At 33.3% G+C, this 550,585-nt stretch overlaps 2 protein-coding genes across 6 annotated transcripts; both read left to right on the top strand.

Moving 5' to 3' along the window:
- Positions 1 to 101,361: 101,361 nt before the first annotated feature.
- Positions 101,362 to 265,987, top strand: Acadvl (Acyl-CoA dehydrogenase very long chain). 3 transcript variants are annotated; one of them, XM_014349419.3, is made up of 9 exons: positions 101,362 to 101,658; positions 120,220 to 120,430; positions 120,500 to 120,718; positions 120,783 to 121,211; positions 171,688 to 171,951; positions 265,104 to 265,457; positions 265,538 to 265,586; positions 265,672 to 265,750; positions 265,819 to 265,987. In XM_014349419.3, the coding sequence occupies exons 1-8, from the start codon at positions 101,363 to 101,365 to the stop codon at positions 265,725 to 265,727; spliced, it is 1,878 nt and encodes a 625-aa protein (XP_014204905.2). In that variant the 5' UTR covers position 101,362; the 3' UTR covers positions 265,728 to 265,750; positions 265,819 to 265,987. The 3 variants fall into 3 exon arrangements, with proteins under 3 accessions (XP_014204905.2, XP_014204904.2, XP_089448616.1); XM_014349418.3 differs by having other exon boundaries at positions 265,538 to 265,750; XM_089592490.1 differs by lacking the exon at positions 171,688 to 171,951 and having other exon boundaries at positions 265,538 to 265,750.
- Positions 265,988 to 307,171: 41,184 nt separating this feature from the next.
- nbs (nibrin) lies at positions 307,172 to 548,168 on the top strand. Of its 3 annotated transcripts, XM_089592503.1 has the most exons (11): positions 307,172 to 307,326; positions 307,400 to 307,533; positions 307,891 to 308,048; positions 336,211 to 336,370; positions 463,369 to 463,624; positions 463,701 to 463,835; positions 507,279 to 507,551; positions 507,631 to 507,933; positions 508,075 to 508,400; positions 547,664 to 547,756; positions 547,832 to 548,168. In XM_089592503.1, exons 1-11 carry the CDS (start codon positions 307,302 to 307,304, stop codon positions 547,883 to 547,885), a joined length of 1,917 nt encoding a protein of 638 aa, XP_089448629.1. In that variant the 5' UTR covers positions 307,172 to 307,301; the 3' UTR covers positions 547,886 to 548,168. The 3 variants fall into 3 exon arrangements, with proteins under 3 accessions (XP_089448629.1, XP_089448627.1, XP_089448630.1); XM_089592501.1 differs by having other exon boundaries at positions 507,631 to 508,400; XM_089592504.1 differs by lacking the exons at positions 508,075 to 508,400; positions 547,832 to 548,168 and having other exon boundaries at positions 547,664 to 547,709.
- Positions 548,169 to 550,585: the final 2,417 nt, after the last annotated feature.

Below are 550,585 nucleotides of genomic sequence, written 5' to 3'. Positions count from 1 at the left end.
GAGAAAGGCATGATTAATAAATTCTAGTTTGAAAAAAATATTTGCGCTCATATTAACCGAATATAGCTAGTTTAAACTAGAGTTTAATAATCATGCCTTGCGTGTAGACAAAATCGCAATATGTGTAGACAAAATCTTCATTATAAAAACATACACATATTTCGGAAAATTTGTAGGTTATAATCAAGTAAGATTTAGTAAATAGGATACACCCGTGGCCAGTAAGAGAATATTCCCAGACGCTGGGGTGAAAATAATATTTAATAACTGCTACGATTTAATAAATATTCAAATATTGGCTTGTATATAATTTATCGTTACGTTCATTTTGATTTAAAACAAAATTATTATTTCAGTCATGGGTGAAAAAAAACTGCAGGGAGTTCTTTTTTAAAGATTGTTCTCGGAAATATGGTCTTACTTATTTTTAATTTTCTTGGTAATAATGAAAGTCTTCGCGTCCGTGATTATTTACCACACGGTTTTTGTTTCGTATTTTCAACTTTAATCATATATGTGTATGTATTTTTATTTTAATGTACTTATAAATATGAAAGATTGATAATCATCATGCCGCAGCAGCTAGAGACTAATCCCACGTTTTTAATCAATCAGTTGAAAAATTGGACTATTTTTGAAAATAAGATATTAAGGAGTGTTTGTGATCCAGTATGGCAAAATATTAAAGACTAGTGGCTCCCCGTCTCGGTTTCAACCAAGACTTACTTACTGGACTCAGTCAAAATTTATAGCTATTAATATGCCTATAATTTATAGCTATAATTATAGCTATAATTACCTATAAAACAGCTATAATAAAATGTTTAAAATTCAGCTATAAATATAGCTATAAACGACAGCTGTAAATTTTTCACAAATGATCAATAAAAATTAGTTTAAAATCAGATTTTTTCAACATATATATATCAGAACCGATGGTATCATCCGTATGATAACAGTAAAACTGGGGGCCTGAAGTATTTTTGAATAAGTAGAAAAAAAAACAAGAAATCATATACAATTTTAAGTTTTTTAAAAATTGTTTAAAAATACTATAGGCCCTCAGTTTTACTGTTATATCACACGGATGAGACTGTCTATACTGATCGATATATGTTGAAAAAATCTGATTTCAAACTAATTTTTATTTAAAATTAGTGAAAAGATTGTAGCTATAATTTATAGCTATATTTGTAGCTGAATTTTATACATTATTATAGCTGTTTTGTAGGTAGTTATAGCTATAATTATAGCTATAATTTATAGGTATAATTATACCTATAAATTTTTAACTGAGAAACGCCGTAGTGTGTTGACATGTAATGTGAAACGTTTCGGTTGGAAATTTTATATATTAGACCAGCACAGTTCAGATTTTTCAATGTTATTTTGAATGGAAAAATTTGAACTGGGCTGGTTTTCGTACGAGGCGTTAATATGTTCCTGACACTTCTCAGAATAAAGATCTTCTAATAAAAATCATATTTGTTCGGAATTTATACAGTTGATTTGGTCAAATAATAAGCTGTAAAAATTAAAAAAAAAACATAATCATGCTGAAAAGTACCGTGCTTTCCTTATGTCAATAAATGATCATTGGCCATAAGGGAATTTGCAGTTTCTCCCGTATAATTTACGAAAAGGGCTATTTTTAAAGTTGTTAAGATTAAAAACCCCCAAAAAATAGGTACTAAAAAAATTTTTTTTCTATTATGTCACAATTTTATTACCAGGGCAACAAAGTCCTTTTAAATTAATTTAAATCCAGTCCCAATTTTTATTTACTAATTCTACAACCTTGTCACTTATACAATATCTTTCAATACTCCATTTATCTTACTTGTTACTACATACATATGAATATTCATTCAGCGCTTATTACAGTTTCCGGTCCTCTTTTTTACTCTTACAAATTATATAATCTATCCCACATTCTTGCAATTCTACACGAGCTTACCTCCTTTATCATTTTTTGTCCATCGAGATCTCCGTTTATTAGGTTATACATACCTTGTTTTCCTTTGCAATTCTACTTTCCATTATCAAATGGTCTAAACTTTCTTCTTTACAATGACACAATTCGCATAGCCTTTTATCCTTTTCCAACCAATACCTATTTCCTCCATCTAGATTCCCAGATCTGGCTTTTGCCACATGACTTATACAAATCCCCCTGATTTGCTTGCTTAATTACTCCTCCCTTCCAATACCCATAATATCCTTGTACCTAGGGTTGTACTTTGAGTTTTTAATTTTAGCTTCCGTTACCTGATTGCTTATATCACTCATACGCTCTCTTATCCTATCTTCTACTAATATGCTTTGACTTCTCCATATCTCTATTTATTTTTCACTATACCCTAGATTGTTTAGAAATATCTTCCTTTCCTTTTTTAACATCCCTCCTGTCTTGTTTTCATACGCTTCATTATAGCACAGTTTCGTGAGCCTGTCCTCTCCCTGCTTGTAAATTTTTTCATTAAACCTTGTTGCTACTTTTCCAAAATGTACGCTTAGCTTTTCTAAACCTGTCTCTTTCAATAAGATGTATCTAGGCGTGCAGAAATCCAACCATAAAACCCAACGATAATAATCCATTTGAATTCTTTCCAAAACTTTCCACTCTCTACACCCAAAGATTTAGGCCCGGTAACTCATTGAACTCCTAACTAGATAATTGAACAGCATCCGTCTCCTCATAAAATCTTTCTTACACAACCTCTCCCTTAATCCCCACACTTTCCTGACCGCAATAGTTCCCTTCTTTTTCAAGTCATTTATGTGATTAGAATGTTTGTTAAATGTGAATCCTAAATACTTAAAGCTTTTTACCTCCTCTATTTTCCCCTCTTTTAATATCCATCCTTCTTTATTTACTTTCTCCTTGCTGTTAAAAACCATTACCTTTGTTTTCTCAAAACTTATACATAAATCCCTTTTCCTGCTGAATTTTCTTAACGTATCTATATCCACTAGAGCTGCTTTGTTAAAGGCCAACAACACTATGTTATCTGCGTATGCAAGCGACCACAACCTTATCTTGTTAATCAAAATTCCTCCTATATTTCTCTCTGTTAATACATTTTCTAACTCGGCAATGTATATATGCAAAATAGAGCCGGACTTAACAGACATCCCTGTCATAAACATTTATAGTCCAAAATTCACCCCCTCATTACCCCGAATCCTTACCTTTTTCTCAGTGTATAATTCTTTGTTTCTACTTATTAAATTTTTACTACATCCCCTTTTGCTTAATATTATCCACAGTTTTTCCCTGTTCACCGTGTCAACTGCTCCTTTAAAGTTCACAAACATTGCAAATACTTTATCTTTCCCTCTTATCAAGTCTTCCCTTTGCACTATATGATTCAAAATGAAAAAATTATCCAAAGGCTATCTACCTTTCCCAAACCCCGCCTGCCCCTCCGTTAACACCCTCTTTTCTTCCATTTCTGCTAACAGCTTCACTTTTTGGATCTCTGTAAACAACTTATAATCCGTAGGGAGCAAGAATATTCCTCTGTAGTTTTTTGGGTCATTACTGTCTCCCTTTTTAAACAAGGGGACTACTACCACTGTTTTCCAAGCTTCCGGAATCCCTTCCCCCTCCATACCTTATTTAGTAACTCCTTCAACTTATCCCTTACTCCTGTCCCGGCTTAGATCTTAGAGAATATATACATGGAGGAAGCATTGTATGCTCCGGCCGCGAGACGAGATGAGAGAGACAAAAGACAAATAGCAGTACAACCTTTCTCTCTCTTACACGCCTCTGATTGGTTGGCCCCCTTCCGTATATATAGGTATAGTCGTATCCACGAGTGGCGGTCGTGGGGGAACAGAGCAGATATATGTAACCTAAGATCTGATCAAAAAGAACTTATACATTACCAGAGAATATAGAATATATCCTCTTTAAGTATAGAAGGCCAAAGCGGGATTCCGAGCAATACACACTAAAACAATAATCTTCCATTACAACATAATTAAAACAACAAAATTTAAATAAAAATTTCCAATTTTAATTAAAGCCCTCATACCTGGTTAAACAGTTCATGTATGGCTAATGACTCAGTTAGAATTTTTGTCTTCAATAGCTGAGCGGTCAAGAATGTTCGATTAGCTTTTGCGCTCTGGGCTTCGAATCTGACCTATGATTTTTTTTTTTTTTTTTTCAGGTATACATTTTCATAATACTTGTTTTGTTACGTTTCGTTTGTTTATAATTTTTATATATTTTAATAAATAAATTTATTTTATAAGATTTCACACTTTAATAATAAGATTTAAAAAACTACTCTTGGCTAATGCCAGTAAAATACTAATGCAAAAATGTGTAAATACTTTTTGTATATTATTATTATTACAAGTGTAAATATTATTTGTTTAATTATTTACTGCATTGATCGATACGGATTTATTGGGGTTCTAATATCTAATATGCCCTTTTTCCTGCATGTATCCTATCCTAGTGAAAAATACTGCCACCTTCCCGTCCGTTTCCATTGAGTAATGCCAATAAAAAATAAATTATACGACGTATTGCAATAATATAATATTGAATTTATGCTCGCATTAGTATTTTGTTGGCATTAGCCAAGAGTAGTTTTTGAAATCTTATTATTAAAGTGTGAAATCTTATACAATAAATTTATTTATAAAAATATATAAAAATTATAAACAAACAAAACGTAATGAAACAAGTATTACGAAAATGTATACCTGAAAAAAAAAAAAAAAAAAAGCATAGGTCAGATTCGAAGCCCAGAGCGCAAAAGCTAATCGAGCATTCTTAACCACTCAGCTATCGAAGACAAACATTCCAACTGAGTCATAAGCCATACATGAACTGTTTAACCAGGTATTAGGGCTTTAATTAAAATTGAAAATTTTTATTCAAATTTTGTTGTTTCAATTATGTTGTAATGGAAGATGATTGTTTTAGTGTCTATTACTCGGAATTCCGCTTTGGCCTTCTATACTTAAAGAGGATATATTCTATATTCTCTGGTAATGTATAAGTTCTTTTTGATCAGATCTTAGGTTACATATATCTGCTCTGTTCCCCCACGACCGCCACTCGTGGATACGACTATACCTATATATACGGAAGGGGGCCAACCAATCAGAGGGTGTGTAAGAGAGAGAAAGGTTGTACTGCTATTTGTCTTTTGTCTCTCTCATCTCGTCTCGCGGTCGGAGCATACAATGCTTCCTCCATGTAAATATTCTCTAAGGCTTAGATCCAAGCTTTGGTCGGTATCCCATCGTGTCCCGATGCCTGTTTTCTTTTTAAATTCCTAATTGCTTCCTCTACATCCGCATTATTTATGCCCTCTTCTTTATCCCTATTAACTCGTTTATTTTCCCATAAATTTACACATTTCTCTCTTTTGCCTCCTAGAAGCTCCCTAAAATGTCCTTTCCATGCGTTCAATCTTATGTGATTGACAACATTCTCCCTCTTTTGTCTGAATTTATTTAGATATTTCCAAACGTCACTCTCGTACTTAATGTTTCTTAGCTCCTCGGCCTGTCTTTTTTTAAATTCTCTTTCCTTTTCCCCGCACATTTCTTTCCATTCTTTCCTGGCCTTTCAATATTCCTGTTTTTCTACCCACCCCTTTTTTCACCAACTTAACAGCCTTTTTGCCTTCCTCTTTTTATTTTTACAGTCTCTGTCCCACCAAATCCTGTAACCTAATTTCTTTTTCCTGATATTTAACTCTTTTTTAATCATGGCACTCGTTACGTGCTCGTTTAGTTTCCTCCACAACTCCTCCGTTCCTTCTGAACTAACACGTACACTTTCTTCTGTTCCTACCTTGTATAATTCAATACTCTCCTTCGTCCATGTATACACCTCTTTTTTGCTAATTCTTTGTTTTCTGTTTTCTTTAGCTTCTTTTAGTGGCCGTCTTTAGTTGATGTAGTCTTTTAGGCGACAAATCGCCTCCAGAAATGGTAGTAAAAATGTATTTGTTGGCAAAGTAATTTAAACTTAGGTGGCCCTTAAAAGAACCGATGAGATTGATGGTTAAGTAGGGAACGTAAATACTTACAATGGCCCTGAAAAGGGCCAGTGGTAAAACTTCTAGCTATTCCTTATTATTTTTCCTGATTATGAAGATCTGGCTGCGGGTAGCTTGACTCTTACCCTCGAAGTCTCTATGTATGGAGACTGTGATGTAGGGAGGTACGCCGCTGACCAAAGAATATTTCGTCTTCAAATCGTTTTCCGGATAACCAACCGCTTATCGTTAGTCGGGAAAATGTGGGTATGCCGTTGGAGATACGACCACTGAGAAGGTAGCCGTTGTGGCTGCCCGTGCTCCTCAGGGCTGTCTTCCCTAGCTAACATTTGTAGCCAAAAATTCTCTGACGGCACCAGGCGGGATGGTGGAACGGCCACATAACTGTGAAGTGTTGGAGTAGGTTGTGCTCTGGCTATGATAATTTTTTTTTGGTGGCACTCATCAACCCTGGAAATTCAGGGTATATGTAGACCTAGGTCACTTGCCTATTACAGGAGAGTGTCGTCGCACAGTGGGCAAAAACGGGTTTTTTCGTTCCAAAATCGTAGAACTCGCGAACGGAAATAGATAGATTGATAATTCTTTTTGGATGTTGTAGTTCACTTAATGCAAAATATAGGAAAATTATAGGGGAGTATAACATACATTGTTCTAACCTCAAAAAAAAGTCCGATTCTTGGTTATTTTCCATAAAAATCAAGAAACAGGCTAAAAAAAAAGTAACAACTGAAAAACATGTAAAAGTAAATACATTGATGCCATTATACCCGAATATTAATTGTATACTGATTTTATTTCTTATACTGACTCAACATAACCTCAATACACGCATGAAATGAAAATATGCTACTTTGTTTAAAAAATCATTGTAAATCGTCCTAAAAAAATTAACATATGAATTTTTTTTCCAAATAGAAACATAAATCCCAGAACGAACCACTGCAGAATCGGAATTTATATTATTTTACTGTTTTATAACCTCAAAAATTATTAAAAAACAGGTTTTTGATTATCTAACTATCCAGCGTTTTTATTATATACACATTTCATCATCACTCTCATCACACTTGTTAAATGATTCTAATTCATCGACGTCACTTTCACTATTGTTGTAGATATAGTTCTCTTCTTTGCTGCATAAATAGGTATTGTTTAACGCAAATTTTTTTACAGTAAGGCAATATTTTTAAATATAGAAGAAAATTTCCTTTTTTTCCTTACATAAGTTTTAATAATTTTTGAGGTTATAAAACAGTAAAATAATATAAATTCCGATTCTGCAGTGGTTCGTTCTGGGATTTATGTTTCTATTTGGAAAAATAATTCATATGTTAATTTTTTTAGGACGATTTACAATGATTTTTTAAACAAAGTAGCATATTTTCATTTCATGCGTGTATTGAGGTTATGTTGAGTCAGTATAAGAAATAAAGTCAGTATAAAATTAATATTCGGGTAAAATGGCATCAATGTATTTACTTTTACATGTTTTTCAGTTGTTACTTTTTTTTTAAGCCTGTTTCTTGATTTTTATGGAAAATAACCAAGAATCGGACTTTTTTTTGAGGTTAGAACAATGTATGTTATACTCTCCTATAATTTTCCTATATTCTGCATTAAGTAAACTACAACATCCAAAAAGAATTATCAATCTATCTATTTCCGTCCGCGAGTTCTACGATTTTGGAACGAAAAACCCCGTTTTTGCCCACTGTGCGTCGGTAACCGGGATACCCAGCTGCACCACTATCATCTACATTTTCAATGCAGCTCGATGAACTGCCGGTAGACATCAGCTACAGAATTTTTACTGAGATGCTCCGGCGTATTATAACTACACTTATTTAATTCTGTTGCAGGTAGCTTCGATTTTACGTCGACACCACTTAGCGGATCCTACTGAACTAAAGTAAAAAGCTGGAGTATTTGTGCAAAACTTTAAGCTTATTTATTGCTATTGTTATTAAATTTTTCAAGATAAAAACTGTACTAAAACCATCTAGGAAGAGTCAAGAATCGGTATGCAAAATTTCAGCAAAATCGGTTTAGCAGTTTTCGCGGTTAGCGATTACAATGGTTTTAGCGACTTTACTTTATGTATTATAGTAAGATAAGATGGTGAGGAGCGGCGGTGGCTCCGTGGTAAGCGTGCTTGCTACTGATACAACGCTGTTCTAGGGGTCGTGGGTTCGATTCCCGGTGAGTGCAGATTTTTTTCAAAAACTGTTTTCACCGGAAAAAGTTCCTATGTAACCCCGGCTGTTTCGGGGCGGGTTTTTCCATGGAATTTTCCTTCAGAGTAATTCCAGGGTTTTTTCCTTGCTCCATAGGTCTTCAAGCTTGGGTGAATGCGAAACAGTGTTAGGGCCTAATAGGTAGGGATTAGCGGGCCCGATGCCAGGCAGGGATCGTCGGCCTTACCGGGGAGGAGTGGCCCCTGAAACATAGGGTTTCTCCGGGGAACACAGTGGCGAGTTGACCCGATGCATTTCCCTCCGGTGCAGAGAGTGTCAGCTTAACTGACAAGGTGTGTTACACTGGAGATACTTCCACTGTGCCCACGGTATGATTTGTATGGTATCAATTAAAGAGAAGATTTGGGGTAAATGGGTGTGGCAATACACCCCCACACATGGGTGGTGAGTGGGTGGCCCCGGCGACTGGGCCAATAGGCTGTCGCGGTAACCCGATATGAAAAAAAAAAAAAAAAAAAAGTAAGATAAGATGATATGCAGGTAGATATGTTACCAAAATCAGATCATTTGTTTGTGTATAATAATCGACACAATTCTAAAGTAATTTTAGAGGAATTTTTTAACGTTAAAAAGGCGGAAAAGAAACGTAAAAGGGTAGATAAGTATGTTGTTGATGTAGGAGAACAGAACCCACTTGATTTCGACAAATTTTCTCTCAATTTTCCAATCATAACGCGAGAAATATATGAAGTGAATGGAAAAAAATGAAAGATGCATGGACCGATAAAATGTTTGAAAAAATTTGGAAAACTAATCCATTATTTACTGTGGGTCTACAATTTTAAAAATCAATACATTACATCTGGCGGCATTTTAAATTTTAGTGGATTTTGCAATGAATGTGGAACTAGTTTTACGGGAAAAGTAGTAATTATATTTCTGATGATGTGTTAGATATAAGGATCGAAACTTTTGACACTTCTCTTGTATACCACAGTAAAAAAAGGAAATGACAAGGAGAGACGCGTACATTAGTGCAAGAAAAATTATTAGGTAATACTGCAGAGGAATATCGCGAGGAAAAGCTGTCTCAAATGACAACAAATTTGTAGCCACCAAATTTGAATTCTGCTGTGATTCTGTCAAAAGCAAGACTGCGAGCAATCGACTTACAATTAGATTTTAAAAAATTCAAAAAAGTTTTCATTACAAATTACAAGTTTCGAGGTCGATGTAGTATTCGGAAATTTACACTGTCTCCCCTTGTAGTAGTTTATTGCACAGATAATCAAATTAAATTTTGGAATTCGATTTGACATTTAGCGAAACCTTTGTCTGTAGATTCCACAGGTAGTTTAGCAACTTTACAAAAATGTAATTGACAAAGTTTATTACGTTTATGAAATAGTCGTGAGTTTTGCGGGAAAAACAGTGCCAGTACTTCAAATTATAATGACTCAGCATCACGTTGCCACTGTTAGAGAAATCTTTGATGTATGGATTGAAAGTGGTGCTAAGATTCCAAAAGAAATTTCAGCTGATAGATCCCGGACTCTCGGAAATGCAGTTAATCTTTCATTTAATCAGTTAACGTTTAAAGCATATAATTTTAATTGTTTTGAAGTATTGACTGGAGTGGAAAATAATACACTTCCTCCTTGTTATTTCCGAGAAGACGTTTTTTACTTAATTCATAATGTTGGAGACTGGAAGTGTTTTATAAAACCTGTGATCCAAATCTAGTTGATTTCTACAAAAGAATCATTGGCTATTTGTCACAGATCGAATCACTAGATGTATTTGTTAAGGTGGTTACTTCCGCTGTTATTATTTCTGTAAGTCCAATTGATGATGAAGGATCTGAATGTATGATGCATAAGAAGACTTTGCTGGAAATTATTGAATCGTACGCTAATTATTTGGCAAACTTCACTCCCGCCATCAGCTCAAAAGAATATATCAATAAAGAAGAAACTGAAGAACCATCAAATGATCAAAATATTGAAAACATTTTAATTCAAAATTCATGAATAACATACTTTTCAATGCTTTTTCTCTGTGTGATGTTACAGAAACAATATCAGCTGACTCGAATTTTCATTTCTGTCCAGATTTTCCCGAAAGATTTAAATCTCTTTGCTTTAAATGTCCTTCGTGGACAAATATAATGTCACCGTTGTTTAAGTCACCGAATAGCACAGAGGAACATCAGCAAGATCTAAAGCCAACTTCCGATACACAAAAAGTAAAGTACCCAGGCCAATTTCAAAAATACATTTTGAAAGATTTAGTTAAAATTAATGCGCGCATAAATAAAGCGATGATAGTAATATCACAACAAGGCTTTGATGATGGAACACTACAAAAATGTATTTCTGTTGAAAATCACGAAATCGAATCTCAAAAAAATATCGTAAATGCTCAATCACATTTGCCAACAAAAAACAACTTATATGTTAAAAAGAAAGTAAGTACTAAGGGAGGAATAAACGAGAATGATCAATTACATTCAAAAAATAAAAAAAATATAGTAAAAACCGAATTTTCATTGGAAAAAGTTCAAAATTTTAAAAAAACAGGAAGAAATTTCACCATTGATAAAGTCGACAATGAAAAGGTACATAAACTACTATCAAAAAAATTATTAGAACTCATGCCCATTATTCGGAATGGCTTAATTTCTGGGAGAGTAATTTATAACGCCACTAATACTACGACAAACTACACTTGTTCTTTCGATAGTATTTCAGAAATTATAGCCCGTGGGTACTGGGTAGTTATTTAAGGCTATAGTTGACGAAAATCAACAATACGAGTATTTTAGATGCATAAAAAACTTTGTAACAGAAGGATTTAATTTGGAATAGTTTTACGCAGGCAGAACACAACTATTATATCCATTAGTATATTCAGAAGCAGTAAAATTAAAAAACAATATTATTACAGTAAACTGTGAAAATAGCGTTCCGAATTTGCTAGAAAGCTTGTTACAAAAAGGTAATTTTTTAATGAGAAAGGCTAACTTTTTGTGAAAAACGTAACCATACAAAAGATAGTCCATACTGTGTATTTGTAATTCCATTCGAACAAGCGGGTGCATGACATATGTCCACCCTCCGAAAACGTTTGAAAGTTGGCAACCATGAGTTAGGTACTAGTAGTATACCACTCTTATCGACCGAATCCACGGCGGTAGGTTTAAAAACATGAGGCTCACACCACAAAGACAGCCTAACAACTGATCTTATTATAATTAGTCTCATAAGTCCATCGCGCTTAATTACGTGGCCTTGAAGACCCATCTTTTTATCGGGATTTCGCATTTTAGAGTTTTTTTTAAGTTTCAATTTCTTTGATAATGAGTGATCTTGCAAACAATCATATAACTTTTAGTTAATAGACGTTACAGAAATTTCAAATAGCCTGGTTCTCAAGCGCGAGATCTATTTCACAAAATATCGCAAGCACGCAGGCAATCTTTTATTGGTTCTTCGCGTTAGAAAGCTTCTTAGAATAGCTAGCGCCTGTACGCATAAACAATAATGCCAATGGTAATATAGTTATTAAAATCTATTAAAAAATAAACGCGTCTATTTACTTGACACGAAGTATCGCAAGCTCGCAAACCGATTTTTATCACAATCACATTTTTGCGATTATACACTTATTTTTAAATTCAATAAGTGTATCGATGAGTAAACGTTTGTATAACTATAGAACAAGTAGTATTCCATATTTGTAAACATAAAAACTTGTTCAGTTTCCAAGCGTACAGTCTATAGTGTGAAATATTGAAAGCACGCAGACAAATTTTCATCCGATTTTTGCGTTCTGTAACTCATTTAAAAATTAAAATTTTCTGAAATTCATTTGTGTATTTAATATTTTCTTTAGCAATTAATAAATGGTAAAAAATAAAACGCGTCCGGTTCCCAAGCATAGGTTTCATTGTATTACACGTAATATTAAATTTTTTGCACTAAATTTTTTTTTTAAGCTACTTAGTATAAACTACGAGTTGTAACTAATCCCAAGTATATAGTCTCAATGAACCGAGTAAAGTTAATAATATTTGAATAACGCTCTACGTATAATCGCTTTAATCCCAAGCGGCTTATTCCCAGTAATTCACTGCGCACGCTCATCAGAACTTTTGTTTATTATCTAAATAAACAAAGTCCCAAGCAGGTAATCCCCAGTTATCCAATGCAAGCACATATACCTGGATTCATTATTAATTAACACATAAACAAACACTTAACGTGCTAATTTCTGGAGTCATGGCGGCCTTGAATGGCCATACTTAGAAGCTTTTCTTCAAAAGTTAAGGATACGTATAAAACATACAAGTAGGTACAACTTATGCAAAATAAAAGTTTAAATTTAATCAACCGAAGGATACACAAGCAAAGGTTAAGCTTCTGTGCATAATATGAACATGTGTAAGTTTTAAGTCAGTATGATCGTATCGTATGTTAGTTCAATTGGGTGCGTCTTTTGTTTTGGACCCACGGATCATGAGTTCAAGACCCACTGCCAGCAATTTTTTTTATTTTCTTTTTTATTTAACATTTGAAAATATTTAGATTTTTATTCATTAATAAATTATTAACTACAGGACCGAGTGCATTAATAAAAACCTTACTGCAGTAACTCCTTACGCACAGTTTTTAAATAAACTTGTTACTTACTCGTAATTTGAAGAAATTTATTGCTGGCTAACCGATACGCTCCACCGCCAGGACTTTTGTTTCTACATTATAAATAAACCAAATTTTCAGCAGCTCTCATCAAGTAACCGGATGCGCTTGCTTGTCCACACGTTTTTTTGTTAGGTAAATAATCAGCACGTCTAGAAAGCAATAACCAGTAATCAGAAGCACACGCTTGCGTGCACTTCAAGTATATGAAACTTTCAAAGCCTTATCCATAATAATTTTAATCGCTCACTCGCATGCACTTTCGTTTGTTAATTGTGTTTTATAAATTTTAGAAGCCTATTATCATACAACTCGAAGCGCTTGCTCGTGCGCGCTTTTATTTATATATTAAGTTTTTTTACATTTTTAGAGCCTCATCAAGAATATTTGAAAGCGCTTGCTCGTGCGCGCTTTTTTTTATTTATAAATTTTTTTAAAATTTTGAAAGCCTACTTTAAATTCTTCTGATGCGCTTGCTTGTGCGAGCTTTTTTTTATTTATTAATAATTTTTTAATTTTGAGAGCCTCATCTAGAATATTTGAAAGCGCTTGCTCGTGCGCACTTTTCTTAATTTATTAATTATTTTTCAGTTTTGAGAGCCTCATCAAGAATATTTGAAAGCGCTTGCTCGTGCGCGCTTTCTTTTATTTATAAATTTTTTGAATATCTTGAAAGCCTTATCTTAAATGTTTAAAAGCGCTTGATTGGGCGAGCATTCCTTTATTTATTGAGTATTTTCAAATTCTGAGAGCCTCATCTAAAATATTTCAAAGCGCTTAATTGGGCGAGCTTTTTCTTGTTTATTCAGTTATTTTAAATTTTAAGAGCCTCATTTAAAATGATTCAATTGCTGCATTTGCTTGCATTATTTTTTTTAAAGATTAACAAACATAAAAATTAAACGCGTCTTATTTTTAAGCGCGAAGTTGCGCATGTATGGTTGTTTGAGCATCTTGTTTCTCTGCAAATAAATAATCTGGTTACCAGTAACTTGAAAAATACTACTTAAAGTTGTAAAAATATAGACATGTCTGGTTCCAAAGTGCGAAGTCTACCTGGCAAAATATTGTCAGTACGCACACCGACTCATTACAGATTTTGGCGGTTTTTGGTTGCTTTGAAGATAATATATTTCTTATATTAAGTACTGTGTAAAATAATACTGTTTCTAGGTATTATTGTTATTCAGTAATAAACGGTGCTATTAACTTGGTTATTCAGTGCGAAGTCTATTGCGATCAGTACACAAGCAAACTGAATTTTGTCTTATATTCATGTTGCACACCCGACATAATTATTTTTTTTCTTCTTCTGTAGAATAAGTTCTTATATGTTTAATACCATAATGCGTTTTATTTAATTATCAAACACACCAAATAGGCCTGGTTCCGGCTGTATGTATTAATCGATATCGTACTTATAATTTTATAGCTTATTTGTGAATCTTACAACTTCAAAGGTAAGTACACTTTTGTCATATAATAATACTATTCATGTCTTACTACAGATGACACGGCCCAACCGTTGGCTCAAAAGTGAGACTCGTTATCGTTACTAGTGCTCGGCACTAATGATCCTCAGTTGTATGATCATCGTAACGATTGTCTTAGTCCATAATGTATTTTTCAGTACTTGTTTAATGTTGCCAGTTGGTATTAACAATTAAAATTGTTTTATTTTTTTTTTAATTATTATTTGCATAATGCATATTTATTTATGCTTATAACTACTCGAATCTGTGGAACCCATTGATTATCATTTTCGATCCGAGTGTAAATATTTTTGTTTCCTTTAAATAACAGAAGCGCAGAATACGAATACCACTTTTAATGAAGGTTGCCAGTACAATTTTTCAATTTTTTAAAAATTAATCAGATTTATTTATTTTTTTCAATTGCAAATGACAATGCAATCACATGCGTTACCTAATATAGCTGTATTTTTCTTAAGAGCCTCATTTCACTTTTTATTTATAAATCAAATATCACGGTTTTATTTGAGATTTCGTAAGAAACGCGATGATGGTACATTCTGGATTTTAAGATTATTTTTATATGATGGTATTACATACACGGTATAAAACAGTCACATGGGTTTATTTATTGTTTTACTTATACCATCGTAGAAAAATGCAGCTCGATTTTTTTGAAAATACCTGTTGTCTGTATGATTCGGTGGCGGCTTCGTGCAGCGTTCGTAATGTTGACACTTTTTGGAAAACAGCTATAGGTATACATGCATACGAAGTCGTGCATACATCACGTGCGTACACTACAACGGTTGTCATGCACTCGTAGTGTTCGCGAACTATGTTATTGACGATATATATATAATTCTTAGCATTAAGATGCAAATATGTAGGCCTCAATAAGTCAGTTGCTGGCCACGCTTTGATCAGTACGCAACTTTTGTTTTAAGCCTCTTTGATACTGTAGAGAGAGATTTTTCTAGATTTTGTAGCCATGAACAGTTCGCGGGGTGGATATTTTGATCCCAAAACGGGGTTCTCTTACCACTCTAAGAAAATTTACGCTACGGGTGAAAGGTGTTTTTCAGAATTAAATGTTTTTGCGTTGTTTTCCCAAAAATTGCATGCATTGTGAATGCGGTGATATACTTTGCGAAGTGCGTGGTTCTGTGTTTATGATTTCATACGCATACCAAACCGCATGTTATTTGACTACAGATCTCTGCAGTGTTGTCGATCAAGATTAAAACCATTGTCCAGGAAATGTCCAGGTATGGCGACTCTAAAGAAAGATGGCACATTCAAGATTAATCAATCTCACAACCATGAACCTGATCCGTCTTTGCCCGCTGTCAAGAAAATGAAGAGTGAAATTCGACAAGCAGTGAAGCAGCCTGGTTGCAACAGCGTCAAAAAAGCGTTTGATGATATTCGCACCTCGTACGTGAGTTTTTGTATTTTTAACAGTTTTGTATATATTTTCTTAGAATTTTTTTTCCTTTGTTGTTTCTCTGCGTTCTTTTCTCGATCAATATTATTATCAATTATTTGATTAATGCGTACGGTGTGCCCCATAGGTTTTACCTAATACTACGGTGCACTCCTATTGACTCCCACATCAATAAAATTGAATAAATTTTATGTTGAATCTTATCTGAGGGGCTTTTTTATATTTTGCGCACTATACAAATTTCAAAATTTTTCTTGACATTACATAGTTCTCACGCCAAAACAGTTTATGAGATATAGTTTTATGATAAATTGTAGGAAACCGAAGAAAGTGGGGAAGAAATTAAATTTTCAATCAATGGAAAGACATTTATGCAGAGTTAAGGCTACATCATCTCTTGTACAAAATCTGTCCAATGTTAAAGACATAAAAAGTCCACATAGTCAATTTTTGAATGGGTCAGTGTCATATACGTATGACGACAAATCAGTTGTATGGGCATCTGCGTTGGTTGGTGAAATAGGTACAGAAAGTATAATGTTTTTCGATCGCCAATTTATCGAACAGTTCTTCGATAAGCCATGTTTACTCTGTTGTGATGGCACTTTTGATGTGATGCCAAAACTCAAAAAAGTTACGCAGCTGCTTACTCTCATGATGTATGTTAATGGAATGGTAATGATTTAAACTTTTGTTTTCGTTATAATTAGCGAAGTGGGTGATAACAACCTCAAATTTCTAGTTTAATGACAATTCCTTATATTTAAATATCATTTACACACGGTTTTTAGGCTTTTCCTATAGCATTTGGGTTTACGACTTCAAAAACGCAGCAAGCCTATGAAGCTATATTCACTTGGTTCAAAACTACCTTCCCGCGCATCAAGCCAACATCAGGAATGACTGATTTCGAGAGTGCAATGCAAAATGCTATGAGAAGCGTGTTTAAAATCAACACCGTCGGCTGTTACTTTCACTTGGCTCAAGTATGCCTGATAATATAACATTTAAATATCCAGCATGTTGCAGTATTAATAATTAGACAATAAAAGTGTCAAATAGTAGATTATTATAAGTGGGTCATTTTGCGAATACTGGCATATTTAACGGGTCAGAATGGACAAATACTTGAGAGGGGCCATACCCAAATTATGTAAAGCGAGCGGGTCTCTTATTTTCTTACGCATATCTTACTTGGGGGAGCGGGGGGATGATTTAGATAATTACTTAAGGTTATTCATCCATCAAATTATTTTTTTAATTGAAAATTTTTTTTTTATGTGTAATTAAAATTCCACCTCATATATATAAATGCAAATTTTTATAGTCAGAAACGTTTTTTAATGGCCCGATAACTTTTTTGCGCGTTTTTTATTTGTCCTTAAAATTTTAGTCAAATCATCGTCCTCAATTTTACCTATGCTCAATTTTGATGCACAAATAGAAGTATAAATAAAGGCCATTATATGCAATACATGACGTTTATTGTGATTTAATATATTACAGGCCTTGTGGAAAAATTCCGTTAAGAAGAATATTGCCTCGGCGCAGTACAACAAACGGGACCATCCTGCCAAACATAAATTATTCAAAAAGTTTGTTGCATTGGCACTACTCTCGCCCGAAAGGATCAGAGAAGGGTTTGAAATAGTTTGTACAGAGTGTAGGGAGAGTTTCGGTACATAATTCGAATATTTCATCGAATATTACAAAGAGCAGTGGCTGCAAAGGACTGGGCCACACATTATCAGTGTGTACAGGGCACTTTTGCGCACGAACAACTTTATAGAGTCACACCACCGAGTACTTTCTCAACTGACAGGAACTTCACCAGCATTGACTCATTTTATAAGTAAGTAAACTCTTTTATTACAACTTTAAAAAAAAACTGCTTGTTCGATTACATTTGGGTAGAAGAATAGTCCAATACAATGAATTATACATAGACACACACACGCTTGCACTCATAATTTTGTCACCCGTTATTTCTACGAAAATAGTGGATATTTTACAATATGAAACCAACTTACACACAGCAGATCCTTTCCACTGAAAAATTGCTAAATTTTAAGGGTAATTAGTTAGTTTTTAAATTATACAACTTTTTCCGGCGTATGCGTGACAAAAAAAAAAGAAAAAAAAAGGTCTTCCAACTGTCCACTATAAACACAAACAAATGTTGAAATATATGTTTTTTGTTGTAGAGATGATTCTGTCATACGTAAAAGCTAAGCGTGTAGATTGGGAAGAGTTCGAAGACAAAAAAACCCCGATTCGAACACCTCGAAGGCCATTACGAGAGAAGGAAACCCAGCTAGCGGACGCTTGGGCAAAATTGGACTCAAACGAATGGTCCATCCAACAATTCCTCGAAGATCGGTCGTATTTTGAGGGGCAAATCGATGATGGTGAGAATTTATAAAACAAACGTACAGAGCGTGCATACATACATACATACCCACATTCACATACGCATAGTAAAACATAATACGCACTCAAACATCCACGAAAAACTACGTTGAGATCCGTCTAAAATAAATTATTACACTTGGTCACAATGGATATGAGATCTCCGATCTTACAATGTTTCAGAACTACTGTACGAAGATGCTGTTGAGAATGAGATAGTTATCGATTCAGACAGTGATATAAAATCAGTCGAAGATGTATCATCCTCTCCAGTAAATAATCAAATTTGCATTGAGAATGCGCCACTTATCATTGTGAAAGATGTAACAGCATCAGAGAATGCTATTGCGAATGCTATAAGATTCGCTCAAACCGAGAATCTGGAAAATAACAGCTATTATTTTATTTAAATATTTAGAAGCAAATGATCATCTATATCATTTCTTACATAATAAAAGTTTATAAGTGTAATTCAGCTTTTTTTGGTCTTCACCAAGTAATAAACGTAATATTAAATCTTGATTTGAAAATTTAATTATAAAAAAATCATAACAGTTATTACTAACATTTTTATGTACTATTAACATTTTTCATCGCATGGTAATTCTAACTACTGTAATAAAAGATACACTAGTAAAATATTCGAACATTGTCAAATAAAAAAAATTGTGATTTAACGATTTGTCTACAGACAAACCGCTATAATGTTATGGAAAGTATGACATCATAATTAAATGATTGTTTAATTCTATATAATAATGTTGTAATTGCTTGATCATGAGATTCTAAACATGTTGACAAAATTTCCTCTTCCGTGAATTAAACCAAGGAACATTAGGCTTCCAGTTAAATTTATTTGTGAAACAACTATTCATTATACAACTATGTGGTATTTGTGCAAGTGTAGTTGTTTTTGCAGAAAAAAAAAAAAAAAGAAACATCCAAACGAGGTAAGATTTGCAAAAACAAAGCAAGTTATAATTTTTATTCTTCTCAATTACGGGAAATGATCTTAACTACATAATGTATTTTCAGACAATTTCAATTTTAAAATAAAATCAAATCCGCAATAATCAAATACAAAACGGTCTGCGTGCTTGCGGTATTACGTGCTAGAGACTAGATGCTTTTTATTATTAGTGTTTTTCCATTACTAAAAACAAAGTAACCGGTTGTGAAATTATTTATTAGCAGAGCAACGACATGCTCGAAATACTATACATGCAAAATTATCAGATAAAATTCAGTTAGCAAGTTTCCCGTACATCCCATTACAAACTCCGTGCTTAAAACCCACACGTGTTTGATCGTTATGTTTGTTAATCTTTAAAAAAAATAATGCAAGCAAATGCAGCAATTGAATCATTTTAAATGAGGCTCTTAAAATTTAAAATAACTGAATAAACAAGAAAAAGCTCGCCCAATTAAGCGCTTTGAAATATTTTAGATGAGGCTCTCAGAATTTGAAAATACTCAATAAATAAAGGAATGCTCGCCCAATCAAGCGCTTTTAAACATTTAAGATAAGGCTTTCAAGATATTCAAAAAATTTATAAATAAAAGAAAGCGCGCACGAGCAAGCGCTTTCAAATATTCTTGATGAGGCTCTCAAAACTGAAAAATAATTAATAAATTAAGAAAAGTGCGCACGAGCAAGCGCTTTCAAATATTCTAGATGAGGCTCTCAAAATTAAAAAATTATTAATAAATAAAAAAAAGCTCGCACAAGCAAGCGCATCAGAAGAATTTAAAGTAGGCTTTCAAAATTTTAAAAAAATTTATAAATAAAAAAAAGCGCGCACGAGCAAGCGCTTTCAAATATTCTTGATGAGGCTCTAAAAATGTAAAAAAACTTAATATATAAATAAAAGCGCGCACGAGCAAGCGCTTCGAGTTGTATGATAATAGGCTTCTAAAATTTATAAAACACAATTAACAAACGAAAGTGCATGCGAGTGAGCGATTAAAATTATTATGGATAAGGCTTTGAAAGTTTCATATACTTGAAGTGCACGCAAGCGTGTGCTTCTGATTACTGGTTATTGCTTTCTAGACGTGCTGATTATTTACCTAACAAAAAAACGTGTGGACAAGCAAGCGCATCCGGTTACTTGATGAGAGCTGCTGAAAATTTGGTTTATTTATAATGTAGAAACAAAAGTCCTGGCGGTGGAGCGTATCGGTTAGCCAGCAATAAATTTCTTCAAATTACGAGTAAGTAACAAGTTTATTTAAAAACTGTGCGTAAGGAGTTACTGCAGTAAGGTTTTTATTAATGCACTCGGTCCTGTAGTTAATAATTTATTAATGAATAAAAATCTAAATATTTTCAAATGTTAAATAAAAAAGAAAATAAAAAAAATTGCTGGCAGTGGGTCTTGAACTCATGATCCGTGGGTCCAAAACAAAAGACGCACCCAATTGAACTAACATACGATACGATCATACTGACTTAAAACTTACACATGTTCATATTATGCACAGAAGCTTAACCTTTGCTTGTGTATCCTTCGGTTGATTAAATTTAAACTTTTATTTTGCATAAGTTGTACCTACTTGTATGTTTTATACGTATCCTTAACTTTTGAAGAAAAGCTTCTAAGTATGGCCATTCAAGGCCGCCATGACTCCAGAAATTAGCACGTTAAGTGTTTGTTTATGTGTTAATTAATAATGAATCCAGGTATATGTGCTTGCATTGGATAACTGGGGATTACCTGCTTGGGACTTTGTTTATTTAGATAATAAACAAAAGTTCTGATGAGCGTGCGCAGTGAATTACTGGGAATAAGCCGCTTGGGATTAAAGCGATTATACGTAGAGCGTTATTCAAATATTATTAACTTTACTCGGTTCATTGAGACTATATACTTGGGATTAGTTACAACTCGTAGTTTATACTAAGTAGCTTAAAAAAAAAATTTAGTGCAAAAAATTTAATATTACGTGTAATACAATGAAACCTATGCTTGGGAACCGGACGCGTTTTATTTTTTACCATTTATTAATTGCTAAAGAAAATATTAAATACACAAATGAATTTCAGAAAATTTTAATTTTTAAATGAGTTACAGAACGCAAAAATCGGATGAAAATTTGTCTGCGTGCTTTCAATATTTCACACTATAGACTGTACGCTTGGAAACTGAACAAGTTTTTATGTTTACAAATATGGAATACTACTTGTTCTATAGTTATACAAACGTTTACTCATCGATACACTTATTGAATTTAAAAATAAGTGTATAATCGCAAAAATGTGATTGTGATAAAAATCGGTTTGCGAGCTTGCGATACTTCGTGTCAAGTAAATAGACGCGTTTATTTTTTAATAGATTTTAATAACTATATTACCATTGGCATTATTGTTTATGCGTACAGGCGCTAGCTATTCTAAGAAGCTTTCTAACGCGAAGAACCAATAAAAGATTGCCTGCGTGCTTGCGATATTTTGTGAAATAGATCTCGCGCTTGAGAACCAGGCTATTTGAAATTTCTGTAACGTCTATTAACTAAAAGTTATATGATTGTTTGCAAGATCACTCATTATCAAAGAAATTGAAACTTAAAAAAAACTCTAAAATGCGAAATCCCGATAAAAAGATGGGTCTTCAAGGCCACGTAATTAAGCGCGATGGACTTATGAGACTAATTATAATAAGATCAGTTGTTAGGCTGTCTTTGTGGTGTGAGCCTCATGTTTTTAAACCTACCGCCGTGGATTCGGTCGATAAGAGTGGTATACTACTAGTACCTAACTCATGGTTGCCAACTTTCAAACGTTTTCGGAGGGTGGACATATGTCATGCACCCGCTTGTTCGAATGGAATTACAAATACACAGTATGGACTATCTTTTGTATGGTTACGTTTTTCACAAAAAGTTAGCCTTTCTCATTAAAAAATTACCTTTTTGTAACAAGCTTTCTAGCAAATTCGGAACGCTATTTTCACAGTTTACTGTAATAATATTGTTTTTTAATTTTACTGCTTCTGAATATACTAATGGATATAATAGTTGTGTTCTGCCTGCGTAAAACTATTCCAAATTAAATCCTTCTGTTACAAAGTTTTTTATGCATCTAAAATACTCGTATTGTTGATTTTCGTCAACTATATCCTTAAATAACTAAAGAAAAATCTTCGTTTTTAATTTCAAGCTTATTTTTTGATTCAAGTAACAAACAGTGATCAAACTTTTAATTAATACCTTCATCAGCATCACAAACACTCTCATCTTTATCACTTTGTTCAACTATTTCATATGTAAAATGAAGACTATCAGGTTTGATGCATTCAACAATTTCGACTTAAGATTTATTAATGTTTCTATTATTTAAATAATCTTGAGGACTAAATAAATTACCGGTCGAATACAATATATGCTGAGAATTTATTGAGCCATTGTTTTTAACTTCAGATGTATTTTGAATCGACATGCATTCATCTGTAACGTCGCTATCATTACAATTAAAACTATTGTTTGAAAAATTATGATCATTCATGAAAGGCAAATCACTGATGTTTTCATCGTCATTTAATGATGTGTTACTGCTAGAGATAAAATTTGGAGATTCAGAGCCATCATCTATTAGTTCATCAGGTTTGTTTAAACCCATCCAATTTTCTTCATGAATTAAATATGTATCATTACAGCGATGAACTGGATTATTTTCAAAAACTAATGAACTTAAATTATTTCCAGCTTCTGTCAAACATTTTTTGGTAAAATTAATATTTTTTATCAAATATCCTTTGACTCTCACTTGGTCATGTATTGATGATTAAAAATTTTTAAATTGATGTTTGGAATTAGTTATTAGTGGAACAAAGGATTCATTCACTGTCAAATTTTGAATTTGGTTGATCATCCCACCTGAAAAAAAATGTCGGAATTCTATGTAGAATTACTTCTGTAAAACTTTCAGAAAAGCCATATGGCATTACACATGGTTTTACATATGGCATTACATAAAGGGTCTTAGCTTGGTGATGCCATATGTAATTCCATACGGAAAAATACATGGAATTACAAATTGGAAAAAGAAAAAATTTCTATCATCTAGAAAGAACTGCAAAATATCATAATAAGTTATTTGCAGTTAACAATTTGTCTTACCATCGGGATGATAACTCCAAAACAAGGAGGTTCAGCCGATTTTACTTCTATAGAAAAAAATTTATTTTTTTTATTTTTTTTTTTATTCCTGAAATATAACTTGAATCCCCTTGTTTTCGAGTTATCATCCATATGATTACACTAATTGTTAACAGTAAATGACGAATTACAGTATTCTGCAGTTATTTCTAGATGACAAGATTTTTTTTCTTTTTCCAATTTGTAATTCTATGTGTTTTTTCAAATGGAATTACATATGGCATCACCAAGCTAAGACCCTTTATGTAATGCCATATGTAAAACCATGTGTAATGCCATATGGCTTTTCTGAAAGTTTTACAGAAGTAATTCTACATAGAATTCCGACATTTTTTTTCAGGTGGGATGATCAACCAAATTCAAAATTTGACAGTGAATGAATCCTTTGTTCCACTAATAACTAATTCCAAACATCAATTTAAAAATTTTTAATTATCAATACATGACCAAGTGAGAGTCAAAGGATATTTGATAAAAAATATTAATTTTACCAAAAAATGTTTGACAGAAGCTGGAAATAATTTAAGTTCATTAGTTTTTGAAAATAATCCAGTTCATCGCTGTAATGATACATATTTAATGCATGAAGAAAATTGGATGGGTTTAAACAAACCTGATGAACTAATAGATGATGGCTCTGAATCTCCAAATTTTATCTCTAGCAGTAACACATCATTAAATGACGATGAAAACATCAGTGATTTGCCTTTCATGAATGATCATAATTTTTCAAACAATAGTTTTAATTGTAATGATAGCGACGTTACAGATGAATGCATGTCGATTCAAAATACATCTGAAGTTAAAAACAATGGCTCAATAAATTCTCAGCATATATTGTATTCGACCGGTAATTTATTTAGTCCTCAAGATTATTTAAATAATAGAAACATTAATAAATCTTAAGTCGAAATTGTTGAATGCATCAAACCTGATAGTCTTCATTTTACATATGAAATAGTTGAACAAAGTGATAAAGATGAGAGTGTTTGTGATGCTGATGAAGGTATTAATTAAAAGTTTGATCACTGTTTGTTACTTGAATCAAAAAATAAGCTTGAAATTAAAAACGAAGATTTTTCTTCAAAATCAAGTTCAGCTCATATATTGTCACATCCAAAGATAATAAAAACTTTAGTTCATTTCAAACAGGTATTAAAAGAAACCATGATCCATCAGTAAGAAGTGATTTATGCGACAGTAAAAAATAGGGATCATTTTTACGTCCATTTGCAAATGCTAAGTCATTAGAAGGTGAAAAATCTGTATTTACAAAAAACAGGCACGTAATTCACAACTATAACATAAAAAAGCGGTGGAATTCAGAAAAAAAAATATATATACATAACTTCCTCAAGTTTTTTTGATTCTATTGTTGAAATACTAATTTCTTGTTATAATGCGTCAAATCAGTTCCATGACTTGAGACTGCTCAAAACTTTGCAGGTTTGAATCAAACTTTCATTGATATTATTAAGGACTATGGATCACAGTGTAATTTAAAGAAGCTATATGTTGACAGACTCAAATTTTTGTGCCAAGCCTTTGAAATGTATCATATCAAACCCAGTATTCTAAAAACTAATGAGATTTCTTGAAAAAAATCTATTGGAGAATTTTTTCATAAAATTATGATACCATGCATATTTACAAAATCACAATGCATTTTATGTAAGTTAATTGAGTTACAATTTATCTAAAAAATAACTTACGTGATAAAATTAATTGCAGCAAATGTAAAATATATAAGCTCTTATCATTAACATATATTGAAGTAAGCCACCTACTTTGTTTAGACTTGGAGATCAATTGTATATCAAGCCCTTTGTTTTAGTTACATTCTCAAATTATAATACATCACAAAACTTTTGAATTGATTGGTGCAATTGAATATGTAGAGTCTGTTAACTAAGATGAAAAGTTGCGCCATTATGTATCATATACAAAAGACAAAGAAGGGTATTGGCGAAAGTTTAATGATTCTGATACGATTAGTAATAAACCAGTTACGGTCGATCGCAGTAAAGAAATAAAAATAGCCTTATTGTTCTATTGTTCTATCTAGCCTAAACATGAGTTTACATTCATTATTATGAATTACATATTAAATTCATGTTGATTGAATGTTTTTGTGGACTGTCATTTATCAAAAACAATTTTATCCTCTCACTTACTCGGATGAGCAAAATAATTACAATTTATAATATTTTTTTTTTTAAGTGACAACTTCTGTTAAGTGGCACTACTCAGCTGTAAATATTCAACTAGCACAGAGAAAAACAAGCTCTTAACTTGGAACCACACTTGCAGTTCCTTATCACCATAGCTGGTCAACAAATTTTTAATGACACCAATGTCCCTTCTTGTGAACCCTAAACGAATTTGTAAAGTAAAATACTATGCTTATGGTAGATGTATCTTTTGAAAGAGTTGAGTTGTTAGAATCAATCGACGCCCCGGGCGAAGACTATGCCCTGCTTCGAAGCCTGAACGAAGACTATGCCCTTTTCTGGAGTCTGGACGAAAACTATGCCCTTTTGTCTGTTCCAGACGAAAACTATGCCCTTTTAGGATCCCGGACGAAGACTATGCCCTTTTCCGGAGTTCGGACGAAGACTATGCCCTTTTCTCGTGCTCGGACGAAAACTATGCCCTTTTGGAGTCCCGGACCAAGACTATGCCCTTTTCCGGAGTTCGGACGAAAACTATGCCCTTTTCTCGCGCTCGGACGAAAACTATGCCCTTTTTTCGAGTCCGGATGAAAACTACACCCGTTTTTTCTAGTCCGTGTGAAGACTATTACATTTTTTCCGAGTCCGGACGAAGATATTGACTTTTTCTGGAGCCGGGATGAAGTACAATTCATTTTAGCTCACCGTACATTTGTTTTTGTAATTAGATATATAGTCAAATATACTTATATAGTGGTTGTTGTTTACATTTACATAAATAATTGTAAATAATAATGCAAACTCGGGAATCGTTTTATAAGCATGGTAATTTGCAATTAATGAATATGAAATACTCTTTTATGTTTTATTTTCAAATTTAATTTCTTTTCTACATTTTTGTTGATTATAATGAGTAACTAATATAATTATTGTAACTTGAAGTTAAAAAATTAATAAAATTTGTACAATTCGTGATATAATAAAATATAATATTCGTAAGAAAATTGAGAAAAAAGTAAACTTTTTTTTCTTAATTAATGTTTGCAAGACATGCATATTTAGATGACAAAGTATTTTTCAACGCAAGAATAAATTAGCAAGTTTAAATTAATTACAGTTATTGTTATGTACAATTCACGAAATCGTTTAAAAAAAGCTCAAAAACTCCTTTTTTCAAACACTTACCAAAACTCCAAATACTGAAGCCGTTAGACCTGCTAAGAATAATGATTACGTGTTATTTTTTTACAAAGACGTCTGTAGATTCACGTGCATGTGAATCTCGATGTGAAAATAAAACTTATAACAAACGTTCTGACACAAGTATCGCGAAATCTTAAAATGTTTAATCGTTTTCAAAAGCTTCTTATTCGTGAGCTTCTTCTAGCGTACTAGTAGCTGTTACCCACCCACCAAAAGCATAAATCAGCAAATCTGGAGGGTTTTTTTTGTTTAGGAAAAGTAAAACACAAGAGGGGTTAGTAATTAACATTGGGGTGTTTTTTAACTTAGTTTCCGTCTGAACTCGAAAAAAAGGGTATAGTCTTCGTCCGGGACCAAAAAAAGAGCATAGTTTTCGTCCGGGGCCAAAAAAAGGGCATAGATTTCGTCCGGGTTTGAGAAAAGTGCATAGTCTTCGCCCGGGCTCGAAAAAACGGGCATAGTCTTCGTCGGGGACCAAAAAAAGGTATAGTTTTCGTCCGGACTAGAAAAAAGGGCATAGTCTTCGCCCGGGACGTCGAAAGGGCATAGTTTTCGTCCAGGGCCAATTAGGGAATAGTCTTCGCCCGGGGCGTCGCAATGAACATAAAAAAAACGAAGAAGGATGCAGACAACATCATATCGACGCCCCGGGCAAAGACTATTCCCTAATTGGTCCCGGACAAGAACTATGCCCTTCTTTTGGTCCCGGACGAAGACTATGCTTTTTTTTTGTCCCGGACGAAAACTATACCTTTTTTTGGTCCCCGACGAAGACTATGCCCTTTTTTTGGTCCCGGACGAAGACTATGCCCTTTTTTTGGTCCCGGACAAGATGTTTGGAATTAGTTATTAGTGGAACAAAGGATTCATTCACTGTCAAATTTTGAATTTGGTTGATCATCCCACCTGAAAAAAATGTCGGAATTCTATGTAGAATTACTTCTGTAAAACTTTCAGAAAAGCCATATGGCATTACACATGGTTTTACATATGGCATTACATAAAGGGTCTTAGCTTGGTGATGCCATATGTAATTCCATACGGAAAAATACATGGAATTACAAATTGGAAAAAGAAAAAATTTCTATCATCTAGAAAGAACTGCAAAATATCATAATAAGTTATTTGCAGTTAACAATTTGTCTTACCATCGGGATGATAACTCCAAAACAAGGAGGTTCAGCCGATTTTACTTCTATAGAAAAAAATTTATTTTTTTTATTTTTTTTTTTATTCCTGAAATATAACTTGAATCCCCTTGTTTTCGAGTTATCATCCATATGATTACACTAATTGTTAACAGTAAATGACGAATTACAGTATTCTGCAGTTATTTCTAGATGACAAGATTTTTTTTCTTTTTCCAATTTGTAATTCTATGTGTTTTTTCAAATGGAATTACATATGGCATTACCAAGCTAAAACCCCTTATATGTAATGCCATACGTAAAACCATATGTAATGCCACTGCATGGCTTTCCTGAATGTATTACAGAAGTAATGACACATGGAATTTCGTCTTTCTTTTTTAGGTGAATAACTTTAGTCCAGACAACGAATTCATAGCTAAACCTAATTAAATTATTGCAGAATTCAAGATTGTAATAATTACCTAAGCATTTCTAGGATTTACAGTATTCTCTCCAACTAGTGATTGAGCATCTCCGAAAATAATATTAAAATGTTTAACAACAATGTCACATAATTTTATATCCAAATCAATTTCTTCTTCTTTTTCTAATATATCCGTGAACTATTCTTCGATTTCTGTAATCTGACTTACTATCGTAACTAATGCTTATCTCATAATCTTCGATTTTTTTTTCAAAATCATCAAAAATCAATTTACTGCGTTCATGTCAAAATTTACAACTACACAAAATAATTAGGTTTTTTAAATTTTCTTCAAAGCTTTTGAAATCACTTTTTTTACTTAACACAATTATGGAGTACATAAAAAAAATTTGATTAGACTTTGATTTCATGTCTTTGATACATTTCCACCACAACACTTTGACCGCCAATAATCTTTTATGTATCTGAAAGTCATCTTGGTAAGATTTCCCTTCCATTCACTAAGTAGTTAAAACACAAAATCAATTATTTTTCATAACTTAAGTCGACATTAAAAACATTCATTACGGAAATGCTATGATTATTTATGTAATCTAACGTTATTGAATGAGGGACTGGTAATCCACAGCGAAAACTTTCGCAAAAAATTCTTGTGAAAGTAGAAGAAGGGTTTCCTTTTGATGACATTTGGCTAATCGGAATAAATTTACCTTCGACTTTAACGCCTAATGAGTATAACAATATTTTACTACTCTCAAAACCATCGGGTGAAACAAAATTGTTGCAAAAAGACCCTATGATTCCAAAATAAAAATGAGAGTCTTTAGGTTAATCTGATGCAAGAGTAATACTATCTGAAGATATGTGAAAAATTACTAAAGAAAGAGTTCCGATTTCCTTAATCGTAGGTTTTGTACACATAATCTTGTTTAATTTGCAACAAATCTGATTCGTCATGACTGTAATATAGAATGTCACCAGCTATGTTTTTCCCTTGTTCAATCTCTTTTCTACTTTTCTTCAAATCGTCTAATATATTACGTCTGTTTTGAGATACGTAAGAGTTAATAAATTACAAACTTTCAAAAGAAGAATGCAAAATAAACGCAAAATCCGAGAATTTTTTGCAACGTTTTGCAAACGATTCCGCATTTATTGGCATATTTTAAATTTATTTACAGGCATCCTCTCGCCAAAGCCGGCGGCACCCGATGGCCAAACCAAAAATCTTGCTTCACGCTGGAAGCAGGGGTCTAATCGAGGCATTCGATATCTCGCTCAAGTAAGCAGTTTTTTTGATAATTCCTAAACTACGCATGCGCATTATCGTTATTTTTGGTTATTTTGTAGGGATTATCGAAAAAACTGCTTATTTAATCGAGATATCGAATGCCCCGATCAGACACCAGTAGTGTTCCGCGAGCACTGTCCTGTACGTGGTAGCGCGCTCCCTACTAAGCTATCCTAGAGTTCGGTTTGCACCGCCGTCTGCGACGGACGTCATCCAGCATTCAGCACACAGCACAGCACATGGGACCTACTAAAGGCGCGTCTACTTTCTCGTAAGTGCATTGTTCCTTTAGTTTATAGCTCCGCCTGACCATACCCTTTTATCCAACCTCTCACCAACCTAACAAAAATTTTTAAACTACTTCCTATTTCCTCTTATCCAACCCCTTCTTTCCAATCCCTCTCCAAATTTTATAACCTTTACCCACCCCACGGCCTCGACCATCGCCACGGCCACCACCATAACTGGCGAACTGCCGTTGGCTAATGCTGACAAAGCCGATTCTCCTCTCCTAGTCATGGTCAAATCTAAATCTAAAAAGCGTAAAAATAAGCGCTCAACGAACTCCTCAGCCCCCTCCAAAAAACTGCAAGTAGGCTCCGAACCCTCACATTCAGACAACCAAAACGACATGGAGACAGAAGACGCTTACATAGATGGATACGGCTGTGAATCCTTCTCTACCTCCTCCCACGCCTCCTTAACCCTTAAAAACAAGCATGCTCCTTCCCCCGATACAAAAAACAAAATTCTGCTCAAATCTCTCTACGAAGAATCCTTTGGCAATCTTCCCGCCAAAACCACCACAGCTTTAACCTCCAAACTGACCCTCACAAGCCCCAATACACAAGCTCCGACTTCCTCTCTCAACGCCCAACAAAATCTCCCATCAGCCACCCTTTCATCCCTTGATTTTAATAAAGCTGCACAACTCTCATCAGGAAACAGAACCCCTCCTTCCCCCAATCATATGCTTCCTTATATTCCCCCGACCAGCAACTTGTCTATCACAACCAACACTCCTCTCCCCTCGATCAAAGACAATCTAACGGCAAACACCATTAGCAAAAGCTCCCAATCACTAAACCTGCAATACAGCAAAACTCACCAAGGCCCCTTCGTTGTTTTTCTTGAACCTATCGACTCATCCAAATTAACAGGTAAGCTTCACCCTACCACAGTAGGAAGACTAATAGCTGCCACGTACAAAGGAAAAATTACATCCATTGACTCTTCTGGACCTCATAAGATCTCTGTCACCAAGATTGACGGAATATCTGCCAACCAACTTCTCTCGAACCCGCTTCTCTCTCCAGAAAACCTCAGAGCGTCAATCCCAAACCACTGCATCTATAAACAAGGAATCATAAGGAATATCCCACGCGACCTTTCAGAGGATGAAATCCTCTCATGTCTCAATGCTCTTCTCGCCTCTCCTTCACCAGTTCACTCAGTTAAAAGACTTAACCGCAAAGTCCTTGATAAAGACACCAATACCACATCCTTTACCCCTACCTCATCCATACTAATCTCCTTTATCGGCCAATCACTCCCCTCACACGTCTATCTCTACAGTGTCAGGCACACCATAGAGCCATTCGTACAACCCATCAAGTCCTGCTTCAAATGCTTTAGATACGGTCATATCCAAAAGCTCTGCCGCTCTAAAAATACACACTGCCTACACTGTGGCCTCAATGCCCATCCCAACGGCACAACCTGCCCCAAAATTGATTTTCCCACATGCATCAACTGCAAAGGCCCCCATAACCCACTAGACAAAACTTGCCCAGAATACATCTTCCAACAAAAGGTACACCAATTCGCCGCCACAAACAACACATCTCTTAAAAGATGCTAGCTCCCATATCTCTCTCTCTCTCTGATGTCACAACCACAACCTCATCCCACTTTTACCTCTACTCCTCCTACGCTCAACTCCCTTTCACTATCCCCCTCCCTATCTTATGCCTCAGCAACTGCAGGCTTCGGGTCAACGAGGTCAAGCACAACCTCAATCACAACCTCAACACCACGCCCATCGTCACCATTGCCTCCTCCAGCTCTCAACCAAAGCCTCACACCTCATACACCAGACAAACTTACAGAGTCTCTCTTAAACCCAGCCTACTCCCGACACCAAAACAAACCACCCACTCTCCAAATCAACAACAACTCTTCCACACCACCTACCTCCCTCCCCGGGTTCGCTTCACCATTCTCTTCAGCAAGCTCTCTCAACTTAGATCTCTACTCCACTAGTAAACTATCAATTATGGACCGTCACATATGGTTTAGCTTCGTCCCTTTACTTGGCCTCTCGAGTAATCAAGCAGTTAGCTCTTGATCATAAGGACGAGTTCCCCCTGTCTGCACCAATACTGGAAAGGGAAATATAAATAGACCATGTTATCTCTGGTGCCCACTGCCTTCCAGTAGCAAAGGAGAAAGTAAGTCAATTGTTAAATATCACGAAGGCCGGTGAATTTACCTTGCATAAGTGGGTTTCTAAGAAGCCGGAGTTACTGATGGATATTTCCCCTACATTGCTCGTTGATACTTCATCTCTCTGCCTTGGTGATCCTTCAACTGAGATTTTAGGAAATTTTTTGGTACTCTATTAAGGATTGCTTTAGATTTAAGGTTAAATCGAACCATCTAAAGACTGTCTGGACCAAAAGGTCAGTCCTATCTCAGATTGCTCGATTGTATGATCCTCTTGGTATACTAGCTCCTGTTATTGCATTCGTAAAGATTTTAATGCAAATCTTGTGGTTGATGAAGTTAAGCTAGGACACAGAGTTATCTAGGAGTACATTACGTAATTGGTTATCATAGTTTAATGAATTTCATCTCCTCGATCAATTTAGGATCCCACGATGGAATTACTTCACTCCACAGGTGCAATCAATTACGACTTCCCTTTCTTTGAGTATAGCCCCGGTTAATTGATGGTGGTAACAATCGGCTAAGAATATTATCTGTACTGAGGAAACTCTAAGATTAGGAACCAACACACAAACAATGTTAGTGTTTATGTGTCAGAGGGCAGGTTCGTTGCCCTGTGTAAAAGAGCGAAGTTGCTCAGATTTCTGATTATATAAAATATTTAAAATAATTAATATCAAGTTTCAAAATTTATCTGTTGAATAATCAATTAATTCCTGCACAATTTACAGCAATTGATTTTTGATTATTACTTTATTGAATTCTCATTGTTCCCTGAATATTCCCTTAAGGTGGCTCCTCACTATAAATCCCACAAGAAGAGTAAGCATACTGCAACACAGCTTTTCATTGGCTGTGGAGGTTCTTGACTAAAAATGGATAGGTACCTATAGTCCCTTTAAAAAAAGTTTAGTCACATCTACACCGTTGACCTATATCGTACAATACAGTGACTCGAGCAGACGTATATATACAAATCTGACAACATAACCCTTGTATGTAAATAATAATAAGCTGACGATAAGTACCTAATAATAAGCCACGGGTGACCAAAGACAAAAAAACTTTAGAAAAAATCTACAAGTTATTTATTAGTGACGAGTAAATACAACCGTGTCCTAACTTTATCGTGATACATTCTATTAATTTTATCTATTAGTCAAAAAAGTACATAAGTCAGCCCCACATTAAATTATTTTCTTAGTTCAGCGTCTCATTTATTTTTATTATAATTATAATTCCCCACAACTCCTATTCATTTTACGTACAACTTTCTGACCAATTCAAACTACGCGGGCTACCGCTCTTCGGTGTAGCAGACGCCCCACACTTTTCATCTGTTCTAGGACTTGCACAGTTATCTACTATTTTCACAAAATATCCTATAAAACCCATGGTAATGTCCAAGTACCTGAATGTCGTTAGAAAGATTCTGATTTCTTCTATCTGCTACATAGTTTTCTATTAAGAACTACAGTATCTTTGCTGAGATATCATACAACCTGCGCCACTAATTTGACGACCCTCCATAAGAGGCTATGTTATAGAGTCTATTTTCTAGTTAGTTTTTTTCAACAATTTTGGTGGTGACGAGGTCTAAAATTTTGGGAAAAGACTCCTTGCACCTTCAAGAATCATTCTTTAAAATATCATTTAATACTCCAGTGTTTTGATTTAGTGAGGAGCCACCTTAAGTTAATTAATTTAATGTCTTTTTTAACTTATTCAATATCTCTCTAAATCTAATATCTTTTTTAATTTATTCCTGCCCTTTTTTGGGTACAGACAATATTCTCAGTTCATATAAACAATTTCATAAATATTTTAACAGCTATTATTCTAGTTTTTATCTTAAACTATAAAAAAGGAACTCGCAATCATACGTGGAGGGGAAGGTTTGCTAAAATAAGTACAATCAATTTATTTTTAATTATCTTATATTTATTCAATCATATGATTCTTAGGAAATTGTATCTTCAATTTCTACATGTATTAATTATATTTGAGTAATCGCGATTATTTACGTTAATAATTATGAAAAAAGGAAATACATAATATACTCGATAATTTAGAATTTACTTAAAATTTATCCGCATTTATTTAATAGAAAATTTTACGTAAATGACAATTTGAATTTTCCCTCCTTAATTTCCACTTACGCACATTGAGTTGGACTAAGACGAATTTTGAGTACAACCATGGAAGGTAAGTGCTAGGTAACTATCTATCCTGCAAAGTCACGTAGGGTTAGGTCGTCCTCAGGGCCCTTGGGTGTCTTGAGCACTGCTCAATTCATCGACCCAGAAACTTTACCTAAGAAACGTGGTCGCTAACCCTAATGCCTTGACTACTTGGGGATGCGTCATCTCCACGCTTAAAGCGGTCGAACACCGAAAGTCCAAGTAGGAAGCGGTTAGTAGAAGTGTTACCCGTAGGTGTTATACAAACTTACTTTTAAGCTCTCGGCCTTCGTACTTGGTCTCTTTCTCTCCCCTTGTGCTCGTCGCGGTAATGTACCGGTGCACGGGAAAGTTCCAGGTCTGGGTGAGCAGCGGATTTTCCGCGTCCCAGGCTCGCTGAAGAAGGACTGCCTTTACACTGCGCGCTGGTGCCTTCTATGCTAATGTTGTTTCCTTTTGAGTAGCAGGTTTTTCCTTCTTTGGGTGAACGCGCTCTAGCGTTTTCTTAACGTACTAGACGCACATTCCCCGCGCATGGCGTTCAAATTTGAATTTTCGTGTTTCAAATAGAAATGAAATATATGTGTATAAAAAAAATGTGTACTCTTGAATTTTCTATTTCAAGGATAAATATAAGGTATAGAAGAATCTAAATATAAAAGTAAGGCGTATATTATAAAAAGAAGTGCCCCCTCACACAATAGAGTTACACGGGTATGCTGATGCTTCCAAGGCTGCGTACACCGCTGTTATATACGCTCGTCTTGTACAAAATGATAAGGTGTTCGTCGTTCTCCAAATGGCCAAATCCAAAGTGGCCCCTATTAAAACGATAAGCATACCCCGATTGAAACTTTATGCGGCCCAATTGCTGTCCAAATTAGCTCACCACTACATTCAATCATTGTCTCAAAGGGCCGATGTAGTGCATCTTTGGACGGATTCACAAGACGTACTACATTGGCTAAGCGCACATCCATCTTGCTGGCCAACCTTTGTAGCCAATCGTTGTAGTCAAATTCACGAGTTAGTGTCCAATGCTCACTGGCATCACATTTTAGGCAAACAAAATCCCGTAGACGCAGCTTCTAGAGGACTGCTCCCTTCCCAATTTTTAGGTTTCGAAAATTGGTGGAACGGCCCCGATGTTTTAAATCAGCTAAATCCTTCTTATCCCAACTCAGACCTAAGGGTAACTTTACTAATGATCAAGACTCTTATGACACTGTTGTGACTCATCTTTAGAGTTTGCCTGATGTTGTTTGGGAGATTTACGATGAATATTCCAGCTTAGAGAAGTTACTGAGAGTTACTGCGCTTTGTCTCAGGTTTATTTTCAAAACTCGTTTAAGGGTTGCCAAGAAAGCAGTAGTAAATCCTCAATTACCTTTCTTAAATCAACAAGCAATTAAAAATCGAAGTAACTTATTTTATCGATAGCCAAAATTCGTAACTCTAAGCATCTCCTCGTATTCATGCATCAGTCTAAACACTTCAAGGCCGAGCAGATGTATTTGCAACAGTTAGATGATCCAACTTCGTTTAGTTTGCCCCACAATAGTCGCCTAATTAAGCTCAGGCCATTTATGCTAGATAGACTTATCAGAGTTGGAGTACGGTTGAACCACTCTATCTTAAACTTCGATACTAAGCATTCATTCGTACTTTTTCCAAATGATCATTTTACAAAGCCAGTAATTGAATGCGCGCATCTCCTGTCGTTACACGGGGGTCCTCAGCTTACTCTCAATATATGTCGAATGGAGTACTGGATTTTGAGGGATAGGCAAGCAGTTCGCTCTCAGATTTCCTGTTGCATCAAATGTAAAAGGTTTTTAGGAATTACATCCTCTCAAATTATGGCTGATTGGCCACGCGATAGAGTTTAACCCGCCCCTGCCTTCACCAAAACCGGCATTGATTATGCAAGTCCCTCCTCTGTTCGCCTCTCTAAGACACGTAGAAAGGGCACGACTAAAGGCTATGTTGCAGTTTTCATTTGTATGTCTACCAGAGCCGTCCACTTAGAGGTGGTAGGATTACTCTGCTGAAGTGTTTATCGCCGCGTTCCAAAGATTTATACCACCAGACGAGGTCATTGTAGTAAGTTTTTCAGTGATCGTGGTACTCATTTTGTGGGGGTCTCTTTAGAGATGAGAAGACGCTGGCGAGAACTAATTGAGTCTTCTTCGATGATTAGTGAACTCTCTCGATTGAAAACTAGTTGGCATTTTAACCCTCCGGGTGCTCCTCACTGGGGTGGAACATGGGAAGCGGCGGTCAAATCAGCTAAACATCACTTGAAACGTGCTGTGTTAACTTTCGTCGAGTATTCTACCTTACTTTGTAAAATTGAGGCTTGCCTCAATTCTAGGCCTATAGCTCCTTTAACAGATGATCCGACTGATCTTGAGCCTCTCACTCTGGCTCACTTAAGCACGTCTGCGAGATACTCACCCATTTTTTGTTATACAAACACGTGGTAGTTTGCAAAGTAAATCAGTTCATTTTCTCTTTATTTTTACCGCACACTGCATTTAGTACTCGTCGTCTGTAGTTTCACTACAATTTGGTAGTGACATTTTGTAATATGAATACGTTATCTGCTAAGAAATAACGCAAATGTTAAGTTGAAAGTGTAACTTCTCTTTCTCACCAATTCGCAAAGATCCATACTGCTGCATACATCCTAAATTACAACAATTATTTTAAACTTTTTCTAATGAGAAATCAATAAAAGTCCTTGCGTAATTGTATTTTTTGACATTTAAACATTATGCATTTCTTATTTTTTCTTCATCTGTAGTTCCATTCTTTTGATAGTGTGGAGGGAATATTAATAAATACTGACTTATCAAGTGTCCAACTAAAAACTAACTGTGCATATACTTTTTACTTACAAACAACTTGTCGAATGATGTTCAAATGACAGTTGACCAGTGGTTTATAATATAACCTTAAATTTAAGATAAAAAAAAATATCGGTAATACAATAAGTGTTCTCTTCTTGATAACTAGTAACATTTAAATTTTACTAAATAATAAAGACTTAGCACGGGTAATAAAAGTATTTTTATTTATTAAAGCTTTTTTTTTTATCAACAATTCATGCATTGCTTGCAATTGCGTCGTACGAATCAACTTTACTTGCATGCATGCGATGCGCACGCGTATGGTGGATAGGCGCTTCTGTACTCCGTAGCCAGTGTTGTGGGCAGGATAATTTGTCCAGCGGGCAAATGCCCTCGGTGACTAACTTCAGCTCGTACATACTCCGTTTTCATGAATAACTTCCGTTATCATGGTGGGGGATGTTTGCAGCAGCAGCACTGGTGCCAACTAATCCATCGAGTATAAAAAGCACCAGACGATGAAACGTGTATATATATATATATATGTATATATATATAGTACGACCTATACGTACGTACAGAGATGCGTATTCATGTGCCGCAATTTTTGCGACCGTGTACCGCATATTCTACTTTGAAGAATTTTTTGCTGTATTAAGTGTACATTACATGGTTTCATTCATATAATAATAATGCCGCTATTTCTGCGGGCGTTTTGTGTACCGCATGTTCTGCGGGGTATGAAAGCTTGTCTGTATAACAAAAAAATTTTTAACACCATCCAACACCACTTATTATATGTACATTCATTAGTATCGACATTACTGCTGCCGTGATATTAATATCAAGTTTTACTGTGCCACATTTTTGTGTATACAAAACGATTTTTCATATGAATATACTGCAATAGTTACACAATAGTACCGCTATTTCTGCGGACGTTGCTGTGTACCGCTTTTCCCGCATCGACAAATTGTTTTTTTCTACGGTCCGCGCATACAATGGTTATATCTACTTAGTAATGTCGCAATTTTTGCGAACGTTATCGTTTACCTCCAGCATTTTCTGCTTTAAGGAATTATTTGCTGTGTTGAGTTAACATTACATGATATTCATGTCGCTGATTCTGCGGACATTGTGGTACAATACCGCATTTTCTGCATCGAGAAATCATTTGTAGTGTACATTGTGATTGATTCATACATTTATTTATTTTTATTCATAAATCGCACTGTTGCAGTGTCATTAGTACAAAGTTTACTATTGTGTGCTGCATTTCCTGCGAATATAATATTACTTGTGTATCATATTACCTTACTACAATATGTCACTTTCACAATCATGCCGCTATTTCTGCGGACTTTGTTGTGCACTGCATTTCCATATAAGAAAAATATTTGCATGGAAAAAACATTTGTATTATCAGTGCACATTTACGCATACGGTAATGCCGCTATTTCTGCAGGCGTTTATTATACCGCATGTTCTGCAGGGTGTACAAATTTGTCTTTACTATAATAAACACAAGACATTTTTAGATGTAGCCACTAAGCTTTTGTTTGATTACTATGTTTAAATAAAAAAAACCAATACCGTCTCCTAATGTATGTACATTTATTAGAACCGACATTACTGCTGCCGTGACATTAGTATTAAGTTTTACTTTGTCCCATTTTTTGTGTATATAATATTATTTCTCTACATATTGCAATGTGTCACTTACACAATAATACTACTTGCATTTGTTTTTGCATTGCAAAGATTATTTGTATTATCAGTGAACATTACGGTATCACTCATAGAATTATAATACCGCTATTTCAGCGCATTTTATTATGTACTACATTTTCTGCATTGGCAAAACATTTTTATTTGTAGTGTACATTACGATTTTATTGGGAAGATATTAATGCCGCTGATTCTGCGGACATTGCAGTGTACCGTATTTTTTGCATCGACAAATCCGAGGACAAATCATTCGTATTTGTAAAGTACATGATGGTTCTATTCGTATAATAATAATGCCGCTATTTTTGCGTACTTTGTTGTGCACTGCATTTTCCGTATGAAAAAAACATGTGTATTATCAGTGAAAATTATACTTTTATGCATACAATAATGCCGCTATTCCTGCGGTCAATGTTGTGTATTGCATTCTTTGTATCGCCCAAATTTTGTTACTGTCATTGCACACTATGGATATATCTACTCAATAATGCCGCTGTTTCTGCGGGCGTTGTAGTGTACCGCATTTTCTGCGTGAAGTTTCTTTTCAGTATTAAAATAAACATTACATAGATTGCATTTTTTTCTGTATTTCCGGTCATTTTAGAATGATTCAATTGGACGCGTTTTAATTTTTTTCTCAAATTTAAAAAAATTTCCACTTATCTGAACGGATGACCGACAGGAAAATAAAGAAAAGGAACGTATACGTAACTATACCATACCATAGTCACGTCGTATACCTATGTTGTGCATTCACCCAACCTAACCAGCATTCTTAGTTTGCAAGCGGCAACAGCAGGTATTTTTCGAGAGCCGTACGGCGAATAAGCTGCAAGTAAACGGACTTCACGTGGAGGATTTTTTTGCATCATCCAACGACAATTAGTTACAGCGAGACTCATTTTGCAGTACCTCTTTTGTTCAAAAATCAGAGGAAGTGTTTGATACTGTCTTTCAATCAGAGGAATACTCTCCTGTAACAACATCAACTACGTCAAGAACACCAACAACGCCAGTAACAGTGACTTTCTTCGAAGTTGTTTTTTCAAGGTTCGTACTGATTACAATTACGTATTTTGGTGTAAATACTCATGCTGGTGTATACAGTTGTTTTTGGAAAGTCGAAGTAAGTACGGCACAAAGAGAATCTATGTAATACATTGGGAGGGGGAGAGGCATGAGTTTTAGTAATTTGTGCACGAGTATTGCAAAAATATTTATACCTTTGTTCTGAGAATTGACAGTTTTCCTAGTAGCATAGTACAGTCTTCATTTATTGCATCAGGAAAGTAGGTTTTAATTGCATTTTCAGTGCTAAATAGGTTTTTTTTGGCACTAATTTCGTTATTTGTCGAAGCCAAAGTGATCCTATTTGTGCCAGTTGTGCCACGCTATTTCTCCATACTGTTTTATTTAGTTTTAAAAAAACCATTTTAGTCACCGTTAGAGAAACACTTCCTATATAAGCCACGCTAAAAGCTGTAACAATTTGTCTTAGCCACTTCCTCCTTGGGGTAACATTTCTTTTAACGATTAAGCCCTTATGACAAAACAATGAAAGGATCTTTTTTCCAGTTTGTTGTCGTTTGTTTATCAAATTACAAATAATCTGTTATTTATTTTCTGCGTAATTAATGTTATTAAAAAATTAATCATAAATAACTCTCATTATTTTCTGAATTGTTTTGGGAAAACTTTTTTAATTACGTATTTGATAGAATAATATAAATAAATTTTGTACCATACAACTCATTAAGTTTTAATCATTTTGCTCAATTACAATTCATCACTAATATAACTCTTGAAACAGAGCAAATAATATGTAGCGCAACAAATACGTAAATATCTCAATGTTACAATAAATTGTTATATACTTTCGACTACTCAACTGAAAACATAAAATTTAAATGTACATATTTCAACATAACACTCATTTTCGTTTCTTAAAAAAATTGAATAGACAGATAGTAATTTGTTGACTTAACTATTTTAATAAAAGTTACAATTACAGTTTTTCTTTTTAAGTACACAATCTTCAAAGATTTTTTTCCCACTAACCCAATAACCCATTAATATAACTTATTTTCACATAATGTATTGGCTACTTCTACCAGAATTTCGTTTTTTTTGCTTTCGCGTCGTGGGCACACTTTCTGCCCGCCGATTTTACTTTCCGCCCTAGGGTGGGAATAAAATTTCAGCCCGGCAGTCACCCGAAGGACGAAAATTATTTTTACATCAGGTTCTACTTTAAAGAAGGTCTCCACAAAAACGTCAATATTAGAACATAACATTGCAATGCGGATTGTTCAATCTCATTTGTATTAAGTCACTTACTTGGAGCGTACCTCAATAGTTAAATATGTTAATCTTACAGTTGTCTCTTAATTATATTTTTCTCCCTTCTATTTATGCAAATCTACAATATTGTATCTTTATAGTCTTAGGTAATATTAAACATTTTACATAATTGTTTAATTTTCTACTATGCAATGAAGTTTGTTAAAGAAAATTATAAAAAACATTCTATATTTATACTTTTAATTATTTTGTTTAACGTTGAATGTAATTATGTCATCAATCGTTTTGAATTATTCTATCTATATGTTTAAATATGTCTAGAATTTGTAGCTTCCGTCACAGAAGTGCCATCGCCATCAGGGCTATTTTTCGGCTAGACAAACGTGTGAAGCAGGGCTTGAGATTGCGTAGGGTAGCTCTAATTGGATGACGTTTATGTCTTAAAGTGTCATGATAAATGCTTCAAGGTAGAAAAAACAACTAAGACACTAAATGAAAATTTAACATCGCCGTTGCCCTTATATCATGTTTGTAACAGCTATATTTTAACTCATCATGTTCCCAATCGATAATCTGATACCTCGCTAAGGTACATGACATTTTTACCGTCACAGGCTTTTATTTTTTATTGTGAAGAGATCGAATTTCTAAATTCGTAAGCCTGTACCTCTGGCTTATCGTAACAAAAAAATCGAAAACAATTGTCACAATATTCTTAACCTCCGTATAATACAAACTGTCCGGATTTCAACGCCCAACTGCAATTGCGCGCATTTGTGAGAAAATTTTATGTAGAAATTTGAAAGTTGTCTGACTTTGATCCCACAACTTCAACGTCATCCAAACCTATTATACATTGATTTTAGTTACCCAGAATACATGAAAATGTTGTTAACGTTACTAATTTTAGGGTTCCATTCTGCAGATAAATTAAAAATTCCATATTTTTCTTCCGGGCGCCGTCAAAACTGCTAATGATAAGTAAGATACGAGTATGGGACGCTAAAAAATATCCCTTCATTATTTGAAAAAGTTTTCCGATCTCTATGTTATTATACCACGTTGTTATTGACTGGAACATGAAATAAATTGTTTTTGGTAGAATGATCCATACGCATCATTTTTCTTTTTCTCATACAGTTAATAATTTTGACAGTGGATCACACAATGTTCGTACTTACGTCCGGGTATTTTTTTTTTTCTCTCCTACGAGAGAAATAATGGTTTTTCCCAAAAACTACGGTGATAGTAGGACGTTTTTTCTTGATTTCGATAAGTGTAAATGCACAATAATCTATAAGGTCACGATTGCACCGCTGCATATTGAGAAAGATATACCTCAACAAGAGTAATAACTATTATAGTGCTAAGTGGTTAGCGTGTCCGCGGGTTTGAAATATATTTAAAATTATTTAAAGAAATGGTTAATTAAGGGCTCCTTCTATATAATGGATAAGGGCGTACATTGGGTTACACACTTTTTTTATGGATTTCGTAGTTGACGTAATTTCTCATACAGAAAAATCATAGAAATCAGAGATCAGCTATTTCTTAATAGAAAAAAATGATTCGAATAATAGTTTTCATAATTCAGGAAATGGCTTCGATGTACATTTATAAATTTTTAGCGAATTATAATTTCATCAATTACAATGATTTAAAAACGTTGTTATTGTATTTTCCTCTTTCTAAACAGTTCATCAGTGAGCCACAGGTAGTAAAAATAATATCGTTTTAGCTTTGTTTGTACAGGATATCTACAATTTTTAGGGTTACAAAAATTTTTTCACTACGATTCTCACGTACAGGTACAGATTTCATAGCTTGGGAAAGACTTGACTGTATATTATAAAACGTTGATAGATCGATAATTTTATCAAATACAAGCTACTCCAAATTTCATCATTGTACTTTCACTTTTTTTTAAAGTTATAAAAGTTGTATTTCAAAAAAATTCTTTTTTTTCACGATTGGTGTACACAATTTTACTATCAGTTTTTGTGTGTTCAGAAAATTAAAGTTATATTTCAAAATTTTTATCGATTACTTTTTAAAAACTTTTAAATTTCTGATAAGACAAGCTCTATAAAAATGTTATCATTACATTTTCCTCTCTTTTACAGTGTTAAAACGTTAAAAAAAAAAAAAAAAAAAAAAACCACCTCTCGTGATTCTAACGAGTAATTTATATTATAAAACAGATGATCTGTTACCTCCATACTTTTCGTTTCTGAAGAAATACGTAAGCTATAAGCTCTCAATAGTTTGTACAATTTACCATTACTTGTTTAGGAGAGCTAAAACTAAAAAAATTTTTTAAATCGAACTCGTCCACTTTGCGGTAAGAGTATGGTTGAGACGACTACTGCGTTTTGCAATTACTAGCCAGTATGATGAATGTCTGAGGGGAACTTTGTACTTGGGGCCTACAAAGTACACTCGCGTATTTAGGGAAAGCGGAAATCATAGAAAAAAGGGAGATTTCTTTCGTTCATTCTTTTAGTTATCTTAAAATATTGATTGTCATGCAAAAGAAGTATTTTTATTTGTAGTGCGATTGGTTAAGAATGATCTAGTCGCTTATATAATGTAATTTAATACGATTCATTGCATCAAACTGTAATAGTATTGTTAATTAAATGAGTTGGTTATACAACAACGCTCTGGAGTTACGGTATTTTCCTTGTTTCTCTTTTTTAAATAAAAACGCAATCATACTTGATTCAAAAGAATATTACATACAATTATACAAAATGTATGATTTCAAATCATTCTTTTCTAGTAATTGTAATGGACAACACCACATTTTCATTCAAATAATATTTCTTAATTGCTAAACAGTTATTAACGTTGTACCGTTAATATTAAAAATTGATAAAAAATTATTTTTTACATTGGCATTAATATTAAGAGTTCGTAAGTATCGGGATTGAATACATGTATGTTTACAAAGACATACAAGTTAATAATGAAAATAAATTTATGTAAAACACTATGTCTTGCATGTAAGGCCCGACTAATCTATCAAGTGTCAGAGCAAAAAGTGTTATTTGAACGACAGAATTAAATTTTAAACTACTCCGTTATCATATTTAACTGAGTATTAGTATTAATATGCTAACTTTCAATTTTAACGAACAAACGCTTTTTCAGACATCTTAAAACGTTTTTCGATATTAAGTGACTCTATAATAACACTATAGGTGAAAGTGATCATTACAAGAAAGTGTATTTTCAGAAGTTATACAATTTTCGTATTAAAAATTTTGTCTTAAAATGTATTGTTTAAAAATTAGATGGCGTAAAATGATTTTTTGGCTATTTTGAAGCGATTTTTGCCGATTAAATTGTTAAGACAGCACTTTAGAGAAAAACTTACTGTACAAAAAAGTATCATTTTGATGAGAGCTATAATTTTTGTATTCAACATTTTGTTGTACACTAGAAATTTTTTAGTGTAACAGGCATGAAACATTTTCTTTGCTGTTTTCGCGTGTATTTTGCTATATAGAGCGTCTGCATTGCGATCTAGAGCAAAGTGTATGATACAAAAAAGTTATATTTCAATGAGATCTATAACTCTGCTTTTGAACGTGAACGTGTAAAATGTATATGAAAAAAGTTATCGCTGAAAAACTGTTTTTTTTGTCTCAGAGCGCTGCACTAAAAATGATGTCAACATTTTCCCTGTTGATGAAACTTATCCAAATGTAAACCATCAGCTGAGACATCCAACTTAAAGTTACGAACAAATATTCAGCCCATTTAGACTATAATTACTTGAGTTAGTCGATAAACTTGATGACATATACTTCACAAGTGCACACATACTTCTACACATACACTATGTGACCAACTCAGATCACCCTCATACTCAATTAAAAATTTGTTTTCTACTAAAAATAGACTATTTAAAAATGGTTACACTTTTTGCTCTGACAAAATTATAAGGCACTCCCAAACATTGGTCGTACCTAAAAATTGGATGCATACTTACATTCTCGTCGAGTAGTAGGGGATTCCTACGAAATTTTACATAACAAAAATTTTTGTAAGTCATTATAAAAGGAACCCTATGATGTAGGTCACGAAATATGCATTGAACGTAACTACTTACGTAGAAAAAAGATAACCGTGATAAACTTTACATAATTTTTTACTGTCTTTCTCTTCATGATATTTTTCTGGTCTAGAAACAAAATTTATAATATATATATATATGCAGAGGTGACTTATGCGGACAATCAGAATGTACATATGTGTATGAAAATATAAATCGAAATATTCTTTGATCAACATTAAAAATTATAATTACAATAATTTTTTAGTAAATGAGATTACACAAATTAATTCAAAATAAGATTCACATTTCTTACCACGGGCCCAAAGTGCAACTGCCGCTTTGCGTCCTCGGGTCACACTTTGCGCTCTAGTAATCACTTTGGGCCCACGGGCAGAAAAGTACTTTGGGCCCGGAGTGATTTACTGGGCGCAAAGTATGACCACGGGCTCGAAATTGCACGTTGCGCCCTCAGTAAGAAAAACATTATACGCGACTCGGGCACCAACCTACAACAAGCGCGCCCCATCGGGCGCTCATGTTTGTACTTTGTGCCCTAGTGACGTAATGTACCAATATTCATATTTTGAAAATCACACGTTCTACACAATTGAATAATTCTTTAGTTATTTCTACTGAGATAGAAACAATTTTATAGCAGCAATATGGTGTTTGCCACGAAAAATAAATTTTTTTTTTTTTTAATGCAAGAACTTAAAAATACAGAGTCGTGATAAATAAGTAATTATTTTTGTTTTCACATGTTACAAGTCTAACATTTAAAATAAATTTAATTTATTACAAAACTAAATTTCTTACAGAAAAAAGAAAAAAATTATACAGAATAATCTTAGAGAAAAAAATAATAAATTCGTCAACGATCAAACATTACTTACCATACAATATTTTCAATGTTTGATTGATTTTCCATATTATTTTGTATGAATATATTTGTAGGATTTTACATCTTGATACGAATACTACGGATACGTTTTCTGTGTATAATAAAGGGTAAAGATGAATTATTACCGGTATTTAAAGTGATTCTGGGTATAAAATCTTTCTTACTATATTTTTGACCAGTTAATATTTCTGCCTTTAAATTATGTTTCAATAATTTTATTATACGTAATCTAGTGCCATTTCACAAGCCATTAAATATACTCAAGTTTCTAATCAACAGAACATTAGCATTTGTATGTATTTGTACACAATGTGGAAAAAGATTTTCAAGAATAGAAAGTTTAAAAAGACATGAAAAATCACAATTTATAAATTCATAGTGTATAAATTTTTTGAAATAAATTTTTTGGAACACGAATTATTTCTTTTTCTTTATGAATACAGGATATTATTCTAAAAAATTTTACTGTCATGCAATTTTAAGACTTCTTAAAAATATATCTTGTATACTGTCATACAATTCAAAGACTTCTTTAAAATATATCGTGTATTACACTCGAATTCATTGGTGCAATCGAATCAACTACCCAACAAAATGCTAACATACCCTTCAACCCCTAAGAGGTGTTTTAACTGTGGAGAAGGGTGGCGGATAAGTGGGGGATTCATGGGGGATTGAGGGGGATGTAATGAACTATTAAAACAGCAAAAAAAGACGATTAACAAGGTAATTTGAGTGTGATGGGTGGGGGATGAAGGGAGATGGAGGGAGTTAGAGGCTGAATGCCCTACAATCAACTATACAATATAGGAAGATATATATATATCTTCCTATATTATATAGTTATCTCGGTGGGGCATTCCACACAACCCTCCACAGACCACCATTCACCCTCCACTGGCCCCCCCACAAAAGAAGGTAAAAACCCGTCAATTTATTCCTTATTTAGACACATCGCAGTTTTTCCCAAAACCCCCACAGCCCCCCACGCATTCTTTCGTGACCCATACCGCCCTCCCCCCCCCAACTACTTTTGGGGAACCTGACAGGGATCATACTATCTTTCTCGGACCTTGATGTGCATACAGATGTGTACGTGTCGTATATGTGTTAATCTATTATTTTTAATCTGCTTCATTATTAAATTACTTTAAGATAAAACTTTCTTATCGCTTTAATTTATCTCATCGCCAAGAAGAAATTTAAAGTTATAATTGATTTATAGGTGGTTATTATACAAAGTGTTATTATAATTATATATGAAATTAAATAGTTGACTGATATATTACATAGTTAACTGTGTGGGGCATTTCAAGCAACGTTCTACCATATAAAACATTTTATATTGGTAGTTAAAAGATTATTTACTTATTTATGTTTTACTTTAAGTCTTTCTATGGAAATATAAGTCAATATATTATAAAAATATCATATATTCTTGTACTGTGAAAAAAATTCATTTATGAAGAATGTTAACTAATGAAAACATGTCTCTTTTCTTACAATAAATTTTTTTTTCATCTATTTTTTCACACCGCCCAGGAGGCAAATAGATTGACTTTATACATACAAATAATTCTTAACCATTTTATTTATACAACTAAGAGTACGATCACAAGCCAATTTATATCAACTGTATTTTAATTTTTTTGTAAGTATAAAGTTCTTCGTGCCCTAAGCTTTTTTTTTGTTAGCCTTCATGATAAACTATGTGTGAAATGTTAATTTTTACGTGTATGTGTTTTATCATTTTGTATGTGAGTTAATTATACTGTTACGTCCGAACTTGTATAATTGAAGGGCGGAACTCGTAGATTCGTCCTACGAACATTAAATAATATTAGAATCTAGAATCTTGTAATATTTTACATAATTCGATGATTGGAATATTTTTGAATTAAAAAAATTATTTAATCAACAACCAAGTTAAGTCTTATCTGATGATTTAATAAATTTAGACAAGCCGGAAATAGTTGATTTTACGAATAATATAAATTATTAAGTTTCAAATTCGCATTTACAATGTTTATACAATTTATGATTTTTATTAACTTAACTTACTTCTATGATCGTTGGTTAGCCGCTGCTTGCGCACAAGTAGTCGCAAGATCTTACAAGGTTGACCGCAACGATGATCCTAATCCTACACGAGAGTACTCGTGGCGATGACAACAATTAAGCTGCTGCTTTTAACGTCGGAACCCAAGTTAACGGTCCTTTCTTTCTTGTTCCTCCATGATTCACTTTTTAGGCGAGTTACAGTGGCCTGGTTTGCTCGAGCTTTTCTCACACAGCTTAATCACCGAACATAAAACTATATAAGATAAAACTCACTCTCCAACCTTAATAGTTACTTTGGAGCACTTGATGACAGATAAAAGGCGAATATTGCTATGGCCGAGGAGTTTTTATACTCTTGCACTTAAGGAGGACGCGTCAAGTTGTGGATCCGAACGACCAATCAGAGCTTAACCTAATTACTATCGACTGAGATGAGCACAGTCGTGGTGCAATACTTACGCAGTAATTGATGGTTAAAACTGCTGATTTCTAAGATTTTATATTAAGCACAAGTTGTTGTCGAAATTGTGCATGATATTTTTTGTGTACATCCGCAGTAAAGAATGGTGAAATTGTTGATTAATCACATTATTTGGTGTACTTGTGCGAATTGATTTTGTTAGATGAGCGTTTTATAAGATTGTTTGAGGCTGCACGCGTAGTTCGAGTTTTGCGACGGTAGCTTATTTCAAAAGAAGTAAGTTATATGTCACGCGATTGCAGAAGCAGGTGTATCGCTTGATGTTTCAAGATCGCTGAGCTTTGGCTACATATATAAATTTAAATTACATTTCGTTTATTATTGATATAAACCGTGGAAGTTTCGCATTAAGATGACTCATTTTATGAGTCAACTTATAAAGCTCTATCAAACCACGAAGACTTAGGTCTATTCCTATTCTGTTTTAAATTAATGTTGAAATTGGTACAATAGATGAACATAATATACACTCATGGGATGTATTATTAGGTAATAAATTTTTTCTATATATTCAAGAATATTCAAATCATGTTGTTATTATTAGATACACTATTACTTACAATTAAAAATTTCTTTCCAAACAATATTTTCAATATTCAAAATGTTTTCTCTCTATCGATTTGAACAAAAATTCCATTTTTATTTTTGCATTTTGATAAAGCCATGTACAATTGACCATGAGAAACTAAAGGTTTTTTTAAAGTATAATCTCACATTATCAAAACTTGAACCTTGAGACTTATTTATAGTCATAGCACATGCTACAACTAATGAGAATTGTTTTCTGTATAAAATCAAAGGTAATGATGAAGTATTTTCGGTATTTGATGTAATTCTTGGAATAAAAACTTTATTACCAATTTTTCTCCCGTAACTATTTTGCCTTCTACGTAATACTTCAACAATTTAATAATTCGCAATCGTATACTAGCACATAAGCCGTCTGATATACTTAAATTTTAAATTAACATTACTATTATACCTATTTTCAATTTTAAGTCATGAGGTGGCAAGCCTTCACGAATATTGTTTTATATTTCTATGGAAAAATTTATATAAATATTATCAACACCTTTAGAGGTTGCATTATCGATGCTGTATGCCGAATACATCATGTCGATCCAATTGTATTTTCTTTATTATTTCCAGTAGGAGATGTAGAATGGAGTACATGCGATGGAAAACATTTTTTAACAAAAGTGTAAAATTTTACGTTGCTTTAATATTACTAATATCGAATTTCTAATCGACTGAATAGTAACATTTTTAGTCCTATACTCTATGCTGTAAGATTAACGCAACAATTTTTTTGCATACATATATTTTGATAGAAAGCAATAGTATAAATTTTTTCGCAATAACCAAAAAATTCTGAAGATTGAATGTTATCAAGGTTTAATAGATCACATAATGTGTAGTGCCTCAAATAACTTTAAAAATTTTGAAGATAAAGTCAATAGCAATAATGCGAAAGTTTGGACGACCTGATTTTTTATTACCATAACAGGTAACCCTAAATGGAAAAAAGCAAATTTTAAAAAACCTTCCTACAGGCACCACTTCGAATGATTTACGGAATATAACTATTAGATTACTTTATACAAAACTGACATTAATTTTAGACGATATACCTAAACACAATATTGTCGAAAAAGTTATTGCTTACGTTTATACTATTGAATTTAAAAAAGGAGGATTACCTTATTCTCATATTATTATAACATTGCATCTAATCAATAAATCATTTACTACTACAGACATAGATGAATATATTTCCGCTGAAATTCCACTTGATTCTCAAATACGAAAATTAATTAGTAAAAACATGCTTCATGGATCTCATGGTAAAGATATTCCATGTCTTACCAGTCATCAAAAACTTTGTACAAAAAAGTTTCTAAAGAAGTTTACTAATCATATTTGTTTTACAAAAAATGGATACCCAAATTACAAAAGAAGTGACAATAGATGTGATAATCACATATATTGAATCAAAAATAGTAAAAAAAATATTTTAGTTGATAAGTTCATGGTACTACCATACAATACATTTTTGTCAACCAAATATAATTGCCACATTAATGTTGAGTATTGTGTATCTATTCAAAGTATAAAGTATATTTTTGATTATATTCATAAAGGAGGAGATAGAGCATTACGTAAAATAACGAAAACAGTTCCGAGTGATACAAAAGATGATATAGAAATTTCTGATAAAATATCAGAGTACGTAGATGGCCAATATTTAAGCCCGATGGAAGTAGCATGCCCATTGCAAGAGTTTCCTCTGTCTGAACGTAGTCATTTTGTATTTAATTTACCAGTACATATTGAAAATAAACAAAAAATATTTTTTTAAGAAAATAATACGTTTAAAGCTATAAAAAACTATAGAACAGCATTAACGGCTTGGTCGAAATTCAATAAAATAGATAGTTTCGCAAAAAAATTAGATACGTTAATATTCCAGAATATTACTGTTTTAATTCAACGGTAAAAACTTGGGTTAAAAGAGTTAGACATAATTTAACAATAGGATGACTAAATATAGAGTCACCTAAGGACTCTAAGCGTTTTTTATAATTTAATTTTAAATCGGGCGAGTGGAGCTGAATCTTTCGAAAGTTTGAAAACAGTTGATAACATACATGATAGTACGTTGAGAGATACTGATGTTGTTTTAGGTTAAGTTGAACATGACTCTCAAATATATAAAATATTTAAAGAAGCTTGAAACGTTATGCTGCCATATCAACTGAGAAAATTTATCGCATAGTTTTTTATGTCTGAAGACGTTTGTGATAAGTCTATTTAGGAATCACTCCAAATATTTTTTATTGAAGATTTCAAAGACGATAAACAAAATAATGCCTTATTACATTCAAACGAAACCTTCAAATTTGAAGAAAAATCATGTAAAGATTGTGGATTACCAGAACCAAATGAAATAGTAAAATCTGAAAATATTGAGGACAATACTGTAATTGACTTAGAAACAAATTTTAAGGGTTTATTTGTTAACCTAAATAGTGATGAAAAAAAAGTTTTGATAGAATTATTAACAGTGATATAAAATTATATTTTAATATTGGTCCAGGAGCTTCTGGAAAAACATTTTATACAAAACATTAATTTTTCATTTTTTGTTTAAAAAGGAAAGGGTTACATCTATGGCTTGGATAGAAATTGCATTAATCCCATTACCTTAAGAAATGACAAGTCATAGATCATTTTTATTGCCATTAGATTCAAATAACATTGAAAGTTTTCTTTTAGAATACGAAGCTGATGAAAAAAATTACCAGAAGTAAATGTAATTATTTGGGACGAAGCTCTAATGATCCCTAAAAAAGATTTGAAAATAGTGGATGAAACTTTAAAATATTCATACATAATAATATTTCATTTAATGGAAACTTATTTATTTTAGGGGTCGATTTTAGAAAAATACTTCCAGTGATGAAGCATGAGTGTAAAAGTTCTATAATTAGTAAAACTATAAGGGATTTATTTCTATGGAAACACTTTAAAATTATGAAATTGAGAAGTAATACGCGGTGTTTCGATTAAAAATTTTCATTATTGTTAATGGATATTGGAAATGGAACAATAAAGTCTTTCGAAATTCCACAGGAATAAAAAACTGATGATGTTTGTAAACAAATTTATGGAAAGGGTATAAATAGCTGCCTAAACAAAGTAATTCTTACAACTCATAACGAACTTTCGTACATTTTCAATGATAAAATTTTGAATATTATTAAAGGAAAAGAACATACATATTACAGCATAGATTATACAAAATATAAAGGTAGTAATCGTACTGATTATACACATAAATTTTTCTATAGAAACTCTACATAATATACATGAAAGATTACAGCCACATGTTTTAAATGTAAAAGTAGATGCTATTGTTATATAGATTAGAAACTTGAGTATATTTGATGGATTGTGCAATGGCACTAGACAACGTATAACAAAATTATTTAAATATAATTTGGAAACAGAAATAATAAATCTAGTAATAAAGTTTTTATTACAAGAAGGACGTTACATACTGGTAATAATTCATCTTTAACGTTTATTATACACAGAAAACAGTTTCCAATAGTTCTAGATTTTTCCATGACAATCAAAAAATAACATGGTCAAAGTTTTGATAAATTACGATTTTACTACAAAAGAACTTTGTTTTCTTATGGTCAACTATACGTATTGATATCAAGATGTTACAATCCTGAGAATATATTTGTACGAAATGATTCAGAGAACCAAGCAAACAATGAAATAATTGTTTGGCAAGAAATTTTTGATTGTTAACAATTATATTATTTGTTTGTCAAAGTTTATTCCTCATACTCTTTTTTTCTCGAAAAAATTTAGTTTTTTAAATATAAAACATTAATCTAGAAAATTACACTTTTAACAAGTGAAAACATAAAAAGTAACTTATATAATAAGACACTGTATTTTCATATTCTTACATTAAAACCAAAATAGAAATACTTACATTACAAAACTTTTCATGCATATTATAACTTTGACAATCATCTTGAAAATCTTGAATTTTGGTAAAAAATTAATTCTACAAAATTAAAGAACAGAACAGCCTTTAATTTTGTACAAGAAATTTTATAATTACAAAAATCGTATATTTTCAAACGCCGATTTCATAATCATAAAAATTTCATGCTTACATTTTTTGTGCCAAATGCCATATTACTGCTATATAATAATAATATTAAATATTAATAATTAAATATTTTAATTCATACGATTATACAGATATGTACATTTTTCTCTTACAAAAAAGCCTCTATAATAAAATTTCTATCCCTAAATACTTCAATTCCAAATATAAGTTGTATTTATCATATAATAAAATATTGTAATACGAAAGTATATGATGTATATATATTTCAAGTATATTGAAATATTAGAAATATTGTTAAGAAAAGTAAACAAATTGAGTAACAATTAATTATTTATTTAACAAGTCCATCATTTTGTACATATTAAATTTAAATCATATGTAGTTAATAAATTTTCAAGTTCTACATATTTCTTGGGGGGTTGGTACGCGAAGCGTGCAGGGTGGCGAAGCCCCACTAGTGTATATATATATATATATGTATAATGATAATTAGTGTGGAATATAAGTGTGGAAATATATACATATTCCACACTTATAATCAGAAAATATTAGAATTCAGGCTCTGTAGTAAGATACCAGCCAAGCGTTTGAAACACACTTTAAGCTCGCTCCTCGATTATGAAATTTCGGAAGCCCCTTATTGTATTCATTTATAAATTTTTGATTCCATTATCATTTTTCGAGATAACAAAAAAACCGTACAAAACTTTACATTGATTTTTAAAAAATAAATTGGTGGATTGCAGGTACTTATGCTTGAAATCATTGACAATTTTGCATAGGGGTGTATAGTAACTAAGTATCGTTGATGAAGTTATAATGGTTTGTTATAATTACCACGTTTAATACTTAAGTATTAAGGACGTTCATTACAGTTAGAGGGAAAATGTAAAGAGTACAGTGAGTCCTGAACTTCTGGCTCATTTTTATCCATGAAAAAAAAGTTTTGAGAAAAAAACAAATAGCACCATCGGAAAGAGCAGATCAAAATCTGTCGATTTGTATTTTTTAATTATTTTTTTAGCTATCTCCCAGCCATTATGAGTGAGTTCAACACAGCATGTCTGGGCGGAAAAAGTCCCGCGCGCACAAGGTGGTCCGCTGTCAGTGGACAAACCCATATAGGCGTCAGACACTGTTTTTTTTATTTAATTGCAAAAATAACTTGTCAATCCTTCTGAAAATTGAATATGATACCAGTATTATGGTATTGCGTCATAGAAAAAAAATTGGACTAATTCTACCCACCATTTTCTGATTAATTCCATCTTTATGTGACTCTTTCATAAGGTTACGCGTTAAATTGAAGTTTTTTCAACATTTAATATCTAAAAAAGGAAGTTGTGAAATGGTTCTAAACCTTACATGTTACTTTCTAACATCATTATGAATATCCTGTTGAAATATCAGGAAGATTCTACCCAAAACGCTATGTGTAATGAACATCCTTAAGTAACAAGCTGACAATGGCAAATTGCAGACAGCTTAACCTGAAGCAGGAGTTGGGCCATGCCATGGCGCAGTTTTTGCCAGTTTGTCACGTAGTTACAAGTTTTCTACATCAGTTGTTTCTTGAAAAATACACTCGAAACTTTCAGAATTGTAGAAAAAAAAAACATGAATAAAATAAAATAGTAAAAACCATTTTTGTTGTAACCAATTTTTTCAAACTCAATTAACTGAGATAAAATGTATGTCACACAAAAATATTGAAGTAGAGTTTTTGAAAATATACGTATTGTATATATTTTTTCCGATAAGTAAAATTTGAATATAAATTGGTACGTAAAAAAAGCAGCGCATTTTTTCTTGGGTCGCACACTTACATTCCGTTTCGAGCGATCGTTTAGTTTCCCGATACGGACACTTAATTCATTTTATAATTCACCTTAACCCCTCCAATCTATATCTACGTACCCTCATGACCAGACATTCACTATGCGCTTCTACGGTGCTTACCTTATTGTCCTTAATTTCATGTGTTAAATCTTATAGAGCAAAATACTTGAAGTGGCTGCCACCGACAAAATTTCTTAACATTCTCATATAAGTACGTGTTAAAGTAACAAGTAGCTCCAAATGACAGGCGCATAGCAAATAATTAAATAAGGTTTTAATAGTGATTATGTATTTCTCACACAATTTACTACGCTGTGTAGGTAAAATATTGTAGAATATTACGCCATAATGAATGAAAGTACAGCATTCCCTCTCGGTTGTTTAATTCCTAAATATCTGGGAGTCGATGCTGCACTTTCGTTCCGTGTAGCACATACAATTTTTCACCCTCCTTCATCAAAATTTGACAGTTTTCCTATGATTCCAGGGCCAAGAGCGGAATAAAACCTCCCAGGTACAAGTTCGTATTTCCTGCTAAGAAAGTATATTGGTATAGTCTGCATAGAAATTATCTCTTAAGCTTTAAGCAACAGTGGCAAATACACACATTCTGGTAAAATAATTTTTTCTAAGCAGGCAATACCAGTTTGTCTCCCGGAGGAATGAGGCGCTTTCGTCCCTGAAATCAGGAAAGAAAACTTGTTTTCGGTGGGGTTGTGGTGAAAATTTTTTTTTATACGTTGACATGTTTAAAAACAATTTTTTTTTTACTTTCAGCTCGAATTTGTCCCCTCGAAAAAGTTATTTGGAATTCCGTATCGTTCTTTACGATCAGAAACGTAAAATGATTATTGCCGATTGAAAATTTAGAAATATGTAGCTCATTTTATTTTTGGTCAGACAAAAGGGTAAAAATTTCTTATATTTTTTAATCATCGGGTACGCATTTACAGTTATTATTTGTGGGTGAATATTCGTAACTATAACTATAAGTTGTATAACAACTAACATTTATTTAATAAAGTTTCGTTCTGAAGTTTGCACATAAAGTAGACTCTTATTCGTCGTAATGGTAAATAATCAGAGTAAATTAACTAATCCCCATCATCCTACTTGGCTTATCTATAAATCTCCTAAGATTGCATTTTGTACTACATGCAATCTAGAATTTATTAAAAAATCGTATAATATACAACGTCATGCACAAAGTATGAGTCATCGAAATTCAATAATGTCCCAAAAAATTACTAATCTACCAAGCTCGTTGAATTCCGATAGCTCCCCTAACGTTTCTGAGAGTTTTGTTACGACTGCCCCGCATAAAAGCATTATTGTAGGATCAAATTTACCTAATCAAAATATTAGTAATAGTGAACCTTGCGGTAAACAAAAAGAGAAAAAGCCATACACGGAAGTGATTGCATTAAACTGTCATCAATCTGAACAAGATGATAATTCATGCCTAATTGCTTCCAATCCTAATCGATTTCATGGTTATCCAACATGTATAGTACCTGTAAAAGGGAATAATTTTGTAGTTAAATGTTCTTTGTGTGATCAGGAGTACACTAACACAAGTACAGTTATTAATAATCATTTGAAAACAATAAAACATAGACAAAACAATGGTGAAGATATCGATTTATTTGATTATGATAGAGCGATTGCTCAAATTAAATTAGCAGCTTACACGGCTTCAAAAAAAAAATCTTTTATGTCTCAACAAGATTTAGTTGCGTTTATGAAATCTCTGCTTCCTGATTCGGAAATCGTTAAAAAACTTAACGGTGATAGGAACTACTTGTCCGACATAATAACTTGCGTGATAGCACCTTTTCAAAAGCAAAAATTAACTGAAATTTTAAATAATGTTAAATTTGCAGTATTGATAGATGAGTCAACTGACATAAGTGTTCAGTCTTTTATGTGCGTACTAGTTCGATTTGCCGATCCTGGTAAAAAAAAAATTGTAGAAACTTTGTGGGAAATCATTCCAGTGTACGATGATAATGTTCATACAAAAGCAGATGCTGCGACAATTTTTGAAAAGGTTAAAAATACTTTTACAACAGCACAGGTCAATTTAAGTAACATCATAGCATTTTGTTCGGATGGAGCAAATGTAATGATGGGGGAACATAATTCTGTGGCAACAAGATTTGAAGAAATAGTACCCGACATAATTAAAGTAAAATGTAAGTGCCACATAGAACACTTGTGTGCTCGTGATGGAATCAAATCGCTGCCACAGGAAGTTTTTTCTCTTGTACCATCAATATATAATTATATGAATAACAGCACAAGCAGATTTAACAGATGGCGTCTAAAACAAAAAGATCTTAAGATTGCTTTTTTAGAAATTTTAAAACCATCTGGACTTCGCTGGCTTACTCAATATGAGTGCATAATACGAATACTGCGTCGCTGGCATGCTTTAACTAAATATTTTGAAGATGAATGTACACAATTTAATGTAACTCAATCGGAAATCACAGAAAAATCCCCTGAACATATATTGAACTTGCTATTCGACGAAAACACTAAAGTCATTTTAATTTTTTTGGAATTCGTTTTGGGTAAATTATCACATCTTAACAAGTGTTTACAAGCTGAAACACCCATTGTACCAGAAGATCGAGAGAGTTTAACGAAGTTATATGTTTACTTGCTTAAATCTTACATGAATGAAACTTACGTTGACATGCACGTTCAACAAAACAAATTATCACAGATAGATGTTTTATACGATGATAAATTTAAAATGTTGGATGAAATGTACATAGGTGCAAAAACAGATAAATATTTGCGGGAAATGTATTGTACTGAAAGTAACAAAACGCAACTATTAGAATATTGTCAAAATGTTTTTATAGATTTATGTCAAGAAATTAAAAAACGTTTGAATGTCGATGACAATCGCAATATTCATGTTACACTTTTTAATAAAAAAAAATGCACTTAGCTTAGATTTTCACAATAATTATCCTGATATAAGTGATGTTTTTCAGAGTTACAAATGTTTAGTTCCTAAAAATTACGATTCACAAAAAAAAATCTGTGAACAATGGAAATTATTAGTGTGTTACGAATTTGATAACGATACTTTATCGACAATTGACGAGACCTTTAAAATGGATGAATTTTGGTTTCTAATGAAACATTTACGAAATGGGAATAATAATATTTTTCATGATTTAGCTTCATTCGCTCTTCAAGTTTTAACTATTCCAAATTCTAACGCTGGTTCTGAAAGAGTCTGGAGTGTAATGAATTTAATAAAAACTGCACACAGAAATCGCTTAACTTTTATAAATTTACGTGGTTCTTTGTTAGCAAATTACTACATACGTGATCAAGGTGGTATTCTGATGTTTGAGCCTTGTGAAAAAATGATAAATCTAATGAAAAAAAGTGTGCGTTCTAGAAAACGGCGTAAAATAAATGAAATTATTGATAACGACGATTTACCTGATGATGTTGCCATCGCAAAAGAAGATGAAGAAATGTTTAAGATAAAATTCTGTGATGAAGTGCCGTGCGAAAATGAAATCATTGGCAGTACATGTAGAGACACGAAAAAATTCAAACTAGACAAATTAGTGGAACGATCATTAGACATTAATCACACGGTTAAATCTCCTACAACAGAAGTCGTTTCTAATAATACGACCTCAAACAATTTGGAAACATTGTCTAATGGTTTAATAAATAATATTGACTATTATAAACGAAATAATGAAAATTACTTAATTGCGCGTTACAAAAGACTTGACAACCACCCTATAACAGATAACAATACTTATTACGTGGGAGTTGACAGATGTATGTTTTTTACGCCAGATTATGAATTATATATGTATTCAAATGAGTTCCGCAGTCTTTTTGGAACTAGTCACGTTGACGGCTTTATATTTAATGATGTTGTTGATGCCTTTGGATATATTAAGGAAATGGAATGGTCTAATACAATTTATTGTCCAACTGCAATATCAAAAATGATGTTAGTGGATATAGAAACTGTTGTTCCTTCAGATAATTGGTTCATGTTTTACTTAAAAAGTGACTTAAAAGGGAAAATTGCTACTGTGTACGTTAAAAATGATCATTACTGCGTATTTGTTATCGACATAGATAACCAAACGCTCTATCATATTGATCCCTTGATAAGATACGGTGGACAGGATCCTAGATTTATAAAGTGTTATCTAAACTTTTTTAAATACGCGAACCTATCATTGAGATTCGGAATAAATAATCTAAATCGCATAAAACACTGGAAACTAGGATATAGTACGATACTTCCAAATTATCCAGTGCAAGTAGATAACTTTAACTGCGCTGTGCATGCAATGTATTGTATCGATTTAATTGGATGCAATGAGATGCCTTCCGATAACTGGAACCCTATGACGTACAGGCAGGATGTAGCTTCTTTGCTCATTCTTAAATCAGAGAGCATAGTACATATGTGTTTATCTTGTCATAATACAGATAACGAAATTTTTTTCCGGTGTTCCAAATGCCACAGAGGGGCTCACGAAAATTGCTTACAAAGAAGAAATCTCTCTCATGAACAGCTATGTGCTCTTTGTACTTCGTACAAGCATTAGTTTTTTAATACAAATAAAACCTGGATTGTAGAACTTCATAACTTCCAGTAGTTAAAGGTTGCATACTACTGTGTACGCAAGCCTTTAATATTAAAACAGTACCAATACCATGGTATCATGTGTACTGTGTACTGGGTGCTAGTGGGTGCTTGCTAGCAATTATACTTTATTTCGAATATTAGTGTTGTAGTCTGTTATATTGTAGCAGATTTAAGTAATATAAACTGTATTGTTATAAAGTTGCAAATAAAATCGTAAGTAGCTGTCTAAATGTACAGTACTATTTAATATTAAAGCCAAACATTAGGACATATATATTTATTAATAATAAGAATAAAACAAAATGATGGTCGTTGATGGCTTCATATGTCAATAGTATGATTAACATAAAATATTGGAGCCCAACATTGGTACATTGGCACCCAAATGGATAAAACTGTTTTGAAATAATTTATTTACAAGTATGATTGAACTACTGGTCTGAATAACGTATCATACTCATTTACGTAATTACTGTTGTCTTTATTTTTGGGATGTTTTAATATGTAGATATTTACCAATGTTGATTGAAGACGTGCCCCGGGTATCATTATTATTTACTAATAAAAAAATAAGTTTTTTTACAATAAATTATGATGCACACGGTAAAACTGCAATGTATATGAGCCACGCGTTTCCATCATAAACAAATTGATGAAATTTTCACTATTTTTCACAACTGTCAAGAAGGCGTTGTATTGTTCGTAACATTTTATTTTGATTTTAATTAATGAGCCATATGCTATTCTCCTAATGATGAAAAAAAAGAAAGTTATGTATTGTACCAACTATTTATGGGTTATCAGAAATTAGTCTGTGATGGTTACGTAAGATGTTTTCGGCCCAAAAGTACTATTGACAGGCATAGAAAAATTGGCATACGAACCATGTGACATGTCACATACATAAGGGTTATTGGGTTGTCGCTCGATTATGTATGTATTGCGGTTATTATTCTATTGGCTAAGGACTAACTAGTGATATTACTGAATTTTATCATTACAACAATTAATTAATTTTCTTTACAGAAACGGGTTTCAGCCCACTTATTGCTATTTATATGCTACTGATTTTGTGTTATTTAATAATAGCTTAATATTAAATTTAATAAAACATTTAAGCACTGTTTTATACAGTCAAATTATATTGTGATACAATTGTTAAATCACGTTACGTTATTTTAAATGTTGTTGATTGCGAGATTAAAGAATGAAATAAATTTTAAAAAATATTGCATATAGTATAATATGTAAGACTATTTGTATGGAGTTTAAATACGATCAAAAATCAAAAAATTTGTTATTAATGGATAATAAATAGCAGAAAACAGAGCTACATTTAAACTTGTTGTGTAGCAATATAAATCGATTACATCTCGGAGCATTTTTTTTTTATTTTGTACGTGTGACGATGGTCCTAGAATAATGATCAAAAACTTTTAAAGGTCCATCCCAAATACAGACTTTTTTTACTTAGAAAAAATCATTTTTTTAACTGTACCGGCATAAAAATACTTTTTTTTTTCGATACACATGAGCGGTCAAAAGTTTTTTTTAATGTTAACTGACAGTAACGTGCAAAAATCTGACTTTTAATTTCTCAGAGTTGTGCAATCTTGTGAATGGTGACATTTTTGTATTCGACGTAATTTTATGGATTTAAATACAAGTTGTGGTATGAAAATAAAGCTACAAACCAAAACTGAGCCCAATTCAATGTAAATTTTTCGAGATAGTTGATTTACATGTCTTCGTGATAGTAACACTTTTTGCTCTGGCAAAAATATAAGGCACTTATGTGAAGCAATCATGCCTGAAAACGCTCTGCTTTAAATTTTGCATACTATAAAACATTTCTGTATTCATCGTAGAAAAAAAAAAAAAAATAAAAAAAAAAAAAAAAAAAAAAAGTAATGCACTGTAATGAATTTAATAAAAATGTTACCTCACGTGTCAAGATATTGCATGCTAATTTTAAATTTAAGACTATCATGAACTGATAACATGACGCAATGTTGGTATCTTATACCACAGCAACGATGACATGTATGTTCTCTTTGTGACTTAAGAAATGCATTTTCCTACAACCATCTCGCAGCACATTGTACTGATGCATCAGTTTTACGTAAGTTACTTTATGCGTAAATAAAAATATTGTGCATTAATTTTATAAATTATTGACTTTGGTAATGTAAGTACTTCAGCCCCTTTTCTATTATTTACAGATGAACAATGTAAAGATTCAATCCGATAGTAACAAATACACTGATATTGCTGGTGTGCATGTTTTTCTCCTGTACGCTGCAGATTCTTATATGTGTACAAACCAAAACAATTGTTACTTACGGTAAAAAGTATTAGTTGAAACGATTAAGTTCTATTATAATCTTAGTATAGGACAACAGTATAATGTGATGCTATCATGCTGTATTACTTGGAGAAAAATTTTACCATAGGTAAGTTTATTAGCATGTTAGATGGGAATTTTTCTTGTTAGGAAGTAATAATTTGTACTTTGAGAGCATCAATAACTTTGCAGTTAGCGTGCCAGCCTCCTACAAACAGAGAAACTTGAAAGTTATGTGGTTAGAACTTAATCGAAAAATATCGAAATTTGTTTTTCGAGCTTTTTCGATTTGATGGGTGCCTAGTGAATTAGAGAAATATCTGTCCAATTTGAAGACGATCAATGAATAAAATTAATGAAAGCGTGCAAACTAACTCGAAAGGAGTCCATAATTGATTTTTAGTCATAAAAAATAGATGACAATACACGTTCAGCGTTTAACCGCAATTGCAAACAGTTGCCACAATTTTTTAAAATAATTTTGTAGAGTTGCATTATCAATGCTTTTGTGCCATTTTTAACCGTTATTTAGGGTTAATGCAGGAGAAAGCTAACACCTGACCAGCTTGGCGAGTAAAAAGATACTAGTAATATTTAAATTTTCAGTAGAGGGATTAAAACAAAGTACAACAGAACATCTTATCAGATAAGTGAGAGCGTTAGGTACTATCAAATAATTTTTAGCTGATTTAAAACTATTCTCTAGGTTTAAAGTTCAGCTAGAATTGTATTGGAAAAATCAAACCAAGAGCTTGTGTTTCTTCAGAACTGCATTTAACATTTTTATAGTTTTATGTCGAAAGCTGATTAACATTAACGATTGCATGACTGCTCAGTGCACTGACTACATACATTCGGCTATTGTCGTAGTCTCTCAGTTTTCTTCGACCCTACGTTAATTGCGCCATGATTTTTAAATGCATGCACTACATCGCTGTTGTTTTTAGAAATTACTGTAGTGTAAGTTAATTTTTTTTTAAATAATAGTAATAAATAAAATTCAAGCAACTATTATTTATATGTACAAAAAAACAGCTCTAACAAACACAATTTCTTCAGAAAATATCATGACTGTACATATAAATCAAAATAACTCGTATAATTTGAAGAGTTGACGTGTAAATAAGGAAATACATCTGATAAAAATCGAAGTGAGCCACAGTCTCGCAGGAGTAATACGTTTAGCCCACGTGGTTACCAACTTGCACGGTACAAAATAACCAGTTATCATATTTACATCGAAATAGCAGGGTTCCTACCTGAAATGCTGAGATAGCGGATTTTTGTCTGAAATGCTGAGATAGCGGTTTCTTGACTAAAATACTGAGATAGAGAGTTCTTGCATTAGGCCGACGTTATGCTTATGGTATCTGATGCTATATACTATGGCCCAATTCACAGTAGAAAAACTGATATCTAAGTAGAATATATTGGCTCCGTGCATACACCGTGCTGCACTCATTTCATTAATTTCATACCCCAACCCATGTTAAATCTTATGGAAGCAAATAGTACCCGTGGTAGCCACCAGCGATACCAAACCCCCGTTTCCATAAAACTCTGTGTTAAAGTGACAGCCAGCGCCAGTCCTCCTCTCCAACTTGATGCACGGAACCAATATAGGTGTGTTACAGCTCTGCTTTACGTAAGTTCCGGTTTTATCCAATATGCGTTCTAATCCGAGCATCGTCCATACATAAATGTTAGCAAATAAAGGTCGCTAAATATATATAAAATTAATGAAGAAATGAAAGTGCTCTATGCGTTCTGGTTTTCTTCCATAACTTTCTTGAGTAAAATGAATGAAGTATACTCCACCTGTGATAAAAGATTATGTTAATCATTTATTAGAAGGGAATAATTATTTTATGTATTTGCCCTCGCTATTTGAAAATCGAAGATTCGCATTTTTAATACCTCAAATTCTGCGGATAATCGCGGATGTATGCAATAACGTAGACTCAATTTAAGTCCGTTGGGTAACTTATCTCTTCTACTTTCATCATGTTAGTATTGGTTTGCGTACATACCCATATATACAGTGGAAGCACTATTTACAAAACTTTTGTGCATCGACCATATAGGTATAGAAATTAATGTTAAGTTTTTTGTTATGCCTTTCACCGTAAATATATCGTCTCACTGGCTCGTGAAGTGGCAAAATAGGTCCACGGGACTCAAGAGAAAAGAGTATTAAGTCAATGTCAGTTTTTCATAAATAATGTCTGTATGCACTCAGAGTATTTTTGTGTGCGGCACGTACACTTGACATTAGTATATTCGCGGACTGGCCAAAGTAGCTGTAAGAGTTATTGAAGATGGTGGGTCCTTATATAGTAAGCACATATAGAAATACTATTTATGATAAAAAAATAGCATTTTTGTTGGAAGCTTTTCTCTCTCACGGTCTCTACGCTAAGATTTGCAACACAGCTGAACTGGCCAGCCCTGTTTTATGCGATCGTTCGAAAAATTCGTATAATCATAAAATTTGTTTTAATGATTTACTAATTCTAGAAACTTTTATCAAATTAATATTTTTGCACTCGGAAAATATAAAATTTTTTAAAAATCATTTTTAAAACTAATGTATTGTCAGCTTATTTATTATTAAAATGTACCATGATGATACTTTAAATAACTTGAAGAGGTTTTAAAATAAAATTAAAAATTAACATTAAAGTTTAAGAACACAAGATTACAATTTAATAAATAGTTTGTAAGTTTAATATCAATAAAATAGTGTAATTGTAAGAAGTACGTACAGTAGTTAAAAACATATCTCTTGAAATAAATAAGTATTTGTATAAAAAAATTTATTAAAATTTCTTAAGTAGTAATGGAAAAAATTTTCTGGTACTGTATTTTGAAAGTATGTAATGTTTATAAGATAAATGTAATGTAACGGTTGTAACGTTTTCAGCTTTACGATAAATTTTATATTTTAAAAAGCATTAAGTAAAAATCGTTAGTTATATCCCCAAATAAATGTAAAACAGTATCAATTAATTAATAAAAAAATTCCTTTTGTTTAATAATATGATCGTTGAAAGCTGTAAATTTAAGATCTTTTGAAGTATTTTTTATGTATTATTGAAATAAGTCATGATTATCGAGAATTAATTGATTCCTTAAGTATTAATTATTTATTATTATGTACATATGTATATAAATTTACACACACACACGTATATATAAAATATACATACATACATCAGTGACTTCAAGTTATAACATACACGCTATTAATGATTTATTTTGATATATAAATACCTATACTATGACTGAAAGAGACAAAAGTGATAGATTAAAATATGTTGAAGCCGGGTCTCAAACCCAATCTCAATCTCTTGCACCACAGTCCAGCATCTTACCAGCTCACCTAAATTTGAACATGCAAGTGAATGACACAAAAAATTGTACATGTAGTCCAATTTCATTACTTTTTAAATGAATAACAGTATTGCAATATTTGTATGAAACAATAAGTATCAATAAAAGATTTTAAGAATTATGTATTTCATAAATTACTATTTAATCATCAGTAATAAATAAATTTAATACGTCAATCCATGAAAATATGAAAATTTATTCAATTTAAAAAAGTTAAATGATATTTATATGAATTTTAAAATTTTTTCGGGTCTTGACATTTAACAGTTACTAAGTAATTAAAATTTATCGAATTTCACGTTCGAAATAAAAGTGAATTTTACAATTTGTGGAAATATTACTATGTAGTAATAAGAAAAATTAATATGCTGGTTTACAAAAATTAAAGTTTATTTAGTACAATTTTATGTTTGAAATACAATGTTTCGAATATCATTTTCCATATTCAAAATAGAGTTCATAAGTCATCAATTTAAATAACAATTGTTCTTATGGTTGCTCTTGTATTTAAATATTTTTCAACAGCACTTAAAATTAAAAAAAAATTTTTTAATATTTAAAAAATGTTTACCTCTTGTTGTTCTAAAAATTACTCATATTTTTACGGTTTAGTAATTGAAATTTAATATATTGACATTATCCAAAAATTATAAGTTTGCATTTTAAAATTAATATAAAGAATATAACTCATATAAAAAAAGGCATAAGAATTATGATAGTTTTTATTAAAAATGTATCTTTCAATAGTACTTATTGAACTTAATGAACTAAGTTATTGAAATCTTAAGACATTTACTGAAATTTAATAAATTGAGTATAAATTAAAAATTTTTTGTGTCTTATTAAAATTTCAGTCACAAAATTATAAAATTCAATTTAAATATTAAATTGTTTTTATTGGTTTTTTTTTGTTTGCTAAACAAATCGGATTTTACATTCTCACCAATGAATTTTCAGTTATTTTTATATAAAAGTAAGGCTAGAATTTGTTAGTATTTAAAATTAATATCTTAATTTTAATACTTTTATTTATCTTTTTGTTGTCATACAGCGATAAAAAAATTTTATTTAATGATTTATTAAAATTCATAAGATTTCAATGGAATTTAATAAAAACATACATGACATTCAAAACTTCTGTCACTTATCATATTTTAAGTTACAAAATTATTAAATTTAATGTAACTTGTCTGTGAAAATGTTATTAAAATTCAACATTTTTCTAACAGTGTGTATGCATAAAAAAATTTTGAAAAATTCTTTGCTTAGTGCTGATATTATTGTGAACAAATAATCTTCTATTACGGTTTTGACGCTGGATGGTGTTTGGAGCAGTAAAAGTTTTGCGCACATGTTATATGCATACAGCGCAACACACCGTATAACCAACTCAGATCACACTAATGTTTGATCACACTATTGTAAAAGTCCATCACCTAAGTGTTTGAAAATGGATGAACCCCTATATTGTCAAACAAACTGTAACACTAGATTTTGAGGGAACGATAAAACTGGTTTTTAATTGTTTGTTCTAATATTGCACTGTATGTAGAATTGTACTCAATAATAAGCGTTGAAGTACTATAAGTTATTTTTTGCTATTATTTGACGTAAATATTTCAACGTAGAGTTGAGAGGGGCAATCGGAGCGACGGGGTAATTAGGGCTTTTCGTAATATCTATTTGAAAATTTATATAATTGTTAAAAAAAAGTTATTTTTGACAAGTCCTGACCCTAAAGCTTTCTTTTACATTTGAATATAGCAACAAAAAACTATATTTTTCGAATGAAAACAAGTTAAAGTGTACAGCCACCTTGTAGTCGAAAAAAATAGTTTTCATATCAGTGTTGTCGCATGAAAAATGTTTGAAAATATCTAGAAACTTTAATTTTGATACTTAAAATAAAAAATGTAGTATATTAACTTAATGTTCATAAAAATTTTTATTAAAAATTTCAAGAAATTTTTCCAGAATTGATAATTTAAAGAAGTGGGCAATCGGAGCGGTTTTGTTACGTTTGCTTTGTTTGCTCTAACCTCAAAAAAAAAATCTAGCCGTGATAAAACTCAACTTGTTTCTTACTTATAAAAACTGCGTCTATATTATTTACCAAATAATTTGTAATTCAGTAACCAAGAAAGTAATGCGATTTTTATGTCAAGTTGTTAAAAATAAAAAAGAAAAATCAACTATAAAACCGCTGCGAATGCCCCACGCCAACCGCTCCGATTGCCCCACTTTTTCTAACCTGGCAGTCACTTTGGTTTTCAATTTGTTTGAATAGTTTAAGTACAGGTGGAAGAATACAATATTTTTTTATTTGTTCGTAAATTATTTAGTTATCGTTAAAATTTTTTTAGTATCATAAATAAAACATCTTTCCAGTAATAGTGCTTCAAAAATGGGGCTGTGAAAAAGTGCTCTGATTGCCCCACCCTACACTAGATCTCCAAAAACATAATTTAATACTACTGTAACTACAAAGAATATAATTTTATTTTTACTGTTAATATTACAATACTTATTTTGTATATTTATTAATAGTTAAAAAAGATGGCGGGGGACCAAAATGTACATGAGTCTGCAGAGGCTAAAAAGAAGCAAGAGAAAGAGGAAGAGATCGCCCTCAAGGCTCAAATCGAGGCAGCGCAAGAAAAGCTGCGAAAGTTGCAGGAAGGTATGCGACAGTTATACTTACTGTGATCATGAGATACTTACACTAAAAAAAAATTAGAACTGACAAATATCTAATACTTTGGTAAAGAAAGAACACTAGAAATTGATGAGGAAGTATCCTACTACCAAGCAGCGTTAACTGAAACGAAGGTAGCTCAAAGCTTACAAAATTTTTACCTCTACAGCTACAGCGTAGGACGTTTTCGGAAGTAGAGCATTACAAGCTACTAATCGCCGCACGCTACATAGTCAGCGCTGTTTGGTAATCAGATGCTTCCGAACCAGTGATACAGGATTAAACACATTTAAAATAATTCACGGCTGAATCTGAGCAAATTATATCACTTAAAGTTAGGTAACTAATTAGTTCGAACATTGTAACCTTCAAGGTTTCGAGAATTTACAAGAATTCCATTCGTTTGTCATTGTATGATTATTGATTGTAATAGCGTCGATTTTATGACAAATTTTACTAAACAATAATGATTGTCATCATCAATGATAGTTGATTTTTTGTAACTGTTAATATTCCTGTTTACTTAGTTATTTACTGGAAAAGTATTATTGAAAATATATCGTATATTCGTGAATTTGCATGATTTATGCGTTCGTTCGATCGAAACTGTGTCGGAGCACGTGAACGCTTAAAATAAGAGGAAATAATGTCGCTTCTTCGGCTTCACATAAATATTTATAATTTAATTTTATAAATGAATTAATGATGTCGTATTGCATGATTTTCAGCAAGAACAGTCGACAATAGCCTGAAGATACCACACCATAATGGAGGTAACTAATTATCTTAATTAATATATGTTAAGGTTTGTATAGTTCCTGTAGAAAGAGTTACATTACGTACATGTTGAAAATATTTTTTATATCTTCGATAATTGCAATAAATCGTTTTGTTGTAATTTCTCTCCGTTTATATGTTTCTGCACGCGTGTGTATACGGTTGTGCACGTTCATATATCTGTAAATTATTTATTGATTAAAACCATACAGGGCTGAAATTTGAGTATTTCTATTCTCTCAGGTTCTGTGTATTAGTACATTTGTTTTTTATGAACAATGACCTATTTAATTTTTTTAATAATAGTCTAAACAATCCTATCAAAATATAAAAATGTCATGTAAGTGATCCTTATAATTAGATAAATGATTGGTTTGCATAAATCACGTGGTATTTAATTTCAATTAACAGAAAATTATTGCGAGAAAAAAATCAATGAAATATAATTCTTAAGTTGTATACTTGTACAGAAGAATCTGATAAAAAAATTGTAAAATATAAAATTATATCTCGAATCATAATAAATTATTGTTTGATGTAAGATTTTAGGCTGGGAATGAAACATATTGTAAGCCATGGTTCATTTAAATTGTTTGGCGTGTTTTTGAGATATTACTGATTATATATTGACGCGTACGCATTTACAAAAGCAGACTTATTTTAAAAATTGTATGTTTTAATTCGAAGAACCCTGAAAACGCTTCTTACTACTTTTTGTTGTTATTTCTGTTTATACCATGCTGTCTATATTAAAAAAAAAAAAATAATAAAATAAACAAAAAATTAAATATTTCATAACATAAAAAGTGGAAATAATTTATTGAGGAATTTTTGTATACTTTTGTATAGAATAGAAAACTTGACGCCGTATACACATCGATAGTTTAGAAAAAGAAGTAGGCACCCCAAAATTTTATTTGAAAACCATTCACCTCAAATTTTTTTGTTATATATTATAGTGCTATACGGCTTGGTCGCTCATTCTCTTCACGAGGAGCATTGCGCGGTGAAAAAGCACATGTAAAAATTGCCAGAGGTGCCTGACAAAGTCATACTAATCGGGTATTAAACCACAGTCTCCCGCGTACCGACCCCCAACCTAGCTGACTGTTGCTCCAAGAACCAGAAACGTCGAATTTTCATTTAAGAAATAGACATGTTTTAGAATCTCCAAATCCACCCTTTCACGTGAACAAAAATTTTGTTGAAGACGTACCTACTATTTGAACTGAAGCCCAACATGTCTTTTTCTTGAATTAAAATACGAGGTGTCTCGTTTTTGAACTGAAGGTCGGCGTGTCTTGTTCTTGGAGCAAAATTCGACGTATCTGGTTCTTGGAGCAAAATCCGACGTGTCTGCTTTTTGCTCGGCTTTTTGAAAAAAAAGTCTGAGGTGACTGATTTTAAAAAAATATTTTGAGGTGGCTACTTTTTTCTCTAAACTGTCGTCAAAGTAAGCCCAACAGAAATGATTCAATAATTTCGTCAATAATTTTTTTTTATAATATTAGTCATTTTTCAGTATGCGTTGTGGTAACAATATTATTGTATTAATGTTATAGACATTATTGTGAGTGTAAATTACAAATATACTTTTTTTGTTATTTAGTAGGCACTTACAAGCGAAAGGGTCATCGAGCAGGGAGGTTTGTTAGGTGGAGGAGAAATAAGGCTTTCCAACGGGAATGCAACCGTGCAGCAATGGGGTTGATCACGCTCGGCAAAGCTGATCTCGCTGGTGACGATTTTAAATATTTTTACCTTATATTTATGAGCATTTGTCTTAAGTATTATTAAATTGTTTCACGTTTTATGTAGATACTTCACGAAACTTTAGTGGATCAGCATCTATACAGCGGCTGCATGAAAATTCAACAAGACAGGAAGATGAGAGAAGAGAGGATGAAGAAAGTGGTGAATGTAATGTTGGGATGAGTTTAGATGAAAATGAAGAAAAAAACAAAAATGAAGAGAATAGGAATGAACAGTGAATGTAATCGATAATCATAAATATATGCATGTGTACGATGAGTGAAAATCAGCAATACAGAATTTTTTTAAATAATATTGTAAACAGTTCATATACAAAAAGATACTGATAATTTTTTGTATCGTTTGTAATGTATGTTTAATAATTTAATATTTATTAACGTATTAAAGAAATAAAGTGCTTTCAATTTTCTTTGTGGGTAACGTAATAATTATTGTAAAAAAATTTTTTATTCAAATTTACTTGTTTTAATGACAATGACAATAATATACATTCATGGAAAACAATATTATCCGTTACTTAAAAACATATGTTTGTTATTGATCAAAAGTTTTTCGCTAAAGAAAAAAAGTATCGTAACTGTTGAAAATGTTGTATGATGTGAGTTACATGAATTATTTTTAAGAATCGAAATTTTTTAGTGCTATGGAAAACGCTTGCTTTATTTTCTTGTCACTGTTTTTTGCTTTATTTGAAACTAAATCAGATTTAGTCACTTTTCGTAGCTTTTCTGGATTACCTATAAATTGAGTATTGTTTGCTCCAAAAAATACTACGACGCACCCTTGCTGACAACCTTTTTTTAAAAATTTGGTTATTTTAGCAGGCCAAAAAGGAAATGTACCTACTTTTGCCAATACTATTTCCTCTACGTAGAATGTTGAAAACTTTCTCTAGAATAGAAATAAATAGTTTTATTCCTCAACAGATTATGAGTTTGATAAAAACTGAGTGTAATACATTTTTTTCAAAAAATATATGTAAATACACATACTTTTCCATAAGACCGATGGTCAGGTCCTTTTGGCTCAGCAGATTGCGTAGGTCTAGTCATATTCAGTGTTATTGGAGAATCCTCAACAAGGATGGGTAGTTGCATCTGTAGAAAAAAACTAATTTAAAATAATTCATTTTTTAAGATTGAAAACAAATACGTAGTGATTCGTATGGTTCGCATGAATTTGTAGTGCTCCAAGAAAATAATGAGAACTGTATCACAGAGCTTCTTGGTTGAAAACTATCTCGCAGATGTATACAATTTTGAATGATGAGATAAATGTATACAATAAAAAAGAAAAAAATGTTATACAAGATCTTTCATAAACAAGTATATATAAATGCATCGTTGATATAAACCATGCACATACGTTACTTACGTTAAAAATTGTTGACTCTTCGGCTATAGTTGGAGTGGTAGTAGTATTTTCCATCTTCTTTTTTTGTATCGGCTCGAGATCATGCTCACTAACAGTTTCATGTTCTTTTAAAGGCACCTTCGGAGAGCTACCTCCATTCTCTGAATTGAGTACTGTACTGTCTTTATGGTACTCAGGATTACATGTAGATAGGCTGTTATTATTCTGGTTTGAAGATCTCCGTGTTTCAATAGTGTTCGTCTCTTCCAGTATTTGTTGACTGTTCCTCAGTGTAACAGCTTTGGAGGGAACAGTTTTTTTTTTTTTCAAATTAATCTTCTACAAAAAAAAATTAGATGTATTAAAATGTTTATAAGGTGTAATGTAACTACTAAAATGTAAACAAAACAAAGATTGTCGCATATTAGTATTATTTTTGGCAAGTAATAGAGCGGATCAATCATACATTATACATAAATATAATCTTATATAAATATTAGGGAAGCAGAGTGAGGTCTCATACCTGTAAAGTCAAAATGGATTTTTTTTCAATCACCTGGACAGAGTGTTCATCAGCGGTGGACGGTATTTTCGTAATTCGAACCACAGGTTGTGTTTTATTTACACTTTTCAAGCAATGCAAAGCCTCAGATTTAGACTGCTGCTTTTTGCATGTCGGTTTTTCTTGCTGAGTTTTGCGTTTGTTTGTATTTTTTGGTTCATCATCCTCGTGCCAACTTAAAGTAAAGTTTAAGTCTTCTTCTGTCACGTATTTACTTTTCTAAAAAACAAATTTTGAATATTTAATGCAAAAATAAGAAAGACAATAATACATAGCTCGTTGTATGTTATATGAAACGTGTTAGTCTTTACCTTTCTTTTGTTTTTTGGCCTTGAAACGTACTTTTGTAATTTGTTATCCACAAATTTTTTAAAGGACATCTTAATTAACTCCTCTGGTACAAGCAATGGATCGCCATCATTGAATACTTTCTCCTCAAGTATACTGTGATTGTAATCAGGACTGTTGCTTAAGCTTCGCAATACTTTCAAATGACTGTCTGATGGATTATCGTATAATTTTTTGGCAACATGAGAAGCTTGTTCAATACTAAGGCTTTTCAAAAGTGGAGTCCTTTCATCGCAACAGCTGTATCAGATCATTATAAAGTGTAAAAATTATCAAGTTATAAAAATTTTACCAATAATGTTTAAAATTTATTACCGTTTAATGAAATAAGCCATAGATAGCGATTGGTTCATTGTGAATAAATTATTTAACTTGAAGCTATCTATACCCGTGGATGTAATAAAATTTTTCAGAGACTCTCTAGTTGCAACATACCGTGAAGATAATTTCATCAATTTCAAAATTTGATTGATATCTGATCCTCGATCAGTAGTGGAAAAGTCGCTATTTGGTTTAAACTTGATATACTTGAGTATTATCACTAACTTATGTAATTTGTTACTGAAGTATTCTTCATTAAATAAAACCATCTTATTTGTGTTTTTCTATATACGAAAAATAAAATACTACAATCACATCGTTAAAATAATTCAATTCATTGTTAGTTAAAAAGGACATTACATGCTCCATTTCTTTTTGTGTTGTCAATGTTTTACCATTGGATAACTTAGATTGAGACATCTTATTATGGTTGTTTGGAATGCTGTAAATGAGAAAATCCGAAAAACAATATTTTACTTGTATTTTTTTCATTGTTACTGTATAAATATGTGCATGCATGTGTGAGAGAGTGTATATATAATTTACCAAACGCACAATAATATAATTATCACATTTTTAATAGAAAAATTAAAAAAAAATATACCGATTTATTTAGTTGATTACGACGAAGAGACACCCACACCAACTGTCTCTCAACTCTCAACCTGCGTGTGTGGTATTGTTGTTGTTGATTTCAGAATAGGTATGACGTATATTTGTGTCTCTCTTTTTCTTGAGTTTTTTACACTTTATATACACCCTCCGTTCAACATCGCATGGCACACTATCCTTCTGGCACAAATCTGGCAAGCAAATCTGTCAACACCACCACATACACGTTGGTTTACTAGTAACATATCCCCATATAATATTATTTTATCTCAATACTGAGCTGAGTAAAATACAAAAAATTAGTCAAATTAAGCTTGATAGAACAATGCAAAACGAGTGATGACATATGTTACGTTAAATTATTTTCTTTCTTCTCAGAACAAAGGTATAAATATTTTTGCAATACTCGTGCACAAATTACTAAAACTCATGCCTCTCCCCCTCCCAATGTATTACATAGATTCTCTTTGTGCCGTACTTACTTCGACTTTCCAAAAACAACTGTATACACCAGCATGAGTATTTACACCAAAATACGTAATTGTAATCAGTACGAACCTTGAAAAAACAACTTCGAAGAAAGTCACTGTTACTGGCGTTGTTGGTGTTCTTGACGTAGTTGATGTTGTTACAGGAGAGTATTCCTCTGATTGAAAGACAGTATCAAACACTTCCTCTGATTTTTGAACAAAAGAGGTACTGCAAAATGAGTCTCGCTGTAACTAATTGTCGTTGGATGATGCAAAAAAATCCTCCACGTGAAGTCCGTTTACTTGCAGCTTATTCGCCGTACGGCTCTCGAAAAATACCTGCTGTTGCCGCTTGCAAACTAAGAATGCTGGTTAGGTTGGGTGAATGCACAACATAGGTATACGACGTGACTATGGTATGGTATAGTTACGTATACGTTCCTTTTCTTTATTTTCCTGTCGGTCATCCGTTCAGATAAGTGGAAATTTTTTTAAATTTGAGAAAAAAATTAAAACGCGTCCAATTGAATCATTCTAAAATGACCGGAAATACAGAAAAAAATGCAATCTATGTAATGTTTATTTTAATACTGAAAAGAAACTTCACGCAGAAAATGCGGTACACTACAACGCCCGCAGAAACAGCGGCATTATTGAGTAGATATATCCATAGTGTGCAATGACAGTAACAAAATTTGGGCGATACAAAGAATGCAATACACAACATTGACCGCAGGAATAGCGGCATTATTGTATGCATAAAAGTATAATTTTCACTGATAATACACATGTTTTTTTCATACGGAAAATGCAGTGCACAACAAAGTACGCAAAAATAGCGGCATTATTATTATACGAATAGAACCATCATGTACTTTACAAATACGAATGATTTGTCCTCGGATTTGTCGATGCAAAAAATACGGTACACTGCAATGTCCGCAGAATCAGCGGCATTAATATCTTCCCAATAAAATCGTAATGTACACTACAAATAAAAATGTTTTGCCAATGCAGAAAATGTAGTACATAATAAAATGCGCTGAAATAGCGGTATTATAATTCTATGAGTGATACCGTAATGTTCACTGATAATACAAATAATCTTTGCAATGCAAAAACAAATGCAAGTAGTATTATTGTGTAAGTGACACATTGCAATATGTAGAGAAATAATATTATATACACAAAAAATGGGACAAAGTAAAACTTAATACTAATGTCACGGCAGCAGTAATGTCGGTTCTAATAAATGTACATACATTAGGAGACGGTATTGGTTTTTTTTATTTAAACATAGTAATCAAACAAAAGCTTAGTGGCTACATCTAAAAATGTCTTGTGTTTATTATAGTAAAGACAAATTTGTACACCCTGCAGAACATGCGGTATAATAAACGCCTGCAGAAATAGCGGCATTACCGTATGCGTAAATGTGCACTGATAATACAAATGTTTTTTCCATGCAAATATTTTTCTTATATGGAAATGCAGTGCACAACAAAGTCCGCAGAAATAGCGGCATGATTGTGAAAGTGACATATTGTAGTAAGGTAATATGATACACAAGTAATATTATATTCGCAGGAAATGCAGCACACAATAGTAAACTTTGTACTAATGACACTGCAACAGTGCGATTTATGAATAAAAATAAATAAATGTATGAATCAATCACAATGTACACTACAAATGATTTCTCGATGCAGAAAATGCGGTATTGTACCACAATGTCCGCAGAATCGGCGGCATGAATATCATGTAATGTTAACTCAACACAGCAAATAATTCCTTAAAGCAGAAAATGCTGGAGGTAAACGATAACGTTCGCAAAAATTGCGACATTACTAAGTAGATATAACCATTGTATGCGCGGACCGTAGAAAAAAACAATTTGTCGATGCGGGAAAAGCGGTACACAGCAACGTCCGCAAAAATAGCGGTACTATTGTGTAACTATTGCAGTATATTCATATGAAAAATCGTTTTGTATACACAAAAATGTGGCACAGTAAAACTTGATATTAATATCACGGCAGCAGTAATGTCGATACTAATGAATGTACATATAATAAGTGGTGTTGGATGGTGTTAAAAATTTTTTTGTTATACAGACAAGCTTTCATACCCCGCAGAACATGCGGTACACAAAACGCCCGCAGAAATAGCGGCATTATTATTATATGAATGAAACCATGTAATGTACACTTAATACAGCAAAAAATTCTTCAAAGTAGAATATGCGGTACACGGTCGCAAAAATTGCGGCACATGAATACGCATCTCTGTACGTACGTATAGGTCGTACTATATATATATACATATATATATGTATACACGTTTCATCGTCTGGTGCTTTTTATACTCGATGGATTAGTTGGCACCAGTGCTGCTGCTGCAAACCTCCCCCACCATGATAACGGAAGTTATTCATGAAAACGGAGTATGTACGAGCTGAAGTTAGTCACCGAGGGCATTTGCCCGCTGGACAAATTATCCTGCCCACAACACTGTCCGTAGCTATACCGCCGACCGACCCACAGCCCCCTGACCACTAAAGTCGGTCGTGGAACGGCAGAAGAGGCGAGTGGGTGAAGCTGGGAGAGTGAGAAGTGGGAGGAGAGCTTCCCTACCCTAAATTTAACGGAAGCCACATCCCCTTTCTACGCCTTAAATACAAGTTTTAATTACAAAAGTGGACATTAATTAAGTTCGCATTGATCAAATCTTCAGCTTTCGCAAGAATCTTAGCGGAATGCGATTCGATACAATATCGACGAATTTTTTTTTTTTTTTTTTTTAAGACATTATACATAAAAAAAGTGTTTCTATAATTAGTATTGATGTCATTATTGTTGTAATTATTCTTGAACCTTTTTGTAAGAGGATTTTATAGAAACATATTGCATTATAGTCTTTGTACAGACAAAACATTGTACAGGATAAATGAATTGAGTGATATGAAATACAAATACAAAGCATTTTATCATATAATAATATATTTTATAGTATTATTTCCTCAATTTTATAATGTCATTAATATAATGTAATAGATTTTTTAGAATTATTACTTTGTTACTATTATTCCAGACTTTTCTTTTCAATATTTCAAGAATCACAAATTGAAATACTTTAAGGCAGGCTTAGGCTCGGTGAATTCAGTATTACAAACTACGCGTAACTCCAAATCAATAGAACCTATAATAAATTTCCGCTATAATTCTTGAACTTCTTGCAAAATTATCTAAGATATGATTGTTATTCAGAGACCAGAAAATATGGTTTTTTTTTGTTTTTCATTCGTATTCTATTATTGTTATCATTTATTAAACAATTTACGTGACGCAATCGTATTTTAATATATATATATGTTTTTATTATAAGGGTAATTATTTGATTTCTATGGTTCTTCAATGGATCTTGATCGAAAAAATGTGCATCGTTGAAGATCATATTTGGCAAATAACGCATCATATTATTCACAATTTTTGTGAATACATTTTTGGAAAATAAATTGCGGGTTTCACGAATCACTTTTTCTGTGCATTTGCATATAGTGATGACACTGTTAGAGGCAAAATTTAATCCCCCTTTATTCTTCAACATAATTAATGTTGTATCGGTACTACTGTCTGAACCTCTGGTTATTGATAAGCATTAACAACAGTGTATCATATGTACCAAGTAATGGACTATTGATCCGGCTACATAAGATATTATTTGATTGAAATATTCATTTCCATTTCACTGATAATCAAATTGACAATAGTCGTGTTCAAGTAACAAATAGTCAATTTAATCTAAAAGACTTAATTAAGCAAATAATTCATTAGACTCTAATTTTTTAGTTTCGTCTGTCATAGTCAAGTTGTGTCTAGAGGAAAGCAGTTTGCAGATGTAAGGACACTGACGTTCAACTTATTACACAGCAATTTTTTTATTGCGGAGAGGTACTAGATTGTTTTTGGATTGTTATAAAACCCGTTTATTCTACGGATAATTGAAATAAATATCTCAAGACGGGCCTGGAAAATTTTATAAGAGAGTAAGTAAGTTATGTATCTGCTTTCAAACATATCGTGTGCTAAGTTATGTAAATTAGTCAAACAAGCTATTAACCCAAGAAAACCAGTGCAGACTGAAGAGTTTTCCGTAGCCTTTACGAAAGTGGATTTTTTATTGTGTACTATTTTATTGTTGTTTACTTTCTCTTTTTTTTCCGCTTTCAAATTTTCTACATACGAAATAAATAAATCTATTTGTACTTTTAAGTCCTTGAGAAAGTTTACTGTTACAGCTGATCGCCCTAGTGTTTTACAAAATTTGCTTCTAACATTCGGCATATCAAATATATCGTTGAGATTTTTACAAAAACCAAAGTTGCCCGAGCACCAATAAAATCAGGATCCTTCAAGTCAAACTCTAAAAAATTCAGTGCCACAGACGGACTGGTATACTTAAGGAGGTTTGGAAGTATTATTTAAAGAGGTGAGGAACGGGGAGTCCCCCCTGCCCGTGCAGCTGGGCCCCCTTTACCACGTACCTCTTGCACACTTGAAACTATACTGTGGAGGCCGTTTAATTCGTTGAGCGGGAAGTATAAAATTGACTAATGAAAGAGGTTATGTGATCGAATCAGCTAATGGGGATTAAACGTTTGAATTTCCCGCTCAACGAATTAAACGGTCTCCACTGTACGACTGTGGCTCTGTTCAGAAATGATGCGTTAGTTAAGTTTTTGGTTGGTACCTACCCCCACCCTGGCTTAACTAACTGACCGTGCGTTCGCACATGTAAACAATAGTTAATCAGCTAGTCATGTTTTGGCGCCCTTTGAGCGCTTTCAAGTCCTCTCTTTAACGTTAAAAGCGCTTAAAGTGCGCCAAAACGTGATCAGCTGATTAACTATTGTTTACATGTGCGAGCGCACGGTCTTAGTTAAGCCAGGGTGGGGGTAGGTACCAACTTAATACTTGACCAATGTATCATTTCCGAACAGAGCCTGTAACGGCTTATATTTTTGAAAAATGCCTGGCAAGGCTTGATTTTTTTTGTCGAGCATCTTCGTTTTGTACAAAGGTATTTTTATGAAAACGTTTTTTTTTATTCCAACACATTTAGAATATACCTTAATTTTAATTAAAAGGCAAACCTAACCTCGCTCTCTCATAAGAGACCGTGTTAAACGGTCAACATTTCATAATTTTTTTCTCAAAAATTTCCCCTGGTGAAAAATCTGAAAAAATTCATGTGCACTCCTAATATGCTCATGCATTTTTTTGTCACGATTCTACATTTTGAACTTTTCTCCCAAACCTCCTTAACCCCTGAGCTGCTAAAAATACTCGCATTTTTTCATTATGAAAATATGCGTACCGATTTTTTATTTCTGTTGCACAATGTAATCTTTCATGTTGTTGTTTAGTATTTAGTTTTTTTACGAAATCCCAAATAATGAATCGTTATAAATAATTGTATCCCTAGTAAAATAATTTCTACATAGTTTGATGCATTGACACGGATCATAAAAAATACACACAGGCTTTGTTGTTAGGGGGTGAGCAAAAAAGGGTTTCAACTTCTCTTTGTTTGAATAATTCTGAAAAGCACCGAGGGATTCACAAGCCGTTTTATGAGCATTGTCTCCATCAAACGTTATACTATAGTAATAGTTATGTCGTACTTCTCCAGTTCAATCAAAAAATCTTTAATTAAAATAAAATTTTCTAAGCCAGTCAGCGAGTAGATGAGGTAATAAGCGACGGGTGCCTTGAATGGACCATTCAGAAAAACGAGCATGAAAACTAAAGCTTTTATTGCAACTCTCTTGGCTCTCCATCACCCTTAGTTTCATGTAATTGATCCCCCAAATCAACGAATCCTTTCCAAGTTTTACTCATACTATCCCACTCCTTGTGTTGTTTTATGCTTATCTCATCGTCAAAAGTCAAACTGAAAACAAAATTATTGCCCTTTTCTATTTACTCTTAAACTATTTTCGAAATTTTACTCTCCATCTGCGCAGATATTCCGGGTTCATAATCACATGAGCTTGACTATTTATTAAAGGTACTAAAAGACGGCAAGATTTTTAAAAACTGTTTCAAAAAGCTTCATGCGCAAACGGTAAATGAAAGTGCAAGCTTCGAGCAAAATTTTTAAGATTAGCAAGAAGAGGTTCAAATGGTTTCTTAATTGTTCTTCATACGATGGATCATTTCTTGAACGTGTTGTGGTAAATCCTGTGTAGAAAAATGATTCACTATGTTAAGGACAAACAATAAAAAAAAAAAACGGAAATCTTAAAATGCATAAATTATCTCGAACCTACTAACAATGTGATTATATCAATATTAAATGAAAAAAAAAAAAACCAAAAACATCTAACACCATGTAAATATGAATAAGGTTCATTAATTAATTTTACTTACGTAGAAAAAAATCTCAAGTTTTTTAATTCATTATTTGTAGTATACATTTGTATACTATATATAAATCTCTATGCTAAAAATCGTAAAAACAAAATGGATCATTATCTTAGTCCCGGAGAATAAGCATATACAATATTTGTCAATCATAAACTATTGTTAAACATCATCGCTTTAAACAAAAATGGTGTAAAAAACTCTGATTCACTTAGTAACGTAGATGTAGTTTGAATATCTACAAGTTAAAATTAACATTTAAAAAATTAGCAGCAGTAAACTCCTCTTTTGCTTCTAAATCAGATATTACAGTAGATAGGGATTTAATTTATTTTTTCTTTTCAAAAGTTTCGTTTGTGCGCTGCCACAAGTTTCGCTTATATATATATAAATATATAAATACATACATATATATATATATATATATATATATATATATATATATATGTATAAGTTCCCAATGCGCTGTGTTTCCTCAAAAAATATTTTGCTTTGAATGTTGGACAGTTAAGAACGTTATTATGGCCGGTCAAATATAACTTGTTAAATAGGTAAGTATTAAGTACTTCTACAGCTAAATACCGCTAAATACTGAGTTTTTCCTCGTTTAAAATGACAAATCGAGTAATGATAACGTGAGTCCCTTTATGTAACCTTTCCAATAAGAATAAATAATTATTAAAATGTTCAGAAAAATAACTGTTCTGCTTTAAGGTCCTTAAACTTTAAATCAATTAACAATAGAGAAAAAATCAAAACTTAAACTTAAACCTTGGAGCTTTACCATCAACATGTGTCACTTTGATTGCGTAGGGGGAAAGTGTGTCGGTAGCCGAGGCAGCTAAGTGTCGATACCTATACTTTTGCACTGATCACTACAGGGTTCAAATCTCCGTTATGGCATATTTTTTTTTTACATTTGATTTTTTTTTTTAATTTTCTTATTTCAACATTACTAAGTATAAAATTTTTTCAACAATTGTATTTTATTCTCATGTTCACATTGCGTAAAAAATACTCTTAGTTAATTCAATAGTTGAGGGATTTTCTTAGATTTAAATTAATTTTTGTAACAATATAATGCTAATAACTGGGTACACGTTTATTAACATATCATCCTTGTTTAGATGGATGTACAACTATTATTGGTACATTTAAAAATTATTCAAAGGTATAAAATAACTCGAAGTTATTTGACGCCAGGCTAAATATGATCAACACTTTCAAAGAGGATCACACTTTTTATAACATAATGAACGATCACATAAAACGTTACTAAATAGTTAAGAAAACTATTAAGTATTAAAGACATTCAACAAAAATATTTTATGGATGATTTTTTAATCAGCAAATTGATAAAATCGGGTATCGTAGCACAAGCTCTCATGAAGAGAAGTGCTTCTCTGCTTTTCTTTTTTGGATGCAATGCACAAAATTTTCATGGCCATCTCTGCTCTCGTAGCTTGCATATTAAATACATGAATTTATTATGTATTTGTTATTGTTCATGATAAAGTAAAAAAAAATCTGTAATACAGCACTCAGTTTTGCAATCCTTGTTTTATAATGACAAACTAAGGCACGATATATGTATAAAACTGTATACTAATGAAAATATTAACTGATTGTTAAAAATATTAGATGTAAATAATTGGTCAATAATATTTTCCGCTTAGATACATATATTCATGAAAATAAACAGAATTGCTTGCAACTGCGCGACTACAATTTTATTACCCAACCGATGAACATTTATTAATTATAATAAAAAGTTAAGCTGTTTCAAAATTAACTTTTTGTTCTTCGTTACTTCAACATCAGCCAAGTTTTACTTTCTTTTGAGTCCTGAAGCTTCGTTATAAACACATTTGACTTTTAATCATAAAACGAACAGAGTTTCGGTAGCATAGTTAGCTAAGACACTGTATGATTTATTTTGCCTCGACATTTTCGAGGTTCAAATCTTACTCAAAGCATAATTATTTTTTTCTTTTTTTCGACATGTTTTAATGATTCAAGCATTTCGTTTTTAACCATAGTATTTATTTACGTTTGATGTATACATTCCGTAATAAATACTTACTTTTGCGTCACATCTTTTATGTAACATTTATTTTAATATAAAGAGGTATAATATAAACAATTTTAAGTACCAAATTACAGTGAACGTTATGCATCAAAACATTGTTTACTATATTAATTTTGTACTGTGTTTGAGTGCCACTTAAATCTCAAATATTATGCTAATTGTTAATTACACGAAAATTTGGGGAAATACGAAGTTTGTAATTTGTTTTTAAACAGATTTCCACACCACCCAGGAGGTAGGTACTGTTATTAAACGTTGTTAGAAGAAGTAATACATTATTTGTCATTTTGATATAGATCATTATACAAAAGCTTACAAATACATAAGAACGTTCGTTCACATAATTTTACTTGGGAACATTCTTGTTTGATGGTACCTTTTACTTCTCTAAACAAACTGCTCGTTGCGTTGTGTTTGTTTTTTCTTACTTCAAATCTATGTACAAATAATAAATTTAAATTTATTTATTCATCACGTGCCAGAATACTATTTAGAAAAGTTAGTTTTATTCTTTAAAAATAAATGTTTGAAGTAAAAATCGTGGAACACCTCGCCGGTAGCCATTCTGTAACCCCGCTAGTATTTAACACAACTAGAAATTCCGCATACATGTATAGAGATCGAAGAGGTCGTCTATAAGAGAGAAAAAGGTGTTTCGTCCCGAGAGCACCCCAGGACTCATCAGTAAGGCTGATGACGTGCTCCCTGCCTTAGACACAGAAGAAGTGTGGGCTTACACTATCTCGATCGCGCTTATATAGTAATCGTGAGGGAATTTCGCCGCTTGACGGGAGCGAACTATTAGGGGCTTGGCCACCTGGCGAGTAGAGCCTGAAGCGCGAGAGATGTGAGACGCCACATCACTCCCCGCCTAGTCACGACGATGGTGTAACCGGGAGGAAGTGACGATGAGAAAGTCGAGGGTGTGAAGGCATGAGAGGGAGAAAGATGTTGAGAAGAAGTCTCGTTGGGATCTCCGGGTCTTCCACGCTCCGTTGCGAGAGATGCGGGGCGCGTTGCCGCCGTGCGTAAACGAGTTCGTGCGATGAGCGCAATCGTGTGGTGCGGGGCAAGTTGCCGTCGTGCGTGAATGGGTTCGTGCGATGAGCGAATCGTGTGGGGATTAGCTGCGTTAGCGTGTACCCGGCGTGGAAGATGCGGAGATGCGTGAGAGTATAGGTTCGAAGGGTAGGATCGCCAATATAGAGATCGAAGAGGTCGTCTATAAGAGAGAAAAAGGTGTTTCGTCCCGAGAGCACGCTAGGACTCATCAGTAAGGCTGATGACGTGCTCCCTGCCTTAGACACAGAAGAAGTGTGGGCTTACACTATCTCGATCGCGCTTATATAGTAATCGTGAGGGAATTCCGCCGCTTGACGGGAGCGAACTATTAGGGGCTTGGCCACCTGGCGAGTAGAGCCTGAAGCGCGAGAGATGTGAGACGCCACACATGTGTCCAGCTGTAGGACGACTCTTAAGTTCAAAATATTCCGGGAATAAAATTAGAAAATTGGAAAAACTACTTTTAAAGCAGCCAATTCCATCCAGCAGTCATTTAATACTAAAAAACAGCGTTGATCAATTGTCAGAGATTTTATATGGCTGTATTTCCTAATTCTTTTTTTTTACTTTATCACGAAAAATAACATATACATAACAAATTCATGTATTTGATATGCAAGCTACGAAAGCAGAGATGGACATGAAAATTTTGTGCATTGTTTCTCAAAAAAGGAAAGCAGAGAAGCACTTTTCTTCATGAAAGCTTGTGCTGCGACACCCGACTTTATCAATTTGTTGATTAAAAAATCATTTAGAAAATAGGGGAGACCATCGAATGAGGGACACGTTTTTTTCAACAGCTTATTACAGCTTTAATTTTAAAGTACGATTAACCAAAAAAATCGATTTTTAAAGAAAAGAGAATGAAGTTATCATAACTCAAGCAAACTTTATAAAACTAATAAAACTTTTTGTTTAAGAACGGCACAAACCAAACCTCTGAAAACTGCTAGTAGTGCCCCATAATGAGGTACTTCTAGCAGGGGTGGGGTACCACTAGCCTAATAAATTACGATGATTTGTTAGGATAACTCATAAAATAAATTATGAAGAAGTTTTTTTTTTATTGAGTACACATAAAATTAAAATAAAAAAATGACGAGAGCATGTATACATGAATACATATTACCAATATTTTAAATTACATTGAAGTTGTAACTTTGGGAATATAGTTTGGATTTTTGATTGACATTTAGTTCTCATCCCCGTCCCCTCGGTTACGTTTTTTCTTATAGTGATGCACTATTTATAAAATTTTCTTAAACAATCAACATATTAAAAACTAAATCACCTTGTGTATCACGGTGTATCACTGTGTATCACAATGTTTACATGTCTTGATAAGGTTACGAAATCAGTTTACGGTCGGAGCTCACCGATAATATAGAGAACTCCCGTGGTAATAGCGCCCCACCCTAAGTTGCCGATCATTCCCCATATAGAACACGTTATTATTTTTTAAAAAACTTTTTTTCCATGCCTCCTAGAGCAAATTTAAAAAAAGCATGTTGAGGCTCAAGGTTTAATCTATAAAATAGATATCATAAGATAGTTCAAAACAGGTTCGTTTGTACGAGTGTGTGCGATTAAAAATGTGAGAGCAGGCACTCTATGAGATAAAATTTTACATGTTTTTCATTAAACTTACACTGCATTGTTTCGTGTTTTACTTAGAGAGGGAAAAAGTAATCGCATCAGAAATTGTTATTTACAAGGTTTGAATTGAAAATATTTTGTCATCCCCCGGTCTTCCCTATTTTTGTTTAATGTCTTTAATACTTAATAGTCTTATTAATTATTTAGTAACATTTTAAGTGATCGTTCATTATGTTATGAAAAGTGTGATCCTCTTTGAAAGTGTTAATCATATTTAGACCGGCATCAAATAACTTTGTTATTTCATTGCTATTTCATTACCTTTAGATGATTTTTAAATATACCAATAATAGTTGTACATCCATCTAAACAAGGATGATATGTTAATAAACGTGTACCCAGTTATAAGCATTATATTGTTACAAAAACTAATTTAAATCTAAGGAAATCCGTCAACTATTGAATTAACTAAGAGTATTTTTTACGCAATGTGAACATGAGAATAAAATACAATTGTTGAAAAAATTTTATACTTAGTAATGTTGAAATAAGAAAATTAAAAAAAAAAATCAAATGTAAGAAAAAAAATATGCCATAACGGAGATTTGAACCCTGGAGTGATCAGTGCAAAAGTATAGGTATCGACACTTAGCTGCCTCGGCTACCGAATTTTCCCCCTACGCAATCAAAGTGACACATGTTAAGTTAAGTTTTGATTTTTTCTCTATTGTTAATTGATTTAAAGTTTAAGGACCTTAAAGCAGAACAGTTATTTTTCTGAATATTTTAATAATTATTTATTCCTATTGGAAAGGTTACATAAAGGGACTCACGTTATCATTGCTCGATTTGTCAATTTAAACGAGGAAAAACTCAGTATTTAGCGGTATTTAGCTGTACAAGTATTTGATACTTACCTATTTAACAAGTAATATTTGATTGGCCATAATAACGTTCTCAACTGTCCAACATTTAAAGCAAAATATTTTTTGAGGAAATACAGCGCGTTGGGAACATATATATATATATATGAAAGGTATACGTGCATGCGAGAGCTGCGAGTATTCGCGAGAGCCGAAAGTCGAGAGATCCGAGAGCTCATCAGGCAGGAGACAGCCAAAACAGGTATAGCTATACCCATGTATACGTACATATTCCTTCCTCCACTATGAGGTACTTATAGCACGCACATTCTGGCCGTCTTTCCTTCTGCAGCTGAAAATGTGCGTATAGTTCGACTGGTCTGCTGCGACGCGACGGTGCGCTCAAATCAGTGGAAAAAAGCAACACACTTTCTGCCATAGGCACTGGCAATCTCCCTACTAATCACTGCTTTAGAAACTATAGTACCGGTATAATTTTTAATGCGTTGTATACAGGTATGTGTGAGTTTCAACCTAGTTTTTTGTTGGTTTTTTTATTTAATAGTTACTTCACATTCACTGAATAGTTATTGAAAGAACACTAATGAGATCCTTAATTATATTTTTTTTCTTATAAAACAGCATTGACGTTATTTATTGAGATATTAACAGATGAAGGGGCAAAAAATTTGTACACCCATTAGATACCATATGTTTAACTGAAAGATACATTTTCATTAATAACTCGCTTCCAAAGCTGTGAACCGTCTTGAAATTTTAACTGCCCTTTTTATCTAGCAATTATTCACCTACATTTCAAATTTTATAAGAATCTTGATGTTATTATACATAAGGGGGATACTCCCTTAACACCGTAAACAAGATCGCAAAGTTCTTGCAACAAGGAGCCTAATTTCGAAAATCTTATCATATTTTATAATAGTTTTATTTATCAATTTTTGAAAATGAAAGCGTAATATGTTAAAGCTGTAAGCACATGAATATGTGAAAATAGTTTAAATACTGAACGACTTTAAGAAAAGGTACTAGACGTTTAAGTTAATAGAAACACTAATTATTAAGATAATTAATGGGTATAGGTCTTACAAAACTTTAAATAAAATACATGATTACCGTATCTTTATACAAATCGTTATCAGAATCTGTTTGAAATTCATAATTTATATAGAGACAAAAATAAGTTTCATAAATCATTTGTATTTTTGTAACTACTACTACTCAATATGTCAAGTTGAAGCTGAATTCACGCTTTTTATTAACTCATAAACTTTTCTTTTTAGTAATGATTAAGCTGTTACAAATGAGAAAAAAAATGATAATTACCATGGTAAGTAACATGTGGTGCTCATTGGCGAATGATTAAGGTAGTTCACTAAAAAAATTGATTTTCATCTAGACTTGATTTTTTTTAGTACGTTATCATTAAGAATTCAATAGATATTTTAATGTTTTTTTTTAGGTAGCAAGCGGTACTTATTTTCAAAATATTCAAGTACAAATTTGACACTTTTTACACACGAGTATACGGGAAACACACTTAAGAACTGATAATTCATCTAACTATATAAAAAGTATCTCTTCTAGAAATTTAAAAAACTAGTATGTAACAGTTTAGAAAACAAGAATTAAGATGTGATTTTGTTAAATACAGCAATCGGTACTAGATTTAGAGATATTTTAATCTAAATCACGTAGTTTTTTCTTCGTTATATGAGCCAAGCGAGAGAGAGGCTACAGTTGCTATAGAGCGTTATGCTGACAGATGCGTAGAACTTTAATTTTGTCATTCTGCGCAACAAATAAACAAAAAAAGAGCACAGAGGTTATCAAATAATTCTCGTACGGTTACAAGACAGCATGATCTTTATGTCATTTCGTTGAGTGGAGTACCACTGGGCCGAGTGACCTACATTAAAATTAATTTAGCATCATTGATTAGATTATGATTTTTTTGCACGAATAAAACGACAAAACTGTATTAAAAAATTGTCAAAACAATCTTAATAAAGTATGTCACCAGTGTTTTTCCCTAACCATCACAACGACGTACAAAAGTAAACCTCCTCAACCGTAAATTATTGAAATAGGTAGGAAAGTATCTGAGATACGACTGATTAAATGATGAGACTAATAAAGTGTATACTCTCACACACACCCGCACTAATACGTACACAAAATTTTGTGAGACCTATACCAATTAATCATCTTAATAATTAATGTTTCTGTTAGCTTAAACGGACGGTACCTTCTCTTAAAGTCGTCAAGTATTTAAACTATTTTCACATATACATGTGCTAACAGCTTTAAAATATTACGCTTTGATTTTTTAAAGTTGATAAATATAACTATTATAAAATATTTTAAGATTAAAGTTAAGCTACTTGCAAATCTCGACCATACAATTATAGCTTCATTAATGTAATTATTGGTCAATTAGCACTTTACCTTAGCAGATAATTGACAATAATGTTATTAAATAATGCTAGATTAATTTAATCATTAGCCAAAAAGCGCCACGTGTTACAAGTAATTAGCATTATTTTTCTCATTCGCAACAATTTCATGATTTCTAAAAAAAAAAGTTTATAAAATAATAAACAGTGTGAATTGAGCTTCCATTTTTAATATTTAGTAGTAGTAGTAGTTACAAAATAACCAATAATTTGTGAAACTTACTTTTGTCTGTATATGAATTATGTGTTTTTAACAGATTCTGATAATGGTTTGTATAAAGTTACAGTAATCATGTATTTTACGTAAAAAAGTTTGTTTTTTATACACAGTAAAACTTTTGTATACTGAGGTGTCAACAATTACATTGTGCAAGTAAGAAACGTAAATACAAGCTAAAATATATATGTAATATATGTATTTAGACAAATATTCATATTAACAATATTACAAAATAATCCCACCAGAGGCATAAGCCAGCCTCAACCATCTGGGTTATTGGGTTATTTAATATCAAAATACTGTATCATAGCGGATTGTAAGTCATATACAGGGCGTTCTGATTTTGAGCCCGGAAAACTATATCACGAGATAAAGCTCATCAAAAGCTCTCGAAAAGCTCTTTACAAAATTTGGATTCGATGGATAATTAACGAGATATTGTTGATTTAATAATCGATCAATTCCTCCAATCACAGAGCAGTTAGCCTCAGGAGGCGGGGCCTAAGCATTGTGGAGGGGCGACTACGCATAAACTCTTTAACGGGAAGGGTGGTAATAGGTATGCCAGGAGACAAGGTTACCGACTGCAGAGATTTGATCAGGTACCGTACCAGCGCAAAATTCCAATAGCAAGGCCAAAGTATCTTCACCGGAGATCTGATTTTTAAAGAATGATTACGCACGTCCTAGCTTATACAGTGCATGTTTTTTTCTCAGTAAATTTCTCAGAATAAATATTCAATTACAATTTTTTCTAACATGCATCGCCTGATAAAAAAAACCATAATGTGAAAGGGTCTCATGCGTGAGGCTCGAATACTCAGTAAGACTCTTAATCTTTCAACGTTAAACTACTTAAAAATAAAATTTTTATTTTTTAAATACTGTAAAAGAAGCTCATTTCACGCATTTACTTAGTTGAATTTTTTTATTTCATCAAACTTTTTAGTCTGATTTACGAAACTAAAAAATAAAAAATAATAAATAAAATTACGATTAAACGCGTCAAGTGCGTTTATGCGGCAAACCTCTCTAACGTGTAAGATTTCACTGAAAAAGGATCAGCATTTAATACAAACAAAGCTCTATCAACCAAAAAATTAAAAGTAATTTTAGAAACGCAAGAAAATCTCATGCGTTAAGCGCGATGGCTCAGCGCGGATGATTATGCTTGTTTTTCGATCAGCATTTCGATAGGTCTTGAACCTCTTGGTCACTGTAGTACCACATGACGAATGAATGAAAAACAAAATATGAATACCGTGCATCGAGCTTGTTTATTCATCGCAAAGCTCTTACGTTGATCGCATTATTATCTAAGATTACAACGTAATTATTCTAAATCCCTCCAACGTCCACAACAGTAAAAGTTAAAGAAGGCGGTAAGGTTAAGCATGGTAAGCGTGTTAGATAGGCAGAAGCCCTAATTTTGATTTTATTTACCTTTTTTTTTTTAATCATTTAAGCAACATCTACTAAATTTTGATACTGCTTTAAGATAAAAATAAATTTTTTAGAAAAGAGAAGCACATCTCATGCATTTACTTGGTCTAACATATTTATATCCTCAAACGTTAAAGTTTTATTAAATTCAATAAATGAAAATTAGCCTATAAAAACAAGATAAATCGCGTCAAGTGCGTTTATGCGGTACCACTCTTTAACGTGTAACATTTTACTGAAAAAGGATCAGCATTTGATCCATACAAAGCTCTATCAATTCAAAAATTAAAAGTATTTTAGAAAAGCAAGAAAATCTCACGCATTGAGCGCGATGGCTCAGCGCAGATAGTTATGCTTGTTTTTCGATCAGCGTTCCGATAGGTCTTAAACCTCTTGGTCACTGTAGTACCACATGACGAATGAATGAAAAACGAAATATGAATACCGTGCATCGAGCTTGTTTATTCATCGCAAAGCTCTTACGTTGATCGCATTATTATCTAAGATTACAACGTAATTATTCCAAATCCCTCCAACGTCCACAACAGTAAAAGTTAAAGAAGGCGGTAAGGTTAAGCATGGTAAGCGTGTTAGATAGGCAGAAGCCCTAATTTTAAATTTATTTACCTTTTTTTTTTTAATCTTTAAAGCAACATCTACTAAATTTTGATACTGCTTTAAGATAAAAATAAAATTTTTAGAAAAGAGAAGCACATCTCATGCATTTACTTGGTCTAATTTATTTATATCCTCAAACGTTATAGTTTCAATAAATTCAATAAATGAAAATTAGCCTATAAAAACAAGATAAATCGCGTCAAGTGCGTTTATGCGGCACCCCTCTTTAACGTGTAACATTTCACTAAACAAGGATCAGCATTTGATCCTTACAAAGCTCTATCAATTTAAAAATTAAAAGTATTTTAAAAAAGAAAAAAAATCTTACGCGTTGAGCGCGATGGCTCAGCGCAGATAGTTATGCTTGTTTTTCAATGAGCGTTTCGATAGGTCTTGAACCTCTTCGTCACTATAGTACCACATGACGAATGAATGGAAAAAAAATTAAAAATACCGTGCATCAAGCTTGTTTATTCATCGCAAAACTCTTACGTTGATCGCATTATTATCTAAGATGACAACGTAATTATTCTAAATCCCTCCAACGTCCATAACAGTAAAAGTTAAAGTAGGCGGTAAGGTTTAGCATGGTAAGCGTGTTAGATAGGCAAAAGCCCCAATTTTTATTTTTTTTTACCATTTTTTTTAAATATTAAAAGCTACATTTACTAAATTTTAATACTGCTTTATGATAAAAATAAAATTTTAAGAAAAGAGAAGCGCATCTCATGCATTTACTTGGTCTAATGTATTTATCTCCTTAAACGTTATAGTTTTATTAACTTCTATCAATAAAAATTAACAAATAAAAACAAGATTAATCGCGTCAAGTGCGTTTATGCGGCACCCCTCTTAAACGTGTAACATTTTACTAAAAAAGGATCAGCATTTGATCCATACAAAGCCCTAATTTTAGTTTTATTCACCTTTTTCTTTTTAATCTTTAAAGCAACATCTACTAAATTTTGATACTGCTTTAAGATAAAAATAAAATTTTTAGAAAAGAGAAGCGCATCTCATGCATTTACTTGGTCTAATTTATTTATTCCCTCAAACGTTATAGTTTTATTAAATTCAATAAATAAAAATTAACCAATAAAAACAAGATTCATCGCGTCAAGCTCGTTTATGCGGTACACCTCTTTAACGTGTAACATTTAACTAAAAAAGGATCAGCATTTGATGCATACAAGGCTCTATCAACAAAAACATTAAAAGTAATTTTAGAAACGCAAGAAAATCTCACGCGTTGAGCGTGATGGTTGAGCGCGGATGATTATACTTATTTTTAAATCAGCGTTTCGATAGATCTTAAACCTCTTGGTACCTGTTATTTGTATAAGATTATTTTACCGTCACACTTTCTCTAGGTTTCGGACTGGCAGTATATTGTTAAATATTTCTGGCGTGTTTAAAAGAAAATTAATTTCATTGCTGGTCCTACAAGACTCTTTGACTGCCTTATTTTTTATCTACCCTTAAAGCTGCAACAGGTCGTAAAAAATTATTTAAATGGTCTGCCAAATAGTTCTAATAACATTTTTAATTTTTTTATACCTTTACAACAACTGTTCGATGTGTCCTCCGTTGTTTTCGACAGCCAAATTAGCTCTTCGAACAATATTGTTGACAGATCTTTGGGCCATTCCTTTCTCTCGCACCTCATCGAATTCCTGGACCATTCTCTGTCTGCAATCCTCAGCATCCACAGGTTCAGTTTTGTACACTGATTCCTTGATGCAGCCCCACAGAAAATAGTCCAGTGGGTTCAGGTCGGGGGAACGGGCTGGCCACGCTATTGGACCTCCTCGACCTATCTACCTCTCCGGGAAGGTGTCGTCCAGGTACCTTGTGACATTGCGTGTAAAATGGGCAGGGGCTATATTATGCTGGTAGATGAGCCGCAGTCGTGTTGCAAGTGGGACGTCCTCCAAAAGCTCAGGCAACTGATTTTGTAGGAAATCGAGATACGCTGCACCGTTCAGCTGAGGAGGCAAAAACACGGGACCAATTTACAAATCAAGTAAATCAAAGAGTTGATTTTAAAATGTAAATTAATCCTAATCAGATTTTTTTATTTTTAAGAAAATTAAAAAGTAAAATGGTAATAAGTACTTACGACGATATTTCCTATGATTCCACCCCAAACATTTATGCTCCATCGATACTGGAAACTCGTCGCCCGCGTGAGGTGAGGATTTTCATGCGCCCAGACATGATAATTATGTTGATTGAGCATGCCATTCCTAGTAAATGTACACTCATCAGTCCACAAGATCGTATTAATAAAATGAGCATCAGCACGTGCTTGGGCCAAAAAACCGCCACAAAAATTTACACGGCTCTGGTGATCACGAAGCAGCAACTCTTGCACGCGCCGATAGTGGTACGGGTGCTTCCCGGTATCCGCTATAACAGCGTGGACTCAGCTAGGGGTAACATTCAGCTGGCGTCCGACAGCACGAACTGATGTTCGAGGGTCATTTTCGAACATGTCCTCGATCAACTCTTCCATTTCTGGCACTAAAACCTCACGTGGGCGACCAGCGTCCCCGCGAAATGGTAAAACGTTGCCCATTTCCATAAAACGACGGTGACAAGCACCAATGGTTTCTGGATTCGGATGACGACGAAGAGGCCAACGAGCACGGTATTGGCGAGCAGCTTCTTCAAGATTTCCTCCGGCAAGATGAAAAAAATAAACCACCTGCGTGTAGTCCTCGATTGCGTAGTTTTGCACAGCACGATTCATCACGACACTCACAAACAAACACAACAGACCAAGGCAACCTTTTCGCGCGGAATAATAAATAAGAGGACGATCGGTTTTTCACGAAAAACAATGTCCTAATAAGCCTAGCGGATTCTTAAGAAAGTTATTTTTTGTAAGCAAGTCAGTCTGACCTGCACAAACATGAACGATCGCTTAGAGGATAATTCGAATGCAGGCACTTCGTATGAGGCTCTTTTACCGTCAAGCTTGAATCAGATGGCGCCAGGGCACGTCGCGGCTGTCATGGCCGTCTCACTCACACAACATTACTTTTCAGTATTGTATGTATACAGGAAATTAAAGTGTAGTGGTAAAGCGCAATATTTGAAATTTTGAAATGAATAAGGAAGACAAGAAAGAATATTATGGGAGCTTAAAAGTTTCAGAATTGAAAAAGCTTTTAAGAGAGAAAAGAGCAAGAGTCAGTGAAAGAAAAGCAAAGCTCGTGGACAGGTAAGCCATGACTTGGGAGCGGCAAAAATGTTGGTCTCCCAATTGCTTCGAGCCACTTTTTTTTTATCACACTATCAGAAGGAAATTTAAATTTCACTTTCTTATCGCAGGATATTACACTGCACTTCATTTTTCCTACTATCTTTAAACGTAAATGCAAACAAAAATTGTCTGCAAACAACAGCAATCATTTACAAAGGTTATGTCTTCTGCTTTGCTCATTACACAGATAGGCTCACGAACACAATACACAACTGTAAATTTGACGGTGTGTACGTATGACAGCCGCGACGTGCCCTGGCGCCATCTGATTCAAGCTTGACGGTAAAAGAGCCTCATACCGAATAAAAAAAATTGACATCCGACGGATTCGACCATGACATATAGAAATCCAGAGTTTTCGTCTTACCAATGTAGCAAAACCATGGTGTTCATTCGATTCCACAAAATACAACCATAAATAACTTCTTAACAACAAATTTAAAGTAATAATTGATTTCAAACCTCCTCTTCCTTCGATAATAAAAGATCTTTTTGTTTTTAAAGTAAAAAAAAAAAATTAAGGTTTTTGCTTATCTAACACGCTTACCATACTGAACCTTACCGCCTACTTTATTTTTTAATGCAGAGGACGTTCGAAAAATTAAGAATAAATACGTTGTCATCTCAGATAATAATACGATTAACGTAAGAGCTTTGCGATAAATAAAGAAGCTCGATGCACGGTATTTTTAATTTTTTTTCTATTCATCCGTCATGTGGTACTACAGTGACCAAAAGGTTCAAGACCTATCGAAACGCTGATTGAAAAACAAGCCATCGCGCTCAAAGCGTGAGATTGTCTTGCTTTTTTAAAATACTTTTAATTTTTGGATTGATAGAGCTTTGTATGGATCAAATGCTGATCCTTTTTTAGTAAAATGTTACACGTTAAAAAGGGGTGCCGCATAAACGCACTTGACGCGATTTATCTTGTTTTTATAGGCTAATTTTCATTTATTGAATTTAATAAAACTGTAACGTTTGAGGATATAAATATGTTAGACCAAGTAAATGCATGAGATGTGCTTCTCTTTTCTAAAAAATTTATTTTTATCTTAAAGCAGTATCAAAATTTAGTAGATGTTGCTTTAATGATTAAAAAAAAAAAGGTAAATAAAATCAAAATTAGGGCTTCTGCCTATCTAACACGCTTACCATGCTTAACCTTACCGCCTTCTTCAACTTTTACTGTTGTGGACGTTGGAGGGATTTAGAATAAATTCGTTGTCATCTTAGATAATAATGCGATCAACGTAAGAGCTTAGCGATAAAAAAAAAAGCTCAATGCACGGTATTTTTATTTTGTTTTCCATTCATTCGTCATGTGGTACTACAGTGACCAAGAGGTTCAAGACCTATCGAAACGCTGATCGAAAAACAAGCATAATCATCCGCGCTGAGCCATCGCGCTTAACAAGTGAGATTTTCTTGCGTTTCTAAAATTACTTTTAATTTTTTGGTTGATAGAGCTTTGTATGTATCAAATGCTGATCCTTTTTTAGTTAAATGTTACACGTTAAAGAGGTGTACCACATAAACGCACTTGACGCGATTAATCTTTGTTTTTATTGGTTAATTTTTTATTTATTGAATTTAATAAAACTATAACGGTTGAGGGGATAAATAAATTAGACCAAGTAAATGCATGAGATGCGCTTCTCTTTTCTAAAAATTTTATTTATATCTCAAAGCAGTATCAAAATTTAGTAGATGTCGCTTTAAAGATTAAAAAAAAAAAGGTAAACAAAAATAAAAATTGGGGCTTCTGCCTATCTAACACGCTTACCATGCTTAACCTTACCGCCTACTTTAACTTTTACTGTTGTGGACGTTGGAGGGATTTAGAATAATTACGTTGTTATCTTAGATAATAATGCGATCAACGTAAGAGCTTTGCGATGAATAAAAAAGCTCGATGCACGGTATTTTTATTTTGTTTTCCATTCATTCGTCATGTGGTACTACAGTGACCAAGAGGTTCAAGACCTATCGAAACGCTGATTGAAAAACAAGCATAATCATCCGCGCTGAGCCATCGCGCTTAACGCGTGAGATTTTCTTGCGTTTCTAAAATTACTTTTAATTTTTTGGTTGATGGAGCTTTGTATGTATTAAATGCTGATCATTTTTCAGTTAAATGTTACACGTTAAAGAGGTGTACCGCATAAACGCACTTGACGCGATTAATCTTGTTTTAATTGGTAAATTTTTATTTATTGAATTTAATAAATTTATAACATTTAAGGAGATAAATAAATGAGACCAAGTAAATGCATGAGATGCGCTTCTCTTTTCTAAAACTTTTATTTTTATCATAAAGCAGTATTAAAATTTAGTAGATAATGCTTTAAAGATTAAAACAAAAAAGATAAACAAAAATAAAAATTGGGGCTTTTGCCTATCTAACACGCCTACCATGCTTAACCTTACCGCCTACTCTAACTATTACTGTTGTGGACGTTGGAGGGATTTAGAATAATTACGTTGTCATCTTAGATAATAATGCGATCAACGTAAGAGCTTTGCGATGAATAAAAAAGCTCGATGCACGGTATTTTTATTTTGTTTTCCATTCATTTGTCATGTGGTACTACCGTGACCAAGAGGTTCAAGACCTATCGAAACGCTGATCGAAAAACAAGCATAATCATCCGCGCTGAGCCATCGCGCTTAACGCGTGAGATTTTCTTGCGTTTCTAAAATTACTTCTAATTTTTTGGTTGATAGAGCTTTGTATGTATTAAATGCTGATCCTTTTTCAGTAAAATCTTACACGTTAGAGAGGTTTGCCGCATAAACGCACTTGAGGCGTTTAATCGTAATTTTATTTATTATTTTTTGTTTTTTATTTTCGTAAATCAGACTAAAAAGTTTGATGAAAAAAAAAAATTCAACTAAGTAAATGCGTGAAATGAGCTTCTTTTACAGTATTTAAAAAATAAAAATTTCATTTTCAAGTAGTTTACCGTTAAAAGATCAAGAGTCTTTCTGAGTATTCGAGCCTCACGCACGAAACCCTTTTACATTATGGTTTTTTTTATTAGGCGATGCATGTTAAAAAAAATTGTAATTGAATATTTATTCTGTGAAATTTACTGAGAAAAAAACATGCACTGTATAAGCTAGGACGTGCGTAATCATTCTTTAAAAATCAGATCTCCGGTGAAGATACTTTGGCCTTGCTATTGGAATTTTGCGCTGGTACGGTACCTGATCAAATCTCTGCAGTCGGTAACCTTGTCTCCTGGCATACCTATTACCACCCTTCCCGTTAAAGAGTTTATGCGTAGTCGCCCCTCCACAATGCTTAGGCCCCGCCTCCTGAGGCTAACTGCTCTGTGATTGGAGAAATTGATCGATTATTAAATCAACAATATCTCGTTAATTATCCATCGAATCCAAATTTTGTAAAGAGCTTTTCGAGAGCTTTTGATGAGCTTTATCTCGTGATATAGTTTTCCGGGCTCAAAATCAGAATGCCCTGTATGCTTATTGAGAACCTCCAGAGCTTGGCCCACAGTTAATAGAAATTATGACTAGTAAAATTAATAAATCCTGTTACTCATCTCTGATCGCGAAGTACGTTATTTCATATAATTTCATTTAATTCTTGTTAGAGAAGAAAAAAATTTAATATGTAATTAATATAGGTTGCGATTACGGTGATGTAATTTAACGTAGTTTTCTTATTACGATACAAATTATTAAATAAAGTTTTTGCACATGTAATAGAAATTATTATCAATACTTATTAATACTTACTTAGTTTGGATTGCAAAATAAACATAATAATTCCTGAGAGCCCCGATATTTAGGACAAGCTTTGAAGCTCTATGATAAACATAAGTAACTTTTTTAGCTGTGGTTTCTACAGATCCCCATCACCACAGTTCGCTCGCGTGCGAGTTTCTCGTTTTGTTTTTGCACTTTTGGGCTTGAATCTTCGTTGATGTGATCTGACTTTTTTGAAAATCATTTTGACGGCTTAATTAGTTATTTATTAACTTCTTTGTCCTCTAAGTCTTCTGTTACTAGGAATTAGGCAGACACGTAAATAAATTAAAATCAAATATCAATTACGGTAGCGAATGTTTATTATTATAGTGCAAAATTTAACTGATTTCCGGACGGTGCTACAAAAAATAAAAATAACTGAAATGTTAAAATCAACAATTTTGAGACTTATACGTTTGTGCATGAATTTTTTATTGTTTCTCAACATTACATCACTTTTTTACAACTACTACGACATGAAATAAGTTATCGAGATGATGGAAAATATGAGCTGAAGATTTATTATCTCATGAAGAATATTCATTAGTCATGAGAAAAATTCACTTAGAGGACATCCTGTTGGATATTTTTCTTTTGAATTAGCAGAAAACTAATTTTTTTATATTAAAAAAAAAGTTATAATAAAGTAATTTTCGTAAGAAACAAAAATACAAGCTGGATCTTATTACACAATGACAACAAAATAATTAGAGATGTTTATTATTCAATTTAAATCAAAATGTCTAAATAAGTATTCATAAAGAAGAGTTTGAAAAAAAATTAAAGAATACTTAATCAGTAAGACCACCGAAACAAAAAAAGAGTCATCGTGTCTTCTGCGATTCGATGCTGAGAATGCAAAAACGAAATAATGAATATGCGCACGAGCCATCTGTGTTACGAAAGCTATATGCGTATCTTATGGTCAAGAGTGAATTATTTTTATGGTGATTGGTGATGAAACTCCGAAGCTTGTCCTAATTATCAAGGCTCGCTATAATTATTACATTTATTTCGCAATCTTAATTGGGACTCATTTGTGTTGATAATAGTTTTTCTTACATGTTTGAAGACTGTATTTTATAATTTTCGTTGTTAAATTATGTACTTACAATTATAAATTATTCAGATCGTATGATGTTAATATAATATGTGCAGTTACCCTGGTAGCACAGTTAATGCAATTTTTATGCAATTCCTACACAAAGTTTCGTTTAGTAAATAAACTGCATAATATGATGCTCAGTCTGCTTCCGCAGAATTACATGAATCTTCTGCTAGGTACAGCTGCAAGGCACTTGCCCAAAAAGTGCACAAGATTTGCATTAAGTTACTTGCATTAATTTACGTCACTTGAACACACTCGCAAGTGCATCAGGCGTGCACAAGAAGTGCACACAGACGCATGTGCACGACACTTGCGCAAGAAGTGCTTCAGACTTGCATAAAGTCACTTGCATTAATTCTTTAATTTTAGTTTTTTTTTGCGAGTGCGTTAAAGTGAAAAAATTAATGCAAGTTATTTTATGCAAGTCTTATGCACTTCTTGTACAAGCATCTTGCACCCGAATCTTGCAGCAGATTGATGGAAATCTGCGAAAGCAGACCAAGCATCGTCTTATGCAATTTACTTATGCGTGTTTGTGCTACCAGGGTAATAATGTGTGTAATAAAAAGTTATAAGATAACGTTATCGAGAAGCGAGAAGAGCAAAGATTTTTCACAAATTTTTTAATATGTGAGCTAGTTGAAAGAACGAAGATCATAGTGTTTGTATACAGTTAATATAGGTGTTAAATATTTATAAACTTCCGAATCCTCGATAGTCGAGTGGCGAAGCGTGTTTGTGTCGCTTATGTGGGCTCTGGCTATAGTTTAGGTTCGGTTCCATTTGGCTGCAGACTTTTTTTCTGATACAAGTGTACATTGGTAGTCAGGAGGCCAACGAGGAGTATTAATTTAATTAACAAATTACTTTTTAGAACTATTATCGAAATTATATTTGTTTTGACGTATTGGATAAAAAGTGCTTCTCACTTAACATATAGGTAAATCTAAGTAAAACATAAATGAAATAAATTAAATCAGAATGATGAATTGCACCGACAAAAAATCTCCAGACAGTTGGAATCGATCCCAAGATTGCAAAACAATTCGAGCAACAGCATAACCCTTTACCATCTTAGCTATTGGAGTTTTAAAGCGCATATTCGGTATACTTTTTTTTTTTTTTTTGTTATATTATAGTGCTCTACGTCCGGCTCCTTTAATAAGGGCACTACTATGGGCACTTAGCACTTGGAAAAGGGACAAGGAAAGGGATGGGAGGCCTCCCATTACAGGAGGGGGGTAGGGGGAAATAGGCAATTTTGCTGCGAGAAGGTCGCCTACTAAACCCTCCTCGAGGAGCATTACGTGGTGAAAAAGCACATGTGAAAAATCACAGAGGTACTTGCCCGAAAAGTCGCACTGGCCGGGAATCAAACCACGGTCTCCCCGCGTGCCAATCCACGACCCAGCCGACCAAGCCACCGCGCGCTCATTCGGTATACTTTCTTCCACGTATCTCCAAAATGTACATCTAAATGCTTATTTCCATGCGAATCCACTCCTCGTACGTGCACACTCTTCAAAACAATTCGCGCTGGTTCAAAAAATGTGCACCTGGTTCGACGGCTGGCTGCTGCGAGTCGCCCCGATCAGTGCCAAAAAGTCGTCTCACATCGTAGCATTGGGGTTATCAATCTCTTTACTTATTTCTGTACTAGGTATACTAGGTACACTTCGTATACTACAGATATCGTTTGGACACACCATCGCACTTTTTATACTACAATATTACTCGTTATTGTAAATAAAAATATAAAAAAATATTTGGATCTGTACGTATTATGACGTTATTGAATTTCTAATAGAGTTGCGGCAGTTATTTTTTCTTTTACACTTTGAGCTCAGCCTTTATTAGTCTACTCACTCTATGCGCTGTACCATAATGTAACGCTCTAATACGTAGTTCCCGCTGCTTGCTCTTTGCTGTGCCACCGTGAATAGGCCTTACCTTTATGGTTAAGGATATTGTTACAGTTATAACTATATTTTTGTTGTTTCTTATAACTTTTATTCTTACTATTTTTATTATTATTATTGTTGTTATTATTATTATTAATATTATTATTTTTGTTACTTTTTTATTATTGGTTTTATCATTTTTGTTATTTTTATTAATAATATCAAAATTTACATTAGTCTTTTACGTTTCACGAGAATTACTACACGCCTCCACGATGATGTTAATGTGTCTGTCAAAAATTACTCCAAATTTAAAGAAGTTACCAAAAATTTCCGAGCAAAGTGTGAGGTGAGTGTGTAAAAGATCACTTTTTCTAAAAATTTTTCTCTACTTGTTTAATCAGTAAATTAATTCAAATTATTTAGTTGCTTAAGTGCTTGGTATTATTATAACGAGAAAAATTAAGTTACTCATCATCAATATCTATTTTTTAGCAATATTCAACAGAAGTGTGTTTTAAAATACTGTAAATATGTTTTAATTCTTTTCATAATAAAATGCATAATTTTGAGAATTTTATACATCTCATAGGGTATGTTAACTACAATTTCAGATGTAACATATTATGTACCTATTCTTAATTTTCTAATAGATTTGTATGATGAAGTGTTGTACACATATGCGTGCATATAATGTGTTTTATGTGAAATAGTTGTTCATGTACACGGTAAAATAGATAAGATTTTTAGAACTTACTTTTTAAAACCTCAAACAAAAGAGGCAACAAGTTTATCGTATCATAAATCTTTTAATACTACTTTATGCAGCTTCACTATGGCTTTCAAAAGTATTAAGAAAAACGAATCTTAAATATTTCAACTTATTGTTAAAAATTGTTCTCTTGCATTATTTCCAACAATAAAATAACTTTATGGAACAGATTTACATTTCTGTTGACTTTTTTTTATTTCTTGAATAGTTATGAATTATAATTCCCATGTAAAAATGTTTTTTGCCTATCAAGTGTCAAGTTTCCAAATATTTTAGATTGCTCAAATGTATATGGGAGAAATTTTTAAAGATATTTTTTAGATCATTTTGAAATAGTGCTGCATGAAAATTAAACCTTAAACAAATTCGTTTTTCAGGACTGGAAAGACACCAAAAAATAGTTGTTATCAACTTAATTTAGGAACTCCATATAAAATATATGTATACACATATGAGTCATATTACCAAAAACGTCCCATTCCATCTCCCAGTTGCTATCAACGTCATGTTAGGAGATATCAATCTGAAAGATTTTTTGAAAAATCGAGGGAGGTTTTCTGCTACAGCTGCAGCATAACTTAGATCATACAAAAGTATTGCTCTAGTTTTAGATGAAAAATAGGACTAAATTAGCGTCACACGGGCTCGTGCTCATTCAAATATTTGTGGTTTTAACGTTATCTGAAATAAAAATGCGGAGTTTAAATTTAATTTGCCGCCTAAAAATTCAAAGCTACTAACTTACACAACATTGTAATTAGAGAACTAAAGAAGAAAATTTTTTTTATCTAATTCAAGACTTAGATGATGTTTAAGTCGTGGAACCGAAATCTGACGAACTTAACACTTCTATGTAAAATGCTCGCGCAAATGCATGCAATTGAAATTGGGCATTTCAATTAAGACGTTTTGTAGTCGAGGATATTGAAAAAATTTTTTCTGTCTGTTGTTTCTATCACACGCTAAACCTGTTCCACTACTTGTGCGTTTAATATGTGTAAATACGCCAGTAAATAAATAGTTTTACCAAAAAGTGCTTTGATATAATTTATATAAACTGCCCTAGTAGCATATCGCAAGCTTAAGAAGTAGAGCCATGTACTTACGCAATTTTCTCGCAATTGCGTAAGAAGTGCTCAGGTCTTCTTCTCAAAACTTACAATGTGCTACTATTATAGGGTACCTGTTATAATAAGGGTATTCAGGATATCGGCCGGAGTTTCTACTTTACTAATTCTCTGACTTTGAAAAATCATTATTTAATAGTTATTTACGTAAGAAGTGCGGAAAAGACGATTTTCCGCACGAGTCGTGATTGACTCGTACGAGTGGCTAGAGTTGACGGGAACGAGTGCCAGTTGAGCACACGAGTGCGAGTCTATCACACGAGTGCGGGAAATCGTCCCGCACGAGTTGTGTACAAGTTTCTTCGCAATACGAGTGTGCGGAAAATCGGTGTTCTCCGCACTGATATTAGTGTGAAAACCTTTGCAGCACACCTTTTCCGCACACTATGTGGGAAAATCGATTTTCCACACAAATATCAGTGCGGAAAACATTTTTACTATTTTTCGCACACTATTGCGAAATAGTAGTCTTCCTACGAGTTTGAAAAGTCTTTGTTTGCGAACCGAGAGGTTTGCGGGCCGAGCCGAACAAGTATCGGAAAACTGCTTTTTACTTTAAGGAATCCAACTAAGTCAAAAGTCAATGAAATCCGTTGCAAACTGAGACAGAAATTTTATATTTTGTGATCATAAAAGCATGAGTAAGTGTGCATAATCTGAAGTGTAACCTTTTTTTTACAAAGTAATTTATTGAATTATATGAAATTTGGACATGGCCTCTAAAATAAAATTGTAAATGTGGCTCTTCTCACAGTTTTTCAGTTGTTGACTTCAGAATATTAATTTTTAACTTAGACGCAACTACATAACCTATCAATATTTACATGTTGGAGTTCACATTTTCAACTGAATATTTTTAAAAACCATGAAAGGACTGGTGTCAGAGGCTCTGTCCAATTTATTAACACTTAATATTTTTTTTTTTTTAAACAATCAAATAATGCTGAAATGCAGAGTTGACTAGTGGATGAATAGCAGTGATCCAGTAAAAGCATTTTCATAAACTTATAAATGAACAGAATATGAGATGTACGGTTGGATTAATAAATCGTATATTATTTATTTTGCTTTTTTCAATTCACATTGTCTTTATTGATATTATTTAGAAAAAAATGTATAAATACAACCAATGAAGCTGTTTATTCAATTGCTTTTTTTTTAAATAACAAATGAAAAGCATTTCTCACCTGCAAACTTTTGTGAAATATTTTAACAGTACAATATCAACACTACTGTTCGGTCGAGAATCCCTCAACATAAGGTCATCCCGCAGTGAAGGCTTCTTTTTGGTCTGTATATTGAGTCAATAAAGATACGCTAGGAGCTGATTAATTTTAGTTTGACACAAATCACTATTTAATGAGTAATCAAATTAAAAGAAACTTCAAGAGGTATTTGTTAATAAAATCGTTTATTAGATATGAATAACGCTGACTTATCAGCTCGAAGCTAACCTAAAAACAAAACGATTCACATTTCTAAACGCAGCGCATGTATGTATTTGACAAAAATAACTTCAAAAAAACGTGCAGATCGTCCGCAAGTTGGGGCCCCGAGTAAAGTACGTGAATTTACAGGAAAAATCTCTTGCTACTCAAGATACAATACAGTTTTTTTAAAAGTCAAAGTTACTGTACTTGATATTAAAAAAAAAAAAAAATATTCAGTGTTTAAATGTTTATGGCATGAAGTCACGTGCGAACGAGACGAGATAAGTTTGAGAAAGCAGCATCGGGCCTCGATGACCGCGCTACTATTTACTTCAGAGTAGTTAATATTTACTTTTCCTTGTAAACTAGAATCAGTCTTCATTTTCTTAATCGGAGTATTTTTATTGAAACATTCTTTATCTGCAATTTGATCAGTCTGAAATCTTGAACGCTTCCCAAGAGCATTTTTGAGAAACTCAAAGTCAAAAAAAAAAAAAAAAACTACAACAAACATGACCTTGGTCTAGTCTTTTTAGTTACAAAATAAAAGAATAATTTTTACGCTTTTTCATTCGTTTGCAGTTATTTTGATAGTATTATAGAAGTTTTTAATCTTTAAACGTTATGGACGAGCGCTCGAGACTTCAGACTCGTGTGGATCGGATAATAGAGTAATAACGTTAAAATATCTTTTTTGCCTTACCTTTTGCTGCTCCTTTTCTTTAATTTCCATTTTCTTTCTGTGAATTCCATTTTTCACTGCTCTGATGTCATAGCATAAAGAGGAACTGTCTTTTTATATTTCAGGAGTTTCTATACAAGAGCAATATAAATATTCTATTGATCTTCAATAATTTAACGCTAATGTATACAGCTCACTCTTAAATTCTTTAATTTAACAATTCGTCGCATCGGTCTTGAACTTATCTATGTGAAGGAACAATATTAAAAAACAGTGATCTAAAAAATAAAAATAAATAGTTTGTCTATTATAATACTTAACAAATAATACCGATAGTGTACTTTTAATTCATGTTTGTTTAATAGTATTTAATAAAGGACTTAACAGTTGAGGGTCCGGATCGAGAAACCAGCCGAGTGCTCGAAACGGAGTTTAAGTTCGCGACCTAGGGGACGATTTTCAGAAGTCTGTGAATCGATTTATAAAAAATAGTAGCTTATAGAGAATAAAAATTCGCTTTTTTTTTATCAACAGTTTTTCTATCTGACTGTTACCTTTTGAGATAAAAAATAAAAACCATACTTTTAAAAAACTCGAATTTAATGAGTTTTTAAAACATAAATCGCTGTTTCTCAGCCAATTTTAATCGAAATCGTTTGAAACTTGGTATCGGCTCGGGGAATACCTTAGCGTTGCGGATAAGCTAAGTAGAATTTGTTGAATTTGTCATTATTAGTAAACTCGATGTTTGAAGAAATTTTTCGGAAAGTTTGAAATTGATTCATCAAAAAACAGCTGAGATAGAAAATTTTTTATAGCTACGTGCAAAGCTGGCAATAACTGCGTGTTCCAGTTTCTGCGTCAGGTTAGGCCGTCTGCTACGTGTCGGTGACAGCTTATCGTCTACCACGTCTACTAGTTTTGCACATTGTGTGCAGTTGTGCCTTTGTCATTGACGTAGATATTCATTATGCAGTTTTAACGAGATTATGTGGTTACTACGAGCGATAGATACTGCTTTTTAAGAGTAGGAATTCCGTATCGGTGAGTGAAACCGAAAAGCAAGACAACTGATGTGAGATATATGTGTATGTCTCACCGTAAACAAGACGTTTGTTTGCAGCTACATATGATTTATAAATTAGTAGAGTATTGATTATCAAATTAAAGTGCTACGTAACACCTACTCTTATTATGTATAGGAAAGATACAAAACGAAAAAAGTGTTTCAACAGGGAGAAAAAGGATTCGAAGTGACAGCTCTTGGAAAGCGAATAAAAAAAAATGCCTGAGAAACGAAGTGAGCAAATTAAATAATTCTCCATATTTCTGAGCTTATTTGAAAGTATTATCGAAGAACTTATATGTATATTTCATTGACAGGGTAAGGAATATATTTCTTCTTCAAATAATTTGTGTTTCTGAAAAAATGGACGGTAAAAAAACAATTCATTGCTCTTTCTAATACGTATCATTTGCAATGTATTATACGATTTTAGACTTATTAATACTTTATTGCTCATATTTGTACTTGTAAACACTAGTTAAATTACAGTTTTTTTTTTATTCAAAATCTATGAATTTCATTCTTTTTTTTCAAACTTTTTATTTAACTCCGCGTGTAGGTATATGGACACAATAATATATTACGTACCTAGGTCAGAGAGTGGGGCTATTACTGACTGCCCTATATTATATCCTATATGCGCGGTAACGTGCGGTCAATAGTAGCCCCACTTTTTGGTGGTGGTACGTATACTTTTTTCCTTACATCTCCACCGAAAGTTTGACACAAAAATTTATGTGATTTGTACTCTTCGTTGTACTCATATTAATGATTCTTGTAACCTATACCTCTGCACTGTATGCAGCGGCTAAGCTCCTGTGACAGTCGATCATTTCATTTAGAAGTCAATGTATACTGATGTTTTTTATTCATTCATGGAAACACAAAAAAAAATAACTATAGCAGAAACCATTAATGATCTCGCGCTGTTAATGCAACATATAGTGTCTGATCAGGGCATTCAATACATCGCATATTTCATTGAAGCATAATTGTCATGCGACGTTACGACTTCCCTTTATTTGAGTATAACCACGGTTAATTGGCGGTGATAACAATCGGCTAAGAATATTATCTGTACCGAAGAAACTTTAAGATTAGGAACCAACACACAAATAATGTTAGTGTTTATAGGTCGGAGGGCGGGTTTGTTGCCCTGTGTAAAAGAGCGAAGTAGCTCAGATTGCCGATTACATAAAAAATATTTAAAATAATTATTATCAAGTTTCAAAATTTATCTGTTGAATAATCAATTAATTCCTGCACGATATACAGCAATTGTTTTTGATAATTGCTTTATTGATTTTTCTCATTTCCTGAATTATCCCTTAAGTTAACATCTTTATCTTTATAAATAAATTTATTTCTGCCCTTTTTTGGGTACAGACAATATTCTCAGTTTATATAAAACAATTTCATAAATATCTTAACAGCTATGATTCTAGTTTTTATTTTTAAACTTTAAAAAAAGAAACTCGCAATCATTTGTGAAAGGAAAGGTTTATTTAAATAAGCACAATCAACTTTTCATTTTTATTATATTTATTAAATCGTATAATTCTAAGGAAATCGTATCTTCAATTTCTACATGTATTAATTGTATTTAAGTAATCGCGATTCTTTGAGATAATCAAATAATTCAAAAAAGAAAATATACGGCATAAACAATAATTTCGAATTTACTTAAGATCTTTCCACATAAATTTAACAGAAATTTTATGTATAAAATTCGAATTTGAATTTTCCCTCCTTAATTTCCACTTACGCACATTGGGTTGGACTAAGACGAATTTTGAGTACAACCACGGAAGGTAAGTGCTAGGTAACTATCTATCCTGCAAAGTCACGTAGGGTTAGGTCGTCCTCAGGGCCCTTGGGTGTCTTGAGCACTGCTCAAGTCATCGACCCAGGAACTTCACTTAAGAAACGTGGTCGCTAACCCTAGTGCCTTGACTACTTAGGGATGCGTCATCTCCACGCTTAAAGCGATCGAGCACCGAAAGTCCAAGTAGAAACCGTTTAGTGGAAGTGTTACCTGTAGGTGGTGTACATACTTTCACCTCTTGTCCTTCGTAGTTGGTCTCTTTCTCTCACCTTGTGCTCGTCGCGGTAATGTACTGGTGCACGGAAGAGTTCCAGGTCTGGGTGAGCAGCAGATCTTCCGCGTCCCAGGTTCGCTGAAAAAGGACTGCTTTGGTGAACGTGTTCTAGCGTTTTCTTAACGTACTAGACGCACATTTCCCGCGCGTGGCGTTCAAATTTGAATTTTTATGTTTTAAGTCAGTACGTGTTTCAAATAGGAATTTTTTATGAAATAAAATGAAATATAAGTATACATAAAAAAAACGTGTACCCTTTAATTGTCCCCCCTTGAATTGTCTATTTGACGGTTTTTTTTATTATAAGGAAAATATAATAAATAGAAAAATATAAATATAAATTAAAGGCGTATATTATAAATTCTAGGTGACAGAACTGCCCCCTTGCAACGTCATTTACCTATTTAATGCACAAATGTGAAAAAATAACGTTTTAAAAATGAAATAGCTTACTACTATATCATTTTGATATGACGTACATTATTTAGATGCGTTTTGTACAAACAAAACTCAAATAATTTGTTAACAAATCTTTGTTTTGCTTATGTTACTTGAATATATCCAATGATTTCCTGTGTTGCATAAGCTGTAAAGGTTATACGTCCGTTAGCCATGTATGTATATAATATAACGTCTGCTCCTACTGCTACTGCTCGTTGTGCTGCTGCTCCTCCTCACATAATATATAACTATATATACCTGCTCACTTGGTTCTGTGCACATAAGGCGGGACTGATATGAGGCTTTTTCTAGCTCAAAATTGGGTCAGATGCAATGAACTTTTGGCGCAGGTGTAAGGAAAACAATTTATACATTAACAACCTACATGGTATTTTACTTGATATTACAGATGGTTTTTTTATGTCGTGAGACATGTTTTTACTTATATCATTCCAGAAAAAATTACATGATCTCCGTCTATAGAAATAAAATTGGCCACTCTCGAAAATGCTCATCAGTAATGTTTCACTTCAACTTTTAAACTAATTAGTTACATTACTAATTAAATAAAAATCAAGTACACATATTTACATTTTATAAACTAAGACTAGTTCTTTTTGCATGTGAAGCATGTTATTCTCTAGTTGGAAAGATAATCTAGAATACATGAGTTTAAATAAATGAATTTAAAAAGTCACAACATACTTTAAGAGTAATCGCAATAAAAATTTTTATCTCATTAATCTTGAAAACTGCAATGCATGAATTTGATAAGCATCAAACTTCTGCAACGCAAGAATGTACTCTCCACAGTCTAGTGATAGCACTTGCACAGCTCCACACCGTGTCAAGCTGCTATATAGCTTGAAGAGAAAGGCTCGCAAGTTCGGCCATTTGGATTATATGATAAACTCGAGATTCATGGCTCCCCATTTTCAACCGACTTGGTACAACGTGAAAATAGGAATATGTTCCCGATGTACAACTAAATACGCAATCCGTAAGCTGCGTGGTAACGGGAGCGGCAAAATCGGGAGTTGTATATAGAATATACGATAGAATACCTATATTAACGTTGCACAAAATCGGTTAGGAAGGGGCAGCCAGGAGTCTTGAGTTTGTTGTCATCAGAGAGTCCACATGGCTAAATTCGTAATAATAAAATCTCTCTTCAAGCCGTAGTAGCTTAACACGTCGCTAGACTGTGGAGAGCACATTCTTGTGTTGCAGGAGTGTAATGTTTCATGAAACTCATACATTAAAATTTTTTGACCTATTGTATTCAATCAACTTAGATTATAGAAGCTCAGAAAACTTTTGAGCTTAAATAACCTAAATTATTTTTCCGTGTGGATTTCAATGTCAAGATTCATGGCTCCCCTTTTTTAACCAATTTTGTACAACGGAAGTATAGGAATACAAATAGGGTATAACTGCTTACACAATATGTCAGCTGAGCGGCAACGTTAGCGCAAAATTGGGATTTATTTTACCGTGTAAACTTAAATACCACTATAGCGCCAATAACTGGCACTACATATGGCACCATTTGAACTTTACCTTACCTAGTAGTCAAATATATTCATACGCTGGTTAGTAATCGAATTTAGTGGTACTGTCACGGACGTGGCTTGGTTCAGTCAAGCCAGCGCCCGTGTGTTGGCACACCGGCGTACAACTAACGGCATAATAGAGTGCACCTAAGAGTGCAATTAAGGAGGTTCGGGCACTCTACGTGGAGAGGTGAGTAGGTATGCGGGGGCTCCCATCAGACAACGTGTTGAAGTGAGTTGTACTAATCCTTAAATGTTATGAAAAAATTACGGTACATACTTTAAAGCAGCTAGTTTACAATAGTTCGTGTACAAAATTTAAAAATATGTTGTTTGCACGATAAAAATTATCCTTTAAAAAAGTAGGAGACTCAATTTTCATTAAAAAAGTGTGTTATAAATTTTCTAAAAACAAACTTTTTTTTCACATCCTTATAGTTTGAGGTCTTGGGAAGGGCTGTGCCAAGTTGCAGATCATGATTTCAACTTAAACAAATTCTAGACAGAATTTTGTAATGACGTCTCGCTCCGTATAAAATACCAGCTGGCAGCAGACGATGCTCGGTTCTCTCCCATACACTTAGCATAGGACCCGCTCGTGATTTTGTCACAGATATTTCTTCCAAATGCCTGATAAGGTACATATTTTTTGATACGAGTGTCTTCCTTAGGACTTGAACTTTTGGTACAAACTTTTTGATTACGCCGAAAAACATTTTGACATACTTACATACATGATTAAAACTTCCAGAATGGCCTTTCCCATAAGATGCTATGTTATATTCGCACATTTTAATAATTTTTTTCTTAAAGATATGTCTGGTAAAAAATATTTAAAAAATTCATGGATGTTTTTGATGTGTTAACGAATCTTATAAATTTTTTCCGAGGGTAAAAAGCATGTTTAATCAATGCCCGAACCTCCTTAATACAGTCGCACTTGGCGGTGGTCATGGCTGAGCGGGCAACGTAAAGTTTCGCGAATCCTTAGTTGACGGGTTCGAGCCCCTGCTTCGCCTTTTTTACGTATATCAACGTAGCACATCCACTCGTGAACCCCATGATAAGAACTTATAGGGAATTTGTAGCTAATTTTTAGTAAATTTGTAGTGCGAGAATTGATTTTGTAGGGCCTAAATAACGCCCCATACGCTCGGATGTGCCAACTCGATATCAAGCTACCACATCTTACCGCGATGCGGGGCATTCAGGGGGATGGAAAAAACGATATATTTTGTAGCTAATTTGTAGCTTTCAGATGCATATCACAGATCTAGTCTAGAAAGCACCCTTGCGATAATAGGGGGTGTCACTGAACTCTGAGATCAGCCAAATTTTGCCAGTGCAGTATCGAGCGATCTAGATCGGTCTATAATTAGTAGCTAATTTGTAGTAAATTTGTAGTGCGAGAATTGATTTTGTAGGGCCTAAATAACGCCCCATACGCTCGGATGTGCCAACTCGATATCAAGCTACCACATCTTACCGCGATGCGGGGCATTCAGGGGGATGGAAAAAACGATATATTTTGTAGCTAATTTGTAGCTTTCAGATGTATATCACAAATCTAGTCTAGAAAGCACCCTTGCGATAATAGGGGGTGTCACTGAACTTTGAGATCGGCCAAATGTCGCCAGTGTTCTATTGTATATTATTTCTAGACGTCGAGTGTTTAAGATCTTTAATTTCGAGATTTTTTACGTATTAGTGTATAGACACATCTGTATGTTAAGCAAGTACTCATAAAATTTAGATACACTGTGCATGTAACAGTATTTATACTTTGATATTATATATTTACTGATGTTAGTGTAAACTGAAAGAGTTTTAATAACTAACGACAGTTAAAAGTAAATTGAACAAAATACAGTAAATGAATAAGAAAATAGAAAAACTATATTTTTTTTACATATAGTAACAGCCATGGCACAGTTTTGTAATTACGTGCTCGAAAACTCGACGATTTTTTTAAATCATCTACCTCCATCCAAGAGGTATTTCCACGACGGTAAATTTATGACACATAATGATTGGTCGTACAGTTATCATTACTACGGCGTCTTAATCCTCCAATTCCTTTAAAACCGATAACACCAACAAGAAAAATTTCTTCTTTTCCGTTTAAGGGGTTTTTTATACATTTATACAGTTGGTCTAGTGTAAATGCATGGTTCTCCTCTTCTTGGTTGAATACATCAAAGACGATAAAGTCTCCTTAAACGAACATGTATTGTATGAATAATACTAGTTTTGTCAATTACTGTTATTATTTCTGTATTAATTCAATACTTTAATTTTCATTGAATGTAATTATCTTCAATGAATTACACCGTGTAGTATATGTTGTGTAGTGTTCCCCTGAGACAATTCTTCCTGCCATGTTTCTCTACGTAATAATAAGAAAATAGTAGGAAGCGGGTATACATGTTTTGGATCAAATCGGCACCTTGGACAAAGAAAGCGTTAACAAAAAAATTGACTTAAAGAAAGTTATTTTTTATTCTTGGGTTGGAGAGCAATATATATATTTTGTACAAAAAACATGTAAGAAATAATAGTCATAAGTGATCGTGTGAAAGCTCACTAAATTCTAAAGATAATAGCTTTTAAGGGCCATTTCAAGAACTGCAAAATTGATGAGATGATTCAAACTCTGTGCCTTTTCAATCTTTATTACGGGATAAATCTCTCTGAGCGCCTTCCCTAACCCTATTTTTAGTTAGCATTTTCTTTCAGGCAATTTTAAGTTAGTTCTTTTTTAGAGTAAATTTTTAGTGAGCGCTTCTTTCCAGGTAATTTTGAATTAGCACTTTCTTTGACCGAGGCGTTAGAGTCAGTTTGTCAGAAGATATTAAAAGAAAAACCGAAAAAATTCGAGAAACCGTTATTTGTTTTTTTTTTTAAATAATACTCTAAAAAAAAATTGAAAAAAAAATTTAAAAAAGTATTACTTAAAAAATAAAATGAGTTTTGCTGAATCACAGTCCATTATTATCTATTGTCTATACAATATAGATATTATCTCTTACATATAATATACTAGCAGCCCCCCGTCTCGGCTTCGCCCGAGACTTACTAAATAAAACACCGTAGTGTGTTGACATGTAATGTGAAACATTTTTAGTTAGAAATTTTACACACATTCCTGATACATCTAAAAACAAAAATCTTCTTATTAAAAACATATTTTTTCGAAATCCATATAGTTTATTTAGTTAAATAATAAGGTGTAAAAATTCAAAAAAATTATTATGCTAAAAAGTACCGTGCGTTCTTTATGCCATAAAATAATCAGTGGCCATAAGAAGCCGTTGACTTACAGTTTCTCCCGTGAATTCACGAAAACGGCTATTTTTTAAAGCTGTTAAGATTTTAAATCCCCAAAAAATTTGTATTAAAAAAAAATTTTTTTTCTCATATTTCACAACTTTCTTACTAGAGCAACAAAGTCCTGGACCTTAAACCCTACAGTTTTATTGCCACAAAAACATTTTCTACTTATTTAAAAATCTGAAGTAGGATCTTTAAAGATTTCAGAGATTGCTGTGAGGGTACAATGAAAAGCTGATCTTTCACGTAATGGACTCTTTAGTTGTTAATTTCGACGCTGCTGTTTCAATCTCGATAAATTTTCTGCGTCAGTTTCTTGACGCCTAAGTAAAATTGTATTTATTAGATACACTTGAAGTTTTTCTTCCGATTCACCCTCTTGCGACTTTTGGCATGCTTAAAATTTGTGTGACCCCTAAAGGCTGTTTTCTGTCAACTTTGATAAGTTCTAATATATTTGTTGGCAAGGTAGTTCGACGTCCGATAGCCCTAAAAAAGACCGGTGAGCTTCTTAAGTTAACTCTTTCTTGACTGCAGTTAACAGCAATTGTGACTGCCTGGATACCTCAGGGTGATCTTCTCTGGCCTGCTGTTGAAAACCCAGACTGATCGGGAGAAAAATTACAAAGTCCGATGCTTTTGGGCTAGTTGTAGTACTCTTTCCCAACGTCTCCCGGTATAATGTCGGAGACGCTGGTGTCTAAAGCACCTTTTTTATTTGCAGATTCAGTTGTTTTGGTGATCTTAGATGGGGAGATTGGTTAGTAATACTTGTCTAGTGGAGGCTGTCCCGTTGGCTCAGTTTTTTTTTCCTTCATAGCTGTTTTAGGTTTGCCCAACGCAGACTTTGGAGAGGATCAGTGATTCCTGGTTGAATTCTTAGAGTCGAGAGGGTAATATAGGGTTGTCGGTCACCGGGTTTTCCAGCCTTGCGAAGAACAACTCCGCAGGTGACGTCTGCTAGTGAATGGCTGACTTGGTTTAATAGTGCCCGTCTTTAGTTAATATAGTCTTTTAGTCGACGAATCGCTTCCAGAAATGGTAATAAAAATGTATTTGTTGGCAAGGTAGTTTACACTTAGGTGGATGCTAAAAAGAACCGATGAAATTGATGGTTAAGTAGGAAACGTAAATACTTACAATGGCCCTAAAAAGCGCCAGTGGTGAAACTTCCAGGCTATTCTTATTCCTGATGATGAAGAGCTGGCTACGGTTGCTTAATTCTTACCCTAGGAGTCTCGACATACGGAGACTGTGATAGAGGGAGATACGCTGCTGACCAAAGAATATCTCGTCTCGGGTCGTTCCACGGATAACCAACCGCTCATTGTTAGACGGGAACATGTGGGTAAGCGCATTGGGGACGCGACGACCAAGAAGGTAGCTGTTGTGGCTGCTCATGCCCCTCAGAGCTCAGAGCTGTTTTCTTCCCTTGCTTACATTTGTAGCCACAAATTCTCTAACTGCACCAAGTGGGATGGTGGAACTTCCTCACAACTCTGATGAGTTGGAGCAGATTGTGCTCTGGCTAGATATATCACCTGGTATTGTGGCAGAGACGGCATCGGTTGGAATTAATTTTTTTTTTTTTCGATCGCACTCGTCGAGATTCAGGGTGAATGGACACTTAGGTCCCTTCCCCCTTAGAGAAGAGTGTCGTCCGTAACCAGGATACCTAGCTGCAAGACTATTATCAGCATTCTTAATACAGTTCGTTAAGTTGCCGAAGCTCGACTACAACACTATGGAGACGCTCTAGCGTATTATAACCACACTTATTTAATTATGTTGCAGGTAGCTTCGATTTTATGTCGACGCCACCTAGCAGATTTTACTGAACTAAAGTGAAAAGCTGGCATATTTTTGCAAAACTTTGAGCTCATTTATTGCTGATGTTATTAAATTTGTTAAGATAAAAACTATACTAAAACCATCTAGGAAGTATCATGAATCAGTGTGCGAAATTTTAACAAAATCGGTTTAGTAGTTTTCGCGGTTAGCGATTACAAGGGTTTTAGCACTTCTGCTTTATATATTAGTAAGATACCGACGCCTCAGACGAAGATTGGGCCCTGCTTCGAAGCCTGGACGAAGACGATGCCTTTTTACTAGGCCCAGACAAAAACTATGCCTTTTACTCTCTAGTTTGGACGAAGACTACGCCTTTTTTTCGGAGTTCGAACGAATACTAGCATGATTCTCGAAGAGTTACCATAATAAAATAGCTGTTAGTAGCTAAGCTCACCTTGCATTTAGGTTTGTAATTAGAATACTTTAAATTATTGCAAAATATTTGAGTAATCGTTTTGAAACAGAAAAAAATAATTCATACCAAGAAAAAAAAATATAATTATCGTCCAAGCTAAAAAAAAGACCACATATTTCGTCAGAACACGAGAAAATGGCATAGTTGTCGCCTGGATTCGAAAAAAAGGCATAGTTTTCGTCCAGGACCAAAAAAAGGGTATAGTTTTCGTATAAACTAGAAAAACGGGCTTAGTTTCCGTCAGGGCTCGAGGAAAAGGCATAGTATTCGTCCGTCTGGGACCAAAAAGAGCATAGTTTTCGTCTTGACTACGAAAAAGAGCATAGTCTTTGCCTGGGACGACGAAACGGCACAGTCTTTATCTGGAGCATCGTCATTGTATAATCGACTATTATATAAAATTTTTTTACGGAAAGCCTTGATTTCTACTATTTTCCTCATTACTTTTGTGTTAAGAAACCTGCCAGAAAGAAATTTCCTGATATTGAGGTTTGTGCGCTGTCAAAAATAAATCGAATTTTGGAATAAAGAAAACTGTAATTGAAGGCCTTAAAACAAAAAAGGGACTTGGTGTACAATCCGAATCTAAGTATTCGAGCAAATTAAAAAAAAATTGTTCATACTTTTTCTGCCATGTCGCGCTATTTTCTCTCTTTCTGTTTTAAGGCCTTTGTTTTTGCCTTTAGTTTTATTTAAGAAGACAACTTAAAGCTGCTCAGGACAATTACTAGCATATATATATATATACATTTCAATACTACTAAAATGCCGTGAGCGCTTCATTCAAAGTTCTCGAATAAATCTCTTAACTGCCCAACAATTAAAATATTTGTGACGCGATAAATCTGTAGTTTTTAACATCATCTTGCATAAAAAGCAATGTTCCCAATAAAAAAAATCCATATGGATCGAAATCCATTTTGTTTCATGACTCTATATCCGCGTTAAAGTATATCTATGTAAATCGTACATATAGATAAGTTTTTTTTTTATTGGGTTAGATCCTCTTTATTGCTATATATCATAGTTAATCTTTTATATCACAAAGTAATTCGGTAATACTTGTTCAGATATTCACATACAGCAACTGATACTGAATATTTTTTAAGCTAATTTACTGATCGTTATTTGATACATCGTCTGGTATCATTATGTTTTTCTTGGTCATCCTCACCATCCTTCCTTATACAAATTTCCAGCCAATTAAAGCACATCTGTTTCATTGCCGTGTGAATAAATGAAACTTTAAAGTATAGTAATATAATCATAAAGTATGTATAAAATATTGAATTATTAAAAAAGTCGAAAATTTCATTACGAATATAAATGTTGCATTTAAATTGCAATTTAAAATACCTTTAATAATCCGCAAATGATCCTAATTTATTATTGAGAAAAAAAAAAAATTCCATGTACACGCTGGCCTGATCCGGGGATCGCTGAATCAAAAATTACTAATATTAGAAACTGCACTTAATAGATAAGTAAACGATCAAACAAGTTAAATAGTTAGATATATTCATTAGCTTACTCTGTAAATATCATCCAGTGGAAATTTCACTATTTGATCCAGTTGAAAAAATTTCACTGAAGAATTAGTGAAAAATCCACTGATCTTTTAAGGCCTTATTCATCCCACTGAAAAACTAGTGGAAACGTTACTGATTTAAGCAGTGAGTTTAAACTTATAAGTTTACACGAGGCTTGCAGGATAACATGTATTACAGGAGACATGTGTATATTAACAGTAGATGAATTTAACCACAAAAATCATTTTAAAAAGTTGTGTTGTCTTAATTGATTGGATTCATCAGACCTTGTATTTAAATTCGTTCTGGCACGGTAAGTATACGTTTTTTGTATTTTTGAGACCCTAGTCTTATGGCCAAAGTGGTGAGACATCTGACTAGAGTGCCGCAAGTTGGGGGCTCAATTACCTGGTGTGCCAAAACTTTTTAGAAGTACTTTTCTATTATAAATCATATTTGTAAGTAAATTTGTATTGATTACTATGTTTCAATTATTCAACAATATGTTACACAATATAAATTATTATTCATTCATATTCGAATATAGTATTCTGAAATACATTTTCTTTAAATATTGTGTGTAATTACTATTGAATTTTCAATATTATTTTTAGGAAAAGATTCATGGATTTCTCACTGTTGATTCAGTGAAAATTTACACTGTTCATTCAGTAAGTCATCGGTGAAAGTTCTACTGAATTGAAATAGTGAATATTTCACTACTTGAATCAGTGAAATTTCACTGAACTCTAGTGGAATGATTTTCACTACCCCATTTCGGTGGAATTTCACTGGATGATATTTAGAGAGTACCCTTGTCCTTTATTCATAAGTTTTTAATTAGAGATCCAATTTTGTTCTGAATTTTAAATTTAAGTATTTGTTTATTTATATAATTAGAAAAAAATTCACTGTGCTAATCTAACTGTATACAAATCGCTTTCTTATTAAACTACTGTTCCGTTAGCTAGACAAATCAGGACTTGGCTAGAGAGAGATAGAATGCACTTCTACTGGCTGCTCCTGATCAACTTTCTTAACAACAAGGAAGTACTCTTGGAGGGCTCTAAAGTAGTAGCTTAAATATGCTAAATAAAATATAGATAGGTATACAAAAGCATGGCGTGTTAAATTGGCTCCTATAGAATTAAACACCACTCACCCCTTGTGGTTTTCCCGATTTGATGTGCACGAGGTGCGAACTCTATTTTTCTTACTCAGGACGCAGTAAACGTCTTAAGTAGTAGCCTTTGAGCTCTATTCTCTGTAAATCGACTAATTTGTTTTTTTTAAGTACACATTTTAAAACAATATGTGCATAGTCCAATCTGTTCACCTGCAAATTTATTGTTTGTTCTAGTCGTTAGTAAAGATACACGTATACGAATGTAAATGAAAAAACTAGTATTTTCAAGCCAACTTGATTTGAATTAACTCTTGCTAAACGAATTTACTACAAATTAGCTACCGATCTAGATCGCTCGATACTGCACTGGCAAAATTTTGCCAATCTCAGAGTTCAGTGACACCCCCTATTATCGCAAGGGTGCTTTCTAGACTAGATCTGTGATATACATCTGAAAGCTACAAATTAGCTACAAAATATATCGTTTTTTCCATCCCCCTGAATGCCCCGCATCGCGGTAAGATGTGGTAGCTTGATATCGAGTTGGCACATCCGAGCTTATGGGGCGTTATTTAGGCCCTACAAAATCAATTCTCGCACTACAAATTTACTAAAAATTAGCTACAAATTCCCTATAAGTTCTTATCATGGGGTTCGCGAGTGGATGTGCTACGTTGATATACGTCGCCTTTTTGGTGGAGCATTTCACATTAATATTTCGGACTCTTTAATCCATTTATTTAACAATTCGAAATTATCTGTTCGCTATCTACACGAGAATTCCCGAAGCTTGTTTCGTAACCGTACCAATAAAATTCTTTTGTTATACATTTTTTTGTGATTAGTTATTTATTTATTAGTTTTAAAAAAATTGCCTTATTCATGAGAGTAAGCGAAAAAACCGATGTAAAATTATGGTGGTGCCACTCTACTTTGTAAGTACTTGAAAAAAAAAAAAAAATTACAAAAATGTAAGACAAACAGAAAATTAACATAATTTCAGATTTATATTCAAATTAATATCGAATAAAATAAGTGATTTTTTTTTAATTAGGATTTGATTTACTTTTTACGTATTGATTACGCAAGCTTTATGAATATTTATTTAGTGGTTGGTATTTATTTACTGGTGCAGTTACCTCTATTCCTATTGTAAAAAACTAAGAGCTTGTGACGTGAAAGAATGTTATGTATCTTTTCGAAGCATTCGGTTATGGATTCGGAAGGTGGTGAGTTAAAATACATGTGTTTTAAACATGGTATAAATGCAATAGTGAGGTTTAGTTTTTATTTGGTGCGTCATAATATTAATTTTTTAACGCATTTATAAAAAACTGTAATGCTCCTTTTTTTTGATGAGAGCTTGTCATGTTCTGCATTGCGTTAGTATAGGAAAATAGCCTCTTTTCATTTTAGCCCTTAAAGTTTTACGTAAAATAACACATATATAAATAATTGGATTTATTGTGACAAAAACACAACCTTTAAGGTACCTAACAACTCAAGCACCAGTCAACGCAGTAAAAGTTAAAAAATCAGAAGATGGACAACCCACCAATAAGGAATCACAATCTTTCACCATGAATGTATTTCGTGGTCATTTACAAATCAGTCAAGTTTTTCCATATCCGGAAGTATTGAATGACGAACAAGAAGAAACGTTGAAAATGTTGATTGATCCATTAGAAAAGTTTTATAAAGTAAGCTAAGAGCACATTAACTACGTTATTAATATACTATGTAAACATAATAACCTAAATTTTTTTTAGGAAGTAAATGATCCTTCAAAAAATGATGAGAATGCTTTTATTGACGATAAAACTATGCAAGCTCTTTGGGATCTAGGTGCATTCAGTATTCAAGTGCCTCAAGAGTTTGGTGGTCTTGGCCTAAACAATACTCAATATGCCAGATTAGTTGAAGTTGTTGGTCAGCATGACTTGGGGGTTGGCATTACCTTAGGCGCTCATCAAAGCATTGGTTTTAAGGTAAAATATAAGATTTTTTCTTTAAGAACGATAAGAACAGTTCTAAAAGTTTTGTGTGTTATAGGGTATACTTTTATTTGGAACTCCAGAGCAAAAAAAAAAATACCTTCCCATGGTTAGCAACGGTAGTATAGCTGCTTTTTGTCTTACTGAACCAAGCTGTGGCTCAGATGCAAGTGCAGTTCGTTCTAAAGCTATTAAGTCAGTTGATGGCTCTTACTATGTACTAAACGGCAGTAAAATTTGGATTTCAAATGGAGGAATCGCAGAAATATTAACAGTGTTTGCTCAGGTTCCTACTAAAAATTCCGCAACCGGTAAAGTTGAAGATAAGGTGACTGGATTTATTGTGGAAAGAGCTTTTGGTGGAATTACAAGTGGACCACCAGAAAAAAAAATGGGTATAAAATGTAGTAATACAACAGAAGTTTATTTTGAAGATGTAAAAATTCCAGCAAATAATGTCTTGGGTGGCGAAGGTCAGGGTTTCAAGGTTATAATTTTTTCTTTTTCGTTATTTTCCTTTTAGAAAATGTCAGATGATATTTCATGCCAAGAATTCAGATCAAACTTACCGGTTTCTGATGGAGTTCAGTTTGATGTAACATTTAAAAAGAGTTTTCGTCAGTGCTGCGCCTCCAGGACGATCACTGGGCCTAAGGGTGCTTGCAAATAAAAACCTAAAGAGCCTTTGTGGTTGCCCTGGCTAGATGCGTATCAGTGGCGAACGTTATTTTTCCACCAAAGGTACACTAAACGTAAAAAAGTGCCTATTGTTTTGACTGTGTAAACAATTTACAGTTCTCTTATAATTTAATTAGGCTATACCATTATAATAGCACATTAAAAGCCCTGTGTATCAAAAAAAGTTACGTTGAAAAATCCCATTCAAAAGCCATGTAATTTCATGTTGCTCACAGGGTGCTTTTCATTCATATTTTATATGGTTTTCTTATTTTATCAAATTACCATGTAGTTTTTAATGCCAAATATTTTTACGATTCATATAATTTTACGGGAACAGATTATGTACTGCGTAATAACACTGCTAAAAATAATCAGCTGATTTGTCAGCTGATAAATCAGCTGATTTCTGATGCCAAATCGTCAGCTAATTTTTTGACTGTGTGAAAAAGTACAAGTCCCGAGGGAAAATTTTTTTTTTGGCCATCATCAAAAATATGCATTCTGGCACTTATACGGTAAAATGAGATAGGTGACACTTGTGAGTTTTAAAAATTTTTCGATAGCCAAAATTACAAGTTCCGTACGCTAAAAAAGTATAAATCCCGTCAGTGTGACAAAATACAAGTCCCGCATAAATTTTTTTTCTTTTGCCATCATCCAAACAATGCGTTTTGGGACATTCACAGTAAAATGAGATGGGTGAAAATTGAGAGGTTTAAAAAATTTTCATCTGTCACTTTTTTTTTGTAAATGTCCCAAAGTACAGACTTTTGATATTCCTAAATGTATTTTTTTTTCTCTGGAACTCGTATTTTTTGGCACTGAAAAGACTTAAACTTTTTTTAGCGCACGAAACTTGTAATTATTGCTATCGAAAATTTTTTAAACCTCTCAATATTCACCTATTTTATTTGACTGTAAATTCCCCAAAATGCATTGTTTTGATGGACAAAAAAAATCTTTCCGTCGGGACTTGTATTTTGTCACACTGATGAGACTTAAGGTAGTTGTATCCCACGATATTGTCAATGCAGCAGATTTTATAGTTTGGTATGTCATATATTCCTCTCACACTTGTGCTAAAACATAACCTTTAGCAGCTTTTTCTGCACTTATTAATTTATTTCTTATCTCACAGACATCCTGGAGATGTTACATAAAATTAAATAAGATCATTAGCCATTTTTGAAATACACAAAAAAAATATCGTCAGAAGTTAACCATTATTTTGTGGGATATACGCAATTGAAGCCCAGAAAAACACATTTCTCCGTAAGGATCCATGTTAAAGTATGAAAACAGTAAATATCAAAATTTGGCTTTCTAAGAACTCTAACCTTACAAAAATTTAACCGAGTTCGTAATAGGCAATAATTTAGCTGTATGGTAAGTTTCATGAAGATCTCATCGTTATTTTTGTTTGGGATATAACTACCTTAAACCTTTTTCAGCGCACGGAACTTGTAATTTTACCAAAAATTTCTTAAACCTCTCAATTTTTACCTATCTCATTATACTGTAAATGTCCCAGAATGCATAGTTTTAATAATGGCAAAAAATAATTTTCGCCTGCACTTGTTTTTTTTCGCGATGATGGAAGTTAATTTTTTTCAGCGCACGGAACTTAAAATTTTTGCTATCAAAAATTTTTCAAATCTCCTAATTGTCACCTGCCTCATTCTTCTCTAAATGTCCCTAAACGCAGATTTTTGATGTTCGTAAACGTAATTTTTTTTCTTTGGGACTTGTATTTTTTCGCACCGACGGGACTTAAGCTACTTTCAGCCCACGGAACTTGTAATTTTTGCCATCAAAAACTTTTCAAACCTCTTAATTTTTACCTCTCTTATTGTGCTGTAAATATCCCAAAACGTATTATTTGGATGATGGCAAAAGGAAAATTTTTTTCATCGGAACGTTGATTTCGTCGCACTGACAGGACTTATACTTTTTCAGCGCACGGGACTTGTAATTTTGGCTATCGAAAAATTTTCAATACTTTTTCAGCGCACGAAACTTGTAATTTTGGCTATCGAAAAATTTTCAATACTTTTTCAGCGCACGGAACTTGTAATTTTGGCTATCGAAAAATTTTCAATACTTTTTCAGCGCACGGAACTTATAATTTTGGCTATCAAAAAATTTTTTAAACTTACAAGTGTCACCTATCTCATTTTATTGTATAAGTCCCAGAATGCATAGTTTTGATGATGGCCAAAAAAAAATTTTTTCTCGGGACTTGTATTTTTTGACACTGATAGGACTTGTATTTTTTCGCACAGTCAAAAAAAAGCTGACGATTTGGCATCAGAAATCAGCTGACAAATCAGTTGATATTTTTTTGAGCAGTGAAGGTATGCAATATTTTACTAATATTTACCAAAGTAAATGTTATCTTATCTATTTAACTGCTTTTAAACAAAGATAAAAACAAAGATTAGTAATAACAAATAATTTAGTCCACAGTTGAGAATATAACAATATCATCTTTCTCATTAATATAGTTAGTTGTTATTTTTTAATTCTTAGTAAATATCTTAGTTACTGTAAAAACGGTATCGTAAAATTTAGCTTTATTTCCTTTTTACATCCTGGCAAAAAATAATTTTTACAAATAATTAGTGAAAGTTTTCATCAGTGGCTTAAAAATGTTTAAATAAGTAAAACGTAGAAGTATGTTTGATTGAATTTGAACTTAAAATAATCATCCGCTCTTTTTTTGTTAAAAAAAAAAAAAAAAAAAAAAAAAAAAAAAAAAAAAAAAAAAAAAAAAAAAAAAAAAAAAAAAAAACCAATAATGATAAGTTATAGCAGTTATTAAATTTTCTGCTCAATATTAAATTTGGATTTTATTTTTTTTTATCGATTTGTACTAACTTATTTCATTTTCTCTTTAGTCGGTCGAATACCTAATAGAATTAGTAGTTAGTTTTTAACAAATATTTTTAATGACCTCAGGTCGATGCACACAATAAAATTCGAAGTTGATGGTTATCCAACCTACACAGGGCATATGCGGTAGATGTTTAATATATTTTCATCCAATTCCAGCATACAGTCGATCTTAAACGTGATTGCGTATACGGAAGTACAGAATGAAGCCTGGGTCCCCTAAGGGAGTATCCCCTCTATTGACTAGATTCGCTGTAGAAAACTATAGTACTGGCATAGTTTTCAAGTCGTTGTATACATGTACATGTGAGTTTTAACCTAGCTTTTTACCTGTTTTTTCATTTATAAGTAATTTTACATCCACTGAATGGTTATTTAAAGAACAATATGTGATCCTTATATATATATATATATATGTATATATATATTTATATTCGTCTCATAAAACAATGTGACCTTAATCTTGACGTTATTTATTGAGATATCAATAGATAAAGAGGCAAAAAACGCGTGCACCCATTAGATGTCATGTTAAAATGAAAGATATATTTTTATCAGTAACTTGCCTCCAATGCTGTAAACAGTCTTGAAATTTTAACTGAAGCTTTGTCTTGCTATTATTTACCTACATTTCAAATATCATAAAAACTTTGACGTTATTATAAATAAGGAGGATACTCCCTTAAACTGAGAAATTGAGAAAAATAATTTTGTCAACTTTGCACCAGTTCTTATAAAAATTGACGAAACGGACTGTTCAACTTTAAAATTTTAATGAAGTTACTTAACAGTCAAATTTTTACAAAATTTTGGTTCATAGTAAACTAGAATATGCTAATCGCGTATGAGAAATATTTACGTTTACACCCCCCAATAAAGGTAGATAACTTTCTTCATTATATATGTACAATATATAATTATTTTGTAATGCATACCTTGTGTTACGTCGGCGCAACGTACCATTCGAGCCTAAGCTTTCGCTTAATAGCTCGGGACTCGCACTGGACGCGTAGGTGGAACGCGGGACTAAAAGGTAGTCATTTTTCTTGTCTGAGTATTTGAAAGGGGGTGAGGGCGACCGTTTTGATTAAATCGACGCGATTGTCGAGCAATAATGCGATGTATTTGTTCGCTGCGCACCTCAGATTTATCGAGGATACTTGGTGTGATGTGTCGTACCGTATCCCGTTGGCGATCTAGAGGTTACAAGTACCGTAACGAGCAAAGGTAGTTACGCTCTTAAGGTTACGTAAAGGGGGAAAATGGTTTAAGTTCGCGACTGGTCTAGGATCCACAAGTATCATCCGGGGTAAATGCGATTGTCCTAGACCTTACGTGAGGACTTATTTGTCTATTTAATCTCATAGCGTGGTATTTACCGATACCAAATTTCAAACTCTAACAAAAACACGTCCGCGTTTGGCTCCGAGAAAAAAAAAAGCAATTGTCCGAGAAAAAAAAAAGCTTTGAAACCGCACTCGTGGAGGACCGTGAGATGGCAGAGGCGATCTCTAGCTGCCTAGTCAACCGTTCGAGGGTGAAATTAAACTCTGATTTTTCCTGTGCCTTCAGGCCCTGTTTATGAGGAGTAGCGGACCTCGATGACGCGCTGGTTCGATAACAACGCAGGAGAGCTTGCCGGGGGAAAATCTTGCAGAAATGACAATAGCCGAAAATCTAATTGGCTAGAACTGCTCTAGTGTAGCTATTTAGAAATTGGCACATCCCACATCTGGCTTGTTCTCCTCTGTGCGTCAAGAGAAGGGAAGGTGATTCACTTACTCATGCCCTTCCTATTTCTTTAACATCAAAAAGTTATAAGATTTTATCATAACTTAATATTAACGTTGAGATGTGGTATTATCATTATTATCGAACAGTAACCATTGTTCACCCATTCAATCGAGCCCAATGCAAAAAGAGAGGTGAAAATCGCTCAACATTTAGGTTTGATTGAATAGATGTTCAGCATCTCGTGGTATTAATAATAGTCTTAGTAGTAGTTAATTTTAGATATTAATAACTATAATACTTGCTAGAATTTCCGCTAGTTACACCTGTACACGTGAGCATTGATCGGACTAATAAATAATCATGAATGATTAATTAACAACAGCGGTTTCTGTGGTTAAAATACTATTGTTTTTTCATTAGTGAACTATTATATTGTTAACTTACTTAAGTTTACCAATACTTTTCATTCATTGTTAGTTGAAATGTTTTTCAAAATGTTAGTAGCATTTGGTCAGCTATGGGTTTTTCTGCTTGTCGTAGAAGAGGAAGTCGGCTCGGGGTGCCCTGGGGAATCGGAAATTTCGTTACCCGTGTTGGGGCAAGAGTGCGGACTCTCTCTCGACATCTCTGTGTCAGGAAAAGGGGGAAGTGCCTTTAATTTCCGTTTTCTTCACATTTGAAACAGTGACAGTTTTTAATAAGATTACAATTTAGGCTATTGCAGTATGTTTATAAAATTGTTAACGTGATACAAAAGGGTTGTATAGCAAACCATGAGCCTGCGAACATGAATGGTAAAAATCGGATAATTCTTTGAAAGTCAATAAGATTGCTTTCGTAGGTTTATGTAATATTGTTGCTGGCTAATGGTGTACAGGTATAATGGTGCGGCGTGTACAGATTGTATTAGCCATATGTAAAAATTTTAATATTTGCTACTATTCTCGCTTAGCCCATGGGTCTTAACTCTAAGTTATTTTAATTTTTACTCTAATTAAATTCTAACATTAAACTCGATTTATATATACTAATATCTAATATTAAACTTCAGCGCAGCTGTTCCCAGTTAAACTATTGCATCAATTGATTTTCATAATTATTTCGTTTTTACTTTGTTCGTTGTTTCCGGTCAGCATAGGCCAGCGTGCATGTATGTGAGTCATGCATGGTCGTAATACCTTAGCTACGAGCTATCTTGTAGGTGATTCACCTCTTTACAGATGCGCATTGGCTCCTACGTTTAGTATTCTAAAATCGGCACGGAAAGTTTTAAAGCAAGGAAAAAAAATTAATGTGGATACACCGATGTTACACTTAAAAAGCAGCTATTTATGCTGTAAATAAGTTCTGAAAATCATCCGTTGGTTAAATTCAGCACTTCTTTATGTTTTACGTTATTTTCCAAAAAAGGCAAAAAAGGTAGCTATGGAAAACTAAGATGAAACTACAACGCTTTCCAAAAAATCTGTGAACAACACGATAACTACAGAAAACTAATTCTCACTAGGAAAATTAGTCAATTTTCATAGTTTCGTAGAGTATGAAAAATACCGAGTACCAATACCAAATCTGCGTCCTCGGATTGTGTTCCCGTGGTCAAGCTGAGTATACGGGGCATACAAGCTGTTGATTGAGCAAGGAGTACTAATGGTACATTCTTATGGGATGGATAAAATACTTACCCGATCATTAGGATTTACTTGAAAAATTAAATTGACAAGGAATACATACCATACATGGCACAAAAGTATAGCTACGGAAAATTAAAACAAAACTATAACAATCAATGAAAAACCATGATCAACTACGAAAAACTACTTGTTGGGCAATGTAGTAGATTTTAACAATTTTTGTAGATTTCATAGATTTTCATAATTTATCATAGTTCATCAGAGTATTTTGTAAACAATGAAGAATGTCACATACCAGTACTGAATCTCTGTTTTTGGATTTGTCTCCCCATCAAGCTACGGCGATTTTGGCTCAAGCCGATTGCAACATCTTATTTTGCTAAAATGTTAAGTCGTTGACAGATGTAAAAGTTACATTGTATAAGAATTCCAGTTTAGTCTTTCAAAGAACAAGGGTTATAAATTTTCGAAATTTCGAGCAAAATCAATGGTTTTTTGCAATTTGCAGGTACACTTCTAGACCAATCGGGTTTATCCGCAGCTCATTTTTTTGTCTTTATGCAGCGAATAAGTTATCTCAAAGTTTTTTTTTCCTTTAAATTTCTGAACTTTCCTGTTAATTTCCGACGATAAATATCGGTTGTAGACATTTTTACCATTTTTTTGGGACCATTAGTGAAAGTAGTAAAAAGATCAATTACATTTTTTTGCATTTTATTGCAATTATTTAATTCAATTAATTTTTCTTTTCCTTTAGAATGGAGAAAAAATTAGCGACATTTTTTGCTAATTCTATCATTATTCAGGTGCGAATGCTGACGTAGCACATATTTGTATATAATTTGCCTATGGTAAATATCTCAAAGTAAATAAGGTGTATAGTTATTTTACAAATAGAAAAGTATTAGACTTTTAATAACTTATTTATTTTTTATGTTGTAACTGAATATAATTCTAAAGAGGATTCTGCAGTGATATTGAAACGTTCAGACTATTCTATTAAAGATTATTGTACAACAAGCTCCGTTTTTTTTAATAAATAAAAATTTTATGTTTGTGATTGTTTATCAATCTATTAATCTCTGTATGTGCACCTTAATGTATTCGTTGCAATTTTGAAACCCTCAAAAATATTTGAAATTTGATTTAAACTTCATGAAAACATTGCTTGAGAACAAAAAATTTGAGGTAACGCTTGTATATTGTCCCTTACCATTATATTTGTGCGCCTCAATAATTTCATTTCTCTTGGGGATATCTGTCGAAATTTGTATTTTCGACCTGATCAACAACATGCAATATTTTAAAAATTTTCACTATGATTCGATGAAAATTTACCCATAGTAATAATTTTTTAACCTAAAAACTTTACCTAACCTCTTCGAAAAAGAGAAAGAGCGAGTAATACAGCAATTACACGATGTGAAATTGTACTACGACTGTGACAGGGACCTACAGTTAAGGTAGTCGGTGATCCAAAACCTACCAATATTCATTGATTTTACAGTAAAAACGATCAAAAATAATTATTTGTAGTTAAAAAGAGTAAAACAATAATTGTGTTAAAAATATAACCTGCATATATTACGACAACGATAGCATGAAACTATAAAAAATTCCACCAATATTTATTTTTGGTTAATTTATAGATACACAAAAAACATAGAAAAATGTATTAAAATAGAAATATCTCTTGAAATGTAAAGTATGCATTTTGTCTATGTGCACCATGTTAAAGTGCAACTTTGAAGCCTTACATTTTTGTTTCGGCACTGTCGGGCCTTCTAAAATTTGAACAGTAGATCAAAAATAGTTGAAGGAATAAGTGTTTGAGGTTTTGAGAAATTTCGTTGTCTCTTTATTTCATAAACTATAACCTTAAAGCCGTATTACAATTATGTTACAATTTATAATCATAATGCAGAGATTAGTAGAAAGATTGCTGAACTGCAATGCTATGAAGCACGCTCAGTTTTTGCCATTGATTCAAGCACCTAATCGCAACAAAGCTGTCGAACCAGGCGCACTTTTTTCTTATGTTACTTAAGAAACATAAAAAAATTCAGTCTGAGCCCCGGAGGTTTTCTGTGAACATACGCGACACCTAAACAAATCATACGTGCTGATTTAGTAGCTGAAGTAGCTAATTTACTCATTACACTTAAACGTTTTTGCAGTTTTAAGTTCAAATCCCGTTCAGATTAATAACATTTTTTCTTAAATGTAGTTCAACAATCTTTTTTTAAGTGTATTTTTCAAATTTTATAATACTTGAATAAAAAATAATTTTCAGCACGATTTGTTTTTATTTACAAAGTTATTTCCAAGCATATGAAATTTTTAAGACCTATATGAATCTGTTTGATAACCTTTTTTTATTTTTTATTGTCACAAATATTATTTACGTAATATTTATAACAATCAACATAAAAAGAAGTTAATTTTTTTCCTTTTTATTGAAATAAATTGCCGTTGTTGCTATTTTGCATGAGAAACATATAAGAAAAGCAAATTGCATATAATTTATTTAGTTTACATTTTGATTGAGGAAATTTCAGAACGGTAAGAAATAAAGTTTTCTTGTATGCATGTGTGTTATGTACATAATTTATGTATTCAGTAATACTTGGAAACCTGACAGCATATTTTAATCATCTAGTGCTTTAATATTTTACTTTTTAATCCTTACAGCAGCTTGCAAGAACTATTAGACTTTTACACCTTATAAAATTATAAAATCTTTTAGCTTGTTCGTGAGATAAAATTGATTTTTTTTTAAACCGTACTATTTCGTTAATAAAAATAGGAGGCAATTATCCATCAAGATAATTTTGAATACGAAATAAAGATAGTTTTATGGATTAAATTTAACTGCAGATTTTAATTCAGGAGGTGAAAATGTATCCAGAAACCTTAGTGTTCTAGAAGACCTGTAGCAATATTTAAATCCTCCTTTGCAAATTGTAAAATAACCTCCTCGTTCATTGTTTTTGTTACACACAAACAAAGAGCCCTGGCACTGCAATTTTTTATCATCAGCATTTTCATCTTTCTGTTATATTTATGTATCTTTCTTGTGTATAAGTATTACTAGTGACCATTAGTGTGCAAACGTATGCATGACCTTATAAAGTGCAACAATATGAACAGGAGTTTTTTTGGTCGTAGGTTACATCAGTGAATTCAATATGCAGTTGTAGTAGATTTCTGTTGCAGTTTTTTTTACACGTATTGAAGTGATAATGACTGAGTGGCAGTGTGAATGATAAATCATATTAGTGTAACAGCAACGTTAACAAAGATTTTTTGGTAACGGGTTACTTGTCATTGTCATTTTTTTACTACCTTACATACTTTGGATTTTACCTACCTGGGTGTCAATTATTAAGGCTCTTATTAAAACTCAAAAAAAAATTTTTTTTGCGAGGCTCAGATTTTACGTACAGTTGCAATAAAATATATTATGCTGACTGAGAAGTATTTTACCAATTTTTACGCAAATTACGCTGAAATACTTTTCTAGTAAGCATACAATACAAGTTTTAGTAGGGGTTTGTGTTATGCCCTTGACTACTAAATTATGGTTGAAATTTAATATTGCAACGGAGAAAAGTGAAATAGCATATTTATATTATAATGGTATATTACTCACTTAGAGAGGGAAAATAAAGAATGTCTAAGATCGCAGGCAATTAATAAGCATGAGATCTTAGGGGTTCTTGCTTCCTCCTGTGAATTATGTATGATTTTTCACCAATACTGCGCCGGGAGACGAAATTTTCGTTCTGCGAAGCAATATAACTTTTTGCCTTCCCTCGTCGAACTGTAACGTTTTTCCACGATTTGAAGAATGAGAGCGTGACACAACCTCCCACTTTGTATTTGTATTCTATGTTTACTAGAAAAGTATTTTGGCGTTATCTGAGTGGATCTAGCTTTGGGTGAGGGTGGCAAACCCGCAAGCCGTGGCAAAACACTTTTCTATGAGTAGACAATCTGAGCTTCTTTCCTGAAAGGCAAATACTTTTTCAAACTTTTTTTCCATTGAGGTGGTTTATCCTCTGATCAGAATATTATTCAAGAAAACTCTGCTCATAGATATTACCTCAACATAGGCTATAATGATTTGATTACGGTGTTTTTTGAACGTGCCGTTCTGCTCCCAATTGTTTCCATGATTTCTTGAGGTTTTGTGCATAAGCACACGATCAGTAAGAGCTAATTTAGGAGTGAGAATAAAAACTCCAAAGTCAGGTGTTAGTTTGAGCAACGTTTCGTTGGTCTTAATGCCAACCTCATCAGGCTCAGTCTATATCGTTAAGACGATCGTTACAGACTCTGTAACGATCGTCTTAACGATATAGACTGAGCCTGATGAGGTTGGCATTAAGACCAACGAAACGTTGCTCAAACTAACACCTGACTTTGGAGTTTTTATTCTCACTCCTAAATTAGCTCTTACTGATCGTGTGCTTATGCACAAAACCTCAAGAAATCATATAATGATTTGAAATTCTTTTACGTGGAAGTATTAGAGCAGTTTATTACAGAAACTGCTAATAGTTACCAAAAACTAAGTAAAGATATTCGATAATTTTTACTTTTTATTGAAATCCTAAAGTAAGTAGCTTATAGAGCTTAATGAAAAGATATTGAACGTCAAACTTAAGTACTATTGACTATGAGGCTATGGCATCGATTGCAGCTTATCATTATGGCGCGCAGTATAAATTAGTAAGCAGAGAAGCAGACTAGAGCTTGTCCTCTGAAAGTGGACCGCCTTGCGCACGTGGGACTTTTTTCGCCGGAACACGCTGTGTTCAACTCGCTCATAATAGTTGGGAGATAGCTGAAAAAATAATTTAAAAATATAAATCGATAGAAATTAATTTTCTCTTTCCAATAGTTATATAAATAGATACTATTTATTTTTTCTCAACCTTTTTTTCGTTAAGTCAGAAGTTCAGAGCGTTTCTCTGAAATCAGCCATGATTTAAAAAAATAACGTTGGTATGAGCAAGATTAATGACAGAATTCCATGTGTAATTAAGCAGACGTCCCATAAAAGCCCATGTTAAACACAATTTTTCATCGTTTTATTTCTCAATATTTGATGCTATAACACATGCTAAAAAGAATATGAGTGAATTGAGAATAGTCTTAATATTACTATTTTTAATTCTCATAAGATTCTGTCATTATTTCATATAAGTAGGCAACTTTCTTAACTAGCAAAAAAATGCATTAGTATACCTGGCCTAAAAAATAACTAAAGTCAAAGAAGATAATTTAAGTGTTTTTTAAGTAGATATTTTTTAAGTTCTATCCATCCGTTACATAATAAATCATTTAATTTTTTAAATCTATATCTGTTTTCTTTAAATTGAGAAAAGTTCTGGAAATTCTACTGAGAATTATTCTGTAAACTGTACTCTGTCTCTCATACATGTATGTAGACAAACTAAAATGTCTAGCTCTTCCCCCGTAGCATCACGCCACCATCTAACGCAATGCATTTTCCACATGAGGACCAATGTATGCTATCTAGGGTGCTTACGTAGAAAGTTTCTGATCGGATTTTTTTTATATTTAACTGATCTATATGTTATTTTGAAAATTTTTACTCTACCTATTTTATTTTTGAGTTTCTTGTCTAATTTCACTTTTATATTTTCACGCCGTTTGGTGATGCTAAGAGAAAGTAAGAGAGAGAGAGAGAGAGAGAGCACGCGTGCCTGCTACCGTATATATTACATATGTACAACTCTCGCTGTCGAAAGAGCATGCGGTGGTGGGGGGATGAACAGGAACGAAGGGGGCAAGATAAAGTATGACGCTTTCCCCTAATTTTGTCAAGTGAGGGCCCTACATAAGGAGCTTCACTTCAATAAAAGTAAAATCGTGTTTTGTGTGCTTATAATGTTGATTAAAACATTTTCTTATAAGGAATCGTAATTTATTACGAAAAAAATGAATTGAAATGAAAACGTAGTGTTTAAATATAAAGAAAAACGTCTGATTCTGCCTATACGTGTTATACACTAGAAAAAAATTTATTTTGTAATAAGTTGCACTATAGGTATATAAAAAAAATATTACGATTGAAAAGCTAAGGAAACTCACTTAAGAATGTCATAAGGCGCCTCTTCGTAGATGGTTTTATTTATGACTAATTAGTTGTGCAAGGCCTGGTCTGGCTGAAAGTCTGAAACTTTAATGGGCTGCACCAAGACGTGAATGAAGCTTCTGCGCATACATTCCATGCCACTGTCATCGCGTCATATACAATGAACATTAATAATGAAACCAAGCTATGTATGAAGTAGAAAATATAGTTTGTGCGACCGCTATACTGAGAAAATATTGAGGCATGCGTAGCATAAATGGTAAGGCTACGGTTGCTTTACACATACTAAAGAAAAAGACGCATGAGAATAATGCAGTAGCTGTACTGAACTTGGGTAGCAGCTGCACAAGTCTCGCAGTGCACACGTTGAGCCAGACATATGGTGCAACTGTGACACTTTTGATTAGGTTATGCGATATTCTTATACTAAACACACATGAGTATTTTTATTGCAACTAGTGCAGTAGATAGTTGGTATTTCATAAGTTATTTACGAAAATTAGTAAAAATTTGATAAAGGAATGCAAATATTACCTAAATATGGTACTAATTACTAATAGTACAGTCTTCTCAGTATTTGCTGTACTCTGCACACCATTAAAGACTTTGTATACAAACCCAACATATTCATAAAAAATAAAAAAAATACATCTACCTACCTTATGTTACGGTTGTTAAATAACATAAGTAAGTAATTTTTTGATCAAAATTGTATTGTGCCAAAAATGATTTTTTAGTACAAATGCCGATACATGTGTTAAATGTTTTAGCCTAAAAGTAGCGAAAAAAAGTTCGGCAAATACTGCTGCCCTATAGTGTGAACAAGAGACACCTTTATAATCGAGGGAGATGGAAATGCCATTTTAATATTTGCAAAACTTGTATAGGTTGTCAATACAATGTGGGCTTTTTTACGCATATGCCGTGTTGTACTACTATATACTTTAAGAATGTGCACATTTCCTGCTACTAAAAATGAAACGAAACCTAAGATAAAGGTAGATGAAAACGACCGAAACTGTTATGTAATAGTGGCAACAGTAGCACAGTGATTTGGGCTAAGGTTCTTGTAATTCCAGAGCTAGATAATACATACTTACAAGTTCAAGGCCCAGCTTTTACTCACTTAATTCGCATCTCTAAGAAACTTATTCCTCATGTGAGTGTTTTCAGCTGTTGTCCGGTAGTTTAAAAGCCATTTCAAATATTGGTCCCCATTGCTAGGTAAGTGATTGATTGCACTAAATCTAAGGCAGCATTTTAAGATGCCAATGACGCTGGCATGTACATGCAGAGTAACACACCAATGCAGATCCTATTTAGCATAGTTCCCTTCAATGGTTTATATATATACAGGGATATTCTTAAGTACTTAAGGAGCGGGGACCAGCGAGTGAATCAGCTTCCCCTGAGTCAAAATCCGTTTACAGAATAATTTTTTAACAATTATTCATTAAGTAAATGGATTTACAAAAGTGCTCAATTTCAGCGTGTTTAGAACGCAAATTTCAATGGCGCGGGCTGCCATGAAGTGCAGTGTCATGGATCGCAACAACATAGCAACAAACCTCTAGGTCGGTAAACAAAGTCTGAATAGATCCCCTAGCGGGCATGAGATGGCGCTCAAATGTGATTAAAATAGTAAAAACGTGTAGCTATAAAATTATTAGAAAGAGATGAAGGGCTGAGTATCAGAAACGTAAAAACAAATAAATAAGCGTACAAAAAGGTTATTTAGTTAACCAGAAATATTATTATGAGATCATTCTACATACGATGAAATTGACAGTGACGATGAAGATGATGATGATAATGATGAATATAATAAGCATGATAATTAATGTAATAAAAAAAAGAAGATACAATTGTAAACAACATTAATAATAATAATAAAGAAAATGTTTAGCTTGAGCGGTTATCAGGTAAGACTTGGGCCGCACTTGGGTAGTACTTGAGCAGTGGCGCTTGGGCAGCACTTGGACGGCACTTTGGCGGCACTTGAGCAGAATGTGAAAAGCGGCACTTTGGCGGTACTTGGGCGGTACTTGGGCCGTACTTTGGCGGTACTTGGGCACAATGTGAAAAGCGGCACTTGGGCCGTACTTTGGCGGTACTTGAGAAGAATGTAAAAGCGGCACTTGGGCGGCACTTGGGCCGTACTTGGGTGGTACTTGGGCCGTACTTTGGCGGTACTTGGGCAGAATGTAAAAGCGGCACTCATGCGGTACTTGGGCGGCACTTGGGCCGTACTTTGGCGGTACTTGGGCAAAATGTAAAAGCGGCACTTGTGCGGTACTTGGGTAACAACAAGTGCCGCCCAAGTGCCGCTTTCACATTTTGCCCAAGTACCGCCAAAGAACGGCCCAAGTGCCGCCCAAGTACCGCACAAGTGCCGCTTTTACATTCTGCCCAAGTACCGCCAAAGTACGGCCCAAGTGCCGCCCAAGTACCACCCAAGTGCCGCTTTTACATTCTGCTCAAGTACCGCCAAAGTACGGCCCAAGTGCCGCCCGAGTACCGCCCAAGTGCCGCCCAAGTACCGCACAAGTGCCGCTTTTACATTTTGCCCAAGTACCGCCAAAGTACGGCCCTAGTGCCGCCCAAGTACCGCACAAGTGCAGCTTTTACATTCTGCCAAAGTACCGCCAAAGTACGGCCCAAGTGCCGCCCAAGTACCACCCAAGTACGGCCCAAGTGCCGCCCAAGTGCCGCTTTTCACATTGTGCCCAAGTACCGCCAAAGTACGGCCCAAGTGCTGCCAAAGTACCGCCCAAGTGCCGCTTTTACATTCTGCCCAAGTACCGCCAAAGTATGGCCCAAGTGCCGCCCAAGTACCACCCAAGTGCCGCCCAAGTACCGCTTTTACATTCTGCTCAAGTACCGCCAAAGTACGGCCCAAGTGCCGCCCGAGTACCGCCCAAGTGCCGCTTTTACATTCTGCTCAAGTACCACCAAAGTACGGCCCAAGTGCCGCCCAAGTACCACCCAAGTACGGCCCAAGTACCGCACAAGTGCCGCTTTTACATTCTGACAAAGTATCGCCAAAGTACGGCCCAAGTGCCGCCCAAGTACCACCCAAGTACGGCCCAAGTGCCGCCCAAGTGCCGCTTTTACATTCTGCTCAAGTACCGCCAAAGTACGGCCAAAGTGCCACCCAAGTACCGCCCAAGTGCCGCTGCTTAAATTCTGCCCAAGTACCGCCCAAGTGCCGCTTTTACATTCTGCCCAAGTACCGCCAAAGTGCGGCCTAAGTGCCACTCAAGTGCCGCTTTTACATTCTGCCCAAGTACCGCCAAAGTACGGCCCAAGTGCCACCCAAGTACCGCCCAAGTGCCGCTGCTTAAATTCTGCCCAAGTACCGCCCAAGTGCCGCTTTTCACATTCTGCCAAAGTACGGCCCAAGTACCGCCAAAGTACGGCCCAAGTGCCGCTCAAGTACCGCCAAAGTACGGCCCAAGTGCCGCTCAAGTACCGCCAAAGTACGGCCCAAGTGCTGCCAAAGTACCGCCCAAGTGCCGCTTTTCACATTCTGCTCAAGTGCCGCCAAAGTGCCGTCCAAGTGCCGCCCAAGCGCCACTGCTTAAGTACTACCCAAGTGCGGCCCAAGTCTTACCTGATAACCGCTCAAGCTAAACATTTTCTTTATTATTATTATTAATGTTGTTTACAATTGTATCTTCTTTTTTTTATTACATTAATTATCATGTTTATTATCTTCATCATTATCATCATCATCTTCATCGTCACTGTCAATTTCATCGTATGTAGAATGATCTTATAATGATATCTCTGGTTAACTAAATAACCTTTTCGTACGCTTATTTATTTGTTTTTACGTTTCTGATACTCAGCCCTTCATCTCTTTCTAATAATTTTATAGCTACACGTTTTTACTGTTTTAATCACATTTGAGCGCCATCTCCTGCCCGCTAGGGGATCTATTCAGACTTTGTTTACCGACCTAGAGGTTTGTTGCTATGTTGTTGCGATCCATGACACTGCACTTCATGGCAGCCCGCGCCATTGAAATTTGCGTTCTAAACACGCTGAAATTGAGCACTTTTGTAAATCCATTTACTTAATGAATAATTGTTAAAAAATTATTCTGTAAACGGATTTTGACTCAGGGGAAGCTGATCCACACGCTGGTCCCCGCTCCTCAAGTACTTAAGAATATCCCTGTATATACGTATGTCTCCCTACATTATATAGTCATTTGTGTGGGGCATTCCACATATTCCCCCACCAGCCCCCCACAGCTCCCAACAGACCCTCCACGCTCCCCCACAGACCCCCCACATGGATCCATCACAGCCCCCACAAATAAGCTGAAATTTGACCGTTTTCATCGCCAATTTGACATTTTCTAACTTTTTCCTTAGACCCCCCACAGCCCCTCAGACAACTTTAATTGTCTCTCCACAGACCCCCCCACAGCCCCCCACAGGCCCCCAATACCATTTTTTAGATATTATGTCATGTATACTTGTTAAATGATAAAACATTAATAAGTGACTTTTAATTTATTACCATAAATATTGCCGATTTATCAATAAAAATCATTAAGTAAAGTCGATAAATTATGTAAAAATCTCTTTTCAAATAATATTTTCTATTTCTGTATTTTTTTGCCTTTCTTCTTGAATAAATAAATTATTTTTATCTTTGCATCTTGATAAAGCCACATATAATTGACCATAAGAAATTAAGGATTTTTTAAAATACAAACCCACATTATTAAAACTTTGACCTTAGAATTTGTTTATAGTCGTAGCAAATGCCACAACGATTAAATATTGTTTACGATACAAAATAAACGGTACTATTCAGGATTCTCCTGTGTCTAAAGTTATTCTTGGAATGAAGACTCTATTTCCAATTTTTTTTCCAGTTATTATTTCTCCTTCTTCATTATACTGTAATGATTTTGTGATTCCTAAACGTGTTTCATTACGGAGTCCATCTGATATACTTAAATTTCTCAGTAACATCACTATTGTACCAATTTTTAGATTTAGTTTGTGAGGTGGTAGTCCTTCACGAATATTGTTCAACATTTCCACCGGAAAATTTAGATAAATATTATCGTCTGATTTATCAACCTCTTAATAAGTTGTGTGATCTATGCTATGGTAAGTTTTAATTTCTTCTGTTAATTTTTTAAGAATTTTATTATTCAAAAAAGAGGTGTTCTCGTTATGCAGTGTAATAACACTATTCATCCAACAATTGAAGATATTAGAAAATATTTGAGAACATTCATCATTTGAAATTCAATTTTTGGGAATGTTGAAAGTTTTTATATCTTCTTCCCCAATGTTTAATAAAAATTTTGAAAATCTTTTATCGTTAGAACGAATATTGATTTCTAATTTAAAAATTTGAAATGAGGTCCATAAAAATGAAGATTTAATAGTTTGTTTAAGTATAATTTTTCTATTACCGTTTTGTATCACTAGAATAATCTGACGAAAATCACCTCCTAAAATAATTAACTTACTTCCAAAATGTTTGTCAGTATTACATGAATCTCATAATTTTCTGTCTACTATTTCCAATGCTTTTTTTGGAATTATTTAAGCCTCATCAAAAATAATTACATAAACTTTTCTTAACTTTTTTTTATCTGACTCGAATTCTAAAAATGCACTCTCTATATTATTAAGATCTAAAGGAAGTCTACAAGTTCTATGACTAGTCATCCCCTTTGGAAGAAAAATTGATCCTACGCCAGTCTATGCCATTGACATGATTTTTTTATTTTGAGGAATAAAAAAATAAATTGAAATTTTGTATAAATAATTTTTTCCTGACCCTCCAGGACAGTCTATAAGGAAAATATAATTTTTTTTTTCGCAACTAATATGAAATACATTTCTTCGGTCATTATTCAAACATTCATACATCGAGGTAAACATTTATTTACTAAAACGTATTTTATCATCTATATCTTCGTTTTTAGTCTCTATTTTTTTGGTGTAGGTAAATTGAAGCATCCACGTGATTTATCTTCTGATTCTAAAATTTGGTTAATATGTAAAAGAGCTAAATTATCTTCATCATTAGGCAAACCCTTCGTAATAAATTCTTTGTATTTATTTTATATTTTATCCATGATTTGTTGAGGTTTTGTGCATAAGCACACGATCAGTAAGAGCTAATTTAGTTACAGACTTTATATTTTATCACCTTTTACGTTTCATGAAATTAAAAACCAAGCAAAAAATTGTCTCTATTGAAATGAAAACATAACAGCAATAGCTTCTTTAAAAATTTCATCGATTTTTTCATTATTATCTATTAAACCCATTGCAATTGCAGTATCTTTAAAAGTTTCATAAGCTATTCCTTCATATCTTCTTATGTCTTTGAACGATGTCGAACCAGTTACTTTATTTAATACAAGTTTAAAAAAAATTTTTTATGATCTTTTTGATATACAATGTTTAATCAACCGATTGCATTATTTTTTATTAAATTTTTCCTTCAATATTAATTTTTAGTTTAAAATTACTATTTGAATTTCCATATGTTTAAACATCGTTTTTCGAGAGATTAACTATAACGTCAACATGTAATGAATCTGAGAAGCTTTTAATTTTAATACTTGTACCATAAGTCCTATTTTTGACATTGTGTTAATAAATTTATCACTACTTTTCACATTTTTATGATAATCGTTTCCTACTATAAATTCATAAGAATTTCGCCATCTATTTACAACGTTATTGATTACTAATGAACGAGCTTTTATGTGAAAATCTTCGTCACTATACAGGAAATAAGAAAATGTTCTAAGAATAAACAATTTTCGTCCTCTTTTACGCTAACTTTTATATTGTTTATTTTCAAAATTTTAAAAATTTTTAGTTCGATTTTGAATTAAATTTTAATAGTACAAAGTACAAATAATTTTTCCAATTGACAGTGTGTAACACTGTCAAGAAATTGTTTGCATGTTAAATTAAAGGGATCAAAACCTGCATATTAGATTAAAGGGATCAAAACTTTTCGTTGGTCAGAATTAAATCATTAAAAAAAATAATGTATACTTTTTTTCTCTAAATATAACGAAGAGTTTAAAAAAAAACTCTCAACGTACCACAATAGTATCTTCTGGGTGGTGTGAAAATTTACTGATAAATATATAACTAATGCTTAACGATGTAGATTAAAAACTCTTCTTCCTCACGCAATTCTGGGCACCAACCTCTCCCTACTAACAGATGAAATTGAAGGACTCTTCTTTTAAGTTAGAACAGCAGGGGGTTGGCGTGCAAAGCGATCAGGGGGACGAAGCCCTACTAGTATATATATATATATATATATATATATAGCATATATATATTTATATACACTAGCGGCCCCCGTCTTGGCTTTGCCCGATACTTACTGAAAGAAATACTCTAGTGTGTTGACATGTGCTGTAAAATTTTTTTAGTTAGAAATTTTACGTCTTTTTCTGACACTTCTCCAAACAAAAATTTTTTTATTAAAAATGTATCTGCTTGGAATTCATATAATTTATTTAGTCAAATGACAAGGTGTAAGAATAAAAAAAAATATAATTTTGAGGAAAAGTGCCATGCGTTTCTTATGCCTTTAAATAATTGTTGGCCATGAGGGGCCGTTGATTTGCAGTTTCTTTCGTATGGTTTACGAAAAAGGTTTTTTTTTTGTCTGTTAAGATTTAAAACTCACAAAAAATATATAAAAAAAAAATCTTTTTCTTTTATCTCACAATATTATTACTACAACAACAAAGTCCTGGAGCTTAATTTCTATATTTTTCATTGCCACAAAAATGCAAATACATTTTTTATTTATTCAAAAATCCGAAGGATTTAAGAGATAACTGTGAGATTCCAATGAAAAGCTAATCTCTCATTTAACGGATTCTTTATTTGTCAATTTTGATGCTGTTCTAATCTCGATTAACTTTCTGCGTCAGTTTCTTGACGCCCGAAATTGTATTTATTAGATTCATTTGAAGTTTTAAGGGCTTAAGGGCTGTTTTCTGTCAACTTTGTTAAGTTCTAAAAAATTTGTTGGCAAGGTAGTTTGACGTCCAATGGCCCCGAAAAAATACTGGTGACCTTATAGTAAACTCTTTCTTAACTGAAGTTTACAGCAATTGTGACTGCCTGGATACCTTAGGGTGATCTTCTCTGGCCTGCTGTTGAAGCCCCAGACTCATAGGGAGAAAAATTACAAAGTCCGAAGCTTAAGAGCTAGCTGTAGAGATCTTTTCCAACGTCTCCTGGTATAACGCCGAAGACGTTGGTGTATAAAGCACCTTTTTTTTGCAGACTCAGTTGTTTTGGTAATCTTAGGTGGAGAGATTGGTTTGTGATGCTTGCTTGTTGGAGACTGTCCCGTTGGCTTACGTTTATTTTTCCTTCATAGCTGTTAGATTAACCCAGCGCAGATCTTTGAGAGGATTGGTGATTCCTGGTTGAATGCTTAGAGTCGAGAAGATAACATAGGGTCGTCGGTCACCGGCGTTTACAGCCTCACGACGAACAACTCCGCTCGTGACGACTGCCAGTAAATGATTGACTTGGTTTAATAGTGGTTGTCTTTAGTTAACATGGTCTTTGAGTCGACGAATCGCTTCTAGAAATAGTAGTAAAAATGTATTTGTTGCCAAAGTCGTTTTAACTTAGGTGGCCCTTCAATAAACCGATGACATTGATGGTTAAGAAGGGATCGTCAATACTTATAGTGGCCCTGAAAAGGGCCAGTGGTAAAACTTCCAGCTATTTCTTACTATTATTCCTGATGATAAAGAGCTAGCTACGGGTAGCTTGCCTCTTACCCTTGAAGTCTCTGTGTACGGAGAACGTGACGGAGCGAGGTACGCCGCTGACCAAAGAATATCTCGTCTTCGGGTCGCTTCCTGTATAATCAACCGCTCATCGTTTCATCGTTAGTCGGGAAAATGGGACTAGAGAATAGCTTCTCTGTGGGTATGCCGTGGGGAGCGATCACTGAGGAGAAAACCGTTGTGGCTTCCCGTGCTCCTCAGGGCTGTTTTCCCTGGCTTACATTTGTAGTTATATATTCTCTGACGACACCAGGCGGGATGGTGGAACGGCCACATTACTCTGAAGTTTTGGGGAAGGTTGTGCTCTGACTAGATACGTCTTCTGGTATTACACTAGAGACGTTCTCGAGAATAATTTTTTGTTTGGTGGCACTCGTCGATCCTGGAGGTTTAGGGTGAAAGTAGATCTTGGTCACTTGCCCAATGAGGAAGAGTGTCGTCGGTAACAGGGATACTCAGCTGCACGACTATCATCTACATTCTCGATGCAACTTAATGAACTGCCGGTAGATGACTGCAGAAATTTTGGAGATGCTCAAGCCTATTATAACCATACTTATTTAGTTCTGTTGCAGTTAACTTCGATTTTATGTCGACACCACCTAGCAGATTCTACTGAACTTAATTAAAAAGCAGGCTTTTTTTTCAAACTTTTGAGCTCATTTTTGCTATTGTTTTGTCGGCGCGACGCACCATTTGAGTTTAAACTTTCGCTTAATAACTCGGGACACACGCTGGGCACGTTAATGGGACATGGATCTAAGGGGACAGTTCTATCTAACGACGCGATATTTGCAAAGGGGCTACGATTGTTTTAACACAACTTGAAGCGACTACTATGCAAGGAATATCCCGATGCACTTAACTTGCGCGTGGTGCGCCTAAAGTTAGTCGGTTATATCCTGAGTGGTGTACTGAAGAGTATCTCGTCCGCAATCTAAACGATGACAGCTCCGTTACGGGAAAAGGGTTTTGTTTTTCGTGACCGGACTCGGATGTATTAATACCGTCCCGAGTACTGGCTTTTGCTTTGATTCTGTTAGTTCTCGCTCCGATAGTACCACTACCGTGGCGAATAGTGGCGTGCACAAAAAATAACTTATCAATTTTCAAGGGTCCACAGGTACTGTACAATCGTACTAGATTTAAAGGCGGGCGATGTATCGTCAGGAGATCCGTACTGCCTCGGTCGCCTGATCGTGTGTGTAAGCATGACCAGGCGTGTCTCTCTAGTAGTGTGGAGCTACGGCATACGCGCTACTCGCAGGGCCAAGCGCGTGCTCATGCACTGCACACACCTACATGTAGGTATATGTTGCATCAGTCTTTGGACAAGAAACGCGCGCACGGCGCAGACTGTTGCCATGTTGAATCTCGAGTCTCGACTAGTGGTGCTTGGCATTGCTGATTCGCAGGACACTCGCTTTGTTGTAGTCATTGCGTGCGGAGCTCTGTAGCAAATCCAACTCTAAAGTACCTCAAAGGTTAAACCTCTTAAACTATCTCTCTGGTACATTCGCTTGCCCTGACCGGTGATTATCTCTCCTTAGTGGATTTACCGCCTAGATTTAATCATTCGCGAGTGCACTCGGTGAAATCTTTTGGTTTGTTATTTCCAGTGCGTTTAGTTTACGTTGATCATGCGTTTGTTTAAATTACTGTGATTCTTGTGTGTGTGTGCTTATTCGTATGTTTCGTCATATTCATTTAGTTTGTAGTTATTAAATAAAAAGGGTTTTTTCTGGCTTCGTGTCCTTTTTCCCTTTAAATTCTTGTGTTATTATTTATAGCCTAATATCCAGTGTAGTGTTAAATATAATTACATGCATGCAATTGAATTCAGTGATTGACAATAAAGTAACTTCCTTCTTTTATATGGCGGCCGAACCACTTAGGGCAAGGTCATTGGATTAAACAGGTACTAATACCGTGGTGGACATTGGTGCACTCGTAAACAACTTTGAATAATTTTCAAGGATCCTTGGGTACCAATATCGTGGCAGATATTGGTGCGCGCCTAAACAATTTTAAATATGGACCCGGCTGAAACAGATTGCAAACGGAAAAGAAAGAATACTAAAAAATTATAACTTTCACACTTTATTTTATTTAAATTATATAAATATAACGGCCTTTTTATAAGGAGTAGCGGACCTCGGTCACGCGCTGGTTCGATAACAACGCAGGACAGCTTGCTGGGGGAAAATCTTGCAAAAATGACAACAGCCGAAAATCCCATTGGCTAGAACTGCTGTAGTTTAGCCACTCAGAAATTTGCACTTCCCATATCTGATTCACTCTCCTCTTTGCGCTAAGAGAAGGAAAGAAGATTCACTTGCTTATGCCCTTCGTTTCCCTTTTACATACGAAGTTGACAGAATTTTAATATAATTTAACCTTAACATTATGACAGAATATTATTACTATTTACTAATGCTAAACATCGGTCGTTTGTTCAACTAAACTCGTTGAAAGAAGAGCGGTGAAAATCGCATAACAATTCGATTGATGCTTGGGTGAACAAGCGATTAGCTATTTATTAATTAATACTGCTACTTAAATGCCAAAACGGTGGCTATGGCCGTAATAACTTATAAATTAGAATATTAGTGGTGGTATTAATAAAAATAGTAATAATAATAAAAATAAAAATAATAATAACAATTTTAATAGTAATAATAACCGTAATAATAATAATAAGAATAGCAGTTGTTAGAATACTAGTGCTTTGCCTGTCGCTAGTCAACATAATTTGCTTTACTGCTAGTTTAAATGTTTACAATGTTACAAAAATAATACAAAATTTTGGTATAATTTTAGTAAACATATTTTTTTGCTGCTAGTAGTTGGAGACAGATTCGTCTCATGGTACGCTAGGAAATCAGAAACTCTGTAACCCCTTTAGAGGCAGGCGTACGGACTTCCTCTCCGAGTCAAGAAAAAGGGAAGGGTTACTTTCCGTTTTCCTTTATATTCGGGAAAAAGTGTTAGCAATCAACTAGATTACAAATAAGACTATTGCAGTATGTTTATGAAATTATTAATGAAATGCAAAAATGGTTACTCTGTAAATGATGAGCTTGAGAACTTTAATGGTAAAAATCGAATAATTTCTTGAAGTTTACTAATGTTGTGTACCAGGTTTGTTATAGTTAAAATGTAATGTAGTTGTTTGCTAGTGGTGTAGTATGTACTGGTTGTTTGTGACGATTCTGGCTTGTAACAATATTTTCGCTTATTTCTATGTATTAATTCTAAGCTATCCTAATGTTTATCTTTATGTTAATCTAAAATTATATCTGCATTTAATATTTCAGTTTAACTGTTCTATTCAAATTTTTGTATCTACGGTTGTAGAAAAATGTTTTATTTTGCATTTTCAGTCAGCGTAGGCCAACGTGCATGTACATAAATCATCGTATCATACTGCAGGTCTCAGTAACTTGCAGGTGATTCACCTCTTTTCAGATGCACGTTGGTCTTTTCACGAGTGCCTTCAAAACGACATTCCTAGGGAATGTGCAGGGGAAAGAAATTTATTTGTAATTTTAGTCTACCGACATAACACTATTGTTATGAAATTTCTTAAGACAAAAACTATACTAAACTACACTAAACTATACTAAAACCATCTAGGAAGTGCCAAGAATCGGTATGCAAAATTTCAGCAAAATTGATTCAGTAGTTTTCGTGGTTAGCGATTACAACGGTCTTAGCGACTTTGCTTTATGTATGCGTAAGGTATATATTTATATACATATATTAAAGAGGTGTATGGTTTTGAGCGAGTACTAGCTCCTTTTCGCTCCTCCTTGCTTCACCCCGCTCCTTCCCATTCTTTACCCGCTTCTCCTCAGGTCCCCGTCAAATAACGTAGTTTTTCTTTTATTTTTATCGTGAAATTCGACTCTATCAGAATTCGTGTAACTTCCCCCTACTCCTTCCCGCTCCTCCCCCCTCATTCTCGTTCCTCACCAGCTGCCCCCCAACTTCTTATAAGACTTCCCCCTACCTCCCTCTCAACTCTTTTGAGATTCCTATCAACTCTCTAAATTTTCCTATACCACAGGTTTTGCTCCCCCCGCTTCACCCCACTTAGGATAAAAGGAGACTATTAAGGTAATTATTGAGTGTATTTTATTTGATACCCACGTTCATCCCTGTTACATACAAGCGAAGTTCCATCTTTTTTTACAGTAAACGATTCCTTTTATTTTCAATAATCTTATTAACACATAAATAAAATAAAATAAAAAATAAACAAATAACTGTTATGCTTTAATAAAAAAATTTTCATTCATCATTGTTTTTTATTTTCATTACATAATTTCAAGTATCTTTTGAGATGTTGAGCTCCTAAACAGTCTTTAACACAATTTTGACAATTTAAAAAAAAATTTTTTTTCATGACATTTTGTATGTCTTTGTAGAGTATCATTCCTTTCAAAAGAATTATCACATTTTAAACATTTAAATTTTTTATTTGTGTTACTAAATCCTTTTTTGTGATGCAAATAATTTCATTTATCTGATATAATAATTTCACAAAATTCACATTGAAAAATTTTTTGTTTATCGGAGATGTTATCAGAGGGGTTAGCGTGTTAAGTGCGCAGGGCAGCAAAGCCCCACTAGTGTGTGTGTGTATAAACATATATACATTTTTTTTCACTGAGATTTCTATCCTGTAAGTGTCAATAGATATTTCTAAAACCTCGTTCTAAACTCTTTAAACATGTCTGCCCCCTGCGCGCTCTGCGCACCAACCCCCGTAATTGCAAATACAGATTTACGAAGTATAGAAAAAAACATGAATTATAATAATTGTTACTATGAATTGATGTATGTAATTAATGTATATTGATCATAATTAATTACATTAATTTTTACAATCTCTTTTTATTTTTCCTGACTAATGCCTAATTTTTATATATTTGAAATGACAACGTATTGACAGATTTCAAATATCGTCAAAAATTAAAAAATTACGATATTGTTAGAATCACAAATTGATTAAATTTTAACAGTATCGTTGGTTAATAGTTATTTTTCTTTTAATTATTTATATCTAAAACTTAGGCCAATTAGTATTTTTTTCTTCGTTTACTTTTACTCCGTTAAATTCGTCTTAAAAAGTTACAAAATATCTAAAAAAAAATAAGACAGTGAATTAGACTCCGGAATTGCAATAAAAACAAATTTTTCCTTTAACATCTACAGAGAACTTGAAGTCTCAATTTAAAGTTCGAGATAGATCTGTGTGAAAAAATTATTACTATTACTACTATTACTACTACTACTACTATTACTACTATTACTACTAGTATTACTACCATTATTACTACTACTCCCGGGTGGGGTTTTCGCTGGTTTCTCCATACCGGGCGCTTCCCCGGGTGATGAATAGGGGCATCCTCTTAAAATATGAGGTAACGATGGGCAGCTGGGGTGGCTCTCTGTGGTGGTAGACGAGGGCGTGGATCAGGAGGCGTGTGTATCTGCAGCGATGTGGACGAGAGACTAGTGCCCCATGCCTCCATTGGTGTGGATGCATGGGCCGGCTCTGCTTGTGCTCCTTGTTCTTCGCTTATTGCTGCTTCTGTGGGTGGCACTCTATTGCTTGATGCGGGCCAACAAAAACCAGCATCCGTCGTGTATAGAAGTAAGCGGCGGTTAAAACATTCTTCTCAGATACATGCATCACACACTCTCACTAAACAAACACAGGGACACTTACGGATTGTTCTGGGTTGCGTGTGGAGGGTCCTTTTCCGGGCTTGCAATGGAGGCCTGCCGGTGGGTAAAGCCGGATGACGAGGCCCAGGTAAGTCTGGGTAACCACACCTGATATGGCTGTACGCCTCATAAACAAAAAAGACGTGGTGGGTCGACTAATGTAGGCTTACTACCACTGAGGAGGCTATATGGTGGCACCTTATTGCCTTACGCCAGCCCGTTTTGTTGGGTTGTCTGCGCGGTCTCGGGATTGTACACCTGCTGCTCGTCTCGCTGGGATGACCGTTGTGTACCAACAAATACATACATTACACACGAACACCATTTTTACACTTTTTACTCAACGCCAGGGCAGTCTCCGCGGGTGGGACTGAGGGAGAGTGGCGACTCCTAGCCGGCCCGAGCAAGTAGCGGTTTTCTCTGGTAACAGAGAGGGCTGCTGCCCTGATTTTAACCCTTTCCAAATACTTATTTTTAGGAAAAAAAGGTAGTACTGACCTTCGCGGGTCAGTACGCCATTAAAAAAGATGCCAAAAGGAAAAACGTCAATGTGAAACTCGTACCCCAGGCGGTAACCTCTCTGAGAGAGTTCGCCGGCAGTTCCGATTTGGTGAAAGCCCGGGTGACTGACGCAAGCCCCAGGGATTTTGGGGGGGAAGGGGGGCACAAAGACATGTCTCATGGCCAACAGGGACTGCTAAATGTTCCATGGCCTTTTTACAGATAAAGGACGAAGAGGAAGCCTGTCAATTATAGGCACTAACGACACCGAGGTTAGCAACGTGTCGGTATTTAGCCACCAGACCTAGGAAGAGCTTGCCTCTTTAGAAGAAAGTGCCACTAGGCTCGAAGTGAAGCGACATCAAGTTGCTGATAAAGTCCAATCAGCAACAAATGACATTACAGAGACGCTACGAATAATTAACGATAAGTACGGCAACACAGCGAACACTGTTAAAAATGGACTTAAAGCGGCGCGGAAGTCGTCATTTGAATCCCTGCAGTGGAGAAAACGAAGGAGAGATAATTTTCGATGGCATATACAGAAAAATACCCTGAATACTACCCTAAAAGAAATAGAACGAAGTAAAAGTAACAGGAGCCCATCAGACAGCCCTGAGAAACGCCAGCAAACCATGCCTCTAAAGAAAAAGAAAACAGGCAGTGGGAAGCAAGAAGAAATTCCACTGACCTTTGCAAAGGTGCTGGAGACGATGAAGGCAAACTTTGACTCCGATAAGGCTTATGTGGCAGTCAAAAGTTTTGTCACTACAAACAAAAGGAGACATACTTATTAAGGCCAAAGATGTTGTGAATGTTATTGCATTCTCACAGCAAATTGAAAAGTTGGTAGCTGGACAAGGTACTGTCAAAATAGGCAACAAAAAAGTGACAGTGGAGGTCAAAGACCTGGATGCTATTGTAAAGTAATATGAGGTTAAAGAGGCTTCCGCTAGAACTTTAGGACTTAAGAGCCAGGAGACAGAAGAAGCTCTCTTAAAACTAAATGCTAGAGGATAGAAGCTGGTGTTGATAACGGTGGATGAAACAACTGCCAGACAAGCAGGTTACGAGTTGGCTTCGTAAGCTGCCGAATCCGAAGAAGAATTGAAGTAATAAGATGTTACAAATGCCTGAAATATGGACACGTTACAGGCAACTGTAAAGAAGAAAATAGATCCCAGCTTTGCTTCCGGTGTGGAAGCTCAAATGACTAGAGGAAAGAGTGTCTAGGCCCAGCACGGTGCTTTCTTTGCCCAACAATGGATAACAAGCACGAAGCAGGCAGTCGGAGCTGCCCTTTATTTAGAAGAGCCCTAGAATAGGCCAGGGATAAGGCCCAAGCAGGACGAAATTAAGGCAAAGGGGCCATAAGTTAAAAGGCAGGCTAATGTGGACCCAGGCTGCGATGGGTACTTTTTTACCTATCAGCAAGGGAAAGCATCAAGCTTAAAGAGCTGTTTGCCATGTAGGTGGCTCATTATGAAGTGCCAGACAGGGTGCTGGTCCTTAGGGATCTCGAGTCCTTCCCAGCACCCGAGAGGATCAACAACCCTCGCAAATGGTGGCGAGTTTACTCGTTAATGCTGTGAGACGCGATGCTCTCCCTAGTGGCTCCACCCTGAAGTTATGCTAACGCGGTTCCGGGGTGGATCATAGGGTACGTGGCATGGTAAGGGGGGTTTTAGTGGGTATGGGTGGTCTAATAAAAAACATTCACCGAGTCCCACACTACCGCTGTCCCTGCGGTGTTTATCAATGCGTTTCCCCTACCTCCACAAAAAGAAAAAAAAAAATACTACTACTGCTACTACTACTACTACTACTACTTCTACTACTACTACTGTCGGGTGGGGTTTTGCTAGTTTCTCCATACCGGGCGCTTCGTTGGGTGTTGGATAGGGGTATCCTGGGAAGATATGAGGTGACGACGGGCATTTGGGGTGGCTCTCTTTGGTGGTGATCGTGGGTGTCGATTGGGAGGCGTGTGCGGTGTTGGCGTGTGTATCTGTAGTGGTGTGGACTGGAGACTTTTTCCCCCTGTCTTTATCGATGTGATTGCATAGGCTGGCCCTGTGTGGGCTCCTTGTTCTTCGCTTTCTGCTGCCAGCGTAGGTAGTGCCTCAATGGTTGATGCGGGCCAACACAAACTAGCACCCGTTGTCTATAGAAGTAAGCGGTGGTTATAAAATTTTTCTTAGATGCATGCATTACACTTCCACTAAACAAACACAGGTATACTTACGAATCGTCTCGGGTTACGGGTGGCGGGGTCTTTTCCGGGCTTGGGTTGGAGGCCTGGCGGCGGGTAAAACCGGATGATGAGAATCAGGTAAGTCTGGGTAACCATATCTGGTATGGCTGTTCGCCTCATAAACAAAAAAGACGAGGTGGGCTGACTAATCTAGGCTTACTACCACTGGGGAGGCTATATGGTGGCACCTTAGTGCCTTACGCCAGCTCGTTTTGTCAGGTTGTTTGCGCCTGTAGGGGGACTGTACACCTGCCGCTCGTCTTGCTGGGATGATTGCACTTTACCAACATATACATGCATTACACACGAACACTATTCTTAGACTTGTTACTCAACGCCAGGGCAGTCTCCGTGGGTGGGACTGAGGGAGAGTAGCGACTTTCGTTTGGCCCGAGGTAGTAGCGGTTCTCTCCGGTAACAGAGAGCTGCTGCCCTGGTTTTAACCCTTTCCAGATATTTACTTTTAGAAAAAAAGGGTAGTTCTGGCCTTTGTGGGTCAGTATGACATTAAAAAAGATGCCAACATAAAAAACGTCGATGCAAAACTTGTACCCCCGATGGTCACCTCTCTGAGGGAATTCGCCGTCAGTTCTGATCCAGTCAAAGCCTGGGCGACTGTTGCTGGCCCCACGGATTCTGGGAGGGAGGGGGGGTACAAAGACGTGTCTTATGGCCAACAGGGACTGCATTATGTTCCATGGCCCTTTCTTACAGACCAAAGACGAAGAGGAAGCCTCTCGAGCATAGCTACCAATGACACTGAGGTCAGCAACGTGTCAGTATTTAGCAACCAGACCCAGGAGGAGCTTGCCTGTCTAACTGAAAATGGTGCTTAGCTCAGAGTAAAGCGACAGCAAGTGACTGATAAAGTCCAATCAGCAACGAAAGGGACTACAGAGACGCTTAAAGTAATTAATGATAAGTATGAAAACACAAGGAACGCTGTTAAGAACGGGCTTGAATCTGCGCTTCAACACTTTGAAGAGGCAGAGCTGATAAGAAAAAATGTCGTCAAAGAAAAAGAAAACAGTCAGTGGCAAACAAGAAGAGATTCTTCTGAATGACTAAACAAGCCAAAAGAACAAAGTGGATGTGACAACAACAGTAGTAGTGAAGATGGTTAAAGGGCAGACCTTTGCAAAGGTGCTGAAGACGAGGAAGGTGAACTTTGACCCTGATAAGGTTAATGTGGCAGTCCGAAGTGTTGTCAAAAAAAAAAAAAAAAAAAAAAAAAAGGAGACATACTTATTAAGGCCAAAGATCTCGTGAATGCTGTTGCATTCTCACAGCAAATTGAAAAGTCGGTAGCCAGACAGGGTACTGTCAAAATGAGCAACAAAAAAGTGGCAATGCAGGTCCAAGATCTGGATGTTATTGTAGAGAAATATGAGGTCAAAGAGGATTTCGAGAGGACTTTTGGACTTAGGTGCCAGGAGACAGAAGAAGCTCTCTTAAAACTAAATGCTAGAGGATAGAGGCTGGTGTTGATAACGGTGGACGAAACAACTGCCAGACAAGCAGAAGAGGAAGGCAGGTTACGAGTTGGCCTCGTAAGCTGCCGAATCCGAAGAAGAATTGAAGTAATAAGATGTTACAAATGCCTAGGATATGGACACGTTTCAGGCAATTGGAAAGAAGAAAATAGATCCCAGCTTTGCGTCCGGTGTGGAAGCTCAAACCACTGGAAAAAAGAGTGTCCAGGCCCAGCACGGAGCTTCCTTTGCCCATCGACGGACAATAAGCACAAAGCAGGCAGTGGGAGCTGCCCTTTATTTAGAAGAGGGCAGAAGAAAGGTCCAATCAGGGCGAAAATAAGGCAAAGGGGGCTTTAGTTGGAAGGCAGGCTAATATGGACTCACATTGCTCTTGGTACTTTTTACCTATTAGCAAGGGAAAGCATCAAGCTTATAGTGAGGCTTGCTAGGTGAGCGGCCTACTATGGATCACTAGACAGGGTGCTGGTTTTTAGAGACCCTGAGTCCTTTTCAGGATTCGAGAGGAGTGGCACCTTTATTAAATGGTGGCAAGTTAGCTTGTTTATGCTGTGAGACGCGATGGTCTGTTTGGTGGCTCCACGCTGAAGTAATGCTTACGTGGTTCCGGGGTGGAACTAAAGCCACGCGGCAATTGGGGGGTTCGAGTGGGTATGGGTGGTCTAAAAAAAAAATCCCGAGTCTCACTCTACTGCTGTCCCTGCGGTGTGCTTTAATGCATTTCTTCTTCCTCTACATAAAAAAAAATTTACTACTACTACTATTACTACTTTTATCTTTTTTAAAATTTATTTTCTTTAAAATGTTATTTTTATTGTTTATTGTTATTTATACTTACGCTTTTTTTACTACTTCTTTTATTAGTTTATAAAGTATATTTGTATTTTTATCCAAAATTAAAAACATTGAAAAAACAACTTTAAAAGTAAATAATATTTATTTTGTATTAATATTACATTTTATCACAGGTTTTCATTCGCATTGGATTTATGTATATGAAGATTATAATTGCTCTTGTTTAAAAAACTCTTATTATTTGTAAAACATACGTACACTTCCGGATTATCATGAGAGTAAGAATGATTTTTTGATTAATCTTTGCTTTTAAATGATTTTTGACATAGAAATACACAAATTTCTTCTACAACATAAAAAATACTATAGAAGACACACTTTAAGATGTATCAATATTATCCATTGTATGAGGTCACGGCACACATTTTTATGAATGCACAGCTGTAGCAATTAAAAAAAAGTACAAATAGCCATACTTCAGAAAAACCAGTGAGATCTCTTGGATTACTGGCAGATGCCAACATATGTAAGCGTGCGTTGTAAACTCTGTCCCTAGCTTAAGAAAGAGGGCATTATGTACGGTTGCTTAATTGTGCTCTCTTGCTTTTACTTTTATACAATATACATTGTACACTTATTGTTTCGTTGGCAGATGTTTACCTATAAAACGTATCGCGAACTCATTGCACATACATGCGCTACACACATTCACATTGGACACACACACACACACACTTACACATAGTGATTTTGGAGGGTCATTCCACACAATCCCCCGCAACCCCCCTTCAGAGCCCTTCCTCTGACCTCTCCAAATAAGGTACAATTTGATCAGTTTTCACCTCATTTTTATTGGGTTAAATTTCTATTAAACTCCTTCTGCACCACTCTCAGCCCCTCGTTCGATTTTAAAAAGTTCCCCTCAGCCTCTCAATACTCCATCAATCTCCTCTTGATAACGTGAAATTCCACTGGTTTTCACATTTCTATTGGGTTAAATTTTTTTTCGACCCCCTTCCTCCCCTTCATTTATCCATAAAAGTATATGAGTTATCATGTCATTTTTAGTTAAACTATTTTTTGCACCCCTTTCACTCTCAGCTTTTTATACACTTTTCAGGAAAACATACTCAACCTTTTCAGTATTTTCGAACATGTTGTCTAAGTAACGCTCTAATATTTGTTCTAGTTCTCTTCAGTTTTTTTTCATCGCTTTCTTAGAAATTATTTTATTCATACAAATTGTGACCACATCTCCACATAACCCTTAAGTTAGTACGATATTGCGCTAGTTTAATTCATCTTTCATTCTCAATAAGTTTATTAATTGCGTTATGTTATATCAACATAATTAAGCTGTAATATAATATTTTTTTTCCTTTTTTAAAATCTTCAATAAAACTTATTTTTATTTATTTTTATTTTTAATTCAATTTTGCCTTTAATATCTTCCAACATTAAGAATCACGCAAAAAAATTTCTCTATTTGCATGGCTGCATAACGTTACTCGCTTTTTCAAAAATATTATGAATTTGGAAATCGTGTTTCACCTAACCTAAAGCAATAATATCATCTTTTAATAACCTATAAAGTATTCCGTCAACTGTTCTTAACAATTCAGAAGATTTTGCTCCATAAATAAAATTTAAAACTAGTTACTACTTTTTAAAGTATGAAATCACGTGACTTATAATTTAGATTTAAAATGAAGTCGTTACGTTAAATCACACGATTCTTATTTTAAGATGAAGTATCAGATTTTAAGTGTAACCTTTTGCTTCTTACTTCAAAGCCCATGTAAGGAATTACAATTTATTAATAGCATAGTTTGAGCAATGCTTCGAAATTTGTTTCAATCCTTTTCAGACATTTTCCGACCCTTCCTTAATAAATATTTCATTTACATAATTTGTAAACACATTTTCATACCACCTTTGAAGTAGTGCTATACCATGCTGATTTTTTTTCTCCTAAATTCTCAATCCGTTGAATAATTGCATTGCATTGTATTATAAAATATATATAGAAAAGCACGATGAGATATTTTCATACTTAATCAAAATACACCGTATAATTTTATAGAACATTTAAACTGTAAACCTCACTGGTAGCTCTATTTACCACAAAAAAGGTAGAAATCATCTGTGCCTCTTTATAAAAATATGCTAAATATTTCAATAAAGCTTACCATTCTGTCTCCAACTTCAATAATACGCAACGTTTGAAAAAAAATTATGTGCAATAAAAACTATATATGATTTAAAAACTTGATGCATAAGAATTGAATTTTTTATCTATTTTAAAATAGTTAACGTCAGAAGTTTCTTTTCAAACAATATTTTTTATTTCCAAATTGTTTTGCTGTTCTATTAAAATATCAATTCTATTTTTATTTTTGCATCTTAATAATGAGATGGTTAATTAACCATACGAAAACGGTAGTTTTCTCGAACATAATCTAATATTTTTAAAAGTTTGACCTTGAGATTTACGTATTGTCGTGGAAAACTACAGCAAATCGTTTTCTGCATAAAATAAAATGTTATGATGAAGAATTAGAAGAGGTTCTGTCAATTAAACGAATATTTGTATAACGTTTGAGAATACGAAGCAACGTTCTAAGATATAAAAATTTAATACTTTTTCGTACAATCATGCTTCTATTACTATTTTTTGAAACTGAAAGATTCTATCTTGAATCTCCTCCTAAAGCAATTAATTCATTACCAAAATGGATATCAGTATGACATGAATCACTTAATGCTCTTTCAACTATTTCTAAGGCTTTTTTTCGAATCATAGAAGCCTCGTCCAGTATGATCAAAACCAATTTTTTAAACTATTTTTTTCAGATTCGATTTCCAAGAACGAATTTTCTATATTAATTAAATCTAATGGTGAACGAAATGTTGTATGACTGGTCATTTTTTTTTAAAGTAATATGGATGTTATATCAGTCCATGTCATAGAAAAAATTTTTTGCTATGAGTAATAAAATAATAAATAATAAACTAACGTTTTAAAGAGAAAAGTTTTTTCTAAATTTTCTAGGGCATAAATAATACAATTTTATTTTTTGAATCACATATTTTTAAACATCGTGATTTAATTTCATTTAATTTATCATATATTGAATTAAACATTTAAGTACAAAAAATAATATTTTGTGTGGTACAGTTTTGTTTTCAATCAATTTTTGTTGAAGTAAGTAAATTTAAATTTCCACATATTTGTCTTCTAGCTGTAAAATTTTGGTTATATGCAAAACAGTTCGAATTTTGTAACTATTTAACTTAAAAAGGCAAACTGAAAAAATAAAGTATTTATCTGATATTTAAAAATTGGAAGATGGTGCGCAGACAGCACAGAGGGTTGAATATATATATATATATATATATATATATATATATTATATTGTATAATTGTAAGAGTTTAAAGCAAAGTTTTGCTCTCCGCCGCCCTACCCCTCCATCCCGCCAGCTTCCCCCAAATAAGTTATTTTTTCTTTCATTTTCTTGCATATTTTAAGTAATCCTAAAGTTTCATAGCCCCCCCTACTCCTCCCTACCACATTCAAAAAATTGACATAAAACAAAACAGTACCATAAATTTGTTTTTTTCACTTGCAATCAATGTTATTACTTTTTAAGGCTTTAAAAATATCAATGCAAAGCTTATTTCAAAAAAAAAGAGTTATAACACAACTGGGGGGGGGGGGATTGTCGATCGGAGCGCGCAGGAGAGCGAAGCTCTACTTTTATACATATAAAGTTATATCTTTTTAATTGTGTGTGTATAGATATACAAATATATACATATATATATAATTTTATTTTTTTAATGTTTTGTAGCATGTAGACTGCTTAAGTATCGTCAATGCTAATGTATACGTCTTCCTATATTATATAGTGATTTTGGTGGATTTGACAATAGGACCACCCTCCTCCCCCCACTACCATCCCAAAGCTCCCTACAGGCCCCTAGACACCCTAATCGACCCCCTGCAACGGAAGATAAGATTGTCTCATTTTTTCCGTTTATTTGACCTTGATTAATCATGTATTCCCCTCCATTTCCCCCCTTTATACCCTCATCACGATATTCTGCCACACATCCTACACATCCTCCAGGGCCCGCACTCACTAAAGTAAAATTCGTTTCATTTCTCCATTATTTCGATAGGATTAAAATTTTCAATCGTCCTCCTACTATTTTTACAAATACTCTTTACAGGCCCCCTACCGCCCCCCCCCCCCACATGATAAGCAAATTTCCGCGCCACTTGAGAGGTATTGCTAATGGCACGTTGATTTTTTCTATTAGATTTTCAATACAATTATTAATAATATTATTTGGAAGCATAATTGTACTCTATTATAAAATTATACTAATGCAATGTAAAATAAATGAACCCTTCGAATATCTAAATCGTGGCTCTCGCTGTCAGCCCTACTTTCCACGAAAAGGCAATTTTAATAATTAAGAAGAGTTTACTTGGGTTTTACTTAGCAGTTTATGTAATGGAACAAACTACTTAATTATGAGTCTGAAATTTTTACTTTAGAAGGGAATTTTTTTCGTTTTATACTTTAACAATAACAATACTGTTAGTTAAACTTGAAGATGAAATTAATCAGTAAAATTTTTGTATTAAATACAGTTAAATCAAATTTAAAAAATTTCTTCCCAAATTGTTTTTTCTATTTCTAATTCATCATTACGGTCAATTTGAATGAATAATCCGTTTTTACTCTTGCATCTTGATAAAGCAACATACAATTGGCCATGTGAGAATATGTTTTCTTAAATATAAACCAACTTTGGCAAAAATTTGTCCTGAAGATTTATTAATGGTCATTAAAAATGCTAATACTAAAGGAAATTACTTTCTGTACAGATTGAAGGGCAATGATTATGTATTTCCAGTATTCAAAGTTATCTTTGGAATAAAAACTTTTTCTTCAATTATTTTACCAGTTATAATTTCAGTTTCAATGTTTTATTTAAATAATTTTGTAATTTGTAATCTTGTGCCTTTACACATACCGTAAGCAATACTTAAATTCCTGATCAACATTACGATCGCTCCAATTTTTAAATTTAGCTGATGAAGTTGGCAAACCTTGAAAAATATTATTTAAAACTTCAACTAGAAAATTTATATTAATATCGTCGTCAGACTTATTAACCCCTTTATAAGTTGCATGATCTTTGCTATATAAATATTTATTATACTAAGTATTAATTTCTCCTGGTAAATGATTTAGAATTTTGTTGTCTAAAAATTGAGTACATTCCTCAGGAGAAGTGAGAATAACATTGGGTATTGTACAATTTTTATTTTTAAAGGAAATTGTCGAGCACACATCATTAGTTTTCCATGATTTATGAGTTTTAAATGATTTTATTTTTTCTTTTCTGATTTCCAACGAGTCATTATAGCGAATATTAATATATGAAAATATGACCAAAAAACCATAATTTAATACTTTTGTATGTAATCATACTTCTATTTCTGTTTTTCGAAACTGGCAGAATTTGATGGTCTCCACCGAAAATTATTATTTTGTTTCCAAAATGGATGTCTGTATTACATAAATTAGGAATGAGTGAACTGAACGATTCACATGAATTACCTTTCAATTAAAAACTTTAATTTACGTGTGCAAGCATTATTATGTTTACTAGTTTCTTAAAGTTGTATCGATAATATCATAAAAAAAGTAATCTGTATAGTTTTTCCCAATTTTTATCATCTTGTATATTCTCTGAAATTAACAAACAAGCAGAAAATTGGCGCACAGAGCACAGCTTGGCACCTAACTTGGCCTACAGGACTCATAATTTAAGACTTAAAATAAAGTAGTTCTATTAAACCTCACAATTCTTATTTTGAGATAAAATATTGCAGGGTTAGCGTGCGAAGCGCGCAGGGGGCGAAGCCCTACTAGTAGTAATTATATTTGCATTCTATATTATATAGTTATTTTTCTAGTAACCCAGAAAAAATGTGTAACCCCTTCTCTACCCCCTGCTGCCTCACATCTCCCCTCTCTAACTTAGTGCCCTCCACCCTCTATCCTCACAGAAACTTCAAATATCTCCAAAAAACGTTATAATTATCGTGTTTTAATAAAAATATTGTATATAAGGGTAGATATAAGGTAAGTTTCACACCCCATAATCCTCTTCCACAACTTTATCGTAGAAATTGTTAAGATACTTTATTGTAAGAACAATATAAATATCTTACCTTAACAGCCCCTAAAAATCTTAAAATTTATTGTAAGATTACCATATGACATCGATTGAAGGGGCTAATTCTCCCTCCACCTTCTTTAGAAAATTACAATTTTTCTGCTATTTTAGACACCTGCTATTTTTATATTTGTCGACACTTCACCTCCATCGTGCAAAACCTTTAATTTGTGTTTTTTCTGTTTTATCAGTTTCTATTTGGATAACAATAAATTTGATTTCAAATAAAAATTGTTATTACGAATGTTGTTTATACGGATAGTCTCAACAGTATATCAAATAACATTACCCTTAAATGTTTCTACATTATATACTTATCTTGGTGGGTAGGTCTACTACATATACATATATGCCTGTTTTTTTAGAACTTCCACAACGAATTTTTTTTTAATTATTCTTTTGCGTGAAATAAAATGATAAGTCTTTGTAATTGTATAACGTAAATATGTTTCTCAATATGTTATACAATGATAAAATTATAATAAGTTCATAGTATTTTTCATTTACTTCATACAATTCTTTGTTCATGGTTATGGCGCACAGAGCGTGCAGGGATCAGCATATAATAAATAATTGTTGCGTCAAAAGTATTGATTAAATTATCAAAAGTGTCATGTTGTAATACTTCACATTGAAATATAACGCACCAATATGTTCAATAAGGTTTCTTTTGTTAAAAGATTGTAAAAAAAATGATGATGAACTTTTTTATTTTACTATCAGTTTCAAACTGAAAATAGGAAGTTGTCAGAGAGCGTGCAGAGAATGAAGCCCCACTAGTATACATACACACGTGAGGCTCCGTCTTCTGCGTATTTTACGCGCCAAGCCCCGTTAAAAACCGTCGACAATTATGTAACTCTTTTTATTTTATGAGTCTTCAGGAAATCAAAACTTATGTGTGTTGAGAACTAAAATAAATTAAAACTTTCTATAGTATGAATAACTTAACCTATAAAGGAGTCGATAAATGAAATGATAACATTAATATCAATTGTCCGGTAGAAATGTTGGATAACATTCGGAAAGGATTACCACCTCATGAACTTAACGTAAAATTTGTACTTGAGAAAAAATTGGAAATAGAGCCTTTATTCTAAGAATAACTTTGAACACAGGATTTCACTTGACATTACTTTTTTATTTTGTATCGTAAGTAATTTTCAATCGTTGTTATATTTGCTATGACAATAATCATCTCTCACAGTCAAAATTTCGATAATGTAGGTTTATATTTAATAAGCCCTTTTTTTTATCACGGTCGATTATACGTAGCTTTATTGAGATGCAAAATAAAAATAATGTAGGCTTACATTTAATAAGTCTTTTATTTCATCATAGACAGTTATACGTAGCTTTATTAGGATGCAAAAATATAAAAAATGTTTGGAAGTGAAAAGGAAATAAATACAAAAATATGGGGAGTGTATCGTAGGTGTGTTGGGTCAGTGTTTTGGAGTTTTAGGTGTCGTAGGTGTTCAGAGGTAATTTTAGTGTGTTTCGTAGGGACAGGTTCTCGTCGATGTGAAAACGTCGACAGGGCTGGAAGAATGCAACGTTACAGTTCCTTACGCCATAAAATGCTCATTGGCCATAAAGGGTCGTTGATTTGAACTTCCTCACAGTATCATAAATGAAAAGGACTTTTAGTTAAAACTGTAAGAATTTAGGACTGACGGAAATATATTTAAAAAAAATTGTTTTTTCCAGTCGTACAACTTGGCTACCGAAGCAACAAAGTCCTCGAGCTTCATCTACATATTTTTTATCGCCACAATGAATAAAAATGTATATTATTCTTCCTATTTAGAAGAATCTAAAAGATTTAAGTGATTACTGTAAGGATTATCATGGGAAACTGATCTTTCACGTGATAATTTCTTCATTTCTCTATTTTGACGCTGCCGTTTTCATCTCGACAAATTTTCTGCGTCAGTTTCTTGATGCCTATAATTGTATACATTTGAAGCATTTGAAGTTTTTCCTCTCGTGACTATAGACATGGTTAAAACTTTTGTAATCCCTAAAGGTTGTTTTTTGTCAATTTTGTTAAGTTGTCATATATTTGTTAGCCAGGTAGTTCGACGTTCGAAGGCCCTGAAAAAGACTAGTGGGCTCTTGAGACTAAACTCTTTCTTGGCTGAAGTTTCTAGCAAACGTGGCTGCTTGGATACCTCAGGGTGATCTTCTCTGGCCTGTTGTTGTAGCACCAGGCTAATTGGGAAGAAAACTACAACGTCTAAAATGTTAGAGCTAGTTGTGGAGTTCTTTCTCAACGTTTCCTGCTATAACGCTGGAGAAGTTGGTGTCTCAAGCACCTTCCTTTTTCGCAGAGCTCAGTCGTTTCGGTGATCTAAGTTGGGGGGGATTGATTCGTGATACTTGCCCGTGGGAGACTGTCCTGTTTGCTCAAGTTCTTTTTTCCTTCATATCTGTTAGGTTTACCCAGTGTAGACCTCAAAAAGGATCGGTGATTCCTGGTTAAGTGCTTACAGTCGAGAAGGTAATATAGGATCGTCGGTCACCGGGGTTTCCAGCCTTGTGATAAAGAACTCCGCTCGTGACGTCTGCCAGTGAATGACTGACTTGATTAATTAGTGGCCGGCTTTACATAGTCTTTAAGTTGACGATTCGTTGAAATGGTGGTTAAAATGTATTTTTTGGCAAAGTAGTTGACCATTAGATGCCCCTAAAAGAACCGGTGAGATTGATGGTTAATTAGGAAACGTTAATACTTATGAGGGTGAGTGGTGATACTTCCAGCTATTTCCTAATATTATTCTTAATAGAGAGCTGGCCGTTGGCGTTGGTAGCGTGATTCTTGGAGTCTTTGGGCATAGAGACTCTGCTGGAGAGAGGCACGCCGCTGGCCGAAGAATACCTCATCTTTTGGCTATTTCCCAGATAACTAATCGCTTATCGTTAGTCAGAAAATTGAGCCTGGGTAATACCTTCTCTATGTGTGTGCCGTTGGAAGGAGCCATGGAGAACTTTAGGAGGAGGCCGTTTTAGCTACCCGAACTTTTCAAGGGTTGTTTCCCCTGGCCTGCTGATGTATCACAATCTGCTCTGGTTGCACCAGGTCAATCGGAAGAACGGCCATGCAATTGCTAGAGCAGATTGTGCTCTAGCTAGACGTTTCTTGGTGTTACGACGGAGACGTTAGCGATCAGAACTCCTAAGGTAAAAGACCCAGTAGTCGATGAGTCCTATGATTATGTATTGAAAATCCAACATTGCCTATACATATAGTAATAAAAAATACGTGATTATCAATTACTGGATTCGTTATCTACTATTGTGTCTTTTACATTATTTATTGGTGTCACTTGTTAATCATGGTGGTCCGGGAATGACTTAAACGTAAGTTGTTTGTCCATTTAAGAACAGTGTCGTCGATAGTTGGGATACCTAACTGTATGACTCGCAGCTCTATGCTTCATGCACTGCTGATGACTTACTATGGTATTCGACAATTTGTTAAGGCATAATATAACCAGACTTACTTAATTTTGATGCAAGTAGCTTTAATTTTGTTTATACGCCACCTAGCAGATTCTACTAAACTAAAGCAAAAAGGTTACCGTATTTTTGCAAAACTGTGTGCTCATTCATTGCTATTGTTATTAGTTTTTTTTTAAATAAAAACTATTCTAAAATTATTTAGGAAGTGTCAAGAATCAGTATGCAAAATTTCAGCAAGACCCGTTGAGTAGTTTACGTGATTAGCGATTACAACGGTTTTTGCGACTTTGTTTCATACTTAAGTAACAAGATAAAAAAATAAGAGCTTGGGGGGAAAAAAATTTCAGGAAGTAGAACAGATACAAATGAAAAAGTTGTACACAAAAAACAAAAATTTGTAAAAACAAGCTATTATAGCGAACATTCTACTACAGAAGTGGTCATCATATATATATATATATATGTAATTGACTGTAAAAAGGCTTATCAAGGTTTATAAGTCATGTGGCAGACTTGACCTCGAATTTTTCGATTATAAATGGCCTTTCGTCTTTAGTCACAACATTGGCATTAAATAATGCAAAAGAGAAAATATTATTTATTGTAATATTCAATAAACTATCTAAAATCTTTATCGTTTTGGAAGTTGCTTTAATTTTTTATCATACAGACTTAGAGTTTGTATAAATATTTTTCAACATTAATAACAATTAAATTTCTCTTTTACTTTTCAAAAATTTTGCACAAAAAAATTCGCTTTATTATTTTTCTAGAATACTACTGTTTTAATGTGGCAACAAAAATCTAACTCAACAAAAATGAGGGTAAAACCAATAAAACTTTACCTTATTTAGAGGGGGGTCAAGAAAATAGGAACTGAGAAAGTAAAGAGGAGGACACTCATGGTGTCAAATTAATTTTCCAATCGGTAGAGGGAGGATGGAGAAGAATCTGAAGATGCTGGTATGTAAGATGGAACAAAAGGAGAGAAAATGTGCTATACAGAGAAGCAGTTGGTGGCTTGTTGTATATAGCCAACACAACTAAATCACATATCTAAAGAGACTATAAAGATAGATTCAAGGCCATTTTAGATGCGAAACTTGGCAGAATGCAAAGGTTTCATTAAGACAGGTGGATATCTAGTAAAGTTGTTTGGAGATACAGTCTGGAAGACAAGAAAAACAGAATTTTGTTGCAATCTCAACCTGCAAAGGAGAGTTGATACTACTGGAACAATCTTTAAGTCCTTCACTGTCTCACACTTTATAGTCCGTTGATCTGTGGTGTAACAATTGAAGCCACTTGAGCAAGTGTTTAGATAGATGGTACGACGGAGTCATTTTTCTCTGACCCTACAGCATTAAGCGCCGAAACGCGTCATCAAGGTGGAATTTTTATTTACAAGAAGCGAATAAAGGTCTGGATCTGTGTGTTTCATGTTCTACGTGAGAGTAATCGGACACAAGGAGTAGCGCCAAGGAGAGAAAAGAAGACAAGAGAGTTGCGGGAACACATGTATCGAGAGTTACGGCGTACGAAAACACGCACACATGTACTTAGTAAATAAGGATTTGTATTACCTTGCCACATATGTATACTTGTAATCGCCACGCCGCGTATGTGTACCAAAAGTATCGTTGTCTATTGTTGTAAACAGCGCCACGTCCGAAAGTATGTGTATGAGCAGGAGTATATGTGTAGGAGTAGGAGTAGCTAGTATGACTGTCGATACCTATGTACGAAGATATAGGGCGGTAATGCGCGAGGCTGCACTAATTGGTGGGCCTAACGCGTCACTTCTGTAGTAGTATTCGAGCGAACCAGAGCTCCTGAGTTTTTTGCGATTTTGGTACTCAAGCGAGAGAGAGAAGGAGAAAACCACGAGGAGAGCCAGCGACCACGATCAGCCAGCCGTACCCGTCCTTGCGCCTGACGACCGAGGAGCCATCACCGCCGTCATCAATTGCCAAGCAAGGTTAAGGTCACCAGCTGAGTTAGCCGCGGAAGAAGACCTTCTTTTTCTTCGGTATCAGCGTCTGCTTGAGCTAGTCACGCGAAAGTGTTACACCAAGTTGATGCAATACATATTTACATCTTAAGAACACGTATTTGAAGTTTGAAGTTTTAATATTAAGTAGAAAACGTTTAAAAAAAATGTAGTTAAAAAGGGGTGCATTGTGCTGTAGCACGCCCTGTTCCAAGTGATGATGTAATTTATAATGTTATAAATGACGTTACTATATATGTTATTTATGACTTCATAAAATACGTTTTTAAGACGTAACAGACTTGTATCTAAGGACGTCGTAGAAAATAAACCTTAAGTTCCTTGTACGGTGTTATCGTTTCAAAGATATTAACTTCACTAGATTTCATATAGTTTATTAGCTAATATCGGTTTTATCCTTTAGATGATAATACCAAAACAACAGAATTCAGGTTTCAAGTAGTTTTTAAATTCAGGTTTTTTTTGCTCAGTTAAGTAAAGAAAATTTATTGATAGTTCTTAAGAAATACTTAAAATTTATCATTTTCAAACTATTCAGATATTAACACAAATTCGGTCTAGTATATTATATCGATCTAATACATAAGACGTTTTTAGTAACGTTCTTGGAAATGTCTTTTGAGGTATGATCGGTAACATCTTTAAAGATGTCATCTGGGCGTCTAACTTTTGATCAAATTATTTTTATGTCAAAGTTTAAAAGTTAACAATGTTCTGTTGATTTATATACTGTTATGAGGGTACCGTCAGTAGAATTTGAAGTAAATCAATATTTGTTTAGCTTTTAACGGAAGTCCAACATAGGAATTATGTTAGATTGGCGTGACGGAGATTGACATGTGGCGCGTGCAAGATATCGGAACCTTACGAGCATATATGTATGAAAGAAAAATAAATAATTACACGATCATCAAGATAACTCGGTATTAGTGTATCATAATTTAGTTGCATAACCACGTTATGGTCGCATTTTTTTGTAAGATAAAATTTATAAACATGGTTAAGGTATATAGGTCTAGTGATTCTAAAAGAAGAGATTGTACGCTTCCTATTAAAAATTAATTTTACTAGAAAAAATTTTACCTGTGGTAATGTATTTAATTTAATTAATTCAGTTACACTCCCTTAAATTCACACATTTGTATATCCGTGATATCTATGAGTTCACTACATGTACAAAAAATATTCTGATAGAGTTGACACTCAAGTTCACATGAAACATATTATAATGTCGGATATCATCATAACCACAATGTTTTTATTTAAAAGTGATTCTTAATGGTTCTGTATCTCTTTTGAAACTACTCAAATTCATTCAAATTTGCTCGCTCTTTATGACTCATCGTTTCTATGCACAACAAAAATTACAAGTGTATTTTCAGCATTTACTTCCACTTAAGATACAAATGTTGTTGGCCTTAATGAAAAAAAGCATAGCTCAGGCTCATACTAACAAAACCTACAGTTCAAGCGTTCAGAAGAAAATAAGCATGAATCATCAGTCTTGGACGAAAAAAATCACAGCTTAAGTATCCGGATGAAAAACACTTGTCCGCAAATTGCTTAAATTTTATTTCTGCGTTAAGACTCTCAGCTATTGACGGTTATTTATAGTACATTTGAAAAATTCAATCAACTATTAAGAATTTTTTATAAACTTCATAATTTTTATGGCTTTGCTAAAATTTTGTTTATAACGTTAGTTTTAAGGGTAATTCTACATTTCAATAAATTTTACAAGGTTGGATAATATTGCCTGTAAACCTAAATAGGTGACTTTATAATTTTCTGCAATTCTTTTGCCATAAATATTTAATGAAAGTATATTAAGTAAAATACAGTCAGCTTTCTTTTATCAGTGTGATATTTTTCAGGTTTTCAATTAAATATACGTTCTAAAGAGTTTATCATAGACTGATGCTAATTTCTCTTAATTCAAGCTAGCTTATCTAACTTTTACAATACTTGTTAACAAAAATAATATCTCTGTATGTTACATCAAAAGTGCTGAATGTTACATCAGAGCACTGATTTTTTTTACCAAAAAAAAGAGTGAGCAGTACTCTTTTTCTCCTGAATCTGAGCTGTGCTTTTTATTGGCTGAACTCTTCCCACCTAAAAAAGAAAGACCAAATTCCATGTGTGATTACTTCTGTAAAACCTTCAGGAAAGCCATATGGCATTACATATGGTTTTACGTATGGCATTACATATAAGGGGTTTTAGCTTGGTAATGCCATATGTAATACCATTTGAAAAAACACATAGAATTACAAATTGGAAAAAGGAAAAAAATTTTGTCATCTAGAAATAACTGCAGAATACTGTAATGCGTCATTTACTGTAAAAAAGTAGTGTTACCATCTGGATTATAACTCAAAAACAAGGGGATTCAAGTTACATTTCAGAAATGAAAAAAAAATAATTGAAAAATTAAATTTTTTTATATAGAAGTAAAATCAGCTGAACCCCCTTGTTTTGGAGTTATCATCCCGATAGTAAGACATATTGCTAACTGCAAATAACTTATTATGGTATTTTGCAGTTATTTCTAGATGATAGAAATTTTTTCTTTTTTCAATTAGTAATTCCATGTGTTTTTCCATATGGAATTAAATATGGCATTACCAAGCTAAGACCCTTTATGTAATGCCGTACGTAAAACCATGTGTAGTGCCATATGGCTTTTCTGAAAGTTTTACAGAAGTAATTCTACACAGAATTCCGACATTTTTTTTAGGTGGGTTGAGGTATGCTTATTTTTACGAAAGCTCCTGAGCTGCGCTTTTTCGCACGGATATGTTGCTAATCAGAGATCAAATCATTTTTAAATTTGACTATAACAAACTTGAAATGTTTAACAATATTATTTAAGTTTTTTGACAAAAACTCCAAATTTTCTCCAGCAAGAAATCTAAAACAGTGACGAACAGAACCTACTTCCTCGTAAGACACCATGTATAACAAAGAAAGAAACTGACTTTTAATTAAAATATCTGTGATACAAGACACAGGAATCGTCTTATTTTTTAACAGGACGTGTATTGTTACTCAAATTATAACATATTTAATTTTATTAAAATCTGTCAATTTTTTTTTCATGAATTGTCTACCTTAACAAAAAAAAAGAATGGCAAAAAATTCAATTACTCCAAGGCTATATTAGTAAATAAACATATTTTGTGCATACTAAGCATTTTATAAAATTTTCACGATACAACTATTTATCATTTGATGTATATATACAAGTTTATATTTAATCCATTACAACTGATCATCATAATATATTTTTACTTAAATGCTGTGCATAAGATCAGATGTCACTGAAAGACAAAACATACCCATAAGTATCAAACTCATGTATTTTACAAGGAACCAGTGCTGGATAAAGGTAAAAGGTAAGGTAAAAATATCTTTTTCGGTACTGGAGAGTCTGTGTTTAAAAGTGTCACACAAATGATACAAATAAATTATTACATTAGAGAGCTGTAAATTGTTGTCTTAAAGTGGCTCAAGCGTTAAAAGCCGTATCTTGTGGAAACATAAGCCATGCGCAACGAACGATTTATTTCAGCTTGCAAGAACGCACACCATTGCTTATTATTCATTACTAAAATTATTGTAAATATCCCACAGGTGATAAAGTTACTGATAGTTATCATTAAAATTTTAGATATATTTTTGTTTAAGTAGAAAATAGTCATAACTTTAAAATGCAACGAGCGCACTACTTGAGTTAAGAAATATCTGTGATGAATTATCAAAATCCGTAATTTTTCTTTATTGTGATTCTTCCACTGCCTCTTGAGTATTACTGTACAAAATTTTAGTTTAAAATACTGAATAGAAAAATTCTAGAAATATTTTCGTGTAACGGTCTAGCGATGCAACGATTTTTTATGTCAACATTTTATAATTTGTAACTTTGAAAATTGATAGTTGATATTAGGGCCCCACAGTTCTAATTGATTCTTTGTCTCATAAACTTCAATTTTATATCTAGTTCTTAAGGATTCTATTATTTATTTTAAAGTAGTCAGTAGATAAAAATAGGAAAAAACTGTCGTTACTCTAGTTCGTATGTGTTACAAGCAAGGAGAAATTTTTCCTAAAAAATTTGTCATCTACATATGCTAATTATTTTAAAATCAATAATATAATCCTAAGAGATTGGATATTAAATGGAAGCTTATTAAACATAGAATCAATTAATACTTTTGGGCCCCAAGTTCAACTATTGATTTTCAAATTTACAGTAAGAAAACAAAAACCATAACTTTTACCGTGATTGTACCAAAAAATACTGTGCAGACGGTAATCGTTGGACAAAGCGACATCTCGGAACTTTTTACCCTAAGTAAGTCAATTTTTGCCTTGCCACAAAGTGGAAATCCTTGGGTCCCTAACAAAATTTTCCCCCACCGCTCTTGTATATAGATGTATATAGATGGATTATTGCAATGTAGCATCATTTATTTAACTCATCCGTACTTGGAGATAGCATCATGAAATAATTTTTAAAAAATTACACACGCTCCTCATAGTATTTATGTAACATTATTATCAATCAGATAATCTAAAACATTATATAGGCCCACAAAAAAAGAAAAGTTTCTGAATTGTGAATGTAAAACATTTTTTTTAACGTATTTTTCGGTGCTGAATCGGAATCTGAAGTCAAAATCGGGGTCTCGAAGAGAAATTTCGAGTAAATCGCTGATAAAGTCAGAAAATTCAGAAAATCAGTCTAAAATACCTTATTCATTATATTCAAATGCTTAGTATGCGAGGAACATTATTACATTATTTTTCAGTGTACAAAAGAAACAGACTTCAAGCATTGCGACCAAACAAGTTGAAAAAATTAAGAGTTCCGATGACTCCAAAGCCCCAGTTGGCTGTAAGCTTATGCCTCAATATATTTTATTAAATTTTTCGATCGTTTGCGTATCTTTTTATCCTCGAAAGATCTATGCAGAGGATATTTCTTACGTTTTCTACTTCTCTTCCCATTCGTTTCCCTTTTTAATGTCTAGAAAAAATAAGCCATCATATTAACATCCCACCGTCCTTGATAACGTCTCTCCATCTCTTTCATATCCTGATAAAATCGTTCACCTTGCTCTTCGCTAAAATCTCCAAGATTTTCTGGGAAAGAGTCCAGGTGAGAGTCGAGGAAATGTAGTTTGAGATTCATTAGACATCCTTATTCTCGGAAGCTCTCTATCATATTCTTTACAAGTTTTTGATATTGTTTACTCTTAGTGTTTTCAAGGAAATTTTCCACGACATCTTTGAAACCAAGCCATGCTGCTTTTTCAGTAGTGGTCATAATAGTCGCAAAAGTTTCATCTCTCAATAATGTACGGGTCTGTTGAACTTTAGCATCTACAAACTTAGGGAAAGCACGCTTGATACATCTGAAGCATAACAAAGAAAACAAGCGACATTTGTGTCAGACATTATTTACCTGATAGTACCTTAGTGTAACAGAGGCCGAAGTTAGTCCGTATTACAGCCACGTTACGATTTTTACTATGCAGCAGTAGGTATAGACTACTATGGAGAGATTATATATATGTATATATATATATATGTGTGTGTGTGTGTGTGTGTGTGTGTGTGTGTGTGCGTGCGTGCGTGTGTGTTTATAAAAGGTGACTTATGCAGACTCTACGTGCTTTCAAGACATCTGTTAATAACACGGTAGAATTCTGCGAATGCGAGAGGGAGAGAGTGAAAGAAAGACAACAGATCCTCTGCGTTGCAGTCAGCGCTGGATGGTAAATATAATAATGTCCATAGATTTGTACATGGCAGCGTTCACTAGCTCGTTTCACGGGTTAGCTCCATAGAGATATTACTAATAGAATAGGGGAGTGAGTACCTTACGCATAAGTATAAATGTCTTCTTGAAAGGTGATGGAGAATGGAAAGACCTTCTTATCATCCCACCTCCAAGTATGAAAACTTTGGAAGCATATTTAAATATATATAGAAAATCATTTCATTTGTCCTCTCTTTCTACTGACAAGACGCGTTTTTAGTCAACTATCCTACTCTATTGGTAATACCTCTATGGTTAACTCACCATAAAAAGCAAGCCTTCAGAAGTTTTACTTAAAAAAATTACGGCTTTCGATAGTTTGTAACAGACTTTTTTTAATTCTAGTAGTGCGCTTGTTGCATTTTGATGCTATCATTATTTTCGGCTTAAACGAAAATGCATCTGAAATTTTAATGATAACTGTAAGAAACTTTATTACCTGTGGGACATTTATAACAATTTTGGTAATAAATAATAAGCAATGGTGTACGTTCTAGTAAGTTAAAATCAACCTTTCGCTGCGCACGGCTTCTGTCCCCACTAGTTACGACTTTTGAACCTGGAGCTAGTTCAAACAGTTTTTTGTCAAACAAAACTTCATCGGGTAATTTTCATTGCACATCAGATTATAACGCAGATTACTTGTCATCTGAAATTTATCAGAAGGGCTAAATTATCTTTGTGCCATTTTTAAGTAAGTTAAAATTATTTTTTTAATGTACGTATACAGGTTGCAATGCAAATTCTTAACAACGGAAGATTTGGTATGGCAGCATGTCTATCGGGCACTATGCAAACTTGCATAAAAAAAGCAGTTGATCATGCTACGCAAAGAGTACAGTTTGGTAAAACTATACATAACTATGGAGCAATACAAGAAAAAATAGCACGTATGTCGATGTTGCAGTACATAACTCAATCCTTAGCTTATATGATATCTAGTAACATGGATATGGGAAGCCAAGAATATCACCTAGAAGCAGCTATTTCCAAAGTAAGTTGAATTAGTATAGAAAGTAAGCTTTATTTTAGGTTTAGCCATGATATAATCCTTTCTGATTTTTATAAAAGGGCAATCCTTTTTGTTTGTTTATTTTAAAACAAATTTCTGTTCATTTTTATAAGGATTGCATTTATATCGTATATTAATGTATGTATCTAAACAAAGCAAAATTACTTATTTGTAAGCTGCAGATGAACCAAATTAACATTGAGTCGAATATCAATCTTAATAATTATAATAAGAGCAAAGTACACCAACTTAATAGATAATCAGCACTGTCTTTCAACCTTGTTTTCTTAACTTTTAATATTATTGAGATTTTTATATATATGTATATGGGACGATCCACGTCAACCGTAACACTCGAATGGCCAAAATTTGGACCGACCAAAAAATTCTGTCAGGGCTCAAATTATTTGTATAACCGTAGACTTTGAAAATCAATTACGCCTTTTTTTAAATTCAAGATGGTGGATGCAATATGGTAGCCAAAACCTGGAAAAAATCGATTTTCGACCAAAAAAAAGGTTTAAAAAATAAGAATCTGCAAAAATCAAGGTCCTTTTTGTCTCAAATTACCGAAGACATATGCTTGTAATTATTTCATGATGTAGGTTTACAAATTGTAACAGGGCAGATCCAATATGGCTGTCAAACCTCTAATAAGGTGGTCAAATTTTTTTAACTCGATCGATTTGTTAGAAATTTAGTAAACGGGGATTGTTTGGGTTGCTGTTCAAGAATTTCGAATAAAATTTGCCAAACTCAAGATGGCGAGTGCAAAATGGCGGTCACAATTTTTTGAAATGAACAGATTCTTACTAGATTTGAAGTGCTCCAAATTTTGGCCACCAAAAAAAACCGTAGACTTTTACAATTAATTAGGGCTTTTGAGAGAAATTGAAGATGGTGGATGCAATATGGCGTAAAACTTTTCAAAGATTGATGAATTTTATATTTCAAAAATAATATATGATGCTCTATGGCATTCCAAGTAAGAAATTTTTTTCCTGATTCTTAATTATAATTGTTGTTTTTGAAACAAAATTCATGTATTAAAAAAAGTTTTATAGCTTGATAAATTTGCACATTTTAGTCCGATATAAAAAGACATCACGGTATGATAAAAGTTATATTGGTTAGCTTATTATGAAATGGAGATCTGTTGTTAAATAATTGTAAATGGCCACAAGCAATACTGATTTCATAGTATTTTTATTAAAAATAATCTAACAAAATTGCGTACAATTAAAAAATGTTTTAGCTCCCGAGTACCTAATAATCTATAAAGACTTATTCTTTACAATAAAAGCATGCCCATTCTTCAAACATTTTTCGACAGTTTTTACATATTTTTGATTGTGTATGTAGGTTAGAAAATCTTTCTAGCATACATTTCAACATATTTCGTAAGTATTGACCTCTATGACCATCACGATCACATGGATTGATGCATCTATCTAAACGCAGTTTTTTGTTTAAACTTTCAGATTGCATTTTTATTATCTGAATATTACCAAGCATTATTACCAAAGTACAATATAATAGATTTATCATAAATTATGTACTAGTCAGTAATAAGACTGCACTAATATTTGCTACCTAAGACCCCAGCAAATGTTAGTTAGTACTTGGCGGATGCTCAATCGATTTCACGCTGATATCCTAAAGCAGTAAATGATGTCTCTCTATATCGGTCCAAAACATGAAAAACGGCAAAACTAGAAAACTTCCTTAAATTCACCAAATTTTATTTGAAAAACAAAAATTTTATTCAATAATTAGCAATTAATATTCCGTACTTGAGTTTTGTTTCACATAAGATTTTATTCTTGTTTTAAAGTTGTTTAGTTTTTGATGAGTTGGCTGCCATGTTGGATCCACCATTTTAAATTTTTCAACATCTGATTTTGGATTTGTAGCCAGTGCTTACACCTACCTAATTAATCTACAAACTTTTGTATGCGGTGATTTCTTTTAATATGAAACCGAATTATGCAAATTTATCAAACTGTGAAACTTTTTTAAATACATGAATTTTGTTTCAAAAAAGACACTTACAATTAAGAATCAGGAAAAAAAATTTCTTACTTGGAATGCCATAGAGCATCATACAGTATTTTTTTAAATATAAAATTCATCAATCTTTGAAAAGTTTTTCGCCATATTGCATGCACCATCTTGAACTTTTTTAAACAGCCCTAATTAATTGTAAAAGTCTACGGTTTTTTTTTGGTGGCCAAAATTTGGAGCACTTCAAATCTAGTAAGAATCTGTTCATTTCAAAAAATTGTGGCCGCCATTTTGAACTCGCCATCTTGAGTTTGGCAAATTTTATTCGAAATTCTTGAACAGCAACCTAAACAATCCCCGTTTACTAAATTTGTTAGTAATCGATCGATTTAAAAAAATTTAACCACCATATTAGACGTTTGACAGCCATATCGGATCCGCCCTGTTACAATTTGTAAGCCTACATCATGACATAATTACAAGCATATGTCTTTGGTAATTTAAGACAAAAATGGACCTTGATTTTTGCAGATTCTTATTTTTAAAACCTTTTTTTTTGGTCGAAAATCGATTTTTTCCAGGTTTTGGCCACCATATTGCATCCACCATCTTGAATTTAAAAAAGGCGTAATTTATTTTCAAAGTCTACGGTTATAAAAATAATTTGAGCCCTGACAGAATTCTTTTAGTCACTCCAAATTTTGGCCATTCGAGTGTTACGATTGACGTAGAACGTCCCAGACACACACACACACACATACACACACACATATATATATATACTAGTGAGGCTGACGCCATCCTGCGCGCTCCGCGCACCAACCCCCCTAACTTTTAAATCGGTTAAATACCTTCCTTTTATAAATAAATCATATCGTGGAGCTTAGGAATAGCAGAAAGTGGCTAAGGATGGCTAAAGCTAATTAACTTGGTAAAAACAAAATGAAAATAAAGAAATTTTTTTTTCATCTTACAACCATTCTGACGAACGGTACGTATAACGGCTCTGCATTGCTGTGTTACTATGCAGGTACATGCTACTGTCATTGGCATAGCAAAAAACCTCGTCAGATTTAATTGTGACATCTATCACTTACACAACCAGTGTTGTAGATTACACCTTAACACTACTCAACACTTCTCTTCCGCTTGGTAACCGTCGTCATTATGAACTTGTATTTTATTAAAATGGAGGTGAAGGGATTTTTTTCTTTTCCTCCTGTGGTTCTGGCTACTTCCGATGTTTATAACCGTAGCCTAAAATTTGCAGTTTACAGGGTACTCTTATAAACATTATTATAATGTTAATATTTTTATATCATCAAGCTGCGATTCATATTAGACTTGAGAGGTATATAGAGATCTACCTAAGACTAAAGGTAAGTAAACATTGTCAACAAAAACTTTATTACGTATAAACTTATAATTAAAATGTGTACCTCAAAATTCCTTAACTTTAAGGTTTAGAAAAAAAGAATTTTCCACTAACAGCTTTGTCTTGGAACCCAATTATCAAAACGGTTTGAAACCATCGATGGAAGTATTTCTGTATTCAACATATCAGTCTTAGTCTTATAATATTATTTAGTTTCATTTTAGAGTTAACATCACTGATAAAATATAATTACTATTATAGTGAGATGTTGTGATATTACAATAGTAAAGTTTATAATGTAAACGATAATAATTTAATGTTATTTTTGTACTGCACGATTATAGTTTGAAAATATAGTTGTTTTAGCATACAAAGCTTAAACGAACTTTATGTATTGTAATTTTTGTATTTATAATTTTATTGTTATTTATTTTTAACTTTTTCTGCTATACAGTAACGTAAATGTTGAAAAATTACATCACCACGTCAAATTTTGTTTTAGCCTCAATTTCTGATTCCTGTATAGAAATGTATCAAAGATACGTCAAATTATCTCGGAAAATTTAATCTATTGTCTGAAATAGAAAAACACGTAAACCTTTTACTAAAATCCAATATTTTAAATATTTTAATTAATGATATTAAACATCTTTTTACTTGCAGTTTTGTGAATATTTCTGCAATGTCTTGAAAATGAATCTTTTCTTGAAAACTTTTTGCCACATACTATATCATCATCAGACTGATGAATCATTTTATGTCGTCGTAAATGTGTTTGTCTCTTAAATTCTTTTCCACAGATAATACACGGTATAATTTTACCATTTTCATGTTCCAATGCATGACGCAAATAATGATTTTTTGATTTCATGACGATGTTACATATTGTACATTCAAAAAATGATTTCTCATGCTTCTTTTTATGATCCATTAATTATTTCTTATTACCAAAAAAATAGTAGCAATGTTCACATTTAATTAAGTTGATTATTCTGAAAAAAAAAAATTGTATATTTTCTATACATATATTATATTGTACAAAATTAAAACTTCTTCACTTTAAAACTATTATATTCTAAATTGAGATCGATAAGTATTGACCTTTTCATCTAATAATTTATACATACTTACTTATCCATTTTAATAATTAAATTTATCTTGACGATGAGATAAATCGTGACACTAAGACAGTTTTATCTTAAAGTAATTTAACATTGAAGTAGATTAAAAACAATAGACTAATCCATATACGACACGTACTCGTCTGTATACACATCAAAGTCCAAGAAATACGATAAATACGATGTGATCCACGGTCTCCAAAGGAAGTGTGGCAGACGGTGGGGGGTCGCGAAAAAATGTGTGGGGGGCTGTCGGGGGTTTCGGAAAAAACTGTGATATGTCAAAATAAGGGAAAAAATGACAGGTTTTTACTTTATTTTGTGGGGGGTGGTGGGGGGTAAATGGGAGAGGTTGGAGCTGTGGAGGGGTTGTGTGGAATACCACACCAAGATAACTATATAATATAGGAAGTTATACACACACATATATATATATATATATACCTATGTTAGAGCTTATAAGATTTTATCAGCGTAGGCAGTAGTAAGTTGTTTTGAAACTATCGAAAGGTTCGATGAAAGTGCACAGTCTTGTACTGGCCAGCTTACATATTGTTTGTATTGTATTGTGTCATAATAAATTGTTTATAATTGTTTATTTATTTATTATCAAAATAATAATGGAAACCGCAGCCAGTTAACTTACTTTCGTACACAATATCGTTTCATTGTAGGTATATTTATAATTATAATTATATTGTCTCCCAAATAATTTTATAGAAGTATAATTTCATACTTAGATACCTAAGCACCCACTGTCCAGTGGTTTTTTTTTTATTAACAATATACTACAATACATTGTTTTTGTCAAAATTTTTTCGAAAAGGTATTGTTTTTGTATGTTTATTAAAATACATGCCCTTATACTATTTATTAAAACGATTGTAGAAAGAAAATTGTATGAAAATTATAATTTGGCCCAAAAATTTCAAACAAATTAATATAACAATCCTAACTCCAAGAAATAAAATACACAAAACTTATCCAAAAACAGCCAGAAATACGTAAAATTTTTTTTTTTTATTGCAATAATACAAATATAATCGTAATAATTAAAATTCTGCATACATCTACGTGTACATCAAAATCTATTAATGTAAATACTTATGGGTCCCAAGCAAAAATTATTTTAATAAACATAAAATCATAACTGATGATAAAAATTATCCAAGCCAAGATTTTCTACAAGTCATAAATTTTTTAAGTAATATTTTTTTTTATCAGTTATTTTTGTTTTTTTTAAATTGTTTTTTTCGTTTTAAATGCCCTTCTTGGAACATAGAACAATTTGTAAGTAAAAAAAACGTCTATTTGTAATTATCACCATCAAATATTTGACTTTTAAAATGTGTCAAAAACTTACAGTTATTAATAATTTTTAATCATATATTATTGTATTGTATTTTGTTATACATTATATAACAAAAATATAACACAAAAAAATAAAATAAAAAAATAATGAAAGATGATAATTTTTACAGGCAGTTGTTTCAATCGATTTGGCGAAAAAAGAACTAATAATAACTATTAAAAAATTTTGATAATGATTTGTGATAGATGATTTTAAATAATACGTTTCACAAGCTGTCTTAAATCTAGAGTTCTAAATGGTTGTTATAATGGTTGTTATTTTTTTTTTGTAACTCATTATTTAGAATGGTTATAATCAAATAATCAGGTAAAATTATTTCTGCTTGGGGTCATCAATAATCTACGTAGTCAATGTAGGGAGAAAGAGGTGTGATAAACTACTTTACTAAGTTGCATAAGGGAAGAGGCGGTGTTATTAAAAGTTAGGTAACCTAATTTTAATTCATAAAAAGTTGTAAAACGCTAAAAAAACTAAATGCTCAATTATATTGTATTTAACAGAGTGCATGATCGAAAGCTGCCCAGTCGTGATACACTTGTCACTATGTAGTACATTTACTATTTATCTTGTTGACAAGGTTTACTATTTATCTTATCTTTCTCCCCTCCCCCGCCCCCCATGTAGTCTGCGTAATTTGTTACTTGAATCTCTCTCCCAGGAATTATTACGTAGGAGTTGTAACTGAAAAAGAAACAGCAGATCATCGTTATATACAATGCTATTTAATTTAAATAAATCAAATTTAGGGTGCTGTTTACGATTTAATTGGTGTATTTCAACACACACACACACACACACACACACACACACAAGCACACACAAACTAAATCTGCCGTAAGTGGCTGAAAATGCCTTGAAGAATCGTTAAAAAAAGTTGGTCGAAATAAATCTTTTTCATAATAGTTTCATCTCACATACCACCCACAACAAATAATTAAAGCTATTCTAATACAAAGTTTTTGAACCAAAAGATATACGGTATTTTTTATAAGGCAATTTTAGTCAATTTTTGGAAAAATACTTCTGTTTCTAATGCGTACAGATAAGCTGTTTCCATAGTTGAAGTGCTTACTCAAATGAAATCAAAGGTAGGATCAAACCCCATCGACTTAAATTCGTAAAAACAATCTTACTAATATATAAAGCAGAAGCGCTAAAACCGTTGTAATCGCTAACCGCGAAAACTACTGAACCGATTTTGTTGAAATTTTGCACACTGATTCATGATACTTCCTAGATGGTTTTAGTATAGTTTTTATCTTAAGAAATTTAATAACAATGGCAATAAATGGGCTCAAAGTTTTGCAAAAATACGCCAGCTTTTTACTTTAGTTCAGTAAAATCCGCTAGGTGGCGTCGACATAAAATCGAAGCTACCTTTAACATAATTGAATAAATGTGGTTATAATAGGCCGGAGCGTATCAATAGTGGTACAGTCGAGCTTCGGCAGCTCAACAAGCTGTATGAAGAATGCTGATGATAGTCCAGCAGCTGGGTATCCCGGTTGCGGACAACACTCTTCTCTAAGGGGGAAGAGAACTAGGTGTTCCTTCACCCTAAATCTCGAGGAGTGCGATAAAAAAAAATAAAAAAAAAAATTTCAACTTATGCCGTCTCTGCCACAATACCAGGAGACATATCTAGCCAGAGCACAATCTGTTCCAACTCATCAAAGTTATAAGGGAGTTTCACCATCCCACCTGGTGCAGTTACAGAATTTGTGGCTACAAATGTAAGCAAGGGAAGAAAACAGCTCTGAGCTCTGAGGGGCATGGGCAGCCACAACGGCTACCTTCTTGGTCGTCGCGTCCCCAATGCGCTTACCCATATGTTCCCGTCTAACGATGAGCGGTTGGTTATCCAGGGAACGACCCGAGACGAGATATTCTTTGGTCAGCAGCGTACCTCCCTCCATGACACGTCTTCGTATATCGAGACTCCCAAGGTAAGAATCAAGCAACCGTAGCCAGCTCTTCATCATCAGGAATAAGAATAGCCTGGAAGTTTCACCACTGGCGCTTTTTAGGGCCATTATAAGTATTTGCGTTCCCTACTTAACCATCAATTTCATCGGTTCTTTTTAGGATCCACCTAAGTGTAAATTACCTTGCCAACAAATACATTTTTATTACCATTTCCGGAAACGATTCGTCGACTAAAAGACTATATTAACTAAAGACGGGCACTATTAAACCAAGTCAGCCATTTACTAGCAGACGTCACCTGCGGAGTTGTTCTTCGCAAGGCTGGAAAACCCGGTGACCGACGACCCTATACTACCCTCTCGACTCTAAGCATTCAACCAGAAATCACTGATCCTCTCCAAGGTCTGCGTTGGGCAAACCTATAACAGCTAGGAAGGAAAAAAATACTTGAGCCAACGGGACAGCCTCCACTGGACAAGTATCAGTAACCAATCTCCCCATCTAAGATCACCAAAACAACTGAATCTGCAAATAAAAAAGGTGCTTTAGACACTAACGTCCTCGACGTTATACCGGGAGACGTTGGGAAAGAGCACTACAACTAGCCCCAAAGCTTCGGACTTTGTAATTTCTGTCTCAATCAGTCTGTGTCTTTAACAGCAAGCTGGAGAAGATCACCCTGAGGTATTCAGGCAGTCACAATTGCTGTTAACTGCAGTCAAGGAATTCCTTCTCTCTCATACTCTTGGAGAGTGGGGGTATGACCTGCATAGTACGGTGTCCGTTATTTACCAAATCTTATTTTTCAGTCATGTACCCCCTAGAATATCTTCGTTATTTCCAAAATAAAAATCAATACCATAAAACTTCGAACATTCTTGAATCAACACACGCCACCAAACAAAATGACTTAGATCTAAATTTTATGTGATTTTTATTTTTAAACTTGTTTAACTTTTTTACCACTTAATTTTTTTTCTGGATCTTATAGCTATCAAACTTTGTTACATATTGCTCAAACTTGATACACATTTCCTTATGCTCAAAAGGACTGTGTTTAACAAGTTCGATTTAGGTCTCCAAAGCTTCTGAAGGAAACAAAATTGTAAATAATCCATAAAATCAGTTTTTTTTAGCTTTATTGTTTTGAGCTGAAAGAAAATACATAACAAGTTCAAGCAGTGTATTAAAACTTTAAATAGTTATAAAATCCAAAAAAAATATTGAAGTGGTAAAAAAATTAAGCAAAGTTTAAAAATTTGAATCCCCTACTGTTTTAATGAGAAATCGTTTGTGTTTGGTAGTACGTGGTAGTTCAAGAATTTTTGGAATTTCATGGTACGGATTGTTACTTTGTAATGTATCAAAGAGATTAAAGGCTGACTAAAAAATAAAAGTTAACAAATAACGGACTCCCATCGCATAGGGTTTACTTTGCAACCGCTACCACTAGTAGATTTCTTATCCCAAAGGTTGATAAAAAAAGTACTAGTTTTAACTTCCATAGGATTTAAAAAACCTTAAGGTTTAAAAAGATCCAAACTGCTTCCATCATACTTTGTTTCCACGAAAAGTTTTATTAGTGTTCAAAAAATGCTATCAGCAGCTTATTTCTTAGCTGAGGAGTGCCAGTATTACATACTATAAATTGTAGCTTGGCTTTGCTAATTTAAACGCACTCTCAGCCTGCACTGGTAATCATACAAGTATTGCTGTTATTTTTGCTGCTTATTAATATCAGTTACACCTAACTAGAATTGTGAGTATTTACATAAGACCCTTTAACTACGAAACTTACTGCTGTTACCATTTTAAAATATAAAAATTAAATGAAACTACACGTAATACATGAAAAAAATTAATCATAGTACACAGAAAACTTTATAAATACATTCTTATCCTAAAGCATTGATTATATTTAATATTATCTAAAAATAAGCTAGGTTACATAAACAGGTACATTAAGGTAGCATTTACATTGATATATTCTAACATAATTTTCCCATGGACAGCAAGTAAACTATAGTTATAACATTTTAATTGCACTCTCATAGGTGCACTATTGTGATGTCAGTTGTACGCTGGTGTGCTAACACATAGGCGCTGAATTAATTGAACTAAGCCACGTCCGTGACACCTCCCCAGTTAATGTGTCATCGTTTCCGATGACACCTCTTGCTGCGTCACCTGCTGGGTATTTTTCTCTAAATTCGAAAACTCGTTATAGTCTTCCTACATATATTTTGGTGTTCCTCGACAGATTATATCCATTGATGCATCGCGAGCCGTTTCCGTACTGTCTTTTCACCTCAATATCGTTTTCGTGACAAAGTAGCTTTATTGGTGTATTGACTGACCAGAAGACGTCGTTTTTTTGGCCGCCGGAGGTGATGCAAATTTCTTTCTAGTTGGTGATTGATGTGTTTGGCACATATCCAAGTTAATTTTGCGCGAATTATCCACTTGACCGGATTAAGCGATACCCCAAGCTACATTCCACTGCTATCGCCAATTTGCGCTTGTTACGGAATCAGCTTCGAGGATTCTCGTGTAGATGAAGAGTAGATAATTCCAATATATCAAATAAATGGATTAAAGTGTCCGAAACATTGTAGTTAGTAGCTCCGCCAATCAAGTGGAGCTGGGGCTTGAATTCAATTAACTAAGGATTCGCAAACCTTTACGCTAACCGCTCAAACACGATCGCCGCCAAAAGCGGCTGTATTAATTGCACTCTTATAGGTGCACTATTGTGATGTCAGTTGTACGCCGGTGTGCCAACACACGGGCGCTGGCTTGACTGAACCAAGTCATGTCCGTGATAGTATATTCACATTACATTTCGTATGAATTTGACGAATGAATTGCGTTTTACTTATAGTATAATTTGTCTCTATTAATTCGGAATGTAACAAAGGTTTTACTCTCACATATAATGTAGGATAGAATTTTCTTAACAATCTTTGAGTGAAATATAATTTGTGCCATTATTCATTTCTTTAGTACTCTTTGAAGGTATGTATTCATTAAAACTTTATAATGTCCTTTTTCTAGATTAAAAATTTTTTTTTTAATAAATAGGTTCAGCTCTGGTCTCACATTCGTGGACTTTCTTTGGCTGACCCTCAGTTTTCTAAACCAGGCAGGGTTGATTGTGTCTTAGGCGTGGACATTAACCCATCGATCATTAGGTACGGTCTGAAGGTAGGTCCGATTGGTACTCCCGTCACGCAACAATCAGTCTTTGGAGAGCTGCTTACTGGTCAGGCCCATTCAAAATCTTTTGAAGGCCCATTTGAAGGTATGCATTAATTAAAACTTGACAATATTTTTTTTTTATATTAAAAATTTTTGTTTTAAGAAATAAGTTTACTATTTTTTTTAACTTGAAAAACATTTCACATGTATTCAAACTTTCATCACCTAGAATATTTATGTGATGTCAAAATTACGTAAAAAACTTTCGTTATTAAAAGTTCGTCTTAGTCTAGTAACTACTGTCTCAAATATTTGATGAATTTGAGAATGGAGCTCTTTTTGATTAAATAGAAATTTCTTTAGAATTTAAATGCAATAAGTTTTCATGTGTTTCATAATTTTTGTAATATATAGCATCTTTATTTTACTTAATATTACTTTTGAAAAAATGCAATCTGGTTTTGGGGAGCCATCATTCAACTGGTCTGCAATCACATTTTATCTTTTTGGTTGTCGTTTTTCTCATCTTTTTAATTTCTTATCGTCTCTAGTATGATTTACCAGATTGCTTATTTAAAATTTATTTCTGTTATGCTGTTTTGCTCCATCACTTATGCGTATCACTTAATCAATTTTTGACATAATTGTCTGATGTGTGGAACAGAAAATTGCTGAATCATGTACACGTATATAGTAGTAGTGTCATATGAAAGGCAATTTGGTAATAAAATAAAGCTTAAAAGGTAAATCTTCTCAATTCGTTAAAAAATATGATAAAAGGATGAACATTACATTGATTGTTATCATAATGAAATCCTTGTATTGCATCTTGTGCTAGGTGTGCGTATTTTTCTGAAAAGTTTGTATTGACGAGTATCTTGCTTTCTTTTAAGTTACATTGTAAGTGTGTTACATACTTGGACAGTGTTTTTGACATTAAATGATGTAGTATTAGATTTTTTAAATCATTTCATAGTCAAATGACAAAGTTATTCACTGAGACATATTCCTTTTTAAGAGTATACACCAGTCAGTTTTTTTGCTAAGTAGAAAAAATAATTTCTGTGACACCTTTTAAACTAACTACCAATAACATAATTTGAAATTTTTTTAACATTTTGACGTTTGTTACAATAAGCTAAGTAACAAAGTGTTAAAAAATTGTCATATAAAACATTCGTAGGAAAATCTATGAGATTAATCATCGTATGCACGTTTTGGCGCAACATGCAAACGCACACGCTATACGTTAAACTGGCACCCGCTAACACGCACCATTTTGATTAAAGTTCTGGAAATTTATTTAAACCAAATGGTAATTCAAGATTTTAATTTTGGAATCATACATTTAGAGCTTTCACATGACATAACAATAATCTTTTTTGTATTTTTATTTTAAAATCATTAATCGTTACCGAAATACAGTTGTTATTACTTGCCATAATACAGCTATTTAAGTCACTTTCATAAAAGCTGGTAAATTTTTTGATAAGATCCTTCGATAAACTTCTTCCTGCTTTGATTAAAAAAATACCTATGGTATGTCCTAATTTGCGTTGTTCTATTGCTTTATGAATATATCTCTGAGACGTATTCAATTCTTTATAAAAGCATTTTGTATGTTGGTTGAATAAATCATTCTCTAACATCTTTCTCTAACTATAGTCTGTAGTATTTAATTTATTTTTATATAATTTGAGAATTAAATCCGGACTCCTATGAAAGCTCAACTATCCATGAGCATTAATATCGAAGAATGCAAGTAAATCATGAAAAGATAATTTTATGAGCATGCTAAGTAGATTTGTAGGGTTATTGTTCTATCTTGATTTTACAAAATTTAGTAATAAAAAATTTACCACGAGGGCATTGTCGCAGTTTTTCAAGGTTACGTAAGAGTTATACGAAATTTAAAGAGCTTAACAGTTAATCCCAAGTGATATGGTAACATTAATGACAAGATAATGAATTATCTATAAAAGTGCAGGTCAAGCTACTAATGCAGTTAAAAGCTCGAGTTAAGGGGTTATTGAGTAATTTGAGATTATGGTAAATGTTTCTAAATTTCTAAACCAAGGTCATATTGCTTCCAATATTTTGTTATAAAGATTTTTAGATATGCTTGAAAAATGCTGGTCTGAGTTTTTCGAATCTCATGACGACCTTGACGAGGTGAGCCTAGCAAAACACGACTATTTCAAATTAGATTGTTATGCAAAAGCGGAGGATAATTATACCGAGGCGAAAGCCGTCATTCATGAACGAATTAAAGATCTCACGCCAATCCCCCAGTCCACTATTGACCCTACGTCTATTCCTGCAATAATTAATCGGGTCTCTCTTCTTATTCTCATTACCTACTTTCTCCGCTAATCAGGAGGAGTGGAAATCTTTTAAATAACGCTTAACTTCACTCGTTTCTAACAAAACTAACCTTTTAAATGTCACAGAACTATCACACCTGTTAGCTTCAGTGCAGGGAAAAGTCGCGCACAGATTGAAGGGTTTAGAAACAACTGATGCGAATTATACTGTTGCTTGGGAAAAGCTCACTCGTTACCACAATATAAGGCTCAGGCATTTCAACAATATGGAAAAACTTATCCAGCTTCCTAACATTCGCGCACGAAACGGACAAGACCTCAACGATCTCTTAGATCAGGTAGAGGAAACAGTACGAGCTTTATTAGATTTAGAGTATGAGGTGTCTTAGGCTGATTCTTTTATCGCTCATTGTATGATTTAAAGTTCGATTTTATCTCGCGAGAGAACTGAGAGATTTTACTAGAGGAAAAACAAGGATTCTCCTTATATAAGGATCTAACTAAATTTCTTGCATGCAAAATTCAACGTTTGGAGCAATCGCGTACAACTTCAGAAAAATCTGAAGCTCGTTCAGGTTCTCAGTCAGTTGATAAAAAACAAGCAGCTGTTCATACAGCCCAAACTGTTGATTCTACACCTAATAAGTCAAACCTGTTTTGCGTATTGTGCACTGGTACGTACTGGCTCTTCGGGTGCAAAAAGTTCAAAGACATGTCGATTCAACTAAGGGTTCAGTTTTGCAAAAAGGAGAAGCTCTGTCGAAACTATCTTCAGGCTTCTCATTTGGCCAAAAAATGTCCTTCAGCCAAACGGTGTTTTATATGTCAAGGAAAACATCAAACTAGGCTTCACCCAGAAAACTCAGGTGCTAACATCACAAAACCAGATTATTCTACAAAACGTGCGATAGGTTGCACGTCTTCTTCAGAACATAGCGACTCGACATAGTAAGCTGCGACGTCGTATTCCACCACGGCCTCATGCATTGTAGCCAACTCAACTTCTGTAGAAAGTATAGTTTTACCAGCTACTGCTCAAGTGACGCGAGTCGATTCCAAAGGGAATTCAGTTTCCGTTCGTACCTTGATTGATCCAGGCTCACAGCGATCCTTCGTTTCAATATGAGTTGTTGACCAACTTTCTTTAAAACCTACTAGGATGGCTATTTCAGTTATTGCGCTTGGTGGCGCTGTCATATTGAAGTCACAAGCTGAGGTGCACCTGACTGTGAACCCTAAAGTCAATTTACAGTTCAGCTTAAACGTCACGGCTCTAGTCTTGGATGAGTTGACGAAACTTATCCCTTCAAGAAGACTTGCGGTTCAGCTCTGGTTTCACATTCGTGGACTTTCTTTGGCTGACCCTCAGTTAATCAGTCTTTGGGTGGCTGCTTACTGGTCAGGCCCATTCGAAAGCTTTATCTGAAACACATAGTTCAATTCTGGTTTTCCATACCTTCAAGGAGCTGTCGATCACAAGGCTTCTTACAAAATTCTTGGAGATACAAGAGATTTGGTGCCAAAAGATTCTGTTTCCAGAGGAAAAATCATGTGAGGAACATTTCGTTGATACTCACTATCGTGATAAGCAAGGTAGGTTTGTAGTGCGTCTTCCTTTTTCGCAAATACCCAGATTTACCGGCTCTCGAGAAATCGCTCACGCTTGTCTTCTGCGTTTAGACAAACTGTTGGCACACAATAAGAGTTTTTCGGGCGCCTACAAGGCCTTCATGCTCGACTGTTTGGATTCTAATCACATGGAATTGGTACTACCAAAATCCAGATCCCATGAGGGTTATTCTATGCCTCACCATGCTATCTTCAAGCAAGACGATTCAAAAAAAATTTGTGTTGTGTTTAACGTGTCCCAGAAGGATTCAACTGGGCTCTCATTGAATGAAATCTTATTGCCAGGTCCCGATTTACAAACTGAAATATCAGCTGTTTTAACTCAATGGCGTTTTTCCAGATATGCCTTTACTATGGATGTAGTCCAAATGCTTCGACAGATCAAGGTCCATCTAGACGATACCAAGTGGCAGTCCATCCTCTGGCGAGCTAAAGATTCACAGCCAGTCCAGGAGTTCAGGACTACGTCAATGACGTATGGGACTGCATCGGCTCCTTTTCTAGCTCTGCGAGTCATGAGAAAGCTTGCACTAGAAGGAGAGAAGACGCACCCAGTAGCTGCAGCCATTCTTCAGCGTCAACTCTATGTCAATGATATCTTTGCTAGTTTGGATGATCTAGAGGAAGCCCGACACCTAAGGGATCAGCTCATCTCACTGCTCGCGTCTGCGGGTATGAAACTGAGCAAGTGGGCGTCTAATCAACCCTACGTACTCGATGGACTCCTGTCAAGCAACACATCGAACGTAAAGGTAAAATCGAACGAGGTCGTATCTACTCTTGGGCTTATTTGGAATACAAGAACAGATCATTCAATTTTCGGGTGTCAACACCAACACATTCAAGTGAATTCACAAAGCCTACAATGCTTTTTGAAGTCGCGAGGTTGTTCGGCCCTCTAGGTTTGTTAGCCCCAGTGCTGATCGTCGCAAAAATATTATCACAGGAACTCTGGCTTTACAAACTGGACTGGGATGAGTCACTGCCCGATCCATTGCTTCAGTGCTGGCTACTTTTTCGTGTCGATCTAACTCGCATGGCCAACATCTCTACACCATGGTGGACCGGCTCAACTACCTCTGCCGAGTGGCATCATCATGGGTTCGCCGACGCATCCAACCAAGCTTATGTATTGAATACATTTAAATAAAAACACTGCTTTCAAATTAAAATTGATTTTTAGAACGAAGTTCTTTATGTCGCGTTACTCGGGGGGCTGGAATTTTAAAACCGACAGATTTTTTTTTTTTTTGAATCAGAAATCTCTGCCTTTCAAGTTTCCCCCCTTACCCCGTCCCCCTCACCTACTGTTCTCTACACTCTTCCCCTCTCCCCACTATATATGTATATCTGCCAACCGTGCGGTGTTACTCTTCTACACACCTTTACCCACCATTCCCCCTCACACTCCCAAGCAATTAATTTTTTAACAAATTTTAATTTTGTTTTCTTACAATAATGTTTCTTTCACTTTGAGTTTTTTTCATTTACAATTCTAAAAAAAAAAAAAAAAAAAAAAAACATTTTCCAATAAAGAGATTTGAAACCTCGACCTTCTGCATGTAAGTCCTGTACCTTACCCACTCTGCTACGAGCGCTGCCGACTATAAAAGTCGGTTTCTTGTACTTATCGTGTGATTCGTAACTATAACATTCCATTTTTAAATGTATTCACTGATAATACATTCAATTATGAATTTGTTTTATAAATTGTGTATTTGTTTTCTAAATAATACATCTAAAAAAAAAAAAAAATTTAATTAGCATAAATATGGTTATGTAGATTAAATATAATAAGGCGCGTTATTACGCATTAAATATTTGTATTTTCATTAAACCTGAGGTTTTTTTGGCATTACAGTAATGCTAATAATAACTGTTATGAATGAAAAAAGGTAATGAAATTAAATATGAAAAAAAAAGAAACGAAATATGAAAAAATGAAATATGAAAAAAAATAATAATGAAATTAAATGAAATTTGAACAAATAAAATAATATATTAAAAAATAATGAAATGAAATATGAAAAAAGAAATGAAATGAAGGAAATACAAAAGAATAAAAAAAAAGTAATAAAATTAAATATGAAAAAAAAAGAATGATATATGAAAAAAAAGGGAATGAAAAAAAAAAGATTAAATATGAAAATAAGAAAGAAATTAAATAAAGGAAATACAAAAAAATGAAAAAAATGTAATAAAATGAAATATGAAAAAAAATAAAACGAGAAATGAAAAAAAAAATAAATAAAAGAAGAAATAAAGAAAAAAAAGAAAACAAAAAATAAAAAAAAAAACAACAACAAACCAGGGGGGATAAATGGGTCATGGGACCCACGGTAAGAACGAAGTTCTTTGAACATGACGAGTATAAAAACACAATTTCTCAGGTAACAAGGGGGTCGCCAGACCCATTGAAAGAACGAAGCTCTATAAACGTTAATACTGCATTCTTGTAGTTCACTAAACAAAAACTTGAAAAACGAATAAAAAAATAAAATAAAAAAAATAGTTCAGTACTCACGATGGTTGAACTTCGTGAGAACGTCGTGCATAAATACAGTACTCACGAAGTTCAACCATCGTGAGTACTGAACTATTTTTTTTATTTTTTTTTTTTATTCGTTTTTCAAGTTTTTGTTTAGTGAACTACAAGAATGCAGTATTAACGTTTATAGAGCTTCGTTCTTTCAATGGGTCTGGCGACCCCCTTGTTACCTGAGAAATTGTGTTTTTATACTCGTCATGTTCAAAGAACTTCGTTCTTACCGTGGGTCCCATGACCCATTTATCCCCCCTGGTTTGTTGTTGTTTTTTTTATTTTATATTTTTATCTTATAAAGAAAGCTACACAACAGTATATATATGTTTAAGCAATGAAGCGTATTGAAAAGAGCCTTTTATTTGATTGGGTATTATGGAGTATAAAATACCTATGAGACTTTAAAATGTAGATCTGAAAATCGAGATATAATCGAGTTACCTAATAAATTTGAATAATAAAATGGTCTATTTAAAGATTAATAGTAAGCTGTGAATTATACATAGCTTTTGACACATGTACTACATATACAAGCCGTCATTTATATACTCTTCGTTACTTAAAAATGTGATTGTCCACGTGGAAATCCATCTTAAAATCTACTTGGATTTCCACGTGAAAACTCATCAAAATCTACGTTAAATCCATCTTTATTCACGTTGATATCCACTTGAGAATCCACGTAGAATTCCACGTGGATTTTCATTTTCATATTAACAATAAGGTATTTCTCGGAAGAGTTTGCAAAAGATTTTAATGCTTTAAAATATCGTAATAATATAAAAGCATATTTTTCCTAACAATGCCTAAAATTTGAGAAAGATCAACATGATAAATTACTTTACATAAATTGTTTATAACAAAAAAAGTAGCTACAAAAAGACCTTCGATGCTTGTTTAACAAACAAAAATTTGTGCCAAAAATCTTATTATGTAGATTGTAGATTTTTTAAAAGAAGCAGTTTTTGACAATTTGGTCAAAATTGCTTCATTGCGGGATTTAGAAAAATTGTAACTTTATTTAGAAGCATTTTATAGAGAAATCACAAGAGACCTTTTGTCTTTAAAATCGGTTACATTTGCATAAGAAAATTATGCTGAAATGAAATCATAAGATTTTGGAATTTGTTTAAACAATCGCGTTATAAACAAATTCTTTTACTCTAAGATGACTTTAACATAATAATTCAGATTCCACGCAAAAAGTTACCTTAAAAAAACCTTGATTTGTCTATAGGTCTATAGTTTTATAGGAAATCATAATCAGCCATCGAAATAATTGACCTTATCTGTTATTCTCCCAAAATTTGTAGGTTAGAATCATGATTGCCAATATTCTCTATAGTTTTCTTATGAGCCCTATCAAGTAAGCTTTATTAAAAAAAAATGTATTCAAATCGGTTTACTCAGTCGTGAGTTATTTTATTTCGTAAGGATTTTGTCATTTCCGTACATAGTGCGGCGTCAAGGCTGCTGGCTATAGCCATATATTGGTTGAAGACGAGAAGTCAAACTTTTTTGCCATAACCTTAATCCCTACACAAAGTGAGCAAAAATATTTAATACCACTAGAACGTCGACCAGTAACCATGCACAAATATGTGCTTGCCTCAAAAAATGTTGTGAGAGTAAAGGACTGGTTAAAAAAAAAACATGAACTAAAAAAATGTTTGGCTGAGCTAAACAGACGGCATAAAAATGTCTTGTTTTAATAAGGACAATAATATAATATTTAATAATACATATTTTAAAGATGTAAATAAGGTGGATGTTAGCCAGAGCATAGATTTAAACAACTCCTTGGTAGAGATTCTGGAAAGCTGGCAGTGAACCTAAAGAAAAATATTAAAAAATGGCTAAAAAGTTTATCCTAGAAAAGTTTGACTTAAAAAACATCAATGCTTAACAATGGATAAAGTTTTTTAAAGCAAAATATATATATTTAACTAGCAGCCACCCCCCGTCTTGGCTTCGCCCAAGACCCACAAAATGGGACACAGTAGTCTGTTGACAAGTAATGTAAAACGTTTTAAGTTAAAAACTTAACATTTATTTCTAATACTTCTCAGAACAGAAATCTTCTTATTAAAAAGATATTTGTTAGGAATCCATACAGTTTATTTGGTCAAATAATAAGCTGTAAAAAATAATAAAATTTGATTATGCTAAAATGTACAGTGTGTTCTGTATGTCATAAAATAATCATTGACCTTATTAAAGGGCCGTTGATTCGCAGTTTCTCCCGTATAATCAACGAAAATGGCTATTTTTTAAAGCTGTTAGAATTGAAAACTCACAAAAAGTATACATTTAAAAATTATTCCTCTTATCTCACAACTTTATTACCAAAGCAACAAAGTCTAGGAGCTTAATCTCTACATTTTTTATCGACACAAAAATACAAATACATATTCTGCTTATTTAAAAATCTGGAAGATGTAAGAGATTACTGTAAGAGTTAAAACAAAAAGCTAACCCCTCACATAGTAAATTCTTTTTTCGTTAATTTTGATGCTGCTGCTTCAATCTCGATAAATATTTTGCGTCAGTTTCTTGACGCCTAAAACTGTACACATTAGATGCATTTAAAATTTTCCTTCTCATTTGCCCTCTTGCAACTTTTCACATGGTTAAGACTTTTGTGAGACCTAAAGGCTGTTTTTTGTGAACTTTGTTAAGTTCTTATATAATTGTTGGCAAGGTAGTTCGACGTCCAATAGCCCTAAAAAGCACTAGTGAGCTTCTTGTGTAAACTCTTTCTTGACTGAAGTTTCCAGCAAACGTGACTGTCTTTATACCTCAGGGTGATCTCTTCTGGCCTTTTATTGTAGCACCAGACTGATAGGGTGGAAAACTACAACGTCTGAAGCAATGGAGCTAGTTGTAGAGCTCTTCTCCAACGTCTCCTGGTATTACACCGATGACGTTGATGTCTAAAGCACCTTCTTTTTTGAAGACTAAGTTGTTTTGGTGATCTAAGGTAGGGGCATTGGTTCGTGACGCTTGCCCGTTGAAGACTGTCCCGTTTGCTAAAATTTATTTTTTCTTTATAGCTGTAAGGTTCGCCCAGCGCAGATCTCGGAGAGGATCAGTGATTTCTGATTAAATGCTTAGAGTCAAGAGGGTAATGTAGGATAATCGGTCACCGAGGTTCCTAGCCTTGCGACGAACAACTCCGCTCGTGATGTCTGCCAGTGAATGACTGACTTGGTTTAATTGTGGCCGACTTCATATAGTCTTTTTGTCGATGAATTGTTGCCAGAAATGGTAGTAAAAATGTATTTGTTAGCAAGGTAGATTAACTTTAGGTGGCCCTTAAATTAACCGATGAGATTGATGATTAAGTAGGAAACGTAAATTCTTATAATGGCCCTGAGAAGGGCTAGTGGTCAAATTCCCAGCTATTCTTTATTATTATTATTATTCTTGATGATTAAGAGCCAGCTGCGGGTAGCTTGACTCTTATCCTTAAAGTCTCTGTGTACGGAGACCGTATTGGAGGGAGGTACGCCAGTGATCAAAGAATATCTCGTCTTCGGGTAGTTTCCCGGATAACCAACCGCCTCGTTGTTAGTCGGAAAAGCCCTTACTCCGCAGGATTGTTTTTCCTGGCTTGCTGTTGTAAAAAAATTTATTCTCGTAGGACCACGTTGGTTGGAAGAGTGGCCATGAAATCCAAAAATGCTAGAGCAGATTGTGCTGTGGCTAGACAAGTCTCTTGGTATTTTGCCATAGACATTAGCATTTAAAATACCTTTTTATTGGTGGCACTCATTAATCTTGGTGGTTTGGAATGGAATTCAACATAAGTAGCTTGTGCAGTAGAGAACAGTATTGTCGGTAGTTGGGTTACCCAGCTTCACGACTCCCAGCTCTATACTTCATGCACTGCCAATGATCGACTGTTATATTCGGTAGTCTCCTCGGGGATATGAAAACCAGGCTAACTTAATCCTAGTGCAGGTAGCTTCAATTTTATTTCTACGCCACCTAGCTAACCCTACTGAACTGAAGTGAAAAGCTAGCGTGTTTTTACAAAACTTTAAGCTGATTTATTGCAACTGTTATTAATATTTTAAAGATAAAAACTAAACTAAAACCATCTAGGAAGTTTTAAGATTTATTATGCAAAATTTCAGCAAGATTGAATGAGTGGTTTTTGCGGTTAGCGATTATAACGGTTTTAGCAACTTTGCTTTACATACTAGTAAGATTTGATATTAATGAAGACGAAGAAAAAATATAGATTTTCACAAAGTTTTTTCATGAATCTTGTTCAACGTGGTGCAACTCTATGATGCTAAAACAAGTCTTACAATCTAGATGGTCAGAATGAAGTCAGACTTTTTTTCAAACTTTTACAAAAAAAATCTGGTCCTCTAGTAGATATGTATTGGCTTTTGAGTATCAATCAGATTTGTTATTAAATTATGCTATAAAAAAAAGACTTATGCTCTAGATGAGTAAAAATGTAGATCAGGAAACTGTCATCAAAACAATTTCTTCTGCCCTACTAACATTTATTATGAAATAAATCAACAAAAATAAAATATAAGAAACAAAAAATTTGTTGCATAAGATTGATAGACTGAAACACTTCATTAATAAAAATTAAATTAAATACCATTGAAAAATCAAATACAGATAGAAAAGGTGTTCAGAATCTTGAAGCAGCATTGTTAATTCAAATAACGCACTCTTTTTCACAGTTAATATTATGGCAGCACTTCACGGCTAACGATTTACTACCGTATCTAACCTCTAATGTTTTCTCGTAGCGCGCACTTTTCTGCCACGCTGGCGTGTGTGATTGGTCTTTTTTTCCTGTTCGCGCATTTTTTCACCACCTATTCTCATATGTATTCAAAGTTTGAAGGCAACTGGCTCTCATCAAGTTATGCTCGTACCTGTTTTTTAGTCATTATGCACTGTTTTTTTTTGTCAAAACTCAGTATATTAAATTATTAATCATATGTATCATATGAGTATAAATAATAAACTGTTTAAGTGGATATGCTGATAGAGTAAGTTTCATACAAAAACTGCTCATGTAACACACGTGTTGTAAGGTTAATTTAACCTATCAATCACAGAAGAACTCATAATACAATGGTTAAGGTTTAATGCAATCATTTATATTTTATTTTTTCCTTTGTTGCAACAGTATTGTAATCAATTGTTCATGAAGTTTAAATTCAGTCAAACTGTTACTTAGTTTAAACTCTCTCATACAGATACACTCTCTACAGTTACACACACACAAGCAATCAAGTGCACACTGACACTTTCACTATTATATCTTCTGAAGTGAATATAGATATACTCGGTGCTTCTAAACTCAATAGTGTTACTCAGTGACAATTAACTTTTTATTACTTTATTGCTATTTTTTATAGACTTAGTGATATTATTCACTTTAAGCTCAGTATATATTAATGTTTTAGACAAGTTTGAAGATTATTCATAAGATTATGATTTTGTTGAAAGTCAGTATTAATATTGTTTATAAAATTAAGACTATTGATATTTTACTCTACCAGTTATAATTAAAGTTTACTATTATTATATTCATTTTTCTTATTATCTAGTTTTGCATGCTCACACCTACTTGATCTGGCACCTCAAAAGTACATTAACATCAGAACTTAATAATCAAACGAAAGAAACATGCGGTATCTGCAAAAGGCTAAAAAAAGTACTTTACCATCCCAACGTGTCATGCTAGATTAACTAAAACGAGAAAACTAAAGATGAAAACAGATAAAACTTGCCATAATTTAGAATTAAAAACATAACTGTAGAATGACTTCCCAGGAAACTGGTTGCACCGCCGTTAATAAAAATAAAGCCAGTGTTAAACGAGAATCTTCAGGCACTTGGAGTCTACGACTCAGTTTTTATAGTATCTCTTATAAATTCATGATTTTTAAAAATGTAAAATAAAAATTAAACTCTCAATGTCAATACTAGTTTTAAAACAATTAATAGTGTAAAGCAAGAAAATAGTGTAGTCAGGCTTGATACAAAAATTTTGGTTATGACTTTTTGATTAGATTAGATTGTTTTTAAAATTTTCATGTGTTGCAGGATAAAAACTTAAAAATTAACAAAATCATTCCAAAAAACTAAAGGAAAGAAGTTATTTCTAATGAAATAATTAGCACAAAAAATTAAAAAAAAACTATTGCAAGTTCTCATTTTTTTTACGAGAACGTTTGGTAGGGTCAACAAGTATGACTGGGACTAACCGTTCGGCACTACGAGGTAATGACTCCCAAGTCCTTGAATTAATTCTAAATATATTTCGATCACATTAATTAATGACTAGGGCATAACGAAATCAACACGTATATTTAATAAGAGGCACTTAAAAAAGAGGGAACTTAATTTATTATAACTTGAGTATTTACAGACAAAAGAATGAAACTAGACTCGTAAAATATCGATTGCATATACAAATAAAGTTTACCTGATCGGCGTAGTTAATAGAATACATTTTTAGTCGCTAGTATACCCAAGAGACGAAGTTCCCAAAAGTATAAATATCGCACTATGTATCGCGTCGAGACTGCTTCGTAAGAGATAACGCATGCCTATTTGATTACAACTCAATAATCGTATTATTCACTGATGTAGGTTCAATTTATTTTTAATAGATCAATTCTTTTAATTCACGCTTTTAGTTAGAAAACAAAGGAAAGTATTTTGTTTTTAATGTTATTTAAGACTGAACTCGCTGATCAGAAATGGGCTTCACGTCACTTGAAATAATTCGATTTAAAAAATACGTTATCAGACTTACGGGGAAAAGAACGCCGAGGCTCGACGCAAAACAGAAAACCACAGATTCATCCGTCCGGAAATACAATGATCCCAGATTCAGGAGGAAGAATCAAAACACAAATTCAAAATTCAACTATTATGTTAAAAAAAAGAAACACCATCTAAACCACCCAGCTGGCACTGGGGCCACCACACAGTTGGTATATTAGACAACTGGGGTTTTACCACCCACTCGCCTTAATCAACTCGAGAACGAGTTGAACGGCTTCGTGGCTCAGACGGGATATCTACTCACACTCTTAAAGCAATGAACCGTGATGGTGAAAGATGTTCCAAGGCTCCTTAGACCACCGGGAGAACCTCGCTGTTCCCTTGGAGAATTCAAAACTCGCTTCCCAGTTTACTTAATCCGACTCATCACCTCGGTACCCCCAGAAACTTGAACTTCGCGACTTTCTCCCCCGAAACTATATTGCGCCAAAGCCCTATATACACACACTGCGTCAAGCCGCCTGAGTTGGTTTTCCCCCAAAAATCACTTTTCCATATTTGAACAAAGGTAGGAGAGCTACAATACGTATGTGTACTCTGATTCTACACATATCTTTAAGTGAAACCTTGCACCATGAATTAATAAAAGAAAATTATATTTCTAAAAAACTATAAAAGATATACTAAGTTCATTTAAATAAAAATATCAAATACGAAAAACTTCATATTCAAATAAATCATTTAACTAGCGACTAACAATCAAAAATAAATCATCCATTACAACAGAATAAATTTATTTTTGCTAAAGATGTACCAGTGCTGTAGTAGATTATGAAGCAAATATAGACTTGTTACATGAAAACTATCGCAGCAAAAGACCATACTAATGTAAAGTCTACGATAGAAGGGAAATTAAAAAACAAACTGCAAAGATATAAGCTAAAAAGTTCATAGAAGTGTTGTTTAGCCGTTTTGCAGCTTCAATTACACATACATTTAAAACGAACGAAAACATAAAAATAAGATCTTGTATGGATTTCAGAGGCCTCAATAAAACAGGAATATCACAATCACAACTCTTTCCACTGATCAAGAATTCCGTCAAAAAAACTAGGGCTGCAAATTTTTCGCAACACTGGACATAAATTCAATACCGTTACGGATCACAGACAGACATTAGACTGCTTTCGTTACACAAGATAGCCATACTAACGTAAAATCGACGATAGTAGGAAAATTAAAAAATAAACTGCAAAGATACAAGCTAAGAATTTTATAGAAGTGTTGTTTAGCCAATTTCAATAGAGGTATCTACACTTTGGTCTCAAAACGTTGCCAGCAGTATTCCGAAGAATATTGTGTACCATAATAAGGAAATATAAGCATTTAAACTGAACGTTAGTTACGTTGACGACCTCTTAATCTTTTTGAAGACATGTGAAGAACACGTCAAACATATAACACAGTTATTTACTGGCAATCAAAAGAGAAGGTTTTAAATTAAAATTTATAAAATAAAAATTGCAAGATATTCAACGAAATATCTAGGCCACAATACAAAACAACTTAGTGAAGCCGTACAACCTAATCCCAATAAAAAGTTTTCCCGTCCTCAGAACACAAAAAATGTGAAGCAATTTTTAGGTAAAATGAATTTTTATCACGAATATGTTCCAAATGCAGCTACAATATGAGACCTCCTATACAACCTGCGAAGAAAAGGTCAAGTATTAGTATAGTTACAAGGCTGCCGGAAATCGTTTTAAAAATTAAAATTGTTTTATGCATTCAACAAATGTTAACGATCGTTGATCCAAACCACTGGCAACTTAAATTGGTAGGAATTAATTCGTAGAAAGTTTACTGTTTTCCGACTAGAAGCTCCTAGAAAGTATAAACATTAAATCAAGAACGGATGAAGAACTAAGTATATTAGCATATCATCCATCACAGTAAAATTTCTAATTAAAATATTTACCTGGTAGAAACAATTAAAAAGTAAACTGTCTGAGTAGAAATTTGATTTTAGAATCAGATGAAAACAAAAACGAACCACCAAAAATAATGATCTTAAGAAAATTGAATGATATATTGAAAGATAAAAAAACGAACAAAGACATGCAAAATAACAAAAAAATTTGGTAATAAAACAAAACATTAACTTCATAAGATCACAGAGAAAGAAAAACCAGTGCACAGTGGATGCTTGAATACCCAAGTATGAAATTACACTTCTATGAAATTGTATGGTAGACAATACAATTATAAATATAAATGTATATTCTAGAAAACAATATTGTGTATGAAGGTGGTACAATTATCGTTGAAATGAGTATACCTACGTTAATTGGGTGTGGTTTTAATAAATATTTTAATATTTAATTAACGAATTATTATAAACAATGTATTACGGCACAATACAATATAAGCAATATGTCAGCAGCTGGAACGCCATGTTCACATTTGTCACATACGCTTACATACTGTTGTAATAAAGGCTATTAACTTATTAGTCGGAGGGAAAGGATCTCGTGTTTGACTACATAACACGAGCTAGAGTGGATTATTTATATTAAAGTTGAATCGTATAAGCTGTTCTTTATTGAACACGTCTTCCTCGATCTCCATTTGCTGCGTGACTGACTACAGTTAGTACAGTTTCCAACTTGCGCTAGCAGACACACGCACCAATACACATGTAGTAGACTAGCATACTTCAACACATACTTATTTCTAGACCATGTTTAATACCCAAAATATAATTGTATCTAATAGGCTACGACAAAACATCCCGTAGTACCGCTTTCTTCAACACCAGTTAACGTCTTTTCAGGAAGTTCACAACACAGATTTTTTGATGGATATTATTCAAACATCAAATTTTATATTCAAAGCAGAATAAAAAACATTATTAAAAAGTTACAACTTGCTAACTATTTCCTTTTTAAAATGTTTTTTAAATGTTTTCCTTTTAAATAATCTTATGTAGCATTATGAAAGAATTACGTACAATTATATCCATATGTTCTGTAGAAATCTCTCAACTTTTTTTTTTGTATTAAAGATTACTTTTGGGGAAATCTATTAAATTTTCAAATAAACCCACCAGTTGATTTTTTAATACACATAAGAAGATATTGAATATGCGTAAAAGGGTGTATGAAAGTACATCTATGTGAAAAAACAATTTCCAGCGTTGTTGCATACATTTGGACTCCTCTCACCTCTCCCAACTTTTCTGTCACTTAGTGTGATGAACATCTTTAAGTAAAGAATTTACCTTTATCTCGAATAAAAAAATTGTAAAAGAATAAAACGCAATATAAGTAAATCGATGTATTTACAGAATACAATAAATTTTTTTGAAAATTCTAAAATTTTAAAACTATAATTTATTGATTAATGTAAAAGTAATAAATTAATGAATAAAAATAATTATTTATGAATGCATAAGAAACCTGTTCTGCTAAAATGCACTAACTTCTGTGTGCTATGGTGGCGTGATGTAGTGTGGTTTGGAGGGAACTGATGTGGGGTAGTACGACGAGGGAGGTGAGGCGATGGAGGTAATATGCAAAGTCAAATTCTGTTACATGTTTTCTCAAGGTCAGAATTCTGGGATTATTGATTTACTTTTGGGTATAACACGCCTATAGAAGTACAACTTAAAAAAGATTAAATTTTGAGATGATTTTAGTTTCATGAAACACTCAGCCACATAGGAATCAAAAAAATGCAGAATATGATTGGTCCCTATTATAATGCCAAAAATCTAACTGAAAATATCGAAAAAATGTGCAAAAACTGTATAACATGCATCAAAAATAAAACATGAAGCTACGTGAAATACGAACTAACGTCATATTTAAGCTCAGCTGCTAAACCATTTGAAATCGTGTTAATCAAAACAATCAGTGGTTTTTAAAGAACTTGGACTACAAAAAAAAATTTGACTACTAAAAACGAAGTTGATTTTATTACATTATTGAGCAGCTTTGCAGACACAAACTAAATCAGTATTGTTAGAGAACAATAACTGGCAATTCAATTCAAAGAATTGAAAAAGTTTCTCGATAAAGAAAAATTAAGCTTATTTTTACTGCTGTAAACTCACTTTTTTCGTATAGCTCAAATAAATGGCTAAACCAAACATTTGTTAATAGAATCAGATACAAGACTAATGAAAATAAAAAGAAAGTAGTTTGAAATACAACGATACGGATCACACGATAACAAAATACGCACCATCGTATCTAATGGAAGGTAGAAATATCACAATGGTACCTTTCTAGATAAAACAAAATAATACCAAGAAAAATTGGATTCAAGACAAAAAAATTGCCATTAAAACTACTTCAGATAATCATTACTATAAAAAAAAAAATTACAATAGAAGCCGTAAGCATTTTAAATTTAAAGAAGGCAAAAGAAATATTTGTAGAAAATGGAAACAAACTAAATAAGAAAAAACTCGACGGACTAAGAATGAGACCATATAAAATTGTCAACAAGCTATTCAGCTCAATCTTTAGAGTCGACACAGGACACAATTAGTTGGATAAAACTTCTTTCATATGCTAACGTTAAAATCAGTGCCGATACTTCCGAACGTTGATGATGATAATGATGACAGTGACTACTAGCTACTAAAATTCGTGAGCCCTATCTCTTCTGGGATGGGTGGTATAAGAAACTTTTTGTATTTACTTCTTCTTCTTTATGTTAAGGCATCTGATTGGGTAAAAAAGTGATTAGCAGTGATCTTGACGAGGCTGGATTATTACAATAATATCTTCCAATGCGTTTCACACACAGTCCTTCTATGTCAATACTATGCAGTTTGCCAATCACAGCAACAGCAGCACTCTCATCAGCACTTAATCTTGCAGAAATGGACTTGAGATCAAACTCTGGCGAGTTCAACAGTAAAACATTGCAGGATCTCACAGTTCTGTCATTCAACTGTACAAATGGTGTTAGCCGTGAAACCCTCCACAGAATCACCACGATTAGGTACTGTAAAAGATAACGTCTTCAAGTTCTACCTTAAGTCCAGCAACTATTCTCTAATATTCATTATGTATTTATCATGAGTAGACAATCTGTCACTAATAGACAAAATCTCTTTTTGTACACATTTGGCCATCTCAGTCCTGGTTCAAGCACTGTCTTGTGCTACAGGTTTATCAATCACTTCTTACCTTTTATTCTTCAAACTTACAGTTACTTAATTAGTGTCCTAAGTTACAACAGATGAAATGCTGTTCTGTAAAAATGTCAAAAAGCTTTTTGTTGACCCTTAATTGGTCCAGCAGAAGTAAAATTCTTAATTCATACATCAGAAAAAAGGTTACAGACCTTACAAACTATATAATTGACCAAAGTCATAACCAATTTCATGATTGGAATGCCTAAGCTTCTTGATATTCATTATTAATAGGTGTCAGTGTTATTAGGTGTCAGCATTAATAGGTGCAATCAGTCAATAACCAACACATAAATAGACATAACGACTTAAAAATCACATAGAAAACAACCAGACAATGATAAATTAAAAATAGATGAAATACTCGTGTTTCAAAGATTACGTTTTATCTTGAATTTTGTATCATTCTTACTATCCTTTGTACACATATGTACCAGTAATTCTTTGCTCCCCTGCGTCCTCCGTGCTCCAACCGCCTAATAAATAATGATAAATCTTAGCAATCATTTTTATTGTCTTTTTTTTTTAGTTCTTATACGTTGTAAATTTTGTGCTTATGGTGTTATTTGTTTTCTTACTTAATGCTTATAAAGGACATTTTGAGGTAACTGTTTATTAGGAGCTAACGATATAAAATGATGTATTTAAAAAGCAAGTATACGCAGTAATATCCATATAGTTACTGTAGATTACTGTTTCCTTTTTTTAGTTTTATAACAGACTCTAAAACTGTAAAAAGTCGGCATGTGGCACTAAATATGGATAGTAAGGACTACTACTAGTTACACTACTTTTATTATAAATTTTAAGTCTAAATGTAAGAATAAATTATAATAAATACGCCCACTTGTGCTCTTAGTGTGATAACTCTTGACCTTTAATTGGTCCAGCAGAAGTAAAATTTTCAATTTATACATTAACCATGTTTTAAGATTAAAATAGACTATAATATACGATTCTAAAATTCATGCAAAAAGAGATTAGAAAAAACAACCACAGTAAGCTCTGCATAAATTAGCACACAACTATTTTCTGTACTCTATTGACTGTATGCCGCATCCTCGAAGAAAAAATGAACATTGGTTATTGGTTTAAGGTATTTTTTTAATAAATAACACATCAGAGTTAAGTATTCGTATTTGGATAATATTTTTAGTGCCTAAGATTAAAATTCAGAAATTGTATTAAATATGTAGTGTAAATTAAAAAAGTAAAACAAATATACAGAAAAATGCAAGAGATTGTATATAATATAATGGTTTACAAAAACTGAATTCAATGCAGTATTTTTATAACTTTTTCTTTATTTTCTTTTTTTCTACTTGCTCTGCAGCCAAATTACTGTCTAACAATTGAGAGAAAGAGACAAGTGCACTAGTTACAGGCTCTTCTCGACAGTCGTGAATCACCACCTAACTACTCACCAGTGGCACCAACTACAATGGTGAAAAAGAATTTCACCAGAAGTGCACTACCTTTTCACGCTTAGAGTCTCTAGCACAGGGTGCTTACTGCTGCTCGATCTTGACTGCTGATCGACATCGTCGAAGACGACTCTGGCTACCCTCATTTTTTCCTCTCTGTTCAAAGCCGCCTACTCCCCAAAAGTCTGTGTTATTTTTTTATCCTTACTTTTTTTTTTTCTTTTATCGTCACAATTATTTTAATATGAACTTTTTGAAATATACTTCAATTACGTTTTATATAATTAATATTTTTTTTTAGTATACTGTAATCCTAAATTTTATCACTGCCTTTAAATTTTTTTACATGCATTAATTTTCTTTAATTTTTTTGGATCATTTTTCTGTACTTTCAGTTTCTTTATTTAACTTTCTGAGCATAGATTATTATGAAATTGAATGTCAACCACCTTATGTTGATTTTAAACCACCGGCATTTAGTATTCTTCCGTCACATCACAATCTTCTTAAGTTTATTAACGTTTGTTTTTCTTTCAGTCTCTATATCCCTGTTATGGGCCCAATGAAGTAGGATCAAAGGATTCATCTTGTTCTTTCTAAGTCAATTTTGTTTGGCATTTCATTGTTACTTAGAGCTGTACCGTATTGCTAAATATTTTGTTTTGAGCATATTTCTTTATTGTCGTTTGCATTTGTTAAAAAGTCTGCCCATCCATAAGTTTGTATTAAATACATACATGTATATCTTTAATTTTTCTTATACGTGTCTTTATCCTGACCTGTGTGTCTTTTGTTTTTTGTGATGATTTTTTTTGCTCTACTTTTTCTCCATCTACATGTGTACATTATACTTTTTAGCATACTGTTTTTTTTTTCTGATGGTTTTTTTTATGCCTGGAGCTCCAAATGTACAGACGTTACTTTGCATATTATTTTTTAGTTTAAAAGTATACATTTTTTTATTTCGTTTCTTATTCGCATGTCGTGTATTCTTCAATTCTTTATCCCTAAAATTTTAATTATTTTATTTTTAACGTAAGCTTTTAATACCTTCGTTGTCTCCACTCTTAAACTCCGTAGAAGAATATGTCCTATGAGTAACTTAGATAAAGTTTTTTGTCAAGAACTACCTTTAAAAATTTTTTTCTGAGGATATCAAATAGTTCAATCAGAAGTATGAGAAACGCAGAACAGCATATTTTTTTAGCTCTAATGAAATCCATTAATCAATACAAATGCAATAAATAACTTTACAATTACCATTCCTGTACGTAACAAAGATACACAGAACTCAATATTTGCAAATACACTCATATCATGTACTATTATACGTGAAAAGTACATCGTCCAGAACTTATTAGGGGAACGTGGGGCGGAGGTGGGCATAGCCGATAAAATGGGCATGCAAATATTTAAAAATAAAAACATATTTTTAGCTGAATCCTCTGTAATATACATATACAACATCAATAGTTTCTCTATCCAAACAAATTTACCGGACTAAAAGCTTTTTTTTTTACTACGAGCTGATTCAACTCTTAGTCGAAGATAACCTACAAAAAAAAAATTTTTAATCACTTGGCAAATTTATTATATATGACCTACATAATTATCCATGATATTATTCGAAAGCTTAGATCTTTAACTTTGACAGGCTATTTTTTTAATTTTTTTTTTACTTGTAATAAAAGAGTTATTAATAAATAAAAAATATGTGTTGCGAGGGTGGGAATGGGCACCAAGGTGGGGCGCAAATGGGCCCGAGCAAGAAAGCAGTTCCGCATCGAGCGTCTGCTATTTGTAGGTATAGGTATACCAGTTGTATGTGGTTAGCTGTCAGCTGTCATACTTTATAGGTTAGGCTATTTATTTTTATTTTTGTTGATTTTTTATGTAGTTTTTCAAATAGTTTATAAAAGTATCGAAGCCAAAAGTAATATCGAAAATGAAGGTGACGAAGCCTATAAAAATTAATAAAAAAAAGTTAAAATTACAATCCAACCAAGTCGATATACCTACAATACATGATACGATTAAAACGACAATTGATAGTGTACTTAACTCAAATATTTGCATCGAGGAAGATTGCATCTCGATTAAAAATATACCAATTATTTTTCAAAACGATATCTAATTCTTTATTTTAATTATTTTTCAAAATATATTACTTTTGAGTGTTGTATTAGCATAAATCAATCCAAAGAAATGCGATAATATTGTGATTAAAATGTGATTTAAAATTACAAGAGATTAATACTTAAAAATTATGTATATTATATTATTTGTTACAATATTTTTAATACGAATACTGTAAGTACTGCAAAATAAACTTAGATTTAAGATCAGTTTCAAAACCTACACACTTTCATACTGGGTGCATTATTTATCCGTGCCCATCCGCGCCCCACCCCCTGCTCACCCGTACCCTATGGTGAGGCACGAGTGAGCAGTTTTGGATGTTCTCGTTCTTCAGCATAAAAAAAATATATATTTATAGATTAAAGTTTAGCAAAGTATGGCACGGTAAAGTTAAGGTTCTTACCGTGTCAATAACGCTTGGACAATAATAAAATACTCAAAATTGTTGTCACAGTGAAATAATGAAAAAAAGGTGCCCACCTCCGCACCACGTTCCCCTATTGTGTAAAAAATAGCTTGTTTTAAAAAAGAGTTTAGAAAAAAATGTATGAAAGTTTATTTTTATTAGATTACCTCATCTTATTATTTTTAATAATTAAATTTTACCACTTTTTACGTTATGCTGGATAGGTTCTGGGAGGCACAATCCTGCACTGGATGTAGGCTGAAACTTGCAGGGTGAAGGCGCGTGGAATAAAAATGAACGTGGATGCCCAAAATAGAGTTGCATAGAATGACTTTATTTCCTTAGCGTATAAATTTACAAAAAAAGAGAAAATGAAGAGCTCAGCTCAGAATAACTGGCTCTCGCACTCATCGTGGCGTGGACTGTGCTTCTGCTGCGTGGGGCACAGAGTTCAAACCCACACTCTCTGACTCGCTCTAGCATGGCGCATGCGCTTTTCACAAAAATTACACTCGCGTGGAGCACTCGACTCAAACCGCTTCCGACATACATACATATACGCACACATAACGTAGAGTGCCTGATATCATACATACGTATTTTATATAATAAATTTAGGCTTAAATTTACTCTTTATACCACAGAAGAGCGTTGTGAAAGTATATTTTAAAAATCTTTTTAATGAAACACTCACATCGCAATATTCATTATTTATATTTTATTTGTTTATAAATCTTTCAAGCTGTTGTGATAACATATCTGTAATATCAACCTATATATTTTATTTATATGCGTCGGTCATCGTTTTATAATGATGAATGCTGTACTGTACGAAACAGTGACGCTACAGGGGGCTACAGGGGTCTGCTAAGGTAGTGTTAAAGAACAGAGAGTTGCTACTGAAGGATTAGAAAAATTTGTCGATGCTTAGGGAAGTTTCATGGTGAAATTGCCTCAAATCAGTACGAAATTAATACATTTCTGTTTTTTGTTGTGGGTGCAAAAAGAAGAGTCTCTGGGAGGACAAGTGGAGAACCTATGAAAAAAATGTAGTGGGTTTGTGAAGGGGCATGATAAGTTTTGTTCTAGAGCAGGAGCGTAAAGAGGAATAGGAGGATTGCTGCATTTTAAAAAATATACGTAAAGACGTAAACTGATCTTTTAATGTAAGGGGGCTTGAAGAAATGTAAGTCAGTGTAAGGAACTAAACACATAGAACCCAAAAGTTACCGAATACAAAAAATACCTATCTAAGTAATTGTGAAGGGTTCTAACCAGACTCGAAAGAATGTGCCTTTTTTAGAAGTTGTTAGGAAAAGAGGTTCCGCAGTAGGGGTGTGAGGGGCATGAAAAATAAATAATTGACGTTGACACCACAAAAATAAAAATATAATTAGCAGGAATTGCGAGGGCTTAAGGTGGCCAAAAACATTTCTGTGCGTACGACTAAACATACATACATATAGTTAGTTATGCTGTCTTTCACTCCTGTGTTAGTGTAAAATAAGATTTTTCTGTTGATCTTCGGGGGCACATTAAAAAAACAGTATGATGAATACAAAATTAAATGCACAGATTATCTTTCATTGAACACTGAAGGAAATTATTAGATGTATCGAAATTTGCTCGCACGTAAGTCAAACGAGCAAAAGTGTCCACAATATGCTCATTTATCAATTTGTAGCACAATATACATATACATCTACACTCATACGCAGTGCTAAGCTAAAGGTATCAAAGTTTATACACATAATTAGCAATGAACAAATGAAAAGAAATTTCACTAGTGTAATTTAATGTGTACATATCCTCTTTTTTCTTTATAGTATTGTCGTTTGATACTATATGGAGCATTCTAGAAATTAATCAATTCTTATAATTCTCACTGTTTTATATTTTAATATCATCTCATTGAAAAGTATTACTATTAGTACTCTGAAGTATAAGATCCCTACGATCAGCAAGCTTAGCATGGGTGGCGTACTGTAGCTAAGAGAAAAATAGCGCCACATTGACGAAAATGTACTATCCATGATCTCCTGACGTCATCGTGACAAAGATGATGTCACATAAGTAAGTCCACATCACCGTATACTGTAGTCACTTATAGTAACAGTGTGTCAGTGATGATATTTTTTTCTTTGCTGAGTTTGCAGACCGTATGGACTTCATAGGTACAACAGATTCAAGTTTGTTGTTATTTTAATGTTCTCTTCTTCTATCTTTTAGTGCTATATTAGTTTCATCTGTATATTTTGCAGACAAGTCGATTCACGAAATTCCATACACGACATTAGTGCTATCAAACGTGTTTGTTTTGTTTTTTTCTAGTTGTACGATGTGATTTAATTTTTTGTTGTTAAGGAAATAGTGTTTGTATTAGACTTCTAAAATATTGTTTTGTTTTGTCAAATATGGTAGATAAATATTGCAAGCTACTAATAGTGTTATTTTCATGTGTTTTGCAAGTACGGCTTAAAGATTTTTTGGTAATAATTTTCAAAAGCCGTTTCTTCATATATTAGTAAATAAAATAATTGGAATATTCATGCTTGTGCAGCATTTATCTTTTAATTTCTATATTATCACTATAAAACAAATGATTCGACTATTTTATGTCCCTGTCTATTAAGTTACATAAAATATTAATCTTCTGTTGTTTTGTATCGGCTAACGCAAAATTTAAAAGTCTATTTCTAGATATTCCTTTGCAAAACTAGTTGTTTTTATTACATCATTTTGTTGAACTGATGTTAAGTCTAAGAAGTTATTCTGGCAATTGATTCGGATTTCATGAATAAATTATAAATATTTATTTTATGTATTAAGGGTTTTATAAACAAATTAATAATATCAACAGTATCTTTTCTTAACAAACTATTAGTTGGTCAACATATGTAAAAAAGAAAAGTGGCTGTCTACCGTATGTATTTTGTAAAGTTTTCCAACATTATTTCTCACAGTTAGTATCATAGTAGAGCACCAAATTCACAAAAAGAGGAGCGACCGGCAACCCCATAGGTCCTAAATGTTTGATGATAAATTTCATCATTAAAAGTAAAAAACGTATATTTAAATATAAATTTTGTTATGCATACAAGGCTTAGTCAACAGAATTTTATATGCTAAAGTATATGCTGTGCACGTATTCTAAGACTCTGTAGCACATACTTGCACGGAACGATTGTGAACAACGGAACAACGTCCAGTGATAGTGATTGTTACTATTCTGATGATAAAGTCTGCACTATTATATACTCTATATTTTGATTTAGGTATACTTTATTTTGATCATCGTAAAATGTTTTGATAAAATAATAAGTTGGACTATCATTTTAGAAAAAATAGGCTTTTAGTGAAGTACTATACTTACATACTTTTGGGAGTCTAGAAGCCTTCACTAATGGGGTATCTGTTTGTGTAATCTATACGTTTTTGTATTTATAGTTTGAAAATTTGTCTCCATTAAAATATTCTAATTAATGATTTTTTTTTTGCAATTGCTGTTGGGGATTTCTATGGACTTGTAAGTATGTGTCATTATTACTAAAAAGCCGGATTATTTTTTTAACATAATATTGTCTCTTCATACAGAAATATCACTTTTGTCTGCATTTAGAACGGTCAACTTTGTTCGAAATAGTTTCTATAATAGGTTCTCTCTAGTTTTCAGTTATTTTTGGAGTTTGTAAGTTAAAGTCAATAAATATTCAAATTAAAAAGTTTAATGTCTTTTTTAAATACAAGCTTAACATTGTTTTTCTCGTTAAAAAATATTTGTTTGTCAAATTTTGTGTGTTACCTTTAAAATTTGCTTGTAATTAAATTTTCAATTTATTTTTCATCATATTATATTTTTTATGTGTTAACATCACAGAACGTTATTTTCTGGTTTATAAATGTTTCGTGCCAGCTTGTACTAGATAGTCTTAAAAGACGTGCTCGCTATATTCTTTAAATATCAAAAACTTTGTTCACTGATATTGTTAACATAACAAAATTTATATTTGAAAATACATTTCTTACTTTTGATGATAAAGTATATCATCAAACGTTGGGCACACTCATGGAGTCACTGATAATTTTTTTTATAAATTCCGTGCTCAACGACTGTTTGGCATATTGTTAAAAGAGTGAACAAAATACATACTGTGTGGATCCACTCTACATCTTTACATATATGGACGACTTAATATCTTGTATACAAAAAAAGGCACTTTACATTATTATTTGAACCTTTAATATTTAGAATTCATCCATAAAGTTGAAACCAACAACCAGATTTATTTTTATAGCTATAACACAGAATAGTTAGAGTAAAATAATAAAAACAAACTGGTTCTGCTTCTTAAAAGCCTCCCACTACCCCCAACAAAATATAATAAAATTCATTGTTTTCTCCCTTTTTTTGCTTAGCTTGCTTTTTGTCCAAGTCTCCCACAACCACCAACAGCCTCTCAGTGGCCCCCTAATTTATCCCTCACAGTCCCCCACAGAATTTTTCATGACCTCAACATTAATATTACAAGCACGATATAGGTAGCTTACTTATTATCATCTTTGTCGATAATAAGAAATAAGGAAAATGAAAATGTTGAAAAAAAAGCTGTTATCACGTAGTAAAAAGAATTAAAATATTGCTGTTATATTTATGTGATATATGTAATTAAAGCAGGGACTTATTTTTTAAGTTAGTAAAATATGCATTTCTTCATGATTTTTGGTAAGAGATCACACAAACACTGTATGTTAATAATGCTTCTCACTTTTTACGTGTTAATTCCACCAAAGTTCGGTAATTTGAACTTGAGAGTTTTGTCAGCTACACAAATCAATAAATTTATAGAAAAAAAATCTCATGCATGTACATTAACCTCTTATTATTATGTCTCTGTTGATAGCTTAGATCCTTAATAATTGAGACAAGCTCTGAGAACTGTCTCATGTTGCACCAATACATTTTCTATGTATATATATATATATATATATATATATATATACACATGTTTTTTTTCTTCATATTATAGTGCTCTACGTCCGGCTCCTTTAACAAGGGCACGACTATGGGCACTCAGCACTTTGGAGAAGGAAGGGATGAGAGATAGGAGGCCTCCCATTACTAGGAGGGGATAGGAGAAAATTAGGCAATTTTTGCTGCGAGAAGGTCGCCTAAACCCTCCTCGAGGAGCATTGCGTGGTGAAAAAGCACTTGTGAAAAATCACAGAGGTACTTGCCCGTAAAGTCGCACTGGCCAGGAATTGAACCACAGTCTCCCGCGTGCCAATCCACGACCTAGCCGACTGAGCCACCGAGCGCTCTTCTATGTATATATATTTCTCATCTCCTAAAAAAGCATGAAACAAATAATTGTGGGTGTTACCGCACAAAGCGTGCAGGCAAGTGATAGCCCACTAGTAAGTACACGGAGAGGGGTTAGAATCATTTTAACCAGTGACAACTACCGTATATTATTTTCACTCACTGCAGCATGAGATTTACCGCTGCCTAGCGCGGGTTTTTTCGGTACCAGCACTGAAAAACATACTATCATTGGTATGGAGTAATTCGGTAGCACAAGGAGAGGTTAAAACAGATTAAATCAGTTCCACATATGGTACCTCATTTTTAGTCACTGTAACATGAGCTTTACTCATACCTAGCACGGATTTTTTTCGTATGATCACTAAAACCAGTAATTCTAATATTAGTATTCGCTCCGTGCATGACACGCAGCGCCGCCCTCGGTGTCAGAATCACGCAATACCGTACCCCCGTATGATTAAATCGTAACACTGTCGCTTAGAGGAGAAAGTGTTATTTTTTGAATAAGACGTACATACTGCTATCGCGTAAACATCAGCACCCTAAAAAATGGATATGATTATCCAAACAGGCTTTAAAAGTATAAGTTGCAACATAGTTTTTAATAATGAAACGCTGAAAAAAGCTAAAAAATTAGTAGACAGTGGGCACGTTGCCTACGTACAGGAATATGTAAATAAAGGAGTCGGTCATCTGATCAATTGCTATGTTGTGAGACAAACATCTGTCAGCTTAAATCCATACAAAGTAGAATTATCTGTAAGTACATTATTGCCTATGCTTGACAAATGTAGGTTATGGTAACATATACATAAATGTGTGCCACAAACTGCCATCAGGACTGTAAAATTTTCACGATAATTTTACTTATAATCAATAATAATAATAAAAAAAATTCCGTAGGTTAGGTACGAACTTTTGTCTCCTAACAGCTCTAATCCTCAGCTCTTTCTGTTTTGTTTCATGGGGTCTACTTGGGAATTTATACAGCACCACCCCCTGCTTTTCTTTCTTGTTGCAATTAACAACGCAGCACTGTCTCGTACGCATTTCGATACTTTGTAAACGTAAACACTGATTCAGATTATACAGCTAGCGGCAGCCTATGTCGACTGCTTGGAGTTTTTGCTTTTACGTATACAACATTACAGATAAGTATGTGTGTTGTGTACTATATGACAGATGATATTTAATAACCCATTATTTAAAATTTCGGGCGATTTGAAGTGCCTAGCAAAATTATTTATCCGTATTATAGACCCGGTTTGGCTATATAACATTTTTTTTCCGCCTTCGATTTCTCAACTAATTACTTTAAATGAAACAATTTCTTTTCTCATATAAGACAACGCTTGCTGTAAGATTCATGGGGGTACGGGTTCGCCAACTTTGCTCACCTACAGCGCTGCAGTCGTTTTTTTTATCCCCTCCAACCTGATGCACGGAGCGAATAAAATATTTCACAACCCCCAATGATGTTTCACAGATGTCTGTATACATAGCTATAGCCTTGCATATGTCACGAGAGATCTATTATGAGACCGATTTTACTAATCTCTGGGACCATAATTTCTTTGGAAAATGTAAAAAAAAAAATAGTATAAGGGACATCAGCATACTGATATTTTTTTAGTTTTAGTTGTATCAGATACAACACTGAAGCCAAAATAATGATAGTTAAATCCTATTAACTTAAACGGTGGGTACATAAAATATATACTTTCTTTTAGAATAAAAATCTTATCTATTTTTCAAAAAACTGGTCCATTTTGATTAATATTTGCAACAATTATCATTTCAGACTTCTAAGTTACATTATTCATAAATATATTAGATAATGTTTTTCCTGATACTGTTTGGAGGCACTCTAAACCGATCAAAGACTGTACTTGAGTGGCTGAAAATTCGGTACTCACGATGGCACCGCAAAAACTCGTGCTAACGCAGGGGAAATATAGATGTCAGCACGAGAATTTGACGTTTTTAGTATTTCTATACTGGTTCTCAACTGAGTGCTGTAAAATACAGTGACAATCAGTCATAAAATTCGTACCAGCATCTCAAAAAGAAACACTCACCATTTTAAGTATTGGTTATATCAGTGGAAACCCCTCTCCGTGTATACCTGTCTTTCTATATTATACAGTTGTTTGGGCGGGGCGATCGACTCCCGTTGAGTTTTTGCCTCCCCTCCCCCCACCGCTCCCTTGCAAAATAAGAGAAAATTCTTTGGTTTTAATCTTTATTTGTATGGACTTTAATTCTTCTTGAGCGTTAACAGACATTTTTTTATCCTTAGAAAAGTAAAACAGGAAAAAAAAATAAGTATACGAAATTTAATTAAAATATTCATTTCATTAAAAACTCTTGATTTCGTAGATTAAATAAAAAGTAAATTTTCTCTGATAAAATTTAAGTACCGATCTGAGTAAAGTATTAGTGTATATTTAATACATGCCATTAATTTATCTTTTTTTTATTCATATAAGCAAACGAGTTTTTGATTTGTAGGTTACTACACAGATATCAAAATATCACGTGTCGTGACATATCGTAAATTCAAATTTTTATTAAAAAACATTGTGTGCAAAAATTTATCTAAGTAAATGTAACTTTTTTATGAGTTATTACAATAATGAGTTTTTTAAGATTTGCAAAAATTATAAATAGTCAAGAAAAATTTTGTTTCTGACTTTACAAATTTCATAATAAATTATCATTGAAGTGTAGGATCACAATTAGTTTGCGTGCTAATGTGTAACATAATTTTTTGTTTTTCATAACTTACAATAAACCTTGATTGTTTAATTTTTCTTTTTTCGTTGTTTACAATAAACTAGAAAAGTTTTAAAAAACTGACAAAATATTGCCACTCATTTCTAAAAGAAGCGATTATTTTTAATCGTTACGTAGGCATGTACAAAAAATTGTTAAGGTAATCTTCTAAAAAATAACAAAGGACTGAAATTTTGTTTGTTAAGTCTGTATGATAGTCTCTATGAATATTACTGTAACAGAGTTATTTATTAATGTTACAATTCAATTACTTTTATGAAAAATCTGTACTACATCCTAAGTCTTCTGATGAAAAAAATAATGGGAAAATCATTCGATTAACAAAATGGGACGATTTATTTCAATACATTCTTGTGTTTATGCAGAGTGCTTACTTTTGTAATAAACCAGAATCTAAAACTATAATAGCGCTACACTTTGCTACTATGGGTTAATTTTACCTTCGTTTTTGTTGATTGTTTTGACGTAAAAAAATTATATTGTACTTTTCAAGTTTCTTTATATTCGAAACTTTAAGTCAGTATTCGTTATTTTTAGCAATGGGATTTTTCTGTAAGTATAAATAAACTTAAAGTCATAATTTCTGTATGGGAGGTTGGCTCGGAAATGCGCAGAGAATGAAGACTCACTAGAATAAATATAATTCAGTAGACACGACCATAAAATTGTTGAATCGTTCGTTTCATAGTAATAATACTTGAATTATGAAATAAATTCTGCACAAGAATAAATATCCCACTGAGTTTATTCATAAGAAACAACTTTGGAAAATTAGTACCAAAAAATATGTAAGCCGTACATGCGGAACATATGACAATAACATTATTATAAGCTTGCCAACTTTATCTACCATATTCGACAAAACAAAACAGTATTTGATGAAGTTTAATACAACCACTATTCCCTCAACAATGGAAAAATCTAATCACATTGTGCAACTAGAAAAAGATAAAACAAGTACATTATATAGCACTAATGTGGTGTATAAAAATGACTTTTCTGCAAAATATACAGGTGAAACCAAAAAAGCACTTAAAGATAAAAGAAGAGGACTTATGCACATTTAATCATATTTACAATAATCTTTCAATATGCTCATGGCTAATTGTGTTCGTAAACTTCGATTCCTTGAAGTTAGTCATAATTTTCTTTAGTATTTATAATAAGGTCATGTGTCCATTTGATTTGATAATCATTATAATTTTATAGCTCATTGTACAAACTTATTTGATAATTTGCGTTAGTAAAGGCTAAAGAGGACGTCCATCGCATCAGTCAACGAAATGTTGCTGTACGAACATCCTTCTACTGCCATTTGAGTTATTTTCTTTATTATTTCCACGCATAACATTGTTTGTTAGAAGATAAGAAGTTGGGAAAATGTTATACTCCAATACTGACGCTACCCTGCACAAGCGAACAAATATACTTTGCTCTGCAGTTGAAATCAACAGCAAGACAATATGTAATCAACAAATTTTTAAACCTAATCTTCCAAACCAAAGCATCACTTTTATGGGATCGGTGTTCGTCTCGCAGACACAGTCGCGAGCAAGGACCTGAATCAGTGTCCACTGACGAACTAATTTGTGCGATTACTCGAGTGTTTGGTGCAAACATAATAAGGTTATACAAATTTTCCTTATTAGATCAACTTCCCAAAATATCATAACATTAGGAGTAGTAAGGCCATATATATTTGATAAAAATCAAGTTTTTAACGTCTTATTACCAAAAATACTATCCAGTAAGACAGGGATCATAAAAACCTTGATACCAAAAAGGAGACCTGTAAATCTTATTCAATTGATAAGAAGAACTGCAACGATGAGTAACGAACAGAATCGACTTAAATTGCTTCATGTATCAGCTGAATACAAAACTAAATGAAAAAGTTTGTATAAAATTATAAATAATATTATAAATGATATTGAAATGAATGAAGAAAACTGGATCTCTGTTAAATTCTTAACAGTTTAAGCCTACCGAAAATACCTTTGGAGAGTCAAGCCGATGTCAAGTGTACCTGCTTATGGTAAAGATCACTTCTAGTGTATTTATAGCTGAATCAGTGGCAACATACAATAAAAGTAGCTATTTTACCATGACTGTAAACACCAGGGAAGAGCCAAAAAAATTGAAATTCCTCCTAAAAATCTCGTACCTATTGACTTGGATGACACGGAAAATTTTCACGACGGGAGAAAGAATTAAATATAATCCAGAAAAGTTTTTTTCTCCCTCTCCTTGCCGAAAGTACGTACCTCCTGATCGGTCTGCTTGGCAAGAAAAAGTCTCTGTTGTTTACAGTCAAGTGACGACTTTTTTCGTTTCGAGCCGAGACCAATTAACCTAAGTTTAGTGTCGCAGCCATATTTTATGGAGTTGTGTGCTTGCGAATTACGAGATAGTTGAGGATATCGTACAATGACAAAATCAAAAAAAATAGCAAAAAAATATAACGGTGATCCTCCGTAATTAATAAATAATAACCCATTATTTATGTTAAATAATAAAAAAATAGAAACTTGTTTTCGTTGTTTAATAAAATTTAGATGGTTATATTTTATTTTCTTTGTGATTTTGTGTCCAATCCAAGACTTCATTTTTTATTTTGTTAACTTGTGCATGTGCTTTTTGACGCCCGCCCTCAACCTGCAAGGCCTCGCTTTTGGCTCGGCCGTCGCAGGGTCGGTGGGCGTCAACACACACATGCACGGCAGCGCAGCAGCAAGCATAATTGAGCAACAAGCTGTCAGCTCGTAAGCTCACACTGGTTGCGCATGCATCCTTACTACCTATACATATCAGCATATGCTGTATGTATAGGTATTATTAATTAAAAACGTACTTTTGGCTAGGGGAGGAAGAAAAGTACCATACGATACTCGGCCGGACAGTTTGAGTCGATGGCATGCGACTTATGACGGCCGAGGCGAAGGCGAGCAGCCATAAACTTCAACTTTCCGGCCTAGTGTCGTAATCTACTATTTTGTCATCATCAGGATAAGACAAGTTTGAACCAACTTCGCCAAATAGTAGAAGAATAATGACATATTTTTTTTGTATTAAAGACAATGCTGCTCCTCGTAAATCATATTAACAACTGACGATAAGCTCGTTTTTACTGAATATTATAGGTACTTACCTGCTCTACACGGGGCAGTTAAGATTATATCGATAAATTATGACAAAAGAGGGGACCACCAGCTAATGTTTTATCTAATACAATAGTGCACTTATCATTTTTCCTAAGAGGAAGAATCCAACGGAAAAAAGACTACCCAATGTAATAGATTACAGAAAATTTTTTCTTAAACCATTCCTAATGCTTTTCCATTGCCCAATATCTAGTAGATGTTGAATAAAATTGGTGGATGATAATTTTTTTGGTATTCGATCTATCTAGTGGATTTCATTAAATTCAATGATCTCCAAAAGAATGTCACACAACTGTCTTAGTACTTCACACTGACATTACGAAAATACGAGTATGCTATTTGGATTATGTGATGCACTGGCTACATGTTAAAAACTTATGGTTTCTGTATTATTGGAATATTTTTTAGATGATAATGTAATATAATGATATTATAAGACTTTAAAAGAGCATAGGATAAAAATAAAAAACTATTTGTAGACTTACAGATGCTGGATAAAAATTACAGCTAGATAAATGTGAATTTTAAACTGTGAGAGTGACATTTTTAAAACATAAAATAACTTCCTAGTTATAGACTAAAACCTAATTCCAAGGAACTTAAAGCAGTTAAGAATTTTTCAATACCAAGAAATTATGCAAAAATTCTGGAATTTTTAAAACTTACAGGGTATTATATACGGTTCATTAAAAATTATGCAAAAATTGCGGAACCTCTCATACTATTGTTATAAAAAAGTTGAAAATTCAGGTGGACTAAAACCTAATGAGACAGCTTAAAAAAATTATAATTAGCCCTGTTCAAAGCTCCAGTGCTTGCATATGTCAACTTCGACGTACCATTTATTTTAACTATCAACGCGTCCAATTTAACTATTGGTGTTGTTTAAAATCAAGGAGAGTTAGAAGAAGACCACCCTATAGCCAACATGTCTTGCACTCTTAATAAATGTAGAAAATATTACTCAACAAAGATCAAATCGATAAAAGATCCTAGCAGTCAACTGAATTGATTGAGAATCTATAAGTACAAACTCTAACTTTTGAATTTGAATGCTAACGCTTTATCCCGTAACCCTGCAGATTTTCATAAAATTAATGTTATAAGGGATAACATTGATTTTAAAGGGAGGCGTAAAATAATTAGAAAATTTTACCATCCAGTAGCGAATCTAGCAGCAGTTACGACTAAAAAAAATATTTAATCCTTTAGCACAAACAAGTACTGCCGTGATTTCTACAAGTAGAAAAGTCAAAACTAAACTTCAAAAATTAGTAGGACTTAGGTTTGACCGTGACTCATCAAGTATTAAATGATAGCTCAAATCAAACGAAATCGTGAAACGCCATCTATAACCCGCAGATTAACGCATGGACATGCTTTAGGAATCAGTCTTAATGAAAATAATGGTAGAAAATCTTTTATAAATAATAGTCAGCAAAATACAAATCTTACTGATCCTTCTCTATTTTGGAAGTATAATATACTAGTCAAACTATTAAGTACAATAGTGAATTATGAATTAGCGTGAAATAAAGCAAAGTTTCAGAATTTAAAAACTTTAATGTTTCACTTGACCATTTTGAAAACTCGAATTAATTCATAAAAGAAGGAAACTTTCATATGAGATCAAAATCACCCATAAGACGCTTCATGGCTGTATCTACGGTAATAGAAGCTAATGTTGATACTGTATTAAGAGAGCCTAATGTTTTTACTATTGAATAAGAATGTAGTGAAGAAACTAGAGAAAAAAGAGAGAGAGAGAGAAAGAATGCATACTATTATTCCAAGTACACCTTTTTGTACATATACTAACAATCGAGACTTGTGTATAAAAGTACTATACTCCAAAGCAGAGTAACACTACCGTCCACACGACCTACAGTCGCATTTGAAATGTGAGATCAGCAATGGAATCCTGAACGTGATGGCAGAGTTTCTTGAACATAAAGCATTATAATTAGACTTTTAATACGAACGGAAATGGGTTGATTCAATGTATTGAGTACAAAATACTACATAGCAACCTTCATTAGAGCTAACTTACCACTTAATGATACTAAGAATGAATTAATTTAGATTTAAAACATATTTTAAGATATAAATCAAACAAAACACAACTACTAGTAAGTGACGTAATAACAATTACTTATAAAAATAAATTAGTATAATGTTTGATTATCAAAGAAAAAGAAAGAGATCAAATAATGCCTTGAGATCTTTACTCATGTTCAGCACGATAAGCCAAGGTGGTAGAAAAAAATAATATTAAGAATAGAAATATAAAGAATATCCTGAAAATGTGAAATGTTGGACAGTTTGCCAAAAGAAATGTTGCCCAAAGCAGTTTATACAGAACCAATTCATGTTAATATTCAAATAACTGTATGTTTCAGTGAGTATGCATATTTATTGAATGAAGTGCGACAACAAAAATTACAGGTAATTGAATGTCACAACAGTCTCTTCGGTGGGCGTGGGGGCATTCAGAAAACCTATTAAAGAGTACAAAAGTTATATAACTGGGAAGGTGTAAGAAAATTTATAGAAAATTTTGTTCAAAAATGATAAATTTATCAAGAACAATATAAACAAAAGAACCAATGATAATAACTTATAATCCACCTTAAGTTTTCTCTAAAATAGCCATCGATACCGTTAGACCGTTATCAACAACGACATCTGGAATTAAAGGTACTTTAAGTGTATGGTACTTATTTCCAAAATACTGTGTAGCAGTAGCTGTACTAAATATACGATCTATCATAGTCGCAAACGCTTTAGCAAAGTACTTCATAACTTTGTATAGAGTGCCTTAAGAAGTACTAAGTATTTATGTGAAGAGTTTCCAGAATCGCATACCAAATAATTTAGGTCAAATTTTTAATTTTAACTGTAAGACAACTACACCTGACCACCCTTCATTTAACGGTTCACTAGTACGTAGTTACGCCATGCTCATAAGCTTTTTAAGAACAAACTTTACAGCCAAAAAACATTGGAACAAACAATAACCTTTTGCTATACATGAATACAATATATTATTGCATACAGCTACCAGATTAACATTATTGGTAGGATAGAATTAGATAAAAAGCATGGTTATTTTTGAAAAATTGCTTTTAACGTGAAAAAATCTCCGCATCAAGGCTCCGGGGTTTCTGAGCGGCCACGTTCAAAATGAAAACGCGCAACAAATCTAACGATATCTTGGGAACCACGTAAGATAAATTGATGATTGTTCTTTACATGAGGAAACTTTTAATAATATTGAGATTGCACATGTTTACAACTTTATATAAATAATTCGAGGGCCTGTATAAACAACGTTAATGATTTTTTACAACTTACTGTTGCTGCTTTTTCTTCCTACGCGGGCCAAAGTTGTAGGATACGGTTCTTATCAATTGAACTACACTTACATAACAATTACAGTTATTAGAAATTGTTGCAAAATAATTTATTTATAACAATAAGAATGTCCTTTTTTTAACACAGTTTAAAACATTTAAACATACGTACAACTGTGATAATTCACTGCTATTATGATTTCTTAGTAACTATATATTTATATATATATATATATATATATATATATATATATATACTAGCAGCCCCCCGTCTCGGCTTTGCCCGAGACTTACTAAATAAAACACCGTAGTGTGTTGACATGTAATGTGAAACATTTTTAGTTAGAAAATTTTACACATATTCCCGATACATCTCAGAACAAAAATCTTCTTATTAAAAACATATTTTTTCGGAATCCATATAGTTTATTTGGTCAAATAATAAGGTGTAAAAATTCAAAAAAATAATTATGCTAAAAATTTATGCCATAAAATAATCGATGGCTATAAGAAGTTGTTGATTTAGTTTCTTCTGCGTAATTCACGAAAGGGGCTATTTTTTAAAGCTGTTAAGATTTTAAACCCCCAAAAATTAATATTAAAAAAAAATTGTTTTTTCTCATATCTCACAATTTTATTACCAGAGCAAGAAAGTCCTGGACCTTAAACCCAACATTTTTATTGCCACAAAAACACAAATACATTTTCTACTCATTAAAAAATCTGAAGTAGGATCTTTAAAGATTTCAGAGATTGCTGTGAGGGTACAATGAAAAGCTGATCTCTCACGTAATGGACTCTTTAGTTGACGATTTTGACGCTGCTGTTTCAATCTCGTTAAATTTTCTGCGTCAGTTTCTTGACGCCTAAGTAAAATTGTATTCATTAGATACATTTGAGGTTTTCTTTCCAATGTACCCTTTTGCGACTATTGGTATGCTTACGACTTTTATGACCCCTAAAGGCTATTTTCAGTCAACTTTGTTAATTTTAATACATTTGTTGGCAAGGTAGTTCGACGTTTGATGGCCCTAAAAAAGACCGGTGAGCTTCTTAAAATAACTCTTTCTTGACTGCAGTTAACAGCAATTGTGACTGCCTGGATACCTCAGGGTGATCTTCTCTGGCTTGCTGTTGAAGACCCAGACTGATCGGGAGAAAAATTACAAAGTCCGAAGCTTTGGGGCTAGTTGTAGTGCTCTTTCCCAACGTCTCCCGGTATAACGTCGAAGACGTTGGTGTCTAAAGCACCTTTTTTATTTGCAGATTTAGTTGTTTTGGTGATCTTAGATGGGGAGATTGGTTAGTGATACTTGTCCAGTGGAGGCTGTCCCGTTGGCTCAAGTTTTTTTTCCTTTATAGCTGTTATAGGTTTGCCCAGCGCAGACCTTGGAGAGGATCAGTGATTCCTGGTTGAATGCTTAGAGCCGAGAAGGTAATATAGAGTCGTCGGTCACCGGGTTTCCCAGCCTTGCGAAGAACAACTCCGCAGGTGACGTCTGCCAGTGAATAGCTGACTTGGTTTAATAGTGCCCGTCTTTAGTTAATATAGTCTTTTAGTCGACGAATCGCTTCCGGAAATGGTAATAAAAATGTATTTGTTGGCAAGGTAGTTTACACTTAGGTGGCCCCTAAAAAGAACCGATGAAATTGATGGTAAAGTAGGGAACGTAAATACTTATAATGGCTCTAAAAAGCGCCAGTCGTGAAACTTCCAGGCTTTACTTTATTATTATTCCTGATGATGAAGAGCTGGCTTGGTTGCTTGATTCTTACCCTGGGAGTCTCGATGTACGGAGACTGTGATGGAGGGAGGTACGCCGCTGACCAAAGAATATCTCGTCTCAGGTCGTTCCCCGGATAACCAACTGCTCAATTGCTTATCTTTAGACGGAAACATGTGGGTAAGCGCGTTGGGGAACGCGACGACCAAGAAGGTAGCCGTTGTGGCTTCCCGTGCCCCTTAGAGCTGTTTTCCCTTGCTTACGTTTGTAGCCACAAATTCTCTAACTACACCAGGTGGGAAGGTGGGACTGCCACACAACTCTGAAGAGTTGGTGCAGATTGTGCTCTGGCTAGATATGTCTCGTGGTAATTCTGGCAGAGACGGCATCGGCTGGAAGTAGTTTAATTTTCTTTGATTGCACTCGTCGAGATTCAGGGTGAAGGGACACTTAGGTCCCTGCCCCCTTAGAGAAGAGTGTCGTTCGTAACAGGGAAATCCAGCTGCAGGAGTACCACCAGCGTTCTCTAAACAGCTTGTTGAGCTGCCGAAGCTCGACTATACCACTATCGATACGCTCCGGCCTATTATAACCACACTTATTTAATTATGTTGCAGGTAGCTTCGATTTTATGTCGACGCCACCTAGCGGATTTTACTGAACTAAAGTGAAAAGCTGGCGTATTTTTGCAAAACTTTGAGCTCATTTATTGCTATTGTTATTAAATTTTTTAAGATAAAAACTATACTAAAACCATCTAGGAAGTATCATGAATCAGTGTGCAAAATTTCAGCAAAATCGGTTCTGTAGTTTTCGTGGTTAGCGATTACAACGGTTTTAGCGACTTTGCTTTATATATTAGTAAGATATATATATTAGTTTAACATATTTATTATTTCTTTTTTAGTTGCTGTAATCTTATGAACATTAATTAGGAAAATGTTACTTCTCGTTACTACAAAGCTGGTATAAGGGTATTAAAAAATTGTAAATGTACATCATTTTTACAAAAAGTATGCTATATTTATTAAACATACAAAAATACAATTATTTCGAAATCAATATTGAATTAGTATTTGTATTTTTATTTTGAAATTAAGTTCTAATTTTTTTTTTTCTTTTTAGTTGGATCTCATATTCATTTTTATCGCTACCTAACGCCTCTACTATTTTTACTTCATTTTTTCCGGTACAATATGTTTCTGCTCCTTTATTATAATCATCATCATTATCAGAATCATCATACCCTTGTACGTGCTCGTCCTTATTTTCTTATCGTGTGTATTGCTCAATGACTGAAGAAATCGTTTGAGGTATAAAATCTGTCATCAATTTTTGTGCTTCAGTGGACGTGCTGTCATCATTTGATCCCACCTGATGCTTTTTAACATTTGAGCACGTTTCTCCGTGGCATAAAGTTTACTAGCGCGCACAGAAAAGGTACTGTTTTTTACATCCACACACTTTCGATTTGCACCCGCCGATGCATCGGCACCCAATTATTTTGAGTACGTCATCGGGGTGATATAAATATAAAAATAAAAAGATTTCCCTACTTATTGCCCTACTTATCCTTACTTATAAAAGTAGATAAGTAGGGAACACCGCGCGAGACACACACATGCCTTTGCCTTCAAGAAGCTAATAAATAATTGACCCAAAAGTTAAGTTCTTTTTGTGACGCACCTCCTTACCAGCTTCTCAATCTCACGTAACACAGCATTGAACAATTATTTATTTTGATGTATTCGAGACAAGGAGTTGACAACGTACATAAAATAAAAGTTATATTCAGAAATTGAAACAAAATAATCCATCACATTAGAAAAAAGAAAAAAAAAAAAAAAAAAAAAAATGATGGTGACAATGAGGATCGAACCCAGCATTGCAAAATAACCTCTTCATAGGTATAAGCCTTAACCGTCTGAGCTATCAAGACATTGTATCATGATAGTTAGGAAGTCACATATGTTCATCGCCAACCTCCGGAGCTTGGCCTACAGCTTATGATGAGTAAAATTAATATATTTTTCTACTCATCTGTGATCGTGAAGTACGTAATTTCATATAATTTAATTTAATTCTTGTTAGGGTGGAAAAAAATTTAAGGTGTGTACTGGAGAAAGGTTGCAGTTACGGTGATGTAATTTCACAGAGTTTTCTTGTGACAATAAAAATTATTATTTAAAGTTTTTGCACGTGTAATCAAAATTATTATCAATACGAACACATACCAAGTTGAGATTGCAAAATAAATATAATAATTCCAGCGAGCCACAGCGATGTTTAGGACAAGCTTTAGAGCTTTGTTATAAATATAAGTGACTTTTGACTGTAGCTTACACAGCTTCTCCTTAACGCAGATGGCTCGCGTGCAAGTTCGTCGTTTCGTTTTTGCATTCTTGGACTCGACTCTTCGTCCATATGATCTGATTTTTTAAAAATCACTTTGAAGGCCTTATTAATTATTTATTAACTTTTCTTACTTGAAGTCTTCTATTACTATTAATTAGGTAGACACGTAAGTAAAAATTAAATATTTAATAAGGTAGTAAAAGATTATTATGGTGCACTACTTAATTGATTTTCGCCTGTTGCTACAAAAAATAAATTAAACTTCAATTAGATATCATTTTGAGACTTTTTTCGTTTGTGCATGAATTTTTTATTGTTTTTTACCACTGCTTAACTTTTTAACAACTAAAACGACACAAAATAAGCTGTCGCTAAAATTTAAAATGAATCTGAAGAATTATTATTAAGTTATAGGAAAAATTTTTATACGACATCCTATTTATTATTGTTTTCTCGAAATAGCAAAAAACTTATTTAAATGAATCAAATAAAAGTTAAATGAAGAAATATGTATAAGATACAAAAATACAATCTGGAGCTTATTGGACAATGAAAATAAAATTATTTAAGGTATTTAATATTTAACTTAAATTTAAATGTCTGCATAAGTATTAATAATGAAAGAGTTTGTCGAGTAAAGAATACAGAATCACCAGTAAGACCACTAAAACAAAAAAAAAGTCATCTTCCATACTGAGATTCAGACCCGAGAATGCAAAAACAAAACGATGGACACGTGTGCGAGCCATCTGTGCTACGAAAGCGCTGGGATTCTTAAGGTCGAAAGTTAATCATGTTTATGGTAAAGCTCCGAAGCTTGTTCTAAATATGGAAGCTCGCTATGATTATACGATTTATTTTGCAATCTCAATTTAGTATTTATTTGTGTTAAAAATAATTTTTATTACATGTCCGAAGACTTAATTTTATAATTTGCATTATAAGATCATGTACTTACAATAATACATAATCCATATCGTACGACGTTGCTCTAATATGTAGAGATAAGTGCGCGTGTAATAAAAAGTTATGAGATAGCGTTGTCCATAAGCGAGAAGAGCAGAGAAATTTTTCACCCAATTTTTTAATCATAAGAGGGAATTAAAGTAACAAAGAATCATAGTTTTTGTAAATAGTTAATGTAGGCGTTTAATGTTAGGGAATTTCCGAATCCTCGATAGCCGAGTGGTGAAACGTGTTTGTGTCACACGCGGGCTCTAGCTACCTAGGTTCGATTTCACTTGTCTGCAGACTTTTTTTCAGAAATTAATGTATATCCAAAGCCGGATTGAGTAAGTGTGTACAGAAGAAAACCGGCTTGTTAACGAAATAATTTGTTATTTAAGTTTAATTTTTAAGTACCGTGGGATCAAAATGAATACTTTAAGAACTCTTTATAGATCAAGATTTAAAAAAAAAGAACTCTTGGCGAACTTGTAAAGAATTCAAAAGAGGTTACATAAGTTGAATATTATAGGAATACTCTAAGAACACTTTAGGAATACTTTGCGAATACAAAAACAAGTTCCTTGGTGAATTCATAAAGAATTCTTTATGATTTGTGGATGCCGTCTGGGAATACTATCTATATATTTTTCATGAAACCTAACACAACAACACCGATTCAATTTTTTAAAAAGAAAGCATACTACGAGTAAGAAGGAGTGAAGATTTTGGGCTGACTACTGGTTACCAACAAACAAAAATTAGATTTTTTTGTCAGCAGAACGAATCTGCGATTTTCGCCCTTTACTTAAAAATTCAGATTTTTTATTTTTTATTTTTTTTTTTTTTATGCTGCTTAGAATACAAATAAAATAGGTTCAATAAACACAACAAATAGCTCTTGCATTTTTAAAGCGCATATATCTTCTTAAATAAATTTATATTGATTTTACACAAACACGTTTGTAAGTATACATTTTTTGTGTGATTAGATATTTATCTTAATGTGATTGCAAAACTATTTTTATAATTTTCATTTTTTATACATACATACTAGTAGAACTCCACCCCTCTGCGCGCTCCACCTTACAACCTTTTTTTTCTAACTTAAAAAAAGAAAGTCTATACACGTGTGTATGGGTGTGTGGGTGTGTGATAAGTGAAGTTGACTTATTCAGACTTTACGTGCTTTTAAGACATAAGAATAATACGGTATCATTATGGGGACGGCCACACAACTCCTAATTCGATCTCATAATTACCCTCTCATACAAATAATTGCTTATACAAGTCACCTTTCTTTAACACATATGTATATATTCTAGTGAGACTCTACCCCCCTGCGTGTTCCGTGTACCAGGCTTATACTCTAACTCAATGTATGAGTCTGTCAAGTTACTGCATGTATGAAATAGTAACTTCTGTAACATTTGCTTTTTTGTATTGCTATATCCTTTATGAATCGATATAAGTGTACATAAATCATTCTAATTTTAATCAGTTTTTACCAGTCAATACATCGCTTACACTAAGTATTAATGAGAATATGTTCATTGCACTCATGATTTTTCAAAATGTTGGTGGTCTTATTAAGATATCCCAAAGAAAACACTGAGGGATATACTATCAGGTCTACAAACCATTATAACTCATTTAAGTATGTATTATTTTGAGTATAGTTTAACTTATTTTTCGATGAAGTACAAATGTCAAAATTTTTTTTTTTTTTAGATTATGTTACTATTATCACGCTTCATTAAATTACTATGAATTTGCATTTAAAATTTTTTTTTTCACGTAAAAAATAAATTTTTTATATTGTGAATGTAAATAATAATTATTTATAATTCTTTGCTATCAAATATTTCTTTTACTTTTATTTATTAGTTTCAACGTCATTTCAAAAAATTTTCTTTTTTTTAATGGTTATAATGTCATCGCAAACGTATAACGGACTTCTTACTTTGCATCTTTAAAGTTAAAAAATTAATATGACAATATTGATTTTGTTATTTTAAACTATAAATTAGTTTTTTCATTAAATAGGGTCACATTAAATGTTGCAAAACCAAACGATTTATGAAGAAACTATAGAATTGTCGAACTTCTTTATCATGAAATAACGTTGTCTAAATGAATTTTTCGTATTAACCTAAAAACGGTTACATCTTTTAATTTAGTCACAATTATTTTTTATTTTCTTTTGGCTTTAATAAACTGCTAAACAATAATAACAGTTATACATCGTGAAATGAAGGAATTAGAATATTCATAATCTATTAGCTAAAAAGCTAAGACTCACTTTTGTCTATACAAACATATGAGGGGAAGTGGAGGGAGAGCTGAGAGGGAGCGGGAGAAAGCTTGCTTAAATACAATTGTATTAAATATCCAGTTGAGAACGAGCGAATAACTATATAAATTAAGAGTGAGCTGGAAGGACCAGAAATAAGTGGGAGGGAGCTGAGTCTTACTTATGTTCATATATTTGTATAACACACACAAAGATTCTTTCCCTTTACAAACATGGTGTACGTTCGACCTTCACTCGCGTGGTGGCGGGACATCACTCGCTTAGCCGAGTGAACTTCGAGCGTTCATTGAAAATTCGGGGGAAGGAACTACGTTCACTGGGATTTTCCAGTGAATGCACTCGTAGAGCCAAGTGAACTTCAAGCGTTCATCTAGAATTAGGAGGAATGAATTGCGTTCACTAAGATTTCCAGTGAACGCACTCGTAGAGCCACAGTAACTGTCATACTATTTTGATAGTTGGGATAAGGTAAAAAGCATTCGAGTGTAACAATTAAGTCATAAAATTTCAAATTTTTCTCAAGTCCTTGGTCTGACAGTCCTGCAAAATATCACAGTGACCAAATACATGTATTCCATGGGAGTGATCACAACAGCTACATCCAGTGTGGCTAAAATTTTGTGCAGGCAAGTTGACAAAAAGTTTTAAAGTGCTTAATTAACTTGTGGTACCCAGATAAGAGTACACAAAATGATTTTAGAGCTGCCAACATCGGTTTGTGAGACCACCCACAACCTCCCTCATTACTGTATTAGCCAATTGTAGGCATCTGAATATTTATACCCATGCATCACACCAAACTGGTTACTGCAATTTTTTCTAGCATTATCTTTAGGAAAGCAGTGTTAATGCATTTTCAATTCATGACAATGTATCTTTTGGACCAGTGAAGTTAGTTAAATAGTTTGCTGTATTCAGTTTGGTTTTGTATTATAGGGTGTAGATGAGTATGCACATTCAGATACCTATAACTGGCTTATACAGTGATTAGTGAGGTTGTGGATAGTCCCACAAACCAATGTTGACAGCTCTAAAATCTTTTTGTGCACTCTTGGCTGGGTACCACAAGTTAATTGAGCACTCAAAAACTTTTTGTCAACTTACCTGCACAAAATTTCAGCCACGCTGGCTGTAGTAGTTGTAATCACTTCTATCGAATACCTGTATTTGGTCACTGTGATATTTTGCTCTTAGGCCAAGGACTTGGAAAAAACTTTAAATGTTATGACTTTTTACATTCAAGTTCTCTTTGCTTTGTGATAGCAATAATGTAGTTTGTCAAATAAAATATTAAAAATTTTTATAAATATAATTTTTTTACTGCTGACCCAAAATTGTATTTTTAGAATAAGCTTGTAAGATTTTATACAAATGTTGGGTTACATTACTTGTTTCTTTTACACATTAGGTTAATTTATAAGTAGTATCAAATAGAGCTTATTGTTCTGAAGTAATAAATTTATTTGTATTAAGCTAATCCAATCTTTAATAAACTACTTATTATTTAGTACCATGATTATTTCATTCATTCACATTTTACCCATTATTGCAATAAAATTGTATTAGTACCCTCTCCATTACTAGAATACTAATAATCATTATATATATGAGATAAAACTTTTTCATAACTAGTATATTATTAAGTAGCTGTTAACCTCAAAATATTATACCATGCAAGTTCAACATTCTTATATACCCATATAAATACACACATACCAATATCTAATTAGGTATCACTCGGCTCTATGAGTGCGTTCACTGGAAATCTTAGTTAACGCAATTCATTCCTCCTAATTCTAGATGAACGCTTGAAGTTCACTCAGCTCTACGAGTGCGTTCACTAGAAAATCTCAGTGAACATAGTTCCTTCCCCCGAATTTTCAATGGACGCTTGAAGTTCGATCGGCTAAGCGAGTGATGTCACGCCACCATGCGAGTGAAGGCCGAACGTACAACATGTTTGTAAATTTGTAAAGGGAAAGAATCTTTGTGTGTATAGGGAGATATATGGATATTTGTTTCTTTATTCATACGACATGATAATGATGTACATGTATAATTTATATTATAGTTGGTTACAGAGTAAGAGAAACTATAAAAATATTATCTTATTTGGGTAGATCATGTTAATGAGTCTGTTAACACAGCCTTATTAAATAACAAAGAGACAGAACTTCCCTAACCCGTCTTTGAATTTGATTTATGATATAAAATGTATATGAAAAAAAAGATGAATGCAAAGATCCAGACTGTCTTTTCTGTAATCCTTTGTCTTATAGGTGTTATAGAATAATTTTTCAAACACTTTTTGTCATCACATAATAACTCTGGGGATATACTTAATTAATAAAAATGACATTAAAATAATATTAAAAATATTCTTACGATGCGTATTTGAAATATCATATCAAAATTTTGTTTTAGGAAAAAAGTAGCAGTTATTATTATTAATGGTGTTACATTAACTGTAATTGTTATTTTGATTAAATGAGACATAATTACTATTATTATTTCCATTTGCGATAAATTTTTTTAAGAAAATTACAACATTGTCACATAAAAACAAATAACATGAAGTATGATTATCAAATAGTAAACTATATATTTATACGATTACTTGAATCATATAGTCGTATCGCAAAGTTTTAATATGTTTATTTAATATCTTTCAATAATAGATTTCAATCACAACTCGTTTTTAACAACATTTTTAACGACTAAATTATTTTCTCTTTTTATTTCAACGAAAACCTTATCTTTATTTCTGCACTTATTTAAAACTGCATACAGTTTAAAATTGACAGTAAAGTTTTTTTAACCCTACATTTTTGAAACTTCGACCTTTAGACTTGTTTATAGTAATAGCCAATGATGTACCTACTGAGGATTGTATTCTATATCCAATAAAAGGTAATGATTAAAGTATTTACATTATTCAATTTTATTATTAGATTAAAATTTTCTTTTCTTTTCTAAATTATTTTACTTTTAACATAACTCTTAAATCATTAAATGATTTTTAATCTTGTATTATTAAACAAACCATCTGATATACTTGAATTCTAAATTTAAAATACTATTAGATTAAGTCTTTATCTTCAAACATAGTAGAAACAAAATACAAATACAATTTTATATTAGTTTTAAGATAAGTACATAAAAATTGGTTGCTATTGTTTTGTATTGTATATTCTGATCAAATAAATAAATCAATAAATAACTAAAAAAAAAAAAATAAATAAAAAAATGCAACTCTGTTACTTTTACAAACCCACTTCAAACGATTACAGTTTGGACTTCTGTTAGTTTTTATTACATGACCAAATAAATAAAAAAAAAAAAGTGAACATTACGCGTGATGGTAGCCTCAATATAGCGCAGTGCTTCTACATTTAAAGGTCTATTTTTTTTAGTGCATGTCTGGGTAATTTTTTTACAAATCGAACCGATTTCAACCTTCACCTCTCCGATTCGGCTGAAAATTTTTTTCCAGTTTCTATATTGAAAAATAAGAGATAGGTGTCAGAGAAATTTTTTTTATCGCCTATTTTCAATTTTATAGGTTACAACAAATTTCATAATAGTAGTTGCAGACTCATTTTAAACGATGTATAGCTTCGAATCCTTAAGAGCTACAAAATTTTTACCACAGGTACTTTTGTAGCTAAAGAGTTAAACTTTAAAAAAAAAAATTTTTTTTTTTTAAATCAACAAATTAATATTGTTATTAGTAATTTAATTGTTTCAATCGATTTTTGACAATTGCCCTCAAAATGAATCGAGTTTTTTCATTACCCTCATATTTTGCGTTAAATTGTACGTAAAAATCGTGTTTTAAAAATATGAAGACTTTTCAATTGAGGAGCTGGAAACGAAAAGGGCGCATAAGTTGAGAAACACGTAAAAGTATTGTCCAAGGAGTAAATTTTTCAAACTCACCATATCGATTTTTAAAAAATACTAGCTTGTATAGAATGAAAATCCACACCTTTTTTACATTTACAACTTTTTGAATCAAGTCGTACTTTTTGAGATAAAAAATAAAAACCGCATTTCTTGAAAACTCAAATTCAATCACTTTTAAAAACATAAATTGCTGTTTCTCAGTCAATTATGATCGAAATTGTTTGAAATTTAGTACGGGTACGTGGAATGCCTCAGCGCTGCCGATGAATTAATCAGATTTAGTTGAATTTTTTATAATTAATTAATATTTAATTAGAAGTAGGTAGTGCACGGATTACAAAGGTTGTCATTTTCAATGAAATAAAGTGTGCGGGAAAGTTTCAGCTTGACAAAATTTTCAGCGATAAAGTTGTTCCTCAATATTCGAAGAAGTTTTCCTAAAAGTTTCAAATCGATTTTTTAAAAAACAGCCGAGATAGAGAACTTTTTGTAACAACGTGCACGGATGGTAGGCAATAAGCTGTCACCGGCATGCAGCAGACGGCCTAACCTGATGGTGTTGTTGAGCTGGGCGACCGCCGTGGCTCAGTTATTGTCAGCTGTGCACGTTCTATTTATACAAAGTTCTATATTTCGGCTGTTCTTCAAGAATACCTACGCTCCTGAAATGAATAATATAAATGATAAAATCTTGTAAAGAATTGAAGACAATACTATAGTAAGCAACTTTTCTGAATAATTTTATTTAGTTTAATCATTAAAATTTCATTTAACTATTTTATTAAAATTTGACTGTATTCTGTCTAAGTAATTTTAATTAATAATTCTCTGTTGATTTTTACATCTGTTTTAATCTGTTTTTTGTCTTGAGTTACTGCTCATCACTTTTTAATTTCTGCTCTTATGCTTTTTTTATGTTTTTATGATCACGCTTAATTTGTACTTTGCTTTTGCCAGCTGCTTTTAAGCTTTTTTTCCGTTCAACAATTTTTTTCAATTTAATTTCTTTTTTCTGGCTAATAGAATCTTCGTTTTTTTTTCTTTTTGGCTCTGTTTTCAGTTTGTTTTTATTTTCTTGATCAATGTCTTTTTTAACAATCTTTCTACCTACTTTATCAAAATGTTCTATAAAATATGTTCTACTTTGTGGACTAACATACTTGAGTAAACTTTCAACATCTTTTATTTTTTCACTTGCTAAACCAACTATAGGCGGTGATACGCAGCTGATACTATCAAATTTAATAATTGGCTCTATTGTAAATGATTGTGAATAATTGTCATAGTTTACATAGATATCAACCTTTCCTTGTACGTAAAATTTAATATGAAAAGCTTTGCTGATGTACAAATTTTTTATGTCACCTTTGAATATTTTTTCATAATCTATTAGTTGATATTCTTTTTCTTGCACGATAATAAACGGCGGCTCTCGAGCACTTTCGATGATTTTGACATATTCTTGTTGAGTTTCAATTCGTTCAAAATGTTTCTTTTTCTGTGAATATAGACCGAAATTACGATCACACTGGTTAAATGAATGTCCTCAAACAGGGTATAAATATTCAATTTCAATATTTAACTCTGATGCTAAGCTAGAAAAAAACCTTAAAATCATATAGTTACGATTTTGACCGCCACAAGCGTCAGAAAAGAGAATAATTTTTTTATGAATCATAGGCTTAAATTCTTTGTTGATAACGAATGAAACAAAATTGCAAACCGTGTTAGCACCTTTCTTAGCAATACCTTCTGGTAGAATAAACATGTAACTGACGTCAGTTTTATGCACATGAACATTAAACACGTATACCCACATTAATCGACGAAAAAATTGATCACAAACAGGTAGTTTGGGTAAAGGAAGATTTTGTGCAAAATCAAACTCAAGAATCAAAGCATTTTCTTCTGAAATCAACTGCTTTTTCATTTTAAAATAAGCTGCTGCCTTATTTTTATGAACTTGAACTTCTTGGCTGATTGCACCAGCAGTTTCACTTTCAAAACAAATGTTGCATACATCTGACCTTGGTAAGTTAAAAGAGAAGCCCGAATGATGATCAAAAAATTTTGCAAAAGATGATTCTCCTATTGGAGGATCTTCTTTGCCAGTTATAGCTGTATAATAAGTCAAAAACGATTCATATAAATTTTTTGAATTAACGGTAGGGTTTTCAAAATACTTCAATGAAGACTTTTCGTATGAATAATGGGGCTGACGATGTGGAATCGATTCACAATGCAATAAAATTAACTGCTTCACTTCTTCCGTCAATTTTGAATTATGAAGATTTTTTTGCCCTCTTTGGTCGTTGAAACTATCTTGATTTAATATTTTTCTCTGGACTGTTCTTAATATTTTTTCTCCAATTTGAAATAAACTAAGAATAAATTTTTGGCAAACTTGATAAACATCTTCTGACGTATGAAATAAATAAGTCCATATGACTAATCTTTGGGATTTATTACTCGGATTTATTGTACAAGGATCGCGTAATTTCAAGCAATTCGATAAATAAACATTCTGCATATTGTAATTGCCCAGTGACCAAAAATCAATATGTTTATCAATCTGTAATTGTACGGCAATTTTTTTAAAACATTCATGTTTACAACAGCTAGCGATAGGTTCAAATGATTTCCCGAGAACTTCTTTACCCAAAAGAGTCTCATACGTTTTACCCTGCAAAGTAAGCAACATAAATAACATCAGGTAATCAATGATAAAATATCAAACGGTATTCACTTATATATGAACACAAATTTCCATAGCATTTCGTGAATGCTCAACAAAAAAATGAGTAAAAAAACAATACGTATGAACAGACACGTATACGTAAATATATACCTCATTTTTAGCTCTTTTTTTCAGGTTTGATTGCCAGTTTTTTTCGTTTCTTATCCTTTTGCGTCCACGGTGCTCATCATTCACATTATTCATTTCAGGAGCGTATAGTAGGTATTCTTGAAGAACAGCCGAAATATAGAACTTCGTATAAATAAAACGTGCACAGCTGACGATAACTGAGCCACGGCGGTCGCCCAGCTCAACAACACCATCAGGTTAGGCCGTCTGCTGCATGCCGTTGACAGCTTATTGCCTACCATCCGTGCACGTTGTTACAAAAAGTTCTCTATCTCGGCTGTTTTTTGATAAATCGATTTGAAACTTTTAGGAAAACTTCTTCGAATATTGAGGAACAACTTTGTCGCTGAAAGTTTTGTCAAGCTGAAACTTTCCCGCACACTTTATTTCATTGAAAATGACAACCTTCGTAATCCGTGCACTACCTACTTCTAATTAAATATTAATTAATTATAAAAAATTCAACTAAATCTGATTAATTCATCGGCAGCGCTGAGGCATTCCACGTACCCGTACTAAATTTCAAACAATTTCGATCATAATTGACTGAGAAACAGCAATTTATGTTTTTAAAAGTGATTGAATTTGAGTTTTCAAGAAATGCGGTTTTTACTTTTTATCTCAAAAAGTACGACTTGATTCGAAAAGTTGTAAATGTAAAAAAGGTGTGGATTTTCATTCTATACAAGCTAGTATTTTTTAAAAATCGATATGGTGAGTTTGAAAAATTTACTCCTTGGACAATACTTTTACGTGTTTCTCAACTTATGCGCCCTTTTCGTTTCCAGCTCCTCAATTGTTATTGTTAAAATATTAATTAATGTAACGCGTAATGGTAAAAAAAACTGTTTTTTGAGTATAAAATGATATCTGTACCTCGTGTCAGAAAAAGACAAACGTAAAAGTTGTAGATAATTGGAAGATCTACAACTTTTGTCTTAACCATTTGTCAGTATAATCTCAAAATTTTGTATTATCATGCAAAAAAGCGAGAAATCACTATTTTATCATTTATTAAGAGTAATTTTTTACTCGTAAAACGGAAATAAGCAATAATAACTAAAGAAATTATATTTTATTAAATTAATAATAATGTGTTATAAAAACCAAGCAAGCATTATGATTGTTTGATATTCATTTATAGATGTTACAAAATTGTCAAGTATAAGTAAGACTTTTTCTACAGTTTCATGACAAAATTATGTCACTTGAAAATTTTTACAATATTTGTTTCTTCGTGCACAGAAAACAGCCTTGCTTTTAATTCTTGACGAGATAGTGCAACCATGCTATGATATTTTAGCGTTCCCTTAATCGTCGTTGCTCTCGAAAATCTCTCTGACACTAATTTTCTTTCTTCGTAATCATCATTTGTAGAATAACGACAAGTAATATTTGGCAGTGATTCTGTGGCCCAATCAAAAAGTTCTCGCGGCGTTCGAATGGGATTGTTTATTCTCTAAAAACTTGCTTTGGGAGCTAGTCATTTTACAGTCCCACCTATTCTGTCGCGTGACCCCTTTCCACGTGGAGTGGGGAAAAAATGCCACCCTGCTGCTGTTTTAAAGTCTCCAAAGTGATGATTAAAATTAATGAAGTTCTTTTTATTTTTATACTGTCCACTCGCACTATCAGACATGTACATGTTTTTACCACACGGTAAATTTATTTTAATAAATTGAATCAACTGCTTTTGATATAGATGTACGGCAATAGTGTCGTGATGTAGGCATTCAGAAATGTAAACAAAACTTTAAATTTTTAATTCATCCTAGTCATTCCTATAATAAATTGAAAATAGGTGTACGGTTGCCTGATTGTTGTTCCAATGTATACCCTGAATCAAATTATTAATTATGAAAGCATAATTTTCTGAGAAGTCGCAAATTATGATACACTCGTTTTCTCTCAGTTTATTTTTCACCTCATTTAAAAAATCCCTTTGTTAACCAAAAATGAATGAATCAACAGTTTTTGCAAACCTTCACTTAATTTCTGTGTAAAAATTCATCAACTGGAGATATTAGGGACTGCAATGAGGTTCTTTCAACCGTAACCCATTGTTTGTAGGTAAAAATTTCAATACATTTTTCTTCAAAAATTTTCTCCAGTTGCTCAATAACATTCGTTACGCCTGGGCACTTCTTACAAAAATTTAAATAACAATTAATCGTTTTGTTTTTGCATACCATACGATCCAAACAATCCTTATAATTGATCAAAGGCAGCTCAGAACCGGAAGTAAGTGATTTAAAATTGGCACCACTCACTAATAAACTGACATTTTCATCTATAGGACATACACAAACAGAGTGAGTATCAGAAGCACCAAAACATAATATTTCGGCCTTAAGTTAGCAAACTTTGAAAAACGACATTTTATAGTTGGATACATACTAGTAAAAATTTTATACAATTCTTTTAAATTATTTAATACTAGTCTTTTTTTGTATAGGTACCGATTTGCCGTCTACTTTTATCGAAACGTAATCTTTTTTTCCGGGCATATATTAAGTCTAAGGGCCAAGTCCAGTTTCAGAAGTTGGTTTGCATTTACTGTCCTCAAATCCGAAGTGTTTGTTATTGGATGTTTGAGACTAAAAGGATTAAAACATCTGTCTGATCAATAACTAGTATTTTGCATTTTACGTGCCTCTTTCCGTGGCATTGTTACAATGTAAAAATTATTTAACTTTAAATTACAATGAGTGAGAATGTGTCTTGGTAGCGGGCCAAAATAAACGCACAGCTGATCCAAAAGCCGACGAACTTCCAGGCAGGCTTCCTCGCGAAATTTTAACATTCCAAAAAATCGAAGAGATGAAAAATCTATTTTTTATATAAAAGCAGACAATGAATAAAACAATAAAAAACAAAGTAGAAAGAACAAAATTTTAAGAACAAAAAACAGTTTACGTGTTGATGTTATGAACAGCATTGTTGTTATTATTTTTTTGTCTCGTGGTTAATTATCTTTTTTTTTTTTCAATAAAAATTCATTCTTTATCATTCAGGAGATTAGATTGGAAAAAAAATCACTCATGATCTCATTTTAATAAAAATTGATACTAAATCATAGAAAAAATGGTGATTACTCGCTTTCTTGCACGACAAAACAAGATTTTGAGGTTATACTGACAAATGGTAAAAACAAAAGTTGTAGATCTTTCAATTATGTACATTTTTTACATTTGTCTTTTTCTGACACGAGGAACAGATGTCATTTTATTCTCAAAAAACAGTTTTTTTACCATTACGCTTTTTATTAATCTATATTTTAACAATAACAATTGAAAAGTCTTCATATTTAAAAAACATGATTTTTACGTATAATTTGACGCAAAATACGAGGATAACACTAAAAATTTGATTCATTTTGGGGGCAGTTGTAAACAATCGATTGAAACAATTAAATTGTTAATAACAATATTAATTTGTTGATTATTTTTATTTTTTTATTTTTTTTCTTTAAAGTGAACTCTTTAGCTACAAAAGTGCCATTGTTGAAACTTTTGTAGCTCTTAAGGATTCGGAGCTATACATTGTTTAAAATGAGTCTCCAACTACTTTTATAAAATTTGTTATAAGTTATAAAATTAAGAATAGGCGATAAAAAAAATTCCTCGGACACGTATTATTTATTTTTCAATATAGAAACTGGAAAAAAATGTTCAACTGAATCGGAGAGGTGACGATTAATTTTTAGCAAAATCCGTTCGGTTTGTAAAAGAATGACCCATGTGCGATACTTGTTATCAATTGTTCTTCACTAAAAGTAAGAAAAAACGTGTAAATACAACAGCACCACGTGGATCAAACTTTTAAGACTCTTAATAGCCAGAGCTCGGTATTCGCCATCATGCTTCACATTACTCTTGTGCATAAAAATTAAAACTACTTGGTTAGGATAAGACGTTACTATTCATAAGCTTGAGATTCGAGGGTATTCCCTTTACATTTGTCAAATCTAAATAATTTCGTAATGTTCCTGATTTAAGCCAGTTTAGGAAATTTTTTTTTTAATTCTCTTTTTTATTCTTTATTCATTTTCATCAAACAGAATTAAATACTTATTTCAGCGAATGGTAGCTTTACGTTTTTTGAGATGCACGTTTCAGTACTACTACATAAGAAGGTAGAATAAAATAGAGTATATTTTAATTAAGGCAAAGGATTCAAAGTCTATAACAGTTTGTTCATAATACAACACCCTTAGATTGGACCAACTAGTTATTAGGTAGGTAAGTAGGTATGCCAGGTATGATAATAAGCGTAATCGAGGACTTCTAATTAAGCACTCACATATTTAGCTGGACTACATTGTGCAGTACACTTATAGAAATAAAATGACTACATGGTGAAAGATTGTCTGACCCAAGAATTAAATTTTTTTCAATGGAATACCACATAATAGAAAATATAAAACATTTAAAGATACTGTTCACGAGGGAAGGGGTTTTATGCTGCTCCCAATCCAGTTCAGTCGTGGAGAGGTGGAAGTGGTTTACGGCGGAAAATGAATGTAACGCAAATGTGCAGTAAAAATTTATACAATATATTTACAGTGCTTAAATTATGAAAATGTGCTCAAGTGAAGGCAAGCGGAGAGAAGCTTTCTCTGCCGCCGCGGCGCGCTAACTAACTTACTATGCTCGCAGAGCAATATTTATAGAGACAAAAGTTAAAGTAGAAATTCTAGTACATTGATAAATAAAGGTACAAGAGTAAAGGTAAAACGGTCTCTTGGGCATTGCAAATGTACGCGATGATAAAGGCGTATGATTGGAAAATTACTTCAACTTTAATATAAGAATAACGAACGTGACGCAATTTGAATTTAGAAAAGGTTTGTTGGCAAATATTAAGGTACAAAACTGAACATACCGCCCGCCATACTACGGTTCGAGGTAAATGGAGTATTAACAATTAGCACTGCACTTATGTAAAACAAACTTAGAGTCTGTATTTTGAAAATGTCAATAATGTAATGGACCGGAAAGCGTCCAGCCGAATATGGTGCGCTGGGCCATGGGTGTCCCAGGTAGTCCGATGCGTAAGCCCTCTTGAAGAACTCGTGGAAGCACATCAGCTCCTAGCAGCAACTCAATTTCCGCCAGATCGGCTCGAAAGTCGTCTGCAAGCTCCAAACCCTGTAGATACTTTTAGTCGCTTGGAAGCTTGAAGTTTCCTGACCTGTAGCTGGATATGAGCGAGAGCACTAGAGCTTCGCACGTGAGCTTCCCCTCGCTAACCATGGAGGCGAGAGTAAGGTAAGTTTTTCCATGAACTCGCGGAGTCTTGATGCCACCGATGCCAATGACCTCCATGCTGGCCTCTTCATATTCCTGGCGAAGTTTACTTAGCAGGCTCTTTGCGACAAAGGATCGCTGAGAGCAGTTGTCGAGCATGGCACGAGCGATGAGTGTGCGTCCGTCCGGGCCTTGAATTCGGACAAGCGCAGTAGGCAACAGCGTAGTGTTTGAAGAGTCTGGCGATGCCATCCAATGACAGGATACGCGACTCCCTTTCGTGAGTGTAGCAGGCCATGCAGAAGATGCAAGATGCACTGTAGTGACAGAATTCTCGTGCAGCAGCGTATGGTGATGCCCGTTGCAAGTTAGGCATCGTTTGCTTGATTTGCAGCTTGCGAGTTTGTGAGCACCAAGGCAATTATAGCACATGTTCTTGGCCTCAACAAACTGTTCGCGTTCGTGTGGCGATTTTGCTTTGAAATCGGCACAGCGTAGTATGAAATGCTCACCTTGGCAAAAGCGGCATTTCTCCGTAAAGGCGGCATATGCGTGCGAAGTAGAAGACGCCGTCTTGTCCTTCTTCCGTGTTGCCTTCTCTGTAGAAGACGCGACGATCTCGAGCATCGAGATGCGTTGTTCAATGAAACGCACGAGCTTTTCAAGTGCAGGAGGCTCGTGGGTACTGCTGAGCGATGACTCCCATTCTCGGAAAGTTCGAGCGTCGAGTTTCCGAGCTGTAACAGCGACCACCAAGTCATCCCACTGGTCCGTTGGACGCTTAAGCTGTTTAAGTGCAGCCAAGGCATTTACAGTGCCACTGAGCAATGCCTTGAGTTCGAGCGGCGATTCGTTGCTTACAGCCGGCGCGGCTAGCAAATCGCGAGTTAGCGCGGCAACCAAGCGCCGCTTGTTTGCATAATGATCCTCCAACCTTTTCCATGCAGCCTCGAAGTTGGCGTCGATTACCTGGATCGTCCTCAACAATTTAGCCGCCTCGCCTTGCACATGCGTCTTGAGGTACTGAAGCTTCTCGACGTTGGAAAGTCGAGAATCGTTGACTATGATCGCAGAGAACAGATCCTTAAACTCGAGCCAGTCGTTGAAATGTCCGAAAAATGTGGGCACACCAATGGATGGCAGGTTGCGAGAGTTAGCTGGTAGAACAGGAGCTGGGTCTGATGCGGGCGATGCAGGAAGTTTTCCGAGCTGTTCAGCCAAATTAGCTGCCGAATCGAGGTAAGCTTCTTCGGCGATTTCGTAGCTGTTTTCATTGAAATAGCCGATGTCCTTAGTATCGTCTGGAGCAATGTTGAGAATCCTGAGATGAGTGTCCTTGAAGTCATCCCAGTTTATTCGTAGTTGCTGTATACGGCTCTCGATGATTGCACGAGTGAACTTATCCTTGCCGCGCTTCTTGAGGTTTTCGTAAGCATTGCTGATGCTTTTGTACAACTCCTGTTGACGCTTAAATAAAATTTTGAGTTCCTTGACGTCTGCCATGAAGCAGTCGATGTCGCGATGAAGCGCTTGATAATAGGGCTGAGTGTTGGCAGCTTACGACCGCCCGCCTTGGCAAATTCAAGCACGGAGAGCATGCACACACTCTGATTCCTTGAATGACTCACTACTGCAGCTTCGCGAGAGCGCGTTCACCTACACAGCATCAAATGGTCAAGGCAAAATTCAAGGCTTCACTGAGCACTAGCACATATCCACTCCTGCACTGACCGTCGGTCCCTGGAACCACGCTCTGCTACCAAAAATGTTCACGAGGGAAGGGGTTTTATGCTGGTCCCAATCCAGTTCAGTCGTGTAGAGGTGGAAGTGATTTACGGCGGAAAATGAATGTAACGCAAATGTGCAATAAAAATTTATACAATATATTTACAGTGCTTAAATTATGAAAATGTGCTCAAGTGAAGGCAAGCGGAGAGAAGCTTTCTCTGCCGCCGCGGCGCGCTAACTAACTTACTATGCTCACAGAGCAATATTTATAGAGACAAAAGTTAAAGTAGAAATTCTAGTACATTGATAAATAAAGGTACAAGAGTAAAGGTAAAACGGTCTCTTGGGCATTGCAAATGTACGCGATGATAAAGGCGTATGATTGGAAAATTACTTCAACTTTAATATAAGAATAACGAACGTGACGCAATTTGAATTTAGAAAAGGTTTGTTGGCAAATATTAAGGTACAAAACTGAACAGATACTACAACTGCTACAGGTTAAAATTATCATAATACGAATATTTATTAGATTTTTAAAGACTCTAGTCCAAGTATACTTTTATTTAGACAATTTTTACGTAGTTTTTACTTTTGGAAAGCATTTGCGGATATAATATATAAAAAAAATATGTAAGTTATTTTACAGAACACGTTGTTTATAATTTCAATAATCCTGCTTTCCTACGTATGAATTAAATTTAATGAATCTGCAGATAAGTCATATTTATTGGATAGTCTATCCATCCCAAAAAATGATCTTATACTAAAATAAAGACACTAATAAAATTCCATTCTGTAAACACATTATAAATTCGATGTCTTGTAGTTAAAAAAAAAAATGATAATAGTATTACTAATAATAACGATAATAATAATGATTTTAGTAATAATAATAATAGCAATAACAAAGATGATATAAATAATAATATGAACAAGAATGAAAATAATAATAATAATAAAACTACTTTTAAAAATAAATATGAGCACACTAGGATATTTTATGTCGATGGTATTGGAAAATTAACAAAAAAGAAGCATGAATTGATTACTCAATTTCTCTAGGTAGAAAAATATGTATTCAGGGTGTGGACTAGATTTGTATCGATATCATTATAAACGGAAACACTAGTCATAAAACCTTTTATTTACTTTTGGACAGAAAGTGTACATTCAGAGACAGAATCTAACAAAAAGATTAGGCCAAGTTGATTTAATAAATTAAAATGGAGCTTCTATCATTCCAAAAAAATTTTTGCGTGATCCATGTAATAAAAACACATTTTATAAAATAAATAAACTTTTTTAGGAAGAGATTTTTTGCCAAATTCTTCCTGTCAGAAAAACAGTGATAGAAGTATGGTATTAACTGAGACTACAAAATCGTTTTTTTTATTATGGATTTTTCTATTATGGTATAGACTATAAAACTTACAAAGGTGATAATATTACTGACAATATTATTTTTATAAGTATTTATAAAATGATGCAGTATTGCAAATAACGACATTATTTCATAATAATATTATTAAAAAAACAATCACTTAATAAATACTAGAAAATAAAGTTGTAATATTTAATAGCTCTTAATACAAGTAATTTATGATCCTTACTTTTTATACCGAACATAAAGTAATTTCATTTAGTCTTAGCATTTGTCGTGACAAACATATAAACCGATATTATAACAGTGAAGTAAAATCGAAAAGTTGTATGATTGTATAAAATCAAAATTAAAATAGTTGTGCAATACAAAATTTTGTGTAAAAAGACATTTTTAAATCAAACAAAAAAGAAATATTTTTACTGATAAACATTTCCTACACACACTGTTTCAGGAATTTAATAAAAAAAAAAAAAAAAAAAAAAAAGAAAAAAAAACATTAGTCAAAGTATTTGTTCTTATTGTTCAATTAACATTTAGATACTGATAAGTCAAGTTTTTTTGTAGTGATGTAAGGCTAGTGGTAAAGTTAATCATTATTTTGTTAAAATTTCATAATTTTTATCTGACATGTTTTTATAGTATGGCATGCAAAGTACGTTTGAGCAAATTTAACAAATATTAATTTTGAAAAATTCACCACTTTAAAAACCTTATAATTAGGATTAGCGTAAGGCAAGTTTTTACAATGATTAAGATAGTTCATAAGCTTAGCATATTTATTTTAAAAGTTTCTTAAAAATAAAAGTCCATTGAGTTTTCCGAAAAAAATTGGGTAAAAATATTTATCATTTAATTGATAATGTAATACCGACTTTTTTATAATGAATACATAGATTTCTTACTTAATTTAAATTTCAATTAATATACTATATTTAATCATATTTCTAAAGTCTTATGGTCACGTTATCAAAATTAAGAAATTAGAGTAATGATTGCAATACTAATTATGACTGTAGGTATGTTAGTAAATTTAAGTATTGCTTATTGCTTATGTTAACGCACAAAATTAAAAATTATGAAATTATTGGTACACAGCATCGAACTTAAGTTAAAAACTTAATTTCTGGTATTCTCTCTAGTTGTTATGTAAAAATCAACTTCAATTACGGAAAATACACAATTGTTACATTTAATTTTGTACAAAAAACGAATTTCATTATATCGCAGACTTTTCTATAACTATCATCAAATCTTAAAGTCATACAGCGTCGGTTTATATTTGAAGAATTATTCAGACGTATTGAATTGCTAATGAATTACTCTATCAGGATGCAAAAAAGAGATACGATATTTATTTAGTCTTACCATCCTTTGTAATCAAAAAATCAAATTGAAATTAAGAAAAATTTACTTAACTTTGACTGAAGTATAAAAAAATAATTATTAAAAACCATACAAAAAGTTTATAATGTTGCTATAGAAAAAAAAGTTGTTAAAATTTGAAATGTAATGATATTAATTTTATTTTACGACAAAATAAAGTGTTTTTCTTATAAATTTTTTTTTTTTTGCTGGGTTACCATGACAGCCTAGTTACCTGATTTGCCTAGTTACTGGGGCCACCCACTCACTACCTATGTGTAGGGTGTATTGCTGCACCCATTTATCAATTCTCTAACTAACACCATACTTATCATACCTTGGGCACAGTAGGAGAATCACCTGTGGGATATCTTGCCAGTTTAGCTGATAATCTATGCGCCAATTGGGCATCGGGTCTACTCGCCACTCAGTAGCCTTTCCCCGGAGAAGACTTCGCATTTCAAGATGTCTACTGCTCGCTGGTTGAGTAAGCGCTCTCTACCGAAGCATCGGATCCAGGCTAATTAGAAGCCCCATGTTTCAGGGACCTATCCTCGCGGGTAAAGCCATTGATCCCTGCCTGGTGCCTGGCATCGGATCCGCTAATTCCTACCTACAGTCCTAACACTGTTTCACATTCACCCAAGCCTGAAGACCTGTGAAGAAAGTCGTTCTTTGACAAAGTTGACTGTGTACGTCGTGGCTGTCAGAAGTGTCAAGTGAAAACCAAAGCAAGCCGCTAAGCCTAAACACATAAAGGCAGCAAGTGCCGGCCCCATAGCATGTAAGACAAAGAAGTTTTGACTAAGACTTCGCACAAGGTGCATTTCTTCAGGTGGTGTTTAAGTCAATAGCTTCTCACCGCTCATCGAGTGTGGACGAATTCTTGATTAATTTTGTCAGATGTGCCACTTGTCAATTTTTTACTCGTCACCTGACATCACTCTTATTGATATTAATATAAGTGTAATATCATCTTAATAAATATATAGAAAATAAAAGTTAAATTCTATTTGATAGTAATTATATAATTTCATAAATTAGTTATTAATTAAATTTCTTTCATAAATTAGTTATTAGATAAAAGTATATGAGGGAAACAAGAATTATTATACTATTAAAAATTATTATAATAACAGGACTCAGTAACAACATTGTAAAAAAAAGTAAGAAAGATATATTATAAGCCTTCACGAAATGAAAAATATGGTATACCAATTTAATATCCCCTAGTACCTTTATACACACATTATTTCTTTCTTTTTCTCTTCTCTTTTATTTTTTTTAGCTTATAAATAACCAAATAGTTATACTATCTGTTAGCCCCGCAGCCTGTAAAGGAGCGTGAGACTGCACTCCGCAATCTTCAGTTTTAAATTATAGGCAGGATTAAATGGTAACTGTATTAGTTTAACATGAAAGGCAGCAGAGTGTGGTTGTGATCTCTAACAATTTTTTTGTTTATTCTATGTTCAATTGTTATCATTTAAAAAAAAAAAAAAAAAAAATTGTTCTAAGAAACATGAATAAATAATGTGTAATTGCCCGTGTTGTACAGTGTGCACGAACGTGTATATGCTTTGCTTTTGTGTATAGCATTGTAAATTCAGTATTTCGTAAAAATAAACAAGAAATTATAACATTTAAAAAAAAGAGAAAAAATAAAAAAAAAGAAGTCTTACTGACAAAAAAAAAAAAAAAAAAAAAAGACAAAATTGTATATTAAATAATAGGCAAGAAAAAAGAAATTAGTAATCTCTTACACTGAATATACAGACATACACGTCAACATCACAACTGCTAACTAAAGTGGTCTATCTACTCTTACCTTAAATGAGCTCATCAAAGCGATGTGTTTCATTAGTCCTGCTTCAATACCAGACAATCTAAATACCCGATCTGCTCATAAAGTGGTTTTGTCCTAACTTACAAGAACACAATTTCGCAGTAAATAGATGAAAAAAAAATTTAAACAACAATTTAAAATACAAGTAATACCAACATAGGAATTGTTCAACGTGAACGAATTACAAGAAAATCAAGATAAGTGGTAAAAAACTTCAATTACAGAAACTGTTAACTGAGAAAATTTCTCTTAAAATAAAATTAGATGCTATTAATAACTCATTGTAACATTACTATAATTCTCATGAACCAAACACTAATTTATCAGAAACTAATAATAAATCAGAAAAAGAAGATGCTTAGACCCCTCTATTAAAAAAAAAAAGAAGTCTATAAGTAAGTTTGCCTTCTGTTTTTGAAGCTTTTTTTAATGAGTATCAAGATTAAATTGTTTTGGACAGCTACGGCTGACGCGAAATCTGATATCGCGCGCTGAAAATCGCTCGTTGTCTAAAAATAATCGATGTTTTTGCTTCCGTGGGTCGTAGAATGACTTTTTTTTTAACTGTGATAGCTCGCGAAAACATTTATTTTTGTGCCCTTTATTTTCCATTTAAAGCTTACGTACAGGCTTTAAAAAGCCTTTTTGAATTTTTTTTTCATTTAATTTTCGGTTTTTGCATTGTTTTTGTCACTGATATTCGATGTGGCAAATTAAATTGCAGATTTAAAAATATAATTCCAAAAGATTACCTCATGCAGAAATTTAGAACCAGCCGCAGCTTAGTCTAATGAAAAGAACATGAAAAGTTATCCCAGACAAATGACAGTTGCTGCCATATTGGAATTACATAACTGACCAAAAATCGACTGTCAAGTTAAAGAACGTCTCTTGCAGAAATGAAACCAGCCGCATCTTTAGCAAACGTTTTTTTTTCAGATTATTATATCCTTGGTATGATAGTTGTGGCTATTTCAAGATGATCTAAAAGTAGGAAATTTAGCTTTTTTGCATCAGAAATTGGGGAAGAAGACAAAAATACTTTGGATCTCCGTGAATCATAAGTTTTTGAATATTAGTAAGATTCATGGCTGGTTCCGAAAAATTGCCCCCCTGGGCCTTAGCTTTTCGTCTAAAAAGGGTGCTGGGATTGGTTCATATGTGTGTATGTGTGAGCATTGAGATGTGTGGAGGCATAGTATTCCCTTTTTAGGCTGTTCACCTTTTTACACAGATGATTTCAGATGTAAAAAGTCACTCTAAGCTATTATCTATATTGTTAAATCTGCAATTTAATCTGCAACTGAATATTTAATAAAATTTAAATTGTTCGGAAACTCGAATCAAATGTTAATAACAACATGTCGGTAAATGTGCTTGGCAAACAGTTTTTTGACTGCCACTTGAACAAATACTAAAAAACCCAGCCATGATTTCAGGATATTATGGAGATGGTTTAAGGTAGTAGTCGAGCACTCTACAGTGCGTGCCATAATGCGCTGTAGCGTATGCGTATACTATATATATCGCTTCGACAACTATCAAAATAAAATATTGTTAATTTTCATTTATACTGTCAGCTGTAGCTTGCGTACAATACACTGGAAGGAATATACATACAGATTCATGAATAAATGTAGAGATCGACGAAAGCAGTGTTGCCGGATTTTCATAACGCTCCTCGGTCTACTGAAATTTCACTGAATTTATCAACTTTGCCAAGCTCGAACAACAAAACTATACCGCTGAGCCCTTTTAAATTGGAACCACAGTTGCTTTATAATATAAATTATATCATACTATTTTTTATGAAACATTGTAAGAAGCGTTTTAGAGATATAAGCAATTTCGTTCACAAATCGACCCCCAATCCGGCGCTTTCCTATACATCCTGTGTTAAAAGTTCAACATTAAAACTTTAATATCTCCAAAACTATACCGCTAAGCCTCTTCAAATTTTGGCTCATGATAAATAATAGCAATCTTAAGGCACACACAAAATTTTAGAAAAATCGTAAAAAAAGTGTTTTTGATCGACTACTACCTTAAGCAAGTATATCTGAATTTTCAAAAAGTTTTAAATTCATCCAGAACCAAATTGAATGTTCATAACATCATGAATTGAATGTTGATAACACCATGTACGTAAAAGTGCTCGGCAAGCAATTTAATTTGTTGCAAATTAAAGTCAATTTTTAACAATCGCCCCACCCTCCTAGCTAGTTTTTTTGACTCAACGTCAAATTTCTATCGAAAACGTATTTTTGTTGACTGAAAAAAATAATTATTACTATTGGAAACAAAACAACTTATGAAGTATGGTACGTCTTATCAGCGAGTGGATTGTATCGCATGCTTCATTTTCTTACTCAACATGTTTTTTCTGTAATATAAATAATTGTTTGACATTTTCAATTAAAGAATATTGTTTAGTGAATAAAGTTAATGCATGAATAAATGAAAAAAGTCAAAAAATAAAAAAGGTTATTATAGCAAGAAAATACTCTTATTAATTAGGATTTCAATACAAGATTATGAGTCAATAAGTGCTTCGTTCTAAGTGACATTGTTTAATATTTACAGTTACCATTATACTATACCATACTACGCTATACTATACTATACTATACATGTACAATTTTTGTTTGTATAAAAATTTTTACAAAAGCTTTTTTTTTGCATGCAATGAGAATCGCTTTGCTTTCAATTTCTTAGGAGAAACTGGAACCATAGAATGATACCATAAAGTGCCTTTCATCGTTATAGCTTTTTAAAAACGCTTTAATAATCTTTTAGTAATCATTAGTAGTCAAATGGCGATACACTTTATTTGCAAGAGCCCTGGTCGCCCAGTTGAACAACTCTTCTGGTGTGCGAATAGGATTATATACTCTTTGAAGACTAGCTCTAGCAACAAGTCGTTTTAATGTTCCATCTACTCCATCAAATGGTCCTTCACCATATGAGATTAGAAAAAAGTGCCACTTAGTTGCTATTTTTAAATCATCCATATGATGAGTAAGATTTATAAAAAAAATTTTGCTTTTGTATTGCCTACTTGCGCCATCAAAAAAATATATTATTTTATTTATGACTTTTAAATTTTTTTTAATAAATTCTACGAGTTGTCTTTGAACAGCAATAGTATTTTGACGTAAACATTTAGAAATGGAAACAAAACTTTTGATTTTCGACTCATCTTTATCATATTACTGATAGATTGAAAAAGGATGTATTGTTGCTTGATCATTCTTCCAATGGAGACCTTGAACAGAATTTTCAACTATAAAGGCATAATTTTCAGAAAAATCGCTAAGTCCAATGCACTCATTTTTTATTAACTTTGCTTTTTTTTTTTTAATTTTATTTGTTTATTGAATAAAAATAAATGTACCAGTAATTTACTTAAACCCTTGCTTGAAAATTCTAAAAACTCATCAATGCTGGATATTATGGCTTGCAATAAATTTTTTTCAGTTTTTAGATACTGTTTGTACTTAATACTGTTAATTAATTTTTCTTTAAAATTCTGATAAATCTGAAGTGAATACTCGCAGACGTGATAAAGAATGCTCAGTTAGGTATATACGCTTTATTCAGCTGACTACGTAGTTACACGTATCCGCAATTGGATTTAAAAGATGTATGCCACTTAAAATGACTGTACTTTAATAAGTAACATTAGGTATAACTTATAAGAATGCTAGTAGATAATCTATTAATAGTGTCACAAAGAACCCTAAAGAACTTAAAATAATTAATAATAATCTTCAATTACTATCTTTTGATTACTATTTGTTTTACACTGATAAAAATAATTAATCATTTGTATTATAGAGAAACAAGATATAATCCAAACGTTAATAAGACGTACCGCACTACATAAATTAATTTCTTTGCAATATTGAGAATCTTTTCCCTAGTTAACGAAAATACGTTTTCGATAGGAAATTTAACTTTGAATACGATGGTAACATAAAACACTAGCTAAAAGAGTTCGGCAATTGTTAAAGATAAATTTAAACATTTGAATTTCTAGTAACAATATAAATTTGCTCATAATTATTTGTGAAATAATTTTTTTTTAATTTAAGTTCATTTTTTCACATTAAAAAAAACAAAATTAAAAACGATTCTAGCTTAAATAGAACTAGAGTTATAAATTTTTGAAAGTTAGTCTCTAAGCCAAAAATTATCAAATTCTCAAATTTTCTGTCGCTTCTATTTTCCATAAAATTAGAAGAAGAAAAACGTATCCCTTTTTCTTCAATATAAAGCATGTAAAAAACTTTCAGCCAAATTAACCATGTGAAGGTCGGAAGGGTGTTCCGTTAATCAAAGAACATTCCACGTGTGTGTGTGTGTAATATCAATACAGTATTAGAGGGTAGACCATAGTGCTCCCTTCTAATCTTAAGACGAAGAAATGTTAAGATATAAATACTCGCTCTCTCTCTCACTCTCTCTCTCTCTCCCTCTCTGTGAAGAAAAAACCTTCAATCATACGCCATGTCCTGGACAATGCTTGCTTGGCAATTTTTATATATAGCCGCACATGCCATGTGCGCATGCCAATCCCTGTGCCGTTAATCCTTTTTCTAGTAAACAGCAGAAAGTAATTTACAAGTACGCTTGATTGCGCTCCCTCACTTAAGTTTCTGGACCTTACACATAGTGCACGTTCCGTCAGCAGGCGTACACCTATAAACTGTAATGTAAAATCATTGCCAATGCATGCGCCGAACAAACATTCACACTGGAGTCATATACATATAAAAACACACACATGCATACATACGTATACATATATTATTACACACATAAAAAAAACTATTTTTCTCCATTCTCCATGATTAATCATGTGTAGCAGGTCAGATGCATAATAATCCTTATTATTCATACATATATTTAAACATGTACATGGATATGTCCAACTATTTTTTTTCTCGTGTCTTTTATGATGTATTGCGAAAATTCAATAAAGTACTGTTTTGAAACAACCAAAGAAACTAAACTAAAAATATAATAACAAATTTTTATTTCTTCTCTCTTGAACGCGATTAACTCTAATTAAAGAAAAAAAAAAAAAAAAAAAAAAAAAAAAAAAAAGTGGTACAATAATTTTGACGTAGATGAAAGAAAAAGTCGTCAAACCCTTCTCCATTGTATTTTAGTATTACACACGTAGATAAGCATGTAGTATGAGGAATAAATAAGAAGAAAAAGGAAAAACACACACCCAAAAAATAAACTATATAACAAGGAATGGTGAAAATCAACGTACAATCAAATTTATTTCCATATTTTATAGGAAAAATATTCCACTTAATGACTTTATTCAGGACTTAAGGAACGGAAAAATTTGGGTCAAAGATGATCAAAAAGATCCTTATAAAACGGCAGTCTTAAAAAATTTGCGAGGTGCCGCGCGTATAAGCGTAAGTGGCCAAGACTTTCAAAATCTTGAGGCATTTATAAAATATTAAAAAAAAGGATATGTAACAGAAAAACCTGTTGCATACTATCAAACTCAGCTGCAGAAAGCGAGTCAATGACAAAGCCGATCGATGGGCAAATATTATGATTATGTAAACCTACTGCTGAGTGGTGCTGAAAAGGCTATGATGGAAGATAAAGGCAATACATGCAGCACACAAATGATGACCCCTATAAAAGACATGGCATGAGACATGTTTATAAAAAGACTAGAACCTATGATAAGTCAGCAGGTATATTGGAAAGAATCTACCTCCCTAGCCAACACCTTTAATTGTGCGTTCAGATTAGAGAGCCGAATGAGACTGGACATAATCCTGGGTACATGGTACCAAGGACTACCTTGCAGTAATTTTAGCAATAATTTAAATAATTCAAATCAATAGCAGAATAGGTACCCTAATCATTCATTCTCATTGCATCAAATGGGACAATTAAATAAACAATAAGCCAACTATCAGGATCACAATTTTAATAGGCAGAATGATAATTATCAGAATAATAATAGACAATATCAACAATATCGCAATGAACAAAATCACCGCAAAAATCATCAGAATCAGGGGAGAGATCGGAATTTGAAATTTTCAGAACCAGTCAAGAAGCTCCAATTATTATCAGAATAATTTTAGACGATATGATAACGAGAATTCTAACGATTATTATACTCAAAGTAATGCTAATTTGAATCCTAGGAATACTCAAGGATATCAGGGTAGATGTCAAAGCTACAATAGATACCCCCAAAATAATAATTATAAGCAACGACCTTTCAAACCAAATTATTAAAATCAGTACGAACCAGAACACGACCATTTTCTCCATAATTAAAACTCTCAGACAGCTCACCCAAGTCGTCGTTGAAAGGTAAGTCCCCAAAGATGAAATTCAACCCCTACACTGAATGTTTCAGCGCAAGTAGTGAACATAGCAACAGAATCGAAACCGTCCACATCGGTACGTACCAGGGACTTGGCATAGACGATGAGCCTACAAGCATAAGGTTGTCAGTCCCAGAAGGAAAAAATTGCTTTATCACACTTATGCTCGATAATGGCGCTGCCATAAACCTGATTAAATTAGACCAGTGGCTCTCATATTCATGTGTAGAGACTAGCGAAATTATTGATCTTACTGGAGTTACACCCCACCCAGTTTTAACTACAAAAAACGCACACAACTCTACAAAAAAAACCTTCAGTTTTTTATGAGATCCCTAACGACTTTCCCATCAAAGATGGTGGTCTACTAGGTCGAATTTTCTGTAAAGAATGACGAGCCACATTATTGTATTATCATGATGCTATAGTATAATATGATGCCTTAATGAACCTCATTACTTTTTTTAAAACTTTTGAACAGGTAGTGCAATTAGAAAGGGATGAAAAAGAACAGAAGGCAATAAAACTCAAAGAACAAGTGCAGGAAAATCGAATTTGAGCTACTACCCTTAATACTAACAAAAAGACAGTGTCTTAAAGATAAAATTGACCAACAAAAATTTAACGTTGAATACATCTTAGGCTAACCTGAGAAGTTAAATGTACCTTAATATAAAAAATTTGGGGATATAAAAGCTTATAGGCATTTTCGAGATAAATATGACAAATTGATAATTAGAGAGGGGTGATAATTTTATGAAACCCACATATAATAGAACTAATGGAAGTAACATACACAGCAAAAATAATTAACAAGACGACTAAGATACACTCCAACCCCTTGGCATTAGACAGAGTAAAAATACTTCTCGTGTGAAACAATATTCCTTTAATAAACAACAAGAAGATATTAACAAACAAACTCAATACACGATGAAGACTTGAGTATGTTAAATAGTAAGAGTTAATTAAATGAATAAGAATTTAATTGAGGATCCTTGCCATGTATTGAAGTAAGACATCATAATATGTATCTAGAGGAAAGAATAGTAAGAAATGGGAGCAGCTACTATAATGTTACGGCCATAAACACCAATGAAAACGATGTTACGATTGAAGTAGATCCAAAAGAAATGCTACGTTTCGAATATATTTTACCTAAATTTAACCCCGGTTCTATTAGCGAATATGAGAGACCAATGATCAAAAATAAACGAGGTAGAATAAGAAAGCTGAAAGTGCTTGTGTATACTGATCACTTAAACTTAGAAGAACGAGACTGAGTTTGTAGACCAATTTATAAATTTCAAATACCTTACTGTAATTAGGAGACCCTTTACCCTGTACTGATATCGTTACACATACAAGCCGGACGGGAAATAGCATCACAATTAACACGCAACAATATCGTAGCCCATCCAATTGAGCCTTTCTCATCACCGTATAATTCATCTTTTTTGATTGTTTCTCAGAAACCTGATTGTCATAGATATTCAAGATGGAGGGTAGTAATTGATTTCTGAATACTTAATAAAAAAAGCGTTGATGATGCACATCCATCGCCTAACATCGCAAATATTATGGACTAGTTGCAAGGTTCTCTACATTATTTTGTTTTTGGTTTGGTAAGTCAATTCCTAAAAATTTCTATGGCTGAACATGATAAGTAAAGAAAAGCATTTGCAACAACCTATGGACATAACCAATACAGAGGAATGTCTGAAGGCTTGAAAAACACACCTGCCACGTTCCAACGGCTAATGGATCTCATGTTAAGAGGTTTATTAAATGTTGAAATGTAAGTGTATTCAGATGATATTATTATTTACGCAAAAAATCTAGTTAATCACGATTTTTGACTCATTAAGATCAGAAAATTTGGTACTTCGGCCAAATAAGGTTGAATTTTTCGAAAAAAAAGTAATATTCCTTGGGCAGATTATAAGTTGACGAGAAATTTTGCCAGAGCAGTATAATTATATAATCTTTGTAGACTACGTCTTATTATGATACTTCAACCAGGACAAAATGGATCCGCCTACATAAAACTATCGTACCCTTTCTTAGCAGTATCAGCAAAACATAATTCGTATCTACGATTAAACTAAGTTACATTTAATCAATGTGATAAAATAGTAAATGCTTACAAATGCTCAGCTATGGAATTATTAAAATGGATTTACTTATCAGCTGATAATTCATGGTTATTTTTAACACGTAATAAAAAACAATTAAGCTTTATCTGTTTTAATTATATGAATTGACAAGGAAGAGTAAAATGTATAGGTTTTTTACAAATGAATAATGGGTGAATGGGTAAAACTAACCTTAACTAGTAAACATAAGATAATCATTCAGATACAATACACCTATTAGATAGAAGTTGATTTGAACTTGACTATGTTACATAAACCCTGAAGAGACACAAATGCCTTCCATGACGCTGTAAAATTGATTTGATTGAACGAGCTATAACTGTAATTTACGCTAACGACTCATTTACTAAAGAATCTGACAAAACATCTATTGAAAGGAAAGAAATTCGAACACCTATTACTTTTGAGATGAAACTCACCGTTCGTCAAGTAGAGAAGATTTCCCCACCAACATCACCGTAAAAAGAAAAATGAAATACCTACTCAATATTAATTTTAAAAACGTACGTGTCTTCCACTAAGGGTTATAGAAGAAAAGAAAAAGAAAAGAGACTTTTTTAACCATTTCTTTCGATTTAGAACCCTAGAATATTGTCATGCCATTAGACATCGACTAGGAAGACTACCCCAGTGATATACAAAATATATGAATCCTGAAAGTACTATTTAAGCATTACAGGACGATGAACTCAAACATCACATAAAATACGCTGACCCCATTAAATGGAGCGTAAAATGCAAAATGGACCTGAAATTAACTAATTTTTTTCGTGAATGACATATCAAAGACATGTTATATCACATGTTGTGTACAATATAATGACATATTAAAGACATGTTATATTACAGGCAGAAGACACAACGATGTCTACAGACTTCAGAAATAATGCTAACTTTTGATAAAACCATCGATTTACAAAAAAAAAATTAACAGTTGCAGAAGATAAACCCAATAATAGAATAAGCTACATCCTGCGACAATAAAATACATCACTTAGTTGTATGAATTCAATTTTCAGCTTTATAAAAATAAAGAACTTTATATTTAGTGCAATGATTACCATCACGTATTTAAGTTATACTAGAAGATACGTATTTAGATTTATAGAATACTTGAATATTAATTCTATTACAATCACTTAGATCATTTAAATCAATAATTCAAACTTAAGTTATACATCGCAATCTTAACTCAAAACTATTCATGTATAAAAACTATGTATTTCTATGCACAAACCCAAGCATGAATTTTATTCACTAACATGCATATGTAGAACAAACATTAACAGCATGATCTTACGTATTAAACACATACAAACATATACACAGTTATTCAATCAAGCACGTAAAATGGTCTTCAATTACATTTATAGAAGTATTTTTACCATGGATAATCAAGACCCAAAAATCGTCGAAGTAATGGGTGATGGACACCAACTTTGCACACTATTGCGGGAAAGTTACATCTGACTAATACTAAAGAAAATTTTTGAAAGTTTTGGAGTGGTCCAGTCCATAGAACAAGAACTCTTTGCTTTGGACTACTTGAGTTACGAGGTGATCTTTATTTCACCACAAGAAACCAAAAAGTGGCGAAGCAGTTTAGAATCACCCCAACATTACAAGCGCTTATTAATGCCAAAACTCAAGTACCGCATAAGAAAACTAACCTGACCACAACTGTAGAAACCCTTTCAGATAGTCATGAATAAGAAACTGTTTTAACATTACGATTTATAGGAGTAAATCGTAATCGCACGAAGATAATTGCGATCATAAAATGCTTTACATGGTCAATGTATTATTTTTTTTTGTAACACAAGTATCTAATTCAGAATATTTATTTTTCAACCAAACAACAAAAACGGGGAAATGTTATTCTTGTTCATATAACATAAAAATGTTGAATGGGTGTAAGACATACGACGTACAATAGTATATTACATAACTAAGTGGCCAAAAGATTTGAAAATAGGAAAATCAGAGAATATTAATACGAATAAAAATACGGAGAAAAAAAGTGAATCAATGCAACCGATTTCACGACCAAATGCCCTTCCTCATAAATTAATGGCTAAAGTACCGGTGATGATGACACTAAAAAAAAAGAAACTGCTTATGATAACGTTCTGCCTGTTTAACGACATCAGATACCATTCATTAGATAATAAACAAAATGACGGAAATACTATGAACATAGTGTTCGCTACATATTTTAATAAAGAGTCAAATGTGAGAGCCCTTGAATTCATGGAGTCTAATATTTAGAACATGAGAATCGTGGAAAATCGGAAATGATAATCCATCCTTTGTGTGAAAATGTCATATATAAGGCAAATACTGAAGTGCATATCCATCTATGTAAAACACAACGAAGTATGCAGAAAACTTGCCCCATATAAGATAGTGTCAGCATAGTGAAGTTTGATTGGCACTACAGATTATGTTTTGAAACTGGTGTCATAACAAATCTCGAAGTATTAAATAGATAAACTATCGAACAACAAGAAATTAAAGAAAATTCTGTAACTTTGACAACCCAAGAACATAAAAAGACAAAAAAAGCCTTTTTGTGCACAGAAGTACACAAAAATTGTGTATACATATACATTAGTCCACTATAATTGTAATAAATCCTACCATTATTTCTTTTGTTTTGCACATTATACTGTGTTTTATGGTTATAATACTAATTCGTATATTTCAGATTATTTCTAATGAATTTCGACATATAAGATTAGAAGAATAGGAGGATACTAAGTAAATACTTTTTTGAAAATTTTTGAAGTATTTGATTTATCATAATCCACTTCTTACCTTGAATCAGATTACTTTTATGTGTATATATACAAGGTGACTCATGAGGACTTAACGTGCTTTTAGAATACATACTAATAACATTGAAAAGTTATGAGGACAGTCCGCATAAGTACGATTTTGTCCTCATAATAACTTTATTTACATAATAATGTCCACATAAGTCACCATTTATAAAGATATATATATACATATATATACATATATATATATATTTACATATATATATATAGATCAATCAAACGAGTAACTCATAAAATATATCTCCTCCAATTTTCAAAGTGGGAGAGGAGCTAAAGGTATAGAAATAGTGAGTAAATTATTACTTCGGTTCGTAGTTTCGCGAGCTGCCGAGCACACAGAGCGGACTAGCCACTGTGGCTGCTATGTGATACATTTTTTCATACTCGCTCACAATCGAAGTAAGCAAGCTTAAAAAACGTTATCATATGTAAACCTATAGATTTAAGCTACTTTTTTTGATAGTTTGTTTCTTTTTGCTAAATTTTTTTTGGAGTAGAAAAAGAGTTTGTAATTTTAGAATTAAATTTGAAAAATTGGCACTTAATACATGTTTTTTTTTTTTTTATCAGCTATACAACGATAGAGGTGCCTCACACTCTATAGTATAATAATATTCTTACGAATACCTGTTGCTGTTATTGTTATCTGTAGTTTCTAGACAAGTTTGCTCGTATTATATTTACTTTGATTTGTAAATATCGTTTTAATCTGTTTAATAATAATTCGTATTACGTTTTGTTCTTTTTTTTCGTTATTTTATCCCAGCATAACCTTTAATTAAGTGGTATATTGAATATGAGTTAATCATAGTTACCATCGCTACAGTTTTAAAGAAGATATCGATGGAAGGAACAAACCAGCTCAAATGAAAGAATTTTCTACTTCGAAATTATTACATCTGGAGCAGACATAAAAAAAAAAAGTGAGTCAGCCGAAATTGAATCAGAAACAAAAAATAAATTATAAAGAAAAGCTGTAAAACAACACATCAAATAAAAAATCTAAAATTGTCAAAAAATCTGTTCCTTGCATTAACAGCGAAAAGTGTGAAAAATGAAAGAGATAAAATAGTTTTGAGTTCACGTTTTACTTGTTACTTAATATTATTCTTTCATAATTTTTTGGTTTTAAAGGTAAAATTATAATTAATGTTAAAAAATGTATTTTAGGAAATATGACGCTTCAACTGCAGTTCAATTTTCTTTTCAAAAAATAGAGTTAGAGATAAAAAACAAACAAACTGTCGAATAAAGTAGTTAAAATCTGTAGGTTTACATGTTATAATATTTTCTTAACTTGCTTCCTTCGATTACGAGCGAGTATAAAAAAACCAGGCGAAAAGAAATTCCAGCGAGGTATTGTAATTTGGTTCAACTGGGGTAATTCGTCCAACCAACTAATCCATTTAGAAACTATTGGTGGTGGCAAGGGTTGATCCTATGACACTTTCAGCAGCCACAGAGACTGAAAGAGAATTTTGCCCAAAATAATAACAGGCGAAAACCATCTCAAAGGGTCAAAGATCTTCGCCAACTGTCTCAGTAATGATCGTCTCGTCCAAGACTGAGGACTAAGATCAACGACTAGTTGGAATTGAAATTCATCACTTTTGGGATTCCAAGACAAGCCAAGAACAGAGACCGTTTGATCATAGTCTTTGAATTCTTTGAGCTTGCTAATCTTAAACTTATCAGGGATCTTTGAGAGTACTTCCGCCGAGTTAGACCATTTTCTCAGAGGAAAACCGCCTGATTAAGCTAAATCTAGAAGTTCAGCGCCCTTTTGCTGTGCTTCCAAAAGAGAGTAAGCGCCAGAGAGACAATCGTCAACATAGAACTCTTCTGGGATAATTTTGGCGGCTCTTGGATGTGAATGAATACTATCCATTGCCAGCTGTCGAAGAACATGAGTAGCCAAATATGGCGAGCTGACCAGGCCATAAGTGACTGTAGTGAGTAAATAAGTTTTTACTGGATCAGTTAGTTATGAGCGCCAAAGAATAGCCTGAAAGACCTGATCCTCAGGGTGAACCATTATCTGTCTGAACATTTTCTCCGCAGCAGTAGTGAATACAAAACTATAAAATCTCCATTTAAGAATGATCTCAAACAAATTATGTCATAAATTAGGGCCTAAATGCAAAACGGAATTCAACGAATGGCCTTCACGTTTTTTGAATGATCCATTAAATACAACTCTTAATTTTCAAGTTTCACCGTTAGTTTAATAAACACGATGATGAAGTGAAAAATATTGAGCATGATAAGGTTCATGACCTTTCCTCATATGACCCAAGGCTGAGTACTCGGGCATGAACTGGTTATAAGCCTTATACAATTCAGGATCTCTGAGGAATCGTTGCTCTAGCTGCTTGAGCATAGACAATGCAGCCTGATGCCAGAACTTATTAGCAGCTTTGAGGTTGTCTGCCGAAGCTTTGAAGGGCAAATAGACCATATACCGGCCATCAGGTTGCCTGGAATGAGTGTTAGAGAAATGCTCTTCACATTCAGATTCCTCAGGACTTAACGTAATTTAGATATGGGCTCCTCAATCGACCAAAATTTATGTACAAGATAAAAAAGATTAGAATTATCTATGATATGTAAAGAAACAGGGTCTGATGAATTTAACGACGATAATGAAGATACTGGGCCTGACGGTAGCCAACATAGTTTGGAAGATGAAGCTATGGGTTGACCAGCTTCACCTATTTTAACAAAATTATTTATTATTGCAGCATGAACAGATGCATCAAATAATAAATCTATTTTATCCAGCCCCAAAAAATTGGGATTAGCCAATTGCAGACCCTTTATATGGCTTAAGTTTATTACCTCACAACAAACTAGAGGTTTCTAAGAAGTGATCCAAGGCACTACCAAAGCTTCAACTTCCAAACTAAAATTGGATTCAAAATAAGATTGAATTTTGAATTGAACTGACTGTTTTACATTTACAGATTAGTCTCCTATACCAGACAACGAGATGTTGGTACTGCGACTCTTAAAATTCAATAAGTCATAAAGAGATTTGGAGACAGTAGATGATTGCGAGCATTGGTCAATTAATGCTCTCACTTTGAGACTCGAACCATTAGAATCAACAATGTAAACCACTGCAGTGGCAAGAAGAACTCTGGGTGCTCTGGGAAAGTTCACTTCAGAAGCAATACCGGCATTAAGACATGACCTGTTTTTAGGATCAGGATTCTCGTTATTCTTTTCATTATTAGGTTTGCCCTTGTGAGAATCAAACTCATCTTTATGCATTAATGTGTTATGCCTTTGATGACATTTAAAGAAATTAAATTTTGATGTGCACTTATTTGAACTATGTTTACCAAAACAATTAAAACAAATTCTTTTGCTTTCAACAAAACTCTTTTTTCCATTCCAGGGCTTTAATTTGAAACTGTCACATTGGTACAACTAATGAGTTTGATTACAGAACAAACATTTTGGTGTATTGGTTTCAGAAGAATGAGCTGCAGTTTGATGTACTACAATTGACTTATTAGGTTTGCGCCTTTGGTCCAGATTGATCGGGGTTTTTCTAGCAGAAGCTTCTAAAGTTATAATTTGGGCTCTTATGAATTAACGTAGTTGTATTAGCGTAGGCGCATTGCTACTGCTCCCCAGATGCTTCTGCCAATCTTTATACGTGTGGAAATCGAATTTGCTAGTCACGAGAGCAATGAAAATGTCATTGTCACCCATATGTCTTTCCATGGCTGACAAAGAATCAAAGGGACCCAGCATTTCTTTGGAAATGCGTTTTATTTCAATGCGAGAAGAGTTTTTCATTTGTTGGGCACTAATAATGTTGCTGGTATATGAGGACACTAATCAACGCTGGTTGTCGTAGAAGACAAGCAGGGTCTCCCAAGCCTATGAGTAGTTTTCCCCAGTAAGAGGAATTGTTTTAATTGAATCTGAAGCATCACCAGTAACATAAGTACGTTAGTGCTGGTACCTAATAATACCTGGGAGATCCTGCTTCCTGTGTACCAAAGCTCTATAGACATCTCTAAAATTCTCCCAACAATCAAGGTTACCATTGAAAACTGGTAAATCAATAGAAGGTAACGAGGCATAACCTTGCACAAAATTTTGAGGTGGGGCAAAGTTGGGAGGTACAGGAGCTGGATTATCGGTTGATAACGAAAACAGGTAGTTCTAAAAGTCCCCAACGGCCGAATAAAAAAGGTCTTCACCACCCTCAAACACGCCAGTTTTAAAATAGTCGTGTTGTTTATCAAGAGGATCCAAAGTCATAATAGTAGTATTAATTGTTTTAAATTGTTCAAACGCATCTTCAATTTGTTGTAGTCGAGCCACAGCTTGACTCTTTGTCATTTTGGCCGAGCCAAGTTTTTTAAAATTAATGAAAGCATTCTTTATTTTGGTATAAAGGCCAAGCTGCGTTGAGTAATATGCATCCATAGTGACCAAACATTATCTGCACCTGGCAGTGACAATCAAGCTATTTACAGTACAAATTGTTTAAACAAATATAATAAAATAGTAGAAAATCTCTAAATTGAATACTTATATAATTAACGCAAATCAATACTTGCACTAGTGCTTAAATAAACTGAAATTTTCTAATTTTTATCGCTAAATTGAATCGTGTAATTAATAGTTATTTAAATTTACTAGAAATCGCAATTTAAAACCTGTTAAAGGAGCAGCCGTAGACGACGCAGGTGATCAGCTACCTGCTTAATTGAGTGCGAAGAATGTATGCAGGACCTTGAAGACGACGACTATGTGCACAGGTATTCAGGCCCATGCAATGGGTATCCAGGCATTAAAGTGGCTCAATCACATCGACGGTTTACCTTGAACCTGCAGGCAATGGCGGCCTGCAGCTATGATGAGAAGCACTTTCAAGTGCTATGATGCCCTGCAGTGACAGGCGAGCACACCGTAAGCGTTAGCCCGCTGCCGATAAAACCCTTGTTGTTCTGTGGAGCAAGAAGGTTTATAAGTACGGCACACAAAGGAAATTAAAAGAGCGAGGGCACCAATGGCCGACTATGTGCGAGCCATGTGCTTATGAGTGTAAGAGAGCACTATGTATATGGCTACGAAGGCCAAGGCTAAATATAAGCCAATTGTTTTCTATGTAGCTAAAAGCTATTTACCAAAGTAGCAAACGAGTAATAGGACTCGAGCTAGTACAGCTAAAAATAAGCTGAGCTTTCATGTGAAGCTAAAAGCTATTTACCAAAGTAGCAAACGAGTAATAGTACACGACCTAGTACAGCTAAAATAATCTGAGCTTTTACATGAAGCTAAAAGCTATTTACCAAAGGTGGCAAACGAGTAATAGTACTCGAGCCAGTGCACGAAACAAAAAAAAATGAATCTGCCTGCTCAACGCAGGAAGAACAAGATGGCCAGTGAGTGTGTACTAGGGCCTGTGCACTAAAAGATGGCGACAAATCGTACGAGAAAAGTGTAGCAATAAGCTTCGCAACGAAGCCAACGAGTATGTACTCGAGTTCGTGTACGATGAGAAAAAGCACTGAACTTACCACAGGTACCAAGTGTTGTTGTATGCGAGTGTGTGTGAGAGAGAGAAAGATACGCCCAACGCACTGGCGCGCTGACCGCGTCCGCACGTCGCTCGTGAAGTAGAAGTTGGTTAAGATGGCCCACTTTGTAACTCGCACGTGGCTAATAATAAGCCAAAGCTTTCCACTCACCCTTTCGATCCGGCTCGAAGGACAAACGTTTAGGATTGAAAACCCAAGAATTGTTGACTGTATGATTTGATTTCCCGGTTGCGAGGGAAAAGAGTGGAAACCAAATTGCTTGGTTTTATTTAAAGATTAATACTCACACTTTTTTATATACATAACAAATAATAAAGTATATTAACAGCAGGAATTACAACACTTGATGAGAAAAAAAACTGAAAAACTGTGGTAAACAACAAAATTACGTTTTATGTGCGCTAGTTTAAGTATATTGAACGAAGTTGAAAAACAGTTATTTTACTAATATAATTAACTAAAAATGATGTTGTTTGAGTCACGCGAGTAAAATAAACAAGACATTTTCTTTTTCTATTTAAAATGATTTACTCGAGAAAATGTCTACTTTGTTAGTGTACACAGTGACCACACTGTGGTTTACTGGACGAGCGATCAGTGCGGACTGACTAAATGCTTATAGGCGAGCAGTCGTGAGCAGCCAAAGTAACTTAAACGTGGAGCGCTATGATTGGTGGTTACGCAGGACCATCATACGCACGCTATTGGTTACAAAATTTTAAAGTTAATTTCTAGCGCGAATATATAAATTCTATATAGTTAATGTTTGTAATACTAATTTGATGTTGAACATACGTATTCATGGATTTGAGACATTCTTAAATACTGTTCCTCTCCTAAAAAAATGAGTGTCACGTGACTGTCAATAGAATACGTCTTGATCTGATTGGTCGTGACTGACAAAAGGCGGTACATTTAAATGTACATATGTGATTAAGTAGACAAGCGCTGGCTAATCAAGGTCATTTTATTAGTTTGAACTTAAATTCATTTTTAAAATTTAATCATTTAACTTAAATTCAATAATTATTAGAAATATGTTTAATTAAAAAAATTTTGGGAGTTAGTGCGCAGGGCGTGCAGGAAGCAAAGCCTCCTAGTACTTAATAAATAAATGATTCTCACATTAAATAATTATTTATTACGAAAATTCGTACGAAAGCCGTGAAAACAAATCACAAGTTACTTGAAAAATTATTTCTATCAAATGATTTCTTATTTTACAACTACTGAAAAAATTTGTTAGTAATGTATGACTATTAACTACCCAAATTGCTGAGTGCAATAAGGCTTATGATTACAGCTTGTTATTTAGAGCATTCCCGAAAATAATTAGAGTTTCTTATCTTATCGATCTAATTATGTTAATACTATTTAAACTGTGTTACATACTTTATTGTGAGAAGCTGTTTTATTGAACAATTTGTCAATCAGTATATTTCTTTATTACGTCTTTGACTCATGATACACGGTTAAAGAAAATAAAAAATAAAATCATGTTCTAATTGTCAGTCATTTAATTCTTTTTCTTGAGCTCCAAAGTATGTCGCCAAACGGAGGCTTAATTAACTAAAGAAATGGTAAAGTCAAGTGGCAATACTTCTTTTTTTCATAAAATAGTTATTTTTTAAATTAATTTAGTTAATTAACTAAATACCTAGAGGGATCTCTTTGTTAAGGTAGACAATTCTTAAAAAGGTGAAGCTGTAGAATAGGATTAAAGAGATTGAATTTAACCAAAATATTTGGGGCATACCAGCAAAAATACTTATTTTCCGATGTTTAAAAATTTTAGTGGGCAAATCTGAAGTAAACGGTAGGGGCGTGGTCACCGACGCTTTGTCTTCTTTCTCAACCTTATCTCGTCACGCTCTCACATAACTCGATGGGGGCTAATAAATGTATATCTGTCTTTGTGGGCTGATCTCTATACTCATTACCCATATCTAGCTTAATCATTTTCGGCCTACACAAATAAATTTTGTCCTCAAACACGACATGTATTGACATACTCAATTCTAACATAGTTAAGAAAATTAAAATTGTGTATAAATATTAACATTAAATTATCGAATGCCTACAGTTCTTAATTTTTCTGTCTGTTTAGATGTTTTTGATTTCTGAGTGTGCTGTTTCGTTATCACAAAATTAACAAAAGTTTCAATAAAACTACCTGCTTACACTGTTAGCATTATAACTAAAAATTTTCTCAGTTGCCTAAACTTTTTATTCTAAGTTAGCTATGTTTAAAATTATCATGTTACAAGTTACAATTTAGTTAAATATAATTATTTTATAATTTGAATGAGTAGCAGTCAAATAATCGTCTTAATGTCTAGAAAGCATATCTGAAAAAAAATTAGAATAGTATTATTTTTATAAATGCAGCTTTAAAACAAAAATGTATAATTTCAAGCAATAAAAAAGACAATTCTTTTATAGGTATTCGCTTCAGAAGCTGCTTGGTGGGTTTGTGATGAAGCTATTCAAATTCTTGGAGGAATGGGATACATGCAGGCAACAGGCCTTGAAAGAATTTTACGTGATCTAAGAATATTTAGAATTTTTGAAGGGACGAATGATATTCTCCGACTGTTCGTTGCCTTAACCGGCATTCAATATGCAGGAAGTCATTTGAAAGAGTTACAAAAAGCTTTTAAAAATCCTACTGCTAATTTGAGTTTAATAGCTGAAGAAGTTTCTCGGAGGGCAACTAGAGTTATTGGACTGAGCTCACCAAGCTTGTCTCATGTTGTCCATGAAAGTCTTGGAGAATCGGCTGCTATTTGTTCTAAGGTAGACAGTCTTAAATAATCATATAAACTGAATAGTTTATCCGTTATGGATCTGATTTTTTTTTTTTTTTTTTTTTTTAGAGCATCGAGTCCTTCGGCTCAGTGATTGAATCAGTACTTGCTAAATACGGTAAGAAAATAATTGATGAACAATTTATACTTAATAGACTTGCGCAAGCCGCAATTGATACGTACACGATGTCTGTGGTTCTTAGTCGCGCCAGTTTATCAAAAAAAAGAAAACTTCCTAGTGCTGAACATGAAATTTTAATCGCTCGAGTATGGTGTGCAGAGGTAATATTTTAAATAAAAAACTGTTAATAACTTAAAAAGTAAGTTACATGAGATTAACGGATTTTCAGGCTTCCAGTCGTGTTGCTTACAATCTAAAGGCTGTTGCTGCATCCAAAAACTTAGATATTTTTAACCAATTAAATCAAATATCAAGAAACGTTTGTGATGCTGGTAACGTGGTTCAAAAAAGTCCTGTGGATCTTTGATATGTATACTATTAATAAAAGATAAAACCTTTTTCACTTTTTTCTTTTAATGTTTGGTACTATTTTTTCATGCCTGGGAACATACCTTTTTTGTTCTGTTTACTTTATATGAGTATTATACAAAATATAATTAAATTATTAATTATCACCTGGGTACTATTGATTAAGAATCATATCTAAGAATTACGTAAATTATTGAAAAAATTTATCAAAGAAAAAAAAATGCGTTTATATTTAAGCTGTTACTGAAACTAAAAAAGCTCTTTAATTACAAACATAACCATTTCTTATTCTGAAACCTATTTTTTGTTTTCAACAATATATTATTCTTTTAGATTAAATCTGTGTCAAAAATAGAAATAATTAAAAAAAATTCTTATCAGTACGTAGTAGTAATAATTGTACTTCTCACAATGCTGTAACAATTAAGATTTAAGGGGCTCGCCCAGTGTGACAAAGAACGGTGGCTCAAATCTCTTTAGGAACTTTTTTTTTTTTTTTTTTTTTTTTTTTAGAAATTGGTTGAAAAAAAAAAATACGTAAAATTCAAAATGTGTGGTATGGTGTGGTGCTATGATCGGAAGACTAGAAGTACGTCAAGAGGGGTGGGGCAAAGGGGGAGAATCAAGCAAAGTCCACTTCCGTAACGCTTTTTCTCAAGGTCACCAGTCTCAAATCGTTGATTTACTGCGTAGGGCAGAATGCGCCTATAGAAGTATAACTTCAAAAAGTTCTTGTTTATTTAATCAATGCATCATTAGCAAGTACGCTGGAGGTCACTGGGTGCCATTCGACGCTATGCAAAGTTTTGTTCCCAGCCTGCATACACACTGACAAGCTTGCGAAAATCTCTACCCTAACAATTCATTCTACCTTGACAATCTTCTGGACTATGCGGCTTTCTGACTTTTTCTTTCTTGGAAGATCCTTACACAGGCACACAACACTCTTTCTCTTTCTCTCTCTTACTCGGTGACTTCTCGCCAAGGCTCTTAACAAACGCCTGGATGCCTTTCTCATACACTAAGGCCCACTGGCTAGCGTAGATTATTGGCTCATGGCATCGGTCAAACTCACTTTTTTTCATACGATCTAGACTGCTGCTGATTTGTCCTTAACCCTAGCTTATTCGTACTTCCCGACGCTATAATTCAAAGCTTGTTACATGGGTGCATTTCTTTAAATACCAAATATAATACAATGCTAATATTCCAAATTAATATCAGCGATTACAAGCTTCATTTCTTACACCTTTCATGTTTCATATAATATGTGTATAGATTCATTTGCAGACTATAATTCGTCGTGCCTCTTCGACTATGTGCTTCATATTTCTATGATCTTCTCTTCTGTTTTCTCGGTAACCAGCATCATCCTATACCTGGTAGCTGTCTCATTTTTTTCGTATAAAACTGAAAACCAGACCAAACACACAAAATGGCTTTAGAAAAAAAAACTTAATCGCATATCGTGATTAAACCAAATTCATTGCGCTCTAAGCTTAGTGGAGAAAAAAAATGTCTTCGTCACACTTGGATCCAGAGAAAGATTTTTGCTCCGTTTTTTCCAAGTACAAAATAGGAGTTATCTTTAGGAATTCCATTTAGTTCTCCAACACTATAAGATTAGGGAAGGATCCCACACCTAAGCTACAGAAGAGTGGTATAGTATATAGGATTAAATGTGAGTGTAGTTTGTTTTATGTAGATCAGAGTAAGCAAAGTCTTGTCATGTATAATTATTTTTTGTTACAATATAAATTGAAAATTAGATTTTAATAAATCGCAATGTGACAGGTCTTTCTGTATAATATCAGAAATCAGATAGGCAGTCAGTGCTGGGGCCACCAGTAAAAATACTGTGTTATACACCTAGAGATATAAGAATAAAGTGCGCGAGAGCAATGCCAGCATGCAAGTGGCAGCGTGATCAAAGTCAGAGAGAGATCACTGCATAGAGAGAATCTATCTCGACATAACAATAGCAATAAATAAGCTCAAAGTTTTGCTATAATGAGCTAGCTTCGCAATTAAGTTTAGTAAGATCTAGTAGGTGGCGTCGAGGTAAAATTGAAGCCACGTGCAATCAAAGATAGTAAAAAGTAGTTATAAGATGCCCCATCAAATTGTTGATTATCCTAGTAGTTTATCAGCAGTACACCAAGAGCATAGTTGTTAGTCCTGCAGCTAGACATCGTGGTACAGATGACACTCTTCTTTCACGGGCAAGTGAAATAAATCGCTTGTAACCCTGGATCGCCAAAATAACCGAGAGCCATGAAAAAATAGGCGTTCGAAACGTCAACGTCTCCGGCGAAATACCAGGAGACGTATCTAGCCAGAGCACAACCTGCTCGAACGCCTCAGAATTCCGTGGCCGTTTAACCATGCAGCCTGGTGTCGTCAGATATTTTCTACTTCAAATGTAAGCCCACGAAAGACAGCCCTGAAGAGTACGAGCAGCCAAAACGACCTCCTTAGTGGTCATCTCAACGGCATACCTACAGAGAAGGTATCCTCCATGCTCACTTTCTCGACTAACGATGAGTGGTTAGTTATCCGGGGAAAGACCTGAAGACGAGATGTTCTTTGGTCAGCGGCGTACCTCCCTTCAGTATGGTATCCGTACAAGATACTTAAAGGATAAGAGTCAAGCTACCCGCAGTCGGCTCTCCATCATTAAGAATAATAATAATGAATAACTGGACATTTCACCACTAGCCCTTTTCAGGACCATTATAAGTATTTACCTTCCCTTCTTAACCATTGATCTCATCGGTTCTTTTAAGGGCCCCTAAGTTTAAACTACTTTGCCAACAAATACATTTTTACTACCATTTCCGAGAACGATTTGTTGACTAAAAGACTTTGTAAAGCTGGCCACTTCTAAATCAAGTCAGTCATTCAATGACAGACGTCACGAGCGGAGTTGTTCGTCGCAAGGCTGGGAACCCCGGTGACTGACGACCCTACATTACCCTCTTAATTCTAAGCATTCAACTAGGAATCATCGATCCTCCCCAAGGCTTGCGCTGGGAGAGCCTAACAGCTATGAAAGAAAAATGAACTTGAGCCAACAGGGCAGTCTCCAACGAGAAAGCATCATAAACCAATCTCTTATCCATCTTAGATCACCAAAACAACTGAATCTGTTAAAAAAGAAGGTGCTTTAGACACCAACGTCTTTGACGTTGTTCCAGGAGACGTCGGGAAAGAGCTCTACAACCAGCTCCAAAGCTTAAAAAGTTGCAGTTTTCCTCCTGATCAGTGTGGTGCTACAGTAACAGACCAGAGAAGATCACCCTGACGTATAGAGGCAATGACATTTGCTGGGAAGTCGCAAGAAGTTGGATTGGAAGGAAAACTTTAAATGTACGTAATAAATACAATTTTAGGCGTCAAGAAAATGTCGCTGAACATTTATCGAGATTAAAGTAGCATCAAAATTGATAAATAAAGAATTCATTAAGTAAGAGATCAGCTTTTCAGTATAACCTTCATAGCAATATCTTGAATCTTCCAAATTTTTTTATAGGTAGGCTATGTATTTGTATTTTAGTGTCGATAAAAAATGTAGAGATTAAGCTCCAGAACTCTCTTGCTGTGGTAATAAAGTTGTGAGATAGAGAAGAAAATTTTTTTTAATTATATATTTTTTGTGAGTTTTAAATCCTTACAGCTTTAAAAAATAGCCCTGTATACGAGAGAAACTGCAAATCAACGGCTCGTTAGGGCCAACGATTATATTATGGCATAAAAAACGCATGGTACTTTTAAGCATGATTATATTTTTTTTTCATTTTTTTACAGCTTATTATTTGACTTAATAAACTGTATGGATTCCAAGCAAATATGTTTTTAATAAGAACATCTTTGTTTTGAAAAGTGTCAGAAATAGCAGAAGCTTGGACGAAGCAGATGGGGGCTGCTAGTATATGGGTGATTCTGCTGTAACGTGTTCAAATCGTGTCTGGTACTCATACTCACGTGCCGTAATGAAATCTAAAACTTTAAAAACGTCAAATTGTGTTAAATATTGTCGACTTTATTATTGACGTATTATCTTATACTAACATAATGATCTCTTCATTGAGATAATCAATCATTTAGATTAAAATTTTCCATTCCGACCCATGTCCGCAACTCAATTTCACTCATGAAAGCTTTGACAGGTAAACAATAAGACTAATATGCCACTTGGGCGTGTAAGCATTGTATACTTTAGCTATAAGTGATTAGATTTGTACCTTAGTCACCCAAAAAATCGACAAACACGAGTGAGTTTTCACTGTATACATTTTGTCCGCATATTTGCATCATAATCGCGGTTTTAACAAAAATCAATTCAAACTAGTAACTTTTTGGATTGGAAATGCTAACCAATAACCAATGATCACTTTTCAAAGTGTAGGACTAAAATGAATGAATCCTTGCGACAGTAGTACCTGAAGTTGTTACCTCTCGAATAGCCAAGCTCTTTTTTTTTGCGTATTTCGCGCGTACAAACATTTCATTTCGTTCTAACCCCCGATATAACAACCCCTCAGTGTGCATGTGCAGGTACGCAAACTTTATTTTCATCGCTGCTGGGCTAAAAGACGAGACATATGTTTCGGGGTTTTGTGTAATTGGCCCTTTTTCGCTACATAAATGCAAAAACGGTGCTGCTGCTTTCAAGGTTGGCAGCCAAGTGGTATGCACTCCAATAGGTGGCTTTACTGGGGCTTAAATAAAAGCAAAAACACATTCCTAATAATTAAAATAAAAATCTTTGAATTTTATGCCCCGAAGGAAAAGTTATAATGATTTTATGGAAAATACTGAATTTTAGCCAACATCACATTATTAGCGATATTTACGTTCTAATTGAAACAGCTATAACTTTTGAATGGAGGCATAAAATCAAAAAAAATTTTTTTTTATTCAATAGGTCTTGATCCCAGCTTTTATTTTAGCCCAGTAAAAACACTCGAACTGTTGAAAAAACTGAGCTACACGTGCTAGAAAGTGACACAATTTTTTTAAAATCGATGAAAGCTGACTTTTATAAAATTTCGTATAACGTTTGACCAGCAAATTTTATAGTTGCATCGCTTCAAATGTTTATTACTGATGTTGTGTACAGTAGAAATACTATAAAAAAAATTTTTTTTAACCATTTTCTTTTAAAAAAATTTTTTAAGTTGATCTGACCAAGTTATGGCAGAATCACCCATATATATATATTTTTTTTTATATTATAGTGCTCTACGTTCGGCTCCTTTAATAAGTGCACTACTATGGGCACTCAGCACTTGGGAAAGGAACAAGGAAAGGGATGGGAAGCCTCCCCCATTACTGGGAGAGGATAAAGGGGGAAATTAGGCAATTTTTGCTGCGAGAAGGTCGCCTAAACTCTCCTCGAGGAGCATTGCATGGTAAAAAAGCACAGGTGAAATCTCACATATGTACTTGCCCAAAAAGTTGCACTGTCCGGGAATCGAACCACGGTCTCCCGCGTGCCAATCCACGACCTAGCCGACTGAGCCACCGTGCTGTCGTCCCCCATTTATATAGGCATTGTTTGTTTACACACAAAACTGCTGTTTGCCGCTGTCTGCTTGTTAGATTTAATTTATGTTGCTGTTTTTAAGTCTTAAACCATCTATAGTATTGAAAATAACAAAGTTATATTTGCGAATCCAACATGATGAAATTATGTTTAATTTGCAAACCTGAAGCAATTCCAGGCTGTGGTATTAGTTTTTACTCGTGAGGATATAGCACTACGTACCATACAATGTATAACCTTACAACTTCTGTCGGGGCACACAATATTATGGTTGATATTATTTTTTTACAGATTTCCCAAAAACGAATCTTCTCGACGAAAGTGGATTGAAGCTTTGAAATTAGACTCTCAGTGTAATGTTAATAGTGCTTTCATTTGCAGTAGTCATTTTAACACTACATGTTTTGTTGATAATGACAAGCAACTTCAGCGTCGCACATTACTTGCAGGATCTATTCGACGATTAGATTCACTTGAATTTCATAAGTTATCTCCGAAAAATAATGTTCAATGCTTGAATATCCCAAGTCAACATTGTATCAAGGAGACGGCAGCATCAAAGAAGAAAATCTTGAGGTTTCTGAAAAGCAGAAAACAGCACAGAATTAAGTGCATCGTCTTTAGAGCTGGATATAGACAGTTATGATAATTCTATTAATGAGTGTACTGATAGTATAGCTGTAAATATTTTAGTAAGCCATTTGTCTCCACACTTTCTCAGATACCACAATGGTAATAGACAGAAATATTAAGAAAAGGTAGTACGAAATTGCATTATATTTATTCAGGTAAATAAAGTGTCATACAAATATTTGATATGTGTTTTAGGAAATGCCAATTTAAAGAGGATACTGTTGTTAAAAGAGTCAAATTTCAGCATAATCATGAGGTACTCTATATCAGTCGAGTGTATTTCGCTTCCAATGAAAGCTGGAGGAAGTTTCTTAAGTCTACCCAAAAAAAATTTGCTCCTTGAGAGTACAAGGGTCCAGCTTAAGAGAGTACAAACACGCATTAAACGCATACAGCACACCCGTCTGCTCGCAGCTATCCCAACTTTGGACTCGTACAGTTCAAAGCAACGCTGTACTGTAGAGCTCTTGGGAGCGGGCTGTCTGAGCCAACGCTTGGAACGTACACGTTCCAACTACCAAGCTCGAGCTGTAACTACCGATGTATAGTTACGCCCGAACAGAAATCTATTGAGGATACCTTCTTAGTTTGTGAGGACCTCTATAGGTATCCTACAGCGAACCTACTCAAAGTTAAGCGGGGTACAGTTGGTCCTCTTTAGATGTCCTAAATAACCGTGTACATAACCAAACTTAAAGCATTTTTCCAGTCAATAAATATATGTGTGAATTCAATAAAAGCGAGGGATAGAAATAGAGTTAATCTGTCAGAGTAAGAGAGCTGCTGGATTCAGTAAACAAATTATAATGACAATCGTTTGATAAATAAAAAACAATGTTTCCTACGTATATTTGAATTATTGCTTAAATGAGATATTTTGTGTCTCAAAAGTACCTAAATTGCTTATACTTTTAATACTTGATGTAGTTATTTAACATATAAGTATAATGCCACGAGCTTACATTTTTCATCACTCTGCACATTTTTGTTAAATAATGATTACAATTGCGGCGTTTAAGTAGTCGTAATTTTTTTAATTATTGTACAACACGTAAAAGTCATTTAAACAAGTATACGTTTTTTGTACCAATCTTTTTCTTATTCTATAATAAAACATCTGTAGGTATGATAGTGTATTTCATTATAATTTCATCTCACTCTCTTATAATTTTTTGTAAGTTTTAAAATTTATAAATTATACTTACATCTTGAGAAATTTATTTTATTATTATGAAACTGCGAAATGGCCTTGCCAACGAGAAGTATCAACTTACTAAATTATTGAATGGATTTAGTATAAACAATATATTTATTTCAACGTTTAAAAAAAAAAAGTTGGCAATATTATTTATAAATGTAAATAAAACATAAATAAAAGAAATTTAACCAAAACGATGAACTGCATTAAAAAAAAAAATCTGCAGAAAGTTGGAATCGATCCCGTAATAGCAAAACAATTCAAGCGGTGGCATAAGCATCAAGCAACATAGCTACCGAAACTTCGGTCCCCACTCATCTGAAAGCCACTTATATTCATTAATAACCTTCGGAGCTTGTCCTACAGTTCATAACAATTATGAGGAAAAATAATAAATTAGGGATTATAACTGAACTGCCATCCTTAAAAAAATAGCTGAACATTTTTTAAAAATAATACTAAATTTTAAAATAAGTATTAAAAGTAGGGGAAAAAGAAAAAAAGGGCGAGAGAAAAAATCAGTTTAATGTATATACGATATACTCGGTTGCAGTCAAAAGAGAAAAACTCGTGTCGTCGCTTGCTTTGGCTGTGCGCTCAGATATTATAGCTATAGTCAACATTTCCACTCCTCTCCTCGTAGACACACATTAGGTATACCCCTTTCACGTCTCTCCAAAATATGCGCCTATATGACCACTTCCACGCGAATCCACTCCTCTTCTCGTAGGCGCACGCTGTCCGATACGAGTAGTAAGATGTGCACCCGGTTCGACGGCTGGCCGCGGCAGGGCGCTCCGATCAGTGCCAAAAAGTCGTCTCGCATCGTAGCATTGGCGTTAGCAATCTCTCTACTCATCTCTGATGCAGCCACGCACCTACATTCTTGGGCGTACGGCGCACCCGTTTTGGGGTTTCGGTCAGCGATCTCATAAGTGATAGATTATGAAGCGCGCAAAATTTGAGTGATCCTCACGTAAACGTTTACTAAAATGAACAAAACAACTCATTTTGTTGGCTAATAAATATTTTGAATGGGTCAATAAATATTATCATTTACATTTAATCCTTGAATAAATTTTTTTTTATTTATTGATATAAATTTTGGTGCCGTAAATAATATTTATACTTGCTGCTGTAGGTGTTTTGATTATAAACAGTCCATAATATTTTTCTTATTAACTGCTAAAGGTCTCATTTTAACATAATAATAATAGATTACAATAAAAAGCTATGATAAAAAACAAATTATTTCAAAGTAACTGCCTACTGCTCTGCTGTACCGACAGGACGACTGTTTGCCATGAGAGAGTAGACCTTGTCACCGCGCGACTATAGCAAACCTGCAGAGCGTCGGTTTGAGTTTTACTCAGATCCTTGCTGGCTTGCTTACATTCACAATTATCCTTGTACTTATATATTATTTGCATTCAAATCATAATTTATTCCAATTTCACTTTCAGAGATAAAGTAAGTTTTAATGTAATACGTTTTTATTGTGGGTACAAAAAGTTTTCAATAAATCAATAAATCATAGATAAATGTAACAATATTCACTACAACTTAAATTATATTGATATTGACTGTTTACGTTCAATATTCAAGTTAAAATATTTGGAAGCCAAATTTAATATAATGTTTTTTATTTCTTCTCTTTTTCTTGATATTTTTTTTGCTAGTATCCAGTTCGTCAGATCAGGAAAATGTACACAGTCTCTCATGGATTCCTATGAAAAAGTATTTCTAAAAAAAGACATCTATCTATTTCCTTATCGACTAAAATTAAAAAAAAATGTTTACTCACGGAGTAGAAGTTCTCCGCAAACTGTAATAAATACAACCCGCAGTCAAATCCGTTCCTTTGCTGTTCCACTGCAGTTTTTATTACATTCACATTGTATTTAGTAAACTTATGGTTGACAGCATTATTCCGTTTATACACGAAGTTTAAAAATCGTAACAGAATTGTTTATGCTGTCTCTGTTCCTTACTCCCTTGTTGAGTTGATAATTACAATAACTGGTCTAGAAAAATTTAATTTTTCAATGGCTTATAAAACAAGACCCCCTTATCCAATATTTTTATAACTTAATTTCTCAGCTTGAAGGGGCTGCCTAAGAATATATAACAGATAACTGATTTGTACGCTAAGTATCGGGACAACTTGACTCCACGATGCAAATTGTTTGGTGTCAAGAGGTACAAGAACTTTTTGAAACTTCGGAATGGAATATAATAACCTCTGCATAAAAAATAATTTTTATGTTTCCTCTATCAAAAAATTTATTATTATCTTTAAACAAATACTAAATTTTTTGGACCCTAAACGTTAACATACCCGTTTTAGGCCACCTTCCCGTACTGTTCAATACAAGCTTATATATGTAACTTAGATTTTATGGTGATGTAACAAAGATTTTGAACTTACTCTATGGTTGTACTACTGTTGCCGATGAAGTTTTTATGACATCGACGTTTTGTACTCATACTGTAGTGTTTATCTTCATCAAATGGTTTGAATGCTTCTGGAAAGATTACTGCCAAAAACCAATGATTACTAAAAAGTACGATATCAATTATAGATTGTTAATTGTGGCCTTGTTTTGCGGATGATTCTGATCAAACTTCACATTTTTTTCTCGTGAAAATTTGACTTAAGTAATAACAACTAACAAAATCATTATTATTACTCAAGTATAGATCGAAATAGACAAATTTTTTACAACAATTTTCTGTACAAATGACAAGCTTACACATATAATCCATGAATTGAATATAAATATTCTTTTTTTAATTCACAACTATGTTTTGATCTTGCGTACTTTAATTCTGTATCCCAACAATTCATGTATAAATCAAGACAATGTCCAAAATGCATAAACAGCGGTTTTTCAACCTGGGAAAACATAAATATGTCTAGACAAGTAAACGTCCGTAAAAATGGGAAACTAGCGTTTCCCAATTTTTAAGTATACTTTTTCTGCTATTTCGTGCAGAAGCCAGATTTGTCTTTTACTAAAGGATTAATAAAAATCACTGAGAATAAAATTTACTTTAAGCCCAGATGTACCAAAAATCCCTCATAAACTTCAGCTGATGTGTTGTGTCAATATGTCATCTGTAACTGTCACTGGAAACATTAAAATTGCAACATTTAAATTTTGAAATTTACGGCTTTGTAGTGTGCTATACGGTGTTATCATTCGTATGATGCATCGAGAAATAGACCTATTCAAGCCTAAAAGTGTTGATTTTTATTATTGAACATTTTGAAAAAAATTCTGATAGAATATCAGGGGCCATATGGCACCTGATATATCAGCTGACATGTCACCTGGTGTCATATTGAATTTTTGTCAAAATGTTAAATAATAAACATCAACTCTTTCAATCCTAAATAGGTCTGTTTCTCGATGCATCATGTGGATGATAGCATCGTATTAGCACACTAGAAAGCTGTAAATTTCATAATTTAATAGTTTTTTAAAATCAATTTTAATGTTTTCAGTTAAGTTACAGATGACATATTGACACGACATATTAGCTGAATTTTATTAGAAGGGATATTGATCTCATCGAAAGTTAGAAACTATTTAAACTTTGTCTAAAAGGAGCTTAATCTTCTCATTGACAAATATTTCAAACATTTTTGCACCAATGTATATCGATTGTATCTTCGGGTCAAATGAATATTTGTAGCTGTACCTGTGCTACTATTAAAGATTATTATGAGAGATTTTAATAACATCTTTAGAAAAAGATAAAGAATGTTTCTGATCTTAGTGGTAGAAAAAATAGTAAACCCAAAATTTCATTAAAAATTGAGCCTCTCTCTTTTTACAGGCGTTTATTTATCTTGACGTATTTTATCCCAGTGAGACCCCCTTATATTTTATCCCCGAGATTTCAAAAGTGTACATCATGCCACAGTTATTTTAGTATATAACATATTATTACTTCATTACCTGGAATCATAACGTAATCTTTCTCATGAATATAAATGTTTTTTAAGAATCCACTTCCAGGATATGCAATTGGTGATCTTAAGTTTGACTTCAAACTTGTATAAAAAAAAGTATCGAATACATGGCTTTTCTTCTGATCAGCGTCAGCTATTACTGTATCTCATATATACTTTATGTAAAAGTTAATTATAAAGTCGTTTAAATATTAATTTTCTTGCAGACAATGCAAGTCCATAAGACGTATCAAAATTCCTCCTCGAGCAGGTGGTTGTAGGTATACAAGTATACTATGAATATTATTTGTAAGTTATACACCACATTCATGTAGGTTTATACACACACGAATAAATATTAAATATTAATGTACTCATACATCTTCTGGATTTTTTCTGTAGATAAGATCTTTTATGCCTTCCTTAATCATTAGAGACTCAGTTTTTACTTGTTCTCCTTAACAGTGCGATTGTAAAAAATTCTTAAAAAATAATGCAATGTAACATGTTGACTACTGATATATATATATATATATTAGTGGGGCTCCGCCCCCCTGCGCGCTCCGTGCGCCAACCCCCCTTTTATTGAGTTATAAGTGTAATTTTTTTTAAATGAGGTTTGTATTAAAATTTTTTAAAGCCTTAAAAAATGATAAAATTAATTGTTGGTATAAAAATAATATGTTGAAGTATATTTTACAGAATTCGGAAGACTCTGGCATTTTTCGTAAATACTCGGGAATAAATTTTCTACGCTGGGGAATAATTACTGGTCTGCTTTTAAGGGAGTATGAAAAACAAGCTGTAATTTCAAATGAAAGTAGTAAAGTTTATATAAACAAAGAGATGTGCCCTTGACTTTTTGTTGGTGAGCTTTATTATTTATTCTAGTGGCTCCCTTTTTTAAATAAGCTGTCTATCCTGTATGTGTCAATAAATATTTCTAAGCTTTTATAACTATATATGCCCCCTGTGCGCTCTGCGCACCAACCCCCGTAGTTGCAAATTAGATTTACAAAGTATTGAAAAAAACCCGAATTATATTAATTGTTACTTAAAAAGTGATTGTTAAAAATTCGTGTAATTAATTATGATCAATATACATTAGTAACTTTTATAAATTTTATTTTCCCTGACTAATAACAGCTATTTCTATGGGATTAGTAGAACACGATTTTCAAAACGATATAATTTTTGAAGAAGCATCTAACGTTATGCTGCCTTTTTAACTACGAAAATTTTTTGCGTGGTTTATTATGTATGAAAATTTTTTTGGTAATATTATTTAGAACAAACACAAAAAATTTTTCATTGAAGATTGTAAAAATGATCCAAATCAAGCTCTTTTACATTAAAACGAAATTTTTAATTTTAGAAATATGTCTTGTGAAGATTTCAGTTTATCAGAACCAACAAAAACGATGAAAAAAAAAATTAATTCTGACAATGATGAAAGAATATTTTGTAAACATAAATTTCATGAAATTTTTTCACATTTCAGTCATGATCAACGTCAAATTTTTCAAGAAATAGATTTCAAGAATTTTTTTCATCGATGGTCCTGGTGGATCTGGAGAAAATTTCTTCATTGCTACTGGATATAGGAGGAGGCAAAATTAAAACTTTCATAATTCCTCAGACATGGAAAACAAATGATGTATGTTCTAAAATTTTTTAACAATGATGATTCTTTTATAAGTAAAGCTATATTAACATCTCACAATGAATACAATCACTTTTTGAACAAAAAAATTTTAAATAATATGGTAGAAACATTAGTAACGTGCTGTAGTATTGATAAAGCAACTCACAAAGGAGTAGATAAATTAGGTGATGGTATTTATACTTATTTCTCCACAGAATATTTAAATAGTAGTACAGAAGGTCTTTTTTCACACGAATTACATTTAAACATCAACGCTATTGTTATGTTAATACTAAACTTAAACATACCTGAAGGACTTTGCAACGGTACGAGATTACGAATTACAAAATTATTTAAATACAACATGGAAGCTGGAATAATCTCAGGTAAAAAAAAGGAAATAAAGTCTTTAGTCTAAAAATAACACTCATTACAAACAATTTTTCTTCACTACCATTTATATTGTATAGAAAACGATTTCCATTTATCTTAACTCTTCTTATGGCTATCAATAAATCCTAAGGTCGAAGTTTTGATGCCTTAGGGTTATACTTTAGAAAACCATTATTTTCTAATGGGCAATTATATATTGCACTGTTTAGATGTTGAAACCAAAAAAAAATTTTTATCCCAATTGAATCAGAAAACAAATTTGAAATTAAAAATTTTGTTTGGAATGAAATTTTAGAGTAACAAAAAAACTATTCTATAGTTCATTACTATTTTAATACTTTTTTGCAAATTTCATCTTTCATAAAAAAAGAAAATTTCAGTACCGTCTAGTACCTAGATTTATGTAATCATAAACAATCGGTTTTTTGTAATATGTTTTTAGATACACCACCATGGATGCAAAATTTTATCAGTGTGACAAATGTAACTCAAAATTTTCAAATCAAGAGTGTCTATCATCGCACGAAAAAATTCACAAAAAAAAATTTTTTGTATGTGATCTGTGTAGCATTATAATATAAGACAAGAAAAACTATTTGCGTCACACAAAAAAATTCCAAAACATTGAAAAAAATTTTAAGTGTATTTAATGCGAAAAAGTTTTAGAAGAAATTATCACTTACAAAGACATTTGAAAAGTCATGAAAAAAACGTTCAAAAAAATATTTGTCAAAATTGTGAAAAGTTTATGGAAGAGCAGACAAAAAAGACATTTTAGAGTATGTAATCAAAATAAACATTGTAAATAAGATAATTGTAACAAAATATTTTGTTATAGTTAAATAAAATTATATGTGAAAATTAGACCACTTGTAACAGTTAATATTTAAGGCTTTACGAATATATTTATATATTTACATTATATATGGGGAAGCTAGGGGGGAGTCGGGAGGGGAGCTGGGGGGAGCGGAGGGGAGGTGGGGGGGAGCTAGCAAAAAAGTAGGATTACTCGAAAAATGCAAGAAAATAAAAGAATAACTACCTTCTTTGGGTGGGAGGTGGGGGGAGCAAAACGTCGCTCTAACTCGTACGACTATAATATAGGAAGATACATATATATATATATATATATATATATATATACACGGTTCATTTTACTAAAAACGGTCTACTTCGCGCCCCAGACAATTACAACGTCGTGTAAGGAGATATCGATCTAAAAACTTTTTCAAATAATCAAGGGATATTTTATGCTGAAAATAAAATAGAATTTAGATAATCAAATCGTATTCCTTTAGCTTTGGGTGCAAAAAAGGGGCTAATTTAGCGTAACGGGCTCGTATCTCACTTAATTATTTTCAGTTTTGATGATGCCTGGAAGCAAAAGATGCGAGTAGTTGATGTTTCTCCAACGTAGGGTCATAAAGTTATTAACATAAACAATGTTTATACGAATTATGGAGGATGAAAAAAAATTGTATCCAAGACTTGAATAGTGTTAAAGTTGCGGGACAAAAATCTGACAAATTTAACATTTCAACGGAAAACGCTCCGACAAACGCACGCAATTAAATTTTGGCGTTCCAATTTGGACATTTTGTATTCTATAGGGGTCAAAGAGGGGGTGAACGATGTTCCAGAAATTTTTTTCAGGTTCTCCAACCCAACAAGCCAGTGTTACAGGCTCACGATATCATAAATTCGATCTCCCTTAAACTAAAGGCCCGTAAAGCTATTCGCTCCGAGCCGATACAGAGGTTGCGCCCCCTCTAGCCAAAATCAGGCAAAATTTCTTGCATGTAAACAAACGGTTTAGAACATATATACATGCGTACAGCTGCTTGTGATTGGCTGAATAAGACAGCAGGAGAGGATCGTCGTTCTCTCTCTAGCCTGCCAAAACCTTGTCTAAGGATTTATAAAAGGGATTAAAAATCCTTTAATTAACAATAATTATTGCAGCAATTTACTACAACGACATTTTACAAAATTCTGCAATTTTCGTTACATATGCCAAAAAATTCAATACAAATATCTGCGGCTTTTTTTACCTACGCTGAGAAAAGTAATGTTAGAAAAAGTATTATAACTGTAATAAAAATTACTATATTATTTAGAAAATCTGAGACATACTCGTTATATTATAATTACTATACGACATAATAAAACCTATTTATATTTGAATTTATTATTCAACGTAGTAATTTTTACTATGTTCAGAAAAAAATTTTATGTTAAATGAAAAGAAAAATACATATTCACATTACTTATGCGCAGAGAATATTTACTCATACAAGGTTGCGATATAGATTTGAAGTATACAGATATTTTTTTTTTGTTATAGATACAATTTTTAAGTCTCGTCTTGTTTCAAAGTTGTTATTGCATAGGCTTAGAAATCATACAATTAAAAAATTTTTTTGGGATTATTGAACGTTTGAGGGTGAGCTTGAAAGGTGGATTTCTGAATTATCGTTAAACAAAGAATCCATGCAAAGTGCGTGTTCCGTTGGTTCAGTATGGAATATATATCTATAATAGCCGCGTCGGTCCATAATTCGAGGAAGAAAGACTTTGCTTCCGTGCAATCGTGCACACACATCCGCACTTGTACATGTACAGCAAGAGAAGAGGAGGAAAAGAGAAAGAGACAGTTTTCACCCCAATTAGTCGAGACAGGATCGAGTCTCCCCGTGCCCACGTGGAGAGAGGGAGGGGGGAGAGTCTTGACCTGCGCCGACGCATCAGAACTAATAACCTTTTGTTTTAACTAATGAGGTCACTCTACGTCTGGCTCTCTTGAGATACTTACGTCGGCTCTCTTGGGACTCACCGTAGTAATTCGTGCCTAGTTTTTCTGTGACCTCGTGTTTTGCTCACGTAGATTACGTTTAACTAACGCCGAGCTTTCTTGTGTGTCTTTCTCAATCTCGCTTTCTGATCGATACGCCGCGGTATATTCACGTCTTCGCGACCGCGACGCACCAGCGTTCTCATGGACATGAGGATTAGTGACGCACGAAGTAGTGCACAGCGATGTCCTCCGAATATTCGGCTGGCGCTGCTCCCTTTTTCCAGCTGGTTGCCTCCAATCGGGACTCGCAGCCTCTTGAGAGGTACTCAGGGAATCTAAAATTACCTATCCACGATCGTGCAGAAGCACGCCTTGGGTCTTACTTGAAAAAATTTATACGCCCGTTGGTCATACCAATTGTATTCCCAAGGAGACTCAAAGGTAAATATTATCAAGTCTCGATGATCGATATAGCTGGAGTCCGGGACGTCCTCGTGGACGCACCGAAGTGATCCGTGCCACACGCGATCAGTGGCCCAGCCACCCACGACACCGTCGCTCCCACAACAGTGCGAACGACCAGGTGCCGTCCACCAGGTTAGCGACGCACCGTCAACGAGCAGCTCTGAGTTGCATTCACACACACACATACACACACGTTGGCTCACATCTTTGTATTGTATTTTTTGTTCCTAGTTTATTCAGTGTATCATTTAACGTTCGTAATATTCAATTTAATTTAGTTGCATTTAAACCGGATTGTATTTTTTTTTATTTCATAAATAAATTGGGTTTTTTTATGCCTCCCAGCTTTTTCCCTAAGTGTAGTTTTTTTTTTCTTCATCCTCTTCCCATAAAACATAACTACGAAGCCTAGTCAAACCGACAAGGTTTTAAGCGTACAGTGCGAATGAATACATCATTTTGTCGAGTCATCCATCTCAAAAAGTGCATGCTATTTAGGCGCTAAAAACAGTTAATCAGTTTTGTAATATAAAACAATTTAGCATATGCAACTTTCTTTTTTTGTAGTGCTACTATAATTATATCGATAATCACCCGAGCGTCTGCAAAGAAAATTTTCCCATCCTTCTCATGAGTTCCTAGATATCTCACAATGTTTTGGGCAGTTAACAAAACCTATCACTGCATTTGTGTGACATTACACAAAAAAAAAAATTAAAATAGAATGCTGCCATACTAAACAAAAAAAAATTTTCTGACAATAGACGTGTGTGGATAATGAAAAATGAATAGAAAAATTGATAATTTATGTAGAATATCAAACTAATTTGGTTTTTATTTGATACTAAATAGTAAAAATGTGTGCAAATAATTACCTATCAGCTTATTATATCGGTTCTGTAGACAAGAAAGCTTTCAACTTACTTTTATAACTTATACATTACGTCAACATTATTATATGTATAATTAAAAAGAAACGTCAATTTTGTCATCAGTAACTGGTAGATATTTGATAGACAGATTCAAATAATGTAGGTATGTGGAAACGTCTTATATGAATTCCAACATTTCAAAATAATTTTTAAATTTATACAATAAACGTATAACATAACATACTTAATAAGGTATACTGTTTCACCAAACTGCAGCCGTTGCTACAGATTCAACTGTATCAGATAACTTTTTTTTTGCAGTATAAACAATATTTAAACTCTGCTGAATTCATTTTGCAAAATGGACACTTAGCCAAATAGCCTTTTATGTATTTTGGCTCCTATAAATTACATGGATTATTTTTAATGTTATTATATCTATTATAAATAAATGGGATTGATTATCTGCCATACTGTTATCGTCTTCAATATCCATCGAATCTGAAAATGATATATATACATCATGTCATGAGATCATAATTATAATTTTTTTAAACATTTTACATTTTCGTTATGGTATGTGTGATTCACAACTATTGGAAAACAATTTTAAACAGGAATGGAATTAACGAGATGTACAATAAATGTAACTTAGCAAATAGTATAATTTGTTATTTTAATGCATTTTTGCAGCCCAGGATAAGATGAAAGTAAGTATTGTATGTTTTGCGATGCTTCGTCTTTTTTATTTTTTTTTATTTTATTATGTGGGTTATGACTTTATTATCTGCCACACCAGCCCCACAACCCTCCTCCGTCGCAAAAATTTTGAAACAAATCAAAAACCTAAACAATTCCATAAGCCTATATTAAGATTAGACAACATTATCTTTCTCCAATTCACTTCGTGCAGCAATTTGACACAATGCCACCTGCAGGAAAAACATGTCGATGCTCACTAACAATAATATAGGGCATCTAATAGACAATGATAGATTACAAGTATTCATTTAAGCAATAATACATATTTAACAATTAAAATAAGTTTTTTCAGTTCCAAGTAGCATATTAATAGCAAATAATTTTTTTTTTTTTAATTTATAAAAACAAGTGAATTTCTCGTATAAACAGAGTATAATGTATAAGCAGTGTTGGGTAAGGAGGATATGATTTTGCATTTTTATCACTAGGACATATATATAGCTACAGATCCTAGTGAGAAAAATGCAGAAACTGAATAGGAGGGGGGAGGAGGCCAGTGGTTCTCCCCAAATGTGACTGGCAAACTTGTGGAAACTTCAAATATGCAATGTATTGCAAGACGCAAATACCCCGATAACTCGATACAATAACATGCACAAAAATTTAACAAACTAAACCCAAGCCGATTAACCCAATAACCTAATGGGCCACTAAGCAACCTCATGAGTTTGAATAAATAATAAAATTTATTAATTAACAAAGCTAGCGCCAAACCCCACACGACCCAAGGCACTAACTGGTTGCTTTAATTATTTATGATTAATAAAACAATAACGCAAGCGCCTATCCCCACAAAAACGAGGAAAGCTTACTGGTTGTTTGATTATTTATGATTTATAAAATAAAACCGCAAGCGCCTATCCCCACACAACGAGGGGAGCTTACTGGTTACTTTAATTATTTATGATTAATAAAATAATACCGCAAGCGTCTATCCCCAAACAACGAGGGGAGCTTACTGGTTGCTTTAATTATTTATTATTAATAAAATAATACCGCAACTGCCTATCCCCACAAAAAATTAGGAAAGCTTACTGGTTGCTTTAATTATTTATGATTAATAAAATAATACCGCAGGCGAGTATCCCCACACAACCCAAGGCACTTACTGGTTGCTTTAATTATTTATTATTAATAAAATAATACCGTAAGCGCCTATCCCCACACAACCAGGGGAACTTACTGGTTGCTTTAATTATTTATGATTAATAAAATAATACCACAAGCGCCTATCCCCCAAAAACGAGGGAAGCTCACTGGTTGCTTTAATTATTTATGATTTATAAAATAATACTGCAAGCGCCTATCCCCACACAACCAGGGGCACTTACGGGTTGCTTTAATTATTTATGTTTAATAAAATAATACCGCAAGCGCCTATCCCCACAAAAACGAGGGAAGCTTACTGGTTGCTTTAATTATTTATGATTAATAAAATAATACCACGAGCTCCTATCCCCAAACAACCAGGAGCACTTACTGGTTGCTTCAATTATGCATTAATAATAAAATAATACCCCAAGCGCGGGTCATGTGGGAATAGGTGCTTGCATCATAATTTTATTCATAGTAAATTAAGTAAGCAACCAGTAAGTTCCCCCGGTTGTGTGGGGATAGGTGCTTGCATCATAATTTTATTTATAGTAAATTAAGTAAGCAACCAGTAAGCCACCCCGGTTGTGCAGGGTTAGGTGCTTGCGGTATTATTCTATTAATCATAAATTATTTAAGCAACCAGTTAGCTCCCCTGGTTGTGTGGGGATAGGTGCTTGCGTTATTATTTTATTAATCATAAATAATTAAAGCAACCAGTAAGCTCCCCTGGTTGTGTGGGGATAGGCGCTTGCGGTATTATTTTACTAATCATAAATAATTAAAGCAACCAGCTAGTGCCTTGGGTCGTGTGGGGATTGGCAATAGCTTTGATAATTAATAAATTTTATTATATATTCAAACTCATGAGGATGCTTATTGGTCCATTGGGTTATTGGGATAAATGGCTTGGGTTTAGTTTATCAAGTTTTTGTGCATATAATTGTGTCGAGTTATCGGGGTATTTGCGTCTTGCAATACATTGCATATTTGAATTTCCCACAAGTTTGCCAGTCACATTTGGGGAGAATCACTGGCCTCCTTCCCCCTCTTATTTAGCTTTTGCATTTTTCTTACTAGGATCTGTAGCTTTATATAGGTCCTAGTTATAAAAATGCAAAATCATATCCTCCTCACCTAACACTGTGTATAAGTGATAATAATAATTATTACTTTTTAAGGTGCTGATTGGAAAGCACTGCACGAAATGAATTGATATTAGAGAAAAACCACAATACACACTCTTAATTTAGGCTTATGGAGAGAAAAAATTTTTTTTGTGAGGCACTATTAAACAGGTATTTTTCGGCTTGAAAGTATTCGTTTGGTGCAGCAATTTTAAACAACACCACCTGCAGGGGAAAAGATGTCGATATTAACTAACAAGAATACATAGTATCTTATGAACAAAAATCCGTTAGAAGCGTTTGATTCAACAATAACGTATATTACAAAACTGACGTAATTTCTTTGGGCGTTAAGTATACTTCTGAGCTGAAAATACGTATTTAACAGTGCACTAAAAAAAAATTTTTTAATGGCATTTTTTGCTTTTAAAATTATTCTTGAGACTCAAAACTTATTTAAGTTGTTGAAGATTATTGTTGAAATAAACATTTGTAACAAATCATTGTCCCGAAGATACTATGACAATACTGTGTATTCTTGTGAGATAGTATCGACATCTTTCCCCCTGCAGGTGGCGTTGTTTTAAATTGCTGCACAAAACCAGCGCTGGGTTAGGCGGATTCAATATCAAAACTTTTTCCCTAGATCATATATATAGCTATACGATCTAGGAAGAATGTTCCGTCGAGCAGACAGCACAGCAGTTAAGGGGCATTGCCAAAGACACGCGGAAATTAAAAATTGTAATATTAATAACACAAGTGCCTATCACCCAATGACCCGGGGCGCTAACTGGCCTCTCTATTAAATAATAAAGTATTGATTATTAACACAAGCGCCTATCACTCGATGACCCGGGGCGCTAACTGGCCTCTGTATTAAATAATAAAGTATTAATTTAATAGCACAAGCGCCTATCACCCGATGACCTGGGGTGCTTACTGGCCACTTTATTAAATAATAAAATATTAATTATTAACACAAGCGCCTATCACCCGATGTCTCGGGGCGCTAACTGGCCTCTCTAATAAATTATAAAGTATTAATTATTAACACAAGCGCCTATCACCTAATGTCTCGGGGCGCTTACTGGTCGCTTTATTAAACGATATATATTATTAATTAATAGCACAACGGTCATTAGGTGATATATACGATCTAGGGAAAAAGTTTCGATATTGAATCCGCCTAACCCATAGCGTTTCTAAAAGGTCAACTCTGCCTCCAATTTTGCGTACGAAGCCCTCTATCCCTACCCACATTTAATACGTGATATAACTAGCAGAAACCCCACATAGCATTTCAAATTGCAGCAATATTAATACAATCAAAACGTTCCGCCCTAAATCCATTGCTGCAATGTTGCACTCCAAATTGCTGCAGTTCTTCTGTAATATTGCAGCAATATTGCAGCAATATTTCGGCAACATTACAATAATGTAACTGCAACATTGCAGCAACATTGTTGCACTATTACAGAAAAATTTAAGCAAAAACGATGAAAACTTTATCATAATATTGCTGCAATTTTGCAATTTTTTAGCAACATTGCAGTGAAATAATGTGACCATATTGCAGTCCAATATAGCAACAATATTGTGGCAATATTATGCAGAAGATGTATATAATTATATCCTTGCAATATTTAGACAATATTGCAGCAATACACCATGATAATACGTTTCCTTGTAATATTGCAACAGCATTGCTGCAATATTGACCCGCAATATGAATTCTTTACTTTTTCTACTGGGATTCTCATAGAAGCCAGTAGAATTGTATTACATGGTACACGATTGAAAAATACCAAATAGCTTTTTAATGGAATGTAGGGATTTATAATGTGTAATGAAAAATAAAGTTAATTTAGATTTTGGCTATCACAAAATTAAATAAAAAGAATGTTTACGAAATTCCACATGATTGAGCAGTTTGACTTAGTGTCACTGAAACCTATAGAAATAAATCCTATAAGATTTTGAAGCCTAATAAAGTCGTACTGCTTCTTATAAGAAATCCTATATGATTTCACAGATTAATTTACCATTATATTGGTTTCTGTAAGAAATCCTGTAGGATTGGACAGTATATTTCAATCTTAGAGAATATATACATGGAGGAAGCATTGTATGCTCCGGCCGCGAGACGAGATGAGAGAGACAAAAGACCAATAGCAGTACAACCTTTCTCTCTCTTACACGCCTCTGATTGGTTGGCCACCTTCCGTATATATAGGTATAGTCGTATCCACGAGTGGCGGTCGTGGGGGAACAGAGCAGATACATGTAACCTTAGATCTGATGAAAAAGAGCTTATACATTACCAGAGAATATAAAATATATCCTCTTTAAGTATAGAAGGCAAAAGCGGAATTCCGAGCAATACACACTAAAACAATAATCTTCCATTACAACATAATTAAAACAACAAAATTTAAATAAAAATTTCCAATTTTAATTAAAGCCCTCAAACCTCGTTAAACAGTTCATGTATGGCTAATGACTCAGTTAGAATGTTTGTCTTCGATAGCTGAGCGGTCAAGAATGCTCGATTAGCTTTTGCGCTCTGGGCTTCGAATCTGACCTATGCTTTTTTTTTTTTTTTTTTTTTTAGGCATACATTTTCATAATACTTGTTTTGTTACGTTTCGTTTGCTTATAATTTTTATATATTTTTATAAATAAATTTATTTTATAAGATTTCACACTTTAATAATAAGATTTAAAAAACTACTCTTGGCTAATGCCAACAAAATACTAATGCGAGCATAAATTCAATATTATACCATTACAATACGTCGTATAATTTATTTTTTATTGGCATTACTCAATGGAAACCAACGGGAAGGTGGCAGTATTTTTTATTAGGATAAGATACATGCAGGATAAAGGGCATATTAGATATTAGAACCCCAATAAATCCGTATAGATCAATGCAGGAAATAATTAAACAAATAATATTTACACTTGTAATAATAATAATATACAAAAAGTATTTACACATTTTTGCATTAGTATTTTACTGGCATTAGCCAAGAGTAGTTTTTTAAATTTTATTATTAAAGTGTGAAATCTTATAAAATAAATTTATTTATAAAAATATATAAAAGTTATAAGCAAACGAAACGTAACAAAACAAGTATTATGAAAATGTATGCCTAAAAAAAAAAAAAAAAAAAAAAGCATAGGTCAGATTCGAAGCCCAGAGCGCAAAAGCTAATCGAGCATTCTTGACCGCTCAGCTATCGAAGACAAACATTCTAACTGAGTCATTAGCCATACATGAACTGTTTAACCAGGTATGAGGGCTTTAATTAAAATTGGAAATTTTTATTTAAATTTTGTTGTTTTAATTATGTTGTAAACGGAAGATTATTGTTTTAGTGTGTATTGCTCGGAATTCCGCTTTGGCCTTCTATACTTAAAGAGGATATATTCTATATTCTCTGGTAATGTATAAGTTCTTTTTCATCAGATCTTAGGTTACATGTATCTGCTCTGTTCCCCCACGATCGCCACTCGTGGATACGACTATACCTATATATACGGTAGCGGGCCAACCAATCAGAGGCGTGTAAGAGAGAGAAAGGTTGTACTGCTATTTGTCTTTTGTCTCTCTCATCTCGTCTCGCGGCCGGAGCATACAATGCTTCCTCCATGTATATATTTTCTAAGATTTCAATGTAAGTGGTTCTCATAGGAAATAAGATAGCTCTTTTTCCGGAGCCAATTGTATTGGCGATTCTGTCAGGAGAATTTTTTTTAGTTTGCATGCAATGTAACTACAAATTACTATAACAGATTGCAGTAATGCCCTTGGCGATCCTGTCTGGAGACTTTTTTTTAGTTTGCATACAATGTAAATACAAATTACTGTAATATATTGCAGTAATGCCCTCATGGTGAAAATTTCTCCTTTGCAGCAACAATGCTGTAATATAATGGCAAAATTTGTTTGCAATATTGCAGCAATTTTGCAACGTTCCAGCAATATTTCTGCAATTTAAAATGTTATGTAAGTAGAGCATTTTTTCTGCAGCCTCTTTCACACCTTACGCTGTCAAATTGATCATATAAAAATTTATATAGAAACTCCTCTACAAATGAAAGGCGCAAAATTTGTAAAAAAAATCCTATATAATACAGGTTTATTTTCGCACGGACAGCAATTTTTCGAAAATTTGAACAAACTCATTTTGAAGTACAAATTTTCATAAAGCTCCTCGGTAGAGCATAAAAGGTAAGAAAAATAGAAATTCTCAAGTAAAATTTTGACACACAATCTCACTTCAGAAATCGCCTGACAAATAATTTGAGAATTTTCAGTAAATTACATTAAACCTTTTCTACTTATTTGATTTTGGAATGACATGTCAGCTGACATATCACTTGATATATCAGGTGATCATTTATCAGCAGTGAAGCATATTTTAAAGCAGTATACGATTGAAAATTAGTTTCTCTATTGCTGCGCGATACTCCTGCGAAAATGCAGATAACTTCTTTGAGATATCTGGCATCATTCTTTTGCTTCTTTTCTGCGAAGAGGATTTTCTTGACTGCATAATTCGCATTCACTCATCAGAAATATTTTCGATGTTGCCTCACACTTTCCATTTGCTTTTTCTAAGGCATTTTTTGAATATTTGATAAACTGTTACATATCCTCTCTAAAGTCCTCGTATTCAAGATTGATCTCCATTCTCATGCTTTGAAAGGCCTGCTTCGGCCATAATGTTAATTACAAAGCCATATTACACAAATCTCCCTACAATATTGTCCAAATATTATACTGCAATGGTTGCAGGGCAAAATTGTACAAAGCTTGCAGCAAGCCTGGATGTAAATTTACTTGCAATACTATACAAGGTTGCAGGAGTATTGCGCAGCAATAAGAAAATCCATATTGCAGGGAAACACATTATGATGGCGAATTGCTGCAATATTGTCTCAATATTGCACTGCAACGGTTGCAGGGCAACATTGCACAAAGCTTGCTGCAATATTGCAAGGATGTACATATTCTCTATAATATTGCCACAACATTGTTGCAATATTCAACCGCAATACCTGGTTTCCCAATATTGCTGCAATATTTCCACAATACTGCTGCTATGTGGGACTATACTGCTCATCAATATAATCTTCTGTACATGACTTTTTATGATATTTTATTCAAACAAAAATGTAAATTCAAATCAATTAAGGTTTCACACATTTTCAAGAAAATTTAAAAAGTTTTACATCACATTCATAAATATACCACTTTTCCATTTAAATTACAGAAAATGGTGTCACCTCGATTAAAACCCGTGTCTAAAATATGAAAGTATATCATATTGATGCAAACTAAACAAGCACAGTTTCAAGGTTGTGCCTTAAAAGAAAGTTTTATTTAGCAAGGGGGAACAAAGTCGGGATACTATTTGTGTATTTACTCAAATACATTTGAATTTCATTATAATATTTATTCATGCTCAACTATTACTACATAATCGTACGTATTACTGAAATAGTACATTTAGTGCCTGTGCAAAACAGGAGGTAATTGCTGTAGATTACGAAGCAAATTGAAAGTTATGACTTAATATACCCTTAAGAACGTAAATTACCATTGCTGTGCATGATTAAAAACCATAACATGTAGAAACGTAAAAAAAAGTATTAGGTATGACTTTTTGATTCATGAATATGAAGAGTTATAATAACAACTGTAGTAATGAAATTAAATAATAAATAATTTTAAAAAACCAGTTATTTCTTCCGTACGGCATGAACTGATTTCCCTGGCGCTAAGTGTACCCATGGACACAAAATTGCACTTGTTGCCATCGGCAAGAAATAATACATTACTCATCTAGGGAGGAAAAATAAAAAATTCACAGATTGGAGGGAATTGACGATAAGCATGCGATCTAAGGGATTCTTTGCTACCTCCTGTGGGTTGTATACGATATCACCAATCCTGCACCGGGAGAAGGAATTTTCGTTCCGCGAAGCCGACCGAAAGTTCCTTCTTTCTGCATGGTATGGTGAAAAACGCGACACAGGCACGAACGTACGTAGGTACAACAACCTACCCTTTGGTCGCTAAAGTTTGTACTTTGCGCTCTTGTGACGTAATATACTATTAACTAATTTTGTGTAGACTGATTGGTATCTTATGTTATTTATAGATATTAACATTTGTTTCCCACAATTTTTTTTCCTAAATCATCGTAATTTTTTAGCGTCTACGAACAATATGCTGCTGTAATATATATATACATCTTACTAATATATTAAGCAAATTCGCTAAGACCGTTGTAATCGCTAACCGCGAAAACTACTGAACCGATTTTGCTGAAATTTTGCACACTGATTCATGATACTTCCTAGATTGTTTTAGTATAGTTTTTATCTTAAAAAATTTAATAACAATAGCAATAAATGAGCTTGAAGTTTTGCAAAAATACGTCAGCTTTTCACTTTAGTTCAGTAAAATCCGCTAGGTGGCGTCGACATAAAATTAGGGCTACCTGCAACATAATTAAATAAGTGTGGTTATAATACGCCAGAGCGTCTCGATAGTGATGTAGTCGAGCTTTAGCAGTTCAACGAGCTGTATAAAGAATGCTGATGATAGTCTTGCAGGTGGGTATCCCGGTTACGGACGACACTCTTTTCTAAGGGGGAAGGGACCTAGGTGTCCATTCACCCTGAATCTCGACGAATGCGATCCAAAAAAAAAATTACTTCCAACCGATGCCGTCTCTGCCACAATACCAGGAGACATATCTAGCCAGAGCACAATCTGCACCAACTCTTCAGAGTTGTGTGGCAGTCCCACCATCCCACCTGGTGCAGTTAGAGAATTTGTGGCTACAAATATAAGCACGGGAAAACAGCTCTGGGGGGCACGAATGCCACGGGTATCCACAACGGCTACCTTCTTGGTCGTCGCGTCCCTAACGCGCTTACCTACATGTTTCCGTCTAACGATGAGTGGTTGATTATCCGGGGAACGACCCGAGAGGAGATATTCTTTGGTCAGCGGCGTACCTACCTCTATCACAGTCTCCGTACATCAACACTCCCAGGGTAAGAATCAAGCAACCCGTAGCCAGCTCTTCATCATCAGGAATAATAATAAAGAATAGCCTAGAAGTTTCACCACTGGTACTTTTTAGGGCCATTATAAATATTTACGTTCCCTACAACCATCAATTTCATCGGTTCTTTTTAGGATCCACCTAAGTGTAAACTACCTTGCCAACAAATACATTTTTATTACTGTTCCATTATTACCGTTTCCGGAAGCGATTCGTCGACTAAAAGACTATATTAACTAAAGACGGCCACTATTAAACCAAGTCAGCCATTCACTACCAGACGCACAACGTCACCTACGGAGTTGTTCTTCGCAAGGCTGGAAAACCCGGTGACCGACGACCCTACACTACCCTCTCGACTCTAAGCATCCAACCAGGAATCACTGATCCTCTCCAAGGTCTGCGTTGGGCAAACCTATAACAGCTATGAAGGAAAAAAATACTTGAGCCAACGGGACAGCCTCCACTGGACAAGTATCACTAAGCAATCTCCCCATCTAAGATCACCAAAACAACTGAATCTGCAAATAAAAAAGGTGCTTTAGACAACAACGTCTTCGACGTTATACCGGGACACGTTGGGAAAGAGCACTACAACTAGCCCCAAAGCTTCGGACTTTGTAATTTTTCTCCTAATCATTTTGGGTCTTCAACAGCAAGCCAGAGCAGATCACCCGGAGGGATCCAGGCAGTCAAAATTGCTGTTAACTGCAGTCAAAGAAAGAGTTATTTTAAGAAGCTCACTGGTGTTTTTTAGGGCCATCGGACGTCGAATTACCTTGCCAACTAATATATTAGAACTTAACAAAGTTGACAGAAAACAGCTTTTAGGGGTCACAAAAATTTTAAGCATGCCAGAAGTCGCAAGAGGGTGAATTGGAAGAAAAACTTCAAGTGTATCTAATAAATTCAATTTTACTTAGGCGTCAAGAAACTGACGCAGAAAATTTATCGAGATTGAAACAGCAGCGTCAAAGCGACAACTAAATTAAAGAGTCCATTACGTGAGAGATCATCTTTTCATTGTACCCTCACAGCAATCTCAGAAATCTTTAAACATCCTACTTCAGATTTTTTAATGAGTAGAAAATTTATTTGTGTTTTTGTGGCAATAAAAATTTAGGGTTTAAGGTCCAGGACTTTTTTGCTCTGGTAATAAAGTTGTGAGATATGAGGAAAAAAATTTTTTTTTAATATAAATTTTTTGAGGGTTTAAAATCTCAACAGCTTTAAAAACTAGCCGTTTTCGTGAATTACACGGGAGAAACTGTAAATCAACGGCTTTTTATGGTCACCGATTATTTTATGGCATATTGAACGCACGGTACTTTTCAGCATAATTATTTTTTTGAATTTTTACACCTTATTATTTGACCAAATAAACTATACGGATTCCGAAAAAATATGTTTTTAATGAGAAAATTTTTGTTCTGAGAAGTATCAGGAATATGTGTAAAATTTCTAACTGAAAATGTTTTACATTGCATGTCAACACGCTACGGTGTTTTATTTAGTAAGTCTCGGGCGAAGCCGAGACGGGGGCTGCTAGTATATATATATGTATATATATATGTATATATGTGTATATATATATATATATATATATATATATATATATAAAACAGATAAATCAAATAAATAGACCATGACTTACGGAATTATGAAAAAAAAATTTGTATCGTCTTAAAAAATGATTGATTCTAATAGAAAATATTGAATATTAGTTTGTTTAGGTATAGTAATGATGTATCCAGTGTCCTCAATGTTAAAATTATAAATAACCTAACCTAGGTTAATAAAATTGAATTATATTTTTTGTATTCCTATCTTTTTATTCGTATAAAAAAAAATTAAGGTTGACGATGAAAATTGTAAGAAATCATGCTTACAAAATCGTAGTTTTTAGATGGGTCAGATAGGAAATGCAAGCTTACGCGATATACAACCTACTGCTGCACTTATATAAATAACCCGTAAGGTGTAAAAAACATACTATCTTGTATATATTATTACGTCGTTTTCGATGACATGAGAAAAGTGTCTTGTTATCGAACAAAATCTTTAAATAATCGGAGACTAAGTAGGCATTGTGAATCGTATATTTGGGGAAAAACAAATATGGTAACGTTGCTTTGTGCTATATTGACACTGTATTCTCGCGAAATTCATACACTCAACGTACAGCATACTGAAACCTTTATTGAATAACGTCGGGAAAAAATTTTTTGGATGTGGTTTTTTGTTTTGATTTTTATTGCTATGGGTTATTGTGATAGATGATGGATACGGCTTTGATAAATATCAGATGGTTACAATAACGTACATGTTGAAAGGATGTTATACGTTCAGTAAACGTTTGTTTTGATGTTATAATAAACTTATAATAAATTTTCACTGTATATACGTATACTGTAATATGTATGTATAGTAACAAAAACAATTTTATTAATATGACAGAAAAAATTGTGTTTACAATACAGCACGATTCAAATTAAGTACATTGTTGTAAGATTTGTTCATATAATTTTTCAATCATTTTTTTGTTATTTGTTACACGTGGTTTTGTTCCAATATTTTCACCCAATAAAATTTTTAAACTGTCGATACCTCCCACTTTACAAGCTTCTTCCAGCGTCTGTTTATTTATACCTGCATTTGCCATTTTATTTTTCATAAAATTGGAAATTGGTAAATTGATTAATGTTTTCTTTATTTCATCTTTTTTAAGGCTAAATTCTTTGGGATTAATTATCATTTGAACATGGCGAGTATGCATGATTATAGTACTCGTGTCACTGCAATGTTTATTAATTAACTTTTTGAGCATTCAAACGTCATTTAAAGCGTTGTTGGCGCCTTTCGTATCTTCAGGACTAAGGTGATCCAACACTAAATCTGTTAATCGGTAGCTTAACTTTTTAACTTTTCTTTCGGGAAACAACTGTCTGCAGATTGGCAAGCTGTCACTGAATCCTTTGACGAATATTTTAAATTCATTGAGTAGCCTTAATGAAGTAGCTAATTGAATGATTTTTTTAGCATCAAACCTACAATATACAAAATGTTTAGCATCAGTTTGTATGTCTTTATATCATAATTAAATAACATACAGTACCTAAAACAGTTATGAGCTAATAATATGCATGGTTTGTTTGTGAGTTTTAAAAAGTAAAGAAAGCTCACAAAAGCTTCCCTAGCCGAACAAGTTGTTACTATAGAGCCATTCACATGCATTATGCCGTTGGAAATTGTGATGTTAGTTAGTGCCGATGCTTCTGCTGACATGTTTTTTGTAGGCATTATATAAACGTCGAACGTTATTTCTCCAACAGCAGCAGATATCTGTGTGAAAAGATAATAATTTGTAACTACATCTTTTAATTAAGAAGAAAAAATGAAAAGGGAAGAGTACGTAATATATACTTTGCACTACTTTCAGTCTACTTACCTGAACAATTTCATCTGACTCCCGAAGCCCAGTTGTTTCTAAATCAAAAACAACTATGACACAACTCTCAAGTTTGGAATCATTTATAAAAAATTCGTTATTAACAATTATTTCTGTTTATGATGTAAGTCACTGTTTTAAATTACCTGAAACAACAGATTTATCAATTAAATGCGAAGTGTTCAAGTATCCCGATCCAGGTTGGTAACTTATGTCTTCTTTCCGCAAAGTAGATGAATTTTTAGAAGTTCTTTGTTTTTTCATTTCCAGACGCCTTCTCTTTCGTGGAATCATTTTTTTTTTCAGCTGTATGCATGAAATCCAAATGTTTCCTTTTTCTGTAAGCTTGAGCATGAATCGAGCTTGATAAATTTAATAAAGCGTTCAAAGAAGTATGAAATTCATAACCCAAATTCTTCTGACAGACTGCTAATGCGACTCGATAGTTATGAGATTCAGATCCCCCATAAAATGCTGATTTTGGATTTTTACTGCAGATCACATTATTGAAAGATTCATTACCTTGACTAGAAGCAAAAGGTGCTATTTGAGACGCATTATTAACAAATGGCTGAATGATTTTTTCCAATTTATCTCTCAAATTTACATCTGTAAGGCATTTTCCATTTGGAAAATATTTGAAGATGTGACTATCACCTGCATCTTTACATGAATTCATACAATTTTGATGGTCACCAAAAGCATGTGCAGTAATATTTTGTAAAGATAATTTGACTTGAATTGGATTGTTTTTATTCTTCGTAAGCGACAAAGAAAACATCTTAGAAAAATACTGCCTTAACACGCTATTCAACTTCATTTCATACAGTTTAGAGTTGAATGTTTTTACTACATGATTCAAGTCAGACCACTTTTGGATAGAATATGGTGAAAGACGCCTAAGAGCAGCGATAGCAGATGATTCGTCATCTCCAATAAGAGTTCTAATCCTACAGTTAGCAGAAAGAAAATTCTCGTTTTTCAAAATAATGTCAACTGCCATTTCTGCCTCCATAGCTCTTGCCGATCCAACGTGATTTTTTCTACAATCATGAATTTTCGCTGTTTTTTCCTGGCATTGCCTGCAATAAATATTACGGCATGCGTATGCTATTACTTTTTTTGAGAAAAACCCAATCAATGAAGCGTGGCCTACACGTAAATTAGACAAAAATGAAGTTGTAGTAATGAGAAGTAATTGCATCAAGATTTATTCTCGTGAAAAAATATAGTTAACACCGTACCACTCATACTATTATGTTGTCTTCCTCGTTTTGTCCATGCAGCATCATACGAAGCACTTATATCCAAGGTATCATTTATTTCAGGTGAGCCCTCAATTGTACTAAAAAAATTCGCAAACTGAAGTTATGAACAGTAGGATCAACTTATTCTTTAAATAGCATAAGTAAAAAATGATTATATATTGTTATATGTACTTTATTTTTTGTTATACAATATTCAGATTCAGATCTTTTCAAATGTTATTGTAAAACTAAAATATAACTAAACATTTTTCAACTTGGTAAGGAAAATAGTCCATTTGTATGTATATACGAGTAGAAAGTAGAAAAAAAAAATCAATTCTATGTACAAAAAAATTCGTGTGAATAAATTAATGTCTTGTAAATATTGTATAATATTTGCAAAGCGCATATTGTAAAAAAAAATGTTTAATTCATGTCACAAATCCAGTACGATGAGTGATCAAAGCAGAAATTGAACCGTAACTTACTCCTTTGCGTTGAAATTCAAAGTCAATTTTTTTTCAAGATTTATAGCATCAATACATGATTGATTTGCAAGCTGTTCAATTGCAGGTCCAACTTCTCGCTCAAACCTTTTCGTGGACGTATCACAGACGGTTGGAACATCAATAGATGACAGTAAAATATTCAGCTTCGTTTCGCCTATACCAGCATCAAGCATACCTTTAACAAAAAAAATGCTGTACTATTAATATAGCTTTTTAAGAGAAAAAATTCATCTATTTTGTTTCAATCCCCTCTTGACGTTTTAATTATTTATTGTTGCTAAATTTTTATTTCTCACCAATTGCTAATTTCAGATTATTATCGTACGTTTTATCGTCATTACTAGTGTGACTTGTTTCAATCATACTGATTTTTTTGCATTGTTGACATTGAATATGTATGATACTGGCTATACCTTTCTTTTCCTCATTACACAAGTGACACAATAATGAAAGTAGAGATTTGCAATAACAACACCATAAATCTTGAGCTACCTTATCCACATTCATTATTCTGCATCCATCAATGGACTTGTAAGTAACTGTCTCATTCTGAAAAAACAAAGTTAATCAGGTTATATTTGTGCTCTCTATAGCATTCGACATAGATAGTATTGTATGTATGTGTATCTTTAATAATTGCAAAATTTACAGATATTCGGAAGACTGCGCAAAGTACATAGTGGATTATTTGTTATTGATAAACAGTAACTAACCTCAGTATTTACTCGTCTTCCTCGCTTTCCTTTGACATTTTTCAAAAACGCTTCCATTCTCACTTGCTCTTTCTTCTTCACAAATTTTCCTTTCATTTTACCAACTTTCCCATGAACATCGTGGCCCATTTTAAGTTACTTTTATTATCTTTTATTATTACTTAAATTAGAATATGTACAGGCTAATAAATAGCTATATATACATACAGTTGCGAGTGCAAGTCAGCTCTCAGCTGTTTGCATTCTGCAGAGTACATATATATAGGTATGACTACAGCTGAGCAATGTTGCCACATTCTTGAGCTTAGGAGCGTACCATAACAGTTCATCAATTAGGGCACCATAAAACTTTTTTGTTTTTTTTTATATTTACTCACTAAAGTAATAGATAAAATGTAGAATATGGCTTACAACAGTCTCTACAAAAATTTTACACCACATTTTAAAGAAAATAATGATTAATTTTTAGTCTCCCCATTTTGATACGGCACTAGGCGCTGGAGCCACCTTAAGTTACTGTTGTATTTTCGTCATAAGCCTTATAAACATCGTTCATTTGTGTCACTTTTTAAGATTTCGACATAAATTTATCTTTTCTTATTAAACTTTCGTCTAATTTATCAATGATCATACTTGAGAAAATATCAATGGATCCAACATTATTTATATACATGTATACAAGTATATACTGTGTTCACAGTATCATGGAAATCATTATATTTGGAATAACTTAGAACTTTATGATTAAAGGAAGTATTATGATTTGGAGGTATTATTTCATTTTTAGCAGTATCATCCGGTAGTGCCTTCAATAACATTAATTATTATTATGTAGTTTTTACAACGAATATTATTAAAACAAAATTAAAAGTGATTATATTTGTTGATCTTTCATTTGATACTTGTATTTTTAAATCACTTTTTTTCATTCATATGATGACTAGCCTAAATATTAATTCATCCGCTTAAAATTTAAAAGAGACATCGTTTTTGTTAGTGATTGAACAAATCGTATACCAACCCATACGCAGCCAGCCTTACACACATTCAAGCAGGAATCCCGCCATTGCAAAAAAGCTGGAAGCGAGACGACACTCGGATAGCTTCATCGAAGATATGGTTACAAATATATATTACTGGACTACTCTGGATTCATTTCTGAAATCACTATTAAATACCAAGCAACGCGAGCATCGAAGATAACGCTTAGAAACTCAAACAACGGGAAATATATACCTTCAGCATCGTGAAGTAAGGAAGTTCATAGAACACCCTGAATGGGATCGAGTTGAAACCCGTGAACGAGAGTAATAAGCCGCGATTAGCACAGCTGGTATAACATACGCTGCCTTTTAGAGCGGTTTCCATTGGGAGGAAAGAGTTACGAGCGACAAGTAATCCCTCAGCGATGCAAAGTCGTCTTCTAGACATCAAGCCCTGAAAAGATTGCTGCGCATGCACCATGTATCATTTCCAATTAGGTAAAGGAGACGACACCATTTCAAGATGCCAGCTCGAGTGCCCCAACCCAGTACACCACCGGATGACACATTGTGATGTTTGCCATTACTGTGAGTCCACTTTGAACGAATTTGACTTCACCATCGTGGTCCAGCGATAACCACCTTTCTTTTCCCCTACTATCCCATCTGAATGTCATTAATAGTGCTTCTTTACTCTATTAACCTTATACCATCGTAATCTACTGAAAGAATATTTTTAAGAAATCGTACTACCAACTAAAATTAAGCGCATTCCCGAAATCTAACAAAATTTGTTGCTTCGATGTTAGTTTCATACACAGTTGTGTAATGAGGCAAAATGGCCTCCATGTCCCAAAATGCTCTCGCTGATGCAACGTATACACAAAGAGCGGAAAGTTAAAGCTTCTCCGAATTTGTTTGTTTTTCGGAAGCTATATACACGCTGAGAGGAGGAGAAGAGGACGCCAACGGACAACAAGCTGAGATGCAGAGACACAGCAGCGCCAGTGGGAAAGGACATGAAAAATGTGAGCATGACCATCGGGACACATAGCTACTGCTATGTCCAGAGTAACTGCGAGGGGAGATGCGTGGCAGCAGCAGTGGTGGCGGCCATTGCTGTACGCCTAAGTGCGAGCAATGAGAGTTTCAGTGATTTTTGCGGATTTTTGCTGCAAGAGATGAGAGAGAGAAAAAGAGAGAGTTGTCGAGAAGGTAAAGTCGCTGCAGTGCAGTCCAGAAGACGAGGTAAAGCGGTATGTCGTGTATTGTGAAGAGAAATACTGTGTATTAGTATTAAGTGGTTTGAATGAAGGAATAGTAAAAGGTATTTGTGTGTTTAACTATTTAATACTTCTCCCCGTATTATGCAACAACTCCCATGCCTATCCCCCTTTTTCAGGAGCAGAACCCAAGATCGAGGCAAGAGGGACAAAGGTGCCGAACGTGATCGAGATTTGGCAACGCTGTGTCGGCGCTTTTCTTTCTCTATTTGAAGATGAAAAAATAGTGTTACAGTTGTAGCTAGTAAATAATAAAAAAACAAAATAGTAAGAATAATAAAATAAATAAATATATATATATGTATCTTCCTATTTTGTACAGTCATGAGAGTTAGAGCAAGGTTTTGCTCCCCCCCGCTCCCCCCCCAAACAATATAGTTATTTTTTCATTTTCTTGCATTTTTCGAGTAATCCTACTTTTTTGCTAGCTCCACGCCGCACTCCCCCACCTCTCCCCCGCTGACCCCCCAGCTCCCCCCACTTTCACCATATATAATGTAAATATATTTGTAAAGCCTTGTATATTAACTGTTACAAGTGGTCTAATTTTCACATATAATTTTATTTAACCATAACGAATAATTTTGTTACAATTATCTTACTTACGGTGTTTATTTTGATTACATACTCTAAAATGTCTTTTTTGTCTGCTCTTACATAAACTTTTCCACAATTTTGACAAATATTTTTTTGAACATTTTTTTCATGACTTTTCAAATGTCTTCGTAAGTGATAATTTCTTTTGAAACTTTTTTCGCATTTGATACACTTAAAATTTTTTTCAATGTTTTGGCATTCCTTTGTGTGATGCAAACAGTTTTCCTTGTCTAATATTATAATGCTACACAGATCACATACAAAAATTTTTTTTTTTTTGAATTTTTTCGTGCGATGACAGACGCTCTTGATTTGAAAATTTTGAGTTACATTTGTCTCACTGATAAAATTTTTCATTCGTGATGGTTGAAAACATATTACAAAAAACAAATTGTTTATGATTACATAAATCTGGGTGCTAGACGGTACTGCAATTTGCTTTTTTGATGAGAGAGAAAATTTGCAAGAAAGTCTAAAAATAGTAATGAACTATAGAATAGTTTTTTTGTTACTCTAAAATTTCATTCCAAACAATATTTTTAATTTCAAATTTGTTTTCTGATTCAATTTGGATAAAAATTTTTTTTAGGTTTCTACATCTAGACAATGCAACATATAATTGTCCATGAGAAAATAATGGTTGTCTAAGGTAAAATCCTAAGGCATCAAAACTTTGACCTTGAGATTTATCGATAGTCATAGAAAAAGCTAAGGTAAATGGAAATTGTTTTCTGTACAATATAAATGGTAGCGAAGAAGAATTGTTTGTTTGTAGTGTTATTCTTGAAATAAAGACTTTATTTCCTTTTTTTACCTGTGATTATTTCAGCTTCGATGTTGTATTTAAATAATTTTGTAATCCGTAATCTTGTACTATTGCAAGGTCCTTATTCAGATATGTTTAAGTTTCGTATCAACATAACAATAGCGTTAATTTTCAAATTTAATTCATGTGGAGGAAGACCTTCTTTAATACTATTTAAATATTCTGTAGGGAAATTAATATAAATATTATCGTCTGATTTATTTACTCCTTTGTGAGTTGCTTTATTAATACTATAGATACTATAGTACGTTACTAATGTTTCTACCATATTATTTAAAATTTTTTTGTTCAAAAAATGAGTGTATTTATTGTGAGATGTTAATATAGCTTTATTTATAAAAGAATCATCATCATTGTCAAAAATTTTAGAACATGCATTATTTGTTTTCCATGTCTGAGGAATTATAAAAGTTTTAATTTTGCCTTCTCCTATATCCAGTAGCAATGCAGAAAATTTTTTATCAATTGAACGTAGATTATTTTTTAAATAAAAATTATTATAATAAAAGCCAAAAATTGGAAAATTTTATGGTTTCTTGAACAATAGTAACTTTGCTTCTGTTTTTTACTACTGGGAGAATTTGACGAAAGTTTCCACCTAAAATTATTATTTTATTTCCAAAAGGTTAATTACTACTAGATAAATCTTTGAAAGTCCTATCAACGATTTCTAACGCTTTTTTCGGTATCATTGAAGCTTTATCCCAAATAATTACTTCTTCATTACGTAATTTTTGTTTATCTGGCTCAAACTGGAAGAATGCACTTTCTATAGTGCTTAAGTCTAAAGGAAGTCTGAAAGTTCTGTGAGTGGTTATTCCCTTTGTGAGCAGAATAGAAGCAATACCTGTCCAGGCCATTGTAAGAATTTTTTTCTCAATTGATATGGAATAATAAATTAATGTTTTGTATACAAAAGTTTTTTTAGATCCACCAGGACCATCTATGAATAAAATTTTTTTTTTCAAATCTTATTTCTTGAAAAATTCGACGTTGATTATGACTGAGTTGTGAAAACATTTTATGGAATTTATGTTTACAAAATATTCTTTCATCATTGTCAGCATCGATATTTTTTTAGTAGATGTAAAAGGAAGGATTCTTTTTTTTCGTTGCAATTTGAGAGTCTAATTCGCTGTCAAATTTTCGTTTAGACGTTTTGTAACTTTTTGAAACGAATTTACGAACATAGAGATATTAGATTCTTATTTAGATTCTAATATCTCTATGTTTACGAAGTAATAGTAAACGAAGAAAAAAATACCAACGGGCCAAAATTTTGGTTGTAAGAATTTACCAATGGGCCAAAATTTTGGTTATAAAAAATTAAAAGAAAAAAATCAATCAACTAACGATATTGTTAAAACAAAAGCAATTTTTGATTTTAACAATATCGTAATTTTGTAATTTTTGACGATATTTGAAATCTTTTATTACGATGTCGTTTTAAATGTATAAAAATTAGGCATTAGTGAGGGAAAATAAAAAGTGATTGTTAAAAATACATGTCATTGATTTTGATTAATATACATTTATTACATATATAAATTTTAAGTGACAATTAAATAAATTTGGATTTTTTTCCATACTCCGTAAATCTAATTTGCAATTACGGGGGTTGGTGCGCAGACCGTGCAGGGGGCATATATAGTTATAAGAGCTTAGGAATACCTTTTGACACATGCAGGATAGACAGCTCATTTATAAAAGGGAGCCACTAGAAGAAATTATAAAGCTCACCAACAAAAAGTCAAGGGCACATCTCTCTGTCTATATGAATTTTACCACTTTTATTTGAAATCAGCAGCTTGTTCTTCATATTTCTCCAAAAGCAGACCAGTAATCATTTCCCAGCGTAGAAAATTCATTCCCAAATATTTTCGAAAAATGCCATAGTCTTTCGAATTCTGTAAAATATACTTCAACATATTATTTTTATACTAACAATTAATTTTATCATTTTTTAAGGCTTTAAAAAATATTTATACAAACTTTTTTTTGAAAAAATTACACTTATAATACAACAAAAGGGGGGGTTGGCGCGCGGAGCGCGCAGGGGGCAGATCCCCACTAGTATATATATATGTCATACCGCACATCATTTACTGTATTATGAAAAAGTAAGATAGTTGTTAGCTATTAACTCACACTGTAAAAAGAAATACTAATGTGTAATGACAATATTTTATGTGAATGTATCCATAGCTATATTCAAATTGTGTTAAACACATATCTGTAAAATGCCAGACGAGTTTACCAGGCGTGTGACGTCTACCCACAGTCGGTAACAAATACCAAATAGTGTTCATCATTTTTTGAATACTTTAGACAATATGTGTTTAACACAGAGATATAAGGGTCTTATACATCTTAGCGTGTTTAAGCCTGCTGTACTGACGCTGTCTACCGGACATTCACCTCGACCTCCACTCTGACTTAACATACCTCCTCTATATGTATTTATATATATGGTGACGCCACAGCCAATCACGAGTAGTGATGAAAAAAGATATAGACGGGGCCCACGGCGTTCTCTCTCTTCTCCGATCTCGCTTCAGCCGCTCTCTTGTGTGCTCTATTTTTGTATCTGTATGGTTCCAGCGAATGAGAATTAAATACGTATTCAATGCCACATGGCTTTCCTGAAAGTATTACAGAAGTAATAACACATGGAATTTTGTCTTTCTTTTCAGGTGGTACCATGTATAGTAATACTACTAGTGTTGGCAAACACCACCATATATAGTTGTACTACTAGTGTTTGCGAATACCACCATATATAGTGACACTGCTAAGGTTTGCAAACCATTGGCATGTAAAAAAATAGACAGCTAATCGTCATTTCTGTGTATGTTTCAAATATCACTAAACATAGTTATACTACTACGTCTGCTTGGTGTTCGTTTCCTATGTGACACCTGGTGCGAGAAAGTTAAACTGACTCAAAATATTTGAAAAATTTACTGTATACTGAGTTACTAAGTAGGCAATGAGACAATGGGAGTATCTGTGTATCTTCTAATGCTTAGTTTACTGACCTCCCCCCCGGCGTTAGTGGTGTGCAAGAGAGACAGATACCCACGCTCAGTGCTGTGTCTCTTTCTACTTGTGCCTTAGCGCTTTACGAGCAGTCTACGTTTCTTGGATGCCTTCCGTAAGCACTGGCCGTTTAATCCATGTGTTTCGATAATGTGTGGATAACTTTTAGTGTGAGAGAGATTACACGTCATACTGATATACTCATAGACATATATTATAAAAAAATAGACTGCTTGTTTTCATGTACAGCGCTGAAGCACAAGTAGAAAAAAACGCAACATTGAACGTGTATATCTGTCTCTCTCGCACGTTGCCAAAAGTAGGATCGCGCGAGAGAGACCAATAGCCACGTTCGATGTTGTGTCTCCTACTTGAGCTAAGAAATGTAGACTGTTTGTTCTTAGGTAAGGCGCTTGAGCACAAGTAGAAAGATACACAACATTGAACGTGGGTGTCTGTCTCTCTTGCACATTGCTAAAGGTACCTACGATGGATACCTACGTTCGATGTTGTGTCTTTTTCTACTTGTGCTTCAGTGCCGTACATAGGAACGAACAGTCTATTTTTATATGCCTATGTATGGTTTCATCCATAGAGATAGAAGGATAGAGTGCGCTAATAATACCAATGTACGTAAGGGGGTGCGATCGTGCGATACGGTTAAAGAAAGAGATGGTCGCCGAGTGTCCGGAGTGTCCTCTCCATCTCTTTCTAGCTAAGCGCTTTGATTGGCTACTGTTCAAGGGGGTATTCTGGCCGTCAGCGGCAGTTACCTTTATTGCCTCTTGAACATCAGCCAATCACAGCATTCACAGCGCTCGGGTAGAAAGAGACAGAGAGGACACTCGGCAAGCATCTGAAGATCTCTTTCTTTTACAGCATCGCTGTATTCATCCTCTAGCGTACTCTATCCTTATATCTCTATGGTTTCATCTGTTACGCTGTCGCTGGGGCCGTACCATATAACTATTTTTATGTACATCGGCCTATGTTATAACATAGGCCCGCGAAGCTAAAAAAAGTTATATGGTACGGCTCCTGTCCCTTGACTTGGGCCACAGCCGCTCAGTGTAAACGCGGCCTTACACTGATCTATTCACGTAATAAATATTTATTCAAAATGTGGCTTTTAAAAGACGTGAAAGGTAAATCTTCAGTTTTAAAAAAAAATTTACTGGATTATGTTATAATTTTATTCTGTATTTTGGTTTATCTTAGGAAAAATCAAATACCTGAAGCCGGGTGAAATTCTACAATTTGGCAGGAAACAATCAGATATTATATTAGCTAACGATACTTCCATTAGCCGAATACATGCTACCATCAGTGTTGAACTAAATCTTGAATTAAAGGTATGAATATAAAAAATAAACACTTTTGGGGAGATTTTAAAAACCAAGCATTATATTGACACAAATACCATAAAACTTAATGTTTTACTCAAAGCTAAATGCCAATCTTGCTATTCAGATAAATAAAATTGTAAATGTATGCCGTTTTAAGTTAGTATTCGTTAAGTTGATTTTTTTGCTGGATGTATAGTTTAACTACTTATTGTATACCAATCATTATGCATTTAATTTTAGAAGTTTTGTTGGTACATATTACACTTGTGACTGAATACACTTTAACATTAACAGATATAAGAAAAATTTCAAAAAATATTTTGCATGAACCTTGCTTAATTTTGAATATTTTTTGATCACCAGTCATCTGAAATGTTGTCTACCTGCATTGTTAAAGATGCTGGTTCAAAATATGGAACTTTTGTCATACGAGATGAAATTCTTCGAAAGGCTTCAAAGGAAGGAGTAAAGTTGAAACCTTCAGATAAAATTAAATTTGGACTTCAGCAACATATTTTTACGTAAGTTTTTCATTATAATTTTTTTTTTCCTTTTAATGTCAGCCTGATCCTTTTACAAAACTAGAGTGAAGTATGCTGATGCTCAAAAATCAAGGCTCTATTGAAAAATATTGCAACAAGTTGTCACCTTGTTACACACAAGTTTTTCAAGGAAGTATCCCCTTTATTGACTAGATTCGCTGTAAAACACTACAGTACCGGCATAGTTTTCAATGCGTTGTGTACATGTATTTTCGTACCTGCGGCCGTAAAGTCAGAGAATATAGAATATACTCCTTTTCCCGATTAAAAATTTTATTGGGCTGCCGAAGTTAGACGTGTGGCCCAACGCAGGCAGCCCAGCTTGAGCACAGGTTGGCTTTTAATGGGGCGCAGACTTGGGCACATCCTTCTCCCCAGCCACCGCCTGATTTCGTCTACATACTTTATGTACAATGATATACATAGATGTATGACTTGCACGAGCGTTGTGTGCGTATATGGTGTAATTAATTGGTGCGGTCGCACACCATCAAATGTTGCATGCTATACATAAAATCGTAATAGGGGAAACTCAGTGAACTATTAAATCAGAGAGTCCTATGCATCAATTAACGAGACGAATTTCTTAGAGTACTACAAGATGATAATGAATCATTTTTCTATTCGTCAAATAACTTCCTTCTTGTCAAGATTCTACTAAAAATATCGAAAAAAAGACTATTCCTGCAGGACATGTACTTTAATTTTTTCCAAAGATATTCTTGAGGTTTAGTAAATAAATAAAAAAGTTGGTTAAAATAAATGTTTACACGATTCTCATTCAAGATTCACCTGATATTTACAAGTGTACTCGCATGCATAAGGTTCATCTCGAGTATGGCTATATATACTTGAAGCATACGAAATCAGGCGGCGGTTGGGCAGAAACTTGGGCCCAAGTCTGCGCCCCATTACAAAGATACACTTGGCCCCATCTTGGCTAACTGGGCACCATGATTAGGGCCAAGCTGTCGCCAATTTTCAATTTCCAATCGGGTTGCATATAAGGTCAGATCAGCCGTTTTCGCGTCCGCAGCATTTTCTCTTGATATTTTAGTTTTGCCCCCCATAATTCAGGCAGCGTTGGTGTCGGAGGACAACCGGGTAATTACTTACCCACAGATGCCGATAACTATTACCCATCTCCCGATGACCCGGGATGCTAACTGGCCACTCTATTAAATAATTGATTACTCACTAATAACACAAGCGCCTATCACCCGATGACCTGAGGCGCTTACTGCCTACTATGTTAAATAATAAATTATTAACTAAAAACACAAGCGCCTATCACCCAATGAGCAAGAGCGTTACTGGCCACTCTAATAAGTAATTAATTATTAATGAATAACACAAGCGCCTATCACACGATGACCAAGGGCGCTTACAGGCCACACTATTTAATAATAAAATGTTAATTGATAACACATGTCAGCACTCAGTATTTTAAATAATTGTTTAATATGACAAAAATTTTTGGTAATTGACGATCTGGTTATTAATTATCATTTTGTTATTTAGTAGAGTGGCCAGTAAGCGCTCCGGCTAATTGGGTGATAGGCGCTTGTGTTATTAGTTAATAATTGATTAATTAACAAAGTAGCCAGTAAGTGCCCTGGGTCATCGGGCGATAGGTGCTTGTGTTATTAGTTAATATTTAATTATTTAGTAGAGTGGTCAGTAAGCACTCCGGCTCATCAGGTGATATGCGCTTGTGTTATCGATTAATAATTTATTGCTTATCAGAGTAGGCAGCAAACACTCCGAGTCATTGGGTGATAGGCGCTTGTGTTATTAGTTAAACATTAATTATTTAACAGAGTGGCCAATAAGCACTCCGGCTCATTGGGTGATAGTCGCTTGTGTTATTAACTAATAATTAATTATTTAATAGAGTGGCCAGTAAGCGCCCTGGGTCATTTAGTGATAGGCGTTTACGTTGTTGGACCTTATTTTGATTTCGCGCCTACGTTCGGTACTACTTTTGGGGACATTGGCCGAACACGCCTTAGGATAAGAAAACCGTCGGAGAAATAAGTCTTTCCCTGCCTACTTGTTGTAGGTCTGCTCTGATTGGCTTCGGAACTTTTCAAACGGAAAGGTCCGATAGTGGTGGGGGTATGTGAAGATATTCTTTGCCAACACTGGCAGCACGGAAAAATGCCTGTTTATCAGTATCTTATATATTACTGATTTTTGATGCGAAACTACTGAAAATACGTCCAAACAACAATTAATTAATAAAATATCGAGAATAAAACTTTTGAAAAAGTTGTACATTAATTTTTCTCGAAATGCATATCAAAAGCTTATGCAGGGGCACCTAAGCAAATTCTATAAAATCTTGTAGAAGATCTCTGCATAGTCGTTGGTTCTGAGGTAAAACTTTTGCTATGAAACCCAAAGTTTTTGGGAGCAATGCACTGTTTCCAGCTTTTTTTTATTTACTTCTGTATTTTTTTATGAAGCGTGAGACAATTTTTTAAATTATTTTTGTGTCTAATATTTTTTAAATAATACATGTAGTGACTATCTTATATTTAATTTCCATCGAAAAGAAACAAAAATCATTCATAGCACAGTTTAACACACATGAATGTATATTGTAAAACAATTAAGACTTTTAAATTTAGACATAAGCGTGCAAAAAATGATTACACAGTAGAATTTTCTGTAAATTTAATTTATTAAATGGTTATTCCTAAATAAATTTTTGAAGTATTTTAATATTTTCTTTTATTAACACAATTTTATGAAAAATATTGCAGCCGTATCAAAGTTGATTTTGATAATTTTTTATAATAATTTGGCTGTGGATGAAAGTTTGCTAATCTCGCCAAGCACTAACAAATTTGAATTAAGCCTTCGTGACGTGGTAAATTATTGATTTAAAAAACCAAAAAAATTTCACAGCTCGCAACACAAGTTCAACGTGATGCCCTGAACAGCTGTTAAAGCGTTATATTGACAGTTAAATACTTCTTATACTGATTATTATGCAATTAATTTTATGATATTGTGTGTGAGTAGCTCTGTAAAAATAGTGTAAACAAAAACAAATGTTAAGTTTTTTTTAGAAAATGACTATTACAATAGTGTTTGCGAATTTCAAGGCAGCTTTTCTGTAGGTGGATGTCTTTATAATTCTAATACTACAATGCAAGGCTGAAAACCATTAAATTCTATATGTAGAAACATCTTAGGATGTCATTATAACAAAATTTGGATGGAATTATCAAAAATACAATTATACCATTGCATAATTCAGCACCTTCCGACTTGTCATTCTTGTTTACGGGCATTGATTCATACAAACGTTCACACTCGGTATAAGGTGCAATTCCGTGTTCATTAATATTAGTACATTTTTAATCACGTGATTTTTGGAACAGGTGTGATAATAGTTATTTTTTTCTTTTTTAAAGTGTCTCTGAAAATAGCTTCATTGCCGATTTTAGTTATGCACGATGAGTTATCAGTTTTTGGAATGTCGAAACTACTTTCTGTCATCCATAACTTCACTTTTTCATAGTAGTCGATTTCCTCGGATGGCAACTATAAATAACGATAACTAGTTAACAACGCAGAAACTGAAAATTTGAAGTGCACCGAAAATGTTTATAGATGGATTATTCTATTGATTATATTGATTATGTGATTATACAATGATTTTTTTTGCGACAACAGATTTACTTTTTTGGTAAAGATCTTGCTCTGTATACAATGTCAAAATTAAAAAAAAAGAGGAGAAAACATCAGCTTATAAAGAACGGAAAAGAAAGGAAATAGGTTTTTGGTGTCCAGACAAACAACGATAAATGATTTTAAAAACTTATTGTTTGTTAAGTCGATTACCAAAAGTTTTTTGTTCCTTGATAGTTTGATGAAATACATTACATCCAAAAACTGTGTTCAAGAGTAGTCATGATGTATCTCACTACATGTTTTTAGCCCTATTTACATTATTTTTCATTGAAAGTACTAATACTCTGATCTTCTGAAATGTTGGTATGTAACTGATAAATCAACCTTAAATTTAATTAAACCTCGTCATTATATATATGTATACATATATACATATTATGGTGCCCCTTATTTACCAATTTTTTTTATTGCCGTGCCACCCCCTAAGAACCTTCTATTTGGTGAAAAAATGACCCCTGAATTTTATTAGATTTAAAAAAAAATATTTAACCGTGCCTATTTTGAAATAACGGTTTTTAGTTCACGTATGCGTATTATGCTTGACATAATATACTTTCTCAAATGAGTTTGCTTAAAATTGACCTTTAACAATTTGGAAGACAGACATTTTTCATGTAAAATTTGTCGTAGAATCCGAATTTTCACTTATTTTTAACCTTAAAGTGCACCACGTAAAAAGGTCTTTTTACATTAAAGAGCATTGTGAGCTCGTTTTCACCCTCGTAAATGAACGAAAATAGTATTCTCTAAGTAAAATTTATCATAGTTCTCAAATTTTCACTTGTTTTCAACCTTAATTCAAATCAAATAGCGTGAAAACGTCTTTGATTTTGATAATCGTCCGTTTTTCAATGATTTTTCGCATCAAAGCGATAAAACTTTCGTAACTAAATAGAAGCAGCGAGTTTACCGTGAAATTCAACGTAGAATCTAATTTTCTACTTATTTCCAACCTACAGTTTGATTACATAGTATTAAAAGGTCTTCAACGACCATTACCGGCAAGTTTACAATGATTTTGCAGAGAAAAAGGATTTGCAAGAGCTGGCAAGCTCCAAAATGGATGAAAAGTAGCATACTATGCTTGTAATTTACAGGTGAAATATTTGTTTATGTTAGAAAAAAATTTGATACTTGGAAAATAAAAAATCAATTGTAACTATGATCTTCGTATTAGTACCAACGATTTCCACTGATATCATATTTTTTACCTTTTAATGAAAAAAAAAAAAAAAAAAAAAAAAAAAAGTACTGTTCAGTAATAGATAGGAGAGGAAAAAAGCAAATAAGAGGCACTGAGTAAATCTACATGAATAATCATCATGGAGGAACAATTTTTTTATTAAAAATACAATTTTATAATTTAACATTTGTCAAGTTTCATTTTTTCTGATTTTTTCAGTTTTTTCACTATTGTTTCTTTTTTGAATTATCAAATTCTCGCCACGATTTATCTCATCGTCAAGATAAATTTAAAGTCATAATTGAGTTATAGGGGGTCATTGCACAAAGCATAATTATTATTATATATTGCATTATAAAGTTAACTGTTATATTATATAGTTAACTGTGTGGGCATTCCAAGCAACGTTTCACCATATAAAACCATTTAAATTAGGAGTTTTAAGATTATTTAGTCATTCATGTCTTTTTCAGAGTCTTTAAAAAAAAAAAATAATTTAATATATCATAAAAATAATATGTCTTATATATTTTTGTACCGTAAAAATGTTTATTTGTCGAGAATGTTAACTAATAAGAACGTGTTTTGTTTCTTACAATATAATTTTTTTTCATCTATTTTTCCACACCACCCAGGAGGTAAATAGATGGACTTTATACATACGAATGATTCATAACCATTTTATTTATAAACCTAATACGACCAAAAATCAAGTTATATCAATTATAGTTCCATTTATTTTAAGTATAAAGTTCTTAGTGCGTTAAGCTTTTTTTGTTAGCATTTATGTTAAAGTGTATGTAAAATATTTATGTGTATGTCTTATATTATTTTCTATTCGAATGAATAATATCAAAATACATACAAAAATTTGAATTATATTTAGTTTATGATTCATACAAACCGTGGAAGTTTCGCATTAAGATGACTTATTTTATGTGTCAACTTATAAAGCCCTCTCAAACCACGAAGACTTAGGTCTATTCCTATTTTGTTTTAAATCAATGTTAAAATTGGTATAATTAGTACAATTGGTACAACATAATATAGAATAATGGGATGTATTATTAAGTAATAAATTTTGGCCATACATATAGGAATATCAAAGTCATGTTGTTATTGTTAGATACATTATCACTTATGATCCAAAACTTCCATCCAAACTATATCTTCAATATTTAAAATGTTTTCTCTATCGATTTAAATGAAAATTTCATTTTTATTTTTGCATCTCGATAAAGCCACGTATAATTGACCATGAGAAAATAGAAGTTTTTTCAAGTATAATCCTACATTATCAAAACTTTGACCTTGAGACTTGTTTCTTGTCATAGTAAATGCTATAACTAATGGGAATTGTTTTCTATATGAAATAAAGGGTAATGATGAAGTATTTCCAGTATTTAATGTAATTGTAGGAATAAAAACTTTATTACCAATTTTTTCTCCCGTAACTATTTCGCCTTCTATGTTATACTTCAACAATTAGGTAATTCGCAATCGTGTACCGTTACATAATCCGTCTGATATACTCAAATTTCGAAGCAACATTACCATTGCATCTATTTTTAATTTAAGTTCATGAGGTGGCAAGCCTTCACGAATACTGTTTAACATTTCTACAGGAAAATTTATATAAATATTATCATCTGATTTATCAACACCTTTATAGGTTGCAGTATCGATGCTGTAATGAGTTTTTGTCTCTCCATTTAATTTACTTAAAATTTTATTGTTAAAAAAAAAATTATATTCACTATGTGAAGTATTACGTTATTACCAAAACAGTTGTTGTAATTATTAAATACTTAAGTACAGTCATCATCTGTTATCCAGGATTTAGGAATGTTAAATGCTTCTATGTCCCCTTCTCCAATTCTTAACAATAATTTCGAAAATTCTTTATCACTAGAACGAATATTATTTTGTAATCTTAAAATTTTAAAATGCTTTTATAAAAATGATGATTTAATAGTTTTTTCTATTATCGTAGTTCTATTACCGTTTTTTAAAACTGGAAGAATTTGTCGAAAATCTCCTCCTAATCCTAATATTAATTTAGTACCAAAGCAAAGTTTTGTATTACACAAGTCTCCCAACATACTATCAATGATTCCTAGAGCTTTTTTCGGAATCATAGAAGCCTCGTCCCATGTAATTTAATCAACTTCTCTTAATTTTTTTTTTCAGTTTCAAATTCTGAAAATACACTCTCAATATTATCTAAATCTAAAGGTAAACAGAAAGTTCTATGACTGGTCATACCTTTCGGTATTAATACAGATGCAGTTTCTGTCCAAGCCATTGACAAAATATTTTTACCTCTAGAAAGAAAATAATAAATGAGTGTCTTATATAAGTAGGTTTTTCCGGACCCTCCAGGACCATCTATGAAATATACTTTTTCTTCTTGTTCACAAATAGTTTAAAAAATGTTCTTTTGATCTTGATTTAAATATATGTACATTATATTAAACGATTTTTCTCTAAGCATAACGGAAAGTTCTAAAAAAAACTCTCCACTTAACACAATAGTACTTTCTGGATGGTGTGGAAATATACTAATAAATATATAACTAATGCTTAACCATGAAGATCAAAAACTCTTTTTCCTCACAAAATTCTGGGCACCAACCTTTCCCCACTAACAATTAAAATCTAAAGACTCTTCTCTCAAAATACCCTTGATGTCTTGTTTTAATTTCTTTATTTATTATATTGAACAGTTTTAATCTTGTTATTTCATCTTTCGTTGAAGTACTGGATCCTGAAAAAACAAATAAAACTTTTACTTTCAATATTCACAACGAATATCAACAGTGAATTCGTTTTAAACATGAGGCACTTCTGATCTTTTATGTTATTGCAACTGCACATAGGGTAGGGTGTGTGTGTGTGTGTGTGTACGCACATCACAGTTATATTAGGTAGTTTATAGGTGCGTATATGTGCCGTCTTACTTGCTCATTCTTGTAAATAAATGTACAAAAAAACTCAACGGGCAGCTACGGGCAGCAAATTTTTTTGTTTTTGTTTGGTACATAATAATATTATTAACAACTTTCAATAACTTAGAAAGCAGGATCTATCAAGATAAAAAAGTTTTCACTCGACTGTGTAAATAACAAAAAAAAAAAAATAAATAAAACAGTCTAGGCATATCTCTTTTTAACAAATTACTATTTAGTATTTTGTAAGCAAAAATTTTTTTAAGTATTGTACTTACCTTCAGATGTAGAATCCATTTTTTTGTTCAAGGTTTATTTGGCAGTGAAAACTTTAACACGTGTTCAATGCAAGCGTTTATTAATCGATTTTCCCTACGCGTGGCTACACGTGCCATAAAGGCCACATTCCGACTAAGATTATAGAAGGGATTCGAGTTAAGGGACCTCACTCCGAACATTTTTCGTCTCTTAGGGGACTCATTTAGCCAACTCGATGAAAAAAAAAACCCTAACTAAAAACTTTCATTTTGGAGTTTTGGCCGCAGAAAGCGGCTTTCGGCCGCACTGTTAGACGCCACGTTAAGAGTACACTGTTCGGTATCAACTCTTGTAAGGCTGAAAACGTAAAACAAGAGGTATCTCTTTTCTTCGGGCCTGTAGACAGTGATCAGCCCTGACTACCATTTACAGCGCTCATCTTAAATTAATTGACTAGACTAACTCCGAGCATAAGTGTGCCGGATTTTAATTGGCCGCATTTGAATCATCTCAAATTAGCTGATCCCACCTACAACGTGCCAGGTCCCATAGATGTTATCTTGGGGGCTGATCTTATTGGATTTTTGTTCACAGACCAGACACGTAGTGGATTCTTTGAGGATTCTAAGCTGACAATTGTTGACTGGGTCTTGTCTGGTAAGATCGAACGCTCAGGATACAATTCCTTGCGTCTTGCTAAGAATGAGATTTAGACCTTTGTCCCCTGCTGCGAGCATGATTTGGAAGTTTTTTTGGAAAATTTCGTATAAGATTGAGTCAGCTGACTCAAGGGATTCAGCAAGCTGCTGGACGGCCATGAGTTCTTCGGCTATGCCTTCATGTGCTTTTCTTAATACTAAAAACTGCATCAATTGTGAATAAGAACGTTTTTTAGAGGTAGAGGACCTTCATAAATTACCTGTCATGTCAGATGATGACAAAATTTGTGAAAGATTATACGTTGACTCTGTCAGGTTCTTGGGTTTCCAACCATGCTTGAAGGTGGACTACTTTTGTAGGTAACAGGGTTTAAAAAATCCAATTTCGGCTGCCAGCAAGTTCATGGAACCATGTGAAGTTTGGTCAAAATCCTGCAGACGCTGCCACTCGGATTGTCATGCCACTACAGCTTCAAAACCACAATATTTTGCGACATGGCCCGAAATCGCTCGAAAACCTTGATTGAATATTTGTAAAAATGTCATCAGTGTGCTAGAATCTGTATCAGAAGAACAGCGCAAGATTATCGCATAAGCTACCCAAGTCGATAGCCGCAACGAGCTGTTCTTATTGTGCTCTTCGTTTATCAGAATGGTTCGATTTGTGTCATACATTTTTCGCTTTTATAATCGCGTTAAAAAATCAGTTTCCATTACCACATTGTTTTTTAACTCCCACGGCTTAAGCGAAACTAGAAACAGATTGATCAAAATTTCACAGCAAGCCTCGTTTCAATCAGATATTTCATCTTTGTCGTCTGGTAATTAACTTCTGACGAGCTCTCCTCTCCTGTCTTTTAAACCCTTCTTGGATGTATCTGGATTGCTTCAAGTGGGAGGACGCCTTCACAATACCCCTGCACTCTCGTATGACAAAAAACATTCAATATTGCTGGATAAGGCCTGCGTATTTTCGACCTTGCTTGCAAGAATTGCCCATCAAAAAATCTGCCATGGAAGCCCTCAGCAAACACGTATGTACCTGTCTTCTTCGTTCTCGATAATCCACTCTCGTACACTTGTTAGCTATGTAGTACATTTGTGTGCTCGCTGCGTTTGCTACTCTGCACGTAACAGGCAACCTCAAATAGGTGACTTGCTGGAGTTTTGAGTTACTGGTATAAGACTGTTTCTGACCAGTGGTGTTGATTACGTAGGTCCACTTTGGGTGCGAACATCGAAAGTGCAAGGGTATAAATCACAAAAGGCTTACATTTTTTCGTTTTTTTGCACAGCTATAAAATCTATTCACCTGGAGGTAGTTTCCGATTTGACCTCAACGGCATTCATAGCAGCCTTCCACAGATTTACGGCACGTAAAGGACATTGTCATACGTTACTGAGTGACAATGGAACGTACTTTCACGATGCTGATAAAGAGCTGCGTCACATGTTCACAGAGGCTTCCAATATCTATTTAACAGTGACAGAAATTCTTGCGAAGGATGGCGTTGACTGGTTACTTATTCCACCATCTGTGCCCCATTTTGGTGGTCTTTGGGAGTCAGGAGTTTGATTAGTAAAAAAGCATCTGCTCAGTATAGTTGGAGATACCATCCTCACATATAAGGAATTAAGTACCTTGTTGTATAAAATTGAAGCCTGCTTAAATTCCCGGTCCCTTGCTGGCATAAGTAGTAATGCATCTGACATAGCCCCATTAACTGCGGGTCATTTTTTAATTTGTGAACCTCTCGTTTCAGTACTTGAGCCAAGTTACGCCCATGAACATATTCCGTCCCTCGCTCGGTGGAAATTAGTATCGCATCTGGACAAGATGGCGAAGGGAACATCTTTATACTATACAACAACGAATGAAATGGCGTAAGTCAGAGCTCATTGAAAAGTTAGCCCTATCGTCCTAATCATGGATCGAATCAATCCTCTCGCAAAATGGCCCATTAGAACAGTAACTGTGGTCATTCCGGGTCAGGACGGTACCGTTTGAGTGGCAGGGGTTGAAATGCCCACTTCCGATTTCAAACTACCAGTAACCAAGTTGTGTGGGTTACCCGTTTTTGACAACTGACTAAAATGAGGATTTGGTTTTTGAACTCATAGATCTGCGTATTACAATTTCTTTATATAAATGCCCTTTGCCATCTTCGCTAGGCCACATTGCTGCATGCGTTATCATGATATGTAGTAAAATTAAGCTGAAGTTTGTATTGCGTACTCTTAAAAATCATACGAGCTTAATTGTTCTAGTTTTTGCAGCTTATTATGACTAGTGGTTATTTTATTTTAATTATCAATGTATATGAAAAGGCTCTATTCTTAGTTTACTATTATTGTATAAGGTTTATATCATTGTTTTGTAGTTTGAACTTTTTATTAAGATTAGAGTTCTGCAATTTTGACATTTTGCGTAAAAGCTTTTCTGACTAAATAATTTACATGTGTATTTACATCTCTTTGTACGTAATGTTTTGTTAATGATTAAGATATATTTCATTAATGCTTATAAGAAGCCGCGCATTATAAGTCCCTGACAGGGCTATCGGTATATATAGGCTTTGCCTTTATGCGCAGTTTTCAGTACAGAGAAATGATGCGAGTCTGCTCTGCTAGAGTCGTCGAAACCGTTGAGCAGAGCAGACTATTAAGTAGACCTGTGAGTGCTCACACATTTATAAATATCTTACACATATACACAAATAAAAAAGCCTTTTTGTTTTTCCTTTTGGATTAATAAATGCAACTTGTTTTTCTTTTCTTTAAAACGATGTTGCAAAATTCTTTTACCACCTTTACTACGATTGACCTTCCCCAAGGATTCCAAGCCATACAAATTTTAAAGTGTGTCCTCAAAAAGTTTTACATTGGATTTTAAAAAATGATACAGTTAAAGTGTTCCTGAATATTATTATTGCTTATCGTTTGTATGTAACAATACCTGTTCCAAACTGTGAAGCTGAAGGATCTTTTTTAGTGTTAAAACGTATTAAAAATATGTTTCGATCAGTTATGCTTGAAAATCTTTCATCTTTTTAAGCCATTTTGACTATTAAATTTAAAGTGCTAAATGCATTAAATTTTAATAAGTTAATAGAGAAATTTGTTTAAAAAATGTAGAAAGAAATTATTCTGAATTAAGGTGGCTCCAGTGTCCTCAATGTTAAAATTATAAATAACCCAACCTAGGTTAATAAAATTGAATTATATTCTTTGAATTCCCATCTTTCTATTCGTATAAAAAAAAATGAAGGTTGACGATGAAAATTGTAAGAAATCATGCTTACAAAATCGTAGTTTTAAGACGGGTTGGATAGGAAATGCAATCTTACGCGATATACAACCTACTGCTGCACTTATATAAATAACCCGTAAGGTGTAAAAAATATACTATCTTGTATATATTATTACGCAGTTTTCGATGACATGAGAAAAGTGTCTTGTTATCGAACAAAATCTTTAAATAATCGGAGACTAAGTATACAGTTGCGAGTGCAAGTCAGCTCTCAGCTGTCTGCATTCTGCAGAGTACATATATATAGGTATAACTACTCTTGAACTTAGGAGCGTACCGTAACAGTTCATCAATTAGGGCACCATAAAACTTTTTTATTTTTTTATATTGATTCACTAAAGTAACAGATAAAATGTAGAATATGGCTTACAACAGTCTCTACGATAATTTTATACCATATTTTAAAGAAAATAAGATTAATTTTAGTCTCCCCATTTTGATACGGCACTAGGCGCTGGAGCCACCTTAATTTAATATATTTTAAGTGTATTATATTTAAAAAATTATTTCTATTCAATAATAAATATCTTTTTATACTAAGACTTTTCAAAAGATCTTTTGAGATTTTTTCTTGCGCTTAAAATTGATTTTTTTATATAAAAGTTTTATTTATATAGAAAGCTTGTGTTGTGTCGAGGCCTGGAGCTTTAGCCCCCCTTATCCCACCTTTTATCTGGCTCTGTGAGTATAGCGGTTCTTTACATAAAAGAATCCTCTAAAATTAACTGGATACACTGTACCTGTTACAGCAAAGATAACGCATGTATAAATAGGTTAATACGTCAGACAATAATATTCATGTCAATTTTCCAGTAGATATGTCAAATAGGATCTGTGAAGGGTTACCACTTCATGAACTGAGTTAAAAATTAAGTACAATATAAATGCTAAATAGAAATTTTACTATATCACACGATTTATGCAACGGTTCTTGATTAGGAGTTATTAAATTATTAAAGTACAACGTGGAAGAGGAAATAATAACTGGTAAAAAAATTGGATAAAAAGTTTTTATCTCAAGAATGATTTTAAACACTGGAAACACCTTTTCACTACCTTTTGTTTTATATCGTAAACCATTCTTAATGGTTGTGGCATTTTCTATGAATATCAATAAATCTTAAGGTCAAAGTTGATAATGTTGGTTTATACTTAAGAAAAAAAGTATTGTCTTACGGTCATCATACGTAGCTTCATAATGATGCAAAAATAAAAGTTATATTTTTATTTAAATATTAAATATGTTGTTTGGACAGAAATTTAAAAATATATCTGTATACATACACTTTAACTAAGAATTCTAATATATATATGTAGACATGACTTTTCACATTTACTTACAAGTTATTTTATAAATTATCATTCTTTTGTTTAATAACAGTACATAACATAATTTATTGTTATTCTATAATAAAATTTTTTTGCTCAAAAAAGTTTTTTTTTTAACCACTATAGACCCTCCATAGTTACTCAAAATTTTTTAACATAATTCAATGTTATTATTGTATTTTTGTTTGTATGCTATAAAAAATTGTTTATAAAAAATTATAATATACAAGACCAAACTTATCATGGCATCTTACTGTTTGAATATTTAGAGTATCAAAACTAAAATAATAAGAAACTGAATTGAGTTTTACCATTAATTGTTTATAGATAATTAATTTACAACACTTCTACTTTAAAGGTTCAGGTAACATTTAAAACATTTTTTTCGAGTTTTGGAAAAAAAAATTTTAATGTAAAAAAAAAAATTTATCAAATAAATAGTTTATTAATTCATAAAATCTGTTATTGAACCGTATTAACTAGTAAACAGTGAATAAATATCAAAAATTAAAGGTAAGTTACGAACCACACTAGAACAAGGAGAAAGAGGTTAGGAGTATCTATAATAGGCATCGCTCGTAGCAGAGTGGGTAGGGTACTTAGTGTGCAGAAGACCGCTGGTTTGTTTCTGAAGGCAAGAGGTTTTTTTTTTTTTTGGAATATTATGTGTAAAATACAGATCAAACAGGCCAGCATGTTGTTGTGAATGTAAGCCAAGAAACTGCTGAGAAAGTGGTGGTACGTATAATTTTTTTTTTTTTTTTTTCGTGCTCTTAATGGTTGTATTTGTACTTATGTCACTGAGCTAGATTCTAAAAGTTAATAGCGACCTAATTGTTTACTTGATGTTAACATAACCTGTTTATTACTTAGACCTTAAATTTCAATGGTGTTTATTAATGAATGTTAAGAGCATGCAAAAAGGACAGGCATCAAAAATGAAAGACAAGTCTTTTAAAGTATCATCCACGGATAAAAATGATGATTTAAACAAATCAGCATTAGTTATAACGAAAAAAAACTTTCCCCCACCAGAATCACGAGGCTTTTCCATGTTCTTGTCTGCAAGCATTCAACTCAATGTAGATTCTTCAAATGACGATAATAATTATGATTATGATAATATAGATAAAATGTACCTAACAGAAAGTGTCACAAAAAACAAAACGAAGGAAAATTTTAACAAAAAATTGATTAGCAATGTAGAATACGAAAGTGAAACAACACGTGATGCAACGCTTACCGTGAAAAAATCACATGGTGGTTGGTTCATCACATGTATTTATTAATAAGTATGTATGTATACTCTTCTTGGCCACATTTTTTATGTCTGTTTGATTGAATAAAAAACTGTACTTGGATATTTCAGTGTGTTGGTGGAATAAGGCTATGACACTTCTCTTATTACATGAATATGATGACATAAGTTATTTATTCAAAGATCCTAAAGCATTAAAAATCAACTGCTGGAAAGCTATTGCAAAAAATATGGAAAAATGTAGATATAACGTGAGTTCTAAACAATGTCGCCAAAAGTTAGAGTGTTTGAAAACAAAACATAAAGAAGTAAAAGACGATAATGGTAAAAGTGGTAATGATCGGCAAGGTTTTGCGTATATAAAGGTGAAATTTTTTAATCAAAATACAAATAATGTACAAAGTAGTTTAGAGAAGAAAGACGTCGAAAACTGCTTAGCCAAGTATTAAGGACTTAGTACGCGAACTAGTTAATGGAAATAAAAAAAAAAAAAAAAAAAAAAAAATAGAAAGCGTAAGGAGGCTGAGTTCTAGACTAAAATCAATATAACAAACGCGATTCTTACTGCACTTGAACAATTAAATCATACAAAAAATATTAATTAATGTGCTTGAAGTACGTGAAGTATAATTATTAACTTATTTTATGCCATTTAACGTATATTGAAAAACAAATTACTATAACGCTAATGTAATTTTCAAGTTACTTTTTTTAAATTTAGTTTAATTTAATTTTAAGTCTTACCCTGCCAAAAGAAGCAATCCAATGAGTTCAAACGATGGATGTACATTACAGAAAAAAATATGTTATTATTAACATCAAAAAATGTGCTTCTGAAGTATTGATCCGAAGTATAAAAAAAAAAAAATTATTTTTTAATTACGCGAGTGAAAAAATTTGTGCTGTTCATGCCCTATTTAATAATAATAAAAAAAATTTTTCATAAAAACTAAAACCAAAGGCAAAAACCCACAGATTGATAGAAAATTTTTCTTTTAATTTTCATGGTCACGAAATATCGTTCTTTTTGCGATATTGGAATTATTTACGGAGATACAGTGATTTGAAGTCTTAGATTTTTGTTTTTTCAAGAATTCCAAGTTCAGAGCATAGCCATTACTTTTTTCAGGCTTTGCCTGGTGAAATAAGCTAATCTGTGATATTAGATCAACCCAACCCAATATATTAACCCACTCAGGCCGGTGATTAAGACTGATGGTAGTGTTCGGCTGTGTATCGACGCCAGATGAATTAATAAACATTTGCAAAGTGATCACGATGGTGCTCTCGATATCGACGATCTATTTCGCCGATGTAACAAGATTTGGTCTATGAGTAGTATCGACCGAACCACGAGTTTTTGGCAAGCTAGGTTAGCCGTAAAATCTAGGAAATATACCGCCTTTTTGCATAGGGGACGTACTTATTACTATGGCCGTATACCTTTTGGTTTAAAAGTTAGTAGTGCTGCCTTAAGCAAATAATGTTTAGGATAGATGGAACAACTACTCAAGTAACGTTTACTCGAGTGGCATTTTACATTTTACGCAATTAAGTTAATTTAAGCAGTTGTATTAATTTTGCTTATAAAAAAATGTTTATTTTTGCTTTAGTGTGTGCATTAAATTTACACAATACACTGTGCTTAATTATATTGAGTATTCATTACAACGCATTTAGTGGATTTTCTGAAAATTTTTTATTATGTGTAATTGAACATCAACAACTTCAAATATTCAGTGCAAAAATATATACAAATATTTCAATTTATTACTAATTCCTTAAATTTTATAGCGAGCTCAATCAAAATTATTGTAATACATAATGCTATGTAGTGTTACTGCAGTATTATCATAGATGAGATCTAGTCAAATACAAACTGTCAATATATATTCACAAAAAAATATACTCAACAAGCACAACAACAAAACAGAATGAACTAGAGTTGGCTTTCCTTTAACACAATAATGTACACACTAAAATTGTTAGTTACCTTTTCTTTAATATACAACTTACTTGCTGGTTTACGTGAATGTGTGTGTTGGAGCACGCACGTCAAGCGTTGATGCTTGACCTGGTCACGGCGCAAAATCGTGGCACTGGCAGATGCACACGGGATAAAGAGGGCTGCTACTTCTTACAATAAACTCTTCACTGGCAGCTACTTATGTTGCTGTCTTTAGGACGCGGTCTTTGGTACACTGCTTTTGAGACGCTGTCTTTTCTGGTGGCTGTGGCGGTGCGAAGGAGCACCAGTTCAAGTCAGCAGGCATCTCAAGACGCAGTACTGCTGCTCGTGACCTTGTTAAATTTGCATCTGGTCTCACCTGCTTTCCTAGCAGGACCAGAAACAAATCAGCACTTAGCACTAAACTGGAACGTTGCACCAAGTAAAACGCCGGGAATAGCAGAAAAAACCAAAATGCAGTCACAACGGCAACAAACAAAACAAAACGCAGAGACAAGAATTTTTCGCGTGCTTGCAAGCCCAACCTAATCTGCCGTCTTCTGCGGTACTGCTCCCTTTTCCTTTCTTTTTTTCCTGTCCTAGCTTACCTATGCCCTATAGCGCTCTTTCCTCTTTCTCTGGTTTTCCTTCCTCACCTATCACACTTACGGCGGCTTAACAGTATTTCACCGTTATACCTCTCCAATTAGACATCAAACGTCATCTAAGTCATGAAGTGGTTGGGGAAGCGCTTTTTGTAAAAGTTTCTGAAGACGTAGACAAGGTTTGATGAAACATCAAAATATTTCTTTCTGAAAAATGAGTTTTCTTTTTTACCAAGTTGTTTTTGTTTATTCGTATTATTAAATTTAACCTGGAGCAAGATGCTGTAGTTGATGTTTTTTTACATCTTTAGAGTTTTTCTAATTTAATAAATAAAAGACATTGGCAATATTAATTACGATCTCAACTGAGAAAAATATTAGCAAACCACTTTACATTTTTAATTGTTAATCAGTTAATTACTTATACGATAATTTTTCTTGTAGGGCAATATTTCTCCGGATCTCACTTACTCTTCTTGTTAGTGTAGTTTCTAATGAGGAAATTTTTTAAAATAAAAATTAATACAAAACTATTTACGATCCACCATTACTTAAGAGCACTTAGTTTAGCTTCATTATCTATTGAGCATGATGAACTCGGATGTATAGAAATTGAATGAATTGTTGAAGATTTTGGACAAGCTAAAGCTTGAAATCATTTTACCGTGTAATAATAATGTTTGAAACTATTTACCATTATTTCAGTTCATAATACATATAATACTTCCTTTTATTTTATTTGTTAGAAAGTGTTTAAGAAAAAAAAACAGTAAAACACATTATAGTAAAAGCAACACAAAACAATTGACTCTATCATTCTTGTAAATATTTATTACTTTATTAACGAATATTGTAACTCAAGCATAGCTTGCTCTACAAAGAATTTAGAGTTAAAAGACTTAGCGTATAGTATCATCAGGGATAAAAAACTTAGCCCATGTGGTTATTGGATTTAAAGAGCTTTGGTTAAAATTTTTGGGTATTTTAATTATGTTTATATAACACTCAAAAACAGCGATGAGGGGTGCCAAACTTGTCATTTGCCCAGGACACTAGATTGTATTTAGCCGCCCCTGGTTGCGCTTCGCTAATCGCCACTTTCCAACGGTGATTAAAAACCACCGATTACTTTTTCTTTGGACCCTGAGTCGTTAAAAGGGGATCTTCTTCTGCCGTTGCTAAGGCCTTATTTACGTAAGGTTTTAACTGCCTTACATGTATAGGGCCTGAGCGCGTGCCTTCTTCAGATTCCAACTCGTATGTGTTTTAACCCAATACTTTCACAACAATAAAAGGACCGATATGTCTTAGAGCCAATGTCGCCGCCACGCCTTGCGTTGCCGAGGGTAAGACATGGTTCTCATACCATGCCTGGTCATTGGGAGGGTGGACCACGTTGTGGTGCTTATCATTGCAATGCCGAGTGGTGTTTGCCTGTGCCTTACTGTTTCGCTGGGCTGCTTCCGCATGCAGTATCGGCAAACACTTTATGCGCTGCCTCCAGCTCTCTAGTGCTTCTTCCTCTAGTCGTTGCTGGGCCGTCGAATCAACCTGTCGGCACATCGTACCTGGGGCGTTAGGTTCCCTACATCTGTTAAGCGTCGTGGGGGAAAAACTCGTGGGAGCGTGCCTATCCATGTTTTAAGCAATCGCATGCTCAGGCAGCTTCTCGTCTCATGACCTATGATTGGTTTTGACAAAAGCTTTATTTATGATCTTGATTGTGCGATTTAAGCGTTCGACCAAATTTGCCTGCGAGTGATACGGTGTCGTTAGTATGTGCTGTATACCTAAGCTCTTCAGGAATTCATCGACGTCCCCCTATTAGCGCCGTCACGGTATAACTCTCGTCATCTTCGTATATTCGCAACAGGGCGTCAAGCACACAGTTTTGCGTTTCTTACCGGTGATTAACCTCTAACCCATGGCTTTGAAGCTCAATGGCCTATCTTAACCGTCGTTTGGTTGGGTTATTAATATTTATTAACAACCGGAGACTACTGTGATCAGTCATGACTTTGAAGCATATCCCTTTATTATACAGGCAAAACTTTTGCGTACTGACTCTTGAGGTTCAATCGTTGAAGTACAACTGAGGATGACAGCAAAGCCTTGGTCTGTCTAAAGTATTGCTGTTGTTTGTCACTCAAAAAAAACGGCTATTACTTGCTCAGTAGCTTATTTATTGGCTCTTCTACTGTCAAGTAGTTTGGCAAAAACTTCCTGTACCAAAAAACTGTGCCTAACAACCGCCTATGCTTCATCAGATTCCTCAGAGCCGGAAATGCCGTAATTTAGCTTGTCCAGATCCGGTCGTTTACCATTACGGTTTATGAGGATACCGAGGTATCTCACCTCTGGTTGGAAGAACTCGGTTTTTCCTCGGTTGAGGGTGAGTCCCGCATCACAAACGCGTTTCAGTACGTGCTCCAGCCATTTGAGATGCTCCTTGAATGTCTCCATGACAGTTATTAGGTCATCGAGGTAGGCGTAGACATAGGGCTCGAGTTCTAGTCCGATGACATGGTCAATCAGCCACTGAAACGTCGCTGGCTTGTTACTCAGGCTAAAGGGTAACTGTAGGAACTAAAAGAGTATCTTACCTGGCACCGTGAATGACGATATTGGCTCAACCCTTTTGGATAACGGGATTTGATGGTACGCACTGCTGGGATCAAGAGTTGAAACAAAACGGGCCCTCCTCAGCTTGCGCAGGATTGTATTCATGTGTGGCAATGGATACGTGTCGGGCACTGTCTCAGCATTTACCTTCCGGTAGTTAACGCAAAATCAATACTTTCCGTCCTTTTTGCGTTTTTTAACGACTCACGTGGGCGTGTATAACCTCCTACGGGATAGCACTTCTGCTTCATAGGCCACGAGGTTGTAACCTCGATCTCGTGCTCGACCCACGTAGTGCACCCTAGGGGAGCGTCTTGCTCCACGTAGAGGTCCAGGAGGGTCTGCAACTCCTCTTGTTGTTTGGACGAGACTTCGTTTAATCCTATTGCAGCGAATTTGATCTCACCCATCGATGTCAGGCCTGTTACCTCCAGAGGAACCTTGGTTCCTTGTCCTTTCAGCACCAGGACTCAATCGACAGGATCATGAACGCTCTCGAAAGCGTTAATAAGCTTAGTGCTGACGTAATAGTTAGTATAAATCGAGCAGTACGATGACGTCCATGTCAAGCTTTGCCCCTCCTAGCTCGAAAGGTAGGTTGATGAACCCTAGGGTGCGTGACGGTTGTCTATCAGCCATCGCCACGCTTTCCAGCGTGGGACGTAGTTGACGACCGCAGGCGTTCGCTATCTGGATCCCAACTGCTCGCATGACAGTGTGGGTAGCACCGCGGTCGTATAGTGCTTGCAGCTTGTACCTGGCTACTTCAAGCTGTAGCCACAATCGGTGCGCGTCCTCTGATGCGATCGCTTTCTGTGAGGGTTTGGGAGATGGAGGCGGTGTTATACCCTCGTTTACGTTGGCCATCTCTTGTTTCCCTGCTTGCTATTCGGACAATCCTGCGCATAGTGGCCTAAGTGGTTACAATTATCTCAGTGTAGTTGTTACTCCTGTGGCGGGAATGTGTCTTTCCAAGTACCAGCGTCTTTCGTGCCTTACTCATTCTTCGTATTCCGCCTCGGTGAGCGGCAATCCGAACCTTGGTGCCACTTTTCCTTGAAAGGGGAAGGTAAGGGTGATCGTCGCCCCTGCTTACAAGGACCATTTGAGAAGCGGAAGCTTTGTTTTGGCTCCTCGTCATATTTAGACAGGGCTGCCCAACTCTTCTCGACGTACAGAAAGTAGAGCAGTAGCTTTAGCATGTCCTTATAGACAGCAGATTTTCTGACTTTTGGTTTGGTCAGATCATCGACTATTTCCACCGTGTATCCGTCAACCATATCGAACCTGGCTACCTTAGGAGGGTTAGCTAACTTCTTTGGCAGCTCCTTGATTGTCTTTTGAAGGGCAGCTTGCTCGCTGAGGATGGACGCTATCTCCTGTGAGCTTGCGTTCAGAGGTCGTGGCTCGCTAATACCAGCAACCTTTAGCTGTTTCTTAGCCTTCGTGGCCTTAGCTTTAGCCAAGGAGATTGTATTTGATGCACCATATTCTTAATCTGCGTTAAGAACTTTCGTACAGGCTTGCCAGCGTATAGGGTGCGCATTTGCGTGTCCGAGATCAAGACGCGCTGCACCTCTTCGCTTGAGCCATACCATTCCTGGCCTGCAGCTACGAAATCACGTTGGACGCTCCAACGTTGGACAATTTGCTCCAAGTCATGATATCCAGCGTCGACGTACGATCTGCTTGATCCTGAATGTTTTTCTGACAGAGGCGAGAGAGTAGACGTAAGGAATCAAGTGGTGCAGCCAAATACGACAGCAGGTCGGAGTAAGTTGGTCATATTGTTGAGCATACCGCATATGTGTGTAGCTACGTCATAAAGGCTTGTGTCTGCGTTGTACGAGCAGGTAGTGCAGTTGAGCACCAAGTTATTTGCGGCTCGCTTACCGATGCCGTGTATGCGCTTGTTGCCGCGCATACTGAGCATACTGCTTGCACCCAGCTAATTGGTAAATATGTTCACGGGGGTTGAATCGACGCGTGTAGTGGAGGTATTGGACTCTGTAAGGGCGTTAATGGTATGTCTACGTTCCTTTGGCCGTTCTCGGGTAAAGTAGGTTGCGATCCCGCGAGATTCGCAAACATTTACTCTTCGGATATTGTTTCAAGCCTTTTCGCCAGCGCATTATCGCTTGTACCTTCCTGTGAGTCTTGAAATGTCAAGTTTTTTGTGTGAAAGTGATCCTTTTTTCCTTCAAAAGCTGAGCTTAGTTGGGTCAAGCTCACGATATCCTTGCTGGCTTTTTTTAAATTAGTTGCGCAGCAGTCTATTCTTTTCTTTGAGAATCTGCGCCGATAGAGCCCTCCAGTTATCTTTCTAGCCTATTGTTGACGAAGAAGTAGTTAGCATCTCCCTAGCACGTAGTAGCTGCTTGAAGGTCAGAGGCCCTTGTCTGCGTGTTTGACCTTGCTGCCATTGTTGCGGTTTTAAGGAGCTCGTTCACTCCTATGAGGATGAATCATGAGCAAGCCTAACTACCAGAGGGCAGCAGGACAGAATGCTACCTAGAGATATAGATTTATTATTTGAGCATGGTCTATCATGGCTTTTGATTAACACACTTTTACTGTTATTTGTACGTTAGAGAGCGAGAGATTTCAAATTTAAAGGATGAATAAGCGAATTTTCAAAGAAAACTATTATGATTTAAATTTAAATTTAAATATAAGTCAATTGAAGAAACTACTAAAAGCAACAATGTAAATAATTTTTATGAATTTTTCTATGGAACAATGTGAATAAACCGTATTCAAATAATATATCTATATATCTCTTGGTAGGATCTTGTTCTGCTGCCCTCTGGCGGTTGAACTTGCTCACGATTTATCCTCATATCACGCTCTACTTGTAGTGGATGTATAGAGTTGTCGTCGATCTTCTTATCATTCGTTTTTGACAAGTTTTCATGCGTCACACTACGGCTGTGTTTACGTCCTCCGCTAGCTGAAAGTCCTCGGGAACGTATCTCTTATTGCTTTGTTAAGCGTCGCTGGCCTATATTGTTACACTTCGTAATCATACGGGGGCTGGAGTTCTGATATACATTGTGAAGTTACTACTTTTTGTGTGTGTAGTTTTAAATCTCGTCATAAAGCTTCTTAAATTTCTGGGTCTGCGTCTGTGTAACTTTCAGTCTCATTGCTCTATAAAATAATTTTTGTCCTCTAACCGCATATTATTTTACTGTGTCACCGTCTACTTGCTGCCAAGCTCGAACTTTCACTATAACCGTTGCTGCACTATTAGTTAAAATAGTGTGATAAGAAACTAATAATTTTATTTATTTTCCTTTTCTACTCTTTCTAATATTGACTGTATGTATTTAGGAGAGTATTACGACTCGGTGGTAGTCTGGCACTTATTTTTCGTGCCCCGTCTAACTATTTCTCTCATCTTCGCACTCTGTAGACATGTGTTGGGGTATTTTATATTCTGCAGCCTCTCTTGCTTCATAAGATCTCTCTCAAGGTCTGGAGGTAGTTGCCTATACACTATATTGCTTCTATTCGGCAACGCTCTTTCGTTGTCTTTTTCCACCCTATATGTTTAGGCATATTTTAATGTGTTATGACTTCCACCCCGTGCCACCTTTTGCTGTTTTTCATTACTTCCTCATCTAACTTACTTTTTGATTCCATTTGTTTTGTATATTTGTATATTGTGGGTGTGAGTGTATGCGTTACACTTCATGCGATAAGGAGAAAATTTTTTAACGATTTTGCTGGGGCCTTCATTGTTCGTATTGTGGCTGAATTTTTTTTCGTTGTATTTTTTAAAATGTATCTATGCTCTTCCTAATATTGTTTTTTCGAAAAATAATTTCTTTTTAGTATATAATTGTAACTTTTTTACGACAAATTTATAATATTACCACAATCAGGACTGTTATTATCATCCTCGTGGTCGTGTTGGTTTTCTATCAGAAAAATAGTGCTTTTAGATGGTGTGTAGTATAGTGTAGTTCTCTCTCTCTCTCTACTCTAGCTCGTTCGAATTCTGTGCAAGCAATGTTAGCCTCCTAGAAGGCTATTACGCTGTTAGCGTCCCAAATCACGCATACTTCTTGTTTTGTATAAATTCCCAGTGAACCAAAGCCGTTTACTTGTGAATGGTTCGTATGAAATAAATACTTACTTTATATGATTTTCCTATCGAATCTATTATTTTGTTAATAATTTAAGTAAAATTTGAGTTTTCTAAATGTTAGTTTTTTGAAGCTAGACTAAAAGTTTTCAGAAATATTAGGTCATGTAATATCTATCACCAAAGAAATAGAACGTATTGCAAAGGCAAAACATGTGAAAAACCCTTTTTAATTGTTTAAAAATTACAAACCAAAGAAAAGTTAATGATACATTTAATGCATTATTTTGAACAAAAATCATACGCAAAAACCAAGAAACAGTTAACGATATATGCAAATGAAACATGTGGACGTAATCATAACGCATTGAATTTAACAGCTGAACAACAAATGATATGGATTTTACCTGTACACGCAAAGGCCTGTATTCAGTCACGTGGACTATTGTCTCACTAACGACCGCAAAAATGTCCCTAATGGACTTGTTTTGAATTAAAGTGACTGATGTCTCTTTACTTCATAACTTACGGTATGATATAGAGTGACGGAACTGTTGTCCTTTCATCAGTTATATCGGCTGAATGCCTTAATTGTGTCTAATTACAAAAAAATTGATTAGCTTTATAAATAATCGAATACTAAGCACATGTGTCAATTCACGCCTGGATAAATTATCTCGCGAGATAAACAAGGAGGACTCGTGTGTCTCGGTTTATTTTTATATCTGACTTTGTTGTAATACACACCTCGTTACCAAGTAAATTGCACTTTCACGAATCCGACTAAACTAGATCCAAGTTTATATTGCACTATGTAACTCTCAATTACGGACCGTCAAGCGCATTGCACTAATCAATCGCTGCGCGACATTAACTGAGATTAATACCATTCATTCATTTACGATCACGAAAGGTTCTCGCGCTTAAAGAGAATTTCATGAACTGACGGCAACAGCTTAGACTCGCACTATTTATTTATTAAACGTGTCTTGATTGTGAGCTTCAAAGAAACACCGAGGTTCTCGTAATGGAATGCCTGCGCGTGTTTGTCTGAACGTGTCGAATCGATTTTGAAAAGCAACGCTCTAATACTTGGACACAAATATATAATGCTCATAAAGCGAGTACTTACGTAATATTAACGAACAGATCAGAAGATAAGCTGGTGACTCACTTGACGGGTTAACAAAATGTGCACTGCACACAAAAAAAAGGGAAATCGACAAGGGATCAGCTTGGCATGCTCTGACTCTCTTGCTAGCTATGATCGCGCTCGCTCGCTGGAATAAACAAAAGGCGACATTCTGCAGCTCTTACTCTCTCTCTATACAGTACCTTACCTATATATATGGTTGTGCATGCGCTGACATCTGGAGTTGACTTTCGACGTAACACTTCTTACAGTTTGTTTTACCAATCACTCGTCTGCTGTTCATTGTTCATTACACTAATTACTTCTGTGTTAAATTTTTCCTGTTTGTTTTGCTCCTGTTAACTATTTGTATTTTCAATGCTGCATCATGGGTGCCTGCCAACAACGGAAAAGAAAGAAAAAAAATATTCCCATTGTTCTTGTCACTCACAAACTAATATCCCTGGTTAAGCGCCAAAAGTGTAAGGTCGAGTTCAAACATCTTTCTGTTATGCAGGAATCTCCAAACTTGGGGGTGCAGAGAAATTTATAACCCATAAGTTAAGGTAACGCAGTATTTTATTTGTACTTCAACGAAGAATCAGACGCTCGCGAAGTATTAGTTTTCGAGGTCTGAAGAATAAAGAGCCTAGCTGCGGCTGCCTACCACTGCTCAGGCGATTATCTTGCTTTGTGTCTATTGCTTACGTGCCGCGAGCACTGCGTTTCGGGCGCAAACTTGGCGTTGACTTAGATTACCAAATATAAACACTGATGCAACTCATGAAAACCTCTTTCGAAACATAATTTTTGATTTCCTGTTATTGTTAAACTTCAGTTCAGTTTTCTTCAAAAAATGAAGGTAGCTTTCTTGTCTATGTATAAATATAAAAAGTTTGACAGTCACATTACCGAAACCCGAGTGCAGCCGAGGTTACTCGAGGCAGCCGAAGTCCAGCTGCAGTCAAGCACACATACCTGTACATGTATACGTGTATACGTAGCAGAAGTGTAGTTTTACTTTCGGTGCATGCATGCGGTGCTTGTTATTTTGTTATTGATAAATTGAAAATTGTATGAATATTAGGAAAAATAATTATTAATGCCTTTAAGAAGGATTTCCAGAGGCAGAAGAAAAAGCCAATTTATGAAAAAAATGACTCACTTGAACCATCAAAAAAAAAAAAAAAAGCTTTGTTTAAAAATATCATAAAAAATGCCTTGCTACCTGCTCTTTGCGAAGTGGCTTTAAAAATAAGAATTTCCTACAAGTACCTCAGAATGTATCTGCTCAGATATTTTACTTTCCCTTAGAAAATGCATTCGTAATTCATTTTTTAACACTACTTTGTGAGAACTTGTGTTGAAAATCAAATTTTTTAGTAAATATTGTTTGAAATTTTTGCAGACTTAGAGTATGAACATGGACACCATAAGATTCAGCGGTTCAAAATATACTAAGGGGATTTGCCAGTGGGTTTGTTCACAGTAGTAGCAACTTGATACATGTACGTACAATACATACATCGAGGTCTTGCGTTCTCGTTGTGCGCATGCGCAAGAAACGTAACATATGAAGTGCTATATAACCTTATGTAGGAAAAAGACGGCAAAATAACAAATAATCTACTTCTCCGTTAAATATCTCAGTAAAATCCACGCTAAGCCCCAACTTTTTAAGTACAAGGAAAAAGCTCGTGATCTTAGCTATAAATCTGTCATTTTTATTTTACTGTCGTGAGCGTTTTTATGGTTATATTTATCTGGTTTGCTAAAAATCGATTACTATTCGTATGTCAACTGGCTTGTAAAGATAATTTTCGTAGAGCTTTTACGCCAAATTTTCTACACTAAGCGAGCCTGAAATATTGAGTGTAGGTACATTGGGACTTCTATAACAATCTTTCAAAATTTTATCCAGTTTGTGAGATATTCAGGTTTACTGGCGAACCACCCTAATTTAAACATGCATCATTACGCAGATTTTTGCAAGGGAAGTGACTTTAAGGCAAAATGCATGGTTAGCTATTAGCTTGATTCACTTTTTATTAACACTGTTTTAAATGAGCTTGTTTATACATTTCACATATATTTCGTGCTGTCCAACCTAAAAATGTTTACGTATCTTTATTGCGTGATAAAATTATGTCAATAAATGACATCAATCGCTTAACAGATGTGTTATCTTGCTACGTGATTAAATTACGTTATAAAATAAAGCGTACTGCTAACATAATAATAATGGCGTGTGTTTATTATGTAGCAGCACAAATTTCTTCTTTCCACTTGTTTTGTCCCTTGGCGTGAAAGCCCCCCTCTCATCCATTTCAGAGCAAGCGGATCATCGATCTTTGACGTGCATTCTACTTTTTCCTTCTATCCCTTCTTACTTTATCCATTAGGCTTCTGAAAGACAGAACCGTACAGGTTGGTCTATTTATGAGGAGGTTAGTTTTTAGTTGGTAGGCACCAGAATGGTCTGGTGAATGCAACACTGTTATGGGTTTTACATGTTCGTCTATGAAGATTTCCCCTCCTAGTTATATCTGAAAAAAAAAAAAAAAAAAAAAAAACTGTTTCTTACATTATTGCCACTTTAACATTCAAACATTTTATTTTATGATATAATAATTGTGAGCCACCACATAACGAAATTACGTCAGGTTTGACCTAATCCTTCATTATGTACCCATGATACGTAATTATTATTTAGTGAAATAATACATAATTTTGTGCTACCCATGCTAAAAAATGTTGATAATTTTTAATAATAAGTTTCTCTTTGGGTACTTAATCTTTTCGCAAAACGCTAAAATAAATTGTAGATCTAAAATTTTTCTCTATAAATCTTGATTTATTATCTTTGCAACAAAAACGGAAAAAGTCAAGTTTTGGAAACATACAAAATACACAAGTGTATCTTGATCAGTATGGAGACCTTAGAATAGCGACCTTATATTTTTATTGTATGTGAAAAGGCGATTTTTACTGGACATGTTCTATTATAACTATTTGACCATGAGATCATGAAAAATTAAACAATAACGATGAACAGTTCTGTATGTATAAAAAGTTCTCAAAAATTTTTTCACAGGGTGGAATACGTTCATCTCGTAACAGGGACTTCAAGAATGATTTCCAGTGAAAAATCTAAGCTAAAGGAAATTATGAATTGTATTGGTGGATTAGTTACGGATTGTCATGATGATAGTTGTACCTATCTAACAATGTCTTCCGCTACATCTACTAATAAGGTCAGTTTTAAAGAGATTTAAAATGCACACATGTCTAATACGAAAGAAATGTAAACAAAAACTCAAACAATTCTCATTACATTTGGATACTAGCACATTGTCTCTAAATTTTGGTGATATATATTATCACACCACTACCGGGGATTACAGCAGTGGTGAAGGAGGACTGGGGATGTAGCTTTTTAATACAAATTCGTACGTTAGCGAAGCGTAAGATGCATCGACTGCATCAAGAATGAGTGAAATATGCACTCTAAATTATCACATTAATGCTGTGCAGTCAAAGAGAACATCAATCTTGGAGACTCTTAAAAAATCTCCAGCAGTCGGCGCACTTATTACGCTCCTTACGGTCACGTTATTATTATATACAAACACACCAAATACAATGAAGTATAACAAAAAGCCTTTCATAGTTAATAGCATTTACGACAGCTTGGCTTGATCGCGCACACCACGCGGTCTACGACTATCTCTTTAATACGGGCTGCCCTATGGCGGAGAAGTCAATGCTTCTTTATAACAAATTCTTGCATGGTTCTCAATTAACGTCAGGAAATGGGTGTGGCTCAACTGCTCGTCGATCACTTATTTCACTACCATATGTACACTGCACCTACCAGACTGTTGCTCACTCGATGATACACCATGTCCTGATAGGTACTTCAGGATTCGTTTAGGCACGAGGAAGGTGCGAGCTCACATGCACGGTAATTTTATCACCAAGAAGCTCTCACAAAAATCGGCTGTGCGTTTAGCTTGTTAGTCGATCTTGTCAGCTTCAGAGTTGATAGTGCTTATGTGATTAATCCTTTTTTTCTTACCGAGGGTACATCAACTTCTCAAAAACTCCTCAAAAAGTAGAAAATGTACCATTTGGTTTATTGTGATCCAGAAAATTCATGAGTTTTTCGTTGTGAACTTGTAAGATCATATCGTGTTGATCCATCATTTCCACACACGATCAATCAAATTACACGCATAAAAAGCTTTAGGTGTTGCAAGTTTGTTTTTCATGGACACATTCCGTCTGAAACTACCGTCAGTTACTCAAGCTCTGCATGATGATGATGTCAAAAGTAATACAGACGGTATACTTACGTGCAGATGAACTTATCTCTAACCTAGTAATACAAACAGGTAAAGATACTTTCAATACATCAATAATTAATATATTATTTTATGTAATATAATCTTTTAATACACTTAATAATGATTATATTAGCTCAAGTGCCGAAAAATGGTGAAAATGTAAAAAAACAGTTTTTACGTCTACAGCGAAAAATGCAGCTCTTACAAATAATATTCTGAATAACAAATGTGCGTGATAAAAGAACAAAGAAAATGAAACGTATATAAGCATAATTGGACGATGGAATCGCTTACAATTTCCAAAAGTAACTCTTTTTTGTAAAATTTTTATTTATACTATAAAATTCTAAGTTTCATTCTACTACTAATAAAGGGCTAAAAATTTTAATATGTTATTTTAATTAATATTTTAATATATATTAGTACTGCGATCCTGGAACTACATTGGAAATTTAAGATTAAAATGTTGTGAACTTTATGCAAACTGTCAACGTTTGCAAAAAATAACCTTTTTAAAATGTGACTAGAACAAGATCAAAATTTTGGAAAAAGTTTAAAATTTCTGTTCTTACGTGTTAAGGGAGACTTAATATACTAATATAAAAATTTTCAGATAGTTAAACAAATCCATCTTTGTTTAATCAATCAATAAAGAAATAGTATTTTTGGCTGATGGCGCGACGTCACCATAAGCAAGTCGATGGAGCTGAAATAGATAAGTGATAATCCATGGATGACTTTTAGATGCTATGCATATTTTGTTTCGCTGATTACCGGAAAATTAACGAAAAAATTTTTTGATTGGTTAAGCAATGTTGAAATTCTTTTTATAATTTTATTTCACCTATATCTAGCTAAAGCAATAGCAAATACAATAAATTTATAAGTACCACTAGATAGAGTAGACAATTACTTATAGACTTGCCTTTTTGTTGTTTCAACAGATGTCAATGATTCTTAAATAATGATATGACAACTGGTGCTGTTTAATAAATACACTTAATAATTAAAGTATTTTAAACAATGCAGGTTTTAAAAATAAAATCATTTCAAAATTTTTCTGGAATTATTTGAATAATAATGAATAATAATGAATAACAATAATACTATTCGTAATATGTACAATCACCGAAATTCTTAAGTGTATTTTTTTGAATATCACCAATTACCGTTGTTGAATCATTTTTAAAAATTATTGACGTGTATTAAACTAACAAAAATTGAAAATTTCTCATGTCAAGAAACTTGAGATCGACGTAAAAGAAACTACTATGTTAATTTGAACATAATCATAAAAAAACATAGATATTAAGTTGCATAACAAATAGCTATTTGAAAAATTGTAAAATAATTAATAGTTTTTGTGAACTAATTTCTTACAGTGAAATTTTGAAGTGATATTACATACTTCATAATCGGTTTATCGATATTTTGGTTTGATAAAAAAAATTGCATTTAATGTTAGTAATAATAACTGTTTGGACGTGGAAATTTACTGATTAATAAGCTCGTCACTTAATTATTGGTCGTCCAAAAACGTTTAAAAGGTTTTTTAATAAATCTACTCTTGAAATTTATATGCAAGTCCTGTGTGTGTATTTAATATAAAACTATAGTTACACTAGCTACGACTGCTTGCTTCGCGCGTTTGTTTAAGGAAATTCTATCGATTACAGAGTTAACAATAAAAAGTTGATGAAAATTTATCTACAAATAAATAAAATCATGAAAATGGCACTGTCAAAATTTGAAGGCATGAGGGTTCCTAGGAGCCGAGTAATTATTATTTATACTTAGCTAATTCCTACATGTAAGCTTATGGACTGTCGTCTTTTTAAACGCTTCTGTTTTATTTACCTCGCTTATTAATAATGAACTTTAGATGAAAATTTTATCAATGATATAAAAATATCTAATAATCTTATTAAATTTTATTGAACATCTCGAGGGTCCTTTTGAAAGGAGAAATTAAATATTAAACGTGATAAAAACAACAAAAGGTTATGTTGTCTCAGGAGAGTGAGACAGACAGATGACATACCAAACTATTAAGAATGTCGCATGAACCATAGCGAGGAAATGCATTTTCTTAAGGAGGAGCCATATGAAAAGGGTGTGCAATATAAATTACATATTTAAATAATACACAGATTATCCAACAGATCCTTAACATACTGGCCCCTTTGACCGAAAGGTAAAATTCGCTCGCAAAATAAACAATTATTAAAACGCAAATTAAGTTCTCTTTACGCTTAGCAGGAAATATCACTCGTTCAGAAATTGGTCTAGGATATGTTTTGCTCGTTGTGCGTACAGTAACTACTCGGACTTATTCGTCAGTACCTTTGTGAATTTTAACAACATGATCTAACGCCTATTTTGTAGGGGGTACAGTTTTTTTTTAAATTTGTTTAACACAATTCGATTAACACTTAAGTTATTTTTAGTTTTGTACCATTTGTTTCTTTGTTGAAAAGAAATTAAATAGTCCTGTGACCACCCAGTCCAAAACGACTTCAACAGTTGTTGCCACAGTTGCCAACGCGATAAACGATTTTTCTTTTAAGTGCAAAAGTAATGGTTCTGGAACAGCGTTTAACCCGCCACCAATCGAAAACTGACTTGGCGTTAACACCTTTAAATACTGAAGGTCATCGAATAACCGACTCGAAGGTCGAGAATTCAGGCACATTTCCATTTGTCACAATAATGTATTTATTTCTTTGAATGTTGGTGTTTTATTTTTAACAAAGTGATAACGAGGCTTCACTGATTTCTCTTTAAAAGCCCTGCAAGTGTACAACTTATGATTTTCATCGCAAAATGGGAAATTATTCGAGTTTAAAACCACGTGAGAGTGTATAACATTTGATTTTTGCTTAATTACAATCTCTCGCTTTAAAGATTCTGAAGCGCAAATATGTGAATCAATAAATGCGAGCAATTTCGAAAAATGAGGATATTCATTCGTGCTACCGAAATGTAATTCCCAAGCCATACACTTTCTAGCGTCCTATTTTCGTGAAAGATGATAAACTATGATATCACTCACTCCACTAGCCACATTTTTATTCGGATTTTTTTAACGAATTTTTAAACGCTCCTACGCGGTTGTAAGACTACTTTCTGTCAATGAAATATTTTTTAACAAGGAAGCAGCTTCACCTTCCACGTAATATTTGAAAAAAATGAAATTTTTCCAAATCATCTAACGTCGAATTTTGAATGATTAATGATTTAAAATAATCTTGAAACTTTGCACACTTCCGAACTTTGAAGCGACAAGACGTTCCCGCGAAGCAGTCCCTCCTTCGTCTAAAAGTTCAACGGCAACTCCTTTACACCTGGCGCCGGTGTCGTGCCTTTTTTTCAGCAGACTCAGAGGAGACAGTCTTCCGTTGTTGTAACGTATAACTATCGTTATAGCATTTTCTTTTACTTTAAATACTTAGCAAACGAGGCATATAAATTTTATTTTTCTTTACTGCCCGAACGACTTGCTCAATCATCGTCTCGGTGCAGATATCATTTGATTTATCATTTACTTGTATATATTTCTTTCGCGAGCCTTCCTAGTATTTTCTTTTTGTAAATCCTGTAGCATTTCTTTGGTGAATAAAAGTTTATTGTTTTTTAAAGGAAATTCTTTTTGTTGTCGAAGTGAGTTCGTTGTGAGTGTTACTAGTAGTAGTCGCTGCATGCAAAGTGCCATATTTTTTTTATAACCATCTAAATTACCTCGTTTAAAGATTACAAAATTTTCACGTCGCATTTTAATTTGACCGGCAAGGTCGAATTCTTTCTCACATGGGCTTTTCAATTCGAGGCTTACAAATTTTCTCGAGCCACGAGAAAAGCCCAGCAAACACAAATACAAGAATGAGATGTTTTTTTACAATAACGGACTGATAATTGCAAAGAAAATCCTCTTCTATAGAGCACGTTGGAGTTTCTAATAATAAAAAAGACTGAATGTACGACAATTGATCGAAAAGACCTCCAGCCGCGTACGAAATACTCGATAGAATATATGACAAAACAACTACCGATCTAACGCATAAGTTTGTATGCAGACGATAGTTAGTGTTAAAATTGTTCATAAAAAAAAAAAAAAAATTTTAATGTATCAAAAAAAGCTCAAATTTTAGGAACACGAAAATTTGAATAAATATATATATTTCTTATTGCCATCCCTTATTGTGTACAATTTGTTAATCGAGCATGTTCAATGTTGAATACTACGTTAGTAACTGTATACGAACGTAAAACAACGAATTGAAATTACAACGCTAGCCGCAGCCCGCGTTTGGCCCCATGCGCACTGCAACTGGTCGGCCGTCTAGTTGCAAAAGAGCAGTACAGATAAAAGCGATAAGCTGCATCGGCTGTTATAATGTGAAATTCTATATTTTTTTTAGCTTCCCTTTTAATAAAATTATTGAAGTGTTTTATCAGTGTGATGCAAAAACCCAAGAAGATGGTATACAAATTTTGTTGCAAAAAAAAATAAATTATAAGTCTGTTATTGCAAAAAACACCAAATTCTTGTATCTCAACTTCAGAGTAAGCTAGAGCATTTGGAAAAAAAAAACAATCGTGCTTTTTATGACCAATCAAATGAATCGATGGGCCTTGGGGCAGGGTTCTATCTGAAAATATTTATGTTACAAAGAGATCGTCAGGTAAACATTGAAATTAATTTATCATTTTTCTTACAAGGTATGTCGTCGATGTCTCCGTATCAAATATTTCTGAGTAGCTAACGTTAGGACATGATTTTATCCGAAAATATTTATTTAACGAAAAAATCTTGGGGTATACATTACAAAAATTTATTATTTTTCTTAAAAGGTACGTCGTCCATGTCTCCGTTAAAAGTATTCTTGAGAAGCCAACGTTAGGGCTAAATTCTATCTATAAATATTATTTTACGAAGAGATCGTAAGTTATAAATAGAATACAAAAAATTGGTTACTTTTCTTAAAAGGTATGTCGTCAATGTCTCTGTATAAAAAAGTCCTAGGTAGCCAACGTCAGGGCAGAATTCTATTTATAAATATTTATTTTATGAGAAAATCGTAAGGTATATATTGCACAAATTAATTATTCCTCTTTCAAGGTATGTCGTCGATGTCTCTGTATACAATATTCTCAGGTAGTCAACGTCGTGGCATGAATTTATCTAGAAGTATTTGTTTAACGAAGAGATCGTGAGATTTATATTGCAAAAAATTGATCATTTCTCTTAGAAGATATGTGATCAATGTCTCCGTATAAAATATATCCAGGTAGCTAACCTTAAGGCAGAATTTTATATGAAAATAATAATTTCACGAAGAAATCGGGAGGTATATTTTGGAAATAAGTTGATCATTTCACTCACAAGGTATGTTGTCGATGTCATTGTATAAAATATTTCCAGATTTCCAACGTCGGAGCAGAATTTTATTTGAAAATATTTATTCCACGCCACTATCGTAAGGTATAAATTTCAAAAAATTAATCATTTCTTTTAAAAGGTATGTCGTGAATGTCTCCGTATAAAATATTTTTTGGTAGCCAACCAAAGGGCAGGTTTTTATTTGAAAATATTTATTTCACAAAGAGATCGTGAGGTGTATATATATCTATGTATATATATATATATATTGCAAATATTTCATTATTTCTCTTACAAGGTATGTCGCCGATGTCTGTGTATAAAATGTTTCTAGGAATCCAACGTCCGGGCAAGATTCTTTCTGGAAATATTAATTTTACGAAGAAATTGTGGGGTATACATTGCAATAAATTGATTATTTCTCTTACAAGTTATATTGCGGATGTCTCCGTATAAAATATTTCCAGGTAGTCAATGTCGAGGCAGGAATTTATCTAGAAATTTTTGTTTTACGAATAGATCGTGAGGTATATATTGCAAATATTTAAATATTTCTCTTACAAGGTATGTCGTCGATGTCTGCTTATAAAATATTTTCAGGAAGCCAACGTCTGGGCACGATTCTATCTGGAAATATTAATTTTACGAAGAAATTGTGGGGTATACATTGCAATAAATTGATTATTTCTCTTACAAGTTATGTCATGGATGGCTCCGTATAAATTATTCCTAGGTAGCCAACGTCAAGGCAGGATTTTATCTGGAAATACTTATTTTGCGATGAGATCGTAGGGTATATATTGCAAAAGTAAGTCATTCCTCTTACAAGGTATTTCGTCGATCTATCCTGAAAAAATATTTTTAGGTAGCCAACGTTGGGGCAGGGTTCTATCTGAAAATATTTATCTTACGAAGAGATCGTGAGGTAAACATTGTAACAAATTTATCATTTCCCTTACAAGGTAAGTCGTCGATGTCACTGTAGAAAATATTCTTAAGTAGCCAACGTGCGGTCATAATTCTATTTGGAAATATTTATTCAACGGAGAGGTCGTGGGGTTTATATTATAAAAATGATTATGTTTCATAAAAGGTATGTCGTTGATGTCTTCGTGTAAAGTATTTCTAAGTAGCCAACTATAGGGCCAAGTTCTATCTGGAAATATTTATTTAACTAAGTGATCGTAAGTGATAAATACAGTGCAAGAAATTGATCAGTTCTCCTGCAAGGTATGTCGTCGATGTCTCCGTAATAACTGTTTACAGGTAGCCAACGTCGGGGCAGGATTTTATTTGCAAATATTTATTTTACAAAGAGATCGTGAGGTATGTATTGCAGAAAATTGATCATTCTTCTTACAAGGTATGTTGTCAATGTCTTTATATAAAATATTTTTAAGTAGCTTACGTTAGGGCAGGATTCTATTTGAAAATATTTATTTTACGAAGAGATCGTGGCGTATACATTGCAAAAAATTGAGGATTTCTTCTACAAGGTATGTCGTGGATGTCTTATAAAACATTTTGTGGTTGCCAATTGCAGGGCAGTAATCTATTTGAAATAGAATTATTTTTTTAAAAATTATATTAAATTTCGTATTTAATTAATAAAATTTAAATTTAAGAAAAAGATTCACCCTTATGTCTTCATATTCATAATTTAAAAATAATTGTTTTTTTTTTTTTAATTTTTCAGTTTAATAAAAATTATTTTTTATATAAAATATGAAATTATGATAATCTAAGTACATTAATTTTAATTCAGTAAATAATTTGTGATCTATTATTTGAATATATAAAATTAAATAATAAAAATAATTTTAAATACTTTTTATAAATTTAATACAATAATTTATTATGTATCAATGAGTTAATTAATAGATACAAATTTGAAATAAAATCACTTTCTGCCACCATTTGCGATTACACAAAGGACTTAAATAAACAAATGTATATCAATAATTTTATGAATGATAACCAGTACAAATTCAATTGAATATTTTCTTATAAAATTAAAAATTTTTTTTAAAAATTATTTTTCTTAAATTAAATAAAGATGTTTATAAAAATATTATAAGAACTAGAACTAGACCAAAGTTCTCTACGTTTTGATTTAAAATTAATTACATAAATTATTTATTTTTAAAAATTAAAATAAAAAACTATGTCGGCATTTCAATTTTTTAAAAAAATTTCGTTATTTAACTTAGCATTCTGCGATAAAATAAATTTATATTATGAAATTTTTGTAAGTTTGTAATAAAATTAATTTTTTTAAATTTAATAATTACAATATTCATAAAACAAAATTACAAATAAATATGTAATTATATTTGGGAATTTAAGAGTAATACAAGTAATTTTATTCATTGAAATTAATAAAATTTTTACAATGGGATTAAAAAATAAAAAAAAAAGTATTTTTTCTGGATTTGATTTAAAATATCATCAAATTGCCATTTGCTTTTAGAAATTATTTAGAATAAGTCGAAATAAAGTAAATATTTTCAAAAGTGTACTTACAACTAGAAATATAGGTAAATTTATAAAAATTATATTGCTTATAAGATCTGATTTTATATTTTATTTAATAATAATAAATTTAATAATTTTGTAAGTTTACAATATTTATTCTCTTTAAATTAATAACAAATGTATGAGTAATATATTTTTTTTAAATTAAATAATCTAAAATTTCAAGTATTGTAAAAGAAAACATATTAATTAAATAAATAATAAATTTGTTATTCCTTACCTTTTGTATTAGGATAAATTATTACTAAATAATTAATTCTATTTGTTCGAAAACAATTTAATTAAATAAATAGAAAAATTATTGGAAAGTAATATTTAAATTATTTTTATTAAAATTATATGATATTCATAATGTTTGATATTTAATTATTTTATAATTAAATTTAATTTAGTTTGAAATTAATATTCAAATAATTAAAAAAACTTGCACGTATTTTTATTTTTAACTCTTGGGGATTAGCTTAAAATTATTATTATAATTATAAAAATAAATTAATTTTAAAAATAAAATGAAAATTTTTTATTTTTTTTATACCTTATAGTTATAAATTTATTAAATTAAAACTATTTAAATAATATTTTATTATTTATGAACTTATTTACTTTATCAACAAAAATTTCATTGACAATGATTAAATTAGTTAAAACTAAATTATAAAATTAAAAAACATAATTTAATAAGTATAGCAACAATTATTATTTATCTGTTCAATAAAAGCATAGCGCATTAAATTATTAATAATAAATAATTACTGCTCCATAAAAAAATTTTCACGTAGCTGCATTTTTGTACTTAGGTAGTATAATCATTTGTCTTTTTAATAAGGTCTTAAGTAAAAGAATTAATAAAATTAAAACTTTATGAAATCAAGTTACTAAATTCTTTATTCCAGTAAAAATCTTAAAAATTTGTAAAAGACCAGAAGACCTTAAAGAATCTTATATTCTTAATTTATAACTAATTAAATAAAAATATTTATACATGATATATATTATATTGGGATAAAAAAAAATTTTAATAAATTACTTATAAATTTATTATTAATAAATTATATTCAAAGATTTTATTATAACAATGAAAACAAATAACCTCAGTGATGTTATCGTTATTTTTTGTAGAAGTTCATATTGGTCAAAAAGACTGCGACCTCGATGTTAAATTAAGATAAATTAATAATGAAGAAATTAATAAATAAGGTCTGTTTGACTTCTAAAATTTTACATGACTTAAGTTTCAATCGGTGTGAGCCACATAAGATTTTATTTTTATAAATTTAAAAAATATTTTCACAAAAGAACTTAATTTTTTGAATAATTAATTCATTTAAAAATAAAAATATATGTTTTGACAGACAAGTGTGATAAATTTAGAATTTATTTATTAAAATTTCTTTTAATCAGTAATTATAAATGTATTTATACATTAAAATTTTTCTATCAGAAGATTAAATATAATGTTAATAATTTTAGTTAGTGTGGCTTTGATTACATTATTGGAACGTGGAGTTTTAAGTTGTATTCAAATTCGGAAAGGGCCAAATAAAGTTGGGGTAATAGGATCATTTCAACCTCTCAGTGATGCAATTAAGTTATTTAATAAAGAAATTTCTTTAATTATTAAATATAATTATTTACTTTATTTAATAAGTTCTCTTATAAATATATTTCTAATATTTATTTACTGAAATTTAATGCATTATTAAAATATAATAATGTTAACAATAATAAATTCAATATTAATTTTATGTTTTGTATGTTTAAGAGTTTATCCTTTAATTATTGGAGGGTGAGCACTTAATAGAATTTATTTATTATCAGGGGGCTTGCAAAGAATCGCTTAAACTAATTTTGATGAAGTAAGAATGATTTTAATAATTTTATCTATTAATATTAGAAGAAATGATTCAATTATTAAATTTAATTAATGTACAGAATTACTCATTTTTTTTTTAATTTTCCATTATTATTAATTTTTTTTGTAGGATAATTAGCAGAAATAAATAAGACACATTTTGATTTTTTAGAGGGAGAGTCAGAATTAGTGTCAGGGTCTCACATTGAATGTATAAGATAAAGTTTTGCATTAATTTTCATTGCAGAATATGGAATAATTATATTTATAAGAGTGTTAATTATATTTTCATTCATAGGAGACAATTTATTTAGAATAAAATTTTATTTAATATATTTAATAATTTTATTTTTGGTAATCTAAATTCAAGAAACATTTCCTCGGTTTTGATATGATAGTTTAATATATTTAACTTAAATAAGTTACTTACCTGTAAGATTAAATTATTACATATTAATTTTATTAACTTAAATTATAAATTATTAGAAAATTCAATTTCTTATAGATGTATTCACACCATACAGTTTTGAAACTAAATAATTATTTATTCAAATGTAAATCAGATTTTTTGAAAATATACAAAGAAATAAAAAAAAAACAAAAATAAAAAATTGATGAGTTTTGACCGATAAAAACGTAGGGATCTTTAATAAAATGGGCTCTAATTCAAGTTAAAATAATAAATAATACAATAGAAATTCAAAATAAAACTTGATTTAAATATTAAAATTTTTTATGATTTTATTTTATATTTAAAATTAAAAGGCATAATTAAAGAAATTAGAATCGATAGCAATAGTGCAATAACTCCTCCTAATTTATTAGGAATAGATCGAACAATTGCATAAGCAAATAAAAAATATTATTCAGGTTAAATATGAACAGGAGTAATTATAGGATTGGCTTTATAATAATTCCCTGGATCTGATATATTATAAGGTATTCATGAAGAAATAAACAAAAAAATTACAAAAAATAAAACAAATCCTACAATATCTTTAACTGAAAAATGAGGATTAAAAAGAATTTTCTAAAAATTTCTATTTAATCCTAAAAGATAAGAAGATTAAGTATTATGTAAAAATATTGAATAAAGAATTACTGCAGCTAAAACAACATAAGGTATAATATCATGAAATAAAAAAAATCGATTTAATGTAGCATTGTTTATTGAAAATCCACCTTATAGTCACAATACTGAAAAATTTTCGACGTAAGGGATGGCTAAAAGTAAGTTTGTAAGTACTGTTGACCCTTAAAATGATATTTGACATAAAGGTAAAACGTAACCTCAAAAAGCAGTTATTATAGTTATTAAAAAAGTAAAAATTCCTGAATTTCAAGTCATATAAAAAGGGAAGGAATTGTAATAAATTGCACGCCTCATGTGTATAAATAAACAAATAAAAAATATTAAAGCTCCATTTTTTATGGCATTATAGAAAAAATCACCCATAATTTACATCTTGTATAGTATGAATAATCCTATTAAAAGCTAATTTAATATTAGGACAATAATGGAAAGATAAAAATAATCCTGTAATTAATTAGATAACTAAACAAATTCCTAATAATAAACCAAAAATTTATATAACAGAAATATTCATAGGAGTAAGGGAAATTACCATCATTAAATTAATAATTCCTAATAATTCATTTGATTTTAAGACTGATTTTTTTATTAATTAATTTTTCGCAAAGTAAATTAATTTAGAATCATTGATTTTACAATTAATCTTGAAATAATGAAGGTATAAATAATAGAAATTAACAAATTTGAATTCATTATATATATATATATATATATATATATATATATATACATAATATGAACAATATTGAATTTATATCAATTAAATTTAATTAATCTAATAAAAATATTCTAGAAATTGCATTAGAATTATTATTATTGCATCGAATTTGAAATAAATTAATATTCAATATTAAAACAAAAAAAAAAAAATGTAATTATTGATTCAATAAAAAAATTAAAAAAAATATTTTTTTTATCGAAGAAATTATATAATTAATTAATCTAGCAAAGTATAAAAATAAAATTATTGAACCTGTTACAATAATTAAGAAACTTATATGAGATCATCATGTATTTCTGTTAAAAATTAATAAATTTAATGGACATTATATATTATAAAATAATAGACTTGATCTTAAAATTATAGAGTGAAATACATTATAATTAGAAGAGGAAGAATTAATAAATAATGAAATCAAAGGTTGTATTAATAAATTTATTAAAAATATATTAATTAAAACATTTATTGTTTTTGAAGTAAAAAATGAAAATTCGTAAAGTCAATTCGCAAAATTAATATTTTATTTAAATTATTAATTATTAAAAATTAGTTCAACCTTGAAATAATAATGTTAGAGATTAATGATAAACTCATTTTTTTTTTAAATATTTAAAAAATTTTTTTTTTGGATGTTCTTACGTTGATTATTTCATTATTTCTGTATTCCTGTTTGAATTGATTTAATATTAAATTCAATGAGATTAGAATATTTAATATTGAGATTATTAAAATTTTTACTATTATATTTGACACAATAAATTTTTTTAAATTTAGTATTATTTTATTTACTGTTTGTTGTATGTGAAAGAGTTTTAGGATTATTATTAAGTAAGACCTTATTATTATTCTCAGTATGAAATGAAAAAAAGAATAGATTTTAATATTTGTTAATAAATTTATAATGGAATTTTTAATTTTTTCAATGATTTTAATTGTAACCTATAACTTGCTTTACATTGATTTTCATTTATTTTTAAGAATCTCAATTTTTATACACAGATTTATTAATATTATAATATATTATTATAAGAAGTATTTAAAAATACTTGATTCTAATTTTATAGTGAATAAAGTTAGATGTATAATAATCATATTGACTTAATTGTTATATAGGTTCGTTACTATGGTAAAAAAAAATTTCAATTCATTAAATCAATTATTTTAATATTAGTGTTATTAATGATATTAATACTTATTAATTTATTCATATTTTATTTTATATTTGAATCTCGAATAATCTTTATTAATCATAAAATAAGGCTATCAACCTAAACGAGTAAAACCATCTTTATATACATTGATTTATGCAATAATTTTACTTTTTCTTGATTAATTTTTTTTTTTTTCAATATTTAATTTAATGGGGATTCTAATTTTTTCAAAAATCATTTTATTAAATAAATTTTAAATAGTTATTTTTTATTTTTTAATATTTAGGGCATGTTTAGTAATATTACCTATACTTTCATTCCATAGTTAATGACTTAAGGCTCATGTAAAAGCCCCAGTAATTGGTTCAATAATTTTAGCAGGAATTATATTAAAATGAGAAGGAAATGGGTTACACCAAATAATTGTTTTAATAAATTTTAATTTTTTAATTTTTAATGATTTAATTATAATTTTAAGATTCATTGAAACAATATTTAAAACAATCTTGTGTCTTCGACATTATGATATGAAATTGTTGTTGATAATTTATCTGTTGTGCATATAGGAATAATATTAATTGGATTATTTTCTATAAAAATTTAAAGATCTCACAGAGGATTAATGATAATAATTGCTAATGAATTATGTTCATCAAGAATATTTGTTTTAGTTAATTATTTTTATTTACGATATAAAAGACGAAATATAATATAAAATAAATGAACAAGTTTTTCTATATCATCATTAATAATATTTTGATTTTTGTTATTTATAAATAATATAGCTTTTCCTATTTCTTTAAATTCATTAAGAAAAATTATAATTGTTATAATTATTTTAAGATAAAGGAAAATGATTTTAATAATTTTAAATGTAAAAATATTTGTTCGAGCATGTTATAATATTTGTTTATTTTGATATTGTTTTCATGGAATATAAAATAATAAATTAATCAAATTTTATTCGAACAATACAGTTAAATATGTAATATTAGTTTTTTTTTTCAACTTCAAATTCGTTAATTTTGAAATTAATTTTTTTTAGTAATTTGAATAAATTAATTAAAAAAAATCATTTGCAGAATCATACTTACAGAATTTGTTTTTAATTTATTATATCATATTATTTAAGTAAAATTTATTTTTTAATAATAAGATTGTTAATATTTGTTATTGGGTATACACTAATATTTATAAAATTAAATTGATTGATGGAATAAAATTAAGTAGTCATGGATTCTTTATCAATAAATATGTTAATTAATACAGATTGAATTTCTATTTTTTTAGTTACTGTGTTTTTAATCCCTTTAATAATTTTATGTTATTGTTGTAAATATTTAAATCATGATTTTATTAATATTCAATTTGTTTACTTAGTAGTTTTTCTATATTATTATTAATTATCAGTCTAATTATAATTTTTTTTATTTTAGGTTGAGATGGATTAGGATTTGTTTCTTATTGCTTAGTAACTTACTATTAAAATTTCTATACTCATAATTCCAGAATTTAAACAATTTTAATAAATTGTATTAAAAATATTATAATTAAATTGTCCATTGGATTTATAATAATTTGTATTTTGAACAATTTTTTTTTTATTTTCTTTATTGAAATGGCTTTTTATGTTGCCTGATGACAGTGTGTATAATATGTTGTCTGTTTTGTACTATTCATACTGCGATACCCGAGCACTGTCCATCATAGCACTTATTTTAAAATTGATCTCTCGCCTTACACTACTTTATTGTTCAAGTTATACAATTACATGTAATGAGACTTAGTCCCGTAAATTTATAAATAAATAAATAAATAAATTAATAAAAATTGAAGAAATTTTTTTATTAAAATTTGTAAAAGTTAAAATTTTGTTTTTGTGTTAATTTTATTAATTTTTAGAATAAATTTATTTAAATTTGAACATATTAAAAATAATTTTATCATTTTTTTTTTGCCAAATATATTTGTTACATTATTTACATTTCCATCTCAATTTTTAAATATTAAAAATTATAAAAAAATATTTTTTTTTCAATAATAAGGGAATATTAAATTTTATTTTCGAAAATTTAATCATTTATATTCTAAAATTAATAAATTTTTTAATTTATTTAAATAATTTAATAATTAATGTAATAATAATAATAAGATTATATATTTTATTGATAGTACTAATTTATACTCAAATAGTTTATCTTAAAATTTAATAATGAAAATATTAATAAAATACTTATATTTTTAAATGTTTATAAAAATTAATTTTATTTTCATATCGAAAATATAATGTACGAAAACTTTAATTTACATAAGTTAATGAAGACATAATTATTTTCAACTACTCATAGATATGATCCGGGATTGTAGGGTTAAGATTAAGAATTTTAGTTTGATTAGAATTAGGAAAAACAGGATATTAAATTGAAAACGATTTAATTTATAATTCCTTAGTTACAGCTCATGCTTTTATTATAATTTTTTTCTTTGTTATACCTATTATAATAGAAGAGTTAGGAAATTATTTAATTCCTATAGTTATAGAAATTCCTGATATTGCTTTTCCTCGAATAAACAGTGTAAGATTTTGATTGTTACCTCCTAGAATCATATTATTAATTAACGTCGTCTGCGTAAATCAAAAACTGTGCAAAGCTCAAGTAGTGGGGTAAGTGATTTATGAATAAAACAAACAGTATTGGGCCAATATGTGAGCCCTGCGGGACGCCAGACAGTGCCTCAATGGGTCCGGACAAAGCATCACGGTAACGAACAAACTGAACCCGACTCGTAAGGCACGACGAGAGCCACGCATGCATCCTGCCCCTGATCCCGAGATTCCACAGCTTGCAAAGCAAAAGCTCATGGTTAATCTTATCGAAGGCCTTAGAAAAATCCGTAAATACAGCGTCAACTTGATAAGAATCATTAAGTGACCCGGAGACATAATTGACAAAAGACAAAAGATTCGTAGTGGTCGATCTAGCCCTCACGAAGCCGTGCTGCTGCTCTATGATTACAGTACTAAAGCAGTCAGAGATCTTACTTGCAACTATGGCATCAAGGACCTTAGGGATCGCACTTATAACAGATATGGGTCGATAATTCAAAATATCTCTCTTGATGCCTCCCTTGTGAATAGGCTGAACAAACGAATCCTTCCAACAGTCAGGGAAGACACCCGTGCTAACAGATTGATTATATAACAGAACAAGTGGATCGCATAGAAACATGTGGCAATTTTTTAGAAAGGCTGAGGGGATCCCGTCGGGGCCCGGATGCACAGCGCTCTTCAAACGAGAGATAGCTCTCTCAACATCCCCGACCTCAATATGAATGACATTCATGCGGTCAATGCTATCAAAACTATAATTACAAACACAACTAGAATCACTGTACACCGAACCAAAATACTGTGAAAAAGCATTAGCAATTAAGTGGGGATCACTGAGAGAGCTACCATTAAATATCATAGTGCCCGAATCAGTTCTATCTTTACGCAGTCTATTAACATAAGACCAAAAAGCTTTAACATTACGCAACGCAGATTTTTCGACACTAATAATATAGTTTTTATAACACGATTTCGAGTGGCGCAAACACACTGCACGTAGTCTTTTAAATTCAATATAGTCATTCAATTGACCCGAGGCCTTATACCTAGCGTGTGCTAGCTTCTTATCCAATATAAGCTGTTTAAGCTCAGAGCTGTACCATCTCGGAAATACGCCAGAATGTGGAACACCGAATGGCACAAAAAGATCAACACACTCATTTAAAACATTATAAAATACACTCGCATTAACGTTCACATCACCATGCACAAGTCAGGCCTTCCAATCGATCCCTGACAAATAAGATGATATAGCCGCATAGTCTGCTCTACCGAAGTTCTTCACAGCCGGGCCAGCCCCACCGGACACTGGCAGTTCGAGCTTCACTTCAAAGACAGCGGCAACATGATGAGCATCACTGGACAACAGCACGTCGAAGTCGTCGATCAAGCAGACAATATCGCAATTGCCGAAGAGAAGGTCCAAGGTGTAGTTTTTATTAGAGTGCGCAGGAAAAAGCTGGGTCAGACCGTGGAAGGAGAATACTTCAGTTATTACAGATGCAGCACTCAATAAACCCGGCAGCACATAATCCAAAGCAGTAAAACCAAGGGGGTCAGACGCCCAGTCCAGGTTCCTCAAGTTAAAATCACCAACGTAGATTAGCTCAGCATGCATGTTCGACGCCATCACTCTATCAAGATTTGTAAGAGCATCACTATAAACCGCACACGACGCATCGGGGGGGATATAGGAAGCACCGAGTAACACTGCACCAGACGAACAAAATATCTTCAGTATCATCTGGTCAATCACGTCATCACAGTGACACAACGTTGAACGAAGACGCGAGTGAACGGCGATCAATACTCCTCTACCCCGGGATAGACCAGTATGTTGCGCATTACGATCCGAGCGATATACAGTATAGTCAAGCAGGCCAAGCTCCGTATCCAGGATGCAGGGTCTGAGCCAAGTCTCAGTCAGAACAATGATGTCATATGGGGGACTGACACTACTCACACCACTCCGAAACAAACTCAGCTTCCTAGCACCCCCAATGCTCCTCACATTTTGGTAGTAGATTGTAAAGGAGGATCGTTTTTTGAACCCCTGGGTTGTCCCCGTCCTTTCTTGTGTAGTGGCTCAGAGCCGCACCCAGGCACGACAGCCTGAGCTTTACGTTTTTTGCCTAAGTGCGGCGCATCACAGTGCCTCAACTCAGCTCCAGCCATAGTTGAGGAAGCAGAAGAACCAGACTCAATAGAGTTCCTCCGGCCACCCGTTGACTGTTCAGAGTCCACAATTGTTGGAGTGTTATTAATATATCTAATAGTCTTGACAACACCATCGGCATTAAGTGCATCTAGCCGTCTGTTCAATGTCTCAAGCTTTCTTCTCTGCCAACTGGTCAGGTCCGCCCTGATATAGTAGGGCTTGGGTATATGCTTCCTTTTACGAATAACTGCCAGGGCATCAGCCTGTGAAGGAAAAGTTACCAACAGGGGCCTAGATCTAGAGGGATCGACCGGGTCACGTCTACCAATGCGTCTGACTCTAAGAGCCTTCATATCCATATCGTGAACCTTACCAATCAAGGCAGCAGCAGAGTCCCTGTCAGCACCCTGCCCCGGGAGAGCCGGACTGTGGTCGGGCTCTGCCAAGTTGAACAACATGACGTTACAAGATCTAACGATTCTGTCATTGAGTTCAGCAGAGATGCTGTCTGTGGCCAGGCCGGGCTCGGGACCAGAACGAACGGCACTACCCTGAGAGAGAGCGTCAACATTATCTCTCAGGCCCTGCAGCGATGACCGTATATCAGATATAACCTCATCATGGGATGCCAGCTTGCTCTTAACCGGCTCAATCACTCTCCGGACCCACCCAGCCACCACCGCGTCCGTCTGGGCACTGTAACGGGCAATGGCCCCCTCAATGGCCTGCTGCATTTTATCTTCCCAAGAGGCAGACAACCGACTGTCTGCCTGCGACACCGCGGCCGCGATGACACCATGCAGAAACGGATGAGCTCTTTGTTGGCACTGTGTAAGACCAGCGAGTGAAGCAGAGTTCTCCAGAGACAGATCCGCCACCAAGCTACAGGCAGAGCACACGACAAACATGATCTCCCCATTTCTCTCCGTAACACTAGCACCGGAGCCGCGAGCACACTCAACATGAAAACACGAACCGCATTTAATACAGTCAAGGACATTGACATCGGCGTCAACGTCGTCCGCTCGCTCACAGGCAGAATGGGAACATTTGTTACTGCCCATAGCCACAGAAGAAAACACTGTACAATACGAAATATGCCTATAGGCAACAGGCGAAACAGGTTAGGATTGGAGCAGTTTTAACAACATGCAGATCTACAACGAAGGGGGCACAAGATCCGATCGCCCCAACAATCACAGGGCAGAGTTATCTTATACTATTTATATTTTTTTATTCTAACAATTTATTGATCTGTGCCTTCTCGAACAAATTGAATTTTAAATGATGTAATTAATATTTTAAACAATGAATTTAAAATATTAATAAATAAAAAATTAAATTTTATAAATTTTTTAATGTAAATTTGATTAATTGTATTAATTTTATTAAATAATTTCTTAGGAATATTGCCATGTTTTTAGTAGATCAAGACATTTAGTAATAAGAATATCACTATCATTAAGGTTATGATTATCTTTTATAGTATTTAGATGAATTAAAAATACTAATCATAAATTTATTTATTTGGTTCCTCAAGGAACACCAAACATTTTAATGTTTTTTATAATAATCGTAGAGTCTTTAAGAAATATTATTAGATTTGGAACATTAAGAGTTCGATTATCTGCTAATAGAATTGCTGGACATTTATTAATACCTTTAATCTCTTTAACTGGGTCTTTATCAAGAATTGTATTATTAATTATTATATTAATAAGACAAAGATTATTAATTATTTTAGAATTACGTGTTTGAATAATTAAAGCTTCCGTAATTTCAGTATTTGGAGTTCTATATAAAAGAGAATCAAATTATAAAAAAATTATTATTTTAACCTTTTCACTTGGTTACTTTGAGGCCTTGACCTATTTCAATATCATTTATTATTTTTAATTTATTAATCTAATATATTTATTAATTTTACTTTATACATTATAAATTAATTTTCTTAAGTTTAATCTTATCTATTATCATCTCATATCAATGATGACGAGATGTAGTTGGAGACAGAATATATCAAGGTTATCATACATTTAAAGTATTGAGCGGATTAAAATTAGGAATAATTTTATTTATTATTTCTGAAAATTTCTTTTTTATTAGAATTTGTTAATGTTATTTTCATATGATTTTATCCCCAAGAATTGAAATTGGGAAAAATTGACCTCCTAAAAATATTGTTAAATTAAATCCTTACAGAATCCCCTTATTAAACACAGTATTCTATATTATTAATATATTATTATTGCAAATTCAAATAAATTATTTTTTAATAATTAAGATTTGAAGATATAAATCATGTTATATTAATACAGTGAATTAGAAATTAAAATATCTTAATATCTTAATTTATACACTTTACCCCCCTTCTTAAACCTAACCTGGTGGTCGTAGGTAGATGAAATTTATACCCTATAGGTAAAATTGGCTGCTAAATCTTATAGTGCTACTTAAATTAGTGTAAGATCAACCGTCTTTAAGATAGAAAAATTATTTCCACTGCAAAAATTTGTTGGTTGGATTCGATGCAATATTCGGCTTGTCCGATGATTTTTACATAGATTGGCACTCTTTTGGGTTATTTATTACTTGAATGTGTATTAAAAAAGTTGAATCATCGAGGTCCATTATTTAAACTATTACCTCGTACCGTAACTTTTCGTTCTCGAAGTAGTTCGAGTCACTAATGTTAACTTCACTCGCAATGGCAGCATGTAGACAAAATTGTGTCAAAAACTGTTGTTTAATTGTCAAAAGAGTGACTGTGCAACAATCCGGAGAACTGTCCTACCTTAAGTAGTGGCTACGTATAAAAGTCCCTAAGAAAGTTACAGTATAGTTATCGAGAGCAGAGGGTGCCAAATGGGCGATTTGAGTAGTTATTATTTTCTTCTTCTGAGCGTATAATATTTTTTGTGCCGCTGTGGAGATTAAAAGGTACCTTTGCTCTGTCTAGCGGAAGCTTGCACTTTGCTCCCTTGGCGTGAAAAATTTCGCTCTCTACTCGGGCACCAATGTATCACAACCGCGTCCGCGTCCTTCGATTGCGCTAATCTTAATTAATGCCCTAGTAGCAAAACATGATATTTCTATTTTCTGTGTATTAATAAAATAATTTTTTTCATCATTTTTTTAATATCCAAAATATTATTATGAAAATCAATAAAACAATTTATTTCAATATGATGTTAAATAAGTAGAATTTACATTTTTTTAACGAGAAATTTATATTTCTCTCCTGCAGTACAACACAAGAAATATTTATTCAAGTAATTTAACATCATATCCTTTTTTCTAATATTTCATTAATCTTGATTTTTTCGTGCAGGAACGTATGCCGCTCCTTCCTCACACTGTTCCGGAGCATGTGAGGATAGTGTAGGGATACTCGTCACTTCCTACCTGATACTGATTACGATGCTATAGTACAGGAATGTCTGCCACCCTCCCTGTTTTTTACCAAGTTGTAGTGGTGCAGAAATGCACGCCATCCTCTTTTCAACACCGTGGTTGTAACCATGTTGTGGAAGTTAAGCTTGGGCATAATTTTATAAATTGGTGTTTTATTTTTAAACTCATTATTAAATGTTTTTTTAATTGCAATGAGTTTTTTTTAATAAGATTTTTTTTATTTTGCCGTTCCATGTTTACACCTCCAGCTCTAGTCCTGTTACGGCTAAGCAAAAGTGTACGCTGATACTCGTCCTCCTCGGCCAAAACTCCTCGCAGCATTGCTACCCTGCTTGTCACCAACTTTAGCTCTGGACCAGTCGTGTCAGCGCAGAAGTGCCAGCTGATTGCCCCCACCCCGCCCCATTGTGACAAAGTCTGGAGATCGTAGGTGACTAAAATTGGCACCCTTACGTCGCGGCAGCGCAAGAATTTCCACCGCTCGTTTTGGTCCTGAGTATTGATGAAGGATATCTTTTCAGATGTAAAAAAAAATTTGTATTGGGACTTGCTTTTAGGACCGACTTGAGACGTACTTTGAGAAAAGTTCTAAGATTTATTTTTTAACCAGTTATTATTAATAAATCATGACTTGGCTAGAAATCTGTTTTGAGATCAGATTTCAGATTTGTTTTAAGACCAGTTTAAAGAATTAATTTGAAATAAGTTTTAGTTTAGACCTGTAATAAAACGCACTTTTTGATCAGTTTTTAGATTAACGTGGATACTAGTTTGAAAACTCAATTCGAGATTAGTTTTGAGCCCTAAGACTTTGACTTTTTGACTTTTTGACTTTTTTGAGACTTTGGTCTCACCTTTTGCCATGACATTCGGAAGACATATGTGAGACATTTATGTGACTTTTACAAGACTTTCCTAAAACTTTCGCAGAACATTTGTTTCAAATTTGTGAGAGTGAGAAGTTCACGTCACTTTGATCAATTTTTTTAAGACATACAAAAAATTCACAAGACATTCAAGCGAGACTTTGACGAGACTTTGACTTTTGCAAAACTTGTGAGAAAATCATGCGATTTTCACGCGACTTTTCTGAGACTTTGGTCTTACTTGCCATGACATTCGTGAGACTTACATGAGACATTCACGTGACTTTTGTGAGACTTTCCAGGAACATTCGCAGAACTTTTGTTTGAAATTTGTAAGACATTCACGTGACTTTCACGCGACTTTTCTGAGACTTTGGTCTCACCTTTTGCCATGACATTCGAAAGACTTACGTGAGACATTTACGTGACTTTCATGAGACTTTCCAGAAACTTTCGCAAAACTTTTGTTTGAAGTTTGTGAGACTGAGAAGCTCAAGTCTCTTTGATAAATTTTTTTAAGATATACAAAAAAATGACAAGACAGTCAAGCGAGACTTTGACGAGACTCATCCGAGACTTTCGCAGAACTTTGTAAGAGTTTTGTGAGACAATTATGTGATTTTTACGCGACTTTTCTGAGACTTTGGTCTCACTATTTGCCTTGACATTCGGAAGACTTACGTGAGATATTCACGCGACTTTCACAAGATTATACTGAATCTTTCGCAGTACTTTTGTTTGAAATTTGTAAGACTTACGTGAGACATTAACGCGGCTTTGACGATTCTTTTCTGAGACTTGTACAAAAAATTTACAAGATATTTAAGGACGTTTCCAAGCTGCAACAAAATATATTACATAATTTGGCTGGATTTTAAATATTTTTTAGTTCGCTATAAAAATAATAAGATAGAAATTTTTCAGATTTTTTTATTACGTAGCTCACATAAAATTGTATTTTTTTTACGAAATATCACTGAAACTTTAATGAGATTTAACAGTGTGCTTACTGCTGAGGCTTCAAAGCATCGTGATCTGTGAGACGTGTTGCTTGACGAGATGCTGGATCAGAATGGACAAGCTGGCAGAACTTGTAGCAAGTCTTATAAGATGGCTGTTTTATCCTTTTATAAAGAGAAATTTCTGTGATGTTTGTTCTTACATTTTTTATTAAAGGAATACATATTTGATCTCTATAAGTCTATCTATACATTATTGATCATTTAACTTGAAAAAGCTTAAATTTTTTCAAATTATTGTTTGTTTTTAAAATAATTGCACAAGTTGGTGATGCAATGACGATAATTTTCTCAACTAATTTTTTTATCTTGAATACATTGATAATTTATGAAATCTAGATAAATAAGAATAAATTGTCATTATTTTACGTTATGTTTTCTTATAATAATGAATAATTAAAGTAATATAAAAAAAATATAACTTACTGAACACACTGCAATAAATGATCTTCGGAATTCTTTGCGTTCCTCCCCAACCAGTAGCCGTCATTTTTGCCAATTTTTTTTCTCCGACAATCGTAGTCATGATTTTTTTAGCCATTTTTGTAGCATCATTTTTATGTGAAATCAAAATTTAAGATAATTCAATTTGGCTAATAAATACACTTGATCCTGGGATCAACTCTACCTGTAAAATCATTTTCATTTATGAAGTTTAATATTTTTTTTACATGTTTGATAAAACCTTCTTATAGAATTACTTACTATGTCATTACTAATTTGTTTAGATTTTTATCAGTACTGTTGTAGTGCTGATCTACAATGAAGAGTCAACTTTTATTATATACTACAGAAATGTACACATTTGTCTTTTGTATTGGAAATTAATTGAACTGATAAAATTTTACCGATTGTTCCAATTGACTTGTTTTTCTCTAAAGTTAGTGATTCTAATTGATTTTCCAACACAGGATCATCTACTTTTTTATTGCTTGTGGCAGCTGTTAAGAAATGTAAAAATTAAATTTTTCAATAAGTAATTATACAAAAAATACCGTTAAATGATACTTAAGTTGAAAGAAAAACTGTTGATTGTGTCCGAGTAACGAATTTTTTTTTTTTTACCTTGGGCGTAAAGTGCAGCTAGTCATTTTCACCCTTAAATTACTTTGCGCCCACGGGCAAGACGGAACATGTCGGCTCTCTGGGTCCAATAGTAGTTTTCCTACGAGTTTGAAAAGTCTTTGTTTGCGAACCGAGAGGTTTGCGGCCTGAGCCGAAGGCGAGGTCCGTAACGAGGTTCGTAAAGGAGACTTTTCGAACGAGTATCGGAAAACTGCTTTTTTGCCCGAGGAAGTACCAGCTTCCCAAAACGACCCGAGGGCGGGAAAGTTATTTTTTGCCCTAGGGCGTAGAATAACACCTTTCGCACTTGGTACGAAAAATGTAGTTCGCACCTCAGGTACGAGCAATGAGTAGGTGAGCAAGATAACAATTTTTTTGCAATGTATGCTATTGGTCAGGTGCAAATCAGGTAATGCCTTTGCTGTGGTTCTCCAGTCAATTGATCTTACAGAGGAAGAATCAGTTCAGTGGACACCACTGGCAAACTGGAGCCCAGTTTTTCATAAGAATACGTATTTAAAAAAAAGTGGTGCAAGACCACCCCTTTTAACAACTTGTGCCTGGCCAATAAACTTATTAAGATGATCGATATATTACTTTTACATACATTGATCTTGTATTTCCAATATTTGGAGGCTCTTGTCTTGGCTAGCAGACAATGATGAATCTCTGATTTGTGGTTGGCATTTTTTAAACAGCTGACCCTTTATAAATTGTACAAGTGATGACACATCCAGTTTTTTAGTAAAAAAGTAAAACGGTAATTTTTATTAGGTTATTAATTTAATGCAATTGAGTATAAGAATGAAGTGAAAAAAATTTGTACCTGCAACATCGTTACATCTTGTTGCAGCAAAAATATTTTTGCATGTAACTGCGCATTAGCAATTTGCAATTCACTGACTTTTTTTTCTTTTTCCCTACTTACTAGCATAACTTCAATGGATTCACTTCTTAATTTAAAAATAGTATCATTTTTTTCTAGCAAGATTTCATTGAGCTCTTTAATCGTATTTTCCAAAGTATTTACTTTTTCAAAATTTTGCAGTGTAGTGTCAGAATCTTTATCTTGTTTTGTCTCATTGTCCTCAATTTTTTTTTTCAAGTCAAGTAGTTTAGATTCAGCAAGTTTTCGCAGTTCTGTTTCATGATCCATTTTTTTTTTAACCTCTTCTAATTGTAGTTTTAAGTGTGACATATCATGTTTAAGTTTAAGTACATTTTCTCGCAGCTGCTCTTCATTTTTCTTCATAGAATTATGTGAAGCTGTCAGCATGTCTTGATTGTATAAAAAATATTTAAGTAAGCTATGTTACGGTCGTAACAGACATACATATACGCTTAGTACAATAATGATGTGGTTAAATTTAGAATATTTTTTTTTTACTCAAATTAACTTCGATAACAGGCTAGCATCAAAAATAATCGTCAGTTCAGGACAGGAAAGCGTAAAGTCAAGACAAGGAGCAAGAAGGAGCAAAGTACAAATTGAGAGCAAGACGGTGTCAAGTTAAATTTCAAAGCATAAAAGAGCCAAGTAAGATTTTAGGTGAAGAAAAAAAATGAGTTGGCCTCTTTTTACTCACAATTTATAGAATTTTTATGCATCATTAGAAAATATTTTAATGAGCGTGTGAAGCGCGTCTGATTTGTCTAGTTAAAAAACAATAGCGTAAGAATAAACTTTGTAATCCTAAGACCGTGTACCTTCATTATTATTTACAATCTTTCCAGCCGTTGTAACTTTAATATCCTCCAGATAGTCCTTGTCATCTGAAAAGCATGATAATAAAATTAATCTGCAGTTTACGACGATATGAACTTTTTTTTATACGTATGTAGTTACACATATTTAACAAAATGCTCATATTTTTACCATAGATATTATTAAATTTATACAAGATCTTCTAGCATTGACAAGTGTTACAAAAAAATTACTAGATGCAGCTTTGATACAATAAATTATATTTTTTAATGAATGTATCATTGATTTCAGAGAAATATTTCTTTAAAATGGTTATTACGGAGGTTCAGGAGTTTTTATATAATGCTTGATACAATTGAAAAAAATTTGTCATATTCTTGAGTACATACACCGTACGCATGTTTTTTTTTCAAATTTACTTCTGGGTTTTTTTTTTTTTTTTTTTTTAGACAAACATTTTCGAAATAACACACGATAACATAGCTCTTGTGAGAGAGTAGACTTTTACAGCCTTTGATTGACATTCATCTCTCAATGTAGAGGCTCAAAAAACGTTCGTATTGTATAATCTCCGAAGGAATAACGCTGGAATTAAAAAATTTGTCACTTTCTAGACATTCAAACGAAATATCGACGCAAATGCAAAAAGGTCGCACGAGGCTCCGACGCTATATCTGAGAGATAACTAAGCATTGTCTGCTGTCAACTCATTTTTTACGGAAAACTATAAAAATTCTCGAACCTCATTAAATAAGCATGTGCCGAATGAAAACATTCATGTCGCCCAGTGTTTAAAGTAATATTAAAAAAGAAAGTGCAGATTCTATGATAGATAGAGATATAGGTATGCGCTTTCTTCACAAGGCACATGCCAGAATATATTAAAGAGCAAATCTTATAAAATAACATGCCAGCACCAATAAGCTGGTATGGTTAGTAATCTAACGCACTGGTAGCGCTGCCTATTTCTTGGAGCGCTGCTATCTAGAACGGTAACGCGGGCGTAACCAGCAGAAGAGTCATTCTAAATAAAAATATGACATACCACTTGTTTCTAATAGTTTAACATCAAACCAGTTTTTACTCCATTTAGCAATCCACTTAGTTGTAAATTTTACGTCTTGGCTTGGCACAACACTGAAACTTTCATGTTTTTTTCCAAAACACTAGTGAAAAAGATATTTTAAAAACAGATTAATCCTGATTATTTTCAATAAAGATAAGTTTAATATCAAAGGTTATGACTTTGAGAATAACGTTATATATTTATCCAATCAGTTTTTCTTTATAATGAAGTTTGTGGTTATTAAAAAAAAAAAAGTTAAATAAAAAGAATCATTTAAATTGCGTTAATAGTATAAAAAATCATTTAAATCGCGTCGAAGTATTACAATTATACTATTAAAAGATAATTTTAATTCTACGTTATTGATGTAATTATACAACTGTTTGTAAAGAAAATGTAGATCAATAATACCATGAAAAAGGGATGCACCGTAATCGCTTCGTATGTAAATTACTTGCTGTTAACTCTCGGCATTGACCACGATAAGTGTATAATCTGTTATTTTAAGCGCATGTTTTTTTCTCTCGTATAATATTAAGACAGATAATTATTACATATAATATTAAAAAGATATAAATTTTTTATGAAAACAAAACGTAATTCACCGTAAAATTACTTAATGCTCTTGCGGACTTATATTATTGCAATTATTCACCATTGTCACGTACGGTATCATAGCTACACGTACGTGTGCCCCCTCTTTCTTGGGCCTACTGCAGATGATTGTAGTGGGGGAGAGCGGAGGGATTAGTAGATAGGATGCTGAAGGGAGCTCGCGCTCTCTGGCTGGAACCGGCAAGAACGAAGGTCCTACTTACACTCGCGACGCGCTCTTCTCTCGTTTTTGATAAATAAAGGAGTTAATACTAGTTCCCCGACTTTTTACTTTGAGCGCACCCCAAGGCCATAGAATCCTACGTAACACCATCATATAATTAAAGAAAAACAAACTGACTGAAGCATAGTAAAAACTCTGCAAAGAGGTGATAAAGGTCAATAAGAACAGACTCATGACTAGTAACAATTTAGAGCCAAAGATGTATCTCTGATAGGCCTTATAAGTATAAAAGCAATCGATTGTAAGGGCGTTGGTAAGCCAGCTGTAAACTAGTCAGAACTCTTTTAAAGTCACTAGTCGAAATAACTGGAGAAATCCTCAGGTATGCCCAGATTCAAGCTGCTGCTCCATGTCATCGCCTTAAAAACAGACCTTCAGGGGGCCTCGAAGTAGAGATAGCATTTTGTTATAGTAGAAATGAGCAAAAACAAATTGTTGAAGCGTATTGTACGCAACAATAATTTTAACTTGAACCTCTCAATGTGAATAAATGTTTTTTTTTAACCCCTAATCTCTCAAGTAAGTCACCGTGTTTTTGTATGACTCACAAGTTAAAATACTGAACAAAATTAAGTAACGTTAATCTAATAATTTTATTTTCACTAAAAAATACGTTACACTAAAATAACCAATAAAGAGATTATTGTGTTGATCAATCGAGTTTAATAAAAGGTAATAGTATAACAGTTATTACACAGAATAAAAGCCTGACACAAACTCAAATTTTTTTAACTGTTTCAAAATAGCACTGTTACTATTTTTTTCCTATGAAATATTTTAAACTAAATAAACAAGTGCTATAAAATGAACCTTTGAACTTATAAATTTGTATAAATAATACAAATTTTCAACAACGCGATTGAATAATAACAGCTGTATAAATGTGTAATTAAAATGCTTTCGAGAATGTATCACAACTAAATTAAAAAAAAAGACTTCAAAGATATTGCTCAAAGTTATTGCCTCTTTGTTCTATGAGAAATTCTAGCCTTGTGTTAATGTTCATCCTGGCTCGTAAAATTTCAGCTGGAGTAATTTCAGCGCATTCACATCTGATCCTCTCAATCATATTTTCTGGTGTTGTTGGAGCAACTCGGTAACATCTGTCTTTCAACACACCCCATAACCAGAAATCTAACGGTGTCAAGTCGGGAGAACGTGGAGGCCATGCGTGTGGTCTATTTGTTCCGATCCAGCGTCGTGGAAACATTATGTTTAATTGATTAGTTGCACGAACACTATTATGCGCTGGGCATCCATCCTGTTGCCACCACATTTGAGCCAATGGTATCGGATTGCCTTGCAATAAGTTTGGAAGGTCATGAACCAGAAAGTGTTTGTACAATCGACCCTTAAGATTTCCTTCGAAAAAATGAGGACCAATTATCCGATCACCAAGGATTCCAGCCCACACGTTTACCCTCCATCGATTCTGGCTCTCGACCTCATGAATATCATGGGGATGCTGACCTTTAATGGCCCAGTTTCTCTTATTTTGAGAATTTAAGATCCTTTGTTGAGTAAATGACGATTCATCAGTCCAACAAATGCGTTGGCAAAAGTTTGGGTCACGCTGGATTCTTCGTAACATCCATAGTCCATGCAGCAACCTCCGCTCTGCATCATTTATATGCAATTTTTGAACTTTTCGGTACTTGTATGGATGCCTCGTTTCCTTAAAAATTTTTCTTGTAGTCTCGCAAGGAGCGTCTGTAATTGTTATATTATTCTAAGGTTGAAAAAGGTCACATGTATTGCTGAAAATAATACGTATGAGAACGGCACACAAATCATAATCCAACCAGAATCTTTCACACGTACAGGAAATTCAAGTACATAATTTAGCATGTAAATCTTAAGATAGATACATGCGAAGAACAAGCTTACATGGAAAAAATACTATTTACTTCAGATAGTGCAATAAATAATAGTATCTCAAACTGATTTAAAAATTTCTAACCTTTTATACACGACCATTACAGTACGTTATAGTATTTTTAATATGTTGTGTAAAATTTTTTGGTAAGCTTATTCCTTGTACTCCTTAAAAATTGAATAAATATATTTACTGTATTGCCTTGCTACGGCTCTAGCACTTTGCCGTGATTCACGGATGAATTCCTCATTTACGATTTCTCTCAGAGGGCCATCTCTTGCTGGTTGGCATCTTTTTCTCCGAGGTGGGTTAACAACTCCATGTTCATTGTATGTTCTAAAAGTGCTAATATTATACAAGGATTAAATATAAATGATTATTTTTTTCAAAAACTATATTTATAAATTGATATTCTTCTTTTTATCGCTTGGATTGAGGAGGTTTGTCCAACAAATGAAAATAAAAAGAAAGTCGTAAAAATTATTGGAATCAGTTTATTGAACTGTTACACGAACCGTGTAAAAATTTTAAAAATACATGTGGGAGACAAAAACGCACCGTCTGCTATGGTGGAAGACTTTACAAAATCGCTTCTATAAGTTGAAAAACTAAAAATTATATTCTGAAAAAAGCAAAGCCCTTCTCAAGACTGTAAACTTCTATGATGCGCAAAAAAACTTGGGTTATTAAAAATAAATAACACTTGTATTGACAGGAGTGGAGATTCCTCGTATGATTTTTAGATTTTTTAACCTGTTTTCAAGTTTTTTTAATCGCACGATTTAACTAGCTGTTTTTATGTAAATATTGAAATATTTTTATAACGTATCATGTTCACTCTTGAGCACTGGTGGATTAAACACAGTCGTATTTTTCATGATAGATTAAGTGGATTAACCTCCTAAATTCAATATCATTGCTTATTCGATAAAACACTGCACTTTTTGTTCGTTTTTCATATAAAACTATAAATATGTTGTTTTAGAAGTAAGTAAAGATAAGCTAGTAAATAAATAAATATTTTCGAAAATGTAAACAAAATGATTACTTCCTAAATGTGGCTCTTGTTGGACAGTACTCATTTGGATATTTCGCTACAAATAACCGCATTGCTGCTCTAAAATTGTTCACACCGTCTACTCGTGATTCGAAAATACACTCCAGCATCCTATTCCTAAGTACAATATGATCCATATTGATATGCTACGATACAATAAAAAAATTAGCCTTTAAAGAGTGCATGAACCGTAACCAACAATTAACTTGTTTCACATGAAGTATGATGTAAAACGCTAGAAACATTGTTTTTCTTCCATGTTAATTTACAAAAATTCAAGTAAGAAAAACTAAATAAATGTTTTTCGTATCTTGCTGTAGGAAAGAAATATAAATTACTCGCTAAAAAATGACAAATCGACTCGTTTAACAAGACATTATGTTAAATTATTTTCTTAATTTTTAGAATCATAGATTGAATAAATAAACAAAAAGAGAAAAATGTTTATTTTAAAAAAACACTATGACAGGAATTTTATATTTTGCCACAAGGACATGAATTAAGACCAGTACGATTGAAGGACGTGGTTTTTATACGTTGGTGCCTGAGTAGAAAGCGACGTTTTTCTTGCCGAGGGAGCAAAGTGTTGAATCCCGCTACACAGAGCGAATGTACGCTTTCCTCCCCACAGCAGCACAAAAAATCTGCTGAGATAAAGGAAATTAAAATTGCCCAGATCGATCGTTTGACACCTTCGGCTTAGCCTTGGACTGCAGGACACCTGCGATCGAAAGCATACTTTATTTTTCCACCATAAGTACGTGATATACTATTTTTTTCGGAGAATGTAAAGAAAGTCCCTAGGGAACATATTGATTTAAAAGGCGCAAAATTTGTTCTGACAGATGCCAAGCTTGTAGGACAAAATAATACTGTGCACAACGTAAATGACTTCCTAGAAGAGCAACTTCTTTAGTATGGTATACTATATGGCAGGCTTATAGGCTTTTACGACCCTGCCGTAACTATATCTTCTAACTCTATTACACCCTAAATTTAGTAGGAATTTTACAGAGAAGGGCAAAACTTATTCCTTGAGGTGACTGCTCAACAGAGAACTGTAATGCATCATAATAGATTCAATAAACAGGGGTAGAATTTTAAAATTTTTTATGGTACGTCTTACTTGAGTAATTTTTTATGGTATAAAGCTTACAGAATTTTTTTTATTAATATTTAATTCCATAACATAAAGTTTAAATAATGCAGTTAACCCAAAAATGGTGATAAATGACTCTAAAGTTTGCAATAATGCGTGAAACGAAAATAAAAAAAAAATTTTTGTTTTTTTTTTTAAATTAAAATGCTTTAAACGCTTTAACAAGTAATAAGGAAGGCTTTCATAAATTTTTATATCATAAAAACGTACCGTTCTCGAGATATAAAAGTTTAAAGATTGATTCGAATGTAGGCGTAAAAAATGCGTTTAGGCCTTTCAGACTATAAAAGTAAGATTTATATAGTGTATATACATCAAGGTAAGTCTCTGTCTATTCAAGAACTTGCAAAAACCATTTAAAAAAGGAGCTCCTCGCTATGATAATGTCAGGATATAGCAATAACCCATATAAACTAATAACCTTACAAAGTTTAAATAAGCTGTCCCCGCGTTTACAAATGACTTAAAATATAAATTATCCTAACCGGTACTATATTCTTAGTGCAAGTGAAATAAAATAACTGAAAATGTATATTTCCCGTCCTCGAAAACTTAATATATTAAATATTTCATTGTGGAATTATCCGGAATAAACCAAAATTTTAAGACATTTCAATTGAAAAGGCTGTACGACACCAAGGATGGCGGAAAAAACAGAATAATTAATAAAAACATACAACAGATACAGGACTATTTATCTTTCGTACCTACCTGTCTTTTTGTTGTAATTTTTCAGCACAAGTCCATGGACAAACCGAAGTTTTTCTATCACAACTTTTTACGTCGAAACCTATTATAATGGTTAAAAATGTCTTGGTGTTATAATTACTTTGTTAAAATGGGAGACACTGAGGTCTTGTAGAGCAGCTCGCTGGCGACAAAAAAGCCCGCAGCGACTTTGTTAAAAAACGTCATTTTGACCATCAAATAGCCCTCCGAAACATCATTTGACTACGATTGTTGGAGAAAAAAATTGGCAAAAATGACGGCTACCAGTTGGGGAGGAATGCAAAAAATTCCGAAGATCATTGATTTCAGTGTGTTTAGTAAGTTATATTTTTTTATAGTACTTTAATTATTCATTATTATATGAAAACAAAACATAAAAAAATGACAATTTATTTTGATTTATATAGATTTGATAAATAATCAATGTATTCAAGATGAAAAAATTAGTTTAGAAGATTATCATCGTTGCATCACCAACTTGAGCAATTATTTTAAAAACAAACAATAATTTAAAAAAATTTTACCTTTTTCAAGTTAAATAATCAATAATGTATAGACTTAAAGAGATCAAATATGTATTCCATTGATAAAGAATATGAGAATAAACATATTACAGAAATTTCTCTTAATAAAAGGATAAAACAGCCATCTTATAAGACTTGCTAGAAGTTCTGCCAGCTTGTCCATTCTGATCCAGCATCTCGTTAAGAAACACGTCTCACAGATCACCATGCTTTAAAGCCTAAGCAGTAAGTCCACTGTTAAATCTCATGGAAGTTTCAGTGATATTTCGTAAAAAAATTACAAATTTATGTGAGATAATCTACGTGGTGAAAGAATCTGTAAAATTTCTAACTTATTATTTTTATAGCGAACCAAAAAATATTTAAAATTCAGCCAAATTATGTAATATATATAATTTGTTGTAGTTTGTAATGTCAGGGCAAATACTAAGACCAAAGTCTCAGAAAAGTCGCGTAAAAATCATATGATTGTCTCACAAAACTCTCACAAAGTTCTGCGAAAGTCTCGGATGAGTCTCGTCAAAGTCTCACTTGAATGTCTTGTCATTTTTTTGTATGTCTTAAAAAAATTTACCAAAGAGACTTAAGCTTCTCAGTCTCACAAACTTCAAACAAAAGTTCTGTAAAAGTTTTTGGAAAGTCTCATGAAAGTCACGTAAATGTGTCACGTAAGTCTTTCGAATGTCATGGCAAAAGGTGAGACCAAAGTCTCAGAAAAGTCGCGTGAAAGTCACGTGAATGTCTCATAAACTTCAAACAAAAGTTCTGCGAAAGTTTCTGAAAAGTCTTATGAAAGTCACGTAAATGTCTCACTTAAGTCTTTCGAATGTCATGGCAAAAAGTGAGACCAAAGTCTCAGAAAAGTCGCGTGAAAGTCACGTGAATGTCTCACAAATTTTAAACAAAAATACTGCGAAAGATTCAGAATAATCTCGTGAAAGGCGCGTGAATGTCTCACATAAGTCTTCCAAATTTCAGGGCAAATAGTGAGACCAAAGTCTTAAAAAAGTCGCGTAAAAATCGTGTGATTGTCTCACAAAACTTATAGTTCTGCGAAAGTCTCGGATGAGTCTCGTCAAAGTCTCACTTGAATGTCTTGTCATTTTTTTGTATGTCTTAAAAAAATTTATCAAAGTGACTTGAACTTCTCAGTCTCACAAATTTCAAACAAAAGTTCTCCGAAAGTTCCTGGAAAGTCTCATGAAAGTCGCGTAAATGTCTTACGTAAGTCTTTCGAATGTCATGGCAAGTGAGACTCAACTCTCTGAAAAGTCGCGTGAAAATCGCTCGATTTTCTTACAAGTTCTGCGAAAGTCTCAAGTCTCGTCAAAGTCTCGCTTGAATGTCTGTGAATTTTTGGTATGTCTTAAAATTTATTAGTTACGTGTAATTGTCACGTCTCACAAATTTTAACCAAAATGTTCTGCAAAAATTTGAAAGAAGTCGCGTGAAAGTTGCGTGAATGTCTCACGAAAGTCTTACAAACATCCAACAAAAGTTGTGTGAAAGTCTCAGAAAAGTCTCGTTAAAGTCGTTTAAATGTCTTGTAAATTTCTGTATAAGTATTAGAAATGACTCGTTAAAGTCGCGGGAATGTCTCACGTAGTTAAAAATGTGACAAAAGTTCAGGAAAATTATTAAAGTTTCTCGAGATTTTCGTGGAAGGTTTTATAAAAGACTCTCGCAAGTTTCGACAGAGTATTAGGAAGTCTTATGAAGAGGTACTAATTTTAATCACTTTTGACTTTCAGGCTTGGTTTTAGAGATGAGGGGGGGGCAGCTCACGTATACTTCTGCGCTGCCACGATGGATCGAAAGCTAAAGGTGATGGCATGCACGGCTGTACTGCTGCGAGGAACTTAGGCCGATAGGGAAGAGCAGCGTATACTTTCACATAGCCACGACAGGTCTAGAGCTGGAGGTATGACATGGAAAGGTGAAAGAAAAACTTCAGTGAAAATAGCTTATTGCAGTGTAAAAAATAATTGAATAGTGGGTAAAAACTTGAAAAAACAATTCATCAAATTATGCTTAAGTCTGACGTGGTTAGGACCACGATGTCGAAAAGGGGATGGCATGCGTTTCTGCACCACGGCAAAGTGGTTTTATCATCGTATCAGAATCAGGGTGGGGGGTGGCGAGTATCCCTACACTTTCCAAATGTGCTCTGGAACAGCGTAAAGAAGAAGATGCGTATGCTCCTGCACTGCCAGGAAGTGGTCAGGTCTGGGGAAGGCCGCATTAGTTCCACAACTGCCACGGGATTAGGGTGAGGATCAAAGATCAAATCTGGGAAATTAAAATAAATTAAAGATTAAAAAATGGATACAGAAATATATTACTGAACTCTTTAAATGAAAATTGCAATGAATAATAATCATCATCATTATTCCTCACCAATTATCAATCAGTTAATCGCTCATTAAATAATACTACCAAATTTTTGCCTCGCCTATCAGTGTAGATATAAATATTGTTTTAAGAAAATAAAACCTTAAACTGTACTTTTTGCTCGTAATGACTAACGCATGTGCGTGGGCTGTTATCCGCAGCTACTACTTTAAGTAAAGTAGTTCTCTGAAACTCAACAGAGTTACTCTCTTAACCATTAAACTCGTCTGACAGATTTTCAACATGATGTAAACATCATGCTGCCGTCACGACCGAAGTTAGCATTAGTGATTCGAACTACTTCGAGAACGAAAAGTCACAGTACGAGGTAATAGTTAAAATAATGGACCTCGATGATTTAACTTTTTTAATACACATTTAAGTAATAAATAATCCAAAAGAGTGCCAATCTATGTAAAAATCATCGGACAAGCCGAATATTGCATCGAATCCAACCAACAAATTTTTGCAATGGAAATAATTTTTCTATCTTGAAGACAGTTGATCTTACACTAATTTAAGTAGCACTATAAGATTTAGCAGCCAATTTTACCTATAGGGTATAAATTCCATCTACCAACGACCACCAGGTTAGGTTTAAGAAGAGGGGTAAAGTTATAATGGTCACTCTTTCTTAAAATTATATAATAAAATAAATTATTTTCTTTAATTTTGAAAATGTAAATGTACTAAACAATTTTATATACAATAATATTGAAATGAAATGTAATAATGAATTTACAATTTATTTGCTTTCAATAGCTACATTATTAATTTGAAATGAAATTTCAACAAAATAATCAACAATAGTTTACCTCTACTTTGGTTTCAATTAATAATAAAATTAATTAATTAATAAATAATTATGTAATTCTATCAAAATAATCCTTTAATCAGGTTTTTCATTAAATTTTTAGATATTATCATTTTTCTATCCAATAATTTTTTTTCTAACTTTACAATTTTTTTTTTATAAGTCATCTTTCTTTATAGGAATAGTGATACAAGTAATTTTATTATGTTTCATTTTATCTATTTGTATCTTAATCAAATTAATATAAATATTCTAATAAATTATTTTTTAATTTAATCATTCAATTCTTATTTATTTTTATTTCCATCATTATTTACGGTTAACTTAAATTTTTTTAACAAAGAATTATTAGATTTTTTAATAATAAGAATAATAATTGAAATAGGTCTTCCTTTCTTATGTATATGATATATTAAAATTAATAAGGATTTTAATTGAATTTTTTTTCATTAAAATTTTTCATTACAAAAATTTTTTCCTCTAATAAATTTATTGATTTGTATCAGAAAATTTTATTTTTTAATAATTATGATTAATGTAATTTGAGTCTCTTTAAAAAAAATTGATAGATATTCTCTTAAAATTATTATATCTTTTTCTTCACTAACACAAGAATTTAAAATTTTAATATTAATATTCTTAAATGACAAAATTTGAATAACTTTTTTGTTATTTCATTATTTTTATATTTTTAATTAAAATTTTACTTTCAAAATAAATATAAAATTTTCTAATTTTATATTTTATTCTTTATTATTTATAATCTTATCATGAGCCATAATTCCTTTTTTCACAGGATTTATTAATAAATGAATATTTATAAACAATTATTTTAATGATGGATCAATTTATTAACTAATATTTTATAATTATTAATTATTTCTTTAATTAACTCATTTTTTCATAGACGAATTATCTATTTATTTTCTACAGTATATTCATATTTAATGAATTAAAATTTTTTATTTATTAATTTTAAAGTATTTAATATTAGTAATTTAAATTTATTATTTTTGTTATTATCAATATTTATTTTTATTTCTAAAATTATTTGAATTTTTTAGTAAAATTAAGCTTGAAACCTTCAAAGTTTCAAATATATTTACTAAATATAAATTTTATAAATGAATTTGTAATTTAATCAACAAATTATTTTAATAATAAGACAATAAAAAATGTTTTAATTATAATAATAAATCTCATTACAAAATAACTAAATTTACTTTTTAACTAAGACACACCTTGTAAAAGGAATGATTAATTTTTTGGAATATATACCTCACGATCTCTTTGTGAAATAAATATTTCCAGATAGAATCCTGCCTCGACGTTGGCTTCCTGGAAATATTTTATACGGAGATATCGACGATATAATTTATCAATTCAATAAAATAATTATTGGATTAAATTTGTTTAATAATTTTACACCATAAAATTTATGTATATATAAATTAATTAAAGTATTTTAATATTTTATTAAAATTTTATAATTCAACAAATTAAACTTAATAATATTAGTAATTGAATTATTATTTGTAAAGTAATTTTATTAATTATTTATTGAATTCTTGAAACTTAAATTTTAATTACTTTACTAGACCTACATTAACTTACCAATTAAATAATTTTCCTAATAATAATAATTTTAAAATTTGATTTCATATTCATACGTTAAATTGTATATATATATATATATGTACTTGTATGTGTTATTAGGGCTAACAGTGGCTAACACCCCTTGCGTGCTCCGCATGCCAACTCTCCTCTAACGGATCGTGTCATAACTATAATCTTTTCGGAGTGTGTTTTGCTTTTTTACTTTACGAAGCCTTAAAAAGTGATATAAATAACTGTTTAGTCATCATAACAATTAAGTAAATATTAATGAATTTTTTTACAAGTCTCACTTCTAATTTCGATATTTGTATTTTAAAATGAAGCAATTCTATTCCTTTTTAGTTTCGTTCAAACAGTTATTTTACCATAGTAAAATTTCGTTACCAATTACTTGACATAATTAAAATTAAATATTATATGAAAATAAATTTGATGCAACAATTTTCGTACAATCGATTCAAATTCAAATGCTCTTATAGAATCTTGGACCTTCTCTAATAGATATCTGGGCCTGTATTACGCATGTATGCTTAACTGTACGTTTATGAGTGGATAGATCAATAGTCCACCTTTTCTGCTCTCTTTTTCTCTCTCTTTTTCAATCTCTTATGTCAGAAATCTGGCTTCCTCGTAGAGTTAACGCCATCTCTGGTCACCCAAGGAGAAGCAACGTGCTACGTTGCCATTTAGGGCATGTGCCTGGAAAGAATCACTTATACTTGTATGTACACCCTGTTTTATGCCCCCGTATGTTTATGGTCGAGCTGATTCACTATACTTGTCCTCTCTATTCTATATATTCTACGCATCGGAAGATTTCAAGGTTCTGTTCCACAAACTTGCACGTGAGCTCGCCTGTGCATTGATATAAATCTCTCATTCTGAGTATATGACCTTTCATAACAGAATGTAATAATAGCAAGTAATAAAAAACTTCAAGAGCTAGAGGAATGAGGAACGGCAGTGGAAATAATCGGAATAAGAATAATGTATTATATACTATAATGTATTATACTTTCTCAATAATACAATAGTCGTACTGTTGGCCCGATGTTTTTAAAAAACTATAGTGTAATAATATATTATTTTACTTATCCACTTATTCCCTCGGATAGTTCTAATATTTTCGTTATTTTTTGTTGTTGCTTTTATTGCATTTGCATGTGGAAGGCCTGTGTCTCTGGTCACAACCACACAAGGCAATACACTCTGCAGAAGTCTACTACACTTACACTTCCGTAGAGAAATGTTCTGGCATGGACATCTACGCGAATGACTCAAGTATACTAGATTTATGTGTACATATATTTATATACATAATGCGTAAGAACGAGCTTGGCCTAGTCAAATCTATTAACATTTGTGTGCACAGTGTATATGTAGATATATGTACACATGAACCAAGTATACACCAGAATCATAGGTGTAGATACTAATACCAGCACACCTCTCCATAGAGGTGTAGGTGTAAAACATCTCTGCGAAGTGTATTGCCATGTCTTATCACAACCCGATACTTTTGAGACAAAAAGAAGGGCTAATATTTTGCCATAGCCTCGATCCAACTTTATGAGGATTGATTCAAGCCGAGATCGACCAAATCCACTGTGTAAGATATTCACTTCGTGCAGCGATTTGAAACGACGCCACCTAAAGGAAAAAAGATGTTGATGATAACTCATAAGAATACATAGCATCTTATAGTCCTTATGGGAAATGATCCGTTACAAGCATTTGATTTAACAAAAATGTATCTTCAACAACTAAAATAATTTTTTTCAGTTTTAAAAATCATTTTAATAGCAAAAAATGCTATTAAAAAATTATTTTTAAGTGAATTGGTAAATAGGTATTTTTTAGCTCAGAATCATACTCAACATTCAAACAAATTACGTTAGTTTTTTAATATACATTATTGTTGAATTAAATGCTTGTAACAGATCATTGTCTATAAGACGCTGCGTATTCTTGTTAGTTAGTATCGACAGCATTTCCCCTGTAAGAGGCGTTGTTTCAAATTGCTGGCAGCAATTTGCTGCACGAAGTGAATATAGGTGGCCCCATGTCGGTAAAATTTTTGTGAGATACTTGTACTATTTTATTCAAGATCCAGCAGATGGCAATATGAGAAACGAGGACCGTATATACAATTATACTAATTATTTTGACTAACACTATGTACAGTGATACTACTAGTGTTGGTTAATACTCGTATAATACTAGCAAAAGTAATAATGTGTCATTTGCTTAAGAAAATGTATTTCTCTTACAAGACACTTGAATAACCTCGCTCCATGATGTCTACAAACTTTCGTCATTTTTGGTGCACTAAATAATGTTAAGCCACTGTTACAGTCTTGAACACGAAATTTTTTGCCATGTTTATTCAATTATTATTTGAATTTTAATATAATTTTACATTTATTGTTTTAATTTTTCCTTTTCGGTGTCTATTGGCTTCAGGTGCTTGTCTCCTCAGTCTAAGTTTTTTATTGCAACAACGGGTGCGAGAAAGCGAAAATGACACAATAAGTTTCAATAATTTATCGTAGTCAATATGGACCACCTATATTCTGTATTCGCTGCTTGCAAATTAGTGGTAAGGAGGGCTGGCGCCACTTGCCACTTTAACATATACTTTTACGAAATTGTCCGACAAGTTCGTTAGTGGTGGCCGTGTCAACTAATTTTTTTCCATTCAACTTAACGTGAAAAGTCCAGCGAAATGGGGGCAGCAGTGAACTTGTACACAGCAAATATCTTACACCGTGTACCACAGACTTAATGCATTATTTTATGGCGATGGTCATAAAGTACAAGCACACTTGTTGGTCTTTTACAAAAACGAGTTAACTAGGACGGCGCTGCAATCGATTTAATTCGATATCGTATGTATCGAGTGCAATGATAATCACAGCGTTGGGTTGGGTGGATTCAATATCGGAACTGTTTCCCTAGATCGTATATATAGCTATACGATCCAGGGAGAATGATCCGTCGAGCAGACAGCACAGCAGTGAAGGGGCATTGCCAAAATTAAAAATTGTAATATTAATAATACAAGCGCCTATCACCTAGTGACCTAGCGCTTACTAGCCTCTCTACTAAATAATAAAATATTAATTAACAGCACAAGCACCTATCACCTGATGACCGTTGTGCTATTAATTAATAATATATATCGTTTAACAAAGTGACCAGTAAGTGCCCCGGGTCATCGGGTGATAGGTGCTTGTGCTATTAATTAAAATTTTATTATTTAATAGAGAGGCCAGTAAGCGCCCCGGGTCATCGGTTGATAGGCGCTTGTGCTATTAATTAATACTTTATTATTTAATAGAGAGGCCAGTAAGCGCCCTGGGACATAGGGTGATAGGCGCTTGTGCTATTAATTAATACTTTATTATTTAATAGAGAGGCCAGTAAGCGCCCTGGGACATCGGGTGATAGGCGCTTGTGCTATTAATTAATACTTGATTATTTAATAGAGAGGCCAGTTAGCGCCCCGGATCATTGGGCGATAGGCACTTGTATTATTAATATTACAATTTTTAATTTTCGCGCGTCTTTGGCAATGCCCCTTCACTGCTGTGCTGTCTACTCGATGCAACATTCTCCCTAGATCGTATAGCTATACATACGATCTAGGGAAAAAGTTCCGATATTGAATCCGCCTAACCCAACGCTGGATAATCAACGTATTATCTGATATCTGTACAGTTATTCATTGTAAACCGAACATTTTCACAATCCTTTATCCATAAATACTTTGACAGTGTACAATCCCTCGAGGTTAGTATACTGTAATACAAAAAAAAAAATTTTATAAATAGAGTTAATATCTATTTATCTCGTTTTTATTTGCGTTGTTACATCTTTAACAGTACAACAGTTGTTTTTCTAGTGAACATGACTCGGCATTTGTCAGGATTAGCATCGAGCGATCCTGAGTATCAAAATTTGATAAAAACTTTACCTGAAAGAGGAGTTGAGACAAAAAATGATTTGCTAAAACTATGTAATAATGCTGAGCTTTTACAAGAATTAACAAAAGCTGTCTACCCACGCTGGGGTGGTAAATTTGTTCAGTATAGTAGAGGAATCGAAACTTTTCTCTACCAGTACGCAGATAGAGTAATTTGTGATACAGGTAAGTTGCGTGTTTACCTTTTCAAGTGGATCCTTAAATATGAAATAATTGTTTTCCTTACGTGTCTCAGATGAAGTACTTTAAATCTTTTAGTGCTGCACAGGATACACAGATTTTTATATTAATTATTAGAATCATAATATGAAATTCGTTATTAGAGTTTGAATGCCTTGCTAACAGTTATTATTAAAGCATATAAATTTATGTATAACACTTTATTAAACAATCGTTTGTTTTAATTCCAGTTAAGGACACATCACTTGTTTGTGCTCCAGCATTAGAAGCTCATCGAGAACTTATCAATAAAATTATTGATGTATAGCATAGTCAGTATTCAATTAGAAGTAAATAAATTTTTAGTACTCAAAAATGAACTATCTAATGAAGCAAGAAATAAAATAGCTGCTTTTGTATTAAAGACGGAAGAAACAAAACTAGTTTTAAAAATGAAACAAAAAATTAATAATGCTATGCATTTCAATGTTAACGAAATTCATTCTTACTTGATTTTAAAGAAGAAAGAGAAATTCAGAGGGTTTTCGAGACTTGAGATTGAAAATTCATACATCTATGCATCCACACATAAGCAAATGCATACTCTGAAGATAAGTAACAAAAGTAAGTTGAGGTCTTGGAGTATTATTTTAGTAACACATAAAGCTATATCGTTTTTTTTTATAATTTCAAGCAGTTCTGAAAGTTTCATTTATTATGGTCCGCCCAGTTAATATTATACAGTAACATCTCTATTTCCTAAGGGGCCTTTGTTTTTAATTTTTTTGTTTTTACTAAAATAGTTGATAATTGTTACATATACTTTTTTGAAAGCATAAAATATTTTTTACAAGTAATTTATTGAATTAACATTAGTCATAGATGGAACAGCGTTGGATGTATATATAAGTCTCTCATCTGCAAGTACTAGTGAACTAGTACTTAGTCCAGTATTCTGCAATTCTGACATTGTACTTGATTCAATTCAAGAAGCTCAGAACTGTACACAAGATGGTAGTGACGAATATAATAGTAATAGTCCTGAGTGTGATCCTCTTGAATTTAATATGAATGATGTAGCTCAATCTAAAACTCAGTGGACAACTGTAATTAAAGACAGTCCAAAATTTAAAGGTGACTATCTTTTAAATACTTACATAAGTGTAAAAAGCATTTTAATTATAACAATGCATTCGTCAGTTCTCTATTTATAGAAACTTATTCTATCCAGCTAAGGGCTGAGATGATCAGTCTGCATCCAGATACAGGTACTTGCAACCAAAAATTTAAATGATGGATAACGTAATAATTCGCTGAAGCCCCTAGATCTACACTGTTATTGTCTTATACGTAAGAATATAACAATATTTTTTATAACATACTAAGAATTGTAGCAGTTTCGCTGTGGTTGAATATTTTTATTTTTTTAAGTTACACCACACATTACACTTCAAGGTGTTAATATTGATAATATTGAGATTCCTTACCCCCAAAAAATTAAACATCCGTGTTTTGTTTCCACGCATCGTCAAAACTTAGTTTCTGGATGATAGACTAATCCATAACGCTGAATCATTTACTTTTTTCTAACTGGAACTGAAGCAACACTTGAATCATCTAATTTCTTTTGTACCTTTAGCAGAAAACCTCTTAATTGATTAAAAAAATATAAAAATTACGATTTTGTAAGACGTTGTAGCCAGGTGGTATAGGAAATCGACTAATAGAATTTCCCATGAAAATACTTTTTATTTACTTATGCGCTTATTTTAGCTCCATCGGACAATCAGATCAAGTTGCTCAGAAAGTTGATCATCCTCAATGTTACTAGCAACAACGATGCTTGCCTACAAAAATTTATGGAAGTAGGAAAACTTATGCCAAGAAATCCAAAAAAGAATCTTTTATCAAATGATCTTGGAGCCAGTGTTACTGATTATTTCTATTTATTACTAGACAGTTTGGTTGCTTACAGGAATGTAATAACTAAAAGAAGCCTAGAATTGCGTAAATTATTTGAAAAAGGTCGTAGAAATCTCCGGGTTTCTTTTGACAGCTGTGCTTAATGGGAAGATCATGAAAATACGTTTTTTAAGGTTAATAAATTTTTAAACAGTTATTACATGTATACATTCTATTGTTCTAGGATATTTTTTTTCAAAAAAGGTAAAAAATTAATTTTACCACTCATAGTAATATAAAAAATATGAGATTTGATAAATTACTTCCTTCAAATTGGCAAGATCTTTCATTCATTACTTATAAAGGGTGAATTGAATTTCATAAAATTCAACATTTCCCTACTTTGTAAAAAGAAATTTAAAGGAACTACTCTTTTTAAGCTTAGTTTTTAATATTCAGATCTTACAATGTCGGTAACATTACTTTTAGTTTTTTTTTTTGACAGCAGTACTATTTTTTTTAAAAGTTTTTTTTTTAATACAAAATTTTACCGTTTTGTAGTATACGTTTCTTAGTTTTCTCATAGATGTATGTTTTGGTATAAGCTGAAAGATTTCATTACAAAAAATAGTAATAAGTCTTTAGTTAATACAGTTATTATTTCAGAACTGAACAAGCTGGGAGTAATGAAAACATTACTTCATCAACATACACGAGAACTCATACATGAAACAGTGCCTATTAATCTTAACAATCTAAAGTAAACATTGTCATCTTGTTAAATGAAAGTTTCTGTGTCATAGTAAACCAATTAAAAGCTAGATTTTTTTGAAGGCTTACACCGGAAAGAAATACTGCACAAACGTATATATATTTAACACATTTAAATAAGACTAGTATATTTACTGAGTACATTGGTTATAGATGCTTGTGTTTTGATATTATAACAGTTCTTAATAAAGACAAAAATATTATGTTATACTAGAAAGATTCTAAATAGTTGTCAATATATTATTATTTACATCAATTAGTATTTAAGTAACTTGCCAATTATGCAATCATAGGTTTCGATCAACTTTCCTTGGTACAAAACAAATTACTGTAGTCTTAATTTTTGCAACATTTATTTCTACGACTCGCTCGCTTCTTTTACAATGACACACGTAAGCCCTACGGTCATCAGCGTACACTGACTTGACCTACTATTATTATCAAATAACAAAGATTTTCTTATATGTGTATTTAAGTACTGGGCCTAGACAATTGTAAATAGATTTAATCAGTTTCAGATGCCACTTCAGACATTTATTACGAATAAATAACTTTTCATTACTGACAACGAATAATTATCAATGAATTTATAACTGCTTATATTGAGAGTTAATCATTTCAAAAAGAATCAAGAAGTTTGTTTAGCACATTTTAAACATACCGTAAGGTTAAGATTACTAATAATTACTGCGCCAATTCATACTAGTGAACAGAAAAAAAAATTAGTTCATACTACTAAACTTTTCTGAAGGGTCTAACTATTGGATGTGTTCGTACTCTAAAAACAATTGTTATTTCAAATTATGTTAACTGACGAAGCCATTTTCTTGTTATTCTTGTTATTGCATCTTCAGTTAAGAAATATCTTTTAAGATTGTTATTTACGGCTAATAAATAAAAGTAAATAAATAAATGATGAACTGTTCATAAAAAAAAATGATTTACTTTTCATTTGACATATCAAAAAAAGCCAAAGAAAGTATTTTAATCAGCTAAACATAAAAATGCTTTATTTATCTTACTAATATATAAAGCAGAAGCGCTAAAGCCGTTGTAATCGCTAACTGCAAAAACTACTGAACCGATTTTGTTGAAATTTTGCACACTGATTCATGATACTTCCTAGATGGTTTTAGTATAGTTTTTATCTTAAAAAATTTAATAACAATAGCAATAAATGAGCTCAAAGTTTTGCAAACATATGCCAGCTTTTCACTATAGTTCAGTAAAATCCGCTAGGTGGCGTCGACGTAAAATTGAAGCTACCTGCAACATAATTAAATAAGTGTGGTTATAAAACGCTGGAGCGTCTCCATAGTGTCGTAGTCGAGTTTCGGTAATTCAACGGGCTGTACAAAGAATGCTGATAATAGTCTTGCAGCTGGGTATCCCGGTTACGGACGACACTCTACTTCAAGGGGGAAGGGACCTACGTGTCCATTCACCCTGAATCTCGACGAGTACGATCAAAAAAAAAAAATTAATTCCAACCGATGCCGTCTCTGCCACAATACCAGGAGACATATCTAGCCAGAGCACAATCTGCTCCAACTCATCAGAGTTGTGAGGGAGTTCCACCATCTCACCTGGTGCAGTGAGAGAATTTGTGGCTACAAATGTAAGCAAGGGAAGAAAACAGCTCTGAGCTCTGAGGGGCATGGGCAGCCACAACGGCTACCTTCTTGGTCGTCGCGTCCCCAATGCGCTTACCCACATGTTTCCGTCTAACGATGAGCAGTTGGTTATCCGGGAAATGACCCGAGACGAGATATTCTTTGGTCAGCAGCGTACCTCCCTCCATGACAGTCTCCGTATATAGAGACTTCCAGGGTAAGAATCAAGCAACCGTAGCCAGCTCTTCATCATCAGGAATAACGAATAGATGTTCGTACGAAGTTTCATCACTGGCGCTTTTTAGGGCCATTATAAGTATTTACGTTACCTACTTAACCATCAATTTCATCGGTTTTTTTAGGATCCACCTAAGTGTAAACTACCTTGCTAACAAATACATTTTTATCACCATTTCCGGAAGCGATTCGTCATCTAACAGACTATATTACTATATTAACTAAAGACGGGCACTATTAAACCAAGTCAGCCATTCACTAGCAGACGCACAACGTCACCTGTGGAGTTGTTCTTCGCACGGCTGGAAAATCCGATAACCGACGACCCTATACTACCCTCTCGACTCTAAGCATTCAACCAGGAATCACTGATCCTCTCCAAGGTCTGCGCTGGGCAAACCTATAACAGCTATGAAGGAAAAAAAACTTGAGCTAACGGGACAGCCTCCACTAGACAAGTATCACTAACCAATCTCCCCATCTTAGATCACCAAAACAACTGAATCTGCAAATAAAAAAGGTGCTTTAGACACCAGCGTCTCCGACGTTATACCGGGAGACGTTGGGAAAGAGCACTACAACTAGCCCCAAAGCTTCGGACTTTGTCATTTTTCTCCCAATCAGTCTGGGTCTTCAACAGCAAGCCAGAAAAGATCACCCTGAGGTATCCAGGTCACAATTGCTCCTGCAGTCAAAAAAGAGTTAACTTAAAAAGCTCACCGGTTTTTTTAGGGCCATCGGACGTCGAACTACCTTGCCAACAAATATATTAGAACTTAACAAAGTTGACAGAAATCACACTTTAGGGGTCACAAAAATTTCAAGCATGCCAAAAGTCGCAAGAGGGTGAATCGGAAGAAAAACTTCAAGTGTATCTAGTAAATACAATTTTACTTAGGCGTCAAGAAACTGACGCAGAAAATTTATCGAGATTGAAACAGCAGCGTCAAAATTGACAACTAAAGAGTCCATTACGTAAGAGATCAGCTTTTTATTATACCCTCACAGCAATCTCTGAAATCTTTAAAGATCCTACTTCAGATTTTTTAATGAGTAGAAAGTGTATTTGTGTTTTTGTGACCATAAAAATGTAGGGTTTAAGGTCCAGGACTTTGTTGCCCTGGTAATAAAGTTGTGAGATATGAGAAAAAAATTTTTTTTTAATATAAATTTTTTGGGGGTTCAAAATCATAACAGCTTTAAAAAATAGCCGTTTTCGTGAATTACACGGGAGAAACTGTAAATCAACGGCTTCTTATGGCCACCGATTATTTTATGGCATAAAGAACGCACGGTACTTTTCAGCATAATAATTTTTTTGAATTCTTACACCTCATTATTTAACCAAATAAACTATATGGATTTTGAAAAAATATGTTTTTAATAAGAAGATTTTTGTTCTAAGATGTATCAGGAATATGTGTAAAATTTTCAACTGAAAATGTTTCACATTACATGTCAACACTCTACGGTGTTTCATATAGTAAGTCTCGGGCGAAGCCGAGACGGGGGGCTGCTAGTTTATTAATAAGCAAACTTTGATGCACTAAAGAGTTAAATAAAATATTAATAATGAAACAAATTTACTTTTAGCTTAATAATCCAGCTCAACAAAAGTGCTAACATTTAAAGCATTGTTGATGACTTAGCAACATTCCTCGTTGTAGATCAACTTATTCTGAAGTTCTGTAGTCATAAAATAAGTAAAGGACTTATAACTTATATAGGAAATGCTGCAGTTATAAAAAAAATGTAGAAAGATTTCTATTAAGTTTTATAAGTAATTAAAAAAAACACTAACGAAACAGCTCAAACAATATCTCAGTTACTAAAAAAAAGTTTTCATAATTTTGATGATTATTTGCCTCAATTACATAGGCAATTTAGTTTGTTATTTGGAGTTCATCCATTTTAATAGTGGATTAAAATTATCAGCCTGTAACAGGTAGATTATTCCTAACTTTGTATTATTAATTACTTTTCAGACATCTATTCTACTAAGACACGTATTTGTGTATAAACAAATTTTTGTAGGTACTCAAAGCTAAATTATGTTGGCGCTAAAGTAGTAGCAACCGAAAAGTTTCCTGCAGGAGCGAAAATTAACCTATTAAGGGACTACACTGCTGTGTTAAATAGAAATGAAATTAGCTACTTGACAGAAAATGGACTTGATTTTTCTATCGTAAACAGTAATCATAAAAAACAAATGTTATGGTTAGGTCCAGCTGCATATGTAAACCATGACTGTTTTCCAAATACAGTTCTGCGATGGGCAAAAATGAATAAAGAAATTTTTCTTGAGGTACTGAGAGATGTGCATGTTAATGATGAAATTACAACTAGTTATGGAGAGTATTATTTTGAAGCTGAAGAATGTGAGTGTTTAACATGCAAAAAAACAAATCCATTGTACGAAAAAAAATTTTTAAAATTACGTGTAATAAAAACTTAAATCCAAATTTGATCAATGCATTTTATTATTTATTACTAGTAGAATTCCAAGTGCCGACAGAATTTATATATATAAAGAAATACGTACTAAATTGATAAGTAAGTACGTGGTTGCTTTATTGTGCGCCTAAGGCCTCACTACATAATTCAAAGTTTAACCCTCAGCGTACGTTGCTCGATGATCTTACTAATAATTATTGCACTTAACCTTAAGAAGTTAAGTGTAATTACTTAAAACTAGAGCACTACACCAAATAAAAATTAAGAAATTTAAGCAACTAACAATAAGCGTATTGTAAGGCTTCAAAAGGTTCAATATATTTTTATTTTATTTTCTCCACCTGAAACATGTCAATAATCAAATTGCAAAACTACATTAGTTGCCAAAAAGCAGAAAAGCCTGTCTTGCAGTTTTGAGCGAATTAGTTTACGATTATCTACAAAGCTGTTATACAGCGAGTAAATCAATTAAATGTTTAGTCCGAGGCAATCTCCCAATTATAAAATTTATGAAAGTACTGTAGAAGGGTATAGTCAATGATACAAGTCAGTATTTCTTGATTTTTAATAATGCGCAACGTTTTTATAGCTGTTTGTCACCTTCATCAGGTGCCTAAAATTATTTACTAAAACATATCATATACACAGCAAAGTTTACAAAAAGGTCCCTATAATGAAACGATTAATACGAACCATTACCTTAACAACTATAAAAGTGTTAAATATTGCACATAGTGTTTGTCAACAGATTCAATACGCTATGCATAAACGAATAATGCAAAACTTTGTTAATATATAAAAATACTCTTAGTTTAACAAAAACAATTCTTTGAAATTTTTTAAATAATAAACAAAAGGCTTTTGTTGTTCAACTTAAAGTGTAGTTAAGCAATTGTACTTTTTCTAAAATTTTTTCATAGATTTTCAAACATTGTTTTTTGCATTCCTACAGTTTAACTTGTTAAAGAACAAACTTAACGACCTGTTAGGACATAAACATAATAATCATTTATCAACTTAATTGCTTAGAATATAAAAACTTAAATTTCTTATTATTTTCTATCAGATCAGTTACAAATTTATGTTTTTTCAGCAAATTTAATTGAAAGTTTTGATTGCGTTCTATGGCTAAGAGAGAAATAACAACTTAACTTGCTAATCACCATATTTGACGTAGTTAAACTGACAACAAACAACTTTAAAATAATACGTAATAGCAACTAAATTGTTGGAATCGAAAGTTTTTTATGTAATCTAGTTTTACTAAGTTTAGTTTATTATAAACTTTCGAGCTTTTATCTTTACAGAGCGTTTAAATAGCTGATCAGCGAGTTCAAGCTTAGGAGTGCCAGAAACTCATTTAATAGTGGATAATAATAGATTCATGTAATTTAATTTCAAGCGATTTAGTATATAAAAGATATTAACTTTGTGTCCTTACCGGTTGTTATATTTGTTCTTTAGCAAGTAAAACGATACAAACTCATGAAAAAGGTTAGAATTTAAGAAAAAAATTTACAGAAAATACAATTGTTAAACCATATATATGTATATAGAAAACTTGCCAAAGAACAAATTAAATGCCCTGTAAGGACATACATACAATAAAAATTTAACTAAATCGCTTAAAACAAAATAATTTTAATTTTTTCAAATTTTCTATCAAATTCGTTACAAATTGAGCTTAGTGCGTGAAACATCTATAAAAAAGAAACAGTTGAATCTTTAAATAAAAATTTTAAAATGTCTGTTTGTGTAACTCATTTAATGATAAATAAGAATAGATTCAGGTCATTCAATATTAGGCGATTTGGTATACAAAAGCTTATTAACTCAATGTCCTTACGAGTTTTTATATTTGTTTACTAGCAAGTTAAATGTTAATAATTCAAAAATCACACTTAAGGATTCTAAGGAAAAAATTTATAAAAAATAAAATTATTGGACTATACATAAAGTTAACTTAATAAAGAACAAATTTAACCCCCTGTAAAGAAACAAACATAATAAGAATTCATCAAATAAATCACTTAAGACAAAATAACTTAAATTTTTTACCATATTTTATCAAATAATTAATATTTTATAATAAATAATCACCAAAAATTGACGTTACTAAAACTCTTAACGGAAAACTTAAAAGTAATATGTATAAGCAACTAAATTGTTAGTATCTAAAGAGTTTTCTGTTAAATCTAGTTTTCATCAGCTTAGTTCATTATAATCTATTGAGTTTATACCTTTACAGAGTTAAAATTGCTGTTCAGCAAGTTATAAATTACGAGTGCAAGAAACATCTTCGATACGAAAAACGACTGAATCTCTAAATAAAAACTATGAAAAAGTCTAATTGTGTAACTCATTTCATAATAAATAATAACAAGTTTATGTCATTTGATATTAAGCGTTTTAGTTTTTGAAAAATTATTTACTCTATGTTGTTACAGATTATGATATTTGTTTCTTAGCAAGTAAAACTTTGAAAATTTGAAAATCCAACTTTGAGATTCTAAGAAAAAAAAAAATATAAAAAATACAATTATTCAACCATACATGAACTAAAACTTACTGAAGAACAAATTTAACACCCTATCAGGGCATAAACATGAAAAAAATGTATCAACTGAGCAGCTTAAAACAAAATGACTTACATTTTTTATCATTTTCTATCTAATTAAGTAGAAAAAGATATTTTCAAAAAAATTTTAATACATGTTTTAACTGCTTTCTATATCTTAGATATTTAACAACTTAACTTGCCAATCAAAAAAAATTGACGTAACTAAAACTGCGAATGAAAGACTTAGTAATAATGTGTATTAGCAACTAAATTGTTAGTATCTGTAAAGTTTTCTATTTGATCTATTTTCAATTAGTTGAATTTGTTGTTATTTATTGAGCTGACTGCCTTTATAGTTAAAATTCCTAGTAAGCAAGTTGGAGCTGGAAATTGCAAAACCATCTTTAATACGAAAAACAGCTAAATCTATAAATAAAAATATCGAAAAAGTCTATATGTGTAATTTATTTAATAAAAAATAGTGATAGCTTCAGGTCATTAAATGCTAAGCAGTTCAGTTTTTAAAAGCTTATCAATTCCTTTTTTTTTACAATATAACTGGATTGCTTAAAACAAAACAACTTGAATTTTCAATCATTTTCTATCAAAGTAGTTACAAAAAATGTATTTGAAAAAAAAATTTAACACATGCTTTAACTGCTTTTTATTTGACTCGCGTGTGGACCGCCTTAGCGTACGGACATCACGTCTACAGTGTCCGTGCTAAGGACCGGGGTTTTTGTGGTTGCTGAAACTAAAAGATAACTTACTGAGTTGGAGACTATAAAAGGGAGACCAGCGAAGTGTAATTTGTTGAAAGGACGCGAGAAGGGTCCAAGGATCTGCAAAAAGTGTCGCTCAAAGTAATATAGGTAATTGGAGGTTAGAAAGGTGCACGCGGCGCTGGTGTGAGTCTACACGTTGTGCTGTGAAAAATGAGCGGCAAACAGGGAGAGAGTGCTCTTGAGACCCGCAATACGAGAAATAAAGGGCTAACAGAAGTGAAGAACTCTGAAAAAAAGGAGGCAAAGGTAACGATAAGACAGTCTGGTACAGAGAAAATGGCGGGGAAGAGCGTGTTAAGGCAGTCTACTCTCAATAACCAAGTCACAACGGATAGAAGAGCAAAGAACGTGGATTTCGAGTTTGATTGGAGAGAGGAGGCATGTTTGTGCCGCGCCGTGAGATTGGAGAGCGAGAAAGTAAGAGATGCATGCAGAGAGGAGCTGGACAAAGTACGACAAGAGAGGATAAAGATAGAGAGAGCAATAATTGATCTAAAAGAGCTGGAGATACAGGTAAACAAGCGGCTGGAGGACTGTGAGAAGAGAAGAGGAGGCAGCTACAAAGGTGGTTCAACGTGGAGCATAACATCGGGTATGAGTGGCGTCAGCTTGTCTGATAGAGAGGTATTTAAAATGAAAAAACTTGTATACGAAAGGGAACGGGCAGATAGAAGAAATAATAGTATTGTTAAAGGAGCAGCGGGGTTGGGGCATAATGTAAAAAGCGGGGTAGAAAATTTTTTGTCAAAAGTAACGAATGGATGTGTACAAAAAGTTGTGAGTGTACGCATGAGTGGTTCAGTTATTGTTGTTAAGCTTGACAGTGTGGAAGAGAAAATGAGTGTTATGAAAAATAAGTCCAGCCTAAAGAGAACTATTATATACATAGAAAATGGTATGTCATATGACGACAGAAAGAAACAGGAAATGATTGTAAAATGGGCAAAAGATAAAAAAGACAAAGGCTGGGAAGTAAAAGTGGGGCAGGGTAGGGTACTTGTTGGAGGGGTATGGAACAGGTGGGAGGATGTTGTAAAGTCAGAAGCCACAAAAGCTGAAAATATTAATAATATTGGTGTTACACAGGGGGAAGGAGGTGATAAAGCGAAAGCGCACAGCAGATCAGGAGAGAAAAACGATTCTTTAAACGCGGCGAATATTGAGATAGTTGAAAGTAGCGGATTGGAGAATAGCAATAGAGAGGCATGGGATCTTAATAAAAATACTAAATTGACTGATCAACGAGGCTCTGAGCTTTCTAGCGATAAAACCATTTTAAATCTAAATAAAAATAAAAATAAGAATTTTTTAGAGTAGGGCTGAGGCGGCGAAGCGGATGTAAGATTAGTGTAGGGGATAGAGGCTGTGTTGATTTAAAGTCGGTATTGTTCTGGAATATTGCCGGTTTTCATAATAAAGATAAAGACTTCTGGAACTTTATAGAGGGGGCCGATTTTTTGAGTCTGTCCGAAACTTGGTTGGAGAAGAAGGACTGGGAAATTGTAAAACATAGGCTCTCTGCAGAGTTTACATGGGAAGCAGTACATGCTATCAGAGAAAAGAAAAAAAGGAAGCCTAATGGGGGTTTCTTAATTGGAGTTAGGAATAAGTGTTTAAGTGCAGGAAGCAAAATTGTGGAGATTGTAAAAGAGGGGCTGGTGAAGTCTACAATAATAAATGGGAGGAAAAATATTAATATTCTTTCAGTTTACAATACGGGTAATTTGGCTGAGCTTATTGAGGCACTAGAAAGCACGGATTTTTTAGATGAATATTTAATAATTGGGGGGGATTTTAATATTAGAATAAGCGACTTAGATGCGGGGGCAGGGGGGGAGGATGATGGAGCCGACATAGGTAGAAAAAGCAAAGATAAGGTAATTAGCAGAGAAGGGCATAAGTTAATAGATTTAATAAACAACAAGGGATGGTATCTGTTGAACGGGAAATGGGAGGGTGACGAAGAGGGAGAATACACTTACATAGGAGCAAGGGGCAACTCCGTCATTGACTACGAGTTAGTAGGGTGGTTTTGAACTGATGAAATAGAAAAGTTTTGGATAGAGAGTAGAATAGATTCTGATCACTTGCCGCTCAGGTTAAATTTGGTGGGTAATGTTATAGAGACAAAGAAGGTTCACAAACGAGAGGAAGTAAAGAAAAATATTTATTTGTGGAATGATGAAAGTATATTGGAATATAAAAAGAATACAAAAAAATTCGAAAACACTGCTGGGATAGATTTAAAGGCTAAAGATATTTGGGAGTTTATAAAAGACAAAGTGTGTGGAGCTATGATTAAAAAAGAAATGAGGATAAAAAATAAGAGATTAGGGGAGAAACGTTGGTGGGACAGAGAGTGTGGAAAAATGAAAAGAGAGGTCAAAAAAGCCTTGATTGCATGGAGGAGGGGGGAAAACAATAAGGATAGTTACTTAAATATAAGAAAAAATGGAGAAATCTATGCATTGGAAAAGAAAAGGAAGATAGAGAACGGGAAGAATTGGAGCTGAGAAGCATTAAAAATGTAAGTGAAGTATGGAAGTTCTTAAATAAATTCAGGAATAAAAGAGAGGCCGTAGAAAATAATGTAAGCTTGGAAGGGTGGAAAAGTCACTTTAGAGTACTGTTAGAGGGTGAAGAAAAAAGAGTATTGGGGGTTAATGATATTTTAATGGACGATGAGAACGAAGTAGTGGGTACCAATGAAATGGAAATTAATAAAGCAATAGGAAAGCTAAAAAAAAGAAGGCGGCAGGAATAGACAAGATCCCAAATGAAGCCTGGGTACATGCGGGTAAAGAGGTGAGGGACGCTTTGTGTGCAGTTTTATTTAAGGTATGGGAGGGGGACGAAATACCGGAAGATTGGAAGATGGCGATTATTGTACCTCTGTTTAAGAAAGGAGACAAAGACAAACCGGAAAACTACAGAGGAATTTCGCTTTTGCTGACTGCATACAAGGTGTATACTGAGGTGTTGAGGGGAAGATTGGAAAGGGAAATAAATGAAAAAGGGATTTTACCGGATGGACAGGCTGGATTTAGAACAGGTAGGTCGACTATTGACAATATATTTATTTTAAATTATGTGATACAGAAAGCCAAAGAGGGTAAAGGAAAAGTATACTCCCTGTTCGTTGATTACAAAGCAGCCTTTGACACTGTAAATAGAGATAAACTGTGGGAAATCATGGAAAAAAAAGGAATTAGCAAGTATATAGTCAGCCGAATAAAAAACCTGTATGAAGAAACGAAGGTCAGGATCAGAGTAGGGGAAAAACTAACGGATGAATTCTGGGTGACAAAAGGTTTAAGACAGGGGTGTTTACTGAGTCCTATTTTATTTTGTATATACATTGCGGATTTGGAAGATAATTTCAGTGATAGGAACGTGGGGGGGTGTAACGATTGGGAGGAATAGAATATGGTCATTAGCGTACGCAGATGATAAGGTATTACTTGCAACTAACAGAGAGGCTATGATTGATATGATGGGTACATTGAAAAGGTTCGCAAAGAAAAGGAAGCTGATCGTAAGCGAGGAAAAATAAAAAATATTAGTATTTAATAAAGCTAATAATGGCAAGAAAGAAGTGTGGAAATGGGACAAAGGGGAACTAGAAGAAGTGAAAAAGTTTAAGTACCTGGGTTTAAACTATAATAGAGTAGGAAATTATAAAGATCATATAAATGAATGAAAAAGAAAAGGGATGGTGGCTGCAAAGAGAACATGGAGTTTGGGGGAAAGAAAATGCAAGGAGGATTTTGGGAGAAGGGCAATGCTTTATAAATATTAAGTAAAGAGTACTATGAGTTACGGGGCAGAAATTTTTGGATGGAAAGGGGCAAAAGAATTTGAAAAGGTACAGATGGATTATTTTAGGTGGGTTCTTAAACTAGACTTCTGCACTCCAAGGTACATAATAATAAGGGAATTAGACAGGAATTCAATGGGTTTGCAGTGGAGCATGAGAGCTTTAAATTATGAAGAAAAGATTTTCAATCAGAGTGAAGACAGACTTACAAAATTGTGCCTGGTAGAGGGGTTGAAAAAGGATACAAAATTAAAAACGAGTATGGAATGAGAACAGTTCTGGAATAGTTTGGGACTAAGTAAGGTGGAGATAGAAAGATTAAGAGATAAAGGGGAGAATGTCAATAGGATAGTATTGCAAAGACAAAAGGATATCGAAATGCAAATGATTGACAGTAAAATATATGCTTCCAATTACAATAAGTTCTATAAAAAAGTTGAGCCGGTGGGATTACCGTTAAATTTAAAGAGGTGCCAAAAACAAACATGTATTAGTGTAATTACAGGGGCACGATGTGGCAATTTAGAAACAGGGAGTAAGTATTGGTTAAAAGAAGAGAAGGAAGCTTGTGTATTATGTAAGAAAGGGGAGGGAAATTGAAAACATATGTTGGGAAAATGCGAAAACTTAAATGTAGAAGAGGTACCTAACGATATGAATTTGCAAGAAAAAATTTACTGGCTATTAAATGAAAATATAAACAATGCGGCGTTTAAGATTTTAAAAGCAATAACTAAAGCGTTCGATTCAGAAAAGAGGGGTAAAGAGGGAGGAAGGGGGGAGAAAGATGAATAAAATTAAGTATGTAAACATCGAAAGGCGGCGAGCAAAATTGTATGATATGTCATATAAGTATAAGGGGTAGGTTCAGGAATAAGTCTTACTATGAGCGTAAGAACATAAGGTTATGTGAGTGCATGTCAATATGAGATGTAAAAGTTACCAAAGCTTATAGAGATGAGTGTTATTAATACTAAAAGAGATGTAATGTAAAAGTGATGTAATGTAAAAGTATGGAGAATAGGATTAAGTGTAACAATGTAGTTTGTAGTCTTAAGATGATTTTGTAAAATTGATATTGTAATTGTAATTATTACACAGATATGTATGAGAGTCCGTTTTCTAGGCCTAAATAATGGCTGAAAACTAATAAATAAATTTAAAAAAAATAAATAAACTGCTTTTTATTTGTTTAAAATTTAGGAACAAAACTTGTAAAGCATCAAAAAGTGACGTAAATAAAACCGCTAACAAAAACTTAAAAATAATATGTATTAGCAACTAAATTGTTGGTATCCAAAGAGTTCTATTTTGAATCTAGTTTTAATCAGTTAAGCTTGTTATCATCTATTTAGTTTTTGCCTTTACAGAGTTAAAATTGCTGTGCAGCAAATTGAAGCTTACGAGTGCAAAAAACATCTTTTATACGAAAAACAGCTAAATGTCTAAGTTACGACCATGATTAAGTTTATTGAAACAACTTATTTGATAGTCAACAATATAAGATTAACGTTATTTAGATCAATCAATTTAGTATATAAAATCTTATTATCTTCGTGTCCTTACACGTTGTTACATGTGTTTATAAGAAGGTAGAAAGTATAGTATGTAAAAACTGACCTTAAAATTCTGAATAAAAATCAATGAATAATAGAATGTTTGAACGATCTTTTGAAGTTAACTTGCTAAGGAATAAATTTAACGCCCTGTAAGGACATAAACGTGCATTAAATTTAACAACCGAATCGCTTAAAACAAAACAACTTTAACTTTTTATCATTTTCTATCAAAGCAGTTACAAGAATATATTTTGTAGAAAAATTTCATTACATGCTTCAACTGCTTTTTTACTACAATATTAGATTCATGTTATTTAATTTTATTAATTTAGTTCATAAAATCTTATTGTCTTTGTGTTCTTACACGTTGTTTTATTTGTTTATAAGCAGGCAGAAAGTTTAAAACGTAAAAAGTGAACTTAAAATTCTAAAAAAATCATAAGAAAAATACAATTTGTGAACGATAGATAAAGTTAATTGCTAATGAACAAATTTAATGCCCTGTAAGGACATACAAGCTTGCATTAAGCTTAACAACTAAATTACTTAAACTTTTCCAAACTTAAACTCAAAACAACTTAAACTTTTTATCATTTTCTATCCAAGTAGGTACGAAAAATATATTTAAAAAAAAATTCATTACATGCTTCAACTGCTTTTTATATTTTGGATATGTTACAAGTTTAGTTGCCAATCACTGAATATTGATGTAGTTAAAACTGCTAACAAAAAACTTTTACATAATATCAATTAGCAACTTAAATGTTTTTATCTTAAAATTTTCCTATTTAATCTTGTTTTAATCAGTTTAGTTTGTTATAATACATTTAGTTTATGTCTTTACAAAGTTAAAATTGCTGTTTAGCATGTTCAAGCTAAAGAATGCGTAAAACATCTTCGATGTGAGAAAGAGCTAAATCTTTTAATACAAATTTTGAAAAAGTCTGTTTGTCAAACTTAATAATTAGTATATATTAATAGATTAATATAATTTTGTTGTAAGAGATTTATTTTATAATGATCGCTTATTATTTTTATGTCCTTACAGTTTGTTATTTTTGTATATTAGCAAGTTAAATGTTGAAAATTTTAAAATTAAAGTTGCGAGTTCTAAAAAAATGTATAAAAAATACAATGGTGAAACCACACCTCAAGTTAATTTATAAATTCTTTTTGTATGTGACTTTGTATTCCAAAAAAAATTTTCTCTCATAAAACTATGAGGAGTTCCTTAACTTTTGTGTAGGAAATCGTTTTGGCGTAAAAATTTAAAGTGTCATTTCGCTGATTAACATTATTTTGGATTGTGGTAATCTGACTTGTTTATAACTGCAAAATGTGCCTTATTACGATTTATAAATTTATGTAGCTCCGTTCTTTGAGTGTTGATATGTTTTAAGTAGATAACATAAAGTATCTAGTCCGTGGATTTCATGAAACCTTTTTATGCACTTAGTTCGAGTACTTGATTTTTTTTAAATTTCTGTGTCGATGATTGTTTATGAATTGTATGTATATTTTACTTGTAATTAAAAACTGCAATGAGCTATAGTGATCAGACGATCTCTCAACATACCTTCTACGTTTATGAATTCAAATTATTTTACTATCGTCCAGCGTAGAATTATAGTGTAGCTAAAACTATTAACAAGAACTCTTAGGTGTGCTGTTTATGTAACTAATTAGTTAATATTTACTAAGTGAGTTATTTTATGTAGTTCTTAGCAGCTTAGTTGACAAATACTTTTCAACGTCACGTCCTTGCGGGGCGTTTAGTTCGTTGTCCATCGAGGAAAGGCTTACGAATGCAACAAACATTAATTTAAATGCTATGAAAAAATATATTAAAATGACGATTGTGGGCAACGTTGACTCAGTGGTGAGCGGGCTTGTCACTGACACAGTGCCGTTTCAGAGGTTGCAGGTTTAATTCATGTTGAGTGCAAATTTTTTTCAAAAACCGTTTCTATCTGAAAAAGTTTCTTTGCACCCCCGCTGTTTCAAGGCGAGCTTTTCTGTGGAATTTTTCTTTAGAGTACGTTAAAGATCTTTGTTTTGGCCTACAGGTCTTTGTGACTGGGTAAATGCGAAGCAGTGTTAGGGCTATATGTAGGGATTAGTGGACCTAATGCCAGGCAGAGATCGCTAGCCTTACCAGCGACGAGTGGTCCCTAAAACATGGGGCTTTTTTGGTGATGCTAATTAGCTTAGATCCGATGCTTCGGCAGAGAGCGCCGAGTTAACCGGCGAGGAGTGGCCACCCTGAAATACAGAGTCTTCTCCGGGGAAAGGCATTACAGCGGTGAGTGACCCGATGTACCATTGATGTAGAGAGTGCCAAATGAAATAGCTTGTCAGCTTAACTGACAAGATGTTTTACCAGAGATACTTACACTATGCCCATGGTATGATTAGGTACGATATAATAATAAGTTTGGAAATGCGTGCGAAAATACACTCCCACGCATAGGTGGTTACTGGATGATCCCAGTGACTAGGCCAAGAGGCTGTCGCGATAACCAAAAAAAAAAAAAAAATATTGAAATGACGATTGTGTAACTACGTATTATGTAAAATTATAAGGGCTTTTAGTATTTATCTGATACTTTTAAAATAGTTTTTCCCTCATAAGACTAAGAGACATTTTTAACTGTTGTATTTTGTTAATTCCTTCTGAGTTTATATTAAAATTTTTTGTTTGCAGAATAATAGCATTTTGTATAGTAGTAAACTCATTCATTCGGAATTCCAAGATATGCTTTATTGTTTCTTGGCTATTTATAAAATTTTTTTTTGTCTAATTTTTGACATGTTTTAAGAAAAGAAAAATAAGAGACTACTTTATGTTCGTGTACTATAAATATGACGTCTTCAAATTCGCTAAGTTTGAGTTCATGATTTTTATTTTACTTTTGTAGTGCTTTGTGTGTAAGTTACACACACCTTTAAGGGGGCTCCTACGACTACTGCTGAGGTCAAAGACAAACAAAAAATAAAGTTTTGTTTTTCAATAAACAAATGTGTCTGAAAATCATTATGATATTTTTAATAACGTATGAAGTGGGAAAAATGATATTTATGTGTGTAGTTTAACTTTGTACGAAAAATTAATTATTGTTTTGACCAGTCTTAGTGCATACGAGAGTACACCACCAGACTAGACCACCTGTGTTGGTGTAGTATAGCGATGTAATATATAGGTATATGGTATATATATGTCGTAAACAAGTACGTCTGCTACCCACGTGACCTCCTAACCTCCCGGACACTATTTATTCATTTCCATCACAAATATCTCGCTAAAATGGTCCTTTATCCACAATTTTTAATACAACATATTACAGAGGAAGACTTCATCTACAAAACGTATATATTCAGTCTGCTGGGACATTTAATTTAGTTTTATTATAAACGAAAACAAATTGTTTTTCACGCTGCCCCATAGGAACACGTGCTAGTAGTTACAACTTTGAGCTCGGATTTCTCAAAATTTTGACCCATTCGAAATATAATTTAGACCACCATTAAATTCAGTAGACTTTTATTTACAAGAAATAATATATCTCTGTTTGGGGACTTTCGCGAAGGAGCCCCCTTAAGTTTTCCAGGTAATTATCCCGTATATTTATGAATTCTGAATTGTGTACCAATGATCTCCCTTAAAAATTGGGTACAGCTGTGATCGTTTATAATAACTACTAAAAAACATTTTATTTGTATCTTAGTTGACAGCAACAGATAATAAATTCATGTTATTTAGTTTTGAGCGGTTTAGTTAATGATTTCTTTCCAAGTTCATGTTCTTATAGGGCTTTAAACTTTTTTTAAGTGAAGGCAGAAGTATAAAAGAAAAAAGGATTTACATTCTAAAAACAAAAAATTGATAAGAACAAGGGCTTACATTCCAAGAAACAAAAATATTTAAATCTCTTTGCTTCAGTACACATCAAATTTAATTTTTAAGGGTTTTTGAAATGATATATAATACTTAATCATAATTAATGCAATTAAGAAAAATCAGAATCATTTTTAACAAAAAAAGTTGATTCAAGATTTCCTAATACGTTTCACATTCTGAAACATAGATTAATTCAACTTAGAAAAAAATTTAGTGAGTGGTTTTTCTTTTCTTTTTTTTTTTTTATATCTAACTATTACTGTTGTAGTAGAAAAAAAGAGCAGTTCTCATTATCTTCTTATAATCACAAATGTCGCATTTTTTTTTGTTTGTTCACAAACTTTCATATTAATACAAGAGTATTTAAATTTTTACTTATTAAGTTAAGACAAAAAACTAATGGATCGCAAAAATAAACTATTACTTGTTTTGTAATGTTAATCTATTTTTCTTTTCTTGTAATTGCTAATCGTATCAAATTTTGAATGTTCGCCAGAGTTACATTAGCTAACGATGGAGAGCTTATTAGAAACTTTGAACACTTCTTAAGTGACGGTTTTTTTTCCGTCTCAATATATTTTCCAAAAGCTGAATATATGTAAGTTTGAATGGTATTTTTTTCAGGTACTGAATATGCTTCTGTACTTTTTTTTTTCTTTGGATATGAATCAAAGAACGTATTTGGGCCTCTTTCCTAGCTTTAAGATGCAAATTTTTTGTTTTTTTTTTTAGAATTCTCGAATCTCTTAGCTACTTGGAACTTTTTCATTTGAATCCAAAACATTTGGAAATGCTTCTAGTAGATCTTTAACATCCTCTCGTAACCACTGCATTTTTTGATGATGTATTGCTGGGATACCTGATGATTAAAAGTTTTCTTACTGAAAGTACTATTATGTTTGATTTTATTATGTAATCGTCTAAAGAAATTAATTATTAAAATATTTTATTTGAATTAATAGTTATTATTATAGATTAGGGTACTTGATTCCATATCAAAGCATTATTTATCACTATTTACTTTTTACTATTTACGAATACATATGTAAGAATACAGTATTGTTGTAAGTGTGCATATTAATAGGTTTAGTCGAGATTAATTATACAAAAAAACAAGCTAAATAAAAACAAGAAACTAAAGCGTGAGTAGTAGGCTTTTAGAATTTTAAAGTGAAAAAATTTAGCTGAAGATGATGAACAAAGAGGTGAGAACAAACTTTTGTTTATAATGACTTATTAGGAAAGATAATCATCGTTAAAAATCGGGAAGTGAGACGATTATATTCAATAAAGTTTTTGAAAAAAATAATTACTAGGCCTTGAAGAATCATCATAGTCAACAGAGCTTGTTGTTTTTTCCTTGTGGTGTCGTTGAAATTGTTCATCGTTTTTGTTATTATTGTGGTTGTTGTCTTTTTGTGACTGTAAGTTATTGACTCCTTGAGCTTTTTCAATTTGATGTAAGTAGATAAGCTATGGCGATTCCGGCCCAGGTGGGCTCGAGTCGCCAGGCGATTTCGGCCCACTCCCTCTCCGCGGCGAGGGGCCCCTCTTTTCGGGTGGAGTGGTCCCTGCTGCAGCCAATGGACGAGCAGGAGCTGTGGCTTCCTCGCATTCCTTGTGCGTGCGCTGCTTGAGGTTGCGTGCGCCAGCTGCAGTGCTGCTTGAGTTTGCGCGCGCTGTTTGAGTTTATGCGCAATGTGCATTAGCGCCTGTAGCGCCGCGTGCGCCAGCTGGTGACGTGCAACGCAGTTTGAGTTTGCGCGCGATGCAATGTGCGTAAGTCGTCTGCAGCGTTGATTTGCGCGCGCTGTTTGAATGTGCGAAACCGTGTGCAGCTTGTGCACGTGGTAGTTATATGGATACACAACTTTTTTTGTGTTAGCAAGCGCGTTGCATGATAATGTAGGATGTGGAGTGGTTGGGGAATAATTGTTAAACATTTTTTGTTTTATTTTTAAAATCAGTTTATATTAAATGAAAAATGTACATGATTTACAAAACGATTTTGTTAAACATGTTGTTCTTAAAATACATAAAAATTTGGCGGAAAAAATTTATCAGTATTATTTATATTATTTGCTTCGCTTAACCAACCACGTCGTAGCCGGTCATCCATGTAGGCTGTTGCTTTTGTCGTTTAAGGCGTTGATATGCTGCATAATATAAATTGCTGTCTTGCTTTGATGACTTAATTGATATGCTAGTCAGAAACCATTGTTATAATAAATGTGCTTTATGTAGGGCACAAAATAGTTTTTTCTTTTCAAAATGGTTTTGTCCGTGTGTAAGGCATACTGGAGAAGAGACTTTGTCTTCAAATTCTTTGAAAGTAGGATGCATTTGGGATAAATCGTGAACTTCACGTGTCAGGATTGAACTTATGAACTTAGCTTCATCACTTCCGTAAGTATAAATTCTTTTCAGGTTCTTGGCAATAGTTATTAGATGATACTTTATGTCATTTAAAGTAACATCACCCACAAACCATTCGATTCCGTGGACTTCTACCGTCCGGTGATTATTATGCTTTTTTACATCAGACGGTAAATCATTAAAATTGCAAGGTGGCTTGATTATCCAATGGCCAACAACGTTTCCTTGCAAGGAAACCACTGAAACTTCTTTCGGTATGAAGTGTCTGTCAGCATTATAAAAGCCGTGGATACTAATGATGAAATCCATGATGTGTTTTAAAATTGTGAATATTTAAATTAAAAATGATTTTTTCTAATATATTTTTTTATTTGACAAGACTCTCGTTTTACCGTTGCTGTTACTACTGTGTCACATGAGTAAAACTGAGTGAATAATAATATACAACCTGTATTTATAACTTTTCTTTATCAGAGCTAGTGACATCTGCCCACCCAACAGCGCTGCGTAAAATTGCGCAATCTCTCTCTCCATGAGCAAGTATGAGATGTAGCTTTCCTTCTCTCTGAGTGCCTGAGCCGCTCTGGTAATTACAATCGGTCAGTTAAATAGCTTAGAAGCACAACTTTACATTTAAAAATTATTTTTACATCTTATTTTTGAATTATAATTTACATATTCTAACAGTTCTTTATTATTGGCAAAAAAATTTTTAATGAGGAAAAACTACTTTATACATCGAACTAAGCACATTTTTTTGATTTAATTTAAAATATATCCAATCCCTTATTGCAGAAACATTTCTGATAGCACATGAAGAGTTAATGTTAAAGGCATGGTATTTGCATGGCAAATAGGCTTTGTTAAGTTTTGCAAGCGCTGGGCATCCATACTCCTCAATATTAACGACTCTAAAAGTGTAGAAAACATGAATGACTTGCACCTTTATTATATTCTATCATGTGTGCATATACATACTTGCATGTTAGTATTTCTTCCAGGTATTTTTTTTTTCAAGGCCCTTGACGAAAACCGTTTCCGCGTCAACAAGTTTAGTTTTAAATATATTAAGCGCTCTTTCATAGGAAATGTTTCCGACATTCCAGCTTATACCATGGAAATTGGTTATCAACCAACGATTTTGTTTCTTGTCCGCATAAGATAAATTTTTCCACGCGAAAGGCGGCTTAAGCACTATTACAACTGCCATGGAATCCCTATTTTTCCCAAGTTCGACATATGAAATTTCTTTAAAAAGAAATTTATTGTTTGTAGTCTTAAAACCCTGGATATCTACAATATACTCCATCACTAAAAGAAAAATATACCTTCTTCGGTCGAGGGTATACAAACAAATGAATATAGCGATGAAGTACATTACACTAAATACCCAATAAAGCATCCCGATCCTTTTATGTAAATTAAGCATACCTTTTACCTCAATACATCTAAAATAGATTTTCACTGTATACATTTTATTGACGTGCGTATTATACTTTAAAAATTTATGGCTATGTGCACTTGGTCATAAAATGCAGCTAGCAAGTTTATCGGACTTGGAATATAGTGTGTAATAAATTTTAAGACTCTGTAATCTTTAAAATGCAGTTATGTTTATAATATTTCTTTATTTAAATACGATATATATTTTACAATTCATTTACAATTTATTTACAAAATATTTTACAATTTATTTACAATATATTTTACAATTTATTTACAATATTAAAATTTTAACTTGCGACTAATTTTTTTTTTTTTTTTAATTTCATTTTCAACTTCTTCCTCAACCCTTTTTCTTTTTAATAAATTTTTAACTTCAACTATTTCCGGAGATGATTCGATTTTCAGCTGCGGAGAAATGGATATGACCGCAACTTCTGGCGAAGAGGTCAAATCGATAATTTGTGACCCCTGTGCTGACTGGAGTGATGTGCTTAAGTCTAGAGGTACTCTTTGTGGTGAAATACTCCCAATTTCCGTTTCGAGAGAGTAAAAACTCTCAGTGTATGAAAGAGTTGGGGAGCCCGGTGATTCATCACCTGAGGAACATGAATCCTCATAATCTGTTGAACAAAATAAAAAAAATTATGTTAAAAAGAAAGAAAGGAAAAAATAAGAAGAAGAAACGTTTAAGAAGATTAGAGAAAAAAAATTAAAAGTATTCAAACTCACTTTCTGTCGGCTGTAAAACTATCGATAGATCAAGTGGAGCTGTTTGCTCCGTAATATGCTCTGCTGCTATTGCTGCTTGGAGAGCATAAGAAGTCTCCGTGTACGATGGTGTTGGAGAGATCGGTGATTCTCGAACTATATCGGTTTCACCACCTGAGGGACATGAATCCTCATAATCTGTTAAACAAAATAAAAAAGAAGTTAGAGGAAGAAACGTTTAGGAAAACTAGAGAGAAAATAATTAAAAGTAATGAAACTTACCTTCAAATTTAACATTTTCTACATTGACAATGGTGGTTTCGGTTTCTGCCGGCTGTAAGACTACCGATAGATCAAGTGGAGCTGTTTGCTCTGTAATATATTCTGCTTCTGTGGCTGCTCGAAAATCATCAAAAATCTCAGTGTATGAAGAAGTTGGTGAGGAGATCGGTGACTCTCGAACTACATCGATGTCACCGACTGAAGAACACGGTCTCGAATTATAATTTTGAAAACTATATACATAGTATCAAACAAAAAAAAATTTTTTTTAAATAATGTTAAAAAGAAAAAATAAGAAAAAGAAACATTTAAAGAAGAATGGAAAAAGTAATTATAAGTAATTACTCACCTTCAAATATAAAATTTTCAATGTTGTCGATATTGATTGTAGTTTCAGCCGACTGTAATACAACCGACAAATCCATAGGAACTATTTGCCCCGCAACGCATTCTGCTCGAAGAGCGTTGAAATTCTCCGTGAATGGAGAGATCGGTGATTCCCGAACTTCAATGAATTTTAAAATTATGAATTTTGGATAATAATGAAAAAAAAAAAAAAAAAAAAAAAAAAAAAAAAAAAAAAAAAACTTACCCATAACTGCAGAGTTTTCATTATAAGTTGATGAAAGTATTGAGTCTGCCCAAAAATTATCGTCTATCAGTTGTTCAGGAAATATTTCGTCCAAGATATTAATAACACTAGACGGCATCTCGTTTAAGAAATTCCGGAACTCCAAATCCTCTTCAAGTTCACTTTCACTTGTCGGATAAACTGGTCGCGTTCTAGCCATTGCAATGATAATATGCAACTGTATGGTTCAAAGTGCTATTTCGAAATGATTGAAATTAAGTGCTACTCTGCTTTTCTTAATTTTAGAGCAACTACTCCGATCCAATAAGATAACAGCTGCGTTAGAAAAGGATGTAAGTGCAATACCAAAACAGCAGTTAGAAAAAGATACTAGAGCAACACCCGCCTCCGCAGTCCCCTCCATTCAAAAATGTGCAAAGCATGCGAAACTATGTTTTGTACCTATGGTGTGCGCAAAAACCCTCTCCCTTGGTCTCATGCATACAGGTAATTTTTCGCATGTATGAATTTTTCCTTCTACGATAGGTTTTTCAAATTTTAGAATAGCCAATCAGAAATAACTTACGCCCTCCTTCACCTTTCTACACACATTTTCATGCATTTTCTGGAGGATTTAAGAACTGCTCTTGACCTTAATTTCAAATCACACCTAGTGAATCACACAAGGAGTCAGCAACTTGGGAAGTATTCACCCAAATAGGAATCATCATCCTTTAACAAAAGAAGGTACTTTTATTTCATGATTTATTAAGCGTTACTCTTTCTCACACTCATCAGTTTTTTTTTATTTATTATTTTTTTTATTTTTTTTTTACATCTTATCAATCGCTTTAGCCGCAGAAATGATTGGCAAAAGTTCTATCTTAACTCTCTCCGCAGCAATGATGTTGAGAGTTCTTTAAATTTTTTTAAATATTTTTCATTAAAACAACACTTTTACCGCAGAAATGATGGTAAAGATCTGTTCTAACTCTCTCCGCAGAAATGATGTTGAGAGTTTTTAATTTCCTTCCTTCCTATTGATTTAAATTTAAAAATCTTTTTATTAAAATAGTATAGGTTTTATGAACGTAACATTTTTTTACAGCACAAAAATGATGAAAAAAACATCAACTGGTGATATCAGAAGGTACAACGAACGACTTTTTCTTCGTGCGATAAATACTTTTGCAAGGGAGTATGAAGAAAAAGAAGAAGAGCAGGCGATTGAACACCATGTGGACCCTACGAGTCATGAGATATGCACGGAGGAGGATCCCTTAGCAGATGCTGTTTATCATGATCAAGATGCTGCTGCTGCTATGAATCCTCTTGGAAACGTTGCCCAAGAAGCACTTCCCACATTAGATTTTTTTTTTTGAAGAAGAAAAAAGTAAGAAAAAAATTATTATTTTATATTGAATCTTTATATTTTGTAATATTTTCTTAAGAAATATTTTGTTTCTTTTTTCTTAGAAGAAAACACCCTTACAGCGTCTGAAGCTGCATGGGTAAAGGAAGTGTTAGCTGTTAATACGCCCTTAACAGCTTTATCATCGTCGGTTTCGTGGTGGATGGAGCAAAACTGGAGTTTTGAAACGGGACCACAACCAATAAAAGAAGAAGGAGAAGGAGGAGAAGAAGAAAACATCTCGCATACACTGAATCAAACAGTGCCGACAGTAGCAGCAGTAGCAGCCGATTGGGAAAACATTCCAACACATATACCAAGTATGACGATGAATATGGTAAAAGAAGAAAAAGATCTGCTATAGTACGTTGAAAGTTTGAATATTATAACTATAGGAAAAAAAAAAAAAAAAAAAAAAAAAAAAAAAAAAAAAATTTTTCTATTTTTCAGTGAACAACCACCGCTTACACCACAGCATAAAGATTCTTTACTTGTTGCAGCACGGGTAGTACTGTTAGACAACGAGCTTCTGCCAAACAATCTACAAGAGTGGACTGATGAAGATCGGAATATTTTAACCTTGAGGGTGGAGACAGCTCTTCAAAACCAAAGGCCGAAGGTAATCCAACGAGAAATGAAGAAGATGATAAGCGAACGGATGAAAGAACGTGAAAGAATTTTAAAACAAGAAACCCGGCTTAAAAAAAGAATTGAAAAAGCTAAAGAAAAAAAAGGGAAGCTATAGAAAAGCTCAAGCAACGGAGTTTAGCTTTAGCCACGAAAAATAGAGCAAGTCGAAAGCGACCTATTAAAGAAAATTGTGTACATGATTTTTGTGAGAAAAAAAAAAAATGATAGTAGTAGTAGTAGTAGTAGTAGTAGTAGTAGTTTTTTTTTTTTTTTTTGTGGAGGGAGGGGAAATGCATTGAGGCACACCGAAGGGACAGCGGTAGTGTGGGACTCGGTGGATTTTTTTTATTAGACCACCCATACCCACTAAAACCCCCCCCATGCCGCGTGGCTTTTGATCCACCCCGGAACCGCGTTAGTATTACTTCAGGGTGGAGCCACCAGCGAGACCATCGCGTCTCACAGCATTAACGAGCTAACTCGCCACCATTTGCTAGAGGTGCTGATGCTCTCGAGTCCTGAAAAGGACTCGGGGTCCCTGAGGACCAGCACCTTGTCTAGCGCTTTATAGCAGGCCGCCCACTCAGCCAGCACCACTACAAGCTTAATGCTTTTCCTTGCTGATAGGTAGAAAGTACCGAGCGCAGCGTGGGTCAGCAAAGCCTGTCTTTTAACTCAAGGCCTTTTTGCCTTATTTAATTCCTGCTTGGGCCTTATCCCTGGCCTCTTTCAGGGCTCTTCTGAATAAAGGGCAGCTTCCGCTGCCTGCTTCGTGCTTGTTGTCCGTTGTTGGGCAAAGGAAGCACCGTGCTGGGCCTGTACACTCTTTCTTCCGGTGGTTTGAGCTTCCACACCGAAAGCACAGCTTGGATCTGTTTTCGTTCTCACAGTTGCCCGAGACGTGTCCATATCCCAGGCATTTGTAACATCTTATTACTTCAATTCTTCTTTGTATTCGGCAGCTTACGAAGCCAACTCGTAACCTGCCTTCCTCTTCTACTTGTCTGGCAGTTGTTTCGTCCACCTTGATTAAAGCCAGCCTCTGTCCTCTGGCATTTGGCTTTAAGAGAGTAACTTCTGGCTCCTGGCTCTTAAGTCCAAAAGTCTTAGCGAAAGCCTTTTTGCCCTCGTCTTCCTCAACAATGGCATCCAGGTCTCGGACCTCTAAAGTCACTTTTCTGCTGCTTATTTTGACAGTACCTTGTCCGGCTACCGACTTTTCAATTTGCTGTGAGAATGCAGTAGCATTCTCTACACCTTTGGCCTTAATAAGTATGTCTCCTTTTTTTGTAGTGACAACACTTTGGATTGACACGTCAGTCTTATCGGGGTCAAAATTTGCCTTCATCGTCTTCAGCACCGTTGCAAAGGTTTGTCCTCCAGCCATCTTCACTACTACTGTTGTTGTGGCGTCTACTTTTTTCTTCTGGCTTGTTTTGTCATTCAGGGGAATTTCTTCTTGTTTGCCACTAACTGTTTTCTTTTTTTTTAAAGACATAATATGCTGGCGTTTCTCAGGGCTGTCCGATGGGCTCCTGTTTCTTTTACTACGTTCTATTTGTTTTAGGGCAGTGTTCAAGGTCTTCTTCTGAACATGCCGTCGAAAATTATCTCGCCTTTTTTCCCTCCACTGCAGCGATTCAAATGACGACTTCCAAGCGTTAACGTACGTTTCTTCTTCGTAAAGAAAGCCTTTTCTTAGCACCTCTGCCTCTTGGAGGTGTTCTAGCGCGGCTTTTAGCCCATTCTTAAGAGCGTTCGCTGTGTTGCCGTACTTATCGTTAATTAATTGTAGCGTCTCTGTTATATCTTTCGTTGCTGATTGAACTTTATCAGCCACTTGCTGTCGCTTAACTCATAGCTTAGCACCATCTTCTTCAAAAGAGGCAAGCTCCTCCCTTGTCTGGTTGCTGAATACTGACACGTTGCTGTCCTCGGTGTCGTTAGTGCCTATACTCGACAGGCTTCCTCTTCGTCCTTTGTCCGTTAGAAAAGGCCATGGAACATTTAGCAGTCCCTGTTGGCCATGAGACACGTCTTTGTGGCCCCCCCCAGAATCCGTGGGGCCTGCGTCAGTCACCCGGGCTTTCACCGGATCGGAACTGACGGCGGATTCCCTCAGAGAGGTTACCGCCTGGGGTACCTGTTTTACATTGACGTTCTTCATTTTGGCATTTTTTTAGTTTCGTACTGACCCGCGAAGGCCAGCACTACCCTTTTTTTCCTAGAAATAAGCATTTGGAAAGGGTTAAAACCAGGGCAGCAGCCCTCTCTGTTACCAGAGAGAGATGCTACTTGCTCGGGCCGGCCGGGAGTCGCCACTCTCCCTCAGTCCCACCTCCAGAGACTGCCCTGGCGTTGAGTAACAAGTGTAAGAAGGGTGTTCGTGTGTAATGTATGTATTTGTTGGTACACAACGGTCATCCCAGGGAGACGAGCGGCAGGCGTACAGTCCCGAGACCACGCAGACAACCCAACAAAACGGGCTGGCGTAAGGCACTAAGGTGCCGCCATATGGCCTCCTCAGTGGTAGTAAGCCTAGATTAGTCGGCCCACCACGTCTTTTTTGTTCATGAGGCGTACAGCCATATCAGATGTGGTTACCCAGACTTACCCGGGCCTCATCATCCGGCTTCACCCGTGGCCGGGCCCCCAACGCAAGCCCGGAAAAGGACCCGCCACACGCAACCCAGAACAATCCGTAAGTGTCCCTGTGTTTGTTTAGTAAGAGTGTGTGATGCATGTATCTGAGAAGAATGTTTTAACCGCCGCTTACTTCTATACACGACGGGTGCTAGTTTTTGTTGGCCCGCATCAAGCAATGGAGTGCCACCCACGGAAGCAGCAAAAAGCGAAGAACAAGGAGCACAAGCAGAGCCGGCCCATACATCCACACCGATGGAGGCATGGGGCACTAGTCCCCCGCCCACACCGCCGCAGATACACACGCCAGCGCCACACACGCCCCCCGATGCACGCCCCCGACCACCCCCATAGAGAGCCACCCCAGCTGCCCATCGTCACCTCTTATTTCAAGAGGATGCCCCTATCCGCCACCCGGGGAAGCGCCCGGATTGGAGAAACTAGCGAAAACCCCACCCGGGAGTAGTAGTAGTAGTAGTAGTAGTAGTAGTAGTAGTAGTAGTAGTAGTAGTAGTTTTTTTTTTTTTTTTTTTTTGTGGAGGGAGGGGAAATGCATTAAGGCACACTGCAGGGACAGCGGTAGTGTGGAACTCGGTGGATTTTTTTTATTAGACCACCCATACCCACTAAAACCCCCGCCATGCCGCGTGGCTTTTGATCCACCCCGGAACCGCGTTAGCATTACTTCGGGGTGGAGCCACCAGGGAGACCATCGCGTCTCACAGCATTAACGAGCTAACCCGCCACCATTTGCTAGAGGTGCTGATGCCTTCGAGTCCTGAAAAGGACTCGGGGTCCCTGAGGACCAGCACCCTGTCTAGCGCTTCATAGTAGGCCGCCTACTTAGCCAGCACCACTATAAGCCTAATGCTTTCCCTTGCTGATAGGTAAAAAGTACCCAGCGCAGCGTGGGTCCACATAAGCCTATCTTTCCACTGAAGGCCTTTCTGCCTTATTTTGTCCCTGCTTGGGCCTTATCCCTGGCCTCTTTCAGGGCTCTTCTGAATAAAGGGCAGCTTCCGCTGCCTGCTTCGTGCTTGTCGTCCGTTGTTGGGCAAAGGAAGCACCATGCTTGACCTAGGCACTCTTTCTTCCGGTGGTTTGAGCTTCCACACCGGAAGCAAAGCTTGGATCTGTTTTCTTCCTTACAGTTGCCCGAGACGTGTCCATATCCTAGGCATTTAAAACATCTTGTTACTTCGATTCTTCTTCGAATTCGGCAGCTTACAAAGCCAACTTGTAACCTGCCTTCCTTTTCTACTTGTCTGGCAGTTGTTTCGTCCACCTTGATTAAAGCCAGCCTCTGTCCTCTGGCATTTGGCTTTAAGAGAGCAACTTTTAGCTCCTAGCTCTGATGTCCAAAAGTCCTAGCGAAAGCCTCTTTGACCTCATCTTCCTCTACAATGGCATCCAGGTCTCGGACCTCTAATGTCACTTTTTTGTCGCTCATTTTCACGGTACCCTGTCCGGCTACCGACTTTTTAATTTGCTGTGAGAATGCAGTAGCATTCTCTACACCTTTGGCTTTAATAAGTATGTCTCCTTTTTTTGTAGTGACAACACTTTGGACTGCCACTTTAGCCTTATCGGGGTCAAAGTTCGCCTTCATAGTCTTCAGCACCGTTGCAAAGGTCTGCCCTTCAGCCATTTTTACTACTACTGTTGTTGTGGGGTCCACTTTTTTCTTCTGGCTTGTTTTGTCATTCAGGGGAATTTCCTCTTGTTTGCCACTACCTGTCTTCTTTTTCTTTAAAGACATAGTATGCTGGCGTTTTTCAGGGCTGTCCGATGGGCTCCTGTTTCTCTTACTTCGTTCTATTTCCTTTAAGGCAGTGTTGAGGGTTCGTTTCTGTACATGCCGACGGAAATTATCTCGCCTTTTTTCCCTCCACTGCAGGGATTCAAATGACGACTTCCAAGCGTTCATGTACAAATCTTCTTCAGTAAGACAGCGTTCTCTTAGCACCTCTGCCTCTTGAAGATGCTTAAGCGCCGCTTTGAGCCCATTTTTAACAGCGTTCGCTGTGTTGCCGTACTTATGATTAATCAGTTTTAGCGTCTCTGTAATGTCATTCGTTGCTGATTGGACTTTGTCAGCAACTTGCTGTCGCTTTACTTCGAGCCTAGTGGCACTTTCTTCTAAAGAGGCAAGCTCTTCCTGGGTCTGATTGCTAAATACCGACACCTTGCTAACCTCGGTCTCATTAGTGCCTATACTCGACAGGCTTCCCCGTCGTCCTTTGTCTGAAAAGAAAGGCCATGGAACATTTAGCAGTCCCTGTTGGCCATGAGACACGTCTTTGTGGCCCCCCTCCCCCAGAATCCGTGGGGCCTGCGCCAGTCACCCGGGCTTTCACCGGATCGGAACTGACGGCGGATTCCCTCAGAGAGGTTACCGCCTGGGGTACCTGTTTTACATTGACGTTTTTCATTTTGGCATCTTTTTAGTTTCGTACTGACCCGCGAAGGCCAGCACTACCCTTTTTTTCCTAGAAATAAGCATTTGGAAAGGGTTAAAACCAGGGCAGCAGCCCTCTCTGTTACCAGAGAGAGATGCTACTTGCTTGGGCCGGCCGGGAGTCGCCACTCTCCCTCAGTCCCACCCGCGGAGACTGCCCTGGCGTTGAGTAACAAGTGTAAGAAGGGTGTTTGTGTGTAATGTATGTATTTGTTGGTACACAACGGTCATCCCAGCGAGACGAGCGGCAGGCGTACAGTCCCGAGACCACGCAGACAACCCGACAAAACGGGCTGGCGTAAGGCACTAAGGTGCCGCCATATAGCCTCCTCAGTGGTAGTAAGCCTAGATTAGTCGGCCCACCACGTCTTTTTTGTTCATGAGGCGTACAGCCATATCAGATGTGGTTACCCAGACTTACCCAGGCCTCATCATCCGGCTTCACCCGTGGCCGGGCCCCCAACGCAAGCCCGGAAAAGGACCCACCACACGCAACCCAGAACAATCCGTAAGTGTCCCTGTGTTTGTTTAGTAAGAGTGTGTGATGCATGTATCTGAGAAGAATGTTTTAACCGCCGCTTACTTCTATACACGACGGGTGCTAGTTTTTGTTGGCCCGCATCAAGCAATGGAGTGCCATCCACGGAAGCAGCAAAAAGCGAAGAACAAGGAGCACAAGCAGAGCCGGCTCATGCATCAACACCGATGGAGGCATGGGGCACTAGTCCTTCGACCACATCGCCGCAGATACACACGCCAGCGCCACACAAGCCCCCCGATCCACGCCCCCGACCACCACCACAGAGAGCCACCCCAGCTGCCCATCGTCACCTCTTATTTTGAGAGGATGCCCCTATCCGCCACCCGGGAAAGCGCCCGGTATGGAGAAACTAGCGAAAACCCCACCCGGGAGTAGTAGTAGTAGTAGTAGTAGTAGTAGTAGTAGTAGTAGTAGTAGTAGTAGTAGTAGTAGTAGTAGTAGTAGTAGTAGTAGTAGTAGTAGTAGTAGTTGTAGCAGTAGCAGTAGCAGTAGCAGTAGCAGTAGCAGTAGCAGTAGCAGTAGCAGTAACAGTAGCAGTAGCAGTAGCAGTAGCACTAGCAGTAGCAGTAGCAGTAGCAGTAGCAGTAGCAGTAACAGTAGCAGTAGCAGTAGCAGTAGCAGTAGCAGTAGCAGTAGCAGTAGCAATAGCAGTAGCAGTATCAGTAGCAGTAGCAGTAGCAGTAGTAGTAGTAGTAGTAGTAGTAGTAGTAGTATTAGTAGTAGTTTTTTTTTTTTTTTTTTTTTTTTTTTTTTTTTTTTTTTTTTTGTGGAGGGAGGGGAAATGCATTGAGGCACACCGCAGGGACAGCGGTAGTGTGGGACTCGGTGGATTTTTTTTATTAGACCACCCATACCCACTAAAACCCCCCCCATGCCGCGTGGCTTTTGATCCACCCCGGAACCGCGTTAGCATTACTTCGGGGTGGAGCCACCAGGGAGACCATCGCGTCTCACAGCATTAACGAGCTAACTCGCCACCATTTGCTAGAGGTGCTGATGCTCTCGAGTCCTGAAAAGGACTCGGGGTCCCTGAGGACCAGCACCCTGTCTAGCGCCTTATAGTAGGCCGCCTACTCAGCCAGCACCACTATAAGCTTAATGCTTTCCCTTGCTGATAGGTAAAAAGTACCCAGCGCAGCGTGGGTCCACTTAAGCCTGTCTTTCCACTGAAGGCCTTTCTGCCTTATTTTGACCCTGCTTGGGCCTTATCCCTGGCCTCTTTCAGGGCTCTTCTAAATAAAGGGCAGCTTCCGCTGCCTGCTTCGTGCTTGTTGTCCGTTGTTGGGCAAAGGAAGCACCGTGCTGGACCTAGGCACTCTTTCTTCCGGTGGTTTGAGCTCCCACACCGGAAGCAAAGCTTGGATCTGTTTTCTTCCCTACAGTTGCCCGAGACGTGTCCATATCCCAGGCATTTAAAACATCTTGTTACTTCGATTCTTCTTCGAATTCGGCAGCTTACAAAGCCAACTCGTAACCTGCCTTCCTTTTCTACTTGTCTGGCAGTTGTTTCGTCCACCTTGATTAAAGCCAGCCTCTGTCCTCTGGCATTTGGCTTTAAGAGAGCAACTTCTAGCTCCTGGCTCTGATGTCCAAAAGTCCTAGCGAAAGCCTCTTTGACCTCATCTTCCTCTACAATGGCATCCAGGTCTCGGACCTCTAATGTCACTTTTCTGCTGCTTATTTTGACAGTACCTTAGTAGCAGTAGTAGTAGTAGTAGTAGTAGTAGTAGTAGTAGTAGTAGTAGTAGTAGTAGTAGTAGTAGTAGTAGTAGTAGTAGTAGTAGTAGTAGTAGTAGCAGTAGTAGTAGTAGTAGTAGCAGCAGCAGTAGTAGTCGTAGCAGTAGTTGTGGTAGATGTAGTAGTTGTAGTAGTAGTGACAGTAGTGATAGTAGTAGTGACAGTAGTGATAGTATGAATCCTTAAAATTAAATAAATTTAAATGTAAATTAAAAAAATAAAAAATAAAATAAAATAAAATGAATTTATTCTAAAATGTTGTGATGAGTTTTGTATGAACAACTGTGTACCCCCCCCCTTTCCCCTCCATATGCCTACTATTTCCTAAAATTTATTTTATATTAAGATTGGAGCTGCTTTAACAGCTCATTTTCATGTAATCTGTGAGCAAGTAAACTTGCAGTTTTGAGCTATGGCAACATTTCATTATTTAAAAGATGTGGGTCACCAGCTATGGAAAACATATCAGCAAACTATAAATAGATATGATGCTGCTCATATCCAAATTCAGTTAGATAGTAGTCTTACAGTTCTAAAGGATAGTGATTTTTTTTTTAGTAAAAAAAAAATGACTTATCAACTTCCGAATTGCAAAAATTTCAATCAGCGATAGCTTTACTAAAAACTTTAATACAACTACTTTATGATCGCTTAGAAATAGTAGAAGCAGCAAAAATATTTATCAATGAGTCTGAAGTTTTTGTATCAGACAGTGATCGTGAAGTTAAGGCAGCAGTTACAGCATTTGAAAATGAACCCGAAGTGTTTGAACCAGAAAATAATATAGAATTCGCGTCAACTAACAAGCTTGAAAATAACTTCATGAAATACGTTCAAGGTGAAGGTAGTATCATCAGCAGTAATACCGTCAACAACAACACTTCCAGTTGCTGAGAACAATAAAACAGTAAGTCTCGAAGATGTTAATAGTGCTTTCGAAAAACGAATCATGACAGCATTGATTGTTAATTTAAAACATTTAGATTTGAGAAATTTTTTTAAAGATGCAAAGAAGCAGTTTTTTAACCGAATACAACAGTCTCTAAGCAAACATGAAGCACTAAAAGTTAATACAGTGTTGTCATCTGAATATGTTATAGTAAAAGATAACATTGAAAGTACTGATATAAAATTCTTTAACACAAAGTCACAACCCATTTATCAAACAACTGATTTAGACGATTGGTTTGATAAGAATGTGCAACAGCCAATTGAGCAAAGTATGGATGACTTTGAAGATGCTGGTTCTGGCTGGTTTTTACATTCAATATTAAATTTAGTCATCAACATCAATAAATTGAATCCTATGCGAGGTAGTTCGTTTATAGATTTACCAGATAACATTAAAAAAAAAAATGCTTGTGTAAATATTGTTAACACGGACAATCAATGCTTTAAATGGGTTTTTTTATCAGCATTGCATCCAGTAAATAAAAATGCAAATCGTGTTTCAAATTATAGAAGATACGAAAACGAGTTAAATTTTAATGATATTGAGTTCCCGATTACCCCTAAAAAAATTTCTAAATTTGAAAAACAAAATAATGTTTCGGTTAATTTATATTTTTTTAAAAAGAAAGGTCATACTTATAATGTTTGTCCTAGTCATTTATCAGGAAACAAAAAAGAAAATCATGTTAACCTTTTACTTGTTGAAAGTTTTTATATTGATGAGGAGGATGATAATACAATCAATATTGAGAACGATTTAAATACAGAGTATAAATATCATTATGTTTGGATTAAAAATTTGTCACGTTTAATACGCAAACAGTTGTCTGAACATCAACATGCCGCAAACATATGTGACCGATGCCTTTATTACTTTTGGTCTACAGATAAATTGAAAGCCCATGAAGAAGATTGCAAAAATATGAATAGTTGCAAAATTGTTCTACCTAAAAAAGAGAAGAATGAGCACATACTTGAATTTAAAAATTTTACATACAAGAACCGAGTACCTTTTGTTGTTTATGCGGACTTTGAATGTTTATTGGAATCCGTTGAAAATAAACGTGCGTATCAACATCATGTAGCATACAGTATTGGATGTTATATCAAATGCAGTTATGATGATAGTCAATCAGAGTATAAAAGTTATAGACAAAATGATGTAAATAATGATGAGACACCTGCTAAATGGTTTGTCAATATTCTTTACCTTCTTGCTTTGAAACTGGAAGAATTGTATAAAAATCCGATCAAGATGATTGATTTGACAACAGCAGAAAAGTTCATGTATCATCAAGCTTGTTTATGTCATATATGTAACCAGCCCTTTAGTTTAGTTGATAAAAAAGTACGAGATCATTGTCATCTGACTGGAAGGTACGCATATTTTTTATTTTTTTATTTTTACTGTGACAGTTATTATTTCATACACCAAACAAAAAAATATTTTTTCTATTGCAGGTTTCGAGGTCCTGCGCATAGCAAGTGTAATATTAATTATCATGATTCACGAATAATACCGATAATTTTTCATAACTTAAGCGGTTATGATTCTCATTTGTTTATAAAAGAACTCGCGATGAACTTCCCAGGAAGAGTTCAACTTTTACCTCAGACAAAAGAAAAGTATATTTCTTTTACAAAATATGTTAAAGGAACTGATATTAATCTACGATTCATAGATACCTTTAAATTTATGCCGTCATCTCTCGACAAACTGTCATCATATTTAGATGAAATGAAAATTATTGAAAGTATATTCTCAAATGATAACTACAATATGAATAAAATAAATTTATTAAAAAGGAAAGGCATATTCCCGTATGATTATATATCCTCGTTTGAAAAACTAGAGGAAAAAAAGATACCAACAAAACAAGATTTTTATAGTAGCTTATACGAAGCTCATATTACTGATGAAGAGTATGAGCATGCTAAAAGTATCTGGAATACTTTTAACATTTAAACACTTGGGCAGTATTCAGATTTATACTTAAAGACTGATGTGCTACTACTTGCCGAAGTTTTCGAAAATTTTCGAAACAATTGTCTCGAAGCATATGAATTAGATCCGGCTCATTATTATACAACACCTGGTTTAACTTGGGATGCCATGTTGAAGTATACAAAGGTTAAAAATATTTTTTAAATTATAATTCATTATGAAATAATAATAATATTAATGATGATAATTGATTTAAGGTCAAACTTAAATTATTAACTGATATTGACATGCTTATGTTTATTGAGTGCGGCATACGAGGTGGCATCAGTCAATGTTGTAATCGCTATGCTAAAGCAAATAATGCATTCATGGAAGAAGGCAAACGCGATGATATGGATGAAAAATATCTAATGTATTATGATGTCAATAATTTGTATGGTTGGGCCATGACACAACCATTGCCTTACGCTGGTTTCAAATGGATTGAAAATATTAACCCAACAGGTATTTTGAATGTAGAAGATGATGCTGAAATCGGGTATATACTCGAAGTAGATCTTACTTACCCCGAAACTCTCCATAACGCACACAAGGATTTGCCATTCTGTGCTGAGCACATGACACCTTCAGGATCCAAAAAAAAAAAATTATTGACTACTCTGTACGACAAAAAATGATATGTAATACACTATCGGGCACTCAAGCAAGCTGTGAGTCATGGTCTCCGTACAACAAAAATCTATAGAGCCATACAGTTTCATCAAAGTTCCTGGTTAAAAACATACATTGACTTAAACAGTCAAAAACGTCAAAATGCAAAAAATGACTTTGAGAAGATGTTGTACAAATTATTTAATAATGCAGTATATGGAAAAACAATGGAAAATAAGCGCAAGCGAATTGATGTTAAGCTTATCAACAAGTGGGCAGGAAGATTTGGGGCAGAAGCATATATTTCACGTCCCAATTTTCATAGTTGTGACATATTTGACGAGCAGCTTGTTGCTATACAATTAATGCGCACTGATATTTTTATTAAAAAACCAATATACATAGGATTAAGTGTCTTGGACCTGTCCAAAACACTTGTGTATCAATTTCATTATGATTTTATTAGAAATAAAATCGGGGATCAGTGCAAACTGTTGTATACCGACACTGATAGTCTTATATATGAAATAACGAATAAAAATATCTATAATATGATGCGTGAGAATATCAGAGAATTTGACACGTGGGACTATCCTATCAACAATGACTTTAATATGCCTTGTGAAAACAAAAAAATTGTTGGTCTTATGAAAGATGAATGCAATGGTAATATTATGTTGGAATTTGTAGGATTGCGAAGTAAAATGTATAGCGTAAAAATTCAAAATCAAAAACTATTAAAAAAAGCTAAAGGTGTAAAAAGCTCCATTGTAGGAGCTACGATAACCTTTAAAGATTACATCAAGTGTCTGACTGAAAATACTAGCATCACTCGAGAGCAGAAAATTATTAGATCGCGTCATCATCAACTATACTCTGAAAAAGAAACGAAAATTGCTTTAAGTGCACACGACGACAAACGATTTTTGCAACCTGGTTGTACCGATACTCTACCATGGGGTCATTATAGCATAGTGGGTGTATTGGATCCAGTGTTTGTGTATTGGATCCCTCAAAAATAGACAGAACACTAGAAGATGAGCCTACAGTGGGGGGATCGGTACCATATAAGGAGTCGTCTCGACCAGGCAAGCTCATTCTACACCCCAGCAGAGGTCCAAGTAAGGTTGAACTCAATCAACAGAAGCTGACATCACCTTTAAGTAAACCACCTCGTAAAAAACCTAAATACAGTCAAGGTAACATTTTTTTTTTTTTCATTTTTATTTTTTTTATTTTTTTTTCTTATAGTAAATATTTGTGCATATTTACACAGCATATGTAATGTTTGAATAATTTATGCTAACTTTCATGTTTTTTTTGTTTGTTAAAGATGGATCTTGCAACACTCAACAAAATCGCTGACAGTGATTTTCTCCCAACGAAAAAACTTTCCGAATTGATTCCTGACCAAAACTACATGGTGTCAAAACTAAGAAAAGCTTATACTAAATTCGGACCCAAGATAGTTGCAGAACTTGACGATGAATTTCAAATTTTTCTGAAGACTAGTATAAGTGCAGCTTTGTTTAAAAACGAAGAATTCTATAATGAATTATTGGATGCTGTAAGTAAATTTAAATTATTTATTGTATACAATGGAAAACACATTATATTTTCTTATGTGTGATGTAAAAAAGTGAAAAAAATAAATTACAATTTTCTCTAAAATTTGAGTATTTATTTAAAACATTCTTCCTATGTAACATTTTCATTATTACTTGATACATATTACAATCTTATAATTTTTTAACTTAAAGTGATTCAAATATCTTAGTTATTTATTCGTCCAACTATTGTGAGTACTGTCAAAACCCAACCATTTAAAAAAAACTCGATTGCCACGCCTTTGAAGGATCTTCTCTATGAGGTATACATTAGGATGTTTTGTTTTCTGCAGTTCTTGCTCGTAGAAACCTCCAGAAATAGGTTGATCTTGATAATCTTTCAGATGATATGTCGTTAGATTTATTGCTGCTACTCGCATGATTGTAAATATTTCTGTCGACCAATTTGGTGTATAACCTTTTTCGAATGCTTGTTTTGTCTTGCTCACAAGTATTGTACTTTATCGCCAATTTTAAATTTTGGCTTACTGCTATTTTCACATTTTTTTAAAAATTTTTTCAAGACTTGAACTTCATTTTCAGCAGTAACGTCTTCCGGTTTCACACCAATTGTTCGATGCTTCCTATTGTTATATAATTTAACTAACGTTTGTATTAAATTCAACCACTTATAATTGCCTTGCAAACTAAATTTTTTCCACATCAAATCTTTTAAAGTACGATTGAATCGCTCGCATATTGAAGCTTTAAGATTGCTGTAAGTTGAGTATAAATTTATTTTATATTTTTGCATGAGATTTTGGAAGTTTGCATTATAGAATTCTTTGCCGCGATCAGTTTGCATGTTTACTGGTACCCGTCCTTTTTTTAATATCGAATGCATTGCTGCAGTTACTTCTTCACCAGTTTTTTTCTTGATAGGTACAGCCCATGCGTACTTGGAGAAAATATCTATTACAGTGAGCATATACCGATATCCTTTGTTTTCGGAAGCGTAAGGCTGCATCTCTACAAGGTCTGCTTGCCAAGTCTCATCTAACCACGTATGTTGAATTTTCGGCGAGGATAATTACGCCTTGCTGCCTTATGTAGTTCCTCAACGATTTGCTCCATGTATTAATTGTCTAGGTTTAAGTTTTCTGAATCAGCTTGAATAAATGGGAATTTTTTTTGCAAGTTGAATACAAAAATTCGAAAGCTATCTATTTCTTTTTCAAGCTTTTTAATTACTTCAATCAAGTAAGCATAATTTACTGCATCTTGAGGCTGTTTCGGTGTTCCAACATTGCACAGTCTTTTGTTATTTAAGTCATACTGCCCATCTGTTGTAAGTTTATATATAATACCAGGAGGACCTCGGCTACCGCCTTCGGTTTTACCTAGTTTTCGACCGAATACATCAACACTCATTTTGATACTAAAGCAAAAATTGTGCACATCAATATATATATATCCTCCTTCACGAAGCTCTTCGATGATAGATAAAATTTCATTGTCCAGACTTGTATTTCCTGCCGACTTTTTAGCTATTAATAAGCGTAAGCGATCTACTAACTCATTAGGATCATCCCAGTGTGTATAATCTACTTGTTGCATTATTCGAGCAGTTTTATAATGAGGTAGCAGCGATCCACCTTTTTTACGAACCGTGAGATCGAACATTGGAGCAATCATTTTAATAAACTTATTACTATTATGGGTTCGTATAGCTCCGTTTTTTTTAAACCCTTTTCTGTGAACATTTGACATTTTTAATAATATGTTGTATTTTTCAAAATCCTCCTGTGTCAACAGAGATTCATTAGGATGCTTTTTGATAAGTAGCTCCATTAATCCCGGAGTCATTGGATACTTTAAATCATATATTTTCATATGATTATTTTCAAATTCTATTCGCGAATCGCCAAGTTTGTACAACTCATTTTCTTTCCGCACTCTATACTTTAAATCTAATAAATCTTTCTGATTTTCATCAAGTAATTGTAAATAAAAATTATTTAATGAATTCTTACATATTTGCGCTGAATCAACTGATTGATTCTGAATAGTATTATTTAAATCAGTATCATCATCACTTTCACTAATGGCAGACTCGAATGTTATATCACTGTCACTAAACTTTTCTCTGTCTTTTGGATGCTTTTCTTTATCAACTTTATTATTTTCTTCATCGTTTTTATTATAAAAATAATTATGAGTAACAGAATTATTACTATTATTTTTTCGTTTTTTTTCTTTCGGCAACAATTTCCATTAGAGGGTCTGTAATTGGTTTAAAAGTTTCACTAAGCACTTTTTCAGCTTCATTTTTCCCAAACTTCAATAGTCTATACTTTTTTCTAACAGCCTCACGTGCCTTCACTAACTGATGTAGAACATCTTTCTCTTGTTCATACATAATGATAATGATGCTGACGATGATGATAATGCTTCAATGTCTTGCGACTGACTGTAATGATTGCACTAGGTATGTCCTAAATGTACAGCAAAATTATCAAAACCTTTTCTGTAGCGACCATTATTCATTTGTTTATCTTTATTTATAACAACAAATCCATGTTTATCATCATTCCAGCAATTAGAGCATAAATTTTTAAATTGAATGTATGGCATGTCAGAGTTTACATGATCATTATACACATGCTTCAAATTAACATCATCTTGACGGAATAAAGCTAAAAAATTAACGTTATCCCTTACAAGATGCTTTGGGACTTGAGCATATGACTGACAAAGATAGAAGCAGTCAACATTTTTGTGACTACCCATACAGAAAAAGGCCTTTACATTTTCTTGTTTTTCACAAGCTATATCATCAAAAATCATTATAGAATTTGGTAAAGCATCATTGGGTGAAACTACAGTCTCATGTTCGCTGAAAGGTAAGTATTTCACACCCTCTATAGGCTCCAATAAATCTTTTAAAAACTTGTATTTTGGCTGATGCAGCGATTTAGAATACACATACACATTCTCAAACTTAACACCATTGGGATGCACGATTAAAGCCAATAAGCTATTAGTTTTACCACAATTAGATGGACCGCAAAATACTGCGCGAATACTATCAGGGAGTAGTTCACCATGTCGATTTGAACGCTTTTCTTGTTTTACAATAGCGTCAAAATTCGGAACTTGTAATTTTATGGATTGTTCTTTGAATTCCATGTCTACTCGGTATGAAGGATGAGTGACAACTAATCTTTTCATTGATTAGTATATCGCTTTTATATTTTGAGCTCTTTATTGTAACGAATTCGTCTATTATAAATACATTATTTGTTTTCTCGAACGCTTAGTCATAATTCAACCTCTGAAGACTAATCATCATCATGTACCATCATGATCATGCATCGTAAGAGAGGACGAGGTCTTGTAAATAAAATCATAAATTCTTTACCAGTAGAGCTTCATTTGCCTGGATATCAGTATTGTGGGCCTGGTACTAAGCTTGCTAAGCGTCTTGCTAGAGGAGATCCAGGAGTTAATCCGCTGGACGCCGCGTGTAAAGAGCATGATATAGCATACTCAAAAAATCGACAAGATTTAAAAGCCAGACGCGAAGCAGATAAAATTTTAGCTGATAAGGCTTGGCAAAGAGTTAAAGCTTTAGATTCAAGTATTGGTGAAAAAGCAGCAGCTACCTTTGTGACTGGCGCTATGAAGCTTAAAAGTAAATTTGGTATGGGGCTAAAGAAGAAGAAGAAGAAGAAGAAACATTGTATTAACAAAAGGAAAAGAAAAAAGAGTAGCTTAAAAAAACAAGGTAGTGCTTTAAGTGCAATTATTAAAGCTGCTTCACAAGACATGAATACCAATAGCAAAAAAGCTCAAGATGTTATTAGTAGTGCTTTGAAAGGTGCTCGTACTGCTGTTAAAAAATCTGGTGGTAAAAAGCATGTTAAAATTCCCCGCATCTTACGCCTTCCTACTCAAATTGGTGGAGCTCTACCTCTGATACCCTTGTTTGCTGGTTTGAGTGCAACAGGTGCTATAGCCAATGGAATAGCAGGAATTATTAAAAGCATCAATGCTACTAAGTCAGCCAAAAAGAAGCTAGCTGAGAGTCAGAGACATAATCAAACCATGGAAGCTATTGCCCTCGGGAAAGGTCTTTATCTCAGACCTCATAAAACTGGATTAGGAGTCTATTTAAAGCCTTAAGTTGGAAAAGGTTTAAAGAAAAAAAAAAAAACAAAAAAAAAAATCAAAAAAACTTCAAAGCAGTAAAATTACCTGATCGAGCTCTGACCAACATAGATTCGATGAAATATTCTAAAATCTTAAAAATCCCACGTTTTCGTGGAGTATTCATGAGAAACAACTTACCTGCTGATGGCCCGCGGTTTTCTGAAACAGCTATAGTAAATCTTGATGATAAGAATGGACCTGGAACTCACTGGGTAGCTTATCGAAAATGTGGTAATAATGTTGTATATTTTGACAGTTTTGGAGATCTTCAGCCACCTATCGACTTAATGTTATATCTAAAAGTTAATAATGTGAAATATAATCATAAGCGTTATCAAAAATTTAACTCTTACAACTGCGGTCATTTGTGCTTAAAGTTTCTTTCAAAACAAATATAACTTTCTTACATCAAGAGAAACCTCTTAGTTGTACTTTGACAATGATGGAAGAAACATTAACATTAAGCCTTTCTGGTACTTCTTCTGTTTTAGAAGCACAGTATTTTCCACCTATTGAATTATCGCCAAAACACAGCTACGTTCTTGGCTTAGTAGAACTTTTGTCATTCAACTCAATTCCAAATATTGATGAAAATTGTAATAAATTTTACGTTGACAATCAAGTTATTGTATTACCAATCGGTAGCTATGAGATCGAAGATATTAAGTCATTTTTAATTGAAGTATTACAACCTCGCAACATAACTCTTGATATTACGCCAAACAATAATACGCTTCGAAGTGTTATCAAGTGCAGCCATACCATTGACTTTAGACCTAAAGATTCTATAGGTCGTCTATTAGGTTTCACTCAGCGAGTTCTTAACAATAACACCACTCATATTTCAGACTTACCTGTAGCTATTCTAAAGATAAACGCATTAAGAGTTGAATGTAACATTACGAGAGGAGCTTACATAAATAGCAACAAAGTGCACACGATTCATGAATTTTTTCCAGCAGTACCACCAGGATATAAAATTATTGAAGTTCCTTCACAAATAATTCATTTACCGATTATTGGACGTATTATTGATCATATTCAAGTACGTATAGTAGATCAGGACGGTAATTTAGTTAATTTTCGTGGTGAAGTCATAACTATAAGATTGCATATAAAACCCTCTTCATAATGGGTATCATTTATAATCAAACAAATCATATAGGTAGCTCAATATGCACTCCAGCACTCAGTCAACGACGAGCTCTCAAACCGTTGAGACGTCAGAAAAAACAGTCCATAAAAGCATCGAGACATCTAAGAAGACAGCCAACACGTCGAAAACTAGCTCATCAAAACATACAGTTTATAAAAAGTCTCGGTCTAAAAATAAAAAGCCCTGGTGGAAACTAAATTAGATACTTTTTTGTTGTATACAAAATGGACGAGATTCTAAGTATTCAGTCTCCAGTCGCATTTGACGAATCAATTGCGCACTATGAGATTCATGCTCATCAGCCGTATGCATCTTCAACATATGGTAACAGCGATGAAATTCGAATTTCAATTCAACATCAAGATTTGTGTCTTCTACCATCCAGAAGTTCTTTACATGTTTATGGAAGATTGGTCAAAGCAGATGGAAATACAGCAGTAACAAATACTGCTTTGATAAACAACGCAATCTGCCACTTATTTGAAGAAATAAGATATGAGATAAATGCCATAGAGGTCGACAAGTGCAAAAATGTTGGATTAACAACCCTTATGAAAAATTGGTTATCACTTCGTCCTGATCAAAAATTTATGATAAATGCCGGTTGGCTTGGTGTTGGAGAAGAAGCTGATGATCTTACAAATGATAACGGCTACTTCGATATCATGCTTCCACTGAATATGATTTTGGGTTTTGCTGAAGACTATCGTAAAATAGTTGTTAATGTAAAACATGAGCTTATACTTACAAGAGCAAGAAACGATATAAATGCCGTGTTGCAAACTTCAGTTAATGCTAATGCTGCTGATCCCACAGCCGTAGAAACTTGGGAAGACTTTAAAATAGTAATATTGAAGCTCGAGTGGCTTATGCCATATGTGGTAATGTCAGATTCTCATAAAATTCGTTTATTAAATTATCTGCAAAAAGACAAGTTTATACCTATAAGTTTTCGAACTTGGGAATTATATGAGTATCCCCTGTTACCTAGCACATCCAAACATATATGGACAGTTAAAACATCAAATCAGTTGGAAAAGCCACGTTACGTTATTTTAGCCTTTCAAACTAACCGTAAAAATCAGAAAAATGTAAGCGCCAGTATGTTTGATCACTGCAACATAAGAAATGTGAAACTCTACTTAAATTCACAATATTATCCTTATGGTGATCTGAATCTTGATATAACGCGTAACCAGTATGCATTGCTATATCATATGTATGCTAATTTTCAAAATTCATACTATGGCAAAGATTGTACACCTTCACTGGGCAAACAGCACTTTCTCAATCGAATACCTTTAATCGTCCTCGATTGTTCAAAACAAAACGAGTCATTGAAAAATGCTCCAGAAGATGTGAGGCTAGAATTTGAGTCGCATACAAATTTTCCTGCCAATACGTCAGCTTATTGCTTAATTTTGCACGACCGTATAGTTCAATACAGTCCAATGAGTGGGGATGTCAAGAAACTTGTGTAGATATAAAGTTGATTCAAGGCTTTGCTAGCATCAGTTTATTTTCAACCACAATGAATAAAGGTCGGAGCAACAGCTGGAGTAAAGAAGAAGCAGAAAACAAACGACGACAAGAAGAGTGGGAAAAATTTATGAGAAGAAACGAGAAGAAAGACATAAGAGTTGATGAAACAAAATCTGCGGAAAAATCGAAAGATAAAGACTGTAAAATTGTCTGAAAATTAATATGTTTAATAAGCTTTAGTTTAATCAATATGTCACATAAACCGTGTACGAGTAATCTTACAACTAATGTTAAGTATCAAAAAATCCCAACTAGGGATGATGATGATAGAAATAAGAAATCTGGGCTGAAAAACTTCATCGATAAATATTTAACCAACAAAGGATCTTGTCCTAAAAATCAAGGTTACGAAAAAATAAAAAAGCAATAAAATTAAATACTATAATTGCGAAAGATGGAGTATTTTGTGGACATGCAAGGTTTCAAGAAACCGGGTAATGATTATGTGCTCCAAGAATTGGCTATCCTCCCGCTCTATACTAACGATGCAGAAGCCCAAGTATTTCTTTTTAAAGCACCCTTCAGCTGGCGAAAATTACCTCAAAAGTATAAACATGAAAATTTATACCTTGAACTTTGCTATCATGGACTAACCTGGAACTCGGGAAAAATTGAGTATACAGAGATAGGAAATATTTTACGGGAGAATCTTAAAAATGCTAAAAAGATACATGTCATTGGAGATTTAAAAAAAATGTGGCTTGAAAGATTTGGCTTTAAGGTCACTGATATGACAGACTATCCACCGTTCTAACTCCCAAGATTGGTTACTACTTGCGTACATCACAACGGAGCCTACAAATCCATGTGTGCTCTTCATAATGTGAAGCGAATAAAAAAATTAAACTTTAATATGGAATGGGTTGATGATGATGATGACGATGATAATAATAATATAGAGCTATAAGAATGCATTGTATTTTAAGAACAACATGTTTAACAAAATCGTTTTGTAAATCATGTACATTTTTCATTTAATAAAAACTGATTTTAAAAATAAAACAAAAAATGTTTAACAATTATTTCCCTACCACTCCACATCCTACATTATCATGCAACGCGCTCGCTAACACAAAAAAAGTTTTGTATCCATATAACTACCACGTGCACAAGCTGCACACGGTTTCGCACATTCAAAAAGCGCGCTCAAATCAACGCTGCAGACGACTTACGCACATTGCATCGCGCGCAAACTCAAACTGCGTTGCACGTCACCAGCTGGCGCACGCGGCGCTACAGGCGCTAATGCACATTGCGCATAAACTCAAACAGCGCGCGCAAACTCAAGCAGCACTGCAGCTGGCGCACGCAACCTCAAGCAGCGCACGCACAAGGAATGCGAGGAAGCCACAGCTCCTGCTCGTCCATTGGCTGCAGCAGGGACCACTCCACCCGAAAAGAGGGGCCCCTCGCCGCGGAGAGGGAGTGGGCCGAAATCGCCTGGCGACTCGAGCCTACCTGGGCCGGAATCGCCATAGCTTATCTACTGATGTACTGTCTCAAGGTCTCTATTAAAATTGAGTGTGCGATAGTTTTTTCGGTGAACTTTTTCTGTATGGCCTAAAAATTCGGACAAATTACCAACTATGCGCTCATTTAGGCCTTCAGTTGCACTGTGTGTCACCACTTGTTTCCTAAACCGGGTGCTACGAAGTGATTCTGGTACTTTGGCATTGCAATTTAGGGCAAATTCAGGAACTATCCGGCTTTTACGAATGTATGTAAAATCACTATTTATGTCGTTAATATTAGCGAAAACAAAGCTATTTTCTAGATCAATATTTGCTTTTTGTCTTTTAGATAGCAGAAAGTCTAGATAAGTTCGAATATATTTGTCAAATACTACAGGGACAGGACGTCTTCTTTTTCCTCTCACTTCTAGACGATATTTTCCATGACTTTCTTGAATTGTAACAAATGCTTCGATTTCTAGTCGTTCGACTTCACCTACTCTTCGATAGTTGGTAAGATCAAGATAAACTGCTACGTAATTTCTTAGATTGATGTAAGAATCACCGCTATATTTTGATGATAAAGCTTTAAAAGTAGTAGCCATTTGAAATTCTAACCAATCTCGCAGCTTTTTTGTATCATCTTGGTCTGGTAACACATCTTTCTTCCGTCTCTTTTGTCTAGCTTGCGATTCAGCGATTGTATTTCCAATATGTCTATTCCACATAACCTTATATTTAAATAAAAAGTTATTGATTCTCGTTCTTTTTCTGCATTTTCAGTACTTGTTCCCAGGTCCACGAATGAACCTGTGCTACATCTTTTACCAATGACCCTACGTCACTAGCAGTCGCAGGAGCTGCCATAAAATTAGATCGCTTGTCAGTTTTACCCAATACCTTAACTGCTTGTATGAAACTCTCAAAGTAATCTTCATTAAATGTATCACTTAATTCCTTTATATCTGGTACGATTTTTATCATTTCCAGCTTGAGCCTGCCAAGCCTGCACAAACTTGCATGAATTTTTTCAAATTGATGTTTTGTTGTTTCTCTTCGACGAGCCTCAGCATTTAACCATAGAATTATGCTATAATAATGATGGATCGCATCGTGAACATTGTTGTCTCGAATTCTTGATGCAATGGTTATTGCATCCTCAGTCGCTTTTTCATGATAATTTCCTTTAACACTGTTTGATAAACGAGAAATATCATGTCTATGTAAAAATAATTTTTTTGTACATCTGGCTACGTGCTTTCTCATAGAAGAACGTGAAAAAAAAACTTTGCATTTAGGACATGGGACCTTTGAGCTTATAGTTTGTCCAACATTTGTAGGTCGTCTTGCAATAACAAAATCCTTTGCCTCATTTGTTCGGATATTATTTAGATAGTTGCCGTTGTCTCGTAATTCCTTAATTAGGGCATTACGTTTTAAACTGGCTGCTTCTTTTTCTTCTTTTTTTTTCAAATATTTTTAAGAACAATCGATGTAAATTTAATAACTTTTTTTTCTTTTAAATGCTTTGATTGCAAGTGCTTAGATATCTTTTTGTACATTACTTTAGCTTCTGGAAATTCTTTTTCTTTTATCAAGCAGAACATGCAAGCATTTTTTTTTGAGCCACCTTGACTGTGCAGCAGTACGCTAGTTTTCCTATTTTTTAAAGCCTCACCAACTGATTCCAAATTAACCGAAATATTTAAACCTGAATCTACTGAGGAATCAGCAGCAGTATGTGACGAAGTTACAGGATTCGGAGATTCAACAGCAGTTTTTGAAGATGATGAATGAGCCTTAACATCAGATGATTTGACAGGGACTGGAGTTCTTTTTTTAATTAAATTCATCAAAGAGTCAGAATCAGAATTAGAGTTATCATCATCGTCTGAACTTTCTGAATTAGTATCTGGTTCTGTTACGTACTCTGAGCCAGAGATGCCTTCTTCTTCCCAATTATCAGATTCTAATAAAAGAAAAACAATAACTACAGTGACAAACATATAAAAAATTTGATTTTAAAATGTATCTTATTTTTGACACGCTTTTTTAAAACTATTATTGTTTTAACTGTAAAAATTATTTTTAAATTATACTATTTTTAAAAAATTTAGGTGTATGATATTATTCCATTCTTAATATAAAGATCATAATCTTAAACGCATTATAGTCATTATTAACTTAAATATTAAGCAAGTTATGATTTTTTTTAAAAAAGGAATAAAAATTAGAATAAAAAAATGTAACAAATTTTTACCCTTCCTTAAAGGTTCTGCTGAGTGTGTACTTGAATGCTTTTCAGTAATAAAAATTGATTTATCCGAATTACTCTCTCCACAGTTAATGTTTTCAAATGCATCCGCAGAAAAAGAATGTAATTCTTCTTCAGTGCTTTCAGTAACTAAAAAAAAGAAATAAAACATTTGTATGTGCAAAATCATAAATAGAGTGATTAAAAAACGTGGCACATTTTTAGGGTAAAAATTGCACAAAAGTAATTTAAAAATAATTACTATTATCAGAAAAGTTAGAAAAATTTGGTAGGTGGCTAATTATAGAACCATCCAAAGAATTAACAGATAATTTTACTGTAATACAATAGTTCGAAATTAGTTTTGTCCTAATAAAATTTAATATTCAAATCATAGAGCGTGAAATTAAAAAAAAATAACACTATGTTATTAATTACTTTAAGTGCACCCAATGCTAATTTTTGGGTTCGTAAATATGAAAATACAAATAAAAAAAATTAAATATTTCATAATTCTAGTATATATATGTATCTAAAATATAAATTATAGTCTTGATCGAAGTTAATTAAGGTTAATTTTTGTCAAAATCATCTAAACTTTTATCTGTGTCTTAGAAAATAATTTAGAAAACGTATTGTGTATACAATACCTATTTTTCTAGGGTGATTTGGATGATCATCTTTTCCATCTTTTCCATTGATTAATCTCTTCTTCTCCATTACCGTTTTATCGTCAGCTTTCTTTTCTTCTGCATGGTATCTTTCTAAAACAGTTTTAAGTTCTTGTTCTAGAAGTGTAGATTGACACGTTACCATTTTATGTTTCTTTTTACGTTGGAGTCGACCACCTTTAAAATAAGAATACCATAAAGTTTTCATCCTTTGCAAGTAAAAAATACCTTTAAAAGTGCACATAACTGCATAATGACGTCAGCGTTTAATGGTTACGTGAGATTGCATAAAAAACTACGCTTAAGTAGTTATAATTAGGATAAAGAAAATCTAATAAGATAGTTATAACGTGTAGTCAGATAAAGACCGAAGACTAAATAGTATTTTCTTTTTTTTCATTTATTCTAAATAACGATGATAACCTAGAAACTTCAATACTCTATAGGTTTTATTTGCAAGCCAAGAAAAGGGAAGAATCAATAATGGTAACAACTAAGAAAAGTTTTATATGATTAAAGTCAAAAAAGTTTATTTCATACTCGCAAAAGATGTTCAATTTAAAAACAATATAATAAGTATATGTAAAGCAAAATTTAGAAAGTTGAAGTTAACTTTTTTTAACAAAAAAACAAAATCATCAATTTAAAGTTTCTGAAAGATAATACAAATAAATGCACCCTATAATCAAATTAACTAATGCATACATTTTTTAATCTCTGAAGACGTTATCTCTAACAGAAAAATCAAGCTCTTTTGTTGCAGGAAAAAATAAGTTAGATAAGAAATAATTAGAAAAAAATGTGGTAGTGCTATAACTAACAAGCAAGGACAACTCTATGATATCGTATAAGTTGCATGCCAATATGTGGCGATCTTCATCTTATACAGGCAGTATCTCAAACTTCTGATTAATATAAAATAGTGCAATTTTTTGAAATTATTTAGCTGTTTTGGACAACTTTATGCAGTCTAAATGTGCATTTTTATTTCTTGTTCATTTTTCATGCGATTCGTTTCACTGATTCACAATACTCTTACCAGTACATTTTTCTTTACTTTTGAATAGATTCATCCTTTGGCATATGATTTTCTCAACACGTACACTTAAAAGTAGTTGGTGTTTATTTTAAGAACTTTACAGCTTTTAAATACTTAAAAAATTTACGTATCTGTGCGTTACTAGACAGTGAATCTGCAATTATTTATGATTTAACACAAAATTTTGCACAAAATTCGTAGAGTTAGCAAAAAATATCCTCACCTGCCTCTGGAGCTCACTTGAAGTATAAAAACTTAACAAATTAAGTAGTGCTTGCAGCTCACCTAATGCATGAGGTAATAAAGATGCATATTACCATGTATATTTAAAAAATAGGCAAGAAATATTTATGGGTCAAAGGCATCAATAACTGTTATAAAAGCGTGAAAATAATTTGGTTAAGGTACAACGAGGGATGCTAGAGACCATCCCAGATCAAAAGACAATAACGAAAGAGTAATCTCGATAGCGTGAAAATATCATAGATCAGCAGTGTGAGTAAAATTTATGTAAGTGCTTGTTCACATTACAAAAAGTACAAAACACAAGATTACAGACATAGACACATAACAAAAAGACTGCTTGTTCTTATGTACGGCGCTGAAGCACAAGGAGAAAGAGACACACCATCAAACGTGTATATCTGTCTCTCTCGCACGTTACCAATGGTGTGGGGGGTGTGGGTCAGTAAACTAAGGCCAGCTGATGCTACCTCCCCACTGTAGGCAACGTGCAAGAGAGACAGATACACACGTTCAATGTTGTGTCTTTTTCTACTTGTGCTTCAGCGCCGTACTTAAGAACGAGCTGTCTATTTTTTATATGTCTATGATTACAGGCACGTATTAGGTTTGTTTGAACCCCCTTTTGGCTCGGTTCCAGTTCTGCACTAGTCGCTCCGTCCATAAACGGCAAAAAGTGGAACTTTCATACCATAGACATATGAGAAAAATAGACTACTCGTTCTTATGTACGGCGCTGAAGCACAAGTAAAAGACACAACATCGATGTTGGTATCTATCTCTCTCAAACCTTCTTGCCTTTGGCAATATGCAAGAGAGACACATACCCACGTTCGATGTTGTGTCTCCTTCTACTTGTGCTTAAGTGCCATACATAAGAACGAGCAGTCTATTTTTCTTATTTGTCTATGTTTGATACCCGAATCCCATTTAAAATACATGTAATTTGAGTTTCGCAGTTCCAATATTTGCTGTTTGTACACGGGGTGAATATAGATGTACTTATTCTCACAAAACCTATCCTATATGTAGCTGAATCAACCATTCGAAAAGTAATAACCACTAAAGGGCCGTAGCTTGCTGTTTGACACCAGGCCCTGGCCAGTATTGTAATTAGTTCATGATGGGGCATGGCCAGGCCCTGATGTCGAAATATATGTACAGATGTTAAACCTTCGAAAAGTAATACATACATATGCACAAACACATGGATTTTTATACACATCCATGCTTCTATTATTATTCTTTTTGTTTATTCTTACTTATTCAAGGTTGAACGACTGAAAGGAAAAATTCTGATACAATGCAAATTTTCAAAGAAAAAAAAGCTTTATATGGTATACTACGATGAATACAAGTGCAACTGTAGCGAAATAAATAAACCAAAGTTACACTGATTTTTCAGAGGATTTTGATCGATTGATCAAGAAAGTATTTCTGAGTTTGTAGCAAGTGATAATGACGCACCAATGAAAAAACTTAGTTTTGCAATAATTTATGCTGTTATTATTTTCTTCTATGGTCCTAAAAATTAAGCATTATTTGTCAGTTGAAAGTGTTTAATAGAGTAGCGATAAACAAAGTATACAATTTTTCGTTATAATCCAGTACAATCGTTTATTTACATATATATCTATACTTCCTATAACACCTACTGTAGTAATGTACCGTATAGATGTAAGGATAGAGTGCGCGATGGCTATGCTCTAGCCTGCAAGTTGCAGTGTCAGAAGGTTAAAAAGAGAACGTATTATAAGCCACCGTGAAGTCCTTGTCTTATCAAGTTACGTGATTGGCTGGTCGGGTTGAAGTGTTGAAGTCAATACGCCAAGATAGTTAAGAGAAGGTCAGCCAATCACGTAAGTTGCCGACATAAGGGCAGAACGGTGGATTAAAATGCGTTTTCTTTCTAATCCTCTGACGCTACCTCTTTTTAGTCACGCACTATATCCTCATATCTCTATGAAGCACTATACAGTGGATGCTTGTTAATATACATGTATACATATACTCTTGCCGGGCCTGATTATAGCCTGGAGTAAAACTCATTACACCGTATGATAAACTATATTTACGTCTGGCCTGGCTAGGCCGTGGCATCGATGTAAGGCTCTCCTGGCCATGCCCTGGTCTTAGCCTTCGGAACAAATTTTTGTTGGGCAGAACCTAGTTTTGATATATGTAGATATTATTCGTGAGAAAAACATTTACATTGTACAGAATCATACTGAACCAAAGAGATATTTGAACGAACCTAGTGTAATATATCCTTCATTCGTTTGTTTTCATAAACGTCAATGCAACGTATGGAAGAACAAACCATTTGGTGGTGGAACAAACCATAGACAGAAATATAGACTGCCTGTTCTTATGTACGGTGCTGAAGCACAAGTAGAAGGAGACCTAACATCGAAAGCGCCGTACATAACAATGAACAGTCTACATTTCTTATATGTCTATGGATTGTACGTTCCTCAACAATCATAGACATTTTAACATAGAAGAGGCAAGTCGGCCCTGTTCATTAAACGTCATAGAGATATTAGAATAGAGTGCGCTAATGCCTGAAAACTGCGTCAGACGGTGCGAGAGAGACAGATGCGAGAATTTCCCTCCGTCTCTCTCTGTTTTCCAGCCATTCAGCGCTTGGAGAGGGAGTAGAGCCAATCACAGCGATCGGCTAGAGAGAGACGGAGAGAGATTCTCGCATCTGTCTCTCTCGCACCGTCTGACGGGCTAACTTACTGGCAGCAGTATATCTTGCGCACTCTATTCTAATATCTCTGTGTTGAACGTACTTCATCAACGGGTCAAATAACTCAAATCTCGACGGATCAATATCTTATAAAAGCTATGATAAATAGTTTGACTAGACATGGTTACATTTTTTCTGACGTTCGGCCGTTCAGTCGCTCGGTCCTATTCCTCAAGAAAGTTTATCTATATTCACTATGCATATATATTTTTGTACGTGTGACCATAAAGCGCTCAATGTATATACAAAAACTTTATTAACCATTTTACGGCCACAAATGTTCAAAAAATAGTATACGCACCACGTTTGGAGGTTAAGACATGTCCTAGAAACGCCATCATTTCTGTTCAAACACAAAATTAGATACGAAGTTAGAGCCTATCGATTCAATTTATCTGGATAGTTTTGTTTGCCATCAAGTGATAAATTTTGGAATTCTGGGCTTTAAGTTTTTTTTAAAGTCTGTCTGAATGTCTGGCCGTAAGTCTGGCAGAAAGTCTTAACTCAGAGTTCAGCTCAAAGTCTTGCTATATGTCTTGCTCAAAGCCTGGCTAAAAGTCATAGCTAAAAGTCTGGCAAAAAAACTGGCTAAAAGTCTGTCTGGATGTCTGGCTTAAAGTCTGCCAAAAAATCTGGCTGGAAATCTGGCTCAAAGTCTAGCAGAAACTCTGGCTAAATATCTGCCTGAAAGTCTAGCTCAAAGTCTGGCTGAAAGTCTACCTGGAAGTCTAGCTAAAAGTCTGGCTGAAAGTTGGGCTCAAAGCCTGTGTATTTTATTATTCTTAGAATGGTATTGCATGAATTTTAACAGATACATCTTTAAAAAAAATTGCATATCTTACCTTAAGAATTCTGTATGCTTTTATGATTATTTCATAGTATAAAATAATTGTTGCGTAGATCTTGTATAATGCAGTATAAAGAAGCTTTGGATCTTCAGTCTTCAGTTTCTTACTTGTAATACAAGCTTTGATGCAGTTTATATACTGAAGTTATAAAAATTGTTACCTTCCATGCACTATTTCAATAAAAACTGTTTACGGAAAAAAATTCAAGTTCACTTTCGAAAACTAAAACGCGCATTACTTCAAGTAATAAAAAAAATTCTATGAATAATTTATTATAATTGGCCTGTAAATAATCTGATCGATTTTTGATTTTTCAAAATGTGTTGTTTTTTCATATTATAAACAGTAATTGATTTTCCAAGAAATTAGAATTTTTTTTAATCGAAAATAATTTTATGGCTTCGATGAATGTACCTGTATCAATATTGTATTTAAGAAAATGGCCTAAATAATACTTTTTGGTTGTAATCATCGATTTGAGCTTTTACTGATATACACACGCGCGCACACACACACACACACATACACACGCACACACAAGATACTTATTATTGTATAGAAATTTTTTTTTACTTCTTACATAAATATTTTCACCTGATAGGTTTATAGAGGTTAGTTACACACAAACAGATAATGACAGGATGCACGCGCTGATCGAGAAGTCACTACGAAAAGAGCCAATTTTCACTCAAAGGGAGTGGGCTGAACATATTTCGTCATGTAAAAAAGACGGCAAACCTTATAATGTTACGCAAATAGAACAGAATGCCATTTATGAGTTTTATAATTTAGCTGATAAATTTAATTCGAAGTTGTTCAAAATAGCAAGAGTACGTGAAATCGAATTTACCCCAAATAGTTCTGTATTGATTGTTAAATATAATAATTTTGACAAAAATCCGCAAAATTCATATTTAAAAAAAAATATTACTCTTAATAAAGTACATTTATTAACACTAAATACAGCTTACAAAATTATAATACCACTATCAGATAAGAAAAAAAAAGATCTTGAAAGTGCGATCAAGAAGAGCCTTATTCTCTAAAATAGTTTGCATGGTTTTAAAATTTCTTTGGATCTGTAAATTTACATTTTTCTCTAGAAAAAAATAATTTTTGAACGATTTGTATGTAAAACTAATTGTCAGAAGTAAATCGTCAAACTTGTAATATTTTTTAGACTGGCTGAGCCTGTTCCATATTTAATTTAATTAAATTAATCATAAATTGTTGTATTAAAGTACTGAAATGACTATAGGTATTGAAATAATTAAAATTGTTATAAATTAGTCTCAAAATATAATTTATCGTATATTGCTAGAAACTTATTATAGAAGATATGCATGAATCGTAGCTTTTTGAATATTACTTTAGAAAATAAATGCATTTAATATAATTTAATAGATACCTTATGCATTGACATTTCCTATTTAATCGGAATAATTAAACTTATTAAACATCATACAATTCTTATACACTAAGTAATTTAACAAAAAAATGTTTATATACAATTTTTTATCCACATAATAAATATACTGAATGTTTGACTGCTTACTTACGTACTTATTTATTTATAACTTTTTGTCAGAGTGCTAGCGGTGTTGAGACTTTTTATCTGGGCACATTGGCTGTCGCTACTTTTCGTCAAGAAAACCAACGACTGCTGCCATTTTTTTCGGAGGAATCATAAGAGTTTCTATTTTTCGTCAAAGTGTAGCAGTTGTCACTACTCTCCGTCAGAACGGCACGAATGTTACGAGTTTTCGTCAAAGAGTAACGTCTGTTGCTAGCTTTCGTCGTAGCGCTTCAGGTATTGCTAGTTTTCCTCGGAGCACTGTGAATGCTACTAGTTTTCGTCAAAGGATCGCGAATATTACTTCTTTTTGTCAAACAACTTGAGTATTACTACTCTTAGTCAGAGTCCTAGAAGTGTTTCTAATTTTTGTCAGAGCACTCTGAATGTTGATGCTTTTTCTCAGATTACAAATTCTTGCTTCTTTTCTTCAAAGCCGTCGTAATAATTGTCTCTAAATCATGGTTACTCATGTTTATTGCTTGTGCGCGCTATTGTTAGTAGTAAACACGTTTTGTACTTGGAATTTGACTACTGCATTTTTCATATACGAGGGGTGTTTAAAAAGTAACGAGAATTTTTTAATTTTGCGGGTTTGGAGAGTCTGCCTGTATGAAATTTTTTTTTTATTATGTTGGTATACATGCTCCTGAAGTATGATAAAATTTTCAGCAACATTCATTGCTTACTTTTTAAGTGGCAGCCGCTAACGTTAGACGTGTTTTTTGAGCTCGGTGATTTTCGTTTGTAAAAAAAATTAATCAAAGAATTTGTATTTAATTTTGCGTAAAAAATGAAATACAGTGTAGTGAAATTTGTAAAATGTTAACAAAGGCATATGGTGAGTGTGCTCTAAGTAAAGCAAGGATTTATGAGTGGTATAAGCGTTTCCAAGATAGCCGTGAAAACGTTGAAGATGACGAACGACCCGGACGCCCAAGCACATAAACAACCGATGAAAACGTGAAAAAAGTGGCACAGTGCATCATGAATTCTTGCCACAATATCAAACAATTAATTAGGAGTACTACCTATAAATTCAACGCCGTTTGCGTGAAGCAGTCCGAAAAAAACACTCAGATTTGTGGCAAAACAATTGATGGCTTTTACACTATGATAATGCACCTGCTCTCACTTCGTTGCTTGTTCGTAAATTTTTGGCCAAAAACAATGTAGGGGCGGGTGGGGCAGCCGTGGCACTCTAACTTAAATCAAATGTAGAAGTAACATTAAAGATGAATTCAATATTTAAAAAAAAGAAACAAAAAGAAAAATTGAACTAGAATTGTAATCCACAGTCGAAAAATTTTATTTCTTACGTTATTGTTAACAAATAAACTAAAAATAATATACTTCGAAAATGCTCCACCTGCCTTAGCGTTGGGTGGGGATTGGCACCCCGTGGGGCAGGCGTAGCACGGTCGCAATATCTCATGTTTATATTGAAATTTTTATGGCATTTTTCTTTCTGTTTCGATTAAGTAAACATCGAAGGGTTGTAATAAATTTGTTAGTTGTTGTATATTACTATTTATTTTTATTAAAAAAATTTTTATTTATTACAGAAAATCAATCAACAAAACTTAAAGTATTACTTAAGCATACCGACTTATGTCTAATTAATTGCTAAATCACAATATAATACTTCTTGTTGCCTTATTTAAAATTATTGCACTCAAGAATTCTTGATTAAAGGATCTCTTAGATAAATCTCATCTGTCGATAATTTACCTACAACTACTTAAGTATTGTACTTCTATTTTGTGGACTGTTTACATCAGGTTTGTAGGTAGGTATACCTATACGTAACAGAATAGGTTAGGCGCAGTCAGCTGATAAAGTGCAGCAAATATACACCGCAGCTGCTGACCGTGCTCCGCCTGCCCTACCCTAGGTGCTACGCCTGCCCCATTTTAATAAGGTTTTATATTGTTTATAACATTGTTCAGATAAATTAAAAAAAAAAAAAAAAATAGCACTTTGAAGCTGAAGAGTTAAGCTATCAAATGCCCCCATTTTCGTTAAAAAAATCTAATATTTTCGAGTTGTTTCAAGACAATGAAAAATGAAGCCAACTTTTTCTCAGCAGTGAAATTTTTAAAATTACGTAATAAATCGGAAACGTAATTTTTCGACAGAGAAAGCATTGAGGATAATAGGATAAGTATTTCTTATTACATTTATGGTGAAATTTGATTTTTTAAGTCTATGATTATTGATATTATGAGGGTGCCATGCTGAGCCGTCGTGCTCTGCCTGCCCCACCCTCCCCTAACGATGCCTCAGCCTCCAAATTTGCCAGATATGGCTCCATGTGACTTTCTTCTATTTCCAAAAATAAAGAGAACATTAAAAAGCTGTCGTTTAATAAGTATAGATGACATTAAAAGCGAATCGCTGAAAGAGCTAAAAGCTATTACAAAGATCGAGTTTCAAAATTGTTTCGAGGATTGGAAAAAGCGTTGGCACAAGTGTATTATATCCGAGGGGTATTATTTTAAAGGGGACAAAATAAATATTGATGAAAAAATATATATTTTTTTCATAAAACGAAAATTCTCGTTATTTTTTGAACACATCTCGTATGGTCAGTATTTTGATTTCTGCTTTGCAAAGTGTAATCTGTTTTTAAAGATCACTTGTGTAAATTATATTGACACATCCATTATATACCGTTACACCTTCTTTTAATTGTGTTGGACGAGCAGAGTAATGAGAATATCTCACACCATGTTATTGTAAGGCTCTTTTCGTTGAGGGCTCACTACAGTATGTGCTAACTGTCATACACATGGTTTATTATCTTCCTGTTGTATTTATCTATTCTTCCGATCACTGGCATTTTTGACATCAATCGAGGTTGCAATGTTTGATAGTCATTCTCTTTTGTTTTCGCAAATTTCGTACTTCAAGTTTTGATGTAGTGGATCTCTATTCGTCGTATTTTCTTGGCTTCTTCTTCATTTTCATGGTGTATTAGCGCCCTCCTTTATCTTCGCTTCTCCCGGCTTCAACCGAGATTCACTGAATAGAACACTGAAGTGTGTTAACACGTATATCAAACGTTTTGAGTTAAAAATTTTACATCCACTTCTGTCACTCTTCAAAGCAAAAATCTTCTTATTAAAAACTTATTTATTTAGAATCCCTGCAGTTTATTTTGTCAAAGAATAAGCTGTGAAAAGTGAAAAAAATACAATTGTGTTGATAAGTATCGTGCGGTCCTTGCTCCATAAACTGAGTGGTGGTTCTACACAACCGTTGATTTGCATTTTCTCACGTTACAATTAACTGGAAGGGCTGTTTGTTAAAACTATAAGCATTTCAAACTGATAAAAAATATACAATTCTCTTTTTCAATTTTACAACTTTGTTGCCAGAAAACAAAGTTATGGAGCTTCATCTCTTCATTTTTTATTGCCACACTAAATACAAATATACATTACTCTACCTATTTAAAAATCTAAAAGATTCAAACGATTACTATCAGAGTAATAATGGTAACCCAATTTCTTACGTAATGTATTTTCAATTGTCAAATTTGACGCTGCTGTTACAATCGCAATGAAAGTTCTGCGTCAGTTTCTTGGCGCCAAAAAATTTAAACATTTCAAGTGTAACATCCTGAGTCGATACAAATTATATTATAACTAAAATAACCCAACAACCCAATAATCCTAAAAGCTATTTGTTCGTTGAATTCAGAGAAAACGTATTGTGAATATAAAGCAAGCTCATTTGACAAAAGGAGCTCGTACGACGCTTACTGCGCTTGTGCGCTTGTGCTCATTTAACCTAATACTTAATTTTCTTAATGTCTGGCCAATATAACAATTACTGCAATCTGAGCAATCAATCTTATAGACAACATTCGGGTTATTCAACTTTTTCAATATGTCTTTTCCATACATTCTATTGAACGGCAATTTATTACTACTCTTAAAAATAACATTAATAAAACTTTTTGAACAAAATACCCTTAACTTATAATCTAACTCACGGCAATAAGGTATAACTAATGATCCAATAGCATTATTAACAGGACTAATATTATTTTGACTATTATTAATGGACTTAAAAAAATATAATCTTTTCTTTATACAACTTTCTATAAAATCTAAAGGATAGTTATTTGCTAGCAATACTGTATGAATATATTCGAAATTGTTTGAGACATATTCAGGTGAAGAAAGTTTGTAATTTTTATCTACTAAATGTGAAACTATTGCTTTTTTCTGTGAAATAGGACAATGTGAATAAAAATTTAAGTATGAACCAGAATGAGTATCTTTTCTAAACCAATTAGTAGAAATGGACGAATCGTTATTGGCTACTATAGTCATATCCAGGAAGTTTATAGTATTATTCTCAGATTTTTCAATAGTAAAATTCAAAAAATGACCATAACTATTAAAAACGTTGTAAACGTATTCAACTTTATCAACAGAAACACACAGTAAAATGTCATCAACGTAACGGAAATAAACTGGAATATTAAACGGACACAAATTAAGACATGTAGTTTCAAGGTCTCTCATGAGTATATCTGCAAGGACAGGACTGATAGGACTTTCCATAGCAGAGCCCCTCCTTTGCAAATAAAAGTTGTTATGAAATTGAAAATAATTGTTATTCATTATAAATTCTATAACATTTAAAAAATCTGTTAGGGATAAATTAATTTTATTGTGTATGTGATGCCAAAATTTTTCAATGGCCATTTTAACAGCATCGAAACATATATTGTTAAATAGAGCTATAACATCTTAGCTGATAAAGGTGTAATTGGAGGGAACAATGAAATTTGTAAGAGAATCCTATAACTGCAAACTATTTAAAAAAATTATATTTAGAAGTAGGTATATTTTTTATTAAAAAATCTGAGAAAATCTTTGATATATTATGAACCGGCGAACTAATAGCTGAAACAATTATTCGAAATGGAAAATTAGGTTTATGTAATTTTATAAGGCCATAACATCTAGACAAATTTGCTTTACCGGAAACGATGTTAAACAGGGGCTTTGACGTGTCAAAAATATTTTGCTCATTTAACTATCTTAATAGACTGTCAGTATCTTTTTCCAATTTTTTTATAGGATCTTTTTGAATTTTTTGGTACAACAAATTATCAGAGAGACATTCTTCAACTTTTTGTGTATACATATCTTTTGTAATAATGACACGGACACTCCCTTTATCTGCACTTAATACTAACAATATTCTGTTTTCTTTAAAAAATTTATAAGTCTTGCTTATATTTATTATTAACAAACAGTCAATCTCACTGAACTTTTTGTTATTATTATTGTTTTTGACATTACACACCATGTTAAAAATTTTGTCTCTAATCTTATAACTGCAAAACTTTCCATTATTCAATGCTTTAAAAGTTTCTACAGCATATTTATTATCGATCTCAGAATAAAAGTTAAATTGTTTTCCTAATTGAAGTGTGCTAATAACATCTGTAGGAATAACGGTATTAGTAGTTTTTAACATGGTGTATAATGTCAAAAACACTTTTTACTTGACCAAATAAATTGTATGCATTCCGAACAAATATGTTTTTAATAAAAAGTTTTTTTTTCGGAGAAGTGTCAGAACTAGATGTTAAGTTTTTAACTGAAAACGTTTCACATTACGTGTCAACACACTACGGTGTTCCATTCAGTGAGTCTTAGGCAAAGCCTTGCTAGTCACTTATACTTTCAAGGGGATTTAAACCTTCGCATTCTATTCAAATGTTGTGATTTGCAGAGACTAAATGGACTGTTCTTATCTCATATATTATTTCTTAAAGCTAAATATTCTTGAACATTGCCATTAGGGGATGTATACGCAGTGCTCTGCGTAGCACAGTCAGTCCGAGCAAGCGCCATTGCTGAGAGGAACGCTTCACTCCGTCAGCAAATGTACGTATACCAATTAATTTACATATATGTCGCTACTTATTTAATTATCCCGTTTATCCTTTCTTGAAATTTGCTTTCAACGTAGACTGGGCTTAGCTCTCGATGGAAACGGCCCGTCCTCGAACAGCGTCCTTCGATCACTTTACGCCCGTGAGCAGGAGTGAACATTCTGAATATTTATTGCCCAAAATGTTTTATCTATAACGCAAAGTGTGCATTATGATCAGGTGCAAAACAGCCCTTTGTGCTCTCGGTTCAAAAGTAGTTTTCGTACCCTGTAACACATGCATACCAGAACAATAAAAGTGCTCGAAAAATCTACATACGATTTGTCACACATAAGCCGTACTTTGGGCCTATAGTGATAATTTCTTTTTTTCAATGCTCTTTTCATATTTTTGCAGAGAATCGAAATTTTTACGCTCCTGGTATTAACAGTCTTAAAACTACTGAATTGATTTAGGACTTTTAAACAAGTGGCTTCAAGACTTGTTAAGGTTAATAATTAACCTTCATAATTAAAATAACACATTATACATTCTTTGATGTAATACTTATCACAAAATTACATCTACCAATACTTCTTAAGAGTTTGAGAATTCAACCATCATTGTTATATGTTATAAAGACTAGCTGGCAATGATTGTTTGACATGTTTATTATGACTTCCTATAAGTAAATGAAACTTCTGCATTATTATAAGCGTATAAGGAAAGTAGTTATTGTTAGTTACACTATTTCGAGAATACGTATGCAGTATAAAGATATTATGTTATATACATACAAGAAAAATATTTTTTTTTTTCTCATTTTAAAAAGGTTCTGGCAAAAAATAAAAATGTTAGGTAACACTGAAACAATTGCGTTCTGTTTAAGGAGGCTTCCTCGTACAGAAATGCCAATCCACATCGTAGGTTTCAAATTAGCTATCAAACTCAGGTCTAGTTGGCATCATTGGCGCAAGGGAACACAGACTAACCTGTGAAAATAAAATGACTTGATCAATTTTTAAGAGAATATCACGAAATTTTTCAGGGTAATACTTGCTTTGCTAGACGTCATTTGAAAAAAAAGATTTTTTTCTACAAAACATGTGAGTTCTTATTACGGGAACTCTTGATTTGTTCGAGTTGTTAAGTTGTTATCATCACGTGTGCAAGCGCCACTATAAGAATACGTGTTGGAAAGTGCTACATTAAATTAATAATATCTCGAAATTTTGCAGGGTAAGCCATTTTAAGGATAGCTACTGTTGTTTTTGCAAATCACCGAAATGCGTGGAATATGAGTTAGTTGGAATTGGTAAGTTAATTTTAATGTTTCCTTTTTTATTTTAAGGTTTGTTTTGGAAATCCAACTATTAAATGCTCAGTAGATTGGTTGCAGTTATATGTTTCATCGAAACTGTTCAAACTGTAATTTAATCGGTAAATAATTCTAAGTTTAGAAATGTAGTTAAAAAAAAGACAATGTAAGGAGCTGCTGTGTCAAGGAGTATGTAATGCAAATAAAAAGATAATTTTCATTCTAAATAAAATTTATTTTAATCATTTTTTGTGCAATAGACCATTTAATTACTGTACAATTAATATATATCTGTATCTTTTCACAGAGAGCTAAAAATAATTAATTACAAAAATGTATTGTACTTGAAAAATTATTTCATTACAAGATAAAAATTGCATTATCGTGTATTATGTATCATTAAAATTAACTGCAATTATGCATCCTTTATTGTGTATTGAATTTATTAAAATTGAAAAAAATTAATATATTTTACGATAATTCGCATTGTAGCATTCATTAAATGCTTTAAAATATTGTTCTAGAGTTCAAAAGACAACAATGAATAATAAACCAGCCGAATAAGTAAATGAAAAATAAAAGTTTTGGATGTTATAAATTAAAATTGGATGTTATTGTATCTTTGACACAGTAATCTAAATATTTATGTATAAATTAATCAAACTTTCGCCATATAAACTAACATCATTACTTTAAATGAGCGTTTCAAAGAGATGCAGGGAAAAAAAAAGCAATCAACATATTTTTGGAGGTGATGTAGTTATATTCGATATTGGAGACTGTGCTGATGATCCAAAGCAGTTTCCATTAAGTGTATTTTATAAACAAATACATAATCACTTAGAGAACGGTAAACAATTACTACTTCTTCGAGTTGTTGATTTTAATGTACCTCATAGGACGAAACGAAATAATAAGCTCGGTGAAGTAATAGGCCACTGCACTTCATATGTTTACCGTAGAAGTAATGGAGCATGGATGCATTGTGATGATAATAAATCATCATCTATACTCGTAAAAGAACACAGGAAAGTAGTTCCCCCATTGCTTTTATACATCAACCAGTCCAAAAACAGTAAATAACATTGTACAATAAAAGAGTACAGTATCATTATAGGTTGAGAAAAAAATTTCATTAAAAAATGTATACATGCATACAGAATTGACTAATTCAAAATTTTGATGTCTAAACGTTTTAAATGAATGTTTTAAAAAATGTTTGGCTAGTATCAGTATTATTTAGTTAAATGTGTTGCACAATATTTTAGGAGTCTCTACAAGGGATAATGTGCTTGTAGTTTGATAATTTTTTTAATCATTTACTTTTATGGTTTGAACTGTTATTCAAAAACATCATACAAATGATTGCATGTAAAAATGTGTAAATTTCATAAGTCAATATGCAAGATACATCTTTATAATCAAAATATATCCTATCCTGATCAATACATATAATATGAAAAATGATCGTACCAACTATTTCCAAAAAGAAGTTATAAATTTAAAAAAAACCTCCACCATCTTATTATCCCTCCAATACTTTTCAATTATTCCAATAAATCCACTAACACCAAAATTATACACATTAATAAAACTCTATGAAAATAATATGCCTATGAGACCAGTGGTCTCGTTCTACAGTTCACCATCATACAAATTATCAAAAAAATTAATAGAATTTATCACATATAACACTAGTTTTGAACCTTCTTTTAGCATTAAGAACTCAATAGAACTTATCAATAAAATAAAAAAATTTTAAAATACCGTATAATTTAATCTTAATCTCATTCAATTCTACTAATCTTAAAATTAATAATAAGAATATGGGTTTTGGTCACTTGAAAATTATTTTTATATTACATGATAGATCAGAGAATAGTAAATAAATCAATTTATAGCTGGGATATGTAGCTTAGCCTTTGAGGTATGACTTATTATTTTTAAAATTATTACGTTTGTTTGTATAATCCGTGTAACATATATTTTTGCACCTCAGTAATTATTTTCTGTACGTGAAGTTATTTTTGGCCTATCTGACTTCCCTTCCGAGATATTACTGTTTTTCAAATTTTAAGAAGTTATGTTGTAACGAAAATTCTTCAAAGGGATTGTCACCATTCTTCTCAACATTTTTAACGTGCCATACTAAATAAGAAAAAAATTTTTTACTTGCTCTTTTCAAGATACAGACAAAAAAGAAAATAACTAACATTATGTTTGTGCACAGTCCAACCCCTTTGTATTTGTGCACCTCGATCATGTAGTTCTCTTTTAGGCAGTCCGTAAAAATTGTTACTTTTAGCAAATTTTGCTTCCTTTTCAAGGTACAGCGTTTTTTCTTGTTTTCATCAATAAGGGTGTTGTATTGTACACATTTAATTTTTTTGTTCGTGTTTTTTTTGTGTACATGTATACGTATGAACATGTAAGTAATAACCGGAACGTACAACACGTATATGTATACAAAATCTTATACGTATCCCAGACGGCAACCACAAATCATACATAATTCTTTATAAATTCACTAAGAAACTTGTTTTTGTATTCGCAAAGTGTTCCTGAAGTGTTCTTAGAGTATTCCTATAATATTTAACTCATGTCACCTCTTTTTAATTCTTTACAAATTCGCCAAGAATTCTTTTTTTTTCAATCTTAATCCATAAAGAGTTCTTAAACTATTCGTTTTGATCCCACGGTACTTAAAAATTAAACTTAAATTAAAAATTATTTCGTTAACAAGTCGGTTTTCTTCTGTATACACTTACTCACTCCGGCTTCGGATATACATTAATATCCGAAAAAAAGTCTGCAGACAAGTGGAATCGAACCCAGGTAGCTAGAGCCCGCGTGTGACACAAACACGCTTCACCACTCGGCTATCGAGAATTTGGAAATTCCCGAACATTAAACGCCTATATTAACTATTTACAAAAACTATGATTCTTTGTTATTTAAATTCCCTCTTATGATTAAAAACTTGTGTGAAAAATCTCTCTGCTTTTCTCGCTTATGGACAACGCTGTCTTATAACTTTTTATCACACGCGCACTTATCTCTACATATTATAGCAACGTCGTACGATCTGGATTATGTATTATTGTAAGTACATGATCTTATAATGCAAATTATAAAATAAAGTCTTCGGACGTGTAATGAAAATTATTTTTAACACAAATTAATACCAAATTGAGATTGCAAAATAAATCGTATAATCTTAGCGAGCTTCCATATTTAGGACAAGCTTCGGAGCTTCACCATAAACATGATTAACTTTCGACCTTAAGACTCCCAGTGCTTTCGTAGCGCAGGTGGCTCGCACGCGTGTCTATTGTTTCGTTTTTGCATTCTCGGGTTCGAATCTCAGTATGGAAGTTGACTTTTTTTTTGTTTCAGTGGTCTTACTAGTTATTCTGTATTTTTTACATAACAAACTCATTTATTATTATTACTTATGCAGACATTTTAATTTAAATTAAAAATGAAATACCTTAAATAATTTTATTTTCATTGTCCAATAAGATTCAGATTGTGTTTTTGTATCTTCTACATATTTCTTCATTTAACTTTTATTCGATTCTTATAAATAAGTTTTTTGCTATTTCGAGAAAAAAATAATAAATAGGATGTCGTATAAAAATTTTTCTCATAATTTAATAATAATTCTTTATTTTTAATTTATTTTGAATTTTAGCGATAGCTTATTCCGTGTCGTTTTAGTTGTTGAAAAGTAAAGCAGTGTTAAAAAACAATAAAAAATTCATGCACAAACGAAAAAAGTCTCAAAATAATATCTAATTTAAGTTTTATTTATTTTCTGTAGCAACAGGCAAAAATCAATTAAGTAGTGCACCATAATAAACTTTTACTACCTTATTAAATATTTAATTTTTACATACGTGCCTACCTAATTAATAGTAATAGAAGACTTCAAGTAAAAAAGTTGATAAATAATTAATGAGGCCTTCAAAGTGATTAAGAAAAAAAACAGATCACATGGATGAAGAGTCGAGTCCAAGAATGCAAAAACGAAACGACGAACTTGCACGCGAGCCATCTGCGTTAAGGAGAAGCTGTGTAAGCTACAGTCAGACGTCACTTGTATTTATAACAAAGCTCAAAAGTTTGTCCTAAACTTCGCTGGGGCTCGCTAAAATTATTATATTTATTTTGCAATCTCAACTTGGTATGTGTTCGTATCGATAATAATTTCGATTACACGTGCAAAAACTTTAAATAATAATTCTTATCGTCGCAAGAAAACTCTGTGAAATTACATCACCGTAACTGCAACCTTTCTCCAGTACACACCTTAAAATTTTTTCCACCCTAACAAGAATTAAATAAAATTATATGAAATCACGTGCTTTGCGATCACAGATGAGTAGAAAGATTTATTAATTTTACTCATCATAAGCTGTAGGCCAAGCTCCGGTGGTTGTCAATGAACACATGTAACTTCCAAACTATTATGACACAATGTCTCAATAGCTCAGACGGTTAAGGCTTATACCTATGGGGAGATAATTTTGCAATGCTGGGTTCGATCCTCATTGTCACCATCATTTTTTTTTTTTTTTTATGTGATGGATTATTTTGTTTCAATTTCTTAGTATAACTTTTATTTAAATTTATGGACGTTGTCATCTCTTTGTGTCGAATACATCAAAATAAATAATTTTTCAATTCTGTGTTACATGAGATTGAGAGGCTGGTAAGGAAGTGCGTCACAAAAAGAACTTAACTCGTTGGTCAATTATTTATTAGCTTCTTGAAGGCAAAGGCATGTGTGTGTCTCGGACGGTGTTCCCTACTTATCTACTGTTTAAATCACTACACAATATTTAAAAATTCTAAAAGTCGAGCTACTTGCTGTAAAGCTACTCGAGCAGAGATTAGTAGAGAGATTGCTGACTGCAATGCTACGGCGCGAGTTCACTTTTGGCCACTGTTTCGAGCGCCCCGTCGCGGCCAAGAGGTCGGACCAGGCACACATATTTTTTTTTTTATTTAAGAAGCATGGGGGGGGGTATACCCAGTGTGTGCCTACGGATTCGTGTGGAAATGGGCGTGTAGGCACATACTTTGGAGATTCACGCTGAGTGTGCGCTTGCCGAGTTGCGTGGAAATGGGCATGTAGGCACACATTATGAAGACGCATGGAAGGGGGAAGTGGTGTGACGTATGACAATATATAGTGAGCCTGTAAAGAGGAGAGAAGTGTGCTTCTCCGCTTCTGACAATTCTGACTGTTACTACATACAAGTATATACGTATAATGCAGCTGAGCGGAGCGAATGTGTGCAATGAGCGAGGCGATTAGTGTATTTTTATGCTAGTATCGTATTCTAGTTCACCGATACGCTTCATCCTGATATTATAAATATGGATGCTTTTTTCCTTTTCAGATTTTTATGTTAACACGTCGTAATAATAATTATTAACTGTAGCCTAAGCTTTGGAGGTTCTCCATGAACATATGCCACTTCTAAACTTCCGTGGGCATATTGCATCGGTAGCCGAGGTAGCTCATGCTCCCGTTTCAACGATCGTTTTATTTTGGTCCTCGATTCAATTCCTGGCTTTTTTTTTTTTTTTTTTTTTTTTTTTTTTTTTTTTTTCCTTTAATTCAACAGATTTTTGTTGCATTATTATTAAATTTTTTTTTTATACTCTTTCAATAACTATTAATATAACATGTCTCATGCTACTTTATAAAAGGTAAATACAAAGACAATTTTACCTAGGTATTTTCATTAAATAGTCATAAAATATTTAGCCATACCTTTAGTTTCCGTCAGCCAAATGTAATGATCCAGTGCGTAAGCTTTTTACTATTTTAATTACTCTAGAGAGATCAAACAATTTAAATTTTCTGTTAATTTACATTCCTTTTGCTATCGGTCAATGATTCATAAGGCTTATGAAACATTACATTTATTATAGTTTATTGCAAGATTTCGAAACGGTCGAAATGAGAATTCAAGACAACGCAAAATTAAGTTGTATGAAAATAATGGCTCTCAAAACATTAATAGATAAAATATTAAGTGATTGCAAAATGCGTGCTGTATCAGCCGTTTTCTTCCGCAAAATTTTTTTGACTATGTAACTATGACCTTATAACAAAGTGGCAGTCGTTGTCGTTTTTCAGAAATTTGGTACAGTAGTGCATTAAAAAACTTGATGAGAATAATCAAGCAATATTTTGTGACTCTTGTTGGTACACTAGCTCTTTCTTTCTTTATCCCCTAATATTGTGATCAATAAATAAAAAGTGATAATGTGAGGCCAAGTCATGATAGTCATACGGAGCACTCTTTGTACAAAAGTTAGATGATTTATTTATTTAGTTATTTATAGAATTTGTGGGCCCAATACCAATCAAATAACAGTGTGTTGCTGAGTGCAGCACATAAACAAATGTACAGCAGCGTAGTATAATAGTTATGTCATAAAAATGACTAAGTTGTAAGTTATAAAGAATTTTATGTAATAAAGTAACTTACATAAATGAATAGTGTGCGTACATGCTTAGTAATTGAACGTTTCATACAGTATTGAAATCAAGCGACTGTTAATAATATCAAATATTAAAAATTTAATAGTAAGTGTTACCTCCGTAGAATGAGCTTTTTAGTTTACAAGAATATTAATGAAGAAGATAATTAATAAAATGAAATATTGTAAACTCAGTACCAGCGAATAAATAATTCAAGAGGCCGGAGAGTGATGTAGGACGAAAAGAGCTATTGATTGGATAGTAAGATTTGTCGGAGATTATTTTGAAAATATGTGTATATGATGCTATTTAAACAACAATTTTTGTTTTTCATTTATGTTTTTTTAATTTTTTTAAAACTATGACAATTAGCCTTCTCAAGAGATTTGTGGGTCAAAACATGGTTTATGAAAAAAAATAACAAGATGTACGTGAGAAAAAAGCCAAGGGCATAAAAAAACTCACTTTATTAAAATACTAATACAGTAACTTAAATTTAAACTCATTTAAAATATTTACATTATATATACAATAATATACATACATACATATACATACATACACATTGACTCTTAATTACTTTTTACATTTTTTACATAATGAAAGTTATATTAAAAAATTTTATATAATTTACTATACATACAAGTAATACATGGTGAACGAAAAGAGCGCATAGTGATAAAAATTTCTGTAGTAATTTTGACACATTAAAGATCTAAGAATTATAAATCGTTATCTGAAAATTGAAAAACAATTTTTTTTGACTTTGTTCTAAGGTCCTGAATCTTTGATCAGTCCATATTATCAAGACATGTCTGTATATTCAACCGTAATGGGCTTGTTTCTAGCATCAGGTGGCGCTCCTGTGCTTTTGTAAGATTTTTATAGGAGTATATCTATATATTGCAGGAAATCCAACGGAAATCCATTCAATATATAGGTATACTCCTATGGAAATCTTACTTGGGCACACTAACACCACCTGATTCCAAAAACAAGCCCAGTATCGAGACTAATTTTTTTCTAATCAATCATTACAACTTTAAAGTATACAAGTAATACGTTTATAAACTAAATCTTACATAAATTCATGTATTTAAGTAAATCACAAAATAATTGAAGACGTAATTTGTTTCTTGATAAAACAAGGAATAAAAGCTCTAATTAATCAAGGAATAAAAGCTCTAATTAATGTTTCTTTGAATACTACATAAGTTACCGAATACAACGATTAAAGTATGAGAAATTTTTATGGTTCATTAAACGGGTTACTAAGGGTTTTGATATATTAATGATTTAAAAAAATGTGCGCTCACAAACTACAACATCTTGAATACTAATATTATTGTAACTCAAACGGTCGTAATAGAGACAGACTCGATAATAGGACTATCTACCCCTATTAATATACATTTAATACATCTAAAAATAGCCTAATGCCGAATTAACATCACCAGGAATATATTTAACGCTGAACATTTAAATAACTTCCGAAAAAACAATAACTTAAACGTTTTTTACAATAAGCATTTCACGGCTATTAGTTTTTATGTGTTTTTTCGCCTCTGCTTTCCGTTTTTGATTGTTCTCCCGAGTAGTTTTGAAAACTTTCACTTTCAACAAAATTTTTAAGGCTTCTACTCGATGTTCATAACACGCATTATTCTTATCAAACCACTGAGGAAAGTGCTCGTTAGTTATTTTTTCCACTACATCTGTCAAAGAAGTAATTAGTTTTCTTTGATGCTCAAGACTTTTATAATGTTTTTGAAAACCTTGCAATTGACAAGAAATGATTTTAGAAAAAAATTCAGTGGGTCTCGACAAATACGCTGTTTCTGAAAGTGTTTCATCAGTATGCTTATATTCTCTACATTTTGTATAAAACTCGTCATCAGTAACTTGTTGCTCAGAACTTTTTATAAATATATCCTTACAATTAGAACATTTACTTTTTTTTAAAGCACTTTTGGCTGTATATCCGCTTAAGTAAGTAATGGCGTTTTTTTCATACAAGCCTTTGGTATCAAAGTCTACTATTCCTTCTGAAACTATAGGCGAAAATGTTTCCATCATTTCAGCTGCTTGCAAAAGTTCTTCCATTTCTCGCATTTCTGCTACTTCTAATTCATCAGGTAAATTATTTGCAACAGCTGCCAATGAATCTACAGTTTCATTACCTAAGTCATTCTGATTCGAATTTACCAAGGAATGAGTTTCTAATATTTTGACGTTCCCTTGTTGACGAGTATCTATAAAATCAGTAGAAAGAATATGCCTAAAAGTCAGGCGATACATACGGCAAGTTGGATTTGGATTAAAACCACCCCTTCCTCGGCATCTCGAATTAGTATGTTCTATGCTATCTTGGTTACAAAGACCAGTCGCTAATTCGAAGTCCAGATCGTTTAATTCTTTTTTTATATCATCAAACAGCTGCAACAAACAGTTGGCAGTCAAGGACAAACCAATAAAACAAGGCGGCCTACTCACTCACTCTGATTTTCCGCGTGAACTCGCACGAATTGTGTGTGTCACTGTGTCCTCCATTGTCTAGACCATTCAACAAAATTAATCAAACATTCTTCAATCTCTGGGTTACGACGTGACAGCGGTCGCTTTTGCTGTTCAACATTGCGCAATCTATAGGAATTACAGGCATCAATCACTACATCCATTTTTTTTACGAAGTCAGCTGATTGCTCCCACGTATCAGACACCAATCCATTCACATCGCCTTTTCTGGCAGCTTCGCCAGCAGTTCTTATCGCTGCAGCCATTCGCCTACTTAACAGTTGAAAAGCTAAACTCACTTTCATACAGTCAAAGTTATTTGGGTTGAAATGAGTGTCACTTAAAAATGCTAATAAATTCGAGGTATCGTTTGAATTGTCTATTTCATAAGTTGTAACTAAGTCATTATAAGACATTATAACTTTGTCTTGTATGAAAATATATTTATGTGCTCTCAACTGATACAACAAACGTTTGATGGGATGCGGCCAATCAAAAGCAGCAAAAATTTTCTTGCCCTCATGTTCAAAAAAAGGTTCATCAATACTAACTTTCAATAACTTATTATAAAGTGTTTGGTTATTTGAACCTTGGTCACAAACAATGATTTTAACAACTGCTCCTATTTTGAATAAGGCTGTCAATATTTCACGCAAAAGTACTAGCAATTGTTCAGCACTAGCACCATTTTCATTGAATCCGAAACATAAAAGTTGGCGCCAGGGATTTTTGGCATTTATGCTATCTAAACAAAACAATAGGGCATGTTTAGCAACGTTTGAATTTCTAAAACTACCACCTAAATCTTCAAGACCCTCAATTTCGTCGTATTTTGCAGAATATTCTTCCATACTTTTGATGCTCATCTCATCAAATTTTAATGCACACATCCGTTCATTTACTGGTAACTTACTCAACTTTTGCTCAATTTTACTCAAAACATTTGCATTTAAACCGGGCTTAACATCTAATTGGGCTATCCAACTTCTTACGGTGGATTCTCCAGCTAACCTAATGCCTAATTTTACCAACTGGTTGTAACCAGCAGCTGAATGATAGTACATGATTTTGCATAAATTGTGTTCTTCAAGTGTTAACTTTTGTCTATTCTTCGGCTTAAATTGCATTACTATCAAAGTTTTCCGTGATTCACTGAAATCTGTGTCTTTAATCAAATCGTTTACATCTGTAGCTTGTTTTACTTTTTCTACACATACGCGCCGTTTTAGTCGAAAGTTTTGATCTTTAACATTTTTTTGAATTTTTTTTAAAGACTTGACTTTTTCTTCTAATAATTTTATCCGACGCTCTAGAGATCGCGTATACTGCTCACACTTGACTGAACAAAATTTTCGGTTCAAAACATCTTTTTTTTGTAACTCATTTTTATTTCGCTCAGACGCAGGGTTTTTCTGAGGTAAAACTAAATTGGGCATGCCATCATTCATACTTTTACTGACATCCACCATTTCATAATTCAAATAAACCTCGTTTGATTCGCTTTCATCAATATTCAAGAATATATCTTTTCCAGAAGGGTACAATGAATCATTCAAATGTTTCGTTACACTAAACGATTCATTGTTTTCAAGAACATTTTAATGCGCTTCATTACTTTTTTCGGTAATAGTTTTAACCGATACGCTATCGTTACCTGTGATTTCTTGTTGTCCTCCAACATCAATTTCCATTGGTTGATCTGGTCCATTGGCTTTGATTGGTTGTTCTTGATGTTGACTTTCTTGTACTTCTTTGTTTGCTGTGGAACCCGATATTCGTGGAATAATCTGAGGTTCTGCCGATTGCCAATTAATTGGAACAGCGGTGGCACGCAAGCGAATTTTTCCTTGGATATTTTGTACGAAATCATCCGTTGAAAAGTGATTTGCACACAACCCTGCAGATCGTAATGAAGATGCCGCCCAACTTAAAAGATTGTTGTTACCTAAGCATGCAAACAATATTTTGCGTTATTTTCGTACAGAAAAAAAATAGAATGTGTTTAACTGCTGTCAATTTATAATCAAAAAGTGTTCTCAAAATTTACTTTTCTAGTTTTGCATCCAAGATAATAAATTCGAAACAAAGATTTCTTTTCATTTCAATGAGTCATTTTACAGATAGTTATATAAGCAATGAATTGGCTCAAAAAAATTGACAATGCCCTAAATGTCCTTTAATATTGTTGAAATATTTTTCAATTTTTTAATTTTGTGATTGTGATTTTACAAAATAAATAAATTGAACTATTATTAACATGTAAATCCAAATTTTTAATTAAAAAATTTTTTTTTAATCAAAAATTTTTTTTGGATTAAAAAATTTCTCCATAGGATCAAAAAAAACTTTTGATACCATTTTCGCGGCAAAACATTAATTATCTAATTTTAACCCGAAATATGAGAGTTTTCAACAAACAATTGTTCTATAATAGTTACAGGGACAAGATAATTTTTCACTTCGACCTCATATTCGTATTCATCAACCCGAAAAACCCTCAAGTAACAAGTCTCAACTGTCTACGTAACAAATTTCCATAAAAGTCCAAGAGATGACGTTGATACTCTCCACCCTGGGCACCAGGTACCTCAGAGATTATCGCTGTCGTCTAAACTGTGTTCAGCAACCCAAAAAAAAACCCCGAGGGACCATTTTTGCGGCTGAATTTCAAGTTTACGAAATTTTTTACCACATCGCTTTTTTGGGGTGCCTACAGAGGGTTGAAACTACTCTAGTTTTAAAAATTTTTATTTGCCAGAATAGGTTAAGGATAAGGAATATTACTAAAGGTTTTGGGAATTAACACAATGCAAAAGGTCCCATTCAAATCGGTTGTGTTATCCCATTTTTCAACCCTTTCCGGCTTATTTACTGGAATACATGCATAATTTTTAGTTGCATATTCGTTCTAGATTTTTAGCTATACAATCTAAAACTCTGAACATGGGCGTTTCCGCCTCAAGCGATTGGCGTAAAATCGTTCTAAAAGACCCGTCCCTTTGTATTTCGTAGGATATTTTGAATTTTATTTATTGTTCATGCAGTAAAAAATAATATATATAATTTTCAGTTGGGTCTTAGTTATATATTTTTAGCTATAAAAAGTCCCTAGTACTTACCCCTGCTTATTAAAATTAAACAATAAAGTAATTGAAATAAGTACTCTTGTGCAAAATTTAGAAGGTCCAAAAAAAATTGTGGCTTGTTTTTATTTTCCGGAGTAGGAAAAATTAGTCGTATAGTGGCGATCAAAATTTAAAAAAAAAATGTTTTCTCAAACGCATTCGCACTTAAATAATATATGTATACATCAATGGTAATGTCAAACGTTGTCACGGATAACATAACCTATTAATGTATCTTGCTGCATCCACAGTAATTTGGTCACAGTAATTTGATGTGCCGCAATAATTGGTTCGCTATAGTAGGAAACAGTCCACAGTAATAGGAGTCATACATTTTTTTTAAACACGTACATTTACAACAAATAGCTGTAGATTTAGTTGAAAAAAAATTATACTCCTGTTGAATATGTCCATTAGTATTGGACAAAATTTATAGCAGTCGTTTTTTTTTGTTACACAATTTTATTTGATAACCTAAAGTCATGAGTAGATTTGAGCTGGCAGTAATTGAGTACTTTACCCCGGTAAGTGGATTAACGCTTACCTGTGTTTTGAATCCAGGCGATGTGGCGATCCTTTTGATTTATGGCATCTGAGAATCTGTAGAGCTTTTCACCGGAAAGCTTCGATTTTGTGCAGCCCCTGTATTGACAAAAGTCGTACGGTCTTGTTGCCATTTTTATTTAATCGCTGAAAAAACATCGTAGCCCGGGTATCACACAACCGTTATATAGCAAAAAGCAAACTTATCAATGAGGAAAAAGCGAAAATTCTTACCAAAATCGCTTTGTTTACATAGTCATTGCACTTACAACATTATACACAATCACTTTAATCACGTGTATAAAAAACCTGCAACAGGCAGCTGTCACAACAGCAAATCTAAGCTCGTCAATGTAACCTCCGACCAAAAAAACCTCTGTTTATATTGTTGCACTTTATTCAGTCACGCACTTGTTCGCACACTAAGTGTCATATGCAACACGTGTACACACGAGGAATACAGATCAAACAAATATTTAATCAGAACAATGTTTAACGTCGGTATTTGTCGTACTAACGGTTGATGTGTGTATGCACAACATAAACAATAAAAAAGTACGTTAGCTGCAGACTGTCACATCAACGCTTGATTGTAGCTCACGGCGCGGCGCAGGCGGTAGGCCGTTGAGCTATAAGACATATGACAGTCGCCCGGCTTAACGCGGGAATCAGTCTAGAAGGCACGGGGCGATCTTTAAATAATTTGCATGGAAACTAAAGGTATGGCTGAATATTTTATGACTGTTTAATGAAAATACCTAGGTAAAATTGTCTTTGTACTTACCTTTTATAAAGTAGCATGAGGCATGTTGTATTAATATTTATTGAAAGAGTATAAAAAAAAATTTAATAATAATGCAACAAAAATCTGTTGAATTGCAGGAAAAAAAAAAAAAAAAAAAAAAAAAAAAAAAAAAAACAAAGCCAGGAATTCAATCGAGGACCAAAATAAAACGAACGTCGAAACGGGAGCATTAGCTCCCTCGGCTACCGATGCAATATGCCCACCGAAGTTTAGAAGTGGCATATGTTCATGGAGAACCTCCAAAGCTTAGGCTACAGTTAATAATTATTATTACGACGTGTTAACATAAAAATCTGAAAAGGAAAAAAGCATCCATATTTATAATATCAGGTTGAAGCGTATCGGTGAACTAGAATACGATACTAGCATAAAAATACACTAATCGCCTCGCTCATTGCACACATTCGCTCCGCTCAGCTGCATTATACATATATACTTATATGTAGTAACAGTCAGAATTGTCAGAAGCGGAGAAGCACACTTCTCTCCTCTTTACAGGCTCACTATACAGGGATATTCTTAAGTACTTGAGGAGCGGGGACCAGCGTGTGAATCAGCTTCCCCTGAGTCAAAATCCGTTTACAGAATAATTTTTTAACAATTATTCATTAAGTAAATGGATTTACAAAAGTGCTCAATTTCAGCGTGTTTAGAACGCAAATTTTAATGGCGCGGGCTGCCATGAAGTGCAGTGTCATGGATCGCAACAACATAGCAACAAACCTCTAGGTCGGTAAAAAAAGTCTGAATAGATCCCCTAGCGGGCATGAGATGGCGCTCAAATGTGATTAAAAATAGTAAAAACGTGTAGCTATAAAATTATTAGAAAGAGATGAAGGGCTGAGTATCAGAAACGTAAAAACAAATAAATAAGCGTACAAAAAGGTTATTTAGTTAACCAGAGATATTATTATGAGATCATTCTACATACGATGAAATTGACAGTGACGATGAAGATGATGATAATAATGAAGATAATAAACATGATAATTAATGTAATAAAAAAAAGAAGATACAATTGTAAACAACATTAATAATAATAATAAAGAAAATGTTTAGCTTGAGCGGTTATCAGGTAAGACTTGGGCCGCACTTAGGTAGTACTTAAGCAGTGGCGCTTGGGCAGCACTTGGACGGCACTTTGGCTGCACTTGAGCAGAATGTGAAAAGCGGCACTTGGGCGGTACTTTGGCAGCACTTGGGCCGTACTTTGGCGGTACTTGAGCGGCACTTGGGCCGTACTTTGGCGGTACTTGGGCCGTACTTTGGCAGAATGTGAAAAGCGGCACTTAGGCGGTACTTGGGCAGAATTTGAGCAGCGGCACTTAGGCGGTACTTGGGCAGCACTTTGGCCGTACTTTGGCGGCACTTGGGCAGAATGTGAAAAGTGGCACTTGGGTGGTACTTGGGCAGTGTGTAAAAGCGGCACTTGGACGGTACTTGGGCAGAATTTAAGCAGCGGCACTTTGGCGGTACTTGGGCGGTACTTGGGCCGTACTTTGGCGGTACTTGGGCACAATGTGAAAAGCGTTACTTGGGCCGTACTTTGGCGGTACTTGAGAAAAATGTAAAAGCGGCACTTGGGCGGCACTTGGGCCGTACTTGGGTGGTACTTGGGCCGTACTTTGGCGGTACTTGGGCAGAATGTAAAAGCGGCACTTGTGCGGTACTTGGGTAACAACAAGTGCCACCCAAGTGCCGCTTTCACATTTTGCCCAAGTACCGCCAAAGTACGGCCCAAGTGCCGCCCAAGTACCGCACAAGTGCTGCTTTTACATTCTGCCCAAGTACCGCCAAAGTACGGCCCAAGTGCCGCTTTTACATTCTGCTCAAGTACCGCCAAAGTACGGCCCAAGTGCCGCCCGAGTACCGCCCAAGTGCCGCCCAAGTGCCGCCCAAGTACCGCACAAGTGCCGCTTTTACATTTTGCCCAAGTACCGCCAAAGTACGGCCCAAGTGCCGCCCAAGTACCGCCCAAGTGCCGCTGCTTAAATTCTGCCCAAGTACCGCCCAAGTGCCGCTTTTCACATTCTGCCAAAGTACGGCCCAAGTACCGCCAAAGTACGGCCCAAGTGCCACTCAAGTACCGCCAAAGTACGGCCCAAGTGCTGCCAAAGTACCGCCCAAGTGCCGCTTTTTACATTCTGCTCAAGTGCCGCCAAAGTGCCGTCCAAGTGCCGCCCAAGCGCCACTGCTTAAGTACTACCCAAGTGCGGCCCAAGTCTTACCTGATAACCGCTCAAGCTAAACATTTTCTTTATTATTATTATTAATGTTGTTTACAATTGTATCTTCTTTTTTTTATTACATTAATTATCATGTTTATTATCTTCATCATGATCATCATCATCTTCATCGTCACTGTCAATTTCATCGTATGTAGAATGATCTTATAATGATATCTCTGGTTAACTAAATAACCTTTTTGTACGCTTATTTATTTGTTTTTACGTTTCTGATACTCAGCCCTTCATCTCTTTCTAATAATTTTATAGCTACACGTTTTTACTGTTTTAATCACATTTGAGCGCCATCTCCTGCCCGCTAGGGGATCTATTCAGACTTTGTTTACCGACCTAGAGGTTTGTTGCTATGTTGTTGCGATCCATGACACTGCATTTCATGGCAGCCCGCGCCATTGAAATTTGCGTTCTAAACACGCTGAAATTGAGCACTTTTGTAAATCCATTTACTTAATGAATAATTGTTAAAAAATTATTCTGTAAACGGATTTTGACTCAGGGAAAGCTGATCCACACGCTGGTCCCCGCTCCTCAAGTACTTAAGAATATCCCTGTATATTGTCATACGTCACACCACTTCCCCCTTCCATGCGTCTTCATAATGTGTGCCTACATGCCCATTTCCACGCAACTCGGCAAGCGCACACTCAGCGTGAATCTCCAAAGTATGTGCCTACACGCCCATTTCCACACGAATCCGTAGGCACACACTGGGTATACCCCCCCCCCCATGCTTCTCAAATAAAATAAAAAATATGTGTGCCTGGTTCGACCGCTTGGCCGCGACGGGGCGCTCGAAACAGTGGCCAAAAGTGAACTCGCGCCGTAGCATTGCAGTCAGCAATCTCTCTACTAATCTCTGACTCGAGCGTCTTTTAGGCAAGAGGCCGGGCGATAAGTAGGGAACACTGCGCGAGACACACACATGCCTATGCTTTCAAGAAGCTAATAAATAATTGACCAACGAGTTAAGTTCTTTTTGTGACGCACCTTCTTACCAGCTTCTCAATCTCACGTAACACAGCATTAAACAATTATTTATTTTGATGTATTCGACACAAAGAGTTGACAACGTCCATTAAGTTAAATAAAAGTTATACTAAGAAATTGAAACAGAATAATCCATCACATTAAAAGAAAAAAAAAAAAAAATGATAGTGACAATGAGGATCGAACCCAGCATTGCAAAATTATCTCCCCATAGGTATAAGCCTTAACCGTCTGAGCTATCGAGACATTGTGTCATAATAGTTTGGAAGTCATATATGTTTATCGACAACCTCCGGAGCTTGTCCTACAGCTTGTAATGAGTAAAATTAATAAATCTTTCTACTCATCTGTGATCGTGTAGCACGTAATTTCATATAATTTTATTTAATTCTTGTTAGGGTGGAAAAAAATTTAATATGTGTACTGGAGAAAGGTTGCAGTTACGGTAATGTAATTTCACAGAGTTTTCTTGCGACGATAAAAATTATTATTTAAAGTTTTTGCACGTGTAATCAAAATTATTATCAATACGAACACATACCAAGTTAAGATTGCAAAATAAATATTATAATTCCAGCGAGCCCCAGCGATGTTTAGGACAAGCTTTGGAGCTTTGTTATAAATACAAGTGACGTCTGACTGTAGCTTACACAGCTTCTCCTTAACGCAGATGGCTCGCGTGCAAGTTCGTCGTTTCGTTTTTGCATTCTTGGACTCGACTCTTCGTCCATGTGATCTGTTTTTTTTTTAATCACTTTGAAGGCCTCATTAATTATTTATCATCTTTTTTACTTGAAGTCTTCTATTACTATTAATTAGGCAGGCACGTAAGTAAAAATTCAATATTTAATTAGGTAGTAAAAGCTTATTATGGTGCACTACTTAATTGATTTTTGCCTGTTGCTACAAAAAATAAATAAAACTTAAATTAGATATCATTTTGAGACTTTTTTCGTTTGTGCATGAATTTTTTATTGTTTTTTAACACTGCTTTACTTTTTAACAACTAAAACGACACGAAATAAGCTATCGCTAATATTCAAAATAAATTAAAAATAAAGAATTATTATTAAATTATGAGAAAAATTTTAATACGACATCCTATTTATTATTTTTTTCGAAATAGCAAAAAACTTATTTATCAGAATCGAATGAAAGTTAAATGAAGAAATATGTAGAAGATTATTATTATTATTGTTATTACAATCTGAAGCTTATTGGACATTAAAAATAAAACTATTGAAGGTATTTAATTTATAATTTAAATTAAAATGTCTGCATAAGTAATAATAATAAATGAGTTTGTCATGCAAAAAATACAGAATAACCAGTAAGACCACTGAAACAAAAATAAAGTCATATTTCATACTGAGATTCGAACCCGAGAATGCAAAAACGAAACGATAGACACGCGTGCAAGCCACGTGTGCTACGAAAGCACTGGGAGTCTTAAGGTCGAAAGTTAATCATGTTTATGGTGAAGCTCCGAAGCTTGTCCTAAATATGGAAGCTCGCTATGATTATACGATTTATTTTGTAATCTCAATTTGGTATTTATTTGTCTTAAAAATAATTTTTATTACACGTCCGAAGACTTTATTTTGTAATTTGCATCATAAGATCATGTACTTACAATAATACATAATCCAGATCGTACGACGTTGCTATAATACGTAGAGACAAGTGCGCGTGTGATAAAAAGTTATAAGATAGCGTTGTCCATAAGCGAGAAAAGCAGAGAGATTTTTCACACAAGTTTTTAATTATTAGAGGGAGTTAAAATAACAAAGAATCATAGTTTTTGTAAATAGTCAATGTAGGCGTTTAATGTTAGGGAATTTCTGAATTCTCGATAGCCGAGTGGTGAAGCGTGTTTGTGTCACACGCGGGCTCTAGCTACCTGGGTTCGATTCCACTTGTCTGCAGACTTTTTTTCGGATATTAATGTATATCCGAAGCCGGAGTGAGTAAGTGTGTACAGAAGAAAACCGACTTTTTAACGAAATAATTTTTGATTTAAGTTTAATTTTTAAGTACTGTGGGATCAAAATGAATATTTTAGGAACTCTTTATGGATTAAGATTGAAAAAAAAAGAACTCTTGGCGAACTTTTAAAGAATTCAAAAGAGGTGACATAAGTTAAATATTATAGGTATACTCTAAGAACACTTCAGGAAGACTTTGCGAATACAAAAACGAGTTCCTTGGTGAATTCATAAAGAATTCTGTATTATTTGTGGTTGCCGTCTGGGTATATATACTTTGCCTCTAGTATAGGTACAGCTGTTTTTTTACTCTTCTTATTTCATTTTTGTATACCTACACCTTATTTTGGGCAAGTTCTTAGTTGTAGAGTAGAAACTTACGTACTCACATACCTATAATACATGTAAAAATATATAGGTATAGTAGCAGTGTTAGGGGAAGGGAGCAAGTGGCGTAAATGTAAGAAAAAGAGAGGTGGAACAGTAGACAGTAGAGTGGCACGCGCTGCAAAAGAGAGAGATGGAGTGGGAGATAGTGTATAAGAAAGAAGATTAAAGAAAAGGCTTGGGCCGCAGGGTGGGTGGCTTTGTTTTTTCGTAATGCATTTTTCCTCACGCGGCTGTTCACGGCTCAACATAAGAAGTTTAATTCAAAATTTTTTTGTTCGATCTTCAAAATTATATTTATTTTTTAGTAGGTTAGCTCGTTTTATGTGTGAATTTTTTAGAATAACAAAAATTCATCAATTTTGGTCAACTTTCGCTTAGAATTCTATTTTAGTAAGATTAAGAATAAAAATTTGTTTTTTTATTACGTATGAAATTACAAATTTCATCTATTTTAGTACAATTGTTTTTATTTATATACATTGACACTTTTTTCTGATATCGATTACTGTATTTTAATAGCAAAAAATTGTATTCATTGAATAATTTTTCTGTAATTTTAAAATATAGATGGTATTTGCACTTTTGGCTGGAGTGCCAATTGTTGGCATAAAATTTTGGACTTCAGTACTGGAGGCTATTGATTCTAAAAGTAGTCTCCCAGATGCTAACTTATTTACACTTTCATTACAAGATAAGGGTATTGGTACACGACGTGTATCGCTTCAACCAAATTCTAAACGTAAGCAATTATTTCAAGGAAAAAAATTTATTTTTTTTTCTGAATGTACCTACAATAGTTACGAAAAAATGATTCGATGTGCAGGTAAGAAAAATCAATACAATACTTAAATAAAATAAAAAATTTAAGAGGAGCTATTTAAAAATAACCGATGTTTTAGGTGGAGTACCTGAGCTGCACGTTGTGGATACAAGAGATATATTGAATTTACTAATACCTAATAGTAATCTTATAATTCAGTTGACAAATGCTGATAATACATCAATAAATCCAAAATTGTTGAATTCTAAACTAAGTAAGTTCATAAAATTTAACATAGAAAATATTAAATATTTTTTTTTTCATCTAGTGTTATCAGTAGCAGTCGAAACTGACATTGATTGAAATCACCTTGAAAATCAGGTGGGATTCAAATCATACACATCCATACACACATAAATAAATTTGTTTTGTTCGTACGTTTGCACGCTTATCTTTGTACGCTTTTTAAGAAATTATTTTACAATTTTTGAGTTCATACAATTAAAAATATGCTAAAACACCAAGAAATAGTACAAAATCCTTTTTTTTCTTTTTTTTTAATAATATTTTAGAAATCAATAAAATTTAAATACATGTACACACACAGCGAAACTTGAATATCCTTGAATAGAAATGATTACAGAGACACGGGCAAACGGATGGACTGACTGTAAGACATTTTTACTTCAGTAGCGTATTTCAATTTTAGATTAAAAAAAATACGTTTCTAGCATTTTTTTTAAATGAAATTTTTCTCCGAGAAACAATCTCGGAGATCAATCTCTTTATATGAAAAAGTAGTAACCAAAGTCATGTCAATTAAGATGACAAAAAGTTACCTCACCTCCTAAAGTTTCATGAAAGAGATCTAAAACTGGTAACATTTCTATTAGTAATAATATTTCATTTAAAACTAAAAGCTTTTTTCTGACTTATTCTATAATGCTTGAGCTTTCGTAATTCATGTGCTGTAAGCTTTAGATTTCATGTGAAACTCTTGATAAAAAAACAAAAACTACTACTTCATTAGGTAATGAATTTAGAGAAAAATGCATTTTTGATAAACAATTGAATCTTATTAAAATTGTTTAATTTACTTAATTATTGTTGGTACATTGATTCATATCTATGCTCGTCCATTAAAGAATCCTAATTTCTTGAACTTGCAACTGTATGATATTAGAGGTGCTCTCCGAATTTTTTATACAAAAACTCAATTTTTATTTCTGCATTCTATAATAAAAGTTCGGATACAAGAAATCTGTCAATATTTATGTAAAAATTTTAAAATTCGAAAGTTGAAACTGTAGAGGATACTGTAATAATCCATAAAGATGAATTAGTAGATTCAATATATGCGAATACTATGGGTGACAAGGATCGACTTTCTGCTTAGCAGTAATGTTTTTTTTTTATCTTTTGATCAAGGTGGTTTAATTTATTGTTGTATTGAGTACAATCAACTATCACGATTGTGGTAATATATAATACAGTAACATTGTTTAGTTATAGTACGATCTTCTCATTGGATTTCTTATTTAAGAATGCTTGAATACTATCAATGACCTGTTACACTATGAAAAATATTTAATAACTTTTATGTTACAATTCAAGGATTGAATCGTTGCATAATTTTGCACTAAGAGAGCATATAGACTATGCATTTTTCATCCTTCTATACGTTTTTCGTTGTATGTTACCATCGTTAACTAGTTAAAAGATCAAGTTTTAATTGTTTTTCTAATAAAGCATATTGTTAATGATTATATTAATCTTGTATTGCTTGGATATCGATAGACTCAAGCTCTTTAGAGTTTCTAAAACGTCTTTTATCACTTTAACCTTATTTCCTTAAAAAAACTTTCGAAATAGCAACATTTTTCTTTGTACTTAATCATGAATTATTACGCAAGTTTAATAAATCCAAGGCTTTTCTAGCTTCTCTTTCGGTGCATCCAAATTCTTCCGTTAAATTGCGTCGATTTCAAAATTTTGGGGCGAGTGAGAGCAGCGTAGTTCATTCCTTCTGATCATTCGACAATGCAACCTTTTTTTTATTTGCTTTACACTGTGATACCTGATTTAAGGTATTTATCGTCGTGGCGTTTTTCCTGATTTTTGAGTTTGGGAGCCGAAATTTCGCGCTGTAAGAATATCATAGCCTTATCTTAAGCGAATAGAAATTTTTCTTTCAACGTTTGTGGAAATTTCACTATACTTTTGTTAACGTGATGATTCTCTTTATTCAAGGGATTACAGCAGACAACCATCTTAAAAACCGATTATAAAAAGTAAAATATAACAATCAAATAGCTGGCATTCAAGGATGCGTTACCATAGCTCTGTTTCAGATCACTATAATAATAATACGTATTATAGGCAAATCACTTTCTAAATAGATGGAATTCAAAAAAAGTGCAACTTATGACAGAAAATAGAAATGTCCTGATAATTATAATCAAAGAGTATCAACAAAATACAAAAATAAAACTTCTTCTAATTAGTATTTAGGTTAGGCGTACTTGTTTCTACTCGAAATAAATAAAATTAATGCCTCGCGGTGTGAAGCAGCGTTAGGAGTGGCGACGGACTCGTAGCAGCCACCCGTACCGCACTGTGACTTGCACCTATACATTCATCGGTCCAATACATAAAAATATCAAAAAACTCCTCTTTTTTTATTGTCTATACTTTAGAAAAATTGTCTCATCTTTCGATCTAGATGGTTTAAAATTCTAAAAATTGTCATCACGAGATTTAACGCATTTTTACAAACATTCGCATCTTTATAGGTTATAAAGTGAAAATTTGTGAAAACTGATAGCGCCATCAGAAAACAGAAAAAAAGTGCATTGGAATTTCTGCTTTTGTGATTTTTAAACCATTTTTCTCAGGCCCAAACGACGAGATAAAAAAGTCGTCTTTTGCGTTCATGGAGCCTGTCTGCGGTGGCGCTGGGGCAGTTGAGAAAATTCTCCCTATGTATAGTTTGTGTATCCATGAAAGTTTTAAAATAATTTCTTTATTGAATACCTCTTTTATTTTTTCAAAAGCCCTCTGATGGATTCCATCCCATACAGACGGTATTTTTTTTTAATTTATTTATTTTTTTTTTTTAATAAATTAACTAATGGAAATGCGTACGTAAAGAAGATTTTGACAAATTTAGTGTAAAATTGAACAAATCCAAGAAAAACTTGCAGTTTTTTATTTTTTTTTGGTGTGATGAAATTTTTAATTATGGTGACTTTATTGGGATCAGGTCTTGAACCTTCAATGCCTAATATATGACCTAAGAAAAAAAACGTTCTGATCAGCATAGTTTGATTTGTCAAATCTCAATTTTAAATTACAGCTGTCGTACTTTTCAAATATTATTTATTAATGTTGTAAGTGTGCTTCAAAACTTCGAGATATTATGGCTGAGTCGTCCACATAAGATATGATAAAATCTTCAAGGTCGTAAATTACTTGATTTAAACCTCTTAACGGAGATGTTCTTTTTGTCTTAATACCATTAGCCATTACATTAAATTTTATTATCACTTATGAAAATCGTGCATTTTTCACTCTCTTCGCTTAGTGGGATTTGCCAATAACTACTGGTGAAATCTAAATTAGAAATAATTACCAACGTCTTGCACCGTGGGAATAATTCTTTAACACTTGGGGGAGCTTTATAATTGTACAATAATTTTTCATTTACAAGTGTCTAAGCATATTTCTGAAGTCCCATCTTTTTTAATAGTTGTTGCCATGAAATTTGTATAGGGGCTTGTTGATTGTCTTAATACCTTACATTCTAGCATTTTATCAATTTCTTTTCTTATGTGTTCTCAATATTTCAGAGGTATTATTGGATGGGGTTTAGAATAGAATGGATTTTTAGCTTTAAGCACAATTTTGTGTTCGTATTTTTTGAGTAAACATGTTTTTCTTGTTTCTTTTTTTTTTTTTTTTTTTTTTTTTTTTTTTTTTTTTTTTTTTTTTTTTTTTTTTTTTTAGTACTCTTAGAATTTCATATCAAATCAAATGATTATTCCGTTAATCATGAAGATTTTAATAATTTTTTTAATTTTTCAATGACCTGTTCTTTAAAGATATCATTTAAATATTTGAAATCTTTATTAAATAAAAAAGTGTTCCCAGAATATTTAAAATTTGTTTTAAGAAATCTTTTTTTACTTCAATCCTTACTGATGTGTATCCCCCATTCATAAAAATCACATCGCCATAACATAAGAAATCTTCTAGGTGATTACTTATTATATATATTTTCTGCTAAGCAGTATCCGAGATTTAATTTGTATATTTTTTAAATTATTACTATATCTGATTATACAATTTTTTAACAATTAAGGAATAATGATGAAAACCAATTTTATTTCCAAGCTCCTGATCTAAGCATTTATCAACATTTGTATTTTTAAACGCGTAGAGCTCTTCCCCAACATTTTAAAAAAAAATTTCTGTTATGGGTAAAGTAGGTGCATTTTTAAAGGTGCTGATATTATTTGATAGAATACTTTCACACACAAGTTATTTCGCTTCTCGTGCAAATCAACGCTGTTAAACGAATCCATTTAATTCGATATTAATTTCTGGATATTTCATAAATTGATGGATGTTATAGTTGGTCTATGGATCATACATTAAATAATTTCGAGTGTCTTCAAATATTAAACTACTTAAGTAAGTCGCGTTGAATGTTACTTTGTTTCGAAAATCTGATTTGCTAAATGAAACTACTCGCGTTTCCCGAAGATATAAGAAATCTCGTGTTTGATACCGGTTCGAAACTCGTATTGTTATTAGATTCTATAAGATTTATGACTTCGTCGGATATTCCATAAAAGTAATCATAGTTGTTCAATGGTTTTATATGAGAGGTAATATTTATAACGTTAACGTTACTGCAAGAGTGTTCACGTAATGACTGTTAGTTGGGCAGAATTATGATTAATTTTCAACGTTATTTGAACGCCGTGCTCTAATAATCAACCATAGATCATCATCAAAATAGTTAGCTAGCAAATAAATAAAATCAAAGCTAGCCAAATCTATTTTTAAATCTTTCATGAATCCCAGAATAGTTACAGCGTAATCAACACGTTTTAACTTTTCTTAATTGTGATATTTGCCCGATTGTGCTTTGATTCTTATACGTTTTTTGAATATTGCCGTTTCAACACCAGTCATGAAATTGTTTCAAAAAGGTTTCCACGCTATCTATTTTGTCTTATTTTAAGTGTCACCATTTTTGAGCACATTCTTTTACACATTGTGATAAAACGTGTTTTATATCAGCTTCAGAATGTTCTATACTTTTAATTAAATTGGATGAAAGTTTCGTTTGGTCTTTCATTGACATAACTTTTGAATTAATGTTACGGTAAACTAGAAGATTTAAGCATAGATTTAGCTTACGAACTAACACTAATTCTATTTCGTATCGTCTGCTCGAGTAATTTTATTTGCCCTTAAATTTTTTTATGCTATCATTCATGTGATCAAGACAAATTCTTTATAATGCGTTAAGATTATTAGTTCCAATGATGGTACGTACGATATTCTCATGATTCGTTTTTAAATTATAGGTTGAATAAATCAACTGATCACGTGTCTTAATTTAACTTATACATAAACTCCTTTATTATAATTTTCTTTCATTTAATTTCTTTTTTATCTTCTTCCTGTATTATTTCAAGATTACTTTCTTCTGAATTACCTATGTTGAATAATAAATCGCAATTATTAAACTTTATCATCCAGTGAAAGCTGGATGTTTGTGGACTTGAGTCTCACGCTCCCTGACGGGCCGCGGGATTAGCAGTATGTCCAACTATTCGGTTGCTTACTTTCTTTAGTGTAACGTGATTTTTTATTTATTCATTTTTATATGTGTGCATTAGAATAATAAAAGATCAAATACCTAGTTTTATTCTCCTTGGTCGTATTATACTTCGTTGCTGTCAATCCATCTTCCGGTGGTTCTTTTCTCTATTTATTAATAGCCACTTCAGGTCAATTAGTTTAATAATTTAAATTGCTTCCACTTCATTTGGTTTATTGTTGGTTGATTTATTTCTGTTTAATTCAGGTACAAATTAATCATACACAGTGATGAGAAAAAAAAACAGTCAGTCACTTTTTAACAAAAATGTTTAGCAAGCTACCTGTTTAATGAAAAACGGCACTTAATGAGCGGCAGTGGGCTACCGACTAAAACACCGCGTAAAGAAATGCACCTTGCACGAAGTCTTAGTTTAAATGTCTTTATCTTACTTGCTATGGGGGCGGTACTTGCTGACTTCATGTTTTTAGGCTGAGTGGCTCGTTTTGGTTGTCACTTGACACTTCCGAGAGCCACGAAGTACACAGTCAGCTTTGTTAAGTGACGACTTCCGTTAAGTACGACTCTTTTAAGATTCTTAAGGTTTCATTATGGATGATAAATGTTATATCAGATGGAACAAAAATCAAAAGTTTATTTATTTATGCAAGTTGTCACTTAACAACCTATAAATATAGTTTCTCTTCTTGACATTTAAAAAAAAAATGCACAACCTTAGATAAATTTCTCACGCTCAGGATCAAGCACCAATTGTAAGGGTCTACAATACCAAATTGTATCAATAATCGTAGAAATGAAACAACTTTATTTAGAGTTCATGGACGTGATGGATATTCACGTGTGTTGATATATAGATGGGTAAACTTTTATGAGGATTAGATACATAAGGAGCTCGTGGGAAAACACTTGAGAGCGTAATGCTTCCAGAAAGTATCATGAGTAACTGTAAAGAGATGATCATAGGTCTAAAACTAGGTTTGCACTGTCTCTGGCCCAGATAATCTGTACCTCAGGTTACTTATGTATATATATGTATAGTTCTGGAGGGAGACCTTGTCTATACTCGCAGAGAGCACGATAATTCGTCAACACAAGGGAATCTCCACCAGGATGTAGTTCCTATTACGTCAGCCAATTTGCCAACCCCTAACTTAGAGAGTCACTGCCAGGACGCACTGCCCATGAGATCCACTCACTACCGTACTTGTGTAGCCTAGATCACTAGTAAATCGGATAAGCTAGGAGACTATATTAGCCTCATCGCCGTTTACCTTGCCAAGGAATTATATAGAATCCGAGGATAAGAAATAATCTATATGTAATTTGTATCAAATTCGTGTAAACATTCATCATACAGTTATACTAGCAACTCTTTGAAGAGCTGAGCTCTCTAGCCAAAGCGCTGGACTCGTTGCTGAAGACTAAGTGATTTTGCATTGCATGGCATAGGACTTTTATACCCCTCAAGGATCTTGATCCTTGATGGTGGTGTTAGCAGCTTAATGACTTACTATTTCGACTAAATACTACTTTGGCATACAGCTAGGTGAATTGGATATTAATTTTAAAGGCGTAAATATTGCACAACAAAATTTGCTATGTCAATATTCTTGAATACTAGTGTTAATACTACTTTTAACCAAAATGTATCCCAATAAAAATAAGGTAAAAATTAATAGATTCCTACCTTATTTGGTGAGGTGCTGAGCGGAGGTAGAGGGGGGGGGGTACGCGGCGGTTGCATGGAATGACCCCCCAATATTACTATATAATTTAGAAAGATATATATGTCTGTATAAGTTTATTTAGTATTAGTTTGGCCCACCACAAGGTATTGTTTAACATTATTTTATTATTTTCACAAGCGAGTGGGATTAAAATATGCCCCTTATACTATCGTGAGGAACATATCAATACACTAATATTTTACGCAGGCATTAAAGGGTTCAGAAGACTTTTATGCGGACAAAATCGTGTGAATGCAGACGGTCTGCGTGATTTTTTAATATCATTCAAATGTATCCTAAAACTACATGGAGTCTACATAAGACACCTATTATAAAGTTTAATGTAAATATCAATGTGTATATATATTATACAGTTGTTTATATGGGGTATTCTACACAAGCCCTTACAGCCCCCCACAGACTTCCATGGACCCCAACAAAATTATGTACAGTACCGTCTTTTTATTCCTTTTTTGTCTAGATTTAACAGACTGTTAAAATTCAACATTTAAGTTTGGGTTTCAATGTGTCAAATCCCTAACATTATTAAAAAATTTAGATATTTTTCCGTTTTTAAACTGTTTTAAAATATAAGATTTTTTTTGTGTGAAGAAATAGATTTACTGTTTATGTAAATTACTTTTTCATTCTCCCTAGATCAAAATTATCATTTTTGTGGGACAGATGGGTGGCATCGTTTACATGGCTTCCTGTGCATGTAGAATATGGTATATCAAGAAGATAAAAATGCGTCTTTATATACATATGAAAGAACGCATTTGATCTGTGAAAAATCACCAAGTCGGCTATATCACGGCATTGACATGACTTTAGGTATAACTTTCATAGGCTGGAAATCTGGGATCTGGAGTAAAGTAAGTTAAGGAGAGAGTTTTCTGAGATGTCTTACACCTACAAAAGATATATCAGAAAACTCTCATTTTATTTTCCTCTCCCCCCCTCCCACGGAGAGAGAGAGAGAGAGATAGAGAGAGAGAGAGAGAGGAGAGGTGTTAAGCTGACATAAAAAATACATTCAAACAAAGCTTATTATAATTTTCGATTTTATGTATGATAGATTTAAATACACATTAATAGGCACATTTAATTTATAGGAGTGCTTTATAATTTTGTAAGAGAAAAAGTCAAGCCATTTCAGTATTATCTATTTTAAATATAAAATCAATTTTCAACCTATCATAAAGGTTATCTAAGTAGTTTACGTGGTGAATTTATGAATAAATGTATGAACTTTATCAAATTTTTTGACTAGCTCAAGTAATTATCATTCAAATAGTCCCAAACTTCGTTTATAGTTTTGGGTTAAATGTCTTAGCTGATGGCTTTAATTTAGACAAGTTTATGGAAAGGAGAATTTTTGTCAGCATTTTTATTTCAGCGCTCTGATACAAAAATACAACTTTTCCGCGATAACTTTTCTCACATGTTACACATTCACATTTAAAGACAGAGTTATACATCTGGCTTGAATACAACTTTTTTGTGTCATATATATTGCTCTTGATCACAACGCAGATGCTCTATAATACAAAACAGATACCAAAACAGCGAAAAAAACGTTTTTTACCTAATACAGAAATAAATATAAATCTTTCAACAAAGTTTTTGATGCAAAATTTGTAGAGCTAATGGAATTAAAATTTTTGTAAGAAGAAAGTTTTTTTATAAATGCTTTCTTAATAATAGAACCATAAAAAATCGTTGCAAAATTTTTAAACAGTTTTTTTATGCCATCAAGTTTTTATATTACTAGTTTATAGAAAACTTGTTTTATGTAAAACTGAGAGATCTTCTGAAATTACACATGCTAGTAGGAACCAATTGTATGTATGGTGTTGTTACAATAGAGTGAATAACGAAGAAAAGTTTAAAATGTATAAATAATAGATTTGTACCAAAAAGTTTATTATTTGAAGTTAAAAGAATGAGTATTAATATTAGAATAAAATTAGACATGATAACGCAACAATATCAATATTAAATCCTGTTATTTAAATAAAATTTTTTGTTTTGGCACCTCGTAAGTTGGTAGTGCCTCAGTTACAAGCTTCTTCAGGGCCGGTCCTAGTAAGTGGCTCAAGCACTCAACAGAGATAATTGAGGTAGTTTTTTCCCAATATATAGGTCAATCTTATACATAGATATACAATACTTGCAGCCCCCCGTCTTGGCTTCGCCCGAGACTTCCTAAATAAAACACCGTAGTGTGTTGACATGTAGTGTGAAACATTTTCAGTTAAAAATTTTACACATATTCCTAACATATCTCAGAACAAAAATCTTCATATTAAAAACATATTTTTTCGGAATCCATATAGTTTATTTGGTCAAATAATAAGGTGTAAAAATTCGAAAAAATAATTATGCTGAAAAGTACCGTGCGTTTCTTATGCCATAAAATAATCGGTGGCCATAAGGAGCCGTTGATTTGCAGTTTCTCCCGTGTAATTTACGAAAAGGGCTATTTTTTAAAGTTGTTAAGATTTTAAACCCCCAAAAAATTTATAATAAAAAAAAATTTTTTTTCTCTTATCTCACAACTTTATTACCAGAGCAACAAAGTCCTGGGCCTTACACCCTACATTTTTATTGCCACAAAAACACAAATACAATTTCTACTTATTTATTAATCTAAAGTAGGATCTTTAAAGATTTCAGAGATTGCTATAAGGGTACAATGAAAAACTGATCTCTCACGTAATAAATTCTTTATGTGTTGATTTTGACGCTGCTGTTTCAATCTCGATAAATTTTCTGCGTCAGTTTCTTAATGCCTAAGTGAAATTTTATTCATTAGATACATTTGAAGTTTTTCTTTCAGTTCCCCCTCTTGCGACTTTTGGCATGCTTAAAATTTTTGTGACCCCTAAAAGCTGTTTTCTGTCAACTTTGTTAAGTTCTAATATATTTTTTGGCAAGGTAGTTCGACGTCCGATGGCCCTAAAAAAGACCTGTGAGCTTCTTAAGTTAACTCTTTCTTGACTTCAGTTAACAGCAATTGTGACTGCCTGGATACCTCAGGGTGATCTTCTCTGGCTTGCTGTTGAAGACCCAGACTGATCGGAAGAAAAATTACAAAGTCTGAAGCTTTGGGGCTGGTTGTAGTGCTCTTTTCCAACGTCTCCCGGTATAACGTCGAAGACGTTGGTGTCTAAAGCACCTTTTTTATTTGCAGATTCAGTTGTTTTGGTGATCTTAGATGGGGAGATTGGTTCGTGAAACTTGTCCAGTGGAGGCTGTCCCATTGGCTCAAGTTTTTTTTCCTTCATAGCTGTTATAGGTTTGCCCAGCACAGATCTTGGAGAGGATTAGTGATTCCTGGTTGAATGCTAAGAGTCGAGAGGGTAATATAGGGTCGCTGGTCACCGAGTTTTCCAGCCTTGTGAAGAACAACTCCGCTGGTGACGTCTGCCAGTGAATGGCTGACTTGGTTTAATAGTGCCCGTCTTTAGTTAATATAGTCTTTTAGTCGACGAATCGCTTTCGGAAATGGTAGTTAAAATGTATTTGTTGGCAAGGTAGTAAACACTTAGGTGGCCCCTAAAAAGAACCGACGAAATTGATGGTTAAGTAGGGAACGTAAATACTTATAATGGCCCTAAAAAGCGCCAGTGGTGAAACTTCTAGGCTATTCTTTATTATTATTCCTGATGATGAAGAGCTGGCTACGGGTTGCTTGATTCGTACCCTGGGAGTGTTGATGTACGGAGACTGTGATAGAGGTAGGTACGCCGCTGACCAAAGAATATCTCGTCTCGGGTCGTTTCCCGGATAATCAACCACTCGTCGTTAGACGGAAACATGTGGGTAAGCGCGTTGGGGACGCGACGACCAAGAAGGTAACCATTGTGGATACCCGTGGCATTCGTGCCCCCCAGAGCTGTTTTCCCTTGCTTATATTTGTAGCCACAAATTCTCTAACTGTACCAGGTGGGATTGTGGGACTGCCACACAACTCTGAAGAGTTGGTGCAGATTGTACTCTGGCTAGATATGTCTTCTGGTATTGTGGCAGAGATGGCATCTGTTGGAAGTAATTTTTTTTTTGGATCGCATTCGTCGAGATTCAGAGTGAATGGACACCTAGGTCCCTTCCCCCTTAGAAAAGAGTGTCGTCCGTAATCGGGATACCCACCTGCAAGACTATCATCAGCATTCTTTATACAGCTCGTTGAACTGCTAAAGATCGACTACATCGCTATCGAGACGCTCTGGCGTATTATAACCACACTTATTTAATTATGTTGCAGGTAGCCCCAATTTTATGTTGACGCCACCTAGCGAATTTTACTGAACTAAAGTAAAAAGCTGGCGTATTTTTGCAAAACTTTAAGCTCATTTATTGCTATTGTTATTAAATTTTTTAAGATAAAAACTATACTAAAACCATCTAGGAAGTATCATGAATCAGTGTGCAAAATTTCATAAAAATCGGTTCAGTAGTTTTCGTGGTTAGCGATTACAACGGTTTTAGCGACTTTGCTTTATATATTAGTAAGATCCATACATCATCCCATATTCAAAATATCAGAGTGAAATGTGAATGCCTTTGCGTACGCTTATGTATACATAAACATGTACATCTATCTACTTGTATACATGTGACAATGTCACGTTTCTACATACGCGATACTTACTTGGATATATTCCAAAATCAAACGGAGAGCATGTTGTTGATTACTGTTACGTTAAAACTATGTGGTAAAAAATTCTCAAAAAAATGCATGTGTTTCTTTATTGTCTAAGGTAGTTTTTACTAGTTTTTCTATTATTTATAGATATGCGGTGAGTTATACTTTTTAAAATAATGAAGCTATGTAGTGCTTGCACCATTGTTCCAATGTTAAAAGAGTTATTTTTTGATGAGGATATTTGAATAATGACGTAGGGAATCGGTTTTAAATTTTTTTACAGATATTTCTCGACGCTTACATTAGTTTTGCTGAAAATTTCGTACCTTTTTAGATACTTTTGATTTAGGAAACAGCTACCTTAAAGGAGTACGTCGACTTACATGTTTTTGTATAAATATTCTCAGATACTTAGGCTCCGAAAAGGACATCACAATGATATTGGAATAGTGGCATATAATTTCTTAGATGAAACAAAGTCATGCTAAAATCACTATACCCTACGTTGCTAAGTACATTCACTTTACGACAATTGACCAAGTATAGAAAGGAGATTTGTGTATTTTCTAGTAACATAATAGTTGCAATAAAAAATAAAAAAATATTTGATTTCTGAATTTTGAAAGCACCAAAGCCTTTTTAAACAACTATTCTCATCCCTCAATAAATAGAAGTTGCAACCCCGTAATTTCGTTACAGTTTAGAAACTTATATTTTTTTGAAACATGAATTTTTTTATATTAAAAACAATTAGTAGCCAATGAAGTACAGTTATTCCTTATTTTTTTAGTTTCTATAACCCATTTATATTACATCACAATCAGTGAGACACACGTTGAGTACCGTTGCTGGTAATTGATTGTAATTTAAAAATGTAGTACTCAATTTTAGGATAACCTTAACGGTGTAGAAAATCAAATGTGTTGAAAGTTGTTTGTAAGGCTAGTGACTTAAAGGGTAACAAAAATAGCAGGATAGTCTCAATGAAAACTTTCTGGGTTTCTTAATTACGGTGGTACTGATATCATACACATCCAAAAATGATGTGTATCTCAAATGAATATTAGTGGAAGATTATAACTTCTTGTATCGAGTATCTACAAGTTTTTTTTTTTTTTTATATATAGTTACGTTGGCTTTTTTGCCAAAATTATTTTTTGGTACGATTTTGCTCATTTTCTACACTAGTTTCAGAATATTTCTTCCTTGCATGTCTACGTTACTGTATGAGTCATGTCAGTGACGCCAGAGTTGTGACAGTGGCATTACTTGCACTGAAAAACATTCAGTGCCTCTGTTTACTTGCTGGCGGCACTGCTGTGCTGCTGTAGCTTCAAACAGTACCCTGTGCTGTATCTAATTTTACACTAATACAGGTTGTGAATACTAAATAGTAATGCGTTGATATGCTATACCTATTAAGACCTATAAGAAAACGTAGAGGAAACACCCAAAATTCCGGTGACTTTTGGGAATGTTGCGGTGCGCATTGTAAAGAAGAAATCAAGAGTTAAAAGAAAAGTTTTGAGTAGCTGCGTTTAGTGTTGAGAGAAGGAGAGAGAAAACGTAAGGTGTGTGCACGGGTCTTGCTGTGTATGAGAGATACGGAAACAAGAGAGAAAAAAGTAGGAAGTACTAAAGGAAATTTATAAGCAGTGTAAAATATGATGAAAGAGAAAGAGGAAAAGGGAAATTAAGTAGACAAAAAGAGACAGCATGAGTAGAGCATAGTAGATTGACAGAAAGAGAGAGAGAGAGAGAGAGAGAGAGAGAGAGATGATGATGATGATGATAAAACGAATTAACTAATGATTTGATAAACCGTATGGCAACTTAAAATACATAGTAGTTACAGTTTGATACATAATAATACAAGTATATTCAATAAGCATTTGGTAAGCGCCACGTGGTAACTGTACAAATAACTTAGTACCTAATTTAATTACATAATTACGGAGTTAAGATACTACTTAACTACAAAACGCAAAGTAAAATTTGGATAATTATAGCCTAGCGCGTAACATAGCACTAGTGAATACAATATAAGTAGTAACAATAATGGTAGTAAGCACAGTTCCGTTGATGGAAAATAAATAAAGTATAGTAAATGTGGAAAAACACCCTGGTGAGAACACAATATGACTACCTAAACCACGGGGCTTAATACAATGCATGGTACAATTTAGTAGTGTCATTTTACATTCAATAAGTAGTTAAAAAGCATTTTTTTTTAAATACTCGATAGTGCTCCCCGATCTCACCCCTGCGGGAATCTAGTCCCATGGTTTTAAGGCACTTAGAACAAAAGAGCACTTTTAAGTAACTGTAACTCGTAAGGGATCAAAAAACCAGTAGATTCGTGCCTAGCGGATCTCCTTAGGCCATCGGTCTGCGAAAATAGCGCCACTAAATAGCTAGGTTGCCCCGATGTGAACAACCGGGAAGTCATACATCCTAAAAAATACTTTGAACGAGCACTAACGGTGGCCAACCTAGTCGCCTGTAAAAAGTATCATCTTGGCATCGTGACCAACCCTAAAAATAAACCTTCCAACGGTATTGAACAGTCGATGTAGTTTGACTTGGAGATATTTTGAGAGGTCCAGATACACTAGTGCTGTGTAGTTAAAATGGGAGAGCACAAGTGAGGTCACTAGCTGCTTCCTGATCGACCAAGACAACGAATCTTCCCCATACCGGAATTTATGCAAAGTTCCATAAACGATAGAAGAAACACGTGAGACATGGGCGTTCCAGAAAAAATCGTCATCGAAGACGACGCCTAGATTTTTGACTGATAATTTTAGAGAAGTTAAATGGCAATCCGCGATCGAGTGCTCAGGTGTAAATGGCACTAATACCCTCGTTAAACCTTGCAACTGTATTTACAATGTCCCCTCGGAAGCTTTGGATGTACACCTGGAGGTCATCAGCAAAGAGTATGACCTTACTGTACCTGAGCCATAACACAACCGAATTTATGAAAGCGAGGAAGAGTACAGGAGCGGGTGAAGATTCCTGGGGAACACCAGAGGTAGTATGATGACACCCATACAAGCCATCCTCTTCATGCGTCACTGAGATGAAAAGGTTGGCTAAGAAAGAATGCAGAAAATAATTGCACCACCTGAGAAATTCATTTGCTTGAGCGGTAGTAGAAGTCTCCGATGGTCCAGCGAGTTAAAGGCCTTATGAAAACCAAACTGGACTGATAATGTAATCATACCCCTATCGATTCCCCAGTGAATGTCATCGGACACCCGCAAGTGAGTAGTCTGGATCCTAAAGCCGTGTCGAAAGCCGGACTGAAAGGGTGGCAAGAGAGTGACGCTCTCTAAATAATTATACATTTGATCCACTACAAAGTAATCGAAGACCCGCCCAAAGTGCGGCGGGTTTGCTGTTGGCCACGTATGTGAGGGGCTCGAAGGGCTTTTAACTTTTAATAGCGGTACAATGCTAGAGTGCTTCCACATATCGGGATACATATGATTGGCCAATGATGTATTAAATACATGAACAAGAATGGGAGTGATGATCGCGAATACATCTTTAAAGTACGCAATGAAAGACCATGATTGTTCCTGCTTCTAGCTCTAGAGGCACAGTGCTGCATTGCCTTGTGCACCTTGACCCCTATGACCGGGTGAAACGAAAAACCATCATAGGTGGCGTCGCCTACAATCTTATTTAGATCCTTGATACTGCACGGTGGGTGAGCGCAAGTGACTGAGAAGTAGAACCTGCCCTATATATCAGGGGGGAAAATACCGACCCGCGAGTTGGACTTACTGGCCGAAAGGTTGAAGCGTCAGAATATTCCATGAGGATTGCAGAGATAAAGACGATGACAGTGTTTGCCAGAAAAAACCCTCTCGAGCGCACCTTATATCCGCCCTAATATTCCTATGGAGCGATCTATATTCCCGCAGCAAGGCCGCATCCCGTCGACGCTTTGCATCTCGATACTTGTGATTGTGAAACTATCTATAACTTATATAAATAACTCGTGTTAAATAAGAAATATAATTTTCGTACATCTTTCTATTTCTGATTGTGACTGACTTTCCTAAAAAAAAATTTTTTTCACATAAACAGCTCATGTAACTCAGATTTTGAGACAGTCCATAATGGCATGAATTTTACTGACATCATATTATGTATAAACGTTAGAAGTCTTAACTTGAAGAACGAAAATCAAAAAATTCTCATTTAGAGACTCAAGGTAAAACTGTTAGTTGTAGTTATTAAAAAATTCTGGTATCTTGAACACTATAATTATAATGAAATTAAAATATGCACTGTACATAATAACTCTAGTAAAATCATTCAGGGTAATAGTGTTATTATTTATATTACAAATTCTGTAAATGACAGCACTAAAGTATTTAAGATAAGTAAATATAAAATATTGCATACACGCGCAATATAACATTGTAACAGCAATAATGAAATAGTCGCAATGTACAGATACCACGATTTCACTGGCTGTTAAATTCGTTTTAAATTCTAAAAAGTTTCTACACAGCCATAAGAACTTTTAAGATTTTCTTATCATTGATGATTTCAATGTTGATATTAAACACAGTTTACGAAACAAAAGATATTAAACAAAAAGACTTTCCTATTTATTAATACTAGTGAAACCTCAATTATAAAGGCAATAAAACATTTGTAAAAATTCTTAAATTGTGAAATCAATATTTCTTTAGATGAATTTTGCTCATGTGTTTCTTTAATTTTAAACTTGACTACTTTCAAATTCAACAATATTACCTTAAAAGTTCCAAGGCTCATAAAAATAAAGCTTTTTTGTATACTTAGTTTTTCTCTATACTGCAGTCTTAATAATACAAATAGTAAAATCGTTTCAATATAGCTAAATATTGGAAATCAATACTTAGTTATTCTGATTTTCTATAAAGATACACCATTGAAATAAAGTTCATTATCTAAGAACGCCATGCGTGCAAAAAAAGGTATAGATAAGCGTCGACTGCCTGTATAGTGTATATATTTGGTGGAACTTATGTATACAGGGGTAGCTATACGCGCGACAGTAGTCATATAGTTGTATAGTTGCAAGCCACAATACCTGGATGCACGCAGCGGCGCTTCAGTCTGCATCCAAGCTGCATAAGTCTCGACACGCTCACACTCTTGCTGCGATTGCTACTTTCTTAGTTCACGAGAATATTTTTAGTTTGAAATTCGTCTTATTTATTGTATCTTGCTGCTTTACTGACAACCATTTTAAAGTGCCTTCTAATATATTCAGTGCACTTATATTTTCTTCACTTATATCAATTAATCTGATTATAGTTGCGTAGTGCTAGTGTATTTTTCCGTTTGTTTAATTTAAAGTGTTTATTTAAATAAAATCTTTGTCATCCCTTTTAATACTAAAGTGCACGTATCAAGTTAATGACCCATACGTTTTTCTTCCACACAACTCCAGTCAAGGCAATTTGGCGAATTAAATATAAATTTTTTAAATCCACTGATAAATATCAAGTCAATACTGTACAAGGTCCTTCGAGCAGTATCCGTTGGCTGACTGTGGGGAACATATAGGCTTTACTTAAAAACGTCTAGCCATCCTGTCTTAGTCGTATTTTTTCGTCTTTACACGGCCATCGTGTACGCGTGTGCTTTGGTAGACGCGGGAAGTACCTATATTCACAACAAAAAGTGTCTTTAGCGTAAAGTTGTATTTTTTCTCTCTTGCTCGTACACTCTTATCTCTATGCGTGTCAGCGTATGCAGTGAGGCGCGTGCGTAGTTGTGAGCCTTTGTTCATTAACTACACAACACGGCTGCAGGACTGTGTCTGCGCATGAAAGTGTCGTTAGCATAGAGTTGTACTCTTTCTTTCTCGCTCTTACACCCATGTCTCTATGCATGTGCAGTGTGGTGCGTGCGTAGTTGTGAGCCTTTGTTTATTAACTACGCAACACGGCTGCAGGGCTGTGTCCGGGCATCGAAGTATCTTTAGGGTAGAGTTGTATTCTTTTTCTCTCGCTCGTACACTTTTGTCTCTTTATTAAAAACGTGACACGTATGTAGTTTTGAGCCTTCGTTTGTTATTAACTACGCTAGTAGCTGTGTTCACATATACATATCGCTTGGCTAGCTCAGGATCGTAGCCATTGTCTGTACTACTACTCACGCGTTTAAAGTATTTCAGCTATTACGTGTAGTGTTTTTGTTGTGTTATTGTTGTACGGTGGTATTTTTGCCGCCATTTCAAGCTAACTGTGTTTCTTGCAGTCTGACAAAATTTTCTTACACTAGCACTTTATTTTCTTTTGTTTTTTAAGTACACTATATTTATTTTTCGAAATAAATGAATCTTATTTCTTTAAAGCCTTTAGTAAAATGTAATTTTTTATTTTCTCTGTGTTTGTATTTTACATAAAGACAAACTAAAACACTTATAGGTGTGAGTAAGTGTATGCAGACCAAGCGGCAAGGGCCCATTCGACGTCGACACAAAATTGACGCTGTTGGCATAAACCGTCCAGCCCAACCACAAATTTCGTCTACCATGGAATTTAAAGTTAAAGTAGCATAATTATTGTACACCCTCCAGCATCCAATCAGTCACAAATTGCTAGCTGCAAGAAATTCACCTGCAATTTTCAACTTCAATCGAAGAATAAGTAGAAATCAACGACTAAGTAAAATTTTATTGACAGGTACCGAAATTTAATAATCGATTTGAGTGATAACTAAGGACACTAAGTGCGTATTAAAATTAAGTCATTACTTAAATGACTTAAATAATAACATAGGCCAAATTAAGTTGTTGATCAATGTAAATAAACCCATTCAAGGTCTAAAAGTTAGTAAATACTCGCTGCGGAAATGTATCCCTCCCTTTTTGAGTACTAAATTTTGTGGTGTTGGCTCGTCTTTGTCGTCTGTTTACTTTCTTTAGTGATAGTTTTTTTTTTCTAATTTGTTGAAATAAATTTGTCTCCTTAAACTATGGAAGGTTATTAGGTTATTGTATGACGCAGTTGGAACTCTACACAAAAATCAAAAATGCTTGGGCCAATTTTAAAGAGCTCGGCCAAGCAAAAATGACCCAATGTCAATCGATCGCTAGACAAAAACAGCTGGATGATGCTTTTACTCAATTTAAACAAATTCATACGCTGATTTAAAATTTGACTCTCCTTGATCTAAATCATGATTATTTTAATGAGGAAGTATTCATTGAAGTTGAAGATTATTATTATAATAATTACGGTGAATTTGTCAATTTTTTTGATAGCCTCCAGCCACCAACTAATATTCAAAATAATCCTCCAACAATCCAAGACAGAACACAACAACTTCCAGTCTTCTTAACATTGAATCGCCTATATTTTTTAGTAGTAGGCATGAGTGGCCAATTTTTAGGGATGTTTTTCGTGCATTAGTGCACAATGAAACAGATATTAGCCCAATAATAAAGTATCATTTCCTGCGCTCTCAAGTTACAAGTGATGCATTTGAGCTTATTAAAAATATTCTGGTTACTTCGGAAAATTATTACCAAGCTTGGGCAGCTCTTACAGATTATTATGACAACAAGCGTCGACTTATTTCTAGTTATGTTAATTCAGTAATTAACGCTAATGCCATGAAAATTAGTTCAGCGGCGAAACTGAAAAACTTGATAAGCGAAACAGTCAGACCGTTGGCAGCTCTTGAAGGTCTTGATCGCTCACAACATGGGTTTGGGGATTTATTTAAAGGGATTGTAACAAGCAAGTTAGATTTTGGGACAGCCAAAGATTATCAAAAACACTTAGGTGGCTTAACTGAACCCTCTACTCTAATGCAGTTCAGAGATTTTCGAAATAATCAATTAATCACGTTAGAAGCTTGTGTCCCAAAACCTAAAGCGAATCTTAATACTGCCCCATTTAGTTAAAGGGTCAAAGATACTAAAGTTATTACGTCAACTAATTATCAAGTTAATTCTCCTGCAACAAATATTCCTTGTAATTGATGTCATAAAAAGCATCGTATTCATGATTGTAAAGTTTTTAAGACTAAAGCTTGGGAACAAATGAAGGAGATTCAGCAAAAAGCTGAAATTTGCCTTAGTTGTTTGAATGAACATTCAACAAAACAATGTAAGTTTAATCCCAGCTGTGAAATATGTAGTAAACGACATCACACTTTAATGCATTGTACATCAAGCTCTGATGAATCTTTGTCTCATCCTTCAAAGTCTGAAAACGCATCTGCCATTAAAAATTTTAATGAACGTAAGGTAGTCTTAACTACATAAATATCTCAAAGGCAGTGCCTTATAATTTTAGCGATGGCAAGAGTTTTTGTAACAGCTTCCTCGGATCAACGTATTTTAGTTTGTTCCTTAATTCACCCATGCTTTCGGAATTCTTTTATTACGAAATCTTTAGCTCAATTATTGAACTTGAAACCTCAACGAGCCAACGTTTCTCTAACTGGTGTTGGCGAAAAAATAATAACTGCAGTTAAACAGTCTGTAGATTTAACAGTCGCTCCTCATCTTGCTTCTGACTTTACTTGCGAGCTTAATGCGCTCGTTTTTAATAAGGTGTTCTCGTATCAACCACCAAAAAATCATAAAGCAATTAAGCTTAGCCATTTGATTGGTCTTGAATCAGCAGATCCTAATTATATGCAGAACGACCCCATTGACTTATTACTAGACGCTTCAGTTCATGCTAGAATTATTGAAAACTCAATACTTAAGGATGGTCCTAACAAACCTATTGCTTCCAAGTTGGTGCTAAGTTGGTTACTTTCAGACCCTATGAGTGATCAACCTAGTACTGAATCAAAATGTCTAGCCACTTTACACGTAAAGAGCCTTGTCTTTCTGAATCGTTACAAAAATTTTGGCAAGTTGAGGAACTACCACCTCAAAAGATTCTTATACTAAGAAACGAAGAAAAGAGGTGCGAAAACTTTTTTCGAGAATCTTATACTCGTGACGAATCAGGACGTTTTACGGTAAAGCTACCTTTTAAACAGTCTTATAGCCCTCTTCTCTAATCGAGAACTGAATCGTTATTGTTAGCAAAAGGTATGATCCTCAAACTTGAATTGCGTTTTAGAAATGACCCTGAATTGCATAAAGAGTATTGTAAGTTCTATGCAAGAATATCTTGATCTCAATCACATGAAATTAGCTAGTTCAGTTCCTAATTCAACTAATTAGTACCTTTCTCACTATCGAGTTTTACGTGAAGCAAGCTCTACTACAAAGTTAAGGGTGATCTTTAATGCCTCTACTACTACTAAGTCCAGTACTTCTTTAAATTCTTGTATACACGTTGGGAATAATTTACTGCCGACCTCATATGATTAAATTAGCAAATGGCGTAAATATAAATTCGTATTTACTGCCGATGCTGAAAAAATGTTTCGACGAATTCTTATGGACAAGTTGGATCAAACTTTTCAAGCGATATTGTGGAGAAAAACTCCTCTTGAGCCTTATCAAACATATTACTTAAGCACAGTGACTTATGGTCTTTTTAGCTCCCCTTTTCTCGCTTCTAGAGTGCTTAAAGAATCAGCTGTGTTATACCTAGACGAATTGCCTCTTGGAGCTAAAATATTAGAAAGGGAAGTGTATATGGATGATTTCATCTCTGGAGTACATACAATGTTCAAAACGGAAAATTAAATTAAGCAGTTGATTGAACTGACTTAATTAAGTTGTTTCTCACTCCACAGATGGTCTAGTAATTCTATAGCTTTGTAAAAAGGCATTCCTTCTGATTGAAAAATGGACAAAATTCTAGCTATTCGCGAATTAGAGGAGACAACCTCCGATTTGGGTTTATTAGGAATCTTACCTCAGATGAGTTCGGTTTCAGAGTAAATTTGCCCAAAACTATGCCTAAATGGACGAAAAGGACAATACTTTCACAAAGTGCTAAATTTTTTGATCTGATTGGCTATATTTCTCCCGTCCTCGTAAAACCGAAAATGATAACGCAAGATTTGTGGCTCGTAAAGACGTTGTCATGGGATGATAATTTCCCGGTTTACACCATCGATGACTGGCATCGCTGGATTAACAAAGCTCATCTGTTAAATACTATTCGAATTCCTTGATGGAATTACTACACAATTGAGCTTTGTAAGCAAGAAATCCATGGATTTGCTGACGTGTCTAAGAGAACATACGCAGCCGTGATTTATCTCTAAGTAATTTTTCATAGTAGAGTCTTCGTTTTTTTTGAAGTAGCAAAACCCAAAAATGCTCCACTTAAAACTCTGAGAATCCCTCGTTCAGAGTTATGTGCTGGTCATCTTTCAGCTAAACTTGTTCATTATTACATTACTGTGATTCACGTGAAGAAACCAGAAATCCATGTGTGGATTGATTCAAAAAATCTCTTCTACTAGCTCAACTCAGTTCCGTCTCGCTGGCCTATTTTCATAGCGAATAGATGTTCAGGTAATCAAACTTTTAATCCAACAGCGCTTTGGCATCATTTAACTTCGAAGAAAAATCCTGCTAACATAGCTTCTTAAGGCGTAACATTCGCTCAACTAAATAGTCAAAGCCCATGGGATAATGGCCCTTATATTTTGCATCAGCTTAAAATCACCTATCCGATTTTTCAATTTGAAAGTTTGCCAGCAAAAGAACGTAGAGTTGACAAAAGCGTTGAAGTGATCAGGCCTAAAATACCTAGAGAAGTTTTTTGGAAACTTTATTTGAATTATAGTAATTGGCCTGCGCTTCTTCGTATTACCAGTTACTGTATAAGATTTTGTTGTAAGCTTATGAATCGTTGTTCTATAATACGTAAATACATAAAAAGTTCTGTTACTTCAAATAATAAATTACTAATGAATAAAGCTTCTCCTTTTCTCAATTTCAATATAATTTTAATTATAATCCCTAAGGCGCTTCGTACTTGTGAATTAGATAACCCTCGTTTGTTTGGAATAAAAGTTCATCAAAGGCTTAATTTTTATGATAGATACAAAGGATTGGCTTAAAATTCTCGTGCATCAGAAAGTAATCAAACTCCTATTAAGTCAAATAGCCCTCTTCTTAACTACAAACCCATTCTTGTTGACGGTTTGATCAATTGACTATGCACGGTGGCGCACAAATTATGCTTGTGTATATCCGCTCAATGTATTGGATTTTACGCGGTCGTCAATCTGTTAAAGCAATTGTTGATAAACGTTTGAGATAGAAACAATACGCTGCCCGCCGTCAAAATCAATTGATTAATGATTTTTCTAGTAGTTGTGTGCGACCTGCCCTTGGCTTTAAAAGAACAGGCGTCAATTATGCAGGTCCGTTTACGGTTCGATTGGCAAAAACTTGAGGCAGAGGAATTCAGAAAGAATATACAGTTCTGTTTTTGTACATGGTAACAGGAGCGATTCATCTAGGCGTTGCTGAAGACTATCCTTCCCTAGCATTCTTTTCTGATTTTCATCGATTTATTTCTCGAAGAGGCCGATGTACCGACTTGTATAATGAGCAGGGCACAAATTTTATTGAAACATCTTCAGAAATTAAAGCTTCTCTCGCGCAATTCATGTCATCGCCTATCTTTTAAGGACAATTGCTCAAGATTGGAACAAATTGGTACTTAAACCCCCCAGCTGCTCCTAATTTTGGTGGAGTTTGGGAGCCAGCAGTTAAATGAACCAAATTCCATCTGAAAAGAGTAATTAAAGAACAAGTAATTATGTTTGTCGAATTCTCGACTTTGTTATGTCGTATAAAAACATGCTTGAATTTGTATTCCTTGTTCCCTGTGTCGGATGATCCGTCTGACCTCGAACCATTACATCCTTATTTTTTGAATGCTAAACCTGCTTACCTGCTTCCCAAATCTGACATTAACCAGTCTGAACTTTCGCCTCTTAAATGATGGAAGCTTTTCTTGTTTACTCTACAGCAGTTTTGGAAGCGTTGGTCCTGTGAGTATTGAAGCTCTTTGCTAGCTCGTCAAAAATGGTTCATAAAACAGAGGTTGATCCAAGTAAATGATCTGGTCCTTATTTGTAATCAAAACTATCCTCCAGGCCTATGGCCCTTGAATCGCGTAAGTAAAGTTGTTACTGACTCAAATAAACTAGTTAGAGTTGCTACAATCCGCACTGTGAGTACTGCTCTCATTCGGCCTATAGTGAAGCTTGTTTTATCAGGACCTAATGAAGAAGTTTAAAATTCATGAAATTGTAAAAAGGCAGTAGTCTTTGAATTAATTTTTCTTTACATAGTTATAAATTTTCTTACATTCCAAATAAATTCAGTAATACTGATTTCGTTATTCTTGTTCAAAAATATAGAAATGAAGTAAATTGACTTTTTAATTTAGTTCAATTAAAACTAAATGAATCGTCTTGATTTTTCTTTTTTGCGAATTGATTAAAAGTTCGTTAAAAATACACATATCATATTCTTATTATTATTATGTCTTTTAGTCCTTTTCGTAAACCTCTACCCATCAACTCGAGGGCTTTTTGGAAATCATTACTTAGTTGGTCTGATTTTCTATAAAGATACACCATTTAAATAAAATTTATTACCTAAGAAAGGCATGCGTGCAAAAAAAAGGTAGAGATAAGCGTCGACTGCTTTTATCGTGTATATAGTTAGCTGAACTTATGTATATAGGAGTCACTATACCCGCAACTGTAGTTGTAGTTGTATAGTTACAGGCCACAATACCTGGATGCACGCAGTGGCTCTTCAGTCTGCATCTAAGCTGCATATGTCTTGACACGCTCACACTCTTGATGCGATTGTTACTTTCTTAGTTCACGAGAATATTTTTAGTTTGAAATTCGTCTTTTTTATTGTATCTTGCTGCTTTATTTAAAACCATTTTAAAGTGCCTTCTAATGTATTCAGCGTACTTATATTTTCTCGTATCAATTAATCCGATTTACGTTGCTTAGTGCTAGGGTAGTTTTTCATTTGTTTGATTTGAAGTGTTTATTTAAATAAAATCTTTGTCATACTTATTATAACTGAAGTGCATGTGTCAAGTTAATAACCCATACGTTTTTCTCCCTCACATATTTGTAGCACCTTTCTCTACTTTTTAGCAATACAGATATACCGTTCTATCACTATGTAGTACCGATAAAGACATGGTACATGTATGCAAGGTAGGTCCATGCGCATGTTCACCTGAATCGTTTAATCAGACGAGGAGCCCGTATAACGGCAATGATATTTCAATGGTATTTTGTCTTCTTGTAACATGGATATAGGTATAGAAGTAATAGAACTACATGTGGTGGGAGGTGCTACAAATGGCGGAGCAAATCAGCACCACGTAATCCTATCCATCGCACTGTCCCTCGACCCATTGTATTACTGGTGAGTGTTCCGCAAACCCTACCAGCAGTAAATGTCGTTTGTTTGTTAACTGTTAACCGCCTGTTGACAAAAAAAAGCTCTCTTTTTCGTCTTACGTCGTCTGGTTACTGCAGTCGTGATTTGCGAAACACTCTCCAGTAAATTACACCAACGCCTCCTGATCATACAACGTTGCCAGATCACATACAATTTAGTTGTGGTGGCGATGGCCAATGAGGCTTACTCTTCCTTCAAAAGCGCTCGCCAATACCTAGGGGGTAAGCGTACATTTTGCATATCTGTATTTAACTGCTGCGCGCGCATTACATGTATATAAATATACAGAATACATGTTTGCCCCCTATTGTAGGGTCTATCCCCACCCCTTATACAAGGTACACATGTAACCGCTTTCCAATGGACTTTAGTCCTTGCTGAACTCTCGACCGAGCTACACTTGTAATGTACGAATAAAGCACACACACATACATACTAAGTCTCTCTGCTCATTCCAGCACCATCTCTCACGGTGACATATATATACAGGGCTTTAGTCCCTAAATTGGTGATCCTGACATGATTTTGTTGATCGTCTTTGTCGTTGTCGACTTGGCACTGTCATTGGTCGCTCGATATGCTCGTCCTCGTCAACCTCGAGATTTCTTTGCTGGGGCATTTACTGCTGGAGTGTCAGCCATGGTGATCCTCTTTTTTTGTTGCTACCGCTTTATCAGCTAAGCCAGAGCTTATCATCGCCATTGCCACGTGGGTCATATTGGCGCTGGATACGAGGTCGTCGCCTGACGCGACGCCTCGTTGCCTGACCTGGCTGGTGCTCGTGCTCGTGGTACTGTTTCTGTTCTTCCTCCATCGCCAGGATCTGTATTGCTGACCATGACATGTGTTGCTGTCTCGTGTGCGCCCACCTCAAGCCTGTACATCGGCCACACGCTCCACCTTCGTCATCACCCAGGTGAGACCTTACTTGGTTCAGTTACGCTGCGCTCGTCTTCGAGGTCTTTGTCTTCGCCTGCCCGCAAGTATTACGCAGGGTCGTCGACGCCTCAGCAGCAGTTTTCGCCTCATTTGTATGGCCTCATGCTGCGCGCCGAAGGGTCAGCCATTTTTGGAGCCACGTGTGCTTTGCTGTAATGTTGGCCATGTTGCCGTCTTGCCTTTCATCACCCATGCTGCCTGTGCATTTACATCTTGACGAGCGTATTGTGGTACATATTTGCTGTATTAAGGCAAGGTCAAGCGTGTCTAATTAATTTATATAATTAAGTGGCGTCACTAGGACCCTATGTGTATTTTCAGTATTATTCTGTGTTGTCTGTTCAGTTGTCTGACTGTTACAAATAATTTAAATGGTTTGGAGCGTTGTGTTTATTTCAATGTTAAATTATCGATATGCCCTTATGGCTTATAATTATTGTAATTTTTCAATTTTGTTTTAGTTGTACGACTTAATATTAACACGCGCGTGATCCAACAGTAAATCTTATCATTATCTTAAACTCTGTTATGAAAAATTAATGATAACCCCCATAAGGGCGCCGTTCGCTCAATATATATATATATATAAATATTTATGTTTATATGTATTAAAAAAATAAGTGCGTGCGTTCAATAATTGTGTACTACTGTTAAATTAACATTGTTTTTGTTATCGATGTGTGTGCTGAACTTCAGCTCTAGCTGACATTTTTTTTTATTTAATGTTGTAAATGTATTAAAATATTTCTGTTATGTTTTAAAAGTCATTGGACAAATGTAAAAGCGATCAATTTAACGCCTTATTCTCTCCTTTAAGAGATAATTCTTTTAAGCAAATATAAAAAATTGTTATTTTTTTGTAAAAATTGTCAATATTTTTGTAAGTTTTAACTGCGTTCAAACTTGAGGGGAGTACTGTAGGGGCTATCCCTACCCCTTATACAAGGCACACATGTAACCGCTTTCCAATGGATTTAGTCCTTGCTGAGCTCTCGACCGAGCTACACTTGTAATATACGAATAAAGCACACACACATACATACTAAGTCTCTCTGCTCATTCCAGTACCATCTCCCACGATGACATATATATACAGGGCTTTAGTCCCTACACTATGTGATGGTGAGCGCTCCTGACGGAATAATAAGCCTCATATACCTAAATTAAACTGACCTATATTGTGCTTATATTAAAATTGGAGAACTACACGGAATCGCATGGAATCAAACTTATCGACGGAAGGCAAAGGACTGGAGGGTTATGATAAAGAGCTAAGGAACTGAACTGAAACTGGACTGGCAATGTGCGCTTGCACTTATACTGACCCTCGCCTTGGGCTGAGTTATACTAGGTAATATGCTGAGTATATCTAATCCTTTATTATAAAATAAATATAGCGTATTTCACTACTTTGTAATTCCTTATAGTATAGAGCGTCTAAAAGCGTTTTAAAGACTTGAAAACGTTTTTAGAACGTTTTAAAAACTTTTTGTGCTATTGGGGATTTGCATACACCTTCGTCACTGGAAATAATATTGCAAACGATTGAATGCTATAACAACCCTCCAGGCAATGCTTCAAAGGCAAAACTATCGTTTAATCAAATTTTTGTAGACTGCCTATTTTTTTATTTTTTTAGTAAGAAATTAAACTCTTCGCAATTTAATTGCAAAACCTGCAAACGATTCTGCAATATAAAGTATTTTTTATTTATTGGTGCGTGCAAGTTGTTCACACAGTTTGCTGTGCAGACGCCCTGGCACATGCGCATGTAATCAACACAATTTCGCGCTAAATTAACACAGTTTAATGTTGTACTTCCGAATACACTCAAATATGTACTCAATGGGCAGAAAATTCATATACTGATGTTGTTTGCAGTGTTGTATACGAGTATGAGGTAAAAAGAAGTACTTTATATAGTCATATTGTTTATTGATTTGAAAATGGTAAAAATTTTATTTTATTTTTATTTATTATCGCTTTCTGATCAATTGACACCGATCAAAATAAATTTTATCTATTGTTATTAGCTTGGTAGCTAATACGCTCTTCATGTAAGCGTTATTGAGTTATTGAAAAAATGACTACTCCTGGTACCCTATGGAATATATTTTTTTTATATTTTTCTTATTATTTTAACCATGTTTCCCACGCCAAAATATACAAAACAACGCCTTCACTTGGGTTAAAAGAAGCAAACTTCATTATTAATTAATATAGCAATACATTTGCAAACACAGGTATTTTGAAGAATACACAAGTAAAAAATTTTTCATTATTTTTTTCTTATGTCTCACCATCAAATAAACAAGAAATCACACTGGTATCGCACTTATACATAAAATGATTTTTTCGACTTTTGTGTTCGATATCTCAAAAAGTTTACAGGTAGGAATGTTTAAATTATTTTTTCCGTTTTTTTGGCACTAGTATCTATAAGAAATCACACTTAGATCGTGGCGTCATAGAAATTAGTATCTCTCTCATTGGTTGAATACTCAACAATATGTATCTTTTAAAAAAATTAACAACTATTAATTAGAAAAGTTTTCGTTGCATGGTAATTATAAAAATAAATGAAATACTAATTAGGAATCAGATATATTATGAAATAAGTGTACATGCTGCTAAGGAATCAGTTTATTTGTGTACTTTCATGTCATGTTTCACCATCATAAAGTATATTCAATAGGAATGTGTATGAACCTTTGGAGAAATGTCACATAGTAGTCATATGATAATCATAAAATTATTTTATTTTTTAGTAAGGTAATTTGAAGATCAAACATCATATTTTTACCTGTAAAGCTCATGGAGGGAAAGGCTTTGATAGCAGTTACTTAGTTCAAACATATTTTAGACTTTAAAAAAATGATTTGAATTACAGAAAACAAGTGAATTAGCAGCATGAAAAATTATAAGCATTTGTGAAGATCAATAAAGAATAAGTTTTTGGTACAACTCTTAGAATAATCGTAATAAAATAAAATGTATAATTATTTTCTATGTAACAGATGAATATTTAAAATATTGTAAGTGATACTTTTTTATTCATGTGTATGGGATCCTTTTATGAATATCTTACCGAAATATTAAGTGAATATGCACATTTGTAAGTTTAGAAAAAATGTATTTATTTGTTATCCGCAATCATTCTACTTATAGTAGTGTTTGTGTAAGTGAATACGCACATTTATACGTATGAATGAGCTTGTAATTTTTCTAGAGTGCTTTATCAAGTATATTAGGTATAAATAACAAAATATTATTTTTAATATAACACTTTTTTAGAGAGTAAATCATTTTCATTTTTGGGCGGTTTTTTTTTTTTTTTTTTTTTTTTTTTCTTCAACACCACTGTTTTCCACCAGTTTTAAGGAATAAAGTAGTGGTATTTACATCTGGTGTAAGTGCAGTATCAATAGATAAATAGCCAGTGGCTTTATTTGCTCAAAGATGTCTTGGATTACAAAATTATTTTGTTCAGCAGGTGAAAAAAAAGTGTATCCTACAAAATAGATATTTATTTCTATGTAAGGTAAAAGTCCGTATTATAAAATTTTTTATAGCAGTTTCAATTACAATTTATTTTTAATCCAACAATATAGTTTTCAAATTTAATTTATACTTTAAATAATAATTTTATGAAAGAATGTACATCATTTCGTAAAGACTAATCATGGAAAACTTGAGCGGTTTGACGTTGACAGTGTGACAGTCAGTGCCCAGCAAAATAAGGGTGCTCTGGAAAACAAGCGAGCGCAGAGAGCGCACAGTAGACCCAAACTGACTTTTTTTGTTCGAAAGTATCTAGACACTACAATTTTTGACCTATTTGGATGATTTTTTTGTTTATTTTCAAGGTCGGATGATAGACAAGGCATCTATCGAGGCTGATTCTGGACTTTCGACTTCAAATTTGATTGACCTAACCTCAAATGTTGAAAATGAGCAAAACCTACTAAAAAACACAATTATTTCTATGGATAAGTCGCATTTTACAGACTGAAATTAGGCAATACTGTTTTTATATTATACTTAAAGATACTTAATGACAAATGCATTATCATTATAATTGAATTCAAGATGGCAGATCCAAAATGATGGACCGAAATCTGATCAAGTGCATAAATTGAGACCAAAATCCCTACTTAGAGGTATTTGAAGTCGCTGATTACGAATCTTGGATAACGATTTTCGAATTCAAGATGGTGGATCCAATATAGCGAGCCGACATATTATTAAGTACCCGAATCTCGACAAACATTTATGCTCGGGGGTTATCAGGGTCACTGATTATGAATCTGGGATCACGATTCATGAAGTTAAGATAGTAGATGCAATATCGCAGACTACTACAGACTTTCTATATGTCCACAGTGGCTGACATAACCTGAAAATAAGTGTTAACAAAATGGTTTTCTTTAGTTTGGACAAGTAACAGTTAGCAATTCTCTGTTCTTCTCCCGTAATTTGTATGACCAAATTGAACTATACAATTTATAATATTTTGTAAGAGTTACAAAGGAAACCTCGCCTAAAATGATCGCGAATTTTTTTTTAATTTTTTTTTATTTTCCAATTCATGAAAATATACCAAAAAAAATCTTGAAATTTATTATGACCGATGTTTGTGATAAAATATTATAAAATAGTCTGAAGTAGATAATTATACTGATATAACACTGAAAATATAGTTCTATGGTGAGATTTTATTTTCTTTACATTATAATATTTCAGTAGTTGTGCCTCGAATACGGTATGTACGACGTTACTGTAACCTGCACACTACCTATTGGACAGCTGACTTTCACCACCTGAACGTTACACAATATTTTTCATGTTGGCCCGTCAATATTTTAAAGTTATAGCAGACGATAACCTAAATTTCGTATACTCTTAAGTCATGTAGCATCTTCTCTTTAAATTTTATAAAAGTACAATGTAAAACGTGCTTATGCGTACAGAATCTCCTTTCATAAGTAATTGTTTGTATACTCTAAGTCTTTGTAAAATGAACACTCAGCGTTATAATAAGTGTACTAGTGATACATTATGCGTGATTAGTGTAAAAATAAAAGTATAAAAAAAAATATATGCTTTGAATAACAATGGGACAAATTTTTTAAGAATAGCAGCAGTACTTAACATTTTACTTAATAGATTCGATTAACGATGAAACATTATCAGTAAGACACAGTCATTAATAACTATACATTTACTGTCTTTTTCATGTTAATTCTAGTAATTTCTTTGCAGCTGCATCAATTTCGAGTTTAATTTTTTTCTGGTCATCATTGCGTTGATATGGGAATACGTATGTTTAATATGTAGATAAAAGTAAAGTATCAATCATGTAAAAATCGAGTAAACATCATGTGAATATCATACAAATGGTGATAATCCAATGATCGTTGGCTGACGAGTTTACGACGGAGCAAACACTACATTTTTACCACAATTATTGAACTACTATAAGTTTCAGAAAATAAAATCTCACCATAGAACTATATTTTCAGTGTTAAATGAGTATAATTATCTACTTCAGACTATTTTATAATGTTTCATCACAAGCCTTGGTCATAATCAATGTCAAGATTTTTTTGTATATTTTCATAAATTGGAAAATGAAAAAAAAAAAAATTCGCGATCATTTTAGGTGAGGTTTCCTTTGTAACTCTTACAATGTATAATAAATTGTATGTTTTAATTTGGTCATACAAATGACGGAAGAAGAATAGAGAGTTGCTAACTGTTACTTATCTACAATAAAGAAAACCGTTTTGTTTACACTTATTTTCAGGTTATGTCAGCCACTGTGGACATACAGAAAGTCTGTAGTAGTCTGCGATATTGCATCTACCATTTTAACTTCATAAATCGTGATCCCAGATTCGTAATAAGCGACCTCGGATACACCTGAGTAGGGGTTTTGGTCTAGATTTGGGCACTTAATCAGGTTTTGGTCCACTATATTGGATCTGCCATCTTGAATTCAATGATTGTGATAATGCATTTGTCATTAAATATCTAAAAGTATGATATCAAATCATAATTTCCCAATTTCACTCCGAAAAGTGGAACTTATTCATTTAAATAATTGTGATTTTTTAGCAGGTTTCGCTTATTTTTAATATTTGAGGTTAGGTCAATCAAATTCAAAGTCGAAAATTAAAATTTGGCCTTGACAGATGTTTTGTAAATCATCTCATCTTAAAAAATCATCCAAATAGGTCAAAAATTGTGGTGTCTAAATAATTTTGAAGAAAAAAAGTCGGTTTTGGCCCACTGTGGAGCAGGCCACTGCCTGCATAATACTTACTTCTATGATATCTAAGCTACTGTAAGCATCGCGCACTAGAGCTTTCCCTTAGAGTTACTATTTTTTCGAATTTCACCTTTGAGTCAGCAGTAATTATTGGAAAATTTGTTTTTAATTCTTTACCTATTTATTTACAGCCGTGGTAAGTATGTTGAATTCATTTCACTCAAGCTCTTATGATGAATTGCTAAGTTTTCATAGTAGAAAGTGTTTCTTGAACAAGAACTTATACCGTATAGATATTTTACATATTAATATTACAAAATACAAAGTTAAAGAAAATCGTTTTATTTCACAAATAATTGCTAATTGTTTATTGAAACTATCTAATATTTTATTGTTTCCACAAAATATTAATAACCTTTTATTATTACTAAAATATTTTTAAAAAAAACCAATATAAAGCTAAAATATTTTTTTAAATGCCAAATCGTCATTTTTACATGTAGCACTAATAAATACTCTTAAACACATTATTTACAGAAGATTAAATGAGTTCTACAAATGAAGAGCCTCCAAACAAAATACGTACACAGAAAGATACTAAATGTTGTAAGTGTCAAGTCTTCCTGCGCAAGAAAAAAAACAAGTTTTTCAAAACAATTCAAACAAAGGAACAGGCTGAAGAGTTTTTTAAGACTTGTAACTGTTATTTCCAACCAAATGAGACTTTTTGTCAAACATGTTTTTCGAAACAAAGGTATGAAAAAAGTCAACTTTGGAAAAATCTTCATCAGAAGACACTGATTGAAACTCAGAGACTGTGCCAGAACATAAAATTTTAACCGAGTTAGAAAGTTATGATATGGAACTATCACAAGCCTTATCAGAAGTTTTGATTGATCAAGATAAGATCAAAATATCTAATGACAAAAATTGACTCAGTTTTTACAAAAATCGAACCAAACTTCATCAAACCAGGAATCAAGTCAACTCTTGATGTATATCCCAACGGATTAATCTGAAGGTGAAGAGATCGAACGTATTATCATGCCTTTTAAAAGAACGGTTTTTTTTAAAGCATATTGTTTTTTATGTGGAGAGAGAAACAACATTATTGATGTGCCCTTGTGTGGGCTCGTTATTAAGTTTTTACGAAGAGTCGTTTGTTCATTTCCAAACGGAATCGATGCTGTCCTAGCCATCTGATTAAAAAAAGGTTTTATGAAAACTTGATATCAACAATGTCTGTTTATTCGACAGATACTACGATTGAAGCTGAGGAGGCTAAAACGCTTATCGAAAAGCTGGTCAATTCATATCATCAAAAGAACGTGTAAAAGCTTTCACTGGACATTCGTGGAATACAATTTTACAGCTTAAAGAAATGTTAACAACAATGAAAAAATCTTTTAATAGAAATATAACCCTAGCTATTGTGACATTTTTATTGAAACTAAGATCAGGAAAGTTGAATACATTGATAGCTGCTATATTAGAAGTTACTGAAAAGATTGTTAAAAATTCGATGAATTGTATTTTGAAGTGCTTAAAAAAAAAGATATTCCCAAAGAACTTTGGAATTAAGGCTCATAGCTATACTTACCTTTTGAAGAAACAGGCAAAAACGTGGAACTTTTGTACCATATGGATGATACTTTGTTTGTTATTTGTGAGGCCACTTACTTAAGGCACGAGAAAAGTGCAAATGATGCTTATCAGCGAAAATCTTATTTAGGACAAAATAAAGTTCTATTATGCAAGGTTTTTAGCATTTTTACCGTGAATGAATGTATTATTGATCTTGCTGGGCCATTTGAAAGTACTCTCAATGATGCCACGATACTTCAACATATTTTACAAGATGCAAATGGACTTATAAGTATTTTAGAAGAAGGAGATGTTTTCATTCTGGATCGTGAATTTAGAGATATCACAACTCAAGAAGAAGAAGTAGGTTTTAAAGTACTGATGCCAGCCTTAAAAAGAAAAAGAAATTAACTTACAACTAAATAATCGAATGAATCAAGGTGTATTACGAAACTTCGTATGGAATTCTTGCACAAGAGTATAAACTGTTACATCATCAATTCAGAAAGCAAGCCCTGTCAGATGCTGGAACATACTTTCAAGTTGCTTGTTTCAATCAAAATATCACTGGATCATGACTTAGTTCAGACAATAATAAATTAGATGTAATTGTTGAAAGAATGAAATCGCAGAATAATGTCGCAAATTATTTAGTCGAAAAAATAGCGGATTCAAACTATAATCAGAAATCAGTACCATTTAGAAAAATATCTTGTTCTACTTTACTCAACTTCCCAGAACTGATATTAGAGGAATTAGAACTTTTCTTCACGGGATCCTATCAATTACAGCAAGGTATTTCCTATTTAGGAGAAATGCTTGAAGATGATAATACTTTTTACATAAGTTTGTTAGAAGCTGATCCAGGTATTGTGAGATTTAAAGTAAGATCTAGGCATATTAACAGCAGAACTTACAAATGTTACATTCATGACGATCCTTATAAGGACAATATACCTGCAATAAAAGGATTCTACTGCAATTGTGCTAATGGTCTGCAGAAAATGAGATGTTGCTCACATGTTGCTGCGCTTCTGTATTATTTATCACATGGCAGATACTTGTCGAATGTGATTCGACCCACTGAAGTACTGACTAATCTTTTTAACATCAATAACGTGTATCCGGTGATCAACGAGGACAGTGATAAAGATTAGAATTCTGAATCATTCGTAATGCAGGAAGGCATTTATATTTTTATCCAATTGAATGTTACACTGTTTGATTCGACATGGCTACTATAAAGTATTTTTTTGCAGTGCAGGTTAAAGTGACTTTATAAAATTTCAAGGAAATCTGTAAAAAATTATATACGTGCATGCGTAGTATAAAACACCTATATATCATCAGTGTTATAATGTGGCTCAAGGCAAAGATTTACAACAGAAACCTAACGCGCCATTTACGATACCTCAACGATGGTGTGAAAATTCATGAAAGATATTAAGATTCTGTAAAATACAACCAGTGAACATTGCTTAAGCTTAATCAATGAGTACTTTATTTTTTTTTTCTTCGAAGAAATGAACTTTTAAAGGAAAATGATAGCTTAAAATGTTAGTATTATTATTATTTACCTGCGAAAAAGGTATGGCTGTTAAATTGTAGGGTATGCAGATATATTGGTACAAATATATCAGACATTTTCAACTTTATTAAATGTGATCAAAGGCTACTTTTAAGGTCCCTTGGAGTCCAAATTTAAGTTTTTTGCGTTTTTTAACATGGCGCACCATTGAAAAATATCATAAAAAGTACTTTTTCGACTTGTTATTTGACGCTCTTTCAGATAAAAGACTAGAATTATATGCAGGTATAATAGAACCTGGCCAAAATAGCGTTTTAGAGTTGAAATAATTTTTTTCAAGATAATGTTCAACTCCAATATTAAAAAAAATAATTCTATTTAAAAGTCAAGTAAAATTGTGTACTTAAAAATTTTCTTATGTTTATTTTATAATTAGAACGCGAGAAAAAAAAAACGTGAGAAATGGTTGTGTTTGAGGTCCCTTTGAATCAAAATAACGGATTTTTGCATTTTTTAACATGGCGCACCACTGAAAAAAATCTCAAAAAATGTGTTCGACCTATTTTTGGACGCTCTACAAGATGGGGAGTAAAAATTTTATGCAGGTATTATAAAACCTGGCTAAAGTTGCGCTTTAAAGTTTAAATAATTTTCTTTGAGGTTACTTTCAACACCATTTATTTAGAAAAAAATTTAACTACAGAGTTATGTAAACTCATACATTTTTTCAGATTTTGTAAATAATTGGAACGCGAGAAAAATAATAAGACGAAAGAAAGTGTTATGTTCAAGGTCCCTTGGAGTCAAAATAACAGTTTTTTTCATCTTTTAATATGGCCCACCACTGAAAAAATCTTAAAAAGTCCGTTTTTTATTTAATTTTGGACGCTCTACGAGATGGAAAATATAATTTTGTGCAGGTATAACAGAACTTGGCCTAAATAGCGTTTTAAAAATAAAATGAATTTTTTTGAGGTTATGTTCAACTTCAATAATTAAAAAAAAAACTCTTTAAAAAAGTAATAGAAAACTGTAAACTCATGAATTTTTTTTAGATTTCTTCTATGATTAACACGTGAGAAAAAAATTAAAACCTAAAAATTTGTTTTTGGGCCTTATCAAGACCCAAAACCAATTTCTCGGATCTACAACCTGGCGGACCCTTTATTTAAAACTTGAAAGCATACTTCTACGCTATGAAAAAAAAAAAAAATAAATAAAATTGAGGACATTTTACCCCGTAAAACCGAGGATACCCTTTATCGATTTAAACCATCCGTGCTTTTCGAAAAATCGTTTTCTAAGGTTTTGGAACACTTATTAAATTTTTCCAGTAACTGATTTGAAATAGCTTGAAAAAATATTGGTGAATACTATCATTTTCTTACCAATAGTAAATACTTAAGACTTGTTTCATTATTTTAATTATTATCTGATACAGTGACCTTTCGTTATCGCGTCTCATTAGCGAACTTCATACGTAAGAAAATAGTACAGTATGTTTCAATTGTAGGTTATTGCTCCGCTATCTTGTCAGTCAACAACGTTGGAAATTATTTTTTTGAGTGAAAGTATTCAGAAATGTTAATTTAATACATTCCTCAATTTGTAAAAGACTTTTAACCTTTTAGTATCCTATACATCAGGTATCATAGCATACTATGTCAGTTTTATAGTGTTCCTCTTATTTATCAAAAAGCCGTTATTTCATACAATGCTTTATTTTGAAATTTCTTGGGATTTTTGGTTAAGAATTTTTGTGTGCTTATTATTGCAGGTTCCATTTCAGAAAATTCCGAAAATACTCTGTTACATTTTTTGATCGTTAAGAAGTACTCAGAGAAATTTTCAATCGTGGAGAAACACTCGAGGGTCAGTTTGACCATCTAAGAATTTTTTGAGGCGTCTGGATTATCGAAAAATACTCGAAAGATTTTTTGATCACCGGAAAATATCAAGAGGGCTTTTTAATTGTTGAGAAAATACAAATAGTATTTTTGGATTGACTACAAATACCCGAAGACCATCAAAACTTTTTTGTTACCTTCCGCTGCAGCTATTTTTCGCTTTTCGAAAAAGTACTGATAGATAATATAATTTATGAAATGTTAGAATCGTATATTTATAAACTCTTCTTAGTAGCCACATACATTCCTATCGTACATCGGTATTTTTTTTAAACATGAAAAATATAGCCCTAGTAGAAATAAACAAAAAAAATTCTGATACTTTTTGTGTACTTTTATTTGATCAAAAAAAACTCTGTGTATTTCCCTACAACGAAACAATTCTCTGAGTATTTCACGATGTTCAAAAAAGTCCTAATACTTTTTGATGGTTCAGAAGCCTACCCCGTAGTTTTTACTGATTAAAGTAACCTTTGAGTACTTTATGACATTAAAAAAATCTTTTAATTGCTTCATAATAATACAGTAGCTCATGAAGTACTTATAGTAGTTTAAAAGAGCTTAAATATATAAAATCATAACGTTCAATAAATGATATTATCAATCAGTATTCTATCAAAAAATGGATTACATAGTCACAGAATAAGCAAACAAGAAAAGATTAAATGTTCTTCGTGTATTTGTAGTAGATCTAAAAAACTATTTCTTGATAATCCCGAAGCCTTACAAGTACTTTTCAAGAGTCAAAATGGTCTCTAATTATTGGAAAATCACTCTGAGTATTTTTAGACCATTGAAAAAAGCCCCGAGTATTTTGTTCTAATAGAGACGCCCTCTAAGTACTTGTTGATAAGAGAAAAAACACAAAGATATATAACCATAATGTGCAGCAAATTATATGATCCATTAGTATTTTATCAGAAGATGTATCATTGAGCCACACAAGAAGTGAACAAAAAAAGTTTTCATATTCTTTGTGGATTTATAGCCAATGAAAAAATACTATTTGTATTCCTAAACGATCGAAAAAGCCTCTAAATATTTCTTGATGACCAAAATCCTCCTCAGTATTTTATGACGATCCAGAAGCCACCCGCATCAAGTACTTTTTAACAGTCAAGAAGACCCATAAGTGTTTGCGATGATTAACAATTCCTTAGAGGACTTCTTAAAGATTGAAAAACCTACTAGAGTATTTTTCGACGATAAAAAAATCCTCCGAATATTTGTCAACGATGAAAACATCCTCCCAACTTTTCTTAACACTTGAGAGGCCCCGTAAGTACTTCTTACGATTTCAATATGCTTAAGTATATAATATTGTAACGTTGAATAACATTTATTTTCCATTATAGTTTTATGGAAAACTGTAAAAAAGCTCCAGAAAAAGTGAAAAATAAAGTTTTAATGTTAACTTTTTATGTTTCTCGACATTTCAGAATACCTCCAAGCATTTGGTAACAATTAAAATGCCCTCCAAGTACTTGTGACAGTTTAAAAGAGCTCTAAAATGTACATATATCAATTGTAACATCGAATAAATCATACAATCTATTATAAAATGCACAAGTGCAGCTTACGTAGAAGTCCTGATTGGATCAGACATTGCTTGATTGATGTTTGAGAACTCTTTAAGGTACGCAACATTTTGGTCTTGGAGTTAATTTATTGAGTCCATATCCTTGCTCAAGTACTTGTCGAGTTGAGTTTCAATGCTACTTAAGTATTGCCTAAATACTACACAACTACTGCTTAAGATGCAGACTAGTGCCAAATAATGTATCATGAGCATTGTTATAGGTTTGGTACACTAGTTGGTTAAGAAATGTTTAATCACAATCTCTGTAATAATAATTCCTTGATCGCACGGGATGACATGATCGGAGCTTGCTGCGTCTGCAATCACGAGCACAAATGTCCTACTAGAGGAAATATTAAATTTTAGTCATCTAAAGAACAATTTATAGTCCATTTTTAGTAACAAAAAAACGTTTTCGAAGCTGGTGCTAGCTTGACACTCAGTTTAGTAATTATGTACTCATTGCCATAGGTACAAAATAAGTAAAATCCAGGTTTAACTTTGTGCCACTTTTGAAAACGAGATGAGAAAGGTAGTAAGACAACAAGATTCATGCAAGCAAACTGAATCTGCAATCATAAGCACAAAAAAGATCTCACTTTTATGAACTTTAAAATAAGTTATTATATTAAATAACAGCTTTTCAATAAACAAGAGAAACCCTATAAAACTAACATAACATTTTATTTCCTAGTTGTTCTACCATATCAAATATTGGACTATCTACATCTTCTACAAACGTTAATTCTTTCCTCACAATCTCCATTAGTTGACTCATTTTTGATAGTCAAGCCTAAGTCTTCACTCGTGTGCAATAGCTTATTTTTTTCCTGTTTGTTTCTCTATCATGTTAAATTCTACTTCTTGTTCCTCCTCAAGATTAATTTTCTATCTGCTTGTACGAGCGTAACACCCGCAGATATTGTAACTTGTTATTCCCTTCTGACTATTATGTCTGCCACAACTTTCAGTATTTTTTGTATGATATCAGTGTAAAATTTTTAATTATTATCACATTTTTTTTTTTTTTTTTTTTTTTTTTTTTTTTTGATGCAGCGAGAAGGAAAAAATCTTTATTAACACTCCAGCTAATCCGGTGGTAGTGTTGAAGTCATCCAGTGTGCCTACCGACTAAAAACCTAAAAACTAACCTTCCCGCATGGGACAGGTCCGTTAGGACCACTCCCCTAGAAGACAAAAAAGGCATAAGAGAAGAGAGAAGAAGAAAAATAACGGAGAATTTTGAAGGCCAGCTCGCTCTCAAAGAGATGAGAGGAGGGTTACTTACGCATCTGGGTGAAGCTCGAATCTTGGCTTGCGCCGGAATAGAGTTAAAGAAGCTTTAATTTATGTTATTGTATATGTGTGTGTGGTGTGTGAGTCCGCTTTGTGTTGTATATTTGGAAGCGTACTTGGGATTAGTGTAAGTTTTCCAGTCTTTTTTTTCTCTCTAACCTAAACTCATGATCACTACCTCATATCCCTATTTTGACATTTTCGGTATTTTAACTTATTTTATCGCTCTCAGCAAAACATCTCATTTTGCTCTTTCATTACTATTTTTTTTCGTAGCTGCATTCCTTTAGCCTACAAATTGTGTCTTATTTCCAATTATCTCATGTCCCATTAATCAACTTTCTCAATTACATTTCTCATGCCATGTTTCTTTGAGTGCTACAACATCGAATACATTCAAGTAATTTTCAGTGAAATTAATCTTTTTTATGACCGCCAATTTCACAAAAATATTTCACTACACACAACAACAAATAATTTTTAGTCCACTTTCTATAACTTAACGTACTGTTCTCATCCTCGTCGAAAATACACAATTTTCTTTATGTCGTCCTCTTATTTCATATTTGAACTCTTACAGTTTGTGCTCCTTAGCTTTCTGGCTACTCTTTTTGTTTTTGGATTAATTCATTGGCTACAAATGTTTCATTACTTTTATGTTTAGTCTACTTCTACCATTAGTCTATCCTATTTTCCTTTATCACACCAAGGGTCTCTTTCGTTTTTTTACAACTAGCTTTCTCTTTCTTAAAAAAGCTTAACACATTTTGAGCTGTTCGCAGTTGTTATTTTCATGTCTTTATGTTCTTTTATCCATATTGTTTTACTTATTAATTTATTACTAACAGTATTTTGTTTTCTGATAACCATTGCTAAACTTTTTTCTAGAACAGAAATTGCTACGGTCATCGCTTTTTCTGTCCCCCTTACAAAGCCATACCTTTATTTACCTTCTTGGTCTGCTAATACTCCAACGAGTCATGTCTACTCTTTTTAAATATTCTGTTTGGAACCTAATGCTATATTTCCTTCTGACTTTTTCTGCTCGTTAATGAGATTGGTTGTTACCAAGGCTGTCTCTCGTTTGTTTCTGAGAATGATTAACTTTCTTTTCTAATAGGTGAGTGCTGTACTTCTTTTTCTTCAACCTTAAATCTGGTACTTCCAATGTCAAAGAGTTTTTGTTTTTTTTCATCCCTTTGTTTTTTTGCTTTCGCGATATTTTTCTAGGATGACTCCTGTCGTTTTTTCTTGTTTTCTCTATTGCTTTTGTTTTGCTTGTCCTCTTCTTTTTTCTCTTCCATTTTTACTACTCTTCCCCTTGTGATTAAAGCCTCTTTTTCCACCATACATGTCTTTTATTTTAACTTCCCTTTCTACTTATATTTAATTACACGCAGATTTCTATTACTGACGAACGCAAATGTCGTAAATTAAAGAAAAAAACACGAAAAAGTTGATAGTAAATAATTTTAACAGACTGAGGACTCAGAGACGTACTCAAAGGTCCTGTATAGCTTAAACCATATAGACATTGATGCATTTCAAAGAGGCTACTAAATGTTAGTGCCCTAAAATACTAATGCAGTTATCACATAGTTAGAATAAAATAATAAAAATAAAAATAATTAGTAAAAAAAAACAGATCATGAGAATTAAAAATTACAAACGCTGGGCACGTATAAGCCACTTAAGAGGTTGTTGTTGTTTACGTGTTCACTTTTTGTTACGAATTTTTTACCATAATTTTCGATCTTTCTATTGTAATATCTTAAGATCCAGCAAAAATAGAACGTCACCAAATTTTTAACAGACTTAGTAAATATTTCGTGTAACAACATACTTGTTTTTTGAGAGCTAAGGGCTGGAAGTATTTTAAATTAAAAAATGTATTTTTTTTTGGGACCACCCATAAAAAGCTATCTAAAAACACAAAACCTAATAAAATTAATGCGCAGCTCCGAGCAAATAGATATATTTGAAATTTAGTCAAATAATAGATGATTGCATCATAATTGCAAAAAAAGTAAATCATAGTAAATAATAATTTATTCTTCTTTTCAATGTGACTTTAGGATTTTATTTTATAAGCTTAAGAAGATTTATACATTATACAAGAATTTAAGTAGAAAACTGTATTATTTAAACAGTACTATACATCATGAGTCAATGATTTATCATGAAGAGTCGCAATTTACCAGATATACATTCAACTATTTTAATTTCAATGTCATCTTTAGACATATCTTTTTTTCTCAGTTACAATGTGTATCTCTATATAATTTATACTGGTATTTTATCATTTTTATGCATTCATGAAATGATTTTCTTAAATACTATCACATTATCTGAAGAATAAGGTATGATAAGATTGAATGACTGGTACTTTTAAAAATAGTTTTAATAAAGTAGTTGTCAGTATTTGTCGATAACATACTGACTCAATTATCGTACACTCGAGGAATTAAGTTGATGTAAAAATTAGCAATAAAAAAAAAGTTTTTCAAAAACAGAAAATTAACGCAAGACAAGTAAATTTGATTTTCAAGTATCACTTCTAGTAAAGTTTAATTGATGTTTGGTAAATTTTCTTCCACAATCTGGCCTAACCACAAGTGTATAGTATTGTTGTTCATATTTGTCTTGCCACTTCCTTCAAGATTATGACTTATATCAATGTATTTTAGTGTAAAATTCTACAATTACATGGTAGTGGTTACATTAAAAAGGATATAAAATTTATTAACCTTTACTAAAGTTTTTAATTCATCTGTAGTATTAGTAGTTCTACGGTGCTGAGCTCTAATAGAGTATAACATTTTTTTTTATATCTGCCTCCAAAGAAAATCAAAATTACGTAAAGTATTTATTTAAAAATATTTTCATATTTTACTTACAAAAAAACTTTATTATTTAGCAAAAAAATAAGAAACTATTAAATCTATAGTTTTCTGATGTAAGATACTACAACTACAATGTTTTTAGATGAGGAATTACAAAAAAAGAATCACAGAATGATCGCTGAAACTGAAATACCTTTGGCAATAATGTATGCATCCTTAGATCAATACTGCAATCCAACTTATCATTTCAAACAACTTATAATGAGGAAAAGTCTTAAAGAAGACACATCAGAAGTACTTGTACTTGATACTCAAGACATTCTCGTTCCTAACTTTGATTGTAATCATAGCACATGTGCCTCGAAAAGAATTTTCGTCCCTGAAACTAATGGTTACACCCCAGAAAACGAAGAAAGTAAGTAAATCTTTAATTTTTGAATATCATTTGTTTTTACATAAGTATTTTATAAACAGTATAACGTTTCGTTTAATAGGTGAACAAAAAATGTTAACACCAGACACTTATCAGTCTCATAATAAAGTTTTAATTGCAAAAAAATTTTCATCAATGAATGTTAATGAAAATGTTAGTACAGTCCAACTAAAAAAACATTTTTATCAACCACCATCATCAAGTCCCATAAAAAAATACGTGAAGGATAACTCTATCAGTGAAATTAAATTAAAACAAGAAATTAATCAAGCTGTGACTAAGTTGACAACTAATGAAAGTGAGACTGAACCTAAATTTAAGAACACGGAAGTTACTACTGAAGATAAAAATGAATTAGTTCTAAGTGAGTATCAAAGAAATAAGTTAACAATGAAACGTAAAATATCGCACATTGATGACAATGGGCATTTATTGAACTCATATCGAACAAATAAAAGCTTACTTCATAGCAACAAGATTCTAAAAACCCTTAACTCATTTAAAGGAACGTCAAAAAATGAGTTTGATAGAAGTGAATTTAAAAAGCCTAAAAAAAAAAGTACTAACTTTGATTTAGATGATCTCATTTCAAACCCTGCAAACGGTGTTTTGAAACCAAAATCTTCTTCAAAAAATTCAAATAGAGAAAGCCCATACTCCTTTGAAAAAATTATGTTGGAAAATCATTCTCAACTTCTTTATAGTAATAAAAATCAGAAAGTCATTCCCATTCAATCAGATCATAACAATGATGATTGTTCAAGAAAGAATAACCAAATTTCGACTTTGACTAAATCTTCAGAGGTAACTGGGATAAAAAACAAGTATTTGGTATGTTTTTGTTTGTAGCAAAAAATTCTTGAAATTATTCTTGATGGTGATAATTTTTTAATCATACAATGACTACAGTTTTTATAGCATTAGTATTTATTTTATTACTTTTAACACTATGCGTATTATTTCATAATGTTTCTTAACACTAAATTTGTGTGTCAGTATTTGCTTCAATTAAAAATCTTATTAGGAGATCAGAAAAAATTTTTTCGTCAATTCAAGATGTGCAGTAATTTTTTATACACTGTAGTTGTCTCAACTTGGAGTGGCTTGTGAGCGAAGTGAAAACAACACTGGCTTCTTAGAATCAAGCCATATGATAAAAAAAAAAAATAATAATAAAAATACAAAATTTTTATACTCTTTCCTCAGTTTTTTGATGAACTCTTTAATTTTTCAAAGCTATTGCCAATTACCCTAAACATAAACTACAAATCTCGTTAATCTTCTAAAGGGTACTTTTAATGTCTTATTTATAACACCCAACCTTTTTAATTTTATTTTATTTTTTTTTTTTACAAAAATGATCTCTTCACGTTGTAATTTATTATCTAACAATGTATCAAGCATTACACAAGTAGCACTCAGTAAAAATTATTAAACAGTTAACTGGATTAACCAGAAGTCAATCCAGTTATTTTCTCCGTTATTTAAAATAAAATTTTTGCTCTGCCTCACACAGCCCCCCCACGCTAATTAAGAGATCTTTTACCATCCTCCACATACTAAAATATATACTATTATTCATATATTTTTCCGCGTTCTCTGAAAACTGAATGAATAAACACTATTATACGAATGATAAACAGTTATCATATTTAATACTTAATTTAAGTATACGTGAATTTATGTTTGTTTTATTTCAATTTATTTATACATATACTGTTCCTGGCGTGCTAAGCTCATTTTTGTTAAAACTATGCTTGAACTGTAGACATAATCTTTATTCTTTGTATTTATTTATATGACATGACACTAATACACATATAATTAAAAATTATACTTTGTTATGAAATATTACAAATTCTCAAAGCATCGGCCTATTAAGATGGCTTGGATTTATGAATCACGTTACTGAGCTCTATCGAACTATGAAAAGAGAGAGAACCCGCATCCCGCGGTAAAATTAGCTTCATGATATGGCGTTTACATAAAAAGTTGTACAATAAATAAATAATACATCTCTAAATTAATTAGGCAAAAATTCATTTAAAAAATTGTTCTATGATACGTATATTTTTAATTCTTCCGCAAAACTTTATCATTCTGAAATAAGAATATATCATGTCGTATATCAAAAAATAGTAAATAATATTCCTCATATACAGGGCGTTCTGATTTTGAGCCCGGAAAACTATACCACGAGATAAAGCTCATCAAAAGCTCTCGAAAAGCTTTTTACAAAATTTGGATTCGATGGATAATTAACGAGATATTGTTGATTTAATAATTGATCAATTCCTCCAATCACAGAGCACTTAGCCTCAGGAGGCGGGGCCTAAGCATTGTGGAGGGGCGACTACGCACAGCTAAACTCTTTTACGGAGAAGGTGGTAATAGGTATGCCAGGAGACAAGGTTACCGACTGCAGAGATTTGATCAGTTACCGTACCAGCGCAAAATTCAAATAGCAAGGCCGAAGTATTTTAACCGGAGATCTGATTTTTGAGAAATGATTACGCACGTCCACTACGCTTATTCAGTGCATATTTTTTTCTCAGTAAATTTCACAGAGGAACAATTCAATTCAAATTTTTTTGAACATGCATCGCCTGATAAAAAAACCAGAATGTGAGAGGGTCTCATGCGTTGAGCTCGAATACTCAGTAAAACTCTTAATCTTTTAACGTTGAACTGCTTGGAGATAAAATTTTCATTTTTTGTATACTGTAGAAGAAGCTCATTTCACGCATTAACTTGGTCAAATTTTTTTATTTCATCAAACTTTTTAGTCTGATTTGCGAAAATAAAAAAAAATAAAAAAATAATAAATAAAATTACGATCAAGCAAGACATGTGCGTTCATGGGGCACACCTCTCTAACGTGTAAGATGTTACTAAAAAAGGATCAGTATTTAATCCATACGAAGCTTTATCGTCTGAGAAATAACAGCTACATCTAGAAACTAGAGAAAATCTCACGCTTTCAGCGCGATGGCTCAGCGCGAATCAGAATGCTTATTTTTTCATCTACGTGTCGATAGGTCTTGAACCTTTTGGTCCCTGGAGTAAAACATGACTATTTGAAAAATTTAATTTGGATTTAATTATTTAGATTCAATAAATTAGGATTCAAATCTTAAATCACAAAAAAAAATTAATTTAATTAAATAACCTTTTAAGCAATCAAGCATCGGCGATGAGAAACCCAATAGTTTATCAGTATATTTAATAACAATGTCTGCCTTGGTGAGTAAGCAGCGGTGATTCAACCCCAACTGTTTTTTTGGAAATGAGATATTAAAATAATCTTTAAGGTGAGTAAGCATCCGCGATTAGAAGCCCAACTGTTTATTTAAGAATTAAATAAAAAAAAAATTTTTGAGGCTAGTAGGCATCGGTGATTGGAAACCCAACCATTTTTCACTGGATTTATTAATAAAATAATCTTTTAACCGAGTAAGTATGGGCGATTAAAAACCCAACTTTTTTTCACTGGATTTATTAATAAAATAATCTTTTAAACGAGTAAGCATCGGCGATTAGAAACCCAACTGTTTATTTGGGAATTTACTTTTTTTTAATCTTTCAGGCGAGTAGGCATTGGCGATTAGAACGTCAACTGTTTATTTGGGAATTAAATTAAAATATAATTCTTGAGGCGAGTAGGAATTGGTGATTAGAAACCCAACCATTTTTCACTGGACTTTTTAATAAAATAATCTTTTAACCGAGTAAGTATGGGCGATTAAAAACCCAACTTTTTTTCACTGGATTTATTAATAAAATAATCTTTTAAAAGAGTTAGCATCGCCGATTAGAACATTGACTGTTTTTCACTGCAGGTTTTATTATTAAATTAATTATTTAACCGAGTAAGCATCGGCGATTAGAAACCCAAGTGATTTTCATTGGATTTATAAATAAAATAATCTTTCGAACGAGTAAGCATCGGCGATTAGAAACCCAACTGTTTATTTGGTAATTTTTTTTTTTTTTTAATCTTTCAGGCGAGTAGGCATCAGCAATTAGAACGTCAACTGTTTATTTGGGAATTAAATTAAAAAATAATCTTTGAGCTTAGTAGGCTTTGGGGATTAGAAACCTAACTGGTTTTTAGGAAATTTATTTACATAATTAATCTCTTTGAAGATTTATGAATAAATATACTAAACAACTGTATGATTTCTTTTCACCGATGCTCACTAGCGTAAAAGCTTATTTTACTAATAAATTCATAAAAAATATGTTGGGCTCCGTATCACTACCGCTTACTCGCCCAAAGGCAGATATTGTTAATAAATCCACTGGAAACCCATTAAGTTTCTTATCCCTGATGCTCAATTGCTTAAAAGATTATTTTATTGATAAATCCACTAAAAACTACTAGGATTTTAATCGCCGATGCTCACTCGCCAAAGAGATTATTTTATTAATATAATCACTCAAAATCTGTTGGGTTTCGTATCACCGATGCTTACTCGCTAAAAAATTATTGTAATAATAAATCCACTAACAAATTGTTGAGTTTCTATTTACCGATGCTTACTTGCCTAAGGCATTATTTTATTGATAAATCCACGAAAAATCTCTTAGGATTCTAATCGCCGATGGTTACTTGTCAAAGAGATTATTTTATCAATAAAATCACCCAAAATCTGTTGGGTTTCCCTCGGGGTTTCCATCACTGATGCTTACTCGCCTGAAGGCAGATATTACTGACAAATCTACTGAAAACCTGTTGGGTTCCAATAATCAAACGTGCTTACTCGCCCAAGAGATTATTTTTTTAATAAATCCAGTAAAAAATAGTTGGTATTCTATTCACCAATGCTTATTTGCTTAAAAAGTTATTTAAATAATAAATTCACTAGTAAATTGTTGAGTTTCTATTTACCGATGCTTACTTGCCTAAGACATTATTTTATTGATAAATGTACTCAAGAACTGTTAGGATTCTAATCGCCGATGGTTACTCGTTTAAAAGATTATTTTATTAATAAATCCAGTGAAAAAAAGTTGGGTTTTTAATCGCCCATACTTACTCGGTTAAAAGATTATTTTATTAATAAATCCAGTGAAAAATGGTTGGGTTTCCAATCACCGATGCCTACTAGCCTCAAAAATTTTTTTTTTATTTAATTCTCAAATAAACAGTTGGGCTTCTAATCGCGGATGCTTACTCACCTTAAAGATTATTTTAATATCTCATTTCCAAAAAAACATTTGGGGTTGAATCACCGCTGCTTACTCACCAAGGCAGACATTGTTATTAAATATACTGATAAACTATTGGGTTTCTCATCGCCGATGCTTGATTGCTTAAAAGGTTATTTAATTAAATTAATTTTTTTTTGTGATTTAAGATTTGAATCCTAATTTATTGAATCTAAATAATTAAATCCAAATTAAATTTTTCAAATAGTCATGTTTTACTCCAGGGACCAAAAGGTTCAAGACCTATCGACACGTAGATGAAAAAATAAGCATTCTGATTCGCGCTGAGCCATCGCGCTGAAAGCGTGAGATTTTCTCTAGTTTCTAGATGTAGCTGTTATTTCTCAGACGATAAAGCTTCGTATGGATTAAATACTGATCCTTTTTTAGTAACATCTTACACGTTAGAGAGGTGTGCCCCATGAACGCACATGTCTTGCTTGATCGTAATTTTATTTATTATTTTTTTATTTTTTTTTATTTTCGCAAATCAGACTAAAAAGTTTGATGAAATAAAAAAATTTGACCAAGTTAATGCGTGAAATGAGCTTCTTCTACAGTATACAAAAAATGAAAATTTTATCTCCAAGCAGTTCAACGTTAAAAGATTAAGAGTTTTACTGAGTATTCGAGCTCAACGCATGAGACCCTCTCACATTCTGGTTTTTTTATCAGGCGATGCATGTTCAAAAAAATTTGAATTGAATTGTTCCTCTGTGAAATTTACTGAGAAAAAAATATGCACTGAATAAGCGTAGTGGACGTGCGTAATCATTTCTCAAAAATCAGATCTCCGGTTAAAATACTTCGGCCTTGCTATTTGAATTTTGCGCTGGTACGGTAAATGATCAAATCTCTGCAGTCGGTAACCTTGTCTCCTGGCATACCTATTACCACCTTCTCCGTAAAAGAGTTTAGCTGTGCGTAGTCGCCCCTCCACAATGCTTAGGCCCCGCCTCCTGAGGCTAAGTGCTCTGTGATTGGAGGAATTGATCAATTATTAAATCAACAATATCTCGTTAATTATCCATCGAATCCAAATTTTGTAAAAAGCTTTTCGAGAGCTTTTGATGAGCTTTATCTCGTGGTATAGTTTTCCGGGCTCAAAATCAGAACGCCCTGTATAAAGCATAGTCTCTGAAATAGTTATTATTTAGTGTTTTTTACTCGAGCCCGACAGATACTTTAGCCAGAGTGCAGTGAGTGTTTGTTGTGTGTAGTACCATATTGCGCTACTTGTTAGTGTTTTAATAAAAGCAGGCGCCCGTTTCGTAGGTAGCCTTTTGTGCGGACATGGTCGTGACGTAGACTTCAAACAGAACTTCAGAAAGATAAGCCCCCATGCCATAAAAGAAAGCATGAAGTTCATTGAAGACAATCACAAGAGAAAAGTTAAAGGCCTTGAGGCGTCCGAAAAATCTAATAACAAACTATCAAAATAGCATACTATAATTAAACTATCAAAATATAAATTAGATACAAAACTTTAGTAGAGGCAAACGGAATCATCCAAGATGATCCACTAAAAGGATACAGACTTAAGGTATACATCCGTCTCCTTAGGCAGGTTTAGAAAGGCCTACTATAAGAAGTAATTCATATAGATATGCTTTCGTCATCTGCAAAAAATCATATTCATGGATTGACAGTCTAAGCGTGAAGAAAAAAAACAAGTCTCTAAAGAATGATAAGGACAAATAGATTTTCTGTGAGACCGTGCTGCTAACTTTCAAGGCTTGAAACCTTCCTCAAGAAATTAAAGCGTACTAAACTGCTAAAAAGGTGGAGCCCTATGTTGTGTGCCCCATGCTGTGCTTGGGGCCCTAACGATTTTGGCCATACGGTTGAGAGATGCAGAAATGAGGCACCTTGCACCATGTGCAGACAGAAGAAGTACGAGTATCAAGGCTGTGAGGGCATAGTGCCCTTTGACTGTCCGGTCTACAAGATTCAATATAGGATTAACGTCCTAATGGCCTATAATGATATCACAAGAGCTGAGACCAAGAAATAAGTGATAAGAACTAAACCAAGAAAAACTACCCAGAGTTGAGAAGTACCTCAAGACAGACTATTTAGACAAAATAAACTGAAGTGGTTACAGAGCAACCTGAAGCTAAGATTACAAATACATCTAAAAAGAACAACAAAAGCCTAAAAAAACAGCAACTATCTCAACATAAAAAAGATAAAGCTGCTGACCATCCAAAACCAAACGATTGTATGAATTCACAGCCTCTCTCACCCTAACAAATGCAGCAATTTCATCTTACTGCGCTTTTACAAAGAGGTAGACTCCACTATTAGACTCCAGAATTCCTCTGAAAACTAGAATAAATACACAAAGAAAAAACCCTGTGACTCTTCGCCTCAGAACTCTATACGAATGAAAGGCACCATGAATTAATTCAAAGCTAGGACTTTTGTCAAGAAAAATAAAATCAATTTTTGATTTATAACATACATCTGTTGAGTGAAATGAATCACAATAGTGTAAAATGCAGTAAGAAATCAGAATTTCATAGTATAATACTACAAGGATTAATAATAAATAAGATTTCTACACATACTGTGACCTACTAACTTTTAAATAGACGTGGACAGACATAAAGAAAAATTTCTAAACCTTGATTTTCTCAACGCTAACCCCTTAATGAGATACCAATTCTTTACAGACACTTTACCTAACATCATCCTCAATAATACCGAACCCACAAACAACAATAACAATAAATCCAACATAAAAAAAAATCATTAAATAAGACGTCCAATGACAGTTGGATAAAATTTTAAACAACGTCCAATGGCAGTACTGTCAAATTTTGTACATACTAAAAAACAAAACAAAGTTTCGGCCATTTGGATGATGTCCTGGCCCTCATCAAGTAAAAAAATCTATGAGCAATAAAAAACTCTTTAAAATACAAATTTTGGTAAATACAATGAATGCGAATTAAGTGAAGTGTATAACATACCTCTGACTCTCACGAAAGGGATGTAAAATTGTAATGTAGTCGGAGTTTCCAATAACCCCTAAAAATTCAATCTACAGCTCTAATTTTATCAAATCACTCATTTTTAATTGTTACCAAAATAGTGAGTATCATAATAGTCTTGTTATATAATCTAATATACACCCAAAGTTCTCTATAATTTTCTTTTACCACGTTAACTGCAATAAAATATTTGAATACCATTATTGGTAAAAATTTGCAGGAAGTGAAGAACCCTGGTACTGCTTTTAAAAAACTTGCGGGGGAGCGTGGTACGATTGATGTCTTCACCGATAAACCGAGACTCACAGATGATTGCAACGGCGATCCGGAAGTTAGTTTTACCATCTGAAGTAATAGAAAATTTTTGAGAATGTCCCATAGTATCTTTTAAAGTTTTACGGCAGAATGCTTGGCTATTGGTATCTCTAAAATGAATCAGTGTTACCAGGTACACCAAAAAAAAATCTAGAAAATTTAGAGTCTTCTCAAACTCTAAAAGTATAATTTATGCACTTAGCAACATAAGAGGTTTGGAAAATGAGTCTTGTTTCCTGGTCTAACTAGGAAGTGACCTAGCAGAACTCGATAAGAAAAATATCATGACAAAACTATTACAGATCCTGTTAGACATGAAAATCTAGTGAAATGAGCGCGGGGATAAAAAGGCAAAATGTTGCTGCTCGTGATACCCTGGTGGTGCTTGGCTTTCCATTATCCGATCTCGCCACCTACTACAAAGAAGTGTGCTTCAATAAAAACAATGATAATCTTTCGGAGGTTGGAAAAGAAAAAGGATTATTTCACTTTGAAAACTTTTATGTCAACTTGAAAAGGCAATTTTATTTTAATCTCATCTGTCTGAGGAAAAAAATGTCTACAATAAACCGTATAAGAAATATTCATACCTCATTGAATAGTAGCCTGCATAAACTGAAAATTATCGAATCCAATATTTCTAAACGTAAAAGAAAAACCAATACAGTTAATCACACATTTTGGGTCTGCGAGCTATATATATTTTGCAAAGACAGACCATGACTAAAAAACTAAACGATTTAAAAATGTATGATCCCTGTTCCGTACCTTCTCTCTCTGCTGACAATGATTAATGCTTATGTTATTTATATTACCTTTGGTTTTATCATAAGTCTTCATATAAATATATAATATCACTAAGCTTTTTGTAGATGGCAATTAATTTTAATGCTATTGCTTTGTTATATTCCGAGTTCATACGGACGAATCATATTGTAAGTAATAGTGCAATCCATCCTTAAAATTCATACAAGACGTATTTGGTACATACAGCAAGCTCATTTGACAAGTGGTGCTCATACGTCACTTAAATGCGTGTGTGTGTATTAGCTTTTAAGTGTATGTTTTATAATATGCTGACATATAATACGGCCAGCTTCGTTGTGAGAATGCATTTATGTATTGAAATCGTACGTTTCATGTATAAATGCATACATCGTATTGTATGTATGAATGAATAGTTAACTTTTGCGTTGATTGTCTATTTCTAATAATGTGTTCCAATTTAAAAATCACAACTAATTCATTGTTTTATTATACTCAAACTTAATTGTAAAATTCCGAAATTGTGAAATTTGTAAACTTATTGGGTTGGTACTATTGTATTGTTATTTCCTAATATATGAAATCATAACATGTAACATCATCGTGCAAGCCTATTGTTTTGCTGTCAACGCAGTCTGCAAGAACATCGCTTATTGGTTGACCTAATTCAACGAAAGGCCTCATTTACTCACTCTGACGCTATAAAAACGCACCAAGAGAAAAATTGCTCTTTTTACGTATGTCACTTGTCCTCTAAAATTGTAATCTACTCTTGACTCCCACGACTCGCGAGTACGTTTTATATGTAAGGCATAACGTGTTAGCTGAGGCAGCTTAGGCTTATTTAGAGAACATCAATAGTATTAGACTACGCTAAGGAGCGAGGTACAACGAAGGAGGCCCACCGAAATTAGTTCCAGTGATAGCAGAGAAGGCAGAAACTGCAACATCTTAGTGGCCACGAACTTATTCGTATAGTATAAGGAACCACTGAAAATTACTGCTCGAAGCATTTGGAAACTCCGAAGCAGCAGTAACAATAATCAGTGATAGATGTAAGTTATTTATCAGTCATATAATTAACACTGAATCTTGTTAAAGTGGCTCAAGTCAATTATATTTAAAAGAATTAATTATTTTAAATTGTTCTAATACAAGAATATACTATTTATATCATTTAATTGAAGATTTTGTGCAACATAAAAAAAACAACAAATCTCACGAGCTAAATCTACCAATGGCACTAAAATGAAACAATTAAGACCATTCTCTAAACAAGTCTGGTCATAACAGCTTTTTGTAAATCTATTAAATATAACAATATTTTTTTTCTTCAAATGGTCGTGCTTAGAAATATCTTGAAACACATTTGTACGTATTGACACTATGTACCTGATGTATATTACGATTAATGTATAATATTCGAGTTGTATCATAGCTGCATGAATTAATTTGTAAAGCCAATAAATTTATTTTATGACTACTACTCAGTGAATCTGATAATAATACTTTTCAGCAAGATGTCAGTTACCGTAGTCGTTTACTGGTAGATGTTAAAAACGGAGCTGTTCGTTGTACAGTTGAGTATTATAGCTGCTGATGACCCCCTCGACTCTGACAGTCTCCAAGCGACCTTAGGCGAAAACAGAACCAGCTCAAACGCTCCAGAGTATTTTGGCCATCTTTTCGACCAGCCTCGTGCTGCTTGTCCGATCGTCCAAACTTCTAAGTGAAGGGTGAAACTCATAGATTCGTTTTTCAAACAAATAAATTTAACTTTTTTGTTGGTCAGAAATCAGCGAGTCCGTTCAAAACGCTGATATTTGCATTCCAACATATCAGGGCTTGGCACCGAAGGACGGCATGCCTAGCTATGGCCGCTAGCGTTGGTGGCAGGGTTTGATCAACTGGGTGATCCATTTTTCTTCAGTGATTCCCGAGCACTGCCCATCGAATCTGCAAACAGACTAAAGATAAGTACCAAACAGGTTTTGTCAGTGATAATCATTTCGAATGCCAAAATATCTCGTATGTTTCGTCCGTCTTAATCAAATAACATAATACGAGCGAGTCGCACAACCCAACTTCTTTTGCGTATGTACATGTGTATGAATTGACTCAACCATGCGTGACTATTTGTATTATGTATGCCTTGGTTTATTAAATTAGTGCACAATGTATCTCAGATTAGAACTGACTTTCATTGACTTCTCGTTGTAACTATCCCTTTCCCAAAATCCAGTGAATGTTTTACTCTATCGATTCACAGCCTTCGTAAAATACAAATATTACATTGGGGCTCGACAAGTTGGCTAAAAAATAAGATAATAACAAAGGTTCTTGTCGTTCATGGGGGATATGAAGTATGTCAATAGAAGTGGTAGACGATTGCCTAAGCGTGTTCATATTTCAAGTAGTAGAGGAACCCCGTGGTGTAAGATTCCTAAGAAAAAACAAAAAGTAACAGTTTTGAAATGTTAGAAGCAAACGACAACAACATAGATCAGGAAAGGTATGTACAGCAAGAGTGACCTAATAATCAGCGACAGGAGATACAGCAGCTGCAAAATCAACTCATAGTACAAATTCAGGAATTCGAGCAGATGTGACGAGCCGTGTTCTGGCACCCGAATTCTGCGAAAAAAACGTGACCAATCCATTGGAGTTTTTAGAGGAGGTAGAAAATTTTTTTTTGATTTGAAACTTTATGGAAGGGACAAAATTAAATATTATTAATGTTTTGTTACGTAGAAACTCTGTCTCTATAGAAGACTTGTTAAGCTGGTGCCTGTAAATATTAAATATTATTATCTTGCAACCATTCGGGGCTTCAACGATTCCTTCTTACTTCTGAATTTATTCTCCATTTGAATTTTATTTGCGGATCCATATTTTGTGATGTATTTGCAAAATAAAAAATCGAAAGAGAAAGTCACGATGCTAAAATATGAAAAACGTATTTTTAAGCACTAATTTAGATTGAAATTTAATTCTACCTGTACTATTAGATTATGCTTTACTTTCAGATTACGGAGATGTATCAATTAATGAAATTAAACGTCACAAAACTTGTAAATAATGAATTTTATTATTAAGTTACAAAATCTGGTGAAGAAGAGAGTAATATATTTAAGTTTTTCCCTTTATTCTTTTTTAATTGGTTAAGAAACCAATAGATTTAGAATTAGCGAATTTACAGGGTATTGTTTAGTTAAATTTTTGGGAATAAAAATAGGAACTTAAAAAAACTTGAGTTCCAAAATACCTGGTAAAAGCATAGCTCTTGTCAGCGTAAATAAAACTGCATGTAATAAATGGGAATAAAATCAATAGAAATAATAATGAATAACTATAAAATTTAAAAATTCAAAGCAGCTCTTGGAAAAATTTATCCGTTGTAATCCAAAATAGAATGTTATTCCTTATTTTGTTTGTAACAAATCCAATGGCTTTGGAATTAAGGGATTTTTAAAATACTTTTCAATATAATTTTTATTAACAAATATGTATACAAAGGTAAAAATACGTGAGCCCAGAAATACTTAAAAAAGCACAGCTTTTATCATAAAAAATTAAATTGTACGTAATAAGTATCAATAAAATAATACTCTACAATAAAAAGTTATATTAAAAATATTGTCATTTACGAAATACGTTAAGTGTATTTTTCATTGATAGGAGCTCAGAGCGTGACACATTAATGCATTAAAAATGTGTTTTTTAAAACTTTTTTCTTGTAATGCCAATTGATACTCGAAGGATCTCAAGGCACGCACGCCTTGGCTTTATTCGTAAACCGAAAAATTTAAATTTATATCATCTTATAACCTTAAAACCCAAGTAAAAATCGTATAATGATAGTATAAATTAAGAAACCACGGCGTATTTATAGTTCGAATTTAAATTTTGCGCCGCCAGCCCCTAACAACTGTAATTATCATAGCGCGACTACATATAAAATAAATGAAATAAATAAAAGTGATCTGCCTGTCAGGCCTTTTTTTTAATACTTACCATTCTCATAATTGAATTTATAAAAAGTGTACCCTACACAATAAGATTTTTTAAAATATTAAATAAAAATACCGAGTTCAATAACTCACTAGTTGGAAGTTTCACTTCTGCCAGGGGTCCCGAGATCCATGCCGGATTTTTTTTCTAGAAGTTTGTATAAATGCATTGAATTTTAAAGTTAAAGTATATTTGTATGAAATGCGTCAATAAGTGACATATAAGAGTGTTTGTTCAGGTCTAAGTTGTTAAGAAGTACGACATGCGTATCCAGAGGACTATTACTTAAAAGGTTTCGGTTGAACCCAGAGTTGCGAATGTAATTGTATGTAAGCCTGGTCAGTTAAGTTAAAGTCTGTTTGTAGAGCGTAAGGTGATCCTCTCGTATCATAAGCTTGTTCTCTTGAAAGATGGATTGCATATTGTTTTCTTTTGTTTTTTGATTTCTTTTGTCAGTTTACTGAAAGGGCTGACAAAAAGATGGGGTATTTGTAAGGTATTAAAGGAATAAAGGAGCGATGGGTCTTGCTGTAGAAGGCGTGGCTTCTTGCGTTTCTTTACCTGAGAGAGTAAATATCCGAGGATTCTTGCCAGAAACAAGGAATTTGGTCGGGCCTGTTGCTCGGAAGACGCGGTGGATTCATCTCGTACTGTCCGTTAACTAAAAGTGCTTGGCTTACCGACGTCCTGCCTGGCCAATTTCGCGAACGTCCGTACTTGGATCTGTTTAAGACGCTGAATTCACATTCTGAGATACCAGGATTTGGCACCGAAGGACGGCATGACTGGCTAGGGCCGCTGGCGTTGGTGGCAACGTGTGATCGACTGCAAGATTCATTTTTCTAAGGCGATTCCTGACGGCCCATTGAATTCGCGAACCGACTAAAGATAAGTACGAAATAGGTTTTGTCAGTGATAATCATTTCGAATGCCAAAACATCTCGTATGTTTCACCCGTCTCAATCAAACAACATAATACGAGCGGGTCGCACAACCCAACTTCTTTTGCGTATGTACATGTGTATGAATTGGCTCAACCATGCGTGACTATGTGTATTATGTATTCCCTGATTAATTAAATTAGAGCACAATATATCTCAGATTAGAATTGACTCCAATCGACTTTTCGTCATAAATGCATAAAAAACCCTTTTCAAAATCCCGTAAATGTCTTACTCTATCGATTCACAGCCTTCCTAAAACTTATAAATATTACAGTCATTAAACAAAGTTTTACATTTGCTTAAAATTCACGTTTCTAACACGCAGCTTTATCACTGAATTAAGTCTCACATTCGCTTAAAAGACGCAACAGAACTCACTACCTAACCTTTATAGTTATTTAGAGCATTTGACGAAAGAGAAAAGGTGAGAATTGGTATCTACCAGGAGTTTTTGTGCTCTTGCATCTAAGGAGGACAAGTACGGTTAGGGATCCAAACGACCAATTAGAGCGTAACTCAATCACTCTCGATTGACACGAGCACAATTGTGGTGCAGTATTTATGCAGTAATTTATCGTTAAAACTACTGATCTCTCGTATTTACTTTTAGTACAAATTGCTGTTTGAATTGTGTACAATACTTCTTGTGGATATAGGCAGTAAAGAATTCTAAAATTGTTGATTATTTTCATTTTTTGATGTAGTAGTGCGAATTGATGTTGTAAGATAAACGCTTTATAAAATTGTTCGGAAATTGCACGCATAGTTTGAGTTTCGTAACGTTGGTTTGTTTTGAAAAAAGTAAGTTATACGTCACGGGATTGCAAAAGTAAGTATATAGCTTGATGTTTAAAGATCGCTTAGCATTTGTTTTTTTATAATTTAATAAATAAAGCCTACATTTTAAAGTTATGAATAATAAGTATTTTACATGCTCACAATCAACCTAAATTCAGCGGTCCAAGTTAGTGGCCAGCCAGGACGAATAGGTTTTGTCAAGAGACTCCATGGCTTAACAAAATAATGGATTTGAAGGCTAACCACAACTCAGAACAACTTTTAACAGTGTAAAATAAACACTCCAACTTTATTCAATGCCAGTATGAGTTGAATAAAAATTTATAATCAAATAACACAAAAAAAATAATGACATTTTTATGTGAAATCGTTTCCAACTCAGCCCAGTATGATATCAGATCCTTAGATCGTTCTTGGAAAACATACTTGTCCTTGACCAGAGTTCTTGAAAGATGGGTGACAGGATGGTCAAACCCATCTTTTTTATGACTTAATACCGCTCTAATAGCGTAGTCAGATAAATCAGTTGTCAACTTAAATGACTAACTAAATTTAGAAAATTGTAAATTAGGCTCTTGACATATACGATCTTTCAGTGTTTGAAAACTATTTTCTTGCACTTTAGTCCGTTCAAATTTTTCTGCCTTGTTTAATAAGTCTGATAATGGCTTAGTTATTTTTGAAAAATCTTTAATAAAACGTCTTACGTATCCTGCTAATCCTAAGAATTGTCTAATATTTTTCATAGTTTTTTGTTGGGAAAATTCTTTAACGGCCTGTATTTTTTAGAGTCTGGTTTTATTTTTCGTTGACTAACTATATGTTCAAGAAATATTACTTCTTTCCATAAAAACTCAACTTTATCAGGCCGGAGTACCATATTGGCTGATAATTGGATCTTAATCGGATCAAAAGTAACCTAACTTCACGATCATGATGTACTAGACCTTTTGTGTAAATAATAATATTATCTAAATACACTAGCACTTCAACATTTAATAAACCTCTCAATTTGAGATCCATTGGTCGTTGGAACGTGGCAGGTGCATTTCTCAAACCTACGGGCATCCGCCTGTATTGATCATGTCCATGAGGTGTTGGAATCGCTGTTTTATACTTATCATGTTCAGCCATAGTAATTTGTTAAAATCCAGTTGTTGAATCAAAAACTAAAGAATATATGGATCCTCCCAACTGGTCCATGATATCTGCGATATTGGGAAATAGATATGCATCACTAATGGTCTTTTCATTAAGTTATCGAAAATCAATCAATACCCTTCATCCTGGATCTCCATGGCTATCAAGTTTTTTTGGAACAATCCAGAGGGGTGAATTGTACGGTGATGACGAAGGTTAAATTATTACATCATTAAATTTTTTCACTACGTGCTCTTCTTAAACTTTTCAATGTACCGGTGGATGACGATATTGTTTAGCGTCAATAGGAGTATTATTTTCCGTTGGGATTTGATGTGCAACAAGATTAGTACAGGATAAGGGGTCCTCCCAATAACAAAAAGATTTTTAAGAATTTGGAAATTAGCCGATAAATTTGGTCTCATTTTTCCAAGTTTAAATAACCGGTATGCACAACTTCTTCTATATTTGTTTATTCTTTCTTTTTCTTTTTTGATCAGTAGTCTCTCATATTCGCTACTAGTTTCGAGATCGAATTCAGATGCAACATATTTAAAGGGTAAAATTTTTCTTGGATCTATTTTAATCGTGATTCTAACTTTGTAAATGTTTATCGCCATAACATTACATTGATTGTTTTCATTTTTTACTATTCCTGCTCCTTAATATACGTCATCACGCTCTATTGTGGTAAGTATCCTTCAGCTAAGTTAATATTAATTAAATTAGCTCTTACTACTGGACGTGTTCGAGTCTTGATCGTATATTCAGTTGGTTTATTAGTGATTTTTCATTCCTCATTAAGGCAATGTTGTTCTACAGTAGGTGCATTTTTACTCTGTTTAATGGCATGAGATTGAAGTGTATCTTGGTCATTTAATTCATTATTTTAACTGTGTATCCTACTCTTATCACTTTTATTATTAGTGGGCTTCATAAAATCATAACACATTTCTGATAAAATCAATTTATCAAATTCATTTCGAAAATAAAAATCAGCTTCTGTTTCTCCAAATTCTTTTGTATTTAGGTATATTTGACCTTTTGGGCGGACCTACGATATATTCATCATAGAATTTTGGTTGGTCAATTTTATTCTCAAAGCTCTCTGTCTCTTTGTTAGTAGTGAGAGTGGTAGCTGAATTTTGATTTTCCTGTGCTTGTTTCTTAAGTTTGATTGCTTTTTGTTCTTTTCCATCCCTTTCCAATCGTTCTATTTCTTCAACAGTTTTTTTAAAAAGGAATGGGGTTCATTACATTATCATCTTGTACTATAGCATCGTGATAATACGATAATGTGGCTCGTCGCTCTTTACAGAAGTTTCGACCCAATAAACTGCCATCTTTGATCATAAAATCGTTAGGGATCACAAGAAAAATTGTAGATTTCCCTTGTATAATCATTTACTTTGTTCCTTTAGTTAATACTAGATGGGGTGTAATTCCGGTCAGATTAATAACTTCACTAATCTCTTCATGTCAATATGGGTGCAACTGATCTAATTTAATCAGATTTTTAGCAGCACCATTATTAAGCATGAGTGTGATGAAGCGATTTCTCCCTTCTGGGATTGACAACCTTATGCTTGTAGGCTTGTCGTCTACGCCATGTCCCTGGCACGTACCGATGTGGACGGTTTCGATTTCGTTGCTATGGTCATTACTTATGCTGAAACATTTGGTTTAGGGGTTGAATTCTGTCTTTGGGAGCTTACCTCCGAACGACGATTGGGGTGAGCTGCCTGGGAGTTTAAATGATGCGGCAAACATTCATCTCCTGATTGGTAATGATTTTGAAAATTCTGATTCTGAAAATATTGATTCTGATAAATAAAATCATTTGGATAATAATTAAAGTTTCTCGGCTGATTTTAAAAATTCCGATCTCTCTTCTAATTCTGATAATTTCGACGGTAATTTTGTCCATTACTATATTTTTGATATTGTTTATTACTATTTTGATAATTATTATACTGCTTATTAGCGTGATGATTCTGATTGTCGATCAGGTATTTATTAACTTGTGTTATTTCATGTGATGAAAATGGCTGGTCAGGGTACCTATTCTATTGTGGGTATGGGTTATTAGGATTATTTTTAAAATCACTTCAAGGTAGTCCTTGCTATCGTGTGTCCAGAATTATACCTGCTCTCATTTGGCTCTCCAATCTCAATGCAAACTTGAAGGGATCGGCTAGAGAAGCAGGTTCTTTTGCATCTACTTGCTGGCCTATCATAGGTGCTGGTACTTTTATGAAAATATCTTATGCCATGTCTTTTATAGGGGTCATCATATGCGCTTTGTATGTATTGCCTTCATCTTTCATCAAGGCCTTTTCAGCACCGCTCAGCAGTACTTTACGTGATCATAATATTCACCAACCGATTGACCTTGTCGTTGGCGGACTTTCTGCAGCTGAGTTTGGTAGGAAGCAACGGTTTTTCCTGTCGCATATCTTCTTTCAAATGGGTTATAAATGCTTCGAGGTTTTAGAAATCTTGGCCGCTGACGCTCATGCTTGTGGCGCCTCGTAGATTCTGCAATACTGCTCTTTTATATAATTATTTTTTATCATTTTTGACCTAGCTTTCTCCGTTTTTAACATCTTGTATATAACCCATTAGTGGAATATTTTTCCCATCGAATGCAGGGATGGATTTAATTGCATGTTTGTATGATATCGTCTGCCCTTAAGCAAGGGAGTATACGGCGCAGGAATTTCTCATATGGCCTATGCAGCTATATATCCTAATTGCTACGCCAGCGTAATGTAGGGTGTGATTTAAAACTCTTTCTCTTTCTCTCTGCGTTGAATGAAAGTATTTGTGATTATGATAGATCGCTTTAAGCAGCAGATCTAGGGTAAAGAGTGCCCGCTATTTCCGCAGGATTAATAGGGATGAACCGCTCTGGTTAGCAGATTCAGGGTAGGATTAGAAAGACCGCTCTGGTTAGCATATGTTATTTATAGAATGTCTGATACTCAAGCAGGACTAAAGGTATGAACCGCTCTGGTTGGCAGGTTCAGGCTAGGGATAGTGTATTGTTCTATCTCGTAAGTGTGTAGTATAGGAGATCACCTTTTTTTTCCTTCATTTTTCTACTGTTGTTTAAAACACAATATTATCTTATTTTCCACGTTACTTTTTTTTAAATTTTATTTCATAAGGGTTACCTTTTCTTTTTTGTTTTACCATCAATTCATGAATTTATTATTATTTATAAATTTTTTTTATTCACTTTTTTTTTTAAATTATAACTAAGTATTGCATATACCGAGCTTTGCGATCAGGCACAGCACATACGCGTCCGCGCACACTTCACTACATAGAGTGTTACGCATCATTCTTGGACATGCTTCATTAAATGCTGTTTATTTTTTCTTAAAAAATAGCACTAAGAGAACTTGTAGTAAACAAACAAATAGCTATAGACCATAAACCACGCTTTGCTATTATTTTTATTAAATGATAAATCGTAATTATTTAACTTGATCATCCAGTAATAGCTGGATGTTTGTGGACTTGAGTCTCACGCTCCCTGACTGGCCGTGGGACCAGCAGCATGTTCAACTATTCGGTTGTTTACTTTCTTTAGTGTAATGTGATTTTTGATTTATTTATGTGTATATTTGTGTATTAGAATAATAAAAGATCGAATACCTAGTTTTATTCTCCTTGGTCGTATTATACTTCGTTGCTGTCAATCCATCGTCCGGTGGTTCTTTTCTCTATTTAATAATAGCCACTTCAGGTCAATTAGTTTAATAATTTAAATTGCTTCCACTTTACTTGGTTTATTGTTAATTTTTACTTTCCCTAGTTTATAGTTTTAAGTATTTAGTTATCAGAAGTTTTTGTGTTACTTTGTCACTGATATGACAAGCAATATTGTAATACGTATGTATCATCAAATTTATAGGCTTATACATGGATGGGGGTTCTGCTCCAAGCACTCGTAGCCCATCCATATCCTTTTATCCTGCTAAATACTTTTTCAGTTGAATCTTGAAAAGTCGAAGTATATCATTTAAACAGAAAGAAGTTTCAGCATTCAGTATAGTCAAATATGGTTCGGATCCAAGATATGGATACAGTCCAGATCAGTTTTTTGCACCGTTTTGAATCAGTAATGGATCTAGTTAACTAGATCTCCGTGTAATGGATTATAGACGGATTTATCTAGGATCAGAAATAAAGTGATGTTTACATTAGGTTAGTGGCTTATAAGTTGTCGGATGTGATGTATAAACAATTTAATTTATCTATAAGAAGCGAATAATATCTATCAAATATTATAAATTTGTTCAATCAGATTGTTTAGGTATCTTGTTTATAAATATTTTTCGTCAATTGAGTAATCGTTACAATTTTTAGTATTGTTCTCATGAGATTGAGTGCACTACTGAGTCAAAAATTTATAGCTATAACATAGTTATATGTAATAGCTCTAATTATAGCTATAATTACCGACAGTTATAATAACTTATAGTTATATTCAACGATAAATTAGCTATAAAGAAAAACAAATTTTAGCTATGAATATAATGCAGGTGTTTGTAGCTATGAGTTTTAGGCTAATTAAAAAAAAAAAAAAAAGTTTATTCATACCAAATTTTCCTAAAGATGTGATTCGTGTTAATATACGGATAAGTAATAACTTAAAAACTGATGGATTCAAGAATTTGAAACAATATTTAGGAAATTTCAAACAGGAAAAAACAATTTTTTTTTAATTCATGAGTACGTAAAGTCCCTGAATTTTGCCGTTATTATATTGGTGATAATGTCATTAGTAGCTGATAAACTCTAGAACAATCAGATTTGGAAACAATTTTTCTTTAAAGTTCAACATAGCTTTACCTGTAAGGTATTAGAACTATAATTACGGCTTTTATTTAAAGCTAAAACTATAGCTATACATTTTTGACTGAATAGTAAAAACAATTCTAACAATGGTAATAATTACTCAACTGACAAAAAAAGGATTACTTAATGGACAAGTCACTCAAATAATCTAAGTTAACATAAGTATGTGCGGTAAACTTAGTTACGTATCGAAGTATGAATGATAACTGATTCAGATTTTATGATATTTCTTAAATTTTATTTACTTCTCATTAATAAACTAAATTTTTTATATATCGCATCAAACAATCTATAAGCTACCTAACCTCACAAATCTAATGAAAACATCACTTTAGGTAACTGTATCCATTACCTATCCAAAACAGTGCACAAAACTGATCTGAACTGGATCCATATATGGCATTGATTATAATACAAAGATTCTCGCTGGCAGTGAACCGGTAGGATTAACACAAGAATTTAAAAATGCAAAGACAGAATTGGATAAAGAAATCACACTCTTAAGAACAACATACACGAGTTAAACATACATTACACTGCTCAAGGAAAAAGTATGCAATCCTTAAAAATCGAAAACAAATTATTACAAGAAAAGTTAAAAATCCTTGAACATGAATCGCCTACCACCTACCTAGAACTACCAACACGTGTATCATAGATAAAAAAGAATATAATTCAAACCCATGATTTAAAAAGTCTTAAAACTATGTATAGTTACTAAATACAATGGATGAATTATCAAAAAATACTGATATACTACATGATACATTACAAAATGAAATTATTAAAATGAACGAGAAAATCTGAAACAATACAAAAAATACAAATCATGCTAAACGGAAAATTCCGATGGTGTTACCTAAATATAAAGGCTTAGATAGCGAACGACCTTTCAAATTTTTAAAGGAAGTAAATAGTCACCAAAAATAATATAATATTAACGATCGTGAAACTCTAATTTATATTAATCCATATCTAGAAAATAATGCGCACAAGTGGTGGTATCAACTTTTAAGTTGCCTTGGCAATATCGTATTGGATGGAAAATGTCGATAAATTCAATTACTCGCATTTAATACTTACCCATCGATAAATTAGAGTAAATTCTAATACTCTTATATACCATATGAGTAAGGCGTTGGACTGAAAAATCGCCGAAAAAGTATAAAATATAGCGATTGAGAAGAGGAGTCGCCGAGACCTCGATGGCGAAATTGGTAATGCACTTTCCCGGCAAGAAAAGAGTTCCAGGTTCAAGTCCTGATTGAGGTGGTACTTTTTTTCAATTGCTACGTATGACAATTTTCTACAAACGGTAGTTTTAACTGAAAAAGAAAATATTAAATGCCCAGAAATTGAAATAAAAACTTAGGGAGTCAAGGTCAAAGCGCTTATTGACACAAGGAGCAAAATAACATGCGTGTCACAAAACTTTTATGGTAAGAAACTCTCAAGCGTAAAAATATGCAAAACATTGCCCGATAGGGAAAAATAGTCAAAGGAGAAATAGGCATAAAGTCTAAACAATTAAACTTACAAATACAAGCAAGTATGGAAATGGGAAACTTTAACTTTGATTTGATTTACCTAGTAGAACCGTGTGTTCTAGGACATGATGTACAGAAAAGAATAAAAATGATAATTAATACATGTGAGGATCAAATTAACTTGTCAAAAAATAATAAAGAACAATTGATTAAATGTTATTTGAGAAGATATAAACCTTCCGAATAATCTACGTTAATAATATCTGAGTTAAATATAAACGATGATGAGGTACACTGGATCGGGGAATGTATCTCTTCAAATAATCAATATATTTGTTGTAGTGACTCCAACCTCGAAGAAGAGGGAAGGAACACAAAAACTGTGTATAAATTACTATTAAAAGATGATTCACCATTTTTTACGAAACCTTACTCGGTACTTTTTTCATAATAGAAATTCGTAAATGAAATAAATTAAACATTGAAATTTCAGAAATGTTGGAAATGGGTGTAATTCGTCAATAGATAAGCCCATACATAAATCAGTTGAAAATTGTAATGAAGAAAGATGAAACAGATCGATTGTGCGTAGATGTCAAAGAATTAAACAAGTGCTTATAAAATAATTCTAAAACTCCTCCCGGGATAGAAGAATTATTTCGGCGTTGCAGGGATGCAAATTATATTTCTAGTATAGATTTTCGGAATAGTAATTGGCAAATCCCCTAATATGAAGACAGTACAAAATTCACTGCCTTCAAATGTAATGATCATGTATACAAATTTAACGTCGTACTATTTGGGGTAAAGACCAGCGGTGCTGCTTTAATTCGCAGATTACACAAAATATTATATGACCTGAAGGATTTTATTATTACTTTCCTAGATAATATAGCTGTTGTTTCCTTAACATTTAATAAGCATATTGATTATGTAAGAAGATTATTTAAAAGAATTTCAAATCATAATTTACGATTAAATTTCAAAAAATCCAATTTTGCACAAAAAAAGTACAGTTTCTTGGACACATTTTATTAGCAAAAGGAATTAAACCTGATCCTGATAAATTACAAAAATAAAAAACTTTTTACCTCCAGGAAATTTAAAAAAATTACAAGCATTTCTTGGATTTATTAATTTTCATTTAAAATTCGTAGGAAATCACTTAAGTTGTACGATACCAGTGCTTGATTTACTAAAAACAGAAAAAAAATTCAATGGGACGAAACACATCAAAGTGCATTTGAAGAAATAACAAATATCTTCGATGAGAATATTATCTTGAAATTCGCAGACCCCAGTAAACAATATATTTTACACATGGATATAAGTGATACAGCAATTGCCGCCGTCGTAACACGAAACAATGATAAAAAACAGAAACAATTTGTTACTTCTGTTAGTCAAACATTACATGGTAGTGAACTCAATTATTCAATTACTGAAATACAAATGTTTGCCATCATGTGGGGGGTTGAGAAACTACGTACATGTATGATAGGGGCACGGAAAACATACTTCAAAACCAATCGTAAATCTTTTTTTTTAGATAATTATAAATTTGAAAATTCAAGGTTACAACGTTGAAATTACAAAATTATAACATTATACCTATGCATTTTTAAGGTAAAAATAATAATGTAGTAGATTTTCTGATTAGAGACTACAAAGTAATAAATGTAAAAAACGAAGAAATCATTACAGCACCATTTAAGTCTATTACACCATCTAAAGAGTTAAAACAAATAATGCCTAAATTTGCAACGTTCCAAAAAAAATGACGAAAGGTGTAATAAAAATCATGAATAACTTCAACATACTTATATGCCCGTAGTAAATTGATACAAAATAAAAATTAAGTTAATTTACAAAAAAAATTTTAAATACTTTCAAGTTAATTATTTTAAACAATAATTTACATCAAATAGTTACAGAAACACATGCAATTTACAGTCATATCGGTAGTACAAAAACTTGTAAGATAATAATAGAAACTTTCTGGTACCCAAAGGACCCTACACAAATCCTGAGGATATTCTCTCTCGATAAAATTGAGTGAAAATTTTATTTATTACGGATTTAGTTATCCTGAATAAGATGCAACTATTTTTTTAATGGCTAGTTTTTTTTAGAAAAAAATTGTTGAAGATAGTGATTTGTCATTAGGTTAGTTTGACAGGTGGCATGAACCATTTCAACCTTTTAATGTATATATACACACATATATATGTATATTTATTGTTATTGACTCTTGATCGCCGTTTGCACCCGCTACAGAAGAGTGCGTGATAAATTCTTAATAAAGCAAGAGTCAACGGAGGGGTTAGGCTAAGAGAGGAGCGAATAATCCCACAGCCTTAACGATGTGGTTTGAACGGTTGGATAGGCAATGGCTCGCCTTGCAGCTTGAACGTGGTCGGCCGTACAGTACCCCCTCTTCCACCAGTTTTAAGATTTACTTACGTCAAGAACCGTCCCTTCGAAGGCAAGAGCCCACGGGTTAATGGACTGACTCGGAGACATGCATATTTTTTGACGTAAACTACTATTTCACTTTCTCTATTATTTTGAGTTTTTTTGGTTGAATTTTGTAAAGAGCAGAATTAATAAATATGTGAATTTGATATAGACATTTAAAATGACGCTGAAATTATTTATTGTATTGTTTTAAAAAATCAAAATCCCTCTAAACTCATAGAAAATGATTTATTTCGTATGATTGAAATTTTTCACTGCCGTTTATCGAAATAAAATTAAAAATAATCTCTTATGCTTTATTTTCACCATGTTGTATTGCTAAAATTATTTTTTCTTGTTCTGCTAAATTCTTCAGTAATACATTTTGTAAATTTAAAAATATATTTTCTCCCTCATTTAAGTCGAAAAAAAAACTAGCCAAAAAATGTTTATAGTAATTATCTTTATATAGTTTTTTTAACAATAGTTTGATACTTATTATTTTGTAAGTTTTATCTGTGTGATTGAAATCTTACAGTACTGCGTCAAGTTACAAAGTTTGCCGGTGAACTAACGATCAAGTAGACGTGAAAATGGAAAAAAAACAATTGACAAAGTGTGAAGTCCGAAGTCTAGAAAATACGTCACACTCATACCTTTTTCACAACGACGCTAATCTTTTTTCTACAGTATACGAAAAATTCTCGTGTTCAACATTGGTAACGTTTTCATTATTAAGGACACGTAAATTATTTTTTATTAGACAATACTTACATTTGAATATTATAAACCATGAAGAAAAGGATGTAAATAAAGTTATAATTTGTCAGTGACGTGAATGAATAGTGTACTACTAGTAATGACTGCAAGCTGTATCTTTCCTTTTTTTAAAAAAAATATCTCTTGAAAAAAATCAAATGGAGATATGTAAAATATGATAAAATCGTCCATGAGCTCGTTCTAGCGGTAGTAGGTGGTGAAGAATTAACATTCCTTGAAGGACTAGTTTTTGACATGAAGAACATTAAGATTTCGGGAAGATTTACCATGTAAGAAAACAGAAACAAACTATTTTTGAAAAAAATAACAAATTCATAAGAGAGCCTTAAGGTCATGATTCTATGTTCGTTGTACATTTTTTATTTAATAGATAACGTCCTTGAGTATCTGCACCTACTGACACCTTATTGTTGTCTCGGTCACGACCTTTTATACCTAAGCAATTTAAGGAAATCAACCATGTAATTTTAAGTAGAGTATGTATTTATTTTTATAAAAAATATGTTTTTCTTAATCATAGCCATTGGATCACCACCAGTCAATAACATATCGGAAAAAAACCATCCTGAGATATCATTCTCATTGATAAATAATACAAGACATTTTCACGTTGTTCATCAGTACACCATAATGTGTGAAATTATTAGAATTAAGGCACTAACTAGGCATCGAAAAAACGTATTTCTCAATAAATAAGTGTTTTATTATTAGTCCTGTATGCCGGGTTAGAAGTCTGACTCTATGTCTGGTTAAAAGTCGGGCTGAAAGTCAAGCTAAATGTCTGGCTGGAAGTCTGAAATAAAACTAGCTAAATGTCTAACAGTAAGTTTGGCTTAAAGTCTGGCTCAATATATAGCTGAAAGTCTAGCTGTATGTCTGGCTGAAAGTTTGACTGGAAGTCTGGCTCAACGTCTGGCACAAAAACTTGCTAAATGTCTGACTGGAAGTTTGGCATAATGCCTAGCTAAAAATCTAGCAGTAAGTATGTCTGGATACCTGACTTGATGTTTTGCTTAATGTCTGAAAAAAAGTCTGGCTTAATGTCTGGCTCAAACTCTGGCAGAAAAATGGCTTAATGTCTGGCTGAAAGTCTAGCTGTATGTCTGGCTGGAAGTCTAGCTGAAAGTCTGGCAAAATGTCTGGCTGAAAGTCTAGCTCTATGTCCGGCTGAAAGTCTGGTTAAAAGTCTGGCAGAAAGTCTAGCTGCAAGTGTGGCAGAAAGTCTGGCTCGAAGTCAGGCTATATGTCTGGCTAAAAGTCTTCCTCTATCTCTGGCCGGAAGTCTGGCTCAAAGACTGATTTAATGTCTGGCTCGAGGTCTGGCTGGAAAGTGGCAGAGAAACTGGCTAAATATCTAACAGTGAGTCTGGCTTAAAGTCTGGCTAAAACTCTAGCTGTATGTCTGGCTGGAAGTCTGACTGTATGTCTGGCTGAAAGTCTGGCTCAAAGTCTGGCTCAAAAACTGGCCTGATGTCTGGCTGCATGTCTAGCTGAATGTCTGGCTGGAAGTTTGGCTCAAAGTCTGACTGTATATCTGGCTGAAAGTCTTGCTCAAAGTCTTGCTAGAAGTCTGGCTCAACATCTGTCAGAAAAACTAGCTGAATGTCTGACTGGAAGTTTTGCTTAATGACTGGCAGTAAGTATTTCTGGAATCCTGACTTAATGTCTGGCTGAATGTCTGTCTAACAGTCTAACAGTGAGTTTGGCTCAAAGTCTGGCTAAAAGTATGGCTGTATGTCTGTCTGAAAGTCTGGCAGAAAGTGTCGCTGTATGTTTGGCTAAAAGTCTGCAGAAAGTCTGGCTGTATATCTGGCTGAAAGTCTGGCTCGAAGTCAGGCTATACGTCTGGCTAAAAGTCTAGCTCTATCTCTGGCCGGAAGTCTGGCTCAAAGACTGATTTAATGTCTGGCTGAATGCCTGGCTGGAAAGTTGGCAGAAAAACTGGCTTAATGTCTAACAGTAAGTCTGGCTTAAGGTCTGGCTTAATGTCTGGCTAAAAGTGTAGCCGTATGTTTGGCTGGAAGTCTGGCTGTATGTCTGGCTCAAAGTCTTGCTAGAAGTCTGGCTCAACGTCTGGCAGAAAAACTAGCTGAATGTCTGACTGGAAGTTTGGCTTAATGTCTGGCAGTATGTATGTCTGGAATCCGCACTTGATGTTTTGCTCAATGGCTGGCAAAAAGTCTGGTTTAATGTCTGGCTGGAGATGTGGCAAAAGTCTGGCTGAATGTCTGGCAGAAAAACTGGCTTAATGTCTAACAGTGAGTCTGGCTTGAAGTCTGGCTGAATGTCTGGCTGGTAGTCTGGCCAAAAGTCACAGAGAGTATGGCTAAATGACAAGATAGAAGTTTGGCTTTAAGCCTGGTCCTAAATCTGGCAGTATGTATGGCTGGATACCTGACTTGATGTTTTGCTCAATGTCTGGCTCAAAGTCTGTCAGAAAGTCTGGCTCTAAGTCTTGTTGAATGTCTGGCAGAAAAAGTGGCTTCAAGTCTGGCTTAATATCCTTTACGAAGTCTGGTTAAATATCCTTTACGAAGTCTGGCTAAAAGTGTGGCTTTAATTTTTTTCTTATGTCTGGATAAAAATCTAAAATTCTATTGAAAAGACTTGAACAAATGTCACTACTATTTTAGTAATTACAAACTACAAAATCATAAAAAAGCCTACTATTTCATTGGGACCTTAAACAAATAGCGCTGTTAAAAACATTTTGATTTATGTCTCTGAGCTGGTTACCAATACATCTAGAAAACGTTCTCATTATTGATATTACAACGTGTTGAAACAAGTAATATATATGAAACGTTTTGTGACAGCAGTATTATTCATATATACAGCAATATTATGCATATAGTTCTGAAAATTATTTTAGGTACTTTAAAAACTGGTCGGATGTTAGGTCTTATACCTTGTCTTAAATCTGCTAGTTAGATAATTTTCAAATATCATAAAAATATTGATCTAAAAATTGATTTTATTTTTTTGTATGGTTTGTCTTGTATTTGGTTTCATGACTGAGGTCTTAAGCAAGGTCTTAAAATCTTTCTTGGAACTGTTCATGTAAAAGGTTTCAAAGACAGTCAAACTCTTCATCTCAAATCTGGTCTAACATTATGTCCTATAACGTATTTTTTAATAAATCTCAAGGTTTGCCTCAACATACGTCTCAAATTGGTCGCATGTATCATGAGGTATGCATCAAATCTGGTAATTATAAAGGTACTGAGATCAGTGAAGCAACTGGTATTTAAATAGGTCTCAATACTCGCCTTTCAACTTGTTTCGAAAAAGAAGAGTCCAAACAGTTCTCAATACTAATTGAATCCTAATGTTCATCACAAAAATAATTGTTCAAAAGAAAGTATAAGAGTATTAAAGAAAGTATCATTTTAGTTCTTCACTTCAATAAGAGGCAGAGCACGATTGTTAACGGCCCTGCAGTTGTTAGCAAATAGGCCAGATAAGAGATGACGGCTTCTCATTGAAGCCAGCTGCGAAGCAAGGAATAGGAGTTGGTACTGGTGTATCTAATAAAAATATTGAAATAAAGTAACAAGTTACTATTACGATTATTTATACATTAATAATTTATTAAACTTATCTGAGTATTGAATAGGAAGGATTGCAACTCAAGGACATCAACCACTGATGTTTAGGGCTTGGATCGGACCAATGGTGAATAGCATCAGAGCAGGATTGTACTAACGTCCACCCAGGTAAGAGAAAGAGTACGACCACTCACGACACTGCAGTTGTTGATAAATATGTTGGATCAGTGGTGACGGCTTCTCATCAGAGACCGCTACGAGGTTGGAAGTGGGAGGTGGTACAGGTTCATCTAATAATACAAAGTAAAAGTATAGTGTACTTACTATAGTAATTATTTAAGACTTATGTATAGAAACTTATCAGAGAAGAGGATAATTAATAATATATTTTTTAAATCGATTAGGAACAATAAAATGGGCACTTAGTACTTGGGGCCTCTTGTTAAATAAAAAATAGGTTCTGGGCTTGTATTAGACCTTTAGACTACAGTAAAAGAGCAGAAACAGAAAGGAACTTTAGTTGTGCCTTAAATAAAATAGGAAAAATATCACATGTAAGAATAATTGTATTACATATCAAAATTAAATGATGAAAAGTTAAATCATGATGAAAAAGACAGTGAGAAATTGTAAAATATTACAAATGGTTTTAACAAGCATATTTAATTGAAGATGAGCGCATACATAATAAACGTCTATTTCATAGTTGACTGTGTCCATCCGACCGTTCAAACCACATCGTTAAGGCTATGAGATTATTCGCTCCTCTCTTAGCCTAACTCCTTCGTTGACTCTTGCTTCATTAGGAATTTATCACGCGCTCTTCTCCAGCGGGTGCAAACGGTGATCAAGAGTCAAAAACAATAAATATACATATAAATATGTGTATTTGTACATTATAATGTTGTAATAGTTCAATGCCACCTTTCAAACTAACCTCATGACAAATCGCTATCCTTAACAATTTTTTTCAAAAAAACTAGCCATTTGTTTGAAAAAAAATAATTGCATCTTATTCAGGGTAACTTAATCTGTAATAGATAAAATTTTTAGCCAATTTAACCGAGAGAGAATATCTTAAGGATTTGTGTGGGGTCCTTTACGAAAAGAAGTTGCCCAAATCATAAAAACATGTGATTTATGCCAGAGAACAAAATATCGAATACAAAAATATGATAATTTCTTATAACTAATTGAACCTCTGGCACCTTACGAAAATTTATCTGTCGATTTTTATGTCCGCTTGCCATCATCAACAGGGGGTCTTAAATATCTATCTACTACAATCGACTCATTTTAAAAATTCTTAGTCTTGTATCCTGATACCTAAATTATGTCCAGAAAATACTCAACTGTACACACCATGATACCACGGTAAAGACCCCACTTGAATTACATTGTATATGCAACCCGAATGATAATGGAAAAAATGGCTTACAGTATGTAAACAAAAAAAATCGCATACAAAAATAAAATTATAAGTATACCAATAAGAATGCATGGCAGTGAATAAATATACCGAAAAATATAATGCAAACAAGAAATATTTTTTTATTTAACGTTCATAATAAAGTGCTATTAAATTCATTTAATTTCTCTAATCTAGAAGCAAATGTTATATCCAAATTTATGCATTTGTATGAAGACCCATATGCAATTAAAGAAAAAATTGGATTAGACACCTACGTTTTAAAAAATTTAAAGAATAATGAAATAAGAGAGAAATTACATCTGAACAATCTAGAATCGTATTTTGAAAATACATGAGTTAAGAAAAAAAAGCTCTTTAAGCATAATTAGCCACAAGTGTATAGAATTCTAATTTTTCTTTCATGTATAAACAATAGTTGTTGTTAAGTAATAATTCTCGTATAAGAATGAAACATGTACATATTAATAAAGAACAGTCATGTATTCATATAAATTTAAGTCACATCGTAAGCAAAAGATATAATTATTGTTAATATAGCTTGTACAAATGATCTAGATGAGAACAGATAAGGCAATAATCCCAAATAGTATGTATAACACAACAAGTCTACATGTAGGAAATACCGAATCAGATACATACGACTCGTTTCACGCGAAACGTCCCGGGCCCGCCGCGCGAGCGCTAAAAGTCACTGTTTTCAGCTCATTTTCTTGGCCTTATTCCTATCCCAAAAAAATGTTGCAAATAGCATTTGCGATGTATTTTTCAGTCAGCTTTTCGATGCTGTAATTAGTTTTTCAAAAAAATTTCATTTTTACTAAAGAAAAACACGAAATATGCTATATCTTGAAAAAGACATTTTTAAAATTTTTTTTTGATGGACTAGATGAAAGCTGAGGTTTTTCACATTAAAAACGGTTTTTTTGTAGTGTGCTCTCACTGAGAAATTGGAGTAAAACAATACCAAAAAGTAGACTTTTGGTTGTCTAAACGCGTGCCAAAAGCCGATGCCGCTCCGCGCTCTGCTTAAGTTAACTAATATTATAAGTTCTGTAATATTTAATTATTTATTACCAATAAAGTATTCTTATACATTATTACTTACTATAGTGTGTTGTATAGTGAAAATAGAATCTTTGATTTTTTATATGATTTTCAGGGAGGATTAAAAAAACCGTCTCAACATAAAGCATATTAAGGTTCTAAATTTATTATAATTGCCTTACATGTTTTAATTTATTCAACTTGCTGTAGATAGCGTACTTACCAGAAACTGCCACTTAAAAACTACCACGACTGTATTAAAGCAGTAGTGTGCAGTAACTCTTTAGAAAAATGTTTCTTAGGAGCAGAATGTCTAGATTGTTCCATCATGTCAACGTTACGTCCACATCTTCTTGAACGTTTTAAAAAACATTATATTTTTGAAATCAAATATGAATCGTGGTTCCAAACAGACAGATGTACCATTGCTACACAAACTTTGAATTCTCATGATTTCGTTGACTTGCTAGGAGAAAAATAATGAAAACTCAAAACTCATAATTCTTCTGCTACGAAACAATCACTTTTTATTAATGTACTGAAAAAAAAACTTAAAAGTGGAGAATTTATTGTAACTTGTGATTTTTCGGAAAATTATGCATTTGTTATACAGAATTCAACTCAATCTTTACATTGTAACAATAACCAAGTATCCTATTTTTACAGTTGTTATTTATTATAATGAAAAAACTGAGCTTCAACACGTAAGTATTGCTGTTACTTTCGATTACCTAAATCATATTACAATTGCTGTATATCAGTATCAAAAAGTTATAATAAATCATTTGAAATCCAAGTTTGTAGTTAAGAAAATTTTTCACATAACTGATGGGGCCAGTCAACATTTAAAAAATGAGAGCAACTTTAGAAACATACTTCTCCACAAAAAAGATTTCGAAATTTATTGTGAATGGCATTTTTTTTGCTGCTGCTCACGGAAAGGAAGCGTGTGACGGTATTGGAGATAACTTGAAGATAGGTGCATGACGTGCAAGTCTTCAGGTTTCCTCTAATAATCGAATTTTAACAGCAGAAAACTTGAACGACTAGGCAAAGAATTATTGCAAGGAAACAAAAATTTTTATTTGAGTAAAGAGTTGTATGAAAAATGTAAAATTAAACTTAAATCTCCATTGGATGAAACAAAATTAATACCAGGTACTTTGCATTTTCAGGCTGTCATTCCAATCGATGATAAAACATTGAAATTAAAAAAATCATCTATGAGCTCTGTGTATCAACTTTTTCCAAAACAAAATAATGAAACTAAAAAGCCTACATCTCGAACTTCATCTAAAACTATAAAATAATAGAAAGTATTTTTAAATTAATAATATTCATAGTTAACTTAACTGCGGCGCGCCGCCGCACCGGGCCTCGGCACGCGTTCAGACGGCTGAACGTCTACTCTTTGGTATTGTTTAACTTAAATTTTTAAGTGAAAGTACACTGTGCAAAAAGACGTTTTCAATGTAAAAAAATCTCAGCTTTCCATCTAGCCCATCAAAAAAATATTAAAATTGCCTTTTTCGAGATATAGTATGTTTTGTGTTCTTTTTTCAGTGAAAATGAATTTTTTTTTGGAAAACTAACCATATTATCAGAAAGCTGACTGAAAAATACATCGAAAATGCTATTTGCAACATTTTTTTAGGAGAGGAATAAGGCCGAGAAAATGAGCTGACAACAGTGACTTTTAGCGCTCGTGCGGCGGGCCTGAGACGTTTTGTGTGTATGTGGTTCCAGAAGACTATTGTCAATTCATAACAATTCATGTTAATGATGAGTCAGATTATTCGTTTAGTACGGTGTAAGTGATCGAGTTAACAACAAGAGTGACGCAAACGCCCACTTACAGTACATGAAGTCGATACCAACGTTAATATTTGCCTAATTGAAGTGGGTACACAGAATGATAGTTTAATACGAACAGTATATGATTGTAATACCCGATACTCAATACACAATTATACCCAGAAGTAATAAAAATTAAAAATATATCAACGAAGTGCTACGAGGTGAACACACTCAATCGCTCAAGAATCGAACAACGGATCGTCCGACTCAAACGTCCGAATGTTATAAAGAAAAACCCAACAAGCCTCGACGACGACAATAGAAGCATTAAAAAAGAACAATCAACGACGTAAAAGAATTAAAAAGCGAATATACAATTGCAACTTTAAAAAATGTAACAAACTTCCAAGATAAAATAGTTGAGGCTACGCCACTTATAGGATCAGCTTATACTTTGTTACCGTCACGATGCACTATTAAACGGCAACGCCCGTGTACACCGAAAGTAGAAGAATTTGACGCAGAAGCTGCAAATCAAAAAACATTGCAAAATGCCTTAGTACATGACGTATGGCTTCATCAGAAGAACGACTTTCATGAAAGCAACTTAACTTAAGGAAATTTATGTGGAGTGGGAAGCACAAGGAGTCTCTATGACGCAGGATAATGATTATGCCAAGTTCGGCTTTTTTACTGCTAAATGGATTAAATAACGCCCATTATAAGTCAAATATATACTCCTATAGCTTATTCAAGGTCTTTGCGCACCTTGAGTGTTTATTTATTATCGTATTGACTCGGTTCAACGGCCTTCCTTGGGCATGAACTTCTTAGAATTTGAACGGCCTTGGCCTTGTTTACTACGCTACCAAATTATGGATCAATGCATTTGTGTGTATAAAGCATATAGGAAGTTTATATTTAATACGTATGAATTTAAATTTTATGGTTTTACACTATTTTATAATATTATGGAACTTGAGTAGTAAAACGTTGTGTAGACTCCGGAAAACACATAGCATGTGTAGCACAATAAAAACATAACACCAAATTTCATGGCAGTCTTTGAAATGAATTTTTAGAACTGTAACGAATAACAATTTTTATGGATTTCAAGTGGAAGGAAGATGTTTAGGTGCACAAATAAAAGAGGATTGGTCAACTCACAAACTTAACCTTACCATTTTTATTTTAGTTATATATTTTTTAAAAAAATTAAAAGTTATAGTGACTTTATGATATTTATGTCAATATGCAAATATTTCATCAAATCTGTTCAAAAACAACATAAGCTACATAATCCAATAATCACAGTTTTCACAAAATTTGATTTTGTTTAATTTAACGACTCCAGTACCAAGTCGCTTTAAAGTTTCACAGTCTTTAGTAAAAAATAATCAAATATTTAAGAAAATTTGTGTACCTGTTAAGAAAACTTCCATGAAAATAGTCAGCTATTTATGAACCTTATTGACACATAGATCCAGAGTTGTCACATATTTGAGTAAGACAAATTTTTGTAGGTTATTATTTATTAAATTTTCTTGTGGACATACGAAGTAAAGAATGTTGAAATTTAAGATATTGTTTGATTCCAAGAACAGCTAATAATACAATAAATAATGACAAGTACTAAGGGCTATGCTGTTCAAATAGACTTTATTTGAAAAACGACGTTTCGACTACTCCAAGGCAGTCCTTATCAAGTCACTAAAAATTAATATACAGCAATGGTAATATAAATATGTATATAAAGATGTACACAACAGAAAACGCACTAACAATGTATATAAGTTTTATCTTTACTTACAATATTAAACAATAATCGCAGAGTGTCGTCAATGTAAAATGTTTATTCTACTCAACTGCGATATAGTACTATATATGGGAATTCTTTTTAAAGCTAAGTGAGAACATGTGTGTGTAGTACTACAACAGTGGTGAACCTGGTGTAGTACAAAATCAGCGGTAATTTATGAAACTGAGTTTATTTTTACTTTAAAGAATCAAACTCAATATCAAGGAAAGTGGCCACTAACCGATAAATAGAGATTGATGGATATAAATTGTTATGAATTATTAAATTATGAGAATTGTTATAAGTATTTGTTTACATAAAATTCAAAAACTGAGCTTAAACTTTGTGTATCTGTAACTTTGTTAACTGTATTAAAATTTTTTATAAAAACCATTTCTGATATTAAACGCTTATAAAAATTTGGTTCATTATCTATAACTTTAAAATCATCAAAATCAAATGAGTGGCCACTGTCCTGTACATGATTAAAAATAGCTGATTCGTTCTTTTTACTTTTCACATCTCTCTTATGTTCATTTATTCTTTTTGATACGACTCGACTAGATTGACCAACATAACATTTATCACAATTTTTACATTTAATACAATAGACTGAACAAACTTCATCCTTATTTTTAATTGAGTCTTTTCCCAATTGGTTTAAGAATTTTTGTTTATTTACAGATTTAAAAATGGTTTTATAACTTACTTTATTTAATAAACTTTTGAAGTTACTATCACAATTTTTTATATACGGTAAAACAATATAGTTTTTGTTATCATCATTTAATTTTTTATTTGAATTATTATTATTATCATTTTTATTATTATAATATATAATTTTTTTTCTTCTCTCTGCGTGTTTTTTTATGAAATCGGGTGGGTAATTGTTTTCTTTCAAAATTTCATATACCTTTATTAGGTTGTTATTGTGATAACAAGTGTCTGACAATTTAATTGCACGATTGACCAAAGAACAAATCACTCCAATTTTTTGTGACAATGGAAAGTGTGACCAATAATTCAAATATAGGTTTGCATGTGTTGGTTTCTGAAACCAATTGGTCTTAATGCGTCCATTATTATCCCATGTTAAAGTCATATCTAAATAATTTGTGCTATTGTTATTAGGTGTCTCCGTAGTAAACTGTATATGCTTATCAATTGAATTCAAATAATTTAAAACCTTGTCGGATTCCGAAATCTTAATGCAAGCCAGCAAATCATCTACGTAAACTTTTATTAATTTAATTTCAAAGGGACCGAGAAATAATAGCATTTTTATAATGTGACGCATAACTATATCTGCAAGTGATGGGCTGCATGGGCTTCCCATGGCAGATCCAAACTTTTGTCTGTAATTTTTGTTATTAAAGCTAAAATAATTATTCTCCGTAATGAACCTCATGATATTTAGAAATGAAAAGAATTCTAAGTTAATTTTTAAATTTAAAATGTGCCAAACTGATTCTAAAGCTACTTTTACTGATTCAAAATGAATGTTATTAAATAAAGCAACGACATCAAAACTTACGATACAAAAACCGTCAGGTATAAGGAAATTCTTAATATCATTCTTAAGTTCAAAAATATTTTTTACGTTATGAGGTGAAGGAGGTAAATTATTTTTCAAAAATTCTGAAACCCATTTTGATAAAAAATATGTTGGAGATCCTATATTTGAGATTTTAAGCCTCATGGGCTGATTTGGTTTATGTACCTTAACTAAGCCATAACACTTAGCCAAAATACATTTGTCCCTTATTGTATTAAAAACTTTTTTATTACCACTATCACCAAAAAGGTCTGACCCATTTAATTTATTCAACAGGTTACTTGTTTTATTGATTAAAGAAGGTAGGGGATTGTGCTCTACCACCTCATAAAATTTTTTGTCATTCAGACTTTCTTCAACTTTATTGATATAGTCTTGCTTATCTATAATGACAAAAGCTCCACTCTTGTCACTTTTCGTGATCGTTTATGTTTTTGTTATTTTTTAAAAACTTATTACAATTATTTAACATGTTTGATATTAATTTGTCCAAGCTACTTTTATTGTTATTTTTTATATGTGTTTTTACTAAATCTAGAATCTTAAACTTTATTTTGTTACTTATACTTTGATTTTTATGTAATGTTTTATTTAGACTCTTAAAAAGTTCTAGATAGACTCTTTTGGTTTCATTTTGATTTTCAAAATCAAAGAAATTGAAATTTCTTCCTAGATTTATACAAAATTGTACCTCTTCTGGTAAGTTAATAGTAGTAAGATTGTGTAACCATTTGGATTTGATGTTACTATTGGTTTTAGAGACTATTATACTGTTATTGTTGATGTTTGTTTTCTTTTCATAAGTATGTTTGTATTTTCTAAAATATAGTATTTTGAATTTGTTAGTAAGAATATCGTCAAAGGTTTTTATACCTATTTTAGATTTGTAATGAAAAAATCTTTCAAAAACTTCAAAAAATCTAATACCTAATGTAAATATAAGAGACTTTTCAATTTCATCTAATTCTTTTTGTAAATAATTTTTATATATATTAATGTCTGAAATTTCCATTTTTAAAATTTTTTCTTTTATATTTGAACAAAAATTGTCATTCTTTTCTCTCTTTGAAAAACTGTAAAAGTATAATCTATCTATATTTTTGGTAACATTATTTATATGATTTGGAAATAAATTAAAATATTTACAAAGTAATAAAAAAGTACATCTACTTCTAGCTTTTCCTAATTCTTTATATAAATCGTAATAATCAAAAAGATCAATTCTAATCTTGTCATTGAAAACCTTACTTGCTAAGTGTAATACTGTCGTTACGTTAACGAAGAGATGTGTTGTTAGAATCTGGATCAGCTGATCTCTTGGCTGTTTCCCTTTGTGTGTGTACATCTTCCGTCTTCAAGACATAAAGAATCGACGTCCAATCATTTCAGCCCCAACGTCTGATTCAAGATATTGTTTGATTCCAAGAACAGCTAATAATACAATAAATAATGACAAGTACTAAGGGCTATGCTGTTTAAATTGACTTTATTTGAGAAATGACGTTTCGACTACTCCAAGGCAGTCCTTATCAAGTCACTAAAAATTAATATACAGCAATGGTAATATAAGTTACAGATACACAAAGTTTAAGCTCAGTTTTTGAATTTTATATAAACAAATACTTATAACAATTCTCATAATTTAATAATTCATAACAATTTATATCCATCAATCTCTATTTATCGGTTAGTGGCCACTTTCCTTGATATTGAGTTTGATTCTTTAAAGTAAAAATAAACTCAGTTTCATAAATTACCGCTGATTTTGTACTACACCAGGTTCACCACTGTTGTAGTACTACACACACATGTTCTCACTTAGCTTTAAAAAGAATTCCCATATATAGTACTATATCGCAGTTGAGTAGAATAAACATTTTACATTGACGACACTCTGCGATTATTGTTTAATATTGTAAGTAAAGATAAAACTTATATACATTGTTAGTGCGTTTTCTGTTGTGTACATCTTTATATACATATTTATATTACCATTGCTGTATATTAATTTTTAGTGACTTGATAAGGACTGCCTTGGAGTAGTCGAAACGTCGTTTTTCAAATAAAGTCAATTTGAACAGCATAGCTCTTAGTACTTGTCATTATTGAATGTTGAAATTGTTCATTATTCACATTCTTGGATGTACTGGTGCGAATAGATGTTATAAAATAAGCGCCATATAAGATTGTTGGAGATTGCATGCGTAGTTTGAGTTTTTCGACGGTAGTTTGTTTCAAAAGAAGTAAGTTATACATCACTTGATTGCAAAAGCAGGTGTACCGCTCGATGTTTGAAAATCGCTGAGCTTTTGCTTTTAATAATTTAAAAACGAAACTCTGTGTTTTGAAGTAATAAATATTAAGTATATAACATGGGATGTCACACTAGATAAGATATTCGTGAGCTAAAAAGTAAGTGTCGTTGTACTCTCTCACTATTGTAGGATGTCTTATAAAAAACGTTTTACCGTTGTTACCGACCTAAAACGTAGAAATGGTTTTCACTATAAAAATTATCTGTAATAATCATAGTATAGATTTGTAAGATTTAGTTCAATGATAAAAATTACAACCTTTTATATATTCCAATGCAGGCTATGTCTCTAATCCAGTCCGTTGAAAAAATTTAATAGTTTTATTACAAAATAGGTGGTATCGACACACAGGCTATAGTAAAAATTTTAAAGATAAAATCGTGACACTTTGTTTGGAACTTACTTATAAACTATTGAGACAAACTAAAAATACTCTTTATACAGTCTTAGACGCTTGAAGTCACGTTTATCAGCCAGAATTATCACATTCTTTTAAAACCTTGCTTGATAGGAAATTTTGTCAAAAAGTTAAATTTGATGCATGATAAGTGAATGTTAAATATTTTCCTGAGCTTATCTTATAATTTTATACTCTACATTCGTTTATATTGTTATTTCATAATACAATTAATTTTATAATTTAAGTGGTATTGTATAATACCAAATAGGGGTCATAGTTATATTTAAAACGGCTAAGATATAAGAGAACTAATTGATATTGAGAGAGTGATAAACATAAGTTTTCCTAATTTTGCTGAATCGTAAAGATATTGAATTAAAAAATAAATATGTTAGTTTTAATCGAGTCAAACTATAATTTTTTTTCTTGCAGGAAGCAGTAAAAATTAATCATCAGTGTTTATTAAGGTCAAGCGTTGAAAAACATCCTAATAAAAATTCTAGTGATTCTAAATCTTTCGTAAAGGTATATATTTTAACTTATTTTCTATAGTTTAATTGGAAGAAAAAAACAAGCATAATCATTATTATTTTTTTTCAGGTTCTTATTCAGGTTTCTACAGAAAGAATATCACTATCAGATATGTGCAGATAGAAAACTACGTTTCAATTTAATCTATAGTTTATTTAGCTCATTTTGATGTTTTATTGTTTATTTACTTATATTAAGTATAGAAAAAAATTTATATGCTACAAATTTTAGTTTTTTACCACTTACAAGATTGTAATTGAATGTCAATGAATAACAATATGTGTCATTAGTAATTTAAAACAATGTTTTCATTTTTTTGTAGTAAAAACTTCTATTGATAGTTTATTTTTCAACCTACACTTAACTAATAAAATTAAAATTTCTATTCGGATAAAGTTAGCACACAAAAATACTCAATAACAAAATTTTGTATTTTAATAGTCATGCTCTAAGACTATTATTTTTATCTGGTAAAGTAACCACTTTTTGACAGATAATTTGTTTGTATAGTAATAAAAATTAGTATAAACCAAACTTATGCTCAGGAGCTTCTCTTAATTACAACGAGTAAGTCTCTTAAAAATTGGAAATTTTTCCAGGATTATAACCCTAAGAAGTTGAAGTTATGTTGCTTTGGGGGAAAGGTCCTGGTTTTATCGGCAAGGTATGGATTTAGATCATAATTATACTGGGAATGCATACCATTGAAGAGATAGCCTAGGATCATAAGGCAATAACATAGGATCGAGCGCTTTATCCATTCAAAGGTGGGAGTAGTTCTCACTTATTAGACTCATTGGCTGGTTGTAATAGTCGAATGGAAAACAAAAAAATTATACATAATTTTCAAGACACTGTTGATATAGTTGAAAAGTGTGGTCCTGTGTGAGTAACATTTGGCATTATAAAGAATAACTGAACACATTTTATTGTTTGGCTTGTGACGTGGACGTTTCAGCCGGAAAACAGCCGTCCTGACGCCTTGGCACAAAAGTAACTCGTATTTAACCTTTCTTGTCCCTGCACACTGGATACTTCTCCTCCAGGAGATCTGCCACAGTTGTCTGGCTTGGAAATGCCAAGCACTCCTAAACGGAAGCTAAAAAGGGAAGAACAATGAGACACTAGCTGAAAATTAACTTTGAAATATCATATATTGTTACAGCGTACCATCGCTATTTATTCACCTACTTCCACACTCTCAATATTTCTTCTCTCGTGTCCTCTCTCTCACATACAGATAAGTGTGTGTGTGTGTGTGTGTGTGTGTGTGTGTGTGTGTGTGTGTGTCTATACGGCACAATGTGTTCACTGTAGATTCTTCGGGTGAGAGTGTCTTCTGGTTGCCCCTGCTGTCAAACTTCCTGGCTCGGCTGTCGAAGGTCCACACCTACCTTACATACTCTCAAATCTACTCATGTGCCTCTCATACTTATTACTACTTTCGTGAGCGTCCCAACCACTACCGAGAATCTCAAGATCTTCCCAACTTGGATCTCTGCAACTGCTTACGCGCTCACACATACTCACATTTCCTTCCTTGAATTTTCCGCATCCTACTTCCCAATTTTTCTTACACACAATCATTCGCTCGCCCGGATCACCCTAATCACTTTCCGCATACACCACTGTTGTGCACTGTACACTGCGCACCTATCTTCTTACTGTCTTCTCTGTCACTAGGTTTTGTCTTAAATTTGTCTGTGCTAGTCTCGCGGATAATTTGACTAAGCGGTTAACTTCTGGTGCTGCTAATCATGGTGTTGACGATCCTCCCTATGTTATTATATTTTGATAATTTTATTTCTTTCTTAATCCCTCGGTCTCGATCTCACTAATATCTCCTGACGCTCTAAACTTTCACTTTTTCGGTTTTCCATATCATTCTCTTTCTGATCCCTTCTCTCTCTGCTGCCTCATTTGATACTATGCTGCGCAATGCAGTGAGCCTGCATAGGCGCAGGCTCCTCCCTTTTTCATCTGAAACGTTCAATGTTCCTAAAAACTGCCAAATAATTGGTAGTTTCAAATAATTAGTAGTGACGATTTCTGCTTTATCGCAGCTAATCTCGAATGGAGCAAACTTAGGTACTTAAATTACTAGTTCAAATGAGAGCATGAACTTAAAGTCGTACTTTGTAGAGTAATGCAACATCTTATGGAGACCAAAATCCTAGAAAAACTTGAAAACAAAGTTTCAGCCGTATGTTGAGTTCTCTGAATGCGCAAGGACACCAATATTTGGTACCTTGTTGTCGTCCATTTATACTCTACTTCTACTAAAGCAAAATCCATTTAGAACTTAAGTACAGCCTCCAAAATTTAACCCTTACATCTACACTTTGGACTCTAAGGTAGCTAAGGCTTTTGTCGATTCACTAGACGTTCAATACTCGCCAAGTTTCAGCACTTAATATTTCGTCGCTATCCACGTTATCACTACAGGACAAGACAAAGGTTTTCTTCCAACGGTATCTGACTTTCCACCAACCTTGCCAGTCGAGATAAGATTATCTTATACTTAAAATAAAAACCAGCAAAGCTCCTGGGTAGGATGGAATAAGCAAATTTATACTAAAGATCTTATGAAATAAAAAAATCACCGCTATTTGCAACATAATATGCCTTATAATCAGACTACTGTACCTGGCACTAGCTTGGAAGAAAGCCGTAGTCATATTCATACCCAAGCCAGGAAAAGCTCTTTTTTTTGACATATGAAATACGGGTGGCATAATATGGTGTGATGCTGTCGTTACACTGGTCTACATATGGCCCAGCATGAACAAAACCATATGTGTCAAGCATCCTATACAAATCAGC

The sequence above is a fragment of the Copidosoma floridanum genome, unplaced genomic scaffold, assembly GCF_036245765.1.
Source record: "Copidosoma floridanum isolate Cflo_tuat_1 unplaced genomic scaffold, Cflo_Japanese_pri ptg000018l, whole genome shotgun sequence".
Classification (NCBI taxonomy): domain Eukaryota; kingdom Metazoa; phylum Arthropoda; class Insecta; order Hymenoptera; family Encyrtidae; genus Copidosoma; species Copidosoma floridanum.
The sequence above is the reverse complement of the archived record's forward strand: the minus strand, read 5'-3'. Positions and strand labels throughout refer to the sequence as shown.

What these genes read in the sequence shown, in the direction of transcription:
- Acadvl (XM_014349418.3), top strand. Translation starts at nt 101,363, where the DNA reads ATGGTTAAGGATATTGTTACAGTTATAACTATATTTTTGTTGTTTCTT. An exon ending in CATTAGAAAAGTTTTATAAA is followed by an intron (nt 120,431 to 120,499) that starts GTAAGCTAAGAG and finishes AATTTTTTTTAG; the next exon opens with GAAGTAAATGATCCTTCAAA. An exon ending in ATCAAAGCATTGGTTTTAAG is followed by an intron (nt 120,719 to 120,782) that starts GTAAAATATAAG and finishes TGTGTGTTATAG; the next exon opens with GGTATACTTTTATTTGGAAC.
- nbs (XM_089592501.1), top strand. Translation starts at nt 307,302, where the DNA reads ATGTGGCTTTTAAAAGACGTGAAAG. An exon ending in CCGCTACATCTACTAATAAG is followed by an intron (nt 336,371 to 463,368) that starts GTCAGTTTTAAA and finishes TTTAAAATATAG; the next exon opens with ATGGTATTTGCACTTTTGGC. An exon ending in GGATAAAAAACAAGTATTTG is followed by an intron (nt 508,401 to 547,663) that starts GTATGTTTTTGT and finishes TTTTTCTTGCAG; the next exon opens with GAAGCAGTAAAAATTAATCA.